This window comes from Lygodium microphyllum, chromosome 26 (genome assembly GCF_053477565.2).
Source record: "Lygodium microphyllum isolate KBCC chromosome 26, Lygodium_microphyllum_v1.1.10, whole genome shotgun sequence".
Lineage (NCBI taxonomy): Eukaryota > Viridiplantae > Streptophyta > Polypodiopsida > Schizaeales > Lygodiaceae > Lygodium > Lygodium microphyllum.
Window position 1 is genome coordinate 57135084 of NC_141160.1, and position 576716 is coordinate 57711799.

Consider the following 576716-nt stretch of genomic DNA (forward strand, 5'->3'; position numbering starts at 1 on the left):
GAAGGGTTTGTGAAAGCAATGTCGCAACCACAGAGGTTATTGGTCCAAGATAGAAGATCAATCAAACAAGATCAAGATTCAATTTGTGAATGCAATGTCAGAAAAAGACCCTATAATCAATTTGTTCAAGCCTTTAGTCTCTTGAATGTAGCAAACAGACTTGTTGGCCTAGTTCTTCGGAAAGGAAAAAGCTTGATAAGTCATAGAGAACTTCCAAAATGTCTTCACGAGTCATTTTCCCCTCTCCATCTGCATCATTGACTTTAAACAAATGGTCTTCACTTTCTTTTCGAAGGTTTGCTTTAACACTGAAAAACTGAGAGAAGGGTCACAAAATCCTTGAAATTCAAGCCAACCAACACCTTTATCATTTTCAGTAGTAACATAACAATAAACTCTGGAACTGATAGTAACTTCTTAGCAGAGAAGAAGTCTTTCCCATTACATCATTGAAAACTGAGAGAAAGGCAAAATCTTCCATAGAGGAAGACAATTTCTTGCTATGAAACTGTTATACGAGTCTACAGTGTTCTTGAACATCTTCAATGTCATATTGTGTGAGCATAGAGGAAGCATTTCCATCAATTCTATCTATATATGTTCTGCTTTCAACCAGAGTCAAGTTAGTCTTCCAGATTTTTCCTGCACACAGTTTCGGGACAAAGCCTCATGTGGATTATCATAAGTCTGTTCAATCAGACTCGCGCTGTTGTTGATTCGATTGTACAGCCACACTATACGACTCCTTCAACCGTTCTAACGCAAGAATCAGAAACTTTGTTTCAAGCTTATATGAGAGAGGAGGGAATGGATTAGGTGAAAATTTTCTGGACTCCAGCCAATCCACGACTGCCTCCTCCTGTTGCAGCTTCAAGAGAATCTGTATTATCATATGAAGAACCTCTATTGTTGTTTGTGCTGCGCTTGCATCCTCAAAGTTCCCCATCTTTTTGAACTCGGAGCTCAATTCAATTGCTAGATTCTCTGGATTGCTTCTTGCAGGGTTTCGAACAATCAACCCCTCTTCTATAGTATACAAGTCAGACCTTCAGAACTACATTGCGCACGGAGAGAAGGCAGGTACAAGGGGAAGCGCCCTGACTTGAAAACGATGCTAAGGTTGTGGATCAACCACAGCGAAGTCTCCTGCTCTTCGCAAATTGCTTGAACGGAGAGTATTTCACCACGGCGTATCTGAGAGATTTTCCCGTCGTCGCCATGCGCCAATAGTTAATCTACCAAGCTCCGTTGTTCCTTAGCTACATCACCGACAGACACGCAAGCACATTATCGGCTTTGGCTGCATCCTCATCCAGCTGCAGCTGACGACCTGATCCTTTTCTGAGTAACTACCATCTTCAGACGACACCATAAAAGCTCAAGTGTGATCGAATTCCCTCGAGCATCTCAAGTGCCATCTTCTGGAGACAGATAAAAGCTCGGCTGTGATCATCGGCAGTGCCAATGGTTGCCTACCAGGAATTCCAGTACGTAACACCAGGGAGCTTGGAGGTTCCTGCAGGTGTGCGTGTACGCGCGCGCATTATCAGGCTTGGCCCTGCAGCTGACAACCTTCCGAGAATTCTCTGCTTGTGACCTACGACGTAGAAGTCAACAACCATGACCAGTATGGGAAAAAGCTTCACGGGAAGGAATTCTGTGCGTCTTCTCAACCTCTAGTTTCCAGAGCAAGGCGGCAAAGCAAGTCAGATTTTGGTGTGTCCTCCACCACCAGCGGGGATGAGAGAAGTACTGCCGGCTCCTCCTCTAGAACAGCTCTCCTCGATGGTGACCACGCATCCATGCACTAGCAATGTTGCCGCCGTTTTCCAGTGAATCCTTCCTTGCCCACCAGTCCAGAATAGTCCTCCTTCTCTTCCCTATACTCTGTTCTGTTTTCTCCGCCCAAAATACCTCCTTTTCAAAATAGCTCCCAAAAGCTTCTCCTTTTTCCCCCCTCTTTAGCCTTTCAAAAATCCCCTCTTTAGCCTTAATAGCTCTCATATCATTATTTTTTTGGTTCAAATTCAAACTATCTATTCTAGAGCTTGTAGAAGTTTTAGCTTCTTCCTTCTCCTCCGATGCGTGTGTAGTCACATATGCATGCACCTGTGTGTGCTCATGGCCATGGCCACCGTGCTCCCATGGATGCCACAAACCCAGAAGAACAGGGCCATCCTCTTTCGCTCTGTAGAAAACCCAAAACCACATGATGAAGCAGCCTCAGTCATTAAGCTTAAACCATGAATCCGTCCAACAGTCAATGGCTCCTCTTTTTGCTGAGTCTACGAGCAATAGTGCTGATGGATTTTGGCAAGCAATGATTCCAAACCTTTTTGCAGCAACATGTATCAACATAGGCTGAAAGCATCTCATCATGTTCACTCATGCGCAGAAAATAAATGTAAACACAACAACTAAATATGTACAAAGTACCAAATCCCATGCACAACTTTTGGGTGGTTTACACACCTCGAATGCGCAGCAATACGACATCCACCCCCTCTAATCCTGCGCATCCTCCGGATGGGCCAACTACCCATGATCATTATCATCAAGATCCACAAACAAATCAATCTCTTCGTTATGCATTTCCGGTAGATCAACAGGATATCCAGCCATATCATCTGTCTCTTCCATTGGAGTTTCTTGTCGTTGCTCTTCTCTTGAAAATTCTTCCAATGCATAATCCTCATCATCTCTTTTCTTGAAAATCTTGATTCTTTTTCCAGCAATAGGCACTCTAAGCACTGTTCCATCCAATTCTGTCAACTCATATGTTGCATTATCAAAGACATGTCTGACTATGTATGGCCCAAACCATCTTTTCACCATCTTCCAAAAAATCTGCAATAACTTCCTCATTTTCCGCATGGTTCTAGTGTGGCTCTCATCCCAAAATAGTTTCTGCCCCTTTCGAAACAGCTGATACAAACAATCTGCAATGTGTGCAAAATGAGGTATCCAAATCATATAAAACACACAAGCTCCAATGAATCTCTGTATCTCTGAAGTAGTAGAACAATACTCCATAATCTTGCCTATTAAATCCACCTTCTTATCCATAGTCTTGTATTTCGTGTCAACCCTGGCTTCATTATGCTCTTCTGCATTACATAAACATTGCTGTAAATCAACAATTCTGCACTCCAATGGCTGAATATTCTCAGCCCTCTGCTCTATGGACTGCATAGAAACAGCCCCAAACTCTGAATGCTGAAATATTTCAGCAGTAAACTCTGTTGGCTGAAATTTTTCAGCCTTCTGTCTCTCTGAAAGCTGATCATAACCAGCTAGAAACTCTGTTTGCTGAATTTCTTCAGCACTCAACACTCTTTGCTGAGTTTCCTCAGCCTCTAACTCAATCTGTGACATAAAATCTGCAATTTCATGAAACATGTCCAGGGACTGCACTAATACATTACCATGACAATTCAGCATATCAGTTTTCAGCATATCTCTCATCTCTGTCATCGTATCTGCACAAATCACACTGTCATACATACCATCTATGTGCTCATCATCCTCCAAAATTCCTGCATTTTTCAAATTTTTCTCCTTCCTGCATATATACTGCCTGGCAGCTCTAGACAATCTAGAAGTCTTCTGATAGCTCATCGAACTGTTTGCTGAAATCTCAACATAATCGGAGGAGAAAACACTGCTGCCAGGAGGCGAGAACTCCAATCTCCTCTCCTCTGTACCACCGTCGTCTCGCGAAACGGCGGTACCTAATGAAAACCCGAATCCCTCACAGTGGGCAAGGGTGCATCTCTGAGAGTATCCCTGTTTCTAACATGGTTCACACATACAGTCATAAACTGAACTGCTCTCATACCATCCTTACTGCGAATCCGTGCATAAGCAGATCCATCATCCATGACCTTTGTCTCCATGCGCATCTCTGTAATGAATGGCTGTCCAAGAATTATGGGATACGAGCATGAATCCTGCACAAAGAAATGAAAATCCTCCTCTACATCACCAATAGAAACCCTGACACTAGGGCAAGCAGCATATAAATCACCTGCAATGTTATTGGCGGCTCTCATACGCCACCCATGCTCTACATCCATAGGCCATCTGTTACTCTCATAAACTCCACGAACAATGAGATTAATCTCTGAACCATGATCAACCAATGCAACATAAGGCACCTGTTTTTCTCCAACCTTTACCATCGTCTCTGTAGTTGCCCTAGCCCAATGGCTCCGCGAGAAGTGACTACGCGGTATCAAAATAGGCTCATCAATTTCAGCATAATGCATAGGCTGAACCCTCTTCTCTACCTGCGGCAAAACAGAAGCATTATCAACCATAACCTCATCATCATCATCATCCAACTCTCCAATCAAAACTCCCTGTGTATCAGTGGTAGCCAATGCATGTCTTTTCCTCTTCAGGACCTCCTGAAACTGATCCTGAAACTCTCTTTTTGAGATGCCCAAAATCTCGGAAATAGTGAAAGTCACCTCACTGCCAAGTATCTTATCATTAAAGATTTTCTTCATATCTGTAGATGTCTCAATGTCGGACATCAATCTGAATCCTGGCTGCTTTCTCTCTCTAGGCTCTTGCCTCTTTTCCCTCTTTTGAGCATCCTCCATCTGTCGATCTGGCCCTGGTCTTGAAGACGGTCCTGCAGTAGGTGGAGTAACAAACTCACCCCCTCTAGTCTTCTTAGCTGCACTTGGATTTTCTTCATCCCTCTTACGCTTCTCCTCAACAAATACATCTGCACCATGAGATTTAGCCAAATAAGCATAAATAGAATACCTGTCAACAGGCGAGTCCCATCCTGTCTCTGATCTGATGCTAGAGCCTGCGCTAGTCAAAACAGTTTGCTGAATTTTCCCCTTGTTTGCAGTCTCCATAGCATAAGTCCATAGTGCGGACTGAGTCTCCGATCCCTTCTCAATCTGTACTCCATATGCAGAAGCATCACCTCTAGCCGTCACATAAGAAGTACGCGCAGCCATGTCCTCCACTAACTTCTTCATTCCACCTTTACCAAAGTTGGTAGCAAGTGGAGCTCCTGTCTCAGTCAACCAAATCTTACCATCTTGCCCCCAATATACCAAATTTTGCCTCCTTGCATCCTGGAAAGAGTCACAATCCCTGCAATGCTGATGCTCCGTACTATCACACCAAATACATCTCCGATCTCTCCTAGGAGCACTAGGAGCACTCCTAGGTGCAGTAGGAGCACTGGAAGAAGTAGTAGGCACAGTCGAAGCAAACTGCTCCTTCAACTTACCCACCAACTCCGCTTTGACTGACTCAAGTGTCAAATCTGTGATACCTTTGATTATGTCATCAAGAGAAGTAGGCACCGATGGAGCGGATGGTTTTGGAGTAGAAGGTGTAGGCATCAGTCGTGGAACAGGAGGAATAGGTGGAGTAGAAACAGTAGGCACTGGCATAGGCCAAGAAACTGGCTGAGGAGGAGAAGAAATAACAGGGATAGAAGTAGGCATAGGAGCAGATGATGATGTAGGTGTCATGGAACCATTCTGTAGGCGAGTCTTCCATATCCTCCTCTTGGTCAAAGTCGAAACTGCATCCTGAGCATCCTGCCAATCAGTTTTAAGACCCATAGGCTTCGTGCGATCTTCAAGAAGCTCACCCAATTCTTCTTGAAGAGCAGGATCTGCAGCTTGCAAGAAAAGCTCAACTTTTTCAACATCCAATGCTCTTTGTTCAATGGCATCAAGCTGACTATACCTTTCCTCAAATTCTCGAATCAACTCCGAAGCAGCAAGACCTTTGTTTGGCATGTAGACCCACTCTCGGAATGACCGTCGAGTAGCCATACCAAAGTCCTCAAGGAAATATTCTTCTTTAAGAGCCTTCTTAAAATCTTGCCAATGTGTATTTTGAATAAACAAATCAGTCACTTTTGTTCTCAAAGAAGGTGTGACAAGACGAAGGAAGTACTTACTCATAAGTCCAGCAGGAACTCCAAAAAACCCCATCTTGATCTCATATGTCTTCAAATATGCTGAAACATTACGGCCGTCAAATAGCTTCTTCTCACTCTCAACTGCTTCAATAGCCTTAGTCGCGCTGTTTGCATTCTCCTGCTCCGAATAGAGTTGCCTTTGCTGAGACAACTGTTGTTGATGCAATTGTTGTTGTTGCTGCATATACATTTGTGTTTGCTGATTTTGGAGCTGCATATACATGGACATATTCTGCAAAATCTGTTTTAGATCCTCCGTTGAAGTACTTGACGCAGCAGTCATTGATGGAGCTGAAGTAGAGGCAGCTGGAGTTGTAGAGGAAGCTGAAATAGAGGCTGAAGTGTCTCCCATCCTGAAATTTCTGCGACGCTTTCACGTCGGGTTCACCAAAGATGTCGAAGGGTTTGTGAAAGCAATGTCGCAACCACAGAGGTTATTGGTCCAAGATAGAAGATCAATCAAACAAGATCAAGATTCAATTTGTGAATGCAATGTCAGAAAAAGACCCTATAATCAATTTGTTCAAGCCTTTAGTCTCTTGAATGTAGCAAACAGACTTGTTGGCCTAGTTCTTCGGAAAGGAAAAGCTTGATAAGTCATAGAGAACTTCCAAAATGTCTTCACGAGTCATTTTCCCCTCTCCATCTGCATCATTGACTTTAAACAAATGGTCTTCACTTTCTTTTCGAAGGTTTGCTTTAACACTGAAAAACTGAGAGAAGGGTCACAAAATCCTTGAAATTCAAGCCAACCAACACCTTTATCATTTTCAGTAGTAACATAACAATAAACTCTGGAACTGATAGTAACTTCTTAGCAGAGAAGAAGTCTTTCCCATTACATCATTGAAAACTGAGAGAAAGGCAAAATCTTCCATAGAGGAAGACAATTTCTTGCTATGAAACTGTTATACGAGTCTACAGTGTTCTTGAACATCTTCAATGTCATATTGTGTGAGCATAGAGGAAGCATTTCCATCAATTCTATCTATATATGTTCTGCTTTCAACCAGAGTCAAGTTAGTCTTCCAGATTTTTCCTGCACACAGTTTCGGGACAAAGCCTCATGTGGATTATCATAAGTCTGTTCAATCAGACTCGCACTGTTGTTGATTCGATTGTACAGCCACACTATACGACTCCTTCAACCGTTCTAACGCAAGAATCAGAAACTTTGTTTCAAGCTTATATGAGAGAGGAGGGAATGGATTAGGTGAAAATTTTCTGGACTCCAGCCAATCCACGACTGCCTCCTCCTGTTGCAGCTTCAAGAGAATCTGTATTATCATATGAAGAACCTCTATTGCTGTTTGTGCTGTGCTTGCATCCTCAAAGTTCCCCATCTTTTTGAACTCGGAGCTCAATTCAATTGCTAGATTCTCTGGATTGCTTCTTGCAGGGTTTCGAACAATCAACCCCTCTTCTATAGTATACAAGTCAGACCTTCAGAACTACATTGCGCACGGAGAGAAGGCAGGTACAAGGGGAAGCGCCCTGACTTGAAAACGATGCTAAGGTTGTGGATCAACCACAGCGAAGTCTCCTGCTCTTCGCAAATTGCTTGAACGGAGAGTATTTCACCACGGCGTATCTGAGAGATTTTCCCGTCGTCGCCATGCGCCAATAGTTAATCTACCAAGCTCCGTTGTTCCTTAGCTACATCACCGACAGACACGCAAGCACATTATCGGCTTTGGCTGCATCCTCATCCAGCTGCAGCTGACGACCTGATCCTTTTCTGAGTAACTACCATCTTCAGACGACACCATAAAAGCTCAAGTGTGATCGAATTCCCTCGAGCATCTCAAGTGCCATCTTCTGGAGACAGATAAAAGCTCGGCTGTGATCATCGGCAGTGCCAATGGTTGCCTACCAGGAATTCCAGTACGTAACACCAGGGAGCTTGGAGGTTCCTGCAGGTGTGCGTGTACGCGCGCGCATTATCAGGCTTGGCCCTGCAGCTGACAACCTTCCGAGAATTCTCTGCTTGTGACCTACGACGTAGAAGTCAACAACCATGACCAGTATGGGAAAAAGCTTCACGGGAAGGAATTCTGTGCGTCTTCTCAACCTCTAGTTTCCAGAGCAAGGCGGCAAAGCAAGTCAGATTTTGGTGTGTCCTCCACCACCAGCGGGGATGAGAGAAGTACTGCCGGCTCCTCCTCTAGAACAGCTCTCCTCGATGGTGACCACGCATCCATGCACCAGCAATGTTGCCGCCGTTTTCCAGTGAATCCTTCCTTGCCCACCAGTCCAGAATAGTCCTCCTTCTCTTCCCTATACTCTGTTCTGTTTTCTCCGCCCAAAATACCTCCTTTTCAAAATAGCTCCCAAAAGCTTCTCCTTTTTCCCCCCTCTTTAGCCTTTCAAAAATCCCCTCTTTAGCCTTAATAGCTCTCATATCATTATTTTTTTGGTTCAAATTCAAACTATCTATTCTAGAGCTTGTAGAAGTTTTAGCTTCTTCCTTCTCCTCCGATGCGTGTGTAGTCACATATGCATGCACCTGTGTGTGCTCATGGCCATGGCCACCGTGCTCCCATGGATGCCACAAACCCAGAAGAACAGGGCCATCCTCTTTCGCTCTGTAGAAAACCCAAAACCACATGATGAAGCAGCCTCAGTCATTAAGCTTAAACCATGAATCCGTCCAACAGTCAATGGCTCCTCTTTTTGCTGAGTCTACGAGCAATAGTGCTGATGGATTTTGGCAAGCAATGATTCCAAACCTTTTTGCAGCAACATGTATCAACATAGGCTGAAAGCATCTCATCATGTTCACTCATGCGCAGAAAATAAATGTAAACACAACAACTAAATATGTACAAAGTACCAAATCCCATGCACAACTTTTGGGTGGTTTACACACCTCGAATGCGCAGCAATACGACACCATGAACGGTTCATCAGGCATCAATACCACTGGAATCACGGCATCACTCCAAACCTAGGTTGCTCTATTATTAAATCATAGGTTATAATCATCACGGCGAAAAATCATATTCACATGCATCACATTAATTGCGTGTTTGATAATTTCCTAGGTATGAACTTAGTTGTGATGTATGTAACGAGCAAGATAATTTCCACTGTAAGATGACATCATAATAGGTGAAATTGATTAGATAATTGCATCGTAAATTACCAAAAACGCATTGCAAGAATTCCTGCATAAAGTGCATTGCTCCTTGCACAAATCCTTGCTTAAAATGCATTTCAGAGAACATTGAAAGAAACAAAAGTGCATCTCCGTATCCCAAGAAGGATTCTAAGGTACATGTAATAAGCTGTAGAAAAGATTAAAGCGCAGCTAGACTCATACAATAATTACATTAAGTTATAAAGATCAGATCATTCAAGAATGTCATAGATCGTGTAAATAATTACGTAGAGGATAATATTAAGATTGCATGCATAGAAAGTACCTTTGCATGTGTGGCATAAAATATCATATGGATTATATCAAAATTGTGAGCATTGAAATGAAGGCATGGCATTACATTGCGTGCATTAAAGTTGTTGGGAAAATTCAACGTTGTTTGTAATCTACCAAATGGGACTGAGATCCATGAGTCCCATGTCAAAGTCCTTGGTGACTTCGAGAGGAATATGTAAAAGCTTAAGCACCTATGAGCATTATTAAGAGGGCTTAAGAAGATTATACTTAAGATAGAGTAGGAACTGTTCTAAACAGAACCATCTTGACCAACCACGGTTAAGGGGATAGACAATCTTGATCAATTAAGATCAAAGATAAAGGTACATAGGTACTTCAAGGGATCTAGGAGATAACCAACAAGTTGACCAACCGAGGACAATGGGGTTGTCCATGATCTATCTTGCAAGGAGACCTAAGGTAAGGATAATTAGGGTCAGTAGGGTACAAACCCTAACCTGAAAGAAAAGGGGGAAACAAGCAACCTAGCTTGCCAAGCCCTTGGAATCTCGCCAAGTCGCGAATGACCCAGGACTAAATGCTGGGAGCATTTGGGAAGACGAAATCACACCTTAGCAGTTGGTCGTACAAATAACCTCTGAAATGATCGTGATTGTACACTTAGGTATATTGTTTGAACTTCTTTGCTCAAGAAACTAATTCAAGGAAAAACACTTAATGCTTCAGGTTAAAAGCCTGGAGGGAGAGGCAAGTTTAATTACCTTCGACTGCCTGCCTGACCCTATCCAAGGGGGTTGTTAGCCGCGCTGGGTATATGGACCGAACCCACCATGAGAGATCTCTCCGTGGGTGCTGCTTGGAGCGGGAGGACGCTTCGGTGCCAGGGGAGGCTCTGGTTCTAAATTGCTTGCCTCCAAATCCCGCACAAGAGGCCAATGTGACTCGAGATGGGATCTCGAGGCCCATGTACTAGTGCACAGGCGAAACTTGGAGCAGCAATCTTGTTGATTGCTGGGATAGCCTTCGGGCATGATACTTGATGTATTCTGGGACTATGATAAATAAATATCAAATATTTGAAAAAGAAACTTGCTTGACATTGTTTTTGTGTCAGTGCGTAAGTTACGTGAAGGAACGTGTGTTTAAATTGACTAATTAAGGAAGTTGCTTTTGCATGTCAAACATAATGTGGTAGGTAATTAAATAACTAAGCAAATCGAGGAAAGTCCGGTGGACGTGACTTGGGTTTGTCCTATGGAAGGGTGGTCCCGATTAGCTGGGAACTTTTCTCAAAAGACATGAAAACGATACTGTGAAGACCCTAGAGTCAGTAGAGTTAGAATCTCAATTTATGCTATTTTAGGGGAGCGGAATGGGACTATGCCTTATGGGCAAAGAGGTCGAGCTTCGTATCCCTCTCCTTTCCCATTCTCCATGAACCAAGTGCAGCATAAATCCACTTCGACTCTATTGTTCCTACTCAAAGTGGGTCATCTAAAGCTCGACGCTAGCTACTTCCTAGAGATCTTGCTGATAGGAAAGAAACCCTGACTTCAGGTCAGTCCTAAGTGGGAACGGCCGAATACTTCCACTTGGGGTAGACTCGGGAAGACCTAGATGACAAACCATGTGACATTCCTTGCGAGTGCCAAGTGGCACTTTCTAGACTCTCTTCCCGATGGGCTGCTAAGACGTGTCCCACAAGTGGACGAGCGAACACATTACAGTTGGTATCAGAGCGAACCAACGAGATCTAAAGATTACAAGGGAACTTAATCGAGAAAATTAAAGGGAATAAGGGGGTAAATAGGGGAAGGTGAGTAGAATAGAGTAGTGTTTTCTGTTGAAAACATGTCTTTACTCACTTATGGATGTTGGGTTGCAGAGTCACGAAGCATGGAGCAAGTTCTTGGTATTCTAAGTCATGTTCATGACTGCAATGCATGCTTCGAATTATCATCAGAGGCTTGGCATGATGAATGTTCTGGACCGCATCTATAATCCTTCGCCCCTGTATGCGGAGCGGAGATGAACGGGAGACTCAAGAATATATTACATAGCAGCCCACCGTCTCGCGTACCTTCAGAACAACTTGAAGAGAATCAAGTGGATGGAGGATTTAAAGATCGTAAAGCTGTTCATCTTTGTCGAAGCTCACGTAAACGCAACCTTGCACGTTAGCGGTCAACAAGTTAAGCAGAACAAGTATGCCTATGAAGAGGTGACCCGGGTAATCTCTACTGACAAGATCAAAGTGTTAGGGTGCTATGAGAATGGGTATCAAAGGAAGGGATACCCCAAGCTTCCTATGACTTACTGTTTCCCGAAAATCCATGACCCCACTCCATATTATTATTCCATCCCTGTAGCCGATTGTAACACAATCCTATTTTCCCCAAACTGATGTATCAATCATTCTGTCCTACTTGTCCAAAATAAGTGTACTCAAGGGGTTATGCCTTCATGAATAAATAAGACTTTTTACAATCATCTATCTTGATCATAAATGTTAACTGAGGTGTTAAGTGATTAAACCACTTAGCTAAAAATCTGTGCTAGTCATATTAACGTAATATGGGAACGTATGATAAGATGTTAACATAAAGAATCTTATTGTTCTTCAGACGCAACCCCAAGCGCAGGTTCCAAATCCAACTCCTGCACTAAATCCAACTATGGTTCAAGAGAAGAAGTTTCTTCTCAAACAAATTAAGCCACTTGATTTTGATGGCAAGGGAAGGACTATTCAAGCCGATGCCAAGATCTAGATTGAGTCCATAGAGGACTGTTTTGAGGCAGCAGGAACTGCACCTGCTAACCAAGCCATGCTCGTCAAACTTAAGCTTACAGGCGAAGCGAGACTTTGATGGAAACAATGGTGCAGAGATCAAGCGATCTCGGAGGGGACAGTCACTTGGGATAAGCTTAAGGAAGCTGTGCGAGGGAGGTATCTGCCACCTACCTACCGCACACAAAAGATGAATGAATTCTATGACTTGAAGCAGCTAGGATTATCCCTGGAAGCATATTATTCGAAGTTCATTTCATTCCTAAAGTATGCACCTCCCAATGGATATGGCACAACAAGTGTCAAAATTCTGTGTTGGGTTGAATCCATCCATAAACACTCGATTGGATTCAACGCGCCCAATGGACCTACAAGACGCACTCATTCGAGCTGCTCCAATAATACAGGAGGTGCAGACCAAACCAAGGTACAATAGGATTTGGCCTTACAAAGATCAGAATAAGGGTATGTCTATGGCTCAGACTAAGAGAGCGCAGGGTCAGAATCAGGGCCAAAGAAAGAAAGCTAGGGCCAATACTATCAACAACTTTTTTCCAACACAAAGTAATGATCGCAACCCACATTGCTTCCATTGCAATGAACCCGGACACTTCAAGAGGGAGCGTCCCAAGCTTGGCAAAGGGCATCGCCAAGGGCAATTCCAAGGTCAAAATAGAGCTGCTCATGGCCAAGGAACCACTGTTATCCCCTTCAGAATTGCGGAAGGAGACTTGGACCTTCCCACAGTGGATGTGGGCATCATTGGGTATTAGCCAATCCATTCGGAGTAAACATTCGTGGACACCTAGGTTCATTACCCTGAATCTCACAGAAGTTGGCTTCCCACCCAGTAGGAATTTCACCTTAGTAGTTTGCCTAGTACAAGTAACCTCACGACCATTTGCTAATTCCACAAGTAAAGTAGGTACATCTATTGTGGCTATCCCTAATCTTTTTGCACAGATTGGTGAAATGAAGGAGTGTGTACTGCCACAGTCAATCAGGGGTCTTGAAGCTTTTACCTTGATATTCTGATAGAGTTTGAATCATCGAGAATTGGCGATTTGGACCCTTCTTGTGAAGAGTGGCATGAATTGTTGCCCTCTCAATGTCAGCATCCATGGAAGGATCTTCTTCATTGTCCAGTTCCTTATTGGAAACACTGGAGGTTCTCCCTTCTAGTCATGACTCAAGGTGAGGCTGGTAAGCCAAAATTACAGTTGGCAAAAGCAACACGGATAATAAAAGGTATTCATAAGGGTCTACCTGTCTATCTAATTAAACTGAATAAGCTAGATTAGAATCATGAATATGGAGAAGAACCTTCCTGGTTAAAGGAAGTCGACCACGAAATCAAACTTGTGCCATGAGCTGCGCCAGTCATCACAAAGAGGCCGTATAAGATGTCTATCCTGGAAGCTATCGAACTAAAAGAGCAACTCAAGCAACTGTTAGATCAAGGCTACATCCGTCCTAGCAGTTCACCATGGGGAGCTCCAGTGTTGTTCCAAAAGAAGAAAGATGGAAAGCTTCGCCTATGTATTGACTACAAAGGGTTGAATCAAGAAACCATCAAAAATAAATAGCCCATTCCAAGAATAGATGAATTACTTGACCATCTTCAAGGGGCGAAGATCTTCTCAAAGATAGATCTCAGATCTGGATATTATCATATAAGGATCAAAGAAGAAGATATCCCGAAGACTGTATTCAGTACAAGGTATGGACACTTTGAATTCCTAGTGATGTCATTCGGGCTGACAAATGCTCCTGCTACCTTCAATAGGTTAATGCAGGATATCTTTAGGCCCTATCTTGATGACTTCGTTCTCGCCTTTTTTGACGATACCCTAGTCTACTCAAAACAGGGAAAGGATCATGAACCCCAGCTTCGCATTGTTCTCGAAACAATGAGAGCACACAAGCTTTATGCCAAGAAGAAGAAGTGTGTATTTTTCAAGCAATAGATTGAACATCTAGGATTCATTGTATCAGCAGAAGGAATTTCAGTAGATCCAGCTAAGGTCAGAGATGTTCTCGAATGGCCAACACCAACTTCTGTCAAAGAAATACGTAGTTTTCTTGGGTTGGCAGGATGGTACAAAATTTTCATCGAAGATTATGCTTTGATTGCAGCATCTCTGACTGATCTACTAAAGAAGCAAGTAGCAATTGTATGGTCACCTACTGAACAGACTAGCTTTGACAAATTAAAGCAAAGCTTAGTATTAGAACCCATCCTGAAACTTCCTGATCTTAGTAAGGAGTTTGAAGTGGTAACTGATGCTAGCACACTTGGTTTAGGATGTGTACTTATGCAAGAAGGTCATCCCGTAGCATATTCTTTGAGAAAATTGAAGAGCCATGAAAGGAATTATGCTACCCACGACCTCGAGCTGTTGGTTGTCATCCATGCTCTCAAACTTTGGAAACATTACTTGCTAGGTGATAAATTTTCCTTAGTAACGGACCACAAGAGTCTTAAATGAATTTTCACTCAGAATGAGCTCAATATGAGGCAACGTCGATGGATCGAAGTGCTGGAAGAATATGATTTTGAAATCAAATATACCCCTGTAAAAGAGAATGTGGTTGCCGATGCACTCAGTCGCAAGGCATTCCTAAATTCTCTTATTTTGCAATATCCATCAACAGCAAGGTCTCTAGCCACAAAGGTATCAATGCCAAACAACCCGATTCTTGAGCTAGCAAAAGAAGAGGCATATCATGACCCAGTCTATTAGAAAATGCTAAGGGAGATCCCCATCAAGGATCAAGACCTGAAGCTAAATACGAAGTATCAAGAATTCTCCATCAGTAGTGGACTTGTCTACTTTAGGACAAGATTATGTATCCCTGCAAGCCAAACTCTCAAGCAGAAGATACTTTGGAAAGTCCATGACTCCCCTTTCTCAAGGCATCCTGGTTATGCCAAGACCCTTAATGCAGTCAGGAAGAGCTATTTTTGGGAAAATCTCAAGGGAGACGTACTCAAATATGTCACAGAATGTTTGTCTTGTCAACGCATTAAGGCAGAACATGTTAAAATGCCTGGGAAATTGCAACCACTTGACATTCCCCAAATGAAATGGGAATTCATTAGTATGGACTTCATTGTTAGCTTACCCCAAGTTCAAGGAGGATATAACTCTATTATGGTTGTAGTAGATATGCTCACCAAGGTCTCATATCTCATCCCTGTCATGAGAACTATAAAGCTTCAGACATTGCAAGATTATTCATCAAGGAAATATTCAAACTTCATGGATTACCCAGAAGAATCATTAGTGATCGTGACTCTCTTTTCACATCACACTTCTAGAGGGCTATCTTTGAGGCTATTGGAACTCAACTATGCTTCAGTACATCTTACCATCCCCAAAATGATGGTCAAACAGAATGAGTCAATCAAGTCATTGAAGATATGCTTAGGGCATACTGCTATCGTGAACCCAAAAAGTTGATTCAATACTTACCACTGGTTGAGTTTGCCTACAATGCTTCTTACCAACAGAGTATTCAGATGACCCCTTTCCAAGCATTGTATGGGCATGATTGTCGTACCCCTTTGAACTTCTTGGATCCAACTTTGAGGGTAGAAGCTTCAAGGCAGATGCTGGAAGACATGGATGATCAAATCAAATTAATAAGACAGGACATTCAAGCTGCCAAGGATAGACAGAAGGCTTATGCTGACTTGAAACAGAAAGACAGATCCTTCGCTGAAGGTGATATGGTCTTCATTCATGTACGCCCTAAAAAGAGTTCACTGTCCTTGGGAGAATACAAGAAGCTAAGTCCGAGGTATTGTGGACCTTATAAGATCACCAAGTGCCTAGGGCCTAATGCTTACAAACTACAGCTATCTGCAACTCTAAAGATTCATAATGTATTCCACGTTAGCCTATTGAAAAAGTATCTACCTAATCATGTACTTGATGATCAGCAAATTGTAATGCCTAACTAAGGAGTCCTTGAGGTACGGCCTAATAGAGTCCTAGATGTCAGGGAGAGGCATTTGAGATCAAGGACCTGGAGAGAATACCTCATCTAGTGGAAAGATTATCCAGAAGAGGATGCCACCTGGATGGACGAAAATACTCTCAACCAACAATACCCCCAGGTCTTCTCGAGATGAGGACATCTCGATTCCTCTAAGGGGGAGAGGATGTAATATCACCCCCCCTCCCCCCCCCCGTGGCCCCCGTGCCTCCCCCATGAGAACCCCCCCTTTTTTCAAAATTTTTTAAATTTTTTTACTCTCCCTCTCTCTCCCCCTGCCCACAGCATGGCTGGGAGAGAGAGAGTGTGTGTGAGTAAAGAGAGAGAGGGGGGCATGCAGCCCCCCAAGTGGAAGGGGTGGCGGCTGTTAACGGTCCCCCCCCCCATAAGCCACCTCCTCCCCCCTCTACAAAAGGCAGCCCCCCTCCCTCGTGGCCCTGGACAGCGCTCCCCCTCCCTCATCGTTGGAGAAGTAGCCCCCCCTCCCTCACTGCCTGATGCATCACGCCCCCCCTCGTGGACTGAAACGAACCCCCCACCCCGGTGATCATCGAAAAGAGAGAGAGAGAGAGGAGAGAGAGAGAGGGAAGCTTCTTCTTTTCCCTCCTTAAAGAGAGGTCACACACCCCTCTATATTATTGAAAATACAACCCTCCCCTTCGTTATCTCTTCCTCCACTCAAGGAAAGGTGGTGAGAATTTTGCATAGGAGAGTGCAAGAACTCTATCACTCGTACACGCGTCTTCGAGTATGGCCCCGAAGCATAGTTCCACAAAGATGGCCAAAAACCCTGCAAGTGTGGATGGAGGTTCGAAATAAGGTGGCACTGCAACCGCGAACGGTTCATCAGGCATCAATACCACTGGAATCATGGCATCACTCCAAACCAAGGTTGCTCTATTATTAAATCATAGGTTATAATCATCACGGCGAAAAATCATATTCACGTGCATCACATTAATTGCGTGTTTCATAATTTCCTAGGTATGAACTTAGTTGTGATGTATGTAACGAGCAAGATAATTTCCGTTGTAAGATGACATTGAGGGCTGAAATGATGAACGGGTTGCCTCTTACCCATCCAACCTCCAATCCTCACTAAGAGAACTAAAGAGGGGCACCACCTAGCCAAAGGGAGGATGGGCTAGGACATCCATTTTCTCAAAGAGAATCAAGAGAATCAAGACACAAATTTACAAGAGAGAATATATGTACTAGACACCATATTGAAATATAAAAGAGAGAGAGATGAGAGGAGAGGGAGACAAGAGGAGAAGAGGTAGAAGAAGCTTGCCATTATGCTACATGGAATGAGAAGATGAGAAGAGAGGGAGATAATAGGAGAAGAGGTAGAGGAAGCTTGCCATTATGCTACCGGAATGAGAAGATGAGAAGAGAGGGAGATAATAGGAGAAGAGATAGAAGAAGCTTGCCATTATGCTACATGGGATGAGAAGATGAGAAAAGACGGAGATAATAGGAGAAGAGGTAGAGGAAGCTTGCCATTATGCTACATAATAAAAGAACTCACTCATAGCTTCCCTCAAAGAGATGAGGGTATTCTAGAATGCTCTCATGGACTTGTCATTCTTCTTCTTCTTTTTTCTTCTTCTTCATTCTCCATGGGCTCTTTATATAGCCTCCATGAGGGATTAGATTAGGCTAATCTTCTTGATTAACATAATCCTAGATGATGTATGGCATCTTTGAAAATATGGAGCATAGTGAATGGGACAAGTCCCCACCTTGGTCATCATGCAAGAAGCCAAGGGTGGTGGTAGACAACATAGAAAAATTGAGCTAGATTACAAGAGGTGGGTGCCCAAAGCACATTATTATAATATATTTACAAGAAGGATAGAGTGGAAAGTTGGTGTGGTGAAAGAGAGAAGAAAATTGCATGTAGCCAGCAGTCTGCGCCTTCGTAACTTCAAATCCGTGAGGAATTTGAAAAAAGTTTCTTCTGCAACTTTGTAGACCAGGTCGAAACCGATTGGCCTACGCGAGAATTTTCTTAAAATTCGCTTTTTCTTGGGAGTTATTGAGATTATAAAAAATGGCTTTCAAAAGCTACTTGACTTTAGTCCCCCATATGTATATAAATACATATAAGCATGTGACAAAAGGGGTCCATGCTTGTAAGCTTTTGTGTAAGATCCAAATGACACCATGATGTGGATATTGACTTGTGTGCTAGGGTGAGGTGTCCTCTAATGATGGTGATAGATTCCAAATCTTAGTGATGCAGACAGGGCCCATGTGTAGTTGGAGGCTAGTCCTTTGAAAAATCTATGCATTCACTCAACTCCTAGGTGTAATCCATTTTCATCTTCACTAAGATAACCATCCCTTTGACCTTTTACATTGACATGCCTTCTAAGAACTTGTTCCCCCCATTTGCTAGAGTTATCGTAATCGAGAAGCAATGTAGCATGCCTAGTGCTTGAAGAGTAAACCCAAAGTGATATGGTAAGCTCTTGATAGGGGCTTTGGCCAAAATTTTGTGGTAATAATCTGGGTTGTAAAAAACCCAGATCAACATCATAATAGGTGAAATTGATTAGATAATTGCATCGCAAATTACCAAAAACGTATTGCAAGAATTCCTGCATAAAGTGCATTACTCCTTGCACAAATCCTTGCTTAAAATGCATTTCAGAGGACATTGAAAGAAACAAAAGTGCATCTCCGTATCGCAAGAAGGAATCTAAGGTACATGTAATAAGCTGCAGAAAAGATTAAAGCACAGCTAGACTCATACAATAATTACATTAAGTTATAAAGATCGAATCATTCAAGAAGGTCATAGATCGTGTAAATAATTACCTAGAGGATAATGTTAAGATTGCATGCATAGAAAGTACATTCGCATGTGTGGCATAAAATATCATATGGATTATATCAAAATTGTGAGCATTGAAATGAAGGCATGGCATTACGTTGCATGCATTAAAGTTGTTGGAAAAATTCAACGTTGTTTGTAATCTACCAAATGGGACTGAGATCCATGAGTCCCATGTCAAAGTCCTTGGTGACTTCAAGAGGGATAGGTAAAAGCTTAAGCACCTATGAGCATTATTAAGAGGGCTTAAGAAGATTATACTTAAGATAGAGTAGGAACTTTTCTAAACAGAACCATCTTGACTAACCATGGTCAAGGGGATAGAAAATCTTGATCAATCAAGATCAAAGATAAAGGTACATAGGTACTTCAAGGGATCTAGGAGATAACCAGCAAGTTGACCAACCAAGGACAATAGGGTTATCCATGATCTATGTTGCAAGGAGACCTAAGTTAAGGATAATTAGGGTCGGTAGGATACAAACCCTAACTCGAAGGAAAAGGCGGAAACAAGCAACCCAGCTTGCCAAGCCCCTAGAATCTTGGCAAGTCGCGAACGACCCAAGACCGAATGCTGGGAGCATTCGGGAAGAGGGAATCACACGTTAGTAGTTGATTGTACAAAATACCTCTGAAATGATCGTGATTGTACACTTAGGTACATTGTTTGATGTTCAAGAAACTAATTCAAGGCAAAACACTTAATGCTTCAGGTTAAAATCCTGGAGGGAGAGGCAGGTTCAGTTACCCGCCACGAGAGATCTCTCCGTGGGTGCTTCTTGGAGCGGGAGGACACTTGGGTGCCAGGGGAGGCTCTGGCTATAAATTCATTTCCTCCAGATCCTACACAAGAGACCGACGTGACTCAAGATGGGATCTCGAGGCCTGTGTACTAGTCCACGAGCGGAACTTGGAGCAGCAATCCTGTTGATTACTGGGATAGCCTTCGGGTATGATACTTGATGTATTCCGGGACTATGATAAATAAAGATCAGATATTTGAAAAAGGAATTTGCTTGACATTGTTTTTGTGTCAGTGCCTAAGTTACATGAAGGAACTTGTGTTTAAATTGACTAATTAAGGAAGCTGCTTTTGCATGTCAAACATAATGTGGTAGGTAATTAGATAACTAAGCAAACCGAGGAAAGTGCGGTGGACGTGACTTGGGTCCGTCCTAGGAAAGGGTGGTCCCAGATAGCTGGGAACTTTTCTGAAAAGACGTGAAAACGATACTGTGAAGACCCTAGAGTCAGTAGAGTTAGAATCCCGATTTATGCTGTTTTAGGGAAGCGGAATGGGACTATGCCTTATGGGCAGAGAGGTTGAGCTTCGCATCCCTCTCGTTTTCCATTCTCCATGAACCAAGTGCAGTATAAATCTGCTTCGACTCTGTTGTTCCTACTCAAAGTGGGTCATCTGAAGCTCGATGCTAGCTACTTCCTAGAGACCTTACTGGGATAGGAAAGAGACCCTGACTTCAGGTCGGTCCTAAGTGGGAACGGCCGAATACTTTCACTCGGGGTAGAATCGGGAAGACCTAGATCGCAAACCATGTGACATTCCTTGCGAGTGCCAAGTGGTGCTTTCTAGACTCTCTTCCCGATGGGCTGCTAAGACGTGTCCCACAAGTGGACAAGCGAACATGTTACACATAAGCAAGGTATCTTGCAATAGAGATAGATAGAGGGATGTGTTTGAAGGGACAATCATTACACGCCAAAGTGAATGAGTGAAATTCAAAGGTTAGCACGCGATGAGAGAGCAAGGAAAAGATTGGAAAGAAAGGCTAAGAGAATAGTGGAGCAGTTAGAAAAGTTGAACAAAGAGTTACATAATAATTTGCAAGGTGGGTTGAATTTATCACTAGAAATTGAAAAAATCACTAGGGAGCCATCTTCTATTGGAACTGCATCAGATTATGATTGGGAGAAGCAAGCAAGAAGCTCCAAGGGAACTAGTGGTACCAATAAAGGTAGCTCAAAGAAGGGGTCGACTGCTAGTGATGAGAAGGAAGAAGAAGCAAAAGAAGAGGCTCAAAATGGTGATTTTGTGGGGTTTGATAAGTTCTCCATTGAAACAGTAGGATCTAGAACATATGAAGAATTTGTTGAACGTACGATAGAAGAAAAATAGTATCTATAGTCTTGCAGAATGTTGGGGTCTTAGTAGGTTATTTGCAAACCCAAAAGAACAAGTTCCAAACTTTGAAGATCTAGAGGAGGTACTAAGATCATTCTATATGGCTGTGAGAGCACTTGTGCAGCTTATTGACTTCACTCAATACTCTGGCCGTTGGAATGATGATCCAGATATGGATGTCCAATGGTTTGAAGCTACATGTATAGCGAATGAGATCATTGATGATGATCAAAAATTGCATATATTTCTAGCCACTTTGAAAGATGAAGCAGCTTTATGGTATGGAAATCTTCATGATGTCACTCGGGTGACTTACGCAGTGTTAATAGGTGCATTCCTAACTAAATTTAGACGTCAAGGGTTTCAAGACCATTTGGGGTAAGAATTCAATTATCTAACACAAACCCCAGGATAAACTGTGGAGCATTATGTTGAAAAGATGGAAACATTAATTAGAAAGATGGGGCAAAATGATCCTTCAGAGGATATGCAAAAACAGAAGTTTATTGAAGGATTGCAGGAGACTGTCAGGGAGCACGTAAGCCTTAAACGGCCAGAAAATGTAGCAGATGCAAAGACAGAGGCACGTTGGTGGGAAGAGGTGCAATTAGGACAACTGAGGAGGAAAGGATTATATAACAATCTTGGATTAGTTCCCTTAAGTATGCAGCCCTCTATGGAAACCAGCACACCATATGCAGGAGCTCCAATAGCTCCTCATGCTGCTTATATGACGAGTGTGGGGGTTACTTCATCATCAATACCATATTTAGGACTAAATCCATACATGGTACCCCCAATATATCCACCCCCATCAACAGTTATTGCACCTGCATGATGGAGTTTAGATGAGTTTAAGGTGGCTAAGTTAATAGCTAAATCCTTGGCAGATATGAAGAAAGAGATTTTAGTGGAAGTAAATCCCAATGTGAAAGGAGTTTATGCTATAATCAGCCCACTAGTGCAACAAGTTCAACTCAAGTATCTAGCCAGGGAAATTCCACACCCCCAAGGTCTAATACCTGGTGTGGGAAATGCCATGGTTTTGGACACTTAGCAACAGAATGTCATACGCCAAGTAGAGTGGTGCCTGATCAACCAAGAAATTTGTTTTGCAGGTATTGTTTGAGAAATAATCATGTGGAAAAACAATGTTGGGTTAAACAAACCCATTTACGGCAACAAGCAACCCAAATGCAAACAAATTATAATTATATGGATAGTCAAAATGTGACTTATCCAATAGATCCTCCTAATAGGCCATTTATGCCGAGAGGTATGCCTACTCAGGGAGCACCCCCAGTGTCAAGGAATCAGGGACAAGGAGGGTATTTTGGAAATGAGAGGCAACCGTCACCCTATAGAAATCCTAATTTTAAAAGGAACAACAACAATGCAAGAACAAGCATGGTTTGTTGGAGATGTGAACAACTTGGACATGTAGCTAGGTTCTACCCAAATGAGCAGAAACAAAAGGACTACGTTCCCTTATGCGCCAAGTGTGGTCGTGAGGGTTATTACGAAAAGGATTGCTCAGGAGAAGGTACTTCTTCGAAGAATCAAGATAAGGGTAAAGGATTACTAATTCAGCTGCAAATTTTAGTAGAAATTGTGGAAGAATCAGAGGATAAACCAATTAAGAAAAAACATGTTACCTTTAACTCGGATGTTATGATTGGAGCAATCACTTGTTCAAAATCAAACCCAACGATTATCTTAGATCAAGAAAATGATTTGGGTTTGATGGAGCCTAATAACGCTATGAAGAAAACTTTAAAGCAAGAAACATCTTTACCAAGACACGCAGAAGATCATGACGTAGAGAAAGATCAACCTATTCGCCATCCAATTCAGAGGATCTGGCTGTTTTACCTATTCCTTTAAATTCCCCAAAGATTAAGGAGGGAGTGGATGCATTTCCACAAAGATTGAGAGCTTCAAAGGCAACTAAAGAAGACGATAAGAAATCAAGGAAATCCTTTGATGTGTGGGATGAGTTGGAGTTTACATCTTTCAATTAATCTAAGAAAATTACTAGAAATTGCCCCTACTTGTAGAAGGGAGATCTATTGTAGACTAGTACAGAGAAGGGAAAAAAGGGGTAATTTTGTGACTGTTTCATCTAAAACGAAAACTGTTAAAGCGGATAAAAGTGTTTGACCTGTAAGTATTGTGGATTTGTTCTTGGATCCAGGGACTCCAGTTGTAGACATAGAAGTGATGAAGCATATGATATTCAAAGCTCAGTTGGATGGTGGGGCAGTAGTGAATCTAATAACAGAGGAAACAATGCTTAAGTTAGGGTTAACCGATAAGAAGGAGATTACCAGTATTTTTTTACATTTAACTGATCAACAAAGGGTCACACCTTTAGGTCTTTTATGTCAAATTCCAACTGTTATTGTTGGTTTGGATTTTAGTATTAATTTTTTGGTTGTGCAACCTATTCAAGAAGCTACTTCTTATCTGATTCCTTTGGTTAGACCTTGGCTATTGCAGTCTTGATGTGACCAGAGCTCGCATAGAGGTATTATAACGATAGGACCTAATCATGATCGAGTGCAATTGTGAGTTGTAGCTAGGGAATTTTTGCATGAACCAATGGAGGAAAGCATAGATGCCTCCATGACTGAGGAGGAATTGAATGAGATCTCAGAGACTGAGCAAAATTATGTGTGGTTATATAGAGATGTACGTCATCGAGCCTCATTAGATGGGGACAAGACTACAATTAATATGGTGCATCAAAAGAATGTTACAAAACCTTTAGGAATGGAGGAATATTCAATGCACTATTCTTCAAAAGACGACACTGATAGTGATATTGCCAATTGGTTGACTACTTCTGATAGTGCTTAATCTGATTTATTGGCAGTTTATATGGAGGAGGAAAATATGGAAGATGAATGGGAAAGTTCTCTTCTTGATGTTGTAAGCTTAGTGAGGGAGCACACAAATTCAATTGTTGATGAAATGCAAGAGAAAGATCATTCTCAAGATTTCTTTTTTAGGTATGATTCCTGAGTTGTGATACAAGTAGAAGAATATGAAGATGAAATAGAGGAGATAGGTGATGAGCCCATTATTGAAGAGCTAATACCAATAATGGAAACCAATGGAATGTTGATAGAGGGTCTGCTTGAGACCTTGGCTCCTATTCTGAGAAATGAGATTCCAATTGGGTTTGGTCAATTACCTTTGTCCATAAAACGACTTTACTTCTATCACTGGAGGCTGAAAGTTTGTGAATCCGATAGTAGCAGTTGTAGACCTTTTCAGTCTTCCTCTTGTAAGAAAGATAAGGATGATCCTTTGAATGGCAGAATTGTTTCATGTTATGCTACAATGATTGATTGGGAGGAAAAGTGGGAAGATGAAATGAACCCCCACCAGCAAGTAGTTGAGGTGTCTCAGGAAATGGCATCTTACTCAGTGGATATGCTAAATGATAAAATTGTATATTACAAGAATGAAATTGCAAATGATAGTGCCCTTGTTCAACCATTGTTGAATAAAATTACTCAACTATAGATAGATAAAGTTGCTGCATAACACAAGGCATTAAAAAACAAGAAGTTGGTTCAATCCTTACAATCTTATTATGATGAAGAAATGAATCATTTAGAAGATATTGTGTTTCAAACTGAGAATTTTGCTGAGCAAATATTGCAAGAAAAGCAAACCTGGAGCAAGTACAATCCTGATTAATGGATGAATGAAATATGTAGACTGCCGTGATTAGTGCCTTGTAGAGCGGAATGAATTCAATATTAAAACATAAAAGAGTTGTGATACCCACTAATAGGGGGCAGGGGGTTACTAATTTTCATTGGCTTTATCATCAACTCCATCGAGTAAATTACTTTGATAGAAGCATGTCTTTACGATCAAGGGTGGGATGTTCGTCTGCACATGTAAATGGTGTGTGTAGTATAAAAAGGGTTTTACCTCATCCTGGTGAAAAGGTTATGGATTTCACAATTTATGGCGATGGGATTGAACCACCTCTTTTAGGGTATGAACCAGTGGCTCCAACTAATTTTTTGAGCTTAAGAGGATTATTCATTATTTAGGTTGTCCTATACAGGGTGAAGTAAATGAAAATATTCATTTGTTGATACTCACGTTGAAACGGAAGAAATGGAGGTGGACTTATCAAGATCAATAGTGTCTTGAATATCATAATCATATTTGACGATGTTATCATTAGAAGTTGCATGATAAAAGTAAAAATAAGCATACAAGTATACAATATGGATCTAAGGATCGGCAGTTATCCATGGGGGACCACGATGACCATTATATGGCTGAGATTACTGAGTTTTCACAATGGGAAGAGACTTCCAAAGCACTAGTTGTGTATCAAACATCTTTTAACCCTCCATCTAAGAACTTATCATTTGATATTAATGATGGAAAACCTATGGGAGTGAGTAATTGATTAGGTCATGTATCTATGAAGAAATCCACTGAGGTACCACTCATTAAACCTAACAAGGTTCAAACAGCTTATGTGTGCAATTCTAAAATTGAAACAACTTGTTTTGAAGTGACACCAAATAAGTTTCTCTTATTGGGTAGTGAGTTGCAAGGTGCTGCTTTAGAGAAATTACAGAATGTTCTTAAGAAATATGCACATGTGTTTGCTTGGAGCTACGCGGATTTGAAAGGTATGAAACATGAATTGTGTCAACATTAGATTGATATTGAACCAGGTGTCAGACATATACGTCAGCGTCAATGGCGCACAAATCCTAACTATGCAAATAAGGTGCATGTTGAAATTTCTAAATTATTAGATGTGGGTTTTATCTATCCTGTTGCTGCATGCAGTGACTGGGTTTCACCTATAGTCATTGTTCCCAAAAAGAATTCTAATAAATTTCGCATCTGTGTGGATTATCATGCATTGAATAAGCATAGTCGTAAGGATCATTTTCATTTACCTTTCTCCAATCAATTATTAGATAGAGTGGCAGGACATCAACTATACTCTTTTATGGATGGGTTTAGTGGTTATAATCAAATTTTGATTAACCCTGAAGATCAACCCAAAACTACTTTTACTATTGAAAGGGGGACTTTTGCCTATAAAGTAATGCCATTTGGTTTGTGTAATGCACATGCTACTTTTCGAAGAGCAATGATGGCAATTTTTCAAGATTTTCTAATTAAGTGGATGGAAGTCTTTTTGGATGACTTCTATGTGCATGGCAATGATGAAAATATGGCTAATCGATTGGAAGAGGTATACCAATGTTGTGAAAGTATAGGAGTTTCCTTAAATCCAAAAAAGTGTGTTTTTGGAGTACCACAGGGTATGTTATTAGGTCATATAGTTTTGAGTGATGGTATTGTGATGTATATGGCTAAAGTACAAAAAATTGCTGATTTACTTGTACCCCAAAATTTGAAACAATTGCATGGGTTTCTGGGTCATTTAAATTTTTATCAGTGCTTTATTGAATCATTTGTAATGGTGGCTTCTCCTTTGACTGCTTTACTTAAGAAAAATCAACCTTATGATTGGGATTCAGTATGCCAAGCTGCATTTGAAAAATTTAAACTTCGATTGGTGGAAGGACCAATTTTGGTTTCACCGAATTGGTCTAAAGAGTTTCATATTCATGCCAATGCTTCTATGGATACAGTGGGAGTGGTTCTATGCCAAGTAGATGATAAGAACATTGATCATCCAATTTATTATGCTACTCGTAATTTAAGTGACACGGAGAAAAACTATACCGCAAAACTGAGAAAGAGTGTTTATCTCGATGGTGTTTGCTATTACCAGGTTTAGGCATTATTTGTTGGGCAATAAGTTTATTTTTTATGTGGATCATGAGGCACTAAAATACTTATTAAATCCCGAGCTTAGTGGTTGAGTTACTCGATGGATGTTGCTTTTTCAAGAATTTGATTTTGAAGTTATTACTCGTGTAGGTCGATCCCATGTTCTTGTAGACCATATGTCTCGATTAATTACGAATGATACAGAGAAAGGTGTAGATGATGACTTGCCTAATGCTCAATTATTTGACATCTCTACTACATTACCTTGGTATGTAGATATTGCTAATTTTCTTAGTACGGCTAAGTATCCACCAATTGCACCTAAGCATGAACGCCGTTGTATTTTGTTGCAGTCACGCTCCTATGTTTTAATGTCAAGTTATCTATATAAACATTTTCCTTGTGAGGAGATGTATCAAAGGTGTGTTCGTGAAGATGAGGTACCACGAATTTTAACTGCATTACATGATGAACCCTATGGGGGTCATTTTGCAAGAGATCTGACAGCACGGAAAGTCTTATTTGTTGGTTATTGGTGGCCTACCTTATACAAAGATGCATATGAACATTATTGCAAGTGTGATAAACGCCAATGTACTGGGTGACCAACTAAGTGCTTTGCCATGCCACTGACTCCTGTATTGGCTTTGGCACCTTTTGAAAAATAGGGTATAGATTTTGTTGGTCCCATTGATCCACCTACATGATATCGTTCTAATCGTTATATTTTGGTGTGTACGGACTATGTCGCCAAATGGGTGGAGGCGAAAGCACTCAAAACTGATCAAGGCGAGAATGTTGCTCTCTTTCTTTATGACAACATTATTATTCATTTTGGCTACCCACTAGAATTAGTCAGTGATTGTGGATCTCATTTTTTGAATATTTTAATTTCAGAATTGGTGGATCTTTATAAGATTAAGCATCATAAGTCTACCCCGTATTATCCACATGCTAATTGTGTTGTAGAGGTTATCAATCGTGTTGTGATGGCATTTTTAACCTCTACAACACAATTGATAACCTCTATGGGTGTATAAGACTGCTTATAAAGTCACAACTAGTAACACACCTTTTAGTTTGGTTTACTGGATTGAAGTTGTATTTCCTATCAAATTGGAGGTTCCTACTTTACGTATGGCATTGTCTAATCGTATTGATGAGTAGGAAACTCTTATTAACCGTCTATGCAAGTTAGTTAAACTGGATGAGGATCATATGTTCGCTTTACAATGTATTGAAGCTCATTATAAGTGAAGGAAATCCTGGCATGATAGACGTTTAAAGCTTAAGTATTTTGAGTAGAATGATTTAGTTCTATTGTATGATAGTCATTATTATAAATTTCCAAGGAAACTTTGTATATGATGGTTAAGTCCCTTTCAAGTCAAAGAAGTGTATGATAATAATTCAGTGGATATTCGGGATTTAAAGGCAGTTCATGCACCTTTTCGTGTTAATGGTCTTTGTTTGAAACCTTTTTTGACTTAGTTGAATTGTTTGAGTATGGGTAGATGGTTTCTTAAATTTCTTTCTTGCTTGTTTTGTTTTTTTTGGGTGGGGAAAATAATTTTTTATGGAATACAAGTATGGAGATTTTATGGATGGATGCTCTGTGTCCTCGTCTTGATGATGATAGTCCTGACCCTGCTCATGCAAGCCCTTATAGTATTCCACGATTTCAAATGCGTGATAGGTTCTTATATGCTCTGCGAGGTGAGGCCTGTTGTGGTACATCTTTTGTAGTTGTCTTTTGCTTGCAGTATCATTTGCCATTTGGTTGTAGGTCTTGTCAGAGGCATCTGTTTATGCATGTTTAGTTACTGTGTTGGCAGTGTCACACATATTTTCACACTATGGTACCATTGCCATGCAGGATATGATAGGTTACACTTACCAGCATCAGGATTGTCTTTTCTCTTGAGTGTGGCACTGGTCAGTCTAGGGTGGGTAGAGAGCAACAAGAATTTGCTCGATATCGATCTACTGTCTACCACCTTACTCCATCTTACCATAATATGCAGACTAGTGTTTCATGTCCATGTTGGGATTATATTTGTTGATATATGGATGCGATGAAGGGGCATTCATTAGATGCTTAACTAGTGGCATTCTCTCTTCTTTGGCCCTCTTGGACTCTCTTTGGGCCCTCTTCAACTTGGCCCATTCCTCCTTTGTCATTATTTCTTTCATTTCCTTATGTGGCTTTGATGGGGTTCTTTTCTTTGGCACCCTGAACTTTCTCTGGCTAAACTGTGTCTCTTGCTCTTCCTTATCACTTACAGTCCTCTCACTGGACTGCTCCTGTTTGGGGTGCGACAATCGGTAGGGGGTCTCCCCCACTTCCTCTTCACCTCCTTCTGCATCCTTTAGGGCCTCTTGTATGATGGCCGTCAGTACTCCATCAAAACTTATGGTTGATGCCTTGGAGAAGGATTTTTTCCTAGTAGTTGACCTCACTATGGAGGCCGGGGACTCCCCACCTGCTACTATTGCGCTTGTGGCCAAGGATTTTGTTAAGATTTTGATGGTCTGTTCATAAGGGCATTGTATCTTTGACTGGAGAAGAGGGTGTGAATCATCTTTGCTCGCATTTTGATTTCAGGGTTTGGGATGTCCACCAAGCTTATCCCATCCATTGTGTGCATGGTAGCCTTGCTCATCCCCATCATGTTATACACATCCCTCCTTGAGTGTTTCTCAGTCTTGCTAGCTAAACCTAGGGCCTTCTCCACCATCGCAAGGCTTAATTCCACCTCTACTTGACGAGCTTCTTCTCCTTTCCTTATCGTCACCATGCCACAGTTTCTTTTGGCATTGAAGCTCCTCAAAAATTTTGCACACTTACTGTAATCGACCGCGTGCCCGACCTTCTCTACATACTTATGTAGGCTGCAATGGTCCACAAGTTGTCTTATGACTGGCTCCTCCATGATGACGTCTTCTAGGTTTAGGGTGTGATTGAACGTGAATTGGTTGTAACCCCTCATTTCTACCATCAAGCCGTACTTTGCTTGCTCTTTCTCTGTGAATGGGAGCTTGCTACTTTTATCTTGCCCTGCCATTTTAAGTTCCTGTCATATATCATGGCTCACCATTAGTTTTCTTGAGTCAACTTCCACAAGGAGGTAGATAAAACATGCACAAAAGCTCTTAAGAATGTGGAATGCTTAAGTATAGAGTAAAGTATCCGCTTCAAGCAATCCACATGATTTAAAAATATTCATGATAAATTTTCCCACATTCTAAGTCTTGTCATTTAGACGTTGATTGATGTTCAAGGCATGTTCGTTTTCTTCTTTTCTAGTTTTCTTTTTATGCTTGTTTTGTTTCCTTTCCACCTTACCCCCTCCCTCCCTCAAAAATGATTTGAATCCTTCCTAGGATTGGAGAGCAAAGGGCTAAGGCCATTTAAGTGTGCATAGATGGGACATTACCTTTCAAAAGCCAGGTGTAGAATTGTGGGTTGTATTCCAACTAAGCATGGCGGTCCATGTCGTGAGGTCTGGTGCCTATGTGTATGATATAGGTGAGGACATCAGTGATAAAGTCAATAGAATTGATCATGCTAGCAATGTGTAGCTCTTCTTCAATAAGGACTCGATCTAGGTAAGGGTGGATCATGACATGATCTTCCAATGATCGATTGTGAGTGATGGCCAATACCCTAAAAGATGTAGGAGCTACGTAAGTGGGATCACACTCGGACGTCTTAATGGCGCATCGCTACTCAATAGTGGTCATGATTTGGAATCCTTCTTATTCCCATTGAAGTCAAAGTGCATACCATTTGTGTAACGAAAGAGGAGTTATTGGCAACGAATTGCTTCAACTTCTCAATTTCCTAGTCTGTGTGGCAAGGACTTTGCTCTTGACATAAGATATAATCATGCGTTGTTTACGTGCTTGTTCAATGGAGAACTCGATGGCAATGAGTTCCTCAGTTGCCTGAGAGGTTTTGACAAATACGAATTCAGATTCCTCCCATGAGCAAGGTAGCCTTCACACTTCTATTGCTAAAGGCTCGTCTAAAAGACCTAGTTCTAGCCAATTGTAACTTTTAGCAAGCATAGTAAACGTGGCATCCAAGCATCTGAAGCAGGCAACTAAGTCATCGCCTATATTCTCAGCTAAGTCAATGGCCAAGGTTAGAATGGATCTCCAATAGTAAGAGGGTCTAAGGCTAGCAGGTGGGTGAGATTTGGTTGGGTTGGACAATTCACTGTCAGGTGCAACTCTGGTTGCGGTTCTGGCATTGGTACGATAGGGGTTGCCCGTTGTCGGAGGGGTTTTTGTCAAAAGGTCGAATCCACCAGGGATCACAAGTAGAAGGAAGTAGAGATAGGAGATGGAAGAGAATATAGAGAATACCCAAGTGGTAAACACTACAAAGACAAATCACAATGAATTGAATCAATATGTATTGAAAGAACCTGGAATCTTCGCACTACTCAAAAGCAATCTCCAGGCATTAGATCTCCCAGAGCTTCTTCGTAGAACAAAACGTGCATAAAAATTACAGCTCCCTCTCTGCTGATCGGAACCCAAATCTGATGGCTCCATTGGGTCACGAATCTCCCAGATCACTCCTTCTTCTTCTTTCAGTTCAATCTACAGTTTTCAGCCTGTTTACAGCGATCGCGACGTGCACGATTTCGTCCATCTGTCCTTTTTATAAAAAATCTCCTAACTGGCTAAAAAAGCAACTTGCTTTTTGCATGCCATCCTAATCTAGAAGCTTTTCTAACTTTTTCGGATTTTTACAATAAATAATATCAAATATATGCTAAAATTATCCAAAAATCTAGTATTTTTGGATAATCCATGCAAAACTCACACTAATACTAATGACTCAGATCACATTGACTCTCTTGATTAATAAGAAGTTGGATGATGATACATTCCATACTTTTTCACACTGCGTCCTCATAACATCACGACACCGTGCAGTGGGTGACGCTCTACCAGATGCTTGGGCAGCTGTTGGGGTACTACCAAGGTGAGGTTGAGGCAGTTTAGGAGTAGCGGGCTACATTTTTGGTTGATAGACTTGTTGAGTCTTCATGGGTTTAGGTTTTGGAAGGGCAATGGGCCTTGCAATCAGAGGTTTTAGTGATGCTAATGCTTGATTCTTCTTGATGCTTTGTGTGGTGAAGCTTGAGAGCAGTGTTTGAGTAATGTCATTGGTGGTCTTGGCTTTAGGTACCCAAATCCAGGTACTACCCTTGTAATAGCCTTGCGCTTGCAACAAGGTCTTGGGCACCCATCACAGCTTGGCCATTCGTCGATGCTTGTAGTTTCTTTTGGGCCTCCTGGGTTTTGAGGAATCTTTCTAGCCTTGCAAGTTCGTGGTTGGGTGTTTCCCTAGGCGGTGGTCTTGGATGTTTTAGTACCCATTTGAACTAGTGTTCAAGGATTTTAGCTTGTGGTGGTTAGCTTTTTGGTGGTGGTGAGGTTTGGTGGGGTGTGACAAATCATGACCCCCCTCCTTAGGCTTGATGGTGGATTTCTCTATCACTAGCTTTGCAAACTGTGATGGAGCCGCACAGTCCTTGTTGAAGGTTGTGATGATTTGTATATTTCCAATGGCCATGTGAATACACTGTGAATAGTAGTCTACATTACAGTGAGCTTGCTTCTTAAAGGTCCTAAGAGCTACTTCATGCCTGCATATTTCGTGTTTGGCAATGCATAAAAGACCATGGGCAAGCTTTCAGACTCGATAGAGACTGCCACTTTGCACTTTCCCAAAAGTGCATATGATCAATCCCAAAATGGGTTGAGTTTGGCATTAGTGGGCTGTAATTGTGGTTTGCCGATTTGAGTCCAATGATTGTGAGTCAAGATATTAAAGTCATTGCCCTCATCAATCTCAATGCTTCAATGGTATGTGTCTTCTGGGTTGTAATGGTCATGCATAGGCAAGTTAGAGCTACGCCTTTCTCATCCTCATATTCAATCGTCGTAATCATAGCTACTCGTATATTGATAGGGGCTTCTAGCATCGGGAATTCATGAAGTGGATGCGTGGGGGTGATACTTCTTTATGTGGCTGCCACCATTAAAGAAGCCCATGTTCTCACATTTCAAGGTTTCGAGCTCCACATTACCAGTTCGACTTATGGTGTGAATTTTGAAAGGTTCTAACCCCCTAAACTTCATTTTTTAGTTATGTCCCTTGACCGAGTACAACGGTACTAGGTCACCCTGTTTGAAATCTCATTGTTTGATGTGCTTGTCAAACCAACTCTTGTATCATGCCTTTCCGTAGATCAACACATGGGTGGCTAGAAGCCGAGTTTCCGATAAAGCGTTCTAGCTCAACTAGATGTTTCGTCCAGGCTTCCTTCCCCTCCTATCTCTCTTGAATGGTGATTCTTAAACTAGGTACAAAGAACTCTACATGTAGAATGGCCTCTATTTTGTAGGTCAACTTGAAGGGGTTCTATCCCATAGCTATTTTATATGTTGTCTGATAGGCACATAAGGCTGTTTGTTATCCCACTCGCTGCATGAGGTAGAGACTACCGTGGTCAAGATGTTTACCAAGTTCTTATTTGTTGATTCCGCTCGGCCATTCGCCTAAGGGTAGTAGGGTGAGGATTTTTTATGGATGATTAGGAGGGTGGACATGAGATGAGTGATCACCTCATTGATGAAGTGTGTGCCTTGATCACTAACAATGTAATATTCCGATTCGCTAAATAGAGCACACGCGTGAACTGCCTCAAAGGAATATGAAAATTGGATAAATAAATTTTTTTTAAATTTCCCCCTTATCCCTCCACCCGACTGACGAGCTGGAGAGGGAGGGAAATAGAAGGAGCCATTAAGCTCCTTGGTGGAGCTCGAGATGAGGGGGAGGAGCATGCGTGATGACACGCAAGGGAGGGAAGATCCCCCTCCCCTCCCCTATTTAAACCAGGGGCAGCAGGAATGTAAGGGGGCCGCCAGGAGATGCCGTTCGTTAGCCGTGAGGGAGAGAGTCGACACTCTGGTGCACGCCGACACGTTGGTGCTGCCGAGATGCAGCTACTCACGCCGCCGAATTCCTACTCGACGTCGCTGTGAGAGGGAGGGAACGAGGCGCTGATGTATGCCGGGCCGGGACGACGTCGCTTCGCTGTGGCCACGCCAGTCGATAGAACGCCATTATGGCGTTGAATTTCCTCCCCCTCCTGCCACGTAAGAAGCCATAGAAGCTTCTGAGGGGAAGCTTCTAAGGGGGCTAGCTAAGCCCCCTTTCACCCCCCCCCCCCCCCTCTTATGCCCTTTTTAAAGCCCCTTGTTCCCCCCCGGTTTTAATCCCCCCCTAAGCCCCCTTGTTCCCCCCCCCCCCCCTCGGGTTTAATCCCCCCCTAAGCCCCCTTGTTCCCCCCCCCCCCCCCCCGGGTTTAATCCCCCCTAGGATTTTAAATTCCCTTTTCCCCTTAAGCCCCTCCCTTGACTTTGGGAACCTACCCCCCAGTGTTTTATTCCCCTAAACCTTATCACCCCCTTATAACCCTTATAACCCTTTTTCAACCCCCCCCCCCCCCCCCTCATAACTCTTTTCTTTTTTCTTTTTCTTTTTTTTCCCCACAACTCCCTAAGCTTTCCTCTTAATCCTTCGTATCCCCCTTATTATTTTTTCCCCCCTGAACCTAAAAATCCAAATCATCATCATGGCCTCGGATGATATCCCGTAAGGAAAAAGTAGCCGTGAGATAAAAGATAGGGAGGGAAAGTAGAGGGAGTGAAAAGGAGTGAAGGAGGAAGAGTGGGAAAAAGATAAAAGAAAGGGAAGGAAGGAGAATAAGTGCTTTCTATTCCTTCTACCCCAAGTCAAAATCCTCCAAGGGTTCCATGGTTGCAAAACCACACTCACCCATAAACTTTTTTTGATCCAAAGAGACGGTGGAATTCCAGATAAAAGAGGAAAAGACTATCTCACATTCGAACTACGATGCCGCCAAAGAAAGTCCAAGGTGTAGCTATGGGAGGGTTATCTCCTGGTACCCATGTGGATATCTCACCCCAAAACCAAGTTTTTCTTCTTGGCTTTAATTCGGTTTTAAGTCGATCATGCAAAGAAAAATTGTTAAGGATAGGTTATATTTGTTCGAGTTATTTGTAACAAAGGAGTTTAGCTTATGAATGACAATGTATACAACTTAGCTTTCTTCAAATTGCATCAAGCATTATAAATTACGAGCAAGATTAGCCATTTACTATAGTAGTATATTTTAGTTAAATCCTAAGGTGTTGAAATTATATCTTGCACCATTAGTCTTATTCCTTTCGCAACGAATCGTTGTAAATGGTTAAATTCATGAAAGGTTTCTTTCGATGCTCAAATTACTAGGAAGTTATCTTTGCTAATTGCACATCTTAGCAAGGCAAATGTTGTTATTTGGCATGAGTTCATCTGTAAGGAAAACGGAAGTTAAAATTAAGATGTATTGACTGGAAAGTAAATTGTCACAAGGATAGAAAAACCATGACAAGAATATTAATGTTACCTTCCGAAAGATAACTAAACCAATCTAAACATAGAAACATTCATACCCTAAGCACTTGACTACTTTCCTTACTGTAGGGACAATAAATTCGTAAAGATAAGAAACTAGGGTTTGTCCCTAAGGTTCTTAAAAGAAGAAACCCTAGGCCTGACATACGTCAGCTTAAAGAATCTAAACAGATTATTCCATCGCAGGACTTGCGCAACAAGTATGAAATCATTTAGTCTTGTGATTGATTCACAAGGAGAAAGGGTAAAAACCCTCATCAAGGACGGCAGATCCCTACGCAAGTTATCTTGTAAAAAGACGTATTTTTGGATATCCTTCTAAATAAGGAAAGTTGTAAACCGGAAACTAGCATATCTAAGGCACTTTAGGGTTAACCAAGTTGGGTATGCCCTACACCAGAATATAAAAGATCTTGCCAATTTACAAGACACCTTGGGAACGAGTGCTGATACACTCAAAAAGGAAAGAACACTTCCTTAGCAGTTTGCCAAACAACTGGGTTGATTAATGGAAATGTTTGTGTTTGCTAGAGATTTTAGGGCTATGTTTGAATTATGAATTACAAATTAAATGAGTACCTATACTTCAGGTTGAAGGCCTGAAGGAAGAGGCAGTTTCAGTTACCCCCGACTGTCTGCCTAACCCTAACCAAGGGGGTTGCTCACCGTGCCGAGAACGTGGACCGAACCCGCCGCGAGAGGTCTCTCTGTTGAGCTCTACTTGGAGTAGGAGGATGCTTGGGTGCCAGGGGGGGCTCTGGCCGTAAATCCCTCGCCTTTCAGGTCCTGCACAAGAGGCTAACGTGACTCGGGATTGGATCTCGAGGCCCGCATACTAGTTGACGGGCGGAAGCTTGGAATAGTAATCCCTGGGGATTACTGGATAGCCTTCGGGCGGATTATGGACAAGCCTACGGGCGGAACTCCTTGTATTTCAAAGATAAAATGATAAAACGTTAAAAGAACTTGCTTGATATTGTTTTTCTATGTCACGTGATAAGATTACGTAAGAAACCAGTGCTTAACAGGGTTAATTAAAGAAGCTGATTATTATATGTCAAATTAATGTGTTAGATAATTACATAACTAAAACAAACCGAGGAAAGTGCAGAGGATGGGCCATGGGTCCGTCCTACGGTTGGGTGGTCCCGGTTAGCTGGGAACTTTTCTCAAAAATCTCGAAGAACAGCGGAATGATCATCATCATCAAAACGAATAACGAGAACGATGACCTAAAGTTACATCTTACCCGATTTACGATGTTTTAGGGGAACGGAATGGGACTATGCCTTATGGCAGAGCGGTTGAGCTTTGCATCCCTCTCGTTTCCCATTCTCCTTGAACCAAGTGCAGCGTGAATCCGGTTCGGACCTGGCGTTTCTGCGTAAAGTAGTTCGCTCGGGTCTGACGCTAGTTGCTGTTAGCTAATGACCCATCAGGAAAACCCTAATTCCGGTCGATCCTAAGTGGGAACAGCCAGGATATTTCCGCTACATGGCAGACACGGGAAGACCTAGATCGCAAAACCCGTAACATTGCATGGGAGTGCCGAGCGGAGTTTTCTAGACATCCTTTCCGATGGACTGCTAAGACATGCCCTGGATGATACTAGGGGACACGTTACAAACAAGTTTGATGGGGCCAGCCAAATCGAGAGATTACTTGCTCCCATAAAAACTTAGCAATGGTTCGTGCATCGTTCTTTTGAGTGGCTCGACTACTTCGTGAGATAATCAGTGGCAATGATAATGTACTTGTCTTGTGAACATTGAGTCGCGGGACTAATGGGCCCAATGAAATTGATCCCCATTTCTCGAATGTTTGTCATGCTATAAGGGACTCAGCTTCATTTTGTCCTTGCAAACTAGCGCCTTGGTCCGTTGGCACTTGTCACAGTGTTTTACAAATGATGTCACATCTCAAAAAAGCATGGGCCACCATAGTTGAGACTGCAGTACCTTGCAGGGTATCGTATCTCTATTGAAGTGTCCTCTTGCAATTCCTTTGTGCACCTCCACTAATACATCATGCATTTCATGCTCACATGCACATCTCCACAACAATCTGTCTTGCCCTAGTTGATAGAGTTGGCCTGTTATTAACTAATAGGGTTGGATTTTGAGAATGATTCACCTCAGTTGGGATTTTTCTATAGGTTGGCCAGGTAGTCCATGCTCAAGTATGTGGTCTATGTCATCTACCCACTATGGCATTAAGTCAACTCTAAACAGATCTCTTTTGCTAGATAGGGCGAATACGTCAGGTAATTTGTCTCTAATGCCCTGTCTAGTGACTTCTCCCATGGGTATGCAAGACATATGATCAGCCATATAGTTTTGCTTTCCCTTGCGTATGTCAACGTAGAATTCAAATTCAAGAAGTAGAAGTAACCATCGTGTTATGCACCCTATAGCGCAAGGTTTGTTTACTAGATACAACAAGGCTTGATGGTCAACGAAGAAAATAAAAGGCATAGCCAGGAGATAATGCCAAAATTTCTTTACTGCGAACACCATGGCTAATCCCTCTCATTTGGTTGTGGAGTAATTCATTTCTATATCCGTGAGTTGTCTGCTAGCAAAGCTCATTGGATAGTCTATATTGTGATCACCAGGCTGGCACAACACAGCTCCTACGATGACTTTCAAAGCGTCAATATGAACATGAAAGGTTATGTTTCAATGTAGGGCTCCTAAGATTGGTGCAATGGTTAGAGCCTTCTTCAATTCCTCGTATGCACATTGGCATTACTTGGTCCACTCGAATATTATCAGTAACTTGTATAGGGGTCTAGCAATCAATTCATAGTTTAGCACAAACCATCAATAGTACCCTGTATGGCCTAGGAAGCACTAAACTCCCTTGTAATCAATTGAGGGTGGAAGATCAACAATAACCCCAACTTTCAAGAAGTCAGTGGCAATGTCATTCTTGGACACCACATACCCTAGGATGCATCCGCGCTTTACCCAGAACTGGCACTTTAAGGGGTTTAATGAGAGATAGTATAGTCTGCATTGTTCAAAGATTGCTTGGAGTTTGTCTAAGTGCTCCTTCCAGTTGGAGTAGACACATAAGTCATCAATGAAGACCTCTAACTCTTTCCTAAGCATATCCTTGAATAGAATATTGTGCATATGAGCCTCAGAAAAGTAGCAAGTGCATTAGTTAACCCGAAAGGCATGACTATGGAGGTGAAGACACCCCACTCGGTGGCAAAGGTAGTCTTGTGCCTACTCTCGTTAGGGTGTAGTTGCACCTGATTGTATCCTGAGAAGCCATCTAGAAAATTTTAGGCCTCTTTGCCCACTACTCTCTCGAGCATGTGTTTGGTGTATGGCAATGGATAATTGTCCCTCTTAGTAGCATCGTTTACTTTCTTGTAGTTGATGCACACTTTGATCTTTCCATTCTTCTTCAATATGATTATTATGGGTGAGATCTAGTCCAAGTACCCTTAGCAGCTTGTCAATTTATTCATTGACTGCATGAGCATGATTGGGATTCATAGGGTATAGTCAATGCTTGACCAGTGTTGCGTTGGGGGTCGTGGGGATATTATGAGTTATGACACTCAGATCTACCCCTTTCAGCTCATCAAGGGACCAAGCAAAGACATCCCTATGCTCTCACGAGAGAGCAAGGAGACTTGCCTCCTCTTCCTTGATCAATTCATTAGTAATAAAGATAGGTCGGAATGTCTCCCTTTCCTTAGCTAGATCAACCTCCTTGTGGTCCTTCTATTGGTTTGCTTGCTTGCCCTTTTTTTCCTTTCTTAAACTTAATAAATCGCTTTGGCAGGTCTTGCAGATTCCTTTTCTCTTCAGCCTACGTATCCCTAGGCTATTTGTGTTGTTCTTCCTTCAACCTTTAGTGCCTGAGATGGATTGGTAAGTCCCCTTTGGTGCGTCTAGTCTTAGGTGGTTGCGACACCTCGGGATCATTATCTAAACTTACCTCTGACTTAGAATCGAACCCTCCATCTTTGCTAGAAGAGGGAGTCTCATGCCTGGTGGTCGTAGTTCAGATGGTGACTCTGTCCTAACCATTGGCAAAGCACTTGGCTAGGTAATGCCCACTTGATCATAGTCAATCACCCTTATGTGCTCCAACCAAGCTTGATTGCAATCCATGCGTATAACTCCTCTCTCAATTCTAAAAGTATTCTTCCTACGTCAGTTGGAGTCAGCTTGAATTTGCTCTATCAACCTTTCCTCAATGTCAAATTCTACTGTGTTCATCTCTCTTTTGCTTCCATCATTGAAAGAACAACAATCCTCATATTCTTTGCTAGAACCATCCTCCTCTGACTGCTCGTCATCTCCTAGGTCTTGATAGGATCTTTCCTTCTCGTCGATGACTAGGGCCCAATTGTATGTTAAGTTTAAGTCATGCACTTTGGTCCATTGCCACTTAGGTTCGTCTAAGAGATCTTGGAGAGGTTTAAGGTTAGCAACTAGATTGCTAGCCAACTTGCTTGTTAGATATTCTAGGATCTCCATGAGTTCTCCTATGTTACTTGGGGTGTGGAGTTTGATAGGGTTGGATTGTCTGCTCGAGATTTTGGCCATCATGCAGATTGGCATTGAGGGTGTGTTTCTAGGCTTATCAACTGTCCTACGGTCTGCTCGTACTCCTCACTGTCTGAGAATGGCAGATCGATTGTGGCAAGCACGTGCATCCAATCTTGCTCATCCTCGGGGCAGGGGATATATTTGGTCAGTAGCCCGTAAGATTTTCTAATTTGCACATCACCCTTCAACATGGTGGAGATGGCATCTAGGTTGAATGGTGTGGTCTTCCATGTATCCATCTCTACTTTTACTACCTCTATTTGATTGCCTAAGAAGATTAGACCATTGCCCCAGTCTTCTATGACCCATGCATTGAGCATCTAGAGTCTGCCTAACAGGATGTCATAGTCCACTCCCTTCATGACTATAAAGTCAACAAAGAATTGTATTCCTGCAATCTTCAAAGGCCAGTTCTTTAACACTCCAAATGGCCGAACTTTCATTCCATTGGCTAGGGTGACATTGAACCTAGCATTCTCAACAAGCAAGTTACTCTAGTCCTAGAGTACTACGTGGCTTAGTACACTAACTCTTGCTCTCGTATCCACAATTCCCTTTCTTGTGGTGTATCCTAGAGCTATGACCGGTAAGATTACATGCATTTCGGTGCCTTCTCAAAAAGCATTAACATGTAAGGACTTTGGCAATGAGTGTAGTGTCAAGTTGGGTATCTGAGCTACTGCATGATGATCGTGTAGATCAGCTGCCCCTTGCTCCATTTGTCCTTCAACCCACTCCTTCAGTTCTTTCCATAGCATTGGATGCTACCTAAGAAAATATCCTAGGCTTAGAGTCATCAAAGTGGTCACTAGTGTGGTGAGGAGGTCATTGATTGCTTGCCTCTCTCCTAACTCTGTGTTTCTTGGCCAATGGCCCTGACTGGTTTGCTAGCCTATAGCGTGTAGGCTTTGTTTAAGAGGCACTGCTTGCAACACAGCTGCATCTCTCGACTTTGCTCATGGAGGCAAGACTGGTGTGCTTATGCTTGAGATATCATTGATCTCATATTCCAATATGGGCTCAACATCCTTTAGGTGCTCCTGGACTTCTTTTACCCACTCTCTGACCTTTTTGATGGCCTCGAGTTGGTGCTTCGGGTTGGGGTACTCCCCAACCTTTGCACTTCCCTTCTTGATTACCTTTGGAGCTGACGTTTCTGCCTATGCATCTATCACTTTTTTTTTGGCAAGCAGTGTCGTGGCACTCTTGGTCTTTAGTGTGACCTTTGCATCAACTTTCTTTCTCCTTCGCCTATGAATTTTCTTTCCAATTAAGGTTGTATCTAAGTTGCTGGGTCCATGCAATGATATGCCGGCCTACTTTCTCTGTGCATGGGTCATGGCATGCAACGGGATGGGTGTGTCCTCTCTGTTAAATGTTTCAACTCCAAAAAGCCCCAATGGTATCGATGGCTTGTTTGTCGCACTAGGGGATGGCTTTCATCTAGGGAATTTGGCAAATAGGTGAGTGATTCCACACTTTGGGCATCTAAGATCAGCCTTTTCCCAGTTAGTCTGCTCCCATTCGAGGTAGCGTGAGGAGATGTGTCCTAGGTAACCACAGTTTCTACACGAGATTGGTTCTTGGGTCTACCGTCCAAAGTCTCTACCTCCACCTCAACCTAGCACCATCACCGATATAGATTTGTAATCCATAAGGATTGCATTTCCCTCTTTGTCATATGACACATAGGGGTGCATGTAAGGCTCTTTGTCGTTTGGCTCCTCCATGTAGTGGATTGGAGCATTACTCAGTGGATGGGTTACGTAGGGTCCAGGTGGACTAGGTATGCATGTGGGGTTTATCTCCATCTTAGAAATGGCTGGTTTGGCATCATTAGTATTGAGATGTTTGGAATCACACCTACTTCAATATCTTTGTAAGGAGCAGTGAGGGCTCATGACTAGAATCCCATATGCACAATAGGAGAAGTGCTACCATTCAGTTTCCTATAAAGAATTGTACTTGCACTCTTTTATATAAGCAATGCTAGTACTCTTTTCTTTCCAATAAAGTGTCCGTGTCACTGTCCACACACCAGATTGTGTTTTTGAGTCCAAGTCTCAATCTTGGAACCTAATTCACTTGTGTGACAATTTGTCTTGTCAATGTCAATGTCTTCATGAGTTCATTCTTCCTCTTTTAACCTCCATAGCTTCTGTCATAGCCATGTCCTAGATCCGAGTTTTAACATGGTATCAGAGCCCAATCGGGCATGGACTAGTTTCCTCTCCACTCTTCTAGCTTCTTTTTATATTTTCCCAACTTAACTTAAGTTATGACCTCATCTCCAGCTCCAATTCCACTTTCATCTCACTTTGACCTTCATGGTAGCCATAGCCTGCAGGACCTTGCCTCCTTGGAGCTTCCATACCTCTCTTTACAAGCCATATCATTAGGATATCTCTTCTAGGAGTTTGTTCATCTGCTAAAGACGCTTCTGTGTATCACCTCAGAGCTTGACATTGGTCATCACAGGGCTCAACATTATGAGTCGATGCTTAGATCTGTGCCTCAGGCTGTCGTACTACTACTGCTCCATCTGCAGTCCACAATCCACATGCTGATTATGAGGCTTTGGAAGCTCTATATGTAAGCCTTCTTCAACTCAGAGATCTCTTGAAATGATGGCTTCTGTGAGCTACTACATCAGAAAAATCAGGCCCCAGTCTAAAACCCTATTTTGGACTCCATAGCTAAAGCTCCAAATTTCATCCTTTACACTTTCTCAAGCTCACTAGACCTCCTATCACTCAAGTGTACTGCCTAACCAGACCAAGAAATCAGTAAGGAGGGGAGATCTTGCCGATTTGAAAGACTTGGAGCAAGCAACAAGACATTTAAGCTTAACATCAAGTTCAAGCATAGTACCAACATAGTGTGTTTTCACACTACTATTGTTTGTGTCTTTTGACACGTTTCATTTTTCAACTCTATTGCTGAAAATTTTTAGAGTTTCAAGATTGATTCTCAATGGAAATTATGAAGACTTATATTTTAAAAACCTTGTTGAAGGTTTGAAGATTCAAGGAAGAAGCTACAAACATAGTGTGCATTAACACTCACCTAGTGCTTCTTGGCACTTATGCCCAACTCTTCTGCTGCTGAAATTTGAGAATTTTTTGTGCTGATTTGCTATTGCTCCAGCCATCAAACATGGGAAAGGACTCTCCAACTGCTCGCTTCAAAGGAGTCTGGTTTCACTCCTGGCAGACCCACATCAGACTCATCTTGATGAAGAAGGGCCTGTAGGCCATTACCACTGGAAAAGAAAAGAAGCCTCGTGATACAGACCTTGCAGTCATTTGGCAAAAGAATAATGATAAGCTATATCCACCATGTGGATAACTGTGATACTTCATAGGATACATGGAAGAGACTTGACACCTTGTTTGGTGCATAGTCTAAGTCATCAAAGTATGGTCTCTTGATTGAATTTTTCAAGCTTGAAATGAAGTTCAACACATCACTTTCCACACATCTAAATTACATGGAAGGACTTCTAACCCAACTTGCAGGAATCAACATTAAAATGGAAGAAGATGTTTGCATTGGTGTTCTACTTATTAAAAGTTTGCCTCCTGAATATAATAATGTATCACCAACTCTACTATCATTGCCGAAGGGAAAGAAAGCTATTGGATGTAAGTGGGTTTATAAGATTAAGCACAATGCAGATGGTTCTATTAGCAGGTACAAAGCTAGGCTGGTTGCAAAAGGCTATGCTCAGACATATGGCATAGATTATGATGAAACCTTCAGTCCAGTTGCTAGGATGACAACTGTCAGATGTGTGATTGCTTTGGCAGCAGCCAAAGGTTGGAGGTTGCAGCAAATGGATGTAAAAAATGCCTTCTTGCATGGTGATTTGCAGGAAGAAGTGTATATGGGAAAGCCAGCAGGTTATGAAGATTTAGAGCATCACACGTATGTGTGCAGGTTGAAGAAGGCACTCTATGGGCTCAAGCAAGCACCTAGAGCATGGTCTGACAAGATCAGAGAGTATCTTGTTAATATTGGCTTTTATGTTCCTGATGCTGATCACTCACTTTATGTGAGAAAGGGAGATGCAGGTTTGGTCATCATAGTCATCTATGTGGATGACTTGATTATTACAGGTGATAGTGATAGTGGGATTGCTGAAGTCAAGGGTTGTTTAAAGATGAAGTTTGAGATGAAGGATTTAGGTGAACTAAGGTACTTCCTTGGCATTGAGGTGATCAGATGTGATGATGGTATATGGTTGTCCCAAAGACAGTATGGCTTGGATATGTTATCCAAGTATGGTATGACTGCATGCAAACCACTTTCAGTCCCGTTGGAGCAGAATGTAAAGCTGAGTGCTGATGTTGGGGATGAGATAGAAGACCCTACTATGTTCAGGAGGATAGTGGGGAGTTTGATCTACATGACCATTACAAGGCCAGACTTGAGCTATGTTGTTGGTCTTGTGAGTCAGTTTATGCAAGTACCTAGAAAGCCACATTTGGATGCAGTCAGACGCATATTGAGATATGTGAAGTCCACATTACATTATGGGCTTTTCTATGAGGCAGGTACAGACGTACAGGTGTTTGGATACACAGATGCAGATTGGGCTGGTAGTATGTCTGACAGACGATCTACCAGCGGATACATGTTCTCTCTTGGTAGTGCAGCAGTTGCTTGGAGCAGCAAAAAGCAATCTACAGTTGCTTTGTCGAGTACAGAGGCTGAGTATAGAGGTGCTGCTATTGCAGCATGTGAGGTAGTATGGCTGCAAAAGTTACTGGCTGATTTGGATGTGCAGGTGGAAGGTCCAGTTGTCATTTATTGTGACAACATGAGCAGTATACAGTTGGCTAGGAACCCTGTGTTCCATTCCAGGACAAAACATATTGAGGTACACTACCACTTTGTGAGAGAGAAGGTACTAGCAGGTGAGATTGACTTGGTGTATGTCAGCACACAGGATCAGATAGCTGATATCTTCACGAAGGCAGTGGGTACAGAGAAGCTTCAAAAGTTTCGAAGCTTACTTGGAGTTGCAGAGATGCAGTTGAGCTTGAGGGGGAGTGTTGAGATGGCAAGCTCAACACATGTGGACATGGATGATGGACCGCCTGGTTAGATGGGTCCACACGTCTACACTTAGCACGTCGGTGGTCATTATGACTCTCACATGGCCACTGACTCATTACTTATTATATTCAGGTTGTTACACCTATTTACAGCTGGCATAGTTATAGCGCCAGTCGACTAGTGTAGTCGGTTATGCATTGTTTGACTTAGTAGGCCACTTTCCTTTTATGTTGTATCTTATCTATACTTTGTGTACATTGTAAAGAGTGTGGAAGAAGAAGAAGAAATCAGCAAGAAAACGTTTTTTGGCCTCTATCTCTCTTCTTGTCTCTTGAGTGAGCTTCTCCTTGTGCATTCTGTGTGTGTTCGGCGCAGCATCTCGAGCAACCCCCTCCACCACGCGATTCTTGATAGTACCAGCCTAAAACAAGCTGGTTTTAAGTTTGCCTACTTTGCAACACCATCAAGGAATGAGAAGAGCAAACCTCCTACTTCTGCAGAAGGTAGTTCAAGTGGGAGGAGACACAAGTGGATGAATGGAATTTCCAAAGATGCACAAAAGAGAATAGAGGCAATTGCTTGCATGGTTGTGACCTTCTTAGAGGAAATAGTGGAACTTGAGATGCAACATTCGGTATTTTGAGTCTTGATGGAGTGTTCTTATGATGTACACATGAAAGAAGAGTCTGGATGCACTTATATTGATTTTCAAAAAAGAGAATCTATCCAAAAGACTTTCTTGCCTGCAAACATATATAGTATGTGTATGTGCACATACTTGGCCTTCAATCCAAGGAGCACATGGTCATATATCAACTTGCAATAACTCCCACTAACCTTGCCTTCATGTTAGGGCAAACATATAAGGTATGCCCAGTCATGTAGGAAGCCCAAAGCTAAGCATGGCTCATTCATTGTTTTGGCCTACTCATCATAGTGCTCACATCAATAGGGTGTGGCATGTCATTTTTTATTGCAAAAAGATTAGGGTGTAGAAATTGTGGAATTTTTCTAGATATTGTACTCTTTTTGGGTGACGCAAAATTTTGGAGTATTTTCTTACTTAGTGTTTTAGTACTATTGCTTTCTCTATTTTGGATAGTAAACGTTTCATTGGGAGCTCCCACATGGTGATGTATGCATGATATGTTATATATCTTCATGTTAAAAGAGAGTAGTAGTGTGTGGCATTGTGAGATTATTATATTTGAATTATCATTATACCGTTATGTAGTGAACAATAATGTGAATATCAATTGTAGAAAAAACCCAAGGTTGTTTCAAAAAGCTCAAAAAATCAGTTTCAATTGCAAAAGCACGAAATTGAAAGCTCACAAAAATAACACACTCCTCTAAGCATGGGTACTCCAATAACCTTCTGGTGCGGTTGATGAACGTCAAGTAGACAGACAAAGAGGACATTAGAGACTACATCACCAACTTGCAAAGTCTCTTCAAGAGGATCCCAATTGGTGAGCGACCTACCGAAAGAGCGGTCTCCATAGTCTTCATCAATGGGAACTCTACAAGGCCTTGGTAGGCAATTCAAGATTACAACGATACATGCTAGCTAGGGTCTTTGATGAGGCAATCAGAGTGGATAACCAACTCAAGGAGAGAAGCTCCAAAAGCTTGACCTAAGAGGAGAATAATACTAGAAACTTTGAGAGAGTTTCAATGTCAAGTGAAAGATCAGGTCCAAGCACTCAAGATAAAGGAAAGGGCATGGACACAAGCTACAATATGCCAAACCCTTAGCTTGTTGATATCCAAGCATCACTATTAGAGGAGGAAAAGAAGCTAAAAACTAAGGAATAACCAAGCACCTCTAGAGATGAACAAGCATTATGTGTTGGCAACAGGTACAAAGGCAAGAAGGATCAGCTCTTCTGTGACTTTTGCAAAAGGACCGGACACACCGAGAAGTTTTGCCATGCGAGAAAGAGGTCCCAAAAGGTCTATCTAGTTGCCGTTAAAGAAGAAGAAGAAAATGGAGTTAAAGAAGAAGGAAAAGAAGAAGATCACCAGGAGAAGGACAAACCTCATAAGTCCTTCTATTCAGATAGAACTTTTTAGCCTTGTATTGCCTAGCCCTAATGCTTCGAATATAAACTTGAAAACTCCTCATGTAGCCTTGTACTACAGAGTCTATACACTTTGTGAGGCCCCTACTATAGCTTTTGGATGTCCAATCACGGTTAGCCTTTTTTTTGCAATAGCCTCTGGTTTTTTGCCATGTCTATGGTGTGCCCACACTTTGCAGGTGTTGCTCTCACTAAAGCCTCTACACACTTTGTACTTCTGGTTGTGATTGAGGAGGAGTGTTGAGATGTTTGCAATCACACCTACTTCAGTCTCTTTGTAAGGAGCAGTGAGGGCTCAGGACTAGAATCCCATATGCACAGTAGGAGAAGTGCTACCATTCAATTTCCTATAAAGCGTTGTACTTGCACTCTTTTTCTAAGCATCTAAGCAATGATAGTACTCTTTTCGTTCGAGTAAAGTGTCTGTGTCACTATCCACACACAAGATTTTGTTTACGAGTCCAAGTCTCAATAACAACCTCCATAGCTTCTGTCATAGCCATGTCCTAGATCCGAGTTTTAACAATTAGGTTCCAAGAGAGCTAATGGGGCTCCCCTTCCAAAGAATTTTTGCAGCCTATTTGCTAGGTAAGGCTGTCCTTTGTGTGGTTTGTGAGTACGAGAGTCTCCTCGTTGTAGCTGGCAATGCATGACATCATGACCGAACCTACCGCAATTGGCACAAGATCGGGATCTCGGGTCCTGACACTCGACTGGTAGGTGGTTATTGCCACAATACATGCATTGAACGTGAGGGCATGTTAGTCGTCTTATCATTTCTTGTAATTTGGCTAGCTCCCTCTTCATCTTCGCCAGATCCCAAGTCTTATTGGCCTCTAATGCAGCCATCTCCTCATCCATTGCTGCATCCCAATGAGCATGACCAACAGCCTCCTCAAAACATGTGGGCTCAACATCCTCAACTAGTTTCACCATATAAGCATAATGGTAAGCTGCATAACCTTCAAAACCAAATCTTTTAACAGGGTATCTCACCCTGCTAGACTTGCGTACCACTGGATCACTCAATGGAGTCTTTGCATTAACGCGTGCTCTCTGCACACCTGGAGTCCTCACTGAAGGAATTCCAAGCTCATCATCCAAGCTCTCTGAGCCACTGGAGTCTCCATCAAGAACTGCATCAATGCCTTCTGACACTTTATTCTTTCCTTTGTCTTTACCTGTAGTGCTACTAGATGCACCCGAAGATGTAGAGGTACTCCTTAGTCTCCCAGACCAAGGACTACCAGATGATGTCTCTGGTCCACTAAGAGTCCGCGATTCTTGCCTTTCAGCCTGCACATGAGTGTCATGATCATCATCATCATCCAATGCATCAACACTAGATGCATACCAACTGCTCATTTCATCAAATATGACATCCCTGCTCACTCTGAACTTGCATGTGATAGGGTTGTAACAACGATACCCTTTCTGCTCTAAAGAGTATCCAATAAAGACACACTTTTCAGCCTTTGGATCCAGTTTCTTCCGCAACTCATCTGGCACATGAACATACGCAATGCAGCCAAATACTTTCAAGTGTGAAACATCAGGCTTCTTACCTGTAAAACATTCTTCGGGGGTCATACCATGAACTGCAGCTGTGGGAGTTCTATTCATAATATAAACAGCAGTATGAACAGCCTCAGACCAAAAATGCTTAGGCATATTCTTTTCAGCCATCAAGGCGCGTGCAACTTCTGCAATATGCCTATTTTTCCTTTCTGCAACCCCATTTTGCTGTGGGGTATACCTGCATGTGAACTGTCTCTTTATCCCATGAGACCTCAGGAAATCACTGAACTCATTGGAGAGGTACTCTCCCCCTCCATCTGACCTCAAGCACTTTACTTTCAAGCCTGTTTCTCTTTCAACTGCAGCCTTGAAAGTTCTAAAGTGCTCAAAAGCTTCACTCTTTTCCTTCATAAAATATACCCACAGCTTTCTAGAACAATCATCAATGAATGTGACAAAGTATGAACTACCTCCAAGAGATACATTTTGTGTAGGCCCCCAAATGTCTGTATGCACAACATCAAGGATATTCCTGCTTACATCTCTGTCATGTGAAAAGGGTTGTCTTGCCTGCTTACCAAACTGACATGCTTCACATACCTTCTGAAATTCTGTAACTTTAAATGTAGGCAAACCTGTGACCAACCCTTTGGACTGCATTAATTTCAGCCTTTGTACATTTGCATGTCCAATGCGTTTGTGCCAAATTTCAATGTCTGCAACAACACCTTTTCCTTTGGCATACATAGCCGCATTCATAGTAGGAATTCCAGCATCTAGAGTGAACATACGTCCAACTCTACTTCCCTTTGCTACCAACCTGCACTTGTCATTGAAGTCTTCTACAAAGCAGCCCTTTGCATTAAATCTGACTTGCAGCCCTTGCTCTACCATTTGACCGACTGACACCAAGTTCTTTGTAATAGATGGCACATGCAATACATCTGAAAGACTCTTTGTCTTACCATCATGCAAGGACAGGGGAACTTTTCCAATGTGTGAAATTGGGTGGCATGAGTCATCACCCGTCTGCACATAACCTGCATTCTGCAAATCCTGCATCTCTCCAAACCATTCTGCATGGCTGGTCATATGATTGGATGCACCTGAATCAACATACCAAATATCTTCATGTGTTCCCTTTCTTGTAACAGCATTCAGCATATGCTGCATAACGAACAAACGTTCATTTTTGTCTTCATTCTGTCGTGAAGACGATGCATAGTTTCCTTGCTGCAACTTACCACTGCGGATATCATCTCTCTTAGCATAACATTGGGCTGCAATATGACCTGTTTTGCCACAGTAGTGGCACACAATACCAGAGTTGTTAGAACCTCTGTTTTGCCATCCACCTCTTCCTCTAAAGCTCCCCCTGCCTCTAAAGTTACCACGACCTCCTGAAACTTGCATATCGCCAAATTGCTGATTCAATCTGTTTTGCTGGTTGTCACTACCACGGCCTGTACCACGGCCTCTTGAAGAGAACCTGCCACGTCCCCTTCCAGAACTGGAGTAGAAAGCCTGGACCTGTTCACCACTTCTTTCAGATGTCTCACTCTGCATGTTGATTTCTTCAGTGATCATTAGAGAGACCAACTCATCGAAATCTGGAAATGGCTTTCTAACATATACAGAAGTTACAAAAGACTTCCAAGCCTTTTCATTGTTAAGTCCACCCAAGGTAGACGACACCAAATCATCATCATCGGGCATTGCATCAATCGCTGCCAATGCATCTGCAATGCTTCTTACCTTCAGTGCATACTCATTGATAGACATCTTTCCTTTCTTTAATGTATTCAACTCTTGCTTGAGTTGAATCTTTCGTGCCTTTGTATTTACAGAAAACATACTTTCAAGTATGGTCCAAGCTGCATATGAATTCTCTGCATTTCTAATGTGTCCCAGCATATTATTGTCAATTACTGCAGACAACCAATACATGACCTTTTTATCCTTTGCATTCCATTCTTTCCGTGCCTTTGTCTCTTCTGCAGTTGGAGGATCACTCATCTCCGGCTCCTTTTCTTCACCTGAAACGAACTCGTAGAGGCCTTTTCCAATAAGGAAGTTCGTGACATGAAACTTCCATGATGGGTAGTTGTTCTTGTCGAGCTTCTCAATGATGGGGCTTCCACTGTTCTCTGCCATTATCACAAAATTAATACCACCAGATAGCCTTTTTCACTGTCTACTCAACAATACATGCAATCTGCAACCAGTTTGCAGATAAACCTTGTGTTTACTCACTGGTAAACACCTTTGAACTTACAGATCTGAAATCTGTAACCTGCGCACCCACGTTCGGTCAATACAGTCGAAGTCACAGTGTACCCTGAAACTGTTGTCCGCAACCTTGCGGCTCTAAAACGGGCCCTGAAACGGCCTCAAATGCCCAAAATATCTGCAGAATACACAGCGCTCTTCGCGCACACCAAATCTCACTGCAATCTGAGATTTTTGCTCTGCCCTGCTTCCGGTGCCTCCACAGGCACTATCCAAGAGAAAGAGTTGAAGGATGGGAGAGCTTCTTACCCGTGGCTTGCTTCTCGAACCTTGCTTCTTCTCCTTTGCTTCAACCTTCGAAATCAGCCTCTCTCAATGGCGCGGCTCTGATACCATGTCAAGAATCGCGTGGTGGAGGGGGTTGCTCGAGATGCTGCGCCGAACACACACAGAATGCACAAGGAGAAGCTCACTCAAGAGACAAGAAGAGAGATAGAGGCCAAAAAACGTTTTCTTGCTGATTTCTTCTTCTTCTTCCACACTCTTTACAATGTACACAAAGTATAGATAAGATACAACATAAAAGGAAAGTGGCCTACTAAGTCAAACAATGCATAACCGACTACACTAGTCGACTGGCGCTATAACTATGCCAGCTGTAAATAGGTGTAACAACCTGAATATAATAAGTAATGAGTCAGTGGCCATGTGAGAGTCATAATGACCACCGACGTGCTAAGTGTAGACGTGTGGACCCATCTAACCAGGCGGTCCATCATCCATGTCCACATGTGTTGAGCTTGCCATCTCAACAGGTACACTCTTCCTTTGATATATTTGTTCTTGTATCAACTAGCCACCAAGATGGAACAATTGGTGATACTATCACTTGTTTCTGCACAACATTTGTATGCTTGATGTCATGATTACAAAACCATATTGATTGTGTAATGGCCTTGTCCTTATAGGCTCTCTTACACCAAAAGCATGGTGCAACTAGCTGCACTTGCCAACTTTGTGGCTTGGTTCCTCATTTTTGGGGTGCTTGGGTATGAGGAAGGTTGTCCAACATGTGGTTCAGGTAACCGTAATGAATGATTTCCTATGTAGTACCCTTAAGCCCGCATTTATATAACAAACTCAACATAGAGAAAAAAACACATCTAAAATATCTACACTAACTATAAAATATAACAGTTGGACTAAACATAGCATATCATTCACAATTATGTTTTAAAGTGTGTTAATGAGTGGGTTTAACTCTATTGAGCTACACTTTTACACATGTATGTAAACATCAATGATGAGACCTCTAAGGGCCTAAAATAAGGAACAAAATGAGAAATTATAGCATTTGAGGTAATAGCAACGAAATTGGTTGATACTATGGGAGAATGCTCTGTAGAGATCATTGTAGTTGCATAGATCTCTAGAACACTACAAAATACAATACTTATTCGAAATATAAATACAATAGTTGAAGAACCTTGTTTCTAATTATGCTTATCAATGTGGCTAGCTAAAGTATAGTCATATGTATATATGCATATATAAATGTGTTGCAGAATGTTATAAATAAAGCACCATAGAATGCGAACTAAAATGTTTCGAAGTATAACAAGTGAAAAGACTAACAATAAAAGTCTCAACCCTGTAGCAACACTAAAACTCCAAATTAAACACCTAGGATCTTTCAAGTAATCTTACACAACCCTTACGAGGTCTTAGAATAGAAAATGATTCTTCAATCTACACCAATACAACCTCTATTCAAGGCCATGTTTACATATATAAATTGATTGATGCCTTATCCTCCAAATATTTAGGCAATCCTTTCTTCTCTTTCTCTCTCTCTCTCTCTCTCTCTCTCTCTCTCTCTCTCTCTCTCTCTCTCTCTCTCTCTCTCTCTCTCTCTCTCTCTCTCTCTCTCTCTCTCTCTCTCTCTCTCTCTCTCTCTCTCTCTCTCTCTCTCTCTCTCTCTCTCTCTCTCTCTCTCTCTCTCTCTCTCTCTCTCTCTCTCTCTCTCTCTCTCTCTCCCCCCCCCTCTTATATTGGGACATGTGTCTTTTTGTTTTTTCCCTTTTTAACTCTCTTTACGATTATCTCTCTTTATTTCCCTCTTTTTCTTTTCATTTTTTTTGTATTCAAAACTAATTTGTCTCTACCAGTAGTGCTTTCTTTACATGTTCCCTTTAACTCTCTTGCTTTCTTAACAAAGAGTATGCTTTCAATTAGAATAACTTGAAACCTTTGGTAGGTGCATATAATCTCTTATTTTAAAAATTTCCATGGGGCCCCTCAATTGAAACCCTATTTTCTAAAGTCATACAGTAGATACACACGACTCTAATACAACCACTATATTCATTTTAAGAGGAATAAGGGTATGGAATCACATCCCTTCTATATTCAAGAACTAACTTGAAGAGTAACTACAACAAAAATAAGTCAATAACCAAGCAACATATAAATGGATTCTTGAGCATTAGCAAGAAATTGGAGTTCTTATTACTTGTTTTTAGGTGATTATGCTGGCACCTAAGTTTCCAACTTTTGAATGGTCTAGCTATGATGCTTCAATCAATCCATATATACTTTGGTGCAAAATTTGAACGTGAAACTCTAGCTATCATCTGAACTACTGTTGACTAAACAAAGCAGATGCCACCCTGAAGCGGTCACTTCCTGCACCACAAGGCTCCATGCTCCCACCTTCTTCCATCTTTAGATTCATTTAGACCACCTTCTTCCCCTCCAAAACTACTTCATTTTTTGCCTAGGCCCAAGTTTCAAAGAATCTACCCTATGTGTTGGTCAGTTTAATAGGTTGGGCTCACCCTACTCTGATTGTATCCTATAGTGTGGCAATGGCACTCTTCCTTCATCAAAGTCTCACAGGTTTGCTCCAATATGTGGCCTCAAAATCTTTATGTCTTCCCCTACAACAATAATATTTCACCAAAAGGTTGCATCAGCTACTCAAGTTTGCAGCAACTCCCCTTGCAGTTCTAGATCACAACCCTAGTAGCAGGAGAAGACATCCCCTTTCATGACCTAGAAGCTTCCCTTTCCTCCTTTTACTCTATCACCTGCATCAATGCTTCCAAGTAGTTCTTCAAAGAAATATTCATTGTAGCTTCATGAGGAACCGGCCTTGAAGTGAAGCTTTGAATGTTGCACTACTTTGCAAGGTCTTCTCAAATATTGCATGTAGAGAGGGTCCATGCAACACCCTCAAGAAATTGATCAAGCCACCCTTAGAAAAAAATGGCCACACTCTCCAAAATCTTATCCTCAAGCCTTATAGCTACATGCTCAGTAGACCTTTCCTTTCATGAGTCCTCCTCTCGCACATTTAGGTGGCATGTGAATCATGTTCTCTTCCTTGCCAATGTAACCAATAGATCATTCTAACCCACTAAGTGTCTCTTAGTCATGCGAGTCTTCTATGGTGTAAGTGACGATGTGTTTGTGGGCTCTCAACATACCCTGTGAGCCGCCCCCATCATCCGCAAGGACACGGACGTGGATGCTGGAGTCCCCCGCACATTCAATTAATTAAATTAATCAAATATTCCTAGAAAAAGCATAGCAGCAAAAATTCCATGTCCCTATGACACTAGTCTTTGCATTCCAAGCCATCCATGAGTCCATGTCTCAAAGTCAAATGCGATGGGTCAACATAGATATTGAAATCTCCCATGAAAATGACAAAGCCTTCCAAGGGAGTAGCATGCCCTCAGCTAGCACCATAACTCACGACGACCAAGAACATCCTTAGGAGGATACAGACTCACCAATCATAACATTTTCCCTTCATATGTGATTTCCATAACTATAAATCTGCCCGATATATCTCTCTTGATCACTACTGATTGAAATTCATCTTTGATGTGGTGACCAATGTGTAGTAAAGGTTCAACGTTCAACATTGGCTCCATTTAATGCTCAAAAAATTTTATGTTCGCCTAACAAACAAAGCCAAGGTTTTACAAAAAATTGCTCTTTGGCATATCGTTCCCAACAGAAGCTCCATTATATAGGATTTTGTGTAAATTGCCAAACTAAGCCATGTGCAAAGAGCCTCCATGTCATTATTTCTCCCCGTCTTAATTTTTTGGAAAAAAAGGGGGAGGGGAGCAAGCCTCCCCATCTTCTGTGTCCATGCACACGATGAGGGGGCTATGGCCCCCCTTTTTTTGCCCAAAAAATAAGTAATCCTAATGTCCCCCATGGTGATGGTGTGCATTTTATATCCCACCCATCTGGCCTACCACTAGTGGTCCATCAAGTGTTCTTGATGTTGATCTACATCATGCTAGGTAGTAGGCCCCTTGAAGAAGTGTGCCATTGTTATTTCTACCATTCAATACATTGCATGCAAAGTATTTGGCCACCTGTTGTTTCTTTTTTTTTTTTGTATTAGCCTACACAAACACCCAAGTAAAAATAAGCAAATAGAAGTTGCCAAGCATAGTCATTGTGATATTATTTGGGTATGTGTTGTGGTGGATGCATGCATGGATGTGCATGGAAAGAAAACACACTTGAATGTGCATTATATGTTATTGGTATTTTTTTTTCTAATTTATATTTCATTTCCAATTGATATCCGAAGGTTTCGTTAGTAGAAAGTAGCATTGGCTAAGCATAGGCATTGGCTATGCATATGCATTTAGATGCCCAAATAGACACACCCATATTTTTTCCAAATTCAAAAAACATGTTTATTGGCTCATTAACATACATATTTCCTTGCAATGTCAGTGCATCATGTATAAAGACAAATAGTGATGCATAGCAAATATACTCATCATGACCAAGTGTATTGAAATTTATCAAGCAATGGAGTATGTATACATTTTTGTTTGGTGCTCTAAGGGGCTAGAGGAAATTTGTTTCAATTCTTTGCTTGTGTACACATAGGCTTGAAAATCACCATGGATTAATACATAGTTGATATAAACCTTGAGCCTAGGCTTTAGCTTTTGCACTAGACTTCAATCAAAGTTTAGATCTTTAATATAACCTAGCTTAATCTAATCTTAAACTCTATTTATAAACCTACCCTAGCCCTAGCACTTGCCTAAGCCTTAGTTTGATATAGCATATGCCTAGAGTATGCTTTGTCTAACCTAACATAAGTTTACTCTTAGCCTACACATACAGATACTTGGCTAGGCATATATATGCTAGGCTTGGGTAGGTTAGGACCTATGCTACTTATTTATCCTTATATTTGTCTCTTAAGGTATTTTGTGAAAGAGAATAAACAAGTTTTCAAAGGCACCCTAATGAAGAAAAATAAGAAGGAGCAATCAACCATACCATAAGCCCTAGACTAGCATATCAGTCTATATATACTAGTCCTAGCCTTTATATGCTTAGGCTTAGGCCATGTAAGACTAGGTTATATGAATGCATAGGCTAGACACATACTATGCAAATACATACTACCTTAAATGCTTTATCAAAGGTAGCACGACTGAGATAGATAGATACTTTGCCATTCATACATGGCAAGAAAGAGAGGAGAGAGAAAGAGAGAAGAAACCATTTCCAGAAAGTGTCCGGTATTATTTAACATCTACAAGAGGGTTGCAAATATTTACATCTTACAATAAGAAATCTCTTTCATGTTTTGTGTTCCAAAACCAATATTAAAGTGTACAAGACATTAGAAAGCATGGATATCTCAAGTCGGCGGACCATCAAATATCATAAAAAAGTTCTAAATGTTCTTATATGAGTAAATGGCAAGTTGATGCAAGTTGTCCATATGGCTACAGTGTGGTGAATTTATAGTAATATCAAACATGTCAGCATCGACAAAGCTAATAAATTTTATTGCAAAAAACAACTTTTGAATGTCTATTGTCATTTGAAATCCTTGGCAGAGAAAATTATGGCACGTAAAAGAGTGCTTAACAAGAGAAAGAAATGTGGATAACCTTACAATAGCCATCAAGTTAGCATGAAGCTATGTTTAGTATGCATTCTTGGGTAGTTTATAGACCAAGAAGCATCATCATGTGTGAGACTTGTGGACAATCCTCCAACAAAGAAAGAATGTGGTCCAAAAAGATGTGTCTTCAATGACAACAAAGCATAGGTAGATGGGGACTCCAATACCATTGGCGGGGTTGCTGGAGCACATAGGTAGTCACTTATATACCTATTTCATTTATGCGTGATTGTTTGTTTATTATTATTTCTTGTTTTTTATCCATGTATATCTGATTGCTTTAATTCTATTGTTTTTTATTGTTGTTTATTAACATTTGCATTTACAAAGACTAATATGAAATATAAGGCTCTAGATGATAATGAAGAGGTGAGTGATGATAGTAGTTGTTGGGACCTAAAATGGGCCCGAAACTAGCTCTCTAGCACTAGCCAGAGCTCTAAGACGCACAAGACACCCGACACAGCCTCGCAGCCAGGAGCGTCTAAGGCACACCCTACACTAAACTCTAATATTTATTTTGCATTGTAATAGGACACAGTCCAACATTTTCCTTTCCCTACTCCTCTGAGGGAGATCCCATAACATTTAGGTATAATACCACGCATCACATACATTGGAAGCAACCTCTCAGTTGAAACACTGCGGCCTCACTCTACAACTCTCCTACATCAAGGGGATTGGCCCCAAGATGCATTGCCTCAACATAAAGAACAAGCATACAAGCTCCACTCTTTGATTTATCGAACGATCCAGGAGTTGATGTTTCCTCTCACTGAACTTATCCCAAGGAACCGCTCATCTAACCTACAGCAAGGACTTCCTCTCACACTCTCAGCATTGGTCAATGTTCGGCATACAGGTGCTATGCATCCAGGATTTTATACCATGTGGCATGCAAAATGCAAAAGTGTAGCCTATTGTGCACAAATATTTTCTTTTAAAAATCAGCAAAGTGGAGTGTAAAATCAACCCTTCAATGATTTCCAATCTATGCGTTGTTGCTAACTTGCTAGAGACTAGCATCGAGTTACCTCGTGCTACTAGCCTCTTTAGACTTAAATGATTAATCGCCCTATATGACGTGCACAATCAAAAGATTAGACTTTACTTCATTTTCCGTACTTAAACGCTTCCACAACCCCTTTTTTCCCCCTATCGCTTATGTGTTGCATCGTTGCATAGGTGTAGGGTTTTTCTTTTTTGTCATTTTCAATGTATAAAGCAATAAAAACGCACTAAAACATACAAACAAGGGCTGAACTAAGGCTATACCTCATGCCTCAACTTTGCCAAACATTCACAGACATTAATTATATTTTTCCTTAATTTTTAAAGCACGAAAACCTATTTTTTCTCTTTTTGCTATTTATCAAGAAAATATATCATTTACTAGTTTTTTTGATTATGACAACTCAAAATCACCCATTTTCCACATTTCATCCCTCATGCATCATTTTTATCAAACCCAAAATGACAAAAAATTCCATTTTCTTTGTAAAATGCATTTTTTCGAGTTTTAAAAAATTATTTTCAGCATTATGGCATTACGTATTTTGATTTTTCTGACAAAGAATCATCAAAAAAATGGCAAACAATATTCCTACCAATTTTCATCCAATATGAATATCATTTGGCCAACCAAACCTCAAAAAGAAGCATTCTCCTTTATACAATACAGTTATTGAGTTTTTTATAGTTGCGGCTTTCTAAAACCGGATTCGCGACAACAAAACAGTCCACCATTAATGCTCTACCCATCTCCAGCCCCAAGTTGACTCGAAAATGATCCGATACCACATTGGACAAGCATTCACCACCCAAGCTTCATCTCCCTTCACACATAGGAACTTCCCCTTGCGCAGGAGAGAGAGAGGAGAGAGAAATACTAGATTCATAGTAGACCATCCGGGCAGCCATTGGAGGAGCAGAGGGTGGCAATACAGAGCGGAGAAATAATGTAGATCCATGATGCAATTGGTGGGGGGGTTGTTCTTTAGTCCCACCCCTCATTTTTCCATGGAGGAGGGGAGTATGGCCGTCGTTTTGCTATGCGTAGCAAAAGACGAATGCCCCCCCCAAAAAATCAATTTTGGGGGTGGCCCCAAAGGTCACCCCCTTTCAATTCTTATTTTGGGCCCCCTTCACACCAATTTTTGCCATTTGCCTAGTCTTTGGCCGTTCGCGATCCGAAAAATCTGGCGCATCCGTCTCAATGTCCAACACTGCCGGGTAGATGCTCTAGCTCACCCAAGCACTCAAAAAATTTACTAAAAATCCAGAAATGATGCTCGAGCAGCCTTCAAGGCGCTTTTGAAAACCGTCTTTTGCTTGCCGCTTAAAATCGACCCAACTACATCCGCCACCTTCAATAGGATTAAAATTTCCCCTGAAATTCGAGTTTTTTGGCAATTTTCTAGCATATCTTGAGCTCAAAATTGAGCTCTCATTGGTGACCACGAGATAGGGCAACTGAGCTCGCTGAATCCCACAAACATATCTGCACAAAAACAACCACAAGGAGCATCAAGATTATACAAAAAATACACAACAAAAGACATCACAACTTCCACCCTACCCTTGATACAACCAAGACATGAAATCCATGAGGAGTAGGCCCAACATAATCTAACAGAGAGCCTGAAGCTAGTTATTAACCAACTGCTCTAGCATGGCCAAGATAAAAAGAACTACCAAAGAGGTCGTCCTAAATGGTGGTCTGAACTACCTACCTAACTGAGGACAACTCAACCATGAGCTCCTCCTAGGTGAGGACTCCTATAGCCTGATCAAGAAATATTTTCTTTTAACAAATTTTTCTTTAAGGCTTTTATTTTTCCATACTCGTGCATGTAAAAAGGAGGGAGCTAAGCATGGTGACCCAAGGAGAATAGGGCATCGGCCTCAGGTCCTATCTCGATACCCAGGAACCTACCAAGCCCTTACAAGGTGACACTTAATCCCTTTTCTAATGCTCACTTTTATTTTTGCTCCAACCTTCTTGTATTCTTATTTTCAACTAGATGCCGCCCCTAGGAAGACGAGGCATCGGACCCAAGTCTGGGTTGACTCATCCCCAAGAACCTACTAGGCCTTCACAAGGCGATGAACATATGCTCAATGATTTTTCTTTCTTTCTTTTGCTATTTTTAGAGGGATTAGAACCCCTTTTTACACACCTCTATATATTTTTATTCTTCAGCTATTCAAGTTTTTGCTTCTTTGCATCATCATTTTGTTTGGCAAGCTTTTCTAACTTCCCTCACAACTAACAGAAACTCCTAGAATGGCCACCTAGCAGGTCAGCAAAATAGGGTCACTAGGATTGCCTTCCAAAATAGGTTTTTCAATGCCTAACAATGCCTTTGTAGGAGGCAACAACAACTTAGACCTCCCACAACCATACTAACCTATACCTGGGACTTCATGCCTTGATTGCCGGTCCCCAACAAGAAAAGAAATCCCTCACAAGTAACCAGAGATATATAGTATAAAAACAAGGTACTCATAAAGGAAAGATATCACCTGGATTGGGCCACGAGAAGCACTGACGCAGTAAAGGCTCCCCCCCAAGTTCCATGTAATCTGTCCAATGCAACACTAAAATAAAAAACATTAACCGTGTTAGAATATTAAGCTCACGTTACTCTTCAATCAGTCTATCGTTATATGTGTGATCGACATTAGTTGGATACAGTTGTACATGTGTGTGACATTTAATAAGTCGGTGTAGTCAGTGACTTAACCACAGTTAGTCTTGGTTAGTCATACCTATGTGTATAAGTCTCTTTCAGTTAGTATGATGGAGAATAATGAAAGAAGAATAACAATGAGCTGAGGCTCATCTTCTGCACCACTTTGTCTCTCTCCCTCTCTTCCAACATGGTATTAAAGCTTGAACACCTGAAGCTTGAAGGCTTGGTAGTGGCCATTTGACATCAAGACATCAAATCTGAAGAAAACATCATCAAAGGAGATTATGCATGTAGCCCATTTTTTTGCAGAAGCTATATCTTGCTACAAAAATGTTTTTTGGAGAAACGGCTTGTCATACTTGTCTGTTTCGATGTGATCTACAACTTTGCAGAATAAAGTTTTTTCAAATTCCTCACAGATTTTGAGATATCCAGCGCAGACCTGTGCAGACTGGCTATTTACTATAGTAAACAGCAGGTGATTCCAAGGCACTGGTGGCTTTCATCTTAACAATGTATATGCCCTTATTATCATGCATTTGAGCATGATATTGGAGTGCTAAATGCTCAATTTTGGAGCTTATTTGCAGGCTGGAAATAGTAAACTGGTTGTTGTCCTGAATTTAGAAACAATATACCTATAGGATTGAAGTATTTGTGATGCTTATTTGCTACTGACAAATGCTTGGATCATACCACTTGAGTGGTAGATTCTTTTTGGCATATTGTGAGTGTTGAAAGTCAAAGTTTGGATTGATTTGTTACTAGTTATACAAGGGCATTGACTGGTTATTGTCTGCAGGAATGATACCTATCATCTTCACTTGACATATATGCAATATATTCTGACCAGTTGGACATGTATCAACTCCTGCATAGAGTGGCAATTGAATGAGATGTTTTGGGGCTTTTTTGAGGTCTGAATACTCTTGTTTTAATAGAGAAAATATTGCTAGTTATAGTAGTGGGCTGGCTGTATTTGGTACTGCTACTTGCATACAGTACAAACATTGATACTTGTATGGATATAGTTTGTTGCTAGGATGTTTTGCCACTACCATAGAATGTTTTGAACTGATTTGAGCTTGGTTTATGCTCAGTTGACTATGTTTTTTCATTGTTGGAATATAGTTTATAGCAAGCAGGTTGTCAAGAAAACTGTTCTGAATTGCATAAATTGTTCTAAATAGCAGGAAACTAGTCCTGAACTGTAGGAAAAGGAGTCAGATACTTACAGGTTGTATACATCACTCACTGAATACCTAAACTACAACTATGACAAATGCTCAAGGCACTAACAATATCACTCAAATTGTGGGAGAAAGCTAGACAATAAAAATTTTGCTTTATGGAAGTTCCGTATGAAGAAATTTTTGGTTGGCAGAGGTTATTGGGACTTATGTACAGGTGATGAGGCTGAACCTGAAATGCATGAAAGAAATCTGAAAATTTATCAGAAAAGGGATCATAAGCTATGGACTAAGAGAGCATGCAAGGTGTTACATTGGTTTTCCTTATGTATACCAGATGCTATGGTTATATAGATTACTGGATGCAATTCCCCAAAGGATGCATGGGACATACTCATGAAGAATTATAGAAATGTAACACATGCAAGAAAGATTCAGCTAAAGCAACAATTCAATAACATGTCTAGGAATGGTAGAAGCATTCAACCCTACACTATAGAGATCAAGAACATAGCAGATCAACTTGCCACCATTGGATCTTCAGTCTCTAAGGATGATATAATTGCAGTGACATTGAATGGACTTGGCAAAGAGTATAAAGCATTTGATACATATATTTCTATGAGAGTTGAATCCCCTGATTGGGATGAGCTGATTGCTTTGCTACTGCATGAGAAAGTTAAGCTTGGGATGAATACAGGTTCTAGTATGTCTCAAAGCAGAGACACTGTTCTTTACTCTAGCCAGCTGGCAGAGGCAAGAGAGGCCATGGCTCTTTTCGAGGTCGAGGAGACACTCAAAACACTTATGGATAGCATCAACAAAATGCATGGCATGGCACAAATACACAGGGCCATCGTGGATCTAGTGGATCTAGAGGCATGGGGAGATCACCCCATGGTAGAGGTGGTGGATCTAGTTCATGGCATTAGTCAAACAGAGATAAGGATTGTCATTACTACGACAGATATGGACACAATGCAAAGGATTGTTACAAGAAGTAGGGAGATATGAAGGAAAAGGGCAAACAACATAGGCACTATGCATCTTCTAGTAGTGCTCATGATGAGCAGGTTGACATGTTGTTTGCCATGCAGCATGTGTCTAAGAATGCATTTAGGCAGAACAGAGATGAGAGATGGTACATTGATTCAGAGGATTCAAATCATATGATACCCCATGGAGAATGATTTGATGAGATGGTTGCAAGTTCACATGGTTATGTGTGTGCTGGGGATGACACCCAACATGACATTCAGCACACAGGAATTGTTATGTTGTTGATGCCTGATGGCAAGAAAAAGAGCCTGCATGATGTACTACATGTACCTACAATAACCAAGAATCTTTTGTTAGTTGGACAGATGGCAGAATAGAATCTACAAGTGAGATTTAATAGAGATGGATGCTTTGTTGAAGAATATGGTAATGGCTGCAAATTGATTGCTAGAGGCCGAAGAAATGGCAGAATGTTTACTCTTGATGTGTCAATTTTATAATTGAAAGCAGCCATGTTTGCACATGATGATGGTGCTATATGGGATGTTGAGATATGGCATAAGCGGATTGGCCATGTGAATGTACAAAAGTTAAAATCTATGCAACTGAAGGATATTGTGCATGGACTGCCTAAGTTCAAGTATCACAACTTTGGACATGTATGCAATGCATGACAGTTTGGAAAGCAAGTACGGTTTCCATTTATGAGACATGTACGGAATAGCTCACGACCCTTGCAGTTGGTACATTCAGATGTATGGGGTCTGTCTCATAATGCTTCATTTGGTGGTGCTCGTTACTATGTATCCTTCATTGATGATTTCAACAGGTATACTTGGCTTTACATACAAAAACATAAGGGTGATGTGTTTGATGCATTCAAGGACTTCAAGAAGCATGTTGAAAATGAGTTGAGCTATAAAATTTCATGTCTTAGATCAGATGGAGTTGGAGAATATGTCTCTAATTACTTTGACAGGTACCTTGCTAAACATGGAATCGGAAGAGAATTAACTTGCAGCTATGCATTGTAGCAAAATGGTGTAGCATAAAGGAAAAATAGGGTACTGATGGAATCGGCAAGAGCTATGCTAAATGAGAAGAGTTTGCCAAATGGCTATTGGGATGAAGAAGTAGCGACTAATGTCTATGTGTTGAATAGAACCCCTACATCAAGGATTCATGATGTAACTCCATATGAGAAGTTGTATGGTCATAAGCCTGACATTTCACACTTGAAGGTATTTGGAAGCATTGCATGTGTGCATGTTCTTGATGAAAATAAAAAGAAATTGGATCCTAAAGCTGTCAAGAGTGTGTTCCTTGGTTATGCACAAGACCCGAAAGCTTACAAGTGTTATGTACCGTCTACACATGAGACATTGATTAGCATAGATGTTTTTGATGAGTTGGCATCGTGGTATGGTAATCTTGTTGCAATGGCTACTGATGGATCAACTAGCACTAGTAATGCTGAAAATACACCTACAATGAGTACATCTATGAGTAGTCCTAAAGGTGATGGGTCACCTACAGTAAGTCCTTGGTCAGGATGCTTGCGGAGTCATACTCCTACGTCCACTGACACGGATATGTCAATGAGGGGGAGATTGGATAAGGGAAAATAAAAGATGCTTGAGGATGTGACAGGTCCACGTACAACAGGTTATGAGTCATCTACCAGCGACAGTTTGGATAGTGAGTTGGGCATTCCATTTATTATGATGCTTGGAGCAAGGCAAAGTCGTTATGTACCGCCTCATGAGAGGCAAGCTTAGAGTGAGCCACAGTTACGGAGATCTGAGAGAGTCAGAAAACCAGTTGACAGGTTTACATATACTAGTTATTCAGCCCGCCATTATGCATATATGGCTAGTGTGACAGATTACAAAGAACCTACAAAGTTTGATGATAAAATTACAGATCATAACTGGTGTGCTGCCATGGATGAGGAGTATGTAGCCTTGGCTGAAAATGAGACATGGGAATTGGTTGAGTTGCCTGAAGGCAAAGTCCCCATTGGTTGCAAATGGGTGTGCAAGGTTAAGTGCAAGTCAGATGGTTTGTTAGAACGCTATAAGGCCAGGCTGGTTGCAAAACGATATGCACAACAATATGGCCTTGACTATGAGGAGACTTTCAGTTCGATGGCTAAAATGGAAAAAATCAGAACTGTCATTGCTTTGGCAACATTCAAAGGCTAGAAATTATGGCAAATGGACATCAAGAATGTTTTCTTGAACTATGATTTGGTTGAGGAAATATATATAGAGTAGCCTAAAGGCTATGTTCACCCGGACTTTCCTACAAATGTATGTAAGCTGAAAAAGGCTTCATATGGACTGAAACATGCACCTAGAGCATGGAATGCTCAGATCAGCAATTATTTACAGCAACATGGATTTAGATTGGGTGATACAGATCACAGTCTGTTCACGAAGAAGACAGATCATGGATATGTGTTTCTAGTGGTTTATGTAGATGATCTTATCATCACTGGAGATTATGAAAAGGGCATTGCTGAAATTAAATCATGTTTACAGGCTGCATTCAAAGTCAAAGACCTTGGTGAGCTAAAGCATTTTCTTGGAATTGAGGTAGTCTCTACGCCTCAAGGTATATGGCTACTATAGAAGCACTACGATCATGACATGTTACAGGAGTATGGTATGGCTAGATGCAAGCCTATGGAGACACCTCTTGATCAGAATGTCAAGCTACAAATTGATGTTGGGAAGGACATAGAGAATGTGACCATGTATCGCGATAGATGGTGGGCAGCTTGATATACTTGACTATTACCCATCCTGACTTATGTTATGCAGTGGGGTTGATTAGTCAATTCATGCAGAAGCCTCGCAAACCACATTTAGATGCAGTCAGGAGGATCATGGGATATGTAAAGGGTATTATAGATTATGGGTTGGTTTATGCATATGGAAAATCCCTTGACTTAACAGGGTTTACTGATGCTAATTGGGCTAGTTGTGCCTATGGCAGGAGGTCAACTAGTGGTTATGCATTTGGATTGGGCAATAGTATGATCAATTGGCAGAGTAAGAAATAGCCTACTGTTGCATTGTCTAGTATAGAAGCTGAATATAGAGGAGCTACCTTAGTAGCTTGTGAAGCAGTTTGGTTGATGAAACTGTTGAAAGACTTGGGAATACAGTTGAGTAAGTAGAGTGAGTTTGTTATGTTGGCTAGTAATCTTGTCTACCATGCTAGGTCCAAACATATTGAGGTTCACTACTATTTCATCAGAGAAATGGTTCTTATAGGGAAAATTTACTTGATTCATGTGAAGACTGAAGACCAGGTAGCAGACATATTTACCAAGTCTCTTGGTAAAGAAAAGTTCATATACTTCAGACAACTACTTGGAGTTTATCATATGGTTTGAGCTTGAGGGGGAGTGTTAGAATATCAAGCTCCCATTACTCTTCAATCAGTCTATCTTTATGTGTGTTATCGACATTAGATGTGGATACAACTGTACATGTGTGTGACTTTCAATAAGTTGGTGTAGTCAGTGACTTAACCATAGTTAGTCTTGGTTATTCATACCTATGTGTGTAAGTCTCTTTCAGTTATTATGATGGAGAATTGTGAAAGAAGAACAACAATGAGCTGAGGCTCATCTTCTGCTCCACTCTATCTCTCTCCCTCTCTTCCAACAAACCACACCCACACTAAACAAACAAATGGCCCTCTTGGCCTAAAATGGATAGGTCATTCTAATCCATCCAATACATGGTCTTCTTGGCATATACACCACATCCTATCAAACTAACCAAGATACCAAAGATAGCATAAAATATGAGGACTAGCCTCATGCTACTCATGGGAATCAGCTAAAAGCTTGATCTGCGTCCTTTGTAGTTCCACTAGCCCAAGCCTTTCTACTAATGTCTCAGTACTAATGGCCATCTCTTCTTGGGTACTATGAGGTGAATGAATGACATCATTAGGTTGATATATCTCATCTTCTTGGTTGTCATTCAAATGGATCACTTGTCCCAACATTCTAGTAACTCCTCCTTCAGGGAGAATCATGGATTTATGATCATTCAACTCTTCTCTAATTGGACCATTACATATGTCAATGATATGATCCAAACTAGACAGAGCTTCAAGCCTAGACCCATCCCATGGATGCATCTCAGGGTGGTCCCTATTGTCAGATGTGTCATTATGGCCATTGATCCCATCCACTTGGGAAATCGTCAAGGCATATCCACATGGAATTCTTGGCCTTTCATCTAGCACACCAACCACACATTTCCAAAATTTTGGGTCTCCAAACCCATCTCATATTCCTTTTTATATTCTTATACTGTCTCATTTTCTTGCATTGGTCTAATGGACTCAAAGTAGACTTATTGCTATAGCCAGATGGTCTCACATCCTTAAGACTACTATCGAGCATAGGGGAACCTTTGCCATCATGCATCTTCCTCATATGAGATGTCTTTACTTGCCTTTGTCCACTCTACAACAACTGCTTAGCCATAGGAACCATGCTTTTACTAAAAGGAATAGCCTCTACGCAAAAGCATGATTCATCCATAAATTGGAAACGTCTTTCAAGAGCCTTACGAGGAGCACAACTAGGGCCACACATAGCATGCTTATCCATACTCATAGGCTTGATGGTCATATCAATGTCACCATCACAACTACCTCTCGTGGAAATGTTGCAAGCCTTGATGGGAATTGCTAGGTGTGGAATCTTTTAATCCCCAAGAGGCATCTTATCACTGCTCATAGGATTTCCACTTCTTACTTGGAGATTTTGACCACCAAGATCTCCTGCTAAGGTTGTCATGGTATTAGCGAAAGGATTTTCTCATTGTAGAAAAGGATGGATATTTGGATGCACTTACAACAGGGGAAACTCCAAAAGTTTTCCCAACATCTTTGGATATATTACTCATGGTCAAATGCGTGCATCTTGGCCTCAGTTAATGATTTAGGCTCTCGGATCCTCACTTGGATTTGCATATTAATCTCTAAGCCACTCATAAAGAGCTCATATAGCACATCATCTGGTAACTTAGTAGCTCTTCTTGGCCAAATCCTAAGAATATCATCAAAGGCTTTAGCATATTCTTTAGTACAAAGATAAAACTATTGTCTAACCTGCATAAGTTGTCCTAAAACATGGGTTTTTAGGCACCTTCTTTTCATATTCATCTAAAAATTTATCACATAGCTCATTGAAGGATTTAATCGACCCTCTTGGGAGGCTCCAATACCATTTCCTAGCTTCTCCCTTCAGGGTGCTAGAGAACATAAGCATCCGATGTGTGTCATCAAACCCACTTGCAAGGCACGTTAGGCCGTATTCCTTTAAGTGCATCATCGGGTCCTCATTTACCAGCCCATTAAACACTCGGAGATCCCTATAAGGAAGAGGGCATTTAGTTCTCTTTCTTGGGATCAGCACTAGGCCATTAAAATCTTCATATTCTTCATGACCTAGTTTCAAACCTTTAGGGTCTCTGATCTCTTCCGTTTCCACCTCTACTAGTGTAGGAAGGTTAATACTATCCTTAACATCCCTTTTTGCCAACTTGTAAAGTGGTCTAGGGAGGCCTATAGCTCTTAGCATGTCATTCCGATCCTTTCTTAGAGGATCTTCCATATCTTGCACCTTCCTAGGCAGTTCCATGATGGCTTTATCTAGGAGCTTCTGTCCCTCATCAAAAGCAAACTTATCCTTAGCAGTTAGGACTTGGGGACCGTGCCTTTTAAGCAATGATTTTCCCTTTACAGCTAGGGCTTCTAACATCCTTGTGATACCTAGATTTTTGGCACAATACCCCACCACATGGGATGTTTTAGCCGTAATTGCACTCCACTGTATATGTTGAGTTTTTCCCATGGCACTACAACTTTAGCATAATCACTTGTTGAGGCCATCACCACCATAGCTTCCACCATACTTATCCCATTCCCTCTAGTTTGATTGATGGTTATACATGATTTCTCTTGGGTAGAGACCACACCAACGCGAACCTCGGCCCATGCCATCGCATTAGAGGATGGGGTAACCACTAACTGGTTACTCTTCTCATCACCTAAATTATCTTCTGTAGAGGACTCCTACTCTACATAACTAACTAAGTCCATCAGTAAGTTTTGTATACGGAAAGCCAAGGTTTTCCATCCTTGAACGAACCCCATTTTATGGACAACTTAGCACACTCCTAATGGACACAATAAACATAGGTACCTTCATGACCTAGATTCAGAGACCGCCACTTATAGACAACTCCTGACAAATGCACCACCTGTCAAGACCTAAAATAGGCACAACGTTGGCTCTCTAGCACTAGCCAAACCTCTAAGATACATAAGACACCCCACACGGCCTTGCGGCCAGGAGCATCTAAGGCACACACTACACTAAACTCTAATATCGATTTTGTGTTTGTAATAAGACACAATCCAACGTTTTCCTTCCCCTACTCCTCCGAGGGAGATCCCATAACATTTAGGTATAATACCATGCATCACATACACAGGAGGCAACCTCTCGGTTGAAACATTGTGGCCTCACGCAGCTCTCATACATCAAGGGGATTGGCCCCAGGATGCGTTGCCTCAACATAAAGGCCAAGCGTACAAGCTCCACTCTTTGATTTATCGAACGATCCAAGAGTTGATGTTTCTTCACTGAACTTATCCCAAGGAACCACTCGTCTAACCTACAGCAAGGACTTCCTCACACTCTCAGTGTTTGTCAATGTTCGGCATACAGGTGCTATGCATCCAGGATTTTATACCATGTGGCATGCAAAATGCAAGTGTATGCCTATTGTGCACAAACATTTTATTTTAAAACAAATCAACAAAGTGGAGTGTAAAATCAGCCCTTCAAGGGTTTTTTTTTTGTCATTTTCAATGTATAAAGCAATAAAAACGCACTAAAACATACAAAAAAGGGCTGAATTGAGGCTATACCTCATACCTCAACCTTGCCAAATATTCACAGACATTAATCATATTTTTCCTTAATTTTTAAAGCACAAAAACCTATTTTTTCTCCTTTTTTAAACCATTTTTCATATTTATTTATCAAGAAAATAGAGCATTTATTAGTTTTTTTAATTATGAAAACTGAGAATCACTCATTTTTCACATTTCATCCCTCATGCATCATTTTAATCAAACCCAAAATGACCAAAAAACCCCATTTTCTTTGTAAAAGGCGTATTTTTTGGGTTTTAAAATTTTATTTTTAGCATTATGGCATTATGTAATCTGATTTTTTATGACATAGAATCATCAAACATAGAACAAACAACATTCCTACCAATTTTCATCCAATATGAACATCATTTGGCCAACCAAACCTAAAAAAGAAGCATTTTTCCTTTATAAAATAGAGTTATCGATCAGTTTTTTATGGTTGCGGGTTTCTAAAACCAGATTTGGGAGAGCAAAAAAGTCCACCATTAATGCTCAGCCCATCTCCAATCATTCATCTCTAGCCCCAAGTCGACTTGGAAGTGATCTGGTACCACATCGGACAAGCATTCACCACCTGGGCTTGATCTCCCTTCACACGCAAGAACTACCCCTTGCAGGAGAGAGAGGGAGGAGAGAGAAAGACTAGATTCATAGCAAACCATCCGGATATCCATTGGAGGAGCGAATAGTGGTGATAAAGAACAGAGAAATAATGTAGATCCCTAATGCAATTGGTGGGGGGGTTGTTCTTCAGCCCCACCCCTCATTTTTCCCTTGAGGAGGGGAGTATGGTCGTCATTTTGCTGCCTACTATAGCAAAAAATGAACCCCCCCCCCCCCCCCCTACAAAATCAATTTTGGGGGTGGCCCCTTTCAATTCTTATTTTGGGCCCCCTTCACACCAATTTTGGCCATTTGCCCCCTCCGGCGTCCGATTCGCAATCCGAAAAATCCTCCACGTTCATATGATGTCCAGCACTACCGAGTAGCTGCTCTAACTTGCCCAGGTACTTGGAAAAATTACTAAAAATCCAGAACTGATGCTCGGATGGCTTGCAAGGTGCTTTTGAAAACCGTCCTTTGCTTGCCACTTAAAATCGACCCAGTTGCATCCACTGCCTTCGACGAGATTAAATTCTCCCCTGAATTTTGGGTTTTTTGGCAATTTGCCGACACATCTCGGGCCCAAAAATCAGCTCTCAGAGTTAAGGGGAGGATGATGATGGAAAAGAAAAGAAGCACTCAAGGCACCTAGGCAAGCAAGTTTCTCTAGGCTTAATAAAGGATGTGCTGAGCTAGTTTTATGTTAAGAAGAGGACATTGCCTCCCCTTGTGCCTCTTTATAAATCAATGGCTCTTGAGGTAGTCAAATTTTCCATAGGTAATGCCCAATGGTTGATTCCTTCATTTGCTTCCACTAGCTATCTTGAAAATATGGGACACTTCCTTGTTTCAGTTGTAGGTCCTACAAAGGGAAGACCATGCATGTGACAACCTACAATCTAGATGAGCGGGGTCCGATTTGGCATTAGAAATATGAGGAGTTTGAGAGGGCTTTTGGGAGAGTGTGGCATGACCTTAATGGCAAGAAGTTCTTGGTTTGGGATGGAAACCACAGGCTAAAACCATGAAAAATTGTGTATGTTGTTATGAATTACAATAAAAAAATTGTTGCATCTTATGAGTCTTACAAAGTCCAAAGACCCTCAATACCCTCATTTTGGTGATTACAAGCTGTTTCAAATTTACATGAAGGAAGAGACATATTGAACTCATTTGCACTCAGAGGCACTGACTGAGATCCAAAGGATACAACTAGAATTTCCACAACTGTTGGATTCATTTGAGGAGTTCTTCAAGCTTAACTTGAAGCATCATGTTGTGCAGGTTGGCTCAATGCAATACATTCATATTGCTTTCTTAAGTGTTTTCTAAAAATGTGTTTTTCCCAATGTTAAGTGTTCATAAAATGTGTGTAGACTTTCATACATCTCTTGGATGGGGTGAAGTCTTTGAATGTTGTAGAGAAGATGCCAGAGCTTGTGTTTTCAGCCAAACATGCGATTTACAAGTTTGTATCTAAAATATTACTCTATTTTGAACTTTAAATGATAAAAGGAGCATTAGTTCTAAACTCTTCACCTTAAATTTCAAGTGGAAGCCCAAGTGAGGGTGCTTGGTTTATTGTGATGGTTATGCACTCATTTCCTCTCTTATGGTAATTGCTTTGGTCATTATGAAGTGGATGGAATGGCACATGGAATTCTATTTATATTGTTGATTTCTCTATCTTTAACTCAACATGGAAGTCAAAGGTTGGGTGGTTGGTTTATTATTTGGAAATCGGTCCCTTGTACTAAGCAGAATTTACCTAATTTTTTATAGGATATTGCATGCATTTACTTGCGTGATTTGTGTTGAGAATGTTGCAAGTGGATACTATAATGTGTGGAAGAGAAGAGGTTGGGTGGATGTAGGTCCGGTATTCACAAGAGAGTGGATTGATATCCATGACAAGAATACTAGAGCATCACATATGTTTGACACTAGAACCTTACAACAGTTATTTCAAGCAATATATTTTTAATAATTATACATAACTACCTTCATGGGCAAGCAACCAAAAAATCACATGAATTTCAAGTTGATATAAGACTACTCTCCTACTGAACAAGACATAGGTCACCTCTCCCAACTCTCTTGGCCAAGAGATGACTTTGCAACAAAGGAGGTGGTGGGTGCCATCAAGGGAATTGACAAAATTTTTTATATGTGGATTTATGGAAGTGCTTGGTTGTAGCATGAGTCCTTTGCCTCTCATGTCAACAATGTTACGTGAGAGGAGTAGTAGTGGCTTTGATGGTAGCTTGAGTAGCCTACACATTACCTTGAGTACCTTGGGTGGCTTATGTAGTAGCGCCCTTGCTAGCTTAAGTGGCATGAGGAATTCCTTTTGCACCTTTAGTATCCTTAGTTGCTTACTCCTTTGTAGTAGTGGACATGGTAAGTGAATTATGTGCAACTACTTCCTCTATGATCTATATAAGCATTGTTCAGCCCTTAGACTCCCATGGAAGAGTACAAAAACTATTTCTACATAAGTGATATGATGCCTTTTATGGGTTAAAGTACTTACTCTCATGTAGATCTTTCTCTTGCTTTGGGATAACTCCTAGGGGTAATCGAGCCACCAAGGACAAACATTTACCTCCCATGCAATCAGTCTCCTCTCATGTAACGATGGAGAATACATAGTATTCTTGTCATGGATATCAGTCCACTCTCTTGTGAATACCGGACCTACATCCACCAACCTCTTCTCTTCCACATATTGTAGTATCCACACACTATGAGTGTGTTATTTTTGCAAGCTTTCAATTTCGTGCTTTTGCAATTGATAGTCACACATTGCAAGAATGAAAAAGCTAAAAAAAAGGATTGATTGCAAAAGAACGAAAATGAAAGTTCGCAAAAATAAAATCCCCGGCTTAGAGAATCTCTTGATGAAGAGACTCTTGAGGTTGTTGAAGTTAGTCTGCTCAGCAACGTTTAGAATCATGTACTAGGTCCTACCCTTATCTCCTAAGCACAGATCAAAAGCTTGTGAGTGCAAAGTAAGATTGGTGAGGCCATTGGTCTCGTAGACTTACTCAAACTGCTCTACTAAAAAGCTATATGGGTCATCATTTGGCTGGTACTTGTCTAATTGCTTAACCATGATAGGGATTCTTGATTAGATCTTAGAGCCCTGATTAACCCCTAATCCTGTAAGCAACAAGGTTGCCATTGTAGAGGTGCTCTACTCATCAATTGATGCATTGTCTAGCAATCGCTTCGTAAGAAGCTCGCTCAATGTGAGATTGCTTTCCAACACTCTTTCCCTTTCTATGTTAGGTCTTGTCCTATTTCTGCTTGTTAGGGCTACTCACTGAATCTCGCACATTTCTTTGAATCTCATGCATTTCTATGCTTTGTCGCAAGCTTCTGGCTTGATGTTCCTGATTGTATGCCACTATGCCTTGCAAAGCTTCCTGTGCTAGTCTTCTCTCCTCTTTGAGGTCCACTATGATATCCTCAAATGTCCTACCATGGTGGTTTGTCCAGGTTTGTAGATCGTAATTGGTGACTAGCCGGTGGATTTTTGTCAGGAATCCACCTAGGTCAAGTTCTTCGTCCCGTTTGTGGTTAGTACCTAACTCTGCCATGTTTGTGGTTAGTGCCTAATTCTGTCACAGTTTCAAGGTCTTCTCCTACTGGTGGGTTTGTTTGGTTTCCTGAGTCTGAGTGAGTTTCTTGTTATTCACATAAAATCATCAATTTAAGTTCACTCAATGTGTGTGGTGCTCTTTCCCATGCACTATGTGAAATCAGGCTTTCGACTTTTCAATATACTTCAAGTGATAAAATCAATGTGGGGTGCAAATGAAGAATGGAAGATGTAGCTCATGCTATTCCCCTTTTCGTTCTAGCCTAATGTGGCTCTAAGTACGTTCTCTGGCTACTCCTAAGAATTTTCTAGGGTCTTTATTGCTCCTCTCTGCTCGGTCAAGGTGGAATTGGGGTCTATGAGTTGGTTTCGGCTCTAAGCAAGTTTGGACTCTTGACTAGGGCACTAGAGGCTGCCTCTAGTCTGTAGGTCATGATTTCCCATGTTCTCAGCTTCTGTAAGCTTAATCATTTATCTTCGAGGGGGATTCTAGGGTCTGGTTCAGCTGGTTTTGGTTAAAGGCTAGGTAGTTTGTCCCTATCTTTGTTCTGCCCTATGTTGGTCCAATTCCCAGAATTGAACAGTCTGTTTGACTCTGGGAGTCAAACGGTCTGAGTCCGATTGGGTATGTCTAATCGGTCCAAGGTGGTCCGATTCCCAAGTTTGGTCCGATTGGGGGTTGTCCGACTAGACACAAAGTGGTGCACTGATCCGATCAAACTGTGGTCAGTCGACTAGCCTAGTCTGATTGACTAATTGGACAGTTCGATCCTACCAGTCTCGAACGGTCCGACTGGTCTGACTCTGGGAGTCAAACATCAGCGGGTGGTCTTGACTATGGCAAGCACAAACGCAGATGCTAGCTCAACCGATGCCAAGGATCCCTAGAGTTTACGACATAACCTGTAACCTTCCAGAACAAGAAAATAGAGCACAAGGAAGGCCTCAAGGTACCTAGAATGAAAGATGGACTCAAAATCAACATGCTCGATTCGTTCTATCCCTGTGGCTCTCTCTCTCTCTCTCTCTCTCTCTCTCTCTCTCTCTCATCTCTCTCTCAAGCTCTCTCTCTCTCTCACTAAAGTGCATAAATGAGCCCTCCCCTATTGGTTTTGAGATTTTAGGGTCCTGTCTAGCCATCCTTAACCTTCCACCTCCATTTCTTGCATGTATTGAACCCCATCACTCATTTTTTTTCCTATTCTGCATGTTTCACAACAACAAAATCCTACTATTTCATTGCAAGTTCTTGATGTCCTAATCTACCTAAATGCAACCAAAAATCACAAAGTAATCACTGGGATGAAGTAATCTACTTGTCTGCTCATCAAAAACTCCAAACGCTTACTTGATTCAAAGATCAAGCGCCTCAATTTCCTACCTATATCAAGCACCGGTTTGGGGGTTAAACCCTACTTCAATGCTCGATTAGAAGGGCACAAGCACTCAAGGCTCGAATCCGTTGGTCTCAGTAATAGAACCAAAATGTTAGGAGCTTACGCTCGACTGCGAAGACCCACAAACTGCTTATTGTTTCAAGCATTCCAAGCCAAGCACTAATGGCTAACTCTTACATAGATGATGCACTATCACTCTCTACAAGTGTAGTGAGCTTACCTTGATGCCTGATTGAGTACCCTCCTCCCTCATGCACAGTGGTAGCTCCACGATTCATGATGTGAGCTCAAGCAATCTCAAACCTCCACCTTCAAGCTCCATCCTCCATAGCCACATGAGACAAGAGAAGAGAGAGAAGAGAAGAAGAAGAAAGGAGATGATGGAGAGCTTTGTCTCCAAGATCCCTCACCCTCACACACTCACTCCCTCACACTCTCACACTCCCTCACTCAAGCACGGGCAAGAAGAAGAAGAAGAAGAGCTTTTGCAACACACCAAAAGAATGAGCTCCTCATTCACTTTTCAACTTTATATACAAAACATTTATCCCTTTTGGGCAGCTATCCCCTCTTTTACATGGCCGGGCTAACCCCTCTTTTCTATTGTCCTCCTATCTTCCTAGCTTCCTTTCTACTGCCCGTCTACCCTCACAATTTTCACAGGAGGGAAATTAGTACTCTTTTACAAGGATTTTGACTACGCCTTTACATTCAAAGGTGCGCCTTCTCTTTTTTTAGCACTTTTTGGGCTCCGGTGGTTACGTCTTGGACTTCTTATGGCCATGCATGCATTTTTGGGCTCTTCCAGGTCTGATTCTCTTCTGGGCTGCCTCTTTTAGTTTTCGACTTGCACTTTTTCATTTTTTACATTTTTTCTTATGCTGAGGTTAACACACTCTCTTGGCTTCTTGATAACCTTAGTACCCCTCCTTTTCCTTCAATTTCCATTTTCTTTTGATCAGAGATCCCTCTAAAGCAACATCATTTTTAAGAGGACCCACCTAAGCATCCAACACCTTCTTGTTATGCTTGCTAGGATTAGGGTTAAATTTGCTTGTATTACGGTCATATTTTTGAGTGTCTTTCAAATTTTGACCCCTAGTTACCACCCTAAAATTATTAGGAAATAAACCCTCACTGATTCGTAAAGTTTCAAACTAGACTTACCCCACTAGGCATTTCTTCAAGTGTGGCTTTTCCCCTTTGTAAAATTTGCTTAGGACTCTCTCCTTTAGTATTCTCGTTATTTGCATGACGGTGCATAAGCCCCAGTTATTGACTACCTTGCTGGAGAGAAGTAAACCTACTCCAACAAGTAGTGGCTAGATGACCATGCTTCCCACATATATTGCATTTGACATTAGGACAATTATGAGGGAAATGCTACCCACTACACAGCTACAGTTGAATCATGATGGGCCCCCATCATCGGGCTTTCAAGTACCCATCAAATTTTGTTGATGCTTTAAAAAATTAACATCTATGGTGATTTTGTGGCAATTCTCAGTGATCATATCCATATAATGTTTCATCATATCCTTTACTTTATCTACAATGTTTGATGAAAGGACTCATAACCAGTGGGTTCAAGAGCTACCCTCTCACTAGGTTGCACAACTTGCAAAGGGGCCACTACCTACATGGACTCTTGGTTTGCAAAAGGAGCTCTTTGGATCATAGTCAGCTTAATGACATTTAAAGGAGCTAGCAACAAAGGCACCTTTTTCATCATGCTTCCTCTCTCATTTGGGTTGGTCATAGAGGCATTGATTGCACCTTGATCTCCATTGACCAATCCCAAAATTATTTCCAAAAATAAAGCTTAAATTTTTCCTCGAGGCATAGGTCACTTATAAGCAAGACTCTACTTCCTCTATTAGGGTTATAGCCATATCTATATCTGCTAAAGGGATGCTACTCAACTGCACTTGGATATTGGAGTCCAATCCATGCAAGAAGTATTGTAATTGGCCAACAGGTGGAATAGGAATAGAGGCTTGTAACTTGTGAAATACCTCTTTAATATTCTTGGCATATGCTCGAAAATTTTCATGGGGCTCTTGACATATCACATTCAGCACATGTAGCCAACACTGACCACCTCTTTTAGGGGAAAATTCTCTTCGAAAGGCTGCAAAGAATAGATCAATTGAGCCATCCCCCTGGATCATAGATTAAAATGACTAGCATTGACACACCTCTTGAGCCACACCTAGTACCCCCTCTAGGGTCATAAGGCCTTGGGTACGCATCATACACTAGAGGCTATGGAACCTCTATATACATGCTCAAAATACACCAATCAACAAATACACAACAACATGCCTGCTCTTTCAAAGTCCAATGCATGGAAATCTACTTATACTACTACGAACAATTATGTACCACATCAAACATAAACTGAGCCTCACTTGCATCCAAGATATGTTTTGACCATTACTAAAAATAATGATGTAGTCCATATCTTGAAGTATCTTTGAATTTCCTATCAAGATCTTTGACAAAGCATCTGAAACAGTTTCTAGTTGTGGAGCATTACATCTAACATCCTCTAAAGGCATATCCTCGAGCTCATGAACTGTCTCAAAAATGATAACTGTATCTTGCAAATCATGTGCATCTAGCACTTCATCAATCTCCCTCTGAGTCCTTGCATCAAGTAAAACATGAGCTTCATAAACCTCTTCAGGTGCATTAAGAAAATCTATAGATGCAATGGCTAACTCTTCCACTACAGGATCTTCCAAGGCATCCATGGTTGTCTCAATATCAGATTGCAACTTATATCCCAACTGTTTGCCCTCTTGCTTGCTATCATGTTTCTGCTTCTGCCCAACCTCATCCATAACATGCTCGGGGGGTGACTGATTTGTAGCTTTAGGTAGATCCACATTTATTCTTGTCACTCTCTTAGATATCCCTACATTATCTTCATTTCTCTTTTGCTTCTCTTCCACAAGTACATCCGTGTTTTGTCCTTTTGCTAAATATGCATCCACTCAATATGCATTTACTGATGATTCGCAGCTAGTTATGTCATGAATGTTTTGCCTTGCATGAGACATTTCACTATCAGTAGCTTTTCTCTTTTCGTTTGCATGCAAAGCATGTGTCCATATTGTAGCCTTCGGACCTTGGCCATGCATTCTATCCAATTGTACACCAAAAGTAGAAGCATATATAACTGCATAAGCATTTTGGACAGCCAATTCTTCCAACAACTTTTGCATACTTCCCTTTCCAAAATTCAAAGCAAGAGGCAATCCCGTTTCTTGTGCATGGATCTTGCCATCTTTCCAAAAGATGAGTTGTCGTGCCAAGGCCTTCTGATAAGTAGCACAATCCTTTATTTCATATTGCAAACTATCACACCACATACATCTTTTCCTTGGTTTAGGGGTTGCTTCCCATCCCCTTTTCTCTTGTCCTTTCTCATCCAATTTTGTGATCTTCAACCAAAGATCCCGCATGTCTTTAACCAATTCATCTAATACATTTTCTCTAACAGGGGGAACAACAGGTGCAGTCATAGGGTTAGCCATAGAAGTAGATGGCTTATTGAATCCATCAACTATTTTGCCCGTAACACTAGGCAAGCTAGATACATGCAATCTTTCTCTTTTTCTATGCTTTTTCACTAGTGTAGTAATAGCTTCCTTATTAACATGCCTCTACTTTGTTTTAAGCCCTGTCTCTGTAGTCTTATCCTCTAACAAATCATCAAGCTTTTCTTGAAGCTTAGGATCTACCACTTGTAGAAACAATTAAATTTTTCGATTCACAAGAGTTTGCTATTTTGCAAGATCTAATTGCTTAAACGGACTTTGATATTCTCTTAATAACTATGTAGCCACAAAAGACCCTTATTGGGCTTTAGAACCCACTCTTGGAAAGTCTTGCGAGTAGTCAAACTGGTGTCTTTAATGTAAAATCATTCCTAGAGTGTCTTCTTGAAAGCTACCTAGTTAGCATCCTGCATGTACAATTCAGTAACTTGGGCTTTCAATTCATGTACATTGACTCCTACAAAATACTAGCTCCATGTACAGTGACCCCTACAATTCAGTAACTTGGGCTTTCAATTCATGTATAATGACCCCTACAAAATACTAGCTCCATGTAAGTTGAGCCATCTCAAAGAACTCCATCTTTTGAGCATAGGTATGCAAATATGTAGATACATTCTTGCCATTAAACAACTTCATCTCACGCTCTACTACTTGTAGAGCATTCATCACAACAATTTTTGTTTGAGCAGAAGCCTACATCACATGTTGTTGTTATTGTACCTACATAAGCATGTTCATATTCTACACTAACTACTACAAAACATCACTAGAAATTGTGCTTGAAGGTTCTCCCATTGTGTCTTTTCTTCCGATGAGCTTTCACATCGCGTTCACCAATGTCGGAGGGATTTTAGTTAAAAGGTCGTATCCACCGAGGATCAGAGAGAGAAGGAAGTAGAGAATAGGAGATGGAAGAGAAGAAAGACAATATACAAGAGATACACAATATAAAGATAAAGCTCAATGAATCAAAGCACTATGTATTGATAGAACTTGAGAAGATAAATACAATCCTTGTCTAGGACTACTCGAAATCAATCTCCAAGCATTAGATCTCCTGGAGCTCCCTGGTAGACAAAAAATGTGCACTAAACATTATCTTCTTCTCTGCTGCTCAAATTGCAAATCCGATGGTTCCATTGGCTTTGAAATGAGGTAAAACCCCATGACGCCTAATTAGAATTCTTCAGATCACTCCTTCTTCTTCCCCTCGTCGGAGTGCTATTTACTGCTTGAAAACTGTGATCGTGCGTCGGTGATTTCACAAGTCCTTCTTTTTGCATGCGATCTCCCAAAATTGGCTAAAAAGCTACTTGCTTTTTGCATATCACTCTATTCTAGAAGTTTTCTACACCTTTTAGGATATTTATAAAAAATAATATCCAAAATATCAAAAATAGACTAAACTTGTCCAAAAATCCCGTATTTTAGAACTAACCATACTATGGATATTAGCACTAATGACTAAGATGATATTGAATCTGTAGATTCATAAGAAAGTCGAATGATGATACAATCCAAGTTTTTTCACACTTTGTCTACATATAGTGACATGCCAATGGCCTTGGGGCCAGGATTGTATGGATACTATGAACAAATATATCAGATAAACACATTTATAGATACAATCACTAGATTCTAGTCCAACATGATACCCTTCTCAACTCTAAGAAATTCGAGTAACCAAGCATAACGGTGTCTAGCACCTCGTATCACATACATATAGCCCCAGAGTTGATTGTTATGGCACCACTACAGCTCTCCTACACTCCAGGGATTAGCCCTAGGATGTATCATTTCAATATAAAGCACATGTGAGACATAGTCCTCTCTTTTAATGTTCGTTCAAAGAGATAATTTAATCCTTACCAAATCATGCCCCAAAGCCATAACATGTACGAAAGAATCATCATAGAACGTAAAAAACGAGCACTTACGTGAATAATTTCATACGAATCCACACGCATTTTAAAGTTGGGAAGTTGTTGACGCTCTTCCATGGCTATTAAAGCACCCCCAACCTTTGATTTACGCTAATAATGCTTCAGCATCATCACATGACCAAAATCTTTCATCTTAGCCCACCCCCCTCTCTCACATAAAATAGGTATGGGAACAAGGTGCAAGGAGGAGAGAGAAAGATTGAAATAAGAGGTTTTGATTCCTTGCATCATATTGCACTTGCATACAGTCAGATTGAAGCCTTATACGCATAGATTAGAGGATTACCTTCCATCTTTAACAAATTTTATTAGCCCGAAAAGCCATCTTCATGCCAATCAATGGAGGACAAAAAAACTGCGCCACCTCCCTCCTCCATGCTGAATTTTATGATTAATTAAAGCTTATAAGCTTAAATATTAACACTTGAAGTTAACTGGTTCAAGTCCTGTGCATTCACACTTTCCAAAAGTGGTTTCAGCCTCATTGGAGATGTAAACGGGCTCGAAATTGCAATTCGAATGGATGCTTGGTTCTTGTGGCATCGAATCTATCAACTTGACCTCCGTCATGCACTTTCCATCTCTCGGATTCGATAGCTGCTTTACAATGCCATATCTTGCAACCATTAAATGGGAGGTCAAACAACCTTCGATTGACGAATGGAGACTTGCGTTGGATTCTTGGCATCGAAATGCATCTAAGGAAACTCTAGCTCCCTGATCTGCACTTGATACATTTTCCATGAAAATTGTCTCTTTTATGCCTCCTGGGCTACTTTGATGCTCTAAATCGGCTCCAAAAATTCGCTCTCAACTACAACTACATCACAAAACAAAAAACCATTAGAGCTTTACTTTAGACCATTTGAAATACAATGGTGGAGGTTGAGGTACTAGTGGAGTGATTATTGAGGTTTCAAGATATCATCTTCTTTTTAGCTTGCATTCTTTAAGTAGAAGACACAAACTCATAACCTCATTCTCACTCAAGATTAAGTTATGGAAGATAGAAAAATAAAAGAAGATAGAGAAAGGAGATCCACACAAAGTGTGAACACAAGAATTAATCTTACATAATGAGATTTTGAACTCTGTAAAAGGTTGATTTGGGTGAGAACCCCTTCTAATTAAGCTATTTGGCCATCTTTAATAGACGAATGTTGGCCCTTGCTTGTAGGCTTTTGTGGCTTTTTCTACAAGTCTTAGAACTTGTATTGGAGAGAGCTTGAAACTTGAGTTTACAATGAACTTTCAACATAATCTATGAGCTTTTAAGAAGTAACAACAAAAAGTGATTGAAAAGATTAATGTTGCATGCTTTGTGGGTTAATGTTTGTGCTTCTTCTTCTCATGGTTAAACATTTAGCTTTTCACCTATTGAAACCTTTTTTTCATGCCCTTCTTTTGCCTAGCTTCTCTTGCCTTTTTTCTTTACAATAACTATGTAGTTCACATTTCTTGACAATGTAGTCATGGATATGTACCTTGAGATGGCTTCAGCTTCATGAGCTCTGATGTTATACGGAGGGACATTTCGGCATGGAGAGTGAGGAGGATGTCCTCATCAAAATTGATGATGTGTTACACAAGGGATGCATTTTTTCCATAATTTGTTGCACACACTACCTTTCAACATCGAGATATCATTAAGCTCTATTAACACCTACAAGAAGTAGAATATATTTAGCAATTTATTGCTGGCTAAAAAAGGCATTCGAACTTAGAAGCTAATACTTGTATCTCCCCTCATCTAGTGTGTCACCTAGATTTGAAAAGTCTATGTTGACTAAAAAATATGATATTCTTTCAAGAAGTAGATCTTACAGATTCAGCTTGATGGACTTGTCGACAAAAAGTTCGAATCAAAGTTTCCAAATGAAGAAGATGGGAAATTTTTACATCCAAAATATTATTGCATAGTGGGAATCTATCTTCCATAAATCGCTATAGACACAATAATATTATGTTTTTATGGATATCAATTCAACTTATTTTTTAATAATGAATATAATATTATTAATATCACAATGTAAAATTAATGACAAGGGTGGGTTGTCAGGTAAACTAACCTATTTTGAATTTTTTAAAAACATTTTAAGCATGACTAATAATTATAAAATATGGTAATAATAAAGGTTCAGTTTTTTTGGGTATTCCTTACCTGACCAATTTAAACGGGAGCATTGAGACTCCCTCCATCATTGTGTCAACCTGTAAAAAGAACAAATATCATGGTTTTTGTAGATGCTCAAACAAAAATGGGATATAGGCATATTGATGTGAAACACTATCAATGGTAGATAGTATATGCTTAATGTCTTTCGTCAGTTTTTCTTTACAAACCACAACTACCATGTCATTTGACTCCTCAAAACATGTCATTCCTAAAAAATGCTTGTGTAGAAGGCATCAAGTGCATCATCCTCAAGAAGTCCAAAAAGTGATTCATGTCACGCAATAGGATGTAAGGCTTATCATTGACATAGAATGTTGGAAAGAACAATACTTCAAATCATCAATGGCATTTATCATCCTTGTCCTCACCCACATCCTCATCCTCCATGGTTGTGGAGCCCTTTGGTTGATCCCTCTAGGACACCAATATATTTGATAAGATTTCAGTGCTAGTATTGCTTCCACTTATTTAGGAAGTATTTCAATATGATATATTCTTAAGCTTCAAATCTAGAATTTGGGGTTTTCTCCTTCTTCGAGGTACCAATAATTTTCCAATTAGCATCTTAGAGGAAGAAGATAAAGGCCATTATCCTATATACAAACTCGATGCTTATATTTTTCTTAATGTACTTCACTAATCGGTTCCATATTTGTGTAGAGTGCTTTGGTGACATATCTTAGTAAGAGGAAATATAAAATTTAAGAGAGAGAGAAAAAGAAAAAAGAAAAAGAGAGGAGAGAGAAGAGAGAAATAGAGAGAAGAAAAGGAGAGAGAGAAAAGAAGAAGAGAGAATTCAAACACAGAGAGAATTATAGAGAGAGGAAATATAAATTTTAAAAAAAAGAGAAAAGAAAATAATTTAAAGAGAAGAAAACAGAAAAGGAAAAAAGAGGTGAGAGAAGGATAAGAGAGGAGAGGGGGGAAAGAGATGAAAAGTGGAGAGAGAGAGAGAGAGAGAGAGAGAGAGAGAGAGAGAGAGAGAGAGAGAGAGAGAGAGAGAGAGAGAGAGAGAGAGAGAGAGAGAGATGATAAGTAAAGAGAGAGAATTATATATAGGAAAAAAATAAAATTTACATACTTTAAGAGAGACTGAGGGGGAGGAAAGAAAGTGAAAGGAGAGAGAGAGAGAGAGAGGGAATTTGGGGGGGGGGAGAGAGAGAGAGAGAGAGAGTAAAGAAATAAATTAGAAACAAAGAGGGAAAAGAGGAGAGAGAAATATGAGAAATGGCGCGGAACGCTAGTTCATGATTAACGTGCTTGTGCACTCTTATGCTGAGTAATGTAGTGTTGGTGAATATTGTTGATGGGCTTTATTCTCCTTATCCATGATCACCTATGGACCAACTACATCCATCATTCCTTGAGTTTATCCTTATTCTTATTGAGGTGTCCTTAATACATCCATTAGTTGAGAAACCACATGGAAGAGCTCCTATTGTGACAGAGTCACTCCAAACAATGAATTGATACTTGCTGAGGTCTCAATGAGGAAGTGCAAGGAAGAAGAATGGAGATAATAATTCCCAAAAGGAGAAGTTTAAGAATGAGGGCTCTTGTTTTTAAAAGAATTTGCAGAGGATTAAGCTATTGTGTTGGTAAAACCTCCTTGGCTATATTTTGATCGTGTTGGTAATTATGTTTGATTACAAGGATATGCTTCAAAGCGCCAAAGGTGTGTCATGGATATGGCGAATGGATAGTGGATACCATAAGGATGTGGAAAGTTTTTGGGGAACGTAGAGAAGCAAATTTCAAAAGGCTTGTACAGTGAATACATCAAGGCTCCCGCTGGCTGCTGACTCGGGGAGTCACCGACGTGGGAAGGAGGTGGGCTGTGACAAATCGTGCAAGAAAAGAAGGTTCCTTAAAGAAGGTGTCTCGATGAAGAGGAAGAGTTGGAGAGAGAGATTCACAGATCGAATCGGGCGAAAGGGCAAGTGTATCAGAGATTCCGAAGGTGGGATCCGTGTGCCACGTGGAAGCATGTGATGGGGCGATGAGGCGTGGGGGGGGGGTTTTCAGGGCAGCGGAAGCAATTCAAATTTGAATCAGAGGGAGGGAGAGAGGCTCGTCAGTGAGGAGAGACACAGATAAGAGAGAGAGAGAGGGGCTTGTATGTCTGAATGGAGAGGCGCACGCAGAAGAGAGAGCTTTCGTGAAAGGGAAGATTCTTTAAGTATCGTATAAGAAGAAGACAGGCCGAGAGAGATTCATTATACCCGCGCGCGAGAGAGAGAGAGAGAGAGCGAGAGAGAGAGAGAGAGAGAGAGAGTGTGTGCGCCTACCCTTCATCTCCCCTCATGGATCCCTCCCCCTGCCCGTTCACCCCCACCTGCCCGTCGCCCTCCCCCAGCGACGACGACGACGACGCCTCCAGCTGCCTCTCCTCCGACGACGACGCCGGCTGCCGTACGCCCGTCAATCCCACCGGCACCTGGCGGTCTTCCGCCTCCCCTCCCCCTCCGCCCTGCAAGAAGCGGCCTGCCCCAAAACATCAGGAGCCCCCTCCTCAGGGCTTCTTCTCCTCCCCCGATCTCGACCTCTTCCTGTCCCATTCTTTGCAGCACAAGTGACACACCCACCAGCCGACGGCCGGAAACAGCATGTATATATCCAATAACATCATTACATACACAGGCCTCGCCATTCATCGCGCGCACACACTCTGGCAGATTCAAAGAGATTTTTCACAGGCTTTCATATCTCGGTCGCGGAGAAGGCAACAAGCAGATCAGCGAGCCGGTTTTTGTTTGCCCCAGTGGGTTGTCAACACTCTTCATCGCGAGTCTCTGTAGGCGGTCGCATTAGAGGCATCATAAGAAGAATACCAGCTTACTCAGAGCTGAGGTGAGAGGAGCTGTTTTTCTTTTCTCTTGTTTTTTATCCCCTTTTGGGCAATGGAAGTTTGTTGTATAGGTCCACTTCTGGTATTGGAGTTACTCATGCGCTTCCCTGTACAGCTAATCGTCGTGCTTGAAATGTCTCAGTAGTGTGTGCGTAGTGTAAGAAGCCACGTTTACTTTCCAGGGATGGATCGGTGGCTTTCCTCTACATGTATAGGGCGCTGTGAGGGTATATCATATCATAACTAGCTAAGCTATAATGGCATCCCATTCCATTAAAAAAAAAAAAAACACACCATCTGCTTAGAAATCTACACTACTTATCAAAATAATTAACTAGCATTCATATAGGAATCTATAGTAGTCGAGATTTATAACTAAAATGCTCCATCTTTTACCTTAAAAATTAAGGAAATCTGTCTAATTGTATTCGACAATTTTTAGCTTCAACTAGAACAATTACATTTTAAGCTAGGATATGTGAGCACTAGCTTGCTTGCTCTGTAGCTTTGTTGCATGATAAGAGTATTCCTAATAATGGCAACCAGCTTCAGTGTATATGTTGTAATACATTTACCCACTTTTTGATAGCATTATTTACATGACCAAATTTATGACGATTGGGAGTAGCGTTCATTGAAAACCATTTTTGGTCTTAGCAAATACAAAAATCTCTAATTCAAAAATTTGGAGGGATTTTTGAATCAAATTAAATGTATTTGCTATTTTATAACTAAAACTTTTGAAGGATTCAAGGTCTTCAACCTTGTTCTTTAAATTTTTAAATTTTTGAAAATAAATTACAATTCATTTTACATTAAACCTTGATTTTTTGTGAACATTGATTGGGTGAATATAATTTCAACCATTTACTATTTTGCAAAAACTATGGGGTTTCTTTGTTAGACAATTGGTAGATTTGGCAATTTTCATTACCAGGTTATTATTGTCTTTTAACCTTAAGCCCTTGGTAAGTCCTAATGCATGTCTCCTAGAGTGCATTTATAGAGAGTCTTATACACAAACCTTTCAATTAAAAGAGAATTTTCTACTCAAGGAAAACCAAAAATTTCTTTAAATTTGGGCCTTGTATTATTTGATAGGGATAGTTTCTTGGTAATGATTACCTTGATATATGTGCATACAATTCACATTTCATGTATTAAACATATTTTTGCTAGTAGAAAGATATTGTTACGTACTTTCAAAATCTCAAATGAAAAACAAATATAGAAACATTAGATTTAAACCATACTATGTAATATTTAAGCTTCAAGTTAATATTGCCATAGAATAGTTAACTTTTAATAATCACCATGTGAAGATCTCACTTAATTTTTGTCTATGAATTGTGCGCTAAGGAAACTTACTTGAGTTGTTATGTCAAACATACACAATATACACAAGAGAATGCTCACTCAAGAACACACGAAGAGAGATGGAGGCTAAAATATTTTATTGTTGATTTTTCTTTCTTCTTTGTCTCCCAATATAATGTAAAAAAAGAATAGATAAAATATAATATTAACAAGATACTCTTTGATCTTGTTAAATTATGCTCTAGTAGGTGTTTGTTTCAATCCATACATCATCGTCTTTAAATCATCACCATTAAAAACTACATGACTAGTAGATGTATTATTATTGTTTGATATTTTTTTTTTTCCCTTTGTCATTACTTGCAACACATTAGTAGATGCATTTGAAGGTGTGGGACTACTCCTTAGTCTTTCGATTGTTGCATGTCTACTACTAGATGATGTCTCTTATTCATTAAGAGTTTATGATTTTTACTTTTTTGTGTACATATGACTATCATGATCATCAACATCATTCAATGTATTTGCACTAGATGCATATCAATTACTCATGTCATAAAAAATATCATTCCTACTTATTGAAAACTCACCATTGATAATGTTATATATAAAGATACTCATTTTGCTCAATAGAATATTAAAAAAAAAATATATTTTTGCTTTGGGATTCAATTTCTTTCTTAGCTTATCAAGCACATGAAGATATGCAACACAACCAAATACTTTGAAGTGTAAGACAGCAAGTTTTTTAACTGTAAAATATTTTTTATAAGCAAGTCTTTAGATTACCTAGATTACCATAAGTGATTATGTATAAAAAGGATATCAAGTTTATGAGTAACTTTTAGCACGTGGTATTTAACTTCATGAGTACTAAGTTAGCTTATTTTACATCTTATCGTTTGCAAATTGATGGCCAAATAGAAAGGGTGGTAAATAAGTGGTTTGAGAGTTACCTTTACCATTTTTATCATGAAGTACATTATGTATGGGATTCATGGTTGCATTTGGTTAAGTTTGCTTATAATAACTTCACTCATGTTAATATTGGAGTATCCTTTGAGACAATGTATGGTTATAAGGTGCCTTTATCCATAGTCATTTTTGGTGAGAAGATCAATCCTCATGGGAAAGAAGAATTGGAAAGAATGCAAATCATTCTTCAATAGTGCAAGATAAATCTTAAGAAGGCTAAGATCAAATGAAGATCTATGTTGATAAGAAGAGGTAACCTTTTAGAAATCTAGGAAGGAGACTTAATCTTGCTAAAAGTATAGTTGTGGAAAACTTGTTTATAATGTAGATATCAATATGAATAGCCTCAAACAAAAAATACTTAGGTATATTCTTTTTAGTATCAATGCTTGTGCAACTTTTATAATATGTATGTTTTTTCTTTCTATAACTTCATTTTGTTATGGGTATATTTGTATGTAAATTGTTACTTTATCTCATGAGATCTCAAAAAATTAGTGAACTCTTTAGAGAGGTATTCTCTCTCTTCATCTAACATCAAGCACTTAATTTTCAAGTTGATTTTTTCTTCAATAATAGCCTTAAAAGTTTCGAAGTGATTAAACACTTCATTCTTTTCTCTCATGAAATATACCTAAAGTTTTCTAAAGCAATTATCAATGAATGTAACAAAATACTTGTTGCCACTAAGAGATATATTTTGGGTAGGTTTCGACATGCTTCACAAACATTATGTGATTCCGTAACTTTGAATGTAGAAATACCTATAATCAATCCTTTGGATTGCATTAATTTCAATCTTTGCATATTTATATGCTCAATGTATTTGTGCTATATTTCTATATTTGTAACTATATCTTTTTCTTTAGCATACATAACAACATTTAAAGGTATGAATCCTAGCATCCAAAGTAAACATGCAGTCAACTTTGCTTTCTTTTGTAACTAACTTATACTTATTGTTGAAGTCTTCAACCAAACAACCCTTTGTATTAAATCTAACTTGTAGCCTTGCTTTACCATTTGATCAACAAATATCAAAATTTTAATGATGGATGGTACATGTAAAACATCTAACAAACACTTTTCTTGATCATTATATGTGCAAGGATAAAAAGAAACTTTTTCAATATGTAAAATTGGACAAATATGATCATCGTCTGTCTCTATATAATCTGGACTTTGTAAATGCTATATCTCTCTAAACTATTGAGCATTATATATTCCTTTTCTTGTATGTGTATCAAGTGGGTTCAAAAAAATGTATTTTAAAAATACTATATTTATATATTTTTTAACATACAAAAGGGTGTAATATAAAGTGATTATTTACAAACTGAATAAAAGGGTTATGGTTTATTTAGGAAAAATTCATAGATAAGGATATTTATAAATATGACTTGAACACACGTGATGTATAGAATATATATATAGTAACTTTTTCCAGCAAATAAACACTTATTTTTGTCATTATTTTGTCTTGAAGTTGATACATAATTTTGTTGCTACAATTTATCACTACAAATGTTATCCTTCTTATCATAACAATGGGTTGCAATATGACCTACTCTTCCATAATGATGACAAATAATACTAGCATTATTAGAATCATTGTCTTGCCATCCACATCTTTTGTTTAAAGCTCTCTCTATCTTTAGAATTACCACAACCTCTCGAAATTTGTATATTACCAAACTATTGATTTGACCTATTTTGTTGGTTACTATTAGCACCTTCCATACCACAGTCTCTTGAAGAGGATCTACTATGTCCCCTTCTTGAACTTGAGTAAAATGCTTGGACATATCTATCGCTTTTTTTTAGATGATTCACCTTGCATCTTGATCTCTTAAGTGATAATAAGAGATATCAACTCATCAAAATTTAGAAATGGCTTTCATACATACACAAAAATAACAAAAGATTTCTAGGTCTTCTCATTACCAAGATCCCTCAAGTAGATAAAACCAAATCATCATCATTAGACATTTGCAATGCTCCTTACCTTCAAAACATACTCATTTGTAGACATCTCTCTTTCTTTAAAGTATTCAGCTCTCTTGCTTGAGTTGAAACTTTCATGCCTTTATATTTACTAAAAATGTATTCTCAAAGGTTGTTCAAGTTGCATGTGAACTCTTTACATTTATGATATGCCCTAGCAAAGTGTTATCAATGATTGTAGATAGTCAATATATTATCTTTTTGTCTTTTGTATTCTTATCTTTTCATGCCTTTAATTTTTCTACAGTTGCAAGATCACTTAGCTCAAGTTTCTTTTCTTCACCTGAAACAAACTCATAGAGACCTTTTTTAATAAGGAAGTTAGTTATATGAAAATTCCATGATGGATAGTTGTTCTTGTTTAGCTTCTCAATAATTGGATTTTCATTGTTCTTAGTCATTATGATACAACTGAGTACTAAACAACAAGCAAAACTTTTGCAACCCTTCATAAAACATTCATAGCAATAAATAAGATAGTCTTTTTTATTGACTACTCAATAATATATATAATTTGAATCTATTTGTAGATAAACCTTGTGTTTGCTTCTTTGATAAACACCTCAAAACTTACAAATTTGAAATTTGTAATTTGTGTACTAGAGAACATCTGACATAGCTAAAATTATAGTATGTCCTCCTAAAATTGCTATCTGTAACCTTGCAGAGCTAAAATGGCACATGAAATGACCTCAGATAGCCAAAAGCATAGTGAAAAGCTCTATAGGGTTTTTTGTAAAATGTGTAGTGTTTTGCTTGCATACTAAATCTCAACAATTTGAGATTTTTGCTTTGTTGTAGTTTTAGTGTCTCCACAGGTACTATCCAAGGGAAAAGAGAGAGAATGGGAGAGCTTCTTACTGATTGCTTACTTGCTTGAATCCTTATTTCTTTTCCTTTACTTCAGTTGTAGCGTGCTCGCTTATCGATTGCCCAAGCAATGCTTTAGCGGTTACGTGAGAAATGAATCTAAGCGTTGTCGCCTCGCACTCCCATGGAATGTTTTAGGGTTTGTCGCTTAGGGTTTCTCGAGTCTGTCTCGCAATAAAATGTTCACGGTCGAAACCATTAGGATTGACTTGAAATTTGGGTTTTTAAGGGTCAAAGTCTCCTGACAGCATTCTAGCATCGGGTCTTGGACATTCTACTTCACACAGAGATACCCAAGCTGAAGCAGATCCACGCAGTACTTGTTTCAAGGAGAATAGGAAACGAAAGGGATGCGTTTGCTCAACCTCTTTGCTCGTAGGGCATAGTTCCATTTCGGTCCCCTAAAACGGCATAAATTGGATTCTGACCTAGCAATGCCTAAAGGTCGAACGATGGTAACACCTTGTGAGAAGCCTCCCAGTTATCTGGGACCACCTTGCCATAGGACGGACCCGTTGGGGATTTCACCCACCTGCTTTCCTTGATAGCTTTAGTTTTCTAATTAGGTCCTACGATATTTATGTGCGACACTTAAAATCAACTTCCTTAATTAAGCCTTTTAGGGAATAGGGTTCGTTAGCGTAATTTATGTCAGAGACAAATAAAAAGCAAGCAGTTCTTTGACAAACAAGTTTAAACAAGTTCCTTAACTTATCTCAAGTTAATCTTTGTCTCCTGTCTATACATGAGAATTGTATATCCCCTTCTATCCAATAGAAGTACCCTTTTTCCATGCAGAAGTAACTGGTCTAAATCACATGGCATCACAAATTCCATCCTTTATCTAGAATAGTGTGGGAGCTCTCACTCAATCGCCAAGATCCACGGACCGCTTATTGTTTCAAGCGTTCCAAGACGAGCACTAATGGCTACCTCTCACATAGCCGATGCGCTATCCATCTACGGGTATAGTGAGGTTATCTCCATGCCTGATCAAGTTACCTCCTCTTCCGCAACTCCACGATCTAAGTGCAAGCTTCAAGCGAGCTCCATCCTCAAGCTCCCCGCTCCAAGGTCCATTGTTGCGAGCAAGAGAAGAGAATAAACGAGAAGAGAAGAGAAGAAGAGAGAAGAAGATGGAGAGCTTCTCCTCCCCAGTCCCTCATCCTCACACACTCACTTACTCTCACACTCTCACACTCCCTCTCTCAAGCACAAGCTCAAGCAAGCAAGAATAAGAAAAAGAAGAAGAAGAGGAGAGTCGCTTTTGGCCGCACACAAGAATGAGCTTCTCATTCACTTTTCAACTTTATATACAAAACCCTAAATCCCTTTTGGGCGGTCATCCCCTTATATACAAAACCCTAAATCCCTTCTCATTCAACTTTATATACAAAACCCTAAATCCCTTTTGGGCGGTCATCCCGTTATCCCCTTTTTACATGACCGACTGTGGTCTACTAGGCTATTTTTTTCATTGTCCTCTTATCTTCCTAGCTTTCTTCCTATTGTCCATCTACCTTTACAAATTGCACGAGTGAGAGCTTGGCACTCTTAAAATAAATCATGGTGTGCACTGCGTCTTTTTTACAAAAGTATTGAATTGCGCTTTTTCTCGTGCGCCTTTCTCCTTGATTTAGGACTTTTTTGCACTTCTTATGTTTTCAAATTCTTCTTGGCGCACCTTCGTCTTTTGTTTCACTTTTGCCTTGGCCTTGTCTTTTGCTTTAGATTTTTCAGCTTTTCCACCTTGTTTGTTTGAGGGTTAACATTACCCCCTTCTTGGATGAGTGTCAGTCCCATGGCACTCATCTTGTAGGTAGCAAGCTTTGGCATGCAACACTGAAGACGTGGGTGGAGGGGACAACTCTGGTTTTCCATGGAGGAGTTTTGGTGGTGGGGCGGATGAAGGTCGTTTGGGGCATGTGGTTGGTGGTTGGCTGGTGGTAGGGTTGGTGAAGTTGGTGATAGGATTGGTTGTTGTCGGGGGAGTTGCACTCCTAGGTTGGTACAAGTGTTGGTGTTCTAGGTATTCTGCAGCCAACGATTCTTGGTGGCCTTGCATGATGATAAAGGATAAGAATTCAAAGTTGAGTGTTGATGAAGGGCGAACGACACTTTTGTTGGAGTCTTCAATACCTGCAATTGAAAACCTCTCATATGTGGTCTCTCCCTAGGGGTAGTGCTAGTCTTCTTATCGTGCACAATACATAGTTTGATTAGTTTGGGAGACATATCAAACTCTAAGCAAGCTTTTAGTATTGTCCAGCACTTGAGGACCCAAACTATGTATATATTTTGGTATAGATATTATGTGAGTGCTCATGCATACTTAGATATTACGTAGTTAGAAGACCGCGGGTCTGGTTCCTCAAAACGTGTGAATGAAGCAAAGTTGTCCATGTTGAGAAGTACACATGAAGGTGTATGAGACATCCTTTGTGTTGTGACAACACGATGTAGCATAATTGAACACATTGACACCGAACTTTCGGTAGCTGGTAGCTATTGGGCTTGCTCGACGAGTACGTTGTACTTTTCATGGCGATTCGTGTGGTGCTTACCACGATCGATTGCAATGATACTAAGGCGGAGTGTAAAAAAAGAATCGTGCAAATGGGTCAGGGTGACAGGTCTAACCATATGCAAGACAAGCTCCCTAGGTATGTCCTGCCCTTGATGTGTCCTAAACAATTGTGCGGCATGTGTAGAGGGCTAGGGGACTAGGGACGAAGTCAGTCGACCAAGGTCACTGGGCGTACCTAATTTGAGGACCCCTAGGTGTCGTGTTGTGATTGTGAGTGTTTTTTTTTCTTTCTTTCTTTCTATTTTTTTATTTTTTTATTTTTATTTTTTTTTCTTCTTTCCTTTTCTCCCCCCCCCCCCATTTTTTTAAAAAAATTAAAAAGAATAACATGAGTACAACCATTGTAAGACGTTGAGGCTATCAACCTTTCAATTGGATTGGGAAATGTTGAGATTCAAAGGCTGTGAATCTGGATATTACAGTGATGATTGTGTCCTAGCCTCGTTGTTAGAGGAACAATTGTTGAGATGGGGAGATACATTGGAGATTTTGCAAAACCTCTTTGTAACGTGCGATGTTGGTACAATTGAGGTAACAACGGCCATGAGTGCCAGGTGTAGAGTTTGACCTAGAAAGAGAGAGTGGCCACTGATCATGCTTTGGGCCATGCAATGTGGGCGATCGGCAAGGGTGATTTTCGCTTTCGGTGGTATGGCTTCATCATGGCTCTTTGTGAGGTTGGTGGTCTTGCGGTGACTTGGGTATTGAACACTTTCGTATAAAGACCTGTATCGTCCTGCATCCACTTGACACTTCATGAGAGTACATGCAAGTCACATGCATCAATTATAATGAATAGATGCAACACAAAAATGTATTACTTTATCAAAATCCTATGGTGCTGACTGCGATGCATATCATTGACGCTTGTTAAAGACGTGACATAGTCGGTAAGGGACGTTTGTACAGTTGGAGAGCCTACCCCTTTAACCACTTAAGGACAAAAAGTTATGACAAAATGGCATTTGGCAAGCAACTTATACAACATAGAGCCTATTCTATTTTTATGAGGCGGGGTGAATTTGGGTGGTCGGGCGACTAGGGCTGTGCTAGTGCGGGACTCCCATCAGGCCGGGCATGGAAGATATTGGCCAGGCCATATGGTATAGTCCCTATTTCAAGAATGCTTTTAAATAATTCATCAAATTCCCTCTTGTTTCTAGCTGCCTTCTCCTCTTTCGAGCACCTGGTGCTCGAGCGCCTGGTGAGGGTATGCACGGCCGGGGTTGCCACCCCCGGGCATTCCCTTGAGCCTTTGTTTTCCTGGCTTGGGAAGTTTTTGGCCTACATCCGGGGTGATGTCGCTTAGGGCCTCTTTTTGATGCACACCTCTTAAGGGTAGGCACATATTGCTCTGGTGGAGCGCTTGTGCCTTATGCTCCCTTCTACGGAGGAGAGCCTCCTTGCATGCCAGTTGCATTGTGTGCTCCATAACGGCTCTACTGTGGGAAAATTTGCAAAATGTGAACCACTCGATCTTCAGCCCATGAATCGAGCAGTGCCCTCTGGAGGTAATCCGCAGTGGTGTGATCTTGGAGATGATCCACCCGTGTATAATATCCTTCCTTAATTAATCCATTTAGGAATCAAGCATGAACAAGGCATTCAGTTCTAATATCATTGTCCAAGAGAACATTCCTTTATTCCCATGGAAACTTGTCATCATAGACCCCTGCCATGCATTTACCATCAAGCATCAGCACTTGGAATAATCATCCAAATCTCATCCCAACAATCAGTTTAATGCAAAAGCATTTAAGACGATGCTAGATCCAATCAACCAAACAATGATATCCTTTTCCAAACATTGCAGGAATAGTCATGATAACCTTTCCATTGCGTATTTGCTCTCCCCCTTGGGATCTAAGCGATTCCATGTAAAATTTACTTAACACACACTTCTTTTGGCTAAGGCATTTGTTACGGGTTTTAACACTGTATAAGACATAAGTTCCATATGTCACTTACCTTGATCGATAATCCAATCGAGAATTGGATTGGTGGAAATCATAGTTATCAAACGGATCTCCAAACATTTTAGCTTTAATCATTATGATTAATTTATTTTATTAGCTCTTAGCCAAGCCATGAAGCAAATAGGAAATTGTTCTCATATATGAAACATGTTAGAAGCCTAATGTGTAAATACTGGATAAGATAAGTGTGAGGTGATCCCAAGTAACTAGACTCGGACAAGCCTTGCATTGAGCTAGAATCAAGGTTTTTCTTAATATTTAGGCTCTTGGGCTAAGTAATCTTGAAGTATCCAAACTTTAAATTGGGACTTATTCGTGATTCTTAACATTAAATTCCTTTGGCAATTATGTTATTTGTAACCTTTGACTAAGCCTTACCCTAGCACTTGTATGCACAATCTTTTAATGTTGTTATTTTACAGCTATGCCATTCATAACCCTTGACTAACTCTTCCTTGTAGTTGCTCTACTAGCAAATAAGCCGTATGCAACTAAGTTAAGTTAAAAAAACACAACCAAAATGCCAGAATCATAACAATAGGAATAGATTCAAGCTACCCCTTTACATGAGTTCATACGCATGCTGAAGCGTTATAGCCTATGACTCATGAATGGAGAAGATGGAAAATAGTACCTGGATATTGGGACATGAATTATCCAAACCCGACATTGTAATTGTATTAGCAATAACGTCTAGGCCAACGGCTCCACTGTTGGACGTGAGATTACTGTTGGTACGTGTCTCTCTCCATTTGGGGTCCATACCATCGACTTATGAATCTCTCTATCCCCCTCTGTCTCTCGTCAGAGAGATAGTGAGCCAGGGTGACTCTTCTTGATTGTGATGAGGGTTAAATTCGTTGCAAGATGGGGATTAAACTCATGGGGAGATGGGGGTTAAACTCGCAGATAGGAGGGGAAGGGTAAACACGTGTGGCCACCCTCTAAGGTGGGGAAGAGAAGGAGAACCTTCTCAAGGGTTCTCTCTCTCTCTCTCTCTCTCTCTCTATGTGTGTGTGTGTGTGTGTGTCCCTCAGTCGGCAGCATCGAGGCCCTTCATCTTCATCTTCTTCTTCATCTCTCTCTTCTCACCTCTCTTTCTTCTTCTTCTTCTTCTTCTTCTTCTCTCTCTATCTTCTCACCTCTCCCTTTCTCTCTCCCCCTCTCTCTTTCTCTCTCTTCTCTCTCTCTCTCTCTCTCTCTCTCTCTCTCTCTCTCTCTCTCTCTCCTACTCACAGCTTGGCACCAAGAAGAAGAAATTATCCTCTGCTTTCTTTACGATTGGGGGGGGGGATTTATGGGTGGTAAGGGGGACCCCATTATTGGGGAGGGGGGAAATGTGGGGTGATGCATGGTGGCGAGGAGTCTGGGCCTCCCAACTGCCTGCGAATGGGCCGTTACACCCAAGGGGGGGGGTGCTTGGCTACGTGGCCTCCCCTCTCTCAATCATCTTCGGCAGCCTTCTCGTCCACGTCGTCTTCCCCCTGTCATCTTGATCGTCTTCTTCAGCCACACTGTCCTCTTGTTCTCTACCCCCCTACCACTTGTAGTCAACGATGACAGGGAGGGGGAAAGTAAAAAAATTTCAATTAATGTTAGTAAAAAGGGGGGATGTTCCCGCAGAGGAGCGGAGGGGTATTACATCCTCTCCCCCTTAGAGAACTCAATATGTCGTCATCTCGGAAGGATTGGGGAAGACAAGAGTTAATGAGGCTTAAGGCATGTGGGTTAGGACCCATCACACATTCGTTGCAACACTTTGATCACTCTTAAGCATGCGATCTTGAATAACAAATTATTGTATTTGATATATTCGAGTATGGATTACAAGAGAATAGTTTCTAGTTATATCTCATGGATATCTTCTAGGTTTTTCTTAAGTATCTGGTATATTTTGGGTCACTAGAGCTTGTACAATTTCATTGCTTGTAAGTTCAAGTTCTCTTTGAGTTTTGTTGGGACAATTGACTTAGTCCAATGTTGTGGCACTCGAAGCATTGGTGTTTAGGGTGCTTTGGACATTCCCTTTTGAGATGACCTAACTCCCTATAATAAAAACAATGCAGAGCTTTATCACTTACGGTTACAAGATTCCTGGTTGTCCTTGGCAGGATTTTCTTCTTTAGATCAAATTGTCCTAGGATCCTTTTAGCAGATCAAAGCGGTTCTTTATCTTGAAAAATCTGTTCCCAGATTGTCCTCTTCTTAGTTCGGGGCTGGGCTCCATGGACAATCATCTTTTCTTGTAATACTAAAGAATACTTCCAAGCTTCGACATTCTAGTAAGACCCAATCTATATTAGTTGAGAAGAAACAAATTAAGAGAAATTCATTGTAAGTTATAACTATCATACTTGCTAAAGTATCTCAGATCACTTGCAAGTTCTGAGCTTAAAATAGATGCAACTTATATTACTTGGGTTAATTGGAGCTAGAAGGGTAAGGTTTATTCCAATATAAGTTGTATTACATGTTGATAAAATCCTTAGGATCTCAAATCATCCTGAAGAGGTGTAGTGGATTCTAAGCCTTCGTCTTCATCTGATTTCTCTATATATCCATAGACTGTGCCTGTGTAGCTTTGTTTTCTTGGACGCTCAATATCTTCTAGACTTAAGTCAGGGTAGTCTACTTGGACGTGCCCTAACTCATTGCAATGAAAACATCGAGGGTGGGGACATTTTCTACGGATGTGCCCTATCTCTCTGCACAGGTGGCATCTCGTGTCCCAATTTCAGGAATCATCTTTGTTGCAATTGCCCGATTTAAGCTCTTTGATGATTAGAGTGGCTCGAAGTAATGCATCTTGAAAGTTTGTTGGATGCATTGCTTCAAGACAGTGGTTTAGAGGAGTGTTCAGGCCATGGTAAAACTTGGATACTTCATGTGCAATATCCATAGGCGGTGCATATTTTAGTAGGGTTACAAACTTCGAGTAGTGGGCTTCCAATGTTAATTCCAGCTACTTGAGCTTGAACAATTCATTCATCTTCAAAGTTTGGTAGGTTGGTGGAAGATAATGTCTGTGTACATCATCTTTCAGCTGAGCCCAAGTGAAAGCGGCTTCAGAAACACCTTGGTCCTTGCACCATTGCTTCCACCATACCCAAGCCTGGCGAACTAACTTAAGTTTGGCTATCATTGCTTGATTGGTAAAACAGCAATTCCCGAAGCAGAGAAATAGTCATCCATTGACTCAATCCATATCTTCGCCTCTGCTGCGATGTCTATCTCTTCTCCATCAAACTCAGGTGCTTTAATTTGCTTGAGAAAGAATTTCTTCTCTTGCATGTCAGCATTCATGGGTGCAGAAGGTGCATGACAATCAAGCCATACCACTTAGGTTATTTTGTTTAGGATGTATCTATGAACCATACAATAAAAAATCGCATATGATTACAAAATTTTACTCTAATATCAACTGTAGCATTCCCGCCTATCGGTTGCCCAAGCACGCTTTAGTGGTCCATTGAGAAACGAATCCACTAGGATCGAGATGAAATTTGGAATCCTAAGGGTCAAGGTCTCATGACAGCATTCTAGCGTCGGGTCATGGACATCCTACTTTTGTAGAGATACCCAAGCCGAAGCAGATCCACGTCGCACTTGGTTCAAGGAGAATGGAAAATGAAAGGGATGCGTCACTCAACCTCTCTGCCCGTAGGGCATAGTCCCATTCCTCCTAGTTCTCTTGGACCACCCTTCTGTAGGATGGACCTGTCGAGGAATCCACACATCCGCTTCCCTTGATAGCTTTAGTTTTGTAATTAGGTCCTACCACATTTATGTGCAACACTTAAAATCAACTTCCTTAATTAAACTTTTTAGGGAATAGGGTTCGTTCGCGTAATTTATGTCAGAGACACAAATACATAGCAAGCAGTCCTTTAACAAACAACTTCAAACAAGTTCCTTAACTTATCTCAAGTTAATCTTTGTCTCTTGCCCATACAGGAGAATTATATATCCCCTTTTTGTCCAATAGAAGTACCCTTTTGCCATGAAGAAGTAACTAGTCCGAATCACATGGCACCACAAATTCCATCCTTTATCTAGAATAGGACCTTTCAACGCCCTACATGTTAGGCTCATCACGGCAGTCTACAACTCTGTTCCGGACTAGGCAAGGAGTGTCCAAAGCTCCACTCACCCCAAGCGAACTCGGAGTGAGACACACTTTCTGTGGATGACCTTTTCACCACTCGACCTCCGGCTCATGAACCGAGCAGTGCCCTCTCAGGGTAATCTGTGGTGCGATCTTGGAGATGATCCACGCATGCAAAATATCCTTTCTTAATTAATCCATTTAGGAATCAAGCACAAACAAGGCATTCAGTCCTAATACCATTGTCCAAGAAAACATTCCTTTATTCCCATGGCAACTTGTTATCATAGACTCTTGCCATGCATTTACCATCAAGCACCAACACTTGGAATAATCATCCAAATCACATCCCAACAATCAGTTTAATGCAAAACCATTTAAGACGATGCTAGATCCAATTAACAAAACAATGATGTCCTTTTCCAAACATTGCACGAATAGTCGCGATAACCTTTCCATTATGTATTTGCTCTCCCCCTTGGGATCTAAGCGATTCCATGTAAAATTTACTTAACACACCCTTATTTTGGCTAAGGCATTTGTTTGATCGATAATCCAACCCTGAATTGGATTGGTGGAAGTCATAGTTATCAGACGGATCTCCAAATACTTTAGCTTTAATCCTTATGATTAATTTATTGTATTAGCTCTTAGCCAAGCCATGAAGCAAATAGGAAATTGTTCTCATATATCAAATATGTTATAAGCCTAACGTGTTAATACTGGATAAGATAAGTGCGAGGTGATTCAAGTAACTAGACTCCAACAAGCCTTGCATTGAGTTGGAATCTAGGTTTTTCTTAATATTTAGGCTCTTGGACTAAGTACTTTTGAAGTATCAAAACTTTAAATTGGGACCTTCTATTCGCGATTCTTAATGTTGCATTCTTTCGGCAATTATGTTATTTGTAACCCTTGACAATTATGTTATTTGTAACCCTTGACTAAGGCTTACCCTACACTTGTGTGCATAATCTTTTGATGTCATTTTTTTATTGCTATGCCATTCATAACCCTTGACTAACTCTTCCTTGTAGTTGCTCTACCCGCAAATAAGCCGTATGCAACTAAGTTAAGTTAAAAAAGAACAAACACAATGCCAAAATCATAACAATAGGAATAGATTCAAGCTGCCCCTTTACATGAGTTCATGCACATGCCGAAGCATTATAGCCTATGTCTCACAAATGGAGAAGATGGAAAATAGTACCTGGATATTGGGATATGAATTATCCAAACCCGACGTTGTAATTGTATTAGCAATAATGTCCAGACTGGCAGCTCCACTGTTGGACACGAGATTACTGTTGGTATGTGTCTCCCTCCATTTGGGGACTATACCTTTGGCTTATGAATCTCTCTCTACCCCTCTCTCTCTCGTTAGAGAGATGAAAGGGAAGTGGAACCTAGGAGGAAGAAGCTTGGCGGTGAGAGCTATGGCGGATGGAAAGCAAGAGCCAAGAAAGAGAGGGACTCAAAAGTGGAAACTCCAACAACCACAATGTGTGGCCGTGCCTTTCTTTATTCAATCTGTCACTAAAAGAATAAAGAATAAGTGACTGTGACGGGCGCCCGTCACCTGCAGTGTGTAGTAGTGGGTATTATTAGTGTAGTGATACACGGGTGGCTAGGCGGAGATGCTTTTACCCCCAACAACTTCCCACTTAAAGGCGAATCTGCCCTAATGAGAGAGAAAAAAGAAAAGATAGTATAACATGTACACATGTACAACAGGATGAGGAAAAAGACGTCATCTCATCCAATGCTCATCAATCTCCTAAGGAAGGCAAAGCGCTCGGTAGTGAGGCTCTTCGTGAGCAAGTCTGCAGGATTCTACTCAGTCAGAATCTTGACAAGGTCAATAGACTTGTCCTCAACAACCTCGCGAATGAAGTGATACTTTACCTCAATATGTTTCGTCTTCACATGGAAGACTGGATTCTTGGCCAACCGAATGGCACTCATAGAATTCGAATGCAGTGTAGGCATAGAATCCGTCATACCAAGGTCAGCAAAATCAAACGGCCTAACCAGATAGCCTCCTTGCAAGCCTCTGTGGCTGCAATATACTTGGTCTCTGTAGTAGAAGGGGCCGTACACTTTTGCACCCTGAACATCCAAGAGATAGCCCCTCTAGCATAAGTGAACACATAGCCAAAAGTGGACTTCCTACTATCTGCATGTCCTGCATGATTAGAGTCAATGTACCCCACGACTCCTGTATCCTGGCTGCCATAACAAAAACACATATCTGCTATGTTGTTCAGGTACCCGATGATACCCTTCATGGCATCCCAATGTTTCTTGCCAGGTGTAGCCATATAACGTGCCACAACGCCAACTATAAAAGAAATATTTAGACGGGTGGCTATCATGGCATACATAAGACTGCCCACAGCTGATGCATAGGGAATCTTAGCCATCTCGGCCCTCTGCTCATCTGTCTGCGGACAATCAACCCGTGAAACCTTCACATGAGAAGGTAATGGATAACTGTGGGAGCCTTGGCTCAACCGCCAAGACCCACGGACCGCTTATTGTTTCAAGCGTTCCAAGCAAGCTCTAATGGCTATCTCTCACCTAGCCGACGCACCGTTGAATCTACAAGTGTAGTGAGCTTACCTTGATGCTTGATCGAATACCCTCCTCTCTCTTGCACTGCGGTAGCTCCACGATTCTTGATGCTAGCTCAAGCATCCTCAAGCCTCCTCCATCTCCAAGCTCCATCCTCCATATCCGCGCACGCAAGAGAAGAGAAGAGAAGAGAAGAGAAGAGAAGAGAAGAGAAGAGAAGAGAAGAGAAGAGAAGAGAAGAGAAGAGAAGAGAAGAGGAGATGGTGAAGAGCTTCACCCTCTTGATCCCTCACTCCCACACACACTCACTCCCTCACACTCTCACACTCCCTCTCTCAAGAGCACACACGAGCAAGAAGGAGAGAAGAAGAGAGGAAGAAGAAGACTCTTTTTGCCACACACCAAAAGAATGAGCTTCTCATTCACTTTCCAAATTTATATACAAAGCCCTAAATCCTTTTTGGGCGGTCATCCCCTTTTCCCTTTTTTACATGGCCGGCCGTAGCCTAGGCCCTTTTTCCCATTTCCCACCATTCTAATTTATCCTATTCCCAACTAATGCGTACACTTTGCACAGGAGTGAGCTTGGCGCTCTTTTACAAGGATTCGGGGGCGCTTCCATATTTAATGGTGCGTCTTTTACTCTTTTATTGCCTCGGGGCAACACTGAGACTTTTTGAGGGTCGTGCCCGAACATTTAAATTTTTCAGGGTCTAGTTACCGGTCAAGGTGCCTTTTTCTGCTTTTATCCTGCGCCTTTTTTGCTATTTCATTTTTTCCCTTTTCCGCTCCTCTGTGCTGCGGAAACCATGGTAACATTACCCCCCTCCTAGCCAAGTGCCAGTCCCATGGCACTGCGATGGGAAGTAATGGCTAGTTAGGTCTGTTGCTAGGCGGAACTGGTGGATGGATGAAATTGCTTCCAAGGTGGTGGTGTGAATGAGAGTTGATGGAGTTTAGTGACGATGACGAGGAGAGGTTCCGGTGTGCTTTAGGCTTCATGAAGATGCTCGGTATCTTTCACACAGTTGTGGCGTCCATTATGTAGCCGGTCATCCCTTGAGCATCAGAAACGCTTGAAGCAATAAGCAATCCCTTAGGAGGATGGTATTTGAGGGATTTATTTTGGAGAAGCCCCCCCAAACTCTGTCTTGACAAAGATATGGTTTGTCTTCACATTGAAAATCTGTGTCTTTGACTTGAAGATCTTTGTCTTTGAGTTGAAGGTCTTCAGTATTGCATTGAAGATCTTCAACTCTGCATTGAAATTCTTTAGGCTTGTGGAATCAATAAGTGATCTGTAGATCTTGAGGCGTTGGGCATGCATCTTTGGAAGATGAGGTTCCAAGATCTATGCCAATGGCAGATCTATCTTGACTTGGTTCAATCATGGTAGCCATCAGCAGGCAGGCAGATGACTGGACACTGGCACATGGAAAAAGTTTTGGTCATTAAAGGATGCCGTGGGTGATCCTCTTCAGCGGAGTAGCCATTTCTTGAAACTCGAACATAACCTGCAAGAAAAGTTGTGCACTCCCTAAGGGGTGTGTCTGCCTCTTTGTGTAGTGCATGGTGCCCGTGGCAGTGGAACTGGGAAATGGGTCTACAGGCCCTTGGTAATGTCCCACACTTGAGGACCCAGTTTGTGTGTCGTTGGAAGTGCGGTGCAAGTCTTAGGGTGATAGGTCTGAAAGTCCTGCCCTTGATGTGTCCTAAGTGTGAAGTGGGGAAGGGGCTAGGGAGAACCCTAGGTGCAATGATGGCGATGCACGACGAGGCGAAGGGGAATTGCAAGCGGAGCTTGCGAAGGTCTCACCGCTTATCTTTGCTTAATGGTAGATGCATCCCTTGGCTTGCTATGCTTTGCTGTTGTCTCTTCTTTCTAGTTCACCCTTTTCTTTTATTGCCTTGTGGCTTGCTTCTTCTTCTTCTTTTTCTTCTCTCTCTTTTTTTTTCTTTAAAAAAAAAAATAAAATAAAAATAAAGAGGCTTATACATGGATACATGTGATACAAGGGCATGACGGGAGTTTACTCCTTGTCATCTGAATGGCGGGTAGGGGATGGTGGAGGGCGGGGTCCCTTGTTAAGGAATCTATGACTCAACAAGTAGCCCTTGAGGTTGAGACCGGTTTTGAGAGCGGTGGTGGAAAGGAAGGGGTGGTTGCACTGCGTGAATTTGCTATCGCTCATATCTTCGAGCAGTGCAACACAAAAGGATGGCAAAAGAGTAGCGCGCATCATGAGGCGAGTCATGGTGCTGCTATCTATGGCGTTGGGGTCAAAGTAGAGGGGTGGGAGGTGGCGTTCTTGAGGTGCAGGCTCTTGGTGGACTAGGACCCTAAGTAGTCTAAGATAATTACAAGTGGTTATGAAGGTGGGGTCAGGACAGGAGGTGAACTCGCTAAGAAATCTATCTATGGAGCTGTACAAATCAGGGAGGGTAAAGAGAAGGGCGTCCTTATGGGAGGTGCTATTGGCATTATAAATAATGGGAAAGTCGAATCTACCGTAGATGGACGGATTAAAGTCGACCCCTACCCTTCAAGGATACGTCATGAAAGTGGGATCGTTTCTCTCAGAAGGGAGGGTGTTACAAAATGCCATCCACGTGTCAAGGTTGATGTAAAAAATGCATCTTCTCCAAGTGGGTTGGCAATTAAAGCCTTCCACTAATCTAGGCACCTGGAGGACTTTATCTTGCCAAAATTCGCGGTTCTCAGCTCCCCAAGCAGTCGGGTTGGCCTCTCGCTCCGCTATCCACTTGGCCTTGAGCCTTGCACCCATGGCGATTACGTCGTTTACCAGTTGAATGGGCATTACTCTATTTAATGTAGCAGGAAACTCAAAGCTCAAGTCGAAGGGATCGCGGGTACATTCCTGCTGTTCCCAGATAATCAACTCTGCATGGAATTCAGCGGGGTGATTCTCAGGGCGCGGTAGGAGAGGGGCAGGTTGTCTTGGAACAGGTCTAACGTTCAGCTTTTTCCTTGCCTTCTCTACCATTTCTCTCCTGTGGTTAGCTTGGGCTGCTTTCCTCTCAGCAGATGTGGCAGGGGGCTGAACGTCCTCTTGTTGTGGAGGAGGGGGTGGTGGGACGTAGTTCTCCTTCTGAGGTCCCAGATCAAACTCTGGTTCACCCCCTTCTGCTTGCATGTCTTTTTGCGCCTTCGCCTCTGTGAAGCCGAGTTCGTTTATTTCCTGCCCCGTCAGGCCTATCTGTGCAAGATATCTTCTTTGCTCCTCCAGGCTCTGTGGCAGGTCTCCTAGCTGCAATAGCATATGCAGGACTGCTGTTAGGGCTCTGGGTGCAATGGCTAGCTTCTTCTGCAGAGCTGATCATTGGCTTTGTTTCCTTCCGGTTGGGTGGAGTGGAGCAGTGTATTGAGGAAGGTGTGCTGCTGGGCTATCATGGAGAGTTGGGCCACCTCTGCCTGATTCTCAGCCAACACCCTATCTCCTACTTTGGCCAGCCGGCGTGCCAAGTCTCGTATTCTCCCCTCATTGTGGTCAGCCCATTCTTTTGCTCTTTTTTCCATATCCTCCAGGCTCTCCCCTTGATGGAGGATCATAGCCATGAGCTGTTACTGCTGGTCCTCGAGCTTGCGGTGCAGGCGAGATTGCTCCTGGCATTCATCAGTGATCTGTGCATTGAGTTGGTCCAGCTTCACCTGCATCCTTCACACCTGATCTCCTCTTAACTGGTCCAGCTCTACAGCCTCATGTGTGATCTTGTCAAGCTAGTTTTGTGCTTCCAGGTTGACTGCAGAGAACTAGTCGTTCTTGTGCCGCAGGTGAGCATTGATCTCCCTCTCTCCGTTGAGGCGCTCCATCAAGATTTTTCTTCTTCCTTCCCAAGCAGTGTCACGTTCCTTTAGGGCTTTTGATTCTTCTGCATCCTTATTACTGGCTTCCTCCCTGAGCGGCGCAGCAATCTCCCTTTGGTATTCTATTATCTGCTTTGTTTTCTCTAGCTGGAGAGCGGCTCATGATTCTCGTTCTGTTGCCAGCTCCTCCATGGCTGTTCTCCTTTCTTTCTTGGCCCTTTCTAGCTGTGAGAGAAGCTCCTTAACATATTCGTTGTATTGGCCTGCTGGAGGTGGGGGATGGGACATGGTGGCGGTGGTGACATCGGCTTCTGTTTTCTGCCTCTTTAGCTCCGGCCTTGGCTCCATATCAGCCGTGGCTGCCCTTTTGACTCTTGACGCTGGGGTGGCCACGCCCGCTTCTCTTGCCAACTCCCTTTTCACCAGAAATTGCAGCCAAGTGACCATGTTGGTCTCATCAACTTTTGGAGTGGAGCCTTGGGTGGCGGTGGCACTGGGCGGTCATGATGAAAGTGGCTGGCGTGGAAGGTACGAAAAGGGGGGGAGTTGGCATCATTGGTTCTTTGCCTTTTCCTTCTGCTGGGGGCGGGGGTGTGATTTCTGGCACACTGGTACTGGAACCAGGTGCCTCTATTTGGTGTGGGCTCTCTGTGCCTTCCTCGTCTCTTTTGTGCTGCTCCTCAATGGAGCGATGGGTGGCCAGCGCTATTTCTTCCTCTTCCTTCCTTCTCAGCTCCTCTTCAGTCTTCTTTTTTCTCTCCTCCTCATCCTAGCCCTCTCCAAATCTTTCTTTTCTTTCTTCTTGCGCTCCTCTTCCCTCTTCCCATGCAGGGCTTTTGTCCTTTTTTCTGCGTGCCTCTGTGGGTTTCCTTGGGACTCTCCCTCTTCGTCTTCATCAGTCTTCGTTTCATCTGAAGACCTACGCTGCTCTTTTGTGTGAGGTGGGGATTGTGACGGTGACTCGTCACTTCCTTCTTCGCCTCCCTTCTTGTCTTCTTCTTCCCGTCCTTGCCCTAGTGCTTCTTGGATTATGGCCGTAAGGACACCTCCAAACCCTATGGTTGCGGCTTTGGAGGATGATGCCTTGCGGGTTGATCGGGACGATGGGGATTCTCCTCGAGCGGCTCTTCCTCTGGTTGCTAGGGCCTTAGCCGAAGCCTCTATAGTTCTCCTCATCACAAACCCATTTAGGTTTACCTCGTCCAGCGATTGTGCCGTAATGCTGTCGAGCAGGGGCACATTGATCTGGCTCATTATACTGTTGTACCTCTGGCTCGAGAACAAGGTGTGCACCATTTTTGCTTGCAGCTGGATTTCTGGGTTTGGGATATCTGCCAAGCTAATCCCATCGTTGGTATGGACCTTCACCTTGTCCATTCCCAACATGGCGTAGACGTCCCTCTTCGGCTTCCTTTCCACCTTATTCAGCAGCCCTAGTGCCCTTTCCACCAACTCCGGGGTCAGCTCGATCTGCACTTTCCTGGCGGCTTCATTCTCGCGCACCGTGATGGTGCCTCTGTTTCTGTTGAAGGTGTGCAAAAAGTCGGCGCACTCAGTGTAGTCCACCCTCTGACCCACTGCATCTAGGTATTTCTGTAGATAGCACTAGTCTATGATCTGGTGCACTGCCGATTCTTTGGTGGCCACGTCTTCAAGGTTAAAGATGTGACGGAACTTCAACTGGTTGAAGGCTCTCGTCTCCACTGTGAGGCTGTACTTTGCTTGCTCCTCCTCCGAGAAGGGGAGCTTGCCCGCTTTGTCCCGGCTTGCCTTTCCCCCTCCCCCTTTGGAACGAGAAGAATCCGTCCCAGGATTGGAGATTGAGAGGACAAGGGTGCTCAACATAAAGGGCGTCAGTCTATTTGCGTAGGAGCCACGCATAGAAGTTGGGGTTAAAGTCTAGCTGAGCTTCCTGGTCTAATTCGAATGGGCGGATGCCCACGTGTGTGATGTATGTCAGAACATCGGTTAGGAGATCGCCAAAATCGATTCGACTTGCAATGTGGAGTTCTTTCTCTGTTAAGAGGCGGTCAAGGTAGGGGTGCCCCTTGATGTGCTCTTCCATGGGTCAGCCACGAAGAGTGGTTAAGACTCGATACGAGGTTGGCGCGACGTAGGTGGGGCCATACTCTACTGTTTTGATTGCACGGCGCTGCTCAGCGTTGGTCATTATGCGGCACCCCTCAACTTCCCATTGCAGCCTAAGAGTGTACCAATGCTTCAAAAACGTGGAGTCTGTATCATCAAGCTTGGATAACTCGGTGATTTCCGGATCAGTGATAGCAGAAGTGGTTCGCTGATCATAGGATGTGATGAGACGTTGTTTAATGGCTTGCTCTTTGGAGATCTCGCTGTTGAGCAATTCAGCAGCAGCCCGAGAAGCTTTTGCAAATGTGAATTCAAAAGTCTCCCAAGAGCAAGGCATATTGCGCACTTCCGTTGCAAAGGGTTCTTCTAATAGACCTAAGTCCAAGTGGTCATAGGCTGAGGGCTAGCGATACGAAGGTGGCATCAAGTCGTTTAATGCATTCTACCACATCATCTCCGGTGTCCTCAGCAAGGTCAGCGGCTAGTGCTAGAAAGGATTTTCGTTCATAGGAGGGCGTAAGGCCGACGAGTGGCTGAGGTTTGTTAGAACTAGAGGCCTTGACAATACATAGTTGCGGTTGGAAGTTTCCTTGAGCCTGCCGTTGGGCTGCTTGGAATATGGGTGGGTTAGGGTCAGCCACAACAGCTGGACTGCTGCAATCAACTTTGCTTTGGGGAGTCAGATTAACTTGGTCGGATGATGCCTCCTGTGACGGTGGCTGTTGCTTGGGCTGATAGGTTTGTGCGACTCTCTTGGGCAGAAGCGTAGATGAGTTAGATGGCTGGGGCTCTGGAGAGCACTGCGGCCTATGGTTTTGAGGTGTTGTGGGACGTGGGCTGATCAAGCTTGAGGGTGGTGCATGAATAGTGCCTTTGGCCGTGGGAACCTTAGGGATCCACAACCAGGTATTTCCATCGTAGTAGCCTTATGCATGCAAGAGGGCTTTAGGGACCCATCTTTGCTTAATCATGCGGCGCTTCCTGTGACTGCGTCTTGGCCTCCTAGGTTTAGAGTTTTGGGTCTTATGAGGATAGGCGCGTCGACTCCTAGGCAGTTGTTGTGGCTGTTTAGGCACCCACTGGAAGCGAGGCTGTTGGGCCTTACCTTTGGCGGCGGTGGGTTGCGGTTTATGGAAGTCTGGGAGTGGCAACCATGCACTACCCCCCTCCTTAGTCTTGCCTATGGATGTTTCTACCGGTGGCTTTGCGGATGGTGGTGGTGTCGCGCAACCCTTGCTAAAAGTTGTGACAATGCACACGTTGCCTATTGCTAGGTGGATGCGCTCCGACTCATAATCAACATTGCAGTGAGTCTGCTTTTTGAAGGTTCGCCCCAGTAGTGACTCCGTGCCTGCATCTGTAGCACTTGGCAACACGTAAAAGAGCATGGGAATAGTCTCAGACTCGATAGAAACAACGACTTTGCACTTGCCGAGAAGTGCGTATGATTGGGCCCCATATGGGTTCAATTTGGCAGTTGTGGGTTGAAGTAGTGGTTTGCCAAGTTGGATCCAATGACTATGGGTTAAGACATTGAAGTCTACTCCCTCGTCGATCAAGGCGTTGAAAGCGCATGTTTTCTTGGCAGTGACCATGACACGGAGGTAAGCAGGTTCTACGACTTCCTCATCTTCGTCGTTCATTTCGGTGATTGTAGCTACTCATACTTTGACCAGCAGTTCTAACAATGGTGGCTCATGCCAAGGGTGCATGGGAGGGTAGTACTTCTTGACACGACTGCCATTGAAGAAGCCTATTCCCTCACCATTTAGTGTCTCAAGCTCAACATTGCCGGTTCGGTTGATCGCACGAACCTTAAAGGGTCCGAGACCTCTGAATTTCATTTTTTGCTTATGCCCCTTAACTGAATAAAGGAGCACTAAGTCACATTGTTCAAACTCGCGTTGCTTGACATGCTTGTCAAACCAGCTCTTGCATTGGGCTTTCTCACAGATAAGTGCGTGGGTGACCAGAAGACGAGTCTCTGATAGGCGTTCAAGTTCGACCAGGTATTGCGTCCATGCCTCCTTCTGTTCCCATCGTTCTTGAAGTGCTATTCTCAGGCTAGGAACGAAGAATTCTAATGGTAGAATTGCCTTAGTTCCATAGGTCAGTCTGAAGGGGGTTTGGCCGACAGCTGTTTTATAAGCTCTGCGGTAGGCCCACAAGGCTGCCATTAGCTTGTTGTCCCAGTCGCTTCATGAGGCTGAGACTACTTTAGTCAGGACATTGATAAGAATCTTGTTAGTTGATTCTGCCTAGCCATTTTCCTGAGGATAGTATGGTGAGTATTTGCGATGGATAATGAGAAAGGTGGATAGGAGATGTGCTATCGCTTCATTGATGAAGTGTGTGCCTTGGTCGCTAACCAGTTCCATGGGGTAGCCAAAGCGCGAGATCACTTGCTCCCATAAGAACTTGGCAGTCGTCCTAGCGTCGTTTTCTCATGTGGCTCTTGCCTCTGCCCATTTTGTGAGGTAATCTGTGGCCACAACGATGTACTTGGCTTGTGAGTATTGCGCCGCAGGACTGATGGGCCCTATGAAGTCGATTCCCCATTTTTCGAAGGGTTGGCGAGCAATAATTGGGGTCAGCTCCATGTGATCCTTACGAATCTGGACTTTTGTCTATTGGCACTCATCACAATGCTTGGCGAATCGCTTGGTGTTGCGAAAAAGTGTGGGCCACCATAATTGAGACTGCAGCACCTTCCGTGCCATTGTGTTTCCACTAAAGTATCCTCCTGCAATGCTGTTGTGCGCCTCTGAGAGCACATCGTGCATCTCATGCTCACACACGCATCTACTCAGCAATCCGTCTTGCCCCAGGCTATAGAGTTGGCCTGCAATCAGCTGGTAGGGCTGAATCTTCAGGATCAAGCGCCTGAGTTGGGCTTTTTCTATTGATCACTCAGGTAGTCCGTGCTCGAGCACTTGGACAATGTCGTCCGCCCAATATGGCGTTAGATCAGCCTTAAGTAAGTCTCTCTCGCTGGATAGGTGGAATAGGTGGGCGTCGGGAAACTCATCAATGATGCCTTGTCCAGTGGGTTCTCCTGTGGGGACGCGTGATATGTGATCAGCCATGTAATGCTATTTTCCCTTTCGTACCACCACGGAGAAATCAAACTCTAAAAGTAGGAGGAGCCATCGAGCTATGCGCCCTGTAGCACAAGGTTTGTTTACTAAATAGAGCAGGGCTTGATGGTCCATGAAAAAGATGAAGGGTGTGGCCAATAGATAATGCCGGAATTTCTTCATAGCGAACACCATGGCTAATCCCTCCCTTTCTGTTGTCGAGTAGTTCATCTCCGTCTCAGTGAGTTGTCTGCTAGCAAAGCTCACTAGATAATCTAAGTTGTGCTCACCGGGTTGGCACAACACTGCCCCCACGGCAAACTTAGAAGCATCGATGTGCACATGGAGGTGATGGTCCAATCTGGGGCTCGTAGAATTGGTGCTGTTGTTAGAGCCTTTTTCAATTCTTCGTATGCTCGTTGGCATACCTCGATCCACTCGAAGACAATCAACAGCTTGTACAATGGTCAGGCGATTAACGTGTAGTTTAGTACAAACCGCCAATAGTATCCTATATGGCCTAAGAAGCATTGAACTCCCTTGTAATTAATTGGGGGTGGAAGGTCAACAATAACCCTGACCTTCGAGAAGTCAGTGGCAATGCCGTTCTTCAACACCACGTGTCCTAAGATGCATCCGTGCTTTACCCAAAACTGACACTTCAAGGGGCTCAAGGAGAGACGATATAAGTGACACCGTTCAAAGACTGCACGGAGTTTGTCTAAGTGTTCGATCTAGGTCGAATGGACACACAGGTCATCGACAAAGACCTCTAACTCCTTGCAAAGCATGTCCTTAAAGATAGCGCACATGAGACGTTGAAAAGTGGCAGGGGCATTGGTCAACCCGAAGGGCATGACTATGCACGCGAAGACGCCCCACTCAGTGGCAAAGGCGGTCTTGTGCCTGTCTGCAGGATGCACTTGCACCTGGTACACCCTGAGAAGCCATCTAGAAAACTGTAGGCTTCCTTTCCTGCCACCCTCTCAAGCATGTGCTCGGTGTACGGCAATGGATAGTTGTTTCTCTTCATAGTAGCGTTCACTTTCTTGTAATTGACGCACACTCGGATTTTTCCGCTCTTCTTCATCACAATGACTATGGGTGATACCCAGTTTGTGTGCTCAATTTCGTAAATGAATCCAACTTTCATCAGCTTGTCAATTTTCTCTTTGACGGCACGAGCGTGTTTTGGATTCATAGGGTACGGTCATTGCTTGACCGGCATCGCATCTGACGTCATGGGTATGTTGTGAGTCACAACACTTGGATCTACCCCCTGTAGCTCCTCTAAGGACCAGGCAAACACGTCTTCATACGCTCACAAGAGAGCGACAAGACTTGTTTCTTCTTCATCAGTCAAGTTGTCGGCAATGAACACTGGTTGGGGCATTCCCCCTTCTTGGGCTAGATCTACCTCCTTGACCTTGGCTGGTCCTTCGATTGGTTCGCTCGTCTACCCTTGACGTTTGGCACCTAACAGAACTACTACCCTATCCCCTTTTTTGAATTTTGTGAAGCGTTTAGGGAGGTCTTGCGGCTTTCGCTATTCTTCTGATCGTGTATCCCTAGGTTGCTTTGCCTTTTCCTGCCTTAACCGTCTGCGCCTCAGGTGGATGGGTAGGTCCCCCCTTGGTGCGTCTGGTCATGGCGGCCTAGGGATCTCTGGATCGCTATCCAAACTAACTTCCAATTCAAAATCAAACCCTCCATCTTCGTTGGAAGAGGTGGTCTCCCCTAGTGGCCGCAGTTCAGATGGTGATTCAGTCCTAAGTATTGATGTCGTTTCTGGCTGGGCTAGGCCCGCTTGCTCAAGGTCTATGGCTCCTATGTGTTCCAACCAAGCGCGATCACATTCCATGTGCATGACTCCTCGCTCTACTCTAAGGGTGTGCCGTTTTTGCGGCTTGGCGTCTACTCGTATTTGCTCAATTTCTTGTCCTTCAGTGTCATATTCTATGGTATCTACTTCGCCCTCGCTCTCATCATTGAAGGATTGACAGTCTTTGTATTCGTCGCTAGAATCTTTGTCATTCGACTGCTCGTCGTCTCCTAGGGTTTGGTGTGCCTCGTGTCGTTGGTCAGGGGACTAGGGCCCAGTTATACATGAGGTTTAAATTGTGCACTCTAGTCCATTGCCACTTGGACTTCTCTAAGAGATCCTGGAGTGGTTTGAAATTTGCAGCTGGATTGCCAGCTAGCTGGTCCGTCAGGTATTTCAGTATCCCCTGGAGTTCCCTTTTGTTGGATGGTGACAGGCTTAGGCTTTCCAAGGGGGCTTCCTGCCATCATGCAGACTGGTGTAGAGAGTGCTTCATTGGTTGCCAATCGTTTTGATGGCCTGCTCATATGCCTCATGATCTGAGAATGGCAGGTCGATTGTGACAAGAACGTGTATCCAATCCCGCTCATCCTCTGGGCATGGGATATACTTGGTCATAGGGCTTCTTGACCTGAGTGTTCCCCTTGAGTATAGTGGAGATGGCGTCTAGGTCGACTGGTGAGGTCTTCCAAGTGTCCATCTCTATTCTTACGGTGTCCGTTCTATTGCCAAGGAAGATCAAGTTGTTACCCCAATCTTCGATGACTCTAGCATTGCGCATCCAGGGTCGGCCTAATAGGACATTGTAGTCCACTCCCTTCATGACTATAAAGTCGACAGAGAACTGGAAACCTGCGATCTTCACTGGCCAATTCTTCAGTACCCCAAATGGCTTTACTCTCATACCGTTTACTAACATGACATTAAACCTAGCAGCTTTGACAGGCGGGTTTCCCCAAGTTTGAAGCACTGCATTGCTAGCACACTAACCCCAGCTCCCGTGTCTACAATTCCCTTTCTTGTTGCGTCACCCAAGGCTAGGACCGGCAAGACCGCGTGCATCTCAGAGCCTTCCCAAAAGGCGTTGACGTGCAAGGATTTAGGCGCGGAGTGGAGCGTCAAACTTGGCAATTGTGTTTCTGCATCCTGGTCTTGAGGGTCTGTCGTGACCTGCTCTTGTGATCCTTTGACCCACTGCTTAAGATCTTGCCATAGGGTAGGATGCTGCTTAAGCAAATCTCCCAGGCTAAGTGTTACAGGGGTGGTCACTAGCATGGTCAGGAGATCGTTAGATACTCATCCTTCCCCTAACCTAGATTGTCTGGGCCAATGGGTACGGCTGACCTGAGGCTTTGTCGCGTCAAGGCTTGGTCTTAGCGGCACTGCTTGTGGCGCAGTTGCTTCTGCTGACATAGCTTGAGGCGGTGATATTGGCGTGCTTACGCTGGAGAGATCATCGGTCTCGTCCTCTATGATGGGCTCAGCATCTTTGAGATGATCTTGAGCCTCCTTCACCCATTCCTTCACCTTTTCTATGGCCTCTAATCGTCGCTTCGGATGCGGGTATTCCCCTACCTTAGCGCTTCCCTTTTTGGCCGTCCTAGGGGCTGAAGTCTCCGCCTCTACGTCTGAAACCTTCTTTCCTACAGGCAGAGTCGTAGCACTCTCGGTTTTTAGTGCGACTTTAGCTTCGGATCTCTTCTTTTTCCGCCTACGGCTTTTCTTCCCTATGGAAGTGGCGTCAAGATTTCTAGGTCCTGGCAGAGAGATGTCGGCCTGCTTCATTTGGGCTCGGGTCATGGCCCGCAATGGAATAGGTGTGGCCTCCCCATCGGGGTTTTCGACACCAAACAACCCCAATGGGATAGATGGCAAGTTGGCTGAGCTAGAGGATGGCTTTCGCTTTGGAAAATCCATGAAAAGATGGGTGATTCCGCACCCTGCGCACCTTTGGTTAGCCTTGTCTCTGTTTTGCTGCTCTCTTTCAGGGCAGCGTGATGAAACATGACTAGGGTGACCACAAGTGCAACAAGTGACTGGGTCTTGCGGCTGCCCTCCTAGGCCCCTACCTCATCCTCGTCCTAACCCCATTACTAGCACGGGTCGATAATCCATGAGGACCGCGTTGCCCTCATCATCATGCGAGACGTAAGGGTATATATAGGTCTCTTCATCATTCGGCTCCTCCACGTAGTGTAATGGAGCATCGCTCGGTGGGTGGGTCACGTAAGGACCAGGCGGTCTAGGAATGCCTATAGGATTTATGTCCATTCTAGGGGTGGCTGGTTTCATATCGTTAGGCGCGGGAAGAGCCAACGGGGCTCCCCTTTCGAAGAATGGCTGCGGCCTGTTCGCTAGGTAAGGCTAGCTGTAGGGTTGCAAGTATGGAAGTCTTCTTGGTAATCTACAATGCGTGACATCATGGCCAAACCTACCGCAGTTAGCACAAGGTCTTGACACTCACCTAGCAAGTGGTTTCTGGCCACAGTACACGCATTGGACATGCGGGCGCGTTGGTCATCTCAACATGTCTTGTAACTTGGCTAATTCCATCTTGACCTCAGCTAAGCCTTGGTCTGTCTCGGTGGCCTTCCCCTTATCTTGGGATGATGGGATTGACCGCTCACTAGAGGTTGATGTTCTTGCTGAGCTTTGCGGGTTGGTCTCCTCTAGATTTGAGCTCCTGGAGCTCCGCTCTTTTAGTTGATCATCGATTCTGATGGCTTCCTCAAACACTCTAGCCACCGCATCCCGCTGCAAGCTTGAATTGCCTACCAAAGCCTTATACAACTCCTCATCTCGAATTCTGCTGATGAATACAGTCGAAACTGCTATGTCAGTCGGTCGCTCGCCTAGAGGGATTCTCTTAAAGAGACTTCTCACATGGGTCACGTAGTCGCGGATGTCCTCCTTCTCTTTCTGCTTAACGTTCATCAAGCGTACTAGCAGGTTGTCAGAGTATCCGGGCTCGGAAAATCTCTTGACGAAGAGATCCTTGAGGTTATTGAAGTTGGCTGGCTCGGTAGCATCTAAGCTCATATACCACGTCCTACCCTTGTCGCCTAGGCAAAGCCCGAATGCTTGCGAGCATTGAGTGTGGTCGTTGAGGCCATTGGCTTTGCAGACTTGCTCAAACAGCTCAACAAAGCTGTATGGGTCGTCATGAGGTTGGTACTTATCGAGTTGCTTGGCAACAATCGGTTGGCCTGGCTCTTTGAGCCTTGGTTCGCCCCTAATCCAGCGAGCAACAACGTCGCTAGTGCGGTGGCACTCTGCTCTACTGCTGTAGTATCGAGCACTCGTTTCATGAGAAGCTCGCTCAACGTCAAGTCTCCCTCTAGTGCTCTCTCATGGTCCGTTCGGTTTCAGCCAGCCAAGTTCAGCACTCGCTGCACCTCATGCAGCTCCATGCTTTGCCTTTGGCTCCTAGCCTACTGATCCCTATTGTACTCGGCTATTCCCTGCAATGCCTTGCAGGCTAGCCTTCTCTCCTTCTTTAGATCTGCAATGATTGCGTCTGCTATCCTGCCACGGTGCTCGTATCGGGCATGCACGATGTAACTGCTCACTAGCTTGCTGAATAGTGTCTGGGAATACATTCAAATCGAGCTCCTCACTAGACCGATGGTCGGAGCTCTCTTCCGTCATGGACGAGTTCTCGCGCTCCACTATGCTGTCGATCAGGTTGAATAGACTTGACAGATCCTCGTTGTTGGCACTCCTTGCTTGGTCCTATTCTGCGCTTTGATAGTTTGTCTATGTCTTGGTGCTCTCCTATTGGTGGGTTCCTTGAGTGGTTTTATTTGGGTGAGTTCCTTGACTTATTGAATACAGTCCTAAATTATTGTTCACTCAGGGTGTGTCTTTTCTCGTGCACTTGTGGTCAATCAGGCTTTCAGCTTCCTCATGTGTACTTCAAGTGCGGAATTCAATGTGAGTGCAGCAACAATCTCTATATGCTTATGCCCTCTTATCTTGTCTCGGGCCTGATAAGCTTCGTCACTTAAGTCCTGGCCATTCTAGTGGGTTCTAGGGTCTACGCTGCTTCTTGCTGTTCACTAGGGGGTCGATCACAAGTCCTTCGATTGGGTTTCTGTTCTCAACGCGTCAGGTCACTGAGGAGTGCTCCAGCACTGTCCCCTTGTCCCTTGGTCACGACTCCTACGTCGGGAAATGCCTACAAGGCGTTTGCTATGTTGTCCTGGAGCGGGTTGCACTTCCAGTTAGTCGTGGGGGTAAATCTTTGATGTTCTATTTTTCTTTTCTCCCTAAGGTGTGTCCGATTTGCCAGTGGTTTGATTTACCAGCGGTCCAATTCTAGGAATCGAACCAGGTGGGTTCGAGTTTGAGCCGTCCGAGTCTCAGAATCGAACGAGGGTTAAGTGTCCGATTTTCAAAAATTGGACAAGTGGTCCGATCGAACCAGGTGTGTGGTCCGATTGTTGATGTGTCCTAATTCGTGAGTCTGATTTTCTCGATTGGACGATCGGGCTAAGCGTCCGATCGGATGGGGTTGGTCCGAGTGGTCCGAGTCCCAAAATCGAATGGGTTGGTCCGATCGAATAGTTGTTCGAACGTCTGATTCTCAAGATCAGACGTCCGATTCTGAGAATCGGACACTGAATCGGGTGTCCGATTCCGTCGACCCGAACACACTTTCGAGCATAAATTCGTCCAAAATCTTAAGATATCTATTATTATAGGCTACAAGATTCAACAGGAATGATGTTGGAGTGATGGGGAAGAGATCTATATACCTGGGGATTGCCGATAGCAGCGTCACTCCTTGCACTGATTGATCAAACGGGTCGCCCAAGCTCTCTCTCTCTCTCTCTCACTCTCAGCTTTGCAAATGAGGATCCCCTTGCCCTTCAAGAACTTATAACCCTACTGGACATTACCCGGATGTTACCGATTAGTCTCCTTGGGATTCCTACACATTCAGATGAGCATTTCCTCCATTTTCCACCTGTTTTCCCCGATTTTCTCCCTATTTTATAGCAGTAAACCCTATGCCTCTTGGGTGCGATTTCCTACTGTTAACCTACTCTAAATGCAACAAAAATCGAAAGCAAAACACTGAACTAATTTTTCCATATTTTCCAATCATCAAACAACCAAAATATCCCAAAATACTTACCTATTTTGAAGATAAAAAACACCCAAACTTCCTACCTATCTCAACCTCCGTTTCGGGGATGAATACCCTACTTCGATGCTCCATATGAGGTGCGCAAGTGCTCGAGCTTGAATCCGTTGGTCCCGGAAATGGAACCAAAATGTGGGAGCCTTTGCTCAACCGCCAAGACCCATGGACCGCTTATTGTTTCAAGCATTCCAAGCGAGCTCTAATGGCTATCTCTCACCTACCCGATGCACCGTTGAACCTACGAGTGTAGTGAGCTTACCTTGATGCTTGATCGAATACCCTCCTCTCTCTTGCACTCCAGTAGCTCCACGATTCTTGATGCTAGCTCAAGCATCCTCAAGCCTCCTCCATCTCCAAGCTCCATCCTCCATAGCCACGCGCGCAAGAGAAGAGAAGAAGAGAAGAGGAGATGGTGAAGAGCTTCACCCTCTTGATCCCTCACTCCCACACACACTCACTCCCTCACACTCTCACACTCCCTCTCTCAAGAGCACACACAAGCAAGAAGGAGAGAAGAAGAGAGGAAGAAGAAGACTCTTTTTGCCACACACCAAAAGAATGAGCTTCTCATTCACTTTCCAACTTTATATACAAAGCCCTAAATCCTTTTTGGGCGGTCATCCCCTTTTACATGGCCGGCCATACCCTAGGCCCTTTTTCCCATTTCCCACCATTCTAATTTATCCTATTCCCAACTAATACACACTTTGCACATGAGCGAGCCTGGTGCTTTTTTACAAGGATTCGGGGGCGCTTCCATATTTAATGGTGTGCCTTTTACTCTTTTGTTGCCTCGGGGCGACACTGAGACTTTCTGAGGGTCGTGCCCGAACATTTAAATTTTTCAGGGTCTGGTTACCGATCAAGGTGCATTTTTTTGCTTTTATCTTGCGCCTTTTTTGCTATTTCCTTTTTTCAATTTTCCGCTCCTCTATGCTGCGGGAACCACGGTAACAATAGCCAACATGCTTAACATCCTGCATGCGGAAGCGCTCAAGGACTTTATGAATGTACTCCCTCTGACAGATAGAGTAGTCCCTGAGAACTATTGCGCGTAATGCGCATACCAAGTATATGACATGCCTGTCCTGGATCTTTCATCTCAAAGCTATTCTTGAGTTGAGCCTTAAAAGCATCTAGCTCCTCATGAGCTGTCCCTGCTAAAAGCATGTCATCCAATAGAGTACCAAAATCAGTAAAGAACCATTACGAGCTTTCTTCATGTACAAGCATGGATCCATAGCACTGTGGCTGTAGCCCTGTGACTGCATGAATGTATCTAACTTATGGTACCATTCCCTAGGTGTCTTCTTCAAGCCATATAGACTCTTCTTTAGCTTGCATACTAGGTGTTCCCTACCAAGGTCTGCAAAGCCCTTAGACTGCTTCATGTAAATCTCATCATGCAAGTCCCCATGTGAAAAAGCCATCTTGACATCCATTTGGTACAAGTCCTGTGCAACCAAGACCAATACTAAGCATAGGGTGGTCATCTTGACCATAGAAGAAAAGACTTCATAAAAATCAACACCATGCTCCTGCTTAAAACCCTTAGCAACCAATCAAGTCTTCTATGCTAGCTTAGGGTGTCCAGGGGTACTTTTCAGCTTGTACATCCACTTGCATGGCAAAGCCTTCCTACCCTGAGGCAAGGAAACCAAATCCCAAGTTTGATTCTTATGCAATGAGTTAAGCTCAGACTGCATAGATCTCTCCCAAGAGTGACAATCAGCCCTGTGCATAGCCTCATCATAAGTGAGAGGTTCTCCTACATCTGTAACTAGTACATAATCCATAAAGGGCGCAAAACGGTCAGGAGGTCATCTATCTCTAGTAGAATGCCTCAACCCAGGCTCTGCTACTACCTGACCGACATCCTTTCTAACATCAGCATGTTTAGCATCTGGGCCATGAGCATCAGGTGATGCCGCACGCTGTCTAACTGGCAGGCTGAACGGGAGCAGGTGGCTCCTCTTGAAAGATAACTCTGTGTACTTCAACCACTTTCTCAGGCTGCATATGCATTTTGTCCTCATGAAAGATGATATCATGGCTATGGATCACTTTCCACGCCTGCGGATCCCATAGACGATAACCCATCTCTCTTGCATCTCCATATCCAATGATAATGCATTTGAAACTTTTAGGATCCAACTTATTGTGTTTGTCCTTGGGCACATGGTAGAATGCCTCACATCCAAAGACACACAAATGATCATAAGAGAGGGGCTTGCTTGCCCATACCTCCTCTGCAACTTGAAAGTCAATGCCACTGTTAGGCTACCTGTTAATAAGATGCACTACAGTAGTAACTGCCTCAACCCAAAAGTGCTGCGGTAAGCTAGCCTAGTTAAGCGTGCTACAGACCCTTTCCTGAATGGTCCTATTCATGCATTTAGCAATACTATTTTGGGGAGGGATGTAAGGGGCGGTCAACTGACGCTTAATACCCTGCTTATCACAAAATTTCTCAAAAGCACGTGATACATACTCACCCCCATTATCTAACCTTAGGCATTTTAGCCTTTTCCTAGATTGGTTCTTTGCCAATGCAAGCCAATGCTAAAATGTGTCTAAGACATCATATTTTCTCTTTATGGGATAATACCAAACCTTACGTGAGTAATCATCTATGAAAGTAACAAAGTACTTTGCCCCACCAAGTGACTGACAGGGCATGGGTCCACATATATCTCAGTGCACAAGAGCCAAGGGCACACCCATGCATTTCTTACCAGACTTTTTATGCGTATTTCTAATCTGCCTGCCATACAAACAATGATCACAAGAATCAAAATGCAAAGAGTCGAAAGGCGGAAGATATTGCAAAGCATGGAGTATTTTCATTCCTTTAAGAGACATATGCCCCAAAAAAGCATGCCAAAGGAATACATGGGGAATAGAATCCACATACAAAACATGATCCAATGCAGCTCCAGATACAAGTAAGGGATAGAGGCTGCCAGACTTGGCACCTCTTGCAAGCACAAGCCTGCCACACGAGTAATCTTCCATGCAGAGTCTCCAGAAGACACAAAATACCCTGCATCAAGTTGTTCAGCTAACATAAGGCTACGAGTCAACGTAGGTACATGGTGTACATCATGCAAAACAAAGGAAGTGCTAGAAGAAAACTACAGCCTAACATCTCCAATGCCCACAATGTCAAGAGACCTGTCATCACCACCAAGATGCACATAACCAAACATGGTACGATAGGTATGAAACCAATCTTGACAGGTTGTCACATAAAAGGATGCACCCGAATCCAAGAGCTAGCATTTCACATACATAGAATGTATCTCAGAAGCCTGTAAGGCATCACATGAAGAAGTTGCAAGTATGTAATCATCATCTGAATCAGTGGCCTGCATGACATTAACCTCTTCTATCTTCACATTGGACTTTGTAGGTACAATACTATGCTCAGAAGACTTTTCATGCACTTTTTCTTTTCCCTTTTCCTTGTGCTTATCATTGCACATTTTATGGCACTAGGCCTAATTTGTCTTGCTTTTCCACAATAATGATAGGTAAGATCAGACTTCCGTCCACGGGACTTACTGCAACCACGTGACTTGGACCTGGACTTTTGAGAGTCCCTACCCTTATGATCATTATCATGCCTGCCATGTCTCGCACCTCTAACGGTGAATGCATGTGAAGAGCGGGAAGCATCGTTGTTTCTCCTGTTCATTTCCTCAGTCAATAAAGCACTCTCAACATCTTTGATTTTCAGTCCATCAAGCTTATTCATGCATATGGCAGTACGGAAGACATCCCATGATTCAGGCAAGGTGCCAAGCAGAAACAACGGGTGCAAGTTGTCTTTGAACTCAATATCCTGTGACAATAGACTCTTCATGATAGTATGAAATTGATTGAAATGAGATGAAAGGGAGGTCCCCTCCTTCATGCGAAGGTCCATTAACTGCTTCAACCAATACATCTATGACGCAGGACTTTGCTGCACATAGAGCTCATGAGTCTTCTCCCATAAATCCCATGCACTCTGATTTTCATCTTCAACAACATTATGATGGACCTCTTTTGAGAGTGACAAAATAATGGTAGACTTGTATAGCTCACCAACTTCCATCCAAACATCATCATCCATATCCTCAGGTTTAACACCCTTGAAATGCAAGGGTTTAATCTGTAACTTCTGCACCAAAACCTGCCATATTTGGGACTTCCAATACCCATAGTTGGTACCATCCAACTTGGCAATGTTAAAGAGAGCTATGCCTTTCAGATGACCAGCCATACTGTCCCAAATCAAAGCAAAAAAGTAAAATTGTAGGTCGCTGTAATTGGTAGAAAATACACTAAAACCACTACTAAAAATGACCGAAAGGGTGGATATCACCAAGAGAAGCACTTGTCCACCAAATATGACCAAGATAACATAAAATAGTAAGCATTACCCTCATAGAAGTGCTCAAAATCTACAGATTTTAGCTTGCTGTAATAAATGACAGTAGTATGTAAAACTGTCCCAAAATGAAGCAATCATTGATACATATGTTACTGCAACTGCCAGGTAGCAAGATACATCCAATAGTGAGTGTCCAGGGGCAAGAAGATACCAAGAATTGTCAGACCAATAACCTGTCAGGCAAGAGACATCTCATAGGTCTAGAAGTCATGCATGTAATGGGTCTCGGGGTAAGAGAAGAGACCAAGCACAAGCACAACTGATAGAGCAAGAAGCTCAATACATAACCATCTCAGATGCATATAAAACTGAAAAACCTGTGACAGAGATATGTGCTGGCCCCTGTAACTAGTTGCAGACATGAAACTCTCAAGAGAGAAAATGCATGTAATTGTCCCACAAACTCAAGCTTAAGTGTAAACAAGACTCTATGTACATTCGAATATACCAAGAGGCTCCCACTAGAAGTAAAGTTAGATGCAAAGAGAGCAAGCGACGCTCTAATACATCGAATACATAGCATCAGATATGCCAAATCCTAGTAGGGTACATCCAGAGCATAAATCCCAAGCTATCTCAGACCCATAAAGCATAAGTGTAAAAGCATTCAAAGAGCATGTAACTGACAACTAGATGTAATGCCCAATAGATCCAAAATGCTCAAATACATCTGAAGACGAAGCTCCAAGTAACTATCAAGCATGGGCAAACCAAGTGGCATCCATATTTGACCAAAGCATAAATGCAAGAAGCCTAAATGTCAAGCAGTGACAATAGGTATAGACCGGTCCAAAGCATGCAAACTGAAGCCAAATGCCAGTGAAGAATGACCAAGTCAGAGCCTAATCCAAGCTCAAGAGCATTTTAGAACCAAGAAGAAGCATTTGACAACCTCCAAATACATCGGTATGATCATTCAAACCTCCAGTAAGCACCTCGTATCCATGAACCAATGCATACACTAAGAAAATGAGCTTCAGCCCACTATATTACATCAAGAAGTTTACTATTAAATGAAGCTCAAACGGTGCTCAAATCTGCTCCAAATCAGTCCCAAAGCATATACATAGCATCCCATAACATCTGGGCATCACCGGGCATCAATAGGCATCAAATGGGCAATGCCAAGAAGCATCAAACAGTAAATGTCAAGTGCTGCCCTGTTTGACAGTCTTGAAACTGTGTATATAGAAAGGGATAAAGGGGGAAGCACTCGAATTGATCACCGGGAGCCAATCAATAATGCCAGGGAGTCAAACAATGATTGGGAAGGTTGCCAAGAGTGCTGGGAAGTCGAGGAAGAGTAGGGAAATGCAAGGAGCACGTCAGCCCAGCCCCCTAAAAATGCAATGAAATTTTTGCTGGCTATTCTTGGGAGTTGGGGGGTCTTCAATAGTCCTCAGGGGCACGTGGCAATGTTGAGGGGGCTCCAATGCAGCCCGGGAAGAAGCCAATGAAGGTCCGAAAGCTCGGGGAGGAGGCGTGAGATCAAAACATACCTGCAAATGAAGGTGCCATGGCTGCCATTGAAGCTCGGGTTGAAGCTCTTCAAATCCGGGCTGAAAAGAACGCCGGGCAAACTCCAATGCCTTTGCTTTGATACTAGTTGAAAGGGAACTGGAACCCAGGAGGAAGAAGCTTGGAAGTGAGAGCTATAGCGGATGGAGAGCAAGAGCCAAGAGAGAGAGAGACTCAAAAGTGTGAACTCCAACAACCACAATGTGTGGCCGGGCTTTCCTTTATTCAAACTGTCATTAAAAAAATAAAGAATAAGTGACTGTGATCGGTGCTCGCCACCTGCAATGTGTAGTGTCGGGTACTGTCAGTGTAGTAATACATGGGCGGCTAGGTGGAGATGACTTTACCCCCAACAAGAGATAGTGTGCCGGGATGACTCTTCTTGATTGCAATGGTGGTTAATTTCACTGGAAGATGGGGATTAAACTCGCGGGGAGATGGGGGCTAAACTTGGGGTTAGGAGGGGAAGGGTATACACGTATGGCCACCCTCTAAGGAGGGGATGAGAAGGAGAACCTTCTCAAGGGTTCTCTCTCTCTCTCTCTCTCTCTCTCTCTCTCTCTCTCTCTCTCTCTCTCTCTCTCTCTCTCCCCCTCAGTCGGTAGCATCAAGGCCCTTCCTCTTCTTCTTCTTCTTCTTCTCTCTCTTTTCACCTCTCTTTCTTCTTCTTCTTCTTCTTCTTCTTCTTCTTCTTATTCTTCTTCTTCTCTCTCTATCTTCTCATCTCTCCCTTTCTCTCCCTTTCTCTCCCTCCCTCTCTCTCTCTCCCTCCATCCCTCCATCCCTCCCTCACACACACACACACACACACACACACACACACTCTCTCTCTCTCTCTCTCTCTCACTCACTCACTCACTCACTCACTCACTCACTCACTCACTCACTCACTCACTCACTCACTCACTCACTCACTCTCTCTCCTACTCACAGGCCTGAGAGTAGGGGGAGATGAAATTATCCTCTGCTTTCTTTACCATTGGGGGGGGGATTTTATGGGTAGTAAGGGGGTTATTATTTGGGGGGGAGAACGTGGGGTGATGCATGGTGGCAGGGATTTTGGGCCTCCCAATTGCCCTACGAATGGGCCATTACACCCAAGGGGAGGGGGTGCTTGGCCACGTGGCCTCCCCTCCCTCAGTCATCTTCAATGGTCTCCTTATCCACGCCATATTCTCCCTATCATCTTGATCATCTTCTTCGGCCACGCCGTCCTTTTCTTCTCTTCTCCTCCCCTCCCCTCCGCCACTTGCCGTTGGTGTGACGATAGGGGGGAATTGAAAAAATTTCAATTAATTTTAGTAAAAATGGAGGGGGTTGTTCCCATGGAGGAGCGTAGGGGTATTACATCAGCCTTCAATATCAATCTCTCTTAGACACCACTTTGATATCATGTCCCAAATCACATGGTAGGGAGACTTGCTTGAGCTGCTCTGCCGAACATATAGAATATATAAAAGAGGATGCTCATTCAAGAATACAAGAAGATAGATGGAGACTAAAACATTTTCTTCTTGATTTTTCTCCTTTTCTCCTCTCACAATACAATGTGCACAAAGTATAGATAAGATACCACATAAAGGAAAGTGGCCTACTAAGTCAAATAGTGTATAATCGAATATACTAATTGATTGGCACTATAAGTATGCCAATTTATAGTAGGTGTAGCAACCAAATATAATAAATGATAAGTTAATTGCCATGCAAGGATCATAATAACCGCAGACATACTAAGTATAGACGTGCGCACCTTTCTAACTAGGTGGTTCATCATCAATGTCCGCATGTATTGAGGTTTGTGTGAATAATGACATTTCTATACAACTAGGCATGCAACCTTATAAATATAAATGGAAGTAGAAAAGATTTGAAGGAAAACTACATATAATAGGCCTGGCTCATGAGAATGGAGCTATGAACTAGAGTATGCACAATGAAGATTAAGTAGTGAGTTGGATATGGAATACCCATTACCTTTTTGTTGATGAAGCTATTGTTGAAGAAGAACCAATCCTTATTAATGAAGATCTAAATGCTTGTTGATGAAGTAACTTCTCCTTAGTAAGTACATGACAAATCTATGTTATAGTCAATGGAGGTCTTCGTTAAAGAAATTGAGGATCTCATTGTGGATGGATATCAAATATCTTTCTCAATGTTGAGACTCCAAGATGATCATGTTGTCTTGATGTTCTGATGATGTGCCATTTGGATACTTTTGGGACTTGAGATCTTTAGGAAAGTTATAAATGCTAATTTGATCTTCAAGTCTTGGACGTTCATTTTTGGGTTTTTTCATTGATGTGATCTATCATTTGCTTCCATGCACTTGGTGAAATTGTGAGAATACCATGCAATGAAAAAATAGGAAGAATTGATGATAAATTTTCTAGTTTTTGCCACTGTATCCAAAAGAGAAGTGAGATAATGTACCTTGGAGCTTGCCCTCGCATAGGATGTAGCAATGTTTCAAAAGTCAGAGGGTCTTTGGTTCTAGGGAGTTCTAGCTCTTGTCAATGCAACATATGGAGTGAAACAATAAAGAATGTACAAGTTAATAGGAGCTAGTTATAGACAAGCACATTAGTGTTTTGATGTTTTAGGAATCCATCAATTGTAGAAATTTGGGTTGTACTCCAATTCAACAAAAACATCTAGGTTAGTGGGTTTGGTAGCTAGTCCACCAAGGTAAGTAATTAAATCACTAAGCAAGGAAGGGCTTGCAAAGCAACTAGCTATATGTAATTTCTCTTCAATCAAAGTTTTGTCAATCAAATGTGTGATATTTACCTGTGATGGCATGTGCTGATTCTAAGCCATGATAGAGCATAGTGAAATAGTCTCATAGTAGTAAGTTGGGCTAGGTTGAAGTGTATTGACTGTATGTCACTGCTTAGCCATTGTCCTAAGACAATTACCATTATGAGCAAGGTCAATTCAATGAGAAAACCACTGTCCATAGGGTTTTATAAATTGATTTATGGTCTTCAAAGACTCTCATTGAATGCTATCGATGCTCTATGGTTGATAGATGATTGTGAGAACCAAAGTACATGCTTTGGAGTGATTTTTGGGCAAAATATGTATGTTTTAATGCTGCTGTAATAAATCTGTCTAAAAGGGATGAAATGGATTTTGAAGGCCCATAATGGGTTAACAGAGGTATTTATGCTTTTTGATGCATGATAGCAATTCCGAGTAATGATACCCATCATTTACTACAAGGATTTTATTATATGCATGGTAGTACTCCCAAAGATTTCATAGAGGCTTCAAAGTGAGAGCTTATGATAGTTTACTGCTGTTTAAACTATGTATACAGTGGGATATCCACTATCCATAGGGTTTTCCAAATTGATTTATGGTGTTCAAAGACTCCCATTGAATGCTATTGATGCTCCATGGTTGATAGATGATTGCCAAAACCAAAAGACATGCTTTGGAGTAATTTTTGGGCAGCATATGTATGTTTTAATGCTGCTGTAATAAATTTGTTTGAAAGGGCTGAAATGGATTTTGAAGGCCCATAATGGGTTAATAGAGGTATTGATGCTTTTTGATGGATGATAGCACTTCCGGGTAATGATACCCAACATTTACTACAAGGATTTTGTTATATGCATGGATATATCATTAGGGCCAAAACCCCTCCAAATTTGGCTGCTTGAATGTGATTAATGAGAGAATGTATGATTTTTTTAAGAGGTCGGGTATTAAATATCATCAATCTTTAATGGATGTTAAGTGCCACTTTTTTAGTCTTATTCTCTTGGAAATTGCAAAATCTTGTATTTTTAAAATTTTGCACCAAAAGACGTCGCTCATTTATTCATCGACGTTCATTTTTTGCACCTCTCTTTCCTATGGTTCTATTTCCTTCTTTGTGATATTGTTGCCCTATTTAGGGTTCCCTACCAAAATGTTTACCAATACCTCTTCTAGCAATACAAGCGCAGCCCCACCACGCAAGTATAAACTTACTATTTAGTTAGATCCTGTCTATTCATTTTGGAGGAGTATACACCATCGAGCATTTTTGGACAATGATGAAGTTAACATGTTGCGATTACAATGAAAGACTTGCAAAGAGATGTATCTCTAATATTTCAGGTATTAATATTCGAGAGAATGATGAGAGGATTAAGCTTATTAAAGAAACCATGATAAAGAAGGACATGATAAGGATTCTTAAATCACCTGAAAATGTAGACTTGAGAAGCCAAACTCTGAAAGAGTTAGTGAAAGATTTAAAAGGAACAGTTAAACCAAATGAAATAGAGGAGACATGTGACAGTATGCGTATCAGTCGTAGAAGTTATTGTGATCTCTCTAAATTGTGGTTTACAAATCTTAAATGTCATAGAATAAGTGCATTTGGTTTTCCTCGGCCTCTGCAGTTTCAATTGCTAGGACAGCTATGAATCGTAGGATTCCAGATGTTTTTGGAAAGTATATCCATATAGAAGGATAGCCCTATGAAAAACATAAAACAAATGCCTTTTTTGAATACAACACATTTAATAATATTTTATCTTAAAAGAGTCCAGATTGCAATGGTCCATATGTATAAATTTATTGTCCAAGAATGTGGTGGACAACTAGATAATTTTGAGGTTTCTTTATGCTTTTTATCAGATCTTAGAGGGTATTTCACAAGGGCAAATACAATGAATGCAATAGACTGAAGCATAAGCTTGCATTTTTTGGGTGTAAAAAACATAACTCAGGTGTATAAAATCTATCAAGAGAATGATAACCACATTTCTTGGTAAACAAGGACTTCTCAATGCCTAACCTTCCAACTGGGGTTTGAACATACTCCTTGGAATCCAACTGAACAACATGATATGCCAACTCTTCAAACTCTACAAAATCTTCCTTGATAAACTCATTTGAGAAATTGAGAACTTGATCAAGGTCCCACCCTGGATTGAATCTCCCTAGTTGTTGGATAGAAACTGATGGGACCTAAAACGGGCCGGCACTGGCTCATGCACTAGCTGGGCCTCGTCACTACGCACAAGACAACCCCTCGGCCTCGCGGCCAGGAGCGTCTGTCGAAATCTCTGCCTTCCTAAACATTGCGTTTGTAATACGTTGTAGTCCAATTGATCCTAACCCAATATTACTCCTCAGAGGGAGTCCCTTTCGCATAGCCAAAAGGCTTGAATCACATACACATGGGGTTCCTCCTACGACTGAATGCCGTCAACCCTCTGCGACTCTCCTACACTTTGGGGATTGGCCCCTCAGTGCGTCGCTCCACATATAAACACATCGCACATAAGTCGCTCAAGGTACCAAATAAGCGTGTCTAGGAATGTACCATTTCTTCCTCACTTGTTTTCCCCTAGACCCCACGACTAGCCTACGGCTTAGGGTATCCTGTCTCTCACTCAACGTAGGGTCAAAGTCCTAATACAAGCAAGTGCTATGCATTTCCAGGAGCTGGCTTCTGATACCTTTAACTTTCTATATGATCTATGCATTTCGTGGATGTCTAGTGCTCAAACATTTAGCAAACAGTATCGTGCACAAGTGCAAAAACATCCCTTTCATGGTTTCTTTCTAACGATTGTATGCTTCGTTGCATGGGCCTAGCACCGAGGTGATCCTCGTGCTACTAGGCTCTTAATTTTAATTTATTTTCGTCCTAAATGCTATGCATAGAAATCAGCAACTTTTCCATTATTTCAAGCAGCACTTAGACACTTTTTATCTATTCTACCCTCCCCCGTTTTAGTATTGCTTCGTTACATGTCATTTTACGGCTCTTTCCATTATTTTTCATATCAAAAGCGAAAAAAAAACGAACTAAAACACGGAAGCAAGGCTGATCCGAAGCAAATCTTCATGCCTCAGCCTCACTATACATTCACGGACATTGCTCATAATTTTCCTAATTTTCCGAAGCCCAAAATATAATTTTCCCCTATTTTAAGGGTTTTTTTTTTCACCATTTTCTTGCAAATTTTCCCATTTTCTCCCATTTTTCAATTGTTGAAAATTAAGTTCAGTTTATGGGCTATGGCCCTTAGTTCATTTCAGCAGAAAAAGAATTTTAGTAGGTGTGGATTAATTTATTGCATCATTTTTAGCCCAAAAAACCCTATTTTCCTTCATTTTTATGATTTTTCGTGTCTCGGTTTTCTATTTTCTGCTATCCCGCACATGTTTTTTCTGATTTTTAAATGATGAATAGCCAGAAAACAACTCAAAGCACGACATACTCAAAACTCAATCCATATGAACACATTTTTATCAACCAAATTTGCACCAAAATGCCATTTTCTTTGTAAAAACAATTATTACCGTGTCTTACGGGTTTTTTCATTAAATTTGGCACGTCCCACGACTGATTTCCAGCCATGAATTCTGGTTGGAATCAGCAATCTACAATGATTTGGCATTGCCCTTCAGTCTCGTCAAGAATCGGCCATCCATTTCCATTCTACTCTTCCACGCACGAACGGGGGTTAAGAGGAGAGAGAAGGAGGAGAGAGAAAGACTGATTTTCTCTCTCTCTCTACAGTCCACCATTGCGGGAGCGGAGACTGGCGATACGGAGCGTAGGATAGATGTAGTTAGCCTGTGTGCTCTCTCATATGCCTTACATGGAGGCTAGCATCTCGATTATGGGGGGGGGGCGCGTTTTTTCCGCGCCGTTGCCTACACGGCACTACCTTCCCCCCACGAAAAAATTAGGGGGGTGGAGGGGTCAAAGGGCACCCTCCACTAATCACACCCTTTCAATTTTCAAATTTGGCCCCCTTTTTGGGCACCCCGGCCGGTTTCAGGCCATCTTCCGCATACGAGCTCCGATTGACGTGCTGTAAATTTCTGGGCGTCCGCCTCGGCATCCCGGACAGGCCTGTAGCTCCCACATCTTGTCCTGACTAACAGAAAAATTACTAAAAATCCGGAGGTGTCACTTGGGCGCCCGTCGACTGCTTATGCTTAAAATCGTCCTAGATCGAGCCGCCGCCTTTGACATTGAATATTTTCCGCTTGATGTCCATGATTTTTAGCTATTTTTAAGCACTTCCCATCACCTAAATTCCGCTCTCATTGGCAACCACGGGATAGGGCGACTCAGCCCGTCGAATCCACGAACATATCTGCACATAAACAACCAAAGAAGCATCAAACTGATACAAGACAATTATATAATAAAACTCAGCACAATGCTCCCCCTACCCCTGGACAGAACCAAGGCATGATATCCATAGGGAGTAGGCCTAGCATCATCTAATAGAAGATCCGAAGCGAGTCACTAACCAACTGCTCCAACACAGCCAAACTAAAAAAACCCTATCAAAGAGGTTGCCCTAAGTGGTAGTCTGCACTACTTACCAACTAAAGACAACATAACTAGGAGCTCTTACAAGGCGAGGTCTCCTATAGCCTGATAAAGGAGTAGTTTCTTTCAGTACATGTCTTCTTTTAGGGTTTTTATTTAATCAATATACTTGGGCATGTAAAAAGGAGGGAGCTGAGCGTAGTGACCCAAGGAGAACAGGGCATCGGTCTCAGGACCTATCTCGGCACCCAAGAACCTACCAAGCCCTCGCAAGGCGACACTTAATCCTTTTCTAACGCTCACTTTTATTTTCGCTCCAACCTTCCTTGTTTTGGTATTATTTTTCCAGCAAGAAGCCACCCCTAGGAAGACAAGGTATCGGCCCCGGGTCTGATTTGTCCCCAGGAACCTACCAGGCCTTCGCAAGGCGATGATCAACTGCTTATATATTTTTATTTCTTTTCTTTTCTTTGATAGGGGTTAGAACCCCTTTTTACACACCTTCGTATTGATATTCATCTTTTAAGATGTACAGAGTTTCTGGCATCATCATTGTTATCTTCTGTCAGGCTTCCCTAACTGCCTCACTACTAACAAGGACTCCTAGAACGGCTGCCTAGCAGGCTAGCAGAACATGACCACTAAGACTTCCTTCTAAAATAGGTCTTTCGATGCCTGACAATGTCTTTGCAGGAGGCAATGACTACTCCGACCTCCCTCAAACATACTTAGCCTAAACCTGGGACTTCATGCCTTGGTTGCCAGTCCCCAACAAAAATGTGTCCCCTTGACAAGTACAAATACACATATAGCAGGAAAGAAAGGTACTCATAAAGGAGAGATATCACCTGGATTGGCCACAAGAAGCTTCCATTGCAGCAAAGGCTCCTCCAGGCTCCACCAAAGGCCACTAACCACGAAATCTGTCCAGCACAACACTAAAACAAAAACCCAATTAAACGCACCCACACTAGACAGGGAAATGGCCCTCTTGGCCTAATGAAATTGGACATGACTTTGCTACAAAACTGAATTGGCCCTCTTGGCCTAATGAAACAAAACATGGCTATGCATAACATCCTCCTGGACACAACCATGATAGACATCAAAGCATTCCCAGGGGAACAGGGCTTGTAGCCCTAAACTAGGTGCATTAAATTATGACCCATCCCTCCTGCGTATATCGCAAGAGGTGTTCGCATCACATGTCGTCTAATCAGTCTATGGGTACAAGATAATAAAGGCAGATGAGTCTCGCTTACCCTCTGCATCACCCAGATCAACCATCGTCTGCCAAAGAGGGCATGTTCAGAAAGCATACCCCACAAGCGACCAGGTCCTGTCTCATCGTCAATAGATATATCGGGACAAGGGCCACAATTAAAGAAGAGGTCCTCTTCATACGCGAAATTAGCCAATGAATCGGCAAACTGATTCCAAGTCCGTGGAATCAGCTGAAAAGACACTCTATCGAATTCGTCTAGCAAGGCTATGGCAGTATGATGGTACATGCAAAGGATGGGGTTTCGTACCATGTACGTCCCATTGAGTTGGTTTAAAACCAACTGAGAGTCCCCTTTCACCAATAACTGGCGGATACCACCCTTCTTTGCAATATTCAAACCCATAATCAAGGCTTTGTATTCTGCCATATTATTGGTAAAATTCACCCCGAGATAAGCAGCTAACTTTATGACAATGCGTCGACGGGGGTCTCGGATGACAACTCCTACACTTCCTTTTTTGGATGCACCCCTGGACGCCCCATCAAAGTACAAGGTGTACGTCCATAAAGGGTTTACATATCTCGCCATCCGGAACTCTACTCGTAATTATGGTAATCGAAATTCAGCATATTCAACGGGTGGACTGTAGGCTCCATCCCTCCATCATCATTGAATTCAACAGGGATGCTCGTCAAAATTTGTAGGCAGTGATGGCAGAAGACCTTGATTTCCCAAATAAATGTCCCGCCTTCTTGCTCAGTCACCTTATATCCTTTGCTCCACCAAATGAGTTTTCCCTGATTATACCTTTGTTCCAAATATGGGTGTTCTAAATAAGGGATCAGACGACCCATCAACCTTTATCACGATTTCCTTGCAGATGTTTGATCGATCTCACCTAGACCTGCAAGGCAATCATAGCTTTAGTGCAATTAGAAATAATAAGGTTTAATCTTATTAAGATTAACCTTATTTTTAAATTCTATCCCCTCAAGGTCAGCTAACAAGACTATGGATTTATTCTTTCCTATTCTAACGATCCTATAGGGCCCATCCCATTTGGGCTCTAGCTTGCCTGGAAATAATTCACGTCGTGCGTCATAATACAGAACAAGCTGTCCTTTCTTGAAGGTGTATTTCTTGGCTTTGAGGTCGTGTAACTGCTTCATTCGGCGCTTCGCCACTTCTTGGTGCAATAAGCTCTGCAACTTAAGCTCATCTAAGTGTGCTAGTGTCGTCAAGCGCTCAAAAAGTGCATCTTCATTGCTCAAAGAATGATTGATGGCAAACCGAATAGTCGGCAGCTCAATCTCTAAAGGCAATACACACTCCTCCCCATATACTAACTTGAACGGGGTATGGCCAGTGGCTCGTTTGAAGGTCGTATTATAAGCCCACACTACCACGTATAACTTTTTATCCCAATCTCGTTTCTTTTCCGATACAATTTTGGACAGGATGCCCACAAGCTGCTTGTTGGTGCTTTCCACTTGCCCATTGGCTTGCGGATTATATGGGGTTGTCTTGTTATGCTTGATTTGCCACATCTCTGTCAAACCTTTGATCACCTTATTCAGGAAATGGGTTCCGCGGTCCGACACTAATTCTTTCGGCGGACCAAACCAGCATATTATCTGCTCTAAAAGGAAACTAGTAGTTTCTTTAGCATCATCTTTCCTTGTTGCACGTGCTTCTGACTACTTCGTGAAGTAGTCGGTTGCTACAATGATGTACCTTTTTTGTGTAGTCGACGACGGAGTAATAGGACCCACAAAGTTTGTTCCCTACTTCTCGAATGGAAGTATCGCCATAATAGGGGTGAGTAGTCGTTTCCTATTCTCTCGACTATCATGTCGTTGGCAAATATCGCATCGCTTAACATACACAAACGCATCCTGGAAGATGGCAGGCCACCAATAACCTGCTCTTAAAGCCTTTTGTGCTGTAAGCCGTCCAGCAAAATGGCCACCGCAAGCAGAATCATGGCACTCTTCCAAAATGAATGGCACCTCGTCAGGCATTACACACCGGCGATAGATGTCATCAACCCCTTGCCGATATAATGTACCTGCGATCAAAGCAAACTTTAACGCTTGCTGCTTAATTTTCCTTTTCTCAGCCTTAGATAATTCGGATCCAGCCTCTCCCGTCGATAAATAATGCGTTATTGCAGCATACCAGGAGGGAATAGATGCCGTATCTATTTTAAATAACATCTCCATGTCACTACCTTCAGCCACAGATTCTTTCGGCTCCCCAAAGTCCACAAGACATTCCACGATACCTTGCAACCTTGGTGGCTTACTCTTGATTTCATAATCAAATTCCTGCAAAGTGATTAACCACTTTGCTAGACGATCAGGCGGCTGTAGCTTATTCATCAATAATTGAAGCCCCTCCGCCTTCGTATAAAGCACGACTTTCTCATAGAGAATGTAATGCCTAAATTTCTTGGTCCCAAAGACCATCGCTAGACACAGCTTCTCCATGTAGGTGTAATTAATTTCGGATACCCCTAGCTTCCGACTAGCAAAAGCAATCGGGTGGTACCACTTCTCCTCCCAAATTTGGGCTAAACAGCAGCTGATACTATACATCGTGGCTGCTGAAAATATATAAAACGCCTCACCTCTTTTAGGTGCTTTTAAAACGGGCGCTCTTGCTAGCTCTTGTTTCACATCCTCGAATGCTACCTTACAAGGGTCACCCCATACAAACGAACAGCTAAAGGACAATAAATTTGTAAGCGGCAATGTTCTTTCTGCTAAGGCGTTGATGAATCTACGGTAGTAACCAACCGAAGACAGAAAGCTATGAACTTCCTTCGGAGTGCGTGGTGGACCCATGGCAACTATAACTTTGACCTTCTCGGGGTCTGTCACAATTCCTACCGAACTGACCACATGACCCAATAATAGTCCATAAGGTACTCCAAAAACACACTTCCGTGGGTTTAGGGCGATGCAGAATTGTCTACAGCGCTCAAAGCATTTTCTTAAAATGATCAACTGCCTTTCTCTCACGGTGGCAGCCCCTAAGTCATCAATAAACACCTTCAACTCTTCAGGGGATATGTCACCGAATGTCTTATCTGCTGTTCGTTGCCATGAACCAGGCGCATTGCATAAACCAAAGGCCATCACATGGTACACAAAAGTACCGAATACAGTGATAAAAGTTGTTTTCAACTTGTCCTCTTCTACAATTGCCATTTGGTTGTATCCTGCAAAGCAATCCATAAACGAATATATCTCCCTACCCGCTAATTGATCCAAAATCTGGTCAATAAATGGCAGCGGGTAGTAGTCCTTAACTGTCTGCTTATTCAGCTCCCTAAAGTCTACACATAAACGGATTTGATTATTCTTCTTCTTTCTAATCACAACTGGCGAACACCATTCCGTCTGTTGCACAGGAAAAATCAAACCCGCTTTTCGAAGCTTCTGTAGCTATTCAAACAGGCCATCCCTTAATTCGAAAGGCATACGCCTTACTTTCTGCCGTACAGGACGACTGCCCTCTTTCAACGGAATTGTAAGAACATCAAGGCTAGGAGGGATGCCTCTCAACTCATCATAACTCCAGGCAAAGATATCACCGAATTCCTGGATCAAGGCCACATAGTCCTCCCTTTTTGCTGTACTGAGCATAGAACCTAATTTGATTGGCCGCGAATCATCAGGTGTACCAAGGTCTAGCTCGATAACATCTGCATCTCTTATACGATCTTGGGCCTCTGTCGGCTCATTCAAAGTGATCTGATAGATGTCCTCTGTGGTGGATCCCTCTTTGGACTCATCACTCGATGATGTCTCACTAGCAGATAAATCTTCTAATGTCTCCAATTCTGTAGAAGATAGAGGAGCTCTCTCACTCTGCGGGGACTCAGGATAAGCATCAACCACCACACGCTGGGCACCTCTGCCGAATATCAATCGACCGGCAGGTATATCTACTTGGCAATCCACTTGCAAGATCCAAGGTCGTCCGAGTAATACTTGGTAACTTGGATGGCCTGCAAACCGAATCACCCTAAAGTCCAACATGCATTCTACATTTTCAACAGTAACATGGACCTTAGTAATGCAGCCTTCTGGCTGTCTCAAACTATCATCTGCCATTCTGAGAATTGTGGAGGTATCTTTCTGGATCGCAAGACCCAACCTTTCCATCAGTTCAGAACTCATAATGTTAACAGATGAACCCGTGTCGACAATGGCATAATCTACTAATATCCCATCGACATAGGCTGCAACCCTTGGGCAATGCTTCTCAGCATGCTCGAACCAGTCATCACCAACTCGCGCAATACCCAAAGGTTCTACGATATACCCGGTACGTAGGATCTTTCTAAATTCCTTGCGTACTCCTGGGGAAAGCTTAATAAGCTGTAAAAGATTCACATCCGGCTTGACTTCGCAAAGGGAGCTCGCTAAATCGAATTCATGATAGTTTGATAGAGCTCGCTTTTCACGCCAAACCATCCGCTCTTTAGGTCGCTGAACTGGCTTTATTGCCTCTTTCTTAACTTTCACCTTCTTCTTTGGTGGTTCCTTATCGGCTTTACTTTCTACGGGCTTCAAAGGTCCCCTTTCCATGGAAGGGTCCAAAACTTGCGTTCCTTTGTCGCCTTGTTTAGGGTTTCCGTCGACAGGCTTATCCTTGTCGGCTTCTCTACCCTTTTGACCTCTTGTAAGTACAGCTCGCAGATTAGAGGTTTTGTTGAGAATCAGCAATCACACTCAAACAGCCTCTTTGTATGGAGTCTCAGGGTCAAGGACATGCAGGCTAACTTATCCCATATGCACAATGGTGCCTACTGCAGTTTCCTACTTTCCTATAAAGCATTGTACTTGCTTCCTTTCTTAATGCAATGATAGTACTCTTTTCATTTCAGTAAAGTGTCAATGTCATTGTCCACATACACAAGATTGTGTTTATGAGTCCAAGTCTCAATCTTGGAACCTAATTCACTTGTGTAACAAACAGTGTTCATTCCATCATGAGTCTACACTTCTCTTTCCATCCTCCATATCTTCCGGTTATGTCATGCTCTAGATCCCGCATTTCTAACAGGTTTCAGCTTCGTTAACGCGTACAGCCTCAATCAAACTAACCCCACTACCACTTGGTAGCTCCTCCACTGTAGTCTTTGGTCGTTGAAGTATTTGTTTAAGCCCATCTTCTCGCTGGGAATCATTTCCTTGGGCACGATGATTAATAGGCCCTGGTTGCCGACTTCCTCGCTGGAGGGAACTGATCTTACTCCAGCAAGTAGCTGCTAAATGGCCAGATTTTCCACAAACGTCGCACTTAACATTTGGGCAATTTCTTGGATAGTGCTGCCCACCACACCATTTGCAACTAAACCTCGACGGCGCACCCTCCTCTGGGTATCTACTTCCTATCAAATTTTGTTGTTTTTTAAGGAAGTTGACATCAACGGCTATTTGCCGATACTGCTCCGTAATCATGTCGGTATAATGCTTCATCATGTCCTTAACCTCGCCAAGAACATTAGAAGAACTCGACTCATAGCCTTGGTCATTACCATGTCGTTCCATCGACCTAACAATTCGATTAGGCACTGGTTGTTGAGCCACAGGCATGGTGTTAGAATTGACCGCCTGGCCTCCACTACTTGGAGCCATTTGACTGCCCGTAGGCATCGACATGCTAGGGGGAGCTGGTAATAAAGGGACATTCTGCATCATGTTCCCTCTCCCATTAGGGTTAGCCATTGCTATCCCTTGGCCACTACTGCCATTGGCCATTGCCATATTATTTCCCAATACTAATCCCATGTTCAAATTGCCTCGAGAAGCATAGGCCGCTTGTAGTCGGGATTCCACCTCGCTCGTGTAATGGCAGTATCTATATCCCCCAAGGGAACACTACTCAACTGCAATTGGATATTAAAGTCCAAACCATGTAGGAAATATTGCAACTGGGCAGTTGCGGGGATAGGAATAGAGGTGTCCAACTTACGGAAAACCTCTTTTATCTTCTTCGCATAAGCACGAATATCCTCGTGTGGTTCTTGACGGGTCACGTTGAGTACATGCAACCAATATTGCCCACCCCTTTCAGGGGCAAACTCCCTTCGAAAAGCTCCATAAAATGCATCAATGTTCAATATGGTTCCGACTTCTAAACCATGATACCATATAGCGGCTCTTCCTTTGAGAGTCATATTGAAGAACATCATTAAATGTCCTTCTTCTTGGATGCGACAGTTAAACATAAGCTTTTGAAACTCCCTAATGTGGAGTTCCGCATCTTCCTCAACTAGCCCATTAAAAATGGGTAGCGGGTAACCTAGAGCCGGAAAATTCGTCGTTCCTGCTGGAATTGCAATAGGCTGCGCCATGACAAGGATTGGATTTGCACTAGGAATAGGGGACGGTGGGGTTACACCTCCCGTACTTGACGTGGACTGGCTTATAGAAGGAAGGGGAGCACTAGAGCTTCCACCTTCTCCTAACTTGCTGCTTGTGGCCCCAAGACCACTAGATCCACTCCCTCGTAAGGGTTCAGCCCTGCTACGCTTAGGGGAATATCTCCTAAAAATTTCAGCACGTCGCCTAGCTCTTTCGTCTCTCTCTTGCTTTTGGATTTCTGCTAGACGATGCTTATCAATAAATAACGGATCAATCTCAGTATCCTTTGGCATAAACTGCTAGTTGGTCCTTAAACAACCAGGATTCGAGAACCGCCACTTTTAAGCGGCTCCCGGCAGACGCACCACTGATGGACCTACACACGGGCCGGCACTGGCTCATGCACTAGCCGGGCCTCGTCACTACACACAAGACAACCCCTCGGCCTCGCGGCCAGGAGCGTCTGTCGAAATCTCTGCCTTGCTAAACATTGCGTTTGTAATACGTTGTAGTCCAACTGATCCTAACCCAATATTACTCCTCAGAGGGAGTCCCTTTCACATAGCCAAAAGGCTCGAATCACATACACATGGGGTTCCTCCTACGGCTGAATGCCGTCAACCCTCTGCGACTCTCCTACACTTTGGGGATTGGCCCCTCAGTGCGTCGCTCCACATATAAACACATCGCACATAAGTCGCTCAGGGTACCAAATAAGCGTGTCTAGGAATGTACCATTTCTTCCTCACTTGTTTTCCCCTAGACCCCACGACTAGCCTACGGCTTAGGGTATCCTGTCTCTCACTCAACGTAGGGTCAAAGTCCTAATACAAGCAAGTGCTATGCATTTCCAGGAGCTAGCTTCTGATACCTTTAACTTTCTATATGATCTATGCATTTCGTGGATGTCTAGTGCTCAAACATTTAGCAAACAGTATCGTGCACAAGTGCAAAAACATCCCTTTCATGGTTTCTTTCTAACGATTGTATGCTTCGTTGCATGGGCCTAGCACCGAGGTGATCCTCGTGCTACTAGGCTCTTAATTTTAATTATTTTTCGTCCTAAATGCTATGCATAGAAATCAGCAACTTTTCCATTATTTCAAGCAGCATTTAGACACTTTTTATCTATTCTACCCTCCCCCGTTTTAGTATTGCTTCGTTGCATGTCATTTTACGGCTCTTTCCATTATTTTTCATATCAAAAGCGGAAAAAAACGAACTAAAACACGATCTGAAGAAAATCTTCATGCCTCAGCCTCACTATACATTCACGGACATTGCTCATAATTTTCCTAATTTTTCGAAGCCCAAAATATAATTTTCCCCTATTTTAAGGGTTTTTTTTTCACCATTTTCTTTTAAATTTTCCCATTTTCTCCCATTTTTCAATTGCTGAAAATTAAGTTCAGTTTATGGGCTGTGGCCCTTAGTTCATTTCAGCAGAAAAAGAATTTTAGTAGGTGTGGATTAATTTATTGCATCATTTTTAGCCCAAAAAACCCTATTTTCCTTCATTTTTATGGTTTTTCGTGTCTCGGTTTTCTATTTTCTGCTATCCCGCACATGTTTTTTCTGATTTTTAAATGATGAACAGCCAGAAAACAACTCAAAGCGCGACATACTCAAAACTCAATCCATATGAACACATTTTTATCAACCAAATTTGCACCCAAAAGGCCATTTTCTTTGTAAAAACAATTATTACCGTGTCTTGCGGGTTTTTCCATTAAATTTGGCACGTCCCATGACTGATTTCCAGCCATGAATTCTGCTTGGAATCAGCAATCTACAATGATTTGGCATTGCCCTTCAGTCTCGTCAAGAATCAGCCATCCATTTCCATTCTACTCTTCCACGCACGAACGGGGGTTAAGAGGAGAGAGAAAGACTGATTTTCTCTCTCTCTCTACAGTCCACCATTGCGGGAGCGGAGACCGGCGATACGGAGCGTAGGATAGATGTAGTCAGCTTGTGTGCTCTCTCATATGCCTTACATGGAGGCTAGCATCTCGATTATGGGGGGGGTACGTTTTTTCCGCGCCGTTGCTTGCACGGCACTACCTTCCCCCCCACGAAAAAATTAGGGGGGTGGAGGGGCCAAAGGGCACCCTCCACTAATCACACCCTTTCAATTTTCAAATTTGGCCCCCTTTTTGGGCACCCCGGCTGGTTTCGGGCCATCTTCCGCATACGAGCTCCGATTGACGTGCTGTAAATTTCTGGGCATCCGCCTCGGCATCCCGGACAGGCCTGTAGCTCCCACATCCTGTCCTGACTGACAAAAAAATTACTAAAAATCTGGAGGTGTCACTTGGGCGCCCGTCGACTGCTTATGCTTAAAATCGTCCTAGATCGAGCCGCCGCCTTTGACATTGAATATTTTCCGCTTGATATCCATGATTTTTAGCTATTTTTAAGCACTTCTCGTCACCTAAATTCCGCTCTCAGAAACCAATGTCAATATTGTTTTCTATGAGAAAATCCAAAAGCTTCTCAGAGGTTGTGTCATTTTTCATTTGAGACAGCCCTAGGATCCCCACAGGAGACTTTGAAGCCTTTCCCTTCTTTAGATCCTTGCTTGAACCTTCAGTTGTCACAGACATATGAGATGCTATTGAAACATCTGAGGCAACTGACTCCTTTGTCATTGTGGGCTCAAGGACTCTTTTCCTCTTCATAGATGTGGAGGCAGACATGTGTGACATCTCTGTACTAGACATCTTCTTGAGATTCAATAGCTCAAGACTGCTTGCCTATACAACGCGAATATCAAGGTATAAGCCTTTTGAAGTGGTGCACTCGCTCTGTATGTATTGCAAGTTCTAGGAATACAACGCGAATGAGAGCCTTTCCGAATCTCCAAACACCAATATCGCGTCATTTCCATGAGAGTAGGAAAACAAGTGCTGGACGAGTCAACAATACGACGCAATAGGAAGAAAATCAAAAGCTTTCTATTTATCCTCTCATGCTGTGTTGGAAGATATAGGAATAGGACGAGCTAGGAATACGACATGATATTATTGTGCCTACGGTGAGGACGATCTTGACGGAGGGGGTGACAGAGTATGGATAGAGGGGGGTGACATGGCGATTGAAGAGGGAGGGGGGGTGACAGAGTATGGATGGAGGGGGTGACAGAGGGATGCGGGGGGTGACGGAGGGGGTGATGCAGGAGGTGACAGAGGAGGTGATGTAGGGGGTGACGAAGGGGGTCGTTGATAAACAAGGAGGGGGTGATGCAAGGGTTGACGGAAGGGGTGACAGAGACGGTTCAATGAGCAAGGAAATGGAGAAGAAAATTGTGCGAAAAAATTTAGGTTTCCTTAAATAGGTGCGAGGGCGGGAACAAGGAATATTCCAGAAACCCTAATTAAACGACCAATGAGAACATGATACGTGGAGATCCGCACCAACGAGTATATAAGAACTTCTCAGTTGGCGCGAACGCAATTTCACACCTTACATCACGATTGCCATTCATTTGACAGCTTTGACATATCCGACCGACAGAGGTGCTATACCTTCGACGTTAGTGATGTCAAAAGCTATTGAATTGTCTGAAACAACGCGATAGAATACTTCAATAGCTTAAGCAAGAACCTTCATTGCATTGTATGGTCCTCAAATCTCCGAAACAACGTGATATCATTCATCAGCACTTTTGCAACATCCTCAGTCATGTCGTATCAGAATTCACTACTGTGATTGAGGAACTCGTGCTTTCGATTTCATAAGAATCTGCCAATACAAAGCAATTAGGGTAAAGCAAAAACTCAAATTTGCTCTATCACATTGTATTGGTCCTGCATTTATTGCGAAGCAAGGAGGAGTTCAAGGCTTTTATCTAGTCTCTGTTACGGCGTGATGGGAGTCAGTTGTCTTCGTGTTTAGCTTCCTTATCGTGCCGTGTGGGTCTTGATGGCCAGGACAAAACAAACTACAAGAAAGGTCTTGGTGAAGAAATCTTCTGAAGAAGGTCTTGAGCTAACTGTTGAGGAGACAATTGAAGAAATTGTTGTCCCTGTTACACCAGCTGGTAAAGTTTTTTTAGGTGAATCCTCAGAGAACAAGTTATTTGGTGAGTTTGAGTCCTCAGCTTCTCCTCACTCTCAGGTTCCCAAGGAAGCCCCTGTGAGGGAAAAGAGAAAGTCAAGATGGTTTTACATATAGAGATGTTTTGCAGAGATAAGAAAAGCTCAAAAGTCAACTAGTCACCTCATTCCTAAGGCTACATTTTTTAGACTGGTCAAGGAGATATCTGATCGATTGTCGTATGTTGCTTCTATGGATGACCTCAACAAGAGATGGCAGTTGTTTGCCCTACTATTCTTGCCAGAGGAAACATAGGATTTTCTAATAGATTTTATGAATGATGCTTATATTGTAGCTGCCCATGCACATCAAATTAAATTAATGAATAAAGACTTTAGTATGGTCAGTAGACTCAGATATAGGTTTGACAAAGTTTTGAAGCCTCTTCCATCAACTGATCAAAAGGCATTTGAAATCCTCAATGTTCCACCCAAGAGAAAGCAGAAAGAGCCACTAGTACCCAAGATTGAAGAGGTTACCCTCTTGTATCCTACAAGGGTTGCAAGTGAGCAGGAGGTTGTCTTGGAGGAGAAAAGGAAAGAGGTAATAGAAAATGAGGATTTGATATGTCAGAGAAAGATTTTGTCTCTTGGCCAAGTGAACTACGAGAGGATGGGCAAAGTGTACGGCCAAATGGTCGTGAATGTTTCTGTTAGTCTTGAGAAAGAAGACTACCTTAGCATTTCTCCAGAGGATAAGATCCTATTATAGAAAAAGGATACTCAACTAACAGATTCAGTAGTTTATTGTTGTTTGAGGTAAGGTCTTTTGTTTCTCTTTATCTATAATGAAATTTTCCAAGGGTCCTTATATTGCAGTCATTCTCTTATTCATTCTCTACTTTGTAGCTGTTGCTTCTCTTAGCATTGATATTGCTAAGGGTATATTTGTTATTGATCCACTTTTGTCTATGGATTTGTTTTCAAAATATGATTCAAATATTGCAAGGTTTTTTAAGGACTTTGATAGTGTCACAAACCATCATATTTTTTTTTCATATATTGAAAGGTACTTTCTTCAACATTCTATCTCTTGATGATTTGTCTTTAAGGTTATTTCTCACTTGTGTTTTGGTTTGTAGAGGACACTGGAGCCTAATCTATATCGACATTCCTGCAACAGAGAGGTCATTTTTATGAATTCTCTTTCAGGAATCCATGGCCAATCAAAGATGTATTGTCGATAAACACTCTTTATTTTATCTTTTATTGGATAAAGTTTATAGTATTCGCTAATAAGTTAATATGTGTAGTGCTGCTAGACTTGTTACTACTCACTTGGACACCAGCTTTCAAAGCATTGTTGATCCTCAGAGACCTTTCAAGTTTATGCTTCAAGAGGTCCCATTGCAAAATGACATACATAGTTGTGGCTGGAGAGTGGTTTCAAATGAGGATAATAGATTCAAAGTTACTGAATGTAGAGGGGGTGGATGTAAGTTTCCTATGCTTTATCCTTTTTATAGTGAAAGTCTCTTGCTACTTCAAATAACTTGTGTGCTTTGTTACAATGCAGAGACTACACTGAGTCATACATGTGGTGGATACGGGAGAGGTGTATTGAACTAGTTTTAAATAGGGCAATTACACTAGTGGACCCAGATTCCTCGCTCCCAGCTAAAATTCCAAAGGATAGGCAACAACGAAGGACAAAGGAAAGAAAATGGTAACCATCAAGAAAAAGAAGTCTCGAAGGTCCAACCAAAAGGGGCCCAAAATGAAGGGCATGCCTAAGCTTTCTCCATTGAAATTTAGTCCATCCCCTCTAAAGCCCAAGAAGAAAAGAGTGCCTGAGGTAATTAAGTTCTTCGAGCGACCAAGGAAAACACCTACTAAGAGGAAACTAGTGATGATAGATGAAAGTATGAAAGATGAAGCAACTTTTCCAAAGAAAGAGAGAAGTCTTAAGGATGGAGATGCTAAAGAATAGCCTGAGGATGGAAAAGCCAAAGATCAAAGAGAAGCTAAAGAATAGCCTTATAATTACCAGTTTGTCTATTTGTATTGAAGTAACATTCCCCTTGTGTATACATCTGTAGTGCAATATTCTGATCCAAAACGTAATGATATGTCATATTGATCTTACCCATGAAAGACAATTTTTTGTTCATAGAATCATAGAGCATTATAAAGCTTGTACCAAGTCTTTCCTATTAAACTGTACTGCAATTTTGTAACTCATGATATAATGAAATCATTTTGGTCCACAAACGACGATTTGTTATTCACAGAATCACTGCAAAGCTTATACCAAGAATTTTTTAAATAGTACTTATCAATGTGTATAATTCCATGTTTTTGGTAGCAATATCTGTGAGAAAAAGAAAGATTCAAAAATATTTATACATGCATATTTATGATCCGAAACTGACAACACTAGGAGGCAAACAACTCATACATGATACAGAGCTCTCAGCTCTTTTTCCAATTACAACACCATTTACCTTGAACTTATATCCAGGAGTAACATTCTCTAGAAACTCCAAGGTGTCTCTTACATCCTTAAGACTCCACTTTGAAGTAATGTTCACCTCCTTTACTTCTGGTGCGGTAACTTGTAATGTAAGTTTCAATGTCTTACAATCAATATCTGAATCTAAAGGAACCCAAACACCCAATCTAAGTTTGTATCTTCTGTAATCAAAACCTAGGATAAGAGATTGTCAAGATATATTATAGGATAAATCCAATGATTGAGGGTACATATTGCACCTTATAAAGTCACCTTTGTGGTCAGATTCCTTGACTTTCCAACATAGACCTAAAATTTTATCCAAATCTTCCTCTGGAAAATTTCTTTTTAGCCATGAAACCTTTGTCCATTGTAAACATGCTGTTTTAAAGCAAGCTACAAAAACATGCAAAGGTACAAACCATGAAAAGCGTACTCTTCTCGAGATCCTTCCACGAGTTATAGCCTTTTGAAAATCTTGAGCAATCTTGAGTTTAAAACTCTCCATTGTTGCTTCATCAGGCATCTCCCAATCCAAAGATGAGAGGCTTGGTAATTGCAGGTCTTCAAGGTATCCATACACACCTACTCTTGAAGGAACCACATATTGTTCATAATACACAAAAATTTCACTTTCATGAAAAAAACTCGTGGTCTGATCAGCATAAATAATGTATGAAAATTCTTTATGAATGGCATGGAATGTTCCGCTAAGGCTCTCCACAAATTGCCACTCAACTTGTTGATGGAAAGATATCTATAACCAAGAATCCATTATTTAGCATATGCTTCAAACAAAACCATATAATCACGTAAGCCTAACAACTCAAACTTACAGTGTGCTTGCTGGGAAAAACATTCCCGTGGAGCCAAGTGCATATCTCTAGCCATGTAATCATGTTGCACCAAAGCAAACCAACCTTGAGGCGTGGTTTTGAAGGCAAAGATACATCCCTTTCCAATGATATTTGATATCCCCTTGTTTTGTTTTTTTCACTCTGTGAGAGCCCCTACAAGATGGTAGCATTGTAACCCAATCATTTATAGTAAATATTTTGGGCTTGTAGTCTCCATTTGCACTCTTGCTATACATGGTGCAAGAGTTTATGGAATGAGAAGGACACCTTGTAAAAGGCAGCGAGTATGTAGACAATGTGAAGAGAAAGAAACCTAAAGAGAAAGGTCAATGATATTGAAATGATCAATGCCCTACCCTCATTAGGTGCTACCAATGATCCATGGTGCTCAAAGTTGTAAGGTCCCCATTATGAGGAGAAGCCAAATGTGAGCCCGGACATTGGTTGAGTCCTGACTTGTATATCAAATGAGGTCTATGTGACCGGATGGCAAAAAAAAAAGGTGACCGTTGTGGGTCTAATCTTTGGGTTAGACAGAGTGGTTAAGCTGGTAGCAACTCGAGGCGCATTGCATCAAGTTGCGGTGTAAGGGAGTTAAAAGGGGCCCCTATTGTGGGGTCCGCCCGATGGTAAAGGGAATATTCCCTAGAATATTCCCTGGCCGACTAGTGGAGGATCATATGATAGGTCGTCAGCAGGCCAACCTAACGACCTTCGCGGGCTATAAAAGCTAAACCCCTTCGCAGCCATCTCTCACTCATCTTTCACCCAGTCAGAGTTGTTGCTCCAGCTAGCCTTAAGCTCTTCACCTATCTTCTGTCTAGATCACCATTTAAGCTTCACACATAGTGAAAGCGCACGGGTGGATAGAGCCATCTTTGTATCAGTTTTTTGGAGTTAAAGAATTTACTGATTCTCCTCTTTTCTGTTGTGTACTCTCTATCTCTTTCTCAGATTCTGTTCACTGAGCCGTGTAATATTTTACATGGTATCAGAGCCCAGGGGGCTCTAGAGATTGGAGAGTGTGCAAGAGGCAAAGGCTTCAACAGCAAAGAGAAACTATGTCGACTTCCGGAAGCGGTGTAGGAGGTGGTGTTGCTGTACCGGCTATTCAAACACTGAGGATTCGTCCACCAACCTTCAGCGAAGGCAAGTTAGATGGTACAAACTACACCTTGTGGAAGTTCAAAATTACAACTATCCTTGATTCTTATGAGCTTCTGGAGACTGTGCTGGGGAATGATGTAGAACCACAGCCTACCCCCGACCCATCAAATCCTAGTGTGATGATTCCTCCGAATGCAGAACTTCTACGAGCTTGGAAACAAAGGAATGCAGATGCATTGTGTGCCTTAGTTACAAGCTGTTCTGATAGTGTTCTGACTTTAATTCAGCATACAACCAAAGCGTCAGAGGCTTGGAATGTACTAAGGAGTCAGTATGAAACACGAAACCAAACAAGGATTCAAAACTTGGAGAATCAACTAGCAGCGGAGAAGTTTGCTGAAGGAGAGACGGTTGAAGCATTCATCACTCGGATTAAGAATCTGTGCGACCAGATGGCTGGCGCTGGGATACAAAAGACTAGCGAAGAGCTAGCTTGGAGGTGTCTTCAAATATGTCCACAAAAGTTTGATGGACTAGTAACTGCCCTTAATACTCAGGTGAGACCTCAAGCTTTGACTTTTGAGGAGTTTTGTGCATTATTAATGGAGGAGGAGTTGAGGCTGAAAGCCCGAGAAGGACACAACAATGGAGATGCTGCATTCTCTGCCAATGCAAAAGGCAAAGGTGTTTCCTCCACCAAAAATGATGGTGACAAAAAGAAGAAGGGCGACAAGAAGAAGTTTCAAGGAGAGTGCTTCTACTGCAAGAAGAAAGGACATGCAATTGTAGATTGTCGTGTCAAGAAGGCAGATGAAAAGAATGGTACCCTTAAAAGTAAAGGGAAAGAGATAGCCAATACGGTTGAAGCAGAGTTGGAATTATTCATGGCGACCATTGAGGAAGTGTGCTCCTCGGCGCAAGAAGAATCTACCACTGACTCATGGGTGTTGGATAGTGGGCCCTCTCGTCACATGACCAACAAGAAAGGTCTATACAGTTCTATGCAGCCTCTACAAGAATCCATCACTGTGATGGTTGGAAATGATGCTAAATGCCCTGCTGTGGGCACATGTACTATTTCTTTTTTTGCTGCAAATGGTGAAGTCAAAAAGCTTTCAAATGTGTTGTATGTTCCCGAAATCAGGAGAAATCTCTTATCAGTTGCTGCCATAACTGATCTTGGTCATGAAGTGAGGTTCAAGAAGACAGGTGTAGAAATTCTTGATAGTGCCGGCACAATTGTTGGAAAAGGAGAAAGAAGGAACAACCTGTATGAGCTAAGTGCTCTTACAGCCACCGCTAGAGTGGGCACAAGTAAGCTTTGGCATGAAAGGTTTGGACACATCGGATTTGCAGTGTTGAAGGAGATGCAAAAGCAAGGTATGGTTGCTCACCTATCTACAATAACTGAATTAAAGGAACCATGTGAAGCTTGTATGATGGGCAAGCAACAGAGAAAGGCATTTCCACAAGAAAGCAAGAATAGAGCACAGGCTCCTCTAGAGTTGGTGCATGCTGACTTGTGTGGTAAGATGCCTACACAGGCCTAAGGGGGATCTTCTTATTTTATGTTGATTGTCGACGACTACAGTAGGAAGATGTGGGTGTACTTCCTTCGTGATAAGGCTCAAGCTTTTGATAAGTTTAAAGAATGGCTAATACTTGTTGAGAATGAAACATGGAAAAGTGTGAAGAAATTTAGAACAGATGGTGGTGGTGAATTCAACTCAAAGGAGTTTGAAAGCTTTTGCAAGAGCAAAGGGATCAAGCGTCAATTGATGACGCCTCACACACCTCAGCAGAACGGTGTTGTGGAACGCAGGAATCGCACCATTGTGGAGATGGCAAGATGCATGATAAAGGGCAAGGGATTGCCTAACCATTTTTGGGTTGAAGCTGTTAATACTGCAGTCTACATTTTAAATCGGAGCTATACAAAGGCTCTCAAGGGAAAAACACCTCATGAGGCTTACACTGGTAAGAAACCATTTGTCTCACATTTCAGAATTTTTGGATGTGAATGTTATGCACATGTTCTAGATGAGAAAAGAAACAAGTTACAGCCAAAAAGCAGAAAATGTATCTTCTTGGTTTATAGTGATGAGCAGAAGGCTTACAAATTATATGACCAAGAGGCAAAGAAGATCATTGCGAGCCATGATGTGGTGTTCAAGGAGGAGTCGCATACAGTGGAGGAGGAGAAGGCAAGTTATTCCACTTTATCATCAAGCGAAGAAGTAGTCCACTATGAACCTGTCCCGAGAGCTATCCCTATCCTTAAGCAGGAGGAAGCATCATCTTCAGATGATGAGGAAAAAGTTCACCAACCTGACATCACCCCGCCGGAAAAGCCATTGCCACCTTGGGTGAAGCAGCTCTATGACCACAATAATCCTATGCCTGCATCTGTTGAGGAGAAGGCAGATGGACCAAGGAGGTCTCAGAGAATAGAGGAGCAAAGGAGGGCTTCTGCTCACATAGTCAATAAAGCCTTGATGGTTGAGATTATGAGAGAAGTAAAGGAGCCAACTGACTTAGAAGAAGCACTTGCAGATCCATCATGGAAGGCTACTATGCAAGCGGAGTATGACAGCATAATGAAGAATGACACTTGGGAGCTAGTGGATCGACCAGCAAAGCGAAAGGTTATTGGCACCAAGTGGATCTGGAAGGTCAAGTACAAGGCTGATGGTACCTTAGAAAAGTACAAAACTATACTGGTTGCCCAAGGATTTTCACAAGTTGAAGGGTTTGATTTTCAAGAGTCATTTGCTCCCACTGCCAGAATGACCACTATTCGCACGGTACTTGCAGTGGCTGCCCACAAGAAGTGGCCAGTGTACCAAATGGATGTTAAGTCAGCGTTCTTAAATGGTGACCTCAAGGAGGAGGTGTACATGGCTCAGCCACCAGGGTTTGAGGCCCCCCATTCTGAGAACAAAGTGTGTAAGCTGAAGAAGGCATTATATGGGCTGAAACAAGCCCCCAGAGCATGGTACCAGTGGATAGATAAGTTCTTTTTAAAGCTAAACTTCAAAAGATGTGCCTCAGATGCTAACTTGTATGTTTACAGGGATGGTAAAAAGTCTATAATGATTGTCCTATATGTGGACGACCTTATTATTACAAGTGACTATGAAGATATGATCAACCAAACTTGAAAGGCTTTGAGTTTTGAGTTTGAAATGACAGACTTGGGCTTGCTGCACTATTGTTTGAGGATTGAAGTCTGGCAAGAGCCAGGAAAGATCTTCATCTCTCAGAAGAAGTATGCATGGGAGATCTTGAAGGCATTTGGCATGACCGAGTGCAAGGAGATAGCTACACCTATGGAGGTGAATGCAAAGTTATCCGTCGAGGATACATTAGCACTAGCAGACATTGGGAGGTATAGGAGGTTGGTCGGCAGTTTGATCTACTTGTGTAACACCAGACCAGATATTAGTTATGCTGTTGGTGTTTTGAGCAGGTTCTCAAGGCTGGGATGCGGGTGCTTAGATACTTGAAGGAAACTCTTGACTATGGTGTCACATACAGTTTTGGAACTTCTCTTGTGGGGAACTGTGACTCAGATTGGGCAGGAGACATTGATTCCAGGAAGTCAGTTTCTGGTTATTGTTTCTCTTTGGATTCAGGAATTTTCTCTTGGATTAGTAAGAAGCAACCAACAGTTGCATTGCCTTCTACCGAAGCAGAGTACAAGGCAGCTTGTTTTGCTACATGTGAAGCCGTATGGTTGAGAAGGATTCTATGGCATATGGGAGTGCAGGATGAAGAACCGATTGTGCTAAGATGTGACAATCAGAGTTGCATTGCCATTGCCAAAAATCCAGTGTTTCATGTACGCACCAAACACATAGAGATCCAATATCACTATGTGCGTGATTTGATGGAGGATGGGATAGTGGAACTGGTCTACTATCCAATAGAAGAGAATGGAGCAGATATCTTCACCAAAGAACTTACGAAGGATCTGCTTCAAGTTCATCTACAGAGACTCGGCATTAGGCCGAGGAGATAGTTCACCTATGGGTGGACATTGAGAGGGGGTGTTAGATATGATCAATGCCCTACCCTTATTAGGTGCTACCAATGATCCATGGTGCTCAAAGTTGTAAGGCCCCCATTATGAGGAGAAGCCAAATTTGAGCCCGGACATTGGTTGAGTCCTGACTTGTATATAAGATGAGGTCTATGTGACCGGATGGCAAAAAAAAAAGGTGACCATTGTGGGTCTAATCTGGGGGGTCCCAAGGGGGCTAGCGGGGGTCCGAGGGCAGCGCCCCCGGCTCGATGGTAAAGGGAATATTCCCTGGAATTTTCCCTGGCCGACTAGTGGAGGCTCATATGGTAGGTCGGTCAGCAGCAACCTAACGACCTTCGCGGGCTATAAAAGCTAAACCCCTTCGCAGCCATCTCTCACTCATCTTTCACCCAGTCAGAGTTGTTGTTCTAGCTAGCCTTAAGCTCTTCACCTATCTTCTGTCTAGATCGCCATCTAAGCTTCACACAGTGGAAGCGCACGGGTGGATAGAGCCATCTTTGTATCAGTTTTTTGGAGTTAAAGAATTTACTGATTCTCCTCTTTTCTGTTGTGTACTCTCTATCTCTTTCTCAGATTCTGTTCGCTGCGCCGTGTAATATTTTACAAATGAGACAAATTAAAAATACTATGAGGGGCAAGAACTTTGAAAATTTTCTCGATTTTGAAAATGGTCTTAATTAACTTAACTTTGTCATGTCTTCGTAAGAGGTTTTCACAGCTTTTATTAGTTAATAGGGGGCCGTTGGGACTATCAAAACTTGTTAGGGTTTGAAGATTTTGGCTAAATAGAAGGGGAGAACCACAAAATAAACTCTACTATCTCAAAAGCAGAGAAGACAATAATACCATATTTTTGTCCATGTGGCAAAATCTCTTTGGCCCTTTCCTTAATCCATGGTGTCGGAGGGGTTTTTGTCGAAAGATTGAATCCACCGGGGATCAGAAGTAGAAGGAAGTAGAGATAGGAAATTGAAGAGAGGATAGAGAATACCCAAGTGGTAAACACTACAAAAACAAGTCACAATGAATTGAATCAATATGTATTGAAAGAACCTGGAATCTTCGCACTACTCAGAAGCAATCTCCAGGCATCAGATCTCCTGGAGTGTCTTCGTAGAACAAAACGTGCATAAAAATTACAGCTCCTTCTCTGCTGCTTGAAACCCAAATCTGATGGTTCCATTGGCTCCGAAAGGGGGGTAAAACCCCAGTACATGTACTCACGGATCTCCCAGATCACTCCTCCTCCTTCTTTCAGTTCAATCTGCAGTTTTCAGCTTGTTTACAGCGATCGCGACGCGCACGATTTTGTCAATCTATCTTTTTTGTGAAAAATCTCCTAATTGGCTGAAAAAGCAACTAGCTTTTTGCATGCCATCCTAATCTAGAAGCTTTTTTTAACTTTTTTGGATTTTTTACAATAAATAATATAAAAATAGACTAAAATTATCCAAAAATCTAGTATTTTTGGATAATCCATGCAACTCACACTAGTACTAATGGCTTAGATCACATTGACTCTCTAGGTCAATAAAGAAGTCGGATGATGATGCATTCCATACTTTTTCACACTGTGTCCTCATAACATCACGACATCCACCCCCTTTGAACCTGCACATCCTCCGATATGTGTCAAAATCCTAGTTATCACTGGATTCTGAGTCCTCCTCTTCCTCTACAACCATATCCTTTACTTCTTCATCTTCCATATCTTCCTGGCTAGCCCCTGTATCATGACTACTATTTTCTTCCAATTCTGGTAACTCATAGGTAGTAGATTCCCGCCTTTTGAATAATTTGATTCTTTTCCCTACTACTGGAAGTTTGATGGCTATCCCATCCAACTCATTTAATGCATAAGTAGCATTATTAAACACCTGTCTTACCACATAGGGTCCAAACCATCTTTTGGAAACTTTACGCATGGCACTATGCTGGTTATCTAAACTGCTATCATAAACCAATACCCAATCCCCATCTTGTATGGCTATTGGTCTCAGTCTATGTCTTTTGTCAAACCGTTTCTTGTTCTGTATCCTTGCTGCCCTTAACTTTGCAGTTGCTGCCTCTATGTCTTCTGACTTTCTTTCCAACTGTCTAATGCGTAAGGCCAACAACTCCTCTTGATTCAACTCCTCCTCCCAAGGTAACACAATCCATGTGACTGTCATCTCTTCTATCGGCATGATAGGTTTTTGACCATACATCAACTCTGCAGGCATATATCCTGTAACAGCACTATGAGTTGTTCTGTCGGCCCACAAAGCATAAGGGAGCAATCGTGGCCACTCTTTTACCTTCTCTCCACATGCTTTTTCCAATGCCTTCACAATAGGTGGATGACCTCTTTCACTTTTTCCATTTCCTTCAGGGTTATAGGCTGAAGTTAAAGCAAGCTTTATCCCCAACCATGCAAAGAAATCATGTGCTTCATCTGCATCCAACTCACCCCTATTTGCTGTAATTTTTCCCACACAGCCATACCAAGAAAAGATCTCTTCTAAGAGAAAAGTACACATAGCATTTGTTGTCTTAGTACGTAAAACTTTCCCTTCCACTTGATTAGTCAAGTCTTCACAAGCAAGCACAAGATACCTCATTTTCCAAAGACCTGTAGGCATTGTGACCAAATCCACCACCCACTTAAAATGAAGAGACAATGGATATGTGGGTTGCAATCCATCTCGATGTCTCACAGTTGAAAACATTTGACATGTCGTACATGTTTCCACAAAGTGAGCAACATCCTTATACATACCCTGCCACCCATATCTTTCTTTGATCTTTGTAAAAGTACCCCAAACACCTCCATGACTAGCCCATAAGCTTTCATAAAATTCTTGCATAACAATTACTTGTGAAGCTCTATCACCCAAAACTCGCAATGGCATACCTTGTTTCTTTTTAGCATATTTCCATAAGTATCAATCTTTTAAGAAAAATCCATAGGCTTTCCTCTTTATCTTCTTAAACTCCTCATTTGACCGTTCATCTCTCTTTGTTAATGTACTGAGATATTGACCAATTCTCAGCCACTCTTTTGCATATTTGTCTTCCAGAAACACTTCTACACAAGATGCAAAACATCTAAAGTGTCTTCTCTTTGTTGTCCAAGCTTTTGTTAATGCTGTAGCAATACCTTGCATTGCTAAATTCACTCTTGCAACATCATTTTCAACCATAAGAAAGTCATCTTTTTCCTCCTCATCCATCATCCCATCCTCATTCTCATAGCGTGCTCGAGATAACATGTCTGCCATTGGGTTATCTCTTCCTGCAATATGCTGAAATTCAGGGTTCAAATATTTGATGTATGCAATCCACCGGAGCATAGCAATGTCCAGGGTAGCGCAACTAGTAATCATACCGAATATCGAAAAACAATCAGTCTCAATGACTACATGAGCATCCATAAAATACTCCTTATCACATTTAAGGGTTGTCACAATTCTCCATTATTCTCTTTTTACATGTGGATATCTTCTCTGTCCAGTCAATACTTTTGCACCAAAGCATATTGCATATCTTTGCCCTTCCTCATCATCTTGCCCCATTGCCCATCCAATCCCGATTGGGCTTGTATCAACAGTAATAATGATAGGCTTTCCATGTGAATAGTCAGCCTTTCTCAACGTAGGAGCAGATTTTAAGAGTTGCTTCAATTTCTTCATTGGCTTTCCATGTGAATAGTCAGCCTTTCTCAACATAGAAGCAGATTTTAAGAGTTGCTTCAATTTCTTCATTGCTTTCTGATGCTTCCTTTCCCAATGAAAATTTTGACCTTTCCTCAGAAAAGCTGATAAAGAGCATCGGCTACATGTGCGAAGTGAGGAATCCATATCAAATAGAACACACATGCACCCAAGAATCTACGCACCTCTGATACATTCATGCATACATCTTGCATTCTATCAATCCCATCTATTTTTGTTGGTGATGGCCTTCACCCATAAGGCCCACACATATGCCCAACAATCAAAAACTCTTCAACTCCAAAGACAGACTTTTTCCCAAAAAGAGTTAAATGCACCTCTTCTAGATGTGTCAAAATCCTCTCACAATCCACAATATGGTCTGCAACAAATTGTCTACATCCATGAGCATCCAGCTCTTCATTCTTTTCATCCACTACACACCCTTTGATTGGAACATCATCCAAGAAGGGCATAGTCAATTGTGGTATAAAATCCCTAAGTACCCTATTCATACCATTTGTCATGTGTGCCACTGAGTTTGTTGTTCCTTGTGGGAGAGTACACATCTGTACTAACCCCAAAGGAGTCTTCATGGTTGCGATATCCCTGCTTTCAATTGCAAGCTGAAACTGATCATAACCCGAGTAAAGATCACCCAAAGAATAGATCACTCTGTCTGCACCCACATTTCTTATGGTCATTTTATTGACTGGTTGCATGTCTTGAATAAATCTCAAAGCCCCATTCTTTTTGGGCATAGTAAACCAATGATTTGAGTACAGGGTTGAAGAAGGCTCCAAGATCTTCATGCGAATCTTTTCATTTAGCAAATCCATCAGCTTTGGCAAGTAAGCTTTAGGCACTGGAATAGGCCTCAAGCTCCATGGTACATGTGGCACAGTAAATATGACCATAGGAGAGACAACATTTGGATCCACACAATCTATTTCACTTGGCTGAAATGCAAATAACTTCCCATGTCTAGCCAAGATCCGTATAAAATAGTCTCTCTCAGCAGGCAAAAGAAACCCTTCTGCACCAACTTTCAATTCCTGTAATGTTTTAGACGTAAACTGATGACCTATATCTTTAGGATCCCGTAAGCTTGGCTGCCTTGACACTTTTTCATAAATACCCTCACTCTCTGGTGGAAGTGGCAAAGTAATTGGTTTCACCTTTTTGTCGACTGTCTTGTACTTTGTCTCCACAAGTGCTTCAGCCCGTTGTAATCCTTCCTGCTAAGCAAACAATGCTATAACATCATACATATCCAAAGAACATACTAACAACACTATTTTCAGCCTCATTTTCTGCATGTATAGTTGCTGAAATTTCAGCCATAGTGTCATTAATATTCAGCCCATAAAAGATGCCTGAAATGCTTTCATTTTTAGCTAACAATCCCAATGCTCTCAGTTCCTTAGTAGCCCATTTCATAGATATGCGTTTAGCCCTACACATAGCTTCCATAGGCTTAAACCAACATGAACTGTTTGCTGTAAACTGAGAATTACCAATAGTAAATACATGCTTCATTTCATCAAGAGGCGAGTACACCCACTGAATAGCACTACTATAGCCTTGCATTACATCAATGCTTAATGAAAATCCAGGTCTTTGAATTCCCTTGCATTTGGAACTAAAGGAGACTCTCGAAGTGTATCGCAATTTCTAGGATGATTAACATAAACAGTAAGAAATTGGACTTCTTTTCTCCCATCTTTGCTTCTGACTCTTGCATAAGCAAAACCATCATCAAGCACCTTTGTTTCCATACGCACACATGTAATATAGGGCTGTCCCAAAATCACTGCATATGAGAAATTATCTTGTACAAAGAAGTGTTGTTCTTCCTGTACATCACCAATCGTCACTTTTACATTAGGACATGCAGCATAGAGCTCCCTTGAAGAATTATTTGCAACCCTCATACGCCAACCATGATTAGTGTCCACAGGCCATGCACCATTTTCATACAATCCCCGCTTGCATTTGCCTTACTCCACCATGCATATTGCTACAAGACAATACATTTTCAACCACTTTCTTCTCTTTTCCATATGTTGTTCACTGATTAGTAGCATCCTGCATAGATAATCCAGTACTTACTTCATGCTCATATTCAGCCCGAATACCCAACAAACCAGTTTTCTCTTCAAATTGCAGCAATGCACTAGTGGTATCACCAAGAAACTGATGCTTCCTTTTAATTATGTCAATGATCTCATCATGAAATTCTCACTTGGCAATGCCAAGCACCTCTCCCAAGGTAAATTCCACTCGACTGTTTAAGATCCGTTCTTCAAGAACCTTCTTAAGATCTGTGGCTGTCTCAATGTCAGATTGCAACTTATATCCTGGTTGCTTGCCCTTCTTTTTGCCCTCTTTTTTGTTATCCTGTTTTTGCTCCTGATTGACCTCTTCCATAACATGCTCGAGAGGTGGCTGATTTGCAGTTTTAGACTGATCCATACTTCTTCTTGTCATTCTTTTAGATGTCCCTTCAATATCTTCATCTCTTTTTCATTTTTCTTCCACAAGAACATCCATGCTTTGTACCTTTGCTAAATATGCATACACTGAATATGCATGTACCGGTGATTCCCAACCAGTTATGCCACGAATGTCTTGCCCTGCACGAGACATTTCAGTATCAGTGACCTTTCTCTTTTCAGCTGCATGTAAAGCATGTGTCCATATTTCAGCCTTTGGACCAACCATCACTTGGCCATGCATTCTATCCAACTGTAGACCAAAAGTAGAAGCATGTATTGTCGCATAAGCATTTCGGACAGCCAAGTCTTCCAACAACTTCTGCATACCTCCCTTTTCAAAATTCAAAGCAAGAGGCAATCTCGTTTCTTGTGCATGGATCTTGCCATTTTTCCAAAAGATAAGCTGTCATGCCAAGGCCTCCTGATAGGCAGCACAATCCTTTCTCTCGTGCTACAAACTGTCACACCACATACATCTTTTTCCAGGCTTAGGGGCTGCTACCCGTCCCCTTTCCTCTTGTCCTTTTTCGTCCAATTTTGCAACCTTCAATTGAAGATCCCACATCCCTTTGACCAATTCATCCAAGACATCTTCCCTAACAGAGGAAACAATAGTAGGTACAACCATAGGGTTAGCCACAGAGCGGGTGGCTACTGTATACTTCAACTGTTTTGCCCGTAACAGTGGGCAAGCTAGAGACATGCAATCTCTCTCTTCTTTTATGCTTCTTCACAAGCGCAATAACAACTTCCTTGACATGTCTCCATTCTGTTTTCAAACTTGTCTCTGTAGTCAGATCCTCCAGCAAATCATCAAGCTTCTCTTGAAGCTCAGGATCAGCTGCCTGTAGAAACAATTCAATTTTTTGACTTGCAAGAGCTTGCTGTTCTGTGAGATCCAACTGCTCAAATCGAATTTCAAATTCTCTTAGCAATTCTGTAGCCACAAGACCCTTATTGGGTTGTATAACCCACTTCTGAAAAGTCTTGCGCGTAATCAAACTGGTATCCTTAATATAAAATTCTTCCTTGAGTGTCTTCTTGAAGGCTACCCAATCAGCATCCTGCAAGTATAATTCAGTAATCCGTGCTTTTAGTTCATGAACAGTAACACGTACAAAAATAGCGGCTCCATGCAGATTGAGCCACTCCAAAGAATTCCATCTTCTGATCATAGGTATGTACATATGCAGATACATTCCTGTCATTGAATAACTTCACCTCACGCTCAACTGCTTGCAAAGTATTCATTAGAGCACTTTCTGTTTGAGCAGAAGCTTGCATCACTTGTTGTTGTTGTTATACCTGCATAAGCATATTCATATTTTGCACCAATTGTTGCAAAACATCGCTGGAGATTGTCTTTCGAAGATTCTCCCATCTTATCTTTCCTTCTTTTGTGACGACCTTTCACGTCGGGTTCACCATTGTTGGAGGGGTTTTTGTCGAAAGGTCGAATCCACCGGGGATCAAAAGTATAAGGAAGTAGAGATAAGAGATGGAAGAGAAGATAAAGAATACCCAAGTGATAAACACTACAAAAACAAATCACAATGAATTGAATCAATATGTATTGAAAGAACCTAGAATCTTTGCACTACTCAGAAGCAATCTCCAGGCATTAGATCTCCTGGAGCTTCTTCATAGAACAAAACGTGCATAAAAATTACAGCTCCTCTGTCGCTCAGAACCCAAATCTGATGGCTTCATTGGCTCCGAAAGGGGGGTAAAACCCCACGTTACCTACTCACAGATCTCCTAGATCACTCCTTCTTTCAGTTCAATTTGCAGTTTTCAGCCTCTTTACAGTGATCACGACACGCGCGATTTTGTCAATCTGTCTTTTTTATGAAAAATCTCCTAATTGGCTGAAAAAGCAACTAGCTTTTTGCATGCCATTCTAATCTAGAAGCTTTTTTTAACTTTTTTGGATAAAATAATATAAAAAATAGACTAAAATTATCTAAAAATCTAGTATTTTCGGATAATCCATGCAACTCACACTAGTACTAATGGCTCAGATCACATTGACTCTCTAGGTCAATAAAGAAGTTGGATGATGATGCATTCCATACTTTTTCACACTGTGTCCTCATAACATCATGACAGTGGATTAAAAAAAGTGTCATTTTTAACATTTTTTTGGCCCTAATGTAAGGCATATGTCATTGATTTTGGAGCAAAGATATTGATGTATATCGAAGTATATCTGAGTCATAGTCTCAGAGTGTGTTATGGGCTAACATCCCAAGTGTGTCTTCATGCCTAGGATTTGGACATATTATATAGATGTACAGAGATTTCTTTGCTGAGCTACATGTGATATAAGATTTTTGGATTGTGCCTTGATTATTGTATTTGGATTCATCTAATCTTTATATTCTCTTTCTTTCATCCTATTCCAGGACTCAAAATCTATGTACCCTTCTATCTTTTACCCCTTTTTGGGTAGATTGATTATCTTTATTGCTGCATTTCACATTGGATTGGTCTTTTCCAAACCTAGGCAGCACCTCAGTAGTTTGGGCGGCCTCTCTATCATGCCAGGAATAGGATAGATCTACATTTATTGTAGGGACTCCATTTTTTGAGCACTCCTAGTTCTTGACCAACCCTTGGATTGGCTACATTTATAGGTTGAAGACTTGTTTTCCTCTACATTTACTACTCCATCTCTCATTAACAAGGGACCTAATTATAGTATTCTAATGCATGATGCTAGTATGCAAATTGGATGATCTCAATTGATTCCAACACTAAATATAGTCCATATGGGGATAATATATGTTGCTTATTAAGAAAATGTAAGGCAATGCTAAGTATTGAGATTGAAAGCCTCCCCATGAGTTTTCATGTGCTGTCAAATTTATAGATGGTGTTGGGAAACAAACCCTATTGGGTGTAGAACATTTAAGCCAATAGGCCAAATGCAATGCTAACTATGATAGTTAGCACATACACTTAGCACTTCCTGACATGAAAATTAACACAACCTTCAAGAAGGAAAATCTCATCTCTGCTAGAATCAAGGCCTACCACCAATATCTCTAGCAAAACATGATGATGTATCTAGTAAGGAGGGTACCACCCCACTTAAGGATGAATCTCAAAAGTAAAAGACATTAGCAAGGAATTTACTGCACTTGCAATGCAATTGCATAGATCCACTTTCCATAAATCAAGGCCAAGGTATCACTGATATAAGAGGAGAACTAACACAAAGCTATAATGGGTCCCAAGGCTTTATTGTGTGGTCAAGATTATTATGCTAGAAATGGTTGGATATGTCTCTTTGAGCTTCAATGGTCACTTGCTACCCCTAAACTACCACGACACCCTCCAAAGTGACCCAAATGTCTCTATGACATTATCAATCAACTCAATTCATTGCACAATCTCAAGAAAAAGTATTAGATGTAGCAAAGAACCAAGACAAACCTATGAGATTATTTAAATGTCTCCACTAAAGCAAACTATTTAACAATATATGACAACCCTATATTTAAAAATATATAACCACATCCAACTCAAAAGCTTATCATAAAATTCTTGTGCATCTTCAAGAAGGGAATATTTGGCATACATATACCATTACATGGCCGACAACTTTGTAGCATCCCTAGTTTTTGAATTGCAATGTCTATTAGTTGTCACTTGTTTTTAGCTCTAATATTGACATAGGATTTTAAGACATAAGAAAAGGAAATTGTATCTAGAGAAAGGCCCTCATCTTGCATTTGGTCAAAAGAAGTCAAAGCTCTTGCCTTGACCATGTTGGACATATACTAAGATAAGTATGTTCAACATAACCAAGTTATGTGTAGAAAGCTTATCAAACATTTCTTATTTCTTATCCCTTAATTGCATATTCTAAACTACCATAAACTTTCAATAAATTTATTTAAAATACATCTGTTTTTCTCCATAACCATCATGTATAGATCCTGCTATCAACACATTCCAAAAAACTAGATTTGAAACTAGTGGCTTATCAAGCACTTGTGATTTTGCAAGTAAGCCAAGTTAGCACACATATCTACCAATGCAATGTCAAATACTATATCATGTGTATTTCTTGGCCCTTGAATGCTACTTTTATGCACCCATATATCTTCAAGATGCAACCAAATGTGAGCGAGTCAGCATAAAACACTTTCAATTTCATCTATTCAAAAAGTTTCAATGCTTGCTCACCATACCCATTGTGTATATCTTCTATACGAATATTCCATGAGACTAGACTCCAAACTATACTTCTCAAATGCCTCTTACACTTTTGCAAGTAGCCTACTTTTTGCATACACGTCTAACAATGCATTGCCAGCTAGAATACCTTTTTTTAGAAACCATTGTTTAGCAATCTCAAAATGTTATTTTTTGTCCCTCAACACTATAGCTTTGATACAAACATATACTATCAGTATTTGGAAAGATACCCTCGTATCACATTCTTTCATGATAGTTTAGTACTTTCTTATCATGCCCATGTGGTGCATATCTTGCTATTAGGGAGCTCCACAAAACCACTTCTTGGGCTAGAAGTTGGTCAAAAACTTATCGTGCTACCACAACTAAAGCACATTTCACATACCTATCAACCAATGCAATGCCATCAATAATATCATTTTCCTAGCACCACAAGCTTTTAAGGCATAAGCAAAGGTGAAGAGACCCTCAAGTTGCATCTATTCATAATACATCAAGGCCTGTTGTCCACACCCATATGGTATATATCCCGCAATTCAAGCATTTCATGACACCATACTCCAAATCTCTTTTGTGTTTGCAAGTGAATCATTTAGCACACATGTTCTTAAGTTGTTTCCTATATAAATGTTTTTTCCCTAGCAAGAACAATATGGGAATGTCAACAAGAAATTTGCTACCCCTATGAATATCTATTTTCTTAGCATAATACTTTAGTATGGCCATGTACTTATATGCCCTTCTCAATTGCTAACATGCTACCACAAGCTTCAAAATAGTGGGAAAAGTCCCTACCAACATGTAGCCAACAAACCATACTCTACACAACATATAAAAGTTTTCTCAAACCACTTCATAAACTATATGAAGTTTACCACCTAGTATTGAGAGAGGAAAGATATGCTCTAAATTTTCAAACACACTTCAATGCATCATTGGAGCAGACATACTCACTAAAGAATTTAAGTAGACCACCCCTAAGTATGAAAGTACTTAGCAATCCCAACCTGGTTACAAGCTGTCTTCATTTACAATTGCAAGTTGAATGTCTTCTCTCTTCCTTCAAGTACTTGTTGTGGTTTGCCTTCATAAATGGATCCAATGATCTCTTTCTTTACCTAAAACCACCATTTTTGATGCCTATAACTTTGATGAATTTAGATACTTTATGGCTGATCCTCATTCAAAAAATTGCATGCACAATCTCTTTTAAGATTATGTAGCTAACAAGGAAGTCACTTTCAGGACCTTGTCCATTGAGGAAGGGGAGTAAATACTACTACTTTCCGTAAGTGATCTAGAAAATCTTTCTTGATCACAACATAGAAGAGATGTGTTGAATGGTAGAAAGAAAGTGTCACTAATATCTGCTCATGTTCATAATTGATCAGTCCTATCAAATGATTTCCCTAAAATAAATGTTCCTTAGTCCAATGTTGCTACTCATACAATTTGCTACTAGAGATTATACTTTAATTTCAAGCAATTTGTCTACTGATCTAGGGAATTAAGAATGTATTAACCATTATTGCTGCAAACCTATTGTAACTGTTTTGATGCTAAGTGTCAACTCAAGTCATTCCCTGATGTTTGGGTAGCCCTAATCACTCCAATTTGATTGATCACATCCCCAGGAGCCTCATGCCATGTTTTCATCACCTTGGTGGTCCTTATTTTGTCCACGACTGCCTAATGTTTCCCTTGCATTCTCTGTAGAGATAAACAATACACTATGAGAGATAATGTGCTTAGAAGCACCACTATTAAAGTACTAGACATTATTGACCTCAAACATTGGCAGGAGCACAAGGATACATATTGTGCAGAAAATTGGATGCTTCTTGCAATGCTACATCATGGATCTAATGTAGATAAGCTATTACACATGTTGGTGAAAGATCTAGTCTTGTTGTACAACTTGCAAACACATTATCTTCCTATCATAGTAGCTAGTAAAGACTGCAACTGTAAAAAGGAAACTTTCTCCGGTTACAGTGCAACCTCTACCTTGTCAAGTCAAATTGTTGGAGCAAGATACACAACTAGTAGTTCACAGTGATCAGCACCAGCTCCATACCAGCCTATTTCTTTTGTGAAGTAGAAGACCAGTACATTTTTTACCTCTCCTCATGGAGAATGGGATAAGAAGAAAATAATGTTCTGTTCTTCCATCATAGCATCAGCCCCATGGACTTGCATCTAAAAAAATTGCCATTCAGACTTTATTGCAAGGGTTTCAATGGCTATGTCATCACTAAAAACTATAGCCCTACCATCCCTGTTCTCAACCACAGATAGGAATCCATCTTTTGTGTTTTGAAGTGTTTAGGCATCACAAAAAATTGCAGTCCTACCACCACAACAGAAACGAGGCATAGACGTGCAAAGTCGGGCGCGTCTATCATTGTGTCTATATGCGAGTGTAAAAGAGTGTGTAAATAGATGCAAATTTTGCATCTATATATTCGCGCAGATAGATGCGAATATAGACGCATTTGCAGATGCATAATTATTTAACCGCCTAAAATTGGACTTAATATAATAGAAAAATCAGAGTTAATAATTATTTTTGTATTGCTCTCTAATGAATGGTAGTTCCTCCAGTTGACAAGCTTGATATAAGTAATTAGCGGCAAGCAACATAAACCTTATGATACAATATGTAGCAAGCATTGCATGTATCTCGTAATTTCTCTACTTGAAGATGATAAAAAATACTTTCTTTTTATTATGGAAAATTCAATTTAGCTTTAAACTTGACTATTGATTCTTGAGTATGCACATGTGCATATGATATTTTCTATAGAATTAAGAATACACATTGAATCATTAAGCGAATTAAGTATGTTACAATGAATGTTCCATCTCATCTTCAATGAGATCAGCCCTTGCTAAACTATCTACTTCTAGGTCTATGTTACCAAGAGGTAACGAAACAAATAAGTCTATCCCACTATCAGATGTGTTGCTATATTGCTCAATTACTTCATTATCATCAACCACATTATTGTCCTCTTCTGCATTTCCTTGAACATCCTCGCGAGGTTCATCTTGTACTATATCAAACATATCATCCATTATGGTGTCATCATGTACATCATCATTAATTATTGGATTGTCATCTGCTATCTCTATGTTGGTACTTTTACCATATACTGGTTTTGAAGGATTAGATATAGGGGTGACATACCACCATCGATTATTGTTTACCACTGGATGACACACAACCTGTATTTGAAAAAACAAAAGCAAAAAACTTAAATACTTGTTATATTGTGTATATGTATCACATGTATACATATAAAAAAATTAGCTTTTACATATATACCTGCTCGCATTTTTGAGGTAGTACTAATGTGTCATTCTTGTTTTGGTGAAATTTTGTAGAGTCAATGATTACAAAACCACTTGGATGATGTTTGATTGTGCAATGCTCACCATTTGTTACCACTTATTTAAACCACTTCACATCCAGTACATATATAAAGAATCGTTTGAAGTCAAGCTTCAGAATATCTTGGATCAAGCCACAATAACCTTCCATGGTACCATTGGCATCCTTGAAGTGAGGAAGGACACCACAATCTTGGATATTTCTCTTTTCATCTATACGTTGAGTTTGAAGATGTTTACCCTCACACCAAATAGCATTGAATAATGTGCACTAGTAGTAAAAGATTAAGATCAAACATGTCAATTTATTATATAAAATATAACTAGAAACAAATTAATTGATAGTATGTCTCACCTTTGATAAGCAACCTCGTACGTATTTCCACTCTTCTTGAGATATATTAATTTCCTCATCTTTTTTCATTCTCTCCATTTCCTCATGTAACCAATCTATATCAATATGACATGGAAGCGCATTTAGATGATCTGGAAATGAGACATTACATCCATATCTGGTGCGAAATGCTTGTCTTTCGCTTTTTCTTCTTGCCCTTGCTTCATTATATAAATAGTGTCACCCATTTGCTCATTACATCACTATTGAGCACACAAAAACTATTTAACTTATGAAGTTATTCTTTTGTTAGCACTTTACTCATTTCTTTTTCTTGAGGTATTATAGAGGTCATCCTCAAGTCTTTATCATCTTTCCATAGTCGTGGTTGAGAGGGGTCCACTTCAGCAAGATATTCAGAGATAAACAAGGGATGATTGCACTAACCAACCCTCAGCCATGCTTCCCTCAGGCCGTGCTTTTTGCCTCACAAAATCTTTCAAGGTTTTCATGAAGCGCTCAAGAAAAAACATCCACCTTGCATGAACTGCACCACAAAGTGTGATCTCATCAATCAAATGTGCGAGTAAATGTAATTGAGTAGTCAAAATGGAGCGAGGAAAAATTTTCTCCACCAAACAAACCACCTCAACAGATAATACATCTTGCAATGTGTTTGGATCAATTTTCTTCGAGCTCACCTATCTATCAGGATGTATTTGACAATTGTTTATTTTTATGTAGAAATTCAAAGAGGTTCACTACATGATGTATGCAATATATAATGAAAAAATACAATGTATACACACCTCACAAGCTCTCCCATCTTGTAAATGATATCACGTTCAACTTTGGATACACAATGGAATATGCTAGTAGGAAGTACGAACTGAATGTAAATAATATTCATAGATCAAATGATAAGTTGAGAAAAAAGTCATCATACCCCAAAGTTTACACATAGTTACTCCACTAATTATTATATTCATGGTTAGAGATACCCTTACTTGAATCATTTTGTGCCAATCGTGGGATTTCAAACAGATAGTTGCTCCATACCTCTTTTCTTTTTCTTTATGAAGGCTCCCTTGAGACATCTCATACATCCTATGGGTGTTCGAAAGCTACATATTTGTTCCTTCACTATTTTTTCCTCATTCTTTGACAACATCCAAGGTGCATGAGGTAGCTCAATCTTTCCTCTGGGTCCAATGCGTGGCCAAGCTCGTCTCATGCAACCAATGTTACGTAAATCCTCCCTTACATTGATTGAATCAAGAGCCCCTATCAAGTGATCCCATAATGTAGATACAACATTTTTGAATATGTGCATGGGGTCCAACAAGTGATTGATCTTGAGTTCAGTCCAATACAAAAGATGAAAAAATATAGAAAACCTAACAAACAAACAATATATTATGTAAACAAGTCATCATGCTAAATACTTTAAAGTCAATTAAGAGAAATATACTTCTTACTGACTCATGCCGAGTGGAGGGTGGTTGTTGGCATTAATCCATCTCTCCTTCCAATCTCGAATGGTTAGAGATTGTGAAGTCATTCCATTAGTAGGGAGAACATATTTGGGATGGTCAATAGAAAAAAATCGATGATGATTGTCATAGATAACCTTCTTTAAACGTGCTGGCCTAGAGGAAACTAGAGAGGGACCGCAAATATGACATGCATGATATCCTGATGTGGTTAAACCTGAACAAACAAGTGATTTAATGACGTGCAATTAATTCAAGTATTGAATTTCAAATATAGAGTTATATACATGTACCTGAACACTCTCCATATCCTGGAAAGTCATGCATGGTCCACAACAACATGGCCTTCAACGTGAAATCTCTAGAGGATGCAGATGCGCTTGTATCTTGCACCTCAATACCTTCCCATAACATTTCTAAATGTTCAATCAAAGGCTCTAAGTAAATGTCCATGTTTTTTACCTTGTGCTTTCCAAGAATCAGAAGGGACAACATTACATGTCCCTTTTTAATTGCCATGGATGGAGGAATATTATAGTTCACCAATACCACTGGCCATACACTGTATGATGTGCTTTTGATGCCAAATGGATTGATTCCATCCATACCTAATCCAAATCTCAAATTTCTTGGCTTTTCTTTGAAAATGGGCCACAAATTGTCTATATGTTGCCATGTCGGTGTGTCTGTAGGGATCTTCCATTTTCCATCACTTGAACGATGACTAGCATGCCATGACATGAGCTTTCCAATAGACTTACACTTGAACATAAGTTGAATACGTGGAACAATCGGAAAATGTCACAAAACCTTACGAGGCACATCCATTGACTTCATCTTCACTTCGTATCTTGATTCACTACAAACAGGACACTCTCGTGCAAACTCATGAATCCCACAAAATAAGACACAATCATTGACACATGCATGGATCTTGACATAATCGAGGCCTCTCAGAGATGTCAAGTAATGTATTGCTTGCTCTCTCTTAGTTGGCAATTTGTTTCCTTTTGGAAGAATTTGTGATAATAACCTACATATATTTTTAAAAGTGAGTTAAAAAACCACCAACATATATTTGTGACTGATTTCAAAATAGAACAATTAATATTATGATTCATAAGCCAAACTGAATTGATACCTACTTCAATAACGCATTCAAACTGACATTACTCCATCCATAAATTATTTGCAAGTTAAGTATCTCGAGGGATGCACGAAGAATGGAGTATGTACAACCTTCATACAATGTAGTAGATGATGCTACGTATAGTGGGTCATCTGGCTTCGTAGAGTGACCTTCTCCCCGAACTGGTTGTGAAAATAGATCGTGTACCATGTTGTCCAAAATCTCATGCCTCCTTGCGTCGACGTTTTGTAGCCTCTCAACGCCCAGGAGGGAGCATTTGAGGATGTGGCACCCCATCCTGCTCAACCACAAAAGGGAGTTACATGTACATTGATATATATTGAGTAACATAGACTAGCAATCTTAGTGTTAAAAACAATGAATACCGGTGATTTTTCTCGGCCCCATTCTCCATACATGCTGAGGTGTGACATTGCAACTCGACGTGCTCGAAAAATACACCCTCGACAACAATCACACATGCATTTAATTTTTCGTCGTAGCCATGCATCTCAATTATGAAGACGTAATGTTTCATCCTCACTTGAGGATGTGCTCGTTGACTCATCAGCATGCACTGCACTAGGTGATGATGACGACATGATTAAACCTAATTTATGACAACGTCAAATTTGTTATTAATATTTTTACATAAAAACTCCAAGGTGTATTAATTATTCTAAGATATTCAATTTTAAATACACAAAACTTATCATAAATACATAATAACTTATGATAAGAACTTACTATCAAAACTTATCTTAAATACAAAACCTTATGATAAAAATGCAAGCGCGCTAAATGTGTGTCTATACTTGTGTCTAACTGTACATCTAAATCTGTGTCTATCTGCACGTTTAAATCCGCGTCTATTAGCGCGTTTACGTAAAGTTAGATGCGTATATATACACAAAAATAGATGCAAACATCAAAATTCAAAAGATACTTGAATCATTTCTTTTCAAACTGTGCCTTTCCTGCGTTTTTTGCACGTTCTAAAGCTTGAGTTCAGCCAACATGCAGTCTACCTCCACTAGTCTCTTCATGACTCACCTCCTCATGACTCACCTCTTCTTTCACTTCAAAGAGACAAGAGGGGAAAGAAGATAGTTAAAGAGAAGAAAGCCAAGGAGAGGAAGAAAGAAAGAAAAAAAGAGAGGAGAACAAGAGGCAAAGAGAGGAGACAATAAGCAGTAAGCATCAAGGGAGAACAACTCATCAAGGAGAGGAAAAAGGGGAAGGAAGCAGCGCCACCACCCGTCCACACCAAAGACCCAAGGTGAGTCCTCTCTCTCTCTCTCTCTCTCTCTCTCTCTCTCTCTCTCTCTCTCTCTCTCTCTTTGTATTAGGATCTATGATTGAAGTTCTTATATCACAAATAAATCATGGATGACGGTTGTCAGATTGAGAGCGGCTGATTTAGAGTGTTTGACAGCGCGTGTAGATTCCAGTGCAAACGCACACATAGACACGTAGCTATGTTTGCTATCACCATGTCTGCAATCGCATCTCCAAGCGCATGTATTCTGCATCTCAGACGTGAGAATACACGCGCTCTGCCCAGAAACTTTGACTTCAGAGACACGTTTGAGAGCGCGTCTATTCTGTATCTTAGACGCGAATATACACGCGCTCTGACCAGAAGGTTTGACTTCAGGGAAACGTCTGAGAGTGCGTCTATTCTGCATCTTAGACGTGATTATACACATGTTAGCTCTGATTAAAAAATAAATTTTTATTTTTAGAATTGTACAAACATGTTACACAATATTATAGTTTACACAATATTGCAGTTTAGCAAATTTGTCTTATTCCTGTGTTTTGTTTGCAGATGTCGCATCCTGGTTCATCTAGCAATGACCCAGATTTGGACCGCATGAATGATACATTGGGCTTGTTCAGCAGAGGGGTCAATGCTTTTTTTGGAGGTTTTCCTAGTAAGGAAGACTTCATGGGAGAGATGACTAGACACCTTGACCGCTCTTCCACAGTAGACGAGGTGTTCAACGTCATGTTTGGAATGCCTTTGATGTCTTTGCCTAGTACTACTTCCCAAACACCAAATGTCCAAACTCCAATTGTAGATACTCCATGTCCAGCGCCTGTACATGCATCGGCTGAAGCACAAGCGTCAGCTGACGCACGTGCATCTAGCGAGGCAGAGGGTAGTCGACAGAGAGGGAGGAGGGAGAGTCGAGGAGGAGGATGAGGCTTGTGTGGGGGTTGCCTAGGAGGTGGCGAGCGATAACACCAGAAGATCACGTAGAGGAGTCTGTACGTCAATACTATAGAGTTACAGATACTGGTGGCATCTTCCATGATGATGAAGGAAGGGATGTAATGGCATACATGAGGAGCGTTGTGCATGCGAGGTATAAAGATTGTTTTGTTTACTTCAAGAATCAGAAAAGCGGCTTGTGGTAGGAGGTGTTGAGGGCAGTCCATAGGAGGTACCCAAATTTTGAGGGTCAGCATTCTCGGATGATTGGGGACGCACAAAAGTGAGGGATTTGCTTCACAACAAAAGATCTAACCTCATGACATGCGCCAGGGAGTCACTGCGGAGACAAAAGGAGGGGCATGGAGTCTATAGCCAACCACCTATGTGCCACCGCATAGAGTGGAAGAAAGCCAAGACGAAAGGAGCAGAGAAAGTGAAGAGTCACGAGCACGTAGAGGCACGAAGCATCCAAATGGAAACCATGGGATTGTCGCATTACGGATCGGGCGGTAGAGAGTCGTGGGAGGGAGAGTTTGTAAGTATATTTTGATTTCTAGTTTTTTAAAATTTATATATTTTTCAATTCTTTATATAATTTGTTCTAATACATTGTGTCTCATAATTGTTTGTATATATCATAATTGTTTTGCAGACTACTATCATTGGTAGCATACCTACTCCTAGAGAGGTAGGTTACCATCGAGGCCATAACCGCGCAACCACATGGCTTCACTTCTATGAGGAGGGTCTCATCATTGAGGAGCAATACAACCGGGCTATGAGGATTCGACAGCCAGAGGAGGTATATTTGTCTTACTTTCCTATTAAGAGTATAGCTAATTATAACTTTTGCTTTGCAATTGTACGTAAGAAACCTTGATCTTTTGTGTGTGTAGGCGAACCCCAATGTGGAGCATAGCGAGTAGGGGGTTAGCGACGCTAGTAGCGATGGTGGTACTAGCAAAGATGTCTCTTCTTCAAATTCGTAGAGGAGCACCATACCTCCTCTATGGCCTTGTTTCCTTGTATATCTATTATCCATCTTTGAGCCTACTGCTTGCGGCCATGCTTTAGGTCGCAAGCACTTAAACTCCCCATGTAAATGCGTTTTTATATATAATGAATACATGGATTTTTGTTTTCAATTCTCGTGCCTTTAGATCCATTGTGTTTTTTCCAAATGCACAATTTGATGTATGGGAGGGGGGAAAAAAAACCAGAGAGCCACATGCTCTCTGGTTTTTTTTCCAATTCTGTGCTTCGCGTCTATTTGTGCGTCTAAATTGCAGAAAACGTGTGTCTATACTTGCATCTAAAAAATGCAAAATACACACTCCTATACACGTGCTATATAATTCAAATTAATAAAAAGAAATTAAATATCTTTAAAAAAAAAGGAGATTTTTGGTTTTGCGTTCACGTCTACTGGCGCATATAAAAGCGCGTCAATGCACGTGTCTATGTGCCCGTCTAAGTTTCCATGTACATGCGCTTGTAGATGCACAAAAGAAATTAAATAAATAACAATTTTGGTTTTCGTATGCACGTTTATTGATGCGTGTATGTGCGCGTCTAAAGCGCATCTATTGGTGCGTGTGGATTTCCTTATACATGCGACTATAGACGCGAAATGGTACACGCACAAATAGACATGCTTATAGACGCGCTGTCAAAGAGTTTACTATTCATAATATAAATCATGGGATTCTTATGAACACAAAAGAGCTTCACTGGAAGTTATATGAGAAAATTTGCATACAAAATTCAGACATTGTTATCCAATAACCACCTTAGTTATACAAGTTCTTTTGTATTTAGCATATAATTTTCAGTTATACCATGTATATTTATGAAAAATAAGTCTATGGGAACCTACAACTTGGTCATCTGGAAGGAATTGACAGTCTGCAGGATAAAACACATTAATTCAGGTACAAAAATATGGTCAGAACCCAAGAAAGATGCCAAAAACTGCCGAAAGTCCACTAGGTCCACATGGGACCAGGAGTAACAGACTTAAGTGACCAGCAAGTGACCTAGGCTGGTCAAAAAGTGACCAGGGACTGAGTAGGGAGCAGCCCGCGTTCTTCGACGCAAAATGCGAGCTGCACTGTCTGAGGCAAATTGGAGAGAGCTGGAGCTATGGTGCATGAAATGGAGCATGCAAACTAAAGATCAACAGGCCCAACTACTGAGAGCTCCACTTCTCTACCTCTTTGGTCTAACGAAAATGCACGTTGAAACAGTCTATAAAAGAGGGAAATCTGAGAGAAGAGTATTCAGCCTGCTCTTATGCACGACTTCTCTCATTTTGTTTACCTTATTCTTGGTCCAATGAAGCCCGACTTGTACCCAAGTACTTGAGTGACTTTGGGGAAAGCAAAGGGTGAGGAAATTGAAGACTTATGGGCTGTTATGGACTGAAATAACAAGTCATAAACAGGGCAGCCCACTGTTATGGTCCATTTTTATGAGCAAAAATGGATTTTTTATGGTTGTAATGGAAGGAAATGACCTCTATTCTTCAGGACATTGATCATGAATGATTAGAAGTGCTTCCTCTTGAGTTTATGCACTCATTTTGAACTTGATTATGGGATGGAATTTTCTGTTTTAAAATAGGGCTGAAGCTAAAATTATACTTTTTCAATTCATTTCATGTATCTTTGGTCCAAATCTTAGATGCATTTGAATCTATCAACAATATACTTGGACCAAAGGGTTGAAATCCATCTATGTACTTGAAATAAATGCCATTAGAGCTCGCATTTGACATTCATAAATGAATTGAGAATCTGAAAATATCCTTTATGATATGATGTATGTATCCAGAGGCATTTGATGTAATCAAGTTAGTCTTATTCCTTCTGTTCATGTATGTTAAGTACATAGTGAAAAGGCTTGAACTCTTCTTCCGTACCTAAATCATTTCTAAATCCCAGATCTTATTAAACCCCAATCCATTTTCCCTTCCCAAATCTTGAATCCTAAACTCTTCTTCTGCACTAAAAGCCCCGGTGGTAGACCTTCAACTCTTAACGCAACGATAGTGGTGAACCCGACGTGAAGGTCCGCTGTGGAAAAAAAGGTCCACTGCGGAAGAAGAAGTCCAATGGGAGAATCATCAAGTTCGGGAGGCGATGCTTTGCAACAGTTGGTTCGTCTAATGCAAGAGAGCCAACAACAATAACTGCAATTTCAACAGCAATTACAATTGCAACAACAACGGAGACAAGAAGAAGAACGGATTGATGCTGCTGCCATTAAGGCCTTAGAAGCAGTTGGGCATGAGCTCAAGCAATTGAATGGACAAAATGTGTCCTCTTTTATCCGTCTCTACATTGACAAGATGGTCTTCTTTGGAGTTCCTCAACATGCATGGAGCCATTACTTTGCTCGCTTGGCTGTGCATGGTCTCCAGGACCGAATTCATGGTCTTTTCCAAAAAGATGTTGGATGGACTGTGTTCAAGAAGGCTCTTCGAGAAGAATTTTTCCTTGAAGACTCTGGCCTTATGACAAAGAAAGTCTTCACCGAATGGGTTGAAAGGCCCACTAACCGCTACTGCTCTTCATCGAGTTTTGAAAGAAAATTTGCCCAACTAGATCCTGATGACCAACAAGGTATGGAAAGTCAAAAGATTGAATTATTTTTAAAGGCTACAGATTCTTCTCTTCAGGAGAAATTGACTGACCGACTTGAAGACCCTGACTCTGAGTCGAGATTGAAGATTGCTTGGAGTGATGTCACTGAAGCAGTTAATATGATTGCTCGAAGAGAGCGATTGCATTTAAGATGGGGATCAACCCCCCCAACAACTGAATCTATGAAGGAGCCTGTTCCAGTTTCTTGTCCTCCTATCTCTATGACCGAGCAATCAAGAAATTCTGCTGTTCCTTCTCCAAAGAAGGATGTCATGGACGAGCTAATTAAAAGCATGCGGGATCTCCATCTTAATTTAATAGAAATTAATTCTAAAGTAGAAAGGCTTGATGTAAAAGTAGAAGAAAGGGGTCGGTCAACTGCCCAAAGGCCTGCACGAGAAGGCTTCAAAAGACACTGCATTTGGTGTGATAGCCTTCAGCATGACAAGAGGGAGTGCGGTGCATTCCGTGAAGCTGAAGCACAAAAATTAGTCTTTTGGAAGGATGGTAAAATTCATGCAACCGAAACCGGGCTTCCTCTTGAGCCAAACTTTGGCAACGGTGACATGAAGAAAAGATTGGAGGATTTGGCAACAAGAACAGCCTATGCAGCTGTTGATGCTGCAACTTATGGGTTGCAAATTGAGCCAACTAATGAAATTGTTAAAGCATGTAAAACTAATGCAAAATCTAAAGTGTGGACGCAGGCCTTGGAACGCATGGAGCAAGGCAAGGCAATTAAGGATGATTTAACCAGTGCCACTCAATGTATTCGAGGGAGAACTAGATGGTCCGACCTTGTGGATTCATTTTCAGCTTTTTCTCGGTTAGCTGAAATTAATAATCAAGAAGCCATGATAGAAGAAAAGAGAAGAAGAGATGAAGATGTTGTCGGTCCTTCTTCTTCAGGACCGACTAAACGCATAACAAGAAGTAAACCAGACCAACAGAAGGCTGCTGAAAATCCGCCGCCACCAGAATATGACATGGGAGATGCCCCTCAAGCAAAGAAGACAGAAGGAAAAAGAAAAATCAAACATCCCAGTTACAAGTTGCAGTCTGACATAGAGACCGCAATGGATCTTAAACGGATCCTAGAAGAAAGGATTCTTGGAAGTAGAATTGAATTTACATTAGGTGAAATTCTCGATATTGCAAAATGAGGATTTCATGATGTAATAATTGATGTAATTAAACGAAAAAGATAACATGTTGGTGAGGAAACTGAAGAATCTGTACATGCTTTTTTGCAAGTACTTCATGTGTATTTGCAGGATGAAGAGAAGCTGAAAACTCAAGGGATTCAATTGGAGGCAATCAAAGAATTGATTGCAGCCATAGAAGCCAAAGCTGAAGACATTTATAAAGCAGAAGCTGAAGAAGCCATAATGGTGGGAACTTCTCAATCTAAAGTACAGACCATGCATAAGAAAGAGACTCTTCTTCACAATATGCAAGAAGAAAGTGAAACTCACTTTATTCCTAGTAGTCACTATTCCCATACCCATTGGGCAAGGGCGACTACTGAAACTGTTGTTAAAATCGGTGAGAAAGAAACTCCATGCATTGCTCTTATAGACCATGGATTGGAAATTAATGTTATGTCAAGAAGTCTCTATGAGAATGGTGGATGGCCCATTGATGTGGACCCAGGATGGCGCATGAAGGCAGCTAATAACTCTTCTGGCGATCTTTATGCAGCATGTCCTTATGTACAAGTTACTATTGGTAATGTAAAAGATGAATTTCATTTCTTTGTTCAAGATTCCTGCAGTTATCCTATCATTCTTAGACAACCATTTATTTCCGAGTCTCGTTTAGAGACAAAGGCTCTTGATGATGCTTCATCATATGCTCGGATAAGAAGCAAGGATAATGATAAAGTTGTTCAATTCCTAACTGTCTGTGTTAATCACCATCGGAATAGGGATCGATTGAGAGATCATCCTGTTCCTCCTAATGCCCGAGAATTTAAGGGTTTTCAGGTAGCGCTGCTATAAGTGGAGGCTATGGCAGTGCATTATGTCACAAACAATTGCCTCCACATATGAAGGAGGCAAGGTCAAAAGCTGATTTGCAGGTTTTTTCAGCCAATGGTGTGGGCTGTTATAAACAGTTTTCAGCCATGAACAGGGCTGAAAGAAAGTATTTAAGTCATATGGAGCAAGAGCTGAAGCAAATTGATGTTTTACCTAAAGATGAAGAAATTTCAGGACTATTTTATGGGCTGAATTATAATGATACAATGGCTGAAATTTATACAGCTGTTCATGCAGAAAATCAAGCTGAAAATCAGTCCATACAGGTATGTACATTGGATATGTATGACATAATTCAAGAATTTGCAGATTATGAAGCTTTTGGACAGCCAAACAAGGATGAAGCAAGAGTAGAAACAAAGTATAAAACAGTTGATAAGAAGGTCAAGCCGGTAGCTACTCCTCTACCACTTGAAAGCGAAGGACTGGCAGAAAGGGTATCCAAACAACCAAGCCTTCGTGATCCTAAAGATATTGGTCACCAGTTTACAGCAGAAAGTCTACAAAAGCTGAAAATTGGTGAAGACTCTTTTCTCTTGCCGCGACTGAAAAGCAAATCTTCATGCAGATGTTAAAGAACCATGGTAAAGCCTTTTCATTTCAGCCACATGAAATTTGCTGTGTGGATCTGAGCATTGTGGCACCAATGGTATTTTTTACGGTCCCACATGTGCCTTGGAATCTTAAACCAATTCCAGTTCCAAGGGCTCATTTGCCTAAGTTATTGGAACTTTTAAATGAAAAGATTAAAATGCGAATATTGGAGCCATCTTCAGCTCCATATTCCAACCGTTGGTTTACCGTACCTAAGAAGAATGGATCTTTACGATTCATTCAAGATTTACAACCCGTCAATAAAGTCACTATTAGAAATGTTGGATTAGGACCAATTGTGGATGAGTTTGCTGAACCTTTTGCAGGTAGGGCAATCTATTCCATGGGAGACTTATATTCAAGCTACGACCAATTTCAGCTTGCTTTGGAAAGCCATGATATTACCACAATGAAGACGCCTCTTGGCCTAGTCCGCATGTGTACTCTACCTCAAAGGGCTACAAATTCAGTAGCTCACATGATGAATGCTATGTATAAAGTATTGAGGGATTATATTCCTCAATTGACTCTTCCTTTTCTTGACGATGTTCCAATCAAAGGATGTGAAGTTCATGAGAAAAATGAAGAACTCAATGAACTTGGATGTCGAAAGTTTGTCTTTGATCATATTAATGATTGTGCTCAAATCTTGTCTAAATTGGAAGAAGTCCATCTTACTCTTTCAGGAGCTAAATCTGTTTTTGGAGTCGAAGAAGTCCTTGTGGTCGGACATATGTGTGGTCCATATGGCCGAAAGCCTTCTCCATCCAAAATAGATACTATCGGCAAAATGCAAGAAGAATGTACAAATGTTTCAGAGGTGAGAATATTTCTTGGTGCATGTGTCTTCTATCTTATTTGGATTCCACATTTTTCCCATGTTGCTGAAAGCCTTTATGAGCTTCTAAGAAAGGGCCAAAGGTTTCTATGGACAAAAGAACACACTCAGGCTATTCGAAAACTCAAGAAAATGCTGATTTCAGCCCCCACTTTAAAGAGGGCTAACTACTCTAATGGACAGCCCATTATACTCACAGTGGACACAAGTCCTATTGGAATAGGATGGGCAGTTGGACAAGACGACCTTGAAGGCAACAGATATGTAATCCGTTTTGGAGCCAAGGTTCTTAATGAACAACAAAGAAGGTATGCTCAAATTAAAAGAGAGCTTTGGGGAGTAGTAACTGCATTAAAATGTGACAGGGAGTACTTCATGGGCGCACATGTTATAGTTGAGATAGATTGCCTTCCACTCTTGGGAATGATCGCCAACTGTTCCACTCCTGACATAGCCATGCTAAGATGGATAGCCTATATTAAATCCTTAAATCCTGATTTGAAACATATTGCAGGTAGAGATAATCCAGTTTGCTGACATGCTTCCACGTGCCAGATATATGGATGAAGAAGAAATGATGGATGAAGAAGAATCAGAGTTTATAAATGATGCTGTTAATGTAGGTACAACAAAAATTACAGCAAGAACAACAGGTTTAACTGTTAAAACAACTTTTACATCAGCAAGGAAGGATGAATCAACCAAAGAAGGACAATGGATAGCTAGTAAACAACATATTCCATGTTTTGTTATGGTTTGTTCACACTTTAAAGAAGAATATTATGCAGATGATTGGCTAAAAATTGGACAATTTTTGAGTACTATGACAAAGAAGGAAGGTTGGACTAATGAAGAGTTCAAGAGAATTAAGAGAAAAGCCTATGGTTTTTTTCTTAAAGATGGTTGCCTTTGGAGGCATGCGAAAACGAAAGGAAGGGCGCCTGTTCGTGTCTTAGGAGAAAAAAAGACACAAAGACAGGTCATGCAAGAATTCCATGAAAGCCTATTGGCTGGTCATAGAGGCATATGGGGCACTTTTGCTAAAATAAAAGAGAAATTTTGGTGGCAAAACATGTATAAAGACATTGAGCATTTTGTTGAGTCTTGTCATGCTTGTCAAATGTATTCTATGGTAAAGCATAGAGATGGGCTTCAGCCTACCTATCCTTTATCCATTCATTATAGATGGGTTATTGATTTAGTAACCATGCCTATAGGAATTTGGAACATGAGATATCTAGTACTTGCTAGAGAAGATCTCACAAATCAAGTGGAAGGAAAGGCTTTGACAACAAAGTCCACTCATGCTGTTTGTAAATTTCTACTTGCAGAAGTATTTTGCAGGTATGGATGCGTTGCTAAAGTAACTGCTGATAGAGGGGAATTGGATGCCGATGAGGCTCGTCATTTCTTTGCTCAATCAGGAATTAAGCTATCTCTTACTTCAGCCTACAATCTTGAAGGCAATAGAAAGAGTGAAAGAGGCCATCAACCAATTCTTAAAGCTTTAGCAAAATCATGCAAAGGGAAGTTGAGGGAATGGCCTAAAATGCTACCATTTGCATTATGGGCTGATAGAACTACCCATAGTGCAGTGACAAGATATATGACAACTGAACTTATGTATGGACAGCCACCCGTTATGCCTATTGAGGAATCCATTGTCACATGGAGTATCTTGCCTTGGGATGAAGGCATGAATAGAGAAGAATTGTTGTCTTTACGTATAAGGAAACTTGAAAGAAGGCCAGAAGATGTCAAAACAGCCATTGAAAGGCTAAAAACAGCAAGACTAAAGAATAAGAAGAGGTTTGACAAGCATCATCGACTCCATCCAAGAGCTATTCAAGATAATGATTGGGTTCTTGTCTATAATAGCAGCCTGGACAATCAATATAGTGCTCATAGGAAGTTAGCCAAGCGATGGTTTGGACCATATGTTGTAAAAGTAGTACATAATAATGCTACTTACTCTTTGGCTGAAATGGATGGGACCATGATAAAGATTCCAATAGCTGGGAAACGAATCAAACTCTTCAAACGAAGAGAATCTTCAACTTATGAACTTGATGACTTAAATATAAGCCCTTTACTTGAAGACATGTAGGAAGAAAGAGACTTAGAGAATGAAGATGATGAAGAAGATCCTCCTTGACTTGTAATCTTATGAAATGGCACATGTTGGAGGATGTGCAGGTTAGGGGGGGTGAATGTCAAAGAGTTTAGTGTTCATGATATAAATCATGGGATTCTTATGAACACAGAAGAGCTTCACTGGAAGTTATATGAGAAAATTTGCATACAAAATTCAGACATTGTTATCCAATAACCACCTTAGTTATACAAGTTCTTTTGTATTTAGCATATAATTTTCAGTTATACCATGTATATTTATGAAAAATAAGTCTATGGGAACCTACAACTTGGTCATCTGGAAGGAATTGACAGTCTACAGGATAAAACACGTTAATTCAGGTACAAAAATATGGTCAGAACCCAAGAAAGATGCCAAGAACTGCCAAAAGTCCACTAGGTCCACATGGGACCAGGAGTAACAGACTTAAGTGACCAGCAAGTGACCTAGGCTGGTCAAAGAGTGACCAGGGGCTGAGTAGGGAGCAGCCCGTGTTCTTCGGTGCAAAATGCGGGCTGCACTGTCTGAGGCAAACTAGAGAGAGATGGAGCTATGGTGCATGAAATGGAGCATGTAAACTGAAGATCAACAGGCCCAACTACTGAAGATGTAAACATGGTGAGAGCTCCACTTCTCTGCCTCTTTGGTCTGACGAAAAAGCATGCTGAAATAGTCTATAAAGAGGGAAATCTGAGAGAAGAGTATTCAGCCTGCTCTTATGCACGACTTCTCTCATTTTGTTTACCTTATTCTTGGTCCAATGAAGCCTGACTTGTACCCAAGTACTTGAGTGACTTTGGGGCAAGCAAAGGGTGAGGAAATTGAAAACTTATGGGCTGTTATGGGCTGAAATAACAAGTCATAAACATGGCAGCCCATTGTTATGGTCCATTTTTATGAGAAAAAATGGGATTTTTATGGTTGTAATGTCAAGATTGTGGGAGAGAAGGAAGGAGTCTCACTTGTAGCTTTCTTGGTTGCACAATGGGGAAATACACACAAAGATGGAGGCTTAAAACAGTTTTCCTCTTCTTAGTTGTGTAAGCCAAAAAGAACTCTAGTACATAGAAATAGAAGAACCCTATATATGGGTCTCAAACCAAACTCAACTAACTAAGGTGGCATACTAACTGAGCCACGAACTAGAGTAGATAAGCATAGCTGTCATCTAGCTATTATTCATAGGCGGTGTACCAACCGCATCTGCAACTGACAAGTCGGTGACATAAATGCACAACGGTCACCCTGGCATATCACGAGTGGATCTCGATATCTCAACACTCCCCCTCGAGCTCAATCCCAATTCCTGCACACCAAGCAGGTCTCTGAACTTGTGCAGCTTCTCTTCGCCCAATGCCTTCGTGAATATGTTAGCTACCTGATCCTCTGTGCTGACATAAACTAGATCAATAAGACCTAGTAAAACCCTCTCCCGCACATAGTGATAATGCACCTCAATGTGCTTTATTCTAGCATGATAGACTGGGTTATTTTCCAAGTGTATACTACTCATGTTGTCACAATAAATGACAACTGGCCCATCTGTAGGCTGATGCATATCATAAAGTAGCTTATGTAACCAAGCTACCTCACATGCAGCCATTGCTGCACCCCTGTACTCAGCCTCTGTGCTCGACAAGGCAACTGTAAGCTGTTTCTTGCTGCTCCAAGTGACTGCAGCACTCCCAAAAGAGAACACATATCCACTGGTAGATCGTCTATCAGAAATACTACCAGCCCAATCAGCATCAGTGTATCCATGCAATTGTATCTGAACCCCAGTCTCATAAAGTAGTCCATACTGCAATGTGGACTTCACATACCTGAGTATGCGTCTAGCCGCATCCAAATGCGATTTCCTTGGAGCCTACATAAACTGACTTACCAATCCAACAACATAGCTCAAATCTGGCCTGCTAATAGTCATATAAATCAAACTTCCTACTATGCATCTGTACATAGTAGGGTCTTCCAAAAGCTCACCTGCATCTACGCTCAGCTTCACATTCTGCTCCAAAGGAACTGAAATAGGCTTACAGCCTGTCATCCCATATTTGGACAGCATGTCCAATCCATACTGCCTCTGCAAGAGCCGTATCCCACTTGGTGATCTAATCACCTCAATGCCCAAGAAATAACGCAGCTCTCCCAAATCCTTCATCTCAAACTTCTGCTTCAATAGCATTTTCACATGAAGGATATCTTCATCACTATCACCTGTCATAATCAAATCATCAACATAAATGACAAGTAGCATAATACCTTTCTATGTTTTTCTCACATAAAGTGAGAAATCTACCTTGGAAATCTGAAAGCCAATAGTGACAAGATACTGTCCTATCTTGTCAGACCATGCTCTAGGTGCTTGCTTCAAGCCATACAAGGCTTTCTTCAACCTGCAAACAAACTCAGGATGAACAGCATGCACATAACCTGGTGGCTGCTCCATATAGACCTCTTCTTGCAAATCACCATGCAAGAAGGCATTCTTTACATCCATCTGATGTAAAGACCATCCCTTTGATGCAACCATAGCAATGACTGCTCTTACGGTTGCCAAATAAATCAAATGGTTAGAAATAAATCCTAACCTTAATTTATTACGAGTGCGCACTCTAAACTCATAAACGTTTATGAATTTAACATGCATTTTGCGGAATCACCCGCTATGGAATCACCCATGTACACACTAAATTAATGAAACGCCCGAAAAGGATAGGCGTCCCCATCAACTTCTCGCACAAAGAATCCACTTTGTGTATGAGCCTCCGTCATCAAAGTTTATGGAATCCACTATAAAACCTCACGGAATCCACTGTGGCACGGAATCCACCGTGAAATATGCCTCCTGGCATCATACCCCCGGGGTGGGATAGCAATTGACCTCAATTGCTATTAGCTCAATATGGAGCTAACAGAGTGGGGAAAACATTTAAGTCTCTAGCGTGCATCCATTGTGCTTCCTCTACAGGATGGTTCTTAAATTTAACTAGATATCTAGAATATCTTCGGCCAGTTCTAGTGGTCATAAAGTCAGTATCTATGATAGCTTCAGGTTCAAGTATTTCAGTCTCTTCCTCTAACAACGGTGGGTTTTCATAAACAGGGTGTACAGGTAATTGATGTTGAGATGACAAGCTCAACACATGTGGACATTGATGATGGACCGACTGGTTAGATGGATCCACACGTCTATACTTAGCACGTCGGTGGTCATTATGCACCTCACATGGCCACTGACTCATTACTTATTATATTTAGGTTGTTACACCTATTTACAGCTGGCATAGTTATAGCGCCAGTCGACTAGTGTAGTCGGTTATGCATTGTTTGACTTAGTAGGCCACTTTCCTTTTATGTTGTATCTTATCTATACTTTGTGTACATTGAAAAGAGTGTGGAAGAAGAAGAAGAAATCAGCAAGAAAACATTTTGGCCTCCATCTCTCTTCTTGTCTCTTGAGTGAGTTTCTCCTTGTGCATTCTGTGTGTGTTCGGCGCAGCATCTTGAGCAACCCCCTCCACCACGTGATTCTTGACAATTGGCCTCTAAATGGTCTCAATAAACTAATGTGAAATGTGTTGTGAATTTTCCAGTGAGGTGGTAATTCTAACTTGAATGCATTGTCATTAATTTTATGAATGATCCTAAATGGTCCATAGAATCTAGGGGCTAATTTCACAACTGGGTGTCTATCTACAATTTGTAGTCTACGTTTTTCTATTCTCAACCAAACATAGTCATCAACTTTGAAATTCATTGCTTGTCTTTTCTTATTGGCTTGTTTGGTATATGATTGCTGGGCTTTAGCAATCATGTCTTTAACCTCATCAAAAATAGTATTATGCATACTAGCAATATTATCAGCACTCTGAATTCTATTTGACAAAGATGCAACAGGTGTAGATAATCTATAACCATAAATCACTTCAAACAGTGCTTTCTTTGTAGATGTGTGTGGTGTATTGTTATATGCAAACTGTAATAAATGCAAATGTGTATCCCATGTCTGTGGTTTAGAAATAGTATAAGCATGTAAAAGAGCTAGAATAGTGCTATTAGTGGCTTCTGTTTGTCCATTAGTTTCAGGATGAAATGCAGATGAGAAATCAATCTTTGTACCAAGGTTAGCAAACAGAGTAATCCAAAAGTTGTTACAAAATCTAGAATCACGATCAGAAATAATAACTTTTGGTAATCCATGGTTAGTAAAAATAGTTTTCAAAAACAATTGTGCTGCTTGTGATGCTGTTAAAGTTTTCTTACATGGAATGAAATATGCTTGTTTACTAAACCTATCTACTACTGTCCAAATCATATCATGGTTAGATTTAGTATTAGGTAAACCAGTAATAAAATCCATAGAAATTTGTTCCCATGGTCTAGACGGAATAGATAAAGGCATAATTAATCCATACTGTTTACCATGATGTCTCTTAACTCTTTGGCAAATCAAACATTCAGAAACAAAGTTAGATACATCAGTGTCCATATGCGGCCAATAAAAATCTTCAGTTAATGTACGTAAAGTAGATATGATACCTCTATGACCTTGATATGGGAGACAATGAATTTCATTCAAAACAAAAGATCGAATGGAACTGTAACACATAATCTCTTTGTTGAGATATCGAGCTCCACTCGTGATACGCCAGGGTGACCATTGTGTATTTATGTCACCGACTTGTCAGTTGCAGATGCGGTTGGTACACCGCCCCTGAATAATAGCTACATGATAGCTATCCTTATCTACTCTAGTTCGTGGCTCAGTTAGTATGCCACCTTAGTTAGTTGAGTTTGGTTTGAGACCCATATCTAGGGTTCTTCTATTTCTTTGTACTTGAGTTCTTTTGGCTTCAACAACTAAGAAGAGGAAAACTGTTTTTCAGTCTCCACCCTTGTGTGTATTCCCCCATTGTGCAAGCAAGAAAGCTACAAGTGAGACTCCTTCCTTCTCTCCCACAATCTTGACATGGTATCAGAGCCTTGTTCGTGGTAAGGAGCTCAAGAAAGCAAGCCAAGCTCGCGGTGGTCTGGTAAGAGGAGCAGTGTTGCTTTCATTTTCTGTTTTGGGAGCAGATCTCTGCAGGTAGCATAGCCGGAAATTGCAAGAGTGCATTGTCTCAGGTTGAGACGCCCTTCGCGGTGAAGCAAGAGGGCAGTATATTTGAGGCCATTTCGGGGCCTGTTTTGGAGGCGGAAGTTTTCTGCACGCACTCAGGAAAAGGCCCAGTTTTATGCTGTGCAGCCACTGTTCTACAGGTCGGTGAAAAGTTTCTGTAGAAATTGCATCGTATGCTTGTGCACAGAGATATTGGGAGTTACAAAATCATCCTTGGTTCTTGTTTATGCAAAATCGTCACTAGGAAGTGACTGTGTGGTCAAATACCACTTTCGCCAGTTTTGCAGATTTGCCCTTGTGAGGGTGAAGCTGAGTTTTTGCAGTGACAGAATTTTTCGCAGTGTTCTGTAATGGCGTCTGATTCTCTCTCACAGATTGTCACTGAAAAGCTTGACAAGAACAACTTCCAAGCATGGAAGTTTAGAATGACGAATTTCCTTATGGGAAAAGGATATTGGGAATTTGTTGCAGGAAATGAAGAAGAACCAGTTCTTCCTGATGTTCCCAATCAACAACAAATGCAGGCATTCAAGGCATGGCATGAGAGAGCCAGGAAAGTTATGTACTGGCTGTCTATCAGCATTTCAAACTCTATGATTGTGCATATTCAGGATGCAAGTACGCCAAAGGAGGCATGGGATACTTTGTCAAAAATGTATAGTACAAATACTCAAGCCAGGAAAATGCAGCTCAAGCAAGAGTTGCATAATGTGCAAAGAGAAAATATGAGCATCAATGACTACCACATGAAGGTGAAGAAGATTGCAGATGCACTTGCTTCCATTGGGTCGCCAGTGGAAGATGATGATTTAGTTTCTGTGACCTTGAATGGTCTAGGAAAGGATTATGCGCAGTTTCGGACATCCATTTCCGTCCGTGAAAGATTTCGTGATTTTGAGGAGTTGATTGCTCTTCTAATTTCTGAGGAGCAGAGAAATGGTGGTGCATCTTCTTCAGGAGGAACTTCAAAAGAAACTGTCTTCTACTCAAATGCTGGAAGAGGTAGAGGCAGAGGTAGAGGAGGCCGATTTGGAGGCCGTGGTAGAAATCAGAATATGCAGCAAACTCAAGAAAACCAGTCCTATGGAGGAGGACGTGGTAACTCTAGAGGCAGGGGGAGCCAAAGAGGTCGTGGTGGATGGCAAAGAGGTCAAAATGCAAACAGTAATGTTGAATGCTACTACTGTGGTAAAATGGGTCATATGGCTAAAGACTGCTATAAAAAGCAGAATGACATCTTGAATGGAAAACTGCAACAAGGGAATTATGCATCTTCTAGCAGACAGGGTGATGACAGAAATGAGCATTTGTTCATGGTGCAGCACATGAACAATTCTGTGACAAGTGCAGAAGAAAGCAATGATGTATGGTATGTTGACTCAGGTGCATCAAACCACATGACAGGTCATGCAGAATGGATGGAGGATGCAAGAAAAATGGAAAAACCAGGATTTGTGGAGACTGGTGATGATACTGCACATCCTATTTTGCAGATTGGAAAAATTCCCTTGTCTATGCAGGATGGGAAAAAGAAATACCTGTCCGATGTATTTCATGTCCCGAATATCACCAAGAATCTGGTTTCTGTCGGTCAAATGGTTGAGCAGGGCTTGCAGGTCAGATTTAATCCTCATGGATGCTTTGTTGAGGATATGAAAAATAAAGGTCGCTTGATAGCAAAAGGAAAGAAGAAGGGCAGAATGTTTACGTTGGATGCAGACATGTCTGAATTGAGTGCAGCAATGTTTGCACATGGGACCGGTGTAGTTGCAGATATTGATATCTGGCATAAACGCATTGGTCATGTTAATGTACAGCGACTTAAATCAATGCAGGCCCAAAATATTGTTGCAGGATTGCCTAAGTTCAAGGTTGCAGAAATGCATAAGGTATGTGAAGCCTGTCAGTTTGGAAAACAGGCAAGGAAACCATTTCCTAGACATGTTCAAGAGAGTAAGAAGCCATTGGAATTAATCCACTCTGATGTGTGGACTACTAAAGCTGCATCTCTTGGAGGCTGTCATTATTTTGTCACTTTTATTGATGACTATAGCAGAAAAGTTTGGGTGTATTTTATGAAAAAGAAAAGTGAAGTTTTTGGGCATTTCAAAACTCTTAGAGCTATGGTTGAAAAAGAAACAGGTCTGCAGATAAAATGCCTAAGGTCAGATGGAGGGGGAGAGTACCTCTCAAATGAGTTTGCAAGGTTCCTGCAGAAGCATGGCTTAAAGCAGCAATATTCATGCAGTCATACCCCACAACAAAATGGAATTGCAGAAAGGAAAAACAGGCATATTGGAGAGGTATCTCGTGCCATGCTCAATGAAAAAGACTTGCCAGATTTTTATTGGGCTGAAGCAGTTGCTACAGCAGTCTACATAATGAATAGGACTCCCACTGCAGCAATACATGGAATGACTCCAGAGGAGAGGTATACTGGTAGGAAACCAGATATTTCTCATTTGAAAATTTTTGGTTGCATTGCCTATGTACATGTGCCAGATGAGTTGAGATCCAAGTTGGATCCAAAAGCTGAGAAGTGCATCTTTATTGGTTACTCTCTGCAGCAAAAAGGGTATAGATGCTATAACCCTTCTACTCGTAAGTTTACAGTGAGCAGAGATATTGTTTTTGATGAGATGAGTAGCTGGTATAAACCAGTAAATGTGATTGATGATGTAGATGCACAAAATGGTAATGCTGCACAGAATTCACAGCAGCAGTCACAAAATATTAGTGGACCTGGAGCGTCCTCTAGCAGTGGTTCACATTCTTCGCCATGGACAGGCAGATTGAGATCAGGAGAATCTTCTCAAAGTAATGCAGATAGTGGTATGCAGGTATCACGAAAAGGAAAAGAGAAGGTTGATCAGCCCATGTTTGATGTGAATGCAGGTCACTCTTATGTGGATGGTGAATCCAGTGGCTCAGAACAGAGCATTGATGATGAGTTGGGTATTCCTTCTATTGTTACACCTGGAGTAAGGAAGACCAGGGATGTTTTGAGAGCGCCTGGGAGTGAACCCACTTTGTGCAGGTCTACCAGAGTTAGGTATCCTGTGGATAGGCTGAAATATGATGGATTTACAACCATTCACTATGCATATATGGTCAAGGTGATACAGGAACCAGAACCCACTTCTTTTGAGCAAGCCATGGGAAAAGAAAAATGGGAGAAAGCCATGGATGAAGAAATGGATGCCTTGGAAGCAAACGCTACATGGGAATTGGTACCTTTGCCTAAAGGTAAGAATGCAATTGGCTGTAAGTGGGTTTATAAGGTGAAGCACAATGCTGATGGTTCTGTGAACAGATACAAGGCAAGATTAGTAGTCAAGGGGTATGCACAAACATATGGCATTGACTATGAAGAAACATTCAGTCCGGTTGCAAGGATGGCAACCGTAAGAGCAGTCATTGCTATGGCTGCATCAAAGGGATGGTCTTTACATCAGATGGATGTAAAGAATGCCTTCTTGCATGGTGATTTGCAAGAAGAGGTCTATATGGAGCAGCCACCAGGTTATGTGCATGCTGTTCATCCTGAGTTTGTTTGCAAGTTGAAGAAAGCTTTGTATGGCTTGAAGCAAGCACCTAGAGCATGGTCTGACAAGATAGGACAGTATCTTGTCACTATTGGCTTTCAGATTTCCAAGGCAGATTTCTCACTTTATGTGAGAAAAACAGAGAAAGGTATTATGCTACTTGTCATTTATGTTGATGATTTGATTATGACAGGTGACAGTGATGAAGATATCCTTCATGTGAAAATGCTATTGAAGCAGAAGTTTGAGATGAAGGATTTGGGAGAGCTGCGTTATTTCTTGGGCATTGAGGTGATTAGATCACCAAGTGGGATACAGCTCTTGCAGAGGCAGTATGGATTGGACATGCTGTCCAAATATGGGATGACAGGCTGTAAGCCTATTTGAGTTCCTTTGGAGCAGAATGTGAAGCTGAGCGCAGATGCAGGTGAGCTTCTGGAAGACCCTACTATGTACAGACGCATAGTAGGAAGCTTGATTTATATGACTATTACCATGCCAGATTTGAGCTATGCTGTTGGATTGGTAAGTTAGTTTATGCAGGCTCCAAGGAAACCACATTTGGATGCGGCTAGACGCATACTCAGGTATGTGAAGTCCACATTGCAGTATGGACTATTTTATGAGACTGGGGTTCAGATACAGTTGCATGGATACACTGATGCTGATTGGGCTGGTAGTATTTCTGATAGACGATCTACCAGTGGATATGTGTTCTCTTTTGGGAGTGCTGCAGTCACTTGGAGCAGCAAGAAACAGCCTACAGTTGCCTTGTCGAGCACAGAGGCTGAGTACAGGGGTGCAGCAATGGCTGCATGTGAGGTAGCTTGGTTGCATAAGCTACTTTATGATATGCATCAGTCTACAGATGGGCCAGTTGTCATTTATTGTGACAACATGAGTAGTATACACTTGGCAAATAACCCAGTCTATCATGCTAGAACAAAGCACATTGAGGTGCATTATCACTATGTGCGAGAGAGGGTTTTACTAGGTCTTATTGATCTAGTTTATGTCAGCACAGAGGATCAGGTAGCTGACATATTCACGAAGGCATTGGGCGCAGAGAAGCTGCGCAAGTTCAGAGACCTGCTTGGTGTGCAGGAATTGGGATTGAGCTCGAGGGGGAGTGTTGAGATATCGAGCTCCACTCGTGATACGCCAGGGTGACCGTTGTGTATTTATGTCACCGACTTGTCAGTTGCAGATGCGGTTGGTACACCGCCCCTGAATAATAGCTACATGATAGCTATCCTTATCTACTCTAGTTCGTGGCTCAGTTAGTATGCCACCTTAGTTAGTTGAGTTTGGTTTGAGACCCATATCTAGGGTTCTTCTATTTCTTTGTACTTGAGTTCTTTTGGCTTCAACAACTAAGAAGAGGAAAACTGTTTTTCAGTCTCCACCCTTGTGTGTATTCCCCCATTGTGCAAGCAAGAAAGCTACAAGTGAGACTCCTTCCTTCTCTCCCACAATCTTGACACTCTTTTCATAAAACATAAATCCATCATTATAAGATAATGAATCAATAAGAATCAAGTTATTTTGAAATAATTTATTCCAATCAGTATGAAAAGTAATATCCTGATGATAAGTATCTTTCATAGCAATCAAAGAATCAAATGATATAACAGAAATATTATGAATGGCACGTCTTCTACTTAATGCATCAGCCACTACATTTTCTTTACCGGGTTGATATTGAATGATAGGATGAAAACTCTGAATAAAAGATGCCCATTTGATATGTCGATCAGATATTTGGGGTTGGCTAAGTAAATGTCTAATACTTTGCTGATCGGTCTTAATCATAAATTTTGAACCCATTAAGTAGTGTTTCCACTGTCTTAATGCTTGTACAACAGCTAATAATTCTTTGTCATATGTGAAATATTTCAGTTCAGAGGGTTTCAGCTTACAACTAGAATAGGCTATAGGATGATTGTCTTGCATAAGTACGGCTCCTATTCCTGATCCACTAGCATCAGTCACTACTAAAAAGAATGGTCTATTAAAATCAGGCAACTGTAAAACAGGGGCATGGGTTAATGCATGTTTCAATAAGTCAAAGGATTTCTGTTGATTATCGGACCAATGATAAACAAGACCTTTCTTCAGAAGTTTAGTTAATGGTAAAGCAAGTAATGAAAAATTACGTACAAACTTCCTATAGAAACTAGCAAGACCAAGGAATGATCGTAACTCATGCACATTTTTAGGTACAGGCCAGTTCAATATTGCATCTATTTTCTTAGGGTCAACTTTAATACCATCAGATGATACAATATGACCTAAATACTCAATCTCTGTTTTAAAGAATTCACTCTTTTCAGGATTTACATACAGTTGATTATCTTTTAATAACTGGAAAACCAATGACAAATGCTCATAATGTTCTTTCTCATTTTGACTAAACACCAAAATATCATCAAAGAAGACAATAACACAATACTGATATTTCAAAAATATACGGTTCATCATTCTACTAAATGTAGCAGGTGCATTAGTCAATCCGAAAGGCATCACTAAAAATTCATAATGACCAAACTGTGTCCTAAATGCAGCCTTGAATATGTCAGAGTTATCTAGTCTCACCTGATGATAACCAGATTTAAGGTCTATTTTACTAAATATAGTAGAACCTTGCAATTTATCCATAAGGTCATCAACTGTAGGAATTGGATACCTATTCTTTACAGTGATCTTATTTAAAGCTCGATAGTCAATGCACATACGATAGGTATTATTCTTTTTCTTGACTAACAGAACAGGTGCATCAAATGGAGAACTACTAGGTCTAATCAATTCTCTATTTAGTAATTTCTCAACTTGACTCTGAATTTCTTTTTGCTCTATCTGGTTATGCCTATATGGTGCTTTACAAGGTGGTTGAGTACCAGGAATCAAATCTATTTTATGGTCTTGTGGACATGAAGGAGGTAAACCAGGTGGTAGATCTTCGGCAAAACAGTCTTTAAAATGTGCAAGAAATTCTTTATGCCTAGGGTGCATATGATTTTCTTTAACTTGCAGTTCATTCACCCAAATGAGATAGGATTTACTAGTCTTGCGTAATGCACGTTTAGCTTGAGTATGCGAAAGTAGTGGAAAATCATTAGATACATGCATACCATACAATGTAATATGTTTTCCTTGAAATTGAATATTAATTGAATGCGTGGAATAATCTATATCTGGGTTATGCTGATGACGCCAAGGCATACCTAAAATAATGTCACTCGACTGTAATGGAACAACTAGAAAATTTCTTCTTTCAATGTATTGACCAATTTGAATCTCTAAGTCATGCACTTCCTATGTACCATTATACCTAGTGCCTAAGAATGCTGCTTTGATGCGGTAATGTGTAGGTACAGTCTGTAACTTCAATTCCTTTACTAGCTTTGCTGAAATAAAATCATAAGTACTACCGTCATCATGCAAAATAATCTTTTCCTTTCCATGCACTAAACATTTCATAGTCAATAAAGAATGTGGAGTTGGCATACCTGGTAAAGTATCTGAAGGAGTAGTAGTATCGTCCTCATCTTCTGTGAAATCAGGCATATCTTCATGTTCTTCATCTTCCATTACTCCAAGGTAATTGATATGGATAGGTGGCTTCTTCGAATGGCAATTTGCTGCTAGATGTCCAGGCTGGTGGCATTTATAGCATACTATAGGTTTGGCTTTGGTTACATTGTTTGCAATGGTAGGAAGTCTAGGGACATTAGGATTTGGCTGTGGAATAGGCTTGGGGTTTTGATTGACATTGGATGGTAAAACAAGTGGTTTTGCCCAATTCTTATGGAAAAATGATGAAGGGAAACGACCTTGATTAAGTCTTCTAAAATTTGAGTTGAATTGCTTAGATCCATAGTTACCATTGGCTTAGAATTGCTGTGGACGTCTGTCTCTACCTCGCAGCTTGTCTTTAGTGTCGTGAGCTAATGAAATTGCGTCTTCAAGAGTTGCAGGCTTGAACATGTTAACTTCAGCGTAGTAATGACCAAGGAGTCCAGACATATACTTGCGCTTGTGTGTCGCTTTAGGTACATCTTCAAGCATGCGTAACTAGAGTAATGCATTCCAAAAACGCTCTGTGTACTGAGGAATAGGCTCACGATCCCATTGCTGAAGAAGGTTCCATTGCTTTATAGCTTTCTCATGAAATTGTGGAGGAAGGAAATTCTGCATAAACTTCTTCTTGAAATTCTCCCAGGTAGTGGGACAATCTATACTCTTGCGTACCACAGTCCACCAAAGAGATGCTCTATCCACTAAATGATTAGTAAAACACTTGATTTTATCTTTTTCTGCATAGGTTTCCTCATGAAAGTAGTCGTCAAACTGACTAATGAATGCAAGAACAGTTTTTCCCTCTCGAGTGCCATTGAAAATACGGAATTTGAAATTTCTTTTACTTATCTTTGATTCCTTACGGATGGATTGAGCTTCGAGAGTCGCGTCGATGGTACGTCGAATAAGATCTTCAGATTGAGGTTCCTCTTTGTCAGTAGTCGATCTTTGTAAAGTTGCCAATTGAACTTGCAATGCTTGCCTAGCCCTTCATTCTTCATCCAACTGCATCATAGTTAAGTCCAGCTTTTGCTCCATCGTAGGTTCAGGTAGGTCGCCTTCAGCGATTAAATCATCCATATGTGATTCCGTCATCCTGCAAAACTCAAAAGACCTTTCACTCTCAAAATCAAGTTAGCGGGATGAGCGTAGCTCAAGTTCGAGAATACAAGGCTTATGTATTTTTGGGTGTGGCTTTCACAATCTTCGAAAAATCTGCATTTTATCCTTCTTCGTATGCTGAAAATGTTTCAGCAAACCTGCGTATGCCTAGAGTACCTTCCAATGAACAACTTTGCAGTTCGGAGTTTCTGCACAGGAACAACCCTTCTATGAGTTTTGAACAGAAGTCAGTTTCGACTCCAGTTGACTTGTCTGACTTGCAGAGTACCAGACTAATGTGACTTGCAGAGTTTGTAGACTTGCAGAACTTGGTTGCTTTAGGTGACTTGCAGGATTTCAGCTCGAGAGACTTGCAGTACTTGGTTAACTAGAAAGACTTTGGTGATTAAGCTTTTATAAAGCTTTAATGACTAGTCTTTAGGAATTATCAAACTGACTGTTGCTGTCGATTCGAATTTTAGGAGGGGGTAGCTGTTTTTCGCTGCCGAATTTCATGCCAGTATGCCGCCCTGTCGCCGTTTTGAGAACTTGAAGCTTAATTAGCTTCCAATTAAGCTTTATAAGCTTAAAACTCAAGCTTTTAAGCTTATGAAACTATAAAACTTATCTCTGTAGTCTATGAGTAGACAACTTGGAGAAGAGGATGTAGGAGTGGTCCTTCGTCTCTGCAAGCTGGTCCTTCGCAGTCTGGTGATGGAAACAGGGGTTCTTGATCGCCAGGAATCTACCTGTATCGACCGTTCGCAACGAGATTGACCGTAGAGCGTGATCGTTCCAGGAGCTCCGCCTTCGCACAAGATGGGTAGCGATTGGAAGCTCTTGATCTCAACTTTGCTTTGATACCACTGGTGCGCAGATCGGATGCTGTACGCTCGCGTAGTGAATGCCGGAAGGTCCCCAAGAACAATAGAACTCTACTTTTTTGCACAAATTACAAGATAGAAAGCATGAACGACATGAACAAGAGACCAATTGGGTACAATCTCCCCCCATGCCTTGTGTGAGTGCTCCACAAAGCATGTATTTTATGTATTAATCAACTTCAAGCTCAAATAATAGCCCAAATTACAAAATAGCAAGCTTTTAGCTTTTGAGTTTTCTTTAACACAAAATAGGAATAAAGCCAATGGACGGTGCCCAAAGAGTCTGGCATGCCCAATACAATGTCCAAGTAGAAATAATATAATCGTGCGCCCATGCGCATACAAAATAATAATAAATAACCAACGCCTCAATAAATAGGCGTGACATAGTATAGGCGTGGCTCCCATCAAAATATAAATGATAAATTGAATACTCGCTATCCTCCAATGCTTTCCTCCACCACTGCTGCTATCTCTACACATCAACTGAAGCATTCACAATCGTTAGTAAAATAATACAATTAAACCGACAAAAGTGAATACCTAGCAGTCTTCAGCTACATAAATAAATCAAATGGTTAGAAATAAATCCTAACCTTAATTTATTACGAGTGCGCACTCTAAACTCATAAACGTTTATTAATTTAATATGTGGAATCACCCATGTACACACTAAATTAATGAAACGCCCAAAAAGGACAGGCGTCCCCATCAACTTCTCGCACAAAGAATCCACTTTGTGTATGAGCCCCGGTCATCAAAGTTTACGGAATCCACCGTAAAACCTCACGGAATCCACCGTGGCACAGAATCCACCGTGAAATATGCCTCCTGGCATCAAAAATCCCACCACAACATTCTCTACAATAGCTTCTTCAGTTTCTACTTCATAGATGTCTTTATCTTTGGATTCTATGGCTGCAATCAATTCTTTGATTGCCTCCAATCGAATCCCTTGAGTTTTCAGCTTCTCTTCATCCTATAAATACACATGAAGTGCTTGCAAAAAAGCATGCACAGATTCTTCAGTTTCCTCACCAACATATTGTCTTTTCCATTTAATTACATCAATTATTACATCATGAAATCCTCGTTTTGCAGTTCCGAGAATTTCACCTAATGTAAATTCAATTATGCTTCCAAGAATCCTTTCTTCTAGGATTCACTTGAGATCCGTCGCAGTCTCTATGTCAGACTGCAGTTTATAGCCGAGATGTTTGTCTTTTCTCTTTCCTTTCGTCTTCTTTGCTTGTGTAGCATTTTAAGGCCACAAATATTGAAGAGTTGCATCTTTAAGGTTGTTACCTCATAATCTGATATCAAGCCTTATGTGTCTTTGAATAGATCTGACTTGATCTGTTGAACCTTCAAAAACCACTTACATACTTTGTTGCAATGCAATGTGTCCTAACAAGAATATGCTTGAAATAGAACTTCGTGCTCAACCATACATGATTTGAGAAAACATGCAATTGATCGAATCCATGACATGCTACCATTCAAACAATGCTCACACAAAAAATATGGATGCACTGGAAGAATTGTGCCTAGCCTATCTAAATGTGCTAGTGCATCATGCAAAATGAAAACATAGTTCCTTGATTATTTAAATCCTTATCCTCACCTCTCAACGCTCTTCAAAAAAATATAACATACTCCGCTTCTTCCATCCAAAATCTCACAACCACTCTAGAAAATGATGGTCCTCAAGATGTTGACAAGATAAGAATAGCCCATCTCACAATTGACGGTGTCCTTCACGACCCTGTAAACTCACCCAACCTCCTTACACACTCAACCAGAGGTTCCTAACATTGTGATGAGCATCCCAAATATCGTGCGTGCAAGAAATGTGCATGCCCAATGATAGGTGCTCTCTCATGTGCCCGTGCATCTAAGATTTTTTGCATATAGTTGCAGCGGACCTCATGCCGTGCTAGTGCTCAATGATGGTGCAAAACATGCATAATCCCAACCCATGGCATGGAAATATTTGATAAGAACAGGAGACGACCCCCGAGTGTAGTGCATCAACAAGTGCAACGTGAAGTGCTCGTGAACCCTTTATCCCTGTGACGTGCAAGAGTCTCGACAAGAATACATACCCTACTAAGGCCAAATTGTTGTAAGCTATTAATTATAGATCATAGAATGTCTTTAATGTAGCCTCATAGTTGCCTAAGGCATGTTGCATCATGGGGCTACTAAAAATAAAGTATACCAATTATTTAAATCTAGAGAAGTTCACTAGCAAGAAATCCTCTATATAATGTGCATTCACAGGGTATTGTAAAAACTCCTTTGAAATGAAGTTTTCCTTTAAATTAAAAGTTAACCTTAACACATAGCATAGTACCAAGCAACAAGCCAAGAAAAATAACTATAGCTTGGACTGTGATGAAGCTCATGAAACCAAGAATCCATAGTTGAATAATACATGAAACAAGGCTCCTAATGAGGCTAAGACTCATGGGCTTCGATATACACTGTTATGTTAAATGGGCATGAGCATTCACTCTCATTTTATGTGGGAGGATCAAGCTACTCAAAGGAAGAAGAAACATACAAATGATTAGCCAAAGACATGGCCAAGGTTCCAACTACATCTTTAATACTACACCCTAATGCTCCAAGGTTTAGTGTGAAGGAAAATCTAAAACTTGCTACATTACAAGCCACCTTAGCCCAACAAATATTTATGCTCAAAACGGAAATGAAGTACATGATACAATGAGGGCTCATAATGATGGAAACCCATGTCATCAAGAGGCTTTACTAATCATATGCCATGAGAGAAGTCCTCCAATGAATAGAAGTGGGATAGAAGTACAAGGGAAGAACCAAATTTGTAAATACCTTGTGCACAAGAAAAATAGGGTTGCTTCAAAAAAAGTGAATAACCAAATATGTAAACACCCTATGAACCAAAAAAATAGGGTTGCTGCAAAACAAGAGCCATACCTTTTATTGGAGAGCTCTGATTTGCATACATGACATCTACTAATAAAAGACACCATGTGGCATCTATTATTAATACCATAAAATGTAACTTTTTATGAAATTATAATAATGTAACTTGCTACTTAAATTTAATGTAACAAGCTGCCATGTTTAGAAAACTCATGTAGTCTCTTGTAAATGCCAAGGAAAAGAGTCAAGTTACGAGGATGGTTGTAATATAGACTCTTCCTTAGGTAATCCATGCCATTTAATAAGGTACTCTAGAAAGGTTATATTCCTTAAAACCTTTTCTCTCTTCCTAAAAATCCTTTCCTACTCATATACAACTAGCCCATCCTCATCAATAGGAGGCAACTCTTCAAGCACTGGAATTTCAAGACCCACATACTTTATAAGGTGAGAAAGATGCAATACATCATGTAAACATGTGGAAGAAGAAAATTGGAGTTGATAGTCAAGCAAGATCACAAACTTTCCTAATGATTTAGTAAGGTCCATAAAATCTATGAGAAAGCTTGTTGTTATGTCAAGCATATCTTGAGTAGGGTATCTTTCAAGAAGACCCTATCTTTATCTTCAAATTCTAAATACTTCTTTTCTTATCAACATATACTTTTATAACCTATTGCCACTATCGCTATCAATTTATTCATTATTCTTTACATGACAATAGAATAAGGAAAGGTAGGCCACATAGTGTGATGTTGGAGTTTCCACATACCATCTTGCTCTCTCTTGCTTGAATCTCCATAGTTCTTGCTTCTACTTGTGCTTCCACTTGTGATCTATCTTTCAACTGGTATTAGAGCTAGTATTCTAGGAGCTTCTTTAGCATTATCTTTAGCCCAAAAGAAGAGTTGGGGGCCCAAGGCTACTTCAGGCCTTCTAGGGGTTTTCCTGAGCCTTTCCAAGTGCCCCCCTGGGGCCATTTACTTCAGCCTAGTCAATAGCAACACGAGCAACAACCCATGTGTTTGCACCTATTGTCCATGGCCCTTTTCTTGGCTCTCATAGTTCACCTACAACACATTGCTCCTTCCTCAATGCTTGGGCAAATCATTGGCCACCACTTGGGCATTATTTCAACATTTGAAAGCTTGGTCTTAAGTGTTATTTGGAGTGTTTGATCTCAATCCATTGACTGTGAACATAGGAAAGGTTTGCTAAACACTATTTGAGTAACATGTGTTTGAATGCCTATGGCTTATGTGATGCTTATGGGGCAAGTTTGAAATCCCCTCGGGAAAGCTTCTTGGATAGACCAAATCTTGAATAGCTTAACATTTGAGGGCTTCTTAGAGACGTTTAGACAACAAGCATTCACATTGAATACCTACATGCTATTCGGATATGCTACATGGTTATGTTGATACTTGGCATTGATTATTATGCTTAGATATCTTATGTTAAGCCTTGAACCTTGGATTTGAGCTTAGTTGGTTGCATTTGGATAATGGCTATTTGCTTAAGTGATTTCCACTTGCAAACTTAAAGGCCTATTGTAGATATTTGGTCCCAGATGGATACTTGATGATTTTTGGGTATTCGAATCTTATGAGCTTTATGTGTTGAACTTTGTTTTGATCTTGGACACTTTAGATTTAATTCTAGTGGGATTACTTGGTATTTTCTTCATAAATCATGGTTCATTTGAGTCAATGGGAGAAACTCTTATGCTTTCTTGGTTTATGCATTTACTGTCACTATAGAGGTTTATGACAGTGGACTAATTTACCTTTGATTTGGACATCTTGTACCTCTCATTATCCGTGGATTGTTAGTGGTGGATATAGGCTTGGCATGCATATTGATATGTATCTATGTACTTGACACCTTGGATGCTTTGACAATTTTTGGTACTTGGTGATTTATGCTCTGACTTTACATTGCTAGTTGCATTGTATATCCCAATTGCTACCTAGATTTTCTTGGTAGCGGGAGCTTACTCTTTTGCATGTTTGCCTATAGTTACATGTTGATTTAGTGTAGTTCTATGGACAACTATACTAAAAATAAATTTTGAGCAATTTCTTTGAGAGTAGACATTTGTATGCAGCATTCTAGTACTTTCTACTTGTGGACAATAGTATATTGGCCTAGTTTGCTGTCTCATATTGCACACTTTTTGGCTTGGTTTTAGGACTGATTTGCTATTAGTATATCAACCCACAATCTCTTTGTTTAGAAGATATAGTGGCAAGGGCTTCAAATTCTTCCAATGATAATGCTATCTTCAACATAGAGAAGTTGGATGGCAATAACTTCAAGTATTGGAAGACTCAAATTTGGCATGTATTGGTGCAAACGAAACAAGTCAAGCCATTGAAATTAGATCAGGGAATGGAATAAAGCCATAAGGTTATAATTAACATTAGTGGAAAGAGCTTGATGAGATATGTAAGTATATAATTATTTTTTCATTGTCAAAGCAGGTATAGTTCAATGCCATTGAGACGGAGGGGGGTGCTTATGCATTATGGAAAAGGATTTGTAATATCAATGATAAGTAGAGTCTTGCAACATAACTATATTGGCTTAATAAACTCATGGATCTTTGAATGAAGGAACCTATATATCTTCTCACCTAAATGATTTTCATTTCATTTTCAATTAGCTTACTTCATTGTATGGCCTTAAGTTTGAGGAGAATGTTAGTTCATACTTATTGCTTACAACTCAAATCATTACATACTTATTGCTTCACCACTTGCTGCTATGATCTTTGGTATTCTTATTCTCAATGTCTTGATTTGGGGTATTTTTTCCATGTTACCACATTGTCATTGGTTTTATATCTACAACACTATTAGAGGTTTAGTAAAACTAGGTGATGATCGTGTATGTGACATTATTGGTATAGATGATGTGAGATTATAGTTTGGTACTAGTGCTCCATTTATGCTTCATGATGTACTTATGTCTTATCTTTGACTAAAAGCCTTATCTCCACTTCATAGTTATATGATGATAGCTATCATGTATAGTGATGTGGGTGAGGTGGGCTCTCACCTTTGGGATCAACATGCTTGAAAGGTTATCTGTAGCCATGATATTGTGTTTCACGAGGATAGTCGAGTAAGTTACTTATGAATATATGTGTGCATCATGTGGGTTCAAATTAAGGTATTTTTAAAATAGCATTTTTATACATTTTTTACATTTATAAGGGTGTAATATAAAGGGGTTGTTTACTAATTGAATAGAAAAGGGTGATAGAGAAGATAGGCCATATATGACCCACAACTAGCCTTGAGATGCTCCACTAGAGCCTCATGTCCTTCTACTTATTTTGAGCCCTCTATGCATTATGTCATGGAGACAAACTTTGTTGTGCCTTTCACTTATGAGGAGGCTATGCATAGATGCAATAGTCACTCTTAGGAGAGGGCCATATAGTTTGAGTTTGATTCACTATAAAAAAATTGTACATGAAACTTTGTTTCCTTGTCAAATGGTAAACATGGATTGGCATGCAAGTGGATGAGCACCCCTAGTTTCCCTAAGCTGGCATACAAGGCACCTTTGGTTGCTAAGGATTTTAAATAGGAAAATGAAGCTAATTTTGATAAGATATTATTCCCCTACGTCAAGGTGACAATCCTCTAGTTGGTGTTGGCCTTGATTGTGTATATGGATTTAGACTTGTGCTAAATGGATGTTAATATGTTTCATACATGGGCACTTCTATGAGAATATATGTATATAACAATCTAAGTGCTTTGAGAAAAAGGGTAGGAAACATCTAGTGTGGAAGTGGAGGAAGAGGCTTTATGGACTTAAGAAAGCACCTAGAGAATGATATCATAAGTTTGATGTCTTTATGTATTCATCGGATTATTCTCAAAGTGATATAGATCGGTTTCTTTACATGAAGAAGGCTTGTGATAGTAGCCTTGTCATTTTGGTGCTATATGTTGATAACATGCTAATTGCTGGGAGTGCTCATGATGAGTTGAATGCTTTGAAGACTCAAATCAAGAAGAGCTTTGAGATGAAGGCCATGGGGTATGCCTCTCACATATTTAGTATGTGCATTATACATAATTGTTCTAAAGAACTCTTCTACTTATCAGATATGGAGTACATTCATAAAGTCCTTGAGTGGTTCCGTATGTAGAGTGGTAAGCCCATTGGTTGCCAATTACCTTCTCATGTAAAGATCAGGTAGATTTTCCCCAATTCGATGATGAGAAGGCCGAGATGATCAAGATCATGTATGCATCCATAGTGGGTAACTTGATGTATGCCATGATGGCCACTAAGCCTAACATAATATTTGCAGTGAGAATTGTGGCTCATTATATAGCAATACTTAACAGGTGACATTGGAATGCCATGAAGGGTATCGTGAGATACCTTAAGGACACTGCATATATGTGCATTTGGCATAGTGGCCAAGATACTAGAGTCATGATCTACATAGACTCAAATTATATAGGATATGCAAATAGTAGAACGTCCACCTTTGATTATGTCTTTAGTTTTGCTAGACGTGTTGTTTATTGGATGTTTGGGGTGAAAAAATGCATGGCATTGTCTACTATTGAGGTTGATTATATTGCAACTACTAAGGCTTAGAAGGAGGCCATATGTTTATAGGCTACAGACGTTGGTATGACTATGGCTCCTACATTACATTCAAACTCTATAAGTGTCATTCAATTGGCATATACAAAGACTAAGCACATTGAGGTCCTACCTCGGTCCTACTTCATCAAAGAAGTGATTGAGGATGAGTAGATAGAGCTTGTCAAGATCCTCTTTTTTGTGTTCTTGAGTGAGCTTCCTCTTGTGTATATAGTGTGTGTTTCATGCAACAGCTCAAGCAAGTCCCCTCACCATGCGATTCTTGACAAGTAGAAAACTAGTAGTCTCTTTTGCATTTTCCTGCCTCGTCACATGTGCTTCTGACCATTTTGTAAAGTAATCAATTGCTACTATAATGTACCTCTGCTGAGTAGTAGATGACAGGGTGATAGGACCCACAAAGTCAATGCCCCACTTCTCAAATGGAAGGATAGACATGATATGCATAAGTGGACGCTTCCTATTCTCTTTGCTGTCATGCCTTTGACATGTATCACATCTCTTAACATACTCAAAGGAATCTTGGAAGATGGACGGCCACCAATATCCAGCTCTTAAAGCTTTTTGTGTCGTTAATCGCCTAGCAAAGTGCCCTCCACAAGCGGAGTCATGGCACTCTTCTAGAATAAAAGGAACCTCCTTAGGCATCACACATCGGCGATAGATATCATCAACACCCTGCCGATATAATGTACCTGCGATCAAGGAAAATTTCAATGCCTGCAGTTTAATTTTCCTCTTCTCTGATTTTGATAAAGTAGCTCCAATATCTCCTGTAGAAAGATAGTGCATTATAGTAGCATACCAGGAGGGAATAGATGCCGTATCAATCTTGAACAAACCTAGGATAAGAGATTGTCGAGATATATTATAGGATAAACCCAATGATTGAGGGCACACATTGCACCTTATAAAGTCATCTTTGTGGTCAGATTCCTTGACTTTCCAACGTAGATCTAAAATTTTGTCCAAATCTTCCTCTGAAAAAATTCTTTTTAGACATGAAACCTTCTTCCGTTGTAAACATGTTGTTTTAAAGAAGCTACAAAAACATGCAAAGGTAAAAACCACGATAAGTGTACTCTTCTTGAGATCCTTCTAGGAGTCATAGCCTTTTGAAAATCTTGAGCAATCTTGAGTTTAAAACTCTCCATTGTTGCTTCATCAGGCATCTCCCAATCCAAAGATGAGAGGCTTGGTAATTGCAGATCTTCAAGGTATCCATACACACCTGCTCTTGAAGGAACCACATATTGTGTATAATGCACAAAAATTTCACTGTCATGAAAAAAACTCGTGGTCTGATCAGCATAAATAATGTCTGCAAATTCTTTATGAATGGCATGGAATGTTCTACTGAGGCTCTCCACAGGTTGCCACTCAAAACTTGTTGATGGAAAGATATCTATAACCAACAATCCATTGTTTAGCATATGCTTCAAACAAAACCATATACTCACGTAAACCTAACAACTCAAACTTACAGTGTGCTTGCTAGGAAAAACATTCCTGTGGAGCCAAGTGCATATCTCTAGCCATGTAATCATGTTGCACCAAGGCAAACCAACCTTGAGGCGTGGTTTTGAAGGCAAAGATACGTTCCTTCCAATAATATTTGATATCTCCTTGTTTTGTTTTTTTCACTCTGTGTGAGAGCCCTTACAAGATGGTAGCATTGTAACCAAATAATTTATAGTAAATATTTTGGGCTCCCAGTCTCCATTTGCACTCTTGCTATACATGGTGCAAGAGTTTATGGAATGAGAAGGACGCCTTGTAAAAGACAACGAGTATGCAAACAATGTGAAGAGAAACAAACCTAAAGAGAGAGGTCAAGGAGACAAATCAAAAATACTATGAGCGCCAAGAACTTTGAAAATTATCTCGATTTTCAAAATGGTCTTAATTAACTTAACTTTGTCTTGTCTTCATCAAAGGTTTTGACAGCTTTTATTAGTTAATAGGGGCCGTTGGGACTACCAAAACTTGTCAGGGTTTGAAGATTTCGGCTAAATAGGAGGGGAGACCTAAGCATGAAAGTACTTAGCAATCCAAACCTACTTACACGCTGTCTTCATTTACAATTGCAAGTTGAATGTCTTCTCTCTTCCTTCAAGTACTTGTTGCGGTTTGCCTTCATAAATGGATCTAGAGATCTCTTTCTTTACCTAAAACCACCACTTTTGATGCCTATAACTTTGATGAAGTTAGATACTTTATGGCTAATCATCATTCAAAAAATATCATGCACAATCTCTTTTAAGATTATGTAGCTAACAAGGAATTCACTTTCAAGACCTTGTCCATTGAGGAAGGGGAGTAAATACTACTACTTTCTGTAAGTGATCTAGAAAATCTTTCTTGATCACAGCATAGAAGAGATGTGTTGAATGGTAGAAAGAAAGTGTCACTAATATCTGCTCATGTTCATAATTGATCAATCCTATCAAATGATTTCCCTAAAATAAATGTTCCTTAGGCCAATGTTGCTACTAGAGATTATGCTTTAATTTCAAGCAATTGTCTACTGATATAGGGAATTAAGATTGTATTAACCATTACTGTTGCAAACCTGTTGTAACTTGAGAGCGGAATTTAGGTGACGGAAAGTGCTTAAAAATAGCTAAAAATTATGAATATCAAGGGAAAAATATTCACTGTCAAAGGCGGCGGCTCGATCTAGGACGATTTTAAGCGCCAAAGTGCTTTAAAGGCGCCCGAGCGTCACTTGTTGATTTTTCATAAATTTTCAGACAGTCGTGCGGGTTGGCAAGAGTTACTGGCCAATGCGGGATGCTAAGCCGGACGCCCAGGATTTTTCAGAGCTCAATTCGGAGTCCGGACGGGGAAATGGCCAAGGAAACGGTCAAGATATGAAAAGGTGGACACTTGGGAGGCCAAATTTGAGCATGCCTTTTGAGTTTGGACCCCCCCCCCAAAAATTTTATGCACCTTATGAAGCAAAAAACGTGGAGAGAGAATGAAGAGAAATGAAAAAACGTGATCAACAGAGGGCGCCATTTTTTTCGCCATGAATGGATGAGAGGCATCATGGCTGCTGCAAACAACCCCCCCAATGGATTATGGGGCTTCATTCCCCTCTGTCTGTGGACTCTATCGCCGCCTCTCGCCCGAGAAATGGTGGTCTCTATGAAGAATTCTGATTTCAGTCTTTCTCTCTCCTCCCTCTCTCTCTTCTAAAGGCAAGTTCATGTGGGAAGAAGAAGGAAGAAGAAAGAATGATGGAGGCTTGTCCGGCATGGATCGGATTGCTCCACGGGCTGGAAATGGTGATTGGTGATGGTGCTGGACATGAAGTGCTGCTGATTTTCAAATTTGCAGCCATGGACATGAAACCCGAAACACGCAAATAAGCGGTAATTTAAAATTTTCAAAGGAAATTTGAGCTTTTATGGCTTTTGATGGATGAAATGTTGTTCATGTGGGATAAAAATTGTTCATGTTACTGTTTTCTATGAGTTCTTGCTGGTCATAATCAAAAAATCAGAAAAATATGCATTTTGTGGTTCAAAATAATATGCTAAAACACGTAAAACATGAAAAAACAAGGGAAAATGAGGGTTTTTGGCATAAAAATGGGGAAGTAAATAGGAACATCAACTAAACTTTCATTTTTCTGCAAGAAGGAACTAAGGGCCACAGCCCATAACCTGTTTTGAATTTTCAGTAATTAAATAATGCAGGAAAATAAGGGAAAATACAAGAAAAGGGTGAAAAAACCCTAAAAATAGGGGAAAAATGCATTTTGGGTTCCGAAAAATAAGGATAAATAAGAGCAATGTTTGTGGATGTTGGTGGGGACTGAAGCATGAGGATTTGCCTCAGTTCAACCCCACTTTCTTGTGCTAGTGTGGTTTTTCCCGCTTTTTATACATAAAATGATGTCAAAATACCCTATAAATCCATCTAATGATGCACTATTTAAACGGGGAAGGGTAGAGAAGTTGACATATGTCTAAATGCCGTGTGAGATGATGGGAAAGTTGCTGATTTCTATGCATAGCATTTAGGACGGATGATAATTAAAATTAAGAGCTTAGTAGCACAAGGATCACCTCGGTGCTAGGCCCATGCAACAAAGCACGAACGGTAGTTGGAAACCATTAAAAGAATGTTTTTTTGCACTTGTGCACAATACTGTTTGCTAAATGTTTGAGCACTAGACATCCACCAAATGCATAGAGCATGAAAAAGAATTTAAAAGTATCAGTGATCAGCTCCTGGACATGCATTGCAATTGGTTTATTAGGACATGACCTACGATGAGAGGCAGTGAGGTACCCATGCTGTAGGCTAGTCGTGGGGTCTAGGGGAAAGAGAAGTAAGGACAATGGTACATTCCTGGACACGCTTATTGGGTACCTTGAGCGACGTTTGTGCGAAATGTCTATATGTTGAGCGACGCATCGAGGGGCCAATCCCCAAGGTGTAGGAGAGTCGCAGAGGGTTGACGGCATTCAGCCGTAGGAGGAACCCCATGTGTATGTGTTTCGAGCCTTTTGGCTATGTAAAAGGGACTCCCTTTGAGGAGTAATATTGGGTTAGGATCAGTTGGACTACAACGTATTACAAACGCAATGTTTAGGAAGGCAGAGATTTTGATAGACGCTCCTGGCCGCGAGGCCGAGGGGTTGTCTTGTGCGTAGTGATGAGGCCCGGCTAGTGCATGAGCCAGTGCCGGCCGGTTTTTAGGTCCATCAGTGGTGCGTCTGCCGGGAGCCGCTTAAAAGTGGCGGTCCTCGAATCCTGGTTGTCTAAGGACCAACTAGCAGTTTATGCCAAAGGATACTGAGATTGATCCGTTATTTATTGATAAGCATCGTCTAGCAGAAATCCAAAAGCAAGAAAGAGACGAAAGAGCTAGGCGACGTGCTGAAATTTTTAGGAGATATTCTCCTAAGTGTAGCGGCGCTGAACCCTTACGAGGGAGTGGATCTAGTGGTCTTAGTACCACAAGCAGTAAGTTAGGAGAACGCGGAAGCTCTAGTGCTCCCCTTCCTTCTATAAGCCAGTCCACGTCAAGTACGGGAGGTGTAACCCCACCGTCCCCTATTCCTAGTGCAAATCCAATCCTTGTCATGGCGCAGCCTATTGCAATTCCAGCAGGAACGACGGATTTGCCGGCTCTAGGTTACCCGCTACCCATTTTTAATGGGTTAGTTGAGGAAGATGCGGAACTCCACATTAGGGAGTTTCAAAAGCTGATGTTTAATTGTCGCATCCAAGAAGAAGGACATTTAATGATGTTCTTCAACATGACTCTCAAAGGAAGAGCCGCTATATGGTATCATGGTTTAGAAGCCGGAACCATATTGAACATTGATGCATTTTATGGAGCTTTTCGAAGGGAGTTTGCCCCTGAAAGGGGTGGGCAATATTGGTTGCGTGTACTTAACGTGACCCGCCAAGAACCACACGAAGATATTCGTGCTTATGCGAAGAAGATAAAAGAGGTTTTCCGTAAGTTGGACACCTCTATCCCTATCCCCGCAGCTGCCCAATTGCAATATTTCCTTCATGGTTTGGACTTTAACATCCAATTGCAGTTGAGTAGTGTCCCCTTGGGGGATATAGATACTGCCATTACACGAGCACAAGAGGTGGAATCCCGATTACAAGCAGCCTATGCTTCTCGCGGCAATTCGAATATGGGTTTAGTATTGGGAAACAATATGGCAATGGCCAATGGCAGTAGTAGCCAAGGGATAGCGATGGCTAACCCTAATGGGAGAGGGAACATGATACAGAATGTCCCTTTATTACCAGCTCCCCCTAGCATGTCGATGCCTACGGGCAGTCAAATGGCTTCAAGTGGTGGAGGCCAGGCGGTCAATTCTAACACCATGCCTGTGGCTCAACAACCAGTGCCTAATCGAATTGTTAGGCCGATGGAACGACATGTAATGACCAAGGCTATGAGTCGAGTTCTTCCAATGTTCTTGGCGAGGTTAAGGACATGATGAAGCATTATACCGACATGATTACGGAGCAGTATCGGCAAATAGCCGTTGATGTCAACTTCCTTAAAAAACAATAAAATTTGATAGGAAGTAGATACCCAGAGGAGGGTGTACCTTCGAGGTTTAGTTGCAAATGGTGTGGTGGGCACCACTATCCAAGAAATTGCCCAAATGTTAAGTGCGACATTTGTGGAAAATCCGGCCATTTAGCAGCTACTTGCTGGAGTAAGATTAGTTCTCTCCAGCGAGGAAGTCGGCAACCAGGGCCTCTTAATCATCGTGCCCAAGGAAATGATTCCCAGCGAGAAGATGGGCCTAAACAAATACTTCAACGACCAAAGACTACAGTGGAGGAGCTACCTAGTGGTAGTGGGGTTAGTTTGATTGAGGCTGTACGCGTTAACGAAGCTGAAACCTCTAATCTGCGAGCTGTCCTTACAAGAGGTCAAAAGGGTAGAGAGGCCGACAAGGATAAGCCTGTTGACGGAAACCCTAAACAAGGCGACAAAGGAACACAAGTTTTGGATCCTTCCATGGAAGGGGGACCTTTGAAGCCTGTAGAAAGTAAAGCCGATAAGGAACCACCAAAGAAGAAGGTGAAAGTTAAGAAAGAGGCAATAAAGCCAGTTCAGCGACCTAAAGAGCGGATGGTTTGGCGTGAAAAGCGAGCTCTATCAAACTATCATGAATTCGATTTGGCGAGCTCTCTTTGCGAAGTCAAGCCGGATGTGAATCTTTTACAGCTTATTAGGCTTTCCCCAGGAGTACGTAAGGAATTTAGAAAGATCCTACATACCGGGTATATCGTAGAACCTTTGGGTATTGCGCGAGTTGGTGATGGCTGGTTCGAGCATGCTGAGAAGCATTGCCCAAGGGTTGCAGCCTATGTCGATGGGATATTAGTAGATTATGCCATTGTCGACACGGGATCATCTGTTAACATTATGAGTTCTGAACTGATGGAAAGGTTGGGTCTTGCGATTCAGAAAGATACCTCCACAATTCTCAGAATGGCAGATGATAGTTTGAGACAGCCAGAAGGTTGCATTACTAAGGTCCATGTTACTGTTGCAAATGTAGAATGCATGTTGGACTTTAGGGTGATTCGTTTTGCAGGGCGGCCAAGTTACCAAGTATTACTCGGACGACCTTGGATCTTGCAAGCGGACTGCCAAGTAGATATACCCGCCGGTCGACTGATATTCGGCAGAGGTGCCCAGCGTGTGGTAGTTGATGCTTATCCTGAGTCCCCGCAGAGTGAGAGAGCTCCTCTATCTTCTACAGAATTGGAGACACTAGAAGATTTATCTCGCAGTGAGACATCATCGAGTGATGAGTCTAAAGAAGGATCCACCACAGAGGACATCTATCAGATCACTTTGAACGAGCCGATAGAGGCCCAAGATCGTATAAGAGATGCAGATGTTATCGAGCTAGACCTTGGTACGCCTGATGATTCGCGGCCAATCAAATTAGGTTCTATGCTCAGTACAGCAGAAAGGGAGGACTATGTGGCCTTGATCCAGGAATTCCGGGATATCTTTGCCTGGAGTTATGATGAGTTGAGAGGCATCCCTCCTAGTCTTGCTGTTCATACAATTCCGTTGAAAGAGGGCAGTCGTCCTGTACGGCAGAAAGTAAGGCGTATGCCTTTCGAACTGAGGGACGGGCTGTTTGAAGAGTTACAGAAGCTTTGGAAAGCGGGTTTGATTTTTCCTGTGCAACACACGGAATGGTGTTCGCCAGTTGTGATTAGAAAGAAGAAGAATAATCAAATCCGATTATGTGTAGACTTTAGGGAGCTGAATAAGCAGACAGTTAAGGACTACTACCCGTTGCCATTTATTGACCAGATTTTGGATCAATTAGCGGGTAGGGAGATATATTCGTTTATGGATTGCTTTGCAGGATACAACCAAATGGCAATTGCAGAAGAGGACAAGTTGAAAACAACTTTTATCACTGTATTTGGTACTTTTGCGTACCATGTGATGGCCTTTGGTTTATGCAATGCGCCTGGTTCGTGGCAACGAACAGCAGATAAGACATTCGGTGACATATCTCCTGAAGAGTTGAAGGTGTTTATTGATGACTTAGGGGCTGCCACCGTGAGAGAGAGGCAGTTGATCATTTTAAGAAAATGCTTTGAGCGCTGTAGACAATTTTGCATCGCCCTAAACCCACGGAAGTGTGTTTTTGGAGTACCTTATGGGCTGTTGCTGGGTCATGTGGTCAGTTCGGTAGGAATTGCGACAGACCCCGAGAAGGTCAAAGTTATAGTTGCCATGGGTCCACCACGCACTCCGAAGGAAGTTCATAGCTTTCTGTCTTCGGTTGGTTACTACCGTAGATTCATCAACGCCTTAGCAGAAAGAACGTTGCCGCTTACAAATTTATTGTCCTTTAGCCGTTCGTTTGTATGGGGTGACCCTTGTAAGGTAGCATTCGAGGATGTGAAACAAGAGCTAGCAAGAGCGCCCGTTTTAAAAGCACCTAAAAGAGGTGAGGTGTTTTATATATTTTCAGCAGCCACGATGTATAGTATCAGCTGCTGTTTAGCCCAAATTTGGGAGGAGAAGTGGTACCACCCGATTGCTTTTGCTAGTCGGAAGCTGGGGGTATCCGAAATCAATTACACCTACATGGAGAAGTTGTGTCTAGCGATGGTCTTTGGGACCAAGAAGTTCAGGCATTACATCCTCTATGAGAAAGTCGTGCTTTATACGAAGGCGGAGGGACTTCGACTATTGATGAATAAGTTACAGCCGCCTGATCGTCTAGCAAAGTGGTTGATCACTTTGCAGGAATTTGATTATGAAATCAAGAGTAAGCCACCAAGGTTGCAAGGCATCGTGGAATGTCTTGTGGACTTTGGGGAGCCGAAAGAATCTGTGGCTGAAGGTAGTGACATGGAGTTGTTACTTAAGATAGATACGGCATCTATTCCCTCCTGGTATGCTGCAATAACGCATTATTTATCAACAGGAGAGGCGGGATCCGAATTATCTAAAGCTGAGAGAAGGAAAATTAAGCAGCAAGCGTTAAAGTTTGCTTTGATCGCAGGTACATTATATCGGCAAGGGGTTGATGACATCTATCGCCGATGTGTGATGCCTGACGAGGTGCCATTCATTTTGGAAGAGTGCCATGATTCTGCTTGCGGTGGCCATTTTGCTGGACGGCTTACAGCACAAAAGGCTTTAAGAGCAGGTTATTGGTGGCCTGCCATCTTCCAGGATGCGTTTGCATATGTTAAGAGATGCGATATTTGCCAACGACACGACAGTCGAGAGAATAGGAAACGACCACTCACCCCTATTATGGCGATACTTCCATTTGAGAAGTGGGGAATAGACTTTGTGGGTCCTATTACTCCGTCGTCGACTACGCAAAAGAGGTACATCATTGTCGCAACTGACTACTTCACAAAGTGGTCAGAAGCACGTGCAACAAGGAAAGATGATGCTAAAGAAATTGCTAGTTTCCTTTTAGAGCAGATAATATGCCGGTTTGGTCCGCCGAAAGAATTAGTGTCGGACCGCGGAACCCATTTCCTGAATAAGGTGATCAAAGGTTTGACAGAGTTGTGGAACATCAAGCATAACAAGACAACCCCCTATAACCCGCAAGCCAATGGGCAAGTTGAAAGCACCAACAAGCAGCTTGTGGGCATCCTGTCCAAAATTGTGTCGGAAAAGAAACGAGATTGGGATAAAAAGTTATACGTGGCAGTGTGGGCTTATAATACGACTTTCAAACGAGGCACTGGCCATACCCCGTTCAAGTTAGTATATGGGGAGGAGTGTGTCTTGCCTTTAGAAATTGAGCTGCCGACCATTCGGTTTGCCATCAATCATTCTTTGAGCGATAAAGATGCACTTTTTGAGCGCTTGACGACACTGGCACATTTAGATGAGCTTAAGTTGCAGAGCTTATTGCACCAAGAAGTGGCGAAGCGCCGAATGAAGCAGTTACACGACCTCAAAGCCAAGAAATACACCTTCAAGAAAGGACAGCTTGTTCTGTATTATGACGCACGACGTGAATTATTCCCAGGCAAGCTAGAACCCAAATGGGATGGGCCCTATAGGATCATTAGAATAGGAAAGAATAAATCCACAGTCTTGTTAGCTGACCTTGAGGGGATAGAATTTAAAAATAAGGTTAATCTTAATAAGATTAAACCTTATTATTTCTGATTGCACTAATGCTATGACTGCCTTGCAGGACTAGGAGAGATTGATCAAACATCTGCAAGGAAATCGTGATAGGGGTTGATGGGTCGTCTGATCCCTTATTTAGAACACCCATATTTGGAACAGAGGTATCATCAGGGAAAGCTCATTTGGTGGAGCAAAGGATACAAGGTGATTGAGCAAGAAGGCGGGACATTTATTTGGGAGATCAAAGTCTTCTGCCATCACTGCCTACAAATTTTGACGAGCATCCCTGTTGAATTCAATGATGATGGAGGGATAGAGCCTACAGTCCACCCGTTGAATATGCTGAATTTCGATTACCATAATTACGAGTAGAGTTCAGGATGGCGGGATATGTAAACCCTTTATGGACGTACACCTTGTACTTTGATGGGGCGTCCAGGGGTCCATGGAAAAAAGGAAGTGTAGGAGTCGTCATCCGAGACCCCCGACGACGCATTGTCATGAAGTTAGCTGCTTATCTCGGGGAGAATTTTACCAATAACATGGCAGAATACAAAGCCCTGATTATGGGTTTGAATATTGCAAAGAAGGGTGGTATCCGGCAGTTATTGGTGAAAGGGGACTCTCAGTTGGTTTTAAATCAACTCAATGGGACGTACATGGTACGAAACCCCATCCTTTGTATGTACCATCATACTACCATAGCCCTGTTAGACGAATTCGATAGAGTGTCTTTTCAGCTGATTCCACGGAATTGGAATCAGTTTGCCGATTCTTTGGCTAATTTTGCGTATGAAGAAGACCTCTTCTTTAATTGTGGGCCTTGTCCCGATATATCTATTGATGATGAGACAGGACCTGGTCGTTTGTGGGGTATGCTTTCTGAGCATGCCCTCTTTGGCAGACGATGGTTGATTTGGGTGATGTAGAGGGTAAGCGAGACTCATCTGCCTTTATTATCTTGGACCCATAGACTGATTCAACGACATGTGATGCGAACACCTCTTGCGATATACGCAGGAGGGATAGGTCATAATTTAATGCACTTAGTATAGGGCTACAAGCCCTGTTTCCCTGGGAATGGTATGCTTTGATGTCTATCATGGTTGTTCCCAGGTGGATGTTATGCGAAGTATTGTTGGATTTCATTAGGCCAAGAGGGCCGATTCAGTTTTGTAGCAAAGTCATGTCTGATTTCATTAGGCCAAGAGGGCCATTTCCTTGTCTAGTGCGGGTGCGTTTAATTGGGTTTTTGTTTTAGTGTTGTGCTGGACAGGTTTCGTGTTTCGTGGAATTTGGTGGAGCTTGGAGGAGCCTTTGCTGCGATGGAAACGTCTCGTGGCCAATCCAGGTGATATTTCTCCTTTACGAGTACCTTTCTTTCCTGTTATATGTGTATTTGTACTTGTTGAGGGGATACTTTTTGTTGGGGACCGGCAACCAAGGCATGAAGTCCCAGGTTTAGGTTGAGTATGTTTGAGGGAGGTCGGAGTAGTCATTGCCTCCTGTAAAGACATTGTCAGGCATTGAAAGACCTGTTTTAGAAGGAAGTCCTAGTGGCCCTGTTCTGCTAGCCTGCTAGGCAGCCGTTCTAGGAGTTCTTGTTAGTAGTGAGGCAGTTAGAGAAGCCTGCCAGAAGATAATAATGATGGTGCCAAGAAACTCTGTGCATCCTAAAAGATGACTATAAATACGAAGGTGTGTAAAAAGGGGTTCTAACCCCTATCAAAGAAAAGAAAAGAAATGAAAATATATAAGCAGTTGATCATTGCCTTGCGAGGGCCTGGTAGGTTCCTGGGGACGAGTCAGACCTGGGGCCGATACCTTGCCTTCCTAGGGGTGGTTTCTTGCTGGAAAAATAATACCAAAACAAGGAAGGTTGGAGCGAAAATAAAAGTGAGCGTTAGAAAAGGATTAAGTGTCGCCTTGCGAGGGCTTGGCAGGTTCTTGGGTGCCGAGACAGGTCCTGAGGCCGATGCCCTGTTCTCCTTGGGTCACTACGCTCAGCTCCCTCCTTTTTACATGCCCAAGTATGTTAATAAAATAAAAACCCTAAAAGAAGAAATGTACTGAAAGAAAATATTCTTTGATCAGGCTATAGGAGACCTCGCCTTGTAGGAGCTCCTAGTGGTGTTGTCTTTCGTTGGTAAGTAGTTCAGACTACCACTTAGGGCAACCTCTTCGATAGGTTTTTTAGTTTGGCTGTGTTGGAGCAGCTGGTTAGTGACTCACTTCGGATCTTCTATTAGATGATGCTAGGCCTACTCCTTGTGGATGTCATGCCTTGGTTCTGCCCAGGGGTAGGGGGAGCATTGTACTGAATGTTATTATATAATTGTTTTGTATCAGTTTGATGCTTCTTTGGTTGTTTATGTGCAGATATGTTCGTGGATTCGACGGGCTGAGTCGCCCTATCCCGTGGTCGCCAATGAGAGCGGAATTTAGGTGACGGAAAGTGCTTAAAAATAGCTAAAAATTATGAATATCAAGGGAAAAATATTCACTGTCAAAGGCGGCGGCTCGATCTAGGACGATTTTAAGCGCCAAAGTGCTTTAAAGGCGCCCGAGCGTCACTTGTTGATTTTTCATAAATTTTCAGACAGTCGTGCGGGTTGGCAAGAGTTACTGGCCAATGCGGGATGCTAAGCCGGACGCCCAGGATTTTTCAGAGCTCAATTCGGAGTCCGGACGGGGAAATGGCCAAGGAAACGGTCAAGATATGAAAAGGTGGACACTTGGGAGGCCAAATTTGAGCATGCCTTTTGAGTTTGGACCCCCCCCCAAAAATTTTATGCACCTTATGAAGCAAAAAACGTGGAGAGAGAATGAAGAGAAATGAAAAAACGTGATCAACAGAGGGCGCCATTTTTTTCGCCATGAATGGATGAGAGGCATCATGGCTGCTGCAAACAACCCCCCCAATGGATTATGGGGCTTCATTCCCCTCTGTCTGTGGACTCTATCGCCGCCTCTCGCCCGAGAAATGGTGGTCTCTATGAAGAATTCTGATTTCAGTCTTTCTCTCTCCTCCCTCTCTCTCTTCTAAAGGCAAGTTCATGTGGGAAGAAGAAGGAAGAAGAAAGAATGATAGAGGCTTGTCCGGCATGGATCGGATTGCTCCACGGGCTGGAAATGGTGATTGGTGATGGTGCTGGACATGAAGTGCTGCTGATTTTCAAATTTGCAGCCATGGACATGAAACCCGAAACACGCAAATAAGCGGTAATTTAAAATTTTCAAAGGAAATTTGAGCTTTTATGGCTTTTGATGGATGAAATGTTGTTCATGTGGGATAAAAATTGTTCATGTTACTGTTTTCTATGAGTTCTTGCTGGTCATAATCAAAAAATCAGAAAAATATGCATTTTGTGGTTCAAAATAATATGCTAAAACACGTAAAACATGAAAAAACAAGGGAAAATGAGGGTTTTTGGCATAAAAATGGGGAAGTAAATAGGAACATCAACTAAACTTTCATTTTTCTGCAAGAAGGAACTAAGGGCCACAGCCCATAACCTGTTATGAATTTTCAGTAATTAAATAATGCAGGAAAATAAGGGAAAATACAAGAAAAGGGTGAAAAAACCCTAAAAATAGGGGAAAAATGCATTTTGGGTTCCGAAAAATAAGGATAAATAAGAGCAATGTTTGTGGATGTTGGTGGGGACTGAAGCATGAGGATTTGCCTCAGTTCAACCCCACTTTCTTGTGCTAGTGTGGTTTTTCCCGCTTTTTATACATAAAATGATGTCAAAATACCCTATAAATCCATCTAATGATGCACTATTTAAACGGGGAAGGGTAGAGAAGTTGACATATGTCTAAATGCCGTGTGAGATGATGGGAAAGTTGCTGATTTCTATGCATAGCATTTAGGACGGATGATAATTAAAATTAAGAGCTTAGTAGCACAAGGATCACCTCGGTGCTAGGCCCATGCAACAAAGCACGAACGGTAGTTGGAAACCATTAAAAGAATGTTTTTTTGCACTTGTGCACAATACTGTTTGCTAAATGTTTGAGCACTAGACATCCACCAAATGCATAGAGCATGAAAAAGAATTTAAAAGTATCAGTGATCAGCTCCTGGACATGCATTGCAATTGGTTTATTAGGACATGACCTACGATGAGAGGCAGTGAGGTACCCATGCTGTAGGCTAGTCGTGGGGTCTAGGGGAAAGAGAAGTAAGGACAATGGTACATTCCTGGACACGCTTATTGGGTACCTTGAGCGACGTTTGTGCGAAATGTCTATATGTTGAGCGACGCATCGAGGGGCCAATCCCCAAGGTGTAGGAGAGTCGCAGAGGGTTGACGGCATTCAGCCGTAGGAGGAACCCCATGTGTATGTGTTTCGAGCCTTTTGGCTATGTAAAAGGGACTCCCTTTGAGGAGTAATATTGGGTTAGGATCAGTTGGACTACAACGTATTACAAACGCAATGTTTAGGAAGGCAGAGATTTTGATAGACGCTCCTGGCCGCGAGGCCGAGGGGTTGTCTTGTGCGTAGTGATGAGGCCCGGCTAGTGCATGAGCCAGTGCCGGCCCGTTTTTAGGTCCATCATAACTATTTTGATATTAAGTGTCAACTCAAGTCATTCCGTGATGTTTGGGTAGCCCTAATCACTCCAATTTTACTGATCACATCCCTAGGAGCCTCATGCCATGTTTTCATCACCTTGGCAGTCCTTATTTTGTCCATGATTGCCCAATGTTTCCCTTGCATTCTCTGTAGAGATAAACAATACACTATGAGAGATAATGTGCTTTGAAGCACCACTATTAAAGTACCAGACATTATTGACCTCAAACATTGGCAGGAGCACAAGGATACATATTGTGCAGAAAATTGGATGCTTCTTACAATGCTACATCATGGGTCTAATGTAGATAAGCTATTACACATGTTGGTGAAGGATCCAGTCTTGTTGTACAACTTGCAAACACATTATCTTCCTATCATAGTAGCCAATAAAGACTGCAACTGTAAAAATGAAACTTTCTCCAGTTACAGTGCAACCTCTTCCTTGTCAAGTCAAATTGTTGGAGTAAGATACACAACTAGCAGTTCACAGTGATCAGCACCAGCTCCATACCAGCCTATTTCTTTTGTGAAGTAGAAGACTAGTACATTTTTTACCTCTCCTCATGGAGAATGGGATAAGAACAAAATAATGTTCTGTTCTTCCATCATAGCATCAGCCCCATGGACTTGCATCTAAAAAAATTTCCATTCAGACTCTATTGCAAGGGTTTCAATGGCTATGTCATCACTAAAAACTACAGCCCTACCATCCCTATTCTCAACCACAGATAGGAATCCATCTTTTCTGTTTTGAAGTGTTTAGGCATCACAAAAAATTGAAATCCTACCATCCCTCTTCTTGTCCACATATAGCAATCGGAATGAAGGGTCACACTAGACTTAGCTATACATGGTAGTATTGCAAAAGCACATGGTACAATAGAAAGAAAACAAGTGAAATGATAGAACAACAATACAACAAAATGGCATGGAAACAAGACCTAGGTTGATTCATTGCTGAATAATAGAAATACCAGAATATATGATAATAAATGTAAGAAACCATCACTTTCTGATGTCAATATAAATACACATGCATAAAAGGTGAGGTGAGATATGGCCATGCTCTTCATCATCAATATCCCACTATTATTCTTTCTAAAACGGCCATTTAGTTCTGAGAGCGGAATTTAGGTGACGGGAAGTGCTTAAAAATAGCTAAAAATTATGAAGATCGAGGGAAAAATATTCACTGTCAAAGGCGGCGGCTCGATCTAGGACGATTTTAAGCGCCAAAGTGCTTTAAAGGCGCCCGAGCGACACTTGTTGATTTTTCATAATTTTTCAGACAGTCGTGCGGGTTGACACAAGCTACTGGCCAATGCGGGATGCTAAGCCGGACGCCCAGGATTTTTCAGAGCTCGATTCCGAGTCCGGACGGGGAAATGGCCAAGAAACCGGTCAAGATGCGAAGAGGTGGACAAAATTTGGCCAAAATGGGCAAGTGACCTTTGGGGCCCAAAATTTAATGTCACATGAAAGTTTGGGAGAGGAAGATGCAACAAATCGTGGAGGAAGAACACGCCAGAATGCGCCCGAAAATTGCGCTCCATGGCTTCATGATCAATCTCCAGCCTCAATGCAACCTACTCGAGTGATCATTGGCAGTGAATCCCCTCCGTATCCTGACTCTATCGCCGCCCTTCGCCCGTCAAATGATGCCCTCTTTGGAAATCTCTGATTCTAGTCTTTCTCTCTCCTCCCTCTCTCTCTTCTAAAGGCAAGTTCATGTGGGGAGAAGAAGGAAGAAGAAAGAATGATGGAGGCTTGTCCGGCATGGACCGGATTGCTACACGGGCTGAGAATGGTGATTTGTGATGTTGCTGGACATGAAGTGTTGCTGTTTTCCAAATCTACAGCCATGGATACAAAACCCGAAACACGCAAATAAGCGGTAATTTAAAATTTTCAAAGGAAATTTGAGTTTCTATGGCTTTTGATGGATGAAATGTTGTTCATGTGGGATAATAATTGTTCATGATGCTGTTTTATATGAGTTCTTGCTGGTCATGATAAAAAAAGCAGAAAAATATGCATTTTGTGGTTCAAAATAATATGTTAAAACATGTAAAACATGAAAAAACAAGGGAAAATGAGGGTTTTTGGCATAAAAATGGGGAAGTAAATAGGAACATCAACTAAACTTTCATTTTTTTGCAAGAAGGAACTAAGGGCCACAGCCCATAACCTGTTTTGAATTTCCAGCAATTAAATAATGCAGGAAAATAAGGGAAAATAGGGAAAAAACCATGAAAAATAGGGGAAAAATGCATTTTGGGTTCCGAAAAATAGGGATAAATAAGAGTAATGTTTGTGAATGCTGGTGGGGACTGAAGCATGAGGATTTGCCTCAGTTCAACCCCACCTTCTTGTGCTAGTGTGGTTTTTTTCCGCTTTCTATACATAAAATGATGGAAAAATACCCTAAAAACCTATCCAACGATGCAATATTTAAACGGGGAAGGGTAGAGAAGTTGAAATATGTTTAAATGCCGTGTGAAATGATGGGAAAGTTGCTGATTTCTATGCATAGCATTTAGGACGGATGAAAATTAAAATTAAGAGCTTAGTAGCACGAGGACCACCTCGGTGCTAGGCCCATGCAACGAAGCACGAACGGTAGTTGGAAATCATTAAAAGAATGTTTTTGCACTTGTGCACGATACTGTTTTGCTAAATGTTTGAGCACTAGACATCCACCAAATGCATAGAGCATGAAAAGAATTTAAGAAGTATCAGTGATCAGCTCCTGGATATGCATTGCAATTGATTTATTGGAACCTGACCTACGATGGGAGGCAGTGAGGTACCCATGCTGTAGGCTAGTCGTGGGGTCTAGGGGAAAGAGAAGTAAGGACAATGGTACATTCCTGGACACGCTTATTTGGTACCTTGAGCGACTTTTGTGCGAAATGTCTAAATGTTGAGCGGCGCACTGAGGGGCCAATCCCCAAGGTGTAGGAGAGTCGCAGAGGGTTGACGGCATTCAGCCGTAGGAGGAACCCCATGTGTATGTGATTCGAGCCTTTTGGCTATGTGAAAGGGACTCCCTCTGAGGAGTAATATTGGGTTAGGATCAGTTGGACTACAACGTATTACAAACGCAATGTTTAGGAAGGCAGAGATTTTGATAGACGCTCCTGGCCGCGAGGCCGAGGGGTTGTCTTGTGCGTAGTGACGAGGCCCGGCTAGTGCATGAGCCAGTGCCGGCCCGTATTGTTAAGGCATTTGATGGCCTAATAAGGTGTGTGATCCCTTTTTTGTATTGAAGCATTCAAGCCTAAAAGTTACAAAACATACAGATTGTCAAAAGCCATTGTACATGCTCAAAAGATACATGTATATCTTTTGGTTAATAAGGTCAGATGGCCTAATAAGGTGCGTGATTCACAATCAGCTGTATCTATATATCTTCCGGTTCTCAATCTTCTCCTATGTTTGCCACGAGTCCTCTTCATACCAAGAAACTACCCCATGGTATTCAAATGATAGTCAACGCTAGACCTATCACAAGGTTGATGGACTCGATAATGGACTTCATCTACTTCATGTGTGTTGTTTCATGTAGTAGCAGTGTAGCCCCTACCCCATTGTTAGCCCTCGATTATACACAGTCCGAATGTGTGCGCCCGCCCTTGCCAAAATCAAAAGAACTCTCTTCTATCTTTACTTCTTTTAATGTGAAGGTTCGATCACAAAGTATTTTGAGGTTCATGGAAAAAGTTGCTATTGGGCTTCAAAAAACCTTCCCATAGGCTTCAAAATTTTTTCTTTCTAAGGAGCTTGTACCCCCACTTTGAAGACATGGTCTTTCTCCTCGTCTTTCTACATGTTGCAAGCACTTATCTTACAATCTATCTAGACACTAGATCATATTTGAGCATTCTTATTAGCCCAAATGGTGCTGATGTTAATGCCATGATGACATTCGATAGGTTTAATATCTTTTCATCCAATACACCTTTGTCCCCAAACAATGCCATCTTCATCATGACCTCTACATTAAGGCCTACAATTACAATCCACCCTGTCACGTTCCTTTAGACAAAGCTTGCATTGCAAGGAAGTGCCAGAGGACATGGAGGATTGACTCCCAAGATGGATGGCACATGACACACCATGCATGGATTTTTATAAACTTATTGTGCCTCTCCTTCATGCTTAGCTTCTACATATATAACTTACATAGAAGGCTATTCAATTTGTTGATGGAGTAAGATAAACCAAACCTATAAAGGATCCTCACATTTTAAATGTAATTTACAAAATCATTGGAAAGGTTCCATCCTTGAAAATAAAAACTAAAATACCTTTGCTATACGGGGTGTCTCCTCCTTCCCAATGAGAGACCATGCGAGACTTAGCTGGCGATAGTGGGATGTAAACTTGAGATGGTGACCTAAGTCTATCCAATCTGTCATCAGACCCCCGGTAAGGTGTCTCACCCCTGCCATGTGTAGTTCCTTCATCAATCCTAGCATCTCTAGGAGTTCTTCCTCGAGAGTAAGTTGCATCCTTGTCATGTTTGGTGGCCCTTCCTCGTGAATATCTGTTCTCATTTTCATGTATGGGAGACCTTCCATAAAGACATGTCGGCCTTTTAATGCATGGGAGTTCTTTGAGGGGAGTGTATACCATCGGTATCAAGTGAAGGAGTTCTTTTGGAATCTAGTGTCTCATCCTACCCATGCATAGGAGTAGTTTCATGGTATGGTGAATCATCCCACTCCCACCTCCCATTGTCCCACTTGCCTGGAAAAAATAACATATGATTTGCTAATAGCCATCATTTCAAAATTTCCTTAACAACGCTAGGCATCAGAACTTTGCAAGCAATGATAACAACAACCACATGATGTCATACGTGTATGCTCAGTCCTACAACTATTTCTTGAATCCTCTCTGCTTTGCATGTGGACCTATTTGTAATTTTTTTCCGGCCTAGGATGTAGGCCTCTCCTACTTGAGCTACTTAAACTTGTCTACCACCCAGTCATCAACATCAGAATCTTATGTTATTGCGTACAGACTACTGCTGCACAAAATTCCATATCTTTAGAGATAGTTCACTTGTCAAAGAATAATACCATATCTTTAGAGTTGTCTATAGTAGCAGGAAACTTTGATCCCTCACCTGTGGCACCTGTGTATTCAACCCATATTTAATTTCTTGTGAGTCATGTTGTATCATAGGCTTCCAATCTTATACCAATGGAAGAAAAGACAACTAACCTGAGACAAAAGGCATACTCTTTACCCCATGTAATCTATAGTTGCAAGTATATCCATTCGTCTTCTCTGTAGTAAACAAGCTGTCATCTACTTCACTAGATTCAATTCCCTTAGATGGGCCAATCTCTCCATCCATTGACGGTGTTGTGACTTCTTGGATACAATACCAGCTACTGCTGGATACAATACCAGTTACCTCCCTCTTCACTTGGGCCAAAGCATGAAGCGATGCATGTCAAGGTGAGATGTTCAAATCATGTGATGGACACACTTGTAGTCCAACACCTCTATGCATTTTCTTTTTCCATGGTTCCATGATTGTCTGCATAGTTTTGAGTCCACCCTTACATTAGACCTAGGTCACCAGTCGAGAATTCTAGTTCATTATCTAGCAACATTGAAGATAATTCAAGGTTAAGGAAAGATGCAACACACTTGATTAGACTTTCAAGAGTCTAGCAAGTAGAGGAAATAAGAAAGTAGAAAAACCATGACACACATGTTCAATTTACTTTTGATAAACTTGAAAAGCAATAGAGATACCACAAACAAAGGTCGAACTAGTACAAAAAGCCTAGTATAAAAAGCACAATAACCACATCGCGGCCAACCAATGCAAAGTCTACGAAGGTTGACAACAAGTACACTAATCTTAAGCAATGGCTTAAAATGATGAACAAAGGCAATGACTAGTTTTGTAACATGTCCACCTGTTCCCTTTAGGACACGTCTTAGCAGTCCATCGGAAAGGAGATCTAGAAAGCTCCGTACGGCACTACCATGGAATGTTACGGAGTTTGCAATCAAGGACTTTCTGTGTTTGCCATGTAGCAGAAGTATTTTGGCCGTGCCCACTTAGGACCGACCTGACTCAGGGTTTCTCATAAATGTCATTTCCTAGATAGCAACTAGCGTCGAACCCGAGCTAACTACTTTACGCAGAAATGCTAGGGCCGAAGCGCATTCACGCTCCACTTGGTTCAAGGAGAATGGGAAATGAGAGGAATGGAAGGCTCGACCTCTTTGCCATAAGGCATAGTCCCATTCCATTTCCCTAAAACAACGTAAACTGGGAATATTATAGCCTAGACTCTAGGTCAGTGCCCTTGCTATTCATTTCCTTTGAGAAGATCTTCTTGTTGTCCATTATGATTGAGAAAAGTTCCCGGTCAACCGAGACCACCCATCCGTAGGATGGACCCATGGCCACATCCACCACACTTTCCTCAGGTTATTTGTGTTATCTAATTACCTACCACATTTAATTGGACATGCATCAAGCAGCTTCTTTAATCAGCCCATTAGGCACCGGTTCCTTCACGTATTCTTAGCACTTGACATAGAAAAGCAGTGTCAAACAAGTTCTTTTTCAATATGTTATCATATTTATATTTGGAATACATTCATAAAGTCCAGCCCATAGCCTTATCCATAATTTGCCCGAAGGCTATCTAGCAATCCACACTGATTACTAATCCAAGATTCCACCCGTAGACTAGTATGCAGACCTCGAGATCCAATCCCGAGTCACGTTGGCCTCTTGTGCAGGGCTCGGAAGGCGAGGGATTTACAGCCAGAGCCCCCCTTGGCACCCAAGCGTCCTCCTGCTCCAAGTAGCGCTCAATGGAGAGACCTCACGTGGCGGCGGGTTCAGTCCACCTTCCCGACGCGGCTAACAACCCCCTTGGTTAGGGTCAAGCAGACACTCGGGGGTAACTAAGGCTGCCTCTCCCTTCAGGCCTTCAACCTGAAGCATTAAATATCTTTTCATCCTTTAGTTCCTTGAGAAAATAAATCAAATAGTGCTCTCGAAACTGTTACAAGCACAATCATTTCTAGTGGTCATTATTTGGCCAACTGCTAAGGAGTGAATCCTTCTCTCCGAATGCATCCAACATTTGATCCAGGAACAATTGGGACTCGACAAGATCCTCAAGGGTTTGTTTGTTAACCCTTATGTCCTTGGGTTAGGGCCGTACCCTATTAACCCAACTTAACCAATACTTTGAGTCCTATTAACAGTAAATATATTGCTCCAAAGATTGGTCCTTTGCTTCCAAGCAAATACCTAATCCCCTTATCTTGGTCACTTTTCCCAAGAAAGGTGCTATATCAGGACAACTACTCATCCTCTTGCAAGATAAACTTGCGCAAGAATCTGCCAATCTCATTCTGAGGAATTGGCCATTCACTTGTGATCAAACCACAAGATCATGCGACGTTGCAGCTTGTTGCACAAGTGTCGCATCTAATCCATGGGACTATTTCACCCATCAAACGATGTCTTCTAATCATGGAATCATGATTAGATAAGAAACAGGGTTTAGGGTGTCCTCATATCCAATCCATTCCCTGATTGCACTAGGCCGACATCGTTCGGTCCTAGGGGTTCCAACTCAATCCGAGTTTCATCTTTTTAACGAGTGGTCATTAGGGCAGAATCCCAAGTTCGTTTCTTGCAAGTATGTCCAAATGTCCCTACATTCCATGAATGTGGGCAGGACCTTGGGTATGAGAGTTTCAACTTGGCAATAAGTGCGACTAGGTCAAGTCCTTAACATGCTAAACCCTAGTTAGTACTTGGAGTATATTGTATCAATTTAACCATCCTAAATGAATCCTTTGTGGTTTAGGTGTTTTGGGTAAACCAATTTACTTGTCTTACGACAAGGACGAGCTATTCCTAAAGATATTGTCTTGATCAAAGAGGGGAAAAACTAGTTGCATGACGATACCATTCTCATAAGGACACGATTTATTGCCTCTACGTATGATTAGATTTACAAACCCTAACTTTTCTTGTTAAGATCAAAGGGCATGTTAAGTTACAACATAATTTCCATTGATCCTACTAGAACATGCATTCATGATTCATGCCAGTAAGTTTTTAGGGTTTTATGTTAAAACGAACCATGCAGCCTTTTCCTAACTTCATTTTTGAATGAAATATTTGTACCCTGATTGAGCATTATGCAATCTTTCCTAACTACTACCTAGTTGAATGAGATTTATGCAAATTGACTAGAGTTAACCTACTTCATGCAGCCCTACAATCATTTCCATGCCTTGCAATTTCCTACGGTTGTTAGCAACTTTCTTAATGAATCATTACGAAGAAAGATTTGTCTAATAATGCGACATGTGATTTAATCTTTCCATGCATAATCGAAGGTGTACTACAATAATCTTGACTTTGTAATGATAGTCATTAGTTGTTCTAGATTCATTACTTTGCAATGCATGGAAGCAACTTGGTAAAAATGCATAGACATCTTTCGTTCATTCCATTGAAAAATACAAATGACCGATCTTCAATCGTGTTTTACTTCCTTTAAAATAGCCAAAGTATTTCAATCGCAAAAGTGCATCCTAGTTCCATAAATTAACCATGCATCATTGCAATACTTCGACGCAAATAAAAAATAGGAAGAAAACCTGGACTTGTGGGTTTGGTGAAATATCCACATGAATATTAGGTGATGATCCTCCTGCAGTTGCGCCTTGTGCCTTTTTAGGGGCCATCGTGAATTCGACCTCTGATTTGCCTTTGTGGATTCGAACTTCTTGCCTTAGCTGCAGTCTTATGATCTTGGCCCATCTCCCTCGTACGCGCAATTCCCTTTGAGGTACGGCTTCCTTGATCGAAGTATCGACTTGCGGAATTGGGCTTTGGAAGGCCTTAGGGTTCAGAGCTTGGGCCTTCTTTCTTTCGGAAAGAGGGATTCGTGAGAGGGTTCTTGCGAAAGCCTTGGGGAAACGGAGGCTTGAGAGATTCTTCTCCTTGAAATTCCGGTTAGGAGTGGTTTTATGGGCTTTGCGGAAATGGGGACTTATGAACTTCTCCTTCCTTTCATAGAAGTTCCAGGGATAAAGATCTTTGTGGAGAGGGAGTATGGGGAAAAAATTAGAGATGGGTTTATGGGGAAAATCGAGTGGGAAGGGGCTTAGAGAAACCCCTCTTCTTCTTACAAGAACCGGGGCTAGGGCCTTAGTAGCTTCCTTTGCTTCAAAGCCGGGATGGGCTTATTGAGAAATTAATGGGAAGGGCTTTAAAACCGGGGCTAATATGGGCTTATGGGGATTCCAACGTGAAGGGGCTTTAAAACCAGAGGTAAAGATTGCTTGTGGTGGATGCAATGGGAAGGGGACTTAAAAATCTCGGGGGTAAAATAGGCTTTATAGGGACTCCACGGGAAGGGGCTTTAAAAACGTGGGGTAAAATGGGCTTGTAGTGGATCCCAATAGGAAGGGGGCTTAAAGAAGCCCCCTAAGAAGCTTCAAAAAGCTTCTAAGGAGCTTCTAGGCTGCTGAACCCATGTGGAAAGTGGGGAAAACCTGAAGGGGAAGAGAAGGGACGGTGTCGAGTAAGCAGCGGTGTGTAAGGATAACAGCTGATGGCCAATGGGCCCGCACGACGGCTGATGGCTTGAGCAGGCGGCGGCAGTTTTACGCAGCTCCTCCACCCACACCGGCTTCGATGTCTCCTTCAGCTCCCTCTTTCCACGATACAATGGCAGCCTGTCGCAGCTGTCCTTCCTTTTCACCTTCCCCCTTAGAGGGTGTATATATAGGACAAGGGGGGAGAGGGCTCCCTCCCACGTGACCCCCTTGCATGGTATCCTCCCTTCCTATAAATCAGCAATTCTGCACTCCATTGGGGCTGAATATCCTCAGCCCTTTGCTCTATGGACTGCATAGAAACAACCCTAAACTCTGGATGCTGAAATATTTCAGCAATAAACTCTGTTGGCTGAAAGTTTTCAGCCCTCTGTGTCTTTGTAAGCTGATCATAATCAGCCGGAAACTCTATTTGCTGAATTTCATCAGCACTCAATACTTTTTGCTGAGTCACCTCAGCCTCTGACTCAATCTGTGACACAAAATTTGCAATTTCATGAAACATGTCCAGGGATTGCACTAATACATTACTGTAACAACTCTGCATATCAGTTTTCAGCATATCTTCCATCTCTTCCATCGTATCTGCACAAATCATACTGTCATACATTCCATCTATGTGCTCATCATCCTCTAAAATTCCTGCATTTTTCAAAATTTTCTCCTTCCTGCATATGTACTGCCTGGCAGCTCTAGGCAACCTAGAAATCTTCTGATAGCTCATCGAACTGTTTGCTGAAATCCCAACAAAATCGGAGGAGAAAACACTGCTGCCAAGAGGCGAGAACTCCAATCTCCTCTGCTCTGTACCACCGTCGTCTCGCGAAACGACGGTACCTAATGAAAACCCGAATCCCTCACAGTGGGCAAAGGTGCATCATCTGAGAGTATCCCTGTTTCTAACATGGTTCACACACACAGTCATAAACTGAACTGCTCTCATGCCATCTTTACTGCAAATCCATGCATAAGCAGATCCATCATCCATTACCTTTGTTTCCATATGCATCTCTGTGATGAATGGCTGTCCAAGAATTATAGGATAAGAGCATGAATCCTGCACAAATAAATGGAAATCCTCCTCTACATCTCCAATAGAAACCCTGACACTGGGATAGACAGCATATAAATCACCTGCAGTGTTATTGGTGGCTCTCATACGCCACCCATGCTCTACATCCATAGGCCATCTGTTACTTTCATAAACTCCACGAACTATGAGATTAATCTCTGAACCATGATCCACCAAAGCAACATAAGGCACCTGTTTCTCTCCAATTTTTACCATCGTCTCTGTAGTTGCCCTAGCCCAATGACTCCGCAAAAAGTGACTCCGCGGTATCAAGACAGGCTCATCAGTTTCAGCATAATGCATAGGCTGAACCCTCTTCTCCATCAGTGGAAAAACAGAAGCATTCTCAACCATAACCTCATCCTCATCCTCATCCAACTCCCCAATCAAAACTCCCTATGTATCAGTGGTAGGCAATGCATGTCTTTTCCTCTTCAGGACCTCTTGAAATTGATCTTGAAACTCTCTTTTCGAGATGCCCAAAACCTCAGAAATAGTGAAAGTCACCTCATTGCCAAGTATCTTGTCATTAAATATTTTCTTCATGTCTGTAGATGTCTCAATATCGGACATCAATCTAAACCCTGGCTATTTTCTCTCTCTAGGCTCTTGCCTCTTTTCTCTCTTTTGAGCATCTTCCATCTGTCGTTCTTGCCCTGGTCTCAAAGACGGTCCTGCAGTAGGTGGAGTAACAAACTCACCCCCTCTAGTCTTTTTAGCTGCACTTGGATTTTCTTCATCCCTCTTACGCTTCTCCTCAACAAGTACATATGCTCCCTGAGACTTAGCCAAGTAGGCATAAATAGAGTACCTGTCAACAGGCGAATCCCAACCTGTCTCGGATCTGATGCTAGAGCTTGCACTAGTCAAAACAGTTTGCTGAATTTTTCCCTTATTTGCAGTCTCCATAGCATTAGTCCATAGTGCTGACTGATTCTCTGATCCCTTCTCAATCTGGACTCCGTATGCACAAGCATCACCTCTAGCTGTCACATAAGAAATACGCGCAGCCATGTCATCCACTAACATTTTCATTCCGCCTTTACCAAAGTTGGTAGCAAGCGGAGCTCCTGTTTCAGTCAACCAAATCTTACCATCTTGTCCCCAATATACCAAATTCTTTCTCCTTGCATCCTAAAAAGATTCATAATCCTTGCAATGCTGATGGTCCGTACTATCGCACCAAATACATCTCCGATCTCTCCTGGGTGCATTAGGAGTACTCCTAGGTGCAGTAGGAGCACTAGAAGAAATAGTAGGCACAGTCGAAGCAAACTGCTCTTTTAATTTTCCCACCAACTCCGATTTAACTGACTCCAGTGTCAAATCCGTTATGCCTTTGATTATATCATCAAGAGAGGTAGGCACCGATGGAGTGGATGGTTTTGGAGCAGAAGGAGCCGGCATCGGTCGTGAAACAGGAGGAGTGGAAACAGTAGGCACTGACATAGGCCAAGAAACTGGCTGAGGAGGAGAAGAAATAACAGGAATAGAAGCAGGCATAGGAGCAGAAGACGGTGTCGGTGTCATAGAACCATTCTGTAAGCGGGTTTTCCATATCCTCCTCTTGGTCAAAGTCGAGACTGCATCTTGGGCATCCTACCAATTCGTTTTAAGTCCCATAGGCTTCGTGCGATCCTCAAGAAGTTCTCCCAATTCTTCCTGAAGAGCAGGATCTGCAACTTGCAAGAAAAGCTCAACTTTTTCAACATCCAATGCTCTTTGTTCAATGGCATCAAGCTGACTATACCTCTCTTCAAATTCCCGAATCAACTCTGAAGCAGCTAGTTTGTTTGGCATGTAGACCCACTCTCGGAATGACCGCCGTGTAGCCATCCCAAAGTCCTCAAGGAAATACTCTTCTTTCAAGGCCTTCTTAAAATCTTGCCAATGTGAATTTTGAATAAAAAGATCAGTCACTTTTGCCCCCAAGGTGGGTGTGACAAGACGAAGGAAGTACTTACTCATAAGTCCAGCTGGAACTCCAAAAAACCCCATCTTGATCTCATATGTCTTCAAATATGCTGAAACATTACGGCCATCAAATAGCTTCTTCTCATTCTCAACTGCTTCAATATCCTTAGTAGCACTGTTTGCATTCTCCTGCTTCGAATATAGTTGCCTTTGCTGAGACAACTGCTGTTGATGCAATTGCTGCTGTTGCTGCATATACAATTGTGTCTGCTGATTTTGAAGCTGCATATACATGGACATATTCTGCAAAATCTGCTTTAGATCATCTGTTGAAGTACTTGACGCAGCAGTCATTGATGGAGCTGAAGTAGAGGACGCAACTGGAATTGTAGAAGAGGCTGAAATAGATGCTGAAGTATCTCCCATCCTGAAATTTCTGCGACACTTTCACGTCGCGTTCACCAAAGATGTCGAAGGGTTTCGAAAGCAATGTCGCGACTTCAGAAGACCTTGATAGATTTCAAGATAGAAGATTAGTTCTAAAATAAGAGATATCGGTGATAAAAGATGGATCAATGGATAGTCCTGTGTTAGATCTTTTCTATTCAAAGCCATGCATAGTTGAGAAGTACAAGGTTTCAAAAATAGATTCTTCCCAACAATATGAAATCCAAGTTCAAGGAGAAACTGAATCAGTTCCACATTGTTTATCCCTCTGTTCTGAAAATCACAGCAACAGAGATGTATTCACAAACAATTTGCCAAGGATTTTGCAATTCATGGCCACACTCTGGAAAGCCTGAGCTTACAAGTTGTAAAAGGACACCTTCCCATTCTCAGCAAAAACTAGACCATTGTATACAAGGTTTCTGAAGGCTGGCTTATTGAAAAGTGCAGTTGACAATACCATAAGTGTATAAAACTAGTCAGGGTCCGGTCTAAACTCTCTGCCGCTATGTTACTGGATATGAGTTCACTATACATCCTGTACACATTCAGCATATCTAGGTAGATAAGTGATATTTCTCTTCATCTGATATGCACTGTTTCCAGGTCTGGCTCAATGAAAGCTTTATACATAGGATAAACTGTTTCGAAACTTGTTGTATGATGTCTTCTGGGGCACGATCAGACTTAAAGCATAAATGCCCTCTATGATAACAATTCGAGAAGAAGGAGCTTCAATCATCCCTTGACTACGGCTTCTTTCTGGTTTGAATTCTTTCGAAAATTCGCCATCATCATCAGCATAATCAGGAGGAATAATATCTCCACCTTCCTAGAACTCTCTGTATTGTTTTGGCTATTTTATGCAATGTCAGAATTGCATTTGACTGTGAATTCAGTTTATATTCAAGGATAATAAGAACATAAGTAGTATAAGGGGAAGAGAATGGATACAAGGCATAGCTGTTATTAAGAAAACTTCCCACGAGGCTGCAGCAATTGGGAGGTTTCGACCTGCATAAAGTTGGAAGCTCTTGCAGGTTCTTTGCTGATTCGAACGGGAGAGATGGATGATCCTCCTATTTTGTATACCTTCACACCATTGGAAAAAGAAATTGCTAGTTTTCCAATCATGAACTATTGAGATAGTTGTGTTCGTTGATCTGCACAACCTTTCTCATGCTTTTCACCAGTAGTGTAGTAGTCCAATATTATATCGGTGAGTGTTGTGCTATATGGGTAGTTTGAGATATCTCAAACGCATGTCACACTGTGGATGCTTGGCAATGGCAGTTGCGCGGCTCTCTTCTCGCTGAGAAAAATATCGTCGTTGTTGCTGCCCTTTTTCGGTTAGAGTATGCCGCCACACGTTGATCACCGCTTGGAGGCTGCTTCTCCATCTTCGTCGTCTTCTTCTTCGCCTCCATCACAGCAATGTCGTCCTTCAGTTTGAAGTAGCAACGGCGTAGAAGACGTATGCAATGCTCCCCGATCCTCACGATTATTCTCCTTTTTTGCTTTTTCTTTTCTTCAAACCAGATTTATTGCGCTCCAAAAAAAGCAGTCTCTCTTCTACCAGAAAAGCGGCCCTTGTCGATAGCTCCAATTCTGCCACATCCTTTCAAGATAGAGACAAACGTGACAGTGTTTGGTAAAACACTATCTGTTTGCATTCAGTCATAACACTTTAGTGCCTCCTGAACTGGTCCATGCTCCACATATCCTGTAATTAGTGCATTCCATAGCGCAATATCGCGCACTGCCAACAGATCAAAGACCTTTTTGTGCCTCTAATAGGAAACCAAAATTTGCATACATATCCACCAAAGCACTCCCAACAAAGATATCTTTTTCAAGTCCCACCTTGACAACTTCTACGTGCATTTCTTTGCCCTGGTCTTTTGCTCTTAGATGGCTGCAACTTTTCAAGATGCAAGAGAATGTGCAATTATCTGAAGAGAATTCCTCCAGCTGTATTGCACGAAAGCATTTCAAAACCTCCCAAAAAGGCCCATTTTTAGCATAGCCAGCAATTAAAGCATTCCAGCACATAGCATCTTGACTTGGCAACCTGTCGAAAACAGCCTCTGCATCTGTAAGTGAGCTACACTTGCCATACATTTCGATCAGAGTGCTGTCAACAATAAGATCTCTATCAAATCCCTTCTTTGTAACCTCCAAGTGCATCTCTTGACCTCTTTCTATGGCTTCCACATTGCCACAAGCTTTCAAGCCACATACATAAGTAATAGCATCCTGACCGATGCTATTGAGTGTCATCTCATCAAGGAATTCCAATGCTTCTCTATCACTGCCATGTTCAGCATATCCTGTCATAAGTATCGTCCAGGATACGACATCTTGATCTGACATATTGTCAAATACTTCTTGGGCTTTTCCAAGCATACCAGATTTTTCATACATGTCAACCAGAGTTTATTGATAAATTCCTCTTGCTCCAAACCCTCTTCACTATACTTCCTACGCAGAACAAAAGTATAATCACAACAACTAAATATGTACAAAGTATCAAATCCCACACACAACTTTTAGGTAGATTTCACACCTCAAATGCGTAGCAATACGACACCGTGCATCAAAATGACATGGAGTAAAAAGAAAAAATGTTAGGGGAAAAGTGGTTATCAGGGCTATGATGTCAGATCACTGTTCCAAAGCAAGAAAAGCGTGTTCACATGGAAAACAATCTAATTTTTGCAAAATCCGTAAAAAATTAATAACTCAAAAATCGTGCATCGGAACAGGGGTGGGTAAAAAGGAAAATTGGACAGTTCAAAGGGACGAATAGGGCTATAAGTTTAGATTGGAATTTGGGGAAACGTAGGGTGCGTTCACATGAAAACACAACAAAATAAGGAAAAAAGAGAAATGGAGGAGGAACAGCCCCAAGGGAGGGGTGAGAGTGGATAGGTGGGTGGGGAAGGGACCCCAGGAGTGTAACAGAAAGTCGTGGCATACATGCATGATCAAAGTGAGGTATATGCAGGGCGGTATGCAAGGTAAACGCGCAGGGATGCGTCCCCACACTTAAAACCTTAACGGGTAGGGTTGACCGAGCAACAGGGACCTAATACCACGCGACAGACCAACCGCTAATGTCCCCACACTTAAAACATGAACATCACTGACAACAGAAGGTGTAGGGTTAGAAAACTTGGCCCATGTTGTCGAGAATCAAGGTTGACTGTCGATGGTACGTCCACTGTCATTGTCGGCTGCAGGAGGTACCAAGGTATCTTCAGGAAGGGATCATCAGAGGCATCAATGGTCTGCACTTCGACAGAGCCATTAGGGTTGACAGTAAGTACCTTATATGGGCCCATCCACCGCTGTTGAAGCTTGCCAAGAAACTTGTCAAATCGTGAATCATAGGCGAGGACCAAATCACCTTCTTTGAACTCCTTGTGCTTGATGAAGCTATCATGGTAAGCCTTACGTCGAGCTTGCGTGGCTTCCATGCACTGTAGAGCCATCCTGCGATTTTCGTCCAAACATTCCAAGTGCAGGAGACAGCATTGCAGTGAATCATCGTCCCCCAAACGCTCTTTGATAGCCACTCGCAAAGAGGGCAATTCTAGTTCAACAGGGAAAACAGCTTCTGTACCATACACCAGCTGGAAGGGTGTCTGTCCTGTTGCTGCTTTATGGGAGGTTCTGTATGCCCAGAGGGCGTCTGTAAGTCGATCATCCCAATCACGACGATGTGCAAAAATTGTTCTTGTCAAGATTGAGCAGAGGATGCAATTGGTGACTTCAACTTGGCCATTGGCTTTGGGGTAATAAGGAGTGGACTTGCGATGGCGGATCTTATACAGCTCTGTCAACTCTTCCATGACTTTATTATTGAAATGAGTGCCTCTGTCACTTACCAGCTCTAGGGGACTGCCAAAATGGGTGATGATATTCTCGTACATGAAGAGGGCCACGCTGTTACCATCATCCCGCTTTAGAGCTTTGGCTTCACCCCACTTTGTAACATAATCCATACATACCAAGATGCATTTGTTCTGTTGCCTTCTGGTGGGAGGTTCAATTGGGCCGACGAAGTCGATGCCCCACTTCTTGAACAGCTTCAAAGGAAGGATAGGTTGGCATGGAACTTGTTTTGGTGGGTTTCCCCATTTGCTGACAAGCATCACATCCTTTACAGTAATGATATGCATCCTTATGAATGGTCGGCCACTAGTAACCTGCTAGCAGAGCCTTCCTGGCTGTAGCTTCTCCTGCAAAGTGGCCTCCACACGGCTCGTCATGGCAAGCCTTCAAAACAATCCCAAACTCATCTCCTATGACACATCTTCTGAGCACTTCATCTTTGTCTTTCTTGTATAGTGCACCGCCTAATAGGGTGTAGGGGGCTGATTCTAACATAAGCTTCTTCGTTTCCCGACTAGAAATACTAGGAGGTACTGTTGGGTTGCTAGCAGATTGGCAATGTCTGCATACTAGGGGGTTACAGTTTCTACCAGGAATAGGGAAGCATCAGGGAGGTCTGGATCATCCTGCTCCTCATCTGCAGTTTGTGGATACACGACAGATGATCAGCCAGAACATGGGAACGACCAGGTTTGGTAATTACCTCAAAGTCAAACTCCTGGAATAGAAGGAGCCATCTCATCATTCGTCCTTTCACGTATGCTTTGTTCATCAGGAAGGATAGGTCCTCATCATCCACATAAAATGTAAAGTGGATAGACAATAGGTAGTGGCGAAACTTCTCTAGGGCAAACACCATTTCCAAGCACTCTAGCTCTGTCACTGTATAGTTCCGTTCCCTATCAGTGACCTTTCAGCTTGCATAATAGATGGGTTCATCTAATTTCGAGGAGCCCTTTTGACATAGGACAGCACCTAGCCCTTCAACTGATGCATCTGTGTGTACATGAAACTCCTTCGTCCAATCAGGAGGTTGCAAGATGGGTGTCTCAATCAGACACTACTTCAGAATGTTGAAGGCTTTATCACATTCTTCTGTCCAAATAAACTCTACATCTTTCCTTAGAAGCTTGATCAAGGGGGTTTCCTTTGTTGCAAAATGGGCTATGAACCTTCTGTAGTAACCCACATGGCCTAGGAATCCCCTCAACTGTTTGAGGTTGGTGGATGCTGTCAGAGCTGCGATCTTCTCGATCTTTGTAGGGTCTGTTGATATCCCTTATGCAGAGACAATGTGGCCCAATAGAACTCCTGAGGAGACACCAAAGACACATTTGTCGGGGTTGAGAGAAATCGCATACTCTCGACATCTGTCAAAACATTGCTCTAGGTGTCCCCAGTGCTCACGGATCAAACTATAGACACAGAAGTCATCAAGGTACACCTCAATGAAATCATGCAGCTGGTTTTGGAAGGCCGCCATCATTACTCATTGGAAGGTGGCAAGAGCATTATAGAGCCCAAATGGCATCACTCTGTAGGCATACGTCCCCCATTCCGTGGTGAAGATTGTTTTAGATTGGTCCTCTTCTGCGATTTGGACTTGGTTATATCCGCTGAATCCGTCCAAGAGGGAATACAGCTTATGGCCTGCCACTGTGTCCAATAGTTGATCTGTAAAAGGGATAGGGAAATGATCCTTCTTCTTCTTTGAATTGAGCTTTCAGAAGTCAACACATATTTGGAGCTTCCCGTTCTTCTTGGGTACTACCACAATGGGCAAAACCCATTCATTGTTAGCCATGGGATAAATGAATTATGCTTAAAGAAGTTTCAATAATTGGGCCTTTACCAGAGCAGAGTAATTAGGATTCATCCGTCTTTGTCTTTGCCTTAGAGGTTTGGCATCGGGATCTAGGTCAATGTGCTATTGACATACTGTGGGATCAATCCCCTTTAGGTCTTTGTAGGACCAAGCAAACACATCTAAGTTCTCCTTTAGTAGGTCTCGAAGGACCACCAGTTCTTCTTCTGGAAGATTGAGACCCACTTTCACGTGATGTTCAGTACCCTCAGTATCCAAGAACGTTACTTGTCTTTCACCTTCCACTTCGCGGATAAATGCCCCATGGATTGCTTCTGGGTAGAAGTTTGACTCCTTCAAGAGAGTTGTATCCTTGTCTGATGTCCCACTAGAACCAGTGTCCTCCTTCTGAATAGATGACTCATTTGTTTGTTTAATTTGCTGAAAGGGTATCAGAGCCTTATTTGCTTTTGTTTGAGTGGTGACCTCTTCAAGACTCAAGGCTTCATCTTCAGAGGATGCATCCAGGAATGTCACATAGCACGGACATGCTAGAGGCTGTGACTTTGAAGACTTGGGCTTCTGCTGGCAGGGGGCATCATCATCATCTTCTCTTTGAATAGTTAGGGTAATAGGAGCCATTGGTGAACTTAATTTTTACGCCTTTAATCCATTGCTTATACAGATTCTCCATACTTTGGGGTCCATTGACCAACCCAAATGGAACCAAGGTTATTCTATCCAGTACCCTGAGATATTCGGCCTCTGAGGTCTCTGTAGGGACATCAACCAGATCATCCTCTATCAGAGGAAATTCTTCATCTGCACTTCCATAGCCTACATGGGACTACATCCATTTTCATCTTTTCTTTTTCTTCTAACAATTGCAACATCAGCACTTCTTCTATTTTCGGAAGTGCTTCTGTATCATCTATCTCTTGGGCCTCTGGTCCTGTCTCTAGGACTGTCTATATAGCCTTCTGTGGCACTGTAGTGCTCTGTACTGTACTGTACTGCTCTGTCCCTCTGTAGGTAGGTTGAACTTCACAGTCTTGGCAGGAGAGTCATTTCCATTCTGAACCACTGGTTCCTTCTTCTTGGTGTGCGTCACAGCGGCAACTTCCAACTCGACCAAATTGGAAGCAGGTTCTTGTACCTTCTATTGGCTATCAGTGACATTGGCCTTTACAGGGGCTGGACTGCGACAGTCCTTTGCAGTGTGGCCTTCTCCTTTGCATCGACTACATAAGGGCTTGTAATCCACTGATCGTCTAGGGTTTGGAAAATTTGGTGAAATGTGTCCCTTTTCTCCGCATTTGTGACACTCCACTTGAGATCTCGGACCACCGCCAGACTGTCGTCCTCTGTAACTTTGAGAGGGAAACCTCTTTGGACTGCAATTAGGACCAAACTCTCTAGGCTTGGGTCCAATATCCTGTGTTGTCATTTTAGATTCCAGCAAGTTGAATCTTGCATTTTCATCCTTCAGTCTTCGTTCATGCATCTCTTTCAGAGAGAAAATATCCTCTGTATGGTTCTTCCGCAAACAGTGAACAGAAGGCTCCAGGAATGTTTGGTTTTCGGGTACATTCAGTGGGGCTAAATGTCCCACTTGATGACACTTTCCACATCAAGTATTTGACCACATCACATCTCTTCCGGCTCCTACAGAAGTGGATATATTGGTGGTATTCACCTTCAACGTTTGTAACTACTCTGTAATCACATCCAGAAGCTCTTTCTTAAGACTTGCAAATGAGTTGGATAAGTAGTCCTTCAGATTTTCACCTCCTGCAGTGCTTGTTGTAGGGTTTTGGGAAGCTTCTGTAATTACTACATACACTGGTTGGGTAGATCCAGAAGGTCCTCTGTTCTGGTTTTGATTCAGAGCTCCTGTTGAGACTTGGGGTTGTTGATTCCAGTTGGTAGGATTCCACTGTTGTTGAGTCGCCATTGGAGGAACTGCTTGAGGCCACTATTGTTGTGGTTGAACCATCATCTGAGGCACTGTCGTCTGTGGTGACCACACTAGATTAGGTGCACTATACTGTGGCACTGTTTGCATCTGGGGATAGGGGTAGGGAACTGTCCCTGGGACTGCATTTGGTGGGTATACCATTCCAGGCATATGAGGGGGTAAGACTCCTCTTCCTGGAGTCATTGACAACCTTGCTTCAACTTCGTCATACAATCTTGCACCTTCCACTACGGCTTGCAGATTGACTGGTCTTCTCAATTCCACGAACTTGCGAACTTCTGGTTGTAGGCCCCTGAGAAACACTCCTTTCTGGATACCTTCATCCAAATGATGATTAGTCCATCTCTTTAAGATGGATTCCATTCGCGAGACATAAGCTTCTACTCTTTCTCCAGAGGACTGACTTAGGTTCATGAACTCCTCTCACATCCGCTCTTCAAAACCTTCACGCCTGAATTTAGTGAGGAAGGCCAACTTAAGGTTGTCCCATGTGCCAAAAGTTCCTGTTGCTTGTCTCTCATACCACTGAAACACCGCGCCCTTGAAAGTGGCGGGGAATATTGCTAACCAATGCTCAGGGGTTCTGGCATTGTTAGCCACACATGCTACCATAAACTCTACTACATGAAGATCAGGGTCTTCATTGTACTCTCCCTTAAAAATTGGCAATGGGACTACATTTGCTGGCCTATCATCAATATTTCCAAGACGAATCTGACTAGGAAGGGGACCTTGAGTCGCCATGGGGACTTCTGTAAAGAGTGCTTTTAGGGCGTCAAAGGAAGGCTTCTGCTGCGAGCTCGTTCTCAGCTTTGATTTTTGCATTCTCTCTTCTCAAGTACCTCTGAACTCATTCTAACGCTTGCCTCTTTATTGCGTCATTCATCAGGGGGTTGGCTTCAACCAGTTGGTCTGGACTCAACAGGATAGTATCAGAGAGGGCTTCAATCTCTGAGGGATTCTTTGGCCAACATCTCCTCTACTTCCTTCTTTTCAACATCTCTGAATTCAGCTTTCAAACCACTACAGAGGGGAAGATATTCTGTTCTGAAAGTATCAAAACTCATTCTTCTTAGGATCGCTGTTGCGTCATTATAATAATGCCAGCTTCTGAGGGTTTCAATAGTGTATGTTGTGAAAAACACTCTGTCAACCAACTTCCAGTGGGTTGCTAATTGAACAAACAGAAGGTTATCAGTGCACCAAGCATCCCATGTATCTTGCTGATGTTGAGCATCCACGAACAAATTCCAACTTTTTTCATTCTTGTCTTCGTGAACCTCTACAGACCAAGACTCCTAAAGTTTCTTCACAATCTCCCACTTGATGATGTCTGGAAACTTCTCAATGAATGCCAAATATTCCATGGATGGTCATTCTCTCTGTTTCTGCTCTTCAGTTTGTTCTTAAACACTTTGTCACCAAGATGCAAGTTTCTACTGCTTCAACAGGAAGAGGAAACAATCCACCACATAGAGCACGCATCATGATGGTGATGTGTTTCCACCATTGTGGGATGAACTTTTTGTGGAAAGTGGCTTTGATAATGAGAAATTCCAACTCTTCAGTGGAAGAAGGAACTTTACAAACATCCATTGAATTCTTCTCTTCTTGGCAATGCCATTTCCTTCATTTTCAGCCTCTTCTGGTGCTTGTTGATGGCAAGTTTCCTTGGATGCACACCAAAAACATGGAGCCCCAAGAGGAACACCAAGGAAAAGAAAATTCTCTTGCAAGAAAATCTATCTTGTAACATCAACAAGCTTTTATTTCATTCTTTTGATCATCAAAACAAAGAAAATAACAATTCTTCATGCAGCATCATAGTAGATATCTCCCACGGATTTGATAGAATCAACCATATTCTTCAACATCTTCACAAAATCCATCAATAGAACAAAGAACACAAAGGAATACACCATCTTTGGATGGAAATACATCACATATTATTCATATTCAATATCTTCATAGTTCTCTCTCTCAATCTCTCACATACAGTTACACTGTTTTCATAGATTTGACTATCTCTGACTCTCTCTCTCTCTCTCCATCAATAGTACATCATATAATCACTACAATTATCTCATAATAACCCTAAATAATCCTTATTAGGTTGTGAATGCACCTCCCAAGAGGTATGTCTGATATGAAGAGTCACCAGAGCCATTATAGTGTCTTTTCACAGCTCACTACTGTCATTGTCACTTAGTCTTCTCTTCAGTCTTCAGCAGCTGTTTCTTCCACCTGTTATAGCTCTTTTGAACTTAGATTCATCCTTTCCAAAGGTTAGAAAACTTTCCCAAAGTCACACATACATTCTATAGAACACTTATAGAAGGTCTACAGAACAGTCACAGTACAGCTACAGAACAGCTACAGTACAGAGACAGAGCAGAGACAGAAGCTCTACAGAAGATCTACAGAAGGTTACAGAAGGTCATAAAAACCTCATACCTCATACTCAAACCATTCCAAACTCTCAAAAACTATTCAATAAGATTTCACAAGATCTCAATCTTCATCAATCATCAATCCATGCTTCATACAAAAGACAATCAGAACAAAACAGAAGCTATACAGAACCAATCAGAACCTATCAGAACATCACAGAACCTCATATCTCCACTGAAAGTCATCATGAACTTCCAAAACATAATCAATATCATCCAAAACACTCTCAATTACTTCCATTAACAATCATACATCACTCTAGATCCATCAAAAATCAATCATTTAGACCTCAAAATCAACAAAAATTCAGTCTTTTTCCACTCTCAATACTATCATCCTTGGCTTGGATTTGGTCCATTTATAATTGGTTTTGAGGACAAAACCATCTTAGGATGGGATGGTTTGTCATAAAAGAAAATTACCTTGATATTTTTGTACTTTGGAATCATGCTAATTCCATACCTTGTAATTTCCAGCCCTTGTAAATTCAGCCTTGCCTATGTAAATGTGCCCTTGACTTTGGAGATGAGGAGTTAGGATAAAGAAGGAAAGAGGCTAGGAGAAGACATCTTTTGGCTTATTCACAAAATTTTATTGTTCACTTTCTTGAAGTTAGTTTCCTTCTCGCTAGATGAAGCATCATCCACCATGGCTGTCATGTATTCTTTGGAATTCTCATCATTAATACATGGCAAGATGTTTTGGTGCAATAGTTCTTTGTTATTTTAAGTCTATTTCAGTTTAGTTAGATTTCTTTTCCTAGTTGAATGCTTCATTACAGAACTTCTATTAGATATACTACTAATCCAATTTGCATCTATATAACCCAAACACTTGTATATTCTTACTTGCCTTGTACAAAAGTCTAACCAAATGCCAAAGATGGTCATGATGTGCTTTCCATGGAGTTGGTTCATGAGACAATCATTGGGATTCAAGTATGACTACTTTTCGTGGTTAGGGATTGGTACACTCAACATTGACATCAGTGTCTAGGCGTGCTTGTGGTGGCTTGATCACCCACTGCTTGGGTATCCATGGTCCTATCTAATGGTCATTGTTATATGTAGTATGATGTGTCATTATCATTATATATTTTATTTTATTGATCACCCATGATTTAAGAGAGGGTGTTAGCAGAGTACATCTCCTGGGTGCAAGAGTTTGGGCATTACAATGCATTTCTATTTTTATACCTGAGTATTTTTATGCTAGCCAGCTTGTATTTTGGGCGCTACTTTTTAGTTGGTCAATTGGTCATTTTTAAGGCATTATTTTAGCCTATTTATATGCTTTTCCTCTTCCACTATTAGTTATAATTAGATGCACATCTAATCATCACACTACTTCTAAGTAGAGAGAGAAAGACTATACACATTGCTAATGAGTCATGCCCAAGCCTTTGTATTATACTTGTGCCGTGGTATATGGATTTCATTTCCTAAGATGATTCTCTTTGGATTCTTGTGCTCTTGCAATGTTCTTTTCTATCTTTTGTGTTCTTGCAATTTAATACCTTGGTCTCTCTTTGCTTCCATTGCCACATACTTTTGTGATAAATTCATGCATTGTTTACATGAAAATACACACCTATGTTGCCTATAATCCTCAAGCTTGAAGTTGCGTGGATTTCAATGTGAACACAAGGTAAATTCATATTGATGAAAAGCTATGATAGAATCCAACCCCCCTCCCCAATGCTAGTTGTAAATATTTGTCTCATGAGAATATATATGCCTTTAAGTATTGATTCCCCTCCCCCCATCCCCCCCCCCCTTAAAAAAGTGTGGTTCTAAATTTTTTTGAATAAAAAGACCCCTAATGTAGATTTTACATGAGGTGCATTTATAAAACCCTTATGTTTTTGGAAAACTGTAAGTCAACATAATAAAATAACCCTTTCTTTTGAACTCACGTAGTATATTACATGCTCTATAAGGTGACCCCCCAAGGGTCAAATCTTTCCCCTTTCTATACGATGTTTCCATTTTCTCTTTATGTTGTGCAATTTCCTATAAGGCTCACTTGAGTCCAAGTTTTCTCTCTCTCTCTCTCTCTCTCTCTCTCTCTCTCTCTCTCTTTGTATATATATATATTTGGGAAGAGATATGGAGAGAGGATTGATAATTTATAAAATAAAGAAACACAAAAATATATTTTTTATTCTGAGAAAAGAAAAGAAGGCTTCGGAGCACTCTATGTTTGCCACATAGGATTGGCTTGAGATTCATGAAACTTTTCAATTATAAGATAGTATACGTTCATCTAATGAAACCTTCCAAAGTAAGTTATGGGAGTGAAGGGAGAGAGATGATGGAAGAACTAGATTTGGAATATTGGTTAAGGAATGCAAGCCTTAGGTTGGAGAAGAGGAAGAGAAGTGAAAAAGAAAGCATGGAGTTCACTAAAGCGTTATGAAAAAAAAGGTGGTGCATGGGAAGAGAAGGCGTCGAGCTTTATTGGAGATAAATGAAAGGCCGCATGGGCGCTGAGAGAGGGAAGCTGCTGGCTTTTTGTTTTCTCGGATTCTGTTGCATGGGACCATGAGGAACGGCGTCATGGCCGTGAATCTAGCTGGGCAGGGAAGAGGAAGAGGAGCAGACTCTTCCTCTTCTCGGTAGCCCATATAGCTTGAATATCTCCTTGATAAACAATCTTGCAATGTCTGAGGCTTTATAGTTCTTCTTTACTAGAATAAGGTATGCAACCTTAGAAAGCATGTCAACCACAACCATGATGGAGTTGTATCCCCCCTGAACTTGGGGTAGGCCAACAACAAAGTCCATATTGATGAATTCCCATTTCATTTGGGGAATGTCAAGTGATTGCAACTTCCCTGACATCTTGACATGTTTGGCTTTGATAGTTGACAAGACAAACACTCGGTGACATATTTGAGAACATTACCTTTAAGCCTCTCCCAATGGTAGCTCTTCCTAATTGCATTGAGAGTCTTTGCATAGCCAGTATGTTCTAAGAAAGGGGAATTATGAGCTTCCCACAATATCTTCTGCCTAAGTGACTGGCTTACCGGTATACACAGCCTCGTTCTATAGTAGACAAGTCCACTATTGATAGAGAATTCATGATACTTAGCATGCAGCTTATGGTCCTGATCCTTGATAGAGATCTCCCTTAGCATCTCTTGATAGGCTGGATCATGGCATGTGTAATGTTCGCATAAAACATAATTCTTTTTTTAAATAAAGGGATAATATAAATTTTTTTAAAATTCCCCTCCCCAGCCGACTGATGTGCTGGAAGGGGAGGGGAATAGCAAGAAGTGGAAGCTCCTCGCTGGGAGCTTGCTGGTGTAGGAGGCCATGCCTCTCGCCACGTCGGGAGGGAGGATCCCCCTCCCTTCCCCTATTTAAATAGAGGGGGTTTCCTCCATAAAGGTGGGGGACAGATGACGTTGAACACCGTCCGAATGCCGAAAGGAGGGAGTGAGCCTTCTCCTTTGTGAGGGTGTGATACCCTCTGCAGGACCGTCCAGCACCGCCGCCTTCAGTCGCAAGCCCTCGTCGTCTCCCTGGAGTACGGCCTGCCCGCGTCGCCAACACGGCGCTAAAATCCACCCCCCTTGCCATGTAGAAGCTGTGGAAGCTTCTAATGAGAAGCTTCTAAGGGGGGGCTAGTTAAGCCCCCTTTCACTCCCCTTGTGTTCCCTTCTAAGCCCCCTTTTATTTCCCCCCTGGGTTTTTAAAACCCTTAAGCACCATTTATTTCCCCCGGTTTTTTTAAAGACCCTTAAGCCTTTTTCTTATGGGCTTGTAAACCTTCGCTTTCAAAACCCCCCCCCCCCTTCTAGATTTTTAATCTTCTAAGGCCCTTTTCACCCCCTTCTCGTGCCTTTCAAAACCCTTCCATACCTCCCGTGACTTAGCCTTTAAACTCTTTGTTTTGAGCTTTGAAACCCTTTTCCCCCGTGTCCTATCATCCCTCTTATCCCTTAAGCCAAAAACACCCCCCGTGTGTGTAAAAATCCTCATCCCCCTTCCCTTGTGACATATTGAAGACCCCTCATGTTTAAAGATCTTAAGGTTTCTTTTTTCCTTAACCCTCCCATGTTTCCCGTGGGTTTTAAAATCTGCGTGCTTTATAAAATTCCTTAAGCCTTTCTCTTGGACTTAGGAATTACTCTGCATTTCTCCCATGGTTAAAACCCTTAGCTCTTCCTTACCTTTTCAAAATACCCTTGGGACTTTCATTTTTTTTCCCGTACTCGAAAAAGAGAAGAAAAGTATTGCAGTGCAAGGGAGCAACGGTGGAATTCCGAAAAAGAAGTGTAAAGCTGTTTCCACATCCGAAGGACTACAATTGCGATGCCTTCTAAGAAAGTCCAAGGCGCAGTCGCGGAAGGGTCATCTCCCGGTATCCATGTGGATATCTCACCCCAAACCCAGGTTTTTCCTTCTTAATTTTATATCGTTGTAATTCAATCATGCAAGATGAATTGTTAGGGATAGGATATATTTTGTCCTAGTTGTTCATGACGAAGGAATTTAGTTTAATGGAACATGCAAAATAAATAAAGCATAAACATAATTTTTTTTCAAATAGTTTTATGCATGGAAAATGCAAATCATGAAAGGATTCTTACGATGCATAAACTCTAGGAAATTATCGTTGCTAACTGCATAACTTAGCAAGGAAAAGGTTGCTTATTTAGCATGAGTTTGTTCGCAAAGAAAAGGGTTGTTGGATTTAACCTAACCTCAAATCGATAAAGTATAGGATTGAAAAGTCAATTGACACGTAGATAACAAATCATACGGAAGTAATCTCGAAATTACCTTCTAGAGTTAACCAAATTAAACTTAAAAATACCTATGCTGCGAAATATTCGTTGGGAATGAGTTAAAATTCCAAGAAACGTCTATAACTTAAATACTTGTCCACATTCCCTGAATGTAGGGTCAATAAATTGTAATCGAAAAAGGAACTAGGGCTTGTCCCTGATATTCTTACAAGAATGAGGCTAGGAAACCCTAGGTCTAACAACGTCAGCTTAAAGAACCTGAAATAGATTGATTCGTGATTCAATTATCGCATAGTACGATGTGGCACTTGTACAGCGAGAACGAAGTCATATGGTCTTGTGATTGGATCATAAGAAGGAAGGCCAAATTCTCGCAACAAGGATGGCGGATCCTTATGCAAAGTTATCTTGCAAGAGGATGTATACTTTGATATCCTCCTTGGTTAAGGAAGATTAATTGGAGATTAAAAACCAGAAACTGAAGTACCCAATGAACTTTAAGGTTTGACCAAGTTGGGCTAATAGGGTATGCCCTAACCCAGAATATAAGGGATCTTGCCAAGTTGCAAGACACCCCGGATCGAGTGCTGGATGCATTCGAAAGGAAGGATTCATTCCTTAGCAGTTTGCCAACAACAAAAATCGATCAATGGAAATGTTTGTGCTTGCTAGAGATTTTAGAGCACTCTTTGACTTGTTTGACCAATGAATTACAAAATAAATGAATATCTATACTTCAGGTTGAAGGCCTAAAGGGAGAGGCAGCTTTAGTTACCCCCGACTGCCTGCCTGACCCTAACCAAGGGGGTTGTTGACCGCACCGGGAACATGGACCGAACCCGCCGCGAGAGGTCTCTCCGTTGAGCGCTACTTGGAGTAGGAGGACGCTTGGGTGCCAGGGGGGCTCTGGCCATAAATCTCTCGCCTTTCGGGTTCTACACAAGAGGCTAACGTGACTCGAGATTTGATCTTGAGGCCCGCATACTAGTCTAGGGGCAAAAACTTGGAATAGTGATCCGTGTGGATTGCTGGATAGCCTTCGGGCAGATTGTGGATAAGCCTACGGGCAGAACTCCTTGTATTTCAAAGATAAATATGATAACATGTTAATAAAGAACTTGTCTAATATTGTTTTTCTATGTCAAGTGATAAGATTACGTGAGGGAACCAGTGCTTACCGGATTAATTAAAGAAGCTAATTGTTACATGTCCAACTAATGTGTTAGATAATTACATAACTAAAACAACTGGAGGAAAGTGCGGAGGATGGGCCATGGGTCCGTCCTACGATTGGGTGGTCTTGGTTGGCCGGAAACTTTTCTCAAATCACGAGGAGCAGCAGGATGATCGTCAAAGGACACGAACAATAAAAGAGTTGACCTAGAGATATGTCTTATCCCGATTTACGCTGTTTTAGGGGGACGGAATGGGACTATGCCTTATGGCAGAGAGGTTGAGCTTTGCATCCCTCTCGTTTCCCATTCTCCTTGAACCAAGTGCAGTGTGAATCCGCTTCGGACCTGGCGTTTTTGGGTAAAGTAGTTCACTTGGGTCCTACGCGTTGCTGTTAGGAAATGACCAATCAGGAAAACCCTAATCTAGGTCAATCCTAAGTGGGAACGGCCAAAATACTTCCGCTACGTGGTAGACACGGAAAGGCCTAGATCGCAAATCCCACAACATTCCATGGGAGTGTCGGGCGGAGCTTTCTAGACATCCTTTCTGATGGACTGCTAAGACGTGTCGTGGATGATACTAGTGGACACGTTATAGTTGGTATCAGAGTCGACCAACAACGGAATTGTTTTTATGAAATCTTAATAAGATGAAGTAAAGCAAATGTTGTTGTCCAAACATTTCCTTACCTTCAATGTTGTCTTGCAGAATTACGAAGCGTGGAATAAGTTCTTGGTATTCATGTTTATGACTGCAATGCATTCTCCACTTTATAGACAAAGGATTGGGATGATGAACATCCTAGAGCAGATCTATAATCCATCACCTTTGTACATAGAACGAAGATGGACGGGTGCTTCAGAAATCTATTATATAGCCGCCCACTGGTTTGATTATCTACAGAACAACCTAAAGAGGATCAAGTGGTTGGAAGACCTGAAAGTCGTGAAGCTGTTCATTTTTGTGGAAGCTCACGTAAACTCAACTTTACATATTCAAGGTCGGATGGTTGAGATGAACTCATATATATATGAGGAAGTAACCCGTGTAATCCCCGCTCACAGGATTAAAGTGTTGGGCCGCCATGAGAAGTATGGATTCCAACGGAAAGGATATCCTGAACTTCCAATGACTTACTGATTCTTAAAGATCCATGACCTGAAACCTTACTATTATATAGTCCCTCTAGATAAATGTAATACAACGTTGTTCTCCCCAAACTAAATGTAATAGTTGGCTTATCATCGCATGAAACGTTGTATTCGAAAGGGTTATGCCCATATAAATACAAATAAAGACTTCTTTTTATCAATGTCTGGTTGTACATAAGAGTTGATAAAAAGTTAAGTAGCTACATTGTTTATGAGATAGCTGAATTAAAGATGTAATATAAATCAATAACGATTATCATTTAATAATGTTAAGAAACCTTTATCCAGGCACAACCCCAGGTACATGTTCCTAATTCGCCTCCTACATCAAGTACTACTGTAATCCAGGAGAAGAAGTTCCTTCTCAAGCAAATTAAGCCGCTCAAGTTTGACGGGAGAGGCAGATTCGTCCAAGCTGATGCTGAAATTTGGATTGAATCCATGGAGGATTACTTCAAAGCAGCCGGTACTGCACCCACCAATCATGCTATGCTCGCCAAGTTAAAGCTCATTGGCGAAGCCAGACTTTGGTGGAAGCAATGGTGCAGGGATCAAGGGATCGCAAAGGGATCCGTTACCTGGGAAAAGCTGAAGAAAGCCATGCAGGGAAGATACTTGCCACCTACATATCACACGCAGAAAATGAATGAGTTCTACAAGCTAAAACAGCTGGGACTCACTCTTGACGCATACTACTCTAAATTCGTATCACTTTTAAAGTATGCGCCACAGATGGATATGACGCAGCAGGTGTCCAAATTTTGTGCGGGTTTAAATCCACTAGTAAATACCCGTCTCGAATCTATGCGTCCATCAGATCCTCAGGATGCACTCATTCGAGCGGCGCCTGGTGCAAACTAGACCAAGGGGTAACAAAACTTGGTCTTATAATGACCCGAACAGAGGAGCATTCAGACCTCAAATGAAGAGAGTTCAAGGTCATAATCAGGGACAAAGAAAGAAAGCAAGGACGAATAACGTCAACAACTTTGTTCCTACTCAAAGTAATGGCCGAAACCTCCGTTGTTTCCACTGCAACGAACCCGGTCACTTCAAGAGGCAATGTCCCAAGCTTGGTAGAGGACATCGCCAAGCGCCTTTTCAAGGAATAGGCCGTGGTCAAGGAGACGCTACTCGAGGAAGAGGAAGAACCGCCTGCATTGCCAATAGGCAATTGTGCGAAGAAGAAGAAGAAGAAGATCCGACTATGGAAGCAGAATTCGAAAGGGCGACAGTCCATGCCGCTTTACACAAGAAAGGGCCGAATCGCCAGTTCTCGGTGATTCAGACACCATCGGACTATCAAGGTAAAGGTTTCAAGACCTTGATTGATTGTGGCAGTACACATTCCTTTATCTCACCAGCATGTGCAAAAAGATTAGGAATAGCCATAGTAGAAGCACCTACCTTGCTTGTGGAATTGGCAAATGGTCGTGAGGTTACTTGTACCCGGCAAACTGCTAAGGTGGAATTCTTTCTGGGAGGAAAGAAGACTTCGGTCAAATTCAGAGTCATGAATTTAGGTATCCATGTTTGTCTACTCGGAATGGATTGGCTTAACCCTAACGACGCCCACATTCACTATGGAAAGGGTCAAGTTTCCTTTCAAAACTCTGAAAGGGAATTAGTCACAACTCAAGGTGAGGCTGGAGTGTCGAGAATCCAATTGGCCAAAGTATCTCGGATCATAAAAGGAGTCAGAAAAGGATTACCTGTTTACTTGATCAAACTCAACAAATTAGATCAAAAGCAAGAGTCTCATGAAGGACCTTCTTGGCTAAAGGAATACGCGGACGTATTCCCTGAAGGGTTGACTGAACTTCCACCTCAAAGAGAAGTGGATCATGAAATTAGGTTAGTACTAGAAGCTGTGCCAATTGCAAAGAGACCTTATAGAATGTCCATACCACAAGCAATTGAGCTGAAGGAACAACTCAAGCAACTGCTAGATCAGGGCTACATCTGGCTTAGCAATTCACCGTGGGGAGCTCTAGTACTATTCCAAAAAAAGAAGGATGGGACACTTCGACTATGTATTGATTACCGAGGGTTGAATAAATCAACAGTCAAGAACAAGTATCCTATTCCTAGAATAGATGAGCTTCTTGATCGTCTTCAGGGTGCAAATATCTTCTCCAAGATTGATCTCAGGTCAGGTTACTATTAGATAAGGATCAAGGAAGAAGATATCCCAAAGATGGCCTTCAATAGAATATATGGGCACTTTGAGTTCCTAGTTATGTCATTCGGGCTTACGAATGCACCTGCCACCTTCAATAGGTTAATGCAGGATATCTTTAGGCCATATCTTGATGATTTCGTGCTTGTCTTCTTTGATGACACTTTAGTCTATTCTAAAAAGGAAGAAGATCATGAACCCCAACTTCGGATTGTCCTTGAGATAATGAGGTCACATAAGCTGTATGCTAAAATGAAGAAGTGTGCATTCTTCAAGCATCAGATTGAATATTTGGGATTCATAGTATCAGTAGAAGGAATATCAGTGGACCTAGCCAAGGTCAAAGATGTGCTTGAGTGGCCAACACTAGTATCCGTCAAAGAGATACATAGCTTTCTTGGATTGACAGGATGATATAGGGTCTTCATAAAAAACTATGCTTTGATTGCAGCACCTGTGACGGACTTACTGAAGAAGCAAACTTCCATTGCATGGTCAACTCCCGAACAAAATAGCTTCGACAGATTGAAGCAAAGTTTGGTATCAACACCTATTCTAAAACTGCCAAACCTCAATAAGGAGTTCGAGGTAGTAATTGATGCTAGCATTCTTGCCTTGGGGTGTGTACTTATGCAGGAAGGTCATCCAGTAGCATACTCTTCAAGGAAATTGAAGAGTCATGAAAAGAATTATGCTATGCATGATCTAGAATTACTAGCTGTCATCCATGCTCTAAAGCTTTGGAGACACTACCTGTTGGGTAACAAGTTTACTCTAGTAAGTGACCATAAGAGTCTCAAATGGATCTTTACCCAGAATGAGCTCAACATGAGGCAACGTCGGTGGATTGAAGTGTTGGAGAAATATGACTTTGAAATCAAGTACCGACCAAGGAAAGAGAATGTAGTTGCCGATGCACTTAGTCGCAAGGCATTCCTAAATTCCCTAATCTTGCAGAATCTATCAACGACTAGATCTCTAGCTACAAAAGTATCTATGCCAAACAACCCTATACTTGAGTTAGCTAGAGAGGAAGCATGCCATGATTTGGCCTACCAAACAATGCTAAAGGAGATCTCTACCAAGGAGCAGAACCAAAAGTTGCAGGCTAAGTATCAAGAATTTTCCATTAATAGTGGACTTGTCTACTATAGAACAAGGCTGTGTATACCAGCAAGCAAGTCACTTAAGCAGAAGATATTGTGGGAAGCTCATGATTCTCCTTTCGCAGGACATCCTGGCTATGCTAAGACTCTTAATGCAGTTAGAAAGAGCTACCATTGGGGGAGGCTCAAAGGTGACATTATCAAATATATCACTGAGTGTTTGTCTTGCCAACGTATCAAAGCCGAACATGTCATGATTCTAGGGAAACTGCAACCGCTTGACATTCCCCAAATGAAATGGGAATTCATCAGTATGGATTTTGTTGTAGGCCTACCCCAAGTCCAGGGAGGATACAACTCCATCATGGTTGTGGTTGACATGCTTACTAAGGTTGCACACCTTATTCTAGTAAAGACAAACTATAAAGCCTCAGACATTGCAGGATTGTTTATCAAGGAGATATTCAAGCTACATGGTTTACCCAAAAGAATCATTAGTGATCGTGATTCTCTTTTCACATCATACTTCTAGAGAGCCATCTTTGAAGCTATTGGGACTCAACTCTGTTTTAGTACCGCCTACCATCCCCAAACGGATGGCCAAACAGAGCGAGTAAATCAAGTCATTGAGGATATGCTTAGGGCATACTGATGTCGAGAGCCGAAGAGGTGGATTCAATACTTACCTTTGGTAGAATTTGCATACAATGCTTCTTACCAGCAAAGCATTCAGATGACCCCTTTCCAAGCATTGTATGGACATGACTGTCGAAGTCCCCTAAACTTTTCTGATCCAACCCTAAGGGTTGAAGCTTCAAGGCTAATGTTGGAAGAGATGGATGAACAAATTAAGTCAATAAGACAGGACATACAAGCGGCTAAGGATAGACAAAAGGCATACGCAGATTTGAAGCATCAAGAAAGGGTCTTTGAAGAAGGAGACATGGTCTTCATTCGCATACGCCCTAAAAAGAGTTCTCTATCCTTAGGAGATTGCAAGAAGCTAAGTCCAAGGTATTGTGGGCCATTCAAAATCCTCAAAAGCCTAGGACCTAATGCTTATAAAATGCAACTCCCTGAGAACCTAAAAGTTCATAATGTATTCCACATTAGCCTATTGAAAAAGTATGTACCTAATCCTAACCATGTACTTGACGATCAATAAATTGTAATGCCTAGTCAAGGAGTCCTTGAACTAAGGCATGATAGGATCTTAGATGTTAGGGAGAGACAACTAAGAACCAGAACCCTGAGAGAATGCCTCGTCCAATGGAAAGATTATCCCAAAGAGGATGCCACTTGGATAAATGAAGGCACTCTCAACCATCAATATCCCCAATCTACCTTGAGATGAGGACATCTCGATTCCTCTAAGGGGGAGAGAATGTAACGTTTGCATAAAACATATATTTTTTTTAAAAAAGGGATAATATAATTTTTTTAAAATTCCCCTCCCCAACCGACTGATGTGGTGGAAGGGGAGGGGAATAGCAAGAAGTGGAAGCTTCTCGCTTGGAGCTTGCTGGTGTAGGAGGCCATGCCTCTCGCCACGTCGGGAGGGAGGATCCCCCTCCCTTCCCCTATTTAAATAGAGGGGGTTGCCTCCGTGAAGGTGGGGGACAGATGACGCTGAACGCCATCCGAATGCTGAAAGGAGGGAGTGAGTCTTCTCCTTCCTGAGGGTGTGATACCCTCTGCAGGACCGTCTAGCACCGCCGCCTTCAGTCGCAAGCCCTCGTCGTCTCCCTGGAGTACCGCCTGCCCGCGTCGCCAACACGGCACTAAAATCCACCCCCTGCCATGTAGAAGCTGTGGAAGCTTCTAATGAGAAGCTTCTAAAGGGGGTGGGGCTAGTTAAGCCCCCTTTCAACCCCCTCGTGTTCCCTTTTAAGCCCCCTTTTACTTCCCCCCCTGGGTTTTTAAAACCCTTAAGCACCATTTATTTCCCCCGGTTTTTTTTAAGACCCTTAAGCCTTTTTCTTATGGGCTTGTAAACCTTCCCTTTCAAACCCCCCCCTCTGGATTTTTAATCTCTTAAGGCCCTTTTCACCCCCTTCTCGTGCCTTTCAAAACCCTTCCATACCTCCCGTGACTTATGTCAAGATTGTGGGAGAGAAGAAAAGAGTCTCACTTGTAGCTTTCTTGCTTGCACAATGGGGGAATACACACAAGTATGGAGGCTGAAAACAGTTTTCCTCTTCTTAGTTGTGTAAGCCAAAAAGAACTCTAATACAAAGAAATAGAAGAACCCTATATATGGGTCTCAAACCAAACTCAAATAACTAAGGTGACATACTAACTGAGCCACGAACTAGAGTAGATAAGGATAGCTGTCATCTAGCTATTATTCATGGGCGGTGTACCAACCGCATCTGCAACTGACACGTGGTGACATAAATGCACAACGGTCACCCTGGCATATCACGAGTGGAGCTCGATATCTCAACACTCCCCCTCGAGCTCAATCCCAATTCCTGCACACCAAGCAGGTCTCTGAACTTGCGCAGCTTCTCTGCGCCCAATGCCTTCGTGAATATGTCAACTACCTGATCCTCTGTGCTGACATAAACTAGATCAATAAGACCTAGTAAAACCCTCTCCCGCACATAGCGATAATGCACCTCAATGTGCTTTGTTCTAGCATGATAGACTGGGTTATTTGCCAAGTGTATACTGCTCATGTTGTCACAATAAATGACAACTGGCCCATCTGTAGGCTGATGCATATCATAAAGTAGCTTATGCAACCAAGCTACCTCACATGCAGCCATTGCTGCACCCCTGTACTCAGCCTCTGTGCTGGATAAGGCAATTGTAGGCTGTTTCTTGCTGCTCCAAGTGACTGCAGCATTCCCAAAGGAGAATACATATCCACTGGTAGATCCTCTATCAGAAATGCTACCAGCCCAATCAGAATCGGTGTATCCATGCAACTGTATATGAACCCCAGTCTCATAAAATAGTCCATACTGCAATGTGGACTTCACATACCTGACTATGCGTCTAGCCGCATCCAAATGCAGTTTCCTTGGAGCCTGCATAAATTGACTTACCAATCCAATAGCATAGCTCAAATCTGGCCTGGTAATAGTCATATAAATCAAGCTTCCTACTATGCGTCTGTACATAGTAGGGTCTTCCAGAAGCTCACCTGCATCTGCGCTCAGCTTCACATTTTGCTCCAAAGGAACTCAAATAGGCTTACAGCCTGTCATCCCATATTTGGGCAGAATGTCCAATCCATACTGCCTCTGCAAGAGATGTATCCCACTTGGTGATGTAATCACCTGAATGCCCAAGAAATAATGCAGCTCTCCCAAATCCTTCATCTCAAACTTTTGCTTCAATAGCATTTTCACATGAAGGATATCTTCATCACTCTCACCTGTCATAATCAAATCATCAACATAAATGACAAGCAGCATAATACCTTTCTCTGTTTTTCTCACATAAAGTGAGAAATCTGCCTTGGAAATCTAAAAGCCAATAGTGACAAGATACTATCCTATCTTGTCAGACCATGCTCTAGGTGCTTGCTTCAAGCCATACAAGGCTTTCTTCAACCTGCAAACAAACTCAGGATGAATAGCATGCACATAACCTGGTGGCTGCTCCATATAGACCTCTTCTTGCAAATCACCATGCAAGAAGGCATTCTTTACATCCATCTGATGTAAAGATCATCCCTTTGATGCAGCCATAGCAATGACTGCTCTTACGGTTGCCATCCTTGCAACCGGACTGAATGTTTCTTCATAATCAATGCCATATGTTTGTGCATACCCCTTGACTACTAATCTTGCCTTGTATCTGTTCACAGAACCATCTGCATTGTGCTTCACCTTATAAACCCACTTACAGCCAATTGCATTCTTACCTTTAGGCAAAGGTACCAACTCCCATGTAGCATTTGCTTCCAAGGCATCCATTTCTTCATCCATGGCTTTCTCCCATTTTTCTTTTCCCATGGCTTGCTCAAAAGAAGTGGGTTCTGGTTCCTGTATCACTTTGACCATATATGCATAGTGGATGGCTGTAAATCCATCATATTTCAGCCTATCCACAGGATACCTAGCTCTGGTAGACCTACACAAAGTAGGCTCACTTCCAGGTGCTCTCAAAACATCCCTGGTCTTCCTTACTCCAGGTGTAACAATAGAGGGGATACCCAACTCATCATCAATGCTCTATTCTGAGCCACTAGATTCACCATCCACATAAGAGTGACCTGCATTCACATCAAACATGGGCTGATCTACCTTCTCTTTTCCTTTTTGTGAAACCTGCATACCACTATCTGCATTGCTTTGAGAAGATTCTCCTGATCTCAATCTACCTGTCCATGGCGAAGAATGTGAACCACTGCTAGAGGACACTCCAAGTCCACTAATATTTTGTGATTGCTGCTGTGAATTCTGTGCAGCATTACCATGTTGTACATCTACATCATCAATCACATTTACTGGTTTATACCAGCTACTCATCGCATCAAAAACAACATCTCTACTCACTGTAAACTTACGAGTATAAGGGTTATAGCATCTATACCCTTTTTGCTGCAGAGAGTAACCAATAAAGATGCACTTCTCAGCTTTTGGATCCAACTTGGATCTCAACTCATCTGGCACATGAACATAGGCAATGCAACCAAAGATTTTCAAATGAGAAATATCTGGTTTCCTACCAGTATACCTCTCCTCTGGAGTCATTCCATGTATTGCTGCAGTGGGAGTCCTGTTCATTATGTAGACTACTGTAGCAACTGCTTCAGCCCAATAAAAATCTGGCAGGTCTTTTTCATTGAGCATGGCACGAGATACCTCTCCAATATGCCTGTTTTTTCTTTCTACAATTCCATTTTGCTGTGGGGTATGACTGCATGAATATTGCTGCTTTATGCCATGCTCCTGCAAGAACCTTGCAAACTCATTTGAGAGGTACTCTACCCCTCCATCTGACCTTAGGCATTTTATTTGCAGGCCTGTTTCTTTTTCAACCATAGCTTAAGAGTTTTGAAATGCCCAAAAACTTCACTTTTCTTTTTCATAAAATACACCCAAACTTTTCTGCTATAGTCATCAATAAAAGTGACAAAATAATGACAGCCTCCAAGAGATGCAGCCTTAGTAGTCCACACATACTAACCGCATACTAACTCAAAAAACTAAGGTGGCATACTAACTGAGCCACGAACTAGAGTAGATAAGGATAGCTGTCATCTAGCTATTATTCATGGGCGGTGTACCAACCGCATCTGCAACTGACACGTGGTGACATAAATGCACAACGGTCACCCTGGCATATCACGAGTGGAGCTCGATATCTCAACAACTTAACCTTTAAACTCTTTGTTTTGAGCCTTGAAAACCCTTTTCCCCGTGTCTTATCATCCCTCTTATCCCTTAAGCCAAAAACACCCCCTGTGTGTGTAAAATTCCTCATCTCCCTTCCCTTGTGACATATTGAAGACCCCTCATGTTTAAAGATCCTAAGGTTTCTTTTTTGCTTAACCCTCCCATGTTTCCCGTGGGTTTTAAAAATCTGCGTGCTTTATAAAGCTCCTTAAGCCTTTCTCTTGGACTTAGGAATTACTCCCCATTTCTCCCGTGGTTAAAACCCTTAGCTGTTCCTTACCTTTTCAAAATACCCTTGGGACTTTGATTTTTTTTCCTGTACTTGAAAAAGAGAAGAAAAGTATTGCGGTGCAAGGGAGCAACGGTTGAATTCAAAAAAAGAAGTGTAAAGCTATTTTCACATCCGAAGGACTACAATTGCGATGCCTCCTAAGAAAGTCCAAGGCGCAATCTCGCGGAAGGGTCATCTACCGGTATCCATGTGGATATCTCACCCCAAACCCAGGTTTTTCCTTGTTAATTTTATATCGTTGTAATTCAATCATGCAAAATGAATTGTTAGGGATAGGATATATTTTTTCCTAGTTGTTCACGACGAAGGAATTTAGTTTAATGGAACATGCAAAATAAATAAAGCATAAACGTAATTTTTTTTCAAATAGTTTTATGCATGGAAAATGCAAATCATGAAAGGATTCTTACGATGCATAAACTCTAGGAAATTATCGTTGTTAACTGCATAACTTAGCAAGGAAAAGGTTGCTTATTTAGCATGAGTCTGTTCGCAAAGAAAAGGGAAGATTAGTTGGATTTAACCTAACCTCGAAATCGATAAAGTATAGGATTGAAAAGTCAATTGACATGTAGATAACAAATCATACGGAAGTAATCTCAAAATTACCTTCTAGAGTTAACCAAATGAAACTTAAAAATACCTATGCTGCGAAATATTCGTTGGGAATGAGTGAAAATTCCAAGAAACGTCTATACCTTAAATACTTGTCCACATTCCCTGAATGTAGGGTCAGTAAATTGTAATCAAAAAAGGAACTAGGGTTTGTCCCTGAGATTCTTACAAGAATGAAGCTAGGAAACCCTAGGTCTAACAACGTCAGCTTAAAGAACCTGAAACATATTGATTCGTGATTCCATTATTACATAGTACGATGCGGCACTTGCACAGCAAGAACGAAGTCATATGGTCTTCTGATTGGATCACAAGAAGGAAGGCCGAATTCTCGCAACAAGGATGGCGGATCCTTATGAAAAGTTATCTTGCAAGAGGATGTGTACTTTGATATCCTCCTTGGGTAAGGAAGATTAATTGGAGATTAAAAACCAGAAACTCAAGTACCCAATGAACTTTAAGGTTTGACCAAGTTGGGCTAATAGAGTACACCCTAACCCAGAATATAAGGGATCTTGCCAAGTTGCAAGACACCCCGGATCGAGTGTTGGATGCATTCAAAAGGAAGGATTCATTCCTTAGCAGTTTGCCAACAACAAAAATCGATCAATGGAAATGTTTGTGCTTGCTAGAGATTTTAGAGCACTGTTGACTTGTTTGACCAATGAATTACAAAATAAATGAATATCTATACTTCAGGTTGAAGGTCTGAAGGGAGAGGTAGCTTCAGTTACTCCCGACTGCCTACCTAACCCTAACCAAGGGGGTTGTTGATCACGCCGGGAAGATGGACCAAACCCGCAGCGAGAGGTCTCTCCGTTGAGCGCTACTTGGAGCAGGAGGATGCTTGGGTGCCAGGGGGACTCTGGCTGTAAATCCCTCGCCTTCAAGGTCCTACACAAGAGGCTAACGTGACTTAAGATTGGATCTCAAGGCCCGCATACTAGTCTACGGGCAAAAACTTGGAATAGTGATCCCTGTGGATTGCTGGATAGCCTTCGGGCGGATTGTGCATAAGGCTAGGGGCGGAACTCCTTGTATTTCAAAGATAAATATGATGACCTATTAATAAAGAACTTGTCTGATATTGTTTTTCTATATCAAGTGATAAGATTACGTGAGGGAACCAGTGCTTAATGGATTAATTAAAGAAGCTAGTTGTTACATGTCCAACTAATGTGTTAGATAATTACATAACTAAAACAACTGGAGGAAAGTGCGGAGGATGGGCCATGGGTCCGTCCTACGATTGGGTGGTCCTGGTTGGCCTGAAACTTTTCTCAAATCACGAGGAGCAGCAGGATGATCATCAAAGGACACGAACAACAAAAGAGTTGACCTAGAGATATGTCTTATCTCGGTTTACGCTGTTTTAGGGGGACGGAATGGGACTATGCCTTATGGCAGAGAGGTTGAGCTTTGCATCCGTCTCGTTTCCCATTCTCCTTGAACCAAGTGCAGTGTGAATAAGTTTCGGACCTAGCGTTTCTGCGTAAAGTAGTTCGCTTGGGTCCGACGCTAGTTGCTGTTAGGAAATGACTAATCAGAAAAACCCTAATCTAGGTCAATCCTAAGTGGGAACGGCCGGAATACTTCCGCTACGTGGCAGACGTGGAAAGCCCTAGATCGCAAATCCCGCAACATTCCATGGGAGTGTCGGGCGGAGCTTTCTAGACATCCTTTCTGATGGACTGCTAAGACGTGTCTTGGATGATACTAGTGGACACGTTACAACATGCTTCCTCTCTAGCTAACTCAAGTATTGGATTGTTTGGCATAGATACCTTTGTAGCTAGAGATCTAGCTGTTGATGGATTTTGCAAGATTAGAGAATTAAGGAATGCCTTGCGAGACTGAGTGCATCGGCAACTACATTCTCTTTTCCTGGTCGGTACTTGATTTCAAAGTCATACTCCTCCAACACTTCAATCCACCGATGTTGCCTCATGTTGAGCTCGTTCTGGGTAAAGATCCAGTTGAGACTCTTATGATCAGTCACTAGTGTAAACTTGTTACCCAACAAGTACTGTCTCCAAAGCTTTAGAGCATGGATGATAGCTAACAATTCCAGATCATGGGTAGCATAATTCTTCTCATGACTCTTCAGTTTCCTTGAAGAGTATGCTATAGGATGACCTTCCTGCATGAGCACATATCCTAAGGCAAGTGTGCTAGCATCAGTTACTACCTCGAACTCCCTACTGAGGTATGGAAGCTTTAGGATAGGTGTTGATACCAAACTTTGTTTCAATCTGTCCAAGCTAGTTTGTTCGGGAGTTGACCATGCAATGGAAGTTTGCTTCTTCAGTAAGTCCGTCAGAGGTGCTGCAATCAAAGCATAGTTTTTTATGAAGACCCTATACCATCCTGTCAATCCAAAAAAATTGCGTATTTCTTTGACAGTTGTTGGTATTGGCCATTTTAGCACATCCCTGACCTTGGCTAGGTCCACTGAGATTCCTTCCGTTGATACGATGAATCCTAGATATTCAATCTGACGCTTGAAGAATGCACACTTCTTCATTTTAGCATACAGCTTATGTGCCTACATTGTCTCAAGGACAATCCAAAGTTGGGGTTCATGATCTTCTTCTTGTTTAGAATAGACTAAAGTTTCATCGAAGAAGACAAGTATGAAGTCATCAAGATATGGCCTAAAGATATCCTGCATTAACTTGTTGAAGGTGGCAGGTGCATTCGTAAGCCCGAATGACATAACTAGAAACTCAAAGTGTCCATATCTTGTATTGAAGGCCGTATTTGGGATATCCTATTTCTTGATCCTTATCTGATAGTAATCAGACTTGAGATCAATCTTCGCACCCTGAAGACAATCAAGAAGCTCATCTATTCTAGTAATAGGGTACTTGTTCTTGACAGTTGATTGATTTAACCCTCTGTAATCAATACATAGTCGAAGTGTTCCATCTTTCTTTTTTTGGAACAGTACTGGAGCTCTCCATGGTGAACTGCTAGGACAGATGTAGCCCTGATCTAGCAGTTGCTTAAATTGTTCCTTTAGCTCAATTGCTTTCGGTATAGACATCCTATAAGGTCTCTTTGCAATTGGCGCAGCTCCTGGTACTAGCTTAATCTCATGATCCACTTCTCTTTGAGGCGGGAGTTCTGTTAATTCTTCAGGAAATACATCCACATATTCCTTTAGCCATGAAGGTCCTTCACTAGACTCCTGCTTCTGATCTAACTTGTTGAGCTTAATCAAGTAGACAAGTAGTCCCTTTCTGACTCCCTTTATAATCCGAGATGCCTTGGCCAATTGAATTTTTGGCACTCCAGCCTCACCTTGAGTTGTGACTAAATCCCCTTCAAAGTTTTGAAAGGAAATTTAGCCCTTTCCACAATGAATGTGGGCGTCATTAGGTTTAAGCCAATCCATTCTGAGTAGACACTCATGGATACCTAAATTCATGACTTTGAATTTGACCGAAGTCGCCTTTCCTCCCAAAAAGAATTCCACCTTAGCAATTTGCCTGGTACAAGTAACCTCATGACCATTTGCCAATTCCACAAGCAAGATAGGTGCATCTATTGTGGCTATTCCTAATCTTTTTGCACAAGCTGATGAGATAAAGGAATGTGTACTGCCACAATCAATCAAGGTCTTGAAACCTTTACCTTGATAGTCCGATGGTGTCTGAATCACCGAAAACTGGCGATTCGGCCCTTTCATGTGTAGAGCGGCATGGATTGTCGCCCTTTCAAACTCTGCTTCCATGGTTGGATCTTCTTCTTCTTCGCACCTCTGCCTATTGGCAATGCAGGCCGTTCTTCCTCTGCCTCGAGTAGCGGCTCCCTGATCACGGGCACCAATTCCTTGGAATGGTGCTTGGAGATGTCCTCCTCCAAGCTTGGGACATTGCCTCTTGAAATGACCAGGCTCGTTGCACTGGAAATAGCGGAGGTTTCAACCATTGCTTTGAGTAGGAACAAAGTTATTGACATTGTTAGTCCTTGCTTTCTTTCTTTGTCCCTGATTTTGAACTCTCTTCATTTGAGGACTAAATGTTCCTCTGTTCATTTTCTACGTGCGATACATAGGTGGTAAGTATCTTCCCTGCACGGCTTTCTTCAGCTTCTCCCAGGTAACAGATCCTTCCGCAATCCCTTGATCCTGCACCATTGCTTCCACCAAAGCCTGGCTTTGCCAGTGAGCTTTAGCTTGGCGAGTATAGCCTGGTTGGCGGGTGCCGTATTGGCTGCTTCAAAGTAATCCTGCATGGATTCAATCCAAATTTCAGCATCTGCTTGGATGGACCTGCCTCTCCCGTCAAATTCGGGTGGCTTAATCTGCTTGAGAAGAAACTTCTTCTCCTGGACTACAGCAGTACTTGATGTAGGGGGCAAACTGGGATTCTGTACTTGGGGTTGCACCTGGATAAAGGTTTTTTAACGTTATTACATGATAAACGCTGTGATTTATATTTCATTTCCATTTTAGCTATCAACCAAGTAATCTAACCACTTAACTTCTTATCAATTCTCATGAACAAACAGACATTGATAAAAAGAAGTCTTATTGTATTTATATAGGCATAGCCCTTTCAGAATACAACATTTCTTACGATGATAAGCCAACTGTTACATTTAGTTTGGGGAGAATAATGTTGTATTACATTTATCTACAGGAACTGTATAATAGTATGGTTTCGAGTCATGGATCTTCAGGAATCGGTAACTCATTGGAAGTTCAGGGTATCCTTTCCTTTGGAACCCATTCTTCTCATGGCGCCCCAACACTTTAATCGTGTCGGCGGGGATTACACGAGTCACTTTCTCATATACATATGAGTTCAGCTCAACCCTCCGACCTCGAATATGTAAAGTTGAGCTTATGTGAGCCTCCACAAAAATGAACAGCTTCACGACTTTCAGGTCTTCCAACCACTTGATATTCTTTAGGTTGGTTTGAAGGTATGCAAACCGGTGGGCAGCTATATAGTAGATTCCTGAGGCACCCGTCCATCTTTGTTCCATATACAAAGGAGATGGATTATAAATATGCTCTAGGATGTTCATCATCCCAACCCTTTGTTGATAAACCGGGGAATGCATCGCAGTCAAAAACATGACTTGGAACACTAAGAACTTGTTCCATGCTTCGTAATTCTGCAAGACAACATTGAAAGTAAGGAAATGTTCGGAATAAAAACATTTGCTTTACTTCATCTTATTAAGATTTCATAAAAACAAATCCTTTGTTGGTTGGCTCTGATACCAATTGTAACGTGTCCACCTGTTATCTTCAGGACACGTCTTAGCAGTCCATTGGAAAGGATGTCTAGAAAGCTCTGCCCGGTACTTCCATGGAATGTTACGGGGTTTGCAATCTAGGACTTTTCGTGTCTGCCACGTAGCGGAAGTATTCCGACCATTTCCACTTAGGACCAACCTGAATTAGGGTTTTCTCTATTGGTCATTTCCTAACGACAACTAGCGTCGAACCCGAGTGAACTACTTTACGCAGAAATGCCAGGTCCGAAGCGGATTCACGCTGCACTTGGTTCAAGGAGAATGGGAAACGAGAGGGATGCGAAGCTCAACCTCTCTGCCATAAGGCATAGTCCCATTCCATTCCCCTAAAATAGCGTAAATCGGGATCCTTTATAACTTAGACTCTAGGTCAGTGCCCTTTTTCTGTTCGTATCCTTTGAAACGATCTTCTCGCTATCCATCATGATTGAAAAAAGTTCCCGGCCAACCGGGACCAACCATCCGTATGACGGACCTATGGCCAATCCTTCATACTTTCCTCAGGTTGTTTTAGTTATTTAATTACCTAGCACATTTAGTTGGACATGTATCAATCAACTTCCTTAATTAACCCATTAGGCACTGGTTTCTTCACGTAATCATAGCACTTGACATAGAAAAACAATGTCAAACAAGCTCCTTTTCAACAAGTTATCATATTTATCTTTGAAATACATAAAGTCCAGCCCGTAGGCTTATCCATAATCCGCCTGAAGGCTATCTAGCAATCCACAGGGATCACTAATCCAAGATTCTGCCCGTAGACTAGTATGCGGGTCTTGAGATCCAATCCCGAGTCACGTTGGCCTCTTGTGCAGGGCTTGGAAGGCGAGGGATTTACAGCCAGAGCCCTCCTCTGGCACCCAAGCGTCCTCCTGCTCCAAGTAGCGCTCAACGGAGAGACCTCTCGTGGCGGGTTCGGGCCACCTTCTTGGTGTGGTTAAAAACCCCCTTGGTTAGGGTTAGGTAGGCAGTTGAGGGTAATTGAAGCTGCCTCTCCTCAAGGCCTTCAACCTGAATCATTAGATATCCATTTATCCTTTAATTCTTTGAGCAAACAAAGCAAAACAGTGCTCTTAAAACTGTTACAAGCACAAACAATTCCATTGGTTGTTATTTTTGGCCAACTGCTAAGGAGTGAATCCTTCTTTCCGAATGCATCCAGCACTCGATTCAGGATCAATTGAAACTTGGCAAGATCCCCTATATTCTAGGTTAGGGCCGTACCCTATTAATCCAACTTAATCAATACCTTAAGTTCATATGTTATTCCAAGTCATTGATTGGTCTTTTGCTTCCAAGCAAATATCTAATCCCCGTATCTTGGTCACTTTACCCAAGAAAGGTACTATATCAGGACAATTATTCATCCTCTTGTAAGATAAACTTGCGTAAGAATCCGCCAATCTCATTCCGAGGAATTGGCCATTCCCTTGTGATCTAATCTCAAGATCAGGCGACTCTACAACTTGTTGCCAAGTGTTGCACCTAATCTATGGGACTATTCTACCCATCAACAATGTCTTCTAATCATGGTATCATGATTAGATATGACAATCCGTTCCTGTTTGCATTAGGCCGACATTGTCGGTCCTAGGGTTCCGAGTTTCATCTTTTTAGCGGGACATTCTTAGGGTAAAAACCCTAGATCTTTTCTCACGAGTATGTCCTACTTTCCCTACATTCCGTGAATGTGGGCAAGTCTTTAGGGTATAGGAGTTTTAGCTTTGGTAATACGAACGACTAGGTAATGTCCCCAACGTGCTAACCCTAGTTAGCTCTTTGGGTTATGTTGCATTGAATTAACCCTTCCTAAAAGTTCATAATGTATTCCACATTAGCCTATTGAAAAATTATGTACCTAATCCTAACCATGTACTTGACGATCAACAAATTGTAATGCCTAGTCAAGGAGTCCTTGAACTAAGGCCTGATAGGATCTTAGATGTTAGGGAGAGACAACTAAGAACCAGAACCCTGAGAGAATGCCTTGTCCAATGGAAATATTATCCCGAAGAGGATGCCACTTGGATAAATGAAGGCACTCTCAACCATCAATATCCCCAATTTACCTTGAGATGAGGACATCTCGATTCCTCTAAGGGGGAGAGAATGTAACGTTTGCATAAAACATAATTATTTTTTTTAAAAATGGATAATATAATTTTTTTTAAAATTCCCCTCCCCAGCCGACTGATGTGGTGGAAGGGGAGGGGAATAGCAAGAAGTGGAAGCTTCTCGCTTGGAGCTTGTTGGTGTAGGAGGCCATGCCTCTCGCCACGTCGGGAGGGAGGATCTCCCTCCCTTCCCCTATTTAAATAGAGGGGGTTGCCTCCATGAAGGTGGGGGACAGATGATGCTGAATGCCATCCGAATGCTGAAAGGAGGGAGTGAGTCTTCTCCTTCCTGAGGGTGTGATACCCTCTGCAGGACCGTCTAGCACCGCCACCTTCAGTTGCAAGCCCTCGTCGTCTCCCTGGAGTACCGCCTGTCCGCGTCGCCAACACGGCACTAAAATCCACCCCCTGCCATGTAGAAGCTGTGGAAGCTTCTAATGAGAAGCTTCTAAAGGGGGTGGGGCTAGTTAAGCCCCCTTTCACCCCCCTCGTGTTCCCTTTTAAGCCCCCTTTTACCTCCCCCCCTGGGTTTTTAAAACCCTTAAGCACCATTTATTTCCCCCGGTTTTTTTTAAGACCCTTAAGCCTTTTTCTTATGGGCTTGTAAACCTTCCCTTTCAAACCCCCCCCCTCTGGATTTTGAATCTCTTAAGGCCCTTTTCACCCCCTTCTCATGCCTTTCAAAACCCTTCCATACCTCCCGTGACTTATGTCAAGATTGTGGGAGAGAAGAAAGGAGTCTCACTTGTAGCTTTCTTGCTTGCACAATGGGGGAATACACACAAGGGTGGAGGCTGAAAACAGTTTTCCTCTTCTTAGTTGTGTAAGCCAAAAAGAACTCTAATACAAAGAAATAGAAGAACTCTATATATGGGTCTCAAACCAAACTCAAATAACTAAGGTGGCATACTAACTGAGCCACGAACTAGAGTAGATAAGGATAGCTGTCATATAGCTATTATTCATGGGCGGTGTACCAACCGCATCTGCAACTGACACGTGGTGACATAAATGCACAACGGTCACCCTGGCATATCACGAGTGGAGCTCGATATCTCAACACTCCCCCTCGAGCTCAATCCCAATTCCTGCACACCAAGCAGTCTCTGAACTTGCGCAGCTTCTCTGCGCCCAATGCCTTCGTGAATATGTCAGCTACTTGATCCTCTGTGCTGACATAAACTAGATCAATAAGACCTAGTAAAACCCTCTCCCGCACATAGTGATAATGCACCTCAATGTGCTTTGTTCTAGCATGATAGACTCGGTTATTTGCCAAGTGTATACTGCTCATGTTGTCACAATAAATGACAACTGGCCCATCTGTAGGCTGATGCATATCATAAAGTAGCTTATGCAGCCAAGCTACCTCACATGCAGCCATTGCTGCACCCCTGTACTCAGCCTCTGTGCTGGATAAGGCAACTGTAGACTGTTTCTTGCTGCTCCAAGTGACTGCAGCATTCGCAAAGGAGAACACATATCCACTGGTAGATCGTCTATCAGAAATGCTACCAGCCCAATCAGCATCGGTGTATCCATGCAACTGTATCTGAACCCCAGTCTCATAAAATAGTCCATACTGCAATGTCGACTTCACATACCTGAGTATGCGTCTAGCCGCATCCAAATGCAGTTTCCTTGGAGCCTGCATAAACTGACTTACCAATCCAACAGCATAGCTCAAATCTAGCCTGGTAATAATCATATAAATCAAGCTTCCTACTATGCATCTATACATAGTAGGGTCTTCCAGAAGCTCACCTGCATCTATGCTCAGCTTCACATTCTGCTCCAAAGGAACTCAAATAGGCTTACAGCCTGTCATCCCATATTTGGACAGCATGTCCAATCCATACTGCCTCTGCAAGAGATGTATCCCACTTGGTGATGTAATCACCTGAATGCCCAAGAAATAATGCAGCTCTCCCAAATCCTTCATCTCAAACTTTTGCTTCAATAGCATTTTCACATGAAGGATATCTTCATCACTGTCACCTGTCATAATCAAATCATCAACATAAATGACAAGCAGCATAATACATTTCTCTGTTTTTCTCACATAAAGTGAGAAATCTGCCTTGGAAATCTGAAAGCCAATAGTGACAAGATACTGTCCTATCTTGTCAGACCATGCTCTAGGTGCTTGCTTCAAGCCATACAAGGCTTTCTTCAACCTGCAAACAAACTCAGGATGAATAGCATGCACATAACCTGGTGGCTGCTCCATATAGACCTCTTCTTGCAAATCACCATGCAAGAAGGCATTCTTTACATCCATCTGATGTAAAGACCATCCCTTTGATGCAGCCATAGCAATGACTGCTCTTACGGTTGCCATTCTTGCAACCGGACTGAATGTTTCTTCATAATCAATGCCATATGTTTGTGCATACCCCTTGACTACTAGTCTTGCCTTGTATCTGTTCACAGAACCATCTGCATTGTGCTTCACCTTATAAACCCACTTACAGCCAATTGCATTCTTACCTTTAGGCAAAGGTACCAACTCCCATGTAGCATTTGCTTCCAAGGCATCCATTTCTTCATCCATGACTTTCTCCCATTTTTCTTTTCCCATGGCTTGCTCAAAAGAAGTGGGTTCTGGTTCCTGTATCACTTTGACCATATATGCATAGTGGATGGCTGTAAATCCATCATATTTCAGCCTATCCACAAGATACCTAGCTCTGGTAGACCTACACAAAGTAGGCTCACTTCCAGGTGCTCTCAAAACATCCCTAGTCTTCCTTACTCCAGGTGTAACAATAGAGGGGATACCCAACTCATCATCAATGCTCTGTTCTGATCCACTAGATTCACCATCCACATAAGAGTGACCTGCATTCACATCAAACATGGGCTGATCTACCTTCTCTTTTCCTTTTCATGAAACCTGCATACCACTATCTGCATTGCTTTGAGAAGATTCTCCTGATCTCAATCTGCCTGTCCATGGCGAAGAATGTGAACCACTGCTAGAGGACACTCCAGGTCCACTAATATTTTGTGATTGCTACTGTGAATTCTGTGCAGCATTACCATGTTGTGCATCTACATCATCAATCACATTTACTGGTTTATACTAGCTACTCATCTCATCAAAAACAACATCTCTACTCACTGTAAACTTACGAGTATAAGGGTTATAGCATCTATACCCTTTTTGCTGCAGAGAGTAACCAATAAAGATGCACTTCTCAGCTTTTGGATCCAACTTGGATCTCAACTCATCTGGCACATGAACATAGGCAATGCAACCAAATATTTTCAAATGAGAAATATCTGGTTTCCTATCATTATACCTCTCCTCTGGAGTCATTCCATGTATTGCTGCAGTGGGAGTCCTGTTCATTATGTAGACTGCTGTAGCAACTGCTTCAGCCCAATAAAAATCTGGCAGGTCTTTTTCATTGAGCATGGCACGAGATACCTCTCCAATATGCCTGTTTTTTCTTTCTGCAATTCCATTTTGGTGTGGGGTATGACTGCATGAATATTGCTGCTTTATGCCATGCTCCTGCAAGAACCTTGCAAACTCATTTGAGAGGTACTCTCCCCCTCCATCTGACCTTAGGCATTTTATTTGCAGGCCTGTTTCTTTTTCAACCATAGCTTTAAGAGTTTTGAAATGCCCAAAAACTTCACTTTTCTTTTTCATAAAATACACCCAAACTTTTCTGCTATAGTCATCAATAAAAGTGATAAAATAATGGCAGCCTCCAAGAGATGCAGCTTTAGTAGTCCACACATCAGAGTGGATTAATTCCAATGGCTTCTTACTTTCTTGAACATGTCTAGGAAATGGTTTCCTTGCCTGTTTTCCAAACTGACAGGCTTCAAATACCTTATGCATTTCTGCAACCTTGAATTTGGGTAATCCTGCAACAATATTTTGGGCCTGCATTGATTTAAGTCGCTGTACATTAACATGACCAATGCGTTTATGCCAGATATCAATATCTGCAACTACACCGGTCCCATGTGCAAACATTGCTGCACTCAATTCAAGCATGTCTGCATCCAACGTAAACATTCTGCCCTTCTTCTTTCCTTTTGCTATCAAGCGACCTTTATTTTTCATATCCTCAATAAAGCATCCATGAGGATTAAATCTGACCTGCAAGCCCTGCTCAACCATTTGACCAACAGAAACCAGATTCTTGGTTATATTCGGGACATGAAATACATCGGACATGTATTTCTTTTTCCTATCCTGCATAGACAAAGGAATTTTTCCAATCTGCACAATAGGATGTGCAGTATCATCACCAGTCTCCACAAATCCTGGTTTTTCCATTTTCCTTGCATCCTCCATCCATTCTGCATGACCTGTCATGTGGTTTGATGCACCTAAGTCAACATACCATACATTGTTGCTTTCTTCTGCACTTGTCACAGAATTATTCATGTGCTGCACCATGAACAAATGCTCATTTCTGTCATCACCCTATCTACTAGAAGATGCATAATTCCCTTGTTGCAATTTTCCATTCATGATGTCATTCTGCTTTTTGTAGCAGTCTTTAGCCATATGACCCATTTTACCACAGTAGTAGCATTCAATTGAGTGTACATAAAGACCATTAGTGCCCAAGGAGCCTTTGACTTTCCAAGAGGATAATGAGCATCATAGGCACAATGCTACTCATGATAAGGCCAATTGCTCAAGGAAGAAAATGGAACAACTATCTAACAGCCACAAGCAAATCATCTAGCCAGTGTCAAAGTCACTTAGGAGTCCCAAGTCTCCTACACCCTCTTTCCCTAAATGGACATAGGAAGCACAATAGCAGTCATCAAGTGCAGCTACTCAATCCCAATCTCTATCTAAGCTTCCGAATGTCCAAGACGTGGGACATAACACAACCCGTAGCTCTCACCCCAAGGATATGCATGTAACTAAAACAACTGAGGCTCAATCTGCACAAGTGAATGCTCAAAGGGCAAAAAAAGACACAACCACTTTTGATCTGCCTAAGGACCTGACTTTTGGCCTCTTTGCCATCCACCACGACCTCTTTGGCTCCCCCTGCCTCTAGAGTTACCACGTCCTCCTCCATAGGACTGGTTTTCTTGAGTTTGCTTCATATTCTGATTTCTACCACGGCCTCCAAATCGGCCTCCTCTACCTCTACCTCTACCTCTTCCAGCATTTGAGTAGAAGACAGCTTCTTTTGAAGTTCCTCCTAAAGAAGATGCACCACCATTTCTCTGCTCCTCATAAATTAGAAGAGCAATCAACTCCTCAAAATCAGGAAATCTTTCACGGACGGAAATGGATGTTCGGAACTGTGCATAATCCTTTCCTAGACCATTCAAGGTCACAGAAACTAAATCATCATCTTCCATTGGCGACCCAATGGAAGCAAGTGCATCTTCAATTTTCTTCACCTTCATGTGGTAGTCATTGATGCTCATACTTTCTCTTTGCACATTATGCAACTCTTGCTTGAGCTGCATTTTTCTGGCTTGAGTATTTGTGCTGTACATTTTTGACAAAGTATCCCATGCCTCCTTTGGCGTACTTGCATCCTGAATATGCACAATCATAGAGTCTGAAATATTGATAGACAGCCAGTACATAACTTTCCTGGCTCTCTCATGCCATGATTTGAATGCCTACATTTGCTGTTGATTGGGAACATCAGGAAGAACTGGTTCTTCTTCATTTCCTGCAACAAATTGTTAGATATGATCAATGCCCCACCCTCATAAGGTGCTACCAATGATCCATGGTGCTCAAACTTGTAAGGCCCCCATTATGAGAGAAGCCAAATGTGAGCCCGGACATTGGTTGAGTCCTGACTTGTATATCAGATGAGGTCTATGTGACCGGATGGCAAAAAGGTGACTGTTGTGGGTCTAATCTTTGGGTTAGACGGAGTGGTTAAGCTGGTAGCAACTCGAGGTGCATTGCATCGAGTTGCGGTGTAAGGGAGTTAAAAGGGGCCCCTATTGTGGGGTCCGGGGGCAGCGCCCCTGGCCCGATGGTAAAGGGAATATTCCCTGGAATATTCCCTGGCCGACTAGTGGAGGCTCATATGGTAGGTCGGTCAGCAGGCCGACCTAACGACCTTCGCGGGCTATAAAAGCTAAACCTCTTCGCAGCCATCTCTGACTCATCTTTCACCTAGTCAGAGTTGTTGTTCCAACTAGCCTTAAGCTCTTCACCTATCTTCTATCTAGATCGCCATCTAAGCTTCACACAGTGGAAGCGCACGGGTGGACAGAGCCATCTTTGTATCAGTTGTTTGGATTTAAAGAATTTACTGATTCCTCTCTTATCTGTTGTGTACTCTCTATCTCTTTCTCAGATTCTGTTCGCTGCGCCGTGTAATATTTTACACAAATTCCCAATATCCTTTTCCCATAAGGAAATTCGTCATTCTAAACTTCCATGCCTGGAAGTTGTTCTTGTCAAGCTTTTCAGTTACAATCTGTGAAAGAGAATCAAACGCCATTACAGAACACTGCAAAAAATTCTGTCACTGCAAAAACTCAGCTTCACCCTCACAAGGGCAAATCTGCAAAATTGGTGAAAGTGGTATTTGACCACATAGTCACTTCCTAGTGACGATTTTGCATAAACAGAAACCAAGGATGATTCTGAAACTCCCAATGTCTCTGCGCACAAGCATACGATGCAATTTCTACAGTAACTTTTCACCGACCTGCAGAACAGTGGTCGCACAGCATAAAACAGGACCTTTTCCTGAGTGCATGCAGAAAACTTCCGCCTCCAAAACAGGCCCCGAAATGGCCTCAAATAAAAAAAACAGGGTCGCCAAGGGCTAAAGCCTATCCTGCAGCATATACTGCCCTCTTGCTTCACTGCGAAGGGCGTCTCAACCTGAGACAATGCACTCTTGCAATTTTCGGCTGTGCTACTGCAGAGATCTGCTCCCAAAACAGAAAATGAAAGCAACACTGCTCCTCTTACCAGAACACCGCAAGCTTAGCTTGATTTCTTGAGCTCCTTACCACAAACAAGGCTCTGATACCATGTCAAGTTTGTGGGAGAGAAGAACGGAGTCTCACTTGTAGCTTTCTTGCTTGCACAATGGGGGAATACACACAAGGGTGGAGGCTGAAAATAGTTTTCCTCTTCTTAGTTGTGTTAGCCAAAAAGAACTCTAATACAAAGAAATAGAAGAACCCTATATATGGGTCTCAAACCAAACTCAAATAACTAAGGTGGCATACTAACTGAGCCACGAACTAGAGTAGATAAGGATAGCTGTCATCTAGCTATTATTCATGGGCAGTGTACCAACCGCATCTGCAACTGACACGTGGTGACATAAATGCACAACGGTCACCCTGGCATATCACGAGTGGAGCTCGATATCTCAACAACTTAACCTTTAAACTCTTTGTTTTGAGCTTTGAAACCCTTTTCCCCGTGTCTTATCATCCCTCTTATCCCTTAAGCCAAAAACACCCCCTGTGTGTGTAAAATTCCTCATCTCCCTTCCCTCGTGACATATTGAAGACCCCTCGTGTTTAAAGATCCTAAGGTTTCTTTTTTGCTTAACCCTCCCATGTTTCCCGTGGGTTTTAAAAATTTGCGTGCTTTATAAAATTCCTTAAGCCTTTCTCTTGGACTTAGGAATTACTCCCCATTTCTCCCGTGGTTAAAACCCTTAGCTGTTCCTTATCTTTTCAAAATACCCTTGGGACTTTGATTTTTTTTCCCGTACTCGAAAAAGAGAAGAAAAGTATTGCGGTGCAAGGGAGCAACGGTCGAATTCCGGAAAAGAAGTGTAAAGCTATTTTCACATCCGAAGGACTACAATTGCGATGCCTCCTAAGAAAGTCCAAGGCGCAGTCTCGCGGAAGGGTCATCTACCGGTATCCATGTGGATATCTCACCCCAAACCCATGTTTCTCCTTCTTAATTTTATATCGTTGTAATTCAATCATGCAAAATGAATTGTTAGGGATAGGATATATTTTTTCCTAGTTGTTCACGACGAAGGAATTTAGTTTAATGGAACATGAAAAATAAATAAAGCATAAGCGTAATTTTTTTTCAAATAGTTTTATGCATGGAAAATGCAAATCATGAAAGGATTCTTACGATGCATAAACTCTAGGAAATTATCGTTGTTAACTGCATAACTTAGCAAGGAAAAGGTTGCTTATTTAGCATGAGTCTGTTCGCAAAGAAAAGGGAAGATTAGTTGGATTTAACCTAACCTCGAATCGATAAAGTATAGGATTGAAAAGTCAATTGACATGTAGATAACAAATCATACGGAAGTAATCTCAGAATTACCTTCTAGAGTTAACCAAATGAAACTTAAAAATACCTATGCTACGAAATATTCGTTGGGAATGAGTGAAAATTCCAAGAAACGTCTATACCTTAAATACTTGTCCACATTCCCTGAATGTAGGGTCAGTAAATTGTAATCGAAAAAGGAACTAGGGTTTGTCCCTGAGATTCTTACAAGAATGAAGCTAGGAAACCCTAGGTCTAACAACGTCAGCTTAAAGAACCTGAAACAGATTGATTCGTGATTCCATTATTACATAGTACGATGCGGCACTTGCACAGCAAGAACGAAGTCATATGGTCTTCTGATTGGATCACAAGAAGGAAGGCCGAATTCTCGCAACAAGGATGGTGGATCCTTATGAAAAGTTATCTTGCAAGAGGATGTGTACTTTGATATCCTCCTTGGGTAAGGAAGATTAATTGGAGATTAAAAACCACAAACTGAAGTACCCAATGAACTTTAAGGTTTGACCAAGTTGGGCTAATAGGATACACCCTAACCCACAATATAAGGGATCTTGCCAAGTTCCAAGACACCCCGGATCGAGTGCTGGATGCATTCAAAAGGAAGGATTCATTCCTTAGCAGTTTGCCAACAACAAAAATCGATCAATGGAAATGTTTATGCTTGCTAGAGATTTTAGAGCACTGTTGACTTGTTTGACCAATGAATTACAAAATAAATGAATATCTATACTTCAGGTTGAAGGCCTGAAGGGAGAGGTAGCTTCAGTTACCCCCGACTGCCTACCTGACCCTAACCAAGGGGGTTTGTTGATCGCGCTGGGAAGATGGACCAAACCCGCAGCGAGAGGTCTCTCCGTTGAGCGCTACTTGGAGCAAGAGGACGCTTGGGTGCCAGGGGGGGCTCTGGCTGTAAATCCCTCGCCTTCAAGGTCCTACACAAGAGGCTAACGTGACTCAGGATTGGATCTCAAGGCCCGCATACTAGTCTACGAGCAAAAACTTGGAATAGTGATCCCTGTGGATTGCTGGATAGCCTTCGGGCGGATTGTGCATAAGGCTAGGGGCGGAACTCCTTGTATTTCAAAGATAAATATGATGACCTATTATTAAAGAACTTGTCTGATATTGTTTTTCTATGTCAAATGATAAGATTACGTGAGGGAACCAGTGCTTAATGGATTAATTAAAGAAGCTAGTTGTTACATGTCCAACTAATGTGTTAGAAATTACATAACTAAAACAACTCGAGGAAAGTGCGGAGGATGGGCCATGGGTCCGTCCTACGGTTGGGTGGTCCTGGTTGGCCGGAAACTTTTCTCAAATCACGAGGAGCAGCAGGATGATCATCAAAGGACACGAACAACAAAAGAGTTGACCTAGAGATATGTCTTATCTCGGTTTACGCTGTTTTAGGGGGACGGAATGGGACTATGCCTTATGGCAGAGAGGTTGAGCTTTGCATCTGTCTCGTATCCCATTCTCCTTGAACCAAGTGCAGTGTGAATCCGCTTCGGACCTGGCGTTTCTGCGTAAAGTAGTTCGCTTGGGTCCGACGCTAGTTGCTGTTAGGAAATGACTAATCAGGAAAACCCTAATCTAGGTCAATCCTAAGTGGAAACGGCCGGAATACTTCCGCTACGTGGCAGACGTGGAAAGCCCTAGATCGCAAATCCCGCAACATTCCATGGGAGTGTCGGGCGGAGCTTTCTAGACATCCTTTCTGATGGACTGCTAAGACGTGTCTTGGATGATACTAGTGGACACGTTACAACATACTTCCTCTCTAGCTAACTCAAGTATTGGATTGTTTGGCATAGATACCTTTGTAGCTAGAGAGATCTAGCTGTTGATGGATTTTGCAAGATTAGAGAATTAAGGAATGCCTTGCGAGACTGAGTGCATCGGCAACTACATTCTCTTTTCCTGGTCGGTACTTGATTTCAAAGTCATACTCCTCCAACACTTCAATCCACCGATGTTGCCTCATGTTGAGCTCATTCTGGGTAAAGATCCAGTTGAGACTCTTATGATCAGTCACTAGTGTAAACTTGTTACCCAATAGGTAGTGTCTCCAAAGCTTTAGAGCATGGATGATAGCTAATTATTCTAGATCATGGGTAGGATAATTCTTCTCATGACTCTTCAGTTTCCTTGAAGAGTATGCTACAGGATGACCTTCCTGCATGAGCACATATCCTAAGGCAAGTGTGCTAGCATCAGTTACTACCTCGAACTCCCTACTGAGGTATGGAAGCTTTAGGATAGGTGTTGATACCAAACTTTGTTTCAATCTGTCCAAGCTAGTTTGTTCGGGAGTTGACCATGCAATGGAAGTTTGCTTCTTCAGTAAGTCCGTCAGAGGTGCTGCAATCAAAGCATAGTTTTTTATGAAGACCCTATACCATCCTGTCAATCCAAAAAAATTGCGTATTTCTTTGACAGTTGTTGGTATTGGCCATTTTAGCACATCCCTGACCTTGGCTGGGTCCACTGAGATTCCTTCCGTTGATACGATGAATCCTAGATATTCAATCTGACGCTTGAAGAATGCACACTTCTTCATTTTAGCATACAGCTTATGTGCCTACATTGTCTCAAGGACAATCCAAAGTTGGGGTTCATGATCTTCTTCTTGTTTAGAATAGACTAAAGTGTCGTCTAAGAAGACAAGTACGAAGTCATCAAGATATGGCCTAAAGATATCCTGCATTAACTTGTTGAAGGTGGCAGGTGCATTCGTAAGCCCGAATGACATAACTAGAAACTCAAAGTGTCCATATCTTGTATTGAAGGCCGTCTTTGGGATATCCTCTTTCTTGATCCTTATCTGATAGTAATCAGACTTGAGATCAATATTCACACCTTGAAGACAATCAAGAAGCTCATCTATTCTAGTAATAGGGTACTTGTTCTTGACAGTTGATTGATTTAACCCTCTGTAATCAATACATAGTCGAAGTGTTCCATCTTTCTTTTTCTGGAACAGTACTGGAGCTCTCCATGGTGAACTGCTAGGACGGATGTAGCCCTGATCTAGCAGTTGCTTGAGTTGTTCCTTCAGCTCAATTGCTTTCGGTATAGACATCCTATAAGGTCTCTTTGCAATTGGCGCAGCTCCTGGTACTAGCTTAATCTCATGATCCACTTCTCTTTGAGGCGGGAGTTCTGTTAATTCTTCAGGAAATACATCCACGTATTCCTTTAGCCATGAAGGTCCTTCACTAGACTCCTGCTTCTGATCTAACTTGTTGAGCTTAATCAAGTGGACAAGTAGTCCCTTTCTGACTCCCTTTATAATCCGAGATGCCTTGGCCAATTGAATTTTTGGCACTCCAGCCTCACCTTGAGTTGTGACTAAATCCCCTTCAAAGTTTTGAAAGGAAATTTGGCCCTTTCCACAATGAATGTGGGCGTCATTAGGTTTAAGCCAATCCATTCTGAGTAGACACTCATGGATACCTAAATTCATGACTTTGAATTTGACCGAAGTCGCCTTTCCTCCCAAAAAGAATTCCACCTTAGCAATTTGCCTGGTACAAGTAACCTCATGACCATTTGCCAATTCCACAAGCAAGATAGGTGCATCTACTGTGGCTATTCCTAATCTTTTTGCACAAGCTGGTGAGATAAAGGAATGTGTACTGCCACAATCAATGAAGGTCTTGAAACCTTTACCTTGATAGTCCGATGGTGTCTGAATCATCGAAAACTGGCAATTCGGCCCTTTCATGTGTAGAGCGGCATGGATTGTCGCCCTTTCAAACTCTGCTTCCATGGTTGGATCTTCTTCTTCTTCGCACCTCTGCCTATTGGCAATGCAGGCGGTTCTTCCTCTACCTCGAGTAGCGGCTCCCTGATCACGGCCACCAGTTCCTTGGAATGGTTCTTGGCGATGTGCTCCTCCAAGCTTGGGACATTGCCTCTTGAAATGACCGGGCTCGTTGCAGTGGAAATAACGGAGGTTTCAGACATTGCTTTGAGTAGGAACAAAGTTGTTGACATTGTTAGTCCTTGCTTTCTTTCTTTGTCCCTGATTTTGAACTCTCTTCATTTGAGGCCTAAATGTTCCTCTGTTCGGGTCATTATAAGACCAAGTTTTGTTACCTCTTGTTCTAGCCTACACCTCCTGAATTATAGGGGCAGCTCGAATGAGTGCGTCCTGTAGATCTGATGGGCGCATAGATTCGAGACGAGTATTCACTGGTGGGTTTAAACCAGCACAAAATTTTGACACCTGCTATGTCATGTCCATCTGTGGCGCATACTTAAGAAGTGAAACAAATTTGGAGTAGTATGCTTCAAGAGTGAGTCCCAGCTGTTTTAGCTCGTAGAACTCATTCATTTTCTACGTGCGATACATAGGTGGTAAGTATCTTCTCTGCATGGCTTTCTTCAGCTTCTCCCAGGTAACAGATCCTTCCGCAATCCCTTGATCCTGCACCATTGCTTCCACCAAAGCCTGGCTTTGCCAGTGAGCTTTAGCTTGGCGAGTATAGCCTGGTTGGCGGGTGCCGTATTGGCTGCTTCAAAGTAATCCTCCATGGATTCAATCCAAATTTCAGCATCTGCTTGGATGGACTTGCCTCTCCCGTCAAATTCGGGTGGCTTAATCTGCTTGAGAAGAAACTTCTTCTCCTGGACTACAGCAGTACTTGATGTAGGGGGCAAACTGGGATTCTGTACTTGGGGTTGCACCTGGATAAAGGTTTTTTAACGTTATTACATGATAAACGCTGTGATTTATATTTCATCTACATGATTATATTTACAAAGGGATTTTTAAATTACACTTTGAAAAAAATTGATAAGTTTAGTAAAGTAAAAGTGGTCATTTTATGGCCTTATAGTATATAAAGAAAGGCTATTTCTTAATATCCTTTGAAAGTACATTATATAGATGATTTCTTATAGGTGCACCCCTCAAAGGATACTCCAAATGTTTTTTAATGTTATTATGAGCATGTGTATACTTTATAGGTATGAATGTATGCCATAGCTAACTTGGTAATGGCAACTATAGTTGATGAGATAAAGAGCACATCCTCACCTAACTCAATTGAGAGTCAATGGTCTCTATGGTGAACTATGTTTACTTGCTAACTAGGGGGATGGAAGGTAATAAAAGAAGCTCCCTCTTAGAGAGAGGAAATAAAACTTCTCTCATCTCAATCAATCACATGTTCCCATTTGGGCCCTTATCGAAGTTGCACGTCAATTTTAAATGTACACTTGTTTTAGTGGTCCAATTCGAAAAGAGTGCATAACATTGTAAAATTTTCCAATGGATAAAGCCCAAGGATCACTAGACCAAATAAGGATATATCAAGCTACTTAGAGTTAGGCCACACATAGGTACATCCTGCCTACGCAAGTCCATAGAGTTGAGGTTCAACATGTGTAACTGGAATATTTTTTACTACCACAACTTGTGTGTCAACATTTTGAGACTCAATGGATTACCCTCTAAAAATAAGGATACTCAATGAGCTTGATGAAGTTGACAAGAGTTGTTGATTGGAGATTGATCCTTAGCTCCTTCTCTCTCCTCTTTTATGTGCTCTCACTCATTTTTTGTTCTCTCTATATGACTTGGACTTGCATGTGACCATGCAAACTAAAGTCATCACAATACACTTGCAAGTTAATATACTTCGGTGTGGCATGGATAATGATAGCCTTTTTTAATTACTTCCTAAATCCCTATTTTATTAATAATCACTATCTTGTGTCACTTGGGTTTAATATCATATCCACATGTTTGTGGTCCTTGGGACCTAACTTCATGTTTTTGTGGTCCTTGATCAAAATATAACTTCACATCAATCATTAAATCTTAAATTCAAACTTTTTTCGATTTTCAAGAAGCTTATTATATTGGATCCAATTCCAAAAGTTAGTCGTCTTGTTCTTTACCTCAAAAATCATTTGATTCCACGTCCCATTGAGCACATTAAAAAGTGAGTGCCATGATAAATATAATGATAAAGACCTGTGAACTCCTAGAAAAAAGAAGAGCCAAATAATGGCTAAGGTCTTGTCAAATACAAGATAGCAAAATAAAGAGTTCAAATTTACTTTTGAAATCATCTTTAAAATGACAATAAAAAGAAATATTTGTGACTATAAGTGAAAGATGAGAATTAGTAAGAGACCAAATGAAAACGGAGGTGAACAAGGGGACAATATAAAACCTCTACATGTATGTGCCTTAAATGATTTCACTAGCCTCATTCACCTAGTAACATGCCTAGAGTACGGAAAAAGAGACAAGAGGTTAGAGGAGAGTACATAATAGGAAAAGTAAGGAATCAATGGAAAGTTCAAACAAATACTCCTAGAAGAACCCAAAAGAAGAAGGCAAAGGATTCAACCAGTTTTAAACTCACTTTTCAACCAATCATGCATTGCCACATTACGACATACTAGTTTAGCTCCTTTCATATTTCATTTTTGAAGAGCTCAATTTGTCTCTCTATAACAAGCACTGATAGGTCTTCTTATTTGGAAGAAGGCTATCAATACAATAGTTTATGTGATAGTATATATTCCTTTTCAAACCAAAATCTACCAATCAAAACCAATAATGACAATCCTATACCAAAAATGTGAAGTTAGTACAACTTGAGAAATAGTCGATGAATACTTGATAGTCAAGCATATTTGGTGAAGTCATGTTTACTTAGAATTTATTAAACTTACATGCTCTACCCACATTCGGGTTTGTTTTCAAATTGTTGGTATTTTCGTTGGTATTTTCGAATTGTTGGTATTTTCGTTGTGTTGTGGTTGTGTGATGCTCTACCCACATTCGAGTTTTTAGTTGTTTTGAGCTTCAAGGGGCATTGTGTGTTGTCTTGTTTTTATATGTGACTTGTGGTGTATTATCGAATATTTGAATTTTTCAAGTTTTGTTTTGCATTTGACAAAGTCAATTATCCCAACCAGCACTCCTTAATGTCTCGTTATCGGCTTGTGAGTGAGGCTTCCTCTCCATCACTGCTCGCATAACAATGGATACATAGGGATGAGAGTACCTCTTTAAATTTTGTCATAGTCTTATCATCATAGTGTGATTTTTAGAACTTTATCACGATAGACTAATTGTGCTCTTTTGCTCTTTTTTCTAACCTTCTAACTACCTCATCTTTATTTTGTTAAAAAGATGGTTCTAGGAAAGTACCCTACAAGATTAGATGTGACATTTGTGTTCTTCTCTAGTAAAATGACATGCTTCATCTTGCAAGAACTTAAATTTTGTAATCAATAATTTGGGGCTGACATTGTAAACTTTGTTATTGAGGGGGTGCATCCAACACTACCATGGGCTTGGTCCCTTTGTGCTTTGGCTCTCAGTTGGCCACATGCATCTACTACTACCCCGTCTACGCTTGAGTCAAGATTCCCACGTGCATCTACTTACTACGCTTGAGTCAGCAATTGACTCAAGATTCCCATGAATATACAAAATTCTCAAGTTGCGAGAAAATATTGTTGTCAAATTGTCTCAAGTCAAGGCATGTCCTTCTTTGACCTCTGACTAATTAAACCCCATCTAAGGCTCAAATGTAATCTTGCACAAATCCCTCTCTCTATGCACATGTAGAAATGTACATGTAAAAATACTTGCACAAATCCATGTGGTGATCACAATCAATTGTGGAAACTCGTCATTCATGTAAGAAAAATGAAAGATATGAGAATTTAGCATATGGAGGGTATTACGTTTACTACTCTAGGTACGTGGAACCTATCATGATTGGAAAGCTCTGAGGGTCTTCCCTAGGCCAATTTCAAAACAGAACCATAGTAAAAAGTTGAACATCCCCCTCTTTCACATGGCGATTCCTGTAACTATATGGTGCATATTGTGTGTTTACTCATTTTTGCCAAAAGGCAAAAGTTACCAAACTATCCTATCAACTTGGTTTGGACGGTGATGAAGGCAAGGATTCCCTTTACTAGTGATGATCTTCCAACATTTGTAGGTTTGAGATTAGAAAATCTAGCTACCTTATCATCTCGTGAGAAGGTAACCCACAATTTGCAGAAAACATACCATTCCTTTTTTATCAGTTTTGAGGGGTTGTTTAAAACCCCATGCAAAAAGGCACACATAAACACACACACTCCCTCTCTTTTTCTTTTTCCTCTTAGTATTTCCAAACATTCAAATTCTAATGTAAAACAAATTCCAAGTTTTTCAAAAGAACCTTCAAAACCTATGCAAAAAACATTCAAACCCTTGAAACTTTTAAGTTAAAAATAAGCAATACATAGAATTTGATTCAAAATTCCCCTTTGAATAATGAGCTAAAGGTTTTTCAATCTTCTACCAAAAGCGTTTTTCATGAACACATCTTTCCCACTAATCCTCCATTTTTCTATCATTTTTCACAAGGGGTCCACTATTGTTTAGAATAATGTGACATGTACAACATTTAGGTTGGGTTCATATGAGTGACAGTAGAGATACATCAAAGGGGGATGCTTTTGATGTGACATTCCCCAAATGGTTGATACTTCTCTCCTCTTTTCCCAAGACCCACCCTCTTTCTACTGACCCCCCCCATTGAAAGAGCCCTGGCACTAAGGAAAAAGCTCTCTTTACCTGAACCTTGTAGCACACTGTGCCTCTAGCTTCATCATTCACACAAAGGAGGTGGAAGGTAGGTCATGGTTTGCATTGATGTCGCCTCTGTTTGATACCATCCTTATTGAAGGTACGGATCTCTCTCTGCAATTCTATTGATGTCTAATTAATAGGCATGAGGACATTCTCTGAGAGACTAACTTTACAATGTTTGTGATACTGAGATATTTTTAACAGCTTTTTGGTGATGAAATAAAGAGCATTGTATTTTGTTCTTGTGATATTTCACAATTTGGTTATAAATGAGGTGAATACATATATACAATGACATCCCTTATTGGTAAACATAACTATAAACAAAAACATTTTAGTTTTTTTATTAGCTAGATGGAAATATAGAAACAATTAGTGCATGCCCAACTCCTCTACCTTTTGGTTATAAATGAGTATACTCCCGAGGGTTGCACCTTGTAGAACATTTAAGATATCACATGATTTCAAAAGAAAGGATACTTTATTAAGTAAAATCTACATGATTATATTTACAAATGGGGTTTTTTAATTACACTTTGAAAAAAATCCGTAAGTTTAGTAAAGTAAAAGGGGTCATTTTATGGCCTTATAGTATATAAAGAAAGGGTATTTCTTAATATCTTTGAAAGTACATTATATAGATGATTTCTTATAAGTGCACCCCTCAAAGGATACTCCAAATGTTTTTTAATGTTATTATGAGCATGTGTATACTTTATGGGTATGAATGTATGTCATAGCTAACTTGGTAATGGCAACTATAGTTGATGAGATAAAGAGCACATCCTCACCCAACTCAATTGAGAGTCAATGGTCTCTATGGTGAACTATGTTTACTTGCTAACTAGGGGGAATGGAAGGTAATAAAAGAAGCTCCCTCTTAGAGAGAGGAAAATAAACTTCTCTCATCTCAACTAATCACATGTTCCCATTTGGGCCCTTATTGAAGTTGCACATCACTTTTAAATGTACACTTGTTTTAGTGGTCCTGATGGACCTAAAAACGGGCCGGCACTGGCTCATGCACTAGCCGGGCCTCGTCACTACGCACAAGACAACCCCTCGGCCTCGCGGTCAGGAGCGTCTATCAAAATCTCTGCCTTCCTAAACATTGCGTTTGTAATACATTGTAGTCCAACTGATCTTAACCCAATATTACTCCTCAGAGGGAGTCCCTTTCACATAGCCAAAAGGCTCGAATCACATACACATGGGGGTTCCTCCTACGGCTAAATGCCGTCAACCCTCTGCGACTCTCCTATACCTTGGGGATTGGCCCCTCGATGCGTCGCTCAACATCTAAACATTTCACACAAAAGTCGCTCAAGGTACCAAATAAGCGTGTCCAAGAGCTAGTCACTGATATTTTTTAAATTCTTTTCATGCTCTATGCATTTAGTGGATGCCTAGTGCTCAAACATTTAGCAAAACAGTATCGTGCACAAGTGCAAAAACATTCTTTTAATGGTTTCCAACTACCGTTCGTGCTTCGTTGCATGGGCCTAGCACCGAGGTGATCCTCGTGCTACTAAGCTCTTAATGTTAATTATCATCCATCCTAAATGCTATGCATAAAAATCAGCAACTTTTCCATCATCTCACACGGCATTTAGACATATTTCAACTTCTCTACCCTTCCCCGTTTAAATATTGCGTCGTTGCATAGATTTATGGGGCATTTTACCATCATTTTATGTGAAAAAACCGAAAAAAAACACACTAGAACAAGAAGGTGGGGTTGAACTGAGGCAAATCCTCATTCTTCAGTCCCCACAAACATTCACAAACATTGTTCTTATTTATCCTTATTTTTCGAAGCCCAAAATATATTTTTCCCCTATTTTTTAGGGTTTTTTCCACACTTTTCTTGTATTTTCCCTTATTTTCTGCATTATTTAATTACTGAAAATTCAAAACAGGTTTGGGCTGTGGCCCTTAGTTCCTTCTTGCAGAAAAATGAAAGTTTAGTTGATGTTCCTATTTACTTTCCCATTTTTATGCCAAAAACCATCATTTCCCCTTGATTTTTCATATTTTACGTGTTTTAGCATATTATTTTGAACCACAAGATGCATATTTTCCTTATTTTCTGATTATGACCAGCAAGAACTCATGGAAAACAGCAATATACACAATTTTTAGCCCACATGAACAACATTTCATCAAACAAAAGCCATAAAATCTCAAATTTCCTTTGAAAATTTTGAATTACCGCTTATTTGCGTGTTTCGGGTTGCATGTCCATGGCTGCAAATCTGAAAATCAGCAGCGCTTCATGTCCAACACAATCACAAATCACCATTTCCAGCCCGTGGAGCAATCCGATCCATGCCGGACAAGCCTCCATCATTCTTTCTTCTTCCTTCTTCTTCCCACATGAACTTGCCTTTAGAAGAGAGAGAGGGAGGAGAGAGAAAGACTGAAATCAGAGATCTTCAAAGAGAGCATCATTTGACGGGCGAAGGGCGGCGATAGAGTCAGCATCCAGGAGGGAAGCAAGGGCAATGATCAGTTATGGTGGTTGCTTTTAACAGGCATGATGCCCTCTCTCCATCCTAGCGAAAAAAACGGCGCCATGTCTGCATATGTTTTCTCCACGATTCTCTCTAATGCATGTCTTGTTGGGGGGTTAAAATTCCCCCAAAGGGCACCCCCCCTTTGGTCCATGTTGTGGCCACCCTTTCAAATCTTGACCAATTCTTGGCCATTTCCCCGTCCGGACTCGGAATTGGACTCTGAAAAATCCTGGGCGTCCGGCTTAGCATCCCGCATTGGCCAATAGCTCGTGTCAACCCGCACGACTGTCTGAAAAATTATGAAAAATCAACAAGTGTCGCTCGGGCGCCTTTAAAGCACTTTGACGCTTAAAATCGTCCTAGATCGAGCCGCCGCCTTTGACAGTGAATATTTTTCCCTTGATATTCATAATTTTTTGCTATTTTTAAGCACTTCCCGTCACCTAAATTCCGCTCTCAGGTCCAATTCGAAAAGAGTGCATAACATTGTAAAATCTTCCAATGGATAAAGCCCAATGATCACTAGACCAAATAAGGATATATCAAGCTACTTATAGTTAGGCCACACATAGGTACATCCTACCTACGCAAGTCCATAGAGTTGAGGTTACAACATGTGTAACAAGAATATTTTTAACTAGCACAACTTGTGTGTCAGCATTTTGAGACTTGATGGAGTACCCTCTAAAAACAAGGATACTCAATGAGCTTAACGAAGTTGACAAGACTTATTGATTTTGGAGATTGGTCCTTAACTCCTTCTCTCTCCTCCTTTATGTGCTCTCACTCCTTTTTCCATTCTCTCTATGATTTGGACTTGCATGTGATAACTAAAGTCATCACAATACACTTGCAAGTTAATATACTTCGGTGTGGCATGGATAATGATAGCCTTTCTTAATTGCTTCCTAAATCCCTATTTTATTAATAATCCCTAGCTTGTGTCACTTGGGTTTAATATCATATCCACATGTTTGTGGTCCTTGGGACCTAACTTCACGTTTTTGTGGTCCTTGATCAAATTTTAACTTCACATCAGTCATTAAAGCTTAAATTCAAACTTTTTTCAATTTTCAAGAAGCTTCTTATATTGGATCCAATTCCAAAAGTTAGTCATCTTGCTCTTTACCTCAAAAATCATTTGATTCCACGTCCCATTGAGCACATTAAAAAGTGAGTGCCATGATAAAATATAATGATAAAGACCCATGAACTCCTAGAAAAAACAAGAGCCGAATAATGGTTGAGGTCTTGTCAAATACAAGATAGCAAAATAAAGAGTTCAAATTTACTTTTGAAATCATCTTTAAAATGACAATAAAAAGAAATATTTGTGACTATAAGTAAAAGATGAGAATTAGTAAGAGACCAAATGAAAAAGGGGGTGAACAAGGGGACAATATAAAACCTCTACATGTAAGTGCCTTAAATGATTTTACTAGCCCCATTCACCTAGTAACATGCCTAGAGTACGGAAAAAGAGACAAGGGGTTAGAGGCGAGTACATAATAGGAAAAGTAAGGGTTCAATGGAAAGTTCAAACAAATACTCCTAGAAGAACCCAAAAGAAAAAGGCCAAGGATTCAACGAGGTTTAAACTCACTTTTCAACCAATCATGCATTGCCACATTACGACATACTAGTTTAGCTCCTTTCATATTTCATTTTTGAAGAGCTCAATTTGGCTCTGTATAACAAGCACTGATAGGTCTTCTTATTTGGAAGAAGGCTATCAATACAATCGTTTATGTGATAGTATATATTCCTTTTCAAACCAACATCTACCAATCAAAACCAATAATGACAATCCTATACCAAAAATGTGAAGTTAGTACAACTTGAGAAATAGTCGATGAATACTTGATAATCAAGCATATTTGGTGAAGTCATGTTTACTTAGAAATTATTAAACTTATATGCATATTAGTTGAGCATCAACTTAGTGTTACAACTAATCTAACAAACTTATTACTTGAGCAACAACTTAGTGTTACAACTAATCTAACAAACTTATTACTTGAGCAACAACTCAGTGTTAAACTAATATGACAAACTTATTACTTGAGCAAAAACTTGGTGTTAATCAAGGTTACATATTATTAGAGCATCATCTTGTTAGGGAATTAGATAAAGTCATTCTTAGGCTTGGCCTCAAACCTTATCCAATAGCAAGAGACCTAGCTTGGACCTAGTCTATATTTGACCAATACTTGAGCAACTTTTTAATAGACATCATGCTAGATACTCACATTGCAAAATTTGGTTGCTTCTAAGGTAAACATTAGCATTTATTAAGATTATGTATCCTCCTCAATGTGGTCTTTGCTCAAGGAACTATTATTACCTTTTCATGCAAAGTTTACAATTAAACCTTCTTACATGTTGAGACCTTGTTTTTCATATGTTGTGCCTTATTTTTGAATTCAACATGTCATTCATACTAAAAATAATAAGAGGCAGAATATATGTTCCCACATGAACCAAAGTAAAATAGATTAGTCTGTAGATACTCACATGGCAATATCTGGTTGGATGCAAGGTAAATATTAGCATTTATTAAGACTTTTGGGCCATCATTTTGTGGTTTCTCCTTGGATGTTTGTTATAAAGTAGCTATTTTGTTGTAGAATAAATACTATTGGAATTGTTCTACACATTACATTATGGAAATATTTTAAACGGGAACAAAATGCTTGTCCACATTATATTCTCTACTTCTTGTTTTCTCACCTACTTATGGTAAGACCATTGTCTACTGGGCTCTTCTAAATTGTCAATTAGAAAGTTCTTTCCAAATTTACTTCTACACTATGGAATGGTGAAATTTTCATGTGATTCCTACAAGAAAGAAAAAGGTCAACCCATTATTCTATGTTTTTTGGCTTGCAAAGGTAGTTATTATTGTATAAGGGGTTGTATCTTTCATTATATAAAGTGCAAACAAAACAACAATAATAAATAGAAAACTCTATGGAATAATCTTATTGCATGTTTATGATAACCTCATGTTTCTTTCCCTTTTCCTTTTTAATGTGGGACTATGTATGCCTCTTTCATTAAACAAACGAATGTGTGTGTGTTTGGGGGTAGAGAAATAAATATCAACACAATCACATTTTGTGTTGAAAGTGTCATATTCCGATTATCTAAAAACATGCATGAACCACCTCTACAAGGTGAGGAAAAAAGGATAAGTCATGAGGATAATTAATTGGATAATGGCAAAAAAAAATATCCCTCTCTCCTCCAGCCGACTGTCGTGCTAGAGGAGAAGGGAATAGTAATGGCCACCAAGCTGCTTGCTAGATGCCATGGGACGGCACAGGAAGGCATGCCCAATGCCGCATGGGGGAGGGAGGTACCTCTCCCTCTCCCTATAAAACCCATGGCTATGGAAGCTTTGGAAAGGGAGAGAGGAGTGGAGACATTGCCCATGTTGCTGTCGAGAGGAGGAGCCGTCACATTGCGTCGAGAGGAGGGGCATCGAGATTTTGAAGATTGTCAGGCCGCCATCAAAGTTGCATGCTGCCGCTGTCACCAATCGAATCCCATTTGGCCTCCTTCCATGTGGGCTTCTGCAATCTTCCAGAAGCTTTAGAAGCTTCTTGGAAGCTTCCAAGGGTGGGCCTCCTAAGCCCCCTTTCACATTACACCCCCATTCCTCCTTATGGGCTTCCTCTTAGCCCTTGTCCATGTGGGCTTGGTAAAACCCCCCCCCCCCCCGGAATCCAAAGCCCTATTGGGGTCCTCATACTCCCTTTTCCCCCCACATAAAATACCGTCTTAAGGTTTTATACACCCCTTCCTTCCCTCCTTTTCCCCCCCTTTTCCCCTTATGCCCACCTAGTGCATCCTAAGACTACCCCCCCCCTCGGGATCAAATAAAAAAGCTCCATTCCCGCGACTTTAATAAGCCTTACTCTCAAAACGTTTTCCTACCCCCCTTCCCGGGATTTTAAACCCTTCCTGTGGGTTTTCTCCCCACCTATTGCTTTAGGGTCCTTTAAGCCCTTTTCTTTACAAGTCCTTCAAAGGTTCATCCAATCTCGAGGTCCCTTAGAACCACCTTCCTATTGACCTTCGCAAAACACCCTCTTTTTCCTCTTTTTGCATACCACAAAGTTACTTTTTTTTCCCCTTCCATGTATACAATTTGCATTGGAGCTTCTACGAAAGGAAGGAAACAAAAAATTCATAAAGGATGGTGGAATTACAAAAGGGAGTTTCCCGTGCAAAGGAGACGGCCAAGGTCATAGATCTGCATCCAAGACGATAAGGCCGCATTCGCGATGGCTCCTAAGAAAGCACAAGGCGCAACCGCAGGAGGATCGTCTCCTAACATCCATGTGGACATTTCACCACAAGTCCAGGTTTTTCTTCCTAATTTTGATTAACATCATTATAATTCAATCGTGCATGGATCATTTTTGGAGATAGGATGTATTTTTCCTTTAAATACCTTGACTAATTTAAAAGAGATAGCTCAGGATGGAAGATTTCGGTCATTAGTATTTTCAATAAAACAAACAAAATAAAGTGAGCATAAGATTCCTATGCATTTCTAGCCATTAGTTTTTATGCATTGCAATGAATTGAAATTAGATCAATGTCCATTTTTACAAAACAGAATTATGATAGTACACTTCGATAAAGCATGGAAGAAATAAACTGCATATCGCATTATTGAACATCTTTCTCGAAATGATTCTTAAAGAAAGTTACTAGCAACCGTAGGAAATTGCTAGGGCTGCATGAAGGAGATTTAACTCTAGGCAAGTGGCCTAAAGACTTAAATCAACGAAAGGGTGTGTAAGTTCAGCATATGACAAATTCATTTGGAGAAGAAAGTAGAAAAAGGCTGCATGTTTAAACATAAAATCCTAAATCTTAGTAGCACGAATCTTGTTTGCATATTATAGGATGATCAATTGGAATTATGCTTATGCTTTGATCTTAACCCGAAAAGTTAGGGTTTGTAAATCAACTTATACGTAGACAATGAATCATGTTCAAGACCAGACAAGTTAAATTGGTTTAAACCTAAATACCTAAAACCGCGAGGTACTCGTTTAGGAAGGGTTAATTCAATGCAACATAACCCAAAGAGCTAACTAGGGTTAGCACGTTGGGGACATTACCTAGTCGTTCGTATTATCAAAGCTAAAACTCCTATACCCTAAAGACTTGCCCACATTCACGGAATGTAGGGACAGTAGGACATACTCGTGAGAAAAGATCTAGGGTTTTTACCCTAAGAATCTCCCGCTAAAAAGATGAAACTCGGAACCCTAGGACCAACAATGTCGGCCTAATGCAAACAGGAACGGATTGTCATATCTAATCATGATACCATGATTAGAAGACGTTGTTGATGGGTAGAATAGTCCCATAGATTAGGTGCGACACTTGACAACAAGTTGTAGAGTCGCCTGATCTTGAGATTAGATCACAAGGGAATGGCCAATTCCTCGGAATGAGATTGGCGGATTCTTACGCAAGTTTATCTTACAAGAGGATGAATAATTGTCCTGATATAGTACCTTTCTTGGGTAAAGTGACCAAGATACGGGGATTAGATATTTTCTTGGAAGCAAAAGAACAATCAATGACTTGGAATAACATATGAACTTAAGGTATTGATTAAGTTGGGTTAATAGGGTACGGCCCTAACCCAGAATATAGGGGATCTTGCCAAGTTTCAATTGATCCTGAATCGAGTGCTGGATGCATTCGGAAAGAAGGATTCACTCCTTAGTAGTTGGCCAAAAATAACAACCAATGGAATTTTTTGTGCTTGTAACAGTTTTAAGAGCACTGTTTTGCTTTGTTTGCTCAAAGAATTAAAGGATAAATGGATATCTAATGATCCAGGTTGAAGGCCTTGAGGAGAGGCAGCTTCAATTACCCTCAACTGCCTACCTAACCCTAACCAAGGGGGCTTTCAACCGCACCAAGAAGGTGGCCCGAACTCGCCACGAGAGGTCTCTCCGTTGAGCGCTACTTGGAGCAAGAGGACACTTGGGTGCCAGAGGGGGGCTCTGGCTGTAAATCCCTCGCCTTCCAGGCCTTGCACAAGAGGCCAACGTGACTCGAGATTGGATCTCAAGACCCGCATACTAGTCTACGGGCAGAATCTTGGATTAGTGATCCCTGTGGATTGCTGGATAGCCTTCAGGCGGATTATGGATAAGCCTACGGGCTGGACTTTATGTATTTCAAAGATAAATATGATAACTTGTTGAAAAGGAGCTTGTTTGACATTGTTTTTCTATGTCAAGTGCTATGATTACGTGAAGAAACCAGTGCCTAATGGGTTAATTAAGGAAGCTGATTGATACATGTCTAACTAAATGTGCTAGGTAATTAAATAACTAAAACAACCTGAGGAAAGTATGAAGGATTGGCCATAGGTCCGTTATACGGATGGGTGGTCCCGGTTGGCCGGGAACTTTTCTCAATCATGATGGATAGCGAGAAGATCGTTTCAAAGGATACAAACAGAAAAAGGGCACTGACCTAGAGTCTAAATTATAAAGGATCCCGATTTACGCTATTTTAGGGGAATGGAATGGGACTATGCCTTATGGCAAAGAGGTTGAGCTTTGCATCCCTCTCGTTTCCCATTCTCCTTGAACCAAGTGCAGCGTGAATCCGCTTCGGACCTGGCATTTCTGCGTAAAGTAGTTCACTCGGGTTCGACGCTAGTTGTCGTTAGGAAATGACCAATAGAGAAAACCCTAATTCAGGTAAGTGGAAATGGCCGGAATACTTCCGCTACGTGACAGACGCGAAAAGTCCTAGATTGCAAACCCCGTAACATTCCATGGAAGTACCGGGCGGAGCTTTCTAAACATCCTTTCCAATGGACTGCTAAGACGTGTCCTGAAGATAACAGGTGGACACGTTACAATTGGTATCAGAGCCAACCAACAAAGGATTTGTTTTTATGAAATCTTAATAAGATGAAGTAAAGCAAATGTTTTTATTCCGAACATTTCCTTACTTTCAATGTTGTCTTGCAGAATTATGAAGCATGGAACAAGTTCTTAGTGTTCCAAGTCATGTTTTTGACTGCGATGCATTCCCCGGTTTATCAACAAAGGGTTGGGATGATGAACATCCTAGAGCATATTTATAATCCATCTCCTTTGTATATGGAACAAAGATGAACGGGTGCCTCAGGAATCTACTATATAGCTGCCCACCAGTTTGCATACCTTCAAACCAACCTAAAGAGGATCAAGTGGTTGGAAGACCTGAAAGTCGTGAAGCTGTTCATTTTTGTGGAGGCTCACGTAAGCTCAACTTTACATATTCGAGGTCGGAGGGTTGAGCTGAACTCATATGAGAAAAGAGAAGAGAAAAGACGAAGAGAAGATGAAGAGAGAAGATAGGGAGCTTCTTCTCCATGATCCCTCACTCTCACACACTCACTCCCTCACACTCCCTCAATCCCTCACTCAAGCACAAGCAAGAAGGCAAGAAGCAAGAGAATAAGAAGAAGAAGCTTTGGCCACACACAAGAATAAGCTTCTCATTCACTTTTGAACTTTATATACATCCCCACTTTTTACATGGCCGGCCATTAGCCTAGGCCCTCTTTTCCTATTTCCCACCATTCGAACTTATCCCATTCCCAACTAATGCATACAATTTGCACAAGAGTGAGCCCAAACTCTTTTTACAAGGGTTCGGGAGTGCCTTCACATTTAATGGCACGCTTTTACTCTTTTCTTTTCTCGAGGCGATACTGAAGCCTTTTGGAGAGGTCATCATTCAAATTTTCAGGGTTTGACTTCCATCTGGGGCGCCTTTTCCTTCCTTTGTCCTGTGCCCTTTTCGTTATCTCCTTCTTCCATTTTTTCCACACCTTTGATCCATTTTCAGATCCTTTGTGTTGTGGTAAACAAAATTTTTCTAAGAAGCCCTCGAATGTTAAGCTATTCGAGCTTTGGTCTATCCAAGAAGCTTTCCCAAGGGGATTTCAAACTTGCCCCATAAGCATCATATAAGCCATAGGCATTCAAACACATGTTACTCAGATAGTATTTAGCAAACCTTTCCCATGTTCAGAGAAAACTCTAGCATACGGGATAAGGAAAAAGGTGTTGACCAAGGCCAGGAGCTGGCTGAGGTGAGAATGGAGCTTGCACGATTGCAAGAATAGATGAGGAAGCCTGTGCGGTTACATGTGCAGTGTATACACTGTGGTGGAAACCACCTCCCAGTTGAGTGTCAAGATCCTAAATCTAGGCCGTGCTCGAATTGTGGTAGATTCAGCCATGATGCATTGCATTGCAGATTGCCAAGGAGATTTCCATATGCACAGCAATACAACCCTCCATACTTAGGCAACAGGCCACCTAACCTCTTTGGTAGGGGAGCCCAACTGGCTCTTCCAGCACCAAATGACGCAAGACTGGCCATTCTTAGGCTAGAGATGAACCCAACAGGCATACACAGACCACCAGGGCCCTATGTAACCTAACCACCGAGTGACGCTCCTGTTCACTACGTGGAAGAACCTAGTGAAGAGAAAACCTATGTGAACCCATACATCTCCTATGACGAGGAAGAAAATCCGGTCCTGATGGACTATCGACCAGTGTTAGTAATGGCGCTAGGTAGAGGAAGGGGCAGAGGCTTTGGAGGACCAAGACAAGATACAATCTCATGCTGGACTTGTGGTCATCTAGGCCATATTTCATCACGCTGCTCGGAAAGGGAACAGGCAAACAAGGACAAAGCTAACCTTCGATGCACCGAGTGTGGAATCACACACCTATTTCCTGATTGTCCTAAATGGAAGCCATCAACTAGTTCTGCCAATGTGAATTCCGTACCCTTGGGGATATTCGGTGTGGAGACCTTTGGTAGTGAGGATACGCCCATCCCACTGCATGTCATGATGCGAGCATAGACAAAGCAAACATGCGTCTCGTTGCCTAGGCCAAGTAACCTGGATGCAGCCTCGTTGGGAAAGAAAAGCCAGAGGAGAAGGAGAAAGAGAACAGACACAAAGATTACCCTTAAGACCAAGGAAGCTACAACTCTAGTGGCAGGAAAGAGGGTCACGAATGCAAAGGCAGAGACCTCACCTCTTAAGACAGCAGAACTAGGGAGTGCCAAGGTAGGCGAATACCCCCACCCCAGACGGAAACTCAAGGCTATAGCCAAAGTCAAGGAGTGGGTCAAGGACGCCCAGGAACACCTTAAAGATGTAGAATCCATATTGGAAGACCGAATGGAAGACCTCTCTAGTGCGAGTACACCCATTTCACCATCGTGACCTCAATTGGGGGACACACCCACACCATGTGAGATGCCACAGAGGCAAGACCAAGAAGAAGCTTGTTAGCAAGCTAACCCAGACATATGGCCAAAGAATGCTGACCAAGGAGGAAGCCAACCTCCCAGCAACCTCCTCACCACTTTAGTAACCACCCCAGTAATCGTGAGCCTAGGAGATTTGCTTCGGTAGCACCCTCCCTTATGGAAAGAATTAAGGCACTGGGTGAAGGGAAAAGGGAAGCATACTATCGTTGACTTGCAAGAGCAGGACCCAGTCACGTAGATCCCAATCCTAATGCTACACTTAGCTCCAAGGTCACTGCACGTCAATGCTTTCTAGGAAGGCACGAAGATGCATGCAGTCTTACCTATCCTAGCCTTGGGGGATGCAACACGAAAATGAATTGTAGACATAGGCACCGAGGTCAGTGTCTTGAGCCCATGAAGTTCTATAGGCCTAGGGAAACCCACCTGTGTAAGCGGCTAGGTTCAATGTTACATTGGCCAATGGAATGAAGGTCAGACCATTCGGGGTCCTGAAGAACTGGCCAGTGAAGGTCGCAGGATTGCAATTTTCCGTGAACTTCATTGTTATGAAGGGAGTGGACTACAACATACTGCTAGGCCGACCCACACGCGAGTTATTGAGGATTGGGGGAACAATCTCATCTTATTGGGGAATAGAACAGAAGAGATGAGGGTTGAGATGGACACCTGGAAGACTACCCGAGCCGACCTCGATGCTATCTCAACCATGCTAAAAGGTGATGCACAGGCAAGAAAACCCTATGGGTCATTGATCAAGTACATCCCTTGCCCTGAGGACGAGCGGGATTGGATGCATGTCTTGGCAATCGTTGACCTACCATTCTCAGATGAAGAAGAGCTGTATAGGCAAGCTGCTAAATCACCAAGCATGCCAGCAAAGGAGCCCATTGTGCCACTCTGTATGATGGCAAGAAACTCACGTGACCCAAGGAAACCAGTCTCGTTCCATATCCCCACCAACAAGCTCGAGCTTCAGGATATCATAGAGTGCATAACCGATAAACTGAAGGGCAACATGGCTGCTAATCTAAAACCCCTAAGTGATCTCTTGGCTAGACCTGAGTGGAAATGGACAAAAATTCACGATCTTAACCTGTTATACAATTGGGCGTTAGGCGCTGACAAAGAGGAGATTGGAGAGGAAAGCTTGGGGGATGACAAGCACTCAGAGGGGCAAGTTTCCAATGATGAGGGGTACGAGGACTGTCACTCTGTTGGGGATGAGAGTGAAGAAGAGTTAGACATGATAGAATATGACACTGAAAGGAGAGCAATCAAACAGATCAAGGCAGACTCTAGGCCTAGAAGGGAAAGGGCAAGCTGGAATGAACAAGGATTCATGCGAATGGAGTGCGATAGGTCCTAGTTGGAGCACAAAGACTTGCCAGTCCACCTAAGGCGTAGACGGCTAAGGGAGGAGGCCAGGAAGCAAAACTAAAGACTCAGAAGTAGAGAGGCAAAAGAAGCCGTAGGATCTCCCCAAACGCTTCACGAAGTTTAAGAAGGGTGATAGAGTGGTGATTTTGCTAGGAGCAAAGAGACAAGGGCAAGCCAGTGAACCCATTGAGGGACCCGCCAAGGTCAAGGAAGTCGACCTGGTAGGGGAAGGTGAGAAGCCTTGACCTGCGTTCATTGCTGACAACCTGACCAAGGATGAGGAGGCTAGAATTGTTGCTCTCCTATGAGAGTATGCTAATGCGTTTGCCTGGTCAAGGAGTCGATCCTAGGGTTGTGATCCATAATATCCAAATGGTTCGAGATGCGATGCCAACAAAGCAGCGACCTTACCCTATGAATCCCAAACATGCCCATGCAGTGAAGGAAGAAATCGATAAGCTCATGAAGGCGAGATTATATATGAGATTGAGCACGCAGATTGGGTATCACCCATAGTGATCATTATGAAAAAGAATGGTAAAATTCGAGTGTGTGTGAATTACAAGAAAGTTAATGTTGCTACGAAGAGGGACAACTACCCCTTATCGTATACTGAGCACATGCTGGAGAGGGTGGCGAGCAAAGAAGCCTACAGCTTCTTGGATGGCTTCTCTGGCTATAATCAAGTGCAAGTGCATCCTGACAACAGGCACAAGACTGCCTTCGCCACAGAGTGGGGTGTATTTTCCTACATCGTTATGCCTTTGGGCTAATGAATGCACCTGCAACCTTCCAATGATTAATGCGCACCATCTTCAAGGATATGCTTAGATGCGAGTTAGAGGTGTTCGTAGACAACTTATGCATACACTCTAGTTGGGCCGAACACTTAGAAAAGTTGAGAGTGGTCTTTGAATGGTGTCAGTTATACAACCTCTCATTGAACCCCTTGAAGTTCCAATTTTGGGCAAAGCACGGATGTATCCTGGGGCACATAGTGTCAAGGAATGGCATTGCCACTGACTTCTCAAAAGTCAGGGTCATTGTCGACCTACCACCACCCATTAACTACAAGGGCGTTCAGTGTTTCTTAGGCCATACGGGATACTATCGATGCTTTGTACTGAATTATGCGCTGATTGCTAGACCATTGTACAAGTTGCTGGTTGTATTCAAGTGGACTGAGGAATGCCAGCGTGCATATGAATAGTTGAAGAAGGCTCTCACCACTGCACCAATCTTACGAGCCCCAAATTGGAGTAGAACATTCCATGTACACATAGATGCCTCTAAGTTTGCTATTGGAGCTGTTCTATGCCAGCCTGGTGAACATAACCCTGATTACCCCGTGAGCTTTGCTAGCAGGCAGCTCACCGAAACGGAGATGAACTATTCCACTACAGAAAGGGAAGGGTTAGCCATGGTGTTTGTTGTGAAGAAATTTAGGCATTATCTGTTGGCCACACCCTTCGTCTTTTTCGTTGACCATCAATCCTTGCTTTATCTGGTGAACAAGTCGTGCACTACAGGTTGCATAGTGAGATGGTTACTTCTCTTGTTGGAGTTTGATTTTTCTGTGGTTGTACGTAGGGGAAAGCAGCACTACATGGTTGATCACATGTCCCGCATATCCACAGGAGAAGCTGTTGGACAAGGCATACCTGATGACTTACCAGACGCTCATCTCTTTGGCCTGTCTAGCGAAGGAGACTTGTTTAGGGCTGATTTGATGCCATATTGGGCCGATGATTGTAACGTGTCTACTAGAATCCTCTAGGACACGTCTTGGCAGTCCATCGGAAAGGCTGTCTAGAAAACTCCGCCCGGCACTCCCACGGAATGTTACGGGCTTTGCAATCTAGGTCTTCCCGCGTCTGCCACGTAGCGGAAGTGTCCTGGCCGTTTCCCACTTAGGATCGACCGGAATTAGGGTTTCCCTGTTTGGTCATTAGCTAACAGCAACTAGCGTCGGACCCGAGCGAACTACTTTACGCAGGAACACCAGGTCCGAAGCGGATTCACGCTGCACTTGGTTCAAGGAGAATGGGAAACGAGAGGGATGCAAGGCTCAACCTCTCTGCCATAAAGCATAGTCCCATTCCGTTCCCCTAAAACAGCGTACATCGGGTAGGATGTAACTCTAGGTCATCGTTCTCATTATTAGCTTTGAAGATGATGATCATCCCGCTATTCGTCGTGTGATTTTGAGAAAAGTTCCCGGCTAACCGGGACCACCCATCCATAGGACGGACCCATGGTCCATCCTCGGCACTTTCCTCGGTTTGTTTTAGTTATGTAATTACCTAACACATTAATTTGACATATAACAAACAGCTTCTTTGATTAGCCCTGTTAAGCACTGGTTCCTTCACGTAATCTTATCACGTGACATAGAAAAACAATATCAAACAACTTCTTTTATATCATCATTTATTTTTGAAATACAAGGAGTTCCGCCCGTAGGCTTGTCTATAATCCGCCCGAAGGCTATCCAGTAATCCACTAGGGATCACTATTCCAAGCTTCTGCCCGTAGACTAGTATGCGGGCCTCGAGATCCAATCCCGAATCACGTTAGTCTCTTGTGCAGGACCCGGAAGGCGAGGGATTTACGGCCAGAGCCCCCCCTGGCACCCAAGCGTCCTCCTGCTCCAAGTAGATCACAACGGAAAGACCTCTCGTGGCGGGTTCGGTCCACGTTCCCGACACGGTCAACAACCCCCTTGGTTAGGGTCAGGCAGGCAGTCGGGGGTAACTGAAGCTGCCCCTCCCTTCAGGCCTTCAACCTGAAGCATTTATATATCTTTTCATCCTTTAGTTCCTTGAGCAAACAATGCAAACAGTGTTTTCTAAACTGTTACAAGCACAATCAATTCCAGTGATTGTTTATTTGGCAAACTGTTAAGGAGTGAATCCTTCTCTCCGAATGCATCCAGCATTCGATCCGGAATCAGTTGCAACTTGGCAAGATTCCTATTGTCTTTGGGTTAGGGTCATACCCTGTTAACCCAACTTAACCAATGCTTTAGGTTTTATTAATAGTAAATTCCGGCGGCCATGTCGCTTAATTTATCGATTAGTCATTTGCGTCCAAGCAAATACCTAACTTTCCTTAACTTGGCAAATTTTCCCTAATGAGGGCGATGTAACAGGATGACTAACCATCCCCTTGCAAGTTATACTTGCGCAAGAACCTGCCAACCTCATTCCAAGGAATGGCAAAACTTTCTTGCGATCAAACCACAAGGCTATGCGACGTTGCAACTTGTTGCACAAGTGTCGCCTCCATTCCAAGAGATCATTTCACCTATTGAATGGCGTTTTCTGGTCACGGAATTATCTTCAGACGAGCAGCAGGGTTTAGGGTGTCCTTTTACCCAACCCATCCTTAATTTCACTAGATCGACAACGTTTAGTCCTAGGGTTCCAACTCAATTCGAGTTTCATCATTTTGAACGACTGATCCTTAGGGTAGGAACCCTAGATTATTGTTTGCATGAGCATCCAATCGACTCAACATTTCGGGAATGTGGTTAGGACCATTGGGCATGAAGGTTTCGTCTTAGCGACAATTGGAAAACTTGGCCGAATCCTTAACGTGCTAATACCTAGTTAGTGTTTGGGGTATCTATCGTATTGACTGAACCATGCCATACGAATCCCTTGCGGCTAGGTGATTTGGGTAATTCACTATGCTTGTCTCACGACAAGGATGAATCCTTCCCTAGAGATAATAAACTAGATCTAAAGAAGAAAAATAGTTTCGACTATCACCATACATGTAAACATGCGACTCACTCTATCTTTCATTGGTAAAGTAAAAATACATGATAAGCTGGATACCAACTTTCTTAGGACCTACTAGGACTTACTTCAAATAATCATGTCTACTACCTTGTTATCTACACTTTAGAATCTCATGCTTTGTTTAAATCCTGCAACCTTTCCCAAATGCAACACTTGATGAATGAATTTTATGCACGATGAAAGTGCAACATGCAACCCTTTCATAACTACAACGTAGTTAAATGAGATTATTGTAGAATTAGTGTTGGTATATTCTTTCTTGCAAGCACATGCCACATGCCAATCCATAGATTCATTTTTGATACACCACCATTACTTTTTGGATAACCTCCTACGGTGTTAACAACTTTTCCCCCATGAACCATTACAATAAAGATTTTTCCTAAATTGTGACATAAGCTTATTCTTTCCATGTCTAGTCAAAAATACACTTAATAACTTCAGCCTTATAATGATAGGCGGTAGGTGTTCCAGGCTCGTCCTTTGAAATGCATGATAAGGCAACATAATACTAAGGTCGTAAGATGGATAGACAACTCACGTTCATCATATTGAAAATATTAATAACTCCATTTCATGTCATGAGATAATTCTAGTAATCGATCAAATAGACAAATTTTCCTCAATTTCCTTTTAATTCGGCTTGGTAAATTTGAACATGCATAGGTGCTTTCTATTCCGTGAGAGTTATCATACCTAATGCATTACTTTTGCGTAGAATCAAAAATCATAAAAACCTGGGTCTGTGGGCTCGGGGAGATGTCCACTTGAATGCTAGGAGATGAACCTCCCGCAGGCGCGCCTTGCAACTTCTTGGGAGCCATCGTTAGCGTGCTGACGGACTTCCGGTTTGCCTTTACCCTTACACGTTCGATGAGTCTTCTTCAATTTTGCGAGCCGCTTCAAAATCGTACGCCGGAGATCCCTTCCCTAGTGCGGACCCTTGAGAGTACCGGCCTCACGGGTTTTTGGGAGTATGGAAGGCCCGGTTTTAAGACTGAGAAGCCCGGATAGGACCAAGGCTTATGGCCTTCCCTTAGAAGCTTCTTAAAGAAGCTTCTGAGAAGCTTCTGGGAGTTTGCAGCAACGTCGGGGGGGGGGGGGGGGGTCCCAATGATTGGGAAGGGAAGACGTGATCGAGGCGAGGACGGGCGGCGGCCTGATGGACTGTGGCGGCGATCTGGCGGACTGTGGCGGCGATCTGCTTGGCTACAACGTGGTCACGCTCCCTTCTCTCCTTTCGATCGTCCTTCTCTCACGCCACCCCCCAAACCCTGGCTCCCTGGGGAGAGGGTTTTTATAGGCCTAGGGGGGGGAGAGGTGAGCTCCACCACGTGGCCACTGCATGGGTTCCCCCCCCTCCCATGCAGCCCACGACTCTTCCTTGACCCATTCCCCCACACTCCCTTTTCTCCAGTCGTGCATCGGCTGGGGAAAAAGGGATAAAAATAAAAAAAATTTGCCTTGAATATTCAAATTGCCCCTTCCAAGAGGGTGTTTATGTGAGACTTGCGGTTTCGAACTTTCGGGTTTGATTTACCAATGCGGAGGACCCCATTTCTCGCGTGCAGGTCACACATTACACCGCCGATAATTTCAATACGAGAGATAACCTTTGCACAAGGTTTACGTCGTGTGCAGAAAGTCAATATTCACGGGTGGGAATATTACATTCTCTCCCCCTTAGAAGAATCGAGATGTCCTCATCTCGAGATAAATTGGGGATATTGAAGGTTGAGAGAGCTTTCATCCATCCAGGTAGCATCCTCTTCGGGATAATCCTTCCACTGGACGAGGCATTCTTTCAAGGTTCTAGATCTTAACTGTCTCTCTCTAACATCTAAAATGTTATCCGGTCTTAGTTCAAGGACTCCTTGACTAGGCATTACAATTTGTTGGTCATCGAGTACATGATTAGGGTTGGGCACATATTTTTTTAAGAGACTAATATGGAATACATTGTGAACTTTTAGGTTATCCGGAAGTTGCAATTTATAAGCATTGGGTCCCAGGCATTTGAGGATTTTATACGGCCCACAATACCTTGGACTTAGCTTCTTGCATTGTCCTAGAGATAAAGAACTCCTTTTAGGGCGTACACGAATGAAGACCATGTCTCCTTCTCCGAAGATCCTCTCTTGGCGCTTCAAATCCGCATATGCCTTTTGTCTATCTTTGGCTGCTTGTATGTCTTATCTTATTGACCTTATTTGGTCATCCATGTCTTCCAACATTTGTCTTGAAGCCTCAACTCTTAGGGTTGGATCAGAAAAGTTTAGGGGACTTCGACAATCATGACCATACAATGCCTGGAAAGGGGTCATTTGAATGCTCTGCTGGTAAGAAGCATTGTAGGCAAATTCCACTAACGGCAAGTACTGAATCCACCTCTTCGGCTCCCGACAGCAGTATGCCCTAAGCATATCCTCAATGATTTGATTTACTCGCTCTGTTTGTCCATCCGTTTGGGGATGGTAGGCGGTGCTAAAACAGAGTTGAGTTCCAATAGCTTCAAAGATAGCTCTCCAGAAGTGTGAAGTGAAGAGAGAATCTCGATCGCTAATAATCCTTCTAGGTAACCCATGTAGCTTGAATATCTCCTTGATAAACACTCTTGCAATGTCGGAGGCTTTATAGTTTGTCTTTACTGGAATCAGGTGTGCAACCTTAGTAAGCATGTCAACTACAACCATAATGGAGTCATATCCCCCTTGGACTTGGGGTAAGCCCACCACAAAATCCATACTGATGAATTCCCATTTCATTTGGGGAATGTCAAGTGGTTGCAATTTTCCTGGCATCATGACATGTTCAGCCTTGATACGTTGGCAAGACAAACATTCAGTGACATATTTGAGAACGTCACCTTTGAGCCTCTCCCAATGGTAGCTCTTCCTAACTGCATTAAGAGTTTTTGCATAGCCAGGATGTCCTGCGAAGGGGGAATCATGAGCTTCCCATAATATCTTCTGCTTAAGTGACTGGCTTGTTGGTATACATAGCCTTGTTCTGTAGTAGACAAGTCCATTATCAATGGAAAATTCCCGATACTTAGCTTGTGACTTCAGATTCTGCTCCTTGGTAGATATTTCTTTTATCATGGTTTGGTAGGCCAAATCATGGCATGCTTCCTCTCTAGCTAGTTCGAGTATAGGGTTGCTTGGCATAGATACCTTTGTAGCCAGAGATCTGGCCGTTGATGGATTCTGCAAGATTAGGGAATTTAGGAATGCCTTGCGACTGAGTGCATCGGCAACTACATTCTCTTTCCCTGGTCGATACTTGATTTCAAAATCATACTCCTCCAATACTTCAATCCATCGACGTTGCCTCATGTTGAGCTCGTTCTGGGTAAAAATCCATTTGAGACTCTTATGATCGGTTACTAGAGTAAACTTGTTACCCAACAGGTAGTGTCTCCAAAGCTTTAGAGCATGGATGACAGCTAATAACTCCAGATCATGCGTGGCATAATTCTTTTCATGACTCTTCAATTTCCTTGAAGAATATGCTACTGGATGACCTTCCTGCATAAGTACACACCCCAAGGCAAGAATGCTGGCATCAGTTACTACCTCGAACTCCTTATTGAGGTCAGGAAATTTTAGAATAGGTGCTGATACCAAACATTGCTTCAATTGGTCGAAGCTATTTTGTTCGGGAGTTGACCATGTAATAGAAGTTTGCTTCTTTAGTAAGTCGGTAAGAGGTGCTGCAATCAAAGCATAGTTTTTGATAAAGACCCTATACCATCCTGTAAAGCCAAGAAAACTGCGTATTTCTTTGACGGATACTGGTATTGGCCATTCAAGCACATCTCTGACTTTGGCTGGGTCTACTGATATCCCTTCTGATGATACTATGAATCCTAGATATTCAATCTGACGTTTGAAGAATGCACACTTCTTCATTTTTGCATACAGCTTATGAGACCTCATTGTTTCAAGGACAATCCGAAGTTGAGGCTCATGATCTTCTTCCTGTTTAGAATAAACTAAAGTGTCATCGAAGAATACAAGCACGAAATCATCAAGATATGGTCTAAAAATATCCTGCATTAATCTATTGAAGGTGGCAGGTGCATTTGTAAGCCCGAATGACATAACCAAGAACTCAAAGTGCCCATATCTTGTATTGAAGGCCGTTTTTGGAATATCTTCATCCTTGATCCTGATTTGATAGTAACCTGACCTGAGATCAATTTTGGAGAAGATCTTTGCACCTTGAAGGCGATCAAGAAGCTCATCTATTCTAGGAATAGGATACTTATTCTTGACTGTTGATTGATTCAACCCACGGTAATCAATACATAGTCGAAGCGTCCCATCTTTCTTTTTCTGGAATAGTACTGGAGCTCCCCATGGAGAGTTGCTAGGCCTGATGTAACCCTGATCTAACAATTGCTTGAGTTGTTCCTTCAACTCAATAGCTTCTGGTATGGACATTCTATAAGGTCTCTTTGCAATTGGCGCAGCTCCAGGCATTAACCTTATTTCATGATCAACTTCTCTTGGAGGGGGAAGTTCAGTTAATTCCTCAGGGAATACGTCAGCGTATTCCTTTAGCCAAGAGGGTTCCTCATGAGACTCTTGGCTTTGATCTAATTTGTTGAGTTTGATCAGGTACACAGGTAATCCTTTCCTAGCCCCTTTTATGATCCGCGATACTTTGGCTAACTGGATTGTTGGCACTCCCGCTTCACCTTGAGTCGTAACAAACTCTTTTTCAGAGTTTCGAAAGGAAACTTGACCCTTCCCACAGTGGATGTGAGCGTCATTAGGCTTAAGCCAATCCATCCCGAGTAGACACTCATGGATACCTAAACTCATGACTCTGAATTTGACTGAGGTTTTCTTTCCTCCCAGATAGAACTCCTCCTTAGCAGTTTGCCTGGTACAAGTTACCTCACGACCGTTTGCCAATTCCACAAGTAGGGTGGGAGCTTCTACTGTGGCTATTCCTAATCTTTTTGCACACGCTGGTGAGATAAAGGAATGTGTACTGCCACAATCAATCAAGGTTTTGAAACCTTTACCTTGATAGTCCGACGGTGTTTGAATCACCGAGAACTGGTGATTCGGCCCCTTCTTGTGTAAAGCGGCATGGACTGTCGCTCTTTCGAATTCCGCTTCCATAGTCGGATCTTCCTCTTCTTCTGCTTCACATCTTTGCCTATTGGTAATGCAGGCAGTTCTTCCTCTTCCACGGGTGGCGGCTCCCTGACCGCGGCCTGCACCTTGACGATGTCCCTCACTGAGCTTGGGACATTGCCTTTTGAAGTGACCAAGTTCATTGCAGTGGAAACATCGGAGGTTTCGGCCATTACTGTGAGTAGGAACAAAATTATTGACGTTATTTGTCCTTGCTTTCTTCCTTTGTCCCTGATTGTGGCCTTGAACTCTCTTAACTTGGGGTCTGAATGCCCCTCTATTCGGGTCGCTATAAGACCAATTTTTGTTACCCCTCGGTCTAGCTTGCACTTCCTGAATTATAGGTGCCGCTCGAATGAGTGCATCCTGAAGATCTGATGGTCGCATAGATTCGAGACGGGTATTTACAGGTGGATTTAAGCCCGCGCAAAATTTGGACACCTGCTGCGTCGTGTCCATTTGTGGCGCATACTTTAAGAGTGAGACAAATTTAGAGTAGTAAGCATCAAGGGTGAGTCCTAACTGTTTTAGCTCATAGAACTCATTCATTTTCTGTGTACGATATGCAGGTGGCAAATATCTCCCCTGCACGGCTTGCTTTAACTTCTCCCAGGTAACGGACCCCTCTGAAGTCCCTTGATCCCTGCACCATTGTTTCCACCATAATCTAGCTTCACCGGTGAGTTTTAATTTGGCGAGCATGGCCTGATTGGTAGGTGCAGTACCAGCTGCTTCGAAGTAATCCTCCATAGATTCAATCCAAATTTCAGCATCAGACTGGACGAATCTGCCTTTCCCGTCAAACTCGGGTGGCTTTATCTGCTTGAGGAGGAACTTCTTCTCCTGGATCACATCCGTACTTGATGTAGGGGGCGAATTTGGAACCTGTACCTGGGGTTGTGCCTGAGTAAAAGTTTTCTTAACATTATTGTATGATAATTGACATTAGCTTATCTTTAGTTCAGCTATCTCGTAAGTCATGAAGCTACCTAACTTTTCGTAACAACCCTGATGCACAATCGGATATTGGTAAAAGAAGTCCTTATTATATTTACATGGGCGTAGCCTTATACAACATCTCGTGTGATGATAATCCAATCCTTACATTTAGTTTGGGGAGAACAACATTGTATTGGATTTGTCTACAGGAACTGTGTAATAGTAGGGTTTTGGGTCATGAATCTTTAGGAATCGATAATTCATCGGAAGTTTAGGATATCCTTTCCGCTGGAATCCATACTTCCCATGGCGGCCCAACACCTTAATCCTGTCAGCTGGGATTACACGGGTTACTTCCTCATATACATATGAGTTCAATTCAACCCTCCGACCCTGAATATGCAAAGTCGAATTTACGTGAGCTTCCACAAAAATGAACAGCTTCACGACTTTCAAATCTTCCAACCACTTGATCCTCTTTAGGTTGGTTTGTAGATAAGCGAACCGGTGGGCAGCTATGTAGTAGATTCCTGAAGACCCAGTCCATCTTCGTTCTATATATAAAGGTGATGGATTATAAATCTGCTCCAGGATGTTCATCATTTCAATTCTCTGCCTATAATGCGGAGAATGCATTGCAGTCATAAACATGATCCGGAACACCAAAAACTTGTTCCACGCTTCATAGTTCTGCAGGACAGTATTGTAGATGAGGAAATGTTTGGACAGTAACAATTTCTTTACTTCATTTTTATTGAGATCTCATCAAAACGATTCCATTGTTGGTCGGCTCTGATACCAACTGTAACGTGTCTACTAGAATCCTCTAGGACACGTCTTGGCAGTCCATCGGAAAGGCTGTCTAGAAAACTCCGCCCGGCACTCCCACGGAATGTTACGGGCTTTGCAATCTAGGTCTTCCCGCGTCTGCCACGTAGCGGAAGTGTCCTGGCCGTTTCCCACTTAGGATCGATCGGAATTAGGGTTTCCCTGTTTGGTCATTAGCTAACAGCAACTAGCGTCGGACCCGAGCGAACTACTTTACGCAGGAACACCAGGTCCGAAGCGGATTCACGCTGCACTTGGTTCAAGGAGAATGGGAAACGAGAGGGATGCAAGGCTCAACCTCTCTGCCATAAAGCATAGTCCCATTCCGTTCCCCTAAAACAGCGTACATCGGGTAGGATGTAACTCTAGGTCATCGTTCTCATTATTAGCTTTGAAGATGATGATCATCCCGCTATTCGTCGTGTGATTTTGAGAAAAGTTCCCGGCTAACCGGGACCACCCATCCATAGGACGGACCCATGGTCCATCCTCTGCACTTTCCTCGGTTTGTTTTAGTTATGTAATTACCTAATACATTAATTTGACATATAACAAACAGCTTCTTTGATTAGCCCTGTTAAGCACTGGTTCCTTCACGTAATCTTATCACGTGACATAGAAAAACAATATCAAACAACTTCTTTTATATCATCATTTATTTTTGAAATACAAGGAGTTCCGCCCATAGGCTTGTCTATAATCCGCCCGAAGGCTATCCAGTAATCCACTAGGGATCACTATTCCAAGCTTCTGCCCGTAGACTAGTATGCGGGCCTCGAGATCCAATCCCGAATCACGTTAGTCTCTTGTGCAGGACCCGAAAGGCGAGGGATTTACGGCCAGAGCCCCCCCTGGCACCCAAGCGTCCTCCTGCTCCAAGTAGATCACAACGGAAAGACCTCTCGTGGCGGGTTCGGTCCACGTTCCCGACACGGTCAACAACCCCCTTGGTTAGGGTCAGGCAGGCAGTCGGGGGTAACTGAAGCTGCCCCTCCCTTCAGGCCTTCAACCTGAAGCATTTATATATCTTTTCATCCTTTAGTTCCTTGAGCAAACAATGCAAACAGTGTTTTCTAAACTGTTACAAGCACAATCAATTCCAGTGATTGTTTATTTGGCAAACTGTTAAGGAGTGAATCCTTCTCTCCGAATGCATCCAACATTTGATCCGGAATCAGTTGCAACTTGGCAAGATTCCTATTGTCTTTGGGTTAGGGTCATACCCTGTTAACCCAACTTAACCAATGCTTTAGGTTTTATTAATAGTAAATTCCGGCGGCCATGTCGCTTAATTTATCGATTAGTCATTTGCGTCCAAGCAAATACCTAACTTTCCTTAACTTGGCAAATTTTCCCTAATGAGGGCGATGTAACAGGATGACTAACCATCCCCTTGCAAGTTATACTTGCGCAAGAACCTGCCAACCTCATTCCAAGGAATGGCAAAACTTTCTTGCGATCAAACCACAAGGCTATGCGACGTTGCAACTTGTTGCACAAGTGTCGCCTCCATTCCAAGAGATCATTTCACCTATTGAATGGCGTTTTCTGGTCACGGAATTATCTTCAGACGAGCAGCAGGGTTTAGGGTGTCCTTTTACCCAACCCATCCTTAATTTCACTAGATCGACAACGTTTAGTCCTAGGGTTCCAACTCAATTCGAGTTTCATCATTTTGAACGACTGATCCTTAGGGTAGGAACCCTAGATTATTGTTTGCATGAGCATCCAATTGACTCAACATTTCGGGAATGTGGTTAGGACCATTGGGCATGAAGGTTTCGTCTTAGCGACAATTGGAAAACTTGGCCGAATCCTTAACGTGCTAATACCTAGTTAGTGTTTGGGGTATCTATCGTATTGACTGAACCATGCCATACGAATCCCTTGCGGCTAGGTGATTTGGGTAATTCACTATGCTTGTCTCGCGACAAGGATGAATCCTTCCCTAGAGATAATAAACTAGATCTAAAGAAGAAAAATAGTTTCGACTATCACCATACATGTAAACATGCGACTCACTCTATCTTTCATTGGTAAAGTAAAAATACATGATAAGCTGGATACCAACTTTCTTAGGACCTACTAGGACTTACTTCAAATAATCATGTCTACTACCTTGTTATCTACACTTTAGAATCTCATGCTTTGTTTAAATCCTGCAACCTTTCCCAAATGCAACACTTGATGAATGAATTTTATGCACGATGAAAGTGCAACATGCAACCCTTTCATAACTACAACGTAGTTAAATGAGATTATTGTAGAATTAGTGTTGGTATATTCTTTCTTGCAAGCACATGCCACATGCCAATCCATAGATTCATTTTTGATACACCACCATTACTTTTCGGATAACCTCCTACGGTGTTAACAACTTTCCCCCCATGAATCATTACAATAAAGATTTTTCCTAAATTGCGACATAAGCTTATTCTTTCCATGTCTAGTCAAAAATACACTTAATAACTTCAGCCTTATAATGATAGGCGGTAGGTGTTCCAGGCTCGTCCTTTGAAATGCATGATAAGGCAACATAATACTAAGGTCGTAAGATGGATAGACAACTCACGTTCATCATATTGAAAATATTAATAACTCCATTTCATGTCATGAGATAATTCTAGTAATCGATCAAATAGACAAATTTTCCTCAATTTCCTTTTAATTCGGCTTGGTAAATTTGAACATGCATAGGTGCTTTCTATTCCGTGAGAGTTATCATACCTAATGCATTACTTTTGCGTAGAATCAAAAATCATAAAAACCTGGGTCTGTGGGCTCGGGGAGATGTCCACTTGAATGCTAGGAGATGAACCTCCCGCAGGCGCGCCTTGCAACTTCTTGGGAGCCATCGTTAGCGTGCTGACGGACTTCCGGTTTGCCTTTACCCTTACACGTTCGATGAGTCTTCTTCAATTTTGCGAGCCGCTTCAAAATCGTACGCCGGAGATCCCTTCCCTAGTGCGGACCCTTGAGAGTACCGGCCTCACGGGTTTTTGGGAGTATGGAAGGCCCGGTTTTAAGACTGAGAAGCCCGCATAGGACCAAGGCTTATGGCCTTCCCTTAGAAGCTTCTTAAAGAAGCTTCTGAGAAGCTTCTGGGAGTTTGCAGCAATGTCGGGGGGGGGGGGGGGGGGGGGGTGTCCCAATGATTGGGAAGGGAAGACGTGATCAAGGCGAGGACGGGCGGCGGTCTGATGGACTGTGGCGGCGATCTGGCGGACTGTGGCGGCGATCTGCTTGGCTGCAACGTGGTCACGCTCCCTTCTCTCCTTTCGATCGTCCTTCTCTCACGCCACCCCCCAGACCCTGGCTCCCTGGGGAGAGGGTTTTTATAGGCCTAGGGGGGGGGAGAGGTGAGCTCCACCACGTGGCCACTGCATGGGTTCCCCCCCTCCCATGCAGCCCACGACTCTTCCTTGACCCATTCCCCCACACTCCCTTTTCTCCAGTCGTGCATCGGCTGGGGAAAAAGGGATAAAAATAAAAAAAATTTGCCTTGAATATTCAAATTGCCCCTTCCAAGAGGGTGTTTATGTGAGACTTGCGGTTTCGAACTTTCGGGTTTGATTTACCAATGCGGAGGACCCCATTTCTCGCGTGCAGGTCACACATTACACCGCCGATAATTTCAATACGAGAGATAACCTTTGCACAAGGTTTACGTCGTGTGCGGAAAGTCAATATTCACGGGTGGGAATATTACAATGATGTAGTTCAAGTGCTAGAGAACGGTCTGCTTGAGAGACCTATTGAGAAAGCCAAGCTAAGGAGACTTATCTTAAAAATCCATCCATACCAACTGATCGCCGGCCAACTCTATAGGTTAGGACAAGACAGTTTTTTGCATAGATGTGTGTGCGAGCACGAGATGCACGATGTAGTGAGAGAAGCACATGGCGGGATAGCTGGAGGACACTTTAGTGGGGATAGGACCACCCGTAAGGTGTTACAATCCCAACTATGGTGGCCCACCCTATTTCATGATGCTGCTAAGTTTGTCAAATACTGTGATGAGTGCCAGAGGACTAAGGTGCCCATGCACAAGGATAAGACGGAGTTGACCCTCGTAATAGCTCAATGGCCCTTTGAAAAATGGGGCATTGACTTCATTGGACCTATCAGTCCTGCGCACAGTACTCCTAGGCAAGTTACATCATTGTGGCAACTGATTACCTGATGAAGTGGGCAGAGGCAAGAGCCACTAGAAAGAACGATGCTAGAACCACTGCGAAGTTCCTGTGGGAGCATGTCTTTTCACGGTTTGGTTGTCCAATCAAACTAGTGAGTGATCGGGGCATACACTTCATTAATGAAGTGATATCCCACCTACTCTCAACCTTCCTAATCATTCATAGAAGATCCTCACCCTACTACCCTTAAAAAAAATGGCCAAACAGAGTCCACGAATAAAATCCTAGTCAACATGTTTACTAAGATAGTATCCACATCACGAAGAGGATGGGATAATAAATTAATGGTAGCCTTGTGGGCCTATCGTACAACTTATAAGATGGTTGTTGGATAGACACCCTTTAGGCTAAATTATGAAACGGAGGCCATTCTACCCTTAGAGTTCTTTGTCCCTAGCTCAAGGATAGCAGCTCAGGAGCGTTGGGAGGGAAGAGAAGCTTGGACTGACCGCTTAGTGGAGCTAGAGCATCTCACGGAGACTCGACTCTTAGCCACCTACGCTTTGATTTGTGAGAAGGCACGATGAAAGATGTGGTTTGACAAGCATGTCAACCAACGCAACTTTGATCAAGGAGACCTTGTCCTACTATACTCTTGAAAGGTCACAAACAGAAAATGAAATTTCAAGGACTGGGACCTTTCCAAGTGCGTGCAATTAGTAGAACGAGCAATGTCGAGTTGGAGATGCTCGAAGGGGAAGGAATAGGCTTCTTCAATGGCAGTCGCATGAAAAAGTACTATCCTCCTTCTCATCCGTTGCACGAGCCACCTATGTGTGAGGCCCCTGTCAACGTCTGCATGGCCACAATTACTGAACTAATAGATCAAGATGAAGAAGCAATAGCACCCGTCTACCTACGAATCACGGTCACTGCAGAACAGATGTATTCTTTTGATGCCCTGATCGACGAAGATGACGACTATAATATCTTGACACATGACCATTGGACATGCATCGGTCAGCCTAAATTACAGCCCACAAATGCTGAACTCAGCCCATTTGGGAGCAAAACTTACTCACTCTTAGGAAAATGCAAAGTGGCTGTCTCCATCGAGTCTGAAAGTATCCTAGTCTTCTTTTATGTGTTACCAAACACTAAAGGGGCCGGTGATAAGTCACTACTATGTCGCACTTTTAAAAAGCAGACGAATTGTAGGCAATATGCGCATAGTGACTACTTTCAGCAAGGGTTATCTTACGCCTCCTACAACTGTAGAGCCACCGATAGAGACCCCCACAGCCACGCCCATGATCAAGCCTAAGGAGAAGGGCAACGATATCTCACCCCATGCTCAAATAGCTAGAATCAAGCCAACCCAGGCCATTCACAAGGCCAAAGTGTCCATGCTCATATGGGTGCCAAAATAATGAGGGCCACCTCCTTGTAAACCACACAAACATGCTTCTTAATGCAAAAACTATCAGTCGTTGCAGCACAAGAGGAAACTCAGATGCTATCGACATAAGCGCACTACCACGCCACGATGGATCCCCAAAGATCTCTTGCGAGCATAAGGATACTATGAGGGCAACCCCTGGATATGGGTGCCTAAGTGTGGACATTCAAGAGGCTCATCTCTGAGCAACCACACTCCAGCTAGACAGGCTGGCACATAAAAATCACAAACTGCAAAGAAAGCTGAACCAGCACCAGTGGTGATTAATGGCTCCCAACACATTTGTCATCCCAAGCTGGATGCCCCAGCATCATCCAGGTCAAAGGAGTTGCGCACCCCTATGCCGGCTTGAATAGAATGAAACACGCCTCCTATGCCACTGAAGCCCACTGTAGCATCTCAAAGTGCTCCAGAGTGCAAAGTCCCATCTATGACATCAGCAATGTAGTCACCACTGTCCAGCCCAATTGTACCATCACCACCAGCAGGTCTTAAGCCTTCGCTCGGAAGAAGATCTTTCCTTTCAGTGGCCAAGGATCTCGCTGAGACCTTGGGAAATGATGTAGTGACATGCATCAAGGAGTTGGATGACACCTTTACCACATTCACTAGGAGCTATGAGAGGCTTGACCTAGGACTTCTTGACGGACCCCTTGCTTCTAATGTTCATGTGTTGCCATGCACTTGGGAAGACTATGAGTTTATGACAATCAAATTTCTCAAAATTTCCGCTGAGTTAATTGCTAATGGCGAAATCTCAAAGGAGGAAGCTGTTCTCAGTAATTACCTCTTACTGCAAGCCTGCTCGCTCTACACCTGAACAAGAACTGGAGGAGCTCATGTAGCTTGCCAGCTCTACTTCTTCGTTCTTACAACTGTGGTATGCCTTAGGACTCCAATGGGAGAAAAAAGGATGTCGTACCAAGACCAATGCTGAGCAAAGGAGGGCAATCAAAACAATTGAACATGACTCTACTTATGTGGCACCTCTTTCATTTAGGGTTTTAGCCATTACACACAACATACACTTAGATGACCATGTGCTGGCCCACCCTTACATTGGCCAGTTCCTCACAGAAGAGGAGTTGCACGTTGCTAGTTGCCTCAACTTTGAGGACATCTTTCATGATGTCTTGACCTACATCACTCAAGCTTCCATACGACCATGCGAACTTGATCGTCATGCCCAACTTGAATATAACCCTAACCTCATTCCTCTGAATTAGCACGGGAAATTGTCACACGCATTCTTTCTTATGTTTTTGTTAATGATGAGTCAAGTTATAACACTAATGTTGACTTGGTGTGATGACAGGCACCTACCATGGCAGGACAGAGTAAACTCCCATTCACTGAGGCAGAGCTGACAAAGTATGGAATCAGCATCGAGATGTGTGGATTTAGCCAATTCACGTTCAAGTATACCATGAATCTAGATGAAGCCATCCTGGAAGAGCCGACCGTGAGGGAGCTCATGGACAAATGTAACCTCCAAAAGTACATGGAGAAGGTCGGACAGGCTGTAGACTACAACATGTGCGCGGACTTCTTAAGGAGTTTCAATGAAGGAAGGAGCTGTGGCATGGTCACAGTAAGGGCGGGTGACCAGGAAAGAAGGGTGCAAGTGCCCCTTAATGCAGACATTGTCGAGAAAGCCCTAGGGCTTGTGCCTAAGAAAGAGAGGCGCCCAAAAAGAGATGTGTATGCCATGATGGGAGTTAGAAAAGAGGACGTGCACACGTTGATGGAATCAGTGTAGCTGACATTCTAGACCTTGCGACGAGGATGCAAGCTAAGATGATCCACGCCCTTTCCTTAGGCCACAGATGCAACGCACTAATGAATAGAATCGGGGTGCCATTGCTGGAAAGCATCGCGGCAGGAGTTCCAAAGGAGGTGGATTGGAACGGCTTTGTCTAAAAAACTATCAAGAGTTCAGCTACCCTCTTGGCTCCAGTCGCAGCACGAGTTGGTGGGGAATCTTTGGCCTCTATCACACGATCCACAAGAAAAAAACCTGCCACAAAAGCCTCTACAATCAAATATGGAGGTGTCCCCATGGAAATCATCGACGAGGCTATCAAGGATGTTGGCATAGAGGAAGATCAAGCTATGCACCAAAGCTCACCTCATCGCAAGCAAGAAGGCTCGAGCGAGAAGATGGAAAGCGACGAGGGAGAGCCGAAAATACCACCCACTCAAACAGCCAAACCATAGAAGCAAATGAAGACTGACAAAAGCTAGAAAAAGGAGGAAAGACTGAGTAAAGAGGAGTGGGCCGAGGTGAAGAGGGCTCAAAGAGAGTCAAGGAGGGTGGAGGCGCAATGAAGGAAAAAGGAAGAGGAAGAACTCGAAAGAGTTAGAGAAGAGTCAAAAAGGGCAGAAGAAGAAAGGCAAAGAAGGGCGGAGGAGGAAGCCGACGAGCTAAGGATGAAAGAACTGGCTGAGTTGGCAGAGGCCACTTGCAGATCTGTTGAAGAAACCCATGGAAGAGGAGAGATCAACCCCTTGAGTCCCCACCATGAGGTCGAAGCAAGTGGCAGTGCGGAAGCAGCCCCAATGACTCTAGGCAAGGGCAAGTCACTATTGCACCCCTTGCCTTTCTCCTTCGTGCTGGTGCCAACTGACACCTCAACCGCCCCGCAACTCATGCCCTCTCTAGACATAGCCCATCTAATGAGCATGATGCATATGCTTGTCAATAAAGTGGCTGAGATTGTACCGGAGACTGGAGCAAAAAGACCCGCTACTGTAGATTCTGAGTCTAGGAAAGATCCAAAATGGCAAAAGTTAGAGGCGTCAACCACCACGGCCCCTACTCCCATGCCACCTGGTGCGGACTACGACACTTACGTGGCTGAGATCTTGGCATAGTTAGATAAAGCAAAGGAAGAAAAGAAGGTGGCCCTGGTGGAGCTGGAGAAGGAAAGGGAAACTTCGGCAGCCTTGAGGCTCGAAGTTTCAAGGCAAGGAGCCAACCGAAAAAGGGAGGTGAAAGTGCTGCAAGATCAACTGGAGGCAAAAAAGAAAGAAGCCCAAGACAATGAGAGCCGCCTGAGACAAAGGTTGGAGAACAAAGAGCAAAACTTGCTGGCAGAGCAGCAGAGCTTAAAGTTGCTAGTGGAGCAATATGCTGACCTAGAACAGAGAACTGCCAACCTAGAAAGGTATGGATAGTTAGCGGCTCAAGAAGGTGAGCCAAGCAAGCGGCAAGAGGATACCATAGCAAAGATATGGTATCAAATTGAGGAACAAGATAGACTGGAGAGAGAGATAGAGTTCCTAGCACAGGAAAGGCCGGCAATCCTCGTAGCAGAAGCACAAGGGCTGCAACAAGAGGCACAATGACTGCAAGGTGTGTTGGAGATTGCCAAGAAAGACACATAGGCACTCATGGACATGGCCTTTACACAACGAAGATCGCACCTTGCGCAAGAAAATTCAAAACTAATTGATGAGGCAGAACAGAGATTCAGCATTGCAAATCAAGCGAAAGAAATTGCTGAAGAATAGCTCGCTCGAAAATCCAAGGAGTGGCACCAACTTTGGGTCTTAACAAATGAACAGCAGTAGGTGGTAACCACCTTGGCAAGTGAGTTGGAAGAGGGAAGAAGGAATATGGACGAGAGAGCCAACGAGTGGGAAAAGAACAACTTTGAAAGGGTTAGGCAATTAACAAAACGCTTGGCGGTGGCTGAGTTCGAGAGAGTGCTTGCCGAATCCAGGGGAGAAATAGCTGATGCACGTGCCAACGCACAAAGGCAAGCCTTTCTCAGCACAATACTACATGTCACCCAAGTAGAGGGAAATGATTCAGTGGAGAAGGTAAGAAGGAAGCTAGAGCTGACTACCCGAGCACTAAGATATGGCCTTCAAGAACGGGAGCTTCCCACATGCATGGCAATCACGAAAGAGAAATAATTTCATTACCTACGCCATGCCGGCCTCTCCACTGTTGAGCTTAAGGAACTAGGGTTCGAAGAACTCAAGCAGCCAACACCACCACCACAAGTGGCTCCAGCAAGCAAAATGCTGAATATGAACAATGAAGAACGCCCAATCCACCTCTACCAGACCTCCCGCCTAAAGAGCCCAAAGATGCCCACATGCCCGAGCGCATTGTGGCAGCCAGAAGAAGAAGGCAAGAACTGGCAGAGGAAGCACAATGCAAAGCATGGTCATTGCCTAGACAATTCCCTGAAGAGTCAACGCCACTATGAGGGGATCCCAACCCTATCGATTGGCCTTAGGAATTGATCATATGGCGTGACCGGGAGTTCCAGACAAGACTATTTGAGCTTTCATTTGCTTATCCACGCTCACTGGACTGTGCGTTGCCTTTGGGCATTCTAGCCAAGATCAAGGACCTGGCCAATGATTTGGCGAACAGATGGATAGAAGAGAGGAGCCTCATAATAACCAGGTGGAGGTAAGAGCCTACAGATTATTGGCAAGACAAGGTAAATAGGGTTTCCAAAACCATCCAGGGCTACGAGGCACAACCGAAGTGGCGGAGGAGGATTTGGGATGCCAATTTTGACACTTGGACCGCCTTCTGCAACTCACTTCCTGAAGAATGCAACGACCCCATCTACATGCCCTACCCTTGTAGGCATGGAGTTGATTATGACCGCACTATTCATGGGGATTTTGACTTTCCTGGAATATATAACGTAAATGCCCGGAGTCCCGAGGAATGCCTAGTTTCTAGAGTAGAGGATCTCCTCCCATCCATCAACCGCTTTCCTCGCAGATTTTTCTTCTTGCCCGGATCGAGCCTTCCTAACCACCTATAATTATCATAGGTTTATCAAATTCCTATTAATGCAAAGACCTATAGCCGAGGAAGCCCATCTCCCTCCCCTCTTTTTTGACATCAACCTAGGGATAGATAGTAGGGCTATGACTAGATTAATGATGAGGGCAACCCTGCTTCCCTCCTTTTGCCTAGAAATCTTAGAGAATATGAATGTTACCCGCTTCACGAGGTGTAATTATCCCTTCTTGTCATCCACACCTCTGAAGGCCCGGGCCGCTATTAAAGAATATCTACAAAGTTGGGCATTTCTATCCCAATGCTTACGACCACCCCGTGCTCTGGTGGCTCTGCAGCAGGTGACAGGCATTAGCTAGAACACCTTCTTTGTATGCAATGCTCAAAAAAAAGGAAAAAAGAAAAAAAAAAGAGAAAAAGCGGCTTGAGGGCTCACTTTTCTCACTACACCTAGGTCAAGGGCAGGGTTTCCAGACCTGTCACCCTAAGTTCTGCACTGCACCTCCGAACTGGGTCCTTAAGTGTGGGACATTACCAAGGGCCTACACAAGGTTAGACCCATCTCCCAGTTCCACTGCACATGCACTTACAACACACCGTGAGACAAACACACCCCTTATGGAGTGCACAACTTTCTCTTACAGGCCATCATCGTGACTCAGTTCTGACAACCCAGGTAAGGAGGAACATCCATGACATCCGCTAATGACCAATTATTTTTCCATAAGTCGGACAAACACCATTACAGCCGCTTCAAGAGCTTTTGCATACTCCGATGGTTAAATGGACCAACATGCTTGATGTGGCTGACCATCTGCTTGCTGATGGTTACCATGACTCAACCAAATCAAGGAGATGAAAACTCAGTGATGGACCCACCATTGGCATAGATCTTGGAACCACATATTCTCCAAAGCCCCGATTTTGACAGCCATCGCAAAAGGGAAGTTACAACTTTGTGACAAATGTCGAGCATCTTCATGAAGATCAAAGCACGCCGAAATCTCTCCCAATCATCAGGAATCAATACTCCATCATCTTTCATTCACAACAACACCTTTTGATGGTGATCATCTATCCACCAATTCCACTTAGCAACAACCCCAACTTCCGTACTGCTCCCCACCCTAGTGCCATGGGACTGGCACTCAGCTAGAAGGGGGGTAATGTTTACCGCAGCACAGAGGATCGGAAAATGGAGCAAAGGTGCGAAAAAAATGGAAGAAGGAGATAACCGAAAGGGCACAGGACAAAGGAAGGAAAAGGCGCCCCGGATGGAAGTCGAACTCTAAAAATTTGAATGACGACCTATCCAGAAGGCTTCAGTATCGCCTCGAGAAAAGAAAAGAGTAAAAGTGCGCCATTAAATGTGAAGGCGCTCCCGAACCCTTGTAAAAAGAGTGCTAGGATCACTCCTGTGCAAATTGTATGCATTAGTTGGGAATGGAATAAGTTCGAACGGTGGGAAATAGGAATAGAGGGCCTAGGCTAATGGCTGGCCATTTAAAAAGTGGGGATGACCGCCCAAAAATTAGGGCATGTATATAAAGTTCAAAAGTGAATGAGAAGCTCATTCTTGTGTGTGGCCAAAGCTTCTTCTTCTTCTTCTCTTGCTTCTTGCCTTCTTGCTTGTGTTTGAGTGAGGGATTGAGGGAGTGTGAGGGAGTGAGTGTGTGAGAGTGAGGGATTGTGGAGAAGAAGCTCCCCATCTTCTCTCTTCATCTTCTCTTCATATCTTCTCTTCTCTTTTCTCACGCGACTATGGAGGATGGAGCTTGACAAAGAGGGCTTGAGGTTGCTTGAGCTTGCCGCAAGGATCGTGGAGCTACCGGAGTGCAAGAGGGAGGAGGGAACTTGATCGAGCATCAAGGTAAGCTCACTACACCCGTAAGGTAGGCATTGTGCGTCGGCTATGTGAGAGGTAGTCATGGCCACTCGGCTTGAAATGCTTGATCAATAAGCGGTCCATAGGTCTCGGGGTAGAGCTCCATAGCTCCCCTCCAAGTTTAGACAACAATCATTCACATTGAATACCTACATGCTATTCAGATATGCTACATGGTTATGTTGATACTTGGCATTGATTATTATGCTTAGATATCTTATGTTAAGCCTTGGACCTTGGATTTGAGCTCAGTTAGTTGCATTTGGATAATGGCTATTTGTTTAAGTGATTTCCACTTGCAAACTTAATGACCTATTGTAGATATTTGGTCCCATATGGATATTTGATAATTTTTGGGTATTCGAATCTTATGATCTTTATGTGTTGATCTTTGTTTTGCTCTTGGACACTTTAGATTTAATTCTAGTGGGATTACTTGGTATTTTCTTCATAAATCATGGTTCATTTGAGTCAGTGGGAGAAACTCTTATGCTTTCTTGGTTTATGCATTTACTGTCACTATAGAGGTTTACGACTGTGGATTAATTTACCTTTGATTTGGACATCTTATACCTCTCATTATTCGTGGATTGTTAGTGGTGGATATAGGCGTGGCATGCATATTGATATGTATCTATGTACTTGAGACCTTGGATGCTTTGACAATTTTTGGTACTTGGTGATTTATGCTCTGAGTTTACATTGCTAGTTGCATTGTATATCCTAGTTGTTACCTAGATTTTCTTGATAGTGGGAGCTTACTCTTTTGCATGTTTGCCTATAGTTACATGTTGATTTAGTGTAGTTTTATGGACAACTATACTAAAAATAAATTTTGAGCAATTTCTTTGAGAGTAGACACTTGTATGCAGCATTCTAGTACTTTCTACTTGTGAACAATAGTATATTGGCCTAGTCTGTTGTCTCATATTGCACACTTTTTGGCTTGGTTTTAGGTCCACTGATTTGCTATTATTATATTGACCCACAATCTCTTTGTTTAGCAGATCTAGTGGCAAGTGCTTCAAATGCTTCCAATGATAATGCTATCTTCAACATAGAGAAGTTAGATGGCAATAACTTCAAGTATTGGAAGTCTCAAATTTGGCATGTATTGGCGCAAATGAAACAAGTCAAGCCATTGAAATTAAAGGGAATGGAATAAAGCCACAAGGTTATAATTCACATTAGTGGAAAGAGCTTGATGAGCTTTGTAAGTCTATAATTATTTTTTCATTGTCAAAGCAGATATACTTCAATGCCATTGAGACGGAGGAGGGTGCTTATGCATTATGGAAAAGAATTTGTAATATGCATGATAAGTAGAGTCTTGCAACATAGCTATATTGGATTAATAAACTCATGGATCTTTGAATGAAGGAACCTCTATATCTTCTCACCTAAATGAGTTTCATTTCATTTTCAATTAGCTTACTTCATTATAGGGCCTTAAGTTTGAGGAGAATGTTAGTTCTTTTTTCTTACTTATCACACCACTTGAGTCTTGGGATACATTCCATATTGCTATGAGTGCAAACCCTCTTGATGAAGGCCTTAAGCTCAAGCCCAGCTCAAGGATGTAGAGGATGCTTTGCTTATAGAATAAGTGAACATGAAGAAGAATGACATAGCCTATACTTCTCATACACTTACAGTGAGAGCCAAATATGGTGGTGAGACTCACAACCTAATATGGATAAGTCTAAGTCTAGTGGGCAATCACGCAATAAGTCTTGTGGTCCTAAATCCTCTCTTACTTATCATTATTCTCGGGTAAGTTACTTATGAATATAAATGTGCATCACATGGATTCAAATTATGGTATTTTTAAAATAGCATTTTGATACATTTTTTACATATAGAAGGGTGTAATATAAAGGGGTTATTTACTAATTGAATAGAAAGGGTAATGTTTTATTTAGGAAAAATTCACAGATAAGGATATTTATAAATAAGCCTTAAATGCACGTGATGTAGAGGATATACATATAGTAACTTCCTTGAGTCATTATTATGGGTGGCATGGTCCATAAGGTTGTAATTATAGTTCCATAAGGATAGGCACAAAAAGGCAAAGAAAAAGTGAATTATAGTGCAAAATCTTCTAATTATCACAACATTGTTCCTAAGCCCAGTGTTTAGATAGAAGAGATAAATGCCTTAGAGTACAACTCAAATGATTACGTACTTATTGCTTCACCACTTGCTGCTATGATCTTTGGTATTCTTATTCTCAATGTCTTGATTTGGGGGCTTTTTCCATGTTACCACATTGTCATTGGTTTTATATCTACAACACTATTAAAGGTTTAGTAAAACTAGGTGATGATCATGTATGTGACATTATTGGTATAGATGATGTGAGATTATACTTTGGTACTAGTGCTCCATTTATGCTTCATGATGTACTCATGTCTTAGATTTGACTAAAATCCTTATCTCCACTTCATAGCTAGATGATGATAGGTATCATGTATAGTGATGCAGGTGAGGTGGGCTCTCACCTTTGGGATCAACAGGCTTGAAAGGTTATCTGTAGCCATGATATTGTGTTTCATGAGGATAGTCGAGTAAGTTACTTATGAATACATGTGTGCATCACGTGGGTTCAAATTAAGGTATTTTTAAAATAGCATTTTTATACATTTTTTACATTTAGAAGGGTGTGATATAAAGGGGTTGTTTACTGGTTCATGTCCATGAGATTATTGGGCCTATCATTTTGCAACTTATCAAGTGGATAAAGAGTGGTTAAGGCCCCATTGTCATTGGTATAATGCTAGAGACAAAGGTAGTAGGGGATTGGGCCATAACATTAGCGGAAAAAATAGGATCTAACTTATATAGGTACCTATGTAGCTTGGCATCATCACACTAATGCTCCCCACATGCATGGTGAGTTTGAGAAACTGATTTATATGCTCTTGTATGCTGAGTCCTCACTGCTCTAAGTTGTACCACCTTTTGGAGCAAGCTTTTCCTTTTCAATTGGGGAGACAAAAACTTGTGTCAATAGTGCCTTGAACTCTTCCTAAGTGTCTACAAGTTGATTTTCCTTCTTCATATAGTGCCACTAAGTATGTGTAAAGCCTTGTAAGAGTAAAGTGGAAAATTGGATCTTTTGGTCACCCATCCTTGAGACATTGTCAAAGTAGGACTCCAATTTTGCTACCCACTCTTCAAGTTCAGATATAGAAGAAGATTGAATATTATATTAGGTAGCACAACCTTATCTCTAAGTTACCATTCATTATACATTTATTTCCCATTATGAAGTGGATCATTTTTATTGTCCATAAAACCATTGTTGCTAGAATATTTTTTGACATAAGAAGGCTAAGGTTTTGGTGTATGAGTGGGTGGTCTTGGAGGAAGAAGATTTACTCCATTAATGCTACTAATCAAGTTCACTCCACTAATGCTTCCAATAAGGTTATCAATATTATGAGAAGTATCTCCTACCTCAAAAGTGGAAGGAGAAATCATTGATTTATCAAGAATACCTTGGGCATTGACATTGGCTGATTGGAATGATGGTCTTTTAGCATGGATTCTTTCATCTTGTATCAGCAATCTCTCTATATCTTGCTACAAATTTTCCCTTTCTTTCACCTTCATTTGAAGTTCACTTTCCTTAGGTTGAATTTTATTTTTTTAAATGCTTGGGATTCCATCCATTTTACAAATTGATTAGCAAGTCTATCAATGGAGAATGATGGGCCTCATGCTCACACAAAGTGGCATTCATTGATTGAGTTCTTCATAGACTTGAACATCATCAAAATACCTTTGAATAAAATTTTCCAAGAGTGAATCTCTTATTTGTATTGGTAGCTTCTCTAGAGGCCTATTTTTGCCTTTATGATGCCTTATCATGGTAGTTTAGTGTTGCAGTACCTATTGCCACTAAACTTGCTATAACTTTTTCTAGACAAATCTGATTGAAATTTTTTTGATTTAAATCAAAGATTACCTTTTCCTCTTTTAAAAATCAATTAATCCTACAATTTCATTTAGGACAAAAAAAAGTTACAGCTGCCCAAAGTTGCATGACAAAAACATCCTACGACCAATCCCTATTTGAATGACCTTGTGGAAGACCTTTGAGTTCAATTTGAGTCTTATTTAATCCAATGGGATCATTTTTTGAGCCGACAAACATTGTATTTCACTAATGCATCTATATATGACCTATGAGAAGCATTAAATACGATGTACAACCTATACTTGGTCCTAAAAATTCTATGTTTTTGTCACTATAAATCATGTTTCCTCCTTTTAAACCTATAATGAGAGGGCATCCTGTAAACTACTATAGGGGGTAGAAATAGGCCTAAATATTCAATAATAGTACCATCTTCAAGATAAAATGATAGGACAGGCTCCCTATATGGGCTTTGAATCACGCGAAGGTGGGAAAAGTTCCCCCCGGGTCAATTGGTTGTACCCCTTTGGGATCTTTGATAGTGAGGGAGAGTCACTTCTCTTTTATACCACTATCTCCCCCAATATCCACCCTTTTCCTTGCTGGGTATCTCAACTTGGTAGTGACATTCTATGCCAATCAATTATCATGATATGCATGTACTTTAATTAAGAACACCATATTAGAGAATTTGAGAATCTCGCAAGTCCCACTTTCAAATAAGGGGTAAAGATTTGGCCATGTGGCTAAATCTTAACCCATTGAAAATGGGACTTGGAAAGACAACCTATATAGTAATTAGGGTAGACTCCACTTTCAAGTAAGGGGACAAGATTTGATCACGTGGCCAAATATTAGCTATATTGGGAATTCCAAACCATATGAGAATTTCCAAATTTCCTACTATAGTGTTTAAGGCTTTAAATTTTCAATTATAAGCAATGGAGCTTTAAAAAATATTAGAATCAAGAATAGGGATTTATAGTAGGTAGTTAGTGACTCACTGTTATATCTCTTACCCTTTATAATGGATGATGATTTTTAAATCAATCACAACAACACCCACTAATCAAGAATGAGAGTTAGAGTAAAGCTTCAAATATAATGAGTTGCTATGAGCAGTAATGCCTAGGACAGCCTCAAAGATTGAGCGTTAAAAATCTTATTGATTTGAAATGAATAGGCATTCAAGCATGATTATATCTTCAAATACTAAAAAAATACTTAATCCTTGAGTCTCTCCAAAAATTGGATTGAGCACAACAATAGGCTCTAAAATAAGAGATTAGGAACTAATAAAATACCTCTAATCAATCTTAAAGCTGAATACCCTCAATAAGCAATGCAATTAGATGCATCAAGTGATAGAAAGTCTCTAATAGATGCCTCCCATAGCTATCCACAATCAATAGGTGGAGATTACTCCCATTATGATTGACAACCCCAAAATATTGTTTCAAAATTGGACTTTATAGTTGCATAATGCTCCTATGGCACCATAATTCTCTAGCATCGTTGATGAAGAAAAAAGATCACTTGAAATCCCTTGGATTAATTGTTTTCAACTCTCTTTATACTTCAATAATAAAGAATCTCCATGCTTGATGAATAATCAAGAAGATCTTCTCCAATGGGAACTTGAAAGGTTGAAGAGAGCTCAAATGCTTCCAATCCTTGATGAATAATCAAGAAGCTCTTCTCCAATGGGAACTTGAAAGGTTGAAGAGAGCTCAAATGCTTCCAATCCTTGATGAATCTTGAAGAATCCTTACTGTAGATAAGATTTGGGGATCAAATAGACTAAAAGCCCTTTAAAACTCAGAAGCTTTGCTAAAGCTTTAATGGTTGCTCACGGATTATACTTGTTGGAGTTTGGGAAAGAATAACATTCAAATGATGAAAGAGAAGGCTCCAAGATGAAGCTTCCTAGCTCTAGTAAGTATTAATGGTGAAGGTAGATGATCCCAACCATGGATTATGTAGACATGATCTGCTACAAGAAGTTAATGCTATTTTTGGGCAATTGTAGAGACTACATGGCTATTGATTCGAGCAAGGGACATCTATGAATGTACTCTATTCTTCACGGGGGAGAACTAAGATACCATAACTATTCATTCTTTATAAGCTTTGGAGAAGAGAAAGATGAAGAAATTCCTCCATGGAAGCTTCACGCAAGCTTGGGAGAATAAGAAGGAAGCTCCACTCCAAAAAGCAACTAAATTTTAGTCTTCTCTAAGTTTGGTTACCTCTTCTTTTACAAAGTTACCTTCAAAATGACCTATATCTTGACCACGGATCTGCGATTGCATGGTTTGGCTCAATTCCTCTAAGATCCTTATCAAACCTCACTCAAGTCCAATATTTGATGCCACTTATAATTAAGGAGATTAGGGATGAGAGAAAATTTGAAGAAGAGAGAGAAAATATGAGAGAAAATGAGTGATAAGGAGAGACAAGGACTAGAAAGATAGGAGAGAGGTGAGAAAAACCATGAAAGCTATGAGAGAGAAGGTAAGATGAAGAGATTGAAATTGTATTAATGAAGTGATGAAAAACTACAAGTTTCAACACCTTATATACCAATGATAGTGTGACACGTCATTATTAATAAATGATCTAAGAATAATATTTCTTTCCAACTTCTTAAATATGTGTGTCAAAGGTTACGCCTAAAGAGTTTTCTATACATGAGGACTATAGAAGAACTTAAATGAATCTAGGCTCATGAATTCTTTGTGCTTATGAGTGGAGTTCATGTGAATAACCTTGCTATGGGTGAGCTTGTGACTTATGGAAAGTCAACTATGTGGAGTGGAATTTTGGCCATCAAACATATGGAGTGGAATGTTTCTAAATATAGCATTGATCTCATGCAATCTTGCATGGTCAAAATCAATATTTCAAAGGGCAAAGATATTGGATTTGATAAGAGACTCAATATTGGGGGAGTGCAACATGTCTTGTTGAGGCTATCTATTTTATGAATTCAATGGGTTTTAGGATGGGGGTCTAATAGAATAGCCATTGGCATCTAGAATTTAGTGATGACATGGGTATACTAAGTGGATTTGGAATCAAGACTTCTCATATGGTAACAAAAGGTGCAACAAACCACCTTCAAGGAATACAAAAACTAGATGCTCTTAGAACCATGATTATTCAACAAAAAGGATAGGCAAAAGATATTAAAACAAGTCCATCAAGGAATGAATATCATGGTCCCACCTTATGCATTCTAGTGTATAGATGGATGCAGCCCCTTAATTATTGAGCCTTGTAGATTCAATCGAGAAATATAATTTAGGGCCTAATAAGACTAATTAACTGCATGGCCTTCTCTATTTGGCCTTCATGCTCTTCAACCCACTTTTCTAGTAATACAACTATCTCCAAACTCATGGTATTCTAAAAACTCATGGTAACAATGAAACTCTTTTTTAACACATGGCAATACATCTACCTCAAAACTCATGGTATGTAGTAATGATTTTTAGTTGTATTATTTTTCATTTCTCTAACATCCAATTAAGAATCCCAAAAACCCAAATTTCAAATCCTAAAGACCTAAACTCTAAATCTTAGATCCTCAACCCTAAACCTTAAGCTTTAGACCCTAGGACATAATTCCTAGGCCCTTTAACTCTAAATTGTAAAGAAATGAATCATTAACTCCAAATCATGAACCCTAAAACATAAATCCAAACCAAATTTAATAGACCCTAAACCCTAAAAACCCTAGAATCCCTAAAAAATCTAAAAATCCTAAATCCTAAAAATCCTAGAATTTCTAAAAGCCTTAAACACCTTGAAACTTGAACCATCAACTTTTAACCGTAATCCCTAGGCCCTAGATCCTATGCCCTCTAAACCCTTGACAATATACCCAAAACCTATAACCTCTATTCGAAACCTTAAACCATATACTCTAGGACGCAAACCCTAAAACCCAAATCCTATCCCCCTAAAAAAAGCCATTGAGCCCTACAGCCAACTTTGAGCCTTGTACCTCAAAACATAATTCTTGAAGCCTAAATAAATAGGGATTACATTTATTTGGATTCTATATCTATAGGGGCCCAAAAATCCTAAGTCCTATAATCTCTAAAACCTTGCGGATAAACCCAAAACCTACTATGGTAAACCCTACAGCATATATCAAATCTCTCCTTGAGATGTTTTTGAGGTAGTAGAGCTTTACAATGTGCTCAAGCTTACATCAACCCCATCCTTGAGATCTCTTCTAGGTAGAACTTGGACATGTGCTCAAGCTTATATCAAACTTCATTTTAAAAACTCTTTTAGGTAGAACTTGGCCAGGTGCTCAAGGGGAGAGTAGCCCTCTCTTTCAATTCACTTTGTGGAGGCAAAGCTTGGCTATGTGCTCAAGATTATGTAAATTCTCTCCTTGGGATCTCTTCAACAAGGTAGAGCTTAGTAATGTAATTGAGCTTATGTCAACCCTCCCATCAAGATCTTTCTGATGTTTATCTTGGCCATGTACCCAAACTTGTATCAATCTTTTCTTTTTTATGTCTTTTAATTAAAGCTTGGAGCTTATATCAACTCTCTCCTTGATATCTTTGAGGTAGTAGAGCCTTAACCATGTGCTCAAACTTATATTAACCCTATTATTGAGATTCCCCTATGCAAAGCTTGGACATGTGCTCAAGCTTGTATCAATATTCACTTTGAAATATATGTGAGGCACAACTTGGCCATGTGATCAAGTGGATAGAAAATTGATCTTTGAGTAAACTTTGAGATAAATCTTGGCTATGTGCCCAAGCTCATGTAAAGTATTTCCTTATAATCCCTTCAATGGAATAGAGTTTAGCAATGTGCTTGAGCTTATGTTAGCCCTCCTATCAAGAAATATTTTAGGCAGAGCTTAGAAATGTACTTAATCCTCTGATCAAGATATTTTTGAGGCACAACTTGGCCATATTCTCAAGATAATAGCAACTCTCTCTTTGATTTCACTTTAAGAAGGTGGAGATTGGTTATGTGCTCAAGCTTATGTGAAGTCTGTCACAAATTGCATGGTGGGGGGACTTGCTTGAGCTGCTATGCCAAACACATACCATACACATAAGAGGAAGCTCACTCAAGAACACAAGAAGAGAGATGGAGCCCAAAAAGTTATCTTGCTAGTTTCTTATTCTTTTTTTATACAATAAAATATACACAAAGTAGAGATAAGATCTAGCATAAAGAAAAGTGGCCTACTAATTCAAATAGTATATAACTAACTATACTAATTGATTAGTACTATAAATATGCCATTTGTAGGTAGGTGCAACAAACTAAATTAATAAGTGATAAGTCAATGGTCATGTGAGAATTGTAATGACCACCAATGTGCTAAGTATAGATGTGTGGACCCATCTAACTAGGTGGTTCACCATCAATGTGTGCACGTATTGAGCTTGCCATCTCAACACTCCCCCTCAAGCTCAATTGTATCTTTGCAAATCCAAGTAAGCTTGGAAATTTTCAAAGCTTGTTTGCACCCAATGCATTTGTGAAAATATCAGTTATCAGATCTTTTGTGTTTGACATATACCAACTCAATCTACCTTGGAAGTACCTTATGTCTCACAAAGTGTAATGCATCTCAATGTGTTTTGTCCTAGCATGGAACACTTAGTTCCCAGCTAACAATATGATGCTCATATTGTCATAATTAATGACAACTAAACCATCTCCCTACATATCCAAAGCACCCAATAACTTTTGCAGTCATACCACGTGACATACTACCATAAAAACACCTATGTACTCAGCCTCTCTATACTTGATAAAGCAATTGCAAGTTACCTTTTGCTATAATTTCATGTAACTACTACACTACCAAGGGAAAACATGAATTTGTTGGTAGATCTTCTCTCACACATGCTACCAATCCAACTCGCATCTGTGTATTCAGACACATGTATATCCTTACCTACCTCATTAAAAAGTCCATAATGCAAAGTGGACTTCGCATACCTCAATATGTCTAGCTGCATCCAAATGAGTCTTTCTAGGTATCTATATAAACTAACTGACAAGGCCAACAATATAACTCAAGACTGGCCTTGTAATAGCCATATAAATCAGACTTCCTACTATTCCTCTGAACATAGTAGGGTCTTCTATCTCATCCCCAAAATCAATACTCAACTTCACATTTTGCTTCAATGGCATTGAAAGAGGCTTAGATGTTGTCATACCATATTTGGACAACATATCCAAGCTCTATTGCCTTTGGGATAGACATACACCATCATTGCATTTGATCACCTCAATACCAAGAAAGTACCTTAGCTTACCCAAATCATTCATTTCAAACTTCTTCTTCAAAAGGTCAACTTTAGCAATCCCACTATCATTATCACTTGTAGTAATCAAGGCATCCATATAGATCAATATGATGACCAAACGTGCATCCCCCTTTGTGACATAAAGTAAGTGATAAGCATAAAAAACAAAAAAACCAATGTTGACAAGATGCTCTCCAATCTTATTAGACCATGCTCTAAGTGCTTGCATTAGCCCACCACAGAGCACCTTCTTTAACCTACACACATATGTAGCATGCTCTAAATCCTCATAACTTGGTTGCCGCTCCATATACAACTCTTCTTGTAATTCTCCATGCAAGAAGGCCTTCTTGACATCCATTTGCTATAAACTCCAACCTTTGGATGCTACTAAAGCATTCACACATCCAACAGTTGCCATTCTAGCAACTAGACTAAATGTCTCTTCATAATATATGCCATATGTTTGAGTATAGCCTTCTGCAAAAAGTGAGCCTAACCTTATACCTGATAATAGAATCATCTCCATTATGTTTGATTTTGTAGACCCACTTACAGCTACTAGCTTTATTTCTCTTAGGCAATGTTAGTAGATCCCAAGTCTTATTTGGTTATAATGTAGCCATCTCCTCATATTGGACCCCAATGACCATGACCAATAGCATCCTCAAAACAAGAGGACTCAACATCCTCAATCACCTTTACCATATAAGCATAATGGTTAGCTCCATAACCTTCAAAACCAAATTTTTAATAGGATATATGATCATGTTAGACTTTGTACCACTGGATCACTTTGTGGAGCCTTTATATTACCGTATTCTCTCTATACATTTGGTGTCTTGAATGAAGGAATACCAAGCTCATCATCCAAACTCTCTGAACTATGGCAATATTCTTTGTCCAATCCAAATGACTAGTAGATGCAACATTACCATCTAACACTTTCTTCTTCCCTTTGTCTTTACTTGCAACACCAGTGGATGTAGTTGAAGATGTGGGACTTCTCCTTAGTCTCACAGAGCAAGGACTAAGTGTAGATGTAGTACTAGATGATGCTTTTGGCCCATTAAGGGTCCATGATTCTTTCTTTTCGTTCTACACAAAACTATCATGATCATGATCATCATCCAATGCATCACCACTAGATGCATACCAATTGCTCATCTCATAAAAAATAATATCTTTACTCACTCTGAACTCACCCATGATAAGGTTATAACCATGATACCCTTTCTTCTCTAAAGAGTATCCAATAAAAATACATTTTTAAGTCTTTAGATCAAGCTTCTTCTATAGCTCATCTAGTATATGAATGGCCTTCCCTTGAGCACGAAGGTTGCACATTGCAAGCTCTATAATCCATGACACATTGTCTTAGTTCTCAAATCCTCTATGGCCTTTGCATGTAAGAGAGAAGCATAGGCACATGCAAGAGAGAGTGCTAGAGAAACAAAAGAAGGCTTTACCACTTAGTTCCTCACACTTACACCATCATTCCCTTGCTCTCAATCTCAACCTCTTCCTCACTCACTCTCTCTTTCAATGGAGAAAGAAATAAAGCAAGACAAGAAGTTTGCATACACATGAATAACCTTTTAAAACAAAAATATGCTTGAAATTTAAGTGTTTGAGATCATATGGAGGGGAAGAGTACCTCTCTAATGAGTTTAGTGACTTTTTCAGGTCTCATGGAATAAAGAGACTGTTTACTTGCATGTATACCCCATAGCAAAATGGGGTTGCAAAAGGAAAAATAGACATATTGCACAAGTTGCACGTGTATTGATGGCTGGAACGAAAATTCCATTAGGGGTAGATGATGTAATTTGGATTATTATCATGCAAATAGATTGTGAAAAACTTGAGCTCACAAATATAATCCAACATTAGAAATCTCCCAACGAAGTAATGATGGATGAACAACATGAAAGCAAAATAGTTGATTCTAAAAGTGTATAAGCAATACATCAAATTTTTGAAACTATAGTTCTAGTCCATGAGTAGATCAATGGTGAGTAAGAATGCAAAACCAAATAGATTATCTACTATGTAGTCCTGTTGTTGGGATAAATTTTAACTAGTCAATGCGAATTTCATTAAAGCATATTTTATTAATTGATTTTTGACTATAATGATATTTAACATTTATTAAACATAGTTTAATTTTTATTTAAAATTATTATTTTTTTTGTAAAATTTATTTGATATTTTTTCTCGGAAAGACATTCATGACATAATCTAACAGTGTAATCCAAAACTAGTATTTCAGACTAATTGGATGGAGTTTCAACTGTACTGTTTTAAAATACCACCTATTTTTCATTATATTTATTACCCTTCTCGTCATATATTATCATCAATGAACTTGCCAATATCAATATTAATAAAATAATAATAATATTAGCCTATTAATAATAGTCAAGTGGGCTAACTATATTCAAAGGATAAATGTAAGGTCTCATCACATGGCCAAGCTCAAAATTAAAGGAGAATAAAGATAATAATGTGATACTTCTCAACTCTATTATTCCTTCCTAAACTCATAATACTAGACCAACTAATTAGAAATAATCTTGACCTTGGCAAATTCAAAATTTTCATAACATGGAAATTTTTCCATTTTATCTAAATCACTTTTATGTGCTCAAGATCCATCCCAAAGAGATCACACACACGGATAGAGAGAGAGCTGATAAGGGCTTTAACACATGCTCTCAAGCTCTTTCTCACTATGTTGCCAATGTCTCCCCAAAGAAAGAGAGGGTTGATACACACTCGATCATGTGCTTAAGCTCTATCCCAGACATAAAAAATTCATATAAAAACAACAATGTTAATACAAGCTTGAGCATATGCTCAAGCTCTATCTCATAGACATCTCAATGAGAGAGGAAAAATCATGATACTGCACTCAAAGATAGAGTGGAAATAATATTTCCAAGTTCATGCCTCATAAAGAGAGGGATGATACAAGCTTGAGCATCCATCCCAAAAAGGACACATAAAAGTGGAGAGGGTCTTTCTAGGATTGAGCACATGCTCAAGCCCTATTCCTCTATATTGCAAAGTTTCCCCCTTCCCCTAGCTCTCCCATTTCCCCCAATGAAAAAGAGGATTTGGACCATGTGCTCAAGCTCTTTCCCAAAGTTATCTCAAAGTTCTTGTTGCTGAAAATAGATGGTTGATGCAAGCTTGCACATGTGCTCAATCTTTATCTCAAAAGCATCTCAAAGACAAAGGAGATACAATGAATCTATATTGCTAAGGTCCTCTCCCATAAACATATTTTTGATGCAAGCTTGAGCATGTGCTCAAGATCTGTCTCAAAAAAGATATATTAAAAATTCATATCAAATAGATAGATACAAACTTGAGGATATATCTGTCTCAAAAAAGATATATTAAAAAGTATATGCTCAAGGTCTATCCCAAAGACACCTCAAACTATTACCAAAATGTAATAGGTTGATACAAGCCTCAACACATGCTTAAGCTCTATAGAGACATCTCAAACTTGTACCAAAATGTTATAGGGTTAATAGAGGCCTTAGCATGTGCTTAAGCTCTATCTCGAAGACATCTCAAAGATAGAGAAGAGACAAGCTTGAGTACTTTCTCAGGCTCCCTCTAAAAGACATTATTGATGTAATACTAAGTATGTGCTAAAGATATATCTCATAAACATCTTAATGGGAGAGGAGAAACTACCTTGCCATGGTCTCAAAGAACAGAGAGGGAAAAAATTGTATCACCTTCCTCCCCCATAAAGAGAGGGATGATATGGGCTTGGGCATGTACTCAAGTCATATCTATACTTCCAAGATCATCCCCAAGAAGACTAGTTGATACAAGTTTGTATGTGCAAGCTCTATTTCAAAGGCGCATAAAAAATTCATATCAAGAAGACTACTCTATGATGAGTTATGGAAATTTTGATAGCAAGGTTTGTTCTTCCAACAAGTAGTCTACTGACTATAGGAATCTTTTCTCAAAGATTTAGAGGCTCAAAATTTCTTTTGAAGATATCAAAATGGTTTTAATAGTAGAGACCTCTATTTGTGTCCTCATTCTCATCAAATATTTGATTTTTCTTATTCATTTTCCATTATTCATATGGCTATAAACAAAATAGTACGTTATTTTGCCCATCCTATTAGACATTGTAATATTTTTCTTAGTTTTGTTCTTGTGGGAGGAAACCTTCACGAAGGAATGCATTATAAGAAGCTAGGAAGATTCATTATTTTTAGATGGTTTACTAATAATACCTTGTGATACTAGCATAGGTATATAAGGTGTTGAGACTTGTAAATTTGCACCACTTCGTTAATACAATTACAGTCTCTTTATTTTACCTTCTCTCTCACAACTTTCATGGCTTGTCTCACCTCTCTCCTATCTTTCTAGCCTTTCTCTCTCCTCATCACTCATTCTCTCTTCTCTTTTCTCTCTCTTCTATGCTTTTTCTCTCATCCCTAACCTCATTTATTAAAGTAACTCACACCTTACACTATGTATAAGAATTGTATAATAGGTCACCATAGTCATACATCTTGGGTCACATACATTAGATATCAACTTACATGCACTAATTAGGGTTGCACCTTTTACATTTATCTAGAAGGATTTCATATGACCTTGATTTTCTAATAATAGAAGTTTGAGGGAGCATGAAATAGAGCATTTGAAATATGTACATGAGGAGCAAGCTCAAAATGGCTAGCATGGGAAAAAAAGAAGATGTTTCCTTGTACTTGACCTCTTGCTACTAACATGGTCCCCTTTTTAGTTAGCATGGGTGAAAAAAGGATACTTAATTGATAATGGATCTCTTGCTGTTGAATTGATCACCATATGGATGAAGTGATGACTAATCCAACCACCTCAAAGACAAAACCCCAGCCATTTGATCTTATGTATTTAATAGCAAGAGTTCATGCATGTATCATGCAAGCAGCATATGAGCAATTCAATGTGCTCAAGTTTAGTATAAATGATATGTGTTTGGGGTTTATCATCAAGGGTTTAGAGGATATATGATTTAGGGTCTAGGGCATAGGGTTTAAAATTTAAGCTTCAACATTTTTAGGGTCTTATAAGGGGTTTTGAGTCCCTATGGATTTAAGATCCAAGGAGATACAGTCCCTATGGATTTATGCTTCAACATTTATGTTTTGAAATACAAGGCTCGGATTTAGGGTGTAGGGCACAACATCTTTTGTTTAGGAGGGGATTAGGGTATAGGCCCTAGGATAACTCTTAAGCATGGTTCACTTGCACTAATAGACTATCCTTACAATTGTGGATTAACTCAATCCTTCACTTGTGTGCCCTACACCTGGGTGTATTCACCACAATCACTCATAGGTAGGATTATATAAATATCCATGCATTCAGGCCTCTAGCTAGCCATATGCCAATCATAGAGCCACACATAGTTTTAACCCTAGTATAAAACCTTAATCAAAACTTTGGGATTGTCACTTAACCGCACAATAGCTCACACATATCCAAACCCTCATAATCCCCTTGGTTTCTTACATGCATTGTCATGGAATTATGTGTCTACTTAATGAGAACTTATGGGTTTCATCTAAATACTATGATTTCATCCATGTGCCATTATAAGTGGTTGATGGGAATAATGAGAGTTGATTATGACTTTACAAGAATATGATAGGAAGTTTAGAACATGTAAAAGACAGGCCAACTGTATGATAATATGGATATTATGATTTGTAGTTTCATCATCTCCTAAAATTTGGCTATTTCCGTCTTCATCCCTACTAGCTCTTGCCATGAATCAGTGCCCTTCCCTTTATCCTGAGCACTCGACTAGTGTTGCCTCTACGTTTGCGTCTTGCTAATTCTTCTATTCTTTGCACTAGAAAGGTGATTCAAGTGCCTGTATGGCCTTCGGAGGTTCGTATGGCCAATGTCTTGGTGGGTCTCATCAAGAATTTAAAATTTTTTGGAAAAATCAAATTTGGCCCAACATGTCTAAATTGCACGGGTTGAGTGTATAACTTGGACGGGGCCGAATGGCCGAGTGCTGAGTAAAACTAGGCCAAATTGGGATGTCCAAACGAAACATGGCACAAGTGAGCCGAGGCCAAATATGGAGTTCGGATGGTCTGAATGGTCCAAGGATGAAGTGGATGTTATGTCTGAGGGCCGAGTGCCCGAACGGGACTAGGCTCAGGCTGAATTGGGCGGGCTGAGTACCTAAAGTGCCCGAATGTGTAGCTTGACCATACCGAATCTAGGTGGGCTGAGTGGCTGTGTGTTCGAGTGAGTAAGACCAAGTCGACCACTGTCGGAGGGGTTTTTGTAGAAAGGTCGAATCCACTGGGAATCAGATGTAGAAGGAAGTAGGGATAGGAGATGGAAGAGAAGAAAAAGAATAGACAAGAGGTAAACAGGACAAAGATAAAGGACAATGAATCAAATCAATATGTATTGATAGAACTTGAAATCCTTTGTCTGGCACTACTCAAAAGCACTCTTCAGGCATTAGATCTCCTGGAGCTTCTTTATAGAATAAAAACATGGATCAGAAGTAATGGCTCCTTCTCTACTGATCGGAATCCAAATATGATGGCTCCATTGGCTTCTTCAGAAGGGGGGTAAAACCCCACGACACTTGCCACGAAACTTGGTCATGGATCTCCCAGATCACTTTTTCTTCTTCTTCTTCCAGTTCAAAGTGCAGTTTTTAGCCTGTCAATAGCGATCGGCGACGCACGCGATTTCGTCAAGCTTTTCTCTTTTAGGAAGAACCCAATAACTGGCTAAAAAAGTAACTTACTTTTTGCATGCCATCCTAATCTAAAAGTTGTCCTAGATTTTTCGGATATTTACAATAATTAATATCCAACATATCGAAAATAAGCTAAAATTATCCAAAAATCTAGTAGTTTTAAATAATCCACGTAACTCACACTAGTACTAGTGACTCAGATCACATTGAGTCTCTTGATCAATAAGAAAGTCGGATGATGATGCATTCCATGCTTTTTCACATTGTGTCTGCATAGTATCATGACATCCACTCCCTCTGAACTTGCACATCCTCCGGTATGTGCCACCAATGTACCAGTTGGATCAAACACCCATAGCATCAACTTGTTACTCATCATGCATATAAGAAGGCATCCCCCTAGATCATAGATCAAAATACTCGGCATTCGTACAACTCTTGAGCCATACCTAGTATCCCCTCTAGAGTCATAAGGCCTAGGGTGCATATCATACATTAGAGGTTGTTGAATCTCCATATACATGCTATCAATGAACCCATCAACAAATACATAGCAACATGCCTACTCTTTCAAAGTCCGGCGCATAGAAAGTTTCTTCTGATAATCGTTTTTCTCCACATCCAACATAAACTGAGCCTCATTTACATTCAACACATTCTCACCATTACAAAAAATAGTGAAGCAATCCATATCTTGAAGCATCTCTGATTTGTCTATCAACGTCTTTGGTAAAGCATTTGAAACAGTTTCCAACTGTGGAGTATCATATCTAATATCCTCTAAAGGCATATCCTCAAGCTCACAAACTATCTCAAAAATGATAATTGTATCATCTTGCAAATCATGTGCATCCAACAAGTCACCAATCTCCATTTGAGTCCCTGCATCAAGTAAATCATTATCTTCACAAACCTCTTCAGATGCATTAAGAAAATCTATAGGTGCAATGGTTGAATCTTCTAGTACAAAATCTTCCAAGGCATTCGTGGTTGCCTCAATATCAGGCTATAGCTTATATCCCAACTTTTTGCCCTCTTGCTTGCTATCCTATTTTTGCTCTTGAATGACCTATTCCATAACATGCTCGGGAGGTGGCTGATTTGTAGCTTTAGGCAAATCCACACTTCTTCTTCTCACTTCCTTAGATATCCCTGCATTATCTTCATCTCTCTTCTGTTTCTCTTCCACAAGTGCATTTGTGTTTTGCCCATGTTCTAAACATGCATCCACTAAATATGCATCTACCAATGATTCCCAATCAGTTATGTCACCAATTTCTTGCCTTGCATGAGATCTTTTACTATCAATAACTTTTCTCTTTTCAGCTGCATCTAAAGCATGTGTCCATATTTCAGCCTTTGGATCTTTGGACCAACCATCACTTGGCCATGCATTCTATCCAACTGTAGACCAAAAGTAGAAGCATGTACATCCGCATAAGCATTTCGGACAGCCAAGTCTTCCAACAACTTCTGCATACCTCCCTTTCCAAAATTCAAAGCAACAGGCAATCCCATTTGTTGTGCATGGATCTTGCCATCTTTTCAAAAGATGAGCTATCGTGCCAAGGCCTCCTGATAGGCAGCACAATCCTTTCTCTCATGCTGCAAACTATCACACCACATACATCTTTTTCCTGGCTTAGGAGTTGTTGCCCGTCCCCTATCCTCTTGTCCTTTCTCATCCAATTTTGCAACCTTCAATTGAAGATCCCGCATCCCTTTGACCAATTCATCTAAGACATCTTCCCTAACAGAGGGAATAATAGCAGGTATAGTTATAGGGTTACCCACAGAAGTGGGTGGCTTACTGGATACATCAATTGTCTTGCCTGTAATAGTGGGCAAGCTAGAGACATGCAATCTTTCTCTTCTTCTATGCTTTTTCACAAGTGCATTAAGAGCTTCCTTGACATGTCTCCACTTTGTTTTTAAACTTGTCTTTGTAGTCTGATCCTCCAGTAAATCATCAAGCTTCTCTTGAATCTCAGGATAAGCTACGTGTAAAAAAAATTTAATTTTTTGGCTTGCAAGAGCTTGCTATTCTACAAGATCCAGCTGCTCAAATTGACTATTAAATTCTCTTAACAATTCTGTAGTAGCCACAAGACCCTTATTGGGTTGTAAAACCCACTCATGAAAAGTCATGCGCGTAATCAAACGAGTATCCTCAATGTAAAATTCTACCTTGAGTGTCGTCTTGAAAGCTACCTAGTAAGTATTCTGCATGTATAAATTTAGTAATTCATGCTTTTAGTTCATGTACAGTAACACATACAAAATACCGACTCCATGCGAGTTGAGCCACTCCAAAGAATTCCATCTTTTGAGCAAAGGTATGTAGATATGAATATACATTCCTGCCATTGAACAACTTTACCTCACGCTCAATTGCTTGCAAAGCATTCATCACAACACTTGCTGTTTGAGCAGAAGCTTGCATCACATATTGTTGTTGTTGTACTTGCATAAGCATATTCATATTTTGCACCAACTATTGCAAAACATCACTAGAGATTGTGTTCGAAGGTTCTCCCATCTTGCCTTTCCTTCTTCTGATGAACTTTCACGTTGGGTTCACCAATGTCGAAGGGGTTTTTGTCGAAGGTCGAATCCACCGAGAATCAGAGGTAAAAGAAAGTAGAGATAGCAGATGGAAGAGAAGAAAAAGAATAGATAAGAGGTAAACACCACAAAGATAAAGCACAATGAATCAAATCAATATGTATTGACAGAACCTGAAATCCTTTGTCTGGCACTACTCAAAAGCACTCTCCAGGCATTAGATCTCCTAGAGCTTCTTCGTAGAACAAACAAGTGGATAAGAAATAACAACTCCTTCTCTGCTACTCGAAACCTAAATCTGATGACTCTGTTGGCTTTGGAAGGGGGTAAAACCGTAGGACACCTGGTTAGGGATCTCCCAGATCACTTCTTCTTCTTCTTCCAGTTCAAAGTGCAGTTTTCAGCGTGTCAACAACGATCGCGACGCATACGATTTCGTCAAGTTTTTCTCTTTTATGAAAAACCCAATAACTGGCTGAAAAAGTAACTTGCTTTTTGCATGCCATCCTAATCTAAAAGATTTCCTAGCTTTTTCAGATTTACAATAAATAATATCCAATATATCAAAAATAGGCTAAAATTATCCAAAAATCTATTATTTTTGGATAATCCATGCAACTCACACTAGTACTAATGACTCAGATCACATTGACTCTCTTGATCAATAAGAATATCGGATGATGATGCATTCCATGCTTTTTCACAATGTGTCTGCATAGCATCACGACACCCCACCGAGTAGACCAAAGACAAGTTGTCGAGGGCCAATTCTAGGACTTGGCCTAGAATTGAACTGCTCGAAAGGGCCGAACGTGGCACATTTCTTGTTGAAATGATAAAAATGAGACGAATTGTGCAATTCGTGGCAAGGTAGTCATCAAGCACTTCTAGATCATATCTATGGATTAAGGAGAAGGCTTGAAATGACAAACTCCTCGACGGCAAGATTGAAGCAAATCCATGTAATGGAGCGCGCACACACACACACACACACACACACACAAAATCAGGGTTTCAAATGAGCTCTCCCTTGGTCTCTTGGATATTAAACCCTTCTCGACAAAGTTCTTGCCACTCCTAATCACTTACTTGTCGACCTTAAACCCCTTGAGCACTCCTTTTTTCCCGTTTTTCTTGATTTATGCCATGTTTGGGCCTGTTTTACAGTAGCAAATGCTACGCTTTTCCAATTTGATTTCTTAATCCTAACCTACTCTAAATGCAACAAGAATCGAAAGCAAAGTACTGAAATGATTTCTCCTACTCTCCTAAGCATCAAAACACCAAAATAACCAAAATACTTACTTGATGTGAATATTAAAAAACCCAAAATTCCTACCTATCTCAAGCTCCGATTCGTGGATGAAACCCTTAATTTGATGCTCGTTGAGGTGGCAAGCGTTCAAGATTGAATTCCTTGGTCCTAGCAATGGAACCAAAATGTAGAGGGGAGCTCACACTCAACCTCCAAGACCCACAGATCGCTTATTCCTTCAAGAATTTCAAGAGAGCAGCTATGGCTATCTCTCACCTTGCTGACGCACCTTCGATCGTACCAGGGTGTAGTGTGTTGAGAAATAGACAAATGATGTATGCTCCAAGAGGAGCTGTCCTGAATCCCATATGCACAGTGAGGAGAGTGGAACAACTCAAAGCCTATAAAGCATTGTACTTGACTATGAAATGAACACAATATCATGATGCTTTGTACTTTCAATTAAGTGTCTGTCATTGTCAATTCTACACAAGATTGTGTTTATGAGTCCAAGCTAATCTATCTTGGAACCTAATTCACTTGTGTAATAGTTTATCTCTACTTGTCCATGTCATTATGAACTTGGTCTTCATCTTTGATCCACCATAGCTTGTGTCATGTCCTAGATCCGCATCATTTAACATGGTATCAGAGCCCAGTTGGGCATGGCACAGCTCATACTCTGAATCTCTAGTCTCCCTTCACCTCTGGTAATCTCTAACCAACCCACATTCAGCTCATACCTTCAGTTTCAACTTCAAATCTCAGTTGGACCTTGTGGCAGCCATAGCCAGACTGCACCTACCCACCTTGGAGCACTTGGATCTCTCTCTACGGGCCATATCTTCAAGTGAATCCTTCTGGAAGTATGTTCCCTTGCTCTAGGCACTTCAGCCTATCACATCGGACAACAACATTAGCATCCACAGCAGGCAGCATTGCACGATTTCCAGAAACGGTGCAGTCTGAAACTGTGTGACGGTTCGTACAGCTGCACGCACAACACGCAGCGCAATCGACGCAGCAACCATAGGGCTTTTGTAGCCCATGACATAAGCTTCATGGCCATGTAAAAATTTCTGAGAATGATCAAGTGTGTAATGCACACAGACCAAAAAACCAGGCTGCTACAGAAACCCTGATCCAGGAAGCCATATCCAGAAATTTGGAAGCTTGGAAACCTTATTCCTCTTTCTCATTACCATCATCAACAGTGATTTTGATCACTGAGGAACACTCTCTGAAGCTCATTACTAGTCTGGAAGTGTCCAAGGAAGCTCAGAAGCCATCCACGAAGTTCCTAAGAGGAAGCAGATCAAGTACCGACTAGTATCCATTAATACTCAACTAGTGTCAATTTGACACTAATTCTCTTGTGTCTCTTGACACATTAAAATACAATTTTTTGCTGGTTAACTGAAGATTAGCAACATGGCAGAGCTTGAGCAAATAGCAAAGTTCAATGGAGAAGGCTTTCATGCCTGGAAGGAAAAGACCATGTATCACCTAATGCGGAAAGACTTGTGGGACCTGTTTGAAGATGATGCAGATAACAAGAAGGAAGATGATGAAGACGGGTTCGTTGAAGAAGAACAGTTCAAATCCAAAGAATGGAAGAAGATGAATAATAAGGCACTAGGCATCATTTGTTGAGATATTGAGCTCCACTCGTGATACGCCAGGGTGACCGTTGTGTATTTATGTCACCGACTTGTCAGTTGCAGATGCGGTTGGTACACCGCCCCTGAATAATAGCTACATGATAGCTATCCTTATCTACTCTAGTTCGTGGCTCAGTTAGTATGCCACCTTAGTTAGTTGAGTTTGGTTTGAGACCCATATCTAGGGTTCTTCTATTTCCTTGTACTTGAGTTCTTTTGGCTTCCACAACTAAGAAGAGGAAAACTGTTTTCAGCCTCCACCCTTGTGTGTATTCCCCCATTGTGCAAGCAAGAAAGCTACAATGTAACCTGTCCACTAGAATCATCTAGGACACGTCTTAGCAGTCCATCGGGAAGGATGTCTAGAAAACTCCGCCCGGCACTCCCATGGAATGTTACGGGTTTTGCAATCTAGGTCTTCCCGCGTCTGCCACGTAGCGGAAGTATCCTGGCCGTTTCCCACTTAGGATCGACCGGAATTAGGGTTTTTCTTGTTTGATCATTAGCTAACAGCACTAGCGTCAGACCCAAGCGAACTACTTTACGCAGAAACGCCAGGTCCGAAGCGGATTCACGCTGCACTTGGTTCAAGGAGAATGGGAAACGAGAGGATTGCAAGGCTCATCCTCTCTGCCATAAGGCATAGTCCCATTCCGTTCCCCTAAAACAGCGTCAATCAGGTAGGATGTACCTCTAGGTCATCGTTTCGTTATGATCATCTGGTTGTTTTCAAGGTTTTTGAGAAAAGTTCCCGGCTAACCGGGACCACCCATCCATAGGACGGACCCATGATCCATCCTCCGCACTTTCCTCGGTTTGTTTTAGTTATGTAATTACCTAACACATTAATTTGACATATAACAAACAGCTTCTTTGATTAGCCTTGTTAAGCACTGGTTCCTTCACGTAATCTTATCACGTGACATAGAAAAACAATATCAAACAACTTCTTTATTATCATATCATCATTTTATCTTTGAAATACAGAGGGTTCCGCCCGTAGGCTTGTTCATAATCCGCCCGAAGGCTATCAGTGATCCGCTAGGGATCACTATTCCAAGCTTCTGCCCGTAGACTAGTATGCGGGCCTCGAGATCCAATCTCGAGTCACGTTAGCCTCTTGTGCAGGACCCGGAAGGCGAGGGATTTACGGCCAGAGCCCCCCCTGGCACCCAAGCGTCCTCCTGCTCCAAGTAGAACTCAACGGAAGGACCTCACGCGGCGGGTTCGGTCCACGTTCCCGGCGCGGTCAACAACCCCCTTGGTTAGGGTCAGGCAGGCAGTCGGGGGTAACTGAGCTGCCACTCCCTTCAGGCCTTCAACCTGAAGCATTTATATATCTTTCATCCTTTAATTCCTTGAACAAACAATGCAAACAGTGCTTTCTAAACTGTTACAAGCACAATCAATTCCAGTGGACGTTTAGTTGGCAAATTGTTAAGGAGTGACTCCTTCTCTCCGAATGCATCCCGCATTCGATCCGGAATCAATTGCAACTTGGCAAGATTCCTATCGTCCTTGGGTTAGGGTCATACCCAACTTAACCAATACCTTAGGTTTTATTAATAGTAGATTCCGGCGGCTATGTCGCTTTAATCATTTGCGCCGAGCAATTACTTAACTTCCCTTAACTTGGCAAATTCTTCCCTTAATGAGGGCGAGGTAACAGGATGACTACCCATCCCTTTTCAAGTTAAACTTACGCAAGAACCTGCCAACCTCATTCCAAGGAATGGCAAAACTTTCTTACGATCAAACCACAAGGCTAGGCGACGTTGCAACTAGTTGCACAAGCGTCGCCTCCATTCCAAGAGATCATTTCACCTACTGAATGGCGTATTCTGGTCACGGAATTAACTTCAGACGAGAAGCAGGGTTTAGGGTGTCTTTTTACCCAACCCATCCCTAATTTTACTAAATCGACAACGATTAGTCCTAGGGTTTTAACTCAATTCGAGTTTCATCATTTTGAACGCTTGGTCCTTAAGGTAGGAATCCTAGCTTATTGTTTACATGAGCATCCAATTAACTTAACATTTTGGGAATGTGGTTAGGACTATTGGGCTTGAAGGTTTCGACTTAGCGACAATTGGCAAACTTGGCCGAATCCTTAACTTGCTAATCCCTAGTTAGTGTTTGGGGTATCTATCGTATTGACTGATTCATGCGTATACGAAATCCTTTGTGGCTAGGTGATTTGGGTAATTCACTATGCTTGTCTTGCGACAAGGATGAATCCTTCCTAGAGATAATAAACTAGATCTAAAGAAGAAAAATGGCCTCGACTACCACAATACATGTAAACATGCGACTCACTCTATTATTGGTAAGTAAAAAAAACACATGATAAGTTGGATACCAACTTTCTTAGGACCTACTAGGCCTTACTTCAAATAATCATGTCTACTACCTTGTTATCTACACCTTAGAATCTCAGGCTTTGTTTAAATCCTGCAACCTTTCCTACGGCAACACTTGATGAATGAATTTTTATGCACGATGAAAGTGCAACATGCAACCCTTTCATAACTACAACGTAGTTAAATGAGATTATTGTAGAGTTAGTGTTGGTATATTCTTTCCTGCAAGCACCTGCCACATGCCAATCCCTAGATTCAATTTTTGATATGCCATCATTACTTTTCGGATAACCTCCTACGGGTGTTAACAACTTTTACCCAAGAACCATTACAATAAAGATTTTTCCCAAATTTCGACATATGCCTATTCTTTCCATGACTAGTCAAAAATACACTTAATAACTTCAGCCATATAATGATAGGCGGTAGGTGTTCTAGGCTCGCTAATTTGAAATGCATGATAAGGCAACATAATACTAAGGTCGTACGATGGATAGACAACTCACGTTCATCATATTGAAAATGTTAATAACTCCCTTTCATGCCATGAGATAATTTTAGTAATCGATCAATTAGACAAATTTCCCTCAATTACCTCTTTAATTCGGCTTGGTACATTTAAACATGCATAGGTACCTTCTATTCCGTGGGAGTTATCATACCTAATGCATTACTTTTGCGTAGAATCAAAAATCATAAAAACCTGGGTCTGTGGGCTCGGGGAGATATCCACTTGAATGCTTGGAGATGAACCTCCCGCAGGCGCGCCTTGCAACTTCTTGGGAGCCATTGTAGTCGTGGTTACGGACTCCTTTACTCTCGCTTTTCGAGACGGCTAGGAGATCGATATCTTCTCCTCGCTTGGGAATAGGAATTTCCCTAACCGGACTCAAAAACCGAGAAGTCGCATAGGATCAAGGCCTATGGCCTTAATCCTTAGAGCTTCTTAAAGAAGCTTCTAAGAAGCTTCTGGGCAGCAGCGACGACGAGAAGGGGTCCCAATGATTGGGAAGGAGGCCGTGATCAAGGCGAGGGTGGGCGGCGGCCTGGGCCTTTCAGCAAGGCGACGGAGCTCCTGGACGCGGCAGCGGATGGTGACCACGGCAGCCCTTGGCGGCGTTTGTCAATACGGCAGCTCCCTTCTCCTCCAATCCCACCAGCATGGCAGCCTTTCCCTCACACAGCACGGTCGCCCTCCATTCCAAGCTCATAATGGATGTTTTTATAGGCATGGGGGGGGGAGGCCTCCACCACGTGGCCCCCCTTGCATGGGTTCCCCCCTCCCATGCAAGCCACGACTTTCCCATGTGCCCATCCCCCCCACACTCCCTTTTCTCCAGTCGTGCATCGGCTGGAGAAAAAATAAAAAAAATTTGCCTTGAATTATTCAAATTGCCCCTCCCAAGTGGGTGTTTTTGTGAGACTTGCGGTTTTGAACTTTCGGTTTTGATTTACCAATGCGGAGAACCCCATTTCTTGCGTGCGGGTCACACATTACACTGCCAATAATTTCAATGCAAGAGATAACCTTTGCATAAGGTTTACGTCGTGTGCGGGACGTCAATATTCACGGGTGGGAATATTACATTCTCTCCCCCTTAGAAGAGTCGAGATGTCCTCATCTCGAGATAAACTGGGGATATTGAAGATTGAGAGAGTTTTCATCCATCCACGTAGCATCCTCTTCGGGATAATCTTTCCACTGGACGAGGCATTCTTTCAAGGTTCTAGATCTTAACTGTCTCTCCCTGACATCTAAAATCTTTTCCGGTCTTAGTTCAAGGACTCCTTGACTAGGCATTACAACTTGTTGGTCATTGAGTACATGATTTGGGTTGGGTACATATTTTTTTAAGAGACTAATATGGAATACATTGTGAACTTTTAGGTTATCCGGAAGTTGCAATTTATAAGCATTGGGTCCCAGGCATTTGAGGACTTTATACGGCCCACAATACCTTGGACTTAGCTTCTTGCATTCTCCTAGAGATAGAGAACTCTTTTTCGGCCGTACACGAATGAAGACCATGTCTCCTTCTCCAAAGACCCTCTCTTGGCGTTTCAAATCCGCATATGCCTTTTGTCCGTCTTTGGCTGCTTGTATGTCTTGTCTTATTGACCTTATTTGGTCATCCATGTCCTCCAACATTTGTCTTGAAGCTTCCACTCTCAGGGTAGGATCAGAAAAATTTAGGGGACTTCGACAATCATGACCATACAATGCCTGGAAAGGGGTCATTTGAATGCTCTGCTGGTAAGAAGCATTGTAAGCAAATTCTACTAACGGCAAGTATTGAATCCATCTCTTCGGCTCTCGACAGCAGTAAGCCCTAAGCATATCCTCAATGATTTGATTTACTCGCTCTGTTTGTCCATCCGTTTGGGGATGGTAGGCAGTGCTAAAACAGAGTTGAGTTCCAATAGCTTCAAAGATAGCTCTCCAGAAGTGTGAAATGAAGAGAGAATCTCGATCGCTAATGATCCTTCTAGGTAACCCATGTAACTTGAATATCTCCTTGATAAACACTCTTGCAATGTCGGAGGCCTTATAGTTTGTCTTTACTGGAATCAGGTATGCAACCTTAGTAAGCATGTCAACTACAACCATAATGGAGTTATATCCCCCTTGGACTTGGGGTAAGCCCACCACAAAATCCATACTGATGAATTCCCATTTCATTTGGGGAATGTCAAGTGGTTGCAATTTTCCTGGCATCATGACATGTTCAACCTTGATACGTTGGCAAGACAAACATTCAGTGACATATTTGAGAACGTCACCTTTGAGCCTCTCCCAATGGTAGCTCTTCCTAACTGCATTAAGAGTTTTTGCATAGCCAGGATGTCCTGCGAAGGGGGAATCATGAGCTTCCCATAATATCTTCTGCTTAAGTGACTGGCTTGTTGGTATACATAGCCTTGTTCTGTAGTAGACAAGTCCATTATCAATGGAAAATTCCCGATACTTAGCTTGTGACTTCAGATTCTGCTCCTTGGTAGATATTTCTTTTATCATGGTTTGGTAGGCCAAATCATGGCATGCTTCCTCTCTAGCTAGTTCGAGTATAGGGTTGCTTGGCATAGATACCTTTGTAGCCAGAGATCTGGCCGTTGATGGATTCTGCAAGATTAGGGAATTTAGGAATGCCTTGCGACTGAGTGCATCGGCAACTACATTCTCTTTCCCTGGTCGATACTTGATTTCAAAATCATGTTCCTCCAATACTTCAATCCATCAACGTTGCCTCATGTTGAGCTCGTTCTGGGTAAAAATCCATTTGAGACTCTTATGATCGGTTACTAGAGTAAACCTGTTACCCAACAGGTAATGTCTCCAAAGCTTTAGAGCATGGATGACAGCTAATAACTCCAGATCATGCGTGGCATAATTCTTTTCATGACTCTTCAATTTCCTTGAAGAATATGCTACTGGATGACCTTCCTGCATAAGTACACACCCCAAGGCAAGAATGCTGGCATCAGTTACTACCTCGAACTCCTTATTGAGGTCAGGAAGTTTCAGAATAGGTGCTGATACCAAACATTGCTTCAGTTGGTCGAAGCTATTTTGCTCGGGAGTTGACCATGTAATAGAAGTCTGCTTCTTTAGTAAGTCGGTAAGAGGTGCTGCAATCAAAGCATAGTTTTTGATAAAGACCCTATACCATCCTGTCAAGCCAAGAAAACTGCGTATTTCTTTGACGGATACTGGTATTGGCCATTCAAGCACATCTCTGACTTTGGCTGGGTCTACTGATATCCCTTCTGATGATACTATGAATCCTAGATATTCAATCTGACGTTTGAAGAATGCACACTTCTTCATTTTTGCATACAGCTTATGAGACCTCATTGTTTCAAGGACAATCTGAAGTTGAGGCTCATGATCTTCTTCCTGTTTAGAATAAACTAAAGTGTCATCGAAGAATACAAGCACGAAATCATCAAGATATGGTCTAAAAATATCCTGCATTAATCTATTGAAGGTGGCAGGTGCATTTGTAAGCCCGAATGACATAACCAAGAACTCAAAGTGCCCATATCTTGTATTGAAGGCCGTTTTAGGAATATCTTCATCCTTGATCCTGATTTGATAGTAACCTGACCTGAGATCAATTTTGGAGAAGATCTTTGCACCTTGAAGGCGATCAAGAAGCTCATCTATTCTAGGAATAGGATACTTATTCTTGACTGTTGATTGATTCAACCCACGGTAATCAATACATAGTCGAAGTGTCCCATCTTTCTTTTTCTGGAATAGTACTGGAGCTCCCCATGGTGAGTTGCTAGGCCGGATGTAACCCTGATCTAACAGTTGCTTGAGTTGTTCCTTCAACTCAATAGCTTCTGGAATGGACATTCTATAAGGTCTCTTTGCAGTTGGCGCAGCTCCGGGTATTAGCCTTATTTCATGATCAACTTCTCTTGGAGGTGGAAGTTCAGTTAATTCCTCAGGGAATACGTCAGCATATTCCTTTAGCCAAGAGGGTCCCTCATGAGACTCTTGCTTTTGATCTAACTTGTTGAGTTTGATCAAGTAAACAGGTAGCCCTTTCCTAACCCCTTTTATGATCCGCGATTCTTTGGCTAACTGGATTCTTGGCACTCCTGCTTCACCTTGAGTTGTAACAAACTCTCTTCCAGAGTTTCGAAAAGAAACTTGACCCTTTCCACAGTGAATGTGGGCGTCATTAGGCTTAAGCCAATCCATCCCGAGTAGACACTCATGGATACCTAAACTCATGACTCTGAATTTGACTGAGGTTTTCTTTCCTCCCAGATAGAACTCCTCCTTATCAGTTTGCCTGGTACAAGTTACCTCACGACCGTTTGCCAATTCCACGAGTAGGGTAGGTGCTTCTAATGTGGCTATTCCTAATCTCTTAGCACACGCTGGTGAGATAAAGGAATGTGTACTGCCACAATCAATCAAGGTTTTGAAACCTTTACCTTGATAGTCCGACGGTGTTTGAATCACCAAGAACTGGCGATTCGGCCCCTTCTTGTGTAAAGCGGCATGGACTGTCGCTCTTTCGAATTCCGCTTCCATAGTCGGATCTTCCCCTTCTTCTGCATCACATCTTTGCCTATTGATAATGCAGGCAGCTCTTCCTCTTCCACGGGTGGCGGCTCCCTGACCGCGGCCTGCACCTTGACGGTATCCCTCGCTGAGCTTGGGACATTGCCTTTTGAAGTGACCGAGTTCATTGCAGTAGAAACATCGGAAGTTTCGGCCATTACTGTGAGTAGGAACAAAGTTATTGACGTTATTTGTCCTTGCTTTCTTCCTTTGTCCCTGATTGTGGCCTTGAACTCTCTTAACTTGGGGTCTGAATGCTCCTCTGTTCGAGTCGCTATAAGACCAATTTTTAATACCCCTTGGTTTAGCTTGCACTTCCTGAATTATAGGTGCCGCTCGAATGAGTGCATCCTGAAGATCTGATGGTCGCATAGATTCGAGACGGGTATTTACAGGTGGATTTAAGCCTGCGCAAAATTTGGACACCTGCTGTGTCGTGTCCATTTGTGGCGCATACTTTAAGAGTGAGACAAATTTAGAGTAGTAAGCGTCAAGGGTGAGTCCTAATTGTTTTAGCTCATAGAACTCATTCATTTTCTGTGTACGATATGCAGGTGGCAAATATCTCCCTTGCACGGCTTGCTTTAACTTCTCCCAGGTAACGGACCCCTCTGAAATCCCTTGATCCCTGCACCATTGTTTCCACCATAGTCTGGCTTCACCGGTGAGTTTTAATTTGGCGAGCATGGCCTGATTGGTAGGTGCAGTACCAGCTGCTTCGAAGTAATCCTCCATAGATTCAATCCAAATTTCAGCATCAGACTGGACGAATCTGCCTTTCCCGTCAAACTCGGGTGGCTTTATCTGTTTGAGGAGGAACTTCTTCTCCTGGATCACATCCGTACTTGATGTAGGGGGCGAGTTTGGAACCTGTACCTGGGGTTGTGCTTGAGTAAAAATTTTCTTAACATTATTGTATGATAATTGACATTAACTTATCTTTAGTTCGGATATCTCGTAAGACATGAAGCTACTTAACTTTTCGTAACAACCCTAATGCACAATCGGATATTGATAAAAGAAGTCCTTATTTATTTTTACATGGGCGTAGCCTTATACAACATCTCGTGTGATGATAATCCAGTCATTACATTCAGTTAGGGGAGAACAACATTGTATTGGATTTGTCTACAGGAACTGTGTAATAGTAGGGTTTTGGGTCATGAATCTTTAGGAATCGATAATTCATCGGAAGTTCAGGATATCCTTTCCGCTGGAATCCATACTTCCCATGGCGGCCCAACACCTTAATCCTGTCAGCTGGAATTACACGGGTTACTTCCTCATATACATATGAGTTCAATTCAACCCTCCGACCTTGAATATGCAGAGTCGAATTTACGTGAGCTTCCACAAAAATGAACAGCTTCACGACTTTCAAATCTTCCAACCACTTGATCCTCTTTAGGTTGGTTTGTAAATAAGCGAACCGGTGGGCAGCTATGTAGTAGATTCCTGAAGACCCAGTCCATCTTCGTTCTATATATAGAGGTGATGGGTTATAAATCTGCTCCAGGATGTTCATCATTTCAATTCTCTGCCTATAATGCGGAGAATGCATTGCAGTCATAAACATGATCCGGAACACCAAAAACTTGTTCCACGCCTCATAGTTCTGCAAGACAGTATTGAAGATGAGGAAATGTTTGGACAGCAACAATTTCTCTACTTCATTTTTAATGAAATCTCATGAAAACAACCCCGTTGTTGGTCGGCTCTGATACCAACTGTAACGTGTCCACTAGAATCATCTAGGACACGTCTTAGCAGTCCATCGAGAAGGATGTCTAGAAAACTCCGCCCGGCACTCCCATGGAATGTTACGGGTTTTGCAATCTAGGTCTTCCCGCGTCTGCCACGTAGTGGAAGTATCCTGGCCGTTTCCCACTTAGGATCGACCGGAATTAGGGTTTTTCTTGTTTGATCATTAGCTAACAGCACTAGCGTCAGACCCAAGCGAACTACTTTACGCAGAAACGCCAGGTCCGAAGCGGATTCACGCTGCACTTGGTTCAAGGAGAATGGGAAACGAGAGGATTGCAAGGCTCATCCTCTCTGCCATAAGGCATAGTCCCATTCCGTTCCCCTAAAACAGCGTCAATCAGGTAGGATGTACCTCTAGGTCATCGTTTCGTTATGATCATCTGGTTGTTTTCAAGGTTTTTGAGAAAAGTTCCCGGCTAACCGGGACCACCCATCCATAGGACGGACCCATGATCCATCCTCCGCACTTTCCTCGGTTTGTTTTAGTTATGTAATTACCTAACACATTAATTTGACATATAACAAACAGCTTCTTTGATTAGCCCTGTTAAGCACTGGTTCCTTCACGTAATCTTATCACGTGACATAGAAAAACAATATCAAACAACTTCTTTATTATCATATCATCATTTTATCTTTGAAATACAGAGGGTTCCGCCCGTAGGCTTGTTCATAATCCGCCTGAAGGCTATCAGTGATCCGCTAGGGATCACTATTCCAAGCTTCTGCCCGTAGACTAGTATGCGGGCCTCGAGAACCAATCTCGAGTCACGTTAGCCTCTTGTGCAGGACCCGGAAGGCGAGGGATTTACGGCCAGAGCCCCCCCTGGCACCCAAGCGTCCTCCTGCTCCAAGTAGAACTCAACGGAAGGACCTCACGCGGCGGGTTCGGTCCACGTTCCCGGCGCGGTCAACAACCCCCTTGGTTAGGGTCAGGCAGGCAGTCGGGGGTAACTGAGCTGCCACTCCCTTCAGGCCTTCAACCTGAAGCATTTATATATCTTTCATCCTTTAATTCCTTGAACAAACAATGCAAACAGTGCTTTCTAAACTGTTACAAGCACAATCAATTCCAGTGGACGTTTAGTTGGCAAACTGTTAAGGAGTGACTCCTTCTCTCCGAATGCATCCCGCATTCGATCCGGAATCAATTGCAACTTGGCAAGATTCCTATCGTCCTTGGGTTAGGGTCATACCCAACTTAACCAATACCTTAGGTTTTATTAATAGTAGATTCCGGCGGCTATGTCGCTTTAATCATTTGCGCCGAGCAATTACTTAACTTCCCTTAACTTGGCAAATTCTTCCCTTAATGAGGGCGAGGTAACAGGATGACTACCCATCCCTTTTCAAGTTAAACTTACGCAAGAACCTGCCAACCTCATTCCAAGGAATGGCAAAACTTTCTTACGATCAAACCACAAGGCTAGGCGACGTTGCAACTAGTTGCACAAGCGTCGCCTCCATTCCAAGAGATCATTTCACCTACTGAATGGCGTATTCTGGTCACGGAATTAACTTCAGACGAGAAGCAGGGTTTAGGGTGTCTTTTTACCCAACCCATCCCTGATTTTACTAAATTGACAACGATTAGTCCTAGGGTTTTAACTCAATTCGAGTTTCATCATTTTGAACGCTTGGTCCTTAAGGTAGGAATCCTAGCTTATTGTTTACATGAGCATCCAATTAACTTAGCATTTTGGGAATGTGGTTAGGACTATTGGGCTTGAAGGTTTCGACTTAGTGACAATTGGCAAACTTGGCCGAATCCTTAACTTGCTAATCCCTAGTTAGTGTTTGGGGTATCTATCGTATTGACTGATTCATGCGTATACGAAATCCTTTGTGGCTAGGTGATTTGGGTAATTCACTATGCTTGTCTTGCGACAAGGATGAATCCTTCCTAGAGATAATAAACTAGATCTAAAGAAGAAAAATGGCCTCGACTACCACAATACATGTAAACATGCGACTCACTCTATTATTGGTAAGTAAAAAAAACACATGATAAGTTGGATACCAACTTTCTTAGGACCTACTAGGCCTTACTTCAAATAATCATGTCTACTACCTTGTTATCTACACCTTAGAATCTCAGGCTTTGTTTAAATCCTGCAACCTTTCCTACGGCAACACTTGATGAATGAATTTTTATGCACGATGAAAGTGCAACATGCAACCCTTTCATAACTACAACGTAGTTAAATGAGATTATTGTAGAGTTAGTGTTGGTATATTCTTTCTTGCAAGCACCTGCCACATGCCAATCCCTAGATTCAATTTTTGATATGCCATCATTACTTTTCGGATAACCTCCTACGGGTGTTAACAACTTTTACCCAAGAACCATTACAATAAAGATTTTTCCCAAATTTCGACATATGCCTATTCTTTCCATGACTAGTCAAAAATACACTTAATAACTTCAGCCATATAATGATAGGCGGTAGGTGTTCTAGGCTCGCTAATTTGAAATGCATGATAAGGCAACATAATACTAAGGTCGTACGATGGATAGACAACTCACGTTCATCATATTGAAAATGTTAATAACTCCCTTTCATGCCATGAGATAATTTTAGTAATCGATCAATTAGACAAATTTCCCTCAATTACCTCTTTAATTCGGCTTGGTACATTTAAACATGCATAGGTACCTTCTATTCCGTGGGAGTTATCATACCTAATGCATTACTTTTGCGTAGAATCAAAAATCATAAAAACCTGGGTCTGTGGGCTCGGGGAGATATCCACTTGAATGTTTGGAGATGAACCTCCCGCAGGCACGCCTTGCAACTTCTTGGGAGCCATTGTAGTCGTGGTTACGGACTCCTTTACTCTCGCTTTTCGAGACGGCTAGGAGATCGATATCTTCTCCTCGCTTGGGAATAGGAATTTCCCTAACCGGACTCAAAAACCGAGAAGTCGCATAGGATCAAGGCCTATGGCCTTAATCCTTAGAGCTTCTTAAAGAAGCTTCTAAGAAGCTTCTGGGCAGCAGCGACGACGAGAAGGGGTCCCAATGATTGGGAAGGAGGCCGTGATCAAGGCGAGGGTGGGCGGCGGCCTGGGCCTTTCAGCAAGGCGGCGGAGCTCCTAGACGCGGCAGCGGATGGTGACCACGGCAGCCCTTGGCGGCGTTTGTCAATACGGCAGCTCCCTTCTCCTCCAATCCCACTAGCATGGCAGCCTTTCCCTCACACAGCGCGGTCGCCCTCCATTCCAAGCTCATAATGGATGTTTTTATAGGCATGGGGGGGGGGGGAGGCCTCCACCACGTGGCCCCCCTTGCATGGGTTCCCCCCTCCCATGCAAGCCACGACTTTCCCATGTGCCCATCCCCCCCACACTCCCTTTTCTCCAGTCGTGCATCGGCTGGAGAAAAAATAAAAAAAATTTGCCTTGAATTATTCAAATTGCCCCTCCCAAGCGGGTGTTTTTGTGAGACTTGCGGTTTTGAACTTTCGGTTTTGATTTACCAATGCGGAGAACCCCATTTCTTGCGTGCGGGTCACACATTACACTGCCAATAATTTCAATGCAAGAGATAACCTTTGCACAAGGTTTACGTCGTGTGCGGGACGTCAATATTCACGGGTGGGAATATTACATACAAGTGAGACTCCTTCCTTCTCTCCCACAATCTTGACATGGTATCAGAGCCTTGTTCGTGGTAAGGAGCTCAAGAAAGCAAGCCAAGCTCGCGGTGTTCTGGTAAGAGGAGCAGTGTTGCTTTCATTTTCTGTTTTGGGAGCAGATCTCTGCAGGTAGGACAGCCGGAAAGTGCAGGAGTGCATTGTCTCAGGTTGAGACGCCCTTCGCGGTGAAGCACTCAAGAAAAGGCCCAGTTTTATGCTGTGCAGCCACTGTTCTACAGGTCGGTGAATAGTTACTGTAAAAATTGCATTGTATGCTTGTGCGCAGAGACATTGGGAGTTACAGAATCATCCTTGTTGCCTGTTGATGCAAAATCGTCACTGGGAAGTGACTGTGTGGTCAAATACCACTTTCGCCAATTTTGCAGATTTTCCCTTGTGAGGGTGAAGCTGTGGTTTTTGCAGTGACAGAATTTTTTGCAGTCTTCTATAATGGCATCTGATTCTCTTTCACAGATTGTCACTGAAAAGCTTGACAAGAACAACTTCCAAGCATGGAAGTTTAGAATGACGAATTTCCTTATGGGAAAAGGATATTGGGAATTTGTTGCAGGAAATGAAGAAGAACCAGTTCTTCCTGATGTTCCCAATCAACAGCAAATGCAGGCATTTAAAGCATGGCATGAGAGAGCCAGGAAAGTTATGTATTGGCTGTCTATCAGCATTTCAGACTCTATGATTGTGCATATTCAGGATGCAAGTACGCCAAAGGAGGCATGGGATACTTTGTCAAAAATGTATAGCACAAATACGCAAGCCACGAAAATGCAGCTCAAGCAAGAGTTGCACAATGTGCAAAGAGAAAATATGAGCATCAACGACTACCATATGAAGGTGAAGAAGATTGCAGATGCACTTGCTTCCATTGGGTCACCAGTGGAAGATGATGATTTAGTTTCTGTGACCTTGAATGGTCTAGGAAAGGATTATGCACAGTTTCGGACATCCATTTCAGTTCGTGAAAGATTTCCTGATTTTGAGGAGTTGATTGCTCTTCTAATTTCTGAGGAACAGAGAAATGGTGGTGCATCTTCTTCAGGAGGAACTTCAAAAGAAGCTGTCTTCTACTCAAATGCTGGAAGAGGTAGAGGCAGAGGTAGAGGAGGCCGATTTGGAGGCTGTGGTAGAAATCAGAATATGCAGCAAACTCAAGAAAACCAGTCCTATGGAGGAGGACGTGGTAACTCTAGAGGCAGGGGGAGCCAAAGAGGTCGTGGTGGATGGCAAAGAGGTCAAAATGCAAACAGTAATGTTGAATGCTACTACTGTGGTAAAATGGGTCATATGGCTAAAGACTGCTATAAAAAGCAGAATGACATCATGAATGGAAAACTGCAACAAGGGAATTATGCATCTTCTAGCAGACAGGGTGATGACAGAAATGAGCATTTGTTCATGGTGCAGCACATGAACAATTCTGTGACAAGTGCAGAAGAAAGCAATGATGTATGGTATGTTGACTCAGGTGCATCAAACCACATGACAGGTCATGCAGAATGGATGGAGGGTGCAAGGAAAATGGAAAAACCAGGATTTGTGGAGACTGGTGATGATACTGCACATCCTATTGTGCAGATTGGAAAAATTCCCTTATCTATGTAGGATGGGAAAAAGAAATACCTGTCCGATGTATTTCATGTCCCGAATATCACCAAGAATCTGGTTTCTGTCGGTCAAATGGTTGAGCAGGGCTTGCAGGTCAGATTTAATCCTCATGGATGCTTTGTTGAGGATATGAAAAATAAAGGTCACTTGATAGCAAAAGGAAAGAAGAAGGGTAGAATGTTTACGTTGGATGCAGACATGTCTGAATTGAGTGCAGCAATGTTTGCACATGGGACCGGTGTAGTTGCAGATATTGATATCTGGCATAAACGCATTGGTCATGTTAATGTACAGCGACTTAAATCAATGCAGGCCCAAAATATTGTTGCAGGATTGCCAAAATTCAAGGTTGCAGAAATGCATAAGGTATGTGAAGCCTGTCAGTTTGGAAAACAGGCAAGGAAACCATTTCCTAGACATGTTCAAGAGAGTGAGAAGCCATTGGAATTAATCCACTTTGATGTGTGGACTACTAAAGCTGCATCTCTTGGAGGCTGTCATTATTTTGTCACTTTTATTGATGACTATAGCAGAAAAATTTGGGTGTATTTTATGAAAAAGAAAAGTGAAGTTTTTGGGCATTTCAAAACCCTTAAAGCTATGGCTGAAAAAGAAACAGGTCTGCAAATAAAATGCCTGAGGTCAGATGGAGGGGGAGAGTACCTCTCAAATGAGTTTGCAAAGTTCTTGCATGAGCATGGCATAAAGCAGCAATATTCATGCAGTTATACCCCACAACAAAATGGAATTGCAGAAAGGAAAAACAGGCATATTGGAGAGGTATCTCGTGCCATGCTCAATGAAAAAGACTTGCCAGATTTTTATTGGGCTGAAGCAGTTGCTACAGCAGTCTACATAATGAACAGGACTCCCACTGCAGCAATACATGAAATGACTCCAGAGGAGAGGTATACTGGTAGGAAACCAGATATTTCTCATTTGAAAATTTTTGGTTGCATTGCCTATGTACATGTGCCAGATGAGCTGAGATCCAAGTTGGATCCAAAAGCTGAGAAGTGCATCTTTATTGGTTACTCTCTGCAGCAAAAAGGGTATAGATGCTATAACCCTTCTACTCGTAAGTTTACAGTGAGCAGAGATGTTGTTTTTGATGAGATGAGTAGCTGGTATAAACCAGTAAATGTGATTGATGATGTAGATGCACAAAATGGTAATGCTGCACAGAATTCACAGCAGTAGTCACAAAATATTAGTGGACCTGGAGCGTCCTCTAGCAGTGGTTCACATTCTTCGCCATGGACAGGCAGATTGAGATCAGGAGAATCTTCTCAAAGTAATACGGATAGTGGTATGCAGGTATCACAAAAAGGAAAAGAGAAGGTTGATCAGCCCATGTTTGATGTGAATGCAGGTCACTCTTATGTGGATGGTGAATCCAGTGGCTCAGAACAGAGCATTGATGATGAGTTGGGTATTCCTTCTATTGTTACACCTGGAGTAAGGAAGACCAGGGATGTTTTGAGAGCACCTGGGAGTGAACCCACTTTGCGCAGGTCTACCAGAGTTAGGTATCCTGTGGATAGGCTGAAATATGATGGATTTATAGCCATTCACTATGCATATATGGTCAAGGTGATACAGGAACCAGAACCCACTTCTTTTGAGCAAGCCATGGGAAAAGAAAAATGGGAGAAAGCCATGGATGAAGAAATGGATGCCTTGGAAGCAAACGCTACATGGGAATTGGTACCTTTGCCTAAAGGTAAGAATGCAATTGGCTGTAAGTGGGTTTATAAGGTGAAGCACAATGCTGATGGTTCTGTGAACAGATACAAGGCAAGATTAGTAGTCAAGGGGTATGCACAAATATATGGCATTGACTATGAAGAAACATTCAGTCCGGTTGCAAGGATGGCAACCGTAAGAGCAGTCATTGCTATGGCTGCATCAAAGGGATGGTCTTTACATCAGATGGATGTAAAGAATGCCTTCTTGCATGGTGATTTGCAAGAAGAGGTCTATATGGAGCAGCCACCAGGTTATGTGCATGCTGTTCATCCTGAGTTTGTTTGCAGGTTGAAGAAAGCCTTGTATGGCTTGAAGCAAGCACCTAGAGCATGGTCTGACAAGATAGGAGAGTATCTTGTCACTATTGGCTTTCAGATTTCCAAGGCAGATTTCTCACTTTATGTGAGAAAAACAGAGAAAGGTATTATGCTACTTGTCATTTATGTTGATGATTTGATTATGACAGGTGACAGTGATGAAGATATCCTTCATGTGAAAATGCTATTGAAGCAGAAGTTTGAGATGAAGGATTTGGGAGAGCTGCGTTATTTCTTGGGCATTGAGGTGATTAGATCACCAAGTGGGATACAGATCTTGCAGAGGCAGTATGGATTGGACATGCTATCCAAATATGGGATGACAGGCTGTAAGCCTATTTCAGTTCCTTTGGAGCAGAATGTGAAGCTGAGCGCAGATGCAGGTGAGCTTCTGGAAGACCCTACTATGTACAGACGCATAGTAGGAAGCTTGATTTATATGACTATTACCAGGCCAGATTTGAGCTATGCTGTTGGATTGGTAAGTCAGTTTATGCAGGCTCCAAGGAAACCACATTTGGATGCGGCTAGACGCATACTCAGGTATGTGAAGTCCACATTGCAGTATGGACTATTTTATGAGACTGGGGTTCAGATATAGTTGCATGGATACACTGATGCTGATTGGGCTGGTAGTATTTCTGATAGACGATCTACCAGTGGATATGTGTTCTCTTTTGGGAGTGCTGCAGTCACTTGGAGCAGCAAGAAACAGCCTACAGTTGCCTTGTCGAGCACAGAGGCTGAGTACAGGGGTGCAGCAATGGCTGCATGTGAGGTAGCTTGGTTGCATAAGCTACTTTATGATATGCATCAGTCTACAGATGGGCCAGTTGTCATTTATTGTGACAACATGAGTAGTATACACTTGGCAAATAACCCAGTCTATCATGCTAGAACAAAGCACATTGAGGTGCATTATCACTATGTGCGAGAGAGGGTTTTACTAGGTCTTATTGATCTAGTTTATGTCAGCACAGAGGATCAGGTAGCTGACATATTCACGAAGGCATTGGGCGCAGAGAAGCTGCACAAGTTCAGAGACCTGCTTGGTGTGCAGGAATTGGGATTGAGCTCGAGGGGGAGTGTTGAGATATCGAGCTCCACTCGTGATACGCCAGGGTGACCGTTGTGTATTTATGTCACCGACTTGTCAGTTGCAGATGCGGTTGGTACACCGCCCCTGAATAATAGCTACATGATAGCTATCCTTATCTACTCTAGTTCGTGGCTCAGTTAGTATGCCACCTTAGTTAGTTGAGTTTGGTTTGAGACCCATATCTAGGGTTCTTCTATTTCCTTGTACTTGAGTTCTTTTGGCTTCCACAACTAAGAAGAGGAAAACTGTTTTCAGCCTCCACCCTTGTGTGTATTCCCCCATTGTGCAAGCAAGAAAGCTACAAGTGAGACTCCTTCCTTCTCTCCCACAATCTTGACATCATTGCCTGGGGACTAAGTGATGACGTGTTGCATCATATATCTGGCATTAGAAATGCTAGAACTGCCTGGGAGGAACTTGATAAAATGTTTGGTACTCAAGCAAAGAATTCAAAGGTAAAACTTCTCATGCAGTTTTATAAATTGAATATCAAAGACAGTGCTTCTATGACCATACACATTAATAGGTTTAAGAGTTTAAAAACTCAGCTTGCATCTCTTAAAAAGAATATTGAGGAAGATGAAGCAATAGCCATACTGCTTGCAAGTGTAAACAAGGATCCATATGAAAATCTCGTGTCCACTTTGAGTAATGTTCCAAGCCTCACACTTAAAGATATTGAGCACTCACTACTCGATGAAGAAGGCAAAGTAAAAACCAAGAATGCAAAAGACAATGTCTCATCATCTAGGGACAATCTTTTGTACACCAAAGGAGCTGCTGGACCTAAAGGAAGAGGTCAAGGATTCATCAACAACAATAACAAGGATCGGATTACATGTCACTATTGTGGTAAGACTGGCCATGTAGCCAATGAATGTTTCCACAAGAAGAGAGCCCGACAATTGCAAAGTGATCATCACCAGAACCAATACATGGAAGAAACAAAAGAAGAAGAATGTGCTTCCACTACCATCAACAACTCTGACAGATTGTTTTGAAGAACTTTCATTGTATCTTTCATATGTTTTTCCCATAGTGGATCTTTCTTTTCCTTAGTGGATTTGATTTGTACAACCCTTGCCAAGATGTAAAGTCTCAAGCTTTAACTTGACTAGGCTGCCTATGAGCTAGTCTTCCGGGCCATGTTATCATGAAGGGGGGCAAAAGCCAGCAAGTGTAGGGACTCATCATTTGAGGGGGGGTGTTGAGAAATAGACAAATGATGTATGCTCCAAGAGGAGCTATTCTGAATCCCATATGCACAGTGAGGAGAGTGGAACAATTCAAAGCCTATAAAGCATTGTACTTGACTATGAAATGAACACAATATCATGATGCTTTGTACTTTCAGTTAAGTGTCTGTCATTGTCAATTCTACACAAGATTGTGTTTATGAGTCCAAGCTAATCTATCTTGGAACCTAATTCACTTGTGTAATAGTTTATCTCTACTTGTCCATGTCATTATGAACTTGGTCTTCATCTTTGATCTGCCATAGCTTGTGTCATGTCCTAGATCCGCATCATTTAACATAGTGAGCCTACCTCAATGCCTGGATGAGTTTCCTCCTCCCTCAAGCACATCGCTAGCTCCACAATTCTTGATGCAAGATCAAGCATCCTCAAGTCTCCACCTCCAAGCTCTATCCTCCATAGCCGCGTGTGAGACAAGAGAAGAAGAGAGAAGAGAAGAAGAAGAGAGGAGATGGTGGAGCGCTTCACCTCCTTGATCCCTCACACCCTTACACACTCACACCTTCCCACTCTCACACTCCCTCTCTCAAGCACACGCAAGCAAGCTAAGAGAAGAGAAGAAGAGAAGAAGAAGAGTCTCTTGTTGCCACACACCAAAGAATGAGCTCTCATTCACTTTTTGAACTTTATATACATGCCCTAAAATCCCATGGTACCCATCCCCTTTTTTACATGACCGACCATTGTGGCAAGGTCCTCTTTTCCATTCCCTTCTAGTTGGCTTATTTCTTTAGCATATACCCGTCTACCCTTTTACAAATTGCACAGGAGGGAGCCTGGTGCTCTTTTACAAAATTTTCGGGCCACCTTTCACTTAAAAATGTGATTTTTACTTTAACTTGATTTTAGAGGCCACCCTTGTGCCTTTTCTTGTTCTCAGTCTTGCTTCTTCCATTTCATCTGCATTTCACTTCTTTTGCTTCTGTGTCTCGAGCTGGGATTAACATTGTCACAGCTAGAAGAAATAGGAAAGGTAAAAGTGGGGGTTGCTCCATTTCCTAGGCTAATTGGATAAGCGTGTTGTTGATGTTGTCTCCTACTATCGAAAGAAATTCAAAATCATATTGACAAGAAGAAAAGGCCTAAGGATTGCTCCTAAAACTATCCATAAGTCCCCCAATAAAAAACCCAGAGCTTGTGAAAGAAGTGGATGTGGCTAATGCCTTCTTGGATTCTGGTGCCCAGAGATTGACGTGTGGATTGAAGAACTCTTTATAGCAGATGCATTGATTGATGGAGGTGCATTAGCGAACATAATGATGGATGTGACAATGAAGGATCTAGGCCTGCAAGGTAAGCAACCTATACAATGGCTTATCAAACTAGAAGACCAAAGTAGAATTAGGTGTTTGGGCATTCTCCCATATGTGAAGACAACTCTTGTAAGAAGAAATTATTGGCTAACCTATATGGTGGTAAAACCAAATTCCTACAGGACCTCATATCCTCTAGTGTTAGGAAGACCATGGCTTTTTGAAGCAAGGGCACGGAGTATTGGTTCAAAGGAACCCTAACCCCAAGCAGAGGGCCCAACAAAGTGGTGTTGAAGCTGTATGGCTCGCAAAAAGGTTATGGATCCACTTCCATTGAAGTCTTAATAGACTCTTCCAACGAAGTAACAGATGGCACATCATGAGATGAAGAGGGTGTCAAACATATATTTTTCAAGAAAACAGAAGTACATTCCCTGATATAGTGGACAATGTAAGCCAACTCCCGAAAGAAGCAAGTCTTTATCAATGGGTGAATACCTCCTATAACTAACCCAAGAATGACTTTGGAAGTCACCTTTGACAACAAAATAGAGGCATGGATGTATTGTTCTCCTTGTTATATAAAGAGTTATTCTCTTATAGAGCCGTTACAATGGCGAAAGCATAGTCTGAAGAGGATGATGATCATATTGTAGAAGAAGATTATGAAAGCAAATTAGAAGGATCTATCCATCTTGAAGAGGATACAAATGAGAAAGAAGTTCTAGAGGCTATAGAAGCTAAAGATCCCATGTTGTTAGACCAAATGACTCTGATACCCTTTGGACTAGTTAATGAGTTGCAACATATGCAAAATATCCATAAGAAATGGATTGAGAAAAATAAGCCTTCCTTCAGTAGTGGCTCTTATCACCCGATTTTGCCCTTATCAAGAGAGGATGATGACGAGACACCTTGTCAATAGCCACGATTCCTACAGCCCAAACATAATTCTGAAGGATCCTATTGTGTAAGATGTTCTTGGAGGCATCCTCGGAAGATGAGTCCTCGAGTCAAGAGATAAATAACCCTCCCATCACATCCGAAGTAGTCCTGATACCCTTTCAGCATCCCAAGGAGCAAGATAAGTCCTCATTGAAAGAGGAAGTTGATTCTAGTGGAGCATCAGAAGAGGATATTGCTCCCTTAAAGGAGTTGGATCTGTATCTAGAAGTAGTCTATGGGACCTTCATCTGCAAAGTGGAAGGTGAAAAGCAATTAAATTTGGTGGATGCTGTTGGCATTGAACATCATCTAAAGGTGTAAATATTCCACAAGAAGAGTGAGAGCGGATTTTAAAGGCACTTTTTGAGTGGAAAAGAGCCTGAGAGATTGTAAAAGACCAAATTTTCATGCAAAATGAAACAGTTGTGAATCAATGAGCTAGAGTTTTTCTAGATGGAGTTCGATACTATGAATCCAACGCAAGTTTCGGTTCGTCGATTGGAGTCCATTTGAACCCCCATTTAGTCCCTGCAAGGTTTCGCATTATGAAGCAACTACATGATTCGAAAGTCGAAAAGTACATGGCATGTTCGATGTTTATAAAATTTGACATCACAAAGCCATCCGGATAGACAGATCTTGAATCCGAGCTCGTTTGCCCCTCCAAAAATGAAAAAATCCACTTCTATTTGCAAAGTGAACACAAAGAGATGAACTAGATAATTTAAACATTAAAACCTTAACCTTAATTAATGAAAGAAAACCCAAAAAATTGATCATGAGGAGGGAGGGGGTGCAAATTTTTTTGCCCCCCATTTTCTTGAGATTTGTGCCTCTCCAATATTGGGCATTATCAAGAATTGATTGCACCTTCCTGATCTACTCCCTAAGGGCTTCATTTTGGTCATAAGCACAATGATTTTCATGGAGGGAATCAAAATTCTAATTTCTAATCTTTCTCTCTCCTCTCCCGTCTCTCCTCTCTCCTCCGTCCTCTCTCCTCTTGCTACCTATTCATATGCGTGATTCTATGAGAGGAGTTGGGGTTTGATGGATGTTTTTGGTGGAATGATGGTCCCAAAGTAGAGGAGATCGTAGATCAAAGTTAGAGAGAGCATCACTAGCCATAAATGAGCATCAGCGGCCTCCCAACCATTAATTACGCACCTGCAAAACTCGGTTTCTATGCGTAAGCACTCATTTTATTTATTTCATGGAAGATGTTTGATGAAATTGTTTGTAAGTGGATTCATTTGATTGCAAATGTTGAACTTGATCAAAAATCTTGGAAGAAACTAGAAAATTGAGTCGTTTAATAATTGAAAACAAACCCCATAATTATGTGGTTTTCATAAAAATGATAATTTTTGATGGTTTTGTTGTGATTTTGGGGTTCACATGGAGTAGAAATGAATATAAAATCAATTCTCAATGATTCTGATAAGTCCCAACCCATAAATCAGTGATATCATAATTTTTATTGAAATAAAAGAAGATAAATAGCGAAAAAATGAGAAAATTTAGTTTCTTGTGCTAAAAATTTAGAGAAAAATAAGATTTATGTCCGTGTATGTATGACATGGCTGTAGCTTGAGGGATAAGCCTCAGTTCAACTGTTTCTTCATGTTAAAGTCTGGTTTTTATTACTTTTTATAAGAAACACACACAAAAAAAACCACTCTTTACACTTATCAACAATGCACAATCTAAATAGAAGGGGGGAAGAGGGGTTTTGATGTTGATTAGTTGTTGAAAATATATGAAATTCTTGTCTATTTGTTTGTGCATACCATATAGGACATTTATAAATTAAGTTAAAAGGGGGTTAAGCCGCACGAGGATGCTCAGGGGGACAAACCCTTAGCAACGAAGCATGACGTATAGATTGAGATCATGGAAAGAAATGTTTGTTGCACCACACAATGCTGATTTATAAAATGTTTGAGCACTATGGCATTCACAGTTGCATTGCGCATATCACATAGTAACTCGTGGATGCATTGCAATTGGTTTCTGATATACATGACCCACATTGAGTTGTGAGGCACCTAAGCTGTAGGTTTAGGCATTTGGGTTCCTTGGGAGATTGTCAAATGAGGAAATTTCTATCTCCTGAATCATTTAAAAGAAGAGTGGAGCTTGTTACATCTGTGTTATTTGTATTAGCGGCACATCGAGAGGTCAATCCTCTCAGTGTAGGAGAGCTGCAATGGAGCCATGACATCCAGCAAGAGGGGTGCCTCCTTTATGTTTATATCACATCGGTGTACTACACCAAGATGTTTGGGATCTCCCTCTGAGGAGTAAGGAAGGGAAATCATTGGACTATGTTCCACTACAAACGCAATATCTATATTAGCAATTAGGGCAGTGTGTCCCTTGGATACTCCTTGGCCACGAGGCCATGTGGGGTTGTCTTGTAAGTGTTAGACGTTTGACTAGTGCTTATAGCTAGTGTTGGGCCCATTTGAGGTCTCGATAGGTAGTGCATTGGCTGGGAGTTGCCTACAAGTGGCAGTTTTTTAATCTTGATCGTATAAGGGACATGTTAGTCTTATTTTATAATCGAGAGCCTCCTTGAAGCGGTGGATGTTAAAATTGGACAATTACAATTACGATAATAGTTGGGTACTGAAGTGCAATTTTGCAAATCCATAAAGCATTAGATGATATCTATATATGTGAGAAACCCTTGTCAGAGAGGAAGGTTCTATTGGGGCCTATCTCTGATTCTAGGGAAATGGTAGCAAATGAGGATAGAATTATTAAAATATCATTAGTAGGTGATGGGATAGACTCCATTTTGCATAGCATAGGCCTCCCTAGACCACTTTATGAGAAGCCAGATACCCTAAAAGGCTGGAACTAGGTCATGATGAATATCAAGATTTTAATGACTAAATGCCCTCCTCCTTATAGGGATCTCCTAGTGTTTCATGGATTGGTAAATGAGGATCCAATGTTCCACTTAAAAGAATATGGCATAACTTGCCTTGTAAGTGGGTTCAATGATATTCATCGGATGCTTGTAATTTCTTGCACCCTAAAGGTAGAAGCTAGAAAATGGTATTGGAGCCTCCCAAGAGGGTCGATTAAATCCTTCGATGAGCTATGTGATAAATTTTTAGATGAATACAAAAAGAAATACCTATGATCAAGGTTTTAGGGAAGCTTCTACATATAAGACATGAGTCTTAACCTTCTACTAAAGAATAAGCTAGAGCCTTTGATGATATTCTCAAGCTTTGGCCAATAAGAGCCACTATGTTGCTAGGTGATGTTTTATATGAGCTCTTTATGAGTGGTCTAGTGCTTACTATGCAGATCCAAGTGAGAATATGAGATCCCAAGTCATTAAATGAGGCCAAGATACATGAAATTTACTATGAGTAGTAATTTGAAGATGTTGGGAAAAAATTTGGAGTTTCCCTCGTTCAGTGCAAGCTTTTTATCCAAATATCCAGCCAATTTTGCAAGGAGAAAATTCATTTGCTAATACCAAGACAACCTTAGTAGGAGATTTTGGTAGCCAAAATCTCCAAGTAGGAAGTGACAATCCTATGAGTAGGGATAAGATGCCTCTTGGTGGTAAAAATATTTCAAGCCAAGCAAGTCCCATCGAGACTTGCAACAATTCCATGAGAGTAGCTATGGAGGCACTAGTGACGAACCATTAGGTCTACAAGCGTGGATGAGTGTCCTATGAGTGGTTCTTATCTTGCTCCTAGTGAGGCTCATAAGAGACCTATACCGCCTATTAGTGAATCATGATTTTGAGTAGATGCTATTCCTTTTAGTAAAAGCATGGTTTGTATGGATAAGTAGCTACAGAGTGGACAAAGGCAAGTAAAGATATCTCATATGAAAAAGATACATGATGCCAAAGGTCCACCTATGCTTGATGTGAGGCCATCTAGTTATAAAAATAAGTGTGCATTGAGTCCATTAGACCAATTTGGCAAATCGAGAATGTATAAGAATATAAAGAGAAATGTAAGATGGGTTTAGAGTCCCAAAACCCCTAAAAATACTATTGGTGTGTTAGATGGAAGGCCACGCATTCCATGTGGTTATGCTTTGATGAATTCCAAGGAGAAGACCAAAGGCCATATTGATACATCTGACGATATGCATTGCCCTAAGATGCATCTATGTGATGGGCCTAGGATTGAAGCTCTACCTATTTTGGGTTGTACCGTTGATGCATGTAATGATCCAAAATAAGGAAGGGTTGAACGATCATAAATCTATGATTCTCCTTGTAGGCGGAGTTTCTGGAAAGCTAGAACAACCAATCTATTTGGATAATAAGACACTCAAGCCTAAGGAGGTTATTCATTCAGCTAATAGTACACAAAGAGGAATAGCCAATACTGAAGTTATATCAGTAGAAAGGCTTGGGCTAGTGGATCTACAAAAGTCCAAGATCAAGCCTTGAGCTGCGTGGCATAAGTAGCATGGGGCTAGCCCTTACATCTCATGACATCTTTGGCTCACCTTGACTAGATAGATAAGATGCAATGTATACGCCAAGAAAACCATGTATTTGGTTGATTAAAATGTTCTATTTCTTTAGGCCAAGAGGGCCATGTGTCTATCTAGCGCAGGTGCGGTTAATAGTTTTTTGTTTGTCTTGTGCTAGACAGATTTAGCAAATCTAGGGCGGAGCCTTTGCTGCACCGAAGCTTCTTGTGGCCCAATCCAGGTGATCTCTTACCTTTTATGAGTACCTTGTTTTTATGTGTCCTTGTACTTGTGGGGAATTTTTCTTGTTGGGGACTAGCAATCAAGGCATGAAGTCCCAGGTTTAGGTTAGGCCTGTTTGAGGGAGGTCTGAGTAGTCGTTGCCTCCCGTTAAAGACATTATTAGGCATTAAAAGATATGTTTTAGATGGCAATTCTAGTGGCCCTGTTCTGCTAACTTGCTAGGTGGCCGTTCTAGGAGTTTATGTTAGTTGTGAGGTAGTTAAAAAAGCCTGTTAGAAAAAATATACACAAAAGAAAAACCCTTGTATATCTGAAAGATAAAGAAGATATAGAGGTGTGTAATAAGGGGTTCTAACCCCTATAAAAAGAGAAGGAAAGAAAGAAAAAATGTTATGAGTTGTTGCTCATCGCCTTGTGAAGGCCTGGTAGGTTCCTGGGAACAAGTCGCGATGCCTTGTCTTCTTAGGGGTAGTAGCTAGCCGAAGAGAAAAAAGATAAGGAAGGTTGGAGCAAAAACAAAAGTGAGCATTGAAAAAGGATTGTCGCCTTGCGAGGGCTTGGTAGGTTCTTGGGTACCGAGTTAGGACCTGAGGCCGATGCCTTGTTCTCCTTAGGTCACTCTACTCTTAGCTCCCTCCTTTTTACACGCTTGAGTATGAAACCTTGAAAGAACATATGCTAAAAGGAAAATATGGTGACCAAGCTATAGGAGTCCTCACCTAGTAGGAGATCGTGGTCCAGTTGTCCTAAGTTAGGTAGGTAGTTTAGACCACCACTAGGATGACCTCTTTGATAGGTTTTTTAGCCAATTTGAGCAATTCGCTACCGAATCGCTCTAGATTTTTGTCAGATTATGTTGGGCCTATCCCTTGTGGATTTTCATGCCTTGATTCTGTTAGGGGGTAGGGTGAGAGTTGTTCTTGTTCTTTGTTGAGTATATTTTTTGTGGCAGCTCAATGCTTTCTCTAGTTGTTGTTTGTGTATTCATGGGATTTGATGAGCTAAGTCGCTCTATCTTGTGGTTGCCAATGAGAGCGGATTTTCAAGACACTTTCTGAGTGAAAAAAAGCTTAAGAGGCCATAAAATACCAAATTTTCATGCAAAATGAAATGGTTTGGATCGATGAGCTAGAGTTTTCCTAGATGGAGTTCGATGCCAGGAATCCAACGCAAGTCTCAGTTCGTCGATTGAGTCCGTTTGAACCCCATTTATTCCCTACAAGGTTTTGCATTATGAAGTAGCTACATGATTCGAAAACCGAAAAGTGCATGGCGGGTCCGAGGTTCATAGATTTCGACATCACAAAGCCCTCCGGATAGACGGATCTTGAATCCAAGCTCGTTTGCCCCTCCAAAAGTGAAAAATCCACTTCGGTTGTAGTGTAAACACAAAGAGATGAACTAGATATTGCAAACATTAAAACTTTAAACTTAATTAATGAAAGAAAACCCAAAAAATTGATCCTAAGAAGGGAGGGGGTGCAAATTTTTTTGCCCCCCATTTTCTTGAGATTTGTGCCTCTTCGATGTTGGGCATTATCAAGAAGTGACTGTATTCCTGATCTACTCCCTAGGGGCTTTCTTTTGGTCATAAGCACATTAATTTTCATGGAGGGAATCAAATTTATGATTTTTAATCTTTCTCTCTCCTCTCTCCTCTTGCTACGTGTTCACATGCATGATTCTATGAGAGAAGGGTGTGGGGTGGTTAAATGGACATTTTTGATGGAATGATGGTCCTAGAGCAGAGGAGATGATAGACTAGAGTTAGAGAGAGCGCCAGTGGCCATAAATGAGGGTCAGCGGTCTCCCAACCATTAATTACGCATCTCCAAAATCAGGTGTATGCGTAAGCACTCATTTTATTCGTTCCATGAAAGATGTTTATGAATTTTTTTGTAAATAGATTCATTTGATTTCAAATGCTAAACTTGATCAAAAGTCTTGGAGAAAACCAAAAAAATGAGTCATTTAATAATTTAAAACAAAACACACAAAACCCACAATTAAGTGGTTTTCATGAAAATGATAAAATTTGGGAGTTTTGTTGTGATTTTGGGGTTCACATGGAGTAGAAATGAATATAAAATCAAATCTCAGTGATTGTGATCAATCCCAATCCATATATAAGTAATATTAGAATTTTTATTGAAATAAATGAAGATACATAGTAAAAATTTTAAAATTTGTAGTTTTTTATGCTAGAAAATTAGGAAAAAATAAGATTTATGTCCGTGAATGTATAGCGTGGTTGTAGCATGAGGGATAAGCTTGAGTTCAGCTGTTTCTTCATGTTAAATTCTGTTTTTATTGCTTTTTATAAGAAAAACACACCAAAAAACCGCTCTCTACACCTATCAACAATGCACAACCTAAACAGAAGGGGGGAAGAGGGCTTTTCATGCTGATTAGTTGCTGAACAACATATGAAATTGTGGTATATTTGTTTGTACATACCATCTAGGACATTTATAAATCGAGTTAAAAGGGGGTGAAGCACATGAGGATGCCCGGGGTTGACCCTAGCAACAAAGCATGACGTATAGGTTGAAATCATGGAAAGACATGTTTGTTGCACCACACAATGTTGATTTATAAAATGTTTGAGTACTATGGCATTCACAGTTGCATGGAAAAGTTTGCCAAATGCTATGCATTTGAAAGCTATAGTGCTCCAAACAAGACCCTTCACCACATAATATTGCATGGATAAAGTTTGGGACATCCTTGCTAGAAATGTTCAAAAGCAACCCTAGAGGACTAGAAAAGAAGTTGGATAATTGGAGAAGGGAAAATAGCGTATTTCAAGGTGGCTAGCATGGGTCGAACAGAAAGATAAACTCCATGCAGGATGCAAGCAATATGTGCACTGAAGAGAATAATGTTTTTAAGTCAAGACCTTCTAAACTTGATTACATCTTCAATTTGTGAAGCATTGCAAAGAGGGTTCTGATAGGCTACATGCAGAAGTTGAGCAAGTTACATGAGTTGAGGGCATCTCTCCAACAAAAGAATGAGAGATTATCAAGGGTCGAGGGCTCCAATGCAATGGCTAAGAGAATTAAGGGACGACATTGCCATGCTTAAGCAAAACTTGGAGCAGCTATGCCAACAAGGGCCACCTTGATGTCAAAGAGCTAAATGAACTAGAGGCCGATCTGAATGCATTGAAGAGTGTGCTCCATTGACTTGGAATGATTGAGGATTGTGGCAACTTCTTGCCCGAGAGGTGGAAGCTCAACAGGTACTTTTGCCTTACCTTTTGGCATAATCGTTTTCTTTTGGTAGCTATTGTACTTCGTTGGCCTAGTGGTGTATTTGTTTTGGAGTCTTTTAAAATTTTTGGATAAATTTAGAAAGTTAACGGGAAAGAAAAAGCGTTAGCGGCCTCCCATCTACAAGATACGAGCCTCCCATCAACGGGACGTAGATTTGACTAAGAGAGAATGTTAACGGGAAAGAAAAAGCATTAGCGGCCTCCCATCTACAAGATACGAGCCTCGGAATCGCAGTTTCTATGCGTAAGTGAGTAGTTCTTGTGTTTTATGGAAAATGATTGGAGAATGTGCTTGATTTTGATTGTTCTTGATTTTCCATGTTGCACTCTCTCTAAAATGTGAAAGAAAACCAGAAAATATGATGATATAATAATTTTCTACAAAACACACAAAACCTGTAAGTTGTTGTTTTTATAAAAATAATGGAATTTGGGATTTTTGTTGAGCATTTTGGGGTCATGTGGGATAAAAATGGATATGAAAATACTGCCAACTTTCCTTGATCAGTGAGAACTCATAATTATGAAATATCACATTTTTATGAAGAAATCAATGAAGATAAATATAAAAAAAATGAAAAATCTTAGTTTTTTGCGCTAGAAAATTAGGAAAAAATAAGATTTATGTCTGTGAATGTATGGCATAGATATAGCATGAGGGATACGTCTTAGTTCAGTTGTGCCTTCATGTTAAAGTCCATTTTCCTATTTTTTAATAAGAAAAATACACAAAAAACCACTCTTTACACCTATCAATGATGCAAAACCTAAACGGTAGGGGGCAAGAGGGGGTTTTTATGCTCATTAGTGGCTAAAAATATATGAAATTCTGGTCTATTTGTTTATGCATACCATATAGGACATTTTTAAATTAAGTTATAAGGAGGTTAAGCCACACGAGAAGGCTTAGGGCCGCTGACACTGAGCAACGAAGCATGACATGTAGATTGAAATCACGGAAAGAAATATTTGTTGCACTACACAATGCTGATTTATAAAATGTTTGAGCACTATGGCATTCACAGTTGCATTGCCCATATCACATGGTAACTCCTGGATGCATTGCAATTGGTTTTTGATATACATGACCCGCGCTGAGTTGTGAGGCATTTAAGCTGTAGGTTTAGGCATTTGGGTTCCTTGAGAGATTGTCAAGTGAGGAAATTTCTATCTACTGGATCGTTTAAAGAAGAGTGGAGCTTGTTACGCTTGTGTTATTTGTGTTACGGTGCATTGAGGGGCCAATCATCTCGGTGTAGGAGAGCTGCAATGGGACCATGGCATTCAGCCCGAGAGGTTGCTCCTCCACGTTTGTTTTACATGGTATACTATACCAATATGTATGGGATCTTCCTCTAAGGAGCAAGGAAGGGCAATCGTTGGACTACATTCCATTACAAATGCAATATCTCTAGTAGCGATTAGGGTAGTGTGCCCTCGGATGCTCCTGGTCGTGAGGCCGTGTGGGGTTGTCTTGTGAGAGTTATAGAGGCCTAGCTAGTGCCTATATCTAGTGTGAGCCCATTTTTTATCACAATAGGTGGTGCATTTTTTGGGAGCCAACCTACAAGTGGCAGTTTTCGTGCCTTGGTCAATTGGGACCTATTTTCTAGTGTATGCCAGAAAGTAGTGAGCTAGACCAAAAGCAAGAAAGGACTAAACGGCCAGACGGCAGGCTGAGATAAACAAAAGATACTCTTTGCAAAGAGTCAAGAATCATGTGGTGGGGGGACTTGCTCAAGATGTTGAGCCGAACACACACATAATGCACAAGGAGAAGCTCACTCAAGAGACAAGAAGAGAGATGGAGGCCAAAACGTTTTCTTGCTAGTTTCTTCTTCTTCTTCCACACTCTTTACAATGTACACAAAGTATAGATAAGTTACAACACAAAGGAAAGTGGTCTACTAAGTCAAACAATGCATAACCGACTACACTAGTCGACTGGCGCTATAATTATGCCAGCTCTGCAAATAGGTGTAACAACCTGAATATAATAAGTAATGAGTCAGTGGCCATGTGAGAGTCATAATGACCACCGACATGCTAAGTGTAGACGTGTGGACCCACCTAACCAGGCGGTCCATCATCAATGTCCGCATGTGTTGAGCTTGTCATCTCAACACAAAGGAGTGGCCCAATAGCTTTGCAAGGGCAGGGTTTTAATAACCCTAGCTTGGCACACAGTCCATTAGGGAGAGGAAGCTCTAGTTCTTCCCCCCCCTCCAATCAGTCCACCTACTTCAAGTGGAGCTATAGTCTCGGTTGTTTGAACCCTTGTGGCAAATGATGTTGTTACCATGGCAGCACAATCTATTGCTATACTTTTTAGAATGACGGATTTGCCCACTTTAGGTTTCCCCCTACCCATCTTTAATGGGTTAGTGGAGGAAGATACGGAGCTCCACATTAGGGAGTTTCAAAAGTTGATGTTCAACTGTCGCATCATCTAGGATGGACATTTAATGATGTTCTTTAACATGACTCTCAAGGGAAGAGCTGCCATATGGTATCATGTCCTAGAGGCTGGAACCATAACCACTATTGATTTATTTTTTGAAGCCTTTCGAAGGGAGTTTTCTCTTGAAAGCGGTGGTCAATATTGGCTACATGTGCTAAATGTGACACCTCAAGAGTCACATGAGGATATCCGAGCATATGCCAAGAAGTTAAAATAGCTCTTTTGCAAATTGCAAGCTTCTATCCCTATCCCTGCAGCTACCCAGCTACAATATTTTTTGTGTGTCTGGATTTTAATATTTAGGTGTAGTTGAGTAGTGTCACTTTGTCAGATGTAGGAAGTGCCATTAGATGAGGGCACAAGAAGTAGAATCCCGACTACAAATGGCCTATGCCTCTTGAACCAATCTTAATATGGGCCTAGTTTCGGGAAATAATTTGGCATTGACCAATGGCAATGGAAGTTAAGGGATAGCTATGACTAACCCGAATGTGAGAGAAAGCATGGTCCAAAATGTGCCTTTATTGCAAGCTCCTCCCACTGTGACTATACCTATGGCTAGTCAGTTCGCTCCACCAAATGTTGGAGGCCAAGCATGGAACCCCAACATTGTTCATGTGAGTCAACAACCAATGCCCAATCAAATTATTTGGCCAATGGAACGATGAATAGACGATCATGGCTATGAGTCAAGTGCATCGAATGTCCTTGGTGAAGTCAAGGACTACAGTAACATGATTTTTGAACAATACAGACAAATAGCTATTGATGTTAATTTCCTTAAGAAACAACAGAATCTGATAGGGAGTCGATGCCATGAAGAGGGTGGCCCATCAAGATTTAATTATAAATGGTGTGGTGGCCAGCACTACCCTCAAAATTGTCCAAATGTCATATGTGATATTTGTGGGAAGTCTGGCCATTTGGTTGCCACCTCTGCTGGAGAAAGATTAGCTCCCTCCAACAAGGTAGTAGAGAGTCAAGTCCTGTTAACCATCGTGCACAAGGAACTAATCTTCAACAAGATGATGGGCTGAAACAAATACTTCAAAGAGGTAAGGCTACTATAGAGGAGCTACCTAGTGGTAGTGGAGTTAGCCTCATTGAGGCTGTACAGGTTAATGGCATAGAAGCTTCTAATTTGTGGGCCATCACAAGAGGTCAAAAGGGTAGAGAAGGCAACAAAGATAATGTAAAACCTGTCGATGGAAACCCTAAGCAAGATGACAAAGGTAGGAAAGTCCATAACCATGACATGGAAGGGGGACCTTTAAAACCCATAGAGAGTAAAGCCGACGCCAAAAAGGATAAAGAATTACCAAGGAGAAATGCAAAAGCTAAGAAGGACGTACCAAAAGCAGTTCAACGATCAAAATGGAGAATGGTCTGGCGAGAGAAGAGAGATTTAGCAAGTTATCATGAATTCGATTTGACCAACTCTCTTTGTGACATTAAACCAGAGGTAAATCTCTTGTAGCTAATTAAGATGTCTCCATGAGTGTGCAAGGAATTTAAAAATATCTTGCATACTGGGTATATCGTGGAGCCTTTGGGTACAATGTGAGTAGGAGATGATTGGTAGGAGCATGCTGAAAAACATTGCCCAAGGATTGTAGCCTATGTTGATGGAATACTAGTGGATCATGCTATTGTAGATACAAGATCATTTGTTAACATCATGAGTTTAGAATTGATGGAGAGGCTAGATCTAACAATCAAAAGAATGCCTCCACAATTCTACCAATGGCTGATGAGAACCTGAAGGTTGTATTACCAAAGTCCTTGTGACCCTTGCGATTGTGGATTGCACTATGGACTTTAGGATTATTAGGTTTGCAGGATGGCCAAGCTATCAAGTATTGTTAGGAAGGCCATGGATCTTGCAATCCAATTATGAAGTGGATATACCTGCTGGTCATTTGATTTTTGGTAGAGGTGCTAATTCTGTGGTAGTAGATGCATACCTTGAGTCTCCTTAAAGCGAGAGAGCTCCTTTATCCTCTAAAGAATTAGAGACATTAGAAGATGTATCTATCAATGAGACTTCATCAAGTGATGAATTCAAAAAAGGGTCCACTACAGAGGACATCTATCAAATAACTCTGATTGAGCCAATAGAAGCTCAAGATCGAATAAGAGATGTGGATGTGATTGATATGGATCTTGGTATGCCAAATGATCTGCGGGGCCAATTGAATTAGGATCCATGCTTAGTGTAGAAGAAAGGGAGGACTAGGTGTCCCTTATCCAAGAGTTCCGTGACATCTTTGCCTAGAGTTATATGAGCTGAGAGGTATTCCTCCTAGCCTCACTATTCATACCATTCCTCTAAAGGAAGTTAGCCATCTTGTGTGTTAGAAAATAAGGCCTTGTCCTACTGCTGTGCATCCGAGGTGTGGAATCCACCAAAAAGTTTGTGTGTGTGACATTCGTGTTTTGTGTATACCTAGTCGTTGTGTTTGCATTTTGTTCTACGTGTGGCTTGCGTGTTTGTGTGTATGAACGTTAGCTTTCCCGTAAGTGTGTTTCCAGTTATCGTCTCAAACCTGTGTGTGTGCTGGGACTTCGCTCCATTGTAAATAATATTATATGTGTGTATTTATCTCTCTGTGTGTGCGTGTTAAAAATATTGAAAAAATCGATGCCAAGGAAGATGGCTGAAGTTGTCAAAGCGGTACAAGAAAACTCGGATCCAAGATAAGAAGAAATACAAGAATGCCCTACAAGTGGACGACTAGGGACTGCTAGAGGACACATCTGGAATAGACCTGAAGCTCACGGTTTGGAGACATACATGCTTCATGTGTTGGAGTTCAACATCGAGCCTAGAGAATAATCTTCACCCTGTTTATCCTAAGAAGCAAGCCTCTTCACGAATAAACATGAAAGTTCATGTCTGGTGGAAGTGTGTATGATTATCTTCACAATCAGTGGGGTGTCTTCAAGCTGCCAACCCTTCTTTGAGTAGCTATTGATGTATCCAAGGGGATGGACTATTTGCACCAGAGCAACATTATACAGAGAGATTTGGAGGCTACAAAAAGCTTAGCTATATAAAGCTATTGGGGGGGGGGGGTCGCTAAAAAAAGCTCCACAGGAGGTAACCTGAAGAATTGGTCCATTGTCCATCGTCCATCATTGCGCCTTTAACGATCTGTCCTGCACAACTTGCAAGCCCGGCCGTTGATGATTTCACCGAGTCCCATGCCATGGAGGAGCTTGTTAGCAATCAACAGTATGGAGGGTGAAGAAGGCTCGATATTATCATGTTGCACCACTTAGAGGGAGTCCTACACATAATCTACTATCTTCCAGACTGCTTTGATTCCAAGGGATTCAAACATTCCCATAGGGTAGAAAATCCAGAAATTATTGCCGGCGAGACTGTTTTCAGCGTCAGTGAGGTGGAGGCCCTATATGAGCTGTTCAAGAAAATAAGTAGCGCTGTTATGGATGATGGCGTGATTAATAAGGAGGAGTTTAAGTAAGTTGATGTTTATCCAGAAGAGAGCCAAAGACAGATGAAAAGCTCAGGATCCCAAAACAAGAAGAAATGAGAATCCAATATTGAAACTTCCAACTGTCTAACTTGGTTGTAATCTACAAGGCTTGGCTGTCATAGAAGAGGAGAGCAATGCTTTTCGACAAATTTTCAAGTGGAAGCTACAGACTTGTCTGGAAGAAGATGACAGATTTGATACATCACTGAAGGTGGGAAGCTTTAAAAGACATATCAGAGCTCAAGCAGGGCATTGAGGAGCTGTAGACTTGGTAGCTTTCTTTAAGCTATATTGATGCTTAGCTTTTTAAGATACTTAGGGTATATTTGGGAAAGAAGGTGCAGAGTTTTTGGGACAGTAATTTCCATTGGATGAGAAAAACAGGGGATCTACATCGATACTCACTTATTCATTACTCATAAAAATCAGAGCTTTGAATAAAGGGGAATACTCTTGAGTTTGAAGCAGTGTATTAAACCTTGAAGACTCTTGGAAAACTTTGCAAAGCAAGTTCAAAGAGGATACTCTTGTTGGAAGATACTAGCAGTTGGATTAGCAGATTTTCTTGCCTTGATCATTTATTGGAGTTGAAGACATTCTCTTGAAGACTGGGCGATATATTTGAAGCTCTTGTATTCTGATATAGATATTGATGTGGTTTTCTTGAGAGGATTGGCTCTCTTGATTGATCATTATATTTGTAATCCATCTTGCCGCTTGTACTTGAATCAAAATTGTAATACACTTAAACCTTGTCATCAAAGTCTCGTCTTGGTCTTGATCTGATCTTCTGTCTTGGAATTTCTCAAGGACCTTTGTGGTCACAACTTTGTTTTCGAAAATCCTTCGACATCTTTGGTGAACCCGACGTGAAAGCGTCGCATTTAAAAATTTCAGGATGGGAGATACTTCAGCATCAACTTCAGCCCCTTCGACGATTCCTACTTTGTCCTCTACTTTGACTCCGTCATCGACTTCTGCTTCAAGTACTTCTACAGATGATTTAAAGCAGATTTTGTAGAACATGTCTATGTATATGCAACTTCAAAATCAACAGACATAATTTTATATACAGCAGCTGCTGCAGTTACATCAAGAACAGTTGTCTCAGCAAAGGCAACTACATTCGAAGCAAGAGAATGCAATCAGCACAACTAAGGCGATTGAAGCAGTTGAAAATGAAAACAAGCTATTTGATGGCCGTAATGTATTGGCTTATTTGAAGACGTATGAGATTAAGATGGGATTTTTTGGAGTACCGACAGGACTTATGAGCAAATATTTTATTCGCCTTGTCACACCCGCCTTGAGGGTAAAAGTGACTGATCTTTTCCATCAAAATTCGCATTGGCAAGATTTTAAGAAGGCCCTAAAAGAGGAGTATTTTCTTAAGGACTTTGGGATGTCTACACGGCGGTCATTCCGAGAGTGGGTCTACATGCCAAACAAAGGTCTAGCTGCTTTAGAACTGATACGAGAATTTGAAGAGAGGTATAGCCAGCTTGATGCCGCTGAACAAAGAGCATTGGATATTGAGAAAGTTGAGCTTTTCTTACAAGCTGCAGATCCTGCTCTTTAGGAAGAATTAGGAGAGCTTCTTGGGGATTGCACGAAGCCTATGGGTCTTAAAACAGATTGGTAGGACGCTCAGGATGCGGTCTCGACTTTGACCAAGAGGGCGGATATGGAAGACTCGACTACAGAATGGATCTATGACTCCGACGTCGTCTTTTGCTCCTATTTCTACTTCTACCCCTGTCATTTCTTCTCTTCCTCAGCCAGTTACTTGGCCTATGCTAGTGCCTACTATTTCTAATCCTCCCGTTCCTTCTGTTCCTAGACCGATGCTGGCTCCTTCTGCTCCGAAATCATCCACTCCTTTGGTTCCTTCCTCTCTTGATGATATAATCAAATAACGGATTTGACATTGGAGTCAGTTAAAGCAAAGTTCCCATTGTTTTAGCTCTTGCCATAGCATTGGATGCTGCCTAAGCAGATTTCCTAGCCTTAGCATCACAAGGGTGGTCACCAGTGTGGTGAGGAGGTTGCTGGTTGCTAGCTTTTCTCCAAATCTTGCATTTCTAGGCCAATGGCCTTGGTTGATTTGCTATCCCATAGCATTTGAGCTCTGTCTAAGCGGCATTGCTTGTGGTGTAGTCGTGCCTCTCGATTTTGGTCATGGTCGTGAGATTGGCATGCTTATGCTTGAGAGATCACCAATCTCATCTTCCAATATGGACCCAACGTCTTTTAAGTATTATTGGGCCTCTTTTACTTAGCCACTCCTTTACTTTTTTGATGGCTTTGAGTAGGCGCTTTGGGTTGGGGTACTTCCCGACCTTTGCACTTCCCTTCTCAGCCATCTTTGGACCTGACATTTCTGTCTCTACATCTGCCATCTTTTTTCCAACAGGCAGCGTTGTGGCACTCTCCGTTTTTAGTGCGACCTTTGCATTTGGTTTCTTTTTTCATTGCCTACAACTCTTTTTTCCCATTGAGGGTGCATCTAAATTGCTAGGCCGTGGCAATGATATGCCAGTCTGCTTTGTGTATGCGTGGATCATGACATGTAATAGGATAGGCATGGCATCCTTGTTGAGTGTCTCAAGACCAAATAATCCCAATGGGATTGATAGAACGATTGCTGAACTAGAGGGTGGTCTTCGTCTTAGAAAATTGGCAAAGAGATTAGTGATTCCATACTCTGTGCACCTAAGATCTGCCTTGTCGCGGTTGGCTTTCTCCCTGTCCGGGTAGCACAAGGAGGTATGTCCTGAGTGACCACAAGTCCAACACAAGATTGGCTCTTGGATCTACTCTCCTACGCCTCTATCTATGCCTCTACCTAATGGCATCACTGGTATTGGTCTGTAGTCCATGAGGGTCGGATTACCCTCTTTGTCATAGAAGATGTAAGGATTCACGTGGGGTTCCTTACCATTTGACTCCTCCACATAGTGGACTAGAGTGTCGCTCGATGGGTGGGTTACATAGGGTCCAGGTGGTCTGGGTATTCCAGTGGGGTTTATCTCCATCCTAGGATTGGTTGGTTTAGCATCATTGGGTGCTAAGAGACCTAGTGGGGCTCCTCTCCCAAAGATTTTTGGCGGCCTATTTGCTAGGTAAGGATGATTGTAAGGTTGCAAATACGAAAGTCTTTTGGCAGTCAGCAATGCATGGTATCATGGCTTAACCTACCACAATTTTTTCAAGGTCATGACCTAGGGTCTTGGTAGGTGGTTCTTGCCACAATACACACATTGAATGTGAGGACGTGTTGGCCTTCTCATCATCTCCTATAGTTTGGCTAACTCCATCTTCATATCTGCCAATTCTTGACTTGGATCTACGCCCTTTCCCTTATCTTGAGTACTTGGGCCTAGCCTTTTTCTTGGCGTTGAAGTTCTTTTGGAGTTTCCAGGGTTAGTTTCTTCTTGGTCCGAGCTCCTAGAGCTTCTCTCCTTGAGTTGGTCATCCACTCTAATGGCCTCTTCAAAGAACTTGGTTAGCATGTCTATTATTGAGATATTTGCAATCACACCTACTTTAGTCCCTTTGTAAGGAGCAGTGAGGGCTCAGGACCAAAATCCCATATGCACAGAAGGAGAAAGTACCACCACTCAATTCTTATAAAGCATTGTACTTGCACTCTTTTTCTAATGCAATGATAGTACTATTTTCTTTGCAGTAAAGTGTCTTATCACTGTCAGTAGACAAGATTGTGTTTATGAGTCCAAGTCTCAATCTTGGAACCTAATTCATTTGTGTGACAATTTGTTTTTGTTAGGGTCAATGTCTTCATGAGTTTCTTCTTTCTCTTTCAACCTCCATAGCTTTCGCATCTGCCATGCTCTAGATCCCAGATATTTTAACAATGTCTCACTGCAAGCTTGAGTTTCCTGACGAGTCCTTGTAGAGTTCTTCATCCCATATCCCATTGATGAAGACTATAGACACCACTCTCTCTGTGGGTCATTCAGCCATTGGGATTATCTTAAAGAGACTCCTCACATGGGTTGCATAATGCCTGATGTCTTATTTTCTCTCTGTTTCACATTCATGAGTTGCATGATTAGGTTGTCTGAGTACCCAGCCTCCAAGAATCTCTTAATGAAGAGATTCTTGAGATCATTGAAGTCATTGTGCTCTACGTCATCTAGGCTGGTGTACCAAATCCTTCCGTTATTGCCTAAGCATGAGCCAAAGGCTTGCGATCACTGAGTGAGATTGGTGAGACCATTTGCTTCACAAACCTACTCAAATTGCTCCACGAACCTATAAGGGTTGTCATTTGGCTAGTATTTATCTAGTTGCTTCGTGACTACAAGGATTTTAGATTGGCTCTTGGAGCCTTTAGTAACCCCTAATCCTACAAGCAACAAGGTTGCCATTGTAGTGGCACTTCGCTTGGCGTAAGCATTGTCTAGCAGTCAATTCATGAGAAGCTCACTTAGTGTAAGATCTTCTTCTAGCACTCCTTTCCTCTCAACATTAGAACTTGTCCTATTCCTGTTTGCTAGCACTAACACCCTCTGAATTTCATGCACTTTCATGTTTGCAAGCTCTTGGCCTACTGCTCCTAATTGAAGGTCACTAGGCTTTGCAAAGCTTCATATGCTAGTCTCCTCTTCTCTCCTAGGTATATTATGACATCCTCGAATGTCCTATTGTGGTGGTCCTGTCCAAGTGGGCCTGTAGATTGTAATTGGAAACTAGCCACTAGATTTTTATCAGGAGATTGCCTAGGTTGAGCTCCTCATCTCACCCATGGTTAGTGCTTGTCTGTGCCATGTTTGCGGTCTCTCTCAGTTGTCAATGAGATTGATTAGATTGGCTAGATCCACTCCTGTAATGGTGTTTGTCCCTCCTGGCTTCCCTATTGCATCTTCCACACTTGATTCTATGCTTGGGGTTTCAATCACCGGACTATGTCTCCAAATCTTCTCCTACTGGTGGGTTCATTCTTGGGTCATGTTTGAGTGTTTTCCTTGTTAATTATGAACAATCCTCAATTTACAGTCACTCAATGTGTGTGTGCACTCTTTTTTGTGTACTGTGTGCAATTAGGATTTTGACTTTTCTTAGGTGTACTATAGTACAAGTATGAAGGCAAAGTGACTACGCAACTCTTGGACTCTTGTTTATGAATTTGGCTTGATAAGCTGTAAGCCCAGTCTCTAGCTATTCTTACTAGTTTTAGGGTTTGTGTTGCATTGTTTAGCTTGATCACAATCCATTTGGGGATCTATGACTTAGTTTGGTGCTACTTAGCATCTTGGACTGCTAGCTAGTCGATTAGAGTCATCAGCTAGAGTCACTTCTAAGTCCCCTTTTTTTTTATCTACATATTTCTCGTGCCAGAAGGGTTTTCTAAGTGTATGTATGGCCTTCGAGGGTTCGTACGGCAATGGTCTGGGTCAACCAAGGTCAACTAGGGTCTTTTGGTTCATATGCCAAATGACCGATTAGGCCCATTCGAGTGGACAAGGGCCGAATCAAAATGGGTCAAATGCAACTAGGCCCCGAATGTTGGATTCAGACCCATGCAAGTGTGGTTGTTTGAGGGCCGAGTCAAATGGGCCAAATGCCAAGTTGGTCCAAATGTCCGGTTCGAACGGGTCAAATGTGTGCTTGTCTGAGTGGGTTGGGCCGAGTGGTGCATGTCTGAGTGGTAGTGGGCCGAATGGCCGAATACATGAGGATGGAGGACCAATTTTGGGATTCAACCTAGAATTTTCGTCACTCGGATGGGTCAAATGTGGCACAATTTTGGTCGATGCAACATTAAATCACATGATTTACAACATGTCCCATAGCAAGCACCTCCTCCATATTAAAGCTATAGACAAGGGAGAAGAGTTGTGTATATCTGCAATGTACTAAAAACGCCTAGGTGAATTGATCAATCTAATGCATGAAATAGGTTTCTCTCTCTCTCTCACACTCTCACTCTCTCTCAGAATGCAACAATTGCAAATGAGCTCTTCCTTGGTCTCTTAGGTTATAAACCCTTTTCCAGTTCAGGCTTGACCTCTCTAATCACTCTCTTAACAACATAAACCCTTTCAAGAACTTCATTTTTTCCCTTTTTCTGATTTTTGGCATGTTTGGGCCTATTTTATAGCAACAAGCCTAAAAATTTCCTACTTCAATTTCTTGATCCTACCTATTCTAAATGCAACAAAACTCAGAAGTAAAGCAACTGAAATGATTTCTCCTACTTGCCTAATCATCAGCAAAACAAAATACTTACTTGTTTTGAATATTAGACTCCAAAATCTCCTACCTACAAAGAGCACTGGTTTGGGGGTGAACCATACTTTGACACTCGATTTGAAGCGCACAAGAGCTCAATCTTAAATTCATTGACCCTAACAATGGAACCAAAATGTAGAGGGAGCTCACGCTCAACCACCAAGACCCACGGACCGCTTATTCCTTGAAGCATTTCAAGCAAGCACCTATGGCTATCTCTCACCTATGTCCTGTCTTATTGACTTTATTTGATCATCCATCTCTTCCAACATCTCTCTTGAAGCTTCAACCCTTAAGGTTGGATCAGAAAAGTTTACGGGACTTCAACAGTCATGACCATACAATGCTTGGAAAGGGGTCATCTGAATGCTTTGTTGGTAAGAAGCATTGTATGCAAATTCTACCAAAGGCAAGTATTGAATCCACCTCTTCGGCTCTCGACAGCAGTATGCCCTAAGCATATCCTCAATGACTTGATTTACTCGCTCTATTTGGCCATCCATTTGGGGATGGTAGGCGGTGCTAAAACAGAGTTGAGTCCCAATAGCTTCAAAGATAGCTCTCCAGAAGTGTGATGTGAAGAGAGAATCACAGTCACTAATGATTCTTCTGGGTAAACCATTTAGCTTGAATATCTCCTTGATAAACAATCTTGCAATGTCTGAGGCTTTATAGTTTTTCTTTACTGGAATCAGGTGTGCAACCTTAGTAAGCATATCAACCACAACCATGATGGAGTTGTATCCTCCCTGGACTTGGGGTAGGCCTACAACAAAATCCATACTGATGAATTCCCATTTCATTTGGGGAATGTCAAGTGGTTGCAGTTTCCCTGGCATCATGACATGTTCGGCTTCGATACATTGACAAGACAAACACTCGGTGACATATTTTAGAACGTCACCTTTGAGTCTCTCCCAATGGTAGCTCTTCCTAATTGCATTGAGAGTCTTGGCATAGCCAAGATGTCCTGCGAAAGGGGAATCATGATCTTTCCACAATATCTTCTCCTTAAGTGACTGGCTTGCTAGTATACACAGCCTTGTTCTATAATAGACAAGTCCACTATTGGTAGAAAATTCATGATACTTAGCCTGTAATTTTTGATTCTGATCCTTGATAGAGATCTCCCTTAGCATTGTTTGGTAGGCTGGATCATGGCATGCATCCTCTCTAGCTAACTCAAGTATAGGGTTGTTTGGCATAGATACTTTTGTAGCTAAATATCTGGTTGTTGATAGATTCTGCAAGATTAGGGAATTTAGGAATGCCTTGCGACTAAGTGCATCAGCAACTACATTCTCTTTCCCTGGTCGGTACTTGATTTCAAAGTTATATTCCTCCAATACTTCAATCCACCGACGTTGCCTCATGTTGAGCTCGTTCTGGGTAAAGATCCATTTGAGACTCTTATGGTCAGTTACTAGAGTAAACTTGTTACCCAACAGGTAGTGTCTCCAAAGCTTTAGAGCATGGATGACAGCTAGTAATTCCAGATCATGCGTAGCATAATTCTTTTCATGACTCTTCAATTTCCTTGAAGAGTATGCTACTGGATGACCTTCCTGCATAAGTACACACCCCAAGGCAAGAATACTAGCATCAGTTACTACCTCAAACTCCTTATTGAGGTCCAGAACTTTTAGAATAGGTGTTGATACCAAACTTTGCTTCAATCTATCGAAGCTATTTTGTTCGGGAGTTGACCATGCAATGGAAGTTTGCTTCTTCAGTAAGTTCGTCTGAGGTGCTACAATCAAAGCATAGTTTTTTATGAAGACCCTATATCATCCTGTCAATCCAAGAAAGATACGTATCTCTTTGACGGATACTGGTATTGGCCACTCAAGCACATCTCTGACCTTGGCTGGGTCCACTGATATTCCTTCTGCTGATACTATGAATCCCAGATATTCAATCTGTCGTTTGAAGAATGCACACTTCTTCATTTTAGCGTACAGCTTATGTGATCTCATTGTCTCAAGGACAATCCGAAGTTGAGGTTCATGATCTTCTTCCTATTTAGAATAGACTAAAGTGTCATCGAAGAAGACAAGCACGAAATCATCAAGATATGGCCTAAAGATATCTTGCATTAACCTATTGAAGGTGGCAGGTGCATTCGTAAGCCCGAATGACATAACTAGGAACTTGAAGTGCCGATATCTTGTATTGAAGGCCATCTTTGGGATATCTTCTTCCTTGATCCTTATCTGATAGTAACCTGACCTAAGATCAATCTTGGAGAAGATCTTCACACCCTGAAGACGATCAAGAAGTTCATCTATTCTAGGAATAGGATACTTGTTCTTGACTATTGATTGATTCAACCCTCCGTAATCAATACATAGTCGAAGTGTCCCATCCTTCTTTTTTTGGAATAGTACTGGAGCTCCCCATGGTGAACTGCTAGGCCGGATGTAGCCCTGATCTAATAGTTGCTTAAGTTGTTCCTTTAGCTCAATTGCTTCTAGTATGGACATTCTATAAGGTCTCTTTGCAATTGGCACAGCTCCTGGTACTAACCTAAGCTCATGATCCACTTCTCTTTGAGGCAGAAGTTCAGTCAACTCTTCAGAGAATACGTCCGTGTATTCCTTTAGCCAAGAAGGTCCTTCATGAGACTCTTGCTTTTGGTCTAATTTGTTGAGTTTGATCAAGTAAACAGGTAATCCTTTTTTAACTCCTTTTATGATCCGAGATACTTTGGCCAATTGGATTCTTGGCACTCCTGCCTTACCTTGAGTTGTGACTAATTCCCTTTCAGAGTTTCGAAAGGAAACTTGACCCTTTTCGTAATGAATGTGGGCGTTGTTAGGCTTAAGCCAATCCATTCTGAGTAGACACTCATGGATACCTAAATTCATGACTCTGAATTTGACCAAAATCTTCTTTCCTCTTGGAAAGAATTCCACCTTAGCAGTTTGCCTGGTACAAGTAACCTCACGACCATTTGCCAATTCCACAAGCAGGGTAGGTGCTTCTACTGTGGCTATTCCTAATCTTTTTGCACATGCTGGTGAGATGAAGGAATGTGTACTGCCACAATCAATCAAGGTCTTAAAACCTTTACCTTGATAGTCCGACGGTGTTTGAATCACCGAGAACTGGCGATTCATCCCTTTCTTGTGTAAAGCGGCATGGACTGTCGCCCTTTCGAATTCTGCTTCCATGGTTGGATCTTCCTCTTCTTCTTCTTCACACATTTTCCTATTGGCAATGTAGGTGATTCTTTCTCTTTCTCGGGTAGCGGCTCCTTGAACACGGCCTGTTCCTTGGAAAGGCGCTTGGCGATGTCCTCCACCAAGCTTGGGACATTGCCTCTTGAAGTGACCAGGTTCGTTGCAGTGGAAACAACAGAGGTTTTGGCCATTACTTTGAGTAGGAACAAAGTTGTTAACATTATTCGTCCTTGCTTTCTTTATTTGTCCCTGATTATGACCTTGAACTCTCTTCATTTGAGGTCTGAATGCTCCTCTGTTCGAGTCATTATAAGACCAAGTTTTGTTACTCCTTGGTCTAGCTTGCACTTCCTGAATTATAGGCACTGCTCGAATGAGTGCGTCCTGAAGATCTGATGGACGCATAGATTCGAGACAGGTATTAACTGGTGGATTTAATCCCGCACAAAATTTAGACACCTGCTATGTCATGTCCATCTATGGTGCATACTTAAGAAGTGAGACAAATTTAGAGTAGTATGCATAAAGCGTGAGCCCTAGTTGTTTTAGCTCGTAGAACTCATTCATTTTCTGCGTGCGATAAGCAGATGGTAAATATCTTCCTTGTACAGCTTTCTTCAGCTTCTCCCAGGTAATGGATCCCTCTGTGATCCCTTGATCCCTGCACCATTGCTTCCACCAAAGCCTGGCTTCGCCGGTGAGCTTTAGCTTGGCAAGCATAGCCTGATTGGTAGGTGCAGTATTGGCTGCTTCAAAGTAATCCTCCATGGATTCAATCCAAATTTCAGCATCAGCTTGGACGAATCTGCCTCTCCCATGAAACTCGGGTGCCTAAATCTGCTTGATAAGAAACTTCTTCTCCTGGATCACAGCAGTACTTGATGTAGGAGGCGAATTAGTGTATTTATATGGACATAGCCCTTTCGAATACAACGTTTCATGCGATGATAAGCCAACTGTTACATTTAGTTTAGGGAGAACAACGTTGTATTACATTTATCTACAGGGACTATATAATAGTAAGGTTTCGGGTCATGGATCTTAAGGAATCGGTAAGTCATTGGAAGTTCAAGATATCCTTTCCGTTGGAATCCATACTACTCATGGCGGCCCAATACTTTAATCCTGTCGGCGGGGATTACATGAGTTACTTCCTCATATACATATGAGTTCATCTCAACCCTCCGACCTTGAATATGTAAAGTTGAGTTTACGTGAGCTTCCACAAAAATGAACAGCTTCACGACTTTCAGGTCTTCCAACCACTTGATCCTCTTTAGGTTGGTCTGTAGATAAGCAAACCGGTGGGCGGCTATATAGTAGATTCCTGAAGCACCCGTCCATCTTCGTTTCATGTACAAAGGTGATGGATTATAGATCTGCTCCAAGATCTTCATCATCCCAATCCTTTGTCTATAAAGTGGAAAATGCATTGCAGTCATAAACATAACTCGAAATACCAAGAACTTGTTCCACACTTCGTAATTCTGCAAGACAGCATTGAAGGTAAGGAAATGTTTGGACAGCAACATTTGCTTCACTTCATCTTATTATGATTTCATAAAAACAATTCCGTTGTTGGTTGGCTCTGATACCAATTGTAACGTGTCCCACTGGTATCATCCAGGACACATCTTAGTAGTCCATCGGAAAGGATGTCTAGAAAGCTTCACCCGACACTCCCATGGAATGTTACAGGATTTGCGATCTAGGGCTTTTCGCGTCTGCCATGTAGCGGAAGTATTCCGGCTGTTCCCACTTAGGATCAACCTAAATTAGGATTTTCCTGATTGGTCATTTCCTAACAGCAACTAGCGTCGGATCCAAGCGAACTACTTTACGCAAAAACGCCAGGTCCGAAGCGGATTCACACTGCACTTGGTTCAAGGAGAATGGGAAACGAGAGGGATGCAAAGCTCAACCTCTCTGCCATAAGGCATAGTCCCATTATGTTCCCCTAAAACAGCGTAAATCGGGTTAAGACATAACTCTAGGTCAACGCTTTTGTTGTTCTATCCTTTGATAATCATCCTGCTATTCCTCGTGATTTAAGAAAAGTTCCCGGCCAACCGGGACCACCCATCCGTAGATGGACCCATGGCCCATCCTCCGCACTTTCCTCGGGTTGTTTTAGTTATGTAATTATCTAACACATTAGTTGAACATGGAACAACCAGCTTCTTTAATTAACCCGTTAAGAACTTGTTCCTTCACGCAATCTTATCACTTGACATAGAAAAACAATATTAGACAAGTTCTTTATTAACATATTTATCTTTGAAATACAAAGAGTTCTGCCTGTAGGCTTATCCACAATCCGCCCGAAGGCTATCCAGCAATCCACAGGGATCACTATTCCAAGTTTCCGCTCGTAGACTAGTATGCGGGCCTCGAGATCCAATCCCGAGTCACGTTAGCCTCTTGTGCAGGACCTGGAAGGCGAGAAATTTTCGTACGACTCACAATGTTACCATAGGATATATGCCCGTAGAGTTAATGTATGGCCAGAAACCGGTTATGCCGACTGAGACTTATGCTTTGACTTGGTCAGTTTTACCTTGATAGGAGGATTTGACAAGAGAGGAGCTCTTAGCTCTTCGGATCCGGCAGTTGGAGAGAAGACCAAAGGATATTCAGCTAGCTATTGACAGGTTGAAGGTTGCTAGACTTAGAAATAAGGACAGGTTTGACAGTAGGCATCGCTTACGACCTAGAGTAATAGAAGAGGGAGACGGGGTATTACTCTTTGATAGCAGCCTTGAAAATCAACATACTGCACTTCGAAAGATGGTGAAAAGATGGTTTGGGCCGTACATAGTCCGACATGTCTTTGACAATGCAACATATGAGCTGACAGAATTGGATGGGACAGTGCTTAGAGTGTCCATTATAGGAAAAAGAATCAAGATTTTCAACAAAAGAGATGAGGAGGATTATGCATTGAAAGAATTTACCAGAGAAGAGCAACGAGAAGAAACTCCAGTAGAAGAGATAGATGATATGTCAGATAACCTTGCTGATATACCGGAAATAGACAACGAAGAGATTGATCTCTTCATGGATCTTGACGACAATGATCATGGGTAGATAACCCATCCGGAGGATATGCAGGATCAGAGGGGGTGGATGTCATGCTACTGCGCATCTGAGGTGTGGAATCCACCAAAAAGTTTGTGTGTGTGGCATTCATGTTTTGTGTATACCTAGTCGTTGTGTTTGCATTTTGTTCTGCATCATGTGGCTTGCGTGTTTTTGTGTGTATGAACCTTAGCTTTTCCGTAATTGTGTTTCCAGTTATCGTCTCAAACCCATGTGTGTGCTAGGACTTCGTTCCATTGTAAATAATATTATCTGTGTATATTTATCTGTGTGTGTGTGTGTGTGTCAAAAATATTGAAAAAATCGATGCCAAGGAAGATTGTTGAAGTTGTCGAAGCAGTACAAGAAAACCCAAATCTAAGATAAGAAGAAATACAAGAATGCCCTACAAGTGGACGACTAGGGACTGCTAGAGGACACATCTGGAATAGACCTGAAGCTCATGGTTTGGAGACATACATGCTTAATGTGTTGGAGTTCAACATCAAGCCTAGAGAAGACTTTTCACCCTGTTTTTCCTAAGAAGCAAGCCTCTTTATGGATGAACATGAGAGTTCATGTCTGGTGGAAGTGTGTATGATTATCTTCATAATCAGCGGGGCGCCTTCAAATTGCCAACCCTTCTTCGAGTAGATATTGATGTATCTAAGGGGATGGACTATTTGCACCAGAGCAACATTATACATAGAGATTTGGAGGCTACCACTACAAGGGACTGGGGCAATAGCGACGCCGATTAGCGACGGCGTTTATCGGCGTCGCTATTGGCATCGCTATTTGCGTCGCTATATGCGTCGCTATATGCGTCGCTATATGCGTCGCATTTGCGACGCAAATAGCGACGCATATAGCGACGCATATAGCGACGCCGCAGGGAAAAAAAGCGCGGCCGAAACCAGAGCGCCGTTTTCATTTTGTTTTCTTCGCCTTTTGAGAGCGAGAGTGAGGGAGAGAGCCAAGGCTTTGTGAAAGAAGAGGAGGAAGAGACTTGTTGCCGCCACCGCCGCCACCGCCACCGCCACCGTCGTTGTTCGCGAAGGAGAGGAGGAGCCCTCGTTGCAAAGAGAAGCCGCCCACGCTCGCCATATCTCATTGGTGAGTCTCCCTCTCTCTTTCTTTTACTTGTTGAAGGTTTAAATCGTTCTCTTTTGTTTATTTAGGAGAGGAAAAGAAAGAGAAGGAGAGGGAGAGGGAGAGAGAGGGAGAGAAAGAGAGGGAGAGGGAGAGAAAGAGAGTGAGAGTGCATTCTCTCTCTCTCTCTCTCCCTTTTGCTTGTTTAATGTTTAAATTACTTTCTTCTTTGCTTGTTTAGGAGAGGAAACGAGAGAGTAAGAGAGAAAGAGAGGGAGAGGGAGAGGGAAAGGGAAAGAAAGAGAAAGAGAAATAGAGGGAGAGGGAGAGGGAGGGGGAGGAAATAGGAGAGGGAGAGAAAGAAAAAGAGAGGGAGAAGGAGGGAGAGTGCATTCTCTCTCTCCCTCCCTCTCCCTTTTGCTTGTTTAATGTTTGAATCACTTTATTTTTTGCTTGTTTAGGAGAGGAAATGAGAGAGAAAGAGAGTGAGAGGGATAGGAAGGGGAAGGAAATGAGAGAGGGATATAAAGAGAAAGAGAAGGAGGGTGCATTGTATCTCTCCCTCTCCCTTTTGCTTGGAGGATGTTTAAATCACTTTATTTTTTGCTTGTTTAGGAAATGAGAGAGAAAGAGAGATAGAGAGGGAGAGGGAGAAAAAGAGAGGGAGAGGGAGAGGGAGAGGGAGGGGGAGGGGAAGGAAATGAGAGAGGGAGAGAAAGAGGGAGGGGGAGGGAGAGGGAGCGAGGGAGCGAGGGAGAGGGAGAGGGAGAAAGAGGGAGAAAGAGGGAGGGAGAGGGAGAGGGAGGAGGAGGGAGGAAATGAGAGAGGGAGAGAAAGAGAACGAGAGGGTGAGGGAGAGGGTGAGAGAAAGAGAGGGAGAGGGAGAGGGAGAGGGAAGGGAATGAAATTTAAGATAATATACGTATCGATAATGGTATGCAATGTGCTTTGCATACGGCCACGTACTTCATCAAAATTAACCCAAAATTATTGTTATAGAAGTGGAGATCCCTTAAATTGAGTATAGGATAATTTCTCTCAGGTCTTATGACTATGAGTAGAATTGATTGAAATAAATTTTATTTCTATAGTTGTAAAATTTCATAGATGGCGCGCATTAATTTTAAAATGGATTACTTATACTCAAAGCCGAGATATAACAAAAAATTATCTACCGGGACAAACAAATCGTTGAGCATGATACAAGGCCGAGATATAACATCGGAAAATCTCTCGACTACTATATACAATGCAAGGTTTATGGTCAACTTGCAAGTTGACGTACATCTCCAAAAAGCTATCCATTTAAGCCTCGTTTGCTGTAATGTAGATAAGATGGCAAACGAAGAAGGTCCTATTGTTCAAGACCGCGAGTCGTATCTTAATCAGCGTGTCCCATGTCCTTGCTCTCAATGCAAGTTGGCAATTAGACGAAAACGCCGATTGTCTATAGAACACGTACGACGATTTGGCGAGTTTCAACCTGAGATTATTGATCAGGCGATTGCAGATTTTCAGCAAACGGTATTTTCAAGTTAGCATTTTTCATGCATTGTACTCTCAAGCTAATTGAAAACCATACACAATAAGATTGGGTCTTGTTGGCAAATTTTGTGTCCAGGGGGGTGATGTCTCGACCCAAGGGGGAGTGCACCCTTTGCGGCCAATTAGAAGAGTTCGTGGACGTGAGATGGATGGATGGCAGGAGCCAATAGACCACTCGCAAGGCCCATCTATATCGTCAATGCCAGAGGAGACAGACAACCTTCCCGACTTGCCTACAATCTTGGAGCCTGAGATGGAGGCAATGATCGATGCATTGATTCCCATGGATGTTGAGACATCTGACCCGCTTAGAGAGGAAGCATCCATACCATTATATGATGGGTGCCGAGTATCTCAGTTGAAGACATTGCTTGCACTCTTAAGTGTGCAAGCGAAATACGGTTGGAGCGATACGAGTGTGACTGAGTTATTCAGGTACCTTGCATATAGACTTCATTGTTTTTTTTTAAAACAGTATTATTGTAAATATGGATGGATTTTTCAAGGTGTTTTATGATGTTTTCAGGTTATTGAAATATCATATATTGCCACCTGCAAACACCATGCCTGAGTCTCGTGATGATGCACGACATGTTTTACGGAAGCTTGGCATGGACTACAATAACATCCATGCATGTATCAATGACTGCATATTGTTTCGAGATGAATACGAGACTATGGAGACATGTCCAAAGTGTGGTGCTCACAGGTATCGACAGGACTTGCAAGGGCAGACCATCCCTCAAAAAGTCCTCAGACACTTTCCGCTCATCCCCCGCATAAACCACATGTTTCGCACGTCTGCCATGGCAAGCTTGACAACGTGGCATGTGCAGAATAGGTCTACGGATGGAGTGCAACGAATATCAGAAAATTTTGAAATTTGAAACGTGACCATTATTCTTAATGCTTTCTCATTTGTGGCAGTTTGTCCTACCGATCGCGATCGCGGGATGCCTAACTCCATAAATTCGCGGGGCCATTTACAAGCTGTCGACTTTGGTGCAATGGATCTCACAGAAAGAGATTAAGACGTCCTCTATTGAATCCGCAAGGCGGGGAGCAGTTGAGACGGTCTGTCTCTTTGAGAAATACCTGCCCACTAGCATGCTCACGATACAAGTTCACCTTCTTGTGCATCTTGTGGACGAAGTGGAGATTGCCGGACCTGTCCATACGCGATGGATGTTCTTCCTGGAGCGCTTCATGAAAACCCTGAAAGGCTTTGTGCGACAACGAGCTCGTCCGGAAGGTAGCATGGCGGAGGGTTGGTTGGTGTCAGAGGCATTAGTGCATATCTCACAATGGCTACCAACGGTGGAACCAGACAATGAAATGCTATGGACGCTCAAGGACGATGACAGGCTGACTGGAGATGTGGTGGTTGGAAATGGGGTAGAAAAAAGAATGGATGCCTCAATGGAAGAGAAAGTGAATCGCTTTTGTATGTTGCACCATGCCGAAATAGATTCCGAAAAAAAATGGACGGATTTGCGCGACACCTTTGTGTTGCCGGCACATTGTGAACAGGTAATCTTCTAGTCATTTGCTTGCTAATTGTAATACGACATGCTTTATGTCACAATGGTTTGAAGACGGTTTGTAAGTGTTTGTGAACAGGTAATCTTCTATCCAAATCCCCGACAACCTCGATGGTGGTATGTTATACCTTCAACTCCTAGAGGTGCGAGAGTATACGATCAAAGCGATGTTCCAGGCATAGATGAAGAATATATGCAAATAGAGGGATCGAAATTACAAGGGGTGGAGGCCACCGCAAGCTTGGAGCCCGCATCGGCTAACAATGATGGAAATACAGAAGTCGTAGAATTTTTTGAGAACGAGGCAGACTCGTTCTTTTGTGGTGACATGTCTATCGACCTTCCAGTGTATGCAGAGTTATGTCAGGAGATTAACATGGGACCATAGAATACTTCATTCTTGGAGAATTGTATTACTCAATTCGTTGTTTAGATCTTCCATAAAGGTAGATAAGATATGCATTTTAAGATGGATTTTTCAAAAATGATTTATATTAATGCGCTTTGTATAGTTTCAATTGATTATTCTAACATTATTTTTTATCTCTGCAGGTATCTTTATTTTCAGTATGAGTCGAGGGATGAGCGATGAGGAGTTTCAGGAGATGATGGCACGTATGTCTCCAGATCAGCTCGCGAGATTCAGAGAGATAGCAGATCAGGAGCTGTCTCGTTCTTCGTCAGGGCGCTCTGCTAGATCAGCTTCAGTGCGATCAGATGCTTCAGCTTCGAGCAGACGATCTCGACGCTCGCGACTTGGGCCAGAGGGAGGGACTGCGACTGCAGGAGGATCAGGGGGGTGCTGCTGTGGAGACACGGACGCGGTGTCTCCGTCTCGTCGTTCAGCTAGAGCTCGGTCACCTCCAGGATTTGTCACACCTGTGGGGACGTCCACTCCAGTTACTCCGGCTTTTGCGCAGCCGTCGGCAGATGTCACGCCTTTTGGTGGCACTCCTTTTGGTGGCACCCCCTCTGGTGGCACTCCTTTTGGTGGCACCCCCTCTGGTGGCACTCCTTTTGGTGGCACCCCCTCTGGTGGCACCCCTTTCAGTGGCACTCCGGGAGAGGGTACCCCCGTCGGTACACTGGATGTTCAGGGGTCTCCTGGATATGCCCAGGAGCGTGGACGGAGATGGGAGAGGGCCCATACGAGGCACACTCCTAGGGATTATGGATACCTAGTGGATGGCAAGTCAGGAGCTATCATCATGAATGATGAGGGGAGGAGGGTGATAGCTCGCATGAGGGAGTTGTGCCAACAAGTTTTTCGGCACAACGTCCTGGATCATTGGAGGAACATACCGGAGGGGAGCAAGGAGTACATAGTAGCATCCTTGCATGAGGAGTTCCCGGTGCCAGCCGCAGTGGATAGATTCTCTACGGGCTGGATGATGGATTGCATGCGTGCATACATGTCACATAGACGATCCGACGCACGCAAGGCAATCAAGAGTGGGGCTCCAAAGCCCGAGTGGTTAGATGCAGAGGACTGGCGCCGACTGAGGGAGGAGGCTACAAATTCGCCAGGACGTTGGAGTCAGCAGCGGGAGGCGGCGAGGGCACGAATCGAGGCCGGATCGGTACATCATCTTGGGAGTGGCGGCCACAGGACATATTTGGAGGACTTTGTAAGTTTCTCTTTTGTTTTGCTTATTTGTTTTTTTGAGATATTATTTGTACTGACAATCATATTTCTAACAGTTAGCATTTTGTTTTCTTTGCAGCACTCCATTACAAATCGCGATCCGCAAGGCCTTGAGACTCAATATGCAGAGAGGCACGGTCTCAGATCATTGATCGACCGATTGTACAGACGCGGCGGCGCAGTAAGTCTCTCATCTTTCATGTCCGTAGTTACCATGAGATATTTGAATGCATTATTGTATGGTGGATTGATATGTTGTTTCTTTTTCTGCAGAATCCGTTTGATGCTCCTTTGCAGAGGGACGAGCTTTCGGGGGACGACGATTTGTAGCTCGCCCTCAGATCCTTAGCGCTCACATACCTTTAGTTTTTAGTCGCCCGATCTATGTAGACATTTTCTATGTATTAGTGATATTGTTTTATGATTGTACCAATCGCATTTTATGCGATATCATGTATTTATTTCATCTATCAGTTTTATGATTTCAGTATAGATTCTTTTTGTTTGCAAACGCTTTGTATGCAGCAGTGCAGAAACTATTTTGTATGGCTCTCATACAGCACACAGTGCTATATGTGGCAGGGCAGCTTGCTGCCCTGCCACAAAAATTTTTTTTCCTCTGTTACCGTCGCTATTTGCGTCGCAAATTTACTGCAGGCGTCGCTATTGTCGTCGCTATCAGCGTCGCAAATTCTCTGTAACCGTCGCTATATGCGTCGCTATTTGCGTCGCTATATGCGTCGCATTTGCGACGCATATAGCGACGCAAATAGCGACGCATATAGCGACGGTTATAGCGACGATTCCATGGCGTCGTCAATAACGACGCTTTTTGCGACGACGGGGGAAAATTTTATTGTTTGTATTTTCGTCGCTTTAAACGTCGCTATAAGGTCTATATCTTGTAGTGTACAAAAAGCTTAGCTATGTAAAGCTATTGGGGGGTCGCTAAAAAAAGCTCCACAAGAGGTTAGTTGAAGAACTAGTCCATCGTCCATCGCTGCGCCTTTAACAATCTGTCCTACACAACTTGTAGGCCCGGCCGCTGATGATTTCACCGAGTGGCATGCCATGGAGGAGCGATATGGAGGGTGAAGAAGGCTCGATATTATCATGTTGCACTATTTAGAGGGAGTCAGACACATACTCTACTGTTTTCCAGACTGCTTTGATTCCAAGGGATTCAAACATCCCCACATGGTAGAAAATCTAAAAATTATTGCCAGCGAGACTATTTTCGTGTCAACGAGGTGGAGGCCCTATATGAGCATGTGGGATCTTTCGCTCAACCGCCAAGACCCACGGACCGCTTATTGTTTCAAGCATTCCAAGCGCGCTCTAATGGCTATCTCTCACCTAGCCGATGTGCCGTCGATGCTACAAGTGTAGTGAGCTTACCTTGATGCTTAATCGAGTATCCTCCTCTCTCTTTCACTCCAATAGCTCCACGATTCTTGATGCTAGCTCAAGCATCCTCAATCCTCCTCCATCTCCAAGCTCCATCCTCCATAGCCGTGCGTGCAAGAGAAGAGAAGAGAAGAGGAGATGGTGAAGAGCTTCACCCTCTTGATCCCTCCTCCCACACACTCACTCCCTCACACTCTCACACTTCCTCTCTCAAGAGCACACACAAGCAAGAAGGAGAGAAGAAGAGAGGAGGAAGAAGACTCCTTTTTCCACACACTAAAAAGAATGAGCTTCTCATTCACTTTTCAACTTTATATACAAAGCCCTAAATCCTTTTTGGGCGGTCATCCCCTTTTCCCTTTTTTACATGGCTGGCCGTAGCCTAGGCCCTTTTTCCCATTTTCCACCATTCTAATTTATCCTATTCCCAACTAATGTGTACACTTTGCACAGGAGCGAGCCTGGCGCTCTTTTACAAGGATTCAGGAGCACTTCCACATTTAATGGTGCGCCTTTTACTCTTTTGCTATCCCGGGGCGACACTGAGACTTTTTGGGGGTCGTTCCCGAGCATTTAAATTTCCAGGGCGCCTTTTCACTATTTTCTTTTATTATTACTTTTTTCCATTTTCCTGCTCCTCTGTGCTACGATAAATACGGTAAACATTACCCCCCTCCTAGCCAAGTGCCAGTCCCATGGCACTGCAATGGGAAGTAGTGGGATAGTTGGGTCGCTGCTAAGTGGAACTGGTGGGTAGATGATACAGATTCAAAGGTGAGGGTGTGAATGAGAGATGATGGAGTTGAATGAAGATGACCCGAAGAGATTCCGACGTGCTTTAAGCTTCATGAAGATGCTCGGAATTTCTCACATAGTTGTGGCTTCCATTCTGCGATGGCTGATTGGGGTTCCAGGTGATTGGTGGATAATGTAGTCGGTCGTCCCTTGAGCATCAGAAATGCTTGATCAATAAGAAATCTGTTAGGAGGGTGGTATTGGAGGGATTTATCCTGGAGAAGTCCCCCCGAACTGGGCCTTGACAAAGATATGCTTTGTCTTCCCATTGAAAATCAGTGTCTTTGATTTGAAGATCTTTGTCTTTGAGTTGAAGGTCTTCAGAGCTGCGTTGAAGATCTTCAACCTTGCATTGAAAATCTTCAGGCTGGTGGAATCAATAAGTGATCCATATATCTTGAGGCGTTAGGCATGCATCATAGGAAGATGAGATTCAAAGATCTATACCAATGGCAGATCCTTTACTGAGTACTCCTTTTGCTTGATTTGGTTCAATCATGGTAGCCATCAGCAAGCAGATGGTTGGCGACATGAGGCACGTTGGTCCGTCCACTCCAATGCAGAAAAGCTCCTAAAAAAGCGGCAATGGTGTCATGTCCGGCACATGGAAAAAGTTTTGGTTATTAAAGAATGTCGTGGGTGATCTTTTTTAGCTGAGCAGCCCGTTCTTGAAACTCGAACATAACCTGCAAGAAAAGTTGTGCACTCCCTAAGGGGTGTATCTGCCTCTCCGTGTAGTGCGTGGCGCCCGTGGCAGTGGAATTGGGAGATGGGTCTAACCTTGGGCAAGCCCTTGGTAATGTCTCACACTTGAGGACCCAGTTCGTGTCTCGTTGGAGGTGCGGTGCAAGTCTTAGGTGACAGGTCTAAAAGTCCTGCCCTTGATGTGCCCTAAGTGGGAAGTGGGGAAGGGGCTAGGGAGAACCCTAGGTGTTGTGGTGCACGACGAGGCGAAGGGGAGTTGCAAGCACATCTTGCGAAGTTCTCTCTCTCTTATCTTTGCTTAATAGTAGATTCATCCCTTAGCGTTGCTATTCTTTGCTGTTGTCTCTTCTTTCTGGTTCACCCTTTTCTTTTGTTGCCTTGTGGCTTTTCTTCTTCTTCTTCTTCTTCTTCTTCTTCTTCTTCTTCTTTAAAAAATAAAATAAAAATAAAGAGGCTTATACATAGATGCATGTGATACAAGGGCATGACCGGAGTTTAATTCTCGGCATCCGAATGGCGGGTAGGGGATTGTGGAGGGCGGGGGACCTTGTTAAGGAATCTGCAACTCAGTAAGTAGCTCTTGAGATTGAGGCGGGTTTTGAGAGTGGTGGTGGAAAGGAAAGGGTGGTAGCACTATGTGAATTTGATATCGCTCATATCCTTGAGCAGTGCAACACAGAAGGATGGCAAAAGAGTAGCACGCATCATGAGGCGAGTCTTGGTGCTGCTATCTATGGCATTGGGGTCAAAGTAAAGGGGTGGGAGGTAGCGTTCTTGAGGTGCAAGCTGTCAAGAATCGCGTGGTGGAGGGGGTTGCTCAAGAAGCTGCGCTGAACACACACAGAATGCACAAGGAGAAGCTCACTCAAGAGACAAGAAGAGAGATGGAGGCCAAAACGTTTTCTTGCTGGTTTCTTCTTCTTCTTCCACACACTTTACAATGTACACAAAGTATACATAAGATACAACATAAAAGGAAAGTGGCCTACTAAGTCAAACAATGCATAATCGACTACACTAGTCGACTGGCGCTATAACTATGCCAGCTGTAAATAGGTGTAACAACCTGAATATAATAAGTAATGAGTCAGTGGCCATGTGAGAGTCATAATGACCACCGACGTGCTAAGTGTAGACGTGTGAACCCATCTAACCAGGCGGTCCATCATCAATGTCCGCATGTGTTGAGCTTGTCATCTCAACACTCCCCCTCAAGCTCAACTGCATCTCTGCAACTCCAAGTAAGCTTCGAAACTTTTGAAGCTTCTCTGTACCCAATGCCTTCGTGAAGATGTCAGCTATCTGATCCTGTGTGCTGACATACACCAAGTCAATCTCACCTGCTAGTACCTTCTCTCTCACAAAGTGGTAGTGTACCTCAATATGTTTTGTCCTGGCATGGAACACAGGGTTCCTAGCCAACTGTATACTACTCATGTTGTCACAATAAATGACAACTGAACCTTCCACCTGCACATCCAAATCAGCCAATAGCTTTTGCAGCCATACTACCTCACATGCTGCAACAGCAGCACCTCTATACTCAGCCTCTGTACTCGACAAAGCAACTGTAGATTGCTTTTTGCTGCTCCATGCAACTGCTGCACTACCAAGAGAGAACATGTATCCACTGGTAGATCTTCTATTAGACATACTACCAGCCCAATCTGCATCTGTGTATCCAAACACCTGTACATCTGTACCTGCCTCATAGAAAAGTCCATAATGTAATGTGGACTTCACATATCTCAATATGCGTCTGACTGCATCCAAATGTGGCTTTCTAGGTACTTGCATAAACTGACTCACAAGACCAACAGCGTAGCTCAAGTCTGGCCTTGTAATAGTCATGTAGATCAAACTCCCCACTATCCTCCTGAACATAGTAGGGTCTTCTATCTCATCCCTAACATCAGCACTCAGCTTTATATTCTGCTCCAACGGGACTGAAAGTGGTTTGCATGCAGTCATACCATACTTGGACAACATATCCAAGCCATACTGTCTTTGGGACAGCCATATACCATCATCACATCTGATCACCTCAATGCCAAGGAAGTACCTTAGCTCACCTAAATCCTTCATCTCAAACTTCATCTTCAAATAGCCCTTAACTTCAGCAATTCCACTATCACTGTCACCTGTAATAATCAAGTCATCCACATAGATGACTATGATGACCAAACCTGCATCTCCCTTTCTCACATAAAGTGAGTGATCAGCATCAGAAACATAAAAGCCAATATTGACAAGATACTCTCTAATCTTGTCAAACCATGCTCTAGGTGCTTGCTTGAGCCCATAGAGTGCCTTCTTCAACCTGCACACATACGTGGGATGCTCTAAATCTTCATAACCTGCTGGCTGATCCATAAACACTTCTTCTTGCAAATCACTATGTAAGAAGGCATTCTTTACATCCATTTGCTGCAACCTCCAACCTTTGGCTGCTACCAAAGCAATCACACATCTGACAGTTGCCATCCTAGCAACTGGACTGAAGGTTTCATCATAATCTATGCCATATGTCTGGGCATAGCCTTTTGCAACCAGCCTAGCTTTGTACCTGCTAATAGAACCATCTGCATTGTGCTTAATCTTATAAACCCACTTACATCCAATAGCTTTCTTTCCCTTTGGCAATGATACTAGATCCCAAGTCTTATTGGCCTCTAATGCAGCCATCTCCTCATCCATTGCTGCATCCCAATGAGCATGACCAACAGCCTCCTCAAAACATGTGGGCTCAACATCCTCAACTAGTTTCACCATATAAGCATAATGGTGAGCTGCATAACCTTCAAAACCAAATCTTTTAACAGGGTATCTCACCCTGCTAGACCTACGTACCACTGGATCACTCAATGGAGTCTTTGCATTAACATGTGCTCTCTGCACACCTGGAGTCCTCACTGAAGGAATGCCAAGCTCATCATCCAAGCTCTCTGAGCCACTAGAGTCTTCATCAAGAACTGCATCAATGCCTTCTGACACTTTATTCTTTCCTTTGTCTTTACCTGTAGTGCTATTAGATGCACTCGAAGATGTAGAGGTACTCCTTAGTCTCCCAGACCAAGGACTACCAGATGATGTCTCTGGTCCACTAAGAGTCCGTGATTCTTGCCTTTCAGCCTGCACATGAGTGTCATGATCATCATCAACATCCAATGCATCACCACTAGATGCATACCAACTGCTCATTTCATCAAAGATGACATCCCTGCTCACTCTGAACTTACATGTGACAGGGTTGTAACAGCGATACCCTTTCTGCTCTAAAGAGTATCCAATAAAGACACACTTTTCAGCTTTTGGATCTAGTTTCTTCCGCAACTCATCTGGCACATGAACATACGCAATGCAGCCAAACACTTTCAAGTGTGAGACATCAGGCTTCTTACCTATAAAACATTCTTCGGGGGTCATACCATGAACTGCAGCTGTGGGAGTTTTGTTCATAATATAAACAGCAGTATGAACACCCTCAGACCAAAAATGCTTAGGCATATTCTTTTCAGCCATCAAGGCACGTGCAACTTCTGCAATATGCCTGTTTTTCCTTTCTGCAACCCCATTTTGCTGTGGGGTATACCTGCATGTGAACTGTCTCTTTATCCCATGAGACCTCAGAAAATCACTGAACTCATTGGAGAGGTACTCTCCCCCTCCATCTGATCTCAAGCACTTTACTTTCAAGCCTGTTTCTCTTTCAACTGCAGCCTTGAAAGTTCTAAAGTGCTCAAAAGCTTCACTCTTTTCCTTCATAAAATATACCCACAGCTTTCTAGAACAATCATCAATGAATGTGACAAAGTATGAACTGCCTCCAAGAGATACATTTTGTGTAGGCCCCCAAATGTCTGTATGCACAACATCAAGGATATTTCTGCTTACATCTCTGTCATGTGAAAAGGGTTGTCTTGCCTGCTTACCAAACTGACATGCTTCACATACCTTCTGAAATTCTGCAACTTTAAAAGTAGGCAAACCTGTAACCAACCCTTTGGACTGCATTAATTTCAACCTTTGTACATTTGCATGTCCAATGCGTTTGTGCCAAATTTCAATGTCTGCAACAACACCTTTTCCTTTGGCATACATAGCAGCATTCATAGTAGGAATTCCAGCATCTAGAGTGAACATACGTCCAACTCTACTTCCCTTTGCTACCAACCTGCACTTGTCATTGAAGTCTTCTACAAAGCAGCCCTTTGCATTAAATCAGACTTGCAGCCCTTGCTCTACCATTTGATCGACTGACACCAAGTTCTTTGTAATAGATGGCACATGCAATACATCTGAAAGACTCTTTGTCTTACCATCATGCAAGGACAAGGGAACTTTTCCAATGTGTGAAATTGGGTGGCATGAGTCATCACCCGTCTGCACATAACCTGCATTCTGCAAATCCTGCATCTCTCCAAACCATTCTGCATGGCTGGTCATATGATTGGATGCACCTGAATCAACATACCAAACATCTTCATGTGTTCCCTTTCCTGTAACAGCATTCACCATATGCTGCATAACGAACAAACGTTCATTTTTATCTTCATTCTGTCGTGAAGACGATGCATAGTTTCCTTGCTGCAACTTACCACTGCGGATATCATCTCTCTTAGCATAACATTGGGCTGCAATATGACCTGTTTTGCCACAGTAGTGGCACACAATACCAGAGTTGTTAGAACCTCTGTTCTGCCATCCACCTCTTCCTCTAAAGCTCCCCCTGCCTCTAAAGTTACCACGACCTCCTGAAACCTGCATATCGCCAAATTGCTGATTCAATCTGTTTTGCTGGTTGTCACTACCACGTCCTGTACCACGGCCTCTTGAAGAGAATCTGCCACGTCCCCTTCCAGAACTGGAGTAGAAAGCTTGGACCTGTTCACCACTTGTTTCAGATGTCTCACTCTGCATGTTGATCTCTTCAGTGATCATAAGGGAGACCAATTCATCGAAATCTGGAAATGGCTTTCTGACATATACGGAAGTTACAAAAGACTTCCAAGCCTTTTCATTGTTAAGTCCACCCAAGGTGGACGACACTAAATCATCATCATCAGGCATTGCATCAATCGCTGCCAATGCATCTGCAATGCTTCTTACCTTCAGTGCATACTCATTGATAGACATCTTCCCTTTCTTTAATGTATTCAACTCTTGCTTGAGTTGAATCTTTCGTGCCTTTGTATTTACAGAAAACATACTTTCAAGTATGGTCCAAGCTGCATATGAATTCTCTGCATTTCTAATGTGTCCCAGCATATTATTGTCAATTACTGCAGACAACCAATACATGACCTTTTTATCCTTTGCATTCCATTCTTTCCGTGCCTTTGTCTCTTCTGCAGTTGGAGGATCACTCATCTCCGGCTCCTTTTCTTCACCTGAAACGAACTCATAGAGGCCTTTTCCAATAAGGAAGTTCGTGACACGGAACTTCCATGAAGGGTAGTTGTTCTTGTCGAGCTTCTCAATGATGGGGCTTCCACTATTCTCTGCCATTATCACAAAATTAATACCAAACAGCAAGCAAATCTTCTGCAACCCTTGACCTGTAGTGCACAGCAATACACCAGACAGTCTTTTTCACTGTCTGCTCAACAATACATGCAATCTGCAACCAGTTTGCAGATAAACCTTGTGTTTACTCACTGGTAAACACCTTTGAACTTACAGATCTGAAATCTGTAACCTGCGCACCCACGTTCGGTCAATACAGTCGAAGTCACAGCGTACCCTGAAACTGCTGTCTGCAACCTTGCGACTCTAAAACGGGCCCTGAAACGGCCTCAGATGCCCAAAATAACTGCGAGCAAGCCCTAAAGGGCGTTTCTGCAAAATACACAGCGCTCTTCGCGCACACCAAATCTCACTGCAATCTGAGATTTTTGCTCTGCCCTGCTTCCGGTGCCTCCACAGGCACTATCCAAGAGAAAGAGTTGAAGGATGGGAGAGCTTCTTACCCGTGGCTTGCTTGCTCGAACCTTGCTTCTTCTCCTTTGCTTCAACCTTCGAAATCAGCCTCTCTCAATGGCGCGGCTCTGATACCATGTCAAGAATCGCGTGGTGGAGGGGGTTGCTCAAGATGCTGCGCCGAACACACACAGAATGCACAAGGAGAAGCTCACTCAAGAGACAAGAAGAGAGATGGAGGCCAAAACGTTTTCTTGCTGGTTTCTTCTTCTTCTTCCACACACTTTACAATGTACACAAAGTATACATAAGATACAACATAAAAGGAAAGTGGCCTACTAAGTCAAACAATGCATAACCGACTACACTAGTCGACTGGCGCTATAACTATGCCAGCTGTAAATAGGTGTAACAACCTGAATATAATAAGTAATGAGTCAGTGGCCATGTGAGAGTCATAATGACCACCGACGTGCTAAGTGTAGACGTGTGAACCCATCTAACCAGGCGGTCCATCATCAATGTCCGCATGTGTTGAGCTTGTCATCTCAACACAAGCTCTTGGTGGACTAGGACCCTAATTAGTCTAAGATAATTACAAGTTGTTATGAAGGCGGAGTCAGGACAGGATGTGAACTCACTAAGGAATCTATCTATAGAACTGTACAAATTAGCGAGGGTAAATACAAAGGCATTCTTATAAGAGGTGCTATTGGCATTATAGATGATGGGGAAGTCGAACCTGCCATGGATGGACGGATTAAAATCGACGCCTACCCTTCGAGGATATGGTATGAAAATGGGGCCGTTTCTCTCAAAAGGGAGGGTGTTACAAAATGCCATCCAAGCGTCAAGGTTGACACAAAAAATGTGTCTTCTCCAGGTGGGTTGGCAATTATAGCCCTCCACCAATCTAGGCACCTGGAGGACTTTATCATTCCAAAAGTCATGGTCCTCAGCTCCCCAAGCAGTTGGGTTGGCCTCTCGCTCTGCCAGCCACTTGTCCTTGAGCCTTGCACCCATAACGATTACATAGTTTACAAGTTCAATGGGCATTAGTCTATTCAGTGTGGTGGGAAGCTCAAAGCTCAAGTCCAAGGGATTGCGGGCACACTCCTGTTGTTCCTAGATGATCAGCTCTGCATGGAATCCAGCGAGGAGGTCTTCAGGGCGCGGTGGGAGAGGGGGAGGTTGTCTCGGGACAGGTCTAACGTTCAGCTTCTTCCTTGCCCTCTCCACCATTTCTCCTCTGTGCTTAGCTAGGGTTGCTCTTCTCTCAGCAGATGTGTTAGTGGGTTGCACTTTATCTTGTCGTGGAGGAGGGGGTGGTGGGACATAGTCCTCCTCCTGAGGTCCCGGATCAAACTCTGTTTCACCCCCTTCTACTTGCACGTCTTCTTGCACCTTCTCTTCTGTGAAGTCGAGTTCTTACACCGTCAGGCCTACCTATGCAAGATATCTTCTTTGCTCCTCCAGGCTCTACGGCAGGCCTCCTAGCTGCAGTGGTATGTGCAGGCCTGCTGCTAGGGCTCTGTGTGCAATGGCTAGCTTCTTTTGCAGCAGCTGATCATTGGCCTCGTTCTCTTCCGTTTTGGTGGAGTGGAGCAGCGTGTTGAGAAAGGTGTGCTGCTTGGCTATCATAGAGAGCTGGCCAGCCTCTGCCTGATTCTCACCCAACACTCTATCTCCTTCTGCTTTGGCCAGTCGGCGTGCCAAGTCTCGTACTCTCCTTTTGTTGTGGTCAGCCCATTCTTTCGCTCTCTTTTCTATATCTTCCAGGCTCTCCCCCTGATGGAGGGTCATAACCATGAGTCGTTGCTTCTGGTCCTCGAGCTCGCGATGTAGGCGAGACTGCTCCTGGTATTCATTGGCGATCTGTGCATTGAGCTGGTCTAGCTTCACCTACATCCTTTGCACCTGCTCTCCTCTTAGCTGGTCTAGCTCTGCAGTCTCCTGTCTGATCTTCTCCAGCTGGTTTTGTGCCTCCAGGTTGACTGCAGTGAGCTGGTCGTTCTTGCGCTGTAGGTGAGCATTGGTCTCCCTCTCTCTGTTGAGGTGATCCATTAAGATTTTTCTTCTTCCCTCCTAAGCAGCATCACGTTCCTTCAGGGCTTTTGATTCTTCTGCATCTTTATTGCTAGCTTCTTCCCTTAGCACAACAATCTGCCTTTGGCACTCTGCTATCTGCTTGGTTTTCTCCAACTGGAGAGCGGCTCGTGATTCTCACTCCGTTGCCAGGTCTTCCATGGCAGTTTTCTTTTCTTCCTTGGCCTTTTCTAGCTACGAGAGCAGCTCCTTAACGTATTCATCATATTGGCCTGCTAGAGGTGGGGGATGGGACATGGTGGCGGTGGTGACAACGGCTTCTGTTTTCTGTCTTTTAAGCTCTGGCCTTGGCTCCATATCAGCCGTGGCTACCCTCTTCACTCATGACGGGCCACGCCCGCTTCTCTTGCCAACTCCCTTTCCACCAAAAACTGCAGCCAAGTGACCATATTACTCTCATCGACCTTTGGAGTGGAGCCTTGGGTGGCGGTGGCAGTGGGCATTTTCATGATGAGAGTGGCTGCGTGAAAGGTGCGAAGAGAGGGGGAGTTGGCATCATCGGTTCTTTGCCTTTTCCTTCTGCTGGGGGCAGGGGTGCAATTTTCGGCACAGCGGTACTAGAACCAGGTGCTTCTGTTCTGTTCGGGCTCTTTGCGCCCTCCTCGTCTCTTTTGTACTGCTCCTCAATGGAGCGATGGATGGCCAATGCTATTTCTTCCTCTTCCTTTCTTCTCAACTCCTCTTCAGTCTTCTTTTTTCTCTCCTCCTCATCCCTAAGAGACTCCCTCCGAGCCCTCTCCAGATCTTCCTTTTCTTTTTTCTTGCGCTCCTCTTCCCTCTTTCCATGCAGGGCTTTCATTCTTTGTTCTGTGTGCCTCTATGGCCTGCCCTGGGACTCTCCCTCTTCATTTTTGTCAGTCTATGCTTCATCTGAAGACCTACGCTATTCTTTTGTGTGAGGTGGGGATTGTGACGGTGACTCGTCACTTCCTTCTTCGCCTCCCTTCTTATCTTCTTCTTCCCGTCCTTGCCCTAGTGCTTCTTGGATTATGGCAGTAAGGACGCCTCCAAACCCTATGGTTGAGGCTTTGGAGGACGATGCCTTGTGTGTTGATCTGGATGATGGGTATTCTCCTCTAGCGGCTCTTCCTCCCGTTGTGCTAGAGCCTTAGCTGAGGCCTCTATGGTTCTCTTCACAAACCCATTCAGGTTTACCTCGTCCAGTGATTATGTCGCAACGTTGTCTAGCAGAGGCACGTTGATCCGGCTCATTATGTTGTTGTACCTCTGGCTCGAGAACAAAGTGATCACCATTTTTGCTTGCAGCTGGATATCTGGGTTTGGGATGTTTGCCAAGCTAATCCCATCATTGCTATGGACCTTCACCTTGTCCATTCCCAACATGGCGTAGGCGTCCATCTTCGGCTTTCTTTCCACTTTATTTGGCAGCCCCAGTGCCCTTTCCACTAATTCTGGGGTCAGCTCAATCTGTACTTGCCGGGTGGCTTCATTCTCACGCATTGTCATGGTGCCTCTATTTCTGTTAAAGGTGCGCAAAAAGTCAGCGCACTGGGTGTAGTCCACTCTCTGGCCTACTACGTCTAGGTATTTTTGCAGACGGCACTGGTCTATAATCTGGCGCACTGCCGGCTCTTTGATGGCCACGTCTTCAAGGTTGAAGATGTGACAGAACTTCAACTGGTTAAAGGCTCTAGTCCCAGGATTGGAGGTTGAGAGGACAAGGGCGTTCAGCATAAAGAGCGTCGGTCTATTTGCGTAGGAGCGAAGCATAGAAGTTGGGGTTGTACTCTAGCTGAGCTTCACTGTCTAATTCAAATGGACGGATACCCACATGCGTGATGTATGTTAGAACATCGGTTAGGAGATTGCCAGAGTCGAACCAACTTGCAATGTGGATTTCTTCCTCTATTAAGCGGCGGTCAAGGTAGGGATGCCCCTTGATGTGCTCTTCCATGGGTTGGCCACGAAGAGTGGTTAATACTCGATACGAGGTTGGTGCGACGTAGGTGGGGTCGTACTCTGCTGTTTTGATTGTGTGGCGCTGCTTAGCGTTGGTCATTATGCGGCACCCCTCAGCTTTCCATTACAGCCTAAGAGTGTACCGATGCTTCAAAAATGTGGAGTAAGTATCAGCGAGCTTGGATAACTCGGTGATTTCCTAATCAGTGATACCAGAAGTGGTTCGCTGATCGTAGGGTGTGATGAGATGTTGTTTAATGGCTTGCTCTTTAGAGATCTCACTGTTGAGCAACTCAGTAGCAGCAGAGAAATAAGCTTTTGCAAATGCGAATTCAAAAGTCTCCCAAGAGCAAGGCATATTGCGCATTTCCGTTGCAAAGGGCTCTTCTAATAGACCTAAGTCCAAGCGGTCGTAGCTGAGGGCTAGCGACACGAAGGTGGCATCGATTCATTTAATGCATTCAACCACGTCATCTCTGGTGTCCTCAGCGAGGTTAGTGGCTAGCGCTAGAAAGGATTTTCATTCATAGGAGGGCGTAAGGCTGTCGGGTGGTCGAGGTTTGCTAGAACTAGAGGCCTTGACAATACAGAGTTGCGGTTGGGAGTTTCCTTGAACCTCCAATCGGGATGTTTGGAATATGGGTGGATTAGAGTCAGCCACAACAGATGGACTGCTGCATTCAGGTTTGCTTTGGGGAGTTGGATCGACTTGGTCAGATGATGCCTCTTGTGACGGTGGCTGTTGCTTCAGCCCTGATAGGCTTGTGCGACTCTCTTGGGCTGAAGCGTAGATGAATCGGATGGCTGGGGCTTTGGAGAGCTTTGCGGCTTGTGGTTTTGAGGTGTTATGGGACGTAGGCTAATCAAGCTTGAGGGTGGCATATGAATAGTGCCTTTGGCCGTGGGGGCCTTAGGGATCCACAGCCAGGTATTTCCCTCGTAGTAGCCTTGTGCATGCAATAGGGCTTTAGGGACCCATCTTTGCTTGATCACGCAGCACTTCATGTGATTGCGTCTTGGCCTCCTAGGCGGTTGTTGCGGCTGTTTAGGCACCCATTGAAGGCGAGGCTGTTTGGCCTTAGCTTTGGTTGCTGCGGGTTGCGGTTTATGGAAGTCGGGGAGTGGCGACCACGCACTACCCCCTCCTTAGTCTTGCCTATAGATGTTTCTACTGGTGGCTTTGCAGATGGTGATGGTGTCACGCAGCCCTTCCTGAAAGCTGTGACAATGCACACGTTGTCTATTGCTAGGTGGATACGCTGCGACTCATAATCAACATTGCAGTGAGTCTGCTTTTTGAAGGTTTGTCCTAGCATTGACTCTGTGCCTGCATCTGTAGCACTTGGCAATACGTAAAAAAGCATTGGAATAGTCTCAGACTCGATAGAAACCGTGACTCTACATTTGCCGAGAAGTGCGTATGAGTGGGCCCCATATGGGTTTAATTTGGCAGTTGTGGGTTGGAGTAGTGGTTTGCCAAGTTGGATCCAATGACTGTGGGTTAAGACATTAAAGTCTGCTCCCTCGTCGATCAAGGCGTTGAAAGCGCATGTTTGCTTGGCAGTGATCGTGATACGGAGGTAAGCGGGTTCTACGACTTCCTCCTCCTCTTCGTTGATTTTAGTGATTGTAGCTACTCGTACTTTGACCGGCGGTTCTAACAATGGTGTCTCATGCAAAGGATGCATGGGAGGGTAGTACTTCTTGTCACGACTGCCATTGAAGAAGCCTACTCCCTCACCGTCTAGCGTCTCAAGCTCGACATTGCCGGTTCGGCTGATTGCACGAACCTTGAAGGGTCCGAGACTTTTGAATTTCATTTTTTTCTTATGCCCCTTAACTGAGTAAAGGAGCACTAAGTCACCCTATTCGAACTCGCGGTACTTGACATGCTTGTCAAACCAGCGTTTGCGTCACGCCTTCTCACAGATAAGTGCGTGGGTGGCTAGGAGACGATTCTCTGACAGGCATTCAAGCTCGACCAGGAGTTGCATCCATGCCTCCTTCCTGTCAAGAATCGTGTGGTGGGGGGACTTGCTCAAGATGATGCGCTGAACACACACAGAATGCACAAGGAGAAGCTCACTCAAGAGACAAGAAGAGAGATGGAGGCTAAAACGTTTTCTTGCTAGTTTCTTCTTCTTCTTCCACACACTTTACAATGTACACAAAGTATAGATAAGATACAACATAAAGAAAAGTGGCCTATTAAGTCAAACAATGCATAACTGACTACACTAGTCGACTGGCACTATTACTATGCCAGCTCTAAATAGGTGTAACAACCTGAATATAATAAGTAATGAGTCAGTGGCCATGTGAGAGTCAGAATGACCATTGACGTGCTAAGTGTAGACGTGTGGACCCATCTAACTAGGTGGTCCATCATCAATGTCTGCATGTGTTGAGCTTGTCATCTCAACACTCCCCCTCAAGCTCAACTGCATCTCTGTAACTCCAAGTAAGCTTCGAAACTTTTGAAGTTTCTCTATACCCAATGCCTTCGTGAAGATGTCAGCTATCTGATCCTGTGTGCTGACATACACCAAGTCAATCTCACTTGCTAGTACCTTCTCTCTCACAAAGTGGTAGTGTACCTCAATATGTTTTGTCCTGGCATGGAACACAGGGTTCCTAGCCAACTGTATACTGCTCATGTTGTCACAATAAATGACAACTGGACCTTCCACCCGCACATCCAAATCAGCCATTAACTTTTGTATCCATACTACCTCACATGTTGCAACAGCAGCACCTCTATACTCAGCCTGTGTACTTGACAAAGCAACTGTAGATTGCTTTTTGCTGCTCCAAGCAACTACTGCACTACCAAGAGAGAACATGTATCCACTGGTAGATCTTCTATCAGACATACTACCAGCCCAATCTGCATATGTGTATCCAAACAATTGTACTGTACCTGCCTCATAAAGAAGTCCATAATGTAATGTGGACTTAACATATCTCAATATGCGTCTGACTGCATCCAAATGTGGCTTTCTAGGTACTTGCATAAACTGATTCACAAGACTAACAGTGTAGCTTAAGTCTGGCCTTGTAATGGTCATGTAGATCAAACTCCCCACTATTCTCTTGAACATAGTAGGGTCTTCTATCTCATCCCCAACATCAGCACTCAACTTTACATTCTGCTCCAACGGGACTAAAAGTTGTTTGCATTCTATCATACCATACTTGGACAACATATCCAAGCCATATTGTCTTTGGAACATCCATATACCATCATCACATCTGATCACCTCAATGCCAAGGAAGTATCTTAGCTCACCTAAATCCTTCATCTCAAACTTCTTCAAAGAGTCATTGACTTCAGCAATCCCACTATCACTATCACCTGTGATAATCAAGTCATCCACATAGATGACTATGATGACCAAACCTACATCTCCCTTTCTCACATAAAGTGAGTGATCAGTATCAGAAACATAAAAGCCAATATTGACAAGATACTCTCTGATCTTCTCAGACCATGCTCTAGGTGCTTTCTTGAGGCCATAGAGCGCCTTCTTCAACCTGCACACATACGTGGGATGCTCTAAATCTTCATAACGTGCTGGCTGATCCATAAACACTTCTTCCTGCAAATCACCATGCAAGAAGGCATTCTTTACATCCATTTGCTGCAACCTCCAACCTTTGGCTACTGCCAAAGCAATCACACATCTGACAGTTGCCATCTTAGCAACTGGACTGAAGGTTTCATCATAATCTATGCCATATGTTTGGGCATAGCCTTTTGCAACCAGCCTAGCTTTGTACCTACTAATAGAACCATCTGTATTGTTGCTTAATCTTATAAACCCACTTACATCCAATAGCTTTCTTGCCCTTCGAAAATGATACTAGATCCCAAGTCTTATTGGCCTCTAATGCAGCCATCTTCTCATCCATTGCTTCATCCCAATGAGTATGACCAACAGCATCCTCAAAACAAGTGGGCTCAACATCCTCAACTAGTTTCACCATATAAGCATAATGGTGAGTTGCATAACCTTCAAAACCAAATCTTTTAACAGGGTATCTGACCCTGCTAGATCTGCGTACCACCGGATCACTCAATGGAGCCTTTACATTATTATGAGCTCTCTGTACACCTGGTGTCCTCACTGAAGGAATGCCAAGCTCATCATCCAAGCTCTCTGAGCCACTGGAGTCTCCATCAAGAGCTGCATCAATGCCTTCTGACACTTTATTCTTTCCTTTGTCTTTACCTGTAGTGCTACTAGATGCACCTGAAGATGTAGAGGTACTCCTTAGTCTCCCAGACCAAGGACTACCAGATGATGTCTCTGGTCCACTAAGAGTTCGTGATTCTTGCTTTTCAGCCTGCACATGAGTGTCATGATCATCATCATCATCCAATGCATCACCACTAGATGCATACAAACTGCTCATTTCATCAAAGATGACATCCCTGCTCACTCTGAACTTACATGTGACAGGGTTATAACAACGATACCCTTCTACTCTAAAGAGTATCCAATAAAGACACACTTTTCAGCCTTTGGATCCAGTTTCTTCCGCAACTCATCTGGCACATGAACATACGCAATGCAGCCAAACACTTTCAAGTGTGAGACATCAGGCTTCTTACCTATAAAACATTCTTCGGGGGTCATACCATGAACTGCAGCTGTGGGAGTTTTGTTCATAATATAAACAGCAGTATGAACACCCTCAGACAAAAAATGCTTAGGCATATTCTTTTCAGCCATCAAGGCGCGTGCAACTTCTGCAATATGCATGTTTTTCCTTTCTGCAACCCCATTTTGCTGTGGAATATACCTGCATGTGAACTGTCTCTTTATCCCATGAGACCTCAGAAAATCATTGAACTCATTTGAGAGGTACTCTCCCCCTCCATCTGACCTCAAGCACTTTACTTTCAAGCCTGTTTCTCTTTCAACTGCAGCCTTGAAAGTTGTAAAGTGCTCAAAAGCTTCACTCTTTTCCTTCATAAAATATACCCACAGCTTTCTAGATCAATCATCAATGAATGTGACAAAGTATGAACTGCCTCCAAGAGATACATTTTGTGTAGGCCCCCAAATGTCTATATGCACAACATCAAGGATACTTCTGCTTACATCTCTGTCATGTGAAAAGGGTTGTCTTGCCTACTTACCAAACTGACATGCTTCGCATACCTTATGAAATTCTACAACTCTAAATGTAGGCAAACCTGTAACCAACCCTTTGGACTGCATTAATTTCAGCCTTTGTACATTTGCATGTCCAATGCGTTTGTGCCAAATTTCAATATCTGTACAACAACACCTTTTCCTTTAGCATACATAGCAGCATTCATAGTAGGGATTCCAGCATCTAGAGTAAACATACATCCAACTCTACTTCCCTTTGCAACTAACCTGCACTTGTCATTGAAGTCTTCTACAAAGCATCCCTTTGCATTAAATCTCACTTGCAGGCCTTGCTCTACCATTTGACCAACTGACACCAAGTTCTTTGTAATAGATGGCACATGTAATACATCTGAAAGACTCTTTGTCTTACCATCATGCAAGGACAAGGGAACTTTTCCAATGTGTGAAATTGGGTGGCATGAATCATCACCCATATGCACATAACCTGCATTTTGCAAATTCTGCATCTCTCCAAACCATTCTGCATGGCTGGTGATTGGATGCACCTGAATCAACATACCAAACATCATCATGTGTTCCCTTTCCTGTAACAACATTCAACATATCCTGCATAACAAACAGACGTTCATTTTTGTCTTCATTCTGTCGTGAAGACGATGCATAGTTTCCTTGTTGCAACTTACCACTGCGAATATCATCTTTCTTAGCATAACATTGGGCTACAATATGACCTGTTTTGCCACAGTAGTGACACACAATACCAGAGTTGTTAGAACCTCTGTTCTGCCATCCATCTCTTCCTCTAAATCTCCCCCTGCCTCTAAAGTTACCACGACCCCCTGAAACCTGCATATCACCAAATTGCTGATTCAATCTGTTTTGCTGGTTGTCACTACCACGTCCTGTACCACGGCCTCTTTAAGAGAACCTGCCACATCCCCTTCCTAAACTAGAGTAGAAAGCTTGGACCTGTTCACTACTTCTTTTAGATGTCTCACTCTGCATGTTGATCTCTTCAGTGATCATAAGGGAGACAAACTCATCGAAATCTGGAAATGGCTTTCTGACATATACGGAAGTTACAAAAGATTTCCAAGCCTTTTCATTGTTAAGTCCACCCAAGGTAGACGACACCAAATCATCATCATCAGGCATTGCATCAATTGCTGCCAATGCATCTGCAATGCTCCTTACTTTCAGTGCATACTCATTGATAGACATCTTCCCTTTCTTCAATGTATTCAACTCTTGATTGAGTTGAATCTTTCGTGCCTTTGTATTTACGAAAAACATACTTTCAAGTATGGTCCAAGCTGCATATGAATTCTCTGCATTTCTAATATGTCCCAGCATATTATTGTCAATTACTGCAGACAGCCAATACATGGCCTTCTTGTCTTTTGCATTCCATTCCTTCCGTGCCTTTGTCTCTTCTGCAGTTGGAGGATCACTCACCTCCGACTCCTTTTCTTCACCTGAAACAAACTCGTAGAGGCCTTTTCCAATAAGGAAGTTCGTGACATGGAACTTCCATGATGGGTAGTTGTTCTTGTCGAGCTTCTCAATGATGGGGCTTCCACTGTTCTCTACCATGATCACAAAACTAATACCAAACAGCAAGCAAATCTTTTGCAACCTTTGACCTATAGTGCACAGTAATACACCAGATAGCCTTTTTCACTGTCTGCTCAACAATACATGCAATCTGCAACCTGTTTGTAGATAAACCTTATGTTTGCTTCTTGCAAACACCTCAAGAATTACAAATTCACAATCTCTAACTTGTGCACCCACTTTCGGTCAGAACAGCCGAAATCACAGTGTACCATGGAACTGTTGTCCGCAACCTTGCGGCTCTAAAACAGGGCCTGAAACGGCCTCAGATGCCCAAAATAACTACGACAAAGCCCTAAAGGGCCCATTTGCAGAATACACAGTGCTCTTCGCGCACACCAAATCTCACTACAATCTGAGATTTTTGCTCGACCCTGCTTCCAGTGCCTCCACATGCACTATCCAAGAGAGAGAGTGGAAGAATGGGAGAGCTTCTTACCCGTGGCTTGCTTGCTCGAACCTTTCTTCTTCTCCTTCACTTCAACCTTCGAAATCAGCCTCTCTCAGTGGTGCTGCTATGATATCATGTCAAGAGTTGCGTGGTGGGGGACTTGCTTAAGATGATGCGTCGAACACACACAGAATGCACAAGGAGAAGCTCACTCAAGAGACAAGAAGAGAGATGGAGGCCAAAACGTTTTCTTGCTAGTTTCTTCTTCTTCTTCCATACACTTTACAATGTACACAAAGTATAGATAAGATACAACATAAAGGAAAGTGGCCTATTAAGTCAAACAATGCATATAAATAGGTGTAACAACCTAAATATAATAAGTAATGAGTCAGTGGCCATGTGAGAGTCATAATGACCACCAACGTGCTAAGTGTAGACATGTGGACCCATCTAACCAGGCAATCCATCATCAATGTATGCATGTGTTGAGCTTGTCATCTCAACACTTCCCTTCCCATCATTCTTGAAATGCTATTCTTAGGCTAGGAACGAAGAATTATAATGGTAGAATTGCCTCAGTTCCATAAGTCAGCCTAAAGGGAGTTTGGCCGAAGACCGTTTTATAAGCTGTGCGATAGGCCCACAAGGTTGCCATCAGCTTGTTGTCCCAGTCGTTGTGTGAGACTGAGACTACTTTAGTCAGGACATTGATAAGAATCTTATTAGTTGATTCTGCCTGGCCATTCACCTAAGGGTAGTATGGTGAGGATTTGCAATGGATAATGAGGAAGGTGGATAGGAGATGTGCTATTACTTAGTTGATGAAGTGCATGCCTTGGTCACTAACTAGTTTGATGGGGCAGCCGAAGCGCAAGATTACTTGCTCCCATAAGAACTTGGCAGTCGTCCTAGCATCGTTTTTTCGTGTGGCTCTTGCCTCTGCCCATTTTGTGAGATAATCCGTGGCCACCACTATGTACTTGGCTTTGAATACTGTGCCGCAGGACTGATGGGTCCTATGAAGTCGATTCCCCATTTTTCGAAAGGTTGGCGAGCAATAATTTGGGTCAACTCCATTTGATCCTTGCAAATCGATACTTTTGTCTGTTGGCACTCGTCACAATGCTTGACGAATCGCTTAGTGTCATGGAAAAGTGTGGGCCACCATAGTTGAGACTGCAATACCTTCTGTGCTGTCGTGTCTCCACTAAAGTGTCCTCCCGCAATGCCGTTGTGCGCCTCCGAGAGCACATTGTGTTGAGATATCGAGCTCCACTCGTGATATGCCAGGGTGACCGTTGTGCATTTATGTCACCGACATGTCAGCAGATGCGGTTGGTACACCGCCCATGAATAATAGCTAGATGACAGCTATCCTTATCTACTCTAGTTCGTGGCTCAGTTAGTATGCCACCTTAGTTAGTTGAGTTTGGTTTGAGACCCATATATAGGGTTCTTCTATTTCTTTGTATGAGAGTTCTTTTTGGCTTACATAACTAAGAAGAGGAAAACTGTTTTCAGCCTCCACCCTTGTGTGTATTCCCCCATTGTGCAAGCAAGAAAGCTACAAGTAAGACTCCTTCCTTCTCTCCCAAAATCTTGACATGGTATCAGAGCCTTGTTCGTGGTAAGGAGCTTAAGAAAGCAAGCCAAGCTCACGGTGTTCTGGTAAGAGGAGCAATGTTGCTTTCATTTTCTGTTTTGGGAGCAGATCTCTGCAGGTAGCACAGCCGAAAATTGCAAGAGTGCATTGTCTCAGGTTGAGACGCCCTTCGCGGTGAAGCAAGAGGGCAGTATATGCTGCGGGACGGGGCTTTAGCCCTCGGCAACCCTGTTTTTTTTATTTGAGGCCATTTCGGGGCCTGTTTTGGAGGTGGAAATTTTCTGCACGCACTTAGGAAAAGGCCCTGTTTTATGCTGTGCGACCACTGTTCTACAGGTCGGTGAAAAGTTACCACAGAAATTGCATCGTATGCTTGTGTGCAGAGACATTGGGAGTTACAGAATCATCCTTGGTTCTTGTTTATGCAAAATCGTCACTAGGAAGTGACTGTGTGGTCAAATATCACTTTCGCCAGTTTTGCAGATTTGCCCTTGTGAGACTGCAAGCTGTGTTTTCTGCATTGACAGAATTTTTTGAAGTATTCTGTAATGGCGTCTGATTCTCTTTCACAGATTGTAACTGAAAAGCTTGACAAGAACAACTTCCAAGCATGGAAGTTTAGAATGACGAATTTTCTTATGGGAAAAGGATATTGGGAATTTGTTGTAGGAAATGAAGAAGAACCAGTTCTTCCTGATGTTCCCAATCAACAGCAAATGCAGGCATTTAAAGCATGGCATGAGAGAGCCAGGAAAGTTATGTACTCGCTGTCTATCAGTATTTCAGACTCTATGATTGTGCATATTCAGGATGCAAGTACGCCAAAGGAGGCATGGGATACTTTGTCAAAAATGTATAGCACAAATATGCAAGCCAGGAAAATGCAGCTCAAGCAAGAGTTGCATAATGTGCAAAGAGAAAGTATGAGTATCAATGACTACCACATGAAGGTGAAGAAGATTGCAGATGCACTTGCTTCCATTGGGTCGCCAGTGGAAGATGATGATTTACTTTCTGTGACCTTGAATGGTCTAGGAAAGGATTATGCACAGTTTTGGACATCCATTTCAGTTCGTGAAAGATTTCCTGATTTTGAGGAGTTGATTGCTCTTCTAATTTCTGAGGAGCAGAGAAATGGTGGTGCATCTTCTTCAGGAGAAACTTCAAAAGAAACTATCTTCTACTCAAATGCTGGAAGAGCTAGAGGCAGAGGTAGAGGAGGCCGATTTGGAGACCGTGGTAGAAATCAGAATATGCAGCAAACTCAAGAAAACCAATCCTATGGAGGAGGACGTGGTAACTCTAGAGGGAGGGGGAGCCAAAGAGGTCGTGGTAGATGGCAAAGAGGCCAAAATGCAAACAACAATGTTGAATGCTACTACTGTGGTAAAATGGGTCATATGGCTAAAGACTACTATAAAAAGCAGAATGACATCATGAATGGAAAATTGCAACAAGGGAATTATGCATCTTCTAGTAGACAAGGTGATGAGAAAAATTAGCATTTGTTTATGGTGCAGCACATGAACAATTCTGTGACAAGTGCAGAAGAAAGCAACGATGTGTGGTATGTTGACTCAGGTGCATCAAACCACATGACAGGTCATGCAGAATGGATGGAGGATGCAAGGAAAATGGAAAAACCAGGATTTGTGGAGACTGGTGATGATACTGCACATCCTATTGTGCAGATTGGAAAATTTCCTTTGTCTATCCAGGATGGGAAAAAGAAATACCTGTCTGATGTATTTCATGTCCCGAATATCACCAAGAATCTAGTTTCTGTTGGTCAAATGGTTGAACAGGGCTTGCAGGTCAGATTTAATCCTCATGGATGCTTTGTTGAGGATATGAAAAATAAAGGTCGCTTGATAGCAAAAGGAAAGAAGAATGGTAGAATGTTTACATTGGATGCAGACATGTCTGAATTGAGTGCAGCAATGTTTGCACATGGGACCGGTGTAGTTGCAGATATTGATATCTGGCATAAATGCATTGGTCATGTTAATGTACAGCGACTTAAATCAATGCAGGCCCAAAATATTGTTGCAGGATTGCCAAAATTCAAGGTTGCAGAAATGCATAAGGTATGTGAAGCCTGTCAGTTTGGAAAACAGGCAAGGAAACCATTTCCTAGACATGTTCAAGAGAGTAAGAAGCCATTGGAATTAATCCACTCTGATGTGTGGACTACTAAAGCTACATCTCTTGGAGGCTGTCATTATTTTCTCAGTTTTATTGATGACTATAGCAGAAAAGTTTGGGTGTATTTTATGAAAAAGAAAAGTGAAATTTTTGGGCATTTCAAAACTCTTAAAGCTATGGTTGAAAAAGAAACAGGCCTGCAAATAAAATGCCTAAGGTCAGATGGAGGGGGAGAGTACCTCTCAAATGAGTTTGCAAGGTTCTTGCAGGAGCATGGCATAAAGCAGCAATATTCATGCAGTCATACCCCACAACAAAATGGAATTGCGGAAAGGAAAAACATGCATATTGGAGAGGTATCTCGTGGCATGCTCAATGAAAAAGACCTACCAGATTTTTATTGGGCTGAAGCAGTTGCTACAGTAGTCTATATAATGAACATGACTCCCATTGCAGCAACACATGGGATGACTCCAGAGGAGAGGTATACTGGTAGGAAACCAGATATTTCTCATTTGAAAATTTTTGGTTGCATTACCTATGTACATGTGCCAGATGAGTTGAGATCCAAGTTGGATCCAAAAGCTGAGAAGTGCATCTTTATTGGTTACTCTCTGCAGCAAAAAGGGTATAGATGCTATAACCCTTCTACTCGTAAGTTTACAATGAGCAGAGATGTTTTTTTTGATGAGATGAGTAGCTGGTATAAACCAGTAAATGTGATTGATGATGTAGATGCACAAAACGGTAATGCTGCACAGAATTCACAGCAGCAATCACAAAATATTAGTGGACCTGGAGCGTCCTCTAGCAGTGGTTCACATTCTTCACCATGGACAGGCAGATTGAGATCAGGAGAATCTTCTCAAAGCAATGCAGATAGTGGTATTCAGGTATCACGAAAAGAAAAAGAGAAGGTAGATCAGCCCATGTTTGATGTGAATGCAGGTCACTCTTATGTGGATGGTGAATCCAGTGGCTCAGAACAGAGCATTGATGATGAGTTGGGTATTCCTTCTATTGTTACACCTGGAGTAAGGAAGACCACGGATGTTTTGAGAGCACCTGGGAGTGAACCTACTTTGCGCAGGTCTACCAGAGCTAGGTATCCTGTGGATAGGCTGAAATATGATGGATTTACAGCCATTCACTATGCATATATGGTCAAAGTGATACAGGAACCAGAACCCACTTCTTTTGAGCAAGCCATGGAAAAAGAAAAATGGGAGAAAGCCATGGATGAAGAAATGGATGCCTTGGAAGCAAATGCTACATGGGAATTGGTACCTTTGCCTAAATGTAAGAATGCAATTGGCTGTAAGTGGGTTTAGAAGGTGAAGCACAATACATATGGTTTTGTGAATAGATACAAGGAAAGATTAGTAGTCAAGGGCTATGCACAAACATATGGCATTGATTATGAAGAAACATTCAGTCCGGTTGCAAGGATGGCAACCGTAAGAGCAGTCATTGCTATGGCTACATCAAAGGAATGGTCTTTACATCAGATGGATGTAAAGAATGCATTCTTGCATGGTGATTTGCAAGAAGAGGTATATATGGAGCAGCCACTAGGTTATGTGCATACTGTTCATCCTGAGTTTGTTTGCAGGTTGAAGAAAGCATTGTATGGCTTGAAGCAAGCACCTAGAGCATGGTCTGACAAGATAGGACAGTATCTTGTCACTATTGGCTTTCAGATTTCCAAGGCAGATTTCTCACTTTATGTGAGAAAAATAGAGAAAGGTATTATACTACTTGTCATTTATGTTGATGATTTGATTATGACAGGTGACAGTGATGAAGATATCCTTCATGTGAAAATGTTATTGAAGCAAAAGTTTGAGATGAAGGATTTGGGAGAGCTGCATTATTTCTTGGGCATTGAGGTGATTAGATCACCAAGTGGGATACAGCTCTTGTAGAGGCAGTATGGATTGGACATGCTATCCAAATATGGGATGACAGGCTATAAGCCTATTTCAGTTCCTTTGGAGCAGAATGTGAAGCTGAGCACAGATGTAGGTGAGCTTCTGGAAGACCCTACTATGTACAGACGCATAGTAGGAAGTTTGATTTATATGACTATTACCAGGCCAGATTTGAGCTATGCTGTTGAATTGGTAAGTCAGTTTATGCAGGCTCCAAGGAAACCGCATTTAGATGCGGCTAGAGGCATACTTAGGTATGTGAAGTCCACATTGCAGTATGGACTACTTTATGAGACTGGGGTTCAGATACAGTTGCATGGATACACTGATGCTGATTGGGCTGGTAGCATTTCTGATAGAAGATCTACCAGTGGATATGTGTTCTCTTCTGGGAGTGCTGTAGTCACTTGCAGCAACAAGAAACAGTCTCCAGTTGCCTTATCCAGCACAGAGGCTGAGTACAGGGGCGCAGCAATGGCTGCATGTGAGGTAGCTTGGTTGCATAAGCTACTTTATGATATGCATCAGTCTACAAATGGGCCGATTGTCATTTATTGTGACAACATGAGTAGTATACACTTGGAAAATAACCCAGTCTATCATGCTAGAACAAAGCACATTGAGGTGCATTATCACTATGTGCGGGAGAGGGTTTTACTAGGTCTTATTGATCTAGTTTATGTCAGCACAGAGGATCAGGTAGCTGACATATTCACGAAGGCATTGGGTGCAGAGAAGCTGCGCAAGTTCAGAGACCTACTTGGTGTGCAGGAATTGGGATTGAGCTCGAGGGGGAGTGTTGAGATATCGAGCTCCACTCGTGATATGCCAGGGTGACCGTTGTGCATTTATGTCACCGACGTGTCAGTTGCAGATGCGGTTGGTACACGCCCATGAATAATAGCTAGATGACAGCTATCCTTATCTACTCTAGTTCGTGGCTCAGTTAGTATGCCACCTTAGTTAGTTGAGTTTGGTTTGAGACCCATATATAGGGTTCTTCTATTTCTTTGTATGAGAGTTCTTTTTGGCTTACACAACTAAGAAGAGGAAAACTGTTTTCAGCCTCCACCCTTGTGTGTATTCCCCCATTGTGCAAGCAAGAAAGCTACAAGTGAGACTCCTTCCTTGTCTCCCAAAATCTTGACACATTGTACATCTCATGCTCACACACGCATCTACGTAGCAATCCATCTTGCCCCAGCCTATAGAGTTGCCCTGCAAATCAGCTGGTAAGGCTAGATCTTCAGGATCAAGCGCCTAAGCCGGGCTTTTTCTATTGGTCGCTCAGGTAGTACATGCTCGAGCACTTGGACTATGTCATCTGCCCAATATGGTGTTAGATTAGCCTTGAATAAATCTCTCTCACTGGACAGGTGGAATAGGTGGGCGTCGGGTAACTCGTCAACGATGCCTTGTCCAACGGCTTCTCTTGTGGGGATGCATATAACTTCCAATGAAGCTCTTTTGTGTTCATAAGAATCCCATGATTTATATTATAAACAGTAAACTCTTTGACAACACGAGCAGTAAAATTTGCAACGCTAATAGGGATAAAAGAAAATTTGTGGCAGGGCAGCCATACAAAATAGTTTCTACACTATTGTATACAGAGCGCTTGCAAACAAAAAGAATGTATACTGAAATCATAAAACAGATACATGAAATAAATACATGATCGCATTGATCAGCCATGTAATGTTGTTTTCCCTTTCGTACTACCACAGAGAAATCGAACTCTAGAAGCAGGAGGAGCCATCGAGCTATGCGTCCTGTAGCACAAGGTTTGTTTACTAAATAGAGCATGGCTTGATGGTCCACGAAAAAGATGAAGGGTGTGGCCAATAGATAATGCCAGAATTTCTTCAGAGCGAACACCATGGCTAATCCCTCTCTTTCTGTTGTCGAGTAGTTCATCTCTATCTCAGTGAGTTTTCTGCTAGCAAAGCTCACTGGATAATCTAAGTTGTGCTCACTAGGTTGGCACAACACTACCCCCACGGCAAACTTAGAAGCATCAATGTGCATGTGGAAGGTAATGGTCCAATCTAGGGCTCGTAGAATTGGTGTTGTTGTCAGAGCCTTTTTCAATTCTTTGTATGCTCGTTGGCATGCTTCAGTCCACTTGGAGACAATCAGCAACTTGTACAATGGTCTGGCGATTAGCGCGTAGTTCAGTACAAACCGTCGATAGTATCCTGTATGGCCTAAGAAGCATTGAACTCCCTTGTAATTAATTGGGGGTGGAAGGTCAACAATAATCCTGACCTTCGAGAAGTCAGTGGCAATGCCATTCTTCAACACCATGTGTCCTAAGATGCATCCGTGCTTTACCCAAAACTGACACTTCAAGGGGTTCAAGAAGAGACGTCATAAGCGACACCGTTCAAAGACTGTGCGAAGTTTGTCTAAGTGTTCAATCCAGGTCGAATGGACACACAGGTCGTCGACAAAGACCTCTAACTCCTTGCGAAGCATGTCCTTAAAGATGGTGCACATGAGACGTTGGAAAGTGGCCGGAGCATTGGTCAACCCGAAGGGCATGACTATGTATGCAAAGACGCCCCACTCAGTGGCAAAGGCGGTCTTGTGCCTGTCCGCAGGATGCACTTGCGCCTGGTTGTACCCTGAGAAGCCATCCAAAAAACTGTAGGCTTCCTTGCCTCCCACCCTCTCAAGCATGTGCTCGATGTACGACAATGGATAGTTGTCTCTCTTCGTAGCAGCGTTCACCTTCTTGTAATTGACGCACACTCGGATTTTTCCATTCTTCTTCATCACAATGACTATGGGTGATACCCAGTCCGTGTGCTCAATTTCGTAAATGAATCCAGTTCTCATCAACTTGTCAATTTCCTCTTTGACAGCATGAGCATGTTTTGGATTCATAGGGTATGGTCGCTGCTTGACCGGCATTGCGTCCAACGTCATGGGTATGTTGTGAGTCACAACACTCGAATCTACCCCCTGTAGCTCCTCTAAGGACCAGGCAAACACGTCTATATACTCTCACAAGAGAGCGACAAGACTCATTTCTTCTTCAACCGTCAAGTCGTTAGCAATGAATACTGGTCGGGGCATTTCCCCTTCCTGGGCTAAATCTACCTCCTTGACTTTGGCTGGTCCCTCAATTGGTTGGCTCATCCACCCTTGACATTTGGCACCTAACAGAACTACTACCCTATCCCCTTTTTTGAATTTCGTGAAGCATTTAGGGAGATCCTGCGGCTTTTGCTGTTCTTCTGTTCATGTATCCCTGGGTTGCTTTGCATTTTCCTACCTTAACCATCTGCGCCTCAGGTGGATGGGTAGGTCCCCTTTGGTACGTCGTGGCCTAGGGACCTCTAGATCACTATCCAAACTAACTTCTGATTCAGAGTCAAACCCTCCATCTTCGCTAGAAGAGGTGGTCTCCCCTGGTGGTCGCAGTTCAGATGGTGATTCAGTTCTAAGTATTGATGTCATTCGTGGCTGGGCTAGGCCTGCTTGCTCAAGGTCTATGGCTCCTATGCGTTCCAACCAAGCGCGATCACATTCCATGTGCATGACTCCTCACTCTACTCTAAGGGTCTGCCTTTTTTGCGGCTTGGCATCTGCTCATATCTACTCAATTTTTCATCCTTCAATGTCGTATTCTATGGTATCTACTTCACCCTCACTCTCATCACTGAAGGATTGGCAGTCTTCGTATTCATCGCTAGACTCTTTGTCATCCGACTACTCGTCGTCTCCTAGGGTTTGGTATGCCTCATGTCATTGGTCAGGAACTAGGGCCAAGTTATACATGAGGTCTAAATCGTGCACCCTGGTCCATTGCCACTTGGATTCCTCTAAGAGATCCTGGAGTGGTTTGAAATTTGCAGTTGAATTGTCAGCTAGCTTGTCCGTTAGGTATTCCAGTATCTCCTGGAGTTCCCTTTTGTTGGATGGTACGTGGAAGGTGATAGGCTTAGGCTTTCCACGGAGGCTTCCTGCCATCATGCAGACTGGTGTAGAGAGTGCTTCATTAGACTTTCCGATCGTTTTGATGGCTTGCTCATATGCCTCATGATCTGAGAATGGCAGGTCGATTGTAGCGAGAACGTGCATTCAATCTCACTCATCCTCTGGGCATGGGATATACTTGGTCAAGGGCCCATAGGGCTTCTTGACCTGAGTGTTCCCCTTGAGCATAGCAAAGATAGCGTCTAGGTCGACTGGTGAGGTCTTCCAAGTGTCCATCTCTGTTCTTATGGAATCCGTTCTATTGCCAAGGAAGATCAAGCCGTTACCCCAATCTTCGATGACTCTAGTGTTGCGCATCCAAGGTCAGCCTAATAGGATATCGTAGTCCAGTCCCTTCATGACTATAAAGTCAACAGAGAAATGGACACCTGCGATCTTCACTGGCCAATTCTTAAGTACCCCGAATGGCTTCACTCTCATACCATTTGCTAACGTGACATTAAACCTAGCAGTTTTGACAAGCGGGTTTCCCCAATTCCGGAGCACTGTGTGGCTAAGCACACTAACCCCATCTCCCGCGTCTACGATTCCCTTTCTTGTTGTGTCACCTAGGGCTAGGATTGGTAAGACTGTGTGCATCTCAAAGCCTTTCCAAAAGGCATTGACGTGCAAGGATTAAGGCACGGAGTGCAGCGTAAAAACTTGGTAATTGCGATTCTGCATCATGGTCTTGAGGGTCTGTCGTGACCTGCTCTTGTGACCCTTCGACCCACTGCTTAAGATCTTGCCATAGGGTAGGATGCTGCTTAAGAAGATCTCCCAGGCTAAGTGTTACAGGGGTGGTCACTAGCGTGGTTAGGAGATCGTTGGATACTCGTCCTTCCCCTAACCTAGATTGTCCGGGCCAATGGCCGCGGCTGATCTGCGGCTCTATCGCGTCAAGGCTTGGTCTTAGCGGCACTGCTTGTGACGCGGTTGCTTCTACCGACTTAGGTTGAGGCGGTGATATCGGCATGCTTACGCTGGAGAGGTCATCAATCTCGTCCTCTACAATGGGCTCGGCGTCTTTGAGGTGCTCTTGAGCCTCCTTCACCCATTCCTTCACCTTTTCTATGACCTCTAACTGTCGCTTCGGATGCGGGTATTCCCCTACCTTAGTGCTTCCTTTTTCGGCCGTCTTAGGGGCTGACGTCTTTGCCTCTGCGTCTGAAACCTGTTGTCTAGCAAGCAGAGTCGTAGCACTCTTGGTCTTTAGTACGACCTTAGCTTCTAATCTCTTCTTTTTCCGCCTGCGGATTTTCTTCCCTATCGAGGTTGCGTCAAGATTGCTAGGTCCTGGCAGAGAGATGCCGGCCTGCTTCATTTGGGCTCTGATCATGACCCGCAATGGAATAGGTGTGACCTCCCCATCGGGGTTTTTGATGCCAAACAGCCCCAATGGGACGGATGGCAAGTTGGCTGAGCTAGAGGATGGCTTTCATTTTGGGGTTCTCAGCTTCGCTGTCAAGAATCGCGTGGTGGAGGGGGTTGCTCAAGATGCTGCGCCGAACACACACAGAATGCACAAGGAGAAGCTCACTCAAGAGACAAGAAGAGAGATGGAGGCCAAAACGTTTTCTTGCTGATTTCTTCTTCTTCTTCCACACTCTTTACAATGTACACAAAGTAGAGATAAGATACAACATAAAAGGAAAGTGGCCTACTAAGTCAAACAATGCATAACCGACCACACTAGTCGACTGGCGCTATAACTATGCCAACTATAAATAGGTGTAACAACCTGAATATAATAAGTAATGAGTCAGTGGCCATGTGTGAGTCATAATGACCACCGGCGTGCTAAGTGTAGACGTGTGAACCCATCTAACCAGGCGGTCCATCATCCATGTCCGCATGTGTTGAGCTTGTCATCTCAACACTCCCCCTCAAGCTCAACTGCATCTCTGCAACTCCAAGTAAGCTTCGAAACTTTTGAAGCTTCTCTGTACCCACAGCCTTCGTGAAGATATCAGCTATCTGATCCTGTGTGCTGACATACACCAAGTCAATCTCACTTGCTAGTACCTTCTCTCTCACAAAGTGGTAGTGTACCTCAATATGTTTTGTCCTGGCATGGAACACAGGGTTCCTAGCCAACTGTATACTGCTCATGTTGTCACAATAAATGACAATTGGACCTTCCACTTGCACATCCAAATCAGCCAATAACTTTTGCAGCCATACTACCTCACATGCTGCAATAGCAGCACCTCTATACTCAGCCTCTGTACTCGACAAAGCAACTGTAGATTGCTTTTTGCTGCTCCATGCAATTGCTGCACTACCAAGAGAGAACATGTATCCGCTGGTAGATCTTCTATCAGACATACTACCAGCCCAATCTGTGTGACAAATGCGGGATGTAGAGCATGGAAAAACCGGAAGCTATGGAGGATGGAAAAAGAAGTGTAGACTCATGATGGAAAGGACATTGTTTGTTACACAAGTGAATTAGGTTCCAAGATTGAGACTTGGACTCATAAACACAATCTTGTGTATGTGGACAATGACATTGACACTTTACTGAAATGAAAAGAGTACTATCATTTCATTTTGAAAGGAAGCAAGTACAATGCTTTATAGGAAAGTAGGAAACTGCAGTAGGCACCATTGTGCATATGGGATAAGTTAGCCTGCATATCCTTGACCCTGAAGCTCCATACAAAGAGGCTGTTTAGTGAGTGTGATTGCTGATTCTCAACACCCCTCCTCAATCACAACTAGAAAGGCACAAAGTGTGTAGAGGCTGTAATGAGAACCACCTGCAAAGTGTGGGCATACCACAAACATGACAAAACACCAGAGGCTATTGCAGAAAAGGCTAAGTGTGGGTACCATACACATGGTGGACATCCAGAGGCTGTAACAGGGGCCTCACAAAGTGTACAGGGACTGTAATGCCAAGTTACGTAAGGAGTTTACAAAGCTTATGGCAGGAAGCATTAGAGCAAGGAAATACAAGGCTTTTAAAACAGTCTATCAGAATTATGAGAGTACAAGGACTGATGAGTCTTGTCCTTCCGATCCTGGTGGTCTTCATCTTCATCTTCTTCTTCCTTTGCTCCATTTTCTTATTCTTCTTTGAGTGCGACTAGATAGGCCTTTTGGGATCTCTTTCTTGCGTGGCAGAACTTCTCGGTGTGTCCGGTCCTTTTGCAGAAGTCACAAAAGAGTTGATCCTTCTTGCCTTTGTACCTGTTGCCAACATATAATGCATGCTCATCTCTAGAGGTACTTGGTTCTTCTTTAGTTTTTAGCTTCTTTTCTTCTTCTAACAGTGATGCCTGGATATCAACAAGTTCAGGATTTGGCATGTTGATTAAAGTTGTTGATACATTATTATATTCAGGAGGCAAACTCTTAAGTAGAACACCGATGCAAACATCTTCATCCATTTTAATGTTGATTCCTGCAAGTTGGGTTAGGAGTCCTTCCATGTAGTTGAGATGTGTGGCAAGTGATGTGCTGGACTTCATTTCAAGCCTGAAGAACTCAATCAGGAGACCATACTTTGATGATTTAGATTGTGCACCGAACAGGGTGTCAAGTCTTTTCCATGTATCCTGTGAGGTCTCACAGTTATCCACATGGTGGATATAACTGTCGTCTAGCTCCAGTTTGATAATGGCCTGGGCTCTGTCATCATTCTTTTGCCAAGTAGTTGCAAGGTCCGCGTCCCGAGGTTTCTTCTCTTTGCCATTTGTGATGGCCCAGAGACCCTTTTTCATTAAGATGAGCTTGATGCCGGTTTTCCAGGTGTGAAACCCGACTCCTTTGAATCGAGCATTTGGAGAGTCTTTTCCCATGTTGAGGTTGCAAGATCAGCAGCAAATCAACACCAGAATTCTGAGATTTTATCAGTAGAAGAGCAGAATGCAGTGTGTCAAGAGACACAGTTAATGACAGTGTGAAAACACACTATGTCAGTGTTGATGTTGAGCTTGATTTTTGATTCTTCTTGTTTGGGATCGTTCGGTCATTCTTCAATCTTCTCAGGTCCTTCCCCTCCTTGATTTGATGCTGGGTCAATGGATTAGAGTGACAGAGACTTGGGTTGAGTGTCAGGAGAAAGAAAAACTGAGAAAAAAAACTTAAGAAATTTTGGCTATGGTGGAATTAGGGTTTCTGAGACAGGGCCCTGGTTTTTTCAACATTGCAGGAGCTATACTTGATCATTTTAAAAAATTTTTACATGCCTAGGAAGCTGACTTCATGGGCTATCAAAGCCCTATCATAATCGTCAAGATCGTGGACAGTATGCAGCACGCAGGGGGCGCGAACAGATTCGGCGCAGTTTGGGGCAGCGACGTCGAATTTGTGCAATGCCAGAGCTGTAGCTTGCCAATGTGGTTGTTTGTTGTGCCAGGAGGGAGCGCCCTGAGTGAAGGAAGATATATCTAGAAGAAAGTTCCTGAAGATATGCTCTACAGAGAGAGATATGAAGGCTCCATGGAGGGTATGTCCTGCAGGTCACAGTTGAAGACTATGGCAGTGACTGGGAATTTTCACAATGCTGAGCTCCAGATGGTCAAATGTCCTGGATTGATGTGATACGGGGAAGCTTTGTGAGTTGGGAAATACTTTTCCAGAAGGAAGCTCCAATAGATTTGACCTGTGGAGTGAGATATAAGCAGCTCAATCTGACAGGGTGCTACTGGCTATGGCTGCCATGGAAGCTTCAGTGATAGTAGAGTTGGGAGATGAAGTCATGAGCTGACATTGAGCTAGATTGAGGTTGAGAGGAATCAAGAGAGGCTGGAGAAGCAATGCCATGCCCAACTGGGCTCTGATACCATGTGACAAATGTGGGATCTAGAGCATGGCAAAACCGGAAGCTATGGAGGATGGAAAAAGAAGTGTAGACTCATGATGGAAAGGACACTGTTTGTTACACAAGTGAATTAGGTTCCAAGATTGAGACTTGGACTCATAAACACAATATTTTGTATGTGGACACTGACATTGACACTTTACTGAAATGAAAAGAGTACTATCATTGCATTTTGAAAGGAAGCAAGTACAATGCTTTATAGGAAAGTAGGAAACTGCAGTAGGCACCATTGTGCATATGGGATAAGTTAGCCTGCATATCCTTGACCCTGAAGCTCCATACAAAGAGGCTGTTTAGTGAGTGTGATTGCTAATTCTCAACAATCTGCATCTGTGTATCCAAACACCTGTACATCTGTACCTGCCTAATAGAAAAGTCCATAATCTAATGTGGACTTCACATATCTCAATATGCGTCTGACTGCATCCAAATGTGGCTTTCTAGGTACTTGCATAAACTGACTCACAAGACCAACAACGTAGCTCAAGTCTGGCCTTGTAATGGTCATGTAGATCAAACTCCCCACTATCCTCCTGAACATAGTAGGGTCGTCTATCTCATCCCCAACATCAGCACTCAACTTTACATTTTGCTCCAACGGGATTGAAAGTGGTTTGCATGCAATCATACCATACTTGGACAACATATCCAAGCCATACTGTCTTTGGAACAGCCATATACCATCATCACATCTGATCACCTCAATGCCAAGGAAGTACCTTAGTTCACCTAAATCCTTCATCTCAAACTTCATCTTCAAACAGCCCTTGACTTCAGCAATCCCACTATCACTATCACCTGTAATAATCAAGTCATCCACATAGATGACTATGATGACCGAACCTGCATCTCCCTTTCTCACATAAAGTGAGTGATCAGCATCAGAAACATAAAAGCCAATATTGACAAGATACTCTCTGATCTTGTCAGACCATGCTCTAGGTGCTTGCTTGAGCCCATAGAGTGCCTTCTTCAACCTGCACACATACGTGGGATGCTCTAAATCTTCATAACCTGCTGGCTGATCCATATACACTTCTTCCTGCAAATCACCATGCAAGAAGGCATTCTTTACATCCTTTTGCTGCAACCTCCAACCTTTGGCTGCTGCCAAAGCAATCACACATCTGACAGTTGTCATCCTAGCAACTGGATTGAAGGTTTCATCATAATCTATGCCATATGTCTGGGCATAGCCTTTTGCAACCAACCTAGCTTTGTACCTGCTAGTAGAACCATCTGCATTGTGCTTAATCTTATAAATCCACTTACATCCAATAGTTTTCTTTCCCTTCGGCAATGATACTAGATCCCAAGTCTTATTGGCCTCTAATGCAGCCATCTCCTCATCCATTGCTACATCCCAATGAGCATGACCAACAGCCTCCTCAAAACATGTGGGCTCAACATCCTCAACTAGTTTCACCATATAAGCATAATGGTGAGCTGCATAACCCTCAAAACCAAATCTTTTAACAGGGTATCTCACCTTGCTAGACCTGCGTACCACTGGATCACTCAATGGAGTCTTTGCATTAACGCGTGCTCTCTACACACCTGGAGTCCTCACTGAAGGAATGCCAAGCTCATCATCCAAGCTCTCTGAGCCACTGGAATCTCCATCAAGAACTGCATCAATGCCTTCTGACACTTTATTCTTTCCTTTGTCTTTACCTGTAGTGCTACTAGATGCACCCGAAGATGTAGAGGTACTCCTTAGTCTCCCAGACCAAGGACTACCAGATGATGTCTCTGGTCCACTAAGAGTTTGTGATTCTTGCTTTTCAGCCTGCACATGAGTGTCATGATCATCATCATCATCCAATGCATCACCACTAGATGCATACTAACTGCTCATTTCATCAAAGATGACATCCTTGCTCACTCTAAACTTACATGTGACAGGGTGGTAACAGCGATACCCTTTCTGCTCTAAAGAGTATCCAATAAAGACACACTTTTCAGCCTTTGGATCCAGTTTCTTCCGCAACTCATCTGGCACATGAACATACGCAATGCAGCCAAATACTTTCAAGTGTGAAACATCAGGCTTCTTACATGTAAAACATTCTTCGGGGGTCATACCATGAACTGCAGCTGTGGGAGTTTTGTTCATAATATAAACAGCAGTATGAACACCCTCAGACCAAAAATGCTTAGGCATATTCTTTTCAGCCATCAAGGCGCGTGCAACTTCTGCAATATGCCTGTTTTTTCTTTCTGCAACCCCATTTTGCTGTGGGGTATACCTGCATGTGAACTGTCTCTTTATCCCATGAGACCTCAGAAAATCACTGAACTCATTTGAGAGGTACTCTCCCCCTCCATCTGACCTCAAGCACTTTACTTTCAAGCCTGTTTCTCTTTCAACTGCAGCCTTGAAATTTCTAAAGTGCTCAAAAGCTTCACTCTTTTCCTTCATAAAATATACCCACAGCTTTCTAGAACAATCATCAATGAATGTGATAAAGTATGAACTGCCTCCAAGAGATACATTTTGTGTAGGCCCCCAAATGTCTGTATGCACAACATCAAGGATATTTCTGCTTACATCTCTATCATGTGAAAAGGGTTGTCTTGCCTGCTTACCAAACTGACATGCTTCACATACCTTCTGAAATTCTGCAACTTTAAATGTAGGCAAACCTGTAACCAACCATTTGGACTGCATTAATTTCAGCCTTTGTACATTTGCATGTCCAATGCGTTTGTGCCAAATTTCAATGTCTGCAACAACACCTTTTCCTTTGGCATACATAGCAGCATTCATAGTAGGAATTCCAGCATCTAGAGTGAACATACATCCAACTCTACTTCCCTTTGCTACCAACCTGCACTTGTCATTGAAGTCTTCTACAAAGCAGCCCTTTGCATTAAATCTGACTTGCAGCCCTTGCTCTACCATTTGACCGACTGACACCAAGTTCTTTGTAATAGATGGCACATGCAATACATCTGAAAGACTCTTTGTCTTACCATCATGCAAGGACAAGGGAAATTTTCCAATGTGTGAAATTGGGTGGCATGAGTCATCACCCGTCTGCACATAACCTGCATTCTGCAAATCCTGCATCTCTCCAAACCATTCTGCATGGCTGGTCATATGATTGGATGCACCTGAATCAACATACCAAACATCTTCATGTGTTCCCTTTCCTGTAACAGCATTCAACATATGCTGCATAACGAACAAACGTTCATTTTTGTCTTCATTCTGTCGTGAAGACGATGCATAGTTTCCTTGCTGCAACTTACCACTGCGGATATCATCTTTCTTAGCATAACATTGAGCTGCAATATGACCTGTTTTGCCACAGTAGTGGCACACAATACCAGAGTTGTTAGAACCTCTGTTCTGCCATCCACCTCTTCCTCTAAAGCTCCCCCTGCCTCTAAAGTTACCACGGCCTCCTGAAACCTGCATATCGCCAAATTGCTGATTCAATCTGTTTTGCTGGTTGTCACTACCACGTCCTGTACCACGGCCTCTTGAAGAGAACATGCCACATCCCCTTCCTGAACTGGAGTAGAAAGCCTGGCCCTGTTCACCACTTCTTTCAGATGTCTCACTCTGCATGTTGATCTCTTCAGTGATCATAAGGGAGACCAATTCATCGAAATCTGGAAATGGCTTTCTGACATATACGGAAGTTACAAAATACTTCCAAGCCTTTTCATTGTTAAGTCCACCTAAGGTAGACGACACCAAATCATCATCATCGGGCATTGCATCAATCGCTGCCAATGCATCTGCAATGCTTCTTACCTTCAGTGCATACTCATTGATAGACATCTTCCCTTTCTTCAATGTATTCAACTCTTGCTTGAGTTGAATCTTTCGTGCCTTTGTATTTACAGAAAACATACTTTCAAGTATGGTCCAAGCTGCATATGCATTCTCTGCATTTCTAATGTGTCCCAGCATATTATTGTCAATTACTGCAGACAACCAATACATGACCTTCTTGTCTTTTGCATTCCATTCCTTTCGTGCCTTTGTCTCTTCTGCAGTTGGAGGATCACTCATCTCCGGCTCCTTTTCTTCACCTGAAACAAACTCGTAGAGGCCTTTTCCAATAAGGAAGTTCGTGACACGGAACTTCCATGATGGGTAGTTGTTCTTGTCGAGCTTCTCAATGATAGGGTTTCCACTGTTCTCTGCCATTATCACAAAATTAATACCAACAGCAAGTAAATCTTCTGCAACCCTAGACCTGTAGTGCATAGCAATACACCAAACAGCCTTTTTAACTGTCTGCTCAACAATACATGCAATCTGCAACCAGTTTGCAGATAAACCTTGTGTTTACTCACTGGTAAACGCCTTTGAACTTACAGATCTGAAATCTGTAACCTGCGCACCCACGTTCGGTCAATACAGTCGAAGTCACAGTGTACCCTGAAACTGTTGTCCGCAACCTTGCGGCTCTAAAACGGGCCCTGAAACGGCCTCAAATGCCCAAAGCTACCGTGGGCAAGCCCTAAAGGGCTTATCTGCAGAATATACAGCGCTCTTCGTGCACACCAAATCTCATTGCAATCTGAGATTTTTGCTCAACCCTGCTTCCGATGCCTCCACAGGCACTATCCAAGAGAAGGAGTGGAAGAATGGGAGAGATTCTTACCCGTAGCTTGCTTGCTCAAACCTTGCTTCTTCTCCTTCACTTCAGCCTTCGAAATCAGCCTCTCTCAATGGCGCGGATCTGATACCATGTCAAGAATCGCGTGGTGGAGGGGGTTGCTCAAGATGCTGCGCTGAACACACACAGAATGCACAAGGAGAAGATTACTCAAGAGACAAGGAGAGAGATGGAGGCCAAAACGTTTTCTTGCTGATTTCTTCTTCTTCTTCCACACTCTTTACAATGTACACAAAGTAGAGATAAGATACAACATAAAAGGAAAGTGGCCTACTAAGTCAAACAATGCATAACCGACCACACTAGTCGACTGGCGCTATAACTATGCCAGCTGTAAATAGGTGTAACAACCTGAATATAATAAGTAATGAGTCAGTGGCCATGTGTGAGTCATAATGACCACCGGCGTGCTAAGTGTAGACGTGTGAACCCATCTAACCAGGCGGTCCATCATCCATGTCCGCATGTGTTGAGCTTGTCATCTCAACATTCGCGAGTTGGTCTCCTCTAGATTTTTAATCATCGACTCTGATGGCTTCCTCAAACACTCTAGACACTGCGTCTCGTTACAAGCTTGAATTGCCTGCCAAAGCCTTATATAACTCCTCGTCTCGAATTCCGCTGATGAATACAGTCGAAACTGCACTTTCAGTCGGCCAAAGGGATTCTCTTAAAGAGACTCCTCACATGGGTCACGTAGTCACGGATGTCCTCCTTCTCTTTCTGCTTGATGTTCATCAAAGTGTACTAGCAGGTTATCGGAGTATCCGAGCTCGGTGAATCTCTTGACGAAGAGACCCTTGAGGTCATTGAAGTTGGCTCGCTCTACAGCATCTAGGCTCATATACTATGTCCTACCCTTGTCGCCTAGGCAAAGCCCGAATGCTTGCGAGCATTGAGTTTGGTCATTGAGGCTGTTGGCTTCGCAGACTTGCTCAAACTGCTCAACAAAGCTAGGGTCGTCATGAGGTTGGTACTTATCGAGTTTCTTGGCAGCAATCGGTATTTTGGCCTGGCTCTTTGAGCCTTGGTTCGTCCCTAATCCTGGGAGCAATGACGTCCCTAGTGCGGTAGCACTCTGCTCTACTGCTGTATTATCGAGCAGCCATTTCATGAGAAGCTCGCTCAACGACAAGTCTCCCTCTAGTGCTCTCTCATGGTCCGTTCGGTTTCAGCCAACCAAGTTCAGCACTCGCTGCACCTCATGCAACTCCATGCTTTGCCTTTGGCTCCTAGCCTACTGATCCCTATTGTACTTGGCTATGCCCTGCAATGCTTTGCGGGCTAGCCTTCTCTCCTCTTCTAGATCTGCAATGATTGCGTCTGTTGTCCTGCCATGGTGCTCGTACCGGACGTGCGCATCGTAACTGCTCACCAGCTGCTAAATAGCATCTGGGAATACGTTCAAATCGAGCTCCTCATTAGACTGATGGTCTGAGCTCTCTTCCGTCATGGTCGAGTCCTCGCGCTCCACTACCTTGTCGATCAGGTTGAATAGACTTGACAGATCCTCATCGTTGGCGCTCCTTGCTTGGTCCTATTTTGCGCTTTGATGGTTTGTATATGTCTCTTCTTCTCTCTTGCTGGTGGGTGCCTTAAGTGGTTTTATCTGAGAGTTCTTTGCTTATTGAATACAGTCCTCAATTTATGATCACTCAGTGTGTGTCATTTCTTGTGCACTTGTGGTCAATCAGGCTTTCACATCTCTTACATATACTTCAAGTGCGGAGTTCAATGTGAGTGCGGCAATCAATCTCTATATGCTTACGCCCTCTTGTCTGGTCTCGGGCCTGATAAGCTTCGTTGCTCAAGTCTTGGCCGTTCTAGCGGGTTTTAGGGTCTATGCTGCTTCTTATTGTTCACTTGGGGGTAATCACAAGTCCTATGATTGGATTTCCATTCTCAACGCGTCAGGTCGCTGGGGAGTTCTCCAGCACTGTCCCCCTGTCCCTTGGTCGTGACTCCTACATCGAGAACTACCTACAAGGCATTCGCTATGTTGTCCTTGAGCGGGTTGCGCTTCCAGTCAGTCATGGGGGTCAATTTTTGATGTTTTCTTTTTTTTCTGCCTAAGGGTGTGTCCGATTTTGAGAATCGCACGTCCAATTTACCAGTGGTCCGATTTACTAGTAGTTCGATTCTCAGAATTGGACCAGGTGGGTCTGAGTTTGAGCTGTCCGAATCCTAGAATCGGACAAAGGTCAAGTGTCCGATTTTCAAAAATCGGACAAGTGGTCCAATTGCTTACGTGTCCTGATCCGTGGGTCCGATTTCCTCAATTGGACGAAGCGTCCGATCGGACAGGGTTGGTCCGAGTGTCCGAGTGTCCGAGTCCAAGTGGTCCGAGTCTGAGTGGTCCGAGTGGTCCGATCCCCAAAATCGAACGGGTTGGTCCGATCGGACGATTGTTCGAACGTCCGATTCTCAGAATCGGACACTGAATCGGGTGTCCAATTCCGTTGATCCGAATGCACTTTCGAGCATGAAATCGTCCAGAATCTTACGGTATTGATTATTGTAGGCTACAAGATTCAACAGGAATGATGTTGGAGTGATGGGAAAGAGATCTATATACCTAGGGATCGTCGATAGCAATGTAACTTCTCGCACTGATCGATCAAAATGGGTCACCCAAGCTCTCTCTCTCTCTCTCTTTCTCACTCTCAGCTAGTTGCAAATGAGGATTTCCTTGCCGTCTAAGAACTTATATCCCCACTGGACATTACCCAGATGTTACCGATCACTCTCCTTGCAATTCTTACACATTCAAATGAGCATTTCCTCCATTTTCCACCTGTTTTCCCCGATTTTCTCCCTATTTTACAGCAGCAAACCCTATGCCTTTCAGGTGTGATTTCCTAATGTTAGCCTACTCTAAACGCAGCAAAAATCGAAAGCAAAAAACTGAACTAATTTCTCCATGTTTTCCAATCATCAACAACCAAAATATCCCAAAATACTTACTTGTTTTGAGAATCAAAAACATCCAAACTTCCTACCTATCTCAAGCTCCGTTTCGGGGATGAATCCCCTACTTCGATGCTCGATATGAGGCGCGCAAGTGCTCAAGCTTGAATTCGTTGGTCCCGGCAATGGAACCAAAATGTGGAGCTTTCGCTCAACCGCCAAGACCCATGGACCACTTATTGTTTCAAGCATTCCAAGCGAGCTCTAATGGCTATCTCTCACCTAGCTGATGTCAAGATTGTGGGAGAGAAGGAAGGAGTCTCACTTGTAGCTTTCTTGCTTGCACAATGGGGGAATACACACAAGGGTGGAGGCTGAAAACAGTTTTCCTCTTCTTAGTTGTAGAAGCCAAAAGAACTCAAGTACAAAGAAATAAAAGAACCCTAGATATGGGTCTCAAACCAAACTCAACTAACTAAGGTGGCATACTAACTGAGCCACGAACTAGAGTAGATAAGGATAGCTATCATGTAGCTATTATTCAGGGGCGGTGTACCAACCGCATCTGCAACTGACAAGTCGGTGACATAAATACACAACGGTCACCCTGGCGTATCACGAGTGGAGCTCGATATCTCAACACTCCCCCTCGAGCTCAATCCCAATTCCTGCACACCAAGCAGGTCTCTGAACTTGCGCAGCTTCTCTGCGCCCAATGCCTTCGTGAATATGTCAGCTACCTGATCCTCTGTGCTAACATAAACTAGATCAATAAGACCTAGTAAAACCCTCTCTCGTACATAGTGATAATGCACCTCAATGTGCTTTGTTCTAGCATGATAGACTGGGTTATTTGCCAAGTGTATACTACTCATGTTGTCACAATAAATGACAACTGGCCCATCTGTAGACTGATGCATATCATAAAGTAGCTTATGCAACCAAGCTACCTCACATGCAGCCATTGCTGCACCCCTGTACTCAGCCTCTGTGCTCGACAAGGCAACTGTAGGCTGTTTCTTGCTGCTCCAAGTGACTGCAGCACTCCCAAAAGAGAACACATATCCACTGGTAGATCGTCTATCAGAAATACTACCAGCCCAATCAGCATCAGTGTATCCATGCAACTGTATCTGAACCCCAGTCTCATAAAATAGTCCATACTGCAATGTGGACTTCACATACCTGAGTATGCGTCTAGCTACATCCAAATGTGGTTTCTTGGAGCCTGCATAAACTGACTTACCAATCCAACAGCATAGCTCAAATCTGGCCTGGTAATAGTCATATAAATCAAGCTTCCTACTATGCGTCTGTACATAGTAGGGTCTTCCAGAAGCTCACCTGCATCTGCGCTCAGCTTCACATTCTGCTCCAAAGGAACGGAAATAGGCTTACAGCCTGTCATCCCATATTTGGACAGCATGTCCAATCCATACTGCGTCTGCAAGAGCTGTATCCCACTTGGTGATCTATTCACCTCAATGCCCAAGAAATAACGCAGCTCTCCCAAATCCTTCATCTCAAACTTCTGCTTCAATAGCATTTTCACATGAAGGATATCTTCATCACTGTCACCTGTCATAATCAAATCATCAACATAAATGACAAGTAGCATAATACCTTTCTCCGTTTTTCTCACATAAAGTGAGAAATCTGCCTTGGAAATCTGAAACCCAATAGTGACAAGATACTGTCCTATCTTGTCAGACCATGCTCTAGGTGCTTGCTTCAAGCCATACAAGGCTTTCTTCAACCTGCAAACAAACTCAGGATGAACAGCATGCACATAACCTAGTGGCTGCTCCATATAGACCTCTTCTTGCAAATCACCATGCAAGAAGGCATTCTTTACATCCATCTGATGTAAAGACCATCCCTTTGATGCAGCCATAGCAATGACTGCTCTTACGGTTGCCATCCTTGCAACCGGACTGAATGTTTCCTCATAGTCAATGCCATATGTTTGTGCATACCCCTTGACTACTAATCTTGCCTTGTATCTGTTCACAGAACCATCTGCATTGTGCTTCACCTTATAAACCCACTTACAGCCAATTGCATTTTTACCTTTAGGCAAAGGTACCAATTCCCATGTAGCATTTGCTTCCAAGGGATCCATTTTCTTCATCCATGGCTTTCTCCCAGTTTTCTTTTCCCATGGCTTGCTCAAAAGAAGTGGGTTCTAGTTCCTGTATCACCTTGACCATATATGCATAGTGAATGGCTGTAAATCCATCATATTTCAGCCTATCCACAGGATACCTAACTCTGGTAGACCTGCGCAAAGTGGGTTCACTCCCAGGTGCTCTCAAAACATCCCTGGTCTTCCTTACTCCAGGTGTAACAATAGAAGGAATACCCAACTCATCATCAATGCTCTGTTCTGAGCCACTGGATTCACCATCCACATAAGAGTGACCTGCATTCACATCAAACATGGGCTGATCAACCTTCTCTTTTCCTTTTCGTGATACCTGCATACCACTATCTGCATTACTTTGAGAAGATTCTCCTGATCTCAATCTGCCTGTCCAAGGCGAAGAATGTAAACCACTGCTAGAGGACGCTCCAGGTCCACTAATATTTTGTGACTGCTGCTGTGAATTCTGTGCAGCATTACCATTTTGTGCATCTACATCATCAATCACATTTACTGGTTTATACCAGCTACTCATCTCATCAAAAACAACATCTCTGCTCACTGTAAACTTACGAGTAGAAGGGTTATAGCATCTATACCCTTTTTGCTGCAGAGAGTAACCAATAAAGATGCACTTCTCAGCTTTTGGATCCAACTTGGATCTCAGCTCATCTGGCACATGTACATAGGCAATGCAACCAAAAATTTTCAAATGAGAAATATCTGGTTTCCTACCAGTATACCTCTCCTCTGGAGTCATTCCATGTATTGCTGCAGTGGGAGTCCTGTTCATTATGTAGAGTGCTGTAGCAACTGCTTCATGTTGACATATCGAGCTCCACTCGTGATACGCCAGGGTGACCGTTGTGTATTTATGTCACCGACTTGTCAGTTGGCAGATGCGGTTGGTACACCGCCCCTGAATAATAGCTACATGATAGCTATCCTTATCTACTCTAGTTCGTGGCTCAGTTAGTATGCCACCTTAGTTAGTTGAGTTTGGTTTGAGACCCATATCTAGGGTTCTTCTATTTCTTTGTACTTGAGTTCTTTTGGCTTACACAACTAAGAAGAGGAAAACTGTTTTCAGCCTCCACCCTTGTGTGTATTCCCCCATTGTGCAAGCAAGAAAGCTACAAGTGAGACTCCTTCCTTCTCTCCCACAATCTTGACATGGTATCAGAGCCTTGTTCGTGGTAAGGAGCTCAAGAAAGCAAGCCAAGCTCGCGGTGTTCTGGTAAGAGGAGCAGTGTTGCTTTCATTTTCTGTTTTGGGAGCAGATCTCTGCAGGTAGCACAGCCGGAAATTGCAGGAGTGCATTGTCTCAGGTTGAGACGCCCTTCGCGGTGAAGCAAGAGGGTAGTATATGCTGCGGGCGAGGGCTTTAGCCCCTGGCGACCTTATTTTTTTGATTTGAGGCCATTTCGGGGCCTGTTTTGGAGGCGGAAGTTTTCTGCATGCACTCAGGAAAAAGCTCTGTTTTATGCTGTGCAACCACTGTTCTACAGGTCAGTGAAAAGTTACTGTAGAAATCGCATCGTATGCTTGTGCGCAGAGACATTGGGAGTTACAGAATCATCCCTGTTGCCTGTTGATGCAAAATCGTCACTAGGAAGTGACTGTGTGGTCAAATACCACTTTCGCCAGTTTTGCAGATTTTCCCCTGTGAGGGTGAAGCTGTGGTTTTTGCAGTGACAGAATCTTTTGCAGTCTTCTGTAATGGCATCTGATTCTCTTTCACAGATTGTCACTGAAAAGCTTGACAAGAACAACTTCCAAGCATGGAAGTTTAGAATGACGAATTTCCTTATGGGAAAAGGATATTGGGAATTTGTTGCAGGAAATGAAGAAGAACCAGTTCTTCCTGATGTTCCCAATCAACAGCAAATGCAGGCATTTAAAGCATGGCATGAGAGAGCCAGGAAAGTTATGTATTGGTTGTCTATCAGCATTTCAGACTCTATGATTGTGCATATTCAGGATGCAAGTACGCCAAAGGAGGCATGGGATACTTTGTCAAAAATGTATAGCACAAATACGCAAGCCAGGAAAATGCAGCTCAAGGAAGAGTTGCACAATGTGCAAAGAGAAAATATGAGCATCAACGACTACCATATGAAGGTGAAGAAGATTGCAGATGCACTTGCTTCCATTGGGTCACCAGTGGAAGATGATGATTTAGTTTCTGTGACCTTGAATGGTCTAGGAAAGGATTATGCACAGTTTCGGACATCCATTTCAGTTCGTGAAAGATTTCCTGATTTTGAGGAGTTGATTGCTCTTCTAATTTCTGAGGAACAGAGAAATGGTGGTGCATCTTCTTCAGGAGGAACTTCAAAAGAAGTTGTCTTCTACTCAAATGCTGGAAGAGGTAGAGGCAGAGGTAGAGGAGGCCGATTTGGAGGCCGTGGTAGAAATCAGAATATGCAGCAAACTCAAGAAAACCAGTCCTATGGAGGAGGACGTGGTAACTCTAGAGGCAGGGGGAGCCAAAGAGGTCGTGGTGGATGGCAAAGAGGTCAAAATGCAAACAGTAATGTTGAATGCTACTACTGTGGTAAAATGGGTCATATGGCTAAAGACTGCTATAAAAAGCAGAATGACATCATGAATGGAAAACTGCAACAAGGGAATTATGCATCTTCTAGCAGACAGGGTGATGACAGAAATGAGCATTTGTTCATGGTGCAGCACATGAACAATTCTGTGACAAGTGCAGAAGAAAGCAATGATGTATGGTATGTTGACTCAGGTGCATCAAACCACATGACAGGTCATGCAGAATGGATGGAGGATGCAAGGAAAATGGAAAAACCAGGATTTGTGGAGACTGGTGATGATACTGCACATCCTATTGTGCAGATTGGAAAAATTCCCTTGTCTATGCAGGATGGGAAAAAGAAATACCTGTCCGATGTATTTCATGTCCCGAATATCACCAAGAATCTGGTTTCTGTCGGTCAAATGGTTGAGCAGGGCTTGCAGGTCAGATTTAATCCTCATGGATGCTTTGTTGAGGATATGAAAAATAAAGGTCGCTTGATAGCAAAAGGAAAGAAGAAGGGCAGAATGTTTACGTTGGATGCAGACATGTCTGAATTAAGTGCAGCAATGTTTGCACATGGGACCGGTGTAGTTGCAGATATTGATATCTGGCATAAACGCATTGGTCATGTTAATGTACAGCGACTTAAATCAATGCAGGCCCAAAATATTGTTGCAGGATTGCCTAAATTCAAGGTTGCAGAAATGCATAAGGTATGTGAAGCCTGTCAGTTTGGAAAACAGGCAAGGAAACCATTTCCTAGACATGTTGAAGAGAGTGAGAAGCCATTGGAATTAATCCACTCTGATGTCTGGACTACTAAAGCTGCATCTCTTGGAGGCTGTCATTATTTTGTCACTTTTATTGATGACTATAGCAGAAAAGTTTGGGTGTATTTTATGAAAAAGAAAAGTGAAGTTTTTGGGCATTTCAAAACCCTTAAAGCTATGGCTGAAAATGAAACAGGTCTGCAAATAAAATGCCTAAGGTCAGATGGAGGGGGAGAGTACCTCTCAAATGAGTTTGCAAGGTTCTTGCAGGAGCATGGCATAAAGCAGCAATATTCATGCAGTTATACCCCACAACAAAATGGAATTGCAGAAAGGAAAAACAGGCATATTGGAGAGGTATCTCGTGCCATGCTCAATGAAAAAGACTTGCCAGATTTTTATTGGGCTGAAGCAGTTGCTACAGCAGTCTACATAATGAACAGGACTCCCACTGCAGCAATACATGGAATGACTCCAGAGGAGAGGTATACTGGTAGGAAACCAGATATTTCTCATTTGAAAATTTTTGGTTGCATTGCCTATGTACATGTGCCAGATGAGCTGAGATCCAAGTTGGATCCAAAAGCTGAGAAGTGCATCTTTATTGGTTACTCTCTGCAGCAAAAAGGGTATAGATGCTATAACCCTTCTACTCGTAAGTTTACAGTGAGCAGAGATGTTGTTTTTGATGAGATGAGTAGCTGGTATAAACCAGTAAATGTGATTGATGATGTAGATGCACAAAATGGTAATGCTGCACAGAATTCACAGCAGCAATCACAAAATATTAGTGGACCTGGAGCGTCTTCTAGCAGTGGTTCACATTCTTCGCCATGGACAGGCAGATTGAGATCAGGAGAATCTTCTCAAAGCAATGCAGATAGTGGTATGCAGGTATCACGAAAAGGAAAAGAGAAGGTTGATCAGCCCATGTTTGATGTGAATGCAGGTCACTCTTATGTGGATGGTGAATCCAGTGGCTCAGAACAGAGCATTGATGATGAGTTGGGTATTCCTTCTATTGTTACACCTGGAGTAAGGAAGACCAGGGATGTTTTGAGAGCACCTGGGAGTGAACCCACTTTGCGCAGGTCTACCAGAGTTAGGTATCCTGTGGATAGGCTGAAATATGATGGATTTACAGCCATTCACTATGCATATATGGTCAAGGTGATACAGGAACCAGAACCCACTTCTTTTGAGCAAGCCATGGGAAAAGAAAAATGGGAGAAAGCCATGGATGAAGAAATGGATGCCTTGGAAGCAAACGCTACATGGGAATTGGTACCTTTGCCTAAAGGTAAGAATGCAATTGGCTGTAAGTGGGTTTATAAGGTGAAGCACAATGCTGATGGTTCTGTGAACAGATACAAGGCAAGATTAGTAGTCAAGGGGTATGCACAAACATATGGCATTGACTATGAAGAAACATTCAGTCCGGTTGCAAGGATGGCAACCGTAAGAGCAGTCATTGCTATGGCTGCATCAAAGGGATGGTCTTTACATCAGATGGATGTAAAGAATGCCTTCTTGTATGGTGATTTGCAAGAAGAGGTCTATATGGAGCAGCCACCAGGTTATGTGCATGTTGTTCATCCTGAGTTTGTTTGCAGGTTGAAGAAAGCCTTGTATGGCTTGAAGCAAGCACCTAGAGCATGGTCCGACAAGATAGGACAGTATCTTGTCACTATTGGCTTTCAGATTTCCAAGGCAGACTTCTCACTTTATGTGAGAAAAATAGAGAAATGTATTATGCTACTTGTCATTTATGTTGATGATTTGATTATGACAGGTGACAGTGATGAAGATATCCTTCATGTGAAAATGCTATTGAAGCAGAAGTTTGAGATGAAGGATTTGGGAGAGCTGCGTTATTTCTTGGGCATTGAGGTGATTAGATCACCAAGTGGGATACAGCTCTTGCAGAGGCAGTATGGATTGGACATGCTGTCCAAATATGGGATGATAGGCTGTAAGCCTATTTCAGTTCCTTTGGAGCAGAATGTGAAGCTGAGTGCAGATGCAGGTGAGCTTCTGGAAGACCCTACTATGTACAGACGCATAGTAGGAAGCTTGATTTATATGACTATTACCAGGCCAGATTTGAGCTATGCTGTTGGATTGGTAAGTCAGTTTATGCAGGCTCCAAGGAAACCACATTTGGATGCGGCTAGACGCATACTCAGGTATGTGAAGTCCACATTGCAGTATGGACTATTTTATGAGACTCGGGTTCAGATACAGTTGCATGGATACACTGATGCTGATTGGGCTGGTAGTATTTCTGATAGACGATCTACCAGTGGATATGTGTTCTCTTTTGGGAGTGCTGCAGTCACTTGGAGCAGCAAGAAACAGCCTACAGTTGCCTTGTCGAGCACAGAGGCTGAGTACAGGGGTGCAGCAATGGCTGCATGTGAGGTAGCTTGGTTGCATAAGCTACTTTATGATATGCATCAGTCTACAGATGGGCCAGTTGTCATTTATTGTGACAACATGAGTAGTATACACTTGGCAAATAACCCAGTCTATCATGCTAGAACAAAGCACATTGAGGTGCATTATCACTATGTGCGAGAGAGGGTTTTACTAGGCCTTATTGATCTAGTTTATGTCAGCACAGAGGATCAGGTAGCTGACATATTCACGAAGGCATTGGGCGGAGAGAAGCTGCGCAAGTTCAGAGACCTGCTTGGTGTGCAGGAATTGAGCTCGAGGGGGAGTGTTGACATATCGAGCTCCACTCGTGATACGCCAGGGTGACCGTTGTGTATTTATGTCACCGACTTGTCAGTTGGCAGATGCGGTTGGTACACCGCCCCTGAATAATAGCTACATGATAGCTATCCTTATCTACTCTAGTTCGTGGCTCAGTTAGTATGCCACCTTAGTTAGTTGAGTTTGGTTTGAGACCCATATCTAGGGTTCTTCTATTTCTTTGTACTTGAGTTCTTTTGGCTTACACAACTAAGAAGAGGAAAACTGTTTTCAGCCTCCACCCTTGTGTGTATTCCCCCATTGTGCAAGCAAGAAAGCTACAAGTGAGACTCCTTCCTTCTCTCCCACAATCTTGACACTTCAGCCCAATAAAAATCTGGCAGGTCTTTTTCATTGAGCATGGCACGAGACACCTCTCCAATATGTCTGTTTTTTCTTTCTGCAATTCCATTTTGCTGTGGGGTATGACTGCATGAATATTGCTGCTTTATGCCATGCTCCTGCAAGAACCTTGCAAACTCATTTGAGAGGTACTCTCCCCCTCTATCTGACCTCAAGCATTTTATTTGCAGACCTGTTTCTTTTTCAGCCATAGCTTTAAGGGTTTTGAAATGCCCAAAAACTTCACTTTTCTTTTTCATAAAATACACCCAAACTTTTCTGCTATAGTCATCAATAAAAGTGACAAAATAATGACAGCCTCCAAGAGATGCAGCTTTAGTAGTCCACACATCAGAGTGGATTAATTCCAATGGCTTCTCACTCTCTTGAACATGTCTAGGAAATGGTTTCCTTGCCTGTTTTCCAAACTGACAGGCTTCACATACCTTATGCATTTCTGCAACCTTGAACTTAGGCAATCCTGCAACAATGTTTTGGGCCTGCATTGATTTAAGTCGCTGTACATTAACATGACCAATGCGTTTATGCCAGATATCAATATCTGCAACTACACCGGTCCCATGTGCAAACATTGCTGCACTCAATTCAGGCATGTCTGCATCCAATGTAAACATTCTGCCCTTCTTCTTTCCTTTTGCTATCAAGCGACCTTTATTTTTCATATCCTCAACAAAGCATCCATGAGGATTAAATCTGACCTGCAAGCCCTGTTCAACCATTTGACCAACAAAAACCAGATTCTTGGTGATATTCGGGATATGAAATACATCGGACAGGTATTTCTTTTTCCCATCCTGCATAGACAAAGGAATTTTTCCAATCTGCACAATCGGATGTGCAGTATCATCACCAGTCTCCACAAATCCTGGTTTTTCCATTTTCCTTGCATCCTCCATCCATTCTGCATGACCTGTCATGTGGTTTGATGCACCTGAGTCAACATACCATACATCATTGCTTTCTTCTGCACTTGTCACAGAATTGTTCATGTGCTGCACCATGAACAAATGCTCATTTCTGTCATCACCCTGTCTGCTAGAAGATGCATAATTTCCTTGTTGCAGTTTTCCATTCATGATGTCATTCTGCTTTTTATAGCAGTCTTTAGCCATATGACCCATTTTACCACAATAGTAGCATTCAACATTACTGTTTGCATTTTGGCCTCTTTGCCATCCACCACGACCTCTTTGGCTCCCCCTGCCTCTAGAGTTACCATGTCCTCCTCCATAGGACTGGTTTTCTTGAGTTTGCTGCATATTCTGATTTCTACCACGGCCTCCAAATCGGCCTCCTCTACCTCTGCCTCTACCTCTTCCAGCATTTGAGTAGAAGACAGCTTCTTTTGAAGTTCCTCCTGAAGAAGATGCACCACCATTTCTCTATTCCTCAGAAATTAGAAGAGCAATCAACTCCTCAAAATCAGGAAATCTTTCACAAACTGAAATGGATGTCTGAAACTGTGCATAATCCTTTCCTAGACCATTCAAGGTCACAGAAACTAAATCATCATCTTCCACTGGTGACCCAATGGAAGCAAGTGCATCTGCAATCTTCTTCACCTTCATATGGTAGTCATTGATGCTCATATTTTCTCTTTGCACATTGTGCAACTCTTGCTTGAGCTACATTTTCCTGGCTTGCGTATTTGTGCTATACATTTTTGACAAAGTATCCCATGCCTCCTTTGGCGTACTTGCATCCTGAATATGCACAATCATAGAGTCTGAAATGTTGATAGACATCCAATACATAACTTTCCTGGCTCTCTCATGCCATGCTTTAAATGCCTGCATTTGCTATTGATTGGGAACATCAGGAAGAACTGGTTCTTCTTCATTTCCTGCAACAAATTCCCAATATCCTTTTCCCATAAGGAAATTCGTCATTCTAAACTTCCATGCTTGGAAGTTGTTCTTGTCAAGCTTTTCAGTGACAATCTGTGAAAGAGAATCAGATGCCATTACAGAAGACTGCAAAAAATTCTGTCACTGCAAAAACCACAGCTTCACCCTCACAAGGGAAAATCTGCAAAACTGGCGAAAGTGGTATTTGACCACACAGTCACTTCCTAGTGATGATTTTGCATCAACAGGCAACAGGGATGAGTCTGTAACTCCCAATGTCTCTGCGCACAAGCATACAATGCAATTTTTATAGTAACTATTCACCGACCTGTAGAACAGTGGCTGCACAGCATAAAACTGGGCCTTTTCCTGAGTGCGTGCAGAAAACTTCCGCCTCCAAAACAGGCCCCGAAATTGCCTCAAATCAAAAAAATAAGGTCGCCAGGGGCTAAAGCCCTCGCCCGCAGCATATACTGCCCTCTTGCTTCACCGCGAAGGGCGTCTCAACCTGAGACAATGCACTCCTGCACTTTCCGGCTGTGCTACCTGTAGAGATCTGCTCCCAAAACAGAAAATGAAAGCAACACTGCTCCTCTTACCAGAACACCGCGAGCTTGGCTTGCTTTCTTGAGCTTCTTACCACGAACAAGGCTCTGATACCATGTCAAGATTGTGGGAGAGAAGGAAGGAGTCTCACTTGTAGCTTTCTTGCTTGCACAATGGGGGAATACACACAAGGGTGGAGGTTGAAAACAGTTTTCCTCTTCTTAGTTGTAGAAGCCAAAAGAACTCAAGTACAAAGAAATAGAAGAACCCTAGATATGGGTCTCAAACCAAACTCAACTAACTAAGGTGGCATACTAACTGAGCCATGAACTAGAGTAGATAAGGATAGCTATCATGTAGCTATTATTCAGGGGCGGTGTACCAACCGCATCTGCAACTGACAAGTCGGTGACATAAATACACAACGGTCACCCTGGCGTATCACAAGTGAAGCTCGATATCTCAACAGCTGATGCGCCGTCAATCCTACGAGTGTAGTGATCTTACCTTGATGCTTGATCGAGTACCCTCCTCTCTCTTGCACTCCGGTAGCTCCACGATTCTTGATGCTAGCTCAAGCATCCTCAATCCTCCTCCATCTCCAAGCTCCATCCTCCATAGCCGTGCGCGCAAGAGAAGAGAAGAGAAGAGAAGAAGAGAAGAGGAGATGGTGAAGAGCTTCACCCTCTTGATCCCTCACTCCCACACACTCACTCCCTCACACTCTCACACTCCCTCTCTCAAGAGCACACACAAGCAAGAAGGAGAGAAGAAGAGAGGAGGAAGAAGACTCCTTTTGCCACACACCAAAAAGAATGAGCTTCTCATTCACTTTTCAACTTTATATACAAAGCCCTAAATCCTTTTTGGGCGCTCATCCCCTTTTCCCTTTTTTACATGGCCGGACGTAGCCTAGGCCCTTTTTCCCATTTCCCACCATTCTAATTTATCCTATTCCCAACTAATGCATACACTTTGCACAGGAGCGAGCCTGGCACTCTTTTACAAGGATTCGGGAGTGCTTCTACATTTAATGGTGCACCTTTTACTCTTTTGCTATCTCGGGGCGACACTGAGACTTTTCGGGGGTCGTGCTCAAGCATTTAAATTTCCAGGGCACCTTTTCGCTATTTCCTTTTTTTTTTACTTTTTTCCATTTTCCCTCTCCTCTGTGCTGCGATAAATACGGTAAACAGAGCTGTTCAATAAAATAAGCAGCGTTGTTATAGATGATGGCATGATTAATAAGAAGGAGTTTAAGTAAGCTGATGTCTGTCCGGAAGAGAGCCAAAAACTGATGAAAAGCTCAGGACCCCAGAACAAAAAGAAATGAGAATCCAATATCAAAACTTCCAAATTTCCCCAACCTGGTTGTAATCTACAAGGCTTAGCTCTCATAGAAGAGGAGAGCAATGCTTTTCGACAGTTTTTCAAGCGGAAGCTGCGGACTTGTCTGGAAGAAGATGACAGATTTGATACACCACCGAAGGCGGGAAGCTTTGAAAGACATATCAGAGCTCAAGCAAGGCATTGAGGAGCTGCAGACTTGGTAGCTTTCTTTAAGCTATATTGATGCTTAGCTTTTTAAGCTACTCAGGGTATATTTGGGAAAGAAGGCGCAGAGTTTTTGGGACAATAATTTCCATTGTCATCTCTTGGATGAGAAAAATAGGGGATCTACATCGATATTCACTTATTCATTACTCATAAAAATCATATCTTTGAAAAAAGGGGAATACTCTTGAGTTTGAAGCAGTGTATTAAACCTTGAAGACTCTTGAAAAACTCTGCAGAGCGAGTTCAAAGAGGATACTCTTGTTGGAAGATACTAGCAGTTGGATTAGCAGATTTTCTTGCCTTGATAATTTATTGGAGTTGAAGATGTTCTCTTGAAGACTAGGAAACATATTTGAAGCTCTTGTGTTTTGATATAGATCTTGATGTGGTTTTCTTGAGAGGATTGACTCTCTTGATTGATCATTATATTTGTAATCCGTCTTGCCGCTTGTACTTGAACCAAAATTGTAATACACTTAAACCTTGTCATCAAAGTCTCGTCTTGTAACTGTCTTGTCTGATCTTCCATCTTGGAATTTATCAAGGACCTTTGTGGTCATGACTTTGTTTTCGAAATCCCTTCGACAGCATATGCCTTTCAAACTGAGGGACAAGTTATTAGAGGAGTTGCAAAAATTGCAGAAATTGAATGGTGTTCACCTATTGTTATCAGGAAGAAGAAAAATAATAAAATCCATCTTTGCATAGACTTTAGAGAGTTGAGTAAATATATAGTTAAGGACTACTACCCGTTGCCCTTTATTGACCAGATTTTGGACCAATTAGCGGGTAGGGAGATATATTCGTTCATGGACTGCTTCATGGGATACAACCAGATGGCAATTGTAGAAGAAGGTAAGCTCAAAATAACTTTCATTTTTATCTTCAGTACCTTTGTGTACCATGTGATGGCCTTTGTTTTATGAAATGCACCCTGGTTCATGGCAAAGAACAATAGACAAGTCCTTCGGTGAAATCTCCCTAGAGTATTTGAAAGTATTTATCGATGACATGGGGGAAGCCACCATAAGAGAAAGCAGTTGATTATTTTAAGGAAGTGCTTTGAGCGCTGCAGACAATTTTGCATATCTCTAAACCCACAGAACTGTCTTTGGGGTGCCTTATGGGCTATTACTAGGCCATGTGGTCAATTCATTAGGGATTGGGACTATCCCTGAAAAGGTCAATCATGAGTCTGCCACACACCCCAAAAGAAGTACATAGCTTTCTATCATTTGTAGGGTACTACCAGAGATTCATAAATGCCCTTCTAGAAATAATTTTGCCACTAACAAATCTATTATCTTTTAGTTGTCTATTTGGATGGAGTGACCCTTGTAAGGTAGATTTTGATTATGTGAAATAGGAGCTAGTAAAAGCACCAGTTTTAAAAGTACCTAAAAGGACCGAAATATTCTACATATTTTCAGCAACCACTATGCATAGTATCGGCTATTGTTTATCCCAAATCTAGGAGGAAAAATGGTATCATCCGATCACTTTTGCTAGTCGAAAGTTGGGCATATAAGAAATCAACACCTACATGGAGAACTTGTGCCTTGCAATGGTATTTGTGACTAAAAAATTTAGGCAGTACATTCTCTATGAAAAGATAGTTTTCTATATGAAAGCAGAGGGGCTTAGATTTTTTATAAACAAGCTATAGCCGCCTGATCATTTAGCAAAGTGGTTAATCACTTTGCAGGAAATTGAATATGAGATTAGAAGTAAGCCACCGAAGCTACAGGGTATTATGGAATGCCTTGTGAATTTCGGGGAGCCAAAAGAGACTTTAGTTGAAGGAAGTAATATCGAGGAAATGTTTAAAATTGATACGGTCTCTATCCCATCTTGGTATGCTACTATCACGCATTACCTATCAACAAGAGAGGCTAGAGCTGGTTTATCTAACCCAAAAAAAGAGGAAAATTAGATAGCAGACTTTGAAATTGTCCTTGATCATAGGAGCACTATATTGACAGGGGGTTAATGATATCTATCACCGATGTGTGATGCCTGAAGAGGTTCAATTCATTTTGGAAGAGTGCCATGACTCTGCTTGCGGAGGGCATTTTGTTGGATGACTGGCTACTCAAAAATCTTTAAGAGCCGGATATTGGTGGTTGTCCATTGTCCAAGATGCATTCGAGTATGTTAAGAGATGCGATACTTGATTACCCCATCGTCTTCTACACCGAAGAGATATATCATAGAATAGCAACTAACTATTCTACAAACTGGTCAGAAGCACAAGCGATGAGGAAGGATGATGCAAGAGAGACTACTAGTTTCCTACTAGAGTATATTATATATTGATTTGGTCCACCAAAAGAATTAGTATCGGACCGAGGAACCCATTTCCTAAACAAGGTGATCAAAAGAATTAGTATCGGGTCAGGGAACCCATTTCCTAAAACAAGGTGATCAAAAGCCTGACTGAAGCATGGAAAATCAAGCACAATAAGACAACTCCTTATAACCCACAAGCAAATGGGCAAGTTGAAAGTATGAACAAGCAGCTTGTTGGTATTTTATCAAAAATAGTGTTTGAAAAGAAGCAAAACTGGGATAAGAAATTATATGCGACGGTGTGGACATATAACATGACATTTAAACGAGCCATTGGCCACACTCTATTCAAGCTAGTTTATGGGGAGGAGTGTGTTTTTCCCTAAGATATTGAGTTGTTGACTATAAGATTCGCATTCAATCATTCTTTGGGTGATGAGGATGCCCTCGTTGAGCGCTTTATGACTCTGGCCCACTTGGATGAGCTCAAATTGTAGAGTTTGTTACACCAGGAAGTGGCTAAGCGTCGGATGAAGTAGCTACATGCTTTAAAAGCAAAGAAATATATCTTTAAGAAGGGACAATTATTTCTATATTATGATGCACGTAGAGAACTGTTTCGAGGAAAACTTGAGCCCAAATGAGACAGTCCCTACAAGATCGTAAGAATAGGGAAAAATAAGTCCATGGCATTACTGACAGATCTTGATGGAGTGGAATTAAAAATAAGGTTAATCTTAATAATATTAAACCTTATTATCTCTAAATACACTAACAAAATAAATACCTTGCAGGTCAATATTGGGCTGATCAGGAACCTGCAAGAAGAGATGAAAGAGATTGATGGGGCAACTGATTCCTTATCTAGAACACCTATATTTGGAGCAAATATATCATCAGGGAAAGCTTATCTAGTGGAGTAAAGGATATAAAGTGATTGAGCAAGAGGATGGATCATTTGTCTGGGAAATCAAAGTCTTTTGTCATCACTGCTTACGAATTTTGACAAGCATTCCTATTATATTCAATGACAAAGGTGGGATGGAGCCTTGAGTACACCCTATAAATATGCTAAATTTTAATTATCATAATTACGAGTAGAGGTGACGATGACTGGCTGTGTGAACCCATTGTGGATGTACACAATGTACTTTGATGGAGCATCCAGGGGTTCCAACAAGAAAGGGAGTATAGGGGTAGTTATTAGAGATCCCCAACATAGAGTTGTGATTAAATTAGTTGTTTATCTCGAGGATGGATTGACAAATAACATGGAAAAATACAAAACTTTAATCATGGGCCTGAATATTGCTAAGAAGGGCAGTATCCATTAGTTGTTAGTAAAGGGGGATTCCCAATTGGTATTGAACCAACTAAATGGGACATACACAGTACGAAACCCTATTCTTTCTATGTACTATCACACTGCTATGACCATGCTCGATGGGTTTGAGTGAGTGTCTCTTCACCTGGTTCCATGATATTGGAATCAGTTTGCGGACTCATTAGCAAACTTTGCTTATGAAGAAGACCTTCTCTTCAATTGTGGTCCTAGTTTTGATATCTCTATTAATGATGGATAGGGCCCAATCGATTATGGGGCCTTTTATCAGAACATGCCCTATATGGTAGGTGATTGTTAGTATGGGTGATGCAAAGAGTGGCTGAGATCCATTTTCCTTTGTTATCTTAGACCCATAGGTTGGTCAGACAACATGTTATACGTACACCTCTTGCTATTTATGTAGGAGGCATGGGTCACAATGTGATGTATTTAGTTTAGGGCAAGAGCCCTATTTCCTTCTTGGGATGGAGCATCTTGTTGTATATTAGCAAGGTTTTACAAGTAGGGATATATATGAGCTTTTTTGTTTTATTCCATTAGGACAAGAGAGCTGGTTCTTTTAAGGTTTTAATGCTTGATTTCCTTAGGCCAAAAGGGCCGGGTTTTTTACAAGAGTTTAAATGATTTCTTTCTTTCGGCCAAGAGGGCTAGTTTTGTTAGGTATGAACTGTGATATTTCTTTAGGCCAAGAGGGCCATATGTCTGTTTGGTGCATGTAGGTTTAATGGTTTTCTGTTTTAGTTATTACATCACACAGGTTGACGAAGTCAGTGGAGAGAGCCTTTGCTGTAGAGGAGCTTCTTGTGGCCATTCTAGGTGGTATCGTCCCCTTTCTGAGTTTTCCCTTAGGCAAATAGTGTTCTATGTATATGGGGGTCCATTTCTTTTCGTTTGTTGGGGACCAAAAATCAAGGCATGAAGCCCTAGGGTTAGGTTAGGTATATCTGGGGGGACATTTGAGTAGTTGTCTATCTTCTGTTAGGACATTGTTTGGTGTTAAAAACATGTGTTAGAGGGTAGTCCTTGTGACCCTCCTATCCTGCCTGCTTACTAGGCAGCTGTCCTAGGAGTCCATGTTAGTATGAAGTAGTTATAGAAGCCTGCCAACATATCAAAAGAAGAGAAAGTTCTACGGCTATCTAAAAATAAGAATTATAGAGGTGTGTAAAAAGGGGTTCTAACCCCTCAATAAGAAAAAATGGAAAAAATTCCCCGAAGTAGTTGATTCTCACCTTGCGAAGGCCTGGTAGGTTCTTGGGGACGAGTCGGGGCCGATGCCTTGACTTCCTAGGGGTAGCAGCTAGCCGGAACAAAGAAAAGAAAGGAAGGTTGGAGCAAAAATAAAAGTGAGAACTAAAAAAGGATTAAGTGCCGCCTTGCGAGAGCTTGGTAAGTTCTTGGGTATCGAGTTACGACCTGAGACCGATGCCCCTTGTTCTCCTTGGGTCACTCTACGCTCAGCTCCCTCCTTTTTAAGCTCAAGTATGGAAACCCTGAATGAAAAATATGTCATAAGAAGAAGTTATGATGACCAAGCTATAGGAGTCCTCGCCTAGTAGGGGGTCCTGGTCCATATGTCCTAAGTTAAGTAGGTAGTTCAGACCGCCACTAGGGTGACCTCTTTGATAGATTTTTTAGCCAATCCGTGTTCGAGCAGTAGTTTAGAGACTTACTTTGGATTTCTATCAGATTGTGATGGGCCTATCCTTTGTGGATTTTCATGCCTTGATGTTGATAGGAGGTAAGGTGAGAGTTGTGATGTGTTTTGTTGTGATTATATTTTTTGTATAAGCTTGATGCTCTTTGTGGTTATGCATATGCAAATCTATTCGTGGGATTCGATAGGCTAAGTTGCCATATCCTGTGGTCATCAATGAGAGCTGGATTTTAGGAGCTAATTGTGAGCCGTGCTTGAAGCATTTGAGACCGTTTTTAGAGCAAGAAGTGCTCGAGAAGTGCCAAATACCAAATTTTCATGAAAAATCAAATGATGGCAGATGACCAAGCTAGAGTTTTCCTAGATGCATTTCAACATCAAGAATCCAACACAAGTCTCGATTCATCGATCCGAGGTCGTTTGACCCCCCCATTTAATCCACACAAGGTTTGACGTTATAAAGTAACTACTGGATCTAGGAGCCAGAAAGTGTATGCCAAAATTTCGATGTTGCGAAGCCACCAATCTAGACGGATCTTGAATCCAAGTTTGTTTGCCCCCTCAAAACCGAAATATTCACTTTCAGGACATTATGAACACAAAAGACTGAACCGGTTATTTTAAAGATTTAAACCTTAGGCTCAATAAAAAGACTCATTTTAATGGGAAAAAATGACGAACAGGAGGGGGTGTAAATTTTTTTGCGCCTCCTCAAAATCATCCGATGATGCTTCAATCTTGATCCGTTTGGAGAGAGAGAGAGAGATATTCCTGATCAGAAGAGAGAAAGGAAGAAGATGAATGTGATTTTGCTAATTTTAATGGAGTATTCAGAATTTTGATTTTCTATTCTTTCTCTCTTCTCTCATCTTAGTCATTGTTCATATGCATCAATTCAAGAGAGAAGGGGGAGGGTTGTGATGACGAATTTGGACAAAATGATGATGCTAGAGCAATGGAGGACATAGATTGGGCTAAGAGAGCATGTCAATGGGAAAGAAGAAGCATTAGCAGCCTCCCATCTACAAGATACAAGCCTCGGAATCGCGGTTTCTATGCGTAAGTGAGCAGTTCTTGTGTTTTATGGAAAATGATTGGAGAACGTGCTTGATTTTGATTGTTCTTGATTTTCCATGTTGCACTCTCTCTGAAATATGAAAGAAAACCTGAAAATATGATGATATAATAATTTTCCACAAAATATGCAAAACCCATGAGTTGCGGTTTTTAGAAAATAGAATTTGGGATTTTTGTTGAGTGTTTTGGGGTCATATGGGATAAAAATGGATATAAAAATATTGCTAAGCATCCTTGATCAGTGAGAACCCATAATTCTAAAATATCACATTTTTATGAATAAATCAATTAAGATAAATATCAGAAAGATGGGAAATTTTAAGTTTTTGTGTTAGTGTCTCCTCGACCCCAAAAAGCTCCATGAGCTCTACCACCTCTAGCTCACTGACTATAGCAAAAGACATTGTCTTTGCGCCCTGAGATGTGCTTGAACTTGTATTCAAGCCAAGCTTTCCTTCTTCATGTAGCAGTAGTGCAAGTTACTCATCCCAATTAGGGGGTTCTGCTCTCACAGAAATGGACGTATCAAATGCCTAACCCATTCAATGTCACTGCAATCATATCATCCTTTGAAACATGAGATCCAATAGTAGCTAGCTAATCAGCTATGGTCTTTATTTCCGTCATGTATGCTTGAATTCTCTTGCCATTCCTAGACATTTTGTTGAACTGCTGCTTCAGTTGTATCTTCCTTGCATGCATGACATTGCCATAATTCTTCATGAGTGCATCTCAAGCATCCTTTGGGGAATGGAAACTAGTAATCTACATAGCCATCACATCAGAAATGTACAAAGAAAACCAATGCAATACTTTACTAGCTCTTTTCGACCACTGTCGGTGAGCTCTTAGCACTATTCATGTGTCAGATTTCATTCAGGAAATTCGGGTTCAGCTTCAGCCCCTGTATACAAATCCCAATTAGCTCTACCAACTATAAAAAAATTTTGCATCTTGAACTTCCATAGAGTAAAGTTTTTGATATCAAACTTTTCACAAAAAATTTGAGTGATATTATCAGTGCCTTGACCATTTGCCATAGCTACAAATTTAGTGCTCACCGAATGCTTGACTCTCTGCACACCCCTCAGGTGTTTATGAAAGTTTTAGTTCAATAACTTGTCACAATAAAAAATAGTAGTAAACAATGTATTTCAGCTCATATGTATGTCAAATACATCCGTAGTCATGTGGCAAAACATCTAGATGCAGTGGAATTCCAAATAGACAGCATGTGTCTACATAGTAGACATGTAGGTATTCATGATAATGAATGATAGACAACAGTCTATAATAGTAGTCTGTGTATAACCAGCAGTGTTCTCTCTACTAAACAAGAGTATTTAGACCTCGAAATAGCCCCAAAACTTTTGATAAATATGACATACCCTAAGCCATACCCTATGGATGTATGTATCTAAAATAGAGGCATATGTAAAGTGTCCTTAAGTTGGGGGTATCTATCTTTGGAGGATACCACTTGTTGTAGTAGATTCTGAGAATGGAAGAAAAATAATGTAGGAGAAGATAACATGTAGCTCCTGACCTCTGATTTGCTCCATTTCTCGGACTCCCTCCACTTCAGTTTATCATTTGGTATCAGAGCAAATGTGCCAACTTTCACATTGAATGTTGAATATGCTGCCTCATCCAAGTAGCGCATCTCAAAATCTCCTTCCATTTTCCCAATGGTAGTGCACAAAGGACAAGCAGAGGTATACTCAAAATTAGATCCTGGTAGGAGCACATGCTGCTCCCCAATGACACCGACATCCCTGATGTGCTGTGTTTTGCCATTGGCATTTGTTATAATTCAATTAAGAGTTGCACAGGTCTGGAGCATATGTCGCTGATGCGAATATGATAAGCAAAGAAATACAGTCGCTTGCAAGGTTGACTTTGATCATTCACATAGGCACTCCACACCTGGACCCGTATGCCCTAGGTTGTTGTATCACTGTAGTAATCCAGCTCAGAATTTGATGGCCTCGCTAAAATTTTGAGCTAATCCTGATATTTTGCAGCATCCATTATTCGTTCTTGGAAGATCTTCTTCTTCTTCATTGGAAGTCTGAAACTGGATCCATTTTTTCTTTATGGAAGATCCTCTTCATTGGAAGTCTGAAGATGGATCTTTTCTCTCAACAATCAATGTGTTTGCAAATCAGGAGCCTGTAGCAGGATCCTTGTCTTCATCAATCGAATACTTAAAATGTGATGACGGTCCGTTAGGACTACAACAACCCTCTTGTGAAGTTCCTCATCAAGGTGAAGTAATTTTTTTACTTGTTCAGACTGTTTTCAGCTTTGACACAAGGAGATGCGTTTCCCCCTCAGTTGTTCGTCACCCTCAGCATTTGAAAAGTATTTGACGTGCCTGGTCTGCCTGCCCCGCACAAGATTTCCTACACAGATAATGATCAAACGTTTTGCATTTTGAGAAAGTGTGCATACACAATGCTGCTCAAATGTCGCCAATGGAAAGGATTTGACAGACAGATCCAAATGCTCAGTGCAAAAATTGGAACCATAGAGAGGTTCAAATGCTAAGTACAAGATTTGCAACAATAGAGAGAGGACTTTCACGTCCACAGGGCGCTCATCATCCTCAATTGCCACAACAAGCTGAGCTGAGAAGTCTGGCTTAGAAGATCTCACTATAGCAAACAAAGGAGGGCATGCGAAACTAGCATGTCCTGTCTGTAGGGCAACAGCTTCTAATGTGAAAAGTATGCAAATACATCATGATGCGCGGCATCCAAAGCTACCATTTAAAGAGGACAAGTTGATTAGTCTCCATTATATACTACTTCAGATAGCAAAGGAAAGCCTGGAGTAGTGCGAGGGAGTTTCAAAAAAATGAGTACATGTCTTTTAAGAGGTAGTTAAGTAAATTGGTAGTAGACCTCAACAACGGGACTATGGAAGGGCCTTCCGTGTTCTTGGGTGTTGGCAGCATTGTACAGGGTTCTGTTTTTCTCAAGGGAAAGTTGTATTGCATTACTATCTTGCAGAGTTGAACTAGTTATTTGGAGGCCGTTTTTTTCTCAGAAAATTCTGGGAAAATTTTTATAGCTTCAGCTTGATATCTACTTCCAGGTTGGCACAAAAAAACTGCATAAAATTTACAGGAAGATGGTCATTTTTAGACCCATGTTTTGATGCGTTTTGGGTCATATGGACATCGTTTGGGATCCGAATTGGATGTTTCTTGTTGGGAACTGAATGCATGACATGTTGGCATCATCGATGGATGTATATGATAGATTTTGGACACATGTATGCCAATCATATTGTTGGAAGCTATTTTTACATGCATTTTTGGACTATTTTTTATGCTTTTTTGTCTCGGATTGGACCATTGATGTTCCGAATTGGGGCATACTACTAAATATCATTTGTGGACAGTTTCTATTGCTGTTTTTCTTAAATTTTTAGCAGCCATAATGTCTGACATGGCACAGATCACTCAGATTGTGGGAGACAAATTGTCCAAAGACAATTATAGTGTTTGGTCTTACAGGATGGAGAATTTTTTGATGGGGTAGAGGTCTATGGGACCTCATAACAGGTGATGATGAATGTCCAGAAGTTCCTGAACATCCAACTAAAGAGAAAAAGAAATCATACAAGGATTGGACAAGGAAGAACAGGAAGGTTTTACATTGGATCTCCATATGTATTTGAGAAACATTGCTCATATAAAAAAGGCAAGTACTTGTAAGGAGGCATGGGAAATCATAGAAATAATGTATAGAACATGTACAGAGGCTCATAAGATACAAATCAAGCATAGATTACATGGTGCATGGAGAGGCAATTGTAGTATCAGTGACTATGTGGCAGAAATCAAGCAAATTGCAGAAGACATTGCATCCATTAATGCACCTGTTGATAATGATGATTTAGTGTCAGTGACACTAAATGGACTTGGAACAGCTTTCAAAGTAGTTGGGATTGAATGTATCTAGTAGTGGCAAAAATGCAGGTGGAGACAGTGTTTTCTATCACCAGAGAGGTCGTGGCAGCTCATCTGGAGCTAGAGGTTCTTTACTTGGTCATAGTAATTATGGTTTTGCTCGTGGAAGAGGTAACTTTGGTCATGGTGACTTCATGCATAGAGGCAGGGGGAGATCTTTCCCTAGAGGTAGAGGATAGTCTAGTCCTTCACTGAGAGGTGGCAATTGTCATTATTGTGGGCAGTTTGGTCATTTTGAGAAGGATTCTTATCATAAGTAGAATGCCATGTCTAGGGGTCTTGGAAGGACCCAATATGGCCACTATGTAGGCACTTATGGTGGTACAGGTTATGGACCTAGAGGTGGATCGCCTAGAGGTCACCTATTTGCTATGGATCATGTGCTTGGGAGCATGACTCACCCTCTTCATGAGAATGATTGTTTTTTAGATTCAGGAGCTACAAACCACATGACTCATCATGCTGAGTGGTTTAATAGCAAGGAGCAAATGCAAAATGAGGAATATGTTGTCACTGGTGATGATACTTTATATAAAATTACTCATATTGGTAGTGTGCCACTTGTTACTAAAGATGGGATTGAGAATCTCCACCCCACGGTCCCTCACCCTCACACATTCCCTCTCTCACACTCTTACACTCCCTCTCTCAAGCACAAGCTCAAGCAAGCAAGAACAAGAACAAGAAGAAGAAGAGAAGAAGAGAGCCACTTTTTGCCACACACAATAATGAGCTTCTCATTCACTTTTCAACTTTATATATAAAACCCTAAATCCCTTTTGGATGGTCATCCCCTTATCCCCTTTTTTACATGGCCGATCGTGGCCTAGGCCCTTTTTCTCATTGCCCTTCTATCTTCCTAGCTTCCTTCCTACCGTCCATCTACCTTTACAAAGTGCACGAGTGAGAGCCCGGTGCTCTTTAAATTAAACCATGATGCACTTGCGTCTTTTACAAAAGTATTGATTCACGCTTTTTCTTGTGCGCCCTTTTCCTTTATTTAGGACTTTTTTGCATTTTTTGTGCTTCCATATTTTTCTTGGCACGCCTTCGTCTTCCGTTTTACTTTTGCCTTGGCCTTTGTCTTCTGCTTTAGCTTTTTCAGATTTTTCACCTTGTTCGTTTAACGGTTAACATTACCCCCCTCCTAGACGAGTGCCAGTTCCATGGCACTCACCATCGTAGGTAGTAGGCTTTAGCATGCATCGAAGATGTGGGTGGCAGGGACATTGGTGGTTGCCGTGGAGGAGTGTTGGTAGTGGTGTGGAGGAAGGTCGTTGGGGGCACGTTGGTAGCCTAGGTGGCTGGTGGAAGGGTTGTTGGAGTTGGTGGTAGGGCTGTTCTTTGTTGGGGATTCGGCACATGACGATTCTTGGTGGGCTTGCAGGACGATAAAGGATAAGAATTCAGAGTTGGGTGTTGATGAAGAGCGAATGACACTGTTGTTGGAGTCTTCAATACCTGCAATTGAAAACCTCTCATAGGTGGTCTCTTCCTAGGGGTAGTGCTAGTCTTCTCAATTGTGCACAAGACATAGTGCAATTAGTTTGGGAGATAGGTCGAACTCTAAGCAAGCTGAGAGTACTGTCCTGCACTTGAGGACCCAAACTATGTATATACTTCGGTACAGATATTATGTGAGTGCTCGTGCATACTTAGATATTACGCAGTTAGAAGATCGCGGGCTAGTTTCTCGTAACAATGTGTGGATGAAGCAAAGTTGTCCATATTGAGAAGAAGTACACGTGAAGGAATATGAGACATCCTTTGCATTGTGACTGCACGACGTAGCATAATTGAATACAGGGACACCGCACTTTCGATAGCTGAAAGCTATTGGACTTGCTTGATGAGGACGGTGTACTTTTCATGGCTAATCATGCGGTGCTTACCACAATTGATTGCAATGGTATTAAGGCAGAGTGCAAGAGGAAATTGTGCAAGTGGGTCAGGGTGACAGGTCTAACCATAGTAGGCGAGACAAGCTCCGTAGGTATGACTTGCCCTTGATGTGCCCTGAACAATTGTGGGTGATGCTAAAGGGCTAGGGGACTAGGGACGGAGCCAGTCGACCAAGGTCATTGGACGTATCTAATTTGAGGACCCCTAGGTGCTGTGATGTGATCGTGGGTGCTTCTTATCTTTTCGTTCGTTTCTTTTCTTCTTATTCTTTTTTCGGTTTTCTTTTTTGTTTCTTTTTCTTGTGCTTTTTTCTTTCTATCTTTCTTTCTCTTCTCTTTTCTCCTCTTTTTTTTTCTTTTTTTTTTGGACTTGCCTGAGTACAACCATTGCAATATGTTGAGGCTATCAGCCTTTCAATGGGTTGAAAAATGTCAAGCTTTGAAGGCTCAGGAAATGGATATTACAGTGATGATTGTGCCCTAGCCTCGTTGTTAGAGAAGCAGTTGTTGAGATGGGGAGATACACTTGAGATATTGCAAACCTCTTTGCGACACGCGATGTTGGTACAATTGAGGTAACAACTATAGTGAGCCAACTATAGATCTTGACCTAGAAAGAGAGCGTAGCCCATGAATATGCTTTGGGCCATGCAATGTGGGCAGTCGGCAAGGGTGATTTTTGCTTTCGGCAGCGTGGCTTTGTTGCGGCTCTTGTGAAGTCGATGGTCTTGCGGTGATCAGGCATTGAACACTTTCACACAAAGACCTGTATCATCCTGCATCCACTTGTCACTTCATGAGAGTGCATGCATGTTATATGCCGCAACTATAATAAACCAGTGCAACGCAAGGAGACATCACTTATTTGAATTCCATGGTGTTGACTTAGGTACTTATCACCTGCGCTTGATTAGCTTTTTCTTTTGCTAAAGACGTGAAATATATTAAACGCAGATATAGAAAATTTGTATAATTGGGGAACATGTCAACACTTAACCATTTAAAGACAAAAAGTCATGGCCAGGTAGCATTTAATAAGCCTTTTATGCAACATGGGGCTACTCTATTTGTACGAGGCGGGGCGAGTCTGGGTGGTCGGGCGATTGAGGCTGTGCTGGTGAGGGGCTCCTGTGAGGTTGAGAGGAGAAAATGTCGGCTGGGACCCGGACGGTGTAGTCCCTGGCCGCAACTATTTTCAGAATGCTTTTAAACAATGCATCAAATTCTTGTTGTCTCGAGCTACCCTCTCCTCTTTTGAGCACCTGGTGCTCGAGCATGTGGTAGGAGCCTGCACGGCTGGTGTTGCCATGCCCTGTATACTCCCTTGAGCTTCTATTCCCCTGGCCTAGGAATCTTTTGGCCTACATCCGGGCCGGTGTCACTTCGTTTCTTTGCATACCTTTTAAGGGTAGGTACGTAGTGACGCTTTTGCTACATGCTCCCTTCGATGGCGGATAGCGTCCTTGCAAGCCAACTGCACTGGGTGCTCCATGTTGGCTATTGTAGGGGGATCTACAAAATGTAAACCAAGGATTAGACCTTGAGTCAGGATAAAACTATTTGAATGGAAGGGATTATATAGTGGGTTATCAAGCGCATACGATGAGGAGGGGAGAGGTGTGGCATGCAGTGTTTGTTGTAGAGGGATGGCCCCCAAGATGATGTTTGTTTTGCCTCCAGCCATTAGCAGATATTGGCTTATGCTAAGTTGTGTGGACTGGTTGTCATGGAGTTGGGCAGGGCTCATCCTCAGAAGGATAGACCGGAAAGGGGGAAAGGTGTATAGAAAGGGACGGTACCCTGTCTACACCATCAGAGTTGTTGGTCAAGGCTTCCTATGGCGGTAATGAGGGTTGCACACCCTTCACTTGGAGGTGGGGATGGTCACACGACTTTTAAATGTGTGATGAGAGGAGGACCTGAGGAGCTTAGCCTGTCAAACCCAACTCTTCTCCCTACGCTTGACTATCATTGCTTGTGTGTGTTGATATTGTCTATACAGGGTCACACAAAAATCATTGTTTATTTATATACATATTTACACATCCATGTCACTTCACGAGGATAAAAGCCAATTATAGAACTATGGATTGTATTGAAGTGTGGCACACGCATCTAGTACTCATAGTAGCTTACTCAATATCGATAGATATTTTGCAACATCGAGTAGCATTGAACCTTGTCTGAGTCTACTAGCAATATGTAGCTCCTCCTCAGTGAGAACCTTATCAACTAAAGAGTTCTCTTGCCTAGTTCCACCTAAGTTCATACCTCGAATGGCAGTTAGCACTCGAAAGGAAGTTGGCGCCACATAGGTTGGGTCTCTTTGAGACCGCCATTTGGCCAATCGCTCTTCTGAGACTGTCATGATTTGGGCTCCTAGTTCAGCCATTCAACACGGTTTTCAAACCAACATTTCTCAAATTGACTTTGACCCTTCGATTGTCGCTTTAGTTGCTCTATCTCTAAGAGATTTGGTTGGTAGAGCACATCATTGAATGTTACAGTTTAGCATAGTTCGTCGGCTTCCTCGTTAGAGATGAGTCGCATGCGTTCATGCAGGAGCCTATCATAGTGCTCGTTAAGATGTTCTTGCTCTTCCCAGGATAGGGAAAATGGAAAGTATTCTCCAAGCTGCTCCTTAGGGAATGCACCCATGTATACAAGGACGTAGACACGTGCGAACACCTTGAGCTTAGCATCCAACTCAGTTAAGCATTCTGCGACACCTCTATGTTCAATGAGGTCTTGCTCGGTTGCTATCTCATGTAAGGTTATAGGAGTTTGCCTAGGCTTTAGTATAGCTGGGGACTCAGGCCTAGATGAGCAAGATTGGTCAATGCTAGGATTGTTTATGCTCTCGGGGATTGTGCATTTTTCTTGAGGTTTTGGTGCTATTTTGTCATGGTTCTCCTCGGATGTGACTAGTATAGATTTGTCACCCTGTTGTGACAACATTGTATCCACTCTTGATTGGTCGATGCGAGTTCTATTGTCGGTGGATTGAGTGTTGAAAGCAACTGTTGATGGCAACGACTGCTTTGATTTTTCAGAGCACATGGATGTGTCTGAGGTTTCACCGCTATTAGGAGAGACATCAATGGGTTCATTGGTGGATGGACTTGATGCTTTAAACCCCAGCTCTCCAGCGCTCTTGGTCTCAATGCTCTTGGGGTCCACAACCACTTGTAGCTGCTGTTGTTTTCGCTGTTTTCTCCTCTTTTTCTTGGTCAGTGAAGGTGCAAACTTAATGAATCAAGACCCTGAACTAGGTCAGCCGTTGATGTGCTTGGTTGGGCCTCAACTTTCCCTTGCTCTGGTGTGTCCTCATGGGACATAGTTGTGGCCTACTGAATAGCCTTGTTAGGTTGTGAGGGTACAACTACCTCCCTTTTTGGAGAGTCTAGCTCTTCCCTTCTGTTTAACTCCTCCAGTCTAGGCTTTAGGTGCTTTGGAAGTGCTGGAGTTGTTAATGAAGTTGGTTGCGACACCTCCTCCATTGGTAAACTACTAAGGACACGTTTCGCAAGGGGCATTGTCATGGTCAAGGGCTGTGACTGCTGTGATCTCTGATTTGAAGTAGTAGCAGCTAGTTCAGTGGACTTGCTACTATTGGTGGATTGCGGTGTCAAGTTCTTAGGGAAATTGGAAGTGGTTGTGTCTTTTGTTGCCCTTAGAGCATTTACTTGCGTAGATCGAGTATCAGTTGAGCTAGCCACGGTGGATTGCACAAGCATATCCTTAGGTTGAGAGCTAAGGGTGGTGTCGTGTCTTGCCTCTTGGACATTTGGAAGCTCTGATGTAGGTAGAGATTGGGATTGAGTAGCCGCACTTGACGAGTGTTGTGCTTCATGTGTCCATTTAGGGGAAGAGGGTGTAGGAGACTTGGGACTCCTAAGTGGCTTTGACACTGGCTGGGAGATTTGCTCGTGGGGCTGTTAGATGATTTTGCTATTTGCTTTGTTGAATATTTAACCTTGCCATGAGCAATGTTGTGCCTATGATTCCTGCTATCCTCTTGGGAAATCAAAGGCTCCTTGGGCACTAGTGGCTTTTGCGTATCCTCAACGATTACATCTGATGTTTGCTTGTCAAGCACGCTAGGCTGAGGATCTACCCTCCAATCGGTCCCATTGGGTTTCTTGATTTTGAGCATGAGGGGCTCGGTCACTCCACTGTTTTTGACTTGAGACTTGGTTTTTCGTTTAGATCTCCCCTTACGATTCTTTGCTCTTGATATGATTTGGGCTTCAGTCAACAAAGGAGGTTTAACAGGGGGTTTTGGTACCCAAATCCATCGGTTACCTACATAATACCCTTGAGCACGTAGCAACGCTTTGGATATCCATCGCGGCGTTGTATTGACTCTCCATCGATTCCTTCATCTATAAGGCTTGGGCTTCTTTTGGGGTCTTTTACGATATTTGTAAGTCCAAAGGCCGTCCTTGGCATTGTCTCTCGACCTTCTTGTTTCAGGCATGGCCTCACTCACTGGTTCTCGTTGTTCGACCTGTGCTTGTATTAACTCTTCCAACAAGTCCTTGCTCTCGTCAGCAAGCTTGACTGTTATGTCAGCACCTTGCTTGCCTTTCCCTCGAGGTTCGATGAGGTTACCCTTGCTAAAGGTCATGACTATCCTCACACCTAGTAGTGTCAGGTGTATCCTCTGTGCTACATAGTCGGCCTCACACTTGGTTGCCCTTTTGAAGGGTCTTCCAAGGAGGGTTCCCTTCTCACAATTAGTACTATTTGGAGGAAGATGAAATATGATAGGAAAGCTTTCAGTTTCAATTGTCGCAAGGATATTGCACTTCCCTATGAGTGCTTGTGGGTGTCCCCCGTAAGGGCTAAGAGTTGCATTAGTCGGTGTGAGCTCTAGTTGGCCTAGTAGGGTCCATGATTCATAGGTCAAGATATTAAAATCTGCTCCTTCATCAATCAGAGCATCGATAGTATGCTCTCTTTTCGCGGTGAGTTTGACCCTAAGATAAGCAGGTAGTACTATGTCTTCATCTTCCGGGTCTTGGCTTGTAAATTTAAGCCTTCTAGCAAATGTCCTTGAGTCCCCAACTACAAGACCAGATGTGGATTCTCCACTGGTGCCTTGGATCATCAATGTAGTGCTATTCAAGGAGCATCTATTGTCAGGACTGTCATATCTAGTCATTCTCGCTATTGTAGCTTGATGTTGTTGCTTTCCGCTTTGACTAGATGCAGTTTGAATGCAACACGTATGTGTTTTTGTAGTGTGGCCTTTTTTCCCTTGTTGGCTAGATGGGCCCATTGAGGTTCTAGGGTCTCTGTTTGTCTCTATTTGGGTACGGGCTTTTGGTTTTCCCTTTTACAAGTGAGAATCCATGCCTGTGTAGAGCCATTGCTACACTAGGGTCTGTTTTGGAGGACCTGTCATGGCGCGCGTTTTCTTTTCCCCGGCCCACAGGGCCGTTATGGTAAATGCTATACGTGATTTGAAAGACTGTTTATAGTCAAATTTTAAAGTACTTGCTCTAAGTTTCAGCCCAGTGATCGATCTACGATATGGTTTCGACTCTATATGGTCTCTCGGTCAGTTTCACTACCTTCAGGCTAAAATCTGAAAAAATCTAAATTCAACTCGACAGGTCTGAATTGTAGGGGTCGAGTGCCCGATTTGACCGTGTCCGAGGGCCGAGTAAGAAGGGCCGAATGTGACTGGTCCGAATGCCAAATTCGACCAGTCCAAGTGTGGTTGTCCGAGGGCAGAGAGGCGGAGGGCCAAGTCGAGTGGGCCGAGGATCGAGTCATGTGGGCTGAGCCAAGTGGTCCGGGTCGACACGGCCGAGGGCCAAATTTCAAAGTTGATCCGAATGATCAATTAGGACAGGCCGAATGGTGGGTGTCCGAGCCAAGTGGGCCGAGTCAAGTGGTCCGAGTGGTAGTGGTCTGAGGGCCAAATGGCTGAGCGGTCCGAGAGCCGAGTTAGGTGGGCCGAGTCAAGTGGTCCGAGTGGTAGTGGGCCGAGGGCCGATTCTGGGACTCCGCCCAGAATCGTCGTCACTCGGACACACCGAGTGTGATGCGCTTTTTGCCGGCACAATGATAAATCGCCCAAATCACACGATTTAGGTCATGGCCTGTCATACACACCTCCAGATCAAAGCTATGGGTGGAGGGGAAGAGTTGTGTATACCTGGAATAGCCAATAAACTCCAAAATGCAAATCGGCAAACGTATCAAACCCTCATGCCCTGTTATGACAGCAGAAACCCTGATGCTTGTTTTTCTTCTTTTTCTTTGTTTTTTCCTACCCTAATGCACCCAAATCACAAAGCAAATAACTACCCTACTCCTACATGCTTTTCCAAATCCAAAAAACCAAAAACCTACTTGCTAAGGAGATTGAATACCTCTTCAAACTCCCTCACTTCCTACCTATCTACCTCAAGCACCGGTTCGGGTGGAAAACCCTTAATGCGATGCTCGATTCGAAGCGCGCAAGCGCTCAAGGCTTGAATCCGTTGGTCCCGGTAACGGAACCAAAATGTAGGAGCTTTCGCTCAACCGCCAAGACCCACAGACCGCTTATTGTTTCAAGCGTTCCAAGCCGAGCACTAATGGCTACCTCACACATAGCTGACGCGCCATCCATATCTATAGGTGTAGTGAGCTTACCTCCATGCCGTTCGAGTTACCTCCTCTCCTGCGCACTCCGGTAGCTCCACGATCCAAGTGCAAGCTTCAAGCAAGCTCCATCCTCAAGCCCCACGCTCCAAGCTCGATCACCACGAGCAAGAGAAGAGAAGAGAAGAGAAGAGAAGAGAAGAAGAGAGGAGGAGACGGAGAGCTTCTCCACCCCATGGTCCCTCACCCTCACACACTCCCTCTCTCACACTCTCATACTTCCTCTCTCAAGCACAAGCTCAAGCATGCAAGAACAAGAAGAAGAAGAAGAAGAGGAAGAAGAGAGCCACTTTTTGCCACACACAAGAATGAGCTTCTCATTCACTTTTCAACTTTATATACAAAACCCTAAATCCCTTTTGGGTGGTCATCCCCTTATCCCCTTTTTTACATGGCCGACCATGGCCTAGGCCCTTTTTCCCATTGCCCTTCCATCTTCCTAGCTTCCTTCCTACCGCCCATCTACCTTTACAAATTGCACGGGTGAGAGCCGGGCGCTCTTTAAATTAAACCATGATGCGCTTGCGCTCTTTTACAAAAGTATTGATTCATGCTTTTTCTTGTACGTCCTTTTCCTTTATTTAGGACTTTTCTACATTTCTTGTGCTTCCATATTTTTCTTGGCATGCCTTCGTCTTCCGTTTTACTTTTGCCTTGGCCTTTGTCTTCTGTTTTAGCTTTTTCAGATTTTTCACCTTGTTCGTCCAATGGTTAATAATGCTACTCCTCGCTCTTGTGGCGATTCGAGAGAGCATGGCTCAGGTGGTTGATGTGAAGGTACCGACGTAGTGTCTCCGTCTCATCGTTCTACTGGAGTTGCGTCACCTCTGGGATTCGTCACACTTGTGGGGACATCTACTCCATTCACTCTGGCTTTTGCTCAGCCCTTTGCAGAGGTGGCACCCCTATGGGTGCTACTCTGAGAGATACTACCCCGGTAGGTACACCAAATGTACAGGGGTCTCCTAGATATGCCCAAGAGTGTGGTCGCAGGTGGGAGAGGACCCATCTTAGGCCTATCCCAGAGGGGTATGCCCACCTTGTAGATGATAGGTCAAGAGCCATCATCATGAATGATGAGGGGAGTAAGGTGATGGCTCTCATGAGAGAGTTGTGCCAACAAGTTTTTCGGCACAACGTCTTGGATCATTGGAAGAACATACCAGAGGGGAGCAAGGACTACATAGTAGCATCCTTGCATGAGGATTTTTTAGTACCAGCCGACAGGAGATAGGTTTTCTACGGGCTGGATGATGGAGTGCATGCGTGCATACATGTCACATATATGATTAGATGCATGCAAGGCACTCAAGAGTGGGGCTTCAAAGCCCGAGTGGCTAGACGCAGATGATTGGAGCTGACTCAGGGAGGAGGCTATAGATTCTCCAAGACGTTGGAGACCCCAGCGCAAGGCGGCGAGGGTACGACTAGAGGCTGGGAGTGGTCCATCATTTTGGGAGTGGCAGCCACAGGACATATCTGGAGGACTTTGTAAGTTTTTTTTTTCTTGCTTATTTTTTGCAATATCCTTTGTACTGACAATCGTGTTTCTAACAGTTGTATTTTGTTTTCTTTGTAGCACTCCATTACAAATCGTGATCCCACCGGCCTTAAGACTTGATATGCAGAGAGGCACGATCTCACTACATTGATCAACCAATTGTATGGACGCAACAACCTTGTAAGTCACTCATCTTTCTTGTAGTTATTATGTTTAATTAGAGTGCATTATTGTATGGTGGACTAATGTATAGTTGTTTTTTTTTTTTTCAGAGTCTGTTCGATGCTCCTTTGCGGTGGGATGAGGTTTCAGATAGCGAGGATCTATAGCTCGCCCTTGGATCCCTGGAGCTCACATACCATTCTTTTTTGGTCACATGATCTATGTAGACATTTTCTATGTAGTAGTAGTATCTTCTCATGATTGTACTGGTCACTTTCATTATGCGATCATGTATTTATTTCATGTATCAATGTTATATTTAAGTACACTTTGCCTTTATTTACACAAGCATTGTACACATTACTGAAACTATTTTGAATGGCCCAAATAAAGCACATAGTGCTATATCTGGTAAGGCAGCTTGCTACTTGCTACAATTTTTTTTTTCCCTGTTACTGCCACTATTAGCGTCACAAATTTACTGAACGCGTCGCTATTAGCGTTGCAAAATGTGTCGCAAATTGTCGTTATCAATGTTGCTATTTGCATCGGTATCAATGTCCTAATTCCGACACAAATAGTGATGCTGATACCGACTGTTTTATGGCATCGCCAATAACGACGTTTTTTGCGACGACGGGGAAAATTTTCTTTATAAACATTTTCGTCGCTTTTAACATCAGTATAAGGCCTATATCTTGTAGTGCACGCTATAGGTCTATGAGGATAAAGAAGACACTGTCAATAATCCCCACCCCTCCACTGCACCGTATTGTAGTAAACGTAAAAGCTAGCACACAATTTATCTCTGTAAATTTGACACAAGATGAGAGCAAATTAATCAGACAATCAATGGGTGAAGCTTCATGGTGGAACCTGATCATAGGCAAGTAATCTCTTTAAGTCTTGCTTGCATTTGTGTAATTCTGAGCACTCCTGTGGAGGTGATGCTCACTCCGCCATCTAGCGAGCCCCTCTACAACAGTGCCAACAATGACATCATTGACACCTCCAACGTCAGCAATCGGCTTCCCATGTTGGTGTATGTCTCGCACAAGAAGTGCGCTTTAATTCTTAAGTGTATCACTCATGCATGGTCTCCTCTACTGTGGTCCTTCCCTCTAGCACACCATGTCCCCGACTAGTGCATCCTATCTGCCATCCTTGATGATGTTTGTTTATGACTTGGCAATGCGTGTAGATTTGGCATTCTCTGTGTATTCTTCTTTCAGTTTTAGAGTTTCTCTTTCTCTCTCCCGTTACCACATATCCCTGTTTTGGCGCCAACATTCTAAGAAGAATGTTGCCAAACCTTGCCTTCCAATAAAAGTCATGCCACCTCTAAGAACTAAAAGCCTTATGTGCCTCAATGTTTCCCTTGATTATTGGTAGTTTTATTTTAGCACATGAATGGGTTTGATACCTTTTTGTAGCATGAGCTCCAAATCCCCATTTATGCATACCTTCCTTTATTAAATTTTCAATTGCATTCCATAAGAAATGGAATGCAATTGAATAATCTTGCTTATATATTTTTCAACATAATCTCTCTTTGTGTGTATGTGTACCTCTCGTATGCATACATGCACCTCTAAGTAGCAGATAGGATGTCACATGTATGGACAATATAACTCTTGTTTGCTAGATTACCTTTTGTTGATAAAAATATTTATGATCCTCTAAATAACAAAGATGATGAGATCTTGGATCATGATGGTGAATAAATCTATAGTTAAAACCTCTAAGAAGTTAACCTCACCTCATGGAATGCTAAAGGCTTATGTTTAGAAAGCCAAAAGGTAGCTTAGAGAAGGCTGTTAAGAGCAAGGATGTCGAGAATCAAGCTTCTTATCAATATCATCGACATGACCGACCTTATCTAGACAGTTGTTGTCTTAGGTGTAACTCTCCATGTGTGTTGTAATAACTGAGTCAGTCAGACTCAACCACGGTTAGTGGTACGGTCAATTAGTGACCTAGTGTGTTTTCAGTTATGTGTGATTAGACTTTAGTAGGACTTATGGAATAATGAGAAGTAGAAAACAATGAGAGTTCACAACTCTCTGTTACAGCTCCATGTCTTTGTCTCGCTCTCCCTCTAAACCTTGAACATGGTGTCATAGCCTGAAGCATGAAGGCTTGGCGGTGGCATTGGCATCGACATTGCAAGAGCTGGAGGCTAAAGTCAGGAGTTGCACTGTGACCTACAAAAGTTCATGTGTTGGCAGCCATTGGATCAGTTGAAAGGTATGTTTCTTGTGGTTTATTTGTTCACAACCTATTTAGGCTTCCTAGAGGGGTTCTCTACCGCTTGAATGAGCTATGTTGCATAAGAATTGAGGGAAAAAATAGCAGCAAGGTAAAAAACGTGGCCTACACAAATTGTGCCAGTTTGCTGGTCATCTTCTCCTACTCCAACTTAGACATTGACAACCATAAACACACTCTACTATTGATAAACAACTTGTCAAGGATTGAAGAAAGCTTCATAGCATTGGTATCTTGGTTCTCAACTCGTTTGTTGGATGTTTGAATCAAACATTGACTAGAAAATAGAGCAGGTCTGATGTTAATTATACAGGGACAACGTACATCTACTTGGTTGTAGCTCACTAGGAGCTATATTGACCTCTATTGATATCTACTGATGCTTAGCAATGTATATGATTTTTCTCTCAAGTATTTTGGCATGGCTTTGAAGAGTTCAACACTCAGATTTAAATGGTAATAGCAGACTGAAATCTATCCGGAATGCATGCTAAAATCTATCTTGGAATTTCCACTACTAAAAGAGGGCCTTGTTTAATCAAGAAATGCTTGAAAATTATGCAGACAATCATCATAGATACTTGTCAAGTGTTGTAGCAACACTGATGTATACATGGGCATGATATTGGAGTGTTAAAACCTCAGTTTTGGAGCTTATTTGCATGCTGAAAACAATGAACTGGTTGCTGTCATGAATTTGGAAATAATATACCTATAGGGTTGAAGTATCTGGGACACTTATTTTCTCCTACTGACAACTACTTGGATCATACCACTTAAGTGGTATATGCTTTTTGGGATACTATGAGCGTTGAAAGCCCAAAGTTTGGATTGATTTGTTGTTGTATATATCAGGGTATTGACTAGTTATTGTTTGTAGGAAAGATATATATCATCTTCACTTGACATACATGTAATCTATTCTGACCGGTTGGATATGTATCAACTCGTGCATAGAGTGGCAACGATATGAGATGTTTTTGATAAACTGAAGTGGAGGGAGTTTGAGAGATGGAGCAAATCAGAGGTCAGGAGCTATATGTTATCTTCTCCTACATTATTCTTCTTCCATTCTCAGAGTCTACTACAATAAGTGGTATCCTCAAAAGATAGATACCCCCAACTTAAGGACACTTTACATATGCTTCTATTTTAGATACATACATTCATAGGGTATGGCTTAGGATATGTCGTATTTATCAACACTCCTCCTCAAGCTCAGAATGAGCTTGCACACATAAGACTCCAAGTGCACTCCTGAAGTACTCAAACTTATCTTTACCTAATGCTTTGGTAAGATATCAGCAACTTGGTCATTTGTTTTCACATAGACCAAGTCAATCTCTCCATCAATGAATTTTTCTCTAATGAAATGATAGTGCACTTCTATGTGTTTTGTCATTGCATGGTAGACTGGGTTCTTTGCCAACATAATGCTGCTAACATTGTCACAATACATAATGACTCCACCATCAATCTCTATCCCCATGTCATATAAGATCAATCTTAGTCATGTCTGCTCACATGATGCCAATGCAATGCCTCTATACTCTGCTTCAATGCTTGATAGAGCAATTGTAGTTTGCTCTTTACTGCTCCAACTTACCATGGCTGATCCAAATGAGAATGCATAGCCACTAGTAGATCTTCTATCCATAGAGCTACCAACCTAGTCTGCATCTGAGTATCCAAACAATGTAGGCTTGATTCCTTTTTCATAAAACAAGCCAAATACAGCTGTCTTCTTCACATACCTAAGAACTCTTCTCACTACATCCAAATGTGATTTGCACGGTTTTGGCATAAATTGACTTATCAATCCAACATCGTAACTCAAGTTTGGTCTTGTAATGGTGAAGTAGATAAGACTACCAACTATCTTTCTGAACATAGTGACATCCTCAACATAAGATCCATCATCCATCAACTTAACATTTTGATCCAATGGTGTATCAACCGGTTTGCATCTTGTCATGCCATATTTTTCCAACATCTCCAATGCATATTGCCTTTGTATCAGTCATATACCATGAGGTGTGTCAATAACCTCAATACCCAAGAAGTCAAGGCCCTTTATATCAAACTCTTTATGTAACCCATGCTTGACTTCAATAATCTCCTTCTCAAGTGTACCTGTAATAATGAGATCATCAACATAGATGACAACAACAACCATACCATCTTCTGTATGCCTCACATAAAGTGAATAATCAGCTTTGCTATGTTGAAATCCCATACTGCATAAGAATTTGCTGATTCTATCACACCATGCTCTTGGTCTTTACTTCAATCCATATAAAGCCTTCTTCAACTTGCATACATGATGTGGGTATTTTGGATCCGCATAGCCCTCTGGCTGATCCACGTACACTTCCTCTTCTAAGTTGCCATTCAAAAATGCATTTTTCACATCCATTTGATAAAGTTTCCAACCATAGATAGAAGCCAAAGCAATTACCGATCTCACTATCATCATTTTAGCTATTGGACTAAATTTTTCTTCATAGTCCAAACCATAAGTTTGTGCATATCCTTTTGCAACCAGCCTTGCTTTATACCTCTCAAGAGAACCATCCGACTTACATTTGACCTTATAAACCCATTTACATACAATGGATTTCTTGCCATGAGGTAATTTCACCAAATCCCAAGTCTTGTTTTTCCTTAGTGCATCCATCTCTTCATCCATTGTTTGTCTCCACTCTTTGCTCTCCTACTGCTTCTTCAAAGCAAGTAGGCTCCACATGTTGTACATAAGAAACCATGTATGCATAATGCATCTTCATGAACCCATTATAAGTCAATCTATCAACTGGATACCTTACCCTTTCTGACCTTCTCAATTGAGGTGCACTACCATGTGTCTCCTCTGATCTAGCATGTGGTGGAACATACTTTCTTGCACTTCTAGTGCCAGGTGTTTTAACATGCGGAATGCCATACTTGTCATCTATAGATTCATGTTCTGAACTTTCAGTCATAGGTCTCTTTCCTTTTGCAACTTCTGCACTCCTTTGTGCATTTCTCAATCTACTACTCCATGGACTATAGCTGCTACTGCTTTCCACATTCTCTTGAGGTCCTAAAGCATCATCCACATGCTGATTTTCAGCCTTGTTGTTTGCTGAAATTTTCCTTCCATAGCCATCATCATCATTGCTTTCATAGGAATCAACATCCACTACAATTTTGGGCTTATACCATGATTCATATTCACTGAATTTGACATCCTTGCTTATGTATACTTCCTTACTCACTGGATCATAGCATTTGTATCCCTTCTTCTCATCAGGATATCCAAGGAAAATGCATTTTACAACCTTTGATTCCATCTTCTTTCTCAAATAATCTAGAATATGAACATAACAAACACATCCAAAGACTCTAAGGTATGCAACGGTGGGTGTCTTGCCATACATTTTCTCATATGATGACATATTATGAGTCAAGGCTGTAGGTGTTCTATTCATAATGTGAACTGCAGTATGCACTGCTTCTGCCCAATATGACAATGGCATGTTCATTTGGTTCATCATTGCCCTTGCAACCTTTGCAATAATCCGATTCTTCCTTTCAGCCACAACATTTTGCTGAGGTGTGTACCTGCATGTCAATTACCTTTTGATACCATGATCTCGCAAGAAGTCATAAAACTCATATGACATGTACTCTCCACCATTATCTAACCTCAAACATTTTATGTAGCATCCAAACTGCTTTTCAGCCACATAGATTTAAATTCCAAAAACTTTTCAAATGCTTCACTTTCATGCTGCATAAAGTACACCCGTCATTTTGTTAAAATCATCAATGAAGGTGATATAGAATTTACATCTTCCGCTCATGGAACCATTCTAACATGGGCCCCAAATATCTGAGTGTATTATTTCCAAAGGATAGCTACTTATTCTCCCCGTCTTTGGAAATGGCAATCTGGACTGCTTGCAAAATTGACAAGCCTCACATACATGATCAAAATTCACATATCCAAAATCCGGTAGACCATGGACTATCTGTCTCGATTGCATTTGCTTCAATCTTTGCAAATTGACATGACCAATCCTTCTATGCCATAATTTCACTTCCTTATCTTGCCCATGTCCTCTCTCAAAATACATAGAGTTTTGAATCACTGGAGTACCTGCATCCAAAGCAAATAATCTCCCTTTCTTTGTACCATGAGCAATTATCTTGCCAGTTCTCCCATTATGAAACTCTTCAATGAAACATCCAAAATTATTTAATCTCACCTGCAATCCTTGATCTCATTTGACCAACCGATGGGGAGTTCTTAGTTATTGTAAGGGCCAATTCGAAAGAGTGATTAGGTGGTTGGAAGTGTATTTGAGATACTTTTCTTATGATATACAAGTCTCTTGGGATCAATGGCTACATCCTATTGAATTTTACTATAACAACACTCATCACATGAGTATTGATATGCCTCCATTCGAATCTCTTTACAGTTACAAGGTTCAAGTAATACTAGCTCTTTTTCATGATGATGTGGATCCCCAATCTAAAGAAGAGCTAGAGAAGATGGTAGCTCTCATGAAGTAATGTAAGAAAAATATTTGTAAGGTGAAAGGTGGAGCACAAGTGGAAGCACAAGCAAAAGAAAAAGAGAAGAAAGAGCTATAGAGATTCAAGCAAGAGAGAGAAAGATAGTATAATATGAAAACTCTAACCTACATTTCCATTCTATTTTCATGTAAAGAATAACAAATAAAATGACTGATAGTTGCCACCTACAATGTACAAGTGTGCATGTAGTAAGTACAAGTAAATGTAAGGGGCTAGGCACATGTAGTCTTTAATCCCCAACACCCCCCACTTAAAGGTGAATATGCTTGAGTGTGGCAAAAATAAGAAAAAAGTGATAAAGTACAAGAATAGACATTATCTCATTCTATACCCATCATCTTGCTAAGGAAGGCATAATGTTTCACTAAGAGACTTTTAGTGAGTAGATCTACAAGATTCTCTTCAATCGAGATCTTGACAAGCTCTATCTGCTCATCCTCAATCACTTCTTTGATGAAGTAGGACCGATGTAGGACCTCAATGTGCTTGGTCTTTGTACGGAAGACCAGATTACGTGCCAATTGAATGACACTTATAGAGTTTCAATGTAATGTAGGAGTCATAGTCATACCAATGTCTACAGCCTATAACCATATGGCCTCCTTACAAGACTTAGTTGTCACAATATAATCAACCTCAGTAGTAGACAAGGCCGTGCATTTTTTCACCCCAGACATCGAATAAACAACACCTCTAGCAAAACTAAAGACATAATCAGAGGTGGACTTTCTACTATTTGCATATCCTATATAATTTGAGTCTATGTAGCTCATGACTCTAGTATCTTAACCACTATAGCAAATGCACATATATGCAATGTCCTTAAGGTATCTCACGATACCCTTCATGGCATTCCAATGTCACTTGTTAAGTATTTCCATATAATGAGCCGCAATTCTCACTACAAATGTTATGTTAGGCTTAGTGGCTATCATGGCATACACAAGTTACCCACTATGGATGCATACATGATCTTGGTCATCTCGGCCTTCTCATCATCGAATTGGAGACAATCTACCTGACCTTTACATGAGAAGGTAGTTGGCAACTAATGGGCTTACGACTCTACATATGGAACCACTCAAGGACTTTATGAATGTACTCCGTATTTGATAAGTAGAAGAGTTCTTTAGAGTGATTATGTATAATGCACATACTAAGTATGTGAGAGGCATACCCCATGTCCTTCATCTCAAAGATCTCCTTGAGCTGAGTCTTCAAAGCATTCAACTCATCATGAGCATTCCCAGCAATTAGCATGTTATCAACATATAGCACCAAAATGACAAGGCTACTATCACAATCCTTCTTCATGTAAAGAAACAAATTTGTATCACTTCAAGAATAATCCTATGAATACATAAAGACATCAAACTTATGATATCATTCCCTAGGAGCTTGCTTAAGTCCATAAAGGATCTTCCTCTACTTCCACACTAGATGTTTCCTACTCTTTTTCTCAAAGTACTTAGATTGTTATATACAGATATCCTCATACAAGTGCCCATGTATGAAACATATTAGCATCCATTTAGTACAAGGGCACGAGATACCTCTCCAATATGCCTGCTTTTTCTTTCTGCAATTCCATTTTGCTGTGGGGTATGACTACATGAATATTGCTGCTTTATGCCATGCTCTTGCAAGAACCTTGCAAACTCATTTGAGAGGTACTCTCCCCCTCCATCTGACCTTAGGCATTTTATTTGCAGGCCTGTTTCTTTTTCAACCATAGCTTTAAGAGTTTTGAAATGCCCAAAAACTTCACTTTTCTTTTTCATAAAATACACCCAAACTTTTCTGCTATAGTCATCAATAAAAGTGACAAAATAATGACAGCCTCCAAGAGATGCAGCTTTACTAGTCCACACATCAGAGTGGATTAATTCCAATGGCTTCTCACTCTCTTGAACATGTCTAGGAAATGGTTTCCTTGCCTGTTTTCCAAATTGGCAGGCTTCACATACCTTATGCATGTCTGCAATCTTGAATTTAGGCAATCCTGCAACAATATTTTGGGCCTGCATTGATTTAAGTCGCTGTACATTAACATGACCAATGCGTTTATTCCAGATATCAATATCTGCAACTACACCGGTCCCATGTGCAAACATTGCTGCACTCAATTCAGATATGTCTGCATCCAACGTAAACATTCTGCCCTTCTTCTTTCCTTTTGCTATCAAGCGACCTTTATTTTTCATATCCTCAACAAAGCATCCATGAGGATTAAATCTGACCTGCAAGCCCTGCTCAACCATTTGACCAACAGAAACCAGATTCTTGGTGATATTCGGGACATGAAATACATCGGACATATGACCCATTTTACCACAGTAGTAGCATTCAACATTACTGTTTGCATTTTGGCCTCTTTGCCATCCACCACGACCTCTTTGGCTCCCCTTGCCTCTAGAGTTACCACGTCCTCCTCCATAGGACTGGTTTTCTTGAGTTTGCTGCATATTCTGATTTCTACCGCGGCCTCCAAATCGGCCTCCTCTACCTCTGCCTCTACCTCTTCCAGCATTTGAGTAGAAGACAGCTTCTTTTGAAGTTCCTCCTGAAGAAGATGCACCACCATTTCTTTGCTCCTCAGAAATTAGAAGAGCAATCAACTCCTCAAAATCAGGAAATCTTTTACGAACTGAAATGGATGTCCGAAACTGTGCATAATCCTTTTCTAGACCATTCAAGGTCACAGAAACTAAATCATCATCTTCCACTGGCAACCCAATGGAAGCAAGTGCATCTGCAATCTTCTTCACCTTCATGTGGTAGTCATTGATGCTCATACTTTCTCTTTGCACATTATGCAACTCTTGCTTGAGCTGCATTTTCCTGGCTTGTGTATTTGTGTTATACATTTTTGACAAAGTATCCCATGCCTCCTTTGGTGTACTTGCATCCTGAATATGCACAATTATAGAGTCTGAAATACTGATAGACAGCCAGTACATAACTTTTCTGGCTCTCTCATGCCATGCTTTGAATGCCTGCATTTGCTGTTGATTGGGAACATTAGGAAGAACTGGTTCTTCTTCATTTCCTGCAACAAATTCCCAATATCCTTTTCCCATAAGGAAATTCGTCATTCTAAACTTCCATGCTTGGAAGTTGTTCTTGTCAAGCTTTTCAGTTACAATCTGTGAAAGAGAATCAGATGCCATTACAGAATATTGCAAAAAATTCTATCACTGCAGAGAACATAGCTTCAGCCTCACAAGGGCAAATCTGTAGAACAGTGGCTACACAGTATAAAACTGGGCCTTTTCCTGAGTGCGTGCAGAAAACTTCCGCCTCCAAAACAGACCCCGAACTGGCCTCAAATAAAAAAAACAGGGTCGCCGAGGGCTAAAGCCCTCGCCCACAGCATGTACTACCCTCTTGCTTCACCGCAAAGGGCGTCTCAACCTGAGACAATGCACTCTTGCAATTTCCGGCTGTGCTACCTGCAAAGATCTGCTCCCAAAATAGAAAATGAAAGCAACACTGCTCTCCTATGAATTCTTCCAAAAATGATCGTGTTCACCATTGCATACGGTGCGATAGTCCAGACCATGAGCGTAAGGACTGTCAAGACTTTGAAGAGGCAAAAAGATTGAAGTTGGTGGTTTGGAAGGACAGGATGATATGTCTTGGAGATACAGAACAACCACTTAAAACAAAGTTTGTCAAAGGAGGTATGAAGAAATTAATGGAGGAATCTCTCTTACATTCTTCTTATGTGAAGTAAGAGGCAGAGAGAGAAGCTACTACCTATGGTCTTCAACTGGAGCAGTTACCGAAAGATAAGTCTCCTTTATGGTCCTATGCACTGCATCCAGAAAAAAAAGGTAAAGCTTCATCGTATAAACTTTCATTCATAGGAGATGCCATTAGAAAAGGGACTGGATGGAATGATCGCGTAGATGTCTTCTCTATCTATGCCTTTATTGCAAAATCTCAAGGATTTGAAGCACTTGTTGAAGAAAAGTGCAAAAGAGATAATGATCAACTTGAAGGATAAAAAAGGGAAACTAGGAGAAGTGAACCAGTTCTTCAACCTTCTTCTTTAGGATTGGAGCAAAGCATGGCCGATGGCAGAAGCTAGAAGTATAAGAAGATCAGAAGGCCCCAAAGACAAAGGATTCGAAGCCGAAGAAGTAACATGGATTCAAGTTGTTATCTGGCATCGAGACATCCACAAACTTGAAAAATATACTCGAGGATCGAATTTTTAATTGTAAAATTGAATTTACACTTGGAGAAGTTTTGGGAATTTCCAAAAGAGAGTTTCATGATGTTATCATTGACATCATAAAAAGAAAGCCCCAAATTATTGAAGAGCCAACACAGGATATGATCCATCGAGAGGCTTTAGCTGTTGCCGAGGCTATTCTCTATGGATAACAGATTGAGGAGGTTGATTTTGAAGAAGAGAACATTGAGGAGCCTACAGATGGAGCTCTATGTATACAATCCAAGAAGTCTCTTGATCCTTTACTTCAACCCGTACAATATAATGAGAGCGATGATGCGCCTAGATTGGTGCCTCGTAGCCATTTTTCTCGAAGTCACTGGCCTTGTGCAACTACGAAAACTGTTGTCAAGCTTGGTGAGACTGAGACTCCTTGTGTTGCTCTTTTGGATCATGGTTTCAAGATTAAGAAAATTGTGCGAGGACTATATGATATTGGTAGATGGCCAGTTGATGTGGATTATGGTTGGCGCATGCGTGCGGCCAACAATACTACGGGAGATTTGTATGCTGCTTGTCCAAATCTGAAGATTTCTATTGGAGATGTGGGTGAGTCTTATCATTTCTTTGTACAAAACTCTTGTTCTTATCCTATTATTTTGGGATAGCCATTTATTGCTGAGTCTTGGATGGAGACCAAGGTTCTGGATGATGGGTCTGCCTATGCAGGAATTTGAAGCAAGGATGGGAAGAGAGCTGTCCAGTTCATGACCGTTCATATCAATCATCAAAGAAATAAGGATTCTTTTAGGAATTCCCCTCTTCTAGCAAGAGAGCCGGATTTTTGCTAGGTACCACTGTCTTGTGAGACGATGGTAGTACGAGTCAGGGAAAACTCTCATCTCCTAGCAGCGGTAGTTTTTCCTCATATGTTTATGGTGTATCCACTGAAAGTACTTTGTGTTTTTAGTATATTTCAGACATTCCTAGAGCTGCTAGGAAGTATGTAAAAAGAAAAGAAAAATAATTGATGATTTTGCAGGTTTTTTTGCAGGAAGAAGACCAAATAGATGGTCTCTATGTTGGCCTTTCATGCTCAGATACCATGGAAGAACTTTTCGTATTTCTAAATGCTAACAATCAAGAGTTGTCATATGTCTTTACAGGTTCATTCTCTGGCGATGTATTGTGAGATTGCTGATTTCATGCTTCAAAAGAATTTGGGTACTGAGGATTGTTGAGAGATCGAGCTCCACTCATGATATGCCAGGGTGACCGTTGTGCATTTATGTCACCGACGTGTTAGTTGCAGATGCGGTTGGTACACCGCCCATGAATAATAGCTAGATGACAGCTATCCTTATCTACTCTAGTTCGTGGCTCAGTTAGTATGCCACCTTAGTTAGTTGAGTTTGGTTTGAGATCCATATATAGGGTTCTTCTATTTCTTTGTATTTGAGTTCTTTTGGCTTACACAATTAAGAAGAGGAAAACTATTTTCAGCCTCCACCTTTGTGTGTATTCCCCCATTGTGCAAGCAAGAAAGCTACAAGTGAAACTCCTTCCTTCTCTCCCACAATCTTGACATGGTATCAGAGCCTTGTTCGTGGTAAGGAGCTCAAGAAAGCAAGCCAAGATCGTGGTGTTCTGGTAAGAGGAGCAGTGTTGCTTTCATTTTTTGTTTTGGGAGCAGATCTCTGCAGGCAGCACAGCCGAAAATTGCAAGAGTGCATTGTCTCAGGTTGAGACGCCCTTCGCGGTGAAGCAAGAGGGCAGTATATGCTGCGGGAATGGGCTTTAGCCCTTGGCGACCCTGTTTTTTTGATTTGAGGCCATTTCGGGGCCTATTTTGGAGGCGGAAGTTTTCTGCACGCACTCAGGAAAAAGCCCTGTTTTATGCTGTGCAACCACTGTTCTACAGGTTGGTGAAAAGTTACTGTAAAAATTGCATCGTATGCCTGTGCGCAGAGACATTGGGACTTATAGAATCATCCTTGTGGCCTGTTGATGCAAAATCGTCACTAGGAAGTGACTGTGTGGTCAAATACCACTTTCGCCAGTTTTGCAGATTTGCCCTTATGAGGGTGAAGCTGTGTTTTTTGCAGTGACAGAATTTTTTTGCAGTATTCTATAATGGCCTCTGATTCTCTTTCACAGATTGTCACTGAAAAGCTTGACAAGAACAACGTCCAGGCATGGAAGTTTAGAATGACGAATTTCCTTATGGGAAAAGGATATTGGGAATTTGTTGCAGGAAATGAAGAAGAACCAGTTCTTCCTGATGTTCCCAATCAACAGCAAATGCAGGCATTCAAAGCATGGCATGAGAGAGCCAGGAAAGTTATGTACTGGCTGTCTATCAGTATTTCAGACTCTATGATCGTGCATATTCAGGATGCAAGTACGCCAAAGGAAGCATGGGATACTTTGTCAAAAATGTATAGCACAAATACGCAAGCCAGGAAAATGCAGCTCAAGCAAGAGTTGCACAATGTGCAAAGAGAAAGTATGAGCATCAATGACTACCACATGAAGGTGAAGAAGATTGCAAATGCACTTGCTTCCATTGGGTCGCCAGTGGAAGATGATGATTTAGTTTCTGTGACCTTGAATGGTCTAGGAAAGGATTATGCACAGTTTTGAACATCCATTTCCGTCCGTGAAAGATTTTTTGATTTTGAGGAGTTGATTGCTTTTCTAATTTCTGAGGAGCAAAGAAATGGTGGTGCATCTTCTTCAGGAGGAACTTAAAAAGAAGCTGTCTTCTACTCAAATGCTGGAAGAGGTAGAGGCAGAGGTAGAGGAGGCTAATTTGGAGGCCGTGGTAGAAATCAGAATATGCAGCAAACTCAAGAAAACCAGTCCTATGGAGGAGGACGTCGTAACTCCAGAGGCAGAGGGAGCCAAAGAGGTCGTGGTGGATGGCAAAGAGGGCAAAATGCAAACAGCAATGTTGAATGCTACTACTGTGGTAAAATGGGTCATATGGCTAAAGACTGCTATAAAAAGCAAAATGACATCATGAATGGAAAACTGCAACAAGGAAATTATGCATCTTCTAGTAGACAGGGTGATGACAGAAATGAGCATTTGTTTATGGTGCAGCACATGAACAATTCTGTGACAAGTGCAGAAGAAAGCAACGATGTATGGTATCTTGACTCAGGTGCATCAAACCACATGACAGGTCATGCAGAATGGATGGAGGATGCAAGGAAAATGGAAAAACTAGGATTTGTGGAGACTGGTGATGATACTGCACATCCTATTGTGCAGATTGGAAAAATTCCTTTGTTTATGCAGGATGGGAAAAAGAAATACCTGTCCGATGTATTTCATGTCCCGAATATCACCAAGAATCTGGTTTTTGTTGGTCAAATGGTTGAGCAGGGCTTGCAGGTCAGATTTAATCCTCATGGATGCTTTGTTGAGGATATGAAAAATAAAGGTCGCTTGATAGCAACAGGAAAGAAAAAGGGCAGAATGTTTACGTTGGATGCAGACATGTCTGAATTGAGTGCAACAATGTTTGCACATGGGACCGGTGTAGTTGCAGATATTGATATCTGGCATAAACGCATTGGTCATGTTAATGTACAGCGACTTAAATCAATGCAGGCCCAAAATATTGTTGCAGGATTGCCTAAATTCAAGGTTGCAGAAATGCATAAGGTATGTGAAGCCTGCCAATTTGGAAAACAAGCAAGGAAACCATTTCCTAGACATGTTCAAGAGAGTGAGAAGCCATTGGAATTAATCCACTCTGATGTGTGGACTACTAAAGCTGCATCTCTTGGAGACTGTCATTATTTTGTCACTTTTATTGATGACTATAGCAGAAAAGTTTGGGTGTATTTTATGAAAAAGAAAAGTGAAGTTTTTGGGCATTTCAAAACTCTTAAAGCTATGGTTGAAAAAGAAACATGCCTGCAAATAAAATGCCTAAGGTCAGATGGAGGGGGAGAGTATCTCTCAAATGAGTTTGCAAGGTTCTTGCAGGAGCATGGCATAAAGCAGCAATATTCATGCAGTCATACCCCACAACAAAATGGAATTGTAGAAAGGAAAAACAGGCATATTGGAGAGGTATCTCGTGCCATGCTCAATGAAAAAAACCTGCCAGATTTTTATTGGGCTGAGGCAGTTGCTACAGCAGTCTACATAATGAACAGGACTCCCACTACAGCAATACATGGGATGACTCCAGAGGAGAGGTATACTGGTAGTAAACCAGACATTTCTCATTTAAAAATTTTTGGTTGCATTGCCTATGTACATGTGCCAGATGAGTTGAGATCCAAGTTGGATCCAAAAGCTGAGAAGTGCATCTTTATTGGTTACTCTTTGCAGCAAAAAGGGTATAGATGCTATAATCCTTCTACTCGTAAGTTTACAGTGAGCAGAGATGTTGTTTTTGATGAGATGAGTAGTTGGTATAAACCAGTAAATATGATTGATGATGTAGATGCACAAAATGGTAATGCTGCACAGAATTCACAGCAACAGTCACAAAATATTAGTGGACCTGGAGCGTCCTCTAGCAGTGGTTCACATTCTTCGCCATGGACAGGCAGATTGAGATCAGGAGAATCTTCTCAAAGCAATGCAGATAGTGGTATGCAGGTATCACGAAAAGGAAAATAGAAGTTTGATCAGCCCATGTTTGATGTGAATGCAGGTCACTCTTATGTGGATGATGAATCCAGTGGCTCAGAACAGAGCATTGATGATGAGTTGGGTATTCCTTCTATTGTTACACCTGGAGTAAGGAAGACCAGGGATGTTTTGAGAGCACCTGGGAGTGAACCCACTTTGCGCAGGTCTACCAGAGTTAGGTATCCTGTGGATAGGCTGAAATATGATGGATTTACAGCCATTCACTATGCATATATGGTCAAGGTGATACAGGAACCAGAACCCACTTCTTTTGAGCAAGCCATGGGAAAAGAAAAATGGGAGAAAGCCATGGATGAAGAAATGGATGCCTTGGAAGCAAATGCTACATGGGAATTGGTACCTTTTCCTAATGGTAAGAATGCAATTGGCTGTAAGTGGGTTTATAAGGTGAAGCACAATGCAGATGGTTCTGTGAATAGATACAAGGCAAGATTAGTAGTCAAGGGGTATGCACAAACATATGGCATTGACTATGAAGAAACATTCAGTCCGGTTGCAAGGATGGCAACCGTAAGAGCAGTCATTGCTATGGCTGCATCAAAGGGATGGTCTTTACATCAGATGGATGTAAAGAATGCCTTCTTGCATGGTGATTTGCAAGAAGAGGTCTATATGGAGCAGCCACCAGGTTATGTGCATGCTGTTCATCCTGAGTTTGTTTGCAGGTTGAAGAAAGCCTTCTATGGCTTGAAGCAAGCACCTAGAGCATGGTCTGACAAGATAGGGCAGTATCTTGTCACTATTGGCTTTCAGATTTCCAAGGCAGATTTCTCACTTTATGTGAGAAAAACAGAGAAAGGTATTATGCTACTTGTCATTTATGTTGATGATTTGATTATGACAGGTGACAGTGATGAAGATATCCTTCATGTGAAAATGCTATTGAAGCAGAAGTTTGAGATGAAGGATTTGGGAGAGCTGCGTTATTTCTTGGGCATTGAGGTGATTAGATCACCAAGTGGGATACAGCTCTTGCAGAGGCAGTATGGATTGGACATGCTGTCCAAATATGGGATGACAGGCTGTAAGCCTATTTCAGTTCCTTTGGAGCAGAATGTGAAGCTGAGCACAAATGCAGGTGAGCTTTTGGAAGACCCTACTATGTACAGGCGCATAGTAGGAAGCTTGATTTATATGACTATTACCAGGCCAGATTTGAGCTATGCTGTTGGATTGGTAAGTCAGTTTATGTAGGCTCCAAGGAAACCGCATTTGGATGCGGCTAGACGCATACTCAGGTATGTGATGTCCACATTGCAGTATGAACTATTTTATGAGACTGGGGTTCAAATACAGTTGCATGGATACACTGATGCTGATTGGGCTGGTAGCATTTCTGATAGACGATCTACCAGTGGATATGTGTTCTCTTTTGGGAGTGCTGCAATCACTTGGAGCAGCAAGAAACAGCCTACAGTTGCCTTGTCGAGCACAGAGGCTGAGTACAGGGGTGCAGCAATGGCTGCATGTGAGGTAGCTTGGTTGCATAAGCTACTTTATGATATGCATCAGTCTACAGATGGGCCAGTTGACATTTATTGTGACAACATGAGTAGTATACACTTGGCAAATAACCCAGTCTATCATGCTAGAACAAAGCACATTGAGGTGGATTATCACTATGTGCGGGAGAGGGTTTTACTAGGTCTTATTGATCTAGTTTATGTCAGCACAGAGGATCAGGTAGCTGACATATTCACGAAGGCATTGGGCGCAGAGAAGCTGCGCAAGTTCAGAGACCTGCTTGGTGTGCAGGAATTGGGATTGAGCTCGAGGGGGAGTGTTGAGAGATTGAGCTCCACTCATGATATGCCAAGGTGACCGTTGTGCATTTATGTCACCGACGTGTTAGTTGCAGATGCGGTTGGTACACTGCCCATGAATAATAGCTAGATGACAGCTATCCTTATCTACTCTAGTTCGTGGCTCAGTTAGTATGTCACCTTAGTTAGTTGAGTTTGGTTTGAGATCCATATATAGGGTTCTTCTATTTCTTTGTATTTGAGTTCTTTTGGCTTACACAACTAAGAAGAGGAAAACTGTTTTCAGCCTCCACCTTTGTGTGTATTCCCCCATTGTGCAAGCAAGAAAGCTACAAGTGAGACTCCTTCCTTCTCTCCCACAATCTTGACAAGGATACTCGGCAAAATGTATTCCATGTTGACATATTTCACCAAAAAGATTTAGGTGTTGTTGTTTATACATATCAAAATTTGTGTTTATCAGGGTATTTTCATTGAGAGGTGAAATCTACAGGTTGTAGCAATGAAGCCAGAGTTCAGACAAAAAATAAGGCAGTTGACAAGAAGGTTAGACCAATTGCAAGACCGCTACCTTTGGACAGTGATGAGATGATTAGGAGAGTTGCTATGCAACCTCCTTTGCGAGATCGTGCAGGTATCAGACATAAGTTTTTAGCTGAGATATTGAAAGAGATGAAGATTGGGACTGAAGATTTTCTACTTTCTGAAGAGGTAAGATGTTTTGAAGAGATATTAAGAAGACATGAAAATGTTTTTGCTTTCTTTCCACATCGTAGGTTTGTGACGCCTATGGTTATTTTTACCATTACGCATGTCCCTTGGAATCTACGGCCTATTCATGTACCGAGGGCTCACTTGCCCAAATTGGTAGAGCTTTTGAATGAGCGGATCAAGATGGGAATTCTAGTGCCATCTTCAGCTCCATATTCCAATAGATGGGTCACAGTTCCTAAGAAGAATGGGACACTCAGATTCATATAGAACACCTACAACCAGTAAACAAGGTCACTATTCAAAATGTTGGTGCTGTGGACCTATTGTGGATGAGTTTGCTAAAGCTTTTGTTTGACGTGCTATCTATACTCTTGGTGATCTTTATTTCGGATATGATAAGTTCTAGCTTCTTCTTGAAAGCAAAGATTTGACTACGATGAAGACACCTCTAGGTCTTGTTCAAATGGGTACGCTTCTGCAAGGAGCTACTAATTCAATTGCTCATATGATGAATGGGATGAACAAGGCTCTACGGTATTTTATTCCTGAGCTTACTATGCCTTTCATTGATGATTTACCTATTAAGGGTTGTTTGGAAGAAGGAAAAGATTATTATTTAGATGACCATGGATGCATGTTCTTTGTGGCTTCACATATTAGAGATGTTGAGAGGATTATTTGCACATTAGAAGAAGTAAATTTGACCTTGTCAAGATTGAAGTCCGTTTTTGGAGCCACAGAAGTTTTGATTGTTGGTCATATGTGTGGATATTATGGCAGGAAGCCTTCTCCTACAAAGGTTGATGCCATAGAAAAGATTGCTGAGACTTGCTCCTCTACTTCAGAGGTTTGCGGGTTTCTTGGAGCTTGTGTGTTTTACCTTCCTCATTTTTCTCATATTGCAGATGATCTCTATCAGCTCTTGAGAAAAGGGCAACATTTTTCTTGGGAGATAAAACATACTAAAGCCATACAGAAACTGAAGAAATTATTAAGAACTGCTTTGACTCTTCGAAAGGCAGATTATGAGTGTGGGAGACCTATTGTTCTTATTGTTAATACTAGTCTTATTGGCATTGGATGGGCTGTTGCCCAAGATGATGCAGATGGGAATAGGTATGCTATTCGGTTTGGAGCGAAAGTCCTAAATGAACGGCAACGAAGGTATCCATAAGTTAAAAGAGAGCTATTGGGAGTTATCACGATTCTCAAGAATGACATAGAATACTTCATTGGTGCTGTTGTGGTGGTCAAGAGTGATTGTTTGCCTCTTCTAGGTATGATCACAAGTTGTTCTACTCCAGATATTGCCATGCTTAGGTGGATTGGATACATAAAATCCATGAATCCTGAGTTCAGGCACGTAGCAGGTAAAGACAACCTAGTAGCTGATATGATTTCATGAGCGAGGTATGATGATATGGATTTTTCTTGCATTGATGATGCTGATGATGGGGCTGATCTTTTAGCCATGCATGGTGATCATATTTGTCATGTGTCTACTTTGGAAAGTTTTGATGAGACTTTGTATACAGGAGAGTATTTGCAGATTGGACGTTATTTGAGTACTATGTCTAGATAGGATGGATGGACTAATGCAAACTTCAAAAAGATTGCAGATTGGACGTTATTTGAGTACTATGTCTAGATAGGATGGATGGACTAATGCAAACTTCAAAAAGATTAGAAGAAAATATTATGGTTTCTTCTTGCGAAGTGGACTACTTTGGAAGTATCCACAAAAGCGAGGAGGGCAACCATTGAGATTTGTTTGTGATAGAGCTTCAAAGGTGCATATCATGAAAGAATTCCATGAAAGTCTTTGGGCTAGACATCGAGCTGTATGGGCGACCTATGAGAAGATCAAAGAACGCTATTGGTGGAGAGGCATGTATAGAGATATTTCACAATTTGTTGAGACATGCCCTAATTGTCATTCTCTTTAGTGAGGCAAAGAGATGAGCTTCATCCTATCTACCCGCTATGTATTCATTACAAGTGGGTTCTTGATTTGATTACTATGCCTATTGATTTATAGTAGATGCGCTACATTGTTTTGGCACGAGAAGATCTCACAAATTAAGTGGAAGGAAGAGCATTATGAACAAAGTCTAATTTAGTGGTTTGTCAGTTTCTATTGGAGGATGTTATTTGTAGATATGGATGTATTGGAAAAGTTACTGCACATAGAGATGAGTTGGATGCTGATGAGGCTAGAGAGTTTTTCTCTCGCCTTGGCATTAAACTTGCTTTGACTTCAGCATATAATCCAGAAGTCAATGGGAAGAGTGAAAGAGGCCATCCGCCAATTGTGAAAGCCTTGGCCAAAGCATACGATGGGTTCGAGAGTGGCCTTGGTTGTTCGCTTATACCTTATGGGCTGATTGCACTTCTCACAGTGTGACTACAAGTTATATGCGAGTTGAGTTGATGAATGGGCAGAAGCCAGTCATGCCTACAAAGACTTGCACACTTACTTGGAGTGCTTTACCGTGGCAGCAAGAAGAGATGTCTAGAGAAGATCTTTTGGCACTTCGTATTCGTCAATTGGAAAGAAGACCTGAAGATATTGAGAGAGCAATTCAAAAGCTCAAAAAGAACAGAATTCGTAACAAAGATCACTTTGATAGTAGACACAAATTGAGGCCTAAAGAAATTAAAGAGGGAGATTGGGTGTTGGTCTATGACAACAGTCTAGACAACTAGTATAGTGCTTTTCACAAGGTTTCCAGACATGGTTTGGGCCCTATCTAGTACACCATGTCCACGATAATGCCACATATTCCTTAGTAGAACTTGATGGTATGGCCTTGCGGATTCCAATTGCAAGGAAGACAATCAAACTCTTCAAGAGAAGAGATGTTATAGCTTATGCAATTGAGGAGTAGGATGATGAGATTTATGATGGTATTGAGCCAGGAGGGGATGAAGATGAAGATGTGGACATTGAAGATGATGAGTTTGCATTGACCGTCGAGCTTGGCGATGATGAGGATGGGTAGCTGTGGCCCATTCGAAGGATATGTAGGTTTGGAGGGGGTGGATGTCATGACGATGTACGTCTATCACTGCAAACTTAAGGGCGGAGTTTTCTGCCAAGATTTTAAACTCTTAAGTCAGCATCATTATGAGTCTTTTTTTTGCGTGTTTCTTTTGTGTTTGCATGACGCACAAGCACACGTAGTTAGGCTAGGCACAAATTCCTCAATGCATTCATAATTTATTGTGGACCATCGCTTGATTGATTGCAAAGTATGGTCTCAAATTTGCAAATTGTATGAATGACTAGGCATGAAGATATTTTCTAAAGCATAATCTTGATAGGGCACAATTTATGAAGAAGACTCGAGGACTTGATGAAATTCAGATGATGACAACACAGATGAAATGTCTCTTTATAAGAAAAATTGGATCAACATTTAGCAGACTATGGAAGCTTAAATTTATCCATTCATATTGAGGACTTGCTATGTTACATTCAATACTCTCAATCTTTGTGAAAATGGTGGAGACTTGCTATGTTGTGAACATTGTTACATATTCTGTTTATAGACACAAAACACCATATTAGAGAATTTGGGAATCTCTGAAGTCCCACTTTCAAATAAGGGGTAAAGATTTGGCCATGTGGCTAAATCTTAACCAATGCTTCAAAGTGGGACTTGGAAAGACAACCTATACAGTAATTAGGGTAGACTCCACTTTCAAGTAAGGGGATAAGATTTGACCATGTGGTCGATTATTAACTATATAGGGAATTCCCAAACTATATGAGAATTCCCAAATTTTCTAATATAGTCAAGAAATCTTGAAAGGAGATTGGTATTTTCCTAAGTGACAATATGAGCATTGGTAACATGAGAACTACTTGTCATATTGAAAAAGATATATTCAGTTTTTTTTTACAAAACCTATTGGGTTTGGACAAAGGCTTCTTTTGGTGATAATCATTAGGAAAAAAATGAACTCACAAATGGGCCTTTTAGCCTCCCCTCTCTCCTCCTTAAAACAAGGAAAAGAGGAGAGAAGAATAGTAAAATAATCATCTTCTCTATCCACTTTTGCAATCTCGTTTTGCCTTTTTTATATTATCTACAAAGGTATACTCAGATTCCTTCTCTCTTCTCATTCAAGAAGTCTTTTTCAACCAAATTTTATATTCAGAAAGGAGTTAGTTGCGGGAGTGTGGTGCTTCGTTCTCAATGCAAAATGAATAGTAGATATGAGGTAATTGATTTTTTAATCGAGAACAAGGAAAATAAAATTTTAGAAGTTCCTTTTAAGATATTTTGGAAATTTTTAATATTCTAGCTTTTGGTCAAAACACAAACCAACTGGTCAAATTTCGTATTTTTTGGAGATGTTTTTGGAGGTAAAATAGAAATGTCTGAAATACGAAAAGTCTTGGACATCCCTACCCTCTGAGCTATTTTCCCCCATATTTATACTCTCTCATGGCTTTATTGTGACCTCTTCTCTGTGTGTATGCAACCTTCATTAACATAGTAAATTACTTATACCCTCCTTTCCTTTGGCACTTTTGTGTCTCTCTATGCATCTCCACTCTACCTCCTGTGACAACCAAGTAGGCTCCCCATTTCTATTAATAGTAAAATGAATACAGGAAAGAAGGAGTTGCATATTGAGGTAGAGATTGAATATGCCCCATTATTCAAAAGAACCCAACGTACCAGTGTCAAGCCTTAGGTTTTGCACAGTTACAAGCAAGTGGGATTGAAACATGTGGATTTGTGGGTTGATGGGGGAATCTATCCAATTGATCCCTCAAACAATAGACCTTCAACTTTCTCAAGAATCACAAATTTGATAAAGTAAGTGTGCGAGGGTGAAAATGGGTTACTCGGTTATACTAGGTGGCTCAATGATCAAGCGTTCAAAGTATTTACAACTTTCCAAGCAACCATAAAAAATTGCCATGATGTGATTGATGCACATCAAATTCATATACAACAGCTCATATGACAAGTGGTATAGCTGAATGACACTATAACTCAACAAAACAATCAAATTATTTCAATGCAAGACACTATCCATGACATTGGTATCTCATATGAGGAGGCAAAGGCACAATTGGACGACTTGAGAAAGATCAACAGTAAGCTAACACAGGAGCACAAATAAAAGAAGAAGCCAATCAATGAGTTAATTGTGAATAGCACCTAGTGGAAGCAACGTATCAAAGCATGTAAGGTAGCTCAGATTAGTAGATTGCTGAAGGCAAATACATTGAAAAACGCTTTGGGCAATCCTAAGTTTAAGGCTGTGAAGGAAAATGTGATTGAGTGCACATTAAAAGATGTGTCAAATGAGTTCTTAGCTGTGGATGCACAATCTATTTGTGACAGGGCCGATGTTAGCACAACGACTTACTCAAAGATATTCAAAGGTGTGAAGGCTGGGCTTGGTCGTATGCTGAAGAGAAATAGAATCGTGCCTCTTCCTCAACTTTCAAAGTTAATAGAGGCCCAACGGCAACTTAATACAAAGGTTTTGGAGCTAATAGGAGATCCCATGCATGTTCTATGTGTGGAAACACTAAAGGTTGGGACCAAAAATGCATATGAGGTGAAGTTCACCGAACTCAACAATTACTATTTAGATTTGTACAAGGTGCATTCGGTAATGGTAATGTACTACAATATGTTTGTTGAGAAATGTAATGGTAAATTGCAGTTTGTTATAAAATTCGATGAAAGTGAGATCGTCAAAGGAGTAAAGCTTGAAAGAGTTAGTGTAACTTTGATGAATAGAGCTTTACAATTCGACAAGAACAACACAGGGAACTTTAGTGTTCAATCCGAGCGCCATGTGTGATGGCTCACTGCATTTGAACTTCCTAAGGAAACATTTGAGGTGTTGGAGCTCTTCTTTATGCACACAAGCATTCCAAGTATCATCGATCGTCAAGAACATGATGTGATGCTCTTGATTGAAGGGTATGGTCAATACTTGGTTGAATGGCACCTTGCACGAGATTAGAAAACTTTAAAATGCATGTGTGGAATCTCTAATGGTGAAAATACAAAGAATCCATGCCTATATTGCTTGATAGAGAGGGTGGAAGGAAAGGACAAAAAGAAGAACTGGCAAAGGGTGACAAGTGCTGCACCGACGCACAATATAGAAGATCCCACTTGAAAGCCCATCGTCAACATTCCATTGGATCGTATTCACATTTATTCATTGCATGCTTTTATTAGAATCATGAAGAAACTTGTATATGAATATATTTACTTTGCTTATAGGATGCAATCAGAAAAAGAAGCCATTGCAACGTGTAGGAATGTGGAGCGAGTGCTATCAGAAATTAGGCTACACAAGCATCAAGTGATGATTGAAAAAGATAAGATGAGATCAGGAAAATCTGGTAACTTTCCAAAAAAGCCTTTCTTTGGAGGAGCAAAGACTAGGAAGTTTCTCTCAGCACCCATCAATGAGGAAGGGAATGTCATGGTTCGTAGGTCACATGACTACAATGGGTGGAAAAAGTTACATTTTGCAATTCTCGATCGAAGTAATGGATGAAAAACAAGATTGGCCAAAGCTAAGGTTTAGATAAGTCTTAACAAATTGGCTCCCTTACTTCGCAAGATGGTATTTAACAATGAAGATAAGCAAGAATTTATCAATGATGTGCATAACTTCTACGAAAACATGGTAGAAGCATGGGAAAAAAGCTCTATCACACATTACATGGTGTGTACTAAGTTAATATTTTAAAATTGTATGAATTGTATAAACTATTGAGCATCATTTTACTCATGTGTGATATGTATCTTTGTAGCATACTCTTGAGGCACATGGGCCATACTTTGCAGAAAAGGAAAGTATCAGAATTTGCTCCACACAAGGGATGGAAAATTCACATTGGATAGCACGTGGTGCATACCAAAGAAAAATTGATCATGGTGGAGGGGTGAATGGTAGCAATCCAATGATCCAATTGCTATCTTGGTAGTATAGGATTATAGTAGCGGATAAAGCTAAAATCTCGCAAAAGAGAGCAAATGAAAGTGTTGATGAATTGGCTGCAGATCTGATGGAATCACATCATGTCACTAAAAGAGTGCGTTATGAAGCCTCAAGTGCTAAAGAAAACCATGCCAAGTGGCTAGAAACAAGGCTTCGACAAGGTAGCAAATGGGTTCAAAGAGAGCTAAGTTAGTAAGATAAACAATGTGTTCAGTGTGAATGCAGTTCATAGTTTAAGAGAGAAAGAGAGAGTGTGTATCTATGTGAATGGGTCTTACAATTTAGGGTTATATAAAATAGGGTTTCACTTTCTATCTTATTCATTGAGTTCTCACATCTCTTGTGCAAGAAAGATGGCTAGGTCTAAGGTAGTTGCAAATAGGCTTCCGCTCAGAGCCCCATATCGTGTTTAGCCCCTTGGAGCATCTACTAGCTCGGATACACCCCCTTCTCAACCTAACCCACCTTCCTCAACAAGCGGCCCCCACAAGGGTCCTCCTTAGCATCCCCACAAGAAACGCAAGTGGAAGCCAAGTACAATGGTCTTGAGAGAAATTAGGAGGTATCAATGCTATTTTGATCTCATCATTCTGAAGGCACTACAAGGATTTGAGCTTATAGCGTATCGACGCAAATAGCGACGGTCACAGGGAAAAAAAACGGGCCAAAACCGAGCGCCACTTTATTTCGCGTTTTCGCGTTTTGTGTTTTGAAAGCGAGAGCGAGGGAGAGAGCGACCGTCATGAGAGAAGGAGAGGAAGAAGACGTGCCGCCGCCGCCGCCGCCGTTGTTCGCGAAGGAGAGGAGGAGCCTTCATCGCAAAGAGGAGCCGCACCACACTCGCCATATCTCATCGGTGAATCTCCCTCTCTCCTTCTTTTGCTTGTTTAGGAGAGGAAATGAGAGAGAAAGAGAGGGAGAGGGAGAGAGATGGAGAGAAAGAGAAAGAGAGGGAGAGGGAGAGGAAGGGGGAGGAAATGAGAGAGGGAGAAAAAGAGAAAGAGAGGGAGAGGGAGAGGGAGAGGGAGGAAGAGTGCATTCTCTCTCTCCCTCTCCCTTTTGCTTGTTTAAGGTTTAAATCACTTTCTCTTTTCTTGTTTAGGAGAGGAAATGAGAGAGAAAGAGAGGGAGAGGGAGACAGAGGGAGAGGGAGGGAGAGTGCATTCTCTCTCCCTCTCCCTTTTGCTTGTTTAAGGTTTAAATCACTTTCTCTTTTGCTTGTTTAGCAGAGGAAATGAGAGAGAAAGAGAGGGAGAGGGAGAGGGAGAGAGAGGGAGAGAAAGAGAAAGAGAGGGACACTACAAGATATAGACCTTATAGCGACGTTTAAAGCGACGAAAATACAAACAACAAAATTTGCCCCCGTCGTCGCAAAAAGCGTCGTTATTGACGACGCCATAGAATCGTCGCTATATGCGTCGCTATATGTGTCGCTATATGTGACGCATATAGCGACGGTTGTAGAGAATTTGCGACGCTCATAGCGACGCCAATAGCGACGCGTGCAGTAAATTTGCGACGCAAATAGCGATGGTAACAGAGAAAAAAAATTTTGTGGCAGGGCAGCAAGCTGCCCTGCCACATATAGCACTGTGTGTTGTATGAGAGCCATACAAAATAGTTTCTGCACTGCTGCATACAAAGCGTTTGCAAACAAAAAGAATGTATACTGAAATCATAAAACTGATACATGAAATAAATACATGATCGCATAAAATGCGATTGGTACAATCATGAAACGATATCACTAATACATAGAAAATGTCTACATAGATCGGGCGACTAAAAACTAAAGGTGTGTGAGCTCTAAGGATCCAAGGGCGAGCTACGAATCCTCGTCCCCCGAAAGCTCGTCCTGCTGCAAAGGAGTATCAAACGGATTCTGCAGAAAAAGAAACAACATATCAATCCACCATACAATAATGCATTTAAAATATCTCATGGTAACTACGGACAAGAAAGATGAGTGACTTACAGGGCCGCCGCGTCTATACAATCGGTCGATCAATGCCCTGAAACTGTGCCTCTTTGCATATCGAGTCTCAAGGCCTTGCGGATCGCGATTTGTGATGGAGTGCTGCAAAGAAAACAAAATGCTAACTGTTAGAAACATGATTGTCAGTACAAAGATGTCAATATTGTGGGAGAGAAGGAAGGAGTCTCACTTGTAGCTTTCTTGCTTGCACAATGGGGGAATACACACAAGGGTGGAGGCTGAAAACAGTTTTCCTCTTCTTAGTTGTGGAATCCAAAAGAACTCAAGTACAAAGAAAATAGAAGAACCCTCTATATGAGTCTCAAACCAAACTCAACTAACTAAGGTGACATACTAACTGAGCCACGAACTAGAGTAGATAAGGATAGCTATCATGTAGCTATTATTCATGGGCGGTGTACCAACCGCGTCTGCAACTGACAAGTCGGTGACATAAATACACAACGGTCACCCTGGCGTATCACGAGTGGAGCTCGATATCTCAACACTCCCCCTCGAGCTCAATCCCAATTCCTGCACACCAAGCAGGTCTCTGAACTTGCGCAGCTTCTCTGCGCCCAATGCCTTCGTGAATATGTCAGCTACCTGATCCTCTGTGCTGACATAAACTAGATCAATAAGACCTAGTAAAACCCTCTCTCGCACATAGTGATAATGCACCTCAATGTGCTTTGTTCTAGCATGATAGACTGGGTTATTTGCCAAGTGTATACTACTCACATTGTCACAATAGATGACAACTGGCCCATCTGTAGACTGATGCATATCATAAAGTAGCTTATGCAACCAAGCTACCTCACATGCAGCCATTGCTGCACCCCTGTACTCAGCCTCTGTGCTCGACAAGGCAACTGTAGGCTGTTTCTTGCTGCTCCAAGTGACTGCAGCACTCCCAAAAGAGAACATATATCCACTGGTAGATCGTCTATCAGAAATACTACCAGCCCAATCAGCATCAGTGTATCCATGCAGCTGTATCTGAACCCCAGTCTCATAAAATAGTCCATACTGCAATGTGGACTTCACATACCTGAGAAAGCGTCTAGCCGCATCCAAATGTGGTTTCCTTGGAGCCTGCATAAACTGACTTACCAATCCAACAGCATAGCTCAAATCTGGCCTGGTAATAGTCATATAAATCAAGCTTCCTACTATGCGTCTGTACATAGTAGGGTCTTCCAGAAGCTCACCTGCATCTGCGCTCAGCTTCACATTCTGCTCCAAAGGAACTGAAATAGGCTTACAGCCTGTCATCCCATATTTGGACAGCATGTCCAATCCATACTGCCTCTGCAAGAGCTGTATCCCACTTGGTGATCTAATCACCTCAATGCCCAAGAAATAACGCAGCTCTCCCAAATCCTTCATCTCAAACTTCTGCTTCAATAGCATTTTCACATGAAGGATATCTTCATCACTGTCACCTGTCATAATCAAATCATCAACATAAATGACAAGCAGCATAATACCTTTCTCTGTTTTTCTCACATAAAGTGAGAAATCTGCCTTGGAAATCTGAAAGCCAATAGTGACAAGATACTGTCCTATCTTGTCAGACCATGCTCTAGGTGCTTGCTTCAAGCCATACAAAGCTTTCTTCAACCTGCAAACAAACTCAGGATGAACAGCATGCACATAACCTGGTGGCTGCTCCATATAGACCTCTTCTTGCAAATCACCATGCAAGAAGGCATTCTTTACATCCATCTGATGTAAAGACCATCCCTTTGATGCAGCCATAGCAATGACTACTCTTACGGTTGCCATCCTTGCAACCGGACTGAATGTTTCTTCATAGTCAATGCCATATGTTTGTGCATACCCCTTGACTACTAATCTTGCCTTGTATCTGTTCACAGAACCATCAGCATTGTGCTTCACCTTATAAACCCACTTACAGCCAATTGCATTCTTACCTTTAGGCAAAGGTACCAATTCCCATGTAGCGTTTGCTTCCAAGGCATCCATTTCTTCATCCATGGCTTTGTCCCATTTTTCTTTTCCCATGGCTTGCTCAAAAGAAGTGGGTTCTGGTTCCTGTATCACCTTGACCATATATGCATAGTGAATGGCTGTAAATCCATCATATTTCAGCCTATCCACAGGATATCTAACTCTGGTAGACCTGCGCAAAGTGGGTTCACTCCCAGGTGCTCTCAAAACATCCCTGGTCTTCCTTACTCCAGGTGTAACAATAGAAGGAATACCCAACTCATCATCAATGCTCTGTTCTGAGCCACTGGATTCACCATCCACATAAGAGTGACCTGCATTCACATCAAACATGGGCTGATCAACCTTCTCTTTTCCTTTTCGTGATACCTGCATACCACTATCTGCATTACTTTGAGAAGATTCTCCTGATCTCAATCTGCCTGTCCATGGCGAAGAATGTGAACCACTGCTAGAGGACGCTCCAGGTCCACTAATATTTTGTGACTGCTGCTGTGAATTCTGTGCAGCATTACCATTTTGTGCATCTACATCATCAATCACATTTACTGGTTTATACCAGCTACTCATCTCATCAAAAACAACATCTCTGCTCACTGTAAACTTACGAGTAGAAGGGTTATAGCATCTATACCCTTTTTGCTGCAGAGAGTAACCAATAAAGATGCACTTCTCAGTTTTTGGATCCAACTTGGATCTCAGCTCATCTGGCACATGTACATAGGCAATGCAACCAAAAATTTTCAAATGAGAAATATCTGGTTTTCTACCAGTATACCTCTCCTCTGGAGTCATTCCATGTATTGCTGCAGTGGGAGTCCTGTTCATTATGTAGACTGCTGTAGCAACTGCTTCAGCCCAATAAAAATCTGGCAAGTCTTTTTCATTGAGCATGGCACGAGATACCTCTCCAATATGCCTGTTTTTCCTTTCTGCAATTCCATTTTGTTGTGGGGTATAACTGCATGAATATTGCTGCTTTATGCCATGCTCCTGCAGGAACCTTGCAAACTCATTTGAGAGGTACTCTCCCCCTCCATCTGACCTTAGGCATTTTATCTGCAGGCCTGTTTCTTTTTCAACCATCGCTTTAAGAGTTTTGAAATGCCCAAAAACCTCACTTTTCTTTTTCATAAAATACACCCAAACTTTTCTGCTATAGTCATCAATAAAACTGACAAAATAATGACAGCCTCCAAGAGATGCAGCTTTAGTTGTCCACACATCAGAGTGGATTAATTCCAATGGCTTCTTACTCTCTTGAACATGTCTAGGAAATGGTTTCCTTGCCTGTTTTCCAAACTGACAGGCTTCACATACCTTATGCATTTCTGCAACCTTGAATTTCGGCAAACCTGCAACAATATTTTGGGCCTGCATTGATTTAAGTCGCTGTACATTAACATGACCAATGCGTTTATGCCAGATATCAATATCTGCAACTACACCGGTCCCATGTGCAAACATTGCTGCACTCAATTCAGACATGTCTACATCCAATGTAAACATTCTGCCCTTCTTCTTTCCTTTTGCTATCAAGCGACCTTTATTTTTCATATCCTCAACAAAGCATCCATGAGGATTAAATCTGACCTGCAAGCCCTGCTCAACCATTTGACCGACAGAAACCAGATTCTTGGTGATATTTGGGACATGAAATACATCGGACAGGTATTTCTTTTTCCCATCCTGCATAGACAAGGGAATTTTTCCAATCTGCACAATAGGATGTGCAGTATCATCACCAGTCTCCACAAATCCTGGTTTTTCCATTTTCCTTGCATCCTCCATCCATTCTGCATGACCTGTCATGTGGTTTGATGCACCTGAGTCAACATACCATACATCATTGCTTTCTTCTGCACTTGTCACAGAATTGTTCATGTGCTGCACCATGAACAAATGCTCATTTCTGTCATCACCCTGTCTGCTAGAAGATGCATAATTCCCTTGTTGCAGTTTTCCATTCATGATGTCATTCTGCTTTTTATAGCAGTCTTTAGCCATATGACCCATTTTACCACAGTAGTAGCATTCAACATTACTGTTTGCATTTTGACCTCTTTGCCATCCACCACGACCTCTTTGGCTCCCCCTGCCTCTAGAGTTACCACGTCCTCCTCCATAGGACTGGTTTTCTTGAGTTTGCTGCATATTCTGATTTCTACCACGGCCTCCAAATCGGCCTCCTCTACCTCTGCCTCTACCTCTTCCAGCATTTGAGTAGAAGACAGCTTCTTTTGAAGTTCCTCCTGAAGAAGATGCACCACCATTTCTCTGCTCCTCAGAAATTAGAAGAGCAATCAACTCCTCAAAATCAGGAAATCTTTCACGAACTGAAATGGATGTCCGAAACTGTGCATAATCCTTTCCTAGACCATTCAAGGTCACGGAAACTAAATCATCATCTTCCACTGGCGACCCAATGGAAGCAAGTGCATCTGCAATCTTCTTCACCTTCATGTGGTAGTCATTGATGCTCATATTTTCTCTTTGCACATTGTGCAACTCTTGCTTGAGCTGCATTTTCCTGGCTTGCGTATTTGTGCTATACATCTTTGACAGAGTATCCCATGCCTCCTTTGGCGTACTTGCATCCTGAATATGCACAATCATAGAGTCTGAAATGCTGATAGACAGCCAATACATAACTTTCTTGGCTCTCTCATGCCATGCTTTAAATGCCTGCATTTGCTGTTGATTGGGAACATCAGGAAGAACTGGTTCTTCTTCATTTCCTGCAACAAATTCCCAATATCCTTTTCCCATAAGGAAATTCGTCATTCTAAACTTCCATGCTTGGAAGTTGTTCTTGTCAAGCTTTTCAGTGACAATCTGTGAAAGAGAATCAGATGCCATTACAGAAGACTGCAAAAAATTCTGTCACTGCAAAAACCACAGCTTCACCCTCACAAGGGAAAATCTGCAAAACTGGCGAAAGTGGTATTTGACCACACAGTCACTTCCTAGTGACGATTTTGCATCAACAGGCAACAGGGATGATTCTGTAACTCCCAATGTCTCTGCGCACAAGCATACAATGCAATTTTTACAGTAACTATTCACCGACCTGTAGAACAGTGGCTGCACAGCATAAAACAGGGCCTTTTCCTGAGTGCGTGCAGAAAACTTCCGCCTTCAAAACAGGCCCCGAAATGGCCTCAAATCAAAAAAACAGGGTCGCCGAGAGCTAAAGCTCTCTCCCGCAGCATATACTGCCCTCTTGCTTCAACGCGAAGGGCGTCTCAACCTGAGACAATGCACTCCTGCAATTTCCGGCTGTGCTACCTGCAGAGATCTGCTCCCAAAACAGAAAATGAAGGCAACACTGCTCCTCTTACCAGAACACCGCGAGCTTGGCTTGCTTTCTTGAGCTCCTTACCACGAACAAGGCTCTGATACCATGTCAAGATTGTGGGAGAGAAGGAAGGAGTCTCACTTGTAGCTTTCTTGCTTGCACAATGGGGGAATACACACAAGGGTGGAGGCTGAAAACAGTTTTCCTCTTCTTAGTTGTGGAATCCAAAAGAACTCAAGTATAAAGAAAATAGAAGAACCCTCTATATGAGTCTCAAACCAAACTCAACTAACTAAGGTGGCATACTAACTGAGCCACGAACTAGAGTAGATAAGGATAGCTATCATGTAGCTATTATTCATGGGCGGTGTACCAACCGCGTCTGCAACTGACAAGTCGGTGACATAAATACACAACGGTCACCCTGGCGTATCACGAGTGGAGCTCGATATCTCAACAAAAGAATATCTCAAAAAAACAAATAAGCAAAACAAAAGAGAAACTTACAAAGTCCTCCAAATATGTCCTGTGGCCGCCACTCCCAAGATGATGCATCGATCCGGCCTCGATTCGTGCCCTCGCGGCTGGCACCGGGAACTCCTCGTGCAAGGATGCTACTATGTAGTCCTTGCTCCCCTCCGGTATGTTCCTCCAATGATCCAGGACGTTGTACCGAAAAACTTGTTGGCACAACTCCCTCATGCGAGCCATCACCCTCCTTCCCTCATCATTCATGATGATGGCTCCTGACCTGCTATCCACTAGGTATCCATAACCCCTAGGAGTCTACCTAAGATGGGCCCTCTCCCATCTCCGTCCACGCTCCTGGGCATATCCAGGAGACCCCTGTACATCCGGTGTACTGACGGGGGTACCCTCTCTCGGAGTGCCACTCAAAGGGGTGCCACCAAAGGGGGTGCCACCAAAAGGAGTGCCACCAAAAGGCGTGCCATCTGTCGACGGCTGCGCAAAAGCCGGAGTAACTGGAGTGGACGTCCCCACAGGTGTGACAAATCTTGGAGGTAACGCACCTCCAGCTGAACGACGAGACGGAGACACCACGTCCGTGTCTCCACAGCAACACCCCCCTGATCCTCCTGCAGTCGCAGTCCCTCCCTCTGGCCCAAGTCGCGAGCGTCGAGATCGTCTGCTCGAAGCTGAAGCATCTGATCGCGCTGAAGCTGATCTAGCAGAGCGCCCTGACGAAGAACGAGACAGCTCCTGATCTACCATCTCTCTGAATCTCGCGAGCTGATCTGGAGACATGCGTTCCATCATGCCCTGAAACTCCTCATTGCTCATCCCTCGACTCATCCTGAAAATGTCGATACCTGCACAGATAAAAAATGATGTTAGAATAATCAATTTAAACTATACAAAGCACATTAATATAAATCATTTTTGAAAAATCCCTCTTAAAATGCATATCTTATCTACCTTTATGGAAGATCTAAACAATGAATTGAGTAATACAATTCTCCAAGAATGAAGTATTCTATGGTCCCATGTTAATCTCCTGACACAACTCTGCATACACTGGAAGGTCGATATACATGTCACCACAAAAGAACGAGTCTGCCTCGTTCTCAAAAAATTCTACGACTTCTGTATTTCCATCATTGTTAGCCGATGCGGGCTCCAAGCTTGCGGTGGCCTCCACCCCTTATAATATCGATCCCTCTATTTGCATATTTTCTTCATCTATGCCTGGAACATCGCTTAGATCATATACTCTCGCACCTCGAGGAGTTGAAGGTATAACATACCACCATCGAGTTTGTCGGGGGTTTGGATAGAAGATTACCTATTCACAAACGCTTACAAAGCGAGTTCAAACCATTGTGACATAAACCATGTCGTATTACAATTAGCAAGCAAATGACTATTTGTACCTGTTCACAATGGGCCGGCAACACAAAGGTGTCGTGCAAATCCATCCATTTTTTTTCGGAATCTATTTCGAGAAATCCAGATGGACCTCGTCGAACTGTTGCTCCAGCTCCTCCAAGTACCACTTTGAACCACTGCACATTGAATAGTATCATGGAGAAGCTACGGTAATCCACTGTAATAATACTTTGCAAGTTCCCAAAATACTCCATCTCATCCACAACCGTGTTCGGATCCGTTGCTCGTCACCGGCTCTCTTGCTCAAACCTTGCCATGACACCACAGTCCATTATGGAGCGCATTTTGTCAATACGCTCCACCCGAAAATGCCGTCCGTGCGACCACGCTGCACTATATATTTTGTACTGCACATTGAAACACTCAAATTAGATGTAGCAAGCAAATTTAGATACGACACATTCTAAACCCCTCATTACCTTTGGACTACATCCCCTCGAGAACTCCCACTCCTCCATTGAGACCTCTGTCCCTTTGCTGGATGCTGCGGTCAAGGCTCCATGCAACCATCGTGTTGACATAAACCGTGGCATCTCCTCCATGCCTTTGGGATATCGAATCGGTCAGTGACGCGTACTGCGTCGGAATTCAGCTCGCACTTCCTCTCGATCTTGCCTTGCAATCTGGTACTTGGCGAGCCACGTCTCCATGGAGGCATGGTGCAACATACAAAAGCGATTCACCTTCTCATCCATTGAGGCATCCATTCTTTTTTCTACCCCATTTCCAACCACCACATCTCTAGTCAGCCTATCATCGTCCTTCAGCATCCATAGCATTTCATTATCTGGTTCCACCATTGGTAGCCATTGTGAGATATGCACTAACGCCTCTGACACCAACCAACCTTCCGCCATGCTACCTTCCGGACGAGCTCGTTGTCGCACAAAGCCTTTCAGGGTTTTCATGAAGCACTCCAGGAAGAACATCCATCGCATATGGACAGGTCCAGCAATCTCCACTTCGTCCACAAGATGCACAAGAAGGTGAACTTGTATCGTGAGCATGCTAGTGGGCAGGTATTTCTCAAAGAGACAGACCGTCTCAACTGCTCCTCGCCTTGCGGATTCAATAGAGGACGTCTTAATCTCTTTCTGTGAGATCCATTGCACCAAAGTCGACAACTTGTAAATGGCCCCGCGAATTTCTGGAGTTAGGCATCCCGCGATCGCGATCGGTAGGACAAACTGCCACAAATGAGAAAGCATTAAGAATAATGGTCACTTTTCAAATTTCAAAATGTCCACGCTAATTAAAATCCATTTTGTTCACAAACCTAACATATCTTATGCCAATCATGGGATTTTAGCCCAGACATTTGGTCATCTTTAGAAAATGCGGACCTGAGAGAACGCATCATACCCGTCGGAGTGCGGATAGACTTGATTACTTGCTTCACAATGCGCTCTTCTTTGGTAGACAAAACCCAGGGAGGGTGAGGAAGCTGCACTCCCCCTTCAGCACTCGACTGCAGCCAAAGCGCCTCCATCTTACCTACCTCCTTTAAATCCATTCGTGACCCTATAGTGTCTCTCTTTCCTGTGATGTGGTCCCATAGCAAGCTGCCCACATTTTTGAAAATATGCATGGGATCCAACAAGTGGTTGACTTGTAAGTGGGTCCAATATGGCAACTCGTAGAAAACTGAGAACCGTCGCATTCCATTTGGATGTGATTCCGGGTTTACCATTTTCAGCTCGTACCAGCTTGCAGCGTTCATACGTGCTGGAGGTCGTCCAAGAAAACCTTCCCTGAGTTCATGATCCTCCGGCAAGAAAGCGGCGTGTCCTTGATATACCATCTTCTTCATGGTTCGTGACCTTTCGGAGTCTAACTGTGGCCCACACAATGGACATGCATGATAACCTAAGGTAACCAGACCTGCAAGGTGATCCACGACCTAGTGAATACTTGATTGAATGAAATAAAATATAGATATTACCAGCGAGAACAAAGGTCTGCTCACCTGAGCACTCTCCTAATCCCGGAAAGTCATGCATCGTCCACATGAGAATGGCTGGAATGTTGGCTGACCGCCGACCATCGCGCCTGCTCATATCTTGCACCGTGACCCCCTCCTTCCACAAAATCTTAAGCTCATCGACTAATGGACGAAGATACACGTCCATATTTTTTACTTTGTAGCGGCCTGGGATGAGCAAGCTAAGGATGAGATGTTCCTTCTTCGTAGAAAGCCATGGAGGGATGTTGTAGTTGACAAGCACTATAGGTCACACACTGTAAGAAGTCGAGTGCAGACCGAATGGGTTCACACCATCCATGGCGAGACCGAGCCGAAGATTCCTTGGCTCTCGCGCAAAGCCTAGGAAGGTAGAGTCAATGTGGCTCCATGCGCGCGAATCTGCTGATATTCATTGAACTCCATCCGTGGACCTATTCTGCACATGCCACGTTGTCAAGCTTGCCATGGCAGACGTGTGAAACATGTGGTTTATGCAGGGGATGAGTGGAAAGTGTCTGAGAACTTTTTGAGGGATGGTTTGCCCTTGCAAGTCCTGTCGATACCTGTGAGCACCACACTTTGGACATGTCTCCATAGTCTCGTATTCATCTCGAAACAATATGTAGTCGTTGATACATGCATGGATGTTATTGTAGTCCATGCCAAGCTTCCGTAAAACATGTCGTGCATCATCACGAGACTCAGGCATGGTATTTGCAGGTGGCAATATATGATATTTCAATAACCTGAAAAAAATCATAAAACACCTTGAAAAAACACAAATTTTTGTAATAATACTGTTTTAAAAAAAATCAATGAAGCCTGTGTGCAAGGTACCTGAATAACTCAGTCACACTCGTATCGCTCCAACCGTATTTTGCTTGCACACTTAAGAGTGCAAGCAATGTCTTCAACCGAGATACTCGGCACCCATCATATAATGGTATGGATGCTTCCTCTCTAAGCGGGTCAGATGTCTCCATATCCATGGGAATCAATGCATCGATCATTGCCTCCATCTCAGGCTCCAAGATTGTAGGCAGGTTGGGAAGGTTGTCTGTCTCCTCTGGCATTGACGGTATAGATGGGCCTTGCGAGTGGTCGATTGGCTCCTGCAATCCATCCATCGCACGTCCACGAACTCTTCTAATTGGCCGCAAAGGGTGCACTCCCCCTTGGGTCGAGATATCACCCCCCTGGATACAAAATTTTCCAACAAGGCCCAATCTTATTTTGTATGGTTTTCAATTGGCTTGAGAGTACAATGCATGAAAAATGCTAACTTCAAATTACCGTTTGCTAAAAATCCGCAATCGCCTGATCAATGATCTCGGATTGAAACTCGCCAAATCGTCGTACCTATTCTATAGACAATCGGCGTTTTCGTCTAATTGCCAACTTGCATTGAGAGGAAGGACATGGGACACGCTGATTAAGATACGTGTCGTGGTCTTGAACAATAAGACCTTCTTCGTTTGCCATCTTATCTACATTACAGCAAACGAGGCTTAAATGGATAGCTTTATGGAGATGTACGTCAAGTTGCAAGTTGACCATAAATCTTGCATTGTATATAGTAGTTGAGAGATTTTCCGATGTTATATCTCGGCCTTGTATCATGCTCAACGATTTGTTTGTCCCGGTAGATAATTATTTGTTATATCTCAGTTTTGAGTATAAGTAATCCATTTTAAAATTAATGCGCGCCATCTATGAAATTTATAACTATAGTAATAAAATTTATTTCAATTAATTCTACTCATAGTCATAAGACCTGAGAGAAATTATCCTATACTCAATTTAAGGGTTTCTTCTTCTATAACAATACTTTTGGGTTTATTTTGATGAAGTACGTGGCCCATGGCAAAGCACATTGCATACCATTATCAATAAGTCTATTATCTTAAATTTCCTTCCCCTCCCTCTCCCTCTCTTTCTCTCCCTCTCCCTCTCTTTCTCTCTTTCTCTCACCCTCTCCCTCTCCCTCTCATTCTCTTTCTCTCCCTCTCTCATTTCCTTCCCCTCCCTCTCCCTCTCCCTCTCCCTCTCTTTCTCTTTTTCTCCCTCTCCCTCTCTATCTCTCTTTCTCTCTCATTTCCTAAACAAGCAAAAAATAAAGTGATTTAAACATCCTCCAAGCAAAAGGGAGAGGGAGAGATACAATGCACTCTCCCTCTCTTTCTCTTTCTATCCCTCTCTCATTTCCTTCCCCTCCCTCTCCCTCTCGCTCTCTTTCTCTCTCATTTTCTCTCCTAAACAAGCAAAAAATATAGTGATTCAAACATTAAACAAGCAAAAGGGAGAGGGAGAGAGAGAATGCACTCTCCCTCCTTCTCCCTCTCTTTCTCTTTCTCTCCCTCTCTCATTTCCTCCCCCTCCCTCTCCCTCTCCCTCTATTTTTCTTTCTCTTTCTCTTTCTCTTTCTTTCCCTCTCCCTCTTCCTCTCCCTCTCCCTCTCTTTCTCTCTTACTCTCTCATTTCCTCTCCTAAACAAGCAAAAAATAAAGTAATTTAAACATTAAACAAGCAAAAGGGAGAGAGAGAGATGTTGAGATATCGAGCTCCACTCGTGATATGCCAGGGTGACCGTTGTGCATTTATGTCACCGACGTGTTAGTTGCAAATGCAGTTAGTACACCGCCCATGAATAATAGCTACATGACAGCTATCCTTATCTACTCTAGTTCGTGGCTCAGTTAGTATGCCACCTTAGTTAGTTGAGTTTGGTTTGAGACCCATATTTAGGGTTCTTCTATTTCTTTGTATGAGAGTTCTTTTTGGCTTACACAACTAAGAAGAGGAAAACTGGTTTTCAGCCTCCACCTTTGTGTGTATTCCCCCATTGTGCAAGCAAGAAAGCTACAAGTGAGACTCCTTCCTTCTCTCCCACAATCTTGACATGGTATCAAAGCCTTGTTCGTGGTAAGGAGCTCAAGAAAGCAAGCCAAGCTCGCGGTGTTCTAGTAAGAGCAGTGTTGCTTTCATTTTCTGTTTTGGGAGCAGATCTCTGCAGGTAGCACAGCCGGAAATTGCAAGAGTGCATTGTCTCAGGTTGAGACGCCCTTCGCGGTGAAGCAAGAGGGCAGTATATGTTGCAGGTGAGGGCTTTAGCCCACGGCGACCTTTTTTTTTTATTTGAGGCCATTTCGGGGCCTGTTTTGGAGGCGGCAGTTTTCTGCACCCACTCAGGAAAAGGCTCGGTTTTATGCTGTGCAGCCACTGTTCTACAGGTCGGTGAAAAGTTACTGTAGAAATTGCATCGTATGCTTGTGCGCAGAGACATTGGGAGCTTCAAGATCATCCTTGGTTCCTGTTTATGCAAAATCGTCACTAGGAAGTGACTGTGTGGTCAAATACCACTTTCGCCAGTTTTGCAGATTTGCCCTTGTGAGGGTGAAGTTGTGTTTTTTTGCAGTGACAAATTCTTTTGCAGTATTCTGTAATGGCGTCTGATTCTCTTTCACAGATTGTCACTGAAAAGCTTGACAAGAACAACTTCTAAGCATGGAAGTTTAGAATGACGAATTTCCTTATGGGAAAAGGATATTGGGAATTTGTTGCAGGAAATGAAGAAGAACCAGTTCTTCCTGATGTTCCCAATCAACAGCAAATGCAGGCATTTAAAGCATGGCATGAGAGAGCTAGGAAAGTTATGTACTGGCTGTCTATCAGCATTTCAGACTCTATGATTGTGCATATTCAAGATGCAAGTACGCCAAAGGAGGCATGGGATACTTTGTCAAAAATGTATAGCACAAATACGCAAGCCAGGAAAATGCAGCTCAAGCAAGAGTTGCACAATGTGCAAAGAGAAAGTATGAGCATTAATGACTACCACATGAAGGTGAAGAAGATTGCAGATGCACTTGCTTCCATTGGGTCGCCAGTGGAAGATGATGATTTAGTTTCTGTGACCTTGAATGGTCTAGGAAAGGATTATGCACAGTTCCAAACATCCATTTCCGTCCATGAAAGATTTCCTGATTTTGAGGAGTTGATTGCTCTTCTAATTTCTGAGGAGCAGAGAAATGGTGGTGCATCTTCTTCAGGAGGAACTTCAAAAGAAGCTGTCTTCTACTCAAATGCTGGAAGAGGTAGAGGCAGAGGTAGAGGAGGCCGATTTGGAGGCCATGGTAGAAATCAGAATATGCAGCAAACTCAAGAAAACCAGTCCTATGGAGGAGGACATGGTAACTCTAGAGGCAGGGGGAGCCAAAGAGGTCGTGGTGGATGGCAAAGAGGCCAAAATGCAAACAGTAATGTTGAATGCTACTACTGTGGTAAAATGGGTCATATGGCTAAAGACTGCTATAAAAAGCAGAATGACATCATGAATGGAAAACTGCAACAAGAAAATTATGCATCTTCTAGTAGACAGGGTGATGATAGAAATGAGCATTTGTTTATGGCGCAGCACATGAACAATTCTGTGACAAGTGCAGAAGAAAGCAACGATGTGTGGTACGTTGACTCAGGTGCATCAAACCACATGACAGGTCATGCAGAATGGATGGAGGATGCAAGGAAAATGGAAAAACCAAGATTTGTGGAGACTGGTGATGATACTGCACATCCTATTGTGCAGATTGGAAAAATTCCTTTGTCTATGCAAGATGGGAAAAAGAAATACCTGTCCGATGTATTTCATGGTATGAAAAACAAAGGTCGCTTGATAGCAAAAGGAAAGAAGAAGGGCAGAATGTTTACGTTGGACGCAGACATGTCTGAATTGAGTGCAACAATGTTTGCACATGGGACCGGTGTAGTTGCAGATATTGATATCTGGCATAAACGCATTGGTCATATTAATGTACAACGACTTAAATCAATGCAAGCCCAAAATATTGTTGCAGGATTGCCTAAATTCAAGGTTGCAGAAATGCATAAGGTATGTGAAGCCTGTCAGTTTGGAAAACAGGCAAGGAAACCATTTCCTAGATATGTTCAAGAGAGTAAGAAGCCATTGGAATTAATCCACTCTGATGTGTGGACTACTAAAGCTGTGTCTCTTGGAGGCTGTCATTATTTTGTCACTTTTATTGATGACTATAGCAGAAAAGTTTGGGTGTATTTTATGAAAAAGAAAAGTGAAGTTTTTGGGCATTTCAAAACTCTTAAAGCTATGGTTGAAAAAGAATCAGGCCTGCAAATAAAATGCCTAAGGTCAGATGGAGGGGGAGAGTACCTCTCAAATGAGTTTGCAAGGTTCTTGCAGGAGCATGGCATAAAGCAGCAATATTCATGCAGTCATATCCCACAGCAAAATGGAATTGCAGAAAGAAAAAACAGGCATATTGGAGAGGTATCTCATGCCATGCTTAATGAAAAAGACCTGCCAGATTTTTATTGGGCTGAAGCAGTTGCTACAGCAGTCTACATAATGAACAGGACTCCCACTACAGCAATACATGGAATGACTCCAGAGGAGAGGTATACTGGTAGGAAACCAGATATTTCTCATTTGAAAATTTTTGGTTGCATTGCCTATGTACATGTGCCAGATGAGTTGAGATCCAAGTTGGATCCAAAAGCTGAGAAGTGCATCTTTATTGGTTACTCTCTGCAGCAGAAAGGGTATAGATGCTATAACCCTTCTACTCGTAAGTTTACAGTTTGCAGAGATGTTGTTTTTGATGAGATGAGTAGCTGGTATAAACCAATAAATGTGATTGATGATGTAGATGCACAAAATGGTAATGCTGCACAGAATTCACAGCAGCAGTCACAAAATATTAGTGGACCTGGAGTGTCCCCTAGCAGTGGTTCATATTCTTCGCCATGGACAGGCAGATTGAGATCGGGAGAATCTTCTCAAAGCAATGCAGATAGTGGTATGCAGGTATCACGAAAAGGAAAAGAGAAGGTTGATCAGCCCATGTTTGATGTGAATGCAGGTCACTCTTATGTGGATGGTGAATCCAGTGGCTCAGAACAGAGCATTGATGATGAGTTGGGTATCCCCTCTATTGTTACACCTGGAGTAAGGAAGACCATGGATGTTTTGAGAGCACCTGGAAGTGAGCCTACTTTGCGTAGGTCTACCAGAGCTAGGTATCCTGTGGATAGGCTGAAATATGATGGATTTACAGCCATTCATTATGCATATATGGTCAAAGTGATACAGGAACCAGAGCCCACTTCTTTTGAGCAAGCCATGGGAAAAGAAAAATGGGAGAAAGCCATGGATGAAGAAATGGATGCCTTGGAAGAAAATGCTACATGGGAATTGGTACCTTTGTCTAAAGGTTAGAATGCAATTGGCTGTAAGTGGGTCTATAAGGTGAAGCACAATGCAGATGGTTCTGTGAACAAATACAAGGCAAGATTTGTAGTCAAGGGGTATGCACAAACATATGGCATTGACTATGAAGAAACATTCAGTCCGGTTGCAAGGATGGCAACCGTAAGAGCAGTCATTGCTATGGCTGCATCAAAGGAATGGTCTTTACATCAGATGGATGTAAAGAATGCCTTCTTGCATGGTGATTTGCAAGAAGAGGTATATATGGAGCAGCCACCAGGTTATGTGCATGCTGTTCATCCTGAGTTTGTTTGCAGGTTTAAGAAAGCCTTGTATGGCTTGAAGCAAGCACCTAGAGCATGGTCTTACAAGATAGGACAGTATCTTGTCACTATTGGCTTTCAGATTTCCAAGGCAGATTTCTCACTTTATGTGAGAAAAACAGAGAAAAGTATTATGCTACTTGTCATTTATGTTGATGATTTGATTATGACAGGTGACAGTGATGAAGATATCCTTCATGTGAAAATGCTATTGAAGCAGAAGTTTGAGATGAAGGATTTGGGAGAGCTGCGTTATTTCTTGGGCATTGAGGTGATTAGATCACCAAGTGGGATACAGCTCTTGCAGAGGCAGTATGGATTGGACATGCTGTCCAAATATGGGATGACAGGCTGTAAGCCTATTTCAGTTCCTTTGGAGCAAAATGTGAAGCTGAGCATAGATGCAAGTGCGCTTCTGGAAGACCCTACTATGTACAGACGCATAGTAGGAAGCTTGATTTATATGACTATTACCAGGCCAGATTTGAGCTATGCTGTTGGATTAGTAAGTCAGTTTATGCAGGCTCCAAGGAAACCGCATTTGGATGCGGCTAGACGCATACTCAGGTATGTGAAGTCCACATTGCAGTATGGACTATTTTATGAGACTGGGGTTCAGATATAGTTGCATGGATACACTGATGCTGATTGGGCTGGTAGCATTTCTAATAGACGATCTACCAGTGGATATGTGTTCTCTTTTGGGAGTGCTGCAGTCACTTGGAGCAGCAAGAAACAGCCTACAGTTGCTTTGTCGAGCACAGAGGCTGAGTACAGGGGTGCAGCAATGGCTGCATGTGAGGTAGCTTGGTTGCATAAGCTACTTTATGGTATGCATCAGTCTACAGATGGGCCAGTTGTCATTTATTGTGACAACATGAGTAGTATACACATGGCAAATAACCCAGTCTATCATGCTAGAACAAAGCACATTGAGGTGCATTATCACTATGTGCGGGAGAGGGTTTTACTAGGTCTTATTGATCTAGTTTATGTCAGCACAGAGGATCAGGTAGCTGACATATTCACGAAGGCATTGGGCGGAGAGAAGCTGCGCAAGTTCAGAGACCTGCTTGGTGTGCAGGAATTGGGATTGAGCTCGAGGGGGGGTGTTGAGATATCGAGCTCCACTCGTGATATGCCAGGGTGACCGTTGTGCATTTATGTCACCGACGTGTTAGTTGCAGATGCGGTTGGTACACCGCCCATGAATAATAGCTACATGACAGCTATCCTTATCTACTCTAGTTCATGGCTCAGTTAGTATGCCACCTTAGTTAGTTGAGTTTGGTTTGAGACCCATATTTAGGGTTCTTCTATTTCTTTGTATGAGAGTTATTTTTGGCTTACACAACTAAGAAGAGGAAAACTGGTTTTCAGCCTCCACCTTTGTGTGTATTCCCCCATTGTGCAAGCAAGAAAGCTACAAGTGAGACTCCTTCCTTCTCTCCCACAATCTTGACAAGAGAGAGAATGCACTCTCCCTCTCTTTCTCTCCCTCTCCCTCTCCCTCTCCCTCTCTTTCTCTCCCTCTCTCTCCCTCTCCCTCTCCCTCTCCTTCTCTTTCATTTCCTCTCCTAAACAAGCAAAAGAGAACGATTTAAACCTTCAACAAGCAAAAGAAAGAGAGAGGGAGACTCACCAATGAGATATGGCGAGCGTGGGCGGCTTCTCTTTGCAACGAGGGCTCCTCCTCTCCTTCGCGAACAACGGCGGTGGCGGCGGCGGCAGCAAGTCTCTTCCTCTTCTTCTCTCACAAAGCCTTTGCTCTCTCCCTCACTCTCGCTCTCAAAAGGTGAAACAAAAGAAATGAAAACGGCGCTCGGGTTTCGGCCGCGTTTTTTTTCCTGCAGCGTCGCTATTGGCGTCGCTATTTGCGACGCCAATAGCGACGCCGATATCCGCCGTCGCTAATCGGCGTCGCTAATTGCCCAATTCCTTGTAGTGGGAGAGGGAGAGGGAGGGGGAGGAAATGAGAAAGGGAGAGAAAGAGAAAGAGAGGGAGAGGGAGAGGGAGGGAGATTGCATTCTCTCTCTCCCTCTCCGTTTTGCTTTTGGAGAGTTTAGGATATATTGTGAGAGGGAGAGGAAATGCGAGAGAAAGAGAGGGAAAGGGAGAGGGGGGAGAGAAAGAGAGAGAGAGGGAGAAAGAGAAAGAGAAAGAGAAAGAGAAAGAAAGGGAGAGTGAGAGCGGAATTTAGGAGACGGCAAGTGCTTAAAAATAGCTAAAAATTATGAATATCAAGGGAAAAATATTCACTGTTAAAGGCGGCGGCTCGATCCAGGACGATTTTAAGCGTCAAGTGCTTGACGGGCGCCCGTGAGACGCTCTGTGAATTTTTGTAATTTTTTCGAGTACCTATGGTGGTCACTGAAGATGCCAGGCAGTGCGGGACGCGAAGAGGAAGTCACAGAAATTTTCAGAACGCAGTTCGGAGTTCGCACGCGAGAGTTGGCCCGAAACCGGCCGGGGTGCCCAAGAGGGGGCCCAAAAGGGAAATTTCAAAAGGTGTGAGAGAGGGGGGTGACCTTTGGCACCCCCCCCCCTTCAAAAAATCGTGGATATGGAGGGGGGGCGGCGGCTGAAAACAGCCGCCGAAAAAAACGCGCCCCCCCCCCCCCCCCCCCCAATCGATTGCTGGCTTGCAAAGAAGCCATGGCTATGAACCTCCAGGCCTGGTCAAGACATCATGCCGAGTGAATCGCCGGTCTCCGCTCCCGCAATGGTGGACTGGTTGGAGAGAGAGAAAATCAGTCTTTCTCTCTCCTCCCTCTCTCTCCTCTTAGCCCCCGTTCGTGCTTGAAGGGATAGGATGGAGATGGACGGCCGGATGGATGCCGATTCTTGACGGGATGAAAGAGCAATGCAAAACCATTGTAGATTGCTGATTCCAAGCAGAATTCATGGCTGGAAATCAATCGTGGGACGTGCCAAATTTAATGAAAACCCGCAAGACACGGTAATAATTGTTTTTACAAAGAAAATGGTCTTTTGATGCAAATTTGGTTGATAAAAATGTGTTCATATGGATTGAGTTTTGAGTATGTCGTGCTTTGAGTTGGTTCCTAGCTGTTCATCATTTAAAAATCAGGAAAACATGTGTGGGTTAGCAGAAAATAGAAAACCGAGACACGAAAAACCATAAAAATGAAGGAAAATAGGGTTTTGGGCTAAAAATGATGCAATAAATTAATCCACACCTACTAAAATTTCTGTTTCTGCTGAAAGGAACTAAGGGCCACAGCCTTGAAATTGATTTTTAGCAATTTAAAAAAATGAAGAAAATGGCGGGAAAATGAAAAAAAACCATGAAAAATAGGGGAAAAATACATTTGGGGCTGCGAAAAATATAGAAAAATAGGATTTATGTTTGTTGATGTATAGCAAGGCTGGGGCATGAAGTTATGCTTCAGTTCAGCCTTGTTTATATGTTTTAGTGCGTGTTTCCTTCCTTTCTCCACATAAAATGACAAGGAAACCCTAAAAGAAATGAATGTAGTGATGCACTATCAAAACGGGGAAGGGTAGAGTTGTGGAAAAAATGGTTAAATGCCGCTGAGCATGAGGGATAATTCGCTGATTTTATATGCATCGCATCTAGGACGGAATAATAATGATAAAAATTAAAACCTAGTAGCACGAAGATCACTTCGGTGCTAGGTGTTGCAGCGAAGCACAAAGCGGTTAGAAAGAAAAGCATGAAAGAGATGTTTTGCACTTGCACGCTGCTGGTTTTTTTAAAATGTTTGAGCACTAGGCATCCACCTCTTTGCATGATCATTTAGAGGAAATTAAAAGTATCAGAGTCAGCTCCTGGATACGCATAGCAATTGTTTTCAGTAGGCCCTTGACCCACGGTTGAGAGGCAGTGAGGTTCCTATGCTGTAGGCTAGTCGTGGGATCCTAAAGGGGAAATCAAGTAAGGACAATGGTACATTCCTGGACACGCTCATTTGGTACCTTGAGCGACGTTTGTGCGAAATGTCTAAATGTTGAGCGGCGCATCGAGGGGCCAATCCCCAAGGTGTAGGAGAGTCGCAGAGGGTTGACGGCATTCAGCCGTAGGAGGAATCCCATGTGTATGTGATTCGAGCCTTTTGGCCATGTGAAAGGGACTCCCTCTGAGGAGTAATATTGGGTTAGGATCAGTTGGACTATAACGTATTACAAACGCAATGTTTAGGAAGGCAGAGATTTTGATAGACGCTCCTGGCCGCGAGGCCGAGGGGTTGTCTTGTGCATAGTGACGAGGTCCGGCTAGTGCATGAGCCAGTGCCGGCCAGTTTTTAGGTCCATCAGAGAGGGAGAGGGAGGGGGAGGAAATGAGAGAGGGAGAGAAAGAGAAAGAGAGGGAGAGGGAGGGAGAGTGCATTTTCTCTCTCCCTCTCCCTTTTTCTTTTGGAGAGTGTTAGGATATATTGTGAGAGGGAGAGGAAATGAGAGAGAAAGAGAGGGAGAGGGAGAGAGAGGGAGAGAAAGAGAAAGAGATATATACTCAAATGGATAGCTTTATGGAGATGTATGTCTACTCAAATGGATAGCTTTTGTCTACTCAAGATGTAGTTCACCTGTGTGTGTATATATTGGATCGATAACATATCCATGATTATGGTAATGGTATGCACTTTGCTTTTTTTATGGGTACCATTACATCGACTCCTTAAGAGGGCTAAAAATTAGTCATACACTTTATAAAGTCTAATTAGGAGATTTAAGATGCACGATAATAGACTTATCGATAATGGTATATAATGTGCTTTGCCATGGGCCACGTACAGTGGTGACTCTTTAAGATGGCTTAAAATTGGTCATATCCTTCATAATGTCCAAGTAGGGGATCTAATTGTGATATGCATAATTCATTGTTTTTGTATCAACTTTATAGGCATAACAAATTAGTAATCATGCCAAGTAGTCAACGGAAGGACTAAAAGAAAATGATACCCTAGCTAATGGTCATTATGGTACTTCATCAAAATGAACCCAAAAGTATTGCTATAGAAGAAGAATCCCTTAAATTGAGCATAGGATATTTTCTTCAAATGTTATGACTATGAGTAGAATTGATTGAAACAAATTTTATTACTATAGTTGATAAATTTCATAGATGGCATTAATTTTTATACATGGACCTAGGACAAAAAAACCACATTACTAAGATGATTTTTGTTGAGACTGATTTATTATTAGACTAACAGATCCTCAATGATGCTCATAAATGGATTACTTATACTCAAAGCCCTCTAGTGCAGTTGTATAAGTAATCCTAGTAGAGCCCCTCTAAGGTACTCAAAGTACATAACCTAGAGACCGTAGCTAGGTATATAAGGTATAATGGTTGCACAAGAAGACACCTCAATAATTGATTAATCACCACTAAATCCCAAAGAAGAATCGTGTTCCATCCCCTTCATCTCTATATTCACCTCGTGAAGAACTTCATTAATCATAGCATCCTTGTCACCAGTCTTTTTGTTGCAAATGGAAAAGGAAGGCGGTCTTATTGTTCAAGATCGTGAGGCGTATCTTAATCAGCGTGTTGGCAAACTCGGATAAAAACGCCGATTGTCTATAGGACACGTACGATGATTTGGCGAGTTTCAATCTGAGATCATTGATCAGGCGATTGCAGATTTTCAGCAAATGGAAATTTGAAGTTAATATCAATCATGCATTGTACTCGCAAGCTAATTGAAAACCATATACAATAAGATTGGGTCTTGTTGGCAAATTTTCTATCTCGTCCCAAGGGGGAGTGCACCCTTTGCGGCCAATTAGAAGAGTTTGTGGGCGTGCGATAGATGGAGTGCAGGAGCCAATCCACCACTCGCAAGGCCAATCTATACCGTCAATGCTAGAGGAGACAGACAACCTTCCAGACCTACCTACAATCTTGGAGCCTGAGATGGAGGCAATGATTGATGCATTGATTCCCATGGATGTCCAGACATCTGATCCGCTTAGAGGAAGCATCCATACCATTATATGATGGGTGCTGAGTATCTCGGTTGAAGACACTGCTTGCACTCTTAAGTGTGCAAGCAAAATACGGGTGGAGCGATACGAGTGTGACCGAGTTATTCAGGTACCTTATACATAGGCTTCATTGATTTTTTTTTGACACTATTATTATAAACATTTTTGCTTTTTCAAGGTGTTTTATGATTTTTTTTTCAGGTTATTAAAATATCATATATTATCACCTGCAAATACCATGCCTGAGTCTCTGATGATGCACGACATGTTTTACAGAAGCTTGGCATGGACTACAATAACATCCATGCATGTATCAACGATTGCATACTGTTTCGAGAAGAATACGAGACTATGGAGATATGTCCAAAGTGTGGTGCTCACAAGTATCTGTCAAGATTGTGGGAGAGAAGGAAGGAGTATCACTTGTAGCTTTCTTGCTTGCACAATGGGGGAATACACACAAAGGTGGAGGCTGAAAACAGTTTTCCTCTTCTTAGTTGTGTAAGCCAAAAGAACTCTCATACAAAGAAATAGAAGAACCCTATATATGGGTCTCAAACCAAACTCAACTAACTAAGGTGGCATACTAACAGAGCCACGAACTAGAGTAGATAAGGATAGCTGTCATGTAGCTATTATTCATGGGCGGTGTACCAACCGCATGACACGTCGATGACATAAATGCACAACGGTCACCCTGGCATATCACGAGTGGAGCTCGATATCTCAACACTCCCCCTCGAGCTCAATCCCAATTCTTGCACACCAAGCAGGTCTCTGAACTTGCGCAGCTTCTCTGCGCCCAATGCCTTCGTAAATATGTCAGCTACCTGATCCTCTGTGCTGACATAAACTAGATCAATAAGACCTAGTAAGACCCTCTCCCGCACATAGTGATAATGCACCTCAATGTGCTTTGTTCTATCATGATAGACTGGGTTATTTGCCAAGTGTATACTGCTCATGTTGTCACAATAAATGACAACTGGCCCATCTGTAGAGACTGATGCATATCATAAAGTAGCTTATGCAACCAAGCTACCTCACATGCAGCCATTGCTGCATCCCTGTACTCAGCCTCTGTGCTCAACAAGGCAACTGTAGGCTGTTTCTTGCTGCTCCAAGTGACTACAGTACTCCCAAAAGAGAACACATATCCACTGGTAGATCATCTATCTGAAATACTACCAGCCCAATCAGCATCAGTGTATCCATGCAACTGTATCTGAACCCCAGTCTCATAAAGTAGTCCATACTGCAATGTGGACTTCACATACCTGAGTATGCGTCTAGCCGCATCCAAATGCGGTTTTCTTGGAGCCTGCATAAACTGACTTACCAATCCAACAGCATAGCTCAAATCTGGCCTGGTAATAGTCATATAAATCAAGCTTCCTACTATGCGTATGTACATAGTAGGGTCTTCCAGAAGCTCACCTGCATCTGCGCTCAGCTTCACATTCTGCTCCAAAGGAACTAAAATAGGCTTACAGTCTATCATCCCATATTTGGACAGCATGTCCAATCCATACTGCCTCTGCAAGAGCCGTATCCCACTTGGTGATCTAATCACCTCAATGCCCAAGAAATAACGTAGCTCTCCCAAATCCTTCATCTCAAACTTTTGCTTCAATAGCATTTTCACATGAAGGATATTTTCATCACTGTCACCTGTCATAATCAAATCATCAACATAAATGACAAGCAGCATAATATCTTTCTCTGTTTTTCTCACATAAAGTGAGAAGTCTGCCTTGGATATATGAAAGCCAATAGTGACAAGATATTGTCATATCTTGTCAGACCATGCTCTAGGTGCTTGCTTCAAGCCATACAATGCTTTCTTCAACCTGCAAACAAACTCAGGATGAACAACATGCACATAACCTGGTGGCTGCTCCATATAGACCTCTTCTTGTAAATCACCATGCAAGAAGGCATTCTTTACATCCATCTGATGTAAAGACCATTCCTTTGATGCAGCCATAGCAATGACTGCTCTTATGGTTGCCATCCTTGCAACCGAACTGAATGTTTCTTCATAATCAATGCCATATGTTTGTGCATATCCCTTGACTACTAATCTTGCCTTGTATCTATTCACAGAACCATTTGCATTGTGCTTCACCTTATAAACCCACTTACAGCCAATTGCATTCTTACCTTTAGGCAAAGGTACCAATTCCCATGTAGCATTTGCTTCCAAGGCATCCATTTCTTCATCCATGGCTTTCTCCCATTTTTCTTTTCCCATGGCTTGCTCAAAAGAAGTGGGTTCTGGTTCCTGTATCACTTTGACTATATATGCATAGTGAATGGCTGTAAATCCATCATATTTCAGCCTATCCATAGGATACCTAGCTCTGGTAGACCTGCGCAAAGTAGGTTCACTCCCAGGTGCTCTCAAAACATCCCTGGTCTTCCTTACTCCAGGTGTAACAATAGAAGGAATACCCAACTCATCATCAATGCTCTGTTCTGAGCCACTGGATTCACCATCCACATAAGAGTGACCTGCATTCACATCAAACATGGACTGATCTACCTTCTCTTTTCGTTTTCGTGATACCTGCATACCACTATCTGCATTGCTTTGAGAAGATTCTCCTGATCTCAATCTGCCTGTCCATGGCGAAGAATGTGAACCACTGCTAGAGGACGCTCTAGGTCCACTAATATCTTGTGACTGCTGCTGTGAGTTCTGTGCAACATTACCATTTTGTGCATCTACATTATCAATCACATTTATTGGTTTATACCAGCTACTCATCTCATCAAAAACAATATCTCTGCTCACTGTAAACTTAGGAGTAGAAGGGTTATAGCATCTATACCCTTTTTGCTGCAAAGAATAACCAATAAAGATGCACTTCTCAGCTTTTGGTTCCAACTTGGATCTCAACTCATCTGGCACATGAACATAGGCAATGCAACAAAAAATTTTCAAATGAGAAATATCTAGTTTCCTACTAGTATACCTCTCCTCTGGAGTCATCCCATGTATTGCTGCAGTGGGAGTCCTATTCATTATGTAGACTACTGTAGCAACTGCTTCAGCCCAGTAAAAATCTAGGAAGTCTTTTTCGTTGAGCATGGCACGAGATACCTCTCCAATATGCCTGTTTTTCCTTTCAGCAATTGCATTTTGTTGTGGGATATGACTGCATGAATATTGCTGCTTTATGCCATGCTCCTGCAGGAACCTTGCAAACTCATTTGAGAGGTACTCTCCCCCTCCATCTGACCTTAGGCATTTTATTTGCAGGCCTGTTTCTTTTTCAACCATAGCTTTAAGAGTTTTGAAATGCCCAAAAACTTCACTTTTCTTTTTCATAAAATACACCCAAACTTTTCTGCTATAGTCATCAATAAAGGTGACAAAATAATGATAGCCTCCAAGAGATGCAGCTTTAGTAGTCCACACATCAGAGTGGATTAATTCCAATGGCTTCTTACTCTCTTGAACATGTCTAGGAAATGGTTTCCTTGCCTGTTTTCCAAATTGACAGGCCTCACATACCTTATGCATTTCTGCAACCTTGAATTTAGGCAATCTTGCAACAATATTTTGGGCCTACATTGATTTAAGTCGCTATACATTAACATGACCAATGCGTTTATGCCAGATATCAATATCTGCAACTACATCGGTCCCATGTGCAAACATTGCTGCACTCAATTCAGGCATGTCTGCATCCAATGTAAACATTATGCCCTTCTTCTTTCCTTTTGCTATCAAGCGATCTTTATTTTTCATATCCTCAACAAAGCATCCATGAGGATTAAATCTGACCTGCAAGCCCTGCTCAACCATTTGACCAATAGAAACCAGATTCTTGGTGATATTCGAGACATGAAATACATCGGACATGTATCTATTTTTCCCATCCTGCATAGACAAATGAATTTTTCCAATCTGCACAATAGGATGTGCAGTATCATCACCAATCTCCACAAATCCTGGTTTTTCCATTTTCCTTGCATCCTCCATCCATTCTGCATGACCTGTCATGTGGTTTGATGCACCTGAGTCAACATACCACACATCGTTGCTTTCTTCTGCACTTGTCACAGAATTGTTCATGTGCTGCACCATAAACAAATGCTCATTTCTGTCATCACCCTGTCTACTAGAAGATGCATAATTTCCTTGTTGCAATTTCCCATTCATGATGTCATTCTGCTTTTTATAGCAGTCTTTAGCCATATGACCCATTTTACCACAGTAGTAGCATTCAACATTGCTGTTTGCATTTTGGCCTCTTTGCCATCCACCACGACCTCTTTGGCCCCCCTTGCCTCTAGAGTTACCACGTCCTCCTCCATAGGACTGGTTTTCTTGAGTTTGCTGCATATTTTGATTTCTACCACGGCCTCCAAATCGGCCTCCTCTACCTCTGCCTCTACCTCTTCCAGCATTTGAGTAGAAGACATCTTCTTTGGAAGTTCCTCCTGAAGAAGATGCACCACCATTTCTCTGCTCCTCAGAAATTAGAAGAGCAATCAACTCCTCAAAATCAGGAAATCTTTCACGGACGAAAATGGATGTTCGGAACTGTGCATAATCCTTTCCTAGACCATTCAAGGTCACAGAAACTAAATCATCATCTTCCATTGGCGACCCAATGGAAGCAAGTGCATCTGCAATCTTCTTCACCTTCATGTGGTAGTCATTGATGCTCATATTTTCTCTTTGCATATTATGCAACTCTTGCTTGAGCTGCATTTTCCTGGCTTGCATATTTGTGCTATACCATTTTGACAAAGTATCCCATGCCTCCTTTGGCATACTTGCATCCTGAATATGCACAATCATAGAGTTTGAAATACTGATAGACAGCCAGTACATAACTTTCCTGGCTCTCTCATGCCATGCTTTGAATTCCTGCATTTGCTGTTGATTGGGAACATCAGGAAGAACTGGTTCTTCTTCATTTCCTGCAACAAATTCCCAATATCATTTTCCATAAGGAAATTCGTCATTCTAAACTTCCATGCTTGGAAGTTGTTCTTGTCAAGCTTTTCAATTACAATTTGTGAAAGAGAAGCAGACACCATTACAAAATACTGCAAAAAATTCTTTCACTGCAGAGAACACAGCTTCAGCCTCACAAGGGCAAATCTGCAAAACTGACGAAAGTGGTATTTAACCACACAGTCACTTCCTAGTGACGATTTTGCATCAACAGGCAACAAGGATGATTCTGTAACTCCCAATGTCTCTACGCACAGGCATACGATGTAATTTCTACAGTAACTTTTCACCGACCTGTAGAACAGTGGCTGCACAGCATAAAATTGGGCATTTTCTTAAGTGCGTGCAGAAAACTTCCGCCTTCAAAACACGCCCCGAAATGGCCTCAAATCAAAAAAACAGGGTCGCCTAGGGCTAAAGCCCTATCCCACAGCATATACTGCCATCTTGCTTCACCGCGAAGGATGTCTCAGCCTAAGACAATGCACTCTTGCAATTTCCGGCTGTGCTACCTGCAGAGATCTGCTCCCAAAACAGAAAATGAAAGCAACACTGCTCCTCTTACCAGAACACCGCGAGCTTGGCTTGCTTTCTTGAGCTCCTTACCACGAACAAGGCTCTGATACCATGTCAAGATTGTGGGAGAGAAGGAAGGAGTCTCACCTGTAGCTTTCTTGCTTGCACAATGGGGGAATACACACAAAGGTGGAGGCTGAAAACAGTTTTCCTCTTCTTAGTTGTGTAAGCCAAAATAACTCTCATACAAAGAAATAGAAGAACCCTATATATGGGTCTCAAACCAAACTCAACTAACTAAGGTGGCATACTAACTGAGCCACGAACTAGAGTAGATAAGGATAGCTGTCATGTAGCTATTATTCATAGGCGGTGTACCAACCGCATCTGCAACTGACACGTCGGTGACATAAATGCACAACGGTCACCCTGGCATATCACGAGTGGAGCTCGATATCTCAACAATATCGACATGACTTACAAGGGCAAACCATCCCTTAAAAAGTTCTCAGACACTTTCCGCTCATCCCCCGCATAAACCACATATTTCGTACGTCCCGCATGGCGAGCTTGACAACGTGGCATTCGCAGAATAGGTCCAGGGATGGAGTTCAACGAATATCAGCGGATTCGCGCGCATGGAGCCACATTGACTCTACCTTCCCAGGCTTTGCGCGAGAGCCAAGGAATCTTCGCCTCGGTCTCGCAATGGATGGCATGAACCCATTCGGTCTGCGCTCGACTTCTTACAGTGTGTGGCCTATAGTGCTTGTCAACTACAACATCCCTCCATGGCTTTCTACGAAGAAAGGACATCTCATCCTTAGCTTGCTCGTCCCAGGCCGCTACAAAGTAAAAAATATGGACGTGTATCTTTGTCCATTAGTCGATGAGCTTAAGATTTTGTGGGAGGAGGGGGTCACTGTGCAAGATATGAGCATGCGCAATGGTCGGCGGTCAGCCAATATTCGAGCCATTCTCATGTGGACGATGCATGACTTTCCGGGATTGGGAGAGTGCTCAGGTGAGCAGGCCTCCAGTCTCGCTGGTAATATCTATATTTTATCTCATGCAATCAAGTATTCACTAGGTCGTGGTGTAGGAATAGGTCTGGTTACCTCAGGTTATCATGCATGTCCATTGTGTGGGCCACAGTTCGACTCCTGAAGGTCACGAACCATGAAGAAGATGGTATATCAAGGACACGCCGCTTTCTTGCCGGAGGATCATGAACTCAGGGAAGGTTTCCTTAGACGACCTCCAACACATATGAACGCTGCAAGCTGGTACGAGCTGAAAATGGTCCACACGGAATCACATCCAAATGGAATGTGACGGTTCTCAGTTTTCTACGAGTTGCCATATTGGACCCACTTACAGGTCAACCACTTGTTGGATCCCATGCATATTTTCAAGAATGTAGGCAACTTGCTATGGGACCACATCACAGGAAAGAGAGACACTATAGGGGCACGAATGGATTTGAAGGAGGTAGGTAAGATGGAGGCGCTTTGGCCGCAGTCGAGTGTTGATGGTCGCATACAGCTTCCTCGCGCTCCTTGGGTTTTGTCCACTAAAGAAGAGCGCATCGTGAAGCAAGTAATCAAGTCTATCTGCACTTCGATGGGTATGATGCGTTCTCTCATGTCCGTATTTTCTAAAGACAACCAATTGTGGGGGCTAAAATCCCATGATTGGCATAAGATATGTCAGGTTTGTGCTACGAATGGATTGTAATTAGTGTGGGCATTTTGCAATTTGGAAAGTGGCCATTATTCATAATGCTTTCTTATTTGTGGCAGTTTGTCCTACCGATCGCGATCGCAAGATGCCTTACTCCAGAAATTCATGGGGCCATTTACAAGCTGTCGACTTTGGTGCAATGGATCTCACAGAAAGAGATTAAGACATTCTCTATTGAATCCACGAGGCGGGGAGCAGTGGAGACGGTCTGTCTCTTTGAGAAATACATGCCCACTAGCATGCTCACGATACAAATCCACCTTCTTGTGCATCTTGTGGACGAAGTGGAGATTGTTGGACCTATCCATACGCGATGGATTTTCTTCCTGGAGCGCTTCATGAAAACCCTGAAAGGCTTTGTGCGACAACGAGCTCGGCCAGAAGGTAGCATGGCCGAAGGTTGGTTGGTGTCAGAGGCGTTAGTGCATATTTCACAATGGCTACCAACGGTGGAACCAGACAATGAAATGCTATGGACGCTGAAGGACGATGATAGACTGACTGGAGATGTGGTGGTTGAAAATGGGGTAGAAAAAAGAATGGATACCTCAATGGAAGAGAAGGTGAATCACTTTTGTATGTTGCACCATGCCTCCATGGAGACGTGGCTCGCTAAGTACCAAATTTCAAGGCAAGATCGAGAGGAAGCACGAGCTGAATTCCGATGTAATACACATCATCGACCGATTCGATATCCTGAAGGCATGGAGGAGATGCCGCAGTTTATGTCAACGCAATGGTTGCATGGAGCCTTGACCACAGCATCCAGCGAAGGGACAGAGGTCTCAATGGAGGAGTGGGAATTCTCGAGGGGATGTAGTCCAAAGGTGATGAGGGGTTTAGAATCTGTTGTATCTAAATTTTACATGCGACATCTAATTTGAGTGTTTCAATGTACAATACAAAATATATAGTGCAGCGTGGTCACGTGGACGGCATTTTCGCATGGAGCGTATTGACAAAATGTGCTCCACAATGGACTGTGGTGTCATGGCAAGGTTCGAGCAAGAGAGCCGGCGACGAGCAACAGATCCAAACACGGTTATGGATGAGATGGAGTATTTTGGAAACTTGCAAAGTATTATTACGGTGGATTACCGTAGCTTCTCCATGATACTATTCGATGTGCAGTGGTTCAAAGTGGTACTTGGAGGAGCTGGAGCAACAGTTCGACGACGTCCATCGGGATTTCTCGAAATAGATTCCGAAAAAAAATGGACGGCGACACCTTTGTGTTGCCGGCCCATTGTGAATAGGTGCATAGAGTCATTTGCTTACTAATTGTATTACGACATGGTTTATGTCACAATGGTTAATCACTCTCTTGTACGTGTTTGTGAATATGTAATCTTCTATCCAAATCCCCGACAACCTCGATGGTGGTATGTTATACCTTCAACTCCCTGAAGTGCGAGAATATATGATCAAAGCGATGTTTCGAGCATAGATGAAGATAATATGCAAATAGAGAGGTCGATATTACAAGGGGTGGAGGCCGTCGAAAGCTTGGAGCCAGTGTCGGCTAACAATGATGGAAATACAGGAGTCCAAGAATTTTTTGAGAATGAGACGGACTCATTCTTTTGTGGTGACATGTCTATCGACCTTCCAGTGTATGCGGAGTTGTGTCAGGAGATTAACATGGGACCATAGGATACTTCATACTTGGAGCATCCGCTTACTCAATTCCTTGACCAATCTCTTATAAAGGTACATAAGATATGCATTTTAAGAGAGATTTTTTTTAATGATTTATATTACTGTGTTTTGTATGATTTAAATTGATTATTTTAACATCACTTTTTATCTGTGCAGGTGACATCTCAGGATGAGTCGAGGGATGAGCGATGAGGAGTTGTAGGACATCTTCATACGCATGTCTCCAGACCAGCTCGCGAGATTCAGAGAGATGGCAGAGCAGGAGCTGTCTCGTTCTTCATCAGGGCGCTCTGCTAGATCTGCTTCAGCGCAATTGGATGCTTCGGCTTCGAGCAGAAGATCTCGACGCTCACGACTTGGGCCAGAGGGAGGGAGTGCATCGAGATCAGGGGGATGCTGCTGTGGAGACATGGATGTGGTGTCTCCGTCTCGTCGTTCAGCTGCAACTGCATCACCTCTAGGATTTGTCACACCTGTGGGGACGTCTACTCTAGTTACTCTGGCTTTTGCGCAGCCGTCAACACAGGTGGCACCCCTTTGGGTGCCACTCCGAGAGAGATTACCCCCGTCAGTACACCGGATGTAGAGGGGTCTCCTGGATATGCCCAGGAGAGTGGACGCAGATGGGAGAGGACCTGTCTTAGGCAGACTCCTAGGGGTTATGGATATCTGGTCGATAGTAGGTCAGGAGCCATCATCATGAATAATGAGGGGAGGAGGGTGATGGCTCGCATGAGAGAGTTGTGCCAACAAGTTTATCGGCACAACGTCCTGGATCATTGGAAGAACATACCAGAGGGGAGCAAGGACTACATAGTAGCATCCTTGCATGAGGAGTTTCCGGTGCCAGCCACAGTAGATAGATTCTCTACGGGCTGGATGATGGATTGCATGCGTGCATACATGTCACATAGACGATCCGACGCACGCAAGGCAATCAAGAGTGGGGCTGCAAAGCCTGAGTAGTTAGATGTAGACGACTGGCGCCGACTGAGGGAGGAGGCTACAGATTCTCTGGGACGTTGGAGTCAGCAGCGCGAGGCGGTGAGGGCACGACTCGAGACCGGAGTGGTCCATCATCTTGGGAGTGGCAGCCACAGGACATATTTGGAGGACTTTGTAAGTTTTTCTTTTGTTTTGCTTGTTTGTTTTTTTGAAATATTCTTTGTACTGACAATCATGTTTCTAACAGTTAGCATTTTGTTTTCTTTGCAACACTCCATTACAAATCGCGATCCGATAGGCCTTGAGACTCGATATGCAGAGAGACACGGTCTCAATGTATTGTTCGACCGATTGTATAGACGCGGTGGCCCTGTAAGTCACTCATCTTTCTTGTCCGTAGTTACCATGAGATATTTGAATGCATTATTGTATGGTGGATTGATGTGTTGTTTCTTTTTCTACAGAGTCCGTTCGATGCTCCTTTGCGATGGGACAAGCTTTCGGGGGACGAGGATTTGTAGCTCGCCCTTGGATCCTTGGAGCTTAGTGATATCCTGTCATGATTGTACCAATCACTTTTTATGCGATCATGTATTTATTTCATGTATCAGTTTTATGATTTTAGTATACATTCTTTTTGTTTGCAAGCACTTTGTATACAGTAGTGTAGAAAATATTTTGTATGGCTCTCATACAGCACACATTGCTATAGCCACAAATTTTTTTTATCCATGTTAGCGTCGCTATTAGCGTCGCAAATTTACTGCTTGCGTCGCTATTGCCATCGCTATGCGCATCGCAAATTTACTGGTTGCATCGCTATTGCGACGCTAAATGCGACGCTGATAGCGACGCCAATAGCGATGCCAATAGCGATGCTGATAGCGATGTTTCTATGGCGTCGTTAATAACGATGCTTTTTACGACGATGGGGGCAAATTTTGTTGTTTGTATTTTCGTCGCTTTAAACATCGATATAAGGTCTATATCTTGTAGTGAGGTGAGCTTCTCGAGACTTGTTCGTGAGATTGTGCAAGATCTCTACCACACAGAAAGCAGGAGGTGGTTTTTGGTACAAGGTCAGGATAGACCAAATCTCTTCACAAAATAATATCTTCATGTTCTACAGTGTGTTGCAGAGGCCTTTTTAGTTGACTTGATGCTTATACTTAGCATTGTGCAATACATGCGAAGCGCATCACTTTAACTCCTAAGGACTTCTAACTTGTAAGAAATCTTCAAGTAGTGAAGGATGCATTCGTTCCAATGGAATGAACACATTTTGTAATGTTATCTTTTTTGGCACAATGTTATCCTCATGCATTGGACATATGACTATGTCCCAGTGCAAAACTATTGTATGCGCCCTTAAAATATGAATTAAAATTTTATACTTGTCCTTTGCTCTCAACTTTGACTGTGCATCTTCGCTGTATTTTCAATTCTTACTTACAGTTTTTGTTAGCACTGTCAATTTCAATAGAAAAAACATGCAAAATTTTACCATTTCTTGTTGTAGACTTTACTCTTGATATCTCTATATAGTCTATGTGTGGTGCAAAGTTTCTAAGGGCCAATAGTCGCAATGTTGATTTCTCGATTATCAATCCATCCATAATTTTGATGTGAGATAATTTTTAAAATTCTAAAATGTATCAGAATGTGATGAAACTTCACATGTGCACTCCTTAGATGGCCAAGAGCCTAATTTTTTAAAAAAAAATGCTTGCAGATCCTGGTCCATTTTCACATCCCCAATCTCTGTCTCTTCTTCGTCTTGCTCTCCTCGAGCTTGCATGGCACGTACCAAGCAAGCATGTTGCTGTTTCGGCCCTGGGAAGACCTCACGCCAAGGCACGCCACCTAGAGCACAAGGTGGAGCATCCTCTAGTGCAGCAACAAGTGCTCCCCATAGAGCACAAGGACCACCATAGAAGAAGAGGATATGGAAAGTGAGCACTATCGCTCTTCGAGAGATAAGGAGAATCCAACGTGGATACGAGCTTCTCATCCCAAAAAGTTCTTTTCATAAGGTTGTTTAGGAAGTCATGCAAGACTTGGAGCTGAAAGGGATGGGAAGATTTCTGGCGTGAGTGCAGGATGGCCCACCAGCAAGAAGGTGGAATGTTGCAGCTATGGAGGCCCTAAAAATAGCTACAGAGGGGTTTCTCATCAACTTGTTCGATGATACATAGCTTGCAGCCATCCATGCAAAGCATGCCACAATCACAGATAAAGACATGAACTTTATCATTCGGCTTCGATATGGCAAGGGGACTCCACCATAGGCTACTAGATTAATGATGCAAGGTTTTGTAACGAGTGTTATAACACCATAGCATCTTGAAGACCAAAACATTTTGTATACTCTACCACATTGGAATATTTATTTCTATATACATAATATCTCATGCGATGTGTACTGAATTCAAATAATTGAGTAAAGTTGTTTTGTTTTGTTTCTTGAAACGCATGACTCTTAATATTTGTTTAATGTACGAACGCATTGAAAGTAGTAATACGTATGGATTTGAGTTAGGTTATTGCTTATGCACAATCGTAAGTGTAGTACTACGCGTTGAATTATGTTAATGTATACGAATGCGTCATTCACGCACCATACATTATCATCACACTTACACAATTGTAAGTGCAATACTACGCATTGAATTATGTTAACGTATGCGAATGTGTCATTCATGTACTACACATTATCATCACACTTATATGAACCACACATTTATTTAATAAATATTTATTTATAGGGACAAAGTAAAATATCTTATATTCATCAAGAAAAATACATGGGATGGTTGTTAGCGATGGTAGATACAAAAGCCCATAGTCAACAAAAACTCTCAATTGTTCCTTGGCTTTTTCATCAGTTGAGAGGAGGGGCTAGCTTCCGATGAAAATATAAGTTCATTCTTTGCTTCAAAAATGATGCACTCCCCCTGTAGCTCTTTCTCCAGAAGAAGCAGATTTGACACTTTAGCAAGGTCACCTAATGTAGCAAGCACATGCATTGCTCCACTATGCGTTTGGTCAAACAAGTAAAGAAGTTTTAACCGCTTGATTAGCACCACCTTCTCCAAGCTAGATATCATAGGTAACTTGGTTAAAGCTTGAATTTTCATGATTATTTTTTGCTCTCCTGGCAAGCACTTCTTGTGGAAGACCACCAAGTCTGCAACAAGGTTGCCAATGTACTCCTTCAGAGCTGAATTCTTCCATCGATCCACATGTTGAGCTCCTCCTTGCCTTGATGCAAACTCATCTATATACAGTATGTCCTGAATGACAAAGTTAAACCAAATAATATATTTAGCAACTAACCTAAAGTTATCAGAAAGTGATGAAACTTGACGATAGGGTGCTCAGCCCCCCTGGAGTCCACCAGTGAAATCGTGGCAAAAAATAATGCCTGCAGCTGCCCTATCCAAAGTTCGGCATCTGGGGCCACTTTCGGGGCCCGAAAGTGGCCCTTTGGAGTCCACCGATGAAATCTTGGCTAAAAATGATACCTGCAGCTACCCTATCCAAAGTTTGGCGGTGGCTGGGGCCCCAACTTCGAATAGGGTAGGGCCCCGAAAGTGGCCCCAAACACCGGACTTCAGACAAGGTAGCTGCAAGCATCATTTTTTGCCAAGATTTCTTGAGTGGACTCCAAGGACACCGAACTTCGGATAGGGAAGCTACACGTATCATTTTTTGCTAAGATTTCACTGGTGGACTCCAAGGGGCCTGAAGCACCCTACCATCAAGTTTCATCGCATAAAAATATATGGCAGTTAGAAATCTCACCTTATCTAGATCATCTTATATCTTCATTTCCTCATGTGTCAGCAAGTCACCTCTTTGGGTAAAGAGATCTAGAAACTCCTTGGTAGGAAGCTGGGGCCTTGGTCCAAACAAGTCATGTTGTAGTGCTTCAAATTCAGCATCCGGCACAAGGTAATCTTCTTCAACCGAGGTAATATGCTCATGTGTTGGTATGGTGGCACTCACTGTATCTAAGCTCCATCATATCTTCCAATCTCTGCCATCGTCGGATGCACATCCATGTAATCATAATCAATTAGGTCTTCCATCGAATCCCTCACTAGGATGGAAAACAACTCTTCTTCCTTCATTTCCAAGTATTACAGGACATCTGATAGAAGCAAGTACTGTACACCATCTACTTCAATGGGTGTCAAGGAGGCAAGGTTGGATTTTTTGACTTGTGGTTATTCTGAAGAAGTTAGCACCATGAGAGCTAACCCTTGCTCTGCCCACTCAATGTTCCTCTTCAACATTTAGGAGCTCTTCAATCGGTTCTTCTCCCATGTATGTGATAGCAACAACCTGTGGTATTGTATCTTCATCGCTCTCCTCTTCTAGGTGTGTATCCAATGTAAGGAGATAAATTGCCAATGCGCAATCACACTCCACGAGATCCAAAGGTGATGTACCTGGTGCACTACCCATGGGAATAGTGCATACTCTATGCGAAGGATCCACATGGGCCAGACACCTATTCACCACTTTTTGGTAATTCTTCCCTACTTGAAATACCATGAGTTGTTCTAGAGGCACCCAAGTCATGTCAGTTCCCTCGATGGAGTATGTGTAGATGGTAGCAATGGTGCTCACAAAGTCTTCCAAAACCTGAAGGGGGGGGGGATCCAGCGATGAGAGCACACTTTTAAGATTGAAGTTCTTAGAGAAACCTAGAATATCTCGTCACCCTGGTTGGCAAAGATAGTCTCGTGGATCTACTCATCAAAGTGTGCACGAGTATCCATCGTAGCAGGTAGGAGGGATGTGGTGGATATAAAGAGATGAAGAGAGAAAGTGTGAAATGAAATAATGAAACAAGAATTAAACTAGTTCTACCTCAAAAACATTAAGTTCTAAACCATTAAGGGCAGTTCGCATACGATATTTAGTTATGGCTTTACTTACGTCTTTGTAAATTTTACACGTATATATAAATGTGTTGATGTGGAAAGTGTATAACAAGTGTATGATTTTGCATAAATATCATAATTTTTAAATATTTCAAGTTTGCAAGTGACAATATTCTATTGACAAAAAAAATCCAAAAATTTATAGGTGCTGGATATTACAACTTGTGGTGTTGGGATTTTTAGGGAGAATCTACAATTTCTAAAATATGTGGAGCCACACACTTTCTGTTGGTAACAGTATCCTCAACTCAGCTTCGAATTTTCTTGCCATCTAGTTTAAAATAGAAGCTAATAGGTGGGTTTTTCATTAACATTGTAATTTCCTGGCGCATTATACTCAAGGGCCAATTATCCTCCATTTGCAACACTTGGGGCTCGTGGCCCTCATCAATGATAGTAACATTCACAACTGCACTTTCACGCATGTCTTGATCAAGGCACAACCATTTACCCTTGAGCATCCTCCATCTTCGATACTTGAACACTAGGCATAAAGTTTGTAGTGTGACAAAGTACCTATAATTGAAAAGGAAAGTTAGCCGATTCATCCCAAAGTAAGATAATAGTCAACTAAGAGAGAAAACTTTTACCAGAAAGCCATGTCCCTTGTTGTGACTCGACACTCCACTGTATTAGGACTATGAGTTATTTTTTATGTCTAAGTTTTGCCTAGAATCCTTGTTACATAATCCTCTGATGCACTTTTTATGACATATGTGCTTTTGGTACGTCTCAAACCCTTACATTCCTTGAACATATGTTCAAAAATTTCAATCGATATGAACCAGCTTAGATGTATATTCTTTGAGCCGGTGCTTGGCTTCATAGAATTCAATATGTCTACTAAATTTTTTGTGCTACACGTGCGAAATGTTGCTACTACACAATGGCCATTCTATGCTATTGAGATTCCATAAGTGCATTGACTCAAGGGTTCCATATTCTCGACTCCCCTTGGGCAATATGTACTTGGAGTCAAAGAAAAAAACAAGGTCCTCTGCGAACTGCTTAGCTGTACACCCCTCAAAGAGCAATCTACCGATTTCGAGGTGGTAATACTTAAAAGTTCCAGTGAAGCTCTCAACATTTTTCCACTCAGCAATTCGAAGGGTATACTTCTATAAATATGAGACATGTTACATAGGTATCATGAAATTTGTCATTCCCAATGAGTTGCAAATACTTATTGTTTGCAATGTTTCATTGAAAGGGTACAGTGGGCGCAATATGTATTTGTTTTTGTATGAATACATGTTGTACAAACGCCTCTGTTACAAGATGAGAATCAACATTCCTTTGTCTAAGAGCTAAAATTTTACCCTTCCAGTGCTTTGATATATTTGCAATTGCAGATGCTTTCACCTTGAAAGCTCCCTTCATACTTGGATGCCTATGTACCCAAGACAAGCAACGATACGTATTAGTTATCCAATTCCCTTCTTCATCTTTTTTGTTATGTATTTCTATTGAGTAAATGCTTGTTCTTCTCTCAGGCATTATAACCTATGCATTAGATGTAAATAAGTATGTATTAACCCCTAAATAATAAGCATTTTAAGTCTATCTAGTAATCACCAATATGCCATACAAATCAACATGGCATTAAGAGATGTTTACACTTTTTTAAACAAACATAAACATAGATATCGAAATGCATGTGGATATATACATCGACACAAAGTATAGATTCAATTTCAAGGCATCACTTTAATCATACCATTTACATGAAATATAATGAAAAGAATAACACAAGAATACTCAGAGAATTTTTCAAAAGTAAATTTTATTATAATGAAGAGGAGTCTGATTTGACTCAATACATTGTATGAAATTGGGTATTATAGAGTAGTTGTTACAAGGATATCAGCCACATGGCATGCAAATCTTAATAGGCACATTAGATTGATACCTGAGATATTCTAAGACAACACATTGTGTGTTATATGGATGATATGATACAAGAGTTTCATGGATCATTGCCAATTGGCATGGAGATCCAAATGGACACATAGAACCAATAAAGTTGAGGATTTTTGAACCATCAACTTCTAGTAGATCCATATCATCCAGCACAAAGGAATCACTCACCACATTAAAATAGTCGATCGAGAATTATGTGCTTCACCTAAACCTTGTATAATACTTGTATGTACAAAAAAATACTTGCATGAATCTCTTTTAACAAAAATACTTGCATGAATCCCTTTTAGCAAAAAATATCTAGATAACTGCATGAATAGAAGCAATACAAAACAGGGTCAATTTACCTATAAGCTGATCTGCTAAAGATAAGATTAAATAATCAAAACCCATTGCAAATGATAGACATAAGAAAACATCAATCCCATCAAACATAAAAGTCATTAATTAAATGAATAAATTTTGGCCCCACCACAAAATATGGCAGATTTACTTATGAATTGAGCTACAGAATCTCTGTTGTATCTTGTGTTAAGTGATGCAATAACAATTGATTCTTAAGTTAGCACTAACATCAAACCCTATTGTAAAGATAGTAGAAAAGGGATAATGCAGAGAGGAAGAAAGAGAGAGTGTGTGAGTACGCGAGAGAGAGAAAGAAATGATCACCTATCCAATCTTGCCCAAATTGATGTCTACAAAAGACAATAGCAAGAGTTAGTATTTACATGAAGGTATACTGAAAAAACAATAGAAAAGAGGAAACATAGAGAGAGAAAGAGAGAGGGAGAGAGAGGGAGAGAGAGATGACCACTTATGCAATGTTACCCAAAATGATCTCTGCAATAAAACAACAACAAGGGTTAGAACTAACATCATGTTGTATTGAAAAGATATCAACAAAAAAAAACCAAACAGAGAGAGAGATTAACACCTTTGACTCTTGCTTCAAATAAACTCTACAAAAAAACAACAATTAGAACCAACATCAAATTCTATTGAAAACACAACATAAAAGAGAAAGAACACATAGAGAGAGGGGGAAAGAAAAGAGAGAGAGAGAGAGAGAGAGAGAGAGAGAGAGAGAGAGAGAGAGAGAGAGAGAGAGAGAGAGAGATGAGCACCTCTGTCTCTTGCCCCAAACAACCTCTGCAATAAAACAACAATAACAATAAGAAATGACATCAAACCCTATTGAAAAAATAGCAAACAAGAGAATATGTAAAGAGAGGTGGACACCTGTGTTTTGCCCAAAATCTGGAGCTACATATGGAGAAGAAAGTGCAGAGGTAAGCAGAACGCTTAAAACCCTAATTACTCTCAGCACAGAGAGCTTCAATGGAGACAAAAATTCACGAGTATAGAGAAGAAAGGGAAAGTGGTATGTTGCTCAACTTTTGGGTCAAACTGATTTCATGAGAGGGAAAAAAAGCGAAATTGAAAATTGTCAAAAAAGGGAGGAAATATGAGGTGAGAGAAACTCAAATTTTGTGTAGTATTCATTCTCCCTTTTTAAAAATCCCCCACTACCCCTTTTTTTAATAGAAAACCCAAGATTTGGAGAGAGAAGATTCACCCTCCATGGATGCCAACATCTAGCCTTCCTATTGGACAATCCAAAAGGCCCACATCTTAAACTATATTATTTTTAAGGGCCCATTTATGAGTTCATTTTTTTTCTAATGTACAAAATGAAGAACACTTTTTGTAATAGGAAGGTGTTAAATTCCCATGGTTGATTGACCTACGAAAGTGTTTTGCAAAAGAATCTAAACTATTAACCTTTAGTATGACAATCTTGAATGATAGTTTATCTAAAAAACAAGCTAATAGTTTGGTTGGAACAAGTAAGAAGAGGTTGAAAAAGTAGAAAGCTTAAATTGATTGACGTTGCTGGTCAAATTGAAGAGGTACTTCTGACATATTCAATGATGTCAAACCATCAACGCATGATAAAAACACTAAAAGCTTTCCTTAAAATTTTCACTAAGAAAAAGCTAAGAATTTTTTTTATACTATGTGTTTTTAGCCATGAAAAAACGAATATAAAATTATCAGAGTACAAGGAGATTGGATCATGCTTGCGGAAGACGAACAAAGGAGGTGATTGAACGACAACCACCTGTGCCAAGAAGCAAAGACGTTGCTAAGATGAAGAGAAGCCAGAAGACTGTGACAAAGCCAAAGGGAAGAAAGCTTGAAGGTGGTTCTCGGACGACGCAACTCAGAGAAAAAGTAGCCAACTTAGTGCGCTAAGTCATCGACAAAGTCTTCAGAGAAAGGGACACCTTGTTACTTCTCGACAACGAAGGGAGGACGACATCAGAAGATGATTGTGTTTAGACAAGAGAGAGGGACAATGATTGTCGGCTGTGACTAAGGACGAGGATCATCATGATAGACGATACGATTTAATGTAAAGCTGAAGTGCTGACAAAACTTGCAATGATGGTGGACTTCGACGAGCTTGGGACAAAGGTAGTAAAGAATCGATGTTGCTGACATTGAAGAGCTCAGAAGTGCAGTCGTTGCTACAGAGGATGACAAAAGAAGAAATGAAAAAGACAAAACGAGTAGCAGTCATGCTGATGAAATTGAAAGCTTAAGATTGCGAAAGATGCAATGATAAGGAACCAATGAAAAGCTACCGATTACAGGGAGCGTTGCTCGAGACCCTCATCAATAAGCTATAAAGTGAACTGCTATGTCTAAATTTCTCTAATGATTCATTTCTTTGAGTTGCTTAATCTGAAACTGCAAGTCAGATTTTCTGACCATTCATTTAGTGCCGTTTGTCATCCATTATATGGCCTAACGGAAGACTATGATGTTGAGTACATGCATGTGGACTTGTTGAAGTTGGTGGCTTTTCATGTCAAGCGGCTTTCTAATGGACATAATGAAGAAATTATTGTGCACAAAGAGTTGATTGTGGGAGGGAAGCTCTACAAAATGTCTGTGGCTACTACTTTCTTCCAGTCGGAGGAGCTAAAGACCATCAAGAAACTCGTCTATCTCCTAATTTAATTTTGAAGTTATCTTGAAAATTGATTCTATTCCTTGTGTGTACCAATCAAGAAATCTATGAACAAATCATGAAGGTTTTGTTTCTACTTCTTCTTTTCAAGTTTTGAATTATGTAGATGATATTTCCAGTCATGTTTTGAGTACTCTTCCATGCTCCCATCTCTCAAAGTGTCCCTGCGACGAGCGACTTCATGAACCCCCTTCGTGCAAATTTCGTGCGACACTGTTGCTCCAAGCCTAATAAAAATTACCAGTCAATTGTTAATAATACAATCATGATGATGTCGATTCTCAAAGCTGTGAACGTCGCCACTAGCCATCTCCTATATGTGTGCCATTAGAACAACATGCCAAATTTCCTTCTCGAACACACCGAGCCACCAAATTGATGACTCTACTCATAGCCATACCCCCTCCATATGTGGCACACTGCCACTAGATGATAGTGCACATAGAATATTTTCAAGAAGTCTTCTTTTGTAACAACAAGTTACCATCAAACTTTTCTCTTCACTCATTTCTTTTAATTCCTAGGAATCTTTTAGAATTGTCCTCTTTTGACTTGTGAATTTTAGATAGGTTCTTGTTCTCATATGGATCAATGTTAATCTTGTTGTGTAGCTCAATAACTCTTCTATTCCCAGTGTGTGAGGTTTGAAAAACCTTTTATCACCAGCCTAGGTTTGAAAACATAACTCTTTGTCATCAGTGTCTTCGAAAACCATCCATTTATTTCAACTATTTTCCCCTCAAATTCATGATAAAAATGAACAATCATTGTAGATAATTGTCATTCTTGAGCTCAAACTATATAATACCTCTTTAGTTGAATGTCTATTTTTCTTCTTTAAAACATTTGCAATAGAAAGAGCTCCTATGGTACCAATAGGATACCCAAAAGACACTACTCCATTACTATTATTTGTATAATCCGTTGACAATCCCACCAATTTCTGTTTTTGCAAGCTCCACCTCTAATAAAACTTCATCAAGTTGATTGAGTGCACTTACAAATTGTTGATGGAACTATTCCATAATGCTATCTTTCTCTTTCCAACATTATTATACGATTGTTGTAGTCTAAGACTCAGTTACCCTTGCATTGTCATCATATTCTTCTTCCTCTTCTATGGGATTATAATCACTCTCCACCTCCATAGAGCTTTCCACAAATCTCACAAAGTCAACTGCAAATATGGAAATCAATGTCACTAGCACTAGCATTTATAGAAAAATAACTCTAGCTCATGGTCCCTTCTTGAGTGTTCAAAGTCTGAAATTTTCTTCATATGTACCTAGTTTTTCATACAATATGTCCTAGAGAACATGCTTAGAAAAATGTACGCCATGCCAAATCAAACATGATTTGCAAAAATATGAAGTTTTGGATATGTGCAATGCAAACAAACAAGTGATGCTTCCACACAAAAGGATGGATGCACCGGAAAATAGAGTGCCTAGCCAAACTAATATGCACGTGCATCATGCAGGATGCAAACACAATTCCTTGATTAGATTAAATCCTTAACCTCACCTCTCATTACTCAACAAAAAAATAATTGTAATCCACTCCTACCACCCAAAATCTCACAATCACGTAATAAAAATGATGTTCATCAAGATGTTGACCAAGAAAATAACCCATCTCACAATTGACGGCATCCTTCATAACCCTCAAACTCACCCAACCACCTTCCTCACTCAACTAGAGGTTCCTAATTTGGTGATGAAAATCCCAACTCTCGTGCGTGAAGGAATAATGCGTGCTCATTGAATGGTGCTCTCTCAAGTATGGGTGCAACTTAATTTACTACATATAGTTGTAGTGGGCCTCATGCCATGTTAGTGCTCAACGATGGTACAAAACGTGCATCAATCCAACCCATGGCATGGAAGTATTTGATAAAACTAGGAGACAATCCCCGATTGTAGCATATTGAACAAGTCCAACATGAAGTGCTCATTGTCGGAGGGATTTTAGTAGTCAAAAGGTTGTATCCACTAGGAATCTGAGATAAAAGGAAGTAGAGAATATGAGATAAAAGAGAAGAAAAACAATACAAGATACAGACCTCATATCGAGGTTCAAAGTGATGCAAATATTCATAAAAGAAATTACCCTTGTCATCGCTAAACGCATCGATATTAGTGTCTCCATAAAACCGTCGCTATATGCATTGATATTTGCGTCCAATTTTAATCAATTTTGTGACACAAATAGTGACGTAAATACCGAAACATATAATGACAGTTAGTGGCGCTTATTGTGATGCTAATAATGATGTGTTGATAAGTATATAGTACATAAAAGATGCTTGCATAAATCATAGGATAAAAAAAAAGAGGATGTGTGCTCCATGAATCCAAGTGTGAGCTATAGATTCTCGCCATCTGAAATATCATCTCGATGCAAAGGAGCATCAAACAACGAACTTTGCAACATGAACAACTACACATCAGTCCACCATACATAACATATTTTTAAAAAAATAGTAACTACGGACAAGAAATATAATTGACTTATTGGGCCGCCGCATGCATGCAGTCTATCGATCAATATAGTGAGACTATGTCTCTTTGTATATTGAGTCTTCAGGAAGCTAGGATCATGGTTTGTAATGGAGTGCTACAAAGAAAACAAAATACAACTACTATAAACACGGTTGTCAGTATAAGTAATATTGCAAATAAGAAAGTGAGAAGAACAAAAGAAAAACTTACAAAGTCCTCCAGATAAGTCTTGTGGCTGCCACTCCCTAGATGATGCATGATCCCTACTTCCAATCATGCCGTGGTTGCTATCACCAATGTCTTAGAGAATCTGTGGTCTCCTCCCTGAGTCTCTACTAGTCATTTGCATTTAGCCACTTGGGCTTTTAGGCGCCACTCTTGAGTGTCCCCGATCATCTATTTGACATGTATGCACACATATACTCCATCATCCACACAGTGGAAAACCCCTCTTCTGCGATAGGTACCAGAAACTCATCGTGTAAAGATGCTACTATATAGTCCTTGCTCCCCTTTGGTATGTCCTTCCAATGGCCCAATACATTGTGTCGAAAAACTTATTAGCACAACTCTCTCATGCGAGACATCACCCTCCTCCCCTCATCATTCATGATTACAGCTCATGTCTTGTCATCTACAAGGTATCTATACCCCTCTCCGGAATGTTTAAGGTGTGTCCTCTCCCGCCTATGACCACACTTTTGGGCATAACCAGAAGACCCTTGTACATTTAGTGTATCCACGAGGATAGTATCTCTTGGAGTAGCACCCATAGGGATGCCACTTGCGAACGGCTAAGCAAATTGTGAAGTCACTGGAGTAGATGTCCCCACAAGTGTGACAAATCCTATAGGTGACATGCCTCCACTAGAATGACGAAACGGAGACACTACATGCGTGCCTCCACAACACCCACCTGAGCCACCCTCTCTTGAACCGGTACAAGAGCGAGGAGTAGCACCCCTACCTCGAGTCGACCATGGGCTCACAACATCCACATCTGCGCAACATCCCTAGAACCACTCCCTCCATTCGGGTCCAGTCTAGAATGTCGACCTTATCTACTAGAAACCGAAGCATTAAAGTGTATCGAAGGAGCACTAACAAAATGACCTGATGGTGTCCAAGACAACTCCTAGTCTAACATATCTTTGGATCAAGCCATCTGATTTGGAGACATACGTGTGAATATCTCCTACAACTTCTCGTTGCTCATCCCTCGACTCATCCTTCTCTCCAAATATCCTCAAAGGTAACCTACATAGATAGAAAATGATGTTAGCATAATCAATATAAAGATTTAAGTAAAGTACGGTAATACAACTCTGAAAAAAATGATGTTACTTAAAATACATATTCTAGAGTACCATTATAAGCGATTCATCAATGAAGTGAGTATGCGGATACTGCAAGTATGACGTAGACTATGATCCCATGTTAATCTCCTGGCACAACTCCGCGTACATTGGAAGGTCTATAGATAGGTCACCACAAAAGGAGGATTCCACTTCATTCTCAAATAATTCTTGGTTTCCTGTCTTTCCATCATCATTACCTGAATCTGCCTCCTCTACACGCTTCAACCTCCACCCCTTGCAATATTGACCCCTCCACGTGCATACTCTTCTCATCTATGCTATGAATATTTATTTTATAATACACTCTCGTACTTCGAGGAGCTGAATGCATAATATACCACCATCAAGGTTGTTGGGGGTTTGGATAAAAATTTACCTGTTCAAAATCACATGTACGAGAGATTCAATATTTGTGATTGTTCTGTGTCGTGAAAAATTTATTTAAAAAAATCATGCACCTATTCACAATGGGTTGGAAAGACAAATGTGTCACGCAGATCCGTCCATCTTTTCTCAGAATCTATTTTGAGAAATCCAGATGGACCTTGCTGAATGGTTGCCCTGACTTCTTCCAATACCACTTTAAATCATTGTATATTGAATATGATCACGGAAAAGCTACGATAATCCACTGAGATAAAATTTTGCAAGTTCTCAAAATACTTCATCTCATCTATAACAGTGTTTTGATCCATCGCTCGTCGTCGACTCTCTTGCTCGAACTTTGCCATGACACCACAATCCATTGTGGAGCACATTTTGTCAATGTGCTCAATGCGAAAATGTCACCTGTATGACCATTTCACATTGTATATGTTGTACTATACATTGAAATAATTAGATTAGTTATTACATATAAAATTTATATATGATAGCTTATAAAACATGTGGTCACCTTCAAACTACATCCCCTTGAGAATTTCCACTTTTCAGTAGAGACCTCCATCCCTTCGCGAGAAGTTGTGATGATCAAAGTTCCATGTAACCATCACATAGACATAAACTACGACATCTCCTCCATGCCCTCAAGATATCAAATCAATCGATGGTGCATAGTGCATCGAAATTCTAATTGTGCTTCTTCCCGAAATTTCTTGGCTTGCTCATACCTAGTGATCCATGTCTCTATAGATGCATGATGCAACATACAAAAATGATTCACTTTCTCCTCCATTGTAGCATCCATTCTTTTTTTTGTCCCATTTTCAACCACCACATCTCCGGTCAATCTATCATCATCCTTTAGCAACCATAGTATAATGTTGTCTGAATCCATTGTTGATAGCCACTGTGAAATATACACTAACGCCTCCACTACTAGCCAACCTTCAGCCATGCTACCTTCTAGCTGAGCTCGTTGTTGTAAAAAGCCTTTCAGGGTTTTCATGAAGTGCTCCAAGAAGAACATCCATTGCGTATAGATGAGTCCTGCAATCTCCTCTTCATCTACAAGATACACCAGGAGGTGGGTTTTATCATGAGCATGCTAGTGGGCAGGTACTTCTCAGAGAGAGAGACTATTCCTACTACTCCCTACCTTGTGTATTCAATAGAGGATGTCTTGACCTCCTTCTGTGAGATCCATTACATTAAATTCAACAACCTATAAATCGCCCCACGTATTTTTGGAGTGAGGCATCGCATGATCACGATCGATAGTACAAACTGCCACAAATGAAGAAGCATTATAAACACCAACTAGTCACTAAATAGCAAAATATGCAAACCACTTACAATCGAGGCCAATAAAAACCTAACATATCTTATGTCAATCATGGGATTTTAGCCCTGATAGTTGGTCGTCTTTAGAAAATATGGATCTAAGGAAATGCATCTAGACCTGATAATTTGCTTCACAATGTGCTCTTCTTTAGTGGACAAAGCCCAAGGAGCACGAGGTAGTTGCAACTTGTCTACCTCCTTCAAATCCATTTGTGTCCTTGCAGTGTCTTTCTTTCCTGTGATATGGTCCCATAATAAGCTACCCACATTCTTGAAAATGTGTATTAGATCCAACAAGTGGTTGATTTGTAAGTGGGTCTAATACGACAACTCATAGAATACTAAGAACCACCGTATTTCATTTGGATATGACTCTGTGTGGACCATTTTCAACTCGTACTAGCTCTGGGTATTCACTCGTGCTGGAGGTCGTCCAAGAAAACCTTTCCTCAGTTCATGGCCCTTCGACAAGAAAGAGGCGTGCCCTTGATATACCATCTTCTTCATGGTTCATGACCTTCACAAGTCTAATTGTGGCCCATACAATAGATATGTATGATAACTTGAGGTAACCAAACCTATTCCAACACCCCTATTTAGTCAACACAAACTTAAATGAACTATGTTAGATATCCCCAACAAGAATGGGCCTACTTACCTAAGCACTCCTCGAATCCTGAAAAGTCATACATGGTCCACATGAGAATGGCTTGTATATTGGCGAACCAGTCGACCATCACGCTTGCTCATATCTTCCACGGTGACCCCCTCCTCCCACAATCTTAAGCTCATCAACTAATAGACAGATATAGGCATTTATATTCTCAACTTTATATAGCCCAGGAATGAGCAAGCTAAGGATCAAGTATCCTTTCTTCGTGGAAAGCCATGGCGAGATGTTGTAGTTAACAAGGACTACAAGCCACACACTATAAGAAGTTGAGCGGAGACCAAATGGGTTCATGCCATATCAAGACCAAGCTAAAGACTCCTTGGCTCTCATGCAAAGCCTAGAAAGATAGAGTCAATGTGGCTCCATGTGCGTGAATCTGCTGATATTCGCTGGAATCCATATGTGGATCTATTTTGTGCATGCCATGTTGTCAAGCTCGCCATGCCCGATGTATGAAACATATAGTGGCATATACATACGATAAGTGAAAAGTGTCTAAGAACTTTCTAAGGGATGGTTTTTCCTTGCAAGTCCTATCGATATGTGTGAAAACCACACTTTGGATATGTCTTCATAGTTCAATAGTCTCCTCGAAATAGTATGCAATCATTGACAAATACATGGATGTGCTGTTGCAGTTCATGCCAAGATTTTGTAAAACATGTCACGCATAATTACGAGACTCAAGCATGGTATTTTCAAGTGGTAATATATGATACTTTGGCAAACTGAAAAAAAATATAAATTACCTTGAAAAAGCATAAATGTTTTTTATAATGGAGTAAAAAAAATCAATAGAGCGTACGTAGAATGTACCCAAACAACTCAGTCACACTCGCATCACCCCACTTGTATTTTGCATGCAAACTTAGGAGGGCAAGTAGCGTCTTCAAGTGAGATACTCGATACCCATCATATAATGGTATGGAAACTTCCTCTCTTAGTAGATCACATAACTTGGCATCCATGGGTATCAATGTATCAATCATTACCTCCATCTCAGGCTCCAAGATTGGAGGAAGGATCGAAAGGCTGACTGTCTCCTCTGGTATTGAGGGTATAGATCAAGTTGTGCCTTCCAAGTGGTGGATTGTGGCTTAAGCACTCCATCCATCGTACACCCATAAACTCTTTTAAAATTGTCCGCAATAGGTGCATTCCTCCCTTGGGATGAGATTGTTGAGATATGGAGCTCCACTCGTGATATGCCAGGGTGACCGTTGTGTATTTATGTCACCGACGTGTCAGTTTGTAGATGCGGTTGGTACACCGCCCATGAATAATAGCTAGATGACAGCTATCCTTATCTACTCTAGTTTGTGGCTCAGTTAGTATGCCACCTTAGTTAGTTGAGTTTGGTTTGGGACCCATATATAGGGTTCTTCTATTTCTATGTACTAGACTTCTTTTTGGCTTACACAACTAAGAAGAGGAAAACTGTTTTCAGCCTCCACCCTTGTGTGTGTTCCCCCATTGTGCAAGCAAGAAAGCTACAAGTGAGACTCCTTCCTTCTCTCCCACAATCTTGACATGGTATCAGAGCCTTGTTCGTGGTAAGGAGCTCAAGAAAGCAAGCCAAGCTCGCGGTGTTCTGGTAAGAGGAGCAGTGTTGCTTTCATTTTCTGTTTTGGGAGCAGATCTCTGCAGGTAGCACAGTCGAAAATTGCAAGAGTGCATTGTCTCTGGTTGAGACGCCCTTCATAGTGAAGCAAGAGGGCAGTATATGCTGCGGGATAGGGCTTTAGCCCTAGGAGACCCTATTTTTTTGATTTGAGGCCATTTCAGGGCCTGTTTTGGAGGTGGAAGTTTTCTGCACGCACTCAAGAAAAGGACCAGTTTTATGCTGTGCGACCACTGTTCTACAGGTCGGTGAAAAGTTACTGTAGAAATTGCATCATATGCCTGTGCGCAGAGACATTGGGAGTTACAGAATCATCCTTGTTGCCTGTTGATGCAAAATCATCACTAGGAAGTGACTGTGTGGTTAAATACCACTTTCATCAGTTTTGCAGATTTGCCCTTGTGAGGCTGAAGCTGTGTTCTCTGCAGTGAAAGAATTTTTTGCAGTATTCTGTAATGGCGTCTGATTCTCTTTCATAGATTGTAACTGAAAAGCTTGACAAGAACAACTTCCAAGCATGGAAGTTTAGAATGACGAATTTCCTTATGGGAAAAGGATATTGGGAATTTGTTGCAGGAAATGAAGAAGAACCAGTTCTTCCTGATGTTCCCAATCAACAGCAAATGCAGGCATTCAAAGCATGGCATGACAGAGCCAGGAAAGTTATGTACTGGCTGTCTATCAGTATTTCAGACTCTATGATTGTGCATATTCAGGATGCAAGTACGCCAAAGGAGGCATGGGATACTTTGTCAAAAATGTATAGCACAAATACGCAAGCCAGGAAAATGCAGCTCAAGCAAGAGTTGCATAATGTGCAAAGAGAAAGTATGAGCATCAATGACTACCACATGAAGGTGAAGAAGATTGCAGATGCACTTGCTTCCATTGGGTTGCCAGTGGAAGATGATGATTTAGTTTCTGTGACCTTGAATGGTCTAGGAAAGGATTATGCACAGTTTCGGACATCCATTTCAGTTCGTGAAAGATTTCCTGATTTTGAGGAGTTGATTGCTCTTCTAATTTCTGAGGAGCAGAGAAATGGTGGTACATCTTCTTCAGGAGGAACTTCGAAAGAAGCTGTCTTCTACTCAAATGCTGGAAGAGGTAGAGGCAGAGGTAGAGGAGGCCGATTTGGAGGCCGTGGTAGAAATCAGAATATGTAGCAAACTCAAGAAAACCAGTCCTATGGAGGAGGACGTGGTAACTCAAGAGGCACGGGGAGCCAAAGAGGTCGTGGTGGATGGCAAAGAGGCCAAAATGCAAACAGTAATGTTGAATGCTACTACTGTGGTAAAATGGGTCATATGGCTAAAGACTGTTATAAAAAGCAGAATGACATCATGAATGGAAAACTGCAACAAGGGAATTATGCATCTTCTAGTAGACAGGGTGATGACAGAAATGAGCATTTGTTTATGGTGTAGCACATGAACAATTCTGTGACAAGTGCAGAAGAAAGCAATGATGTATGGTATGTTGACTCAGGTGCATCAAACCACATGACAGGTCATGCAGAATGGATGGAGGATGCAAGGAAAATGGAAAAACCAGGATTTGTGGAGACTGGTGATGATACTGCACATCCTATTGTGCAGATTGGAAAAATTCCTTTGTCTATGCAGGATGGGAAAAAGAAATACATGTCCGATGTATTTCATGTCCCGAATATCACCAAGAATCTGGTTTCTGTTGGTCAAATGGTTGAGCAGGGCTTGCAGGTCAGATTTAATCCTCATTGATGCTTTGTTGAGGATATGAAAAATAAAGGTTGCTTGATAGCAAAAGGAAAGAAGAAGGGTAGAATGTTTACGTTGGATGCAGACATGTCTGAATTGAGTGCAGCAATGTTTGCACATGGGACCGGTGTAGTTGCAGATATTGATATCTGGCATAAACGAATTGGTCATGTTAATGTACAGCGACTTAAATCAATGCAGGCCCAAAATATTGTTGCAGGTTTACCTAAATTCAAGGTTGCAGAAATGCATAAGGTATGTGAAGCCTGTCAGTTTGGAAAACAGGCAAGGAAACCATTTCCTAGACATGTTCAAGAGAGTAAGAAGCCATTGGAATTAATCCACTCTGATGTGTGGACTACTAAAGCTGCATCTCTTGGAGGCTGTCATTATTTTGTCACTTTTATTGATGACTATAGCAGAAAAGTTTGGGTGTATTTTATGAAAAAGAAAAGTGAAGTTTTTGGGCATTTCACGAAGTGTCGTACTTGTTCTTTAAATAAGTGACACTCTCATTTGATTGCCAGCTTGCATTGAGAGCAAGGACATGTGACATGCAAATTAAGATACACCTCGTGATATTGGACATCACGACCATCATCATTTTCCATTTTATCTACATTATGACAAACAATAAGTTTTTGTTCTCTTTCTCTTTTTCTTTTTTATTTGCCTCCCTTCATTCTTCTTTGCTTCTCTCTGACCTTCTATTTCTATAAATGTTTTTTTATCCCCCCATCTTCCCTCTCCACTCCTACTTCTTGCTCTTTTCCTTTCCCTCCCTTCTTTTCTCTGTGTCTTTCTCTTGTTTCCTCTTCATTCGCACTTGACGCATCTCGCCAAAATCAAAATAAAATATCAAAAATAAAAAACTCATAACATTAGGAAAAAAACGAATTCACAAATGAACCCTTAAAAATAATATAGTTTAAGATGTGGGCCTTTTGGATTGTCCAATAGGAAGGCTAGATGTTGACATTTTAAAAAATGGAGAATGAATAGTACACAAAATTTGAGTTTCTCTCATCTCATATTTCTCTCCTTTTTTGGAGAATTTTCAATTTCGGTTTTTTTCCCTCTCATGAAATCAAGTTGACCCAAAAGTTGAGTAACGGACCACTTTCCCTCTCTTCTCTATACTCGTGAAATTTCATCTCCATTTTTAAGAGTAATTAGGGTTTTGAGCATTCTGCTTACCTCAGCACTTTCTTCTCCATGCAACTCTAGATTTTGGGCAAAATACAGGTTTCCATCTCTCTTTGCATTTTCTCTTGTTTGCTATTTTTTCAATAGTGTTTGATGTTGTTTCTTACTGTTATTGTTGTTTTATTGTAGAGGTTGTTTGTTCAGACTCAAGCTCATTTTGTTTACCTTAGTGAATAAGGTTAAGTCACACTGACTTAACCATGATTAGATCTAGGTCAGTTGATCTTTTTGTGTGTGGTACATACAGTTGACTTGTGTGTGACTGTATGTGGATAATGAGAATGAACTGAAGGGAGCTGTCTGCTACCCTTCAGCCTGTGCCTTTTGTCCAGATCACTCTCTCTATGAATGCTAATATGGTATCAGAGCTCGCCAGGTAGTAGGGATGCAGAGCCAAGTTGGTGTCTCTCTCTCTCTCTCTCCTGATTTCTGTATCTCGACTGTGCGTGTGTGCTGTGTGAGACTTGTGTAACTCTGAGAGAGAGTTTGGAATGAATGGAGCATTCAGCCCAGGAGCTGCGTTTGTCAAATCCGACAAACCCGCAAGCTGCTCTCCAAAAATTGGCCAAAATCAGGACGAACCCACAAGGTGACGTGGGCTATGCTAGCACCCACCAGCGGCAGCGATAGCCAGATCAAAGGCCAGAATCCAGATCACAAGCATCCACCCCAGCAACAACCTTTCGAAGTGTAGCAGGTATGACAGATGTCAGATGGCACCTGATTGGGCCCTGGTGCACACTGCATCCGCATGGGCCTTGGTGCTCACCGCCTAGGCCACCTTGTAGTGCACCTTACAGCAGCAGTAGCCGAGAGAAGAGCCAAGACTCTAGTCTCTAGAGGCACCAGGTGAGGACTCGGAAGAGAAAGAGAAGAAGAAGTTGTCAGTGGGCATGAGGTAGTTGTTGATGTAGTCACTGCCCCCAATAGTGACAGAGTAGAGGGCACCGACAACTAGCTGTTGGGCTGCAGCTTCCCCTATGTAACCAGCGATCTTCTGCTTATACTCTTGGAAAAGGGCATACTGTTGTTGAACAGTCAGCACCGTCAAAAACAAGAGCAGACCGATGATTCGGATAGGCCTGAAAAAAAACAAACCTTCTTGTGTTTGGAACAAGCTGCCATTTGCTCTTCCCTGGTCGCATGGAGAGATGGATTCGCCAGCACAGCAGAAGCCTGCTGCTCGTCAGGAAGCCTTGCCGCCTTGTGGAATCGAAAGCTGCCATTTTTTTTTTACTACTGTCTGTGCTTCCTCCGAGTTTGCAGAGATGGAAGCGGTCAAGTTTTGACAAGACCTCAGTGTAGAGCTTGGGAAAGATAACAGCACTGCAGAGGCTAAGAACGTAATTGCAGTCTTTTGCCAAGGCTATTTGAGAACAACTTCCGTGAAGGTACTGTGGCACCTTCAAAGCAGCAGAAGGCTGCAGCAATGGCTTGAGCAGAATATTCACATGGAATGGAGGAATCAAGTCAATGTCAGGGATCACTCAGCTTAACAAGCTGTGTCATGTTGCTATCTAGTTTTAATACAAACTGAAAATTTATGTGACAGTGAAGCTTGATGCTTATAGCTTTGGGATGGTTCTGTTAAAATTGATCTTTGGAAGAAGAGATGATTGACAGTTCTCAATCTGCTACAGAGCAAAATCTCGTCTCTCGTGCTATTATCTGTTATAACTTCGAAGAGCCTTGGTGCAAATGTCTGTTAATCAGCAAGAGTCGTATGCTCTATAGCTATTTAAGCATGTATGGGTGTGTACTTTGGAGAATAACCATCAGTATTCAATATGGACAGCAAGAAAGAAATGCTTCAGTTTTTTTTTGTGGACTATGAAAACAATTCAGCAAGTTATGTTTACCTTCTGCAACAAGTCCTGAGCAGTAAATTCAAGGGTACAATTGGTATCAATATTTGAAGCTTGTATTTGGATCATGTTTGCAGCTGCAGTCAGTTGAAGGAATACTGAGTATTTTCTTCCTACATGTATTGGATCTTATGCAGTCATATAGGCTGAAATCTGTGCAGTTTTTTTTGGAATTGAATGTACTTGTGAAGTTCAAGGGTGCTCATCACAGATGTCGGTAGTGTGGCACTAAATGGTCAGTGATAGACGTGTGCATACTCAAGAGCATTGTATGCTCAAGCTTGACTTCTATGAGGCTGATTTGACAGACTACTGATTGCAGTAAAAACTGGTTGTACTACAGATCATGGAAGGGTATTGCCTGCTGGCATTTTTGGAAAATTAACTGGTTTTGCAAAACTTAAGGCTTTAAAATGGCAAACACAGGAGAGAAGGATACTATCACTCAGATAGTTGGTGAGAAGCTGGACTATAACAATTTCGTTCTATGGAAATTCAGGATGTCTAATTTTTTGATTGGAAGAGGATATTGGGATCTAGTCACAGGTCTTGAAGATGAGCCTAAGCTACCGGAAGATAGACCTCCAACACAGGATCAGTTGAAGGCACACAGGACTTGGTTGGAAAAGGCCAGCAAGGTCTTGCATTGGTTGTCTCTATGTGTGTCAGACACAAAGGCTATGCAAATTGCAAATTGTACTTCCCCAAAAGCTGCTTGGGACTTATTGATGAAGAATTATGGGCATGTTACTCATGCAAGAAAGACACAACTGAAGCAAAAGTTCAGCCACATATCCAGAAATGGAAGGTCTATTGAGAACTATGTCAGTGAGATCAGATCCATTGCAGAACAACTAGGATCAATTGGAGCTGAAGTTGAGGATGATGATTTGGTAGCCACTACCCTCCATGGACTTGGACAGGAATATAAGCAGTTTGATACTTCCATTTCAGTGCGTCAGGAGCAGCCTGACTTTGATGAACTTGTAGCACTTCTTTTGCATGAAGAAGTGAAACTTGGACTTAATACAAGTTCCAGTGGATCTAAAAACAGTAGGGACAATGTCTTCTACTCAAATCAAAGGGGTAGAGGTGGAAGAGGAAGATCAAATTTTCGAGGAAGAGGTGCTGGAAATGCATATGCAGCCCGTGGACAGCAAGCTACTGGATGGCAAAATAGGCAGCCTCAAGCAAATAGAGGTGCCTCAAATGCTCGTGGAAGAGGAGGTTATTCACCTAGAGGAAGAGGCACTTAGCAGCAGCCTCAAATGAGTTATGGACAGCAATCAAATGCAAATAAGGATTGCCATTATTGTGGCAAATACGGGCATGTAGCTAAAGATTGCTACAAAAAGCAGAATGATCAGAGAGGAAGAGGGAAGCAACATGGTAATTATGCTTCTTCTAGTGGTATGCAGGAGGATGACAGGTTGTTTGCAATGCAACATGTGAAGAAAGGGTTGCCTGTACACGACAAGGCCGATGATGTATGGTATATAGACTCAGGGGCATCTAACCACATGACTCCTCATGGAGAGTGGTTTGACACATTGGTAGAAGGTGCTCATGGATATGTTTGCACAGGGGATGATACGCAACATGACATTATGCATACAGGTACTGTTCCCTTGATGATGCATGGTGACAGGAGAAAGAGTCTTTATGATGTATTGCATGTACCCTCCATAACCAAAAACTTGCTTTCTGTGGGACAAATGGCTGAACAAAATCTACAAGTTAGATTCAATAGAGATGGATGCTACATTGAAGAGTATGGTCAAGGATGCAAACTCATTGCTAAAGGCAAAAGAAATGGCAAGATGTTTACATTGGATACGAACATTCTAGCATTGAATGCTGCTATGTACTCACATGAAAATGCTGCAATAAGGGCCATTGAGATATGGCATAAAAGGATTGGACATGTAAATGTTCAAAAGTTGAAGAATATGCAGCATAAACAAGTTGTACTTGGACTTCCTAAGTTCAAGCATGCGGAATTGGGACATGTATGTCAGTCTTGTCAATTTGGAAAGCAATCAAGGCTTCCATTTATGAGGCATGTAAGCACTACTACTAGACCATTAGAGCTTGTACATTCTGATGTATGGGGACCCTCACAGAATGTATCTCTTGGGGGATCACGTTACTATGTGTCATTCATAGATGACTATAGTAGGTACACATGGTTGTATGTGCTAAAGCACAAGAGTGATGTCATGGATGTTTTTCAGGATTTTAAGAGACATGTGGAGAAAGAATTGGCTTGCTACATCTCATGCTTGAGATCTGATAGTGGTGGAGAATATATTTCTAAGGACTTTGATTACTTCTTGGCAGCTCATGGAATTAAAAGGCAATTGACATGCAGGTACACACCACAACAAAATGGTGTGGAAGAAAGGAAAAACAGGGTGATCATGGAATCGGCTAGAGCCATGTTGAATGAGAAAAGCCTACCAAATGCATATTGGGCAGAGGCTGTAATGACTGCAGTGTATGTCATGAATCGTACACCAACAGCAGGTATACATGAGGTGACTCCTTATGAGAGGCTTTATGGGATAAAGCCAGACATCAGCCATCTTAAGGTTTTTGGATGCTTGGCATATGTACATGTTCCAGATGAAAAGAGGAGCAAGCTCGATCCAAAGGCAGAAAAGGCCATTTTTATTGGGTATGCACAAGATAGGAAAGCGTACAAATGCTACAATCCTTCTACTCATGAGACATTGATCTCAAGAGATGTGGTATTTGATGAGCTAAAATCATGGCATGAGAAGAAGATCACTGTGATGAATGATGAAAATGGCTATCACGAGCCTTATGTACATGCAGGTACAAATGAAAGTGCAGCAATTTCTGGGCCTTCTAAAGATGCTACTACGTCAGTTAGTCCTTGGACAGGTAGATTGAGGACTTCAGCATCTTTGTCCACTGACACGGGTATGTCAGTGAGGGGGAGAGATGTGGATAAAGGAAAAGGAAAACTTGATGATGTTACAGGGCCACTCACTTGTGGTTATGATTCACCTGGTACTGACAGCTTGGATAGTGAGTTTGGTATTCCATCAGTTGTGACTCCTGGTGTGAGACATAGATATATACCACCTCATGAGAGAGGAGAGTCTTATACTGCACCTTAGTTGAGGAGATCAGAAAGAGTCAGGAAGCCTATGGATAGGCTTACATACAGTGGTTACACAGTAAGACACTATGCATATATGGCAAAAGTCACTAGCTTCAAGGAACCCACAAAGTTTTCTGAAGCTATTTTGGATGATCATTGGTGTAAGGCAATGGATGAGGAATATTCAGCATTGGCTGAAAATGACACTTGGGATTTGGTTGAATTGCTTGAAGGAAAAATGGCTATTGGTTGCAAATGGGTATACAAAGTGAAATGCAAATCAGATGGCACATTGGAAAGGTACAAGGCAAGACTTGTGGCAAAAGGGTATGCACAACAATATGGTCTTGATTATGAGGAAACATTCAGTCCTGTTGCTAAAATGGCAACTGTGAGGACAGTGATTGCTTTGGCAGCATCTAAAGGATGGAGTATGTATCAGATGGATGTGAAGAATGCTTTTCTCAATGGTGATTTGGTTGAGGAAGTATACATGGATCAGCCTGAGGGCTATACACATCCAGATTTTCCTACATATGTGTGTAGATTGAAGAAAGCATTATATGGGCTGAAGCAAGCACCTAGAGCTTGGAATGCTAAGATAAGTGCATGCTTACAAAAACTTGGCTTTACTATGGGCAAGGCTGATCATAGCTTATTCACAAAGAAGACAAGAGCTGGTTATGTAGTATTAGTCATCTATGTGGATGACTTAATCATTACAGGTGATGATGTCACAGAAATTGGAGAGATCAAGGAAATGTTACATGCTGAATTTCAGGTCAAAGATTTGGGAGATCTAAAGTATTTCCTTGGGATTGAGGTTATCTCTACATCTCATGGTACTTGGTTGTTGCAGAAGCAGTATGCACAGGATATGTTAACCAAGTATGGTATGTTGGATTGCAAAGCATTGAGCACTCCATTGGAACAAAATGTTAAGCTACTTGCAAATGTTGGACATGAGATTGAGAATGTCACTATGTATAGACAAATGGTGGGTAGCCTGATTTACCTTACCATTACTAGACCGGATCTTAGCTATTCAGTTGGACTGATTAGTCAGTTCATGCAGAAGCCTATGAAGCCACACTTGGATGCAGTGAGGAGGATCTTGAGATATGTAAAGGCTACATCAGATTATGGTCTATTCTATGAGCATGATAAGCCTTTGGAGCTTACAGGATATACAGATGCTGACTGGGCAGGAAGTATCTATGACAGGAGATCTACTAGTGGGTATGCATTTTCCCTTGGTAGTAGTATGGTCAGCTGGAGCAGTAAGAAGCAACCTACAGTTGCACTCTCTAGTACTGAGGCAGAGTATAGAGGTGCTGCACTAGCTGCATGTGAGGCAGCATGGCTCATGAAGCTTCTTGATGATTTGGGCATGTAGGAAGTCAGGCCTGTCACACTCTATTGTGACAACATGAGTAGTGTACTCCTAGCCAGTAATCCTGTCTATCATGCTAGGACTAAGCACATTGAGGTACACTATCACTTCATCAGGGAAAAAGTGATTGCAGGTGACATTGATTTGGTCCATGTGAGGACAGAAGACCAAGTTGCAGATATCTTTACCAAGTCATTGGGTAAAGATAAGTTTGTGTATTTCAGAGAGTTACTTGGAGTCAAGTATCCTACTTGAGCTTGAGGGGGAGTGTTGAGACTCAAGCTCATTTTGTTTACCTTAGTGAATAAGGTTAAGTCACACTGACTTAACCATGATTAGATCTAGGTCAGTTGATCTTTTTGTGTGTGGTACATACAGTTGACTTGTGTGTGACTGTATGTGGATAATGAGAATGAACTGAAGGGAGCTGTCTGCTACCCTTCAGCCTGTGCCTTTTGTCCAGATCACTCTCTCTATGAATGCTAATATTGTTTTGGGCAGGAGACAGAGGTGCTCATCTATCTATCTCTCTCTCTCCTTTCTTCCCCCCCTCTATGTGTTGTTTCTCTTTTACGTTGTGTTTTCAATAGAATTTGATGTTGGTTCTAATTGTTTCTTTCTTGCAGAGTTTATTTGGAGCAAGGGGCAAAGTTGTTAATCTCTCTCTCTTTGTTTTTTTGTTGATATCTTTTCAATACAACATAATGTTAATTCTAACACTTGTTGTTTTATTGCAGAGATCATTTTGGGTGACATTGCATAAGTGTTCATCTCTCTCTCCCTCTCTCTTTCTCTCTCTGCATTTCCTATTTTCTATAGTTTTTTCAGTATACCTTCATGTAAATACTAACGCTTGCTATTGTCTTTTGTAGAGATAAATTTGGGTAAGATTAGATAGATGATCATTTCTTTCTCTCTCCCGTGTACTCACACACTCTCTCTCTTTCTTCCTCTCTGCATTATCCCTTTTCTACTATCTTTACAATAGGGTTTGATGCTAGTTCTAACTTAAGGATCAATTGTTGTTGCAACACTTAACACAAGGTAGAGTAGAGATCCTGTAGCTCAATTTACGAGTAAAACTGCCATATTCTATGGTGCCAAATTTATTAATTTAATTAGTGACTTTTATGTTTGATGGGATTGATGTTTTCTTATGTCCATCATTTGCAATGGGTTCCGATTAGCAACCATTCAATCTTATCTTTAGCAGATCAGCTTCTAGGTAAATTGGCCCTATTTTGTATTGCTTCTATTCAAGCAGTTATCTAGATATCTTTTATTAAAAGATATTCATGCAAGTATTTTTGTTAAAAGGGATTCATGCAGATATTTTTTTGTACATGCAGGTATTGTACAAGGTTTAGGTAAAGCACATAGTTCTCGATCGACTATTTTGATGTGGTGAGTGATTCCTTTGTGTTGGATGATATGGATCTACTGGAGGTCAATGGTTCAAAAATCCTTTGCTTTATTGGTCCTATGTGTCCATTTGGATCTCCATGCCAATTGGCATTGAGTCTTAGAATATCTCAAGTGTCAATCCAATGTGCCTATTAAGATTTGCATGCCATGTGGTTGTTATCCTTGTAACAACTACTCTACAATACCCATGTTTCATACAATGTATTGAGTCAAATAAGACTCCTATTCATTATAATAAAATTTATTTTGGTAAATTTCTTTGAGTATTCTTGTGCTATTCTTTTTATTATATTTCATGTAAATGGTATGATTAAAGTAATGCCTTGAAATTGAATCTATACTTTGTGTCGATGTACATATCCACATGCATTTTGATATCGATGTTTGTGTTTGTTTACAAAAGTGTAAATATCTCTTAATGCCATGTTTATTTGTATGGCATATTGATGATTACTAGACAGACTTAAAATGCTTATTATTTAGGGGTTCATACATACTTCTTTACATCTAATGCGTAGGTTATAATGCTTGAGAGGAGAACAAGAATTCTCTCGATATAGAAGTATATAACATAAAAGATAAAGAAGAGAATTGGATCATTGATACGTATCATTGCTCGTCTTGGGTACATATGTGTCTAGATATGAAGGGAGCTTTCAAGGTGAAAGCATCTGCAATTTCACATATATCAAAGTACTAGAAGGGTAAAATTTCAGCTCTCACACAAAGGAATGTTGATTCTCACCTTGTAACAGAGGTGTTTGTACAACATATATTCATGCAAAAATAAATACATATTGCATCCACTGTGCCCATTCAATGAAACATTGCAAACAGCAAGTATTTGCAACTCATCGAGAATGAGAAATTTCATGATATCTATGTAACTACTTATCTCGTATTTATAGAAATACACCCTTCGGATTGCTATGAGTGGAAAAATGTTGAGAGTTTCACAGGTTATTTTACGTGTTACCACCTCGAAATGGGTAGATTGCTGTTTGAGGGGTGTACAACTAAGTAGCTCGTAGGGGACCTTGTTTTTTTCTATGACTCCAAGTACATATTTTCCAAGGGGGGTTGAGAATATGGAACCCTAGAGTCTATACACATATCGAATCTCAATAGCATAGAATGGCCATTGTGTAGTAGCGACATTTTGCACATGTGTAGCACAAAAATTTTAGCAGACATTGAATTTTATGAAGCCAAGCATTGGCTCAAAGAATGTACATCTAAGCTGGTTCATACTGATTGTAATATTTGCACACATGTTCAAGGAATGTAAGGGTTTGAGGTGTACCAAAAGCACGTACGTCATAAAAAGTGCATCAAAGGATTATGTAACAAGGATTCTAGGAAAAACTTGGACATAAAAAATGACTCACAGTCGTGACACAATGGAGTGTCGAGTCACAACAAGGGACATGGCTTTCAGGTAAAACTTTTCTCTCTTAGTTGACTATTATCTTACTTTAGGATGAATTGGCTAACTTTCCTTTCCAATTACAGGTACTTTGTCACACGATAGACTTAATGCCTAGAATTTAAGTATTGTAGATGGAGGATGCTCAAGGGTAAATGGTTGTGCCTTGATCAAGACATACGTGAAAGTGTAGCTGCAGATGCTACTGTCATTTGTGAGGGCCGCGAGCCCCAAGTATTGCAAATGGATGATGATTGGCCCTTGAGTATAATGCACCAAGAAATTACAATGTTAATGCAAAATCCACTTGTTAGATTCTATTTTAAACTAGATGGTAGGAAAATTTGAAGATGAGCTGAGGATACTGTTACTAGTGGAAAGTGTGTGGCTCCACATATTTTAGAAATTATAGAGTCTTTCAAAAAATTCCAAACAACCCTTAATAGTTTAAAACTTAAGATTTTTAAGGTAAAACTAGTTTAGTTCTTGTTTCATTGTTTCATTTCACACTTTCTCTCTTCATCTCTTTATATCCACCACATCCCTCCTACCTGCTACGATGGATGCTCATGCACACTTTGATGAGTGGATCCGCGAGACTATCTCTGCTAGCCAAGATGATGAGATATTTCAAGTTTTCTCTAAAAAATTCAACCTTGAAAGCGTGCTCTCATCGCTAGATGCCCCCCTTCAGTTTTTGGAAGACTTTTGAGCACCATTGCTACCTGCACATACTCCATCAAGGGATCCGCCATGAATTGGGTGCCTCTGGAAGAGCTCATGGTATTTTAGGTAGAGAAGAATCACCAAAAAGTGGTGAATAGGTGTATGGCCCACGTGGATCCTTTGCATAGAGTATGCATTGTTCCCATGGGCACTGCACCAGGTACAACACCTTTGGATCTCATGAGTGTGATTGTACATTGGAAATTTACCTCATTGCATTGGATACACCCCTAGAAGAGGAGAGCGATGAAGATATAATTCCACAGGTTGTTGCTATCACATACAAAAGAGAAAAACCGATTTAAGAGCTCATAAATGTTGAAGATGAACATCGGGTGGTGATAGAGCAAGGGTTGGCTCTCTCATGGTGCCATCTTCTTTAGAACAGCCACAAGTCGACAAACCCAACCTTGCTTCCTTGACGCCCATTGAATTAGATGGTGTACAATACTTGCTTCTATCAAATGTGCTACAATACTTGAAAATAAAGGAAGAAGAGTTGTTTTCCATCCTAGTGAGGGATTTGATGGAAGACCTAATCGATTATGATTACATGGATGTGCATCCGACGATGGCAAAGATTGGAAGATATGATGGCATAAGCTTAGATATAGTGAGTGTCATCATAGGAACACAAGAGCATATTACCTCGATTGAAGAAGATTACCTTGTGTCGAATGCTGAATTTGAAGCACTGTAGTATGATCTATTCGAACCAATGCCCCAGTTTCCTATCAAGGATTTTATAGATCCCTTTGCCCAAAGAGGTGTCTCACTGACACACGAGGAAATGAAGATACAAGATGATCTAGAGAAGCTGAGATTTCTAACTATCATAAGTGGCCCCAAACGCCAAGACTTCAGACAGGGCATAGCTGCAGGCATTATTTTTTGCCAAGTCTTCATTGATGGACTTTGGGGGACCCGATGCACCCTACCATCAAGTTTCGTGGCTTTCTGATAACTCTAGGTTAGTCGCTAAATATATTATTTGATTTAACTTTGTCATTTAAGATATACTATATATAGATGAGTTTGCATCAAGGCAAGGAGGAGCTCGGCATGCAGATCAATGAAAGGATTCACCTTTGAAGGAGTACATTGGCAACCTTGTTGCAGACTTGGTGGTCTTTTGTAAGAAATGCTCACCATAAGGGCAAGAAATAATCATGAAAATTTGAGCTTTGATGGACCTTTTCGAGTGATACCTGTGACATCTAGTTTGGAGAAGGTGGTGCTAATTAAGTGATTAAGGCTTCTTTGCTTGTTTGACCAAATGCGTTGTCGTGATGTTATGAGGACGCAGTGTGAAAAAGTATGGAATGCACCATCATCCGACTTCTTTATTGATCTAGAGAGTCAATGTGATCTGAGCCATTAGTACTAGTGTGAGTTGCATGCATTATCCAAAAATACTAGATTTTTGGATAATTTTAGCCTATTTTTGATATTATTTATTGTTAAAAATCGAAAAAGTTAGAAAAATCTTCTAGATTAGGATGGTATGCAAAAAAGCTAGTTGCTTTTTCAACCAATTATGGGATTTTCTTAAGAGGGGAGATTGACGAAATCGCGTGCGTCATAATCACTGTAAACAGGTTGAAAACTGTAGATTGAATGGAAAGGAGTGATCTGGGAGATCCGTGATCAGGTGTCCTAGAGTTTTACCCCCCTTTTGGAGCCAACGGAGCCATCAAATTTGGGTTTCGAGCAGTAGAGAAAGAGGTGTAATTTTTATGCATGTTTTGTTCTACGAAGAAGCTCCAGAAGATCTAATGCCTAGAGATTGCTTCTGAGTAGTGCGAAGATTCCAGGTTCTTTCAATACATATTGATTCAATTCATTGTGCTTTATCTTTGTAGTGTTTACCACTTGGGTATTCTCTATCTTCTCTTCCATCTCCTATCTCTACTTCCTTCTACTTCTGATCCTTGATGGATTCAACCTTTTGACAAAAACCCCTCTGACATTGGTGAACCCAACATGAAAGGTTGTCAGAAGAAGGAAAGACAAGATGGAGAATCTTTGAATACAATCTCCAGTGATGTTTTGCAACAGTTAGTGCAAAATATAAATATGCTTATGCAGGTACAATAACAACAACAGGTGATGCAAGCTTCAACTCAAATAGAAAGTGTTGTGATGAATGCTTTGCAAGCTATTGAGCATGAGGTGAAGTTATTCAATGGCAGGAATGTATCTACATATGTATATACCTATGCTCAGAAGATGGAATTATTTGGGGTGGCTCAATCTGCATGGAGCTGGTATTTTGTACATGTTACTGTTCATGAACTGAAAGCACATATTATTGAATTATACTTGCAGGATGCTAACTGGGTAGCCTTCAAGAAGACACTTAGGGGGGAAGAATTTTACATTGAGGACACCAGTTTGATTATGCACAAGACTTTTCAAGAGTGGGTTTTACAACCCAATAAGGGTCTTGTGGCTACAGAATTGTTAAGAGAATTTGAAAGTTGATTTGAGCAGTTGGATCTTGCAGAACAGCAAGCTCTTGCAAGTCAGAAAATTGAATTGTTTCTACATGCAGCTGATCTTGAGCTTCAGGAGAAGCTTTTGCTGGAGGATCAGACTACAGAGACAGGTTTGAAAACAGAGTGGAGACATGTCAAGGAAGCTGTTACTGCACTTGGCATAGAAGAATAGAAAGATTCCATGTCTCTAGCTTGCCCACTATTACAGGCAAGACAGTTGAAGTATCCAGTAAGTCACCTACTTCTGTGGCTAACCCTATAGTTGTACATGCTGTTGTTCCCTCTGTTAGGGAAGATGTCTTAGATGAATTGGTCAAAGGCATGCATGATCTTCAATTGAAGGTTGCAAAATTGGACGAAAAATGACAAGAGGAAAGGGGACGAGCCTAGAAAAATATGTATGTGGTGTGACAGTTTGCAGCATGAGAGAAAGGATTGTGTTGCCTATCAAGAGGCCTTGGCACGACAACTCATCTTTTGGAAAGATGAAAAGATCCATGCATAAGAAAGGGATTGCCTCTTGCTTTGAATTTTGGAAAGTGAGGTATGCAGAAGTTGTTGGAAGACTTGGCTGTCTGAAATGCTTATGCGGCGGTGCATGCTTCTACTTTTGGTCTACAGTTGGTTAGAATGCATTGACGGTCCAAAGGCTGAAATATGGACACATGCTTTACATGTAGCTGAAAATAGAAAGGTCACTAATAGTGAAATGTCTCACGCAGGGCAAGACATTCGTGGCATAACTAGTTGGGAATCACCAGTAGATGCATATTCAGTGTATGCATATTTAGCAAAGGTACAAAACATGGATGTACTTGTGGAAGAAAAGCGAAAAAGAGATGAAGATATTGAAGGGACATCTAAAAGAATGACAAGAAGAAGTGTGGATCAGCCTAAAGCTGCAAATCAGCCACCTCTCAAGCATGTTATGGAAGAGGTCAGTTAGGAGCAAAAACAAGATAACAAACAAGAGGGAAAAAAGAAGGGCAAGCAGCCAGGATATAAGTTGCAATCTAACATTGAGACAGCCACAAATCTTAAGAAGGTTCTTGAAGAACAAATCTTAAATAGTCGGGTGACTTTACCTTGGGAGAGGTGCTTAGCATTGCCAAGCAAGAATTTCATGATGAGATCATTGACATAATTAAAAGGAAGCGTCAATTTCTTGGTGATACCACTAGTGCATTGCTGCAATTTGAAGAGGAAACTCATTTGTTGGGTATTCAGGCTAAATATGAGCATGAAGTAAGTATAGGATTGTCTATGCATGATACTACTAATTAGTGGATAACATGTGAAAAAGAGAAGAAAGTGGCTGAAAATGCATTTTCTTGTAGCAATATGCATGGTGGAGTAAGGCAAATGCAACAATATGGAGAAGAGACTCTGGCATTTACTCCTCGAAGTCACTACACAAAAAATCATTGAGCTAGAGCTACCACTGAAATGGTAGTGAAAATAGGGAAGCGTGAAACTCCTTGTGTTGCTTTACTTGACCATGGGTCTGAGATAAATGTCATTGAGCGTGGATTGTATGAAAATGGTACATGGCCTGTAGACACTGATCATGATTGGTGAATGAGGGCTGCAAATAATTCTTCAGGGGAGCTCTATGTTGCATGTCCTAATGTAAAAGTGAAGATTGGTGATGTACAGGAATAGCAACACTTCTTTGTGCAAGATAATTCCTCATATGCAGTGATTTTGGGACAACCCTATATTACAGGTGTGCATATGGAAACAAAGGTGCTTGATAATGGTTATGCTTATGCAAGAGTCAGAAGCAACGATGGGAGAAAAGCAGTCCAATTTCTTACTGTTTCTGTTAATCATCCTAGAATCAAGATACGCGTCAAGAGTCTCCTTTGGTTCCAAATGCAAGGGAATTCAAAGACCTGGATTTTCATTAAGCACTGTTGTAATGTGGGACTACAGTACTGCTTTTCAGAGGGTGTACTTGCCTCTTGAGGAAATGAAGCATGTATTTACGATTGGTAATTCTCAATTTACAGCAAACAATTCATGTTTGTGTCTCTCTGCATGTTGATCTCTTCAGTGATCATAAGGAAGACCAACTCATCAAAATCTGGAAATGGCTTTCTGACATATACGGAAGTTACAAAAGACTTCCAAGCCTTTTCATTGTTAAGTCCACCCAAGGTAGACGACACCAAATCATCATCATCGGGCATTGCATCAATCGCTGCCAAGGCATCTGCAATGCTCCTTACCTTCAGTGCATACTCATTGATAGACATCTTCCCTTTATCAATGTATTCAACTCTTACTTGAGTTGAATCTTTCCTGCCTTTGTATTTATGGAAAACATACTTTCAAGTATGGTCCAAGCTGCATATGAATTCTCTGCATTTCTAATATGTCCCAGCATATTATTTTCAATTACTGCAGATAGCCAATACATGACCTTTTTGTCTTTTGCATTCCATTCCTTCCGTGCCTTTGTCTCTTCTGCAGTTGGAGGATCACTCACCTCCGGCTCCTTTTCTTCACCTGAAACAAACTCGTAGAGGCCTTTTCCAATAAGAAAGTTCGTGACACGGAACTTCCATGAAGGATAGTTTTTCTTTTCGAGCTTCTCAATGATGGGGTTTCCACTGTTCTTTGCCATTATCACAAAACTAATACCAAACAGCAAGGAAATCTTTTGCAACCCTCGACCTATAGTGCACAGCAATATACCAGACAGCCTTTTTCACTGTCTGCTCAACAATACATGCAATCTGCAACCAGTTTGCAGATAAACCTTGTGTTTATTTGCTGGTAAACACCTTTGAACTGACAGATCTGAAATCTGTAACATGTGCACTTGTATACGGCAGACACAGCTGAAATTGCGGGATACCTCGAACTGTTGTCCGCAACCTTGCAAGTCTAAAACGGGGCTTGAAATGACCTCGGATGGCCAAAATAGCAGCGAAACAGGCCTAAAGAACATATGTGCAGAATACACAGCGCTCTTTGCACACACCAAATCTCACTACAATCTGAGATTTTTTGTCTGCCCTGCTTCTGGTGCCTCCACCGGCATTGTCCAAGAGAAGAAGTAGAGAATGGAAGAGCTTCTTACCCGTTGCTTGCTTGCTTAAATCCTTGGCTCCTCTCCTTCGCTTTAGCCTTCAAAACGAGCCTCAATCAGTGGTGCAACTCTGATACCATGTCACGAATCACGTGGTGGGGGGACTTGCTCAAGATGCTGCACCGAACACACACAGAATGCACAAGGAGAAGCTCACTCAAGAGACAAGAAGAGAGATGGAGGCCAAAACGTTTTCTTGCTGGTTTCTTCTTCTTCTTCTATCCACATTACAATGTACACAAAGTATAGATAAGATACAACATAAAGGAAAGTGGCCTACTAAGTCAAACAATGCATAATCAACTACACTAGTCGACTGGTACTATAACTATGCTAGTTGTAAATAGGTGTAACAACCTGAATATAATAAGTAATGAGTCAGTGGCCATGTGAGAGTTATAATGACCACTGACGTGCTAAGTGTAGATGTGTGGACCCATCTAACCAGGTGGTCCATCATTAATGTCTACATGTGTTGAGCTTGTCATCTCAACAGGGTTCACCAATGTCGGAGGGGTTTTTGTCGAAAGGTCGAATCCACCAGGTATCAGAAGTAGAAGGAAGTAAAGATAGGAGATGGAAGAGAAGATAGAGAATACCCAAGTGGTAAACACTACAAAGACAAATCATAATGAATTGAATCAATATGTATTGAAAGAACCTGGAATCTTTGCACTACTCAGAAGCAATCTCCAAGCATTAGATCTCCTGGAGCTTCTTCGTAGAACAAAACGTGCATAAAAATTATAGCTCCTTCTCTGCATCTCGGAACCCAAATCTGATGGCTCTGTTGGCTCCAAAAGAGGGGTAAAATTGTCAGGACGCCTGCTCACAAATCTCCCACATCACTCCTTCTTCTTTCAGTTCAATCTACAGTTTTCAGCCTGTTTATAGTGATGCGATGTGCGCGATTTCGTCAATCTGTCCCCTTTTATGAAAATTCCATAATTGGCTGAAAAAGCAACTAGCTTTTTGCATGCCATCCTAATCTAGAAGCTTTTTCTAACTTTTTCAGATTTTTACAATAAATAATTGGTGCACAGATCGGATGCCGTAAGCGCGCGTAGTGAGCGTCAGAAGGTCCCCAAGAACAAAAGAACTCTACTTTTTGCACACAAATCAAGGTAGAAAGCTTGCACGACATGAACAAGAGACCAATTGGGTGCAATCTCCCTCCATGCCTTGTATGAGTGCTCCACAAAGCATGTATTTTATGTATTAATCATCTTCAAGCTCAAATAATAGCCCAAATTACAAAATAGCACCCTTTAGCTTTTGAGTTTGCTTTTGTGCCAAATAGAAATAAAGCTAATGGGTGCCCAAGAAGTCAAGCGTATCCAAATACAATGTCCAAATACAAATATCTAGATCGTGTGCCCATGCGCATACAAAAATAATAAATAAATATCAAGCGCCTTGATAAATAAGCGCGAAAAAATATAGGCGCCATGCCTAAGTGTAATATTCCCAACCGTGAATATTGACTTCCCGCACACTGCGTACCGTAAATATTGACTTCCCGCACACTGCGTAAACCTTGTACAAAGGTTATCCCACATATTGGATCTACCGGCAGTATAATGTGTAACCTGCACGTGAGAAATCGAGACCATTCGCATTGGAAAAAGCAAGCCGAGGTTCAAAATCGAAATTCCCGCGTAAACACCCTCTTGGGAGGGGCAATTTTGAATATTCAAGGAAAATTTTTTTTTGCTTTAATCCCTTTTCCCCAGCCGATGCATGGCTGGAGAAGAGGGAGTGTGGGGGGGGGGAACCCATGCACTGGCCACGTGTGTGGAGGCTTTCTCTTCCCTCCCCCCCTTGCCTATATGAACTCCCGTTAGGGAGAGAAGAAAGGAGGGAAAAGGGGCGGTGCTGTGAGAGGGAGGAGGGGACGCTGCTGCCCCGCCGTTGGGGAAAGGAGGGAGACCAGGGTGCCGTCGCCGCCGTGCAGGAAGCCGCCAGCCGCCATAGTCCGCCGCCACGGTCCGCCAGGCCGCCACAGCCCGCCGCCACCTTGCCTTGATCACGACCCCCCCCGACGTTGCTGCAGAAGCCTAGAAGCTTCTTAGAACCTTCTTAAGAAGCTTCTAAGGGGGCTTTCTTAAGCCCCCTTCCCACTAGATCCCCATAAGTCCATTCATACCCCCCCCCCAGGACTTTGAAGAGAAGAGGAAGAAGCTATAAAGCCTTCCGCAAGATCCTTCGTAAGAGGCTTCCCGTAATTAGACTTCAAAGGCCACAAGCCATCCGTGAACCCATTCCTGGCCACCCGGTTTTTCCTAAAGAACTCATAAAGCCCTCTTCCCCAAGCACCATTTATCCAAAGTCCCGCAAAGGAATCTCCTGCGTACGAGGGAAAAAGGCCAAGGTCTGGAGGCTGCATACCAAGGCAAGTCAATTCATAGACCGCAAAGGCAAACCAGAAGCCGAAACCACGCCTGCGATGGCCCAAAAAAAGTCACAAAGTGCGCCTGCGGGAGGTTCATCTCCAAGCATTCAAGTGGATATCTCCCCGAGCCCACAAGTCCAGGTTTTTTCGAGTTTATTCTCACACAAAGAAATGTTTAGGCACGCTTAATTCCATAAGGGAAAATGCATTTTATGCTTATTTTTAATGCATGTGGCAGCGTTAAAAATACATTTGATAAATTATCTCTTTAAACATTAGACAAGGTTGATGCATGTCATGAAATTGAAACAGTTGCATTTCCAGAGTTGTCCGCCTTAGAAGACTAGCTGCATGTTGCTATTTTGGAGCATTATCAAAGTAATGAGTCTAAACATATAGGGCAAAGAAATGAAATTGATAAGTGCATTTGGTTACTAGACATGGTGGGAATAAGCGTGTGCCGCATTTTAGGCAACATCTTCCTTGTAATGATTCATGAGGAAAAGTTAACACCCATAAGATATTATCCGAAAAGAAATAGAAGAGTACGAAAATGATCTTATGGACTTGCAAGTAGCATGTAACATGGAATAAGTTAACACTAGCTTTAGTTTGGTATGAACTTCATTGACTACACTGTAGCTAGGAGAAAGTTGCGTATTGCATAGTCGTCATGCAAAAATGTCATTCATCAGGAGCCGCATTTAGGAAAGGTTGCATGGTTTATCAAAGCATGAGATTCTAAAGTGTAGACAACCAGGTTGTAGGCATGATTATTTGATGTAAGTCCTAGTAGGACCTAGGAAAGTTAGTGTCCAGATTATCAGGCATTTTTACTTTACCAAGGAAAGATAGGATTATTGTGAACCATGTGATGCGTAGAAGCAATGAATCGCATGTTTACATGTATTGGTGTAGTTGTAACTATTTTTCCCTTTAGATCTAGTTTATTAGCTCTAGGAAAGGCTCATCCTTGTCGCAAGACAAGTATATTGAATTGTCTAAATCATCTAACCCACAAGGGATTCATATAAGCATGGTTCAGTCGATATGATAATTATCCCAGGTACTAACTAGGGTTCAGCGCGATAGGGATTCGACCTAGTTTTACACTTGTTGCCAAGTCAAAACCCTCAAACCCAAAGATCATACCCACATTCACAAAATGTTGAGTCAATTGGATGCTCATGCATAAAACGATCTAAGGTTTCTACCCTAAGGATCACTCGTTCAAATGATGAAACTCGGATTGAGTTGGAAATTCCTAGGACCGTGGTCGGCCTAGTGTAATTAGGAATGGGTTGGGTAAGAAGACACCCTAAACCCTGCTTCTCGTCTGGAGATAAGCCGTTCCATGGGTGAAATGATCTCATGGAATAGATGCAACACATGTGCAAAAAGTTGCAACATCGCATAGACTTGTGATTTGTCCACAAGAGAGTTTTGTCATTTCTTGTAATGAGGTTGGCAAGTTATTGCGCAAGTTTAACTTACAAGAGGATGAGTAATCATCCTGTTACATCACCTTTCTTGGGGAATAATTGCCAAGTAAAAGGAGAGTTAGGTATTTGCCTGGAAGCAAATGACCAATCAATAAATTGAAGCGACATGGTCGCCAGGATTTACTATTACCTAAGGTATTGGTTAAGTTGGATTAACAGGGTATGGCCCTAACCCAATGATAAAAGGGGGAACAAACAAACCCTTGGGAATCTTGCCAAGCCGCAATTTGATCCCAGATCGAATGCTGGATGCATTCGGAGAGAAAGATTCACTTTTTAACAGATGGCCAAATAAACAACCACTGGAATTGATTGTGCTTGTAACAGTTTAGAAAGCACTGTTTGCATTGTTTGCTCAAGGAACTAAAGGATGAAAAGATATATAAATGCTTCAGGTTGAAGGCCTGAAGGGAGAGGCAGCTTCAGTTACCCCCGACTGCCTGCCTGACCCTAACCAAGGGGGTTGTTGACCGCGCCGGGAACGTGGACCGAACCCGCCGCGAGAGGTCTTTCCGTTGAGCTCTACTTGGAGCAGGAGGACGCTTGGGTGCCAGGGGGGGCTCTGGCCGTAAATCCCTCGCCTTCCGGGTCCTGCACAAGAGGCTAACGTGACTCGGGATTGGATCTCGAGGCCCGCATACTAGTCTACGGGCAGAAGCTTGGAATAGTGATCCCTGGTGGATTACTGGATAGCCTTCGGGCGGATTATGAACAAGCCTACGGGCAGAACTCCTTGTATTCCAAAGATAAAATGATGAAATGATAATAAAGAAGTTGTTTGATATTGTTTTTCTATGTCACGTGATAAGATTACGTGAAGGAACCAGTGCTTAACAGGGTTAATTAAAGAAGATGATTGTTATATGTCAAATTAATGTGTTAGATAATTACATAACTAAAACAAACCGAGGAAAGTGCGGAGGATGGACCATGGGTCCGTCCTACGGATGGGTGGTCCCGGTTAGCCGGGAACTTTTCTCAAAGATCTGGAAGAGCAGCGGGAGGTTCATCGAAAGCAATGACCGAGAATTATGTTTTACCCAATTTACGCTATTTTTAGGGGAACGGAATGGGACTATGGCAGAGAGGTTGAGTTTTGCATCCCTCTCGTTTCCCATTCTCCTTGAACCAAGTGCAGCGTGATTCCGCTTCGGACCTGGCGTTTCTGCGTAAAGTAGTTCGCTCGGGTCTGACGCTAGTTGCTGCTAGCTAATGACCAAACCCAAATTCAGGTCGATCCTAAGTGGGAACGGCCAGGATACTTCCGCTACGTGGCAGACGTGGGAAGACCTAGATCGCAAGTCCCGTAACATTCCATGGGAGTGCCGGGTGGAGCTTTCTAGACATCCTTTCCGATGGACTGCTAAGACGTGTCCGGGATGACTCTAGGGGACACGTTACAGTTGGTATCAGAGCAAACCAACAAAGGATTTGTTTTTAGAAAATTTTACGAAGTAAAGAAAATGCTACTGTCCCAAACATTTCCTTACTTCAATGCTGTCTTGCAGAATTACGAAGCATGGAACAAGTTCTTAGCGTTGCGAGTCATGTTTATGACCGCGATGCATTCCACGGATTATCGACAAAGGGTTGAGATGATGAACATCCTAGACCGCATTTACAATCCATCGCCTGTGTACGTGGAACGAAGATGGATGGGTGTTTCAGGGATCTATTACATAACTGCCTATCAACCTGCGTACCTTCAAATTAACTTGAAGAGAATCAAGTGGATGGAGGATTTGAAGATCGTAAAGCTGTTCGTCTTTGTTGAGGCTCATGCAAACGCGACCCTACAGGTCGGAGGTCGAAGGGTTAATCAGAATAAGTATGTGTACGGAGAAGTGATTCAAAGAATCCCTGCCGACCGAATCAAGGTTTTGGAACGTCATGAGAAGAATGGATATCAAAGGAAAAGATACCCTAATCTTCCAATGAACTATCGATTCCTGAAAATCGATGACCCCAATCCGTACTACTACTCAGTTCCTGTAGCTGAATGCAATAATATCTTATTCTCTTCGAATTAATGTATTAACTTGTTCCATCGCCCCAAGAAATAATTGTACCTCGAAAGGGCTATGTTGATATGAATGGAATAAAACTTTTTCTTCCGATTGTCTTGACTATGAATATTGATAAAGAAGTAAAGTGATTTGGCCACTTGGCTGAAGGAATACGTGGACGTAGTTTCTGAAGAGTTAACAAAACGTCCACTTCAAAGAGAAATAGATCATGAGATCAAGCTAGTAATAGGAGCTGCGCCAATTGCGAAGAGACCCTATAGAATGTCTGTATCGGAAGCAATTGAGTTGAAGGAACAACTCAAGCAACTACTAGATTAGGGCTACATCCGTCCTAGCAGTTCACCATGGGAAGCACCAATACTGATCCAGAAAAAGAAAGATGGAACACTTCGGCTATGTATTGATTACAGAAGGTTGAATCAATCAATAGTCAAGAACAAATATCATATTCCCAGAATAGATGAGCTTCTTGATAGTCTTCAGGGTGCCAAAATCTTCTCCAAGATTATCTTAGGTCTGGTTACTATCAGATAAGAATCAAGGAAGAAGATATCCCAAAGACGACCTTCAACACTAGATATGGACACTTGAGTTCTAGTTATGTTATTAGGGCTTACGAAGGTGCCTGACACATTCAATAGGTTAATGCAGGATATTTTTTAGACCATATCTTGATAACCTCGTGCTCGTCTTCTTTGATGACACTCTATTCCAAACAGGAGGGAGATCATCAATCCCAACTTCGGATTTTCCTTGAGACAGGGAGGTCACACAAGTTGTATGCTAAGATGACGAAATTATGCATTCCTCAAACATTAGATTGGTTATTTGGGATTCATCATATCGGTAGAAGGAATCTCAGTGGAGCCAGCCTAAGTTAGAAATGTTCTAGGATGGCCAAATACCAACAACTGTCAAAGAAATACTCAGCTTTCTTGGATTGACAAGATGGTATGGGGTCTTCATAAAAAACTATGCTTTGATTGCAGCACCTTTGACAGAATTATTGAAGAAGCAAACATCCATTGCATGGTCAACTACCGAACAAACTAGCTTTGATAGGTTGAAGCAAAGTTTGGTATTAGTACCGATCCTAAAACTTCTAGACCACAGTAAGGAGTAGAGGTAGTAACTGATACTAGCATGCTTATGTAGAAAAGTCATCCTATAGCCTAATCTTCAAGAAACTGAAGAGCCATGAAAAGAATTATGCTACCCATGATCTTGAACTTTTAGTTGTCAAGCTTCGGAGACACTACCTGCAGGGTAACAAGTTTACACTAGTGACTGATCATAAAAAAAGTCTCAAGTGGAACTTTACCTAGAACAAGCTCAACATGAGGCAATGTCAGTTGATTGAAGTGCTGGAGGAGTATGACCTTAAGATCAAGTATCGAACTGGGAAGGAGTATGTAGTGCTGATGCACTCAGTCGCAAGGCATTCCTTAATTCTCTAAAAATCCATCAATAGCTAGATCTCTGGCTACAAAGGTATCTATGCCAAGCAATCCTATTTTCGAACTAGCTAGAGAGGAAGCATGCCATGATCTAGCCTATCAAAGGATGCTAAGGGAAATCTCTATCGAGGACCAGGAACAAAAGCTAGAGGCTACGTATCATGAATTCTCTGTCAATAATGGACATGTCTACTATAGGATGAGAGCATGTATACCGGCAAGCCAGTTACTTAAACAGAAGAGATTGTGCGAAGCTCATGATTTCACTTTCTTGGGACATCAAAGCTGCGAAGGATAGACAGGAGGCATACACGGATTTGAAGTGTCAAGATAGAATATTTGAGGAAGGAGACATGGTCTTCATTCACGTATGCCCAAAGAAGAGTTCTCTATCCTTAGGGGATTGCAAGAAGCTAAGTCCAAGGTATTGTGGACCATACAAGATCCTCAAATACCTAGGACCCAATGCTTATAGACTGAAACTCCCTGAGAACCTAAAGGTTCATAATGTATTCCATATCAGCCTATTGAACAAGTATGTACCTAATCCTAGCCATGTACTTGATGACCAACAAGTTGTAATGCCTAGTCAAGGAGTCCTTGAACTAAGACCGGAAAAGATTTTAGATGTCAGGAAGAGACAGTTAAGATCTAGAACCTTGAAGGAATGCCTCGTCCAGTGGAAAGATTACCCCGAAGAGGATGCTACCTGGATGGATGAAAGCTCTCTCAATCTTCAATATCCCCAGTTTATCTCGAGATGAGGACATCTCGATTCTTCTAAGGGGGAGAGAATGTAATATTCCCAACCGTGAATATTGACTTCCCGCACACTGCGTACCGTAAATATTGACTTCCCGCACACTGCGTAAACCTTGTACAAAGGTTATCCCACATATTGGATCTACCGGCAGTATAATGTGTAACCTGCACGTGAGAAATCGAGACCATTCGCATTGGAAAAAGCAAGCCGAGGTTCAAAATCGAAATTCCCGCGTAGACACCCTCTTGGGAGGGGCAATTTTGAATATTCAAGGCAAATTTTTTTTTACTTTAATCCCTTTTCCCCAGCCGATGCATGGCTGGAGAAGAGGGAGTGTGGGGGGGGGGAACCCATGCACTGGCCACGTGTGTGGAGGCTTTCTCTTCCCTCCCCCCACTTGCCTATATGAACTCCCGTTAGGGAGAGAAGAAAGGAGGGAAAAGGGGCGGTGCTGTGAGAGGGAGGAGGGGATGCTGCTGCCCCGCCGTTGGGGAAAGGAGGGAGACCAGGGTGCCGTCGCCGCCGTGCAGGAAGCCGCCAACCGCCATAGTCCGCCGCCACGGTCCGCCAGGCCGCCACAGCCCGCCGCCACCTTGCCTTGATCACGACCCCCCCCCGACGTTGCTGCAGAAGCCTAGAAGCTTCTTAGAACCTTCTAAGGGGGCTTTCTTAAGCCCCCTTCCCACTAGATCCCCATAAGTCCATTCATACCCCCCCCCTCCCCGGGACTTTGAAGAGAAGAGGAAGAAGCTATAAAGCCTTCCGCAAGATCCTTCGTAAGAGGCTTCCCGTAATTAGACTTCAAAGGCCACAAGCCATCCGTGAACCCATTCCTGGCCACCCGGTTTTTCCTAAAGAACTCATAAAGCCCTCTTCCCCAAGCACCATTTATCCAAAGTCCCGCAAAGGAATCTCCTGCGTACGAGGGAAAAAGGCCAAGGTCTGGAGGCTGCATACCAAGGCAAGTCAATTCATAGACCGCAAAGGCAAACCAGAAGCCGAAACCACGCCTGCGATGGCCCAAAAAAAGTCACAAAGTGCGCCACAAGTCCAGGTTTTTTCGAGTTTATTCTCACACAAAGAAATGTTTAGGCACGCTTAATTCCATAAGGGAAAATGCATTTTACGCTTATTTTTAATGCATGTGGCAGCGTTAAAAATACATTTGATAAATTATCTCTTTAAACATTAGACAAGGTTGATGCATGTCATGAAATTGAAACAGTTGCATTTCCAGAGTTGTCCGCCTTAGAAGACTAGCTGCATGTTGCTATTTTGGAGCATTATCAAAGTAATGAGTCTAAACATATAGGGCAAAGAAATGAAATTGATAAGTGCATTTGGTTACTAGACATGGTGGGAATAAGCGTGTGCCGCATTTTAGGCAACATCTTCCTTGTAATGATTCATGAGGAAAAGTTAACACCCATAAGATATTATCCGAAAAGAAATAGAAGAGTACGAAAATGATCTTATGGACTTGCAAGTAGCATGTAACATGGAATAAGTTAACACTAGCTTTAGTTTGGTATGAACTTCATTGACTACACTGTAGCTAGGAGAAAGTTGCGTATTGCATAGTCGTCATGCAAAAATGTCATTCATCAGGAGCCGCATTTAGGAAAGGTTGCATGGTTTATCAAAGCATGAGATTCTAAAGTGTAGACAACCAGGTTGTAGGCATGATTATTTGATGTAAGTCCTAGTAGGACCTAGGAAAGTTAGTGTCCAGATTATCAGGCATTTTTACTTTACCAAGGAAAGATAGGATTATTGTGAACCATGTGATGCGTAGAAGCAATGAATCGCATGTTTACATGTATTGGTGTAGTTGTAACTATTTTTCCCTTTAGATCTAGTTTATTAGCTCTAGGAAAGGCTCATCCTTGTCGCAAGACAAGTATATTGAATTGTCTAAATCATCTAACCCACAAGGGATTCATATAAGCATGGTTCAGTCGATATGATAATTATCCCAGGTACTAACTAGGGTTCAGCGCGATAGGGATTCGACCTAGTTTTACACTTGTTGCCAAGTCAAAACCCTCAAACCCAAAGATCATACCCACATTCACGAAATGTTGAGTCAATTGGATGCTCATGCATAAAACGATCTAAGGTTTCTACCCTAAGGATCACTCGTTCAAATGATGAAACTCGGATTGAGTTGGAAATTCCTAGGACCGTGGTCGGCCTAGTGTAATTAGGAATGGGTTGGGTAAGAAGACACCCTAAACCCTGCTTCTCGTCTGGAGATAAGCCGTTCCATGGGTGAAATGATCTCATGGAATAGATGCAACACATGTGCAAAAAGTTGCAACATCGCATAGACTTGTGATTTGTCCACAAGAGAGTTTTGTCATTTCTTGTAATGAGGTTGGCAAGTTATTGCGCAAGTTTAACTTACAAGAGGATGAGTAATCATCCTGTTACATCACCTTTCTTGGGGAATAATTGCCAAGTAAAAGGAGAGTTAGGTATTTGCCTGGAAGCAAATGACCAATCAATAAATTGAAGCGACATGGTCGCCAGGATTTACTATTACCTAAGGTATTGGTTAAGTTGGATTAACAGGGTATGGCCCTAACCCAAGGATAAAAGGGGGAACAAACAAACCCTTGGGAATCTTGCCAAGCCGCAATTTGATCCCAGATCGAATGCTGGATGCATTCGGAGAGAAAGATTCACTTTTTAACAGATGGCCAAATAAACAACCACTGGAATTGATTGTGCTTGTAACAGTTTAGAAAGCACTGTTTGCATTGTTTGCTCAAGGAACTAAAGGATGAAAAGATATATAAATGCTTCAGGTTGAAGGCCTGAAGGGAGAGGCAGCTTCAGTTACCCCCGACTGCCTGCCTGACCCTAACCAAGGGGGTTGTTGACCGCGCCGGGAACGTGGACCGAACCCGCCGCGAGAGGTCTTTCCGTTGAGCTCTACTTGGAGCAGGAGGACGCTTGGGTGCCAGGGGGGGCTCTGGCCGTAAATCCCTCGCCTTCCGCGTCCTGCACAAGAGGCTAACATGACTCGGGATTGGATCTCGAGGCCCGCATACTAGTCTACGGGCAGAAGCTTGGAATAGTGATCCCTGGTGGATTACTGGATAGCCTTCGGGCGGATTATGAACAAGCCTACGGGCAGAACTCCTTGTATTCCAAAGATAAAATGATGAAATGATAATAAAGAAGTTGTTTGATATTGTTTTTCTATGTCACGTGATAAGATTACGTGAAGGAACCAGTGCTTAACAGGGTTAATTAAAGAAGATGATTGTTATATGTCAAATTAATGTGTTAGATAATTACATAACTAAAACAAACCGAGGAAAGTGCGAAGGATGGACCATGGGTCCGTCCTACGGATGGGTGGTCCCGGTTAGCCGGGAACTTTTCTCAAAGATCTGGAAGAGCAGCGGGAGGTTCATCGAAAGCAATGACCGAGAATTATGTTTTACCCAATTTACGCTATTTTTAGGGGAACGGAATGGGACTATGGCAGAGAGGTTGAGTTTTGCATCCCTCTCGTTTCCCATTCTCCTTGAACCAAGTGCAGCGTGATTCCGCTTCGGACCTGGCGTTTCTGCGTAAAGTAGTTCGCTCGGGTCTGACGCTAGTTGCTGCTAGCTAATGACCAAACCCAAATTCAGGTCGATCCTAAGTGGGAACGGCCAGGATACTTCCGCTACGTGGCAGACGCGGGAAGACCTAGATCGCAAGTCCCATAACATTCCATGGGAGTGCCGGGCGGAGCTTTCTAGACATCCTTTCCGATGGACTGCTAAGACGTGTCCGGGATGACTCTAGGGGACACGTTACACTAAGATACGCGCCCATCAAAATATTGATGATAACTTGAATACACATTATCCTTCAATGCTTTCCACTGCCACCGCTGTTATCTCTACACATCAACTAAAGCATTCACAATCATTAGTAAAATAATACAATTAAACTGACAAAAGTGAATACCTAGCAGTCTTCAGCTACATAAATAAATTAATTGGTTAGAAATCAATCCTAACCTTAATTTATCACAAGTGCGCACTCTAAACTCATAAACGTGTATTAATTAAATATGTATTTTACGGAATCACCCGCTATGGAATCACCCATATACACATAAAATTAACAAAATGCCCGAAAAGGATAGGCGTCCCCATCGACTTCTCGCACAAAGAATCCACTTTGTGTATGAGCCTCGGTAATAAAAGTTTACGAAATCCACCATAAAACCTCACGGAATCCACCGTGGCATGGAATCCATCGTGTAATATGCCTCCTGGCATCATACCCCCAGGGTGGGATAGCAATTGTCCTCAATTGCTATTAGCTCAATGTGGAGCTAACAGAATGGGGAAAGCATTTAAGTCTCTAGCGTGCATCCATTGGGCCTCTTCACCAGGATGGTTTTTAAACTTGACCAAATATCTAGAATATCTACGGCCAGTTCTAGTGGTCATAAAGTCAGTATCTATAATAGTTTCAGGCTCAAGGATTTCAGTCTCATCATCTAGCAAAGGTGGGTTTTCATAAATAGGGTGTACAGGTAATTGGCCTCTAAAGGGTTGTAATAAACTAATATGAAAGGTGTTGTGAATTTTCCAATGTTGTGGTAGTTCTAATTTAAATGCATTGTCATTGATTGTGTATATGATCTTGAATGGTCCATAGAATCTAGGTGCTAATTTCACAACTGGGTGTTTATCTACACTTTGTAATCTACGTTTTTCTATTCGTAACCAAACATAATCATCAACTTTGAAATTCATGGCCTGTCTTTTCTTATTAGCTTGTTTTGTATATGATTGCTGGGCTTTGGCAATCATATCTTTAACTTCATCAAAAATAGTAGCGTGCATGTTAGCAATATCATCAGCAGTCTGAATTTTATTTGATAATGATGCAACAGGTGTAGGCAATCTATATCCATAAATAACTTCAAATGGTGCTTTCTTTGTAGCTGTGGGTGGTATATTGTTATATGCAAACTGAAGTAAATGTAGATGTGTATCCCATGTATGTGGTTTTGAAATAGTGTAAGCACATAAAAGATCTAAAATAGTACTGTTAGTGGCTTCTGTTTGTCCATTTGTTTCAGGATGAAATGCAGATGAAAAATCAATCTTTGTTCCTAAGTTAGCAAACAAAGTAATCCAAAAATTATTACAAAATCTAGAATCACGATCAGAAATAATAACTTTTGGTAAACCATGATTAGTAAACACAGTTTTCAAAAACAATTGAGTTGCTTGAGATGCAGTTAAAGTTTTCTTGCATGGAATGAAATATGCTTGTTTGCTAAACCTGTCTACAATAGTCCAAATCATATCATGGTTAGCTTTAGTGTTAGGTAAACCAGTAATAAAATCCATAGAAATCTATTCCCATGGTCGTGATGGAATAGATAGAAACCATATTGTTTACCATGGTGTCTTTTAACTCGTTGACAAACTAAATATTCAGATACAAAGTTAGATACATCAGTGTCCATATGTGACCAATAAAAATCTTCAGTCAATGTACGCAAAGTAGGACAATGAATCTCATGCAAAACAAATGATCTAAATGGAACTATAACACATAATCTCTTTTTATAAAACATGAATCCATTATTGTAAGACAATGAATCAATAGGAATCTAATTATTTGCAGCTAATTTATTCCAATCAGCATGAAAAGTAATATCCTGATGATAAGTATCTTTCATAGGGATAAGGGAATCAAATGATATGACAGAAATATTATGAATTGTAGGTCTTCTACTTAAATCGTCGGCTACAACATTCTCTTTTCCTGGTTGATATCGTATGAGAGGATGAAAACTTTGAATGAAAGCTACCCATTTAATATGTCGGTCAGATATTTGGGGTTGACTAAGGAGATGTCTAATGCTTTCTTGGTCAATTTTAATCATAAATTCAGAACCCATTAAATAATGTTTCCATTGACGTAAGGCTTGTACT

General features: G+C 41.9%; 1 protein-coding gene and 1 long non-coding RNA gene across 2 annotated transcripts; one reads left to right on the plus strand and one right to left on the minus strand.

The window, feature by feature from the left end:
• Positions 1-230818: 230818 nt before the first annotated feature.
• On the minus strand, positions 230819-231817 carry LOC148013304 (putative pentatricopeptide repeat-containing protein At3g23330). Its single transcript, XM_087667865.1, has 3 exons — positions 231223-231817; positions 231021-231107; positions 230819-230967 (listed from the first exon to the last, which is right to left on the minus strand). The coding sequence occupies exons 1-3, from the start codon at positions 231815-231817 to the stop codon at positions 230819-230821; spliced, it is 831 nt and encodes a 276-aa protein (XP_087523991.1).
• Positions 231818-392296: 160479 nt separating this feature from the next.
• Positions 392297-392859, plus strand: LOC148013305 (uncharacterized). Its single transcript, XR_015688816.1, has 3 exons — positions 392297-392504; positions 392601-392702; positions 392795-392859. It is a non-coding gene; the product is annotated as an uncharacterized LOC148013305 (long non-coding RNA).
• Positions 392860-576716: the final 183857 nt, after the last annotated feature.

Bases quoted from the DNA above. Each gene is read 5' to 3' on its own strand.
- LOC148013304 (XM_087667865.1), bottom strand. From the start codon at position 231,817: ATGTCAGATCAAGATGTCGTATCCTGGACGATACTTATGACAGGATAT. The intron at 231,108-231,222 runs GTCTTTGATCTG...GAATGCAAACAG, and splicing joins CCTATTAGAGGCACAAAAAG to ATAGTGTTTTACCAAACACT. The intron at 230,968-231,020 runs GTAGAAGAGAGA...TTTGAAGAAAAG, and splicing joins CGACAAGGGCCGCTTTTCTG to AAAAAGCAAAAAAGGAGAAT.